At 33.7% G+C, this 576,716-nt stretch overlaps 3 protein-coding genes across 5 annotated transcripts in view; 2 read left to right on the forward strand and 1 right to left on the reverse strand.

Moving 5' to 3' along the window:
• The first annotated feature begins 84,045 nt into the window (after positions 1–84,045).
• Positions 84,046–445,109, forward strand: Snoo (Sno oncogene). Of its 2 annotated transcripts, none has more exons than XM_085813704.1 (5): positions 84,046–85,493; positions 419,338–419,546; positions 427,393–427,619; positions 433,190–433,398; positions 434,949–445,109. In XM_085813704.1, the coding sequence occupies exons 1-5, from the start codon at positions 84,465–84,467 to the stop codon at positions 435,309–435,311; spliced, it is 2,037 nt and encodes a 678-aa protein (XP_085669830.1). In that variant the 5' UTR covers positions 84,046–84,464; the 3' UTR covers positions 435,312–445,109. The 2 variants fall into 2 exon arrangements, with proteins under 2 accessions (XP_085669830.1, XP_085669831.1); XM_085813705.1 differs by having other exon boundaries at positions 433,193–433,398.
• A 21,891-nt stretch (positions 445,110–467,000) lies between these two features.
• Positions 467,001–503,635, forward strand: LOC118200811 (uncharacterized). 2 transcript variants are annotated; one of them, XR_015040382.1, is made up of 2 exons: positions 467,001–467,379; positions 503,075–503,635. XR_015040382.1 is itself a non-coding variant. In XM_085813706.1 (2 exons), exon 1 carries the CDS (start codon positions 468,378–468,380, stop codon positions 471,513–471,515), a length of 3,138 nt encoding a protein of 1,045 aa, XP_085669832.1. In that variant the 5' UTR covers positions 468,275–468,377; the 3' UTR covers positions 471,516–471,531; positions 503,075–503,635. The 2 variants fall into 2 exon arrangements, 1 of the variants encoding a protein (XP_085669832.1); XM_085813706.1 differs by lacking the exon at positions 467,001–467,379 and adding an exon at positions 468,275–471,531.
• Positions 503,636–576,406: 72,771 nt separating this feature from the next.
• Positions 576,407–576,716, reverse strand: part of LOC146998229 (uncharacterized) — a 2,659-nt gene continuing 2,349 nt past the window's right edge. Inside the window, exon 1 of the mRNA XM_085813707.1 lies at positions 576,407–576,716. This exon is cut by the window's right edge and continues 2,349 nt beyond it. The gene's annotated coding sequence lies outside the window, so the exon portion shown is untranslated.

Consider the following 576,716-nt stretch of genomic DNA (forward strand, 5'->3'; position numbering starts at 1 on the left):
AGATGCTCTCTTCTTTTCTAGGACTTTGTTCATAGTCCTTTATAAAAGATTTTGCAGCTATTGCTGAACCATTGTTAAAATTAAAAAGGAAAAAGGCAAGATTCTCGTGGACGGCCGAAGCCAATAGTGCGTTCGAAAAATTAAAGCAAGCATTAACGCAAGCCCCTGTGTTGAAATTTCCTGAAAAGGATGAGAATTTAGAAATTTCAGCGGATGCTTCGGATTATGCGGTAGGAGCGGTACTTTCACAAAATCAGCAGCCCGTGGCATTTTTTAGCCGAACTTTAAATCAAACACAAAGAAACTATTCCGCGACCGAGAGAGAGGCACTTGCAGTTCTGTTAGCAGTGCAAAAGTTCCGAGTCTATTTTGGAAAGGCGCCAATACCAGTGTACTCTGATCATGCGGCGGTAACTAGATTGTACTCAGGGAAAATCTTATCCCCAAGGTTAATAAGATGGGCACTCAAGCTACAAGAATATAATCTGGTAATCAAGCATACCCCCGGAAAGGAAAATATCGTAGCAGATGCCCTATCCAGAATTAAAATAGATGAAGAAGGTAATACTGTAAAGGTGGCAATGCTGACAGCATGTACAATAAATTCCCGAGAAACTGTAATAACCGAACTGGGTAAGGATCCTGAGTTTAAAAACATTTATGAGTATTTAAAGGATCCTGAAAATTTTAGCCACCAAGATATTGTGGCGATAAGAAATAGGGCGGCCCATTACGAACTAATAGATGGTCTATTATTCTATACAAAAACTACGAATTCCAACAACGAATTTCGACCTGTTATCCCAGCTAGTCTTAGATTAAATATCCTGCAGGAGCTCCATGACAGCCCTTTAGCTTCTCATGCTGGTATTCGAAAAACTATCCAACGCGTACGCGAGGCAGTCTATTCTCCTGAACTGCAAAAGTTAACAAGGGCGTATGTCCAGTCCTGCCCAACATGTCAAGCAGTTAATTATATTAATTTCCGCCCGGCCGGGTTTCTAAATAGTATTAAATCCGAATTTCCAAATGAAATAATTGGCATCGATTTATTGGGCCCTATCCCAAAAAGTCAGTTAAATAAAAGTCGCTATCTCCTTGTTATGGTTGATCATTTTAGTAAGTGGACCGAAATTGTTCCCTTAAAACGAGCCTCCGCGAAATTAGTTACTGATTCTATTTTAAATAAATATATTTTAAAATACGGGGCGCCCCTAAAAGTTATTTCGGATAATGGTCCTCAATTTGTAAGTAATGTATTTGAAGACATGTGCCAAAAACTGGGCATACGTCATTTAAAAATGGTCCCGTATCGGCCGCAATCAAATATAGCGGAACGGGTCAATAGAAATATAGTGAAAATTATCCGTAGTTATGTTAAAAATTCTCATAAAAGCTGGGATAACTATGTCAATGAATTTGCTTTCGCCCTTAGAACCGCAAAACATGATACAACGGGCAAAACTCCTGCTGAGTTATTTTTAGGCAGAAAGATTATAACGCCGTTAGATAAATTATTTTATGTGCAACAAAGAGCCCCAGAATTTAAAATGGGTGATATAGAAAAATTAATTAAAGAAGCAAAAAAGAATACTGAAGTAGCACAGAGAAAACAGAAGCTTTATTATGATATGAAACGACGGGGAGTAACTTATAAAGTAGGGGATGAAGTGTTAAAAATTAAGCATTCACTTTCTTCAGCACCAGAAGATAAAACTGCCAAATTTTTTCCACGATTTGAAGGACCATATGTCATAGAAAAAATAACTCAGGATGCAGTGGTGTTAAAAGCCAGGAATGGTGAAACATGCTCCGCAAACATTGGCCAGATAAAACCATTCTATAATCGTAATAAAATGCAAATATTTAAAGATCTTTTGCAGGATCCGGAACGGCAGGCACAAGCTCAAGAGGTGGAACAACGACAATCACAAGGGCAGGCCATTAGGAGGTAGGAGCAATTGAAAAGAAAGTTTCCCCGTTGGAAATTGAAGGTAACAAGAAAAAGAAGCCGTTCCACCGACCACAAAAGAGAGAGCACGACCACCCCCAGAACGAAGAAGGGAGAAGTACGACGAATGTAAAGAGAGCCAGGAGAAATGACGGCAACTATAACCCGGCTCCAAAACGGAAGATTTACCCATCGGACAGGAGTCTACGCAGCAAATGTCGACGAATTGATGAAGGAACACCAGCTGCGGGGCCAAAAAAACAAGGAAAATTTGAACAGCCAGCAACGAGATCCAAGCAGGAACGATAGAGAGTTGTCCCTGTTCCGCCAAGACCAGTTGCCATCAAATGGCCGAGACCACAGGCAGAGGCTAAAAAGAAGGTCTTCAAGGGTGACCAAACTGGAAGGAAAAGAAAGCTCATGGAGGAAGGAACTGAAGGGCGAACCCGCACAAGAAGGAGGATAAATATAACCGTAATCTTCGCTACCTTCCAGGAGTGGGCAGAAAAAAGGATGTCCGAATATCACAAAGATAAGTAAAACTTTATATTACTTTGAAACCTTAAGTTAATCTTTCATTCTTACTGCAAGTGGCAGAATTCAAGACGTTTTACCTCATGTGAGGTCTACCTTTATCGCCAAAAAGGCGAGAAATGAGTTGTTACCTATTTTGGTATTATGTTTTTCAATTACTCGCGAGTAAAACTAAAATTAATATATAATAGGAATGTGTAAATACTTGAATATTGTAAAAGTTATTTTATAAAATTTTATTTAAAAGATTCTGGCAAGAAAGAAGTTTTAGTCTGAAAGACTTTTGAAATGTAGTATTTCAATGTAGAAGAATTGGCACTTGCTTGGAAAAGAATAGAAGTTAACAATGTACTACTAATATATGTTTTAAAATGCGTAAAATTAACGGCATGTTAATATGTCCTTATATACAATGTGAACTGTTATTTTAAACGTTAAGAAATACTGTGATATGTTAAAAGTGAAAGTAATGCCAAAAAAATTTAACTTATTCGTGTGACTATAAAAAGAGCAAATTATTGTGAATATGTGTTAAAGGTTGAATGAATGTAGTTAGGCTCTCTGACGCTACACTTCAGAGTTAGCCACTTTTAGAATAGTACCTCAGGGTTTAGAGATGAATATAAGGTGTGTTCTGAGGTCTTGTTATGTTGAATTTTAACACGTTAGTGTTTTGATTGCAGGCGGTAGTGTTGAACACTTGTACATAAACACGTTCGTGTTTGGTGTTTTCCTTCACAACACATGTCAGAGAGCACGGAGAGATAATTAAATAACGTCATGAATGAAATAATAATGTTAAGAGAAATATAAGTATTCATATTACTTGCCATTTAATTGTGTAACATTTCATTAAACTAGTTTTCCTTCCAGATCTCTGGAAGGAACCAGATTTCAAGTAAGAACTCCTGTTTAGATGCAGTACAGATGAAAAGTAATTGTAGTAATGTAAATTCGTTTAAAAATTGTAATGTAAAAACGACTTTTTTTTTTAATTTCTAGTTTCTAGTGAGAAATGTTTTTAAAAGTTTTGCCTCGCGTTAGATTCCAGAGCTAAAAGTTTTCAACAAGGTCGTTTTAGACCTCAGTTTCAAACTAATTAACTCTGCCGGAAGTATGTAAGGATCTTAAGTTTTACTAACGTTTATTTTATTTTAAATCTTTACTATCACTTCTTATTTTCTATTTCCGGCCAGAATTAAAAGCTTTAACTTATTTATGCAAATTTGTCTTTCGAACGCCAAGTACTTAAGTTGTGGCTTTTTGCCAAGCAAGAGAGAGGAAGAGCTATTAGAAGCAGGCCGCTTGCCATAGTAGTTTTACTCGGTTGCTGGTTGCCTTCAGGGCCAGAGGTTTAATCCTCTTGATAATTTTAAACGTATCGTAGTGTTAGCAGTTTTCTGTACTACATACGTCTTTTTGCTAATATACGGCCAATCTTGGAGTAGGCACTTGTTGGATTAATCCAAAGTTAGTTTAGTTAGAGTTTAGTTAATATTTTTATATTCTTACGTTCAGACCACAAGTGGTTGGTCTCTGTATTCCGGAAGTCTCTGTAAGTCCGGAAATCTTTGTAAAGAGAGAAAAATAAAGGCTTTCGTATACCCTTCCTGTGTGTATTGTCTACTTCCCAAATTTATTGAACATAGCTTTAGTAAGCTCCCTTTTCCGAGTCAGGACAGTCAGTGTTCCCTAAGCAAGTAAGGAGGAACGCAGAACCTGATAGTGGCGCCCGACGAAGAAGAATAACCATGGCCGAGTTTCAAGAAAAACCTGTGCTGCCTGCAGAAGCGACTCAGAATCCAGAAATGCCAGCTGCCGCCCTGGAAGGATTTGGTTACATCGTCCAGACCATGCGCGTATCGATGAAACCAGAAGCAACATTTAATGGAAACTCACCGGTAACCAGTTTTTTGGAAAAATTGGATGACCACTTCATGCTGTATCCAGTGCATGAGTTCCGGAAAGTCACCTTAGCTACCAGCGCTTTGAGGGGCCAAGCGCTTAATTGGTTCAAATGTATAGGCAGAAGCCTCTTGGGTCAAGCGGGAAGTCCCACCTATACTTACGAAAATTTCAAGATTGCCTTAGTAAAAGCCTTCCCTGTCGTAAGAGATCGTGCAAGATTAGAAACGGAACTCTTCAGCATATATCAGCAACGAATCGAAAATCTTTCCACCTTTATTTTAAGAAAAATTCACCTCTTCAAACTCTTGCATGGAAACCGCCCTGATCCTGAGATAATTTAAGTGATTTTGCCGAGGTTACTTCCCCAAGTACAAGACTTTATTGAATTAAGGAATCCGACTACACTGGAAAAGTTATTTGAGCTAGCAATCCAGTTTGAAAGTAGAAGAACGGCGGACATTGAAAGAAGACGCCAGTATGAGCAACGAAGCCAATTTGGTGCGCCAAGACCACAGCAAAGTCAAGAACACGGCTACGGAAGCAAAGCGAATCAGTGGGCAAGGAAACCCGAGTATCCAAAAATACCGGCGAACGTAGACAGTTCAATAGTAAGCCACAAAAAAAGTCTGAAGGCCAGTGGAAAAAGAAGGAAGGCATGGAAAGAAGAAACAAGATTTAAACTAAAACGGATTTCTGCTGAAGGGAGGGTGCGGAAATCCGAAGGCCAAGAAAACCCCTCTTCCTTCAAGTTAAATACAGTGATGGTGAAAAATTTGACTGTTCCAAAGATTGAAGTGTTGATGAATAACATCCCAGCCACCGCACTCCTGGATACAGGCACGCAGTGTTCCTGCGTGGCAGAAGATTTTTTTAGGAAGTATTTCCGTAAATACCGCATATATAATTCGGATAATACGACAGTGTTAGCTGCGCAGGGAGAAAGATGCAAGTGCATAGGTAAATTACCGTTATACGTTCGTATCAAGGACGAGCAAGTAAAGATTATGTTTTTTTTATCGTAAAGAATTTGCAAGCACATGTCATCTTAGGAATAGACTTTCTTTCAGAGGCAGAAGCAACGCTGGATTTTAACGAAGCGTCCCTTAAGCTGACGATGAAACCAGTTCGAGAAGAAAAAACAGAACCACCAATGTTAAACCTTGACCACCTGCCTAATGACGAGCAAGGAAGAATCCGACAAGTGGTAAGTGAATTTGCTTCGTTATTTAGTGATATTCCAGGATTTACTCAGGTTACTAACCATAATATTGACACCGGAGATCCAATGCCGGTTTGCCACAAAGCATACCGGTATGATAAGAATAAGGAAAAAATTATAGAATGGCACATCAGCTATATGCTACGTAAAAAGATCATAACGCCCATCTCAAGTAGTTATGCTAGCCCGGTGGTTTTATGTAAGAAAAATAATGACTATCCATTGACACATCCAAAAAGGTGGCGATTCGCGATTGACTACCGTAAATTAAACTCCATAACTAAATATCCGGTATATCCGTTACCTATTATTGAAGAAATTCTAAGGAACATAACATCGACCAAATATATGACGACTTTAGACTTAACGACTGGTTATTTTCAAATAGGGATTAGACCGGAAGATGTGCCTAAGACTGCTTTTATAACCAAGTCTGGCACTTATGCATTCCTGCGTATGCCGTTTGGCCTTTCAGGGGCACCGGAAACATTTCAGCGATGTATGGACATTGTGCTAAGGCCTGTTCTTGAAAAGTCCACATTTATCTATTTAGACGATATCATTAATTCTAGTGATAATCTGGACCAACATGTACAGACAGGTGTTTAAGACAGGTGTTTTCATTATTAAATGAGCCCGGTACAAAATAAATACAAAGATACAACATACATAAAAAATACAGAATACAAAATAAATACAAAGTTACAAAACAACACGCCAAAAATTTACAACACAGAAAATTAGACATTACGCTAAATACAAGGTTGTTTTTACGATTTTGATTGTCATATTAGTGTGTTTCTCTTCTAGTCTAAATTGATTTTATCTTTGGAAAAGACACATTTACTCTGGTTCAATTTAATACCTTCTTGAATAAATATTTCAAATAATTCACTCAAATCCTTTAGATGTTGTTCTTTGGAAGAAGAGTAAACAATTATGTCATCAAAATAACTACAAGCAAATTGGATTTTATTTTTAGTGAGGATGCGTTTAATAACTCTGTTAAAGATACCCGGTGCATTTTTGAAGCCAAAAGGGAGTCTTAGCCATTCATACAAACCAAAATTTGTAATAAAAGCCAATTTTTCGGTGTCATTAGGATGAATAGTAATGTGCCAAAACCCTGATCTTAGATCTATTGTAGAAAAAACATTTGCATTACTTAATTTGTCTAATAAAAAGTCTATCCGGGGCAGGGGATGAGCATCAGTCTTTGCCAAAGCATTCAACTTAGATAATCAATACACATTCTGGTTTTTTTTTGCCTTCATCGCGTTTTAATACTAAAGTTACTGGGGATGCATAAGGACTACTACTTTCTTTAATAATTCCATTTTTTAATAATTGATCGATTTTTTATCTAATTTCTTCTTCTTCCTTAGGGGAAGTTCGATAAGGTCTTAAAGTGACAGGCAAATCAGAAGTCAAGTTAATTCGTTGTGGTTCAATGTTAATTTTACCTACATCATATTTATTTTTGGAAAACACATTCTTATATTTATTTAACAATTTAATTAATTCAGGGTTTTCTTCCTTCATACTCTCTGAATCTGTTGTTATTTCACTACTTTGTTTTTTCACATCACGTTTTTGAATTTTTAGTTTTACATTACTTTCATTATTTACATTAACTCTTGTTACCTTAGACATCTTATCATCATTAAACTTCATAATATTAGACTTATTACCTTCATTAACTATTGTACCTTTAGACACATTATTTTCATTATATGTATTATTTTCATCAACACTTATTACCTCAGAGATATTACTTATAGGTTTTGTCTTAACTGATGGCATTACATTACTGTTTTTTTTTTCAAGTACTTGATTAAGTTGTACATGCAAAGAAACTCTGTTATTTACATTGACAGAATTTGAAATGTTTTCATTTCTTTGAGTTACCACTAGATTACTACAATCAATTTTTAATTCAAATAATTTACATTCATTTTAACCCAAAAGAACATAATCTAAATTAGTATGTAACACTAACAAGCTAATTAGTTTAATAATATTTCCAATTTTCATTTGTAATCTACACATTTTATCAATAGAAAAATTTCCTTTAGTTTGCCTAATTTTAACACCTTTTACCTTTTGAATTTTTAATTGTAAATTGTTTGCAGATTTTTCTGAGATGATAGACAATGTCGCGCCAGTGTCCACAACACAGTCGACTGATCTGCCATGGGATAAAAATCCCTTAATTCTTAGTTGCCAAATTCCCGAAGAATCAGACCCCGAATTTTTGTTTTCCACATTAGAATTAGTTTCAGTTTCGTTGTTCTCATTTCGGAATGGGCAGATTTGAGCCCAGGGATAACAATTTGGTATCCCTTTTTTGGTACATATTCTACAAGGTGATGGGGCGATACCGTCAAAATTACTATTAGTATGGTGACTTACAACTTTCTTTCCGTCGTTGATATTGCTGTTAGATTTATTTCCAATTTGTTGAAAACTATGAGGTTTGTAATTAGATGCATTTTGTCGATTATCAACAAACTGACGATTATTATTTTGGAAATTAGCTTGTCTGAATTGTTGACTATTCCTATCTCTGTTATAACTTTGCGAATTTTCATCGTTAAATTCATGCATTTGTCGAAGTTTGTGGGCTTGTTCTAGCCAAGTTATCGGATCAGCGGGACTTTGAACAATCATCAAAGATTAACTTCGTTGGCAAACCATCTGTCAAACCTTCTAAAATAATTGATTTATCCAAATTAAGCCGCTTACCCACTTCAATTTTCTTTCGAAAGTAATTTGTGATGTCTTCTCTGGCGTTATATTTTAAATTAGCGAAGTCGCCGAAAGTAGTTAAGGTGGGATCGATAAAGTTTTCTTTTAATATTTGTTCAAATTCTGAGTAAGGTTTCAGCTCATGGCAATTTTTAATATAGAGCCAGAGGGCTTTTCCCTTAATGTAACGAGAAATATTTTGAAGTTTCCAATTTTCGTCCTTATTTTGGCAGACTTTGTTAAAATAACCTAACCAAGAAATTATGTCACTGTCCTTAGAATCTTCAAATGGAATAATATTTAAATCTATTGTATCTTGATTCACGTTCAGTGAATCGTCAAGATTACCGGGTTCCTGATTTGTCGACATTGTAACTGAAACTTTAAAATTTTCTTGAGAACAAAAAATGTGCACTTTTCTTAAAATATTTTTACAATAGTTAAAATATTTTTTAAACCAAAAACTCTTTAGAGTATTATCAACACTTCATAGAATAATAGACTTAAATAAAAAATTTGTATTCTCAAATTTTATGATTATCTCTACACATTTCAGGATAATATCAAATCTTACTTAGAATGCTATTAATTAGAATGAGACTTGAAATTTAAATAAACTCGTAATTACTTTAACATAATATATTTAAAACAAACTATTGTCGTAGCAACTTAGTTCACACACTGAGAAAAAATAATTTCATAAAATATGTTCTTACTTGGCTGTTGAGTACACTACTTAATCCTGCTCGTTTGTGTGCTGCTTCTTCAGCTTCTTTCCAGCAGACGATATCCAAAACATGCGGTTCTAACTATGAGACGAGCTCAAAATTCGAAGACAAAGTTGTATCACAATTCACAATTCTTCAGTTGTTAAAAAACAGGCACAACTTGCACTTAAAAAGTTCTTTCTCTACCATTGGAGTTACTTTCCTCTTGGGTACACCCATCTTGCCGACTTCTTGTGGTGTACCAGCTTTTGTCCGGAATAAATAGGTTGGTGAAGAATCATAGATGTAGTTGTAGCTTAAATTATCAGACGATAAGTTTAAAAAACAGGATCCATTTATTATATCAGGAGAAATAGCAGTTACAAAATCATATTTCCGGAGTAAATAAAAAAGAATTACTAATAACTTTTTGTATGAAGTTTACTGCATCGTTACATTTAAGAAAAAGCCCCGATATTCTTTGCGAGTCCTTTTATAGCCTCTGGAAAGGCGGAGCTTCCAAGAAATGACATCAGCCTCGTCAGCCAATCCAGTTCGCTTTAAATATTTCCAGAACATTCTATAACTGTACGTGTAGAATAGGCAAGAAAAACAACTTGACAACGGGGCTGTGAATTTAATTCCACGTACTTTCAAAATAGAGACCGTCGCCATTAAAAATGAAAAGAACATACAGTTAGAATTTTAAGTGTATTCTTGATCATGGAATTTTATTATTACATATATGTATAAGTTTAACAAATATTCTCTATTTGCAAAAAGCTAATTTAAATTTAAATTGAAAATTATGAAAATTTAATTGTATACTAATAAAAGATTAATTATTGCTGCGAACTAATTTGCAATATCATTCAAATTCAGAGCGTATGTAAATAATGATAGGTGCATATGTAAATAATTAGGTGATCTATTGATATATATATACATATATATAATCACCTAAATAAAAACAAACCTTGTTGTTGCATCATTGTGAAGAGTTTATCATCGATGTTATCATTTCCTTTAGGAAAAATGTCTGATAAGTCAATGCTTTAAGTCCTTCTAGAAGTAAGCAAATATCATTTACACTGGTTATCATAAATTAAGGAAAAATCACAAAAATAGCGATAACTCCCTCAAAAATAAGCCAAACCGTGTAAAATTTGAATGCCAAGTAAGAGCAGCTGAGTAAAACTGCGATATGCAAAATAGTGGCGCTGCTTTCGAAATACGTCATCTGCGAGGAGCATAAAAGTCCATGTTTGAGAGCAAGCCCATATATTTCACTGTGACAGTGACATCAGAAATCTGAGATAGCCAATTCGTAACAATGACCTCCAGGCATCATTTGCCTGCAGAACTGCGATGGAGAGACATTGGGAGACTTAGAGGCAGGACAAAGTTAAACAGAAGTGGCCAGATGGCTAAATGTGAGTCCTTCTGTAGTTCATAGACTTTGGAGGCAATTTCAAACCACAGATTCGACATCTAGGAGGTTCAGCTAAGGACGGCCAGGTTTAGTCTAGAAAGCGATAGTATGCGTTATTTGATATGGAGAGAACCTAGAACCCGTTATCATCCGTCAACATCCGTGAAAGAGATGCATACGGAAGGGGCACTGTCTGTATTTGGGGTGGCATCTCTTTGGGTGAACGCACAGATCTCCGTGTCTTTCCAAGGCGAACCGTGAATGCTCAGATTTATAGAGATGACATCCTTGATGTTTATGTGCCTCCATATGCCGGGTCAATAGGTGATGCTTTCCTGTACGACAACGCAAGACCACACAGGGCTCTCATCGTAGATGATTATCTTCAACAGGAAACAATTATGCGCATGGAGTGGCCAGCTTGATCCCCGGACTTGAATCCTATCGAGCACGTTTGGGATGCTTTAGGGAGATGTCTAACTGCTCTCAATTCGCCCTCTCAGACCCTTGTCGCGCTTGCAACTGCTTTGCAAGAGCAATGGCTCTCGCTTCCTGTGGAACTGATAGACCGCATAATTGAAAGCATCACACATCGCTGTATGTGCTGTATTGCTTCTAGAGGCGATCATATTCCTTTCCTATAGCAAACTGACACCTTCGATTTGTTCATTTTATACATGTGCTAATTTTTATACTACCATATTTGTCTGGTAATTTCTTTTTATGTTATTTGATACCTTACTATGTATTGTATATTTTGGGTAAGTTTTATTAAATTCTACATGTAACTTTTTCAGTAATCGTGATTTTTGTGATTTTTCCTTAATTTATGATAACCAGTGTAATTCAGTATTCGGTCAATATATATATATCGGCAGAATATTGTATCAAATGATTATATGTATCGACAGATCACCTAATAAAAAGAAATCACTTTGTTGCTTCATTGTGAAGAATTATCTTCAATGTTGTCATTTCCTTTAAGGAAAAAAGTCTGATACGTCAGTACTTTAAGTATTTTTAGAATTAAGAAAATATCATTTAACGCAATTTTCTGTGAAGAATGTATATCGGCAGAGGGATAGTGAAAGATCATGAAATATGCTCCCTGTTATTAACCCTTTAGCTCTTGTTTTTATCAAAAGTAGGAATTTAATTGTTCTCTTTGAAGGATTATCTTAAGCTGACTTGTTCTTTTAAATTGTTTTTAACAGAAAAATAAACGGTACATATGTAACAATTGATGTAAAACTCTGTGTGAATTCAGTGAATACAAATTATGACTTTACTCAGTATACGAATATAAATTATAAATTTATAAATTATGACTATGATATTTATATAAATATATAAATTATGACTATAATATTTTAAGTATATAAATTATGACTTTATTCTTCATACGAATTTCATGAGCGTAAATTCATGTTTAACAATCCATATATGAAATACTCATATGAATTTAGAGAATATTAATATGAATTTAGTGAGTATAGTGCCTCGCATAAATTCAGTGACTATATGGCTTCGTATAAATTCAGTGAGTATGAATTCGTATAAAATAATTCGTGAATTGGAGAATTCTGAAGTTTAAGAATTTCTGTGATTACTAAAATCTGAAAAGCTACTAGAAATCACCAAAGGCATCCATTTATATGCAATCAAAATTACTGTTCGTTTAATCTGTTATACATTTAGAATTCTAACACTTACTATGTATTGTATACCCACCCAACCGAGCATCCAGTATATGATACTCTTCCCATAATTGAAATTAACAGCACTAGATTAATATGTATTGCAAAACAAGCATAAAAATAACAAAACAAAAATGAAAACATGCAAGAAATAAGGAATATGTTTAAATTATAAAAGACAGATGCGGGTCCACAGGAACTTTTATTTTACGTCTTGAAGTAGGTATAATAGATTGCTGCGGCGCGTATAACTCCGTATGTTTAAGATTCCAGTGTTAAAAATATTTTTAGAAAGAAGCGAATAAATAACTAATTATAGAAACACTTATTTAGGGGGAAATGGTGAAATTATTATCGTATGAAATTAGGCGATGTGTTTAGAAATTTGGATCTAAAAATATATTAAAAGAAGCTAAAATATGGAAATATGCTTTAGATCACACTCTTGTGTTTGATACAATACTGGTGTTGTGTGTCTTATTTAACCCACTTGGAACGATGTTTCTCCGAGATTTAACCGCCTAATTTAACTCTTTCAGGTCATACTCTGAGATGTTCTCGGAAAGCCTGTTTTACAGTTATGGTCGTGAGCTGGACTTTTCTTGGCAATCAATATGGAAGCAAAATTAGAGGCAAAAACAACCTTAGAGATGGAAGCAGATGTGATCAAACTCTCTAACGTTATAGGCCGATCTAGCGCTAAAAATATACGAATCGTACGTAAAAGGTTAAGATTTAAAGATATTGAAACCGTCAGGAAAAACTGGGTCGCATTTAGTCTGGGTATGTAAACAAATTTTTGTGAATGTGAAAGACTTCAAATAATTTTAATTCGCCAAATGAAACAACATTGTGGACACTTTCAATAAAAAAAAAAAGTTTAAACCAATATCATGTTGCATTTTCGTCCTTTTTACTTTCAGTCAGTTTCGCAATGAAATCAAATCTGTATGAAATATCAAATTCCTTGTACCGAAATCATAGAAATCATACAGTAAGGATTTATCATGAATGCCCCGGGTTTGAATCTCCGAGAAGGCATGAATGTTTATAAATGTATAGTATCCTTCGGCATTGGGGCATTCTAAATATGCGGTGAGAGGAAAGACCTCTCGAGAGGTTGGCTGTAGGGAATGAGGGGTGGGAGACACTCGGACCCTTGCCCCGTAGCGCTCTCCATCGAAATTGGGGGCGGAGCTGGGCTAAATCACACTGTCACCTGCAAGATGCTCAAGATGCCAACGACAGGCGTAATCTTATGCTCCTTGCCACGTGAACTGGAACTTGCGCTCCGTGCCACTTGGAATTTCCAACTTGCGCTCACTGCCACTTGGAATTTCGTGAGCTTGAGCTGTCTATAGGTCTGACAAGTGAGCATTACTCAACAACACCAACAATACCCAATTCCAAATAATAGATTAAAAATCTTATAGCTTAAATAATCACATACAAGTATAACTTCATGAGTGTCGGCCGGCTAAAAATAAGTCTGACCAGTACGATTACAGAAAATTAAACTGGAACAAGTTAGTAGAAACACAGTCCTGTTTCATTCAAATTTCCCTCTATTCCTCGTATATTGCATTTCATGAATTTCATATGCACCTCAAGCTCCGTTCCGAGTAAATGCCTGAAAACGTTACTTGTTCATACTCAGTGAGTGTATCATATTATTTAAAATAAAATGTGTCTCATAGAAAAGTCTAAAATATTATCAAATTCTGCAATTTTTTTCCAAATATTAAATTTAATTAACAGTTAGAATAAACATTCTAAAAAGCCGTACGACTTATCATAAATGTAAAACAAATTAGCATTCTTGTAAAATATCTTTAAGGAATATGCTTCTCTTATAATGTTTAGAAATGCTTTCAAACCATTCGTATTCATTAAATTCATATGAAGCCTGTTTCAGTTTCCGAACTAATACTCTGAGAGTTTTGTAATAGTGGAAGAGAATGTGAGGATGTGCAGAAGTTTATGTATGACCAGAGGAAGATTTAATCTAAACTGTTGATACCGACATAAAATTCGATCCGCTCAACACTTGTGAAATCCTTTCCTTGAAATGCGGCTAGTTGCTGTATCCGGAATGAAATATTAACGCATCTATTTAATTTCCAGGATTTAATTTCACTCCACAGAGTTGTATAATTTTGAAGTTTGCTTTGCTAAACCTCATATCTGTATATTAAGTTAATAAGAAAACTATCTACATGTTATTTAAATTAGCGAACTGTAGTATTATAAATTTCTATTTTGGTTTTATTCAATATGTAAATAAAGGAAGCATTTCTACAAACTATTGAATATTGAATATATTGAATATTATGCAATACATCTTGTCCTCTTCGTAATGAACTGCCGAAATTTTAACTTATGCATCATATCTTGAAGGCGCATCTAATAAGATAAGCAAATATCTGATATTTTAAATTAGGTGCACTTAATTTTAAAATAAAATATCAGAAACTGCTCAGTTTTTGGCTGCTTCAGATTGCTTATTGGTGCAGATTTTTCATTCTCTTTTCATCTGCCTGGTTTTTATATTCTCTGATTAATAAAAGTAAGGATTTTTAGCACAAAGGGTCAATTTGCCCAGAAGGGCTATTAATTTTGTTTTGACATTTTGCGTTGATTCACTATAAAAGTCTGAATCACTTTTGAAATTGTTGCCACCAAATATTAGTCCTGCATATTTAAAGAAATTAAATAATGAAAAATCTTCATGAATGTATGTATGTTTATCGCATTGTGAAAAAACAGCGGCACCTACAGACATCAAATTTTAAATAACGTAGTCCTCCCCTCGAATATGGGCTTCTAGAAGCCAAAATTTGGAATTTGTTTTTATTATCTATTTCACATTTTGTAAAACTTTAACGAATTTTTTATTAACAAACTCAACGATTACAAAGCATTCCATTTACATTAACATCGCCTACATCTTAAAGCACGGATATTTTATGCACGACGTTTCATACTAGTATTATGTTGGTAGCGTATCAACGCAAAGACGTTACAATGTCAAACGGTATTTTGCGTCGAATGATTTTAGATGTCTGTGTCACTTTTCAAATCCCGTCTTGAAAACCCCGTGAAAAAAAGTCCCTTTTGGGCGTAATATAATAAAATATACTTCGTCTGCCTCCGTAATGTAGCTTTTTTTCTCTTCTTCGCCTCGCGAGTGGCTGAGCGGCTAAGCTGGCTGAATACGGGAGGTTTGATCCCAGATGAACCTCCAGTTGCATGGTTGGTTTTCCCAAGGTGTAATGCAAATACGAGCCAGTTTTCTTTAGAAAGCTCTTTATGAAAGCCACCCTTTGCCATATTCAGGCAACCTATCCTAACTTTTTCTTCTACTCTTTTATTTATTCAATATGTGTATTTGCCTATCTCTGTCTTAGCGTTCGGGTACATGTTGCTTATCCGGTACGCGTAATGGCAAACCGCACATTGAGTTGATCAATGTTAATGAATTTCGTTTACTGCGCATGCTCAATTGTGTACCGTTGACGTGGGAGGAAATACTGGCGACTAAAAGGCATAAGCAACTCTACACAAGCCTGTTCGTCGTGTAGGTCTTGTCGACTGTTTAGAATTGCAATACTACCCAAATTTGTTTTGTGCTTAATGCATTTGCTTCTGTTTCATTTCCTTTTGATTTATTTTGTTCATAAACGTTATGTTTAATATCAGTTATTTATGATAATTTCCTTGACTTTAATTAAGTAATTTAAACTGGATTTATTCTTTAATTTGTTAAAGTAGTACATATGAATGGAACGTATGATATATACGCAATTGGCTTTTATTCCTCACAAGTATAATCAATAAAGATTCAGCTAATGTATCTTGTAAAGTTTTCTGTTTTCTAATTGTTCTCTTAAGCGAAAATTTGCGTAATTTACAATCAATATTTACATTCTAAGTAATAAAGCAACTTACAACCTAACAAGTTTTAAAATCCTGAACTATTTACGCCCCAGATAACAGAATATCAACCATAAGCCGTGTTTATCTTCTTTCAAAATTGTACCAAAATAGTAATTGCGCCAAATTCTCTTCTGGGCCTGCGCAGTATGCGAAATTCGTTTAACATTGATCAACTGAATATGCAGTTTGCCATTACGCATCCGGTACATTGTGATATATTACAAACAATTTATTGACACTTTTTTGGCAATGAAATCTGATTTTCTTATTTCCGGTGGGTATTGGCTGGGAATCACATTCAAAAAAGCATCAGACAGATTGTTATTCTCTGCAGATTGTCTTTACCATAGAATTCAGAAAGAGCAGTGATGATGAGCTGTACCAAGCTGCCACTTATTTCTCCATGTTACTAATCCACATACGCGTCCCACTGTTTCCACGTGGACGCCAGTAAATAAATAAATAAAACTAAACTTCTCATTTTTTTTTAAAAGAATCCGAAACATTTTCTAGGGTTGCCCAAAACCCGCAATGGTATTTCTGGTTATGTACTGGCGGGTACAAGTATTGCATACTAATAAATATTGTGTCTGTTCATATTTTAGCTTAAACAATTCAATTGTCATGTACAATAAAAATTCTACGCATAAAAAAATTAATAATAATAATTAATTTCACTAGGAAAAGCTTCGGAAATCAAGATCTACGTTATACCTAATCACGAAAAAATAACATTCGCTAACTTTATTCTTATATAAATGTCAACTTACTTCGCAGATGTCGGTTTCTTTATGTTCAAAAACTAACTGTAATCAAGAAAATTAGTTATTGTACAGTTTAATTTAGTTTACGAGTATGCTGCAATCCATCGGCCATTAAAATAGTATTGTACAATAAAATATTTTAATGTTTCTGCTCTTTGTCACAAGAACTAGAAAACAAAATACAATTCCAAAACTTCTACTACTATATATACTATATATACTGTTACGAATTTGGTATTTAAATAGCTAATGTTGGTAGAATAATAAATTAAATTGATTTATTCCGCGTGTAGTGCAGCGTGTACAAATATTAAACGAAAGCTAAGCCGGAAAATTAAAATTACAAGAAAGCGCGTGCATTTAACATTTCATAAATAAATATCTCTTTTTGATTTCGAGAAATTGATAGAACAATTGCGTGTGATTTAAAAAGCTTATTAAAAGGAGGAAAACCTTTCAATTCAGTTGAATAACTTTTATGAAATTTTAAAAATGCCTTACAATACATCCTGCAAGAGATGGCGCCACCAGAGCTCCAGTCAACTAAAATGCTTTTCATCCCTACTAATAGATGGCGCCACACGAGCGCCTCATTTGTTCAAATTTTCTTATTCTACGGACGGCAGCACAGGGGTCTCCGTCGCTAGTAATTTCTGAGTTCTAGCACAGGTACTTCCATATTATTCAATACAACTTACTCGATTCTTCAAGCATTTAAAAGTCAAGTATAATATATTGGTAAAGGCCGTTAATGGTTGATTGCCCCTTACTAAGTGATAAGTAAGACATACAAAGACATATCAATTCAGTTAGTTAGTTGTTGTTTTAAGAGTTTATTTAGAAAACTGCTCTTGTTGACTGCAGCGAATTCGCGGATTAGCTTCCTCTAGCTGTTTTGAATTAAGTTCTGTTGAGCGTTTGAGTAGTTAAAAGATAACTACTGTGAGATATTGTGATACTGTAGGAATAAATATCTGAGGAAATTGAAGCATTTTTTTTTATTTGTTGTGATACAAATAAATTTTGTTCATTTTTCATCGGACTTGTGTATTCAATTCAAACGAACCGGTACGTACGCAACAATACAAACATTTGATACTTGAAGTCTAAACCAAAGTGATGTCGTTTTCTTTCCTATGATTAATTCTTTCGCCTCAATTATAGATTGCTTTGAACTTCTGTGCCGAGATTGTGCATCTCTTTTGTTAGTTTAATGCCATGTACTCTCCTACCAACGAGCATTCGCTTTTATGATGTTTATTTTGAAGTATGAACACATTTTCACTCCAGTACCTAATATGCAATCTTTCTATCTCTCTCAGTTTATGTAACAGATAATCTGTTATTGCATTTCCATAGTCAGTTACTATATTTATTTAGTTACTCAAAATCCTTACCTCAGAATAGACATTATTATACTATTACTTTAAAAGTGTTACTATGATCTCGATGTTATGATGTTTATTTTGAAGTATGAACACATTTTCATGCCAGTACCCAATATGCAATCTTTCTTTCTGTCTCATTTTATGTAACAGTTAATCAATTGTTGTATTTCCATAGTCAGTTTCTACATTTATTTAGTTACTCAAAATCCTTACTTCAAAATAGCCACTATTATACTATTACTTTAAAAGTGTTACTACGGTCTCGCTGTTATGATGTTTATTTTGAAGTATGAACACATTTTCACGCCAATACCCATTATGGAATCTTTTTCGTTCGAAAAATTTCTCCGTGAACCGATTTTTTCTTGATCTAAGCTTTCGCGAACCAATGTTCACTATATATGTATTACATCATGTATATATTCAAAGATGACAGTGATTTTGATTTTGCATCGGAACTTACTAATACTGTGTAAATAATATTTAATTATTTTTATGTAAATAATACACTGAAAGCATTTTTTGATAAAGTGGATTTATCCTGCATGCTGTTTGTTGAAAACCTCTGCCATCGTTTTTTTAAAAGAAAACAAAATAGTGATCTTAACAATCGAGCTGTGTTTTGATATTTTTCAATTTTATTACGAAACAGGATGTTCAATGGCCGCAGATGGACGAAAAATTCGAACGTAGTATGGAATAAACGATGCTTCTGATGATTCGTCGAGCAAAAGGATTATCGATCTATTGTTTCTTCGGCAAAAAAGAAAGGAGAATAGAATGCTGAAATTCGGCTGCGTAGTCTAGTTGTACTTGACGGCCGAAGCTTCGAAAGTTTCACGATTAAACCGCAATTATCAAGGGCTATTTTAAATAAGAATTAATTCCTTTATCAGTTTGGGCTTTCCAAATAATTTATAAACTATGCTTCATATTGTTACATCTTGTTTACTAGGCAAATAAATATGATAAGTATTAATCCATCTATATAGATAATAAAGTATGTTTATGTCTAATAACGTAATATACCCACTGGTACATGGAACTAATAAAAAAACTACTCAGGCACACAGACGCACTTTTTTAAGTCCAAAGGGGCTTTGTCCCTGAAGAACTATAGTTTTCGTTTTGCGATTTTGCGTTGAATCACTATAAATGTCCGTTTCACTTTTCAAACTGTTGCCAACAAATATTAGAGTCCTGCATTATATTTGAAGAAATTAAATGATGAAAAATCTGCATAAATGTATGTATATTTCTCGCATTGTAATAAAACAACGGTACATAGATCCATCGAATTTTGAATGACGTAATCCTCCTACGAATATAGGTATGTGGAAGACCAAATTTAAAATTTGGAATTTGTTTTATGATCGATTTCATATTTTGTAAAACTTTAACGAATTTTTGATCAACAAGCTCAAGGATTTCAAAGCGAGCAATGGCAACACTCTAACGGGGGAGGAAACCATTTTATCTCCAGCGCGCGGAACTGTGCACCGGAAATTCTAAAGATAGGTTCATTTTAAGATTATTTGGCGACATTGCTATTGAACTAAATTTTATGGTTTGAGTACAAAGAACATGATATTTAATAAATAAAGGTAACACACAAAACGTTATGAAAACGCCTCTTTGGACGCAATTTAAAATCCAAAAACTTTCAGGTTTTTTTTTTTTTTTTTTTTTTTTTTTTCGGAACAGGATTTTATTTTCAAACAATAATATTTTTACAGGGCTGTGGAGTCGGTCGGAAGAACAACCGACTCTAATTCGGATTCCTGGAATTTTAAAGACTCCGACTCCCTCATATATATGTAAGCATGCTTGTAACATAGGTTGCAGTTTATTTTTTTAGTATAATAGAAGTAATAGATGCTACAAAAAAAAACTGATGGCATAGCAAATTATTTATATTAATTAGCATTTATTATGAAATGGAAAAACTGGCATTAATAATTTCTAAGAAACAGTATAATCTTCTTTGATAAAGGACCATAGACCTAATTTGATGAAATTTTGAACTGAGAAGAGTCTTTGCACACTGAGTTGAGTAGGAGGAAAAGCTGTTACTATTAGAGCTACTTCTTTTAACTTTTCAGGCTAGATTTTTATAAGTCCTAAAAGAGGTGTCTTGCAAAAGAAATCATATTTCTTTATTTCTTAAAATGCTGTATAGAAATTTTATTTGTATTTTTTCATTTTTAAATCTAAAGGCTCTTGGTTCATTATTTGCATTGGCTTTGCCTACGCCTTTTCACTATTATCCGAATATTTTTCAAAATCTAACTCATCAGTGGAAGAAGATGGTAGAGACTCAGATGCAATGTCTGAAGTTTGACTATTCTGATTTTAATACTCCAATTGTTTTGAGAATAATTTCATTCTTAATTAAAGTTCATAGATTGCTTTCTTTGCCTTTGTAATTTGTTCGTCAGCCAACAAAATTCATTGTTTTGGATCTACATATATTGAACCTAGTAAGATCTCATTGTCTAGCAAACTAGGTTCTCTTTTCTTCATTGAAGAAGTGATTCTTTCTGCAATAAACCCTCCATTTCAGAAAGAACAAACATCACATTCTTCCATTCTCGCCTCTTGTTAATTCTTCAGATTGCAGCTTTTTTGTGGCTATGTACAGTGTAGAAAGAAGAGTTTCTAATTCTGCAAGATCATTCCACAGTCTTTCTGTTAGTGAAACGTTAGGGTTATCTACATCTTCTAAAAGAATTCTTAATTCTAACAGCCTCTATGTCATCAAATATGTACTTCTCCATCACGTTGCTTGATCAATAATTGCTCCTTTTCCTGATCGCTTCCTAAGAATTACATCAATTTGGGGGGTTCTTGCTGCTGTTGCTGGTTACCTAAATTGTAACTAAATGAAGTAGTTTAATCAATAAAGGCAAATATCACATCCATCCTCCTCCCTTTTGTTTATTTATTAAAATGTAAATAAAATAGAAAATAACTATTTATTAATGTATATAGTTCATAAATAAAAATAACAACTCAGTTTGTCATTTAATCCTTTTTCAATTCACTTTAATTTGATTTCAAATTCAAACTGTCCAACATAGCTGGAGTTGGAGTCGACGCGTTTTTAGCGACTCTAACTCCGACTCCTTTTACCCAAAAATCTAACTCCGATTCCGACTGCGACTCCACAGCCCTGATATTTTGCACCATTGGTTTCTTTACCATTTTACGTCTTCAACTTTCTTTCATAAGGGTACGATAAAATTTAATTCAAATTTTCCTATTTTTTACATGTTTAGTATTTTTTTAATACTGTATAAATGTTACTATTGTGTATGTGTTAGATTTGATAAATTCCATGGATTTTGCATTTACTGCGTTCTAAGAAATTATTTGGAATACAGGAATTGATTCATTCACTTTACATTAATACCTATGGGAAAAATTTGGATGATGAACTATCTTCAGGAACGAATTAAGTTCACTAAACATGATTTCATTGTATTCCCTGTTTATAATCATTATTTCTGTATTTGCAACTGTTTAGTATACCAGTCAACTGTTTAGTTTAAAGAATTATTTAGTTATTCTGCTTAATGTTTGAATAGTTATTTATCAATTGGTTCCATTTTCACCACTTCCGCTCCGAAAAAAATAATTTTACATAGGTATCAATGTGTGCATCTTGATTATAAATTTGTCTAGAAAAATAATTTGATAAATTTAAACGCATTTCAATTAAAAATTGTCAAAACCTGGCCGTCAAAAAAGGTCTAAAATAATTTGCAGTTATTTACTGATAATATAAATATTAAAAAATAATTAATCAGCACATAATAATTTCCAATCTAAAACAAAATATGTTATTTAGGAAGCATTAGGGAATTTTCTCAATTTATATTACATAAAAAAATAGTGTATTTTAAATAGATATTTTGCATGTACAGAAAGAATTTAAGGAAATATAAGATCAATTAATGCTGTTGTAAATCAAAACTTTCATTTCTGCTTAGCAGTTCTTCCGACAATTTGAGCAATTCCTTCTAGTCTGTAAACAATATTCTTTTTTGAGTGGGTGTTTATTGCTGTTTAATTACAGCTGTGTCATATGAGACATGAACGAGTCTAAGATAGTGATTTTCATTCTTAAAGATTTGAAAACAATAAAGCCAAAAAGTTTCATACAGTAGTTAAAGTGATAGTTTTATACAGAAGACCAGGTGTATTATTATTAAAAAAACAATGTAAATATTTTTTTCAGATTTGTGAAAATATTAACATGTTTACCTATATTTAGACCAGTCAAACTTCGCTAAGATTTTCCTAATGTAATGATAAGTATTGAGATATAAATATATTTGAGAATTAGAGTCACACAAATCAATGTTATTTCAAATCAATCAATGAGATATGAAAACTAAGTACTTGAATTATATTTTATATGCCGAGATGACTCGTAGCTAAAAATAAGCAACGAAGAATTAGTTAACAAGCGGAGATCATCAACAGGTTCTTAAGAAATACCTAACACGCATTTAAGCCTTTTTCTGGGCAATACAGTAGCAGATGTAAAATATCTATATTCATTTCTAACATTATATAAATAAGTTACGATACATTCTTAATATTATATTATCACATTACTATGTATTATACAAAACATATTAGCAATTTATGTACATAATATGGTATCCATGCATTGCATGAGGAGAAAACGCGAAAGTACTTTAATAAAAGCAATTGTAAAGAAGCATTTATCAGCTTTTAGAAAGGTGTTTTCGGCACAAATGTGTGACGTACGTATATTATGTACTGTAACTGAAATTTGCTATTCATTACCAAGTTTGGACTGTATTAAAGCTGTCTGTACTGAAGCGAATCAAGCTGTCTTTTATCAAGAGTAAAATGCGTGGTGAAGAGGAGACAGACATTTATACCAAAGGAAGAGAGAATCACTACAAGCTCCTTTACGGGGAATTTACTATCACCCTCTCCTTCCCCCAATGAGAACTGGAAGAGCTGAAACAACATGAAAAGGGAAAAAAATAAAGCCAGCAAGGAAACTATTTGGATAAATCTCGGAAGAAATGAAGCAAAGCAAGTACCAACAAAAAGCCAAAAAAAAAAAACAAAAAAAAAAAAAAATCTTGAGATCAAATCCCAGAAGAACCGAACCTAAACTCTAAAAGAACCCTAAAACAAATAAAAAAATCCTACGGATCGGAAATCTCAGAACTGTGAAACTAAGAAAATGCCATAGGTAAAAGAAGGAATGGTAATCTTTTCGGGAGTGGTATGCATGCATTTAAATATTTGCTATGCATTTCAATCCTATGCGTTTGCTATGCATTTGAGAAAATTCAAGAAAAGGCGACCAGTTTTCTTTGATGCATTAAATTATAAAACTTCAGTCGTGTTCTGATGCAGAGAACGTACATCAGACTTATGTGGCATGTAATTGAATACACCTTTGTTGAAAGCTGTTAGGTGCTTCTTTTTAATTGCTTTTATGATTCGCGTTTTGTATCAATATATTGAATGTTGTATACCTATCATGACTCAGTTTATTGCCTCGATGCACAGCAATAATTGGCATAACAGTAGAATTTCCTGCACATAACAAGAGCAACAGCAAATGAGCATCTTTGTTTAAACCATGTATTCGCTTGTCACGATCAGTATCCGTTAAATGACGTTGGTACTTTCTTCACCTGAAACCGTGGGACTAATAGCACTGAAGAGACTAAAAACAGAGAGTTTGAGCTTATGGTAAGTTGAAACAACGGCTAGATAATTTGCTGTCCATCAGCCAGAAGAAAAGATAATCAGTTTAGAAAAAATCATGCTTCATACGAAGCTCTAATTGTACAATGGAGTACAGCTTTTATTTATGGCAACGTACGCTAAATGAAATCAATTTGTTTTCCCTTTCTAGATTAAACTTCTCATTCTTCTAGAATTCTTCTAAAAAATGTCAGAAATTTTTTTTAAATGCAGCATTACTTCAAAAAATATAATATTCATGAAACGAATGTAGAATTTGATTTTTCAAGTAAGTATACTTATCAAGAAAAAAAGTCACTCAGCTTGCAACTTGGCGCTTGCTTTGTAGTCATTTTTGACACATCGTCCGAAAACTTCTTCTGGGCTACACCTCATTTGTATTCAGGAGATCACTATTTTCTCTCGAATATTTGGCGGTTTATATATGTCTTGTTTAGTGAATTTCAAAGATGTACGAAAGATTTCTTTTAGGCAAAGACTTTAGGATTCTGACGCGATGATGAAGGCAAGGCAATGAAATGTGCGATATGTATCTGAAACTGGTGAAGTTTTGAGCTGGAAAATGATATGATTTTGAATTTGGAACATTTCCTTCACGCTATTCATACTTAAGCCTTTTTTCTTGTATAGAGCTTGTAGAGTTATTAGGTTATTTTAAAGCAGGAGACGTTAAAATGAGCAGTGCCCCGCTGGAGCTAGAACCTGGACCTCTTGAATAGGCGCCGAGCGTGCTACAGTTACACCACGAAAGCATGCTGGAAGGAAGGAGAAAATACCTTATTAGCTGATTACCACAATTTAAAATACATAATCTCCTCATTTTTCATTTTTTCAAAGGAAAATTGTTTGGTACTTTAGTTATTTTCCAGAAAAATGTGGCTTAACATGACCCATTTTTTTCATTCACTGCCCGGTAGTCTAAAACGATGCTATTTGAGTTCAATAAACCATAACCTGAAAGATGGTGAAAAAGCTGAGATGACTCCATATTTACATTTAATGATACTGCAGAGTCGGTGTGTTCTTTTCGCTAGCCTAAAATGTAGACTCTACGTTGAAGACGAAGGAGCGAATACTCGTTATGTCTTGGAATAAATACTGCATAAAAAGGTTTTAAATAACCTTTTTAGGAAAGTAAAACTAAAAATAATTGGTTATGATAAAATAAAGTCCTTACAATATATATCTCTGGGGGGAAAACACGGAAGTTCTTTAAAATTGGGTTACTATATGTTAGGAAACAAATTGAAGAACCTTAATTTCTATGTTAAGAAATCTTAGATTAAGTTAATGAAAAGTTGGTATGAGAAAGTAAAAGCAAAATAAAAAAAAGAACTCAATCAAAAGATACTCGAAATATTGAAAAAGACACTGTGCTATTTGGTAGGCCTATTGTAAATATGTAAATTCTGAAATCCTTTTAGAATTAGAGTCATTTTGTCATTTTTAATGTATTACATTAAAAATATTACTAAACCTTTTTTTTTCTTCCTTATTTTTTTACTTTTATAACCATTTCTTTAAACTTCTGGACACAGTCTCGGATATAATAAATAATTCAAGACTGTCCGGAACAAAACCGGACGTCAGTGAACCCTATTAATTGGGTATGTAGTATTTGAATAGAGATAAAATAAAATGTTACTCCACTTTTATAGGGATCTTCAGTCATATGATTATATTTCTCATTAATGAGATTCCATCTACGTATTTCCTAGGGTATTACCCCCTAGCTTTTTAGCAATAGATTCTGGATTTTTTTTTAAATACACGCATAATTTTCCTTTTCCTCTAGTAAACTGTTTTTTCCTATGCAGGCCTGCTTATTCGTAATTGTATTTCCCTGATTATTTTTATTTTATGTAGTGTACTCAATTTGTATATGTATTTTTGTTTTGTTTGTTGGTTATTTCTTTCATTTTATTTTCTCTTGCATTTATTATTTTAAACGTATTTTTTGCAGCTTCAAGGTTATATTATTATTAAGGTATCCAGACATGGCAGGTGTGCTCACACTTAAGAAACTTTCCAGACAAGTGATTTCACCTTACTTCTGTTATTTACGCTGCAAATGATTGTAGCTTTATCTACTGCTGTATTAAGTCTCTCGAAATTTGGGATTTTCGTTCGTCCCTTTCTCTTTCCTTCCTTCGATGTTCCTCTAGGGAAATGTGGTCAAGACTCATTCTCATTCCTTTGATGTTCCTCGACTCATTCCTTCGATGGTCCTCTAGGAAAATATCGTCAAGACTCGTTCATGTAGGTGCCCATGGTGCTTAACAAGGTAACTGAGCATGACAAGTAGCGCAGCCGGTTCAATTACCGTGAGATAACAGCTCAATATCCGTCAGATTTTGTAATGTAATTATTACTATGCTCAACATGAAAATAATTCAAATGAGCTCAACAATTCACTATAGCTCACCATGAAAGGCTAGAGCCAATGGTCTTACAGGAAACGAAGTCGCAAAACATTCGGGCTGGAATTCGTGATTTGGAGCTTTATGACGATGTTCCAGAATAAGAGGACATGGCTATGTTGTGTTGTGCTGTTGTGACTTATCTCATTTGTCTGACAGTAACATCAGAACAAGCCCACGAAATTAATCGTGGCAAGGAGTGGTAGACTGCGCCTATCGGTGATAAGAGCCTTGAGAATCATACAGGTGACAGAACCATATTGCTGTGTTCCGCCCGTAATTGTGATGAAGAGCACCCCGAGGGAACGAGTTCAAGGATCTTCCACTCCTCTTCTACTACCACCAAACTCTCGAGGGGAGGGACTTTCGGCTCTCCGCATATTTAGAGTGCCTCCATGCCGCACAGACACTATAGATTTACAAATATCCATGCCTTCTCAGAGATTCGAACCCAGGCCCTTCGGTAATTAGCGTCGCTAACTACTATACCGGTTGGGCGGACGACATAGCTAATTAAAATACATAATTTTGTTCATTTTTGAATGCTTCTTAACGGGACTAAATGTATTTCTTGAACCTGAATAAATGTAATTCTTGAACCTGAAGAATGTGTTTCTTCAACATAAACAAGTGTTGATTATTGTGCATGAAAAGTAAGACATCCCTTGAAAAAAATCCCTAGCGTGTCTTTTGCAGCAAAAATTAATATCTGACTGAGTGTTATTTTCGGGGAAAACCGGTATTTCAATAAAATCTGCACATTGTTAATAATATCATCTCTCGCAGATATGAACTACATATTTTAATTCAGATAATATTAACGTTTTTCATAGTTTATTATGCATCGTCTTGAATACCTGCCAACATGTTTATGTAGAGTAGGCGTTTCCAGCATGATCAGTAATGACTCCTTAGGAAACGATAAAATTTTATAGGGAGTCAGTGATGATCAAGAGGTCGATAACTGGCAATTGATCGACATAATGAAAATTCGACTGATTACAAAAAACTTATTAAAATTGTTAATGAGTTGTTTATTGATAGGTCGTATCATGTAGTAAGAAAGAAGTTATATAAAAGAAATATAAGAGAAAAATACATTAAAATTCTAAATATATTATAAAATTCAATAATATTTTTTTAATATTTAAATTAAATTTCTATGCATTAAATGTAATACAAAAAGGTAAAACGCGAGAACGCAAGAAAAATACGAAGACTGTAAAACTATAAGGTATTTCTCCCATTTTCCTAGCGTGCCTTCGTGGTGTAGTGGTTCTGCACACTGGGCCGGTATTCCAGAGGTCCGTGGTTCGATTCACGGGGAAGGCGATTGCTCATTTTTCACCTTGCCTGCTTCCAAAAAATCCTAATATCTCTACAGTGGCGCCCGAACTAAAAGGGTGTTGGATGATGATTGTTCTCACCCAGGATTTGGAGATTTGGTCCTCTAAAAAAACCCAGTCGCCCTTTAAAAAGAGGACTATATAAGGTATTTCTCCCACTTTCCTAACGTGCCTTCGTGGTGTAGTGGTTCTGCCCGCTAGGCCAGTAATCATGAGGTCCGTTGTTCGATTCCCGGCGAAGGCAGTTACTAATTTTTAATTTTGCCTGCTTCCAAAAAATCGTAATGTCTCTACAAAACTACAACGGAGAACAAAAAAACAGGTTAAACACTTTTTTGAATGTGATGATTTTATAATTAAATTAAGCAATTTTATGCCAAATATTTTTTTTAATGCATCAATATATCAAGCACAGCCATCACGTTCATTAAAATGGAATTTTTGAACAGTTAGAATCTGTGACTTTATTTCTAAAAACTTAATTATATTCATAAAATTAAAAATAATTAACTATAAATCTAATGATTCATTTTTTAACTTAATTTAATTTTTATCTTTAAGTTACTATGTGCAGTTATTTATATTAGGATTATGCTATATACTGTAACTTACAGTGAAAAATGTGAGGGGTTCAATGAAGAACCCTATTCTTTTAAAAGGGGCGAAAGTAAGAAAAAGATTGAGAATCCCTGATCTAGGCTAAATAATTTTGAAAATTTGCTCATATAATTTGCTCGAAACATGACAGCTATTTAAAGAAATTCCCCTTATTCTTTCTTGGATATCTTAAAGCTAGCATATTATAAAAATTTATATTGGCTATATCACTTCTGTCAGCAAAAAAACTGTATTATATTTTCTTAATTAATTTAATAAGTTATTTATTAATATATAAGGATTATTATTATTTATTTAAAAAGTATAATTTATTAGTTAAAGTTTATTATTATTTATAAGTAATTTATTAATATGTTAAGTTTATTCTTATTAATTTAATAAGTAATTTATTAATATATTAAATTATTATTATTTATGTAATAAGTAATTTATTAATATATTAAGTTTATAAATTATTAAGTTTAATAAGTAATAAGTAACAAGAGCTGTCTGACAGCAGAGGATATTTTCTGTAGGAAACTATCTGATATTTACATTACACTGAAAAAAAAAGCACATAACGGCCAAGGTGAAACAGATATGAAAACTAGATAAAACTAAGGGTTTTAAATGCCAGGTACAGGAATAAAACTACCTCTTTATACTTATTTCGTGTGAATGATGTATTTTAATGGATTTAAAATGGTTTTTAAATTGCACTCCTTAGACATTCCTAAAAGTTTATGTAAATATAATAAATAGATTTTGAGAAATTTCAGTGGAACGTGCCAGCTGTTTCTGATCTACTGAAAAAAACATCAGATTTTTAAGAAATTTTAATGACAACATGGAAGCTGTTTTTGATCAATTGAAAAAACGCATTTGTAGTAAAATATTTTGTAGTAAAATATGTGCTGCTGCTATTTAAAGAGCTATTAATTCAGTAGGTCAGTTTTAAAAATACATATTAAAATGTCCGTAGAAATACTGCATATGTTTTCTCCAGATTTTGGTATAAAAAAACAAATACAAGTCTTTTTAATTAAAACTTTCTAGCTCTATCGTCAAATTGAATTTTCAGTTAAAGATCCAGATTTGAATTTAGTTTATAATTTTTTTTAGGTATATCATTGATGAGAACTTTTATTACATAAGTATTTCATTAAGAATACCACACATCTAACCCTTTGAGAAAGGCTGTATATATAAAGCTTAAAATAGTTTTGTGGCGTCTGTGAAAATGTATATATGCGTATATCTTAAAATATCTCCAATAAATTAAAGAGATATATTAGAAATGCATTAATCCAGGTATAAAGCACCAGGAGCATTTTAACAGTAAAATAAAGAAAATAATTCTTTTTTGTAGTAGCTTTGGGAAATTTGTGCTTTCTTAGCGAAAACCAGGCCGATCAGAGGGTTAATGGTACTATCAACGATTTGAAAACATTGTCTACGCATGAATCATAATTCCTGACACCAGAATTGAGGATTTCATCATGAAGGCAGTTTAATAATTTTTCTCTTTGAGAAAAAGGTTGATAAACTGGAGTATTTAAGCTTAGATAAAAAGGTCTTGCATTCAAATCTCAGCTGGAAAACATGCGTTACGAAATGTGTTCTGATGCCTACTAAAGTCTTTAATGTATTCCTACATTATTGATAGTAGAAGAATCATGTAAAAATGAAGATAATTTTCTTCTGCGACATTTTTTCGGAAAGGAAAAATGGCATGTTCGTTAAATTCTTTTTTTAAACAACTTGTTCCTTTTCCATAATGATATGGAGAGTTATTTAAGTTATTTAACAGTTAATTTTATTTTGAAGCAACCTTTCCTATTGCCCTTGTTTTCAAGCCACGTTTTCGTGCGAGAATGAGATTTCAGTTTTCCGAGTTATGCAAAGTAGCGTAGATTGGATTGGATTATTTAATTATGGCAAAGCACACGACGACTATCTGCCTAAGGGAAGGAATGCCTTCGTGGAGGATTTTCTAAGGGAAACTGGCTCGTATACACGTTACACATGGGGAAAACCACGAAAACGCCCATGCAGCCATGCCCGTTCGCGAGATTCGAACCTCTGACCGAACTACCAGTGTTCAGCGTCTTTACCGCTCGGCCGCTGGTGGTGGGCCCAAAGTAGAGTGGAAAGATACTATTCAAGCTGGTGTCTGAGTTATTTCAGACAGGACGTGTTCTACCTTTCGACCACGTTGTTCCTTTACTATTTAAGCTTGCTATTTTACGGCAGTGCATATTAATTGCATAGCCATAAAATAGAATCACTACTGACGTAATTAATCTACGTTGGTAGTAAGGCCAAGCACCAACTACGCGCTAAATATATCCGTGTAGCTTCGGCCGATTATTACGCTTACTTTAGGCTTAGTTTTTAATTTTACGTTTCTGTTTTTAAGTTGCCGCCAAAAGCATTGTCGTAGAGTTCTAACACCAGGAGTGTCAAGTACTGTAAATACTTTACTTGTAAATAACACTTGTCAAGGAAAGTACTGTAAATACTTTACTTGAGTTGTCCATGGGGTGTTACTGATAGGGTTGAACTTAGCGAGTAGTCGGTTCACAGTTCAAGTAAAGATCTAGCCAATAAAGTAACTTTAATTTAGCTGGAATCTTAAATAAAAATAAAACAACGAAATAAAAGTTTTCATTATTTAAGCAACAAAAATAATTTTTTACTCGATTTTTTACTAGATACCTCGTACAGCACATCCAACATCTTTTCCAAAGCGTTTATTTTATTATGAAGATGGAAGATTTCAGACCTTTTTTCAGCTCTTTCAGCCGCTCCAAGATATCAAAGCAAGAAATTAGCCTGCGTAAAATGCTTCTCATATGTATACTGTTCTCTAAACCTATATTTGCTGATGTTAGAAGGAAAATTTTCTTGCATCATTTCATAATATCATATACTCGTTACGTTTATCTAGCGTAAGATTGAAAAAAAATCCTGAAGAATTATGTTGCTTGATTTTATGAAATTAAACTGTCTAACGTCTTCTGTTAGTTCTATTTTCCTATCACTTGGCCATTTCTTGGAACTAGAGTTGCACTTTTAAAACTATAGTGAATAGGTATAATGCCTTCTTATACTAAAAGACCACACCATTATGATTGCTAGTCTTAGCTCTTGTGATTCCAGCTTCAACCTCATATCTCTTAATCAACACCTTGGTGACTAAATGTTACTAAGAGACCGCTAGACATCTCATCAGTTGTTGTCTTGAAGTTTCTTGGACAATAAAATAATATTTCCTACCGCAGAGGATTAAAATCGATAAATGTAACAAAAACTAATTACTGAAACATATTTACGCGAGTAGTACTCATAATTCTTCTCCTTAATAACAGAAATAAATATGTAATTTTTTCCGCACAACATGTTTACTCATAGTAATGAGTTATACAAGTCATTTGAAATTATTCGAAGTCAGAAAACTGAAAGAAAAAAAAAAAAAAAAAAAAAAAAAATCCGCTATGCCATCGCCGGGATTCGAACACCCGACCTCTCTAATACGTGTCGAGCGCCACCACGAAGACATGCGGAAAAGAGGGAGAATATGCCATATAGAGCCCATCTCGTCCTTGCAGTATATTACATCATTCTAACTAGAAATGTATCATAATGAGTGTGCATTCTTCATGCAACAAGTAATTTTTGGATGTCATTTTACCAATGAATTTTTCTCTAACTCATTAACCAAATTTAAGTTTCTGAGAAGCTAAATATAAAAGTTGTATCTTTGTTAAAGGGATGAGATCCATCCAATTTAATTCTTTTTAGTCCAAAGGGTCAATTTGTCCAGGAGGGCTATTAATTTCATTTTGGCATTTTGCGTCGTCCTCTACAAAACGGCGTTTCACTTTTCAAAGTGTTGCCACCAAATATTAGAGCCCAGCATTATATTTAAATAAATTAAATAGTGAACAATTTGCATGAATGTATGCATGTTTTTCATATTGTGGAAATACAACGACACCTAGAGCCTTCAAATTTTAAATAACACAGTCATCCACTCGAATCTAGGCATTTGGAATTCATTTCATATAATCTATTTCATATTTTGTAAAACTATAACGAATTTTTGATTAACAAACCCAACGAATTCAAAGCGAGCAATGGCTACACTGTACGATCCCCCCCGCAGCGTGCGAGACTGTGTATCGGAAATTCTAAAGATACACTCTTTATAAATATTTCGTTGTCTTGTTGTTGAATTGAATTTTATGGTTTATGTGCGAAGAACATGATATTTAATAAATAAAGGTAACAGAGAAAACGCCCTTTTGGGCGTTTTTTTAATGTTTTCTCTGTTATGTTTTCTCGTTTAACTTTGGCTCATACAATAACTATATGAGATTTTAGACTCTTCTTACTGTTAAATGGAGAGGTTTAAATGTGGTACTGAGGTTTTTCGTATTCAAAAAATAAAGTATAAAATTTCTTGTTTCTTACGTTTTCTTTCGTTATAAAAGCTTCAATGGAGGTTTAATTTTCATGTTCTTGTATTTCACATTAAATAGCTTAGAAGAATAGATGCTTTATTAAATAGACATCTTAATGAGACTAGGAAAATATATATAGAGAGAGAACTGTAACTTCTCTGTTAGCAAATGCTAATAATATACAAATAGAAGTATAGATTCTGGCTTACTTCTTGCATTCGCAAATACTAGGAACAAGTATTCAGGATTAAGCTTTCTTCTCAAGGGTTGCAGCTTTGGTTCATGAGTAGGACTAAGCGTATCTCGTATAGTCTCAACAACCTTTTGACAATCATCTTCACCAGAGGAAGCCTTATTTTGGATTCGAGTGTTTGCCTCTTCACAGATTTGGTTTCTTTGAGTAGCCACTTTTACGTAGTGACCCACACAAAGAAAGTTTTATTTATGTATTTATTTATTGAAGGAAAGAGAAAACAAAAGAAGATAAAATTCGAAACTGAGACTGTATTTGCTAGAGAAAAATAAAAATTCAAAATAAATCCTAGGGTAAACTCGCAACTCTGTTTCCTATGCATTATGTAAAAGACTTCATCGATGAAGGTACAAAGCACTTAGCGGTATTATTTGCCAATGGAAAGGAAAGTTGTGGAATTGATCGAGTTGAAATACGTCGATCATGCTGTTGGTGGAAACAGAATAAGAATGAAGTAGAATTAAATGCCCTAAATATGGCAGAAAACAAAAATTATCGTATATATAATTTTTCTAATTTAATGGAATGAAAAATAATTTTTCTCTGAGAATTACTTTAGCCCACATTTGAAAACCGCTAACCACCAAGTTAAAATCATGATTCTGCACTTTTTTTCCAGCGTAACTGCATTTCTAATGTGTGTTTTTTTAGCTGAAAGGCGTAATTTGCCCAGAAAGACTATTAATTTCCTTTTGGACTTTTTTGTTGGTTCACTATAAAGAGCATTTCACTTTTCAGATTGTTGTCATCAAATATTAGAGCCCTGCAATAAAGAAATAAAATAATGAAGAATCTGCAAGAACGTATGTATGTTTCTCGCACTGTGAAAAAACAACGGTAGCTAGAGACATCAAATTTTGAATAACGTAGTCTTCCATTCGAATATTGGCATCTAGAAGCACAAATTTGGAATTTGGAATTTTTTTTAATATCTATTTCATATTTTGTAAAACTGTAATAATTTCTTTTGTTAACAAACTCAACAATTTCAAAGCGAGTAATGGCAATTAACTGCGAAGAGCCTGCTATTTAATAAATAAAGGTAACACAGAAAACGTTAAAAAAAAAAAAAAAAAAGTAATATAAAATCTCAAAGATCAAGTTTTTTTTTTTTTTTTTTTTTTTTTTTTTTTTTTTTTTAAGTCCAAAGAGGTTTTGTCCCTTAGGGACTATTGTTTTCGTTTTGCGATTCTGCATCGAATCACTCTGAATGTCCGTTTCATTTTTCAATCTGTTGCCACCAAATGTTAGAGTCCTGCATTATATTTGAAGAAATTAAATAATGAAGAATCTGCATAAATGTATGTATATTCCTCGCATTGTGATAAAAAAAAGATACCTAGATCAATAAAATTTTGAATGACTTAATCCTACTGCGCATATGGACGTGTGGAAGCCCAAATTTGAATTTTGGAATTTGTTTTATTATCGATTTCATATTTTGTAAAATTTTGACGAATTTTTGATTAACAAACTCAAGGATTTCAGAGCGAGCAATGGCAACGTTGTACAGAAAAAACATTTTTATCTGCAGTTTGTGAGACTGTGTATCGGAATTTCTAGAAATATTCTCAATTTAAAATTATTTCGCGATATTGCTATTTAACTGAATTTTATGGTTTAAAAATGCGAAGAACGTGATATTTAATAAGGTAACATACAAAATGTTAAAAAAACGCTCCTTTGAACGTAATTTACCCTAAACCCTAAACTGAAAGAGAGATATGTATGTCTATTGAGACGTAAGCGTAAGAATTATGCTGTAAAATTTATGTCTGTAATTTTTGACAAAGTGCGATTATTTAAATTTTTAAAACACTGAGTTAGCGAAACGAGGGTTTTACACATTCGTGGTTCTGCCATAATGCCGGTGATAAGTGAAAGCTTAGAATAAATTTCCAGCTTAAGAATTCGATTTTAAAAAGACTGTCAGCTAGAAAGTAGAATAAAATTTTAATAAGATTAATAATTAGATTACCGTATGACAGAAATGCTGTATGTATTAAATAACAGTGCAGTATGTATTAAATAACAGCCGGCGTTGCACAACGGACTGGTCGCATTATGCTTCCAACTTTGAGAGACTATGACTCACTGTTTAATGAGACAGAACTATGAGACACTTCGAAATTTGAATAGAATTATAAGAAAGAATAATATAAGAGAAAAAGATAAATACCAATAATATTATGCGAGCCTGATATTTAACATCCATACATTTTTATTTGCATTTGCATTTGCATTAGGTCACATGGAAAGAGAAAAAGTATATGTTGCCATCTAAATTAATATAAATTAGAGAGATTGAAGTTAATATGCGACTCGGTTTTCCGCAACTTTGAAAATGAGAAGAATCAGTTTGAATTCTTTACTTACTTATTTTTTGACTGATTTTTGGCAAAGTATTCGAGGGCTTCTATACCTAAGGGAAGGGATGCTTTCATGGAGGATTTTTTATTTATTGCCATCATAAACTGAATAACCATAGGATCATTTTAGTCAGAGATAGCAGATTGGTGTCCGTCATTCCTTAATACATCGTTTCTTAATCTATGGCCTACGAACCCCAAGAGTTTCTCGAAGCCTACCCTTTCGGGTTTGTCCATACCATAGCTGAAAAATCTCAGAATTGGGAAATTATGCATGTATTCCTTTATCACTTTTCTCCAAAGACTGACATTTTTAGCCCAGAAGGGCTATTTCTGCGTTGATCAGTAAACTGTTGCCACCAAATATTATCGCCCTGTGTTATATTTAAAGAAATTAAATAATGAAGAATCTGCATAAATGTATTATGTTTCTCGCATTGTGATAAAGCAACGGTACCTAGAGCCATCAAATTTTGAATAACGTACGTCTCCACCCCAATATGAACATCTGGAAGCCCTGACTATTTTCCTTATGGGATGGATGCCTTCGTGAAGGATTTTGAAGGAAACAGGCTGTTACACATAGGGAAACCCCTCTGTTACAAGGTTTGCTCTTCCCGACCAGAAAGCTTTGAGCTGTGGCGTCACTGGCTCATAGTCTTCTCCAAAGCGACCACTGCCATGGGGAAATATATGTTATTGTATTTTCGTTTCGCCCACTTTTGTAAGTGAAGTGATGTATCTGAACTCGAGTGTTGGAAAGAGTATAACCTTGTTTATCTACTGATCTCGGGGAAAATCAAGAAAATTTCTATGCAGGAACCCTGTTAGCCGATGTTCAAACGCAGGTTGAATTACTAGTGTTTGACAGTTTTATCCAATAGGTCCGACTTAATGTTTTGTGTTTGTGAATGGAGCGTTAACATATTGATATATATTTTTACCTCTACAAAAGATTGCTTTATATGAAACAAGGTGTTCTATATAGATACAGAAATAAATACATTCATTATTGTGGAAACAAAATTGATAACAGCACAGAACTAGCTTATATCATTTCTGAATCATTGCATCTGAGATTGTTCGTTATATATGCTTGAATGAATCTCAGGTCTTGACAGTTTGAATGAAAACCACCCAGACCGTGTCTAGATTAAATTTTTCCTTGTCAGAAGGTAAAAAATATCTTGTTTTCCTAATAAAAGTAAATCTGTTCATGCGTTAATATCAACTGAAGTGTTTTCTTCATTTTCATAAACATGATGTTTCCAAACTTTTATCGTTTTGAACATGTTCATCTGAGGTCACCTCTGACCTTAACTGTCAACAGTTTATTTTGTGAAGTAAGCGCTTATGCAGAACGCCTCGCAGGAAGACACAAAGGCCGCCTTAGATACCTTATGTTTCAAGTTTTATAATATTGTTACGGATTTTGTATTTATTTAGTTTGCTATTTTTTTAAATAGAACTGGTATTAAAACTGTTTCATATTCTCGTTCAATGCAGCACGAGACTTATTTGAAGAGAAAGCTACCCGGAAAAATTAAAATACTGGAGTTAATAATAAATAGATATCTCGTAATTGTACTCTTTTCTTATCCAGAAAAATCGAGAAAAGCTTATAAACGCTGGAGTAAAACCTCTCAATTCAGTTGTTTAGAAAACTGTTGTTGCTTCCTGTAGCGGATTCGCGGTGAAATCGGATTAGCTTTCTCTGTTTTGAATTAACTTCTGTTGAACGTTTTGGTAGTTTAAAAGATAACTACAGTGAGATACTACGATATTGTACGAATATCTCTAAGGAAATTTAAACATCTTGTATTTATTCTTGGGATAGGAATAAATTCTTTTCACTTTTCATCGGACTTGTGCATTCAATTTATTACGAACCCGTACACACGCAACAATATTTAAAACTACATATTAAGAGTATCATATTGTTGCGCGCGTACGGATTCGTAATAGATTGCATGCACAAGTTCGATAAAAATTTAATAAAATTTATTCTTATCACAAGAAATATAACAAAACGTGGATTTTTCCTCACAAATATTCATACAGTATCACAATTTCACCCAGTAGTTATATTTTAAACTACGAAAACCTTAAATAGAACTCAATCCACAGCGCAGAGAAAGTTAATCCAATCTCACAACGAATTTGCTACAATCAACAACAACAGTTATCTAAACAACTGAACTGAGATGTTTCTCTCCGGCTTTTTAAAGCTTTTTAATCGGGCACGAGAAAGTTCTGTTGTTTTCTCGAGATTTCTGGAAAGTAAAAGAGTAGAGTTACTGTTACAGCTAACACAGTTGTGAATTACATTTATTTAATTTAAAAATAAGTTACGAGATATTTATTTGTTAAATGTGAAATGCGCGTGCTCTATTATTTTTACTTTCGTAAGCTTTCTCTTAAAATATGTCTCGTGCTGCATTGCACGGGGATATAAAACAATTTTAGTTGTAATTTTACTAAAAATGTCTAATTAAATACGAAATTCGTAACAATATTTTATCTTACGTGGGCAGCCGCATTCGCGATATAGACGCAAATAAATGAGAAATTTACCTGTATTAGAGATGAAGTGCAAAAGATTGCTTATGAACATTTTGAATGAAAATTGGTATAAAATAGGCATTTACTTTAATTCGAATGACGTTCGTCATCTACCAACTCGCCGCATGTTGTTCGGAATCTCTCCCATCCTTTTATACGTACCTAAGCCTATTAACCTTCTGCGCGGACTTATTCCACCCAGACGATATAGTAATTAATGACATTGGCTGCTGAACCGAGCCCAGGTTCGAATCCCGGAGAAAGCATGGATATTTGTAAGCGTATAGTGTCTGTGCTGGGCAAGGGAACATTCAAAATACACGGCTAGAGGAAAGTCCTCTCGAGAGGTTGATCGGAGGTTGCTTTAATACGTAAATACCCTGTTATATACATGTATGTATTTATTTAGGTCTATAACTACCGGTTTTTTTTAACATGAATACAGTCTTCTAAAAAGACTGAAGTAAAATAATGTATGATGCAAAGAAACTGTAGTTCGAGGTACGAAAATTATTGTTTAAAAAAAAACTTGGCAACTTGATAGAGTGTCTGTATAACAAAAGTAGCTCAGTTCCCCCCCCCCTACACACACACACGAAGCTTGAGAAGTAATGTATGGAGATTAATTATTATATACCTAGTCTTAATTGATTCATGAAATGAAAACTGGACCAGCAAACATGCTTCATTTTTTTCCAAATGCAAGTTACAACCATACATATTCGTGATACCATTAAGTAAGATATGATGCACATCATGGAGGCATGGTGTTGTCAATATATTTGTCTTTTCTGTTATGCTAATGGCCGCCATCTGTTATAAAAAAAAAAGATTTCCACAGTAACACAGTAACGAGAGCCAGAAGAGGTATGATTTGCCTATTTCCCAATTAAAACGCAACATGCAACATGAAATTGCATAAAATTATTAAACGCGTAATATAATTTTAAAAAATTAATAATTTTTAATATGTTATTAAATACGCACATTGAAATTTCTTAAAATTATTAAACATCTAATAAAAAAAAGATAATAAAATATCTGAAATGTTTCAGATTTTAAATTGCGTCTAAAGGAGCGTTTTTTTAACATTTTTGTGTTACCTTAATTTATTAAATATCATGTTCTTTGCACTGAAACCATAAATTTCAATTCAATAGCAATATCGCAAAATAATTTTAAAAAGAGCCTATCTTTAGAATTTCCGATACACAGTTCTGTGCACTGGAGATAAAAAGGTCCCCCCCCGCATGGATTGTTGCCATTGCTCGCTTTCAAATCGTTAAGTTCGTTAATCAAAAATTCATTAAAGTTTTACAAAATATGAAATTGTAAAACTTTAACGAATTTTAACGAATAACGAGTAGGAGGATTATATCATTCAAAATCCGATGACTCTATGTACCGTTGTTTTATCAAAGTCGAGAAATATATGTACATTTGTGCAGATTTTTCATTATTTAATTTCTTCAAATATAATGCAGGACTCTAACATTTGGTGGCAACAGTTTGAAAAGTGAAACGGACATTTATAGTGATTCAACGCAAAATCGCAAAACGAAAACAATAGTCCTTCAGGGACAAAGCTCTTTGGACTAATAATTTAATATAATTAATATTAGATTTATTAAATTTGTGGTTGATAAAAAATGTATTGTAATTAAATTTCAGTTTCAGATTGCATTTAAAATTTTAAACTATTGTTTATTACATAGCATATCGCACTTAAGAAGCCAAACAGCGGCATTGTGGTCTTGCCTAATATAGAGATTCGAAAATGCAATCTAGTTAATATTTAATTCTAATTATTAATATTGGAAAATATTTAGAATATTAACTAAAATTATTAACAATGGTTTGCAACTTAAGGCAAAAAGAAGAAAAAAAGAAAAAGGAAGGAAAAAAGAGTTCTGTAGAAAAAATTTTGGTCAATCAGATCAGAAACTTCATTTTTACTAAGGATTTTTAGAACAAAAGGCCCAGAAGAGCTATTAATTTCGTTTTGGCATTTTGCGTTGGTTCACTATAAAAGTTTAAATCACTTTTCAAATTGTTGCCACCAAATCTTAGAGCCCTGCATTATATTTAAAAGAAATTAAATATTGAAAAATCTATATGAATGTATGTATGTTTCTCGAATTGTGAAAAAACAACGCTACTTAGAGATATCAAATTCTGAATAACGTAGTCCTCCACTTTGTCCATTTGGTCATCTGGAAACCCAAATTTAGAATCTAAAATTTGTTTATCATCTATTTCATATTTTGTAAAACTTTAACGAACTTTTAATTAACAAACTCAATGATTTCAAAGCGTTCCATTAATATTAATATCGCGTGCATCTTCAAGCACGGATATTTTATGTGCGAGGTTTCTTCACATTTCTTACTGGTGTTATGTTCGTAGCGTAGCAACGCAAAGACGTTACAATGTCTAAAAGTATTTTGCGTCGAATGACTTTGAATATCTGTATCAATTTTTAAATCCCGTTTCAAATCCCTCGTAAAAAAAAAAAAAAAAAAAAAACTTTGGGCGTAATATAAAATCTGAAAGCTTTTAGATTTTCAAATCTTTCTATTTTCTCTTTTTTTTTTTTTTTTTTTTTTTCGTGTTTAAGGCCTTGATTTTTGTAAGGATCTTCACTGAAGAAAAGAAAAATTACTTTTTTTTTTTTTTTTTTTAATTCAGAATGAAATTAATTTTCAGTTGCAAAGTATTGAAAGCAAAGTCTCTCTCTATCTGTGAGATTGTTAAGTTTCTACATCATCTCAGTACTCTTGAATTGAGATGTCTTAAACTCTTAAGGCTTCGTTGAATGTTCTTAGCTTACCAAAGCTATTGTTCTTAACTTCTTTTATTCTTGACTCAGAGAAGGTCGCTTTTTTTAGTCTCCGCGTCACTCTTTTAATTAATTTTGTTACTTTACTTGAGTCATCAAAAGCTCAATGAACTTAAGCCAATAAGACTAAGCAAAATTGAAAAACTGGAAAACACAGATATGGCTAAATATCAAAAGGGAAGAAATTTTCAGGAATTTAAAACAATATATATTGAGAGAGTGTGCAAAAAAAATATAATAAATAATTAGCCATTAGTTTAGTCACTTAACTAGTGGCATGGTTCCAACTGTTGTTGTTTTTGTGACTAATCTAATCTCGTCTGACCTCATCAGAACATGCCCACGAAATTCGTCCTGGCAAGGCATACAAGATTACAATTGTTGTTGGCAAGAGTCATAAGCGTCGTTGTTGGCAAGAGTCATAGTTACAAGTACGATTTTGTCGAGTTTCACCCCCATTTTGAGGGAAAGCACCTCAGGGGGTAGGTCCCTCTTCTCCCCTCTTCTCCTACCACCAAACCACATGAGAGGACTTTCGGCTCTCCATATATTTAGAGTGTCCCCATGCTGCAAAGATACTATACATTTACAAGCATCCATGCCTTCTCCAGGATTCGAGCTCGAGCCCTTCGGTACGGTAGTCAGAGTCACTAACCACTATCCTGTTCGGCCGGACCCATAAGAACTGTTCGTTGAGAATCCTTAATTCTGACACCAGAACTAGCTGATGCAGCAAAACATGTTGTATAAATGAAGGTTTTCATGTTGTCAACTTTTTCTAATCTCATAAAATTAAACAATTTTCTTCCTCCTCAATTACGTATTAGTTAGGAATTTTCTACATACCTATATACTAAATTGCTTGGTATTTTTCACTTAATATTTGGTTTAATGTTTATGCTTTATGATGGCTATTTTGGATTATTATGGTTTGGATGATTATTATTGGAGTGAAGCTAATATCTTCTTGGGGAAGGATCTACTCTTTTGACCCAAGCATGATTTATATATTTTTTTTCAAATAATGCTTAAAATATATTTAAAAAATCTTGAAATAAACATATGCGAACAAGAGATGATGTAAGAATAACACATAGTGCTTCCCAAACTAGTAGTATTTTTTGTGTCAGAAATTCTTTTAATTCTGCTAAACTCTTAATTAAATCAGAATTTAAGAGGAGGTTTGCCTCCTACCTATCAAATGAAGCTAAGGGAAAGGCCTGGGAGCGTCTCACAAGTTCCAAGCCAGTTATTCCAGATTTTTTCCCGTCCTGTAGCCCTTGGCGTTGTTTCGTCTTTTGACTGGGCAGGATTGTTTGAATGCCCAAAAAATTCCTTAAATTGAATTTTAATTCAATTTAAGGACTCTTCAGTCAGTACTCTTTGCAACTCTGGACAGTTTATCGATATGGAGTACACTGAAAAATGCACTGCACTATTATCTTTCAATTCTTTGTTCTTAAATATTGGGAAGCAACATCAAGACTATTGGCTAGTGGCCAAATGTCTGGCATTTGTATAAATAAGTAAACAAATGTGTTTTCGCTTTTGTGGGAAATTTTGATTGTGTGGGAAGAGCTTACAGCAGAAGGATTAGAAAAGAATACATATTAATATAAATATAGGTAATCCCCGATTTGCAATTCGCTTTTATGACGACCTAGAACACTTTTTACACCCAATGAGTCATTCATATGTATAGCAGTTACTCACTTTTGTATTTTTATTTATGTCAAAGAATTTAAAGAAAGAGTATTGTTAATGTTATAAAATACATATGCATGTAGCGCATACACATACACATATATATACGAGTATTATAAATACTGCGTAAGTTTACATATTCTTCAACTAATCTTGCACTAAATGAAAGCTTGATTTTTAAAAAATATATATATATAATCAAAGATATCAAGAATAAAATAGGTTCGTGACTGACGTCAGAACCGACTTACGACGGGACAGTTGAAACGACACTCGTCGTAAGTCGAATATTACTATAGTAAAGCAAATTGTCATATTACACCCACAACAGAAAATAATCTTTGAATTTCGACACTGAAAAATCCGTAGATGCAATAATCTCGCTAAAAATGAACAATGATCTTCCTTTACTCACTGAGGCCCACCAGCGGCCGAGCGTTAAAGCCGCTGAACACTGGTAGTTCGGTCCGAGGTTCGAAACTTGCTAACTGGCTGGTTGCATTCGATTTTCGTGTTTTCCCCATGTGTAATGTGTATATGAGTCAGTTTTTCTTAGAAAGTCCCCCATGAAGGAATCCCTCCTCGTAGGCAAATAGCTTTCGAGGTTTGCCGTAATTGAACAAACCCCCTATTCACTGACACAGTTAATTTCCTTCATTTCACAGGATAATCTGTTAATTAGAATAGGTCCGTCAAAGGCTTTTTTCCAAAACATGCATCATAACCACGGTAACGACAGCTGCGAAAATAAAGTCGAATCCCCTAATTTGCTAAAATCTCCCATTCCTCTGTCCGCATATACTTTATAAGGAATAGGTAATTAAGAATCTAAATTACAAGAAGTATAACTGGCTCTTAGATAAAAAGGATCATTCTGTTGGCCCTCGAAATAACACGAAGACTTTTAATTTGAAATCAATGCTGAACAAACATTCCAATTTTTTTTTTTTTTTTTCCCGATTTTTAACATAATATAATACATATAATATATCTAAATATTCAGACTTTTAAAATAGTGTAATTTTTAAGAATAAATATTCTTACTGCTATGCAAAATAATGATGTACGTAAAAAACAAGAATTATGCGTGAACAAATGCCTAAAAATACAATAAAAAGTGATTTTATGAGATATATTAAATCTTATTTACAAAAGCTCTGAATTTTATGCCATGACTCATACAACGTCTGATTTTAGCAATTAAAAATAGGTTTGTGACATAACGCAGTAGGTTTCAATGTTGTAGAGCTGATTTTCCGAACTTTTTTCGGTATGTGTGGACTGCACGCCCACCCGCTGCGTTAGACTAGTTCGTGTCTTTACAGTGATGATGATACACGTTACGGCAATAACTGAGGGGAGGTTTGCTACGACCTTGAAGAGCTTACTTTGAAGTAACAGACTTATAACACGTCTCCAACGACTCAGCCCAGTTCGAGATGCTTTGATGTCTTTTCAATATATTCTGTATTTTTCCGTTCTATGACTTTGCCCCTAAACTGTAATATGATGTTAAAATTTAAATTTAAAATATCATAATATTAAAAATAAAAAATAAATAAATTTTGAAAAGTTTCAGATATTAAATTACGTCCAAATTGGCGTTTTTTTAATGTTTTGTATGTTACATTTATGTATTAAATATCATGTTCTTTGCATTTAAACCATAAAATTCAGTTCAGCAAAGTCGCAAAATAATTTTAAAATGAGCATACCTTTAGAATTTCCCATACACAGGTCCAAGCGCTGAAGATAAAAAGTTTTTTTTTTTTTTTTTTTTTTTGTCCCGAGCGGTGTCGCCATTGCTCGCTTTTGAATCCTTGAGTTTGTTAATCAAAAAATCGTTAAAGTTTTACAAAATATGAAATCGATAATAGAACAAATTCCGAATTTCAAATTTGGCATTCAGATGCCCATTTTCGCAGTAGGATTACGTCATTCAAGTTTTGATGGCTCTAGGTACCGTTGTTTTATCAGAATGCGAGAAACATACATACATTTATGCAGATTCTTCATTATTTAATTTCTTCAAATATAATGCAGGACTCTAACATTTGGTGACAACAATTTGAAAAGTGATGTAGTGTAAAATCTGAAAGGTTTCTTTTTTTTTTTTTTTTTTTTTTTTTAATTAGGAATTTAAAGGGAGAATTAAGTTACCAGTTTGTTCCAAATTAATTAGTAATTTTATAATAATTTTCTTCGCATTTTTAATATCTTGCATATTTATACGTTTCGTACTTTCGATTGCAATAAAAAAGAGAGGTGCACGACTAGACGTTATAGCAGTCCCATATGCAAAATTTTAACGTTCTACGACTAGTCGTTTTTGAGTTATTAGTCATACAGACAGACAGACAGACATCACGCAAAAAATCACTTTTGAATCTATTTTAGATCCATTTTACAACCTTTTGGGAGAAAAGCGTCCTGTATTCTATTCGTACGGACCATGGAGGTAGGAAAGGGAGGAGGGGCCATTTCGCGCTAGAAGTGAAGCACTGCTTTGAAGCTTGGGTCACCAGACGGGGTGTTTTTTGTTTACATTCAGAAGCTCCCTTGACAAAATTCTGATAGTATTTCGACACACGACAGTTCCATAGAAATCGAAAAAGGGACATTTTCGCATGAAAGAAACATTCATAGTGTGATGGATAATAGCAATTTGTATAGTTTACTGACATTTACGCAAAAATCACATCTTGGTTATTTTTCGATAACTAACAACAGCGATTTTGATTATGAATTTGTTTTATAAAATTCTAAGCTGTTGCACTACAAAAATATAGATTTTAAGAAAATTGCTGAAAGAGATCTGCCAAAATTTATTTTCTAGAAGATTTGAAAAGTTTGAAACTTGATGGCTAAATGTAAATATAAAATTATGTATGTTAAAATATTTGTAATTAGTCACATAGGTCAGATTAAGTTTTTATTAAATAGAGTAACGCATGCAAGGGCTATCTGCCTAAAGAGAGAGATGCCATTGTGGGGGAATTTTGAAGAAAAACTGACCTTTGAGTGGGTATTAAAAATAATACTTATAATTTTCATTCAAATTATATTCATATATATTTTTTATGTAAAACTTTCGGGTGTATGCTAAATTAGTGTAAATTACTTTACACGAAAGATATAGTGAATGCACAGAAATTAAAGATTTGCACATGCCGGAAATGATAAATAGGAAATATGTATGGGTATTTATGCATGTGCTTGCAAAAAGCATGTATCTGCCTTTGACAAAATACTTAAATATTCATTAAATTATTTATAAATGTATTTGAAATGAAGAATTTATTAACTTATAAACGACTGTGATAGTACTGTGAAGAAATCTAATGATTAAATGTATCTAATTTATAATGATTATAAATGTTATCTAAATATATAATAACCTTAATATTGAATTGTAAACATAAATTGAAATCCTGTTGAAAAATACGTTATAAAACTATTTAAGCAAGAATTGTTCGTATTGGAAAGCAATCTGTTAAAAGGTATTGTAAAGCAAATGCTATGAGATGCGCACTTAAGAACATAATAAAGAGTTTTGGAATATGTATTGTTGAAATGAAGAGTAAAAAAAAAATCTGATAAGTATAATTAAAAGAATTATTCCCTTTACATTTTATAATAACTTAGTTACAAGTTTTAAATAATACTTTAAAAAAAAAAAAAAAACTTATTTTATTCCCTTTCAGAAATGTTCAGAGAAAGTCAAATACTATTTTCCTAATAATTCTCTAATTTAAAATGAACCGAATAGAACATTAATTATAAATTGACTTACATTTTTCGATTTAAAAGAAGCCAAAAAATCATGTCATATTTAAGAAAGTATTTTAGGAAGAAGCTCTATAAATAGAAAAGAAATAATGCATAATTTTAATATTAATAATACAATAAACTTTGATCTTAATTTTTGTACCTTAACCGAATAAAATCGAATTACCTTAATTTTTTTTTCTAATGTAATTAACGAAAACTTGTGAAAATATTTCATTCAAATTAAACCATTCTGAGAAAACTGTCCTGTGAAAAGTATAGCATTTAATTCCGTTCAGAATGAAATGTTGTTTAAAAATATGTTGTTTTCACATACTTAGGACTCTGAAGTGTTGTAGAAAAAGAAAATATATACATTTATATGTATATTTGCGACGTAATTACAAAATATTTACATCTGAACGCGTCAAATCCCATAGAACTCAATGGTAAATGACCCAATGTTTTGGTCACCACGTAGGGATCGCCGGTGCTTCAGAGCAGGGTACGGAGAAACTTGTTTAGGGCGACTCCTTCTTACTTCCTACCTCCATGGTACGGACAGACGTCACGCAAAAACATCGTCCAGATGGATTCGGGAACGGTCGAAATGGATATTTTCATTGAAATATGATGCCGCAAATTTTTTTCGATTACCATATTTCCTTTCTGATAGATTTTTTTGCATAAAGAAAAGAAAGCAGAAATCAGTATGCTGCAAAACTCGGATGAGAATTTTCTGAACAGGGAAGAGGGGCTGCAGCTTTTATTTTAACGCTTGGCAGTGATGAAGAAAATAACCAAAATCAAATTGAAAAATAAAAATTGCGTTTTTCGTATTTTTCGGATTTTCCGTATTTTGTAGTATTGATATTGAATATTCTTAATTCAAATATTTCATAATTTCCCCCCCCCTTCAGTTCAGTCTTATTTCGTAAAACGCAAATCTGCGTAACACAGCATTTTTTTTTTTTTTTTTTTCCCGAAACTTACTGCTTTATACGAGAAATAGTTTTATTATTTGTATAAAAACATTTTTACAATTTTAAGCTTCACTCCTTCTCTCGTGCATTAGAAAAGGATTAACTTAAAATTAATTTTAATAATATAACAAAGATTTTAATATATTCACTGACTAATTTAACCGATTCTAAGTAACTGAATTTAAACAATAAGCCATAACCGCAAACTTCCTTACATCTTCAAGCAGATAACTTCTTTTCAACCTGAAATACAAATCGATTCCTGTACTCATAAAGCATGTTCTTTCGATAAGCTAACACAACGCGCGAGGCTATTGAAGCAAATAAAATAAAAAATAAAACATCCGCACGCGACAAACACTAGTAACTTAGGCAAGGAAAACTTCCTAATATACAAACTTTTCGCGGTTATTTGACAGTCGACCCGACGTCTGTTCAAACGGGGGGGAGGTCGAAGGAAGGGGAAGACAGTGCAAGGTCGAAACAGCGCCGAACGCGTCTGTGCTTTCCCACCCCGAGTTCGGCCTGTCTGATCCGCGGCTGCCTTTGAATCACGTGACTACTATCGCTGCCGGTTAAGGGTTGCTGCTTTTCTTGTGCATTAAATTTCGCGCCAACTTCTGACGCCAAAACCGCGTTTGAAAGCAAAATAAGAATTCTCAACCTTCCTCTGTAAATGGGACTCTTCTGAGTGCTAATACGTTTCGTTGGTCTGGTGTAGCAGTCTGAAGTATTTAGTATTGTGCAATGTATATAACACATACAAATAACTATTATAATTTTTTTTAAAGTTTGGCTTATTTTAGAAATAAAACATTTGAAACTCCAACATTTTTTTTCAGAAAATAAATTCATGAATGAACTTTATTTAAAACTTATTAATGTACGCAAAGACAGTTAATTCAAATCAAATTCAGTTCAAATTTCAAAATTTGAAATCTTTTTCATGAGGTTTAAGAAAATGTTTTTTATTTTTATTCATTTGTTTAATGCAACCTTGTCAAAATATATTTTTTAAAGTTTGCTTTATTTTAGAAACGCAGCAAATTAAATTCCAATAACTTTTTCTTTCCGCAAAATATCATGACGCACTCTTATAATTAATGCACCTCATGAAAAACTTATAGTGTATATAAACAACAACATTATTATTATTATTTTTTTTTTTTTTAATGCACAACGTATTCATGAAGTTTAAGAAATGTTATTAGTCCAAAGAGCGTTAGCTTAGAAGGGCTGTTAATTTCGTTTTGGCATTTTGGGTTGAAAACTTTAAATGTCCGATTCACTTTTTAATTGTTGCCACCAAATATGATTCCCCCTGTGTTGTAATTAAAGAAAATAATAATGAAGAATCTGCATAAATGTACGTATGTTTCTCGCAGTGTGATAAAACAACCGTACCTAGAGCCATCAAATTTTGAATACCGTACGTGTCCACCCGAATATGGGCATCTGGAAGCAAAAATGCAATGCACTTATTTCAATGTCAGATTAGTTAAGGGTTTTTCAGTGTCAGATCAGCAAGTGACATACATGGATTTAAAAAGAAAGCTCGCGGGAAAAGCAATAACTTGCATCTTTGCTTTCTCTCATAATAATGGGCATTTCTCTTTAATGTCTCTTTACTATTATTTCAGTAAAATCTTTCTTAAATCTAAATTTTCAGATGATTCGGGTCTTCTGTGGAAGGTCGTTTTAGAGAATGTGACTATTAGTGATGTTCAAGTTTGTTAAAGAAATCTCTTGTACTGGCCAGGGCCTGTAGACGATTACCGTTGAAATTGATCAGTACATCTTAGAATAGGATGTTAAACAACACTTCTATATGACGACCATGTCCAGAATTGTCTGGCATCCTCTTAGCAAAGCAAAAACCTCGTGTTGGGCGTATATTTAATCAAGAACTAATCGATTTCAAGGATAAGCAAGTACAGGCCCCTGTTCATCAGAAGCAAAGAAACTTGCAAGATTCAAAAGTCTTACAGATCTGATTTGGTAATTTTATGTTTAACTTTTGCGTATTTCTCTCGCTATAATTCCATTTTACAATTTAATACCGATAATAATTTACGATATCTATTTACGGTATTACGCTAGTTTCGTTTGTTTTCTTTGGTTAGGACAAAGTACGCAATGGCTATCGTCCTAAGGGAAAAGATGCGTTTGGGGTGAGGCACCTTATAATGGAAACTGGCTCGTATTCACGTTGCACATAGGAAAAAAAGAAAGAAAGAAAAAAAAAAAAAAAAATACCATAATGTAGTCGGCCCGTTTGAACTTGGGTGGAATTACCAGTGTTCAGAAACTTTACCGCTTCATCGCTGTTGAGTGTATGTTATTACGATATCCGTTTACGTTCTGGGCAAGAAATGACCATTTTGTGGATGATAATCATGATGCATTGGATTGGTTTGGATTTATCAGAGTATCTCAAAACGCACTAGTGCTACCTGTTTGAGAGGAAATGCCTTTGTAGAGAGCTTTCTAAGGGAAACTGTCTCATATTCAAGGCAATAATCTCATAACTGAATCAGTTAAAATAAAATATGGAAGGACGGTGGGAGAATTTTTCCAACATCCTGAATATTGAGGGTTGGTTCATAATCATCAGTATCAGACATTTCAATTTGTTCAAAAAAACCAGTCACATGATTGTACAATATTGAAATAAGGTCGTATTACTGGAAGGCACAATTATTCTTCTTTCAGATATTTCTGCGAAAAGGGAACTAAATTAATAGAATTCGAAAATACTCTTATGTAGGATGCACTAGTACTTTATACATTCTTAATTCAGCATAAACGCTTAACTAAAGAAAGACAATAAATTTGTGACGAGAAGAATTTTAAAGTGAATTTAATGTGAAATTTCATAGGAAAACAGACGGTAACCCTGACCCACAGCCAAGAATTCCATCTTGAATAACCTGCTCCATTTGCTGGTCGTTATACTGCAAAAGCACAGAAGACTATCTTGATCTCTTACAAGGCTGTACCGGTGGTTACCATCTCTCATAGTGGCAAGCTGGTAACCGTAGATATAGTGGAAGAGCAGCTTTTTTATTTTCTACACTCGGTGTGCTTAACGAGTTAGAGTAAGATTTCCAAAAGAAAGCCACAATTACTGGCTTTTGTTCAACTTGATTTGCTATATTTCTTTTACTCAGGCGGCAGTCTGCGCCACACTCGGAAAGAACCATCTGAATTTCAAAACAAAACCCCAGGGATGAACCGTCTTGCGAAATGGTTCTTGTCAGGATCAGTCGACGTCTTGATTTACCGCCCATCAATAACAAAATTCTGGTTGAGTTGCGCAGCTTTTTCTGTTCCTGTTTATGCTCTTAGTTTATTGTAATTTAGAAATTTACTGATTATGCTGGGAAGCCGAGCAAGGCTTCAGATGACCTCGCGCCATTTTCTTTAATGGGTATTCCATAATGAAAATTTTATTTATTTATTTTATTTTTTTTTTTTTTTTCAGTCTCATGTTTCATAATCATTTTCGTTTCAAACAATGCTTTCACACATCTCTCTAAACAAGATTTTAACGAGTTCGGATAGTCGATCATTCGAATAATGGATGCTGCATTACAAACCAAGACATCCAAGGATTAATTATTTCTGCTTTAAAACCATGGCAAAATAGTGTCTTCTGTTTGAATAATGCAGACGAACATTTAAAAAATCGTAATCGTAATCACAGCCAAATACAGAGGGTTTTACACATTTTTTGAACGCTTTCGATAAAAAAAAATTTTTAAGTAGCAAATGTTTTGGAATAAAAATTTCTGGCAACAACTTATTATGTAAAATGCGAAATACCGTCTGCTATTTTTAAATTCATTCATCTTTCAAAATGTCGCATGTAAACACGCTGTGGTTTAAAAGATATGTTTTCGCCCTTTCCAAAGAGAAATGATATTCCTATTCCATAAACACTTTGTGAAAATGTATGGTATTAAAATTTCGAAGTGCAAAATAAGAAAAGTTATTAATCGGAAAGGGAAAAGCCGTCAGCCATTACTTCTTACATGGAAAGAAGACTTTAAACGAATCTTCAACATGGGTTTTCATGGGATTCCATCAATACAAAGAATATTTCAGTAAGGGTTTTATGACTGATTCTCTTAACAATGGGAACTTAAAAATAAGAAGAGTGTGGGGGGGGGGTGTTAAAATGAAATCAACGTGCTATCAAGGGTAAGTTTTACGTCCGATATTCACAGCAGAATTTCCTTTTTTTATCCAAATAACTTTCAGAGAGTAAAACCTTATCAAGACAAAGCAACAAGTCAAACTTCGAAAAGTACCACTGCATTCCTTGAAAAAATGAAGCCTGATATAGGCACTGCATATATACTTTTTAACGTATTATTGCAATGTCCAATGAGGTTTCACCTGTGGACTATTGTGCCTCAGAGAACACTATTTCTGAGCGCAAACCCACCACGATTAGTGGAAAGTAGTGGGAAAGGAATGGAAATCAATATCCCTGGAAATTTTATGAAAACCCTTTCTGTCATGGTAATCGTGATGCAGAATTATAGCCTAAGAAAAAGACTGTCAGATCGAATATAAAAAAAATACTCTTTATGTTTTAAATATTAATAAAACGTCCCCGAAATCTTCTGAAAATGTGTAAACACCCTCTGTAATATGGCAGCAGGAGCAAAGTGATGCTTTTCTAGAGCTTTAACTGAAATAAGATGTACTTGAAATGACATTTATTGCTTTTTAAAATAATGCCATTTTTGAAAATATTTCTTTTGTTTCATCTGTCTAGACCTTGAATCCCTAAAGTAATTTTATCGTAAGATAAACTCAAAACGTCTATAAATTTGAAGGGCAGACGAGAACTGATTGAACTTTTGGACATCGAAACATGTTTATTATACTATGTTTTTTAATCCCTGTAACATAAGCCATATGTGTATTTACTAACAGATCGACTGTGTTGTATTACAGTTTGATTAGCTTAGCAGCCAAACTTAAAAATATTACTAAGCATTTCTGTACTTGATATATCATTAAGTAGTGTTATCTCCTTTCCCAGTAAGATAGGCTACCGCTTATGAAATAACCAGATAAGCTATTAAGCGTTCATACGAAGGCATAAGCAACGCAGTTTTCGTTATCATAAGGAGTAAGAGTAATTAGCTTCGTTAATACCTGTCGCACAATATCTAAGCTGTAACCAACGGGGAAAAGTAAATTTACGCATGCGTTATATAAGTCTACATGTCCTCAGATTGCTTGCTTGACTATGATTGGTAGATTATGTCATCTTGACGTAAAGATGAAAAGTTAGAACAATTAGGCAAAATCGTTATACAAATTTCACAAGATCTCGTTAGCAACGAACTTTTCTGTACTTTTCTGATTTTCGTACTCCAGGTTTTTCTAAACGTGTTCTAAAGGGTTTAAATCTGGCGACTGAGGTGGTGTTTTCAAAACCTGTGGACAATTATAGAGACACCTCAGGCGAACGTTGAGAGGCGCATGCTTAAGATCGTTATCATGATTCAAAATAAAGTTGTTTCCAATACCCAAGTTTTGGGCTGATAATTTTAAATTGTCTCTTAAAATATTTAAATAAAGAGAATGATTCATTATGCCATCAATAAATACCAAATTATCTAGTCCTGCCGCCAAACTTAACTGTTCCAACTAAGCTCTTAGAATGAAGTTCCTCATTTTTTCTTCTCCACACAGTTATTCAACCATCGGAACCAAAAATATTAAATTTGCTTTTGTCAGCAAATAGGTCATTATTCCAGTATATTTCGAATGTATTTATCATTGATTTTGCGAATGAAAGCCTAAGCTTTCTGTCTTTCACACTAACAAAAAATTTTTATGGGCAGAACGCCCATGTAATCCAGCTTCTCTGAGAACTCGTCGAACAGTTTCAGGTAAAATTGAAGTAGAAAACTTTCATTAAATTCTGCAGAAACTTTTACAGCACTTAACCATGGGTTTTTCAAAAATTTTCTAGTAATAAATCTCTCATAACGTTTAGTTAACTTTCTCGGTCGACCTTTTCTTACCTTGTTTTCAATCCTATTTTCTTCTTCAAAGCGTTTTATCACATACTGCAATGTAGAATAGGATAAATTAACTAATTTAGCAATATTTCGAATTGATTTACCACTACTATGGTGAAAAATTGTTAATTTTAGAATGCTGTTTGTAATTTCTTTACGACTGCGACACATTTTTCAATAATAAATAGAATATTATGAAGTAACCAATAAAACATCAAAGCAAACGATTTTTAAATGCCACCACAATGCAAAAGTTTAAAAAAAAAAGCGGCAACGATAATCCTAATTTTGATTTTATCCAAAAATATTTCAGGGTACGAAGACTTTTGTGAGATAAAATGTTTGTCACTTTTTCATTATTAATTTCTTAAAAATAAAGTTTCGCTATATTTAAAAAAAATATTTCATGTATTTTGTTATGAATAGATAATAGATCCTTATTATTAAAATCTCATTCAGAAAGTTTACTTTTAATTAATGGATAGAGCCCTATTTCAATGAAATTCATAAGTGTACAAACACTTTTGGGAGCCACTGTATATTGAAATTTAATTTCTTTGATTTTAAGGTAAACTGAATTTAAAAGAATGTATTTAAATAGAAATCTAGTTTTACTAAATAAATTTTAACCATTGCAATATCAGAAAGATAGTTAATTGCAGAAAAAGAAATAGATGAACTTAAATATGGGTTTTTACAGCTTTTTAAATTAAAAAATTATTCACGAGCTACATGCAAAAATCACAAAATTATTACACTTAAGCCCCATGGGGCAAGCGATTGCGGGTGATGAAGAGAGAGATGAAATATGAAGCAACATCATATCGTATATTAATATAAGACTGTGATCAGAAATGTTACTTGACATTCACGATTGATAAAAATTGCTTCAAATTTAACAAGAACATTTTCTAGAGAACTTTCTAAGGTAACAACCTCGTACTTAGGTTACACACACACGGGGAAAAAATTAATGCAGCCTTTCCCATCATAGGGAATAGAACCTGGCACAAACTACCAGCATTCATCTCGATCACAGGCAATCACAAATGTTAAGGAAAAACCTGAAACGTAGAACTTAATGTTTAGCTCCTAGGAAGAGGTTTCGAAATCAGAAATATCTCTAGAAAAGGGTTTTTCCATTTGTTCGAATATGATAAAGCTGAAGGGGGAATTTGTATAAGAGAACAGATACTTTGGAGAACTTTATAAGGAAAACTTGCTCGCATTTACGTAAATGCAATACAAACCAGTGTCGATCTACCAGCAATTTTCGCTAATCTTGGTTACTCGACAACTAGCAAGTGGAAGTATACCAATATGAAAGAATTATTAAACCTATATTAAAAATGAACAAATGGAAAATAATGAGGCTATAAAATTCATTGTAGTTACAGAATTCGGAACAAAGAACGAAATAGTAATATTTAGCAAAAAATAATATTTTCAGATTTGAAAACGCGTTCGCTTTACGTTAGTATTATGAGCTACCTCGGACGTAAATTAAGAAAAATTTTGGAGTTCGGATTAATTAATTGACTTGTGGCAGAAAATTATTGCAAACTTATACAGCTAAAATTCTTGTTATAATACTTAGGCAGAAAAAAATACAGTACAACTCCAATTATATGAACTCCGACTATCCGAATCGTTGATTATCCGAACCTCTTTCAGAATTTTCCAGAATCAACTGACGAAGAGAAGGAAAAGGAGAAAAACGAAAAAGAAGCTCGAGAAAAGGAAAGGGAAGAGACAGGAGAAGATGAGGATGACGTGTCACTTGAATTAAGAAACATCCTTTTGAAATTTCCTAGATGTTCAGAAGTTAGTGCTGAGGATACAGCAGAATGGATGTTGTGTGATTCGTCAGATCCTGGGTTTCAAATTCTAAATAATTATAAACTTATTGAACGTGTGAGAGCAGAAAGAAGATGACCTTAATGTCAGTGTTGAAGCAGACATGAGACCATCAGCTAGTGAAGCGTTTTCCGGCTTTGAAACGGCGTTGAAGTGGATGGAGTGTCAGCCCGAGTATGACCACATGCAACTTCTCACTGTCAAGCTGATGCGCAACTTGACTGCCCGAAAATGGAAGGAGACAGTCGAATAGCTTTCTTTGAACGAGATGTTCAGCAAGCAATGACTTTCAGCACTTGTTAGTACTGCACAGTACGCTATTATACATGTACGTAAAAATGTTGCCTTTTCATTTTAATTAATTAAAATCTCTTGTTCTTTAAAAATAGTGTTTTCCTCCCATTTTCAACACACAGTACATACAATAATCAATTAAAGTGCACATAGGCATTTTCTTCGGAAAAATTCCAATTATCCGAGTTTTTGATCATCCGAATGGGGTCCGATCCCAATTGATTCGGATAATTGGAGTTCTACTGTAATTTTTTCCTACTCTCGTGCTATAACACGCTATCATTTGAATTAGCCAAATAAAGCACTTTATATGTTTATAAACTATCTATCATGGTCTTTACTAAAACCTTTCTTACTTTCACAAAGAAGACCTGTTTATAGTTCGACATGCATAATATTCAAAGCTATATCGTAGCTGATGTTGTGGTGCAAAGCACTAAACATAATTCTTGCGACTAGACGCAGCGAGATAAACGAAAATTATAAGTGAAGAGGTGATATAAGCAGCATATGTATTTCTTTTCGTGTCTTATTATATTGCAATTTCAAATTTCAGTTAATATTTCTGTAAAATATTTTAATTTTATTATATTTTTATTTGTTTATTTTTTATTACCTCCACCCATGTATAATTAATTAAAAATTATTATTATTATTATTATTATTATTAAGCTGTGATTCTGATTCCCCCCCCCTGCATTTTGTAAATTGCACATTACATTTCCTGCATTTTGTAAAACACAGTAACTTTTTTACGGTGATTTATTACAACAATATAATTTCTTTATGTAATTCTGATTCTCACTTTCTGACTGTGAAAAATTCATGCTACTGGATTTGATGACTAAAGAAGTAGTTTGGAACTTAAATTTCCCAATCGTATACATGCTGCAGAAATGTATAGTTTAAAAACCTTTGGACTATAATAATTTCAGACTCCAGAACAGTTATAAGGTCTTTTAAATATAATTTACGAATGCGATTTAGTTCAATAACATACCAATCTCAAAATTTCGAGTCTACATTCGTAAAAATATTTTTGAGGTTACCAGTTGTCCGAATGTTTAAAATGCGTAGTTAGTTTTGTGGTTTTCCATATATGTGAAGATAAAGGCCAGTTTGCCTTAAAAAGTTTTCCACAAAGGCCTTCCTTTCCTTGGAAAATAGCATTTGTGTGCTTTATCTTTTTCAAATAATCATCAAAACATAGTTTAGTTAATGTTGAAGATGTGAAAGAAATTTCAATTAAATTAAAATAATAAATAGTTACATATGACCTTCATTTGTTTAAGACATGCTGTCAGACATGGATATTCACTACATAAACCATGAATTAACTAATCAAATAACTGTTGAAAAATTATTGATGATTTTACTGTGATGGATGAAAAATGTAATTGTAAAACAATGTTTTGAAAATTAGTGTAATGTTATTTTATATTAATTGCATTACAATTTATAATTTTTAAAGCTAGTTATTTTAGTTGAATTATTAAAACGTACTCTCTAATATTGTTAGTCCAAAACGGCAATTTGCCCAGATGGACTATTAATTTTGTTTTAGCATTTCGCGTTGATTTACTATAAATGTCAGTTCACTTTTCAAACTGTTGCCACCAAATGTTAGAGCTTTGCATTATATTTCAAGAAATTAAGTAATGAAGAATCTGTATAAATATATGTATGTTTCTCGCATTGTGAGAAAACAACAGTACTTAGAGTCATCCAATTTTGAATAACGTAATCCTCCATTGAATATAGGCATCTAGAAGCCCTAATTTGAAATTTGGAATTTGTTTTATTATTGATTTCATATTTTGTAACACTTTAACGAATTTTTGATTAACAAACTCAACGATTTCAAAGAGAACAAAGTAAAAAAAAAAAAAAAAGTCTCCAGCACGCGAGACTGTGTATCGGAAATTCTAAAGATATGCTCATTTTAAAATTGTTTTGCGATATTGCTGTTGAATTGAATTTTATGGTTTAAGGGCGAAGAACATGATATTTAATAAATAAAGGTTGTAAGGATCTTAAGTTTTACTAACGTTTATTTTATTTTAAATCTTTACTATCACTTCTTATTTTCTACTTCCGGCCAGAATTATAAGCGTGAAGGAGTTTATGCAAAGTTGTCTGGCGAACGCCAAGTATTTAAGTGTGGCCTTTTTGCCAAGAGAGAGAGAGGAAGCCGTGAGTTCGAAGCAGGCCGCTTACCTTAGAAGTTACGCAGTTGCTATTTGCCTTCCAGGCCAGAGGTTTTAATCCTCTTGATAAATTAAACGTATTGTAGTGTTCACAGTCTCTGTGCTACATACGCTTCCTGTTACTATAAGGCCAATCTTACACGTATATTATTCTAAAGTTAAATTAGAGTTTAGTTTTATTTTGATATCTTTTACGTTAGACCCCGAGTGGAGGGTCATTGTATTCCGAAGTACGGAAGTCATTGTATATAAAGAAAAATAAAGGGTTTTGTATACCCTTCGTCTGTATCCTGTCTACTTACTACAATTAGTGAACATAGCTTTAGTAAGCTCTCTGTTCTAGTCAGGTCATTGTATGTTTCCGAAGAAGGTTAGAAGAAACATTGAACCTGATAAGGTGACACACAAAACGTTAAAAAAAATCGCCCCTCTGGGTGTAATGTAAAATATGAAAGCTTTCAGATTTTTAATTTTTTTTTTTTGGGGGGGGGTTGTTTCTTTGTTTTAAAACTAAACGCATTTTATGTATTATTTTTATGGTCATAAAAAGCTGCTATTAAAAATTCTTGCAAAAGGTATTATGATCTAATTATTCACAAAAATATACAAGTATGATTGATGTGCGCTTTATAGGGGCACAAATTAAGCCTCTTGCCTAAGGTGAAAAAATATTTAAATACGGTTTTGGCAGCGTCATCTATCTTATAAGTGCCAATGCCAATATGTGTTTAATTTTTAGCCCAAAAGGGCAATTAATTTCCTTTTTGTCATTTTGCGTCGTCCACTATAAAACGGCGTTTCATTTTTCAAATTGTTGCCACCAAATATTATCTCAGTTATATTTAAAGAAATTAAATAATGAAGAATATGCATGAATGTATGCATGTGCGTTTCTCGCATTGTGAATAAACAACGGTACCTAGAGACATCAAATTTTTAATACCGTAGTCCTCCACTCTAATATAGGCATCTGGAAACCCAAATTTGGAATTTGGAATTTGTTTTATTATTTTATAAGGTATTTCTCTCGCCTTCTTAGTATGCTTTCGTGATGTATTGGTCAGCACGCTAGGCACGTATTCGAGAGAACCGTGGTTCGAGTCCCGGCGAGGGCATTGCACACTTTTCACGTCTCCTGCTTCAAAATAACCTAATGTCTCTACAATCTAATTCACATTTTGTAAAACGTTAATGAATTTTTGATTAAAAAACTCAGCGATTTAAAAGCGAGCAATGGCAACACTTAAAGGGGAAAATATATATATATCTCCAGGGCGCGAGACTGTGCATCGTAAATTCTAAATATATGCTCTTTTTGAATATGTTGTGATGTTGCTGTTGAATTTAATTTTATGGTTTACGTGCGGAGAGCGTGATATTTAATAAATAAAGGTAACACACAAAATGTTACAAAAACGCCCCTTTGGGCGTAATATAAAATCTGAAAGCTTTCAGATTTTTTTTTTATTTGATATGATAGTTATCATTCAAAGCCTAACAAAATATAAATTATTTTCCGTTAACTTAATCACTTAGAATCAAAATAAAATTAAATGAATTTTAATTAATTACATTTAAAGACATAAGCATCCTGGTAGCAACACATGCTAAATAATTGCTTTCAAAAGGGTACAAGAATTAAGTAGTCCACAAAACATTCTATTTTATGAAAGTGGTTACTACTTGAAAAAAATTTGAGACACGCTGCCTTAAGCAGCTAAGTAAAAGTATACCCAAGTATCAATAAAGAAGTATAAACTATACGTAAAAAATTAGATGAATGGTATTCAGCAAAAATGCACAGTCCGAATTCATTCGCGATCTGTTCTGCAGTATCTCGTTTTATTAGTTACCTGCTTTTGTAAAGCACATCAGTATCTTTTCGACTTCAAACCAAGGTGGCCTCGTTCGAAATGGAGTTTCAGATAAGTTAACTCTTTCTGAAAAACACAGATGACGTTATCATGCGATAATTCTTTAGAAAATTAATGTATTGATACTGGAATTCTTTATCATGCAGTTTATGTAAGAGGACTGGCGACCCTGTATTCTTTGGTTAATGAATTCATTTTATCTTTACATGGCCGTTTTCAAACCCAACGGAAACAAACTCGCTAGGAAAACAAAAACAGCTGGCATTTTAAGAATCAAAATAAAAGGATTTTGATTAGTATTATAATTGTTATCTCATTTGATAAGGCAAGCACGGCTGCAGATAGATTTATAATCAAGTATTGACTATAAAAACATAGGAAAAATAATTAATATAAATAATCCTGTGAACCGCGCATATGTGTGCAAGCGAATTTGTGATTGTGATTGTCCTTGACTTTTCCGAAATATGTAAACGCATCAGTGCATTTAGGGGTGGATTTAATGATGTAAACATACCCATCCGGTCTTTGGTAGAGAAATACTATTCATATTTTTTAGTTTCTTTCGCAAATAGTCCTAGCATAAGGCAAACTCTTAAGCGGTATTTCTCCCGCCTTCATAGCGTGACTTCGTGGTGTAGTGGTCAGCCGGTCGCGGACAATTAGCCGACAACCACTTAACCGACACCAGTTAGCCGACAAGACATTTAGCCGACAGGGACACTTAGCCGACAGGGCATTTAGCCGACTAGGACACTTAGCCGACAGGGACACTTCACCGACATGGACACTTAGGCGACAGGACATTTAGCCGACAGGGACACTTAGCCGACAGGGCATTTAGCCGACTAGGACACTTAGCCGACAGGACATTTAGCCGACAGGACATTTAGCCGACAGGACATTTAACCGACACGGACACTTAGCCAACACGGACACTTAGCCGACAGGACATTTAGCCGACACGGACACTTAACCGACAGATCATTTAGCCGACACGGACAGTTAGCCGACAAGACACTTAGCCGAAAAGGACACTTAGCCGACAGGACATTTAGCCGACAGGGACAGTTAGCCGACAGGACATTTTGCTGACACAGAGAGTTAGCCGACAAGATATTTAACTACGGGACTCTTAACTATCAACACATTTATTCGACAGGACACAAAGCCGACAGTAACGTTTAGCTGGCACGTACCCAATAATTGTTCAAACTTACTATCAATTACAAACTTCTCGACTTCTTCATAAGTTCAATATTTAAGTTATTTTTTCACTATCAGTAAAATTCATTTTTCGATTCTTAAAGATCTCATATATACTTTTAATTATTGTGTTAATTTAGCATTGTTTGATATACATCCATGGACCTTATGAGAAATAGACCAACCCAAATGGGTTTTCTCCCTTGCCTTGGCGTATTGCCGGCTATCACCTTGACCACATCTGGAGGAGTAGGGACGACTTGCAGAAACTTAACAATAGTTGGCTATTGCAGCGCGTATAATTTTCAAGAAAAAGCTGGTGATAGCACCTCATTTCACAAATTAGAATTTTTAGATATTTTTATTTTTGAAACTGAGATTGATTTTTAAAAATTTAGCATGTTTATTAAGCGTAATTAATGTTCTAAATAATTAAAAAGTTGTTACATGCTTCCAGGTCTGGATATTTTTTAGCTTTTCCTATGCTGTAAGGAAATTTGTATTTTCTTCTTTTAAAAAATCTGATGTGTACACCACATGACTTCCTTGTACGGAATATTAAATTATACGCATTTTTTCTTGAATTTCATTTAAATCGATGGGATTGAATTAAATCTACTTCGTCGACAGCGCATAAACCACAATAGAATAAATGCACTCTTTAACATTCGCTATATTTGTTTACTATAACGACACTCTGAATGCACAAAATTTATATCATTTGAAGAATTATCTTATCGTTGCCACATGTTCTATTCAAATACTATAATAAAGCTAGAACGATGTATGAAAGAAATTAAGCAAACAAAACAGAAAGTTTTTCACAGACGATTTAGTATTTCTCATTCAATTAATTCAGTTCTCACTTCACGACAAGGCAAAAATACATAAAAACTCAAAATATCTGTATTAAAAATTACGAAGTAAATCTTAGGCACTTATTTCCTCGAAAAAATTCCAGAAAGGATTAAGCATGATTTAATTCGCAATAATAAATGAAAGCGTTATTTTTGTTGTTGCGAAGCTTAGTCTCTCTAGATTGGCAACAAATCTACAGTTCTGTTTCAAATGTAAACAAATATGTCCGCCATTTTATTTAAAACATAACCGCACTTAAACAGCTTTTAAATTGTTGATAATTGTACAAATATTGCTTCCAGAATTACGAAAGGCATAAAAACCTTAACCGGAAGATAAGAACAATATAATTCAATTATTTTTAAAGCAAAAAATGTACAATTTACAAACATATAAGAGTAAAGAAACTGAGATCACTGAGCCGTGTAACAGAGTGGATATACATATAAATATATTTATATACGTTTGGTGCGGCCGATTGCAACCAAAATACGAGGTGCACATCTACATGTTATAGCAGTCCTATATACAAAATTTCAACGTTCTGAGGCTACTCGTTTTTGAGTTATGCGAGATACGTACGTACGTACATACGTTCGTACAGACGCCACGAAAAATTCTCTTCAGAATTAATTTTAAAGCAGTTTTATAATTTTTTTGGAGGAAACTAGTCTTTTATTCTGTCCTTACGTACAGATATCACGCAAAAACATCGTTAAATTGCATTCGATAGTTGTCAAAATGGATATTTTCGTTGAAATATGTTGCCTGAAACTTTTCGCGATTACAATACTTCCTTTTTACTTCGTACAAGGATGTAAAAATAATATTTTAAATCTGAACTAATAGAAAAATTCAAACAAACAATTTTCTCTTACAATTTTTATGCTTTTTATTGGCGTAAATAAGTAAAAAATACTAAAATCGAAAAAATGGATTTTTGAAAGTTTTTGCTTAAAATTCTTATTTGTACTGCTTTTTTTAAAAGTATATCTGAATATTATAGCATAATATTCTAAGAAGTTTTATTTCAATAATATTTCATAATACATCATAGTGATTAACACTTTTAACACTTTAATAATTTCTATGCATTTATTCTAATGTTAAAAATTGTATTTAACTGTAATAATTAATTGTGCTAGTATTTTATAGTGATTATTTTTTTTAATTTATGTCTAGTTCTGCATAAGTTTTCTTATTTATTGCTAATTTATTTTATTAACCCAAAGGGGCGGCAGCTCAGAAAAGCTATTAGTTTCGAAATGGCATTTTGCTTCGTTTCACTATAAATATCCGTTTCACTTTGCAAACTGTTGCCACCAAATATTATCGCCCTGTATTAAATTTAAAGAAATTAAATAATGAAGAATCTGCATGAATGCATGTATGTTTCTCTCGCACTGTGAAAAAAACAACAGAATTTAGAATCATAAAATTTTGAATAACGTAATCCTGCACCCCTACATGGGCACCTGGACGGCCTAATTTCGAATTTGTTTTAATCCATTTGATATTTTGTAACTTTAACGAAGTTTTGATTAAGAAACTCAACGATTTCAAAGCAAGCAATTGCAACCCTGTACAGAAAATAACAATTTCCAGCGCACAAATTCTAAAGATATGTCATTTTCAAATATTTTGTGATATTCTTCTTGAATTAAGTTTTATGTGGTTTACTTGCGAAGAACATGATGTTTAATAAATAAAGGTAACACGCAAAACGTTACAAAAACGCTCCTTTGGGCGTAATATAAAATTATATTGCTCAGTGCTTCCAGAGTTTATCCTTTTTTTCCCCTTATTACGCTCAAAAAGGTTTATGCTCCGAATTTTATGAATTACTAAAATAAATAATCATTTTGCAATGTTAATAATTAATGATCATATAATCAAATAAATGATAGTCTTGTTATGTTATAATAATTTTAAAAACTACTGCCTGAAAATGCTCATAAAATCAGAGAAAATTATGAGATGTTGTTTAATTTTACCTTATTTGTTTCAAAGCATCATATGCTATCAGTATTATTTAATTTTACTTTATTTGTACACAAAAGTAAGTTCATAAGTTTTGCGTTTAGAATTTTTACCGTTTTACTAAAGTAAAGAAATTTATACAAGAATTACGCTTGAAAAAAATGCGCAAAATGCAGTAAAAAGTGCTTTTATGAGATATGTTAAATCTTATTTGCAAAACCTGTGACTTTCATAATCTCATTTGTTATACAACGTATCATATTTAATAATTAAAAACAGTGATGTGATACAAACGCCATAGGTTTCCATGTTAAAGTAAGCCAGATCGTCCCTACTCTTTCTTACGGTCCCACCAGCGGCCGAGCGGTAACGTCGCTGAACACTGGTAGTTCGGTTCGAGGTTCGAATCTTGCGAACGGGCTGGCTGCATGGGTGCTCTCGTGGTTTTCCCCATGTGTAACGTGTATACAAGCCAGTTTCACCTAAAAAGTCCTACACGAAGGCACCCCTTTATAAAGCGCTGAAATTTCTCGTAAGGGAATATGAATGAAATTTCGAAAGCAAAAAAGAATTTTTTTAGCTAAGTACGGCGGTCACTTAATTACATTTTAATGTGAGATCTTCAAAAATTATCCATAAAGCTTCTTCATTGAATCAACTGGATTCTTTTGAACACTTTCACTTCATTAATAATTTTTCTTGTTTACTTAATGATATTAATTTTCCAATCTCGCTCTTCCAAATGCTTTCAAATTTTTAATACCTTTACGCTTCATTACTATTTGACACATCACATCATGTTACATTCATTCCCTTACAAAATCGTTTGGCTCTTCCCACTAAGGAAATTTCCTTTCCCTGTCATGAGAAATCTGAATAATGCAATAAAAATTATTGTTATTCTTGAATTATACTTTTTATGGAAACATATGGTGGTGAGGGTTAGTTAAGCAAATATATTTTATTTTGTTATTAAAAACAATTTTAAAAAAGTGAATTTTTAAGACAAGCAAAGGTATAAATTATTTTTGACCTCTATAATTTACAGTTCATGCCACCATTCTTGAGATAAAAATTCTGTAACATTTTATTGACCACGCCTCTCGCTTAAAATACTTACTTAGGTTAATGTTTATAGCCTTAAACTAGTGCATAATGTTTAATTTAGAAATAAAATATTCTTTAAGGTTTTGTTTTATTCATTTTCGAGAAATTTCAGCCAATTTGGCCAATGTACACCAAACAGCACGATACATATCAAACAATGCTAAATTAACACAATAATTAATAGCACATATGAGATCTTTAAGAATCGAAAAATGAATTTTACTGATAAGTGAAAAAAAATGACTTAAATATTGAACTTATGGAGTATCCGAGAAATTTTGTAATTGATAGTTTAAATAATTTTTGAGTACGTGTCTGTTAAACGTCACTGTCGGCTTAGTAATCTGTTGATTAGAGTAAGAGTTCGAGTGGTCTTGACAGGTAAGTGTCCCGTAGCTAAATGTCTTGACGGCTAACTTTCTGTGTCGGCCAAATGTCTTGTCGGCTAAATGTCCTGTCGGCTAAGTGTCCTTGTCGGCTAAATGTCCTGTCGGATAACTGTCCGTGTCGGCTAAATGTCCTGTCGGCTAACTGTCCGTGTCGGCTAAATGTCCTGTCGGCTAAGTGTCCTTGTCGGTTAAATGTCTTGTCAGCTAACTGTCCGTGTCGGCTAAATGACCTGTCGGCTAAGTGTCCGTGTCAGCTAAATGTCCTGTAGTCTAAGTGTCCGTGTCGGCTAAATGTCCTGTCGGCTAACTGGTGTCGGTTAAGTGTCCCGTCGGCTAAGTGGTTGTCGGCTAAGTGTCACGGACGCATATAAGCAAAATGTACACTGCTAGAACAACAGCTTGAATTTGGCCAATGACAGTCCAGATGAGGGTCAGCATTAACTCCACCCACATGAGTGATGTCACATTTCTGACGTTTGTTTACATTCTGTTGTTCGGCGTTACGAAGGGCGTTCTTTGAATGTGCATTTAGCTTTTCGGAATGAAAGTATTTATATGTATATATGCGTATATATCTAATAATTTATTTACTAAAGAATAACCATTTAATGTTTGTTTCGGAATGTTAAGGATTACTCTATTGTTCCAATGCAAAATTAAATCTAGTTGGATGGAAGTTACTGATGGCTGGAAGATGCATGTAAAGTGTGGTTTACAAATTATTCTGCATATTAATAATCAGAGACTTTTAAGTGATAATGAGTTAAATCAGCTAATATATATAATGTACATGCGGTAATTAAACCAAGTAAAGTTATCTTTCCTTGGTTAAAAATGCTAATTTGTGTCAGCAATTAAGCCACCAGTTACCATTGCAGTGAATTAACACAGTGTGTGTCAAGAAATCCTTAAAATACATTTCATATATATAGATCTGAGTATTTGCCGCATTATTAACTGTGATTTGATTTCTTTTCTGGATTCAACATCTTTTCTTAGAAATAAACTTCATTTTATTATTAGAACGTAAAGAGCATAAAGATGAAAAAGTGTGACCACTCTAATGAACATATTGAAATGTAATTTAGCTGTGAAACTACTGAAGTTAAATGATAAACACGTTATTTAATAAGAACTGAATATATTTAAGATATGCTACCAGCTCTGATATTTCAAGACTATTGGATATGAATGTCTATAAAGAGTAAATTACTATTAACTGACAAATTATGGTTCTGGTAAAGCATATATCATATTTGGAATTTTCATTGTTCAGTATGCATTCTTAGAAAGGAAGTTCATTGTTTTGCTGAAATGTAAAGAAAATAATACTGAATAACTGTAAGTGCTTAGTGTAATAGACCCACTGAAATCTAATTTAGCTATAAAACTGCAAATGCTAAATGATGCTGAACATAATTGTTAGTTATGATATTTCAGAACTATCAAAAATGCCTAACAATGAGGTATCATTACCTGTTCTAATGTGTAACACTCAATTGAATCCAATAAGTATACTTTTATTTCTCGGAAACATACCTTCAAGTGAATTGTGTGATTATAGTCCTTTACATCTGGTTAAATGCAATAAAGCTTACATAAGCTAAAACTGAATGGATTAAAAAAAATTAAAAATAACATTTCAAATTTTACATATTAAAGACTGATTACCTGGAGTTCTACTGATGATTGGACTCGATAAAATGTCTTGAACCGACAATTTTTTTTTTTTTTTTTTTTTGAGAAAAAGCATTTAATATTGATTTTCTTAGATTAGTATGTATTTGAAACTGTGAAGCTTGTGCATTTATAAAATTTAATGAATGCAGATACTTTCATTTATTTCCAAATTCATTGAAAGTATTTTTTTTTACAATTTACTGCCTGATTTTATACATTATATGTATGAGTAATAAATAATTATTGTAAATATGCTATGTAACTAACTATGTCTTTATATTGAAACATATTATTTATATATATATGTGTGTGTGAGTCATGAATCAACTCGTGGCAATTGAAATTGAATTGTTAGTCAGAAATTAATGATAATAAGATGCATTACTGATGTATCTAATAATATGTATTATTGATGGCAGTACATAAAATTAATCAAAACTGTAAGATATATGGTTAAAAAATACTATTTTTGGGATCAAATTCAGAAATGTACATATGTATTCATGTACATGTGTACACATAACACACTTTTACATATGTGCACAGGCCCACCAGTGGCCGAGTGGTAAAATCTTTGAACACAGAGTTCAAATCCAGGCAAATTGTCTGGCTACATGGGCGTTTTCATAGTTTTCCCCATTTGTAAAGTGTATACCAGCCAGTTTCCTTTAGAAAGTCCTCCACAAAAGCATCCCTTCTCACAGGCAGATAGTCCTAGTGTGCTTTACCATACTAAATTAAAATGAAACCAAAACCACTCGTGTATACATACATTACATCTCTGAATCCTGTCCCAATAACAGAAGAGAACTGATTAAAATTCGGCTTTTAAAGATATGTGAAAAGAGTTTTGAATTAAAATCCAGACTATATTTCATTATCTTGTAATAAATAGATTGGACTTAAGATCACACTGTAACTATTTAATACGAGTTCCACTAAGCTGTTAAGGCTTTATATTTACATTAAGTATCGAAATCAAGCTCAGAATGTTATGAATTAATATTATTGTTCATATAAGTGCTTCACATTTAGAAGTCCATTCTATTATCCATAATTTAATATCAATTCTTAACAAATAAGAACAATATGATACTAATTATCGCATTTATTTATTTACGAGTTCTATGAATTGCAATAATTCCCTTTTTTGATATCTTCTGTTGCAAAATACTTTCAGTCTATAATTCATTTTTTAAACATTAATTTCTCCTCATCAAGCTCATCAATAATGTGTGTAAAATATATACACACATTATTGATGAAAAATTATTTAATTAAAATGTTCAAAGTATATGTTACAGAAAACAAACATATTGACATCTATAATACATTTATTAAAACTTATTTGGTACTTTTCCGTTTCGCCGGCACAAATCTCGCCAAGCAGACTTTATTGACAACAACATACAGAATAAACATAAAAAAGGCTAACAAATGTTAGTTCTAAGAATGTTTTATTTTGAAGGCATAAACATTTTAATATCGTTTCAAATTTTGTAAAAAATCCAATAAATAAAGGCAATAAATTTATAAAAAGCTATTAATTTAAGAATTTATTATGCTTTCATGGTTCAACATCCTGATTCGCCTTTTCATATCACGTGACCCCAAGTGATTTCGTCTCATGTCTAATTCTAAATCAAATTCAGAAAAATCTAATTCTCTACGTTAATTTCAAGTTAAATCTTAATTTGAATACAAGATTAAATGCAAGAATTATTTCAGTTCGTACGAATAGCTTACTCAGAACTTATATAAAACCGCAGTTCTTTACTCCGTAGTGCATTCTCATTAGAATGGATGAATTTAAGCCTTGACTTTGACTTACTCTATACTTTCACCTTCTGGTGAGCTGTGTGATTGCATCCTAATTGACTTAATTATAGCGAATGGCTATAGGGCATAAAATTAAACTATCTGGTAAAAATTCTGTGTAACTGTATGCCAGTATTGAAAGAAACAATCAATGTGATAAGAAATGGCTGCGAATTGTTTTGAAAATGAGGCGTAAAAGGTTGCCAGCGAGGATATTATGTTTGGCATCAGTTGTATCGTTATTGGCGACTTTAACGCTTGCGCCGGCAAAACGGAAAAGTACCACTTATTTATTTATTATAGTGAAATAATCAAATTCCCAGATTAATAGATAGAGTTTAAAAACCAGAGGTCTAAGACAGGGTTTCTTAAACTTTTTTCAGTATCTAACCCTTTTTATCACTGAGATTTTTTCGCGAACCCCAGGACCCCATAATATTTACGAAAATTTTGTGGGATCTCATAAGCATCGCGCAAATCCGACACATGAGTGAAACTGTCAATTTTTTCACGTGTAATATACTATTGCAGTTTTAGGTCATTAATTTCTAATTTTAAGACATAGAACAGTGTGAAAAGTTTAAATAAGTAACAGACGAAATGACAGCGCCATGTGTAAATAAGTAACAGCAAGTAAATTGAACGTTTATATTATAAAAGAACGCATCGAAGAGCTTTCGTTTTTTTCATTGTCTATATTGTATTATCTTATCTATTTTCAGATATTGTATAAAAATATTTGGTAATTGTAAAATTATTATAATAAGTTAAAGAAATATCAAAACTGGTAAAAGTTTTCGCGACCCCCTGCTGCAGGTCCTGCGACTCCTTTAGGAGTCGCAACCCACAGTTTAAGAAACGCTGCTCTAAGATATCATGTAAAATTTATTTACATAAGAATGACTATATATACATAATGATCACAAGTTATCTTTTACTCAGACATTTCATGGTAAGCTGTTTTTATTGCATTAGAGTTTTAAAAAATAAGTATTTTTAAGCAACGAATTTACTTTCTACTACCGTTTCAAAATTCTGATTTTAAAGCCAGTCAGAAATGATTTTCTTCAGGTATACAGAATTAAATTATTTATTTCTGGACTAGTCATCAAGTAATTTAAAATATAATACTTAGTACTGTTACCAAATTTAAAAACTACCTACAAGATGATGTACAAAATTTAAAAACTACCTACAAGATTTGCCTACAAGATGATGGTTTTCACAAATTTTCTTAAATAGATACCCAAATTATTGATATCTATCATAAGTTGGCTAACATTATCAAATGATGAAAAAAAAACATATTTTAGCAATTTGAAATATAAATTTTAGTTATTAAATAAGGAAATAAAACACGTTCATATCCAAAACTTTCTGTAATTGTTTTGCCCTATTCTTTTCCCCAAGCGGTTTGAAAAAAAAAATTAAAGAATTTCAGAGACTCGCCATCGCACAAACCTCAGCAGCATTGGCTACCTACCAAATGCATTCCCTTTTTGTTTCTTTTAGGTCCGTGGTTCAATGAGGATTTCTGGAAGCAGGAGAGATGAAAAATGAGCAATCGCCTTCGCCGGGAATCGAACCACGGACCTCTGAAATACCGGCTCAGTGTGCTAACCACTACACCAAAGGCATGCTAGGAAGGCGGGAGAAATACTTTATATATTCCCCCTTTTAAATGGCGACTGGTGTTTTGGGGGACCCGATCGCCAAATCCTGCGTGAGGAGAATCATCATCCAACATCCTTTTAGTTCGGGCGCTACTGTAGAGACATTAGGATTTTTGGAAGCAGGGGAGATGAAAAATAAGTATTCGTCTTCACCGGGAATCGAACCACGGACCTCTGAAATACCGGCTCAGTGTGCTGGCCACTAAACCACGAAGGTACGCTAGGAAGAGGGGAGAAATACCTCATACGCTTTTGCAAGAACTATTGCAGTTTTTACAATCGTTCAAAGATAGTATTTTTATATCTTCAATTTTATATCTTCAATTTTTTTATATCACAAGCTTCTATTTAGATAAATGTCCTCCCAATCACAAGTAATTAGCTTATGAAAAATACCTTTGTTAATGGGACATTTTTATGGGACTGATATCAAATTCTTACTTCCGAATTAGTATAATGAATTCATATAATTATAAGGCCCTCATAATCAAAATCAGGCCTGGCGCTAGGCTTTTTGCCACCGAAGGTAATCGATCAAAATAGACTCCTAAATTTTACTCCCAGGGTCTTCCTAAATTAAAAAAAAAATTGCCGCCCTAAGTTCTGCCACCAGTTTCGATTGCATAGGTTGCACGGCCTTTGGCGACGGTCCTATTCAAAATTATCTCTCCCAGTTTGAAGAATTTCTTAAAATGGGATATATCTATGACCGACTATTTAATAGCACAATCTTTTGAAACACCTTATGTTATTTTATTTCATACACATGCTGCTGTGATTAAAAATTATTAGGAATGATTCACGAAAACATAAGATTTCAGTTTATTGGTCAATATTTATTATAATCCTTTAAAAATAATCCATTTAAACCAACATTTTACCCAATTTACAAAACGTTTTTAAATTTGTTTTCGTGAAATGTTTTGAAGATGTGCAACGAATTTACTTTTATTTCATCCAGGGATTGAAAACAGTAGCTATGAATTTGCTAGTTTGACCGTGGAAACAAGCAAAGAGTTGCAAGGTGCCATATCAGCTGAATGCTGGTGGAGCTGTATTTCCTAAGTTTTTGGCTAAAAATTCATGAACAACAGAAAAGGGAATTGTAATAAGGGGAATTATTTCGTGATGCGAAATTCACCACAATTCACAAACTGCTTTACATCAAAAACAGTATTCTTTGTTAGAAGTTTGTCTAGTCAGTACAAAATCACGAAGCGCAACAGTAGTATCATAATCTAGATTTTTTTACTGACTTTCACGTCGTCTTTTCAGTCTTGCTTCGAGTACATTCACTTGATTGTTGAATTGCTTCTGTGTCAAAGGAATGGATTCATGTTTTATCACCGGTAGTTATACGTTTTAAGAAGGTTTTGCCTGGAATAACTATCTTCTGATACATTTAAATTCGTTGTAGCTTTTAGAAAAATTCAGTTTTTTGGAACAACTCGAGAAGCAATGCACTGCAGGGCCAAATGACCTTTTAAATTTGCTCAACATGATAAAAATGAGATATATATATTTTTGCTAATAGCCTTAACTGTTAAAAGCGGACCGCTAAGCAGCTCTGCTTTCTACGTATGATTCATTATTATAAGTTGGTAGTCTGTCAAAGCATCCTTCTACAACAACTCATTTTCTGTATTCTTTAAATGCAGTAGAATCGCTTTTAACTGGCAGCAACGGGAATCTGAAGATTCCAGTTAAGAGATTTTTCCTTATAACTAAATATATATTTTTAGAACTTACTTGTTCATATTTTGTGAGGCCATCTGTAAAAATTGCAGAGTGTGAAATAATTCCTTGGTTTATTGGCTGGGTAACGTTCGAACGTTGAACGGCAAAGTAATAATGCAAACATTTCCCACATTTAAATATCAAGATTGGGCTCTAGTGTAGAATTGGGTGCCTCTTCGATTAGCGACAAATTTTTTAAAATTTTGGTGATGAAACCTCATTTCTGGTTACCATGATAGTTTTAACTTTGTTTTAGCTTCCTGATCTTTTTTTAATGATATAGCTTGATGTGTACATGGAAAAATTCAAGGCAGGGCGCAATGCCTTGTTTGTGCAATGCTGGGATGTTTTTTTAAGTGAAAATAGATCGATGTGTACATGGACACAGAGTTTGTGCAATTCTTTGACTTTTTATTTTGGTTTTGTGTACCGGCCATCTTGAAATTGTGTCTTCCTGGCGCCGATCTTGGCGTCAAAATAGAATCGCCAAAAAACAAGGGGCACCCAATTGTAAACGTTTACTCAAGATTGTTATATCATTACATACTTTTATCTAATCTCATTTAGACCTTCTAAAGTACCATTACCATAATATTAGCGGATATATGGATAGTGGTTACGAGAAACTTTGTTGTATTTTTCTCCTCTTAAAAACTGTATTTCTGTTTATTTATACCTATTATTTATTGCAAACTATTTACCCTATTTGTATTTATTTCAATTATGAAGAGTTGTCCTCAGAGGTATTTTGCAACACTTCAGATATTTTTGCAGCAGAAACTCCATCGCGAAAACAAAATTTAATGCACGTTCTTTGCTCGGTTACAGTTGCTATTTTGGGAAATCGCCAAAGCATAAATTCTTTGTTCATTAAAACGAATTTATTTGCAAACGATAAAAAGGAAATGAAATATGGATTGTTGCCAGATGTCGATGAAAGTCGTAATAACTTCTGAAAAAAACTTTGCAGCCATGACCTTGCACGTAGGTATTTTTAAATGAATCATTCTCGATGACTTTTGATCATATACTAGCATAATACGGAACCGAAATATAATACATTTACATGCTAAAAAGATGCTTGCGTAAGAGGCCCTTGCGTACTTAAAAAAAAAAACAAAAAAACATTACGTTAAAATTCTAGTTCAAAGGGGAAGGTTGTAAACAAACTAACCCGTAGTTCTCCTTTCCTTTACTCACTTTCTCTCTACGTGTCAGAGTGTCATTCCTCCAAGTTCTTTTTTTAATTTCTCAACCTCTGTTGTTCCATTTGCCCCTTCTCATCGCGTCTCAGTATCTCTCCCAATTCCAGTTTTATTTATTTATTTATTTTTATTATTTTGTTTAAGTGGTTGATTTCAAATATTATATAGAAATGAAAACTGGAAAAAAAAATAAAGTAAATTTAAAGAACATGTACTATATAAATATTTACTAATTTATAAATGATTAATGTATTCCACAAGTATATTTAAAAAAAGACTTTCTATTATATTCGCTTCGCTTACATCAGATTTTCTTAAAACTGTGGGTCGCGACCCCCAAGGGGGACCTGCAGCAGGGGTTCACAAAAAATGTTAGCAGTTTTGATATTTTTTAACTTATTATAATAACTTTACAGTTACCAAATATTTTTACGCAGTGTATCTGAAAATAGATAAAGATAAGACAATATAGACAAAGAAAAAAAAAAAAAAAAACGAAAACGTTTCGACGCATTCTTTTTATAATAAAAACGTTCATTTTCCTTGCTATGCAAGTGAGGCTGTGATTTCGTCTGTTACTTATTTAAAATTTTCACATTGTTCTATGTCTTAAAGTTAGAAATTAAAGTTAATGACCTAAAACTGGAATAGTATATTATAGTAACAAGTGAACAAAATTGACAGTTTCCCTCACGCGTGTGTTGGATTTGCACAATACTTATGGGGTCTCACAAAATGTTTGTAAATATTATGGGGTCCTGGGGGTCGCGAAAAAATCTCGGTGATAAAAAGGGCTCGCGACTGAAAAAAGTTTAATAAACCCTGGCTCACATAATGCTTAAATTTAACTTCTTTCCACCCCTTTCGGATCACGTGATTTCAACCACGTCTTAATTATTCTTCAGGATAATTTGTTAAGCTTTAATTTACTAAGATTGAAAACCATGAAATCCCAAATTGGGAAGGATTCTCTATCAGTTTAGAAACCTTGAACTAACTAGTTCACCGCATATAACGTTATTTCTTATTTTTCTTTATTGCCTGTATTTAATGAGTATATTTGCAATCACTGTTGTACATTCGACATGTTGAAGATAAAGGTTACGAGTTTGCACAGAATTTTTTTAATTAAGTTTTTATTAACCCTTTTCTCAATCAGCATAGTGTAATCTCCTTTTGTTACTATTTTATCACTGAAGGTCCAGAGTTAGAATCTTGGAGAGGGACATCACTAATTTTTCCTGCTTCCTGCTCCGATAACTATCTCATAGCTTTACAGAGTAAAGCTAATCGTTGCAAAAAACATTGCTGAACTTCAGGAAGATGTATTTTCTTCCCTTAAAAAATCGGCAAGACCTCAGCATAAAATATCATCTCGAGTATTTGCATTTTGATTCTCCATATAAAGGAATCCATCCAAACGAAAAGCCGTAAATATTGTAACACCATAAGATTTTCCCATAAATGCTTCCTCTTGAAACATTTTTAATGAAAGTTATTTTCGTGATTTTATCTTCAGCATGAAAATTTGTAAAGTAAGTCACTTGAACTTTAAGGGAAACAAAGCTGAAAGAAGATAGAGAGCAAAAAATAGCTTCTTTTCCATTTATGAGATGAAAAGATAAGTGTTATTCAAAATCAGCTAAAACATACGAGCACTAGAAAACTCATATTGTTGATGATAAGTATTTTATATGCCTACTGTCAAGCGAAAAAGAAATGAAGCAGCAAGGAGCATGATATTCCTTTGTCTATCCCAGATAAAAAAATATGGGTAACCATTTAGATAGAATAATTTATTAATAAGCTGAAAATTTACCAGATACTTTGCTGTATAGATGCACAAAATACAATTTGCTCAAATATGGAACAGTTGCTAAAATTTGTTAGAGCAGGGGTCGACAGCCCTTTCTACCAGGAGGGCATATTTCAATAAAGCGAGAGTTCCGCACCGAGGGATGGATACAATAATAATCAAAATAAATATTAAATGAAAATAAATACAATAATAAAAACAACATATATATAATTATATCGTGATAGTAATGGATTGTAAAAGTTGTAATGTTCTAACAATTTATTTTGTTAATACAAAAACGTTTACGAAAAATAGTTTAGAGCAGGTTGCTCATAAATATTCTTAGCCAAGTAAGAAATCTGCTTATTGTTGTTGTTATATAAGTTGTTGATACACAACAGTCTGCTGAAATAAAATTATTTTCTTAGTATCAACAACTGCAAAAACAATTTTATCTGTACCTTTTCGTTATCTTTTGATTTTAAGAGAAAAAAGCTTGTACTCTGCTTACAGCTCGAAACACAATTCATGAAATGACATTTTTATGCACGAACAGGAGGTTACGGATGTCAAGTATAGCAAACTAGTGGTTGGACAACAAACATAACTTAAAGTGGCAACAAACGTACAACAATAAACTTAACTTATTGCAAAGTAACGTAACTTAAGTTTCGTTTATGGGTCTCTTTGAAAAGTACTACTCAGTTAAGCGTCACATTAATTCTCATTTTACATTTTTATTCATATATGGGAATAAGGGGGACAGAACATAGTTCACTGCATGTGGAATCAGATGTTTCTAGCAATCTAAAATTGATTCATCTATTCATGTACATGTCTCTAAGATATAGTTTCAGAAGTTTAATTGTAGAATTCGTACAATTGTTAAAATGATAAAGATAAAATAAGAATTTTCACTAAACTATTACGAGAGTTTGTTATCCAAATTACGAGAGTTTGTTATCCAAATTACGAGAGTTTGTTATTTACAATTACGAGAGTTTGTTATCCAAATTTCTAAAATTTAGAACTTAAATATTTGAACTGTGAGCACTTTAAAATTGCTTCGCGTGCATAGAGTTTCCGAATCCTGTGTTACGTATTCTGATTCTAGCCACATGGTAGGAGAAGATATTTTGTTCTCCAGATGCCATGTTGGAATCTGGAGGAAGGAAGTATTTATCATTCTTAATGGCTTTTTAACTGAGCGGAACATAGAGTGAAAGAAGGGAGTTAGAACTGATGTTGATATATGATATATGATTGATAAGTATAGTAACGTGGTCGACTTAGCATGCTGTACACATAGGAAGACTCTAGCTGCTAAGGAATGTCCAGATGAAAATGCATGTCTCTTATACGACTCTCATTTATGAGTATCTCTCAGTCATACATCAATTTTTGACAAAAAAATTATGGAACATGGCAAAATAAAATTTTCGTTTATGGGTCTCGATTTGAAAAGTACTACTCAGTTAAGCGTCACATAAATTCTCATTTTACATTTTTGTTGACATTCCGTCATCCTTACTTCTGCATTTTAAGGAAATTCAATACTAAAAACTGCCTGTCTTTTACTCTTCCTACATGTAACGGAATAAACGAACATTGCCTCTAGATGTATTTGAGAACACACTAGAAGTTTAGATTGCGTGTTCTAGATGCGAGTCTCTTTTCTTCGGTAAACGATTGCAGCTTATGAAATTTGTCAATAAGTAAAGAGATATGATTTTACGAACTGTACTGTGACGTTACACTCAGCTTTTAATTTCATTTTCAGTGTTTAAGGCAGTGACCAAGAGAAACAAAAGTAGTAAACTGAAGTTATAAGTAATATCAGTGAAATGAGATACTTGCTAAGAGAAACAAAAGTATTAAACTGAAGTTATAAGTAATATCAGTGAAATGAGATACTTGCTAAGATGAAGCTTGCAACCGAAGGGACGTCATTTGTGACGCAGTTTTTACGCCGTAAAATATTTTATAAATACATCAAAAGTCATCTATCGCTGGCCCAAGGGTTTTAGGCGACGATAGCTGCAGTTCTTGATTTTTTATTATACTCCTACATGAAGCAGTTTGTATGTGGCTATAGTTCCCAGATATCGGAGTTTGTAATAACACAGTTCCAATGCCTCCAGTAATACAATAACGGATTGGTTCATCTACAGTACTAAACAATACAGCCACAAGTTGAAACTTGTTGAAACTTGTTTCTGAAACTATTCCATGTGGACTGTCAACCTCATGTTATCCGGTGTAGAACATAATTGTGTTTAACATGTGGCGTCGATTCCATAGATCATAGGTTGTTTCTTTTGCAATCCACAAATCGTCTAAAGTATTTTTACAAGACCGTACTTGAAACATAGAGAGATTGCTGATATCGTACCATATGGATTACTGCGCTTCAGGTGAGGTGTCGAACTTTACCATTGGTGCTTTTCATTATTCATATACTTAATTCTTTTGCATTCCACAAATATTTCAAAGAATTCTAATCAGAAACAAAATGTACGGCCATATAAAGAAGGCAAAATCATGGGATATTTTTCAGCCCGCTTCCAATCAACCACTGAATGCTGTTTCATAATTTTTTGAAATGAGCTTTTACTGAGAGAGTGTTCGAAAATCATGAAGGAGCATAGACAAAATGCGATTGTACCGTCATGATTTCCACTGTAGACCACAGGAAGACATTTTATACTATCACAGGGCCACCTCTAACTTAAGCGGTGGACTGCAAATAGGAAATTTCATGGCTTTTCAGAGCCTAATTCATATATTAATGCTTCACGGAAAACTTAATTCATCGGATCGCGTTATCCAGCTCCACTAAGTTTTTATGGATCAATACAATCGCTGAAGATGCTATCCGATTCCAGTCTCTTACTCTATGACGATTTCGAATTTGGTTGCAATGAAACATGTCTCTAGCTGCCAAATCAAATGAATGACAGATAGAGACGAACCATCGTTTTAGAAATGTTTTCTTTTGGACTGCAGTGAAATTTTCACTGATTCAATGTTATACATTTCGTGTATTGGTAATTAAAATGAATACTGTTTACCAGTGCCGTTTTAACAACATTATGGACCCCTGGGCAAACCAGTGTGCTGAAACCCGTAATACAACAACCACACACAGAAATGAACTGTAAATGGACTAGCATGGCGCACCTACGCTCGTAGGGCCCCCGGACAAATGCCCAGAGGACTCATGCATTAAGAAAGCCCTGTTGTTTATTGGTTTATACATGTCAAATGCCAGTCAAGTAAATGCTCCTAATCAATTCTTCATGTGCTAACATGTTGGAAAAGAAAATTCTTGCATGGTCTTTGGTGCTGTTGCGCATTCTTCTGGTTATAATGCTGAGCACGAAACCAAATAGTTCACAGCTTGCAACCATGTTCGATGACTAATTATTCTGAGAATAATGGTGTTTCGAATATTAATAAAGCATCATCTCACACTTATGATCCAGGTGGCTATTGCTTAATCTGCGTCACAATCTAATTCCGGCATAACCCCTGTGCTTATGATCCTTTTAGCTAGTATAAACGGGCTCCTACTAGATTTAAATTTGCTGCAATCTACTTTTTTTTCTAATCAGAAGTACTCGGGAAATTGTTTTTTAAATCATACTTTGAGCGAATTCTTGACATCAAAGAACTTTTATCGTTCAAATTTTACTTATATATTAATCAAAACTTAACCAATCCTAGCATCTGGGAGAGGGATGTAGAAATATAGAAGCTGGAGAAATGTGAATATAATAACAAAATTAGTGAAAAATGGGAAAATATTGAAGTTTGCTTAAATATAATAGAGGGGAAGATAAAAAACTGAAATTTTTTTAAATGTAAAAGGAATAAAGAATTGTAAGGGATAACAGCATTCAAAAATTAAATAATTAAAGTAAAAACAAAAATGATGTAAAATAATGTAGAAATATGGAAATGTCTGAAAAAAAAAGAGAGAAATGGAATCTGGAAGATAATGGAGAAGCATTCCTGAAAAATAAACCCTGTCTGAAAAATAATAGAGGAATTTTATGCTGTCAGCGACCAAACCAGCAATACCAAAATGACGGCACTTTGAAAGTCTCCGAAATTTAAGCCTATGATGATATGAGAATATGTAATGGGGGAACAATATGAATTCTTAAGTGTTGAGGATATTTTGCTATGTTTATGCCGTCCAACGCAACAAGTCTTACGCAACTAGTGAATCAAGGTATCCAGAGTATAAATAAATATTAACTGCCAATTCCTTTTTACGCGTCCATGTACGAGCTTTTAAACTGGTATCCACAATTTTCAGAAACAATTCACGCTGAAGGATGCCATATTTACTTTGTTTCTTTCCTAGAAAGACATAAAGAATATTACTTTACGTCGCTGTTGGTTAAGTTATGGCCGTAGATGACGAGTCGAGTGACATCTTATCAAGATATTTCTTGGTTTTAGAACATGTCCAACACCCATCTTGGAGTTATTTATATGCACGAAGAAGATTAGTATTAATAAAGAGGAAGTGCAGGCCAGGATGGATACAGATTATTTATTCTGTTCCTGTCTCACACTCTAAAGATGACGACGAAGCAATCGAACATGTACTGAGAAAGGAGAAAGATGATAAGGAGGAAAGGGAAAATGAAGATGAAGAGGACACTAAGAGCAGAAATTTACGTGGAAAGAATCTACGAAGAATTCCAGACTTTCATAAGATTTGCCACGAAATGTTCATCTATGTCCGTACATGACGTCATGAAGCTTCATAATATAAACAACGAAATTTTTAAAACTACTACGACAGTCTTGCAAGCAGGTAGATATTTGAAGTTATATGCCATCATACAAAGAAAGTCGTTACTTTGACGTCATGATATATGTGGCAGTTTTAAAATGTTTAATTTCGTATTTCTGAAGTATAAAATCATGTTATGTGTTTTAATTTTAAATAATCTATACTATTTTCGATATTATTTAATTTAATGTGGCCGATACATCAAAAAACACTACAGACGGACGCTGCATGCTGCAGTTCTACATACAAAACATGAGCAAGTATGTTCGACAAACATCTACCCAGTTGTCCGAAAAAATCTCTTACTCGGAATTGGCGCGGTCCCTCTGACGGTTAAAAGGGACTTTACTGTAGTACGAATTCGTGCTTAAGAGCTCTACCCAATCCATAATCGCTAAATATTTATTGATAATTAAATGACCTTGATTGTTGAAATAAAAAAATTTAGGATTGTTCTCATAAATACATGGTACAAATTGTAACATAGTGATAATTCAGCAAATGTATGGTAGAAAAAGTTATGCTTACCTTCTGATAAGCTATCCGTGACTTTTACAATTAGTCAAATAATATAACGGAATAACTAAAACTATAATGGAATAAATGACTCTGAATAGATTACCTTTAATCTTAACCTTTCTGTATGCAGAGGAATTTTTATAAAATTAATAAATGGAGAAAGAATTCAAAAGCATCAAAAATTACTCTCCAGAAAATGGATCAAATTTTTTTACTTGTAATGAAATTAGCTCTGTGGAATAACATACCTTTCATATATTTCATATGTTTCTATGTAAATAATTATAAATGTTTTTTTATTTTTTTACTACAGCTTTTCTATTGTGATAAAGTTTGTAGCTTTAAAGAGAAATTACTAAGAATTATCATCATTATGAACTGTAGATACTCATGGATCAATCGGATTTTTCCTTATTAATTCTCAACTGTGAAAAAAAAAAAAAAAAAAAAAGAAAAGAAAAACCAAACTGCTCACATACAACGTATTCCTGTCGAAGCGTTTATTCTCAGAGCAAAAATTCATAACTAAAGTTATTAAATTTTGACAAGTATGAGCAAAATTTAATAACATCTATATCTTTTACTCAGATTTATATCCCACTGTAGATTAGTTAGCTCTATTTATAGGTTTCCTGATGCGTTATTCACGTTGTTTTTAATGGTGATGAAAATAATGTAAACTCGGTAAATAATTAATATCTTGAAAACTTATAATTTAACATCTTCAAATAACACTATATTTGAAACAAATTCATAACTGAAATATCATCGCCGATCGCATAAAATTTCTTCGGGTGCCGCCTGCTATCAGCGAGCCTCCAGTTTGAAACCACTGATTTATAGCTTTCGGAGATCTGAGCATATTTTTGCATCATTTATACCATTCGGTGCTAAATTTTAAGCTGTTGTTTTTAAATTACTTAAATCCAGCGACATTAATTTTTTACTTCTTAGAAAATGAAAATAATAGCATATTTTGTTTAATTAGTTCAAAGGGGTGGTAACCCAGAAAGACTATTAGTCTCAAAATGGCATTTTGTAGCGTCAAATATTAGCGCCATGTATTATATTTAAAGAAATTAAATAATGAAGAATCGGCATGAATGTATGCATGTTTCTAGCACTGTGAAAAAACGACCATATGGGCACCACAATGCACCTTGAATTTCGAATTTGTTTTATTATCTATTTTTTAGTTTGTAAAACTTTAACGAATTTTTGATTAACAAACTCAACGATTTCAAAGCGAGCAATGGCAACATTGTAAGGGAAAAAAAAATATATATATATATCTCCAGCACGCCAAGCTTTCTATCGGAAAATCTAAAGATATACTGTATACTTTGTGATATTACTATTGAATTGAATTTTATGTGGTTTAAATGCGAGCAGCATGATATTTAATAAGTAAAGGTGACACACAAATTGTTAAGAAAAAAAAAAAAAAAGGCCTCTTTGGGCAGAATATAAAATCTAAAAGTTTTCAGATTAAAAAAAAAAAAAAAAAAATTAAAAAAAATTTTATTTGCGGTTGAGTTGTGATATTAAAATATCTAGTATTTCTTTACTTTCAGGTTTTGGTCTTTAATTTCAGCTTTTTTTTTTTTTTTTTTTTTTTGTAATCTTTAAATCAGTAGCGTTTTTACATTTATTTATTTTTTTTTCTCTTTCTTCACATTATAATATTTTCAAAATTGTATTTTAAAACATTTTTAAGCGAAAAAAGAGTAGATAAAATAAGTGTGTGAATTTTTAATGCACGTAGAGTAAGAAATGTCGCTGTGCAAATTTTATACAGCTTTGCAGAAATTGGTACTACTATAAAAGAACCGAAAACATACGTTAAAATTAATTAAATATGCTGAAATGTGCGGAAAGAAGGGATTATGCTTAGAATTTATGGCTGCTAGTTACATTAATAGGGCTGAGAGCGATAATACTCTTAAAGAAACATTCTTAATAAAAAGAATCCAAAAGACAAATTGTCTAAAAGCGAAATATCGGAAAACAGGACGATTCGATTATACATGAAACAAAAGATTTCATCAATGATATTTGATTTTTGTTTTCCAGCGTTTTAATACAAAGAGTTAGCTATATTTTAATAAGTAACAAATCACATAGGGAGAATTCTATTTCGAGCCAAATTTACAGCTATTTTTTATGAAACATTTTTTTACGAACAAATATTTTTTTACAACTTTTGTTTTACGAAAATGAGAAATCTTAAAAAGAAATATAATTAATTATGTTGCAATTCGGTGTTCCTCCATAATGATTACTTGTTACTTATATGGATTATCGTATTAAATTATAAGAGCTTCAACTATCAGGCAGTGTAAATTTGCTAAATGCGTAAAATACTTAAGTAAAAAGCTTTTAATGAAATTCTTTAATGTCGTTGTACGACATAATTTTGAAATTAAATAGTTTTATTTAATAAAATCTTCAAGTTAAAACCTTATTTGGACAAAAAATAATTATTATATAGGTAGTACATTTATTTCAGAAGAAAAATATTTTGATGATAATAAATATGGATAACATATTTTAGAGCTCGCAGTATTCATCAAACAACAAAAAACAAATAAATCTTTCTTTTGTGTGATGCTAGAAATTATTATTTTCTTAAATTAATTTGTTTCATTAAAGAACTTCATTTATTGGAATAAATGATTGATATTATCCTAATTTTAAAATTTCTCTTTAATTTGCTACATAAATTCGAAACCTAAGTTTTTTAGCCCAAAGGGCGATAGCCAAGAAGGGCTATTAGTTTTGTTTCGTTATTTTGCGTCGAAAACGTAGCATGAAGAACACTTTTCAAATTGTTGCCACCAAATATTATCGCCCTGTGTTATATTTAAAATTAAATAAAATAAATAATGAAGATTTTGCATAAATATATGTATGTGTCTCCCCTTTTGATAAAACAACGGTACCTAAAGCCATCATATTTTCACTAACGTAATCCTCCACTGAATATGGGCATCTGTAAGCCCTAATTTGGAATTTGTTTTATTATCGATTTCATATTTCGTAACACTTTAACGAATTTTTCATTAACAAACTCAACGATTTCAAAGCGAGCAATGGCAACACTGTACGGGGGGGGGGAAATTATCTTCAGGGCGCGAGACCTAAAGAAATCCTAAATCAGAAATCCTAAAGATATGCTCTTTATAAAATTATTTTGCGATATTGCTCTTGAATCGAATTTTATGGTTTAAGTGCGAAGAATATGATATTTAATAAATAAAGGTACCCCTCTGGGTGTAATGTAAAATCTGAAAGCTTTTAGATTTTTTTATAACATATTTTTTTCTTCCTTCTCAGGAATATCGACTCGAAGTGAATCAGTCAAAAAGTTTAAAATTTCTTATATTAAATTTAAACGTCGTCCACATTTAAACAGTAATAGCGAAAAACTCATTTTCGATAGCTTTACGATTTCGATTAAAATTAATAGGTTTTAATATCCTTTAGGAGTCAACTGTTTAAATTTCCTAAATACGATTGAAAAAAAATCGATTAAGTAAAATTCGCCAAGTAGGTGATAAATTCTCCAAACGGCAGAATTGGCGTTATTTTCATTCGAGTTTACCGTAGTAGATCGCAGGAGGGAGCGCAGCTGTTGGAATGGCGCTGTATTTCTCCGTATATTTAATATTTATAAAGCTATTTAAACTATTATGTTGTACATAAACCGTTTTAATATGATACGTTACTGTTATCTCCGCGCAGTTTTGAACCGATAGCTATTTAATGATTTGAAATCAAGGAACAACGGTCTTTTAAAAACAGGGGGTGACTCCACGTTCTCAATGGCCATGCCATCGTTGCGACTAGACTGGTTGCCCCAGCTTTTTAACAGACATAACAAGCGGTAAGCAAGGCGATGCTCCTCGTTTCGTCGTCTCGTAGTGGTGTTTGAGGAAGGGAAGTAGTGAAGTGTGTGCGTGTGTGATGAATGTTATTGCTGTGATGGTCGCGCCCACGGTTGTTTACTGTCCGGCGCTGAGACCATATAACCGATGAGAAGCTTACTGTTATGGAAGCAGACGGCGGCTCTGAGCGGCAGGTGTATCCGCCGCACCTGAAAAGGGTTCTGAAAACTTATCAGGCTAGTGCAACTACCAGCTTGCATGGGCCTAACACTGTCATGGGTGTCTGGCCACCCGCCGGATCTGATGTGGTCACATCGGTCAGTCTGCCGAATCCAGTTCGCACCTTGACCCCCACCGATACTGCGAAGGTCAGTAGTTCCTGTACTACTACTGTTAGTGATACAGTAAAATTGAAGAAGGTAAGGCCGAGTAGCTCCGCTAGTTCAAGTACTGATGCCAGTTCATCAGCTCAGAATCTGGAGTATGACCCTTTTATAGCACCTCCTCCTTTTCCTATCCAACAACCTCCAATTTTCACTCCTGCAGATCAAAGCAGGTGTGAAAAATCCGAAACTGTTTTAGAATCTGAGACCATCTCTTGTTTCAGCGTAGGCGGTGAAAAACGATTGTGTTTGCCACAGATTTTGAATACAGTCCTCCGGGACTTTACTTTGCAGCAGATAAATTGTGTTTGTGACAATTTACACATCTTCTGTTCCCGCTGCAATTCTGAGCAGCTTGAGGTCTTGAAAGCCACCGGCGTCTTGCCCTTGAGTGCCCCTAGTTGTGGCCTTATTACCAAAACGGACGCTGAACGTCTGTGTGCGGCACTACTGGACAGCAACCCTCCAAAAGTGATTCCGAACCCAGACGTAAAACCGCCCTTCCAAGTTCGGGTGTATCATGAATGTTTTGGCCGGTGTACTGGACTCTATACACCCGATTTATACGCAGAACCCCGAGCACGATGCATCGAATGTGTTGAGTGCCATGGTCTCTTGAGCCCTCAGAAGTTCGTATGCCACGCTCACCACCCAAAAGAGAATCGCACTTGTCACTGGGGGTTCGATTCTTTCAACTGGCGGTCTTATATCCTTCTTGAAGTTGGACTTGAAGAAAATCCGCAGTTGGTAGAGATTCTGAGTGAAATGAAAAATCGTTTCGACTTCAACCACAAGTACAAAAGAAAACAGGTCAGTGTTCTCTTATGTTTAATTATAAAATTTTTATTCTAAGAATTTACTAATGCCGAAAGTAACTGTTTTTGTTAAATAAAACTATGGTGGAGTTGTAACTTACGAATGAGAAAAGAACTAACAAATTTATTATTGAAATGAAGTTATCATATATTCATAATTTAGGTAAAAGTACTATCTTGAACTGAAAACTATATTTGTTTATATTTTTTGCTTCCATGCAAAATGTGTGCAGTATTCAGTTATTTGATTATAGCATATAAGGGAGGGGGATAATTGTTTATTCCCGTTAGAAAAGCGCTTTTTTTTTTTTTTTTTTTTTAAAGTAAGTTGTGATTTTAATATGATTAATATGTAACCATTGAATTGGTGTTAATGGAATTACAAACTAAATTTGTTTGGATAGTGTTACATCTAAATCAGAGTATATTTTAAGGAATATCCATTCAATGTAATATTTATATGAAAAGTGGCATACTGTTTGCTATAGTCAATTGTTAAGAATTGGTGATAAATTTTGTGTTTGAATTCTAACAAAATTACTGAAAATAATGGTGAAAGGAAGATTTGTATGGCTTCTTTTTACAAAGTATGCTTTGAATCCTGGTTATGTCAATAAAGTGAAATTTTTATATTTAAACTAATACGAAATATTTATCAAGCAGATTGTTTGTATTTGTCTTGTACTGTCTGAATTTGAATTTTTCTAAATCTTTCCTTTTAAAATGTCGCAGAAAAATTTTCATGCTTGCTGTATGAAATTTTATTGACTATGCCAAATAGTTTTAAAAACATTAATATTTGACATGTGTAATTTGTTTTTTTATATTTATGGATTTAGATTTTTTGTGAGTAAATATAATGTAGTGAGTTTAATAAGTATATACAGGAATGTATTATTTCGTCAAATATCACAGAGAAACGATAATTCTTGCTGTATTAAACTTTGAATTCTCTGTGTCTGGGTAGTTTTAGAAAAGTTATTTTATGATGAGTGAAAATTTGGTAAAGAGGTGGATCATGTTTTTGTATTCATTTATCATGTTTTTGTATTCATTTATCATGTTTTTGTATTCATGTAAATTTTTGTGAATCATGATAATTATGTAATATATTTTTAACAATATATTTCAAAATATAAATATTTTTCTTTAGTTGATTGTTCATAATTCCTATAGCTTCCCAGAGTTATACATTATTATACAGGGAACATATTATATTGTGTGCATAATCAGAATTTCATATTGTTAATTTAAATTTTAATTTGAATCTTGATAGTTATTTAGACGAATAGCAAGATCTAACAGCCAAAGTTTAAACTGGTTATAGACTGCTGATAATCAGTTGTCCTGAATTAAAAGATAAATTTCCTTTTGAAGTGAAACTTGAATTACTTATATTTTGTTTTCATTTACATTAATTATTTTGACTGCCCTCATATTATATATGTAAAAATATATTTTGTAATAATTTGAAGGTTTGTAAACTTGGAGTTCCTAAATTCCAGACATGCTTTAACAAATGAAAATTTGAGATAGATAGTTATTGTTTTAGCTTTATTCTGAATAAATCAATTTCTGTATAAATTTTGTTATTTCTATCAAAAAGTACTAAAGATATTATCAATATTATGGTACTGGGAGATCAGTGGGCTTTCAGTCAAGTTGATTATGTCCCCAGATAGTTTTTGTGAGGTTATCTGTTGTAGTTTTTCAGAGTTATTTTTTCTTTCAAAGAAACACAATATGCTTTGCTGGCTAGGAGGGTCGGGGCTGTGCCCTTATAATGATAATGATGCTGCTTTTGTTGTTGCATTTTGAACCCAGATGCATTTACATTTAACTTTTCTTATATTATATTATTTATTGTTGGTAATAAAATTTATTAAAATGTATAAATAGTATTATACCTTATGTATTTTGAACAAAATATATAAGGTATAATATTAGTATCATAAATTTTAAATGCCACTGCTAATAAAACATTTTCTAAGAGTGCTTTAATTATAATGAACTTTTTGTTCATAGAAAACTTTGATAAGTATTTTTTAAATTAAATTATCTATCATCTCATCTACTTCTTTCTGATTAGGTTATAAAATTTAGGAAAGCATTTAGAATCAAATTTCTTATGGTTAATTGATGTTATTTAAATTTAATTTATGTAAACTGGTTACCTTATAAAATTCCACTATGCTTCCTTAAGTACACTAAAAACCTGCAGTCTAACTTAGAGAGAACAGTGTAAACCCTGTTGGAGATGTTACTAACATTATTATCTAATGTTATTAATTTTATGATATTAGTATTATTACTTTTACAATATGATTAGAGATTTGCATAAGAATTCTGACTGTATTCTGCAAATCTGACATTAGGGATTTTTCTGTTAAATTTAATTGTACATCTCTTCCTGCTTCCTTAATGAAATGACTTTAAATTATGCATGTAAATCTTAAATGTTTTTCTTTCTTTTTTTTAAAATCTTTTTTTCTGTTCTCTTTTTTTGGGGGGGGGGGAAGTTTTTTTTTTTTTTTTTTTGTTTGTTTGTTTTGTTGATTATAATATTTATTTATTTATTATTTTTTAACTAATGTTATTCTTGGAGAGTTTTTTGGTTGGCATTTTTACCTATTCAGGTGCTGTATTTCCATATTTGCATTCAAAGTTATCTTTCAGTGGCCAGTACCATCATTTCATTTTAATGTTTATACTTGATCTTTTGATGTGTAATGTATTATGTACGTATGCATGTGCGTAGTATCTCTTTCCTGTTCAGAATAGTATGTTTCTTTTGTCTTGCATAATCTGTAAGAAAATTTATCAGTTGAATGAATGAATTTTTATCATTATTTAAAAGTTTCAAAGTGAGTTTATTTTGCTTTAAAATTTATTATGAAAATATTTTTAAAGAAATACATGAAAATTAATGCAATATAAAACTGATAAAAAAGCAGTTTTTAAAATTTATTTTTTCTTATTATATTTCTCCACAAATTCATTTATGACTGATAGGAAATATTTTATCTAAAAACATTTTAAATATAAAATTATGGAAATAAAGACAATTAATATGTTGTCATTTTTTTGAATTCAAATTTTTATTTCTAATGTGTATTTGTGAAACATAAGAAAATGCAAGTCCATGTGATACAATCAAAAGTCGTTAATCCGGACATCAAAGGTACAAACTTTCTGCACATTATACGCATGCGCATATGCATTTACGCATGAGCGTAATACCTTTACGCATGCACTTTTAATGTATAACGGACGGTATAAGTTAAGCTAAAATTATCTATTTCAGTAAATGTTGCAGATTGCGATGTTCTTTAATCTTCGAATTGGATCCGGCTTATTATTTTTTTGCAGACTGTTAGAGCAATTTTATAAAAGTAAGCTTGAACTTTTGATTATGTCAAAAAGAATTTCCGATTCTGGAGCCTGCCAAAAGATCTACAAAACAAAACATGTTTCGATGTCCATCAAACAAAAATTAAAATTGCTGCAAAAAATAAATAAAGGCATGTCCTTTGTTTTTCTAACCATTCTGAAATCTGTTTATCAATTTTACACTGCTCTGCGGGGGTGGGGGGGAAACGTTGTGGTGCACAATGAACTGGAAGTTGATCTGTCAGCACTATCCTTATCTTCAGGGCAGATGTTTTTATTTTATTCGGCTTATTATAATTCCTTACTAAACATAGCATTTCATCTGGATATACTCGGTCTTTGATAGGATTTAAATCAAATTCCTCGTCATTATAAATATTACGAATACACATCAAATAGTTTTCTGGTTGCAATTTTCTAATTTCGACTATGCGTAATGTATGCTTTACGCATGCGCGCGTTGAAAGAAATGTTTAGTAAAGTAGACAAATAAATATTAAGCTTTTTTTTTTTGGTAAATTTTGATACCCTTTAGATCATAATGCTCTTTATTTCATAAATTACGGTTTCATATTTTTAATTTTATAATTTCTGCATGCCATCTTGCCAGATTTAAACTAATGATCTATAATCCGGAAAAACCGATAATCCAGAATCACCGACGAGTCCGCATTAAAGACTTTTGACTGTATTAAAGTTTCTGTGAATGTACAAAATGCTTGAAATTGTTTTTATTTGATATTTAAAAAATTAAGAATATAAATTGTAGTAAGTCGTTGTTTATCCAATGTGCACAATTTGCATTTTGAAAGTTTTTAAGATGCATATCTATCAATTGAAAATTTATTTTTGGAAAAGTACAATAATTTTGAACAATATAATTTCCTTGCAATACAATTTTTGTTACACCATCAGAAACATTTTTTAATTCCCTTCCTTCTGCCACTGCTTTCCCCCAACATTGTTAAAGGAATAAATATCGCTTATCAGCAACAACCTTGTTACAAGCTGTATTTAAATTACAGGCTTTGTCATCTAAAATTTTGTCACCTGGCTATTGTAGGTATTTATTCAGATATTAACTTAAGGTCCTGTATAATTATGTTAATATTTTCTATCTTCATCAAAAATAGTGGCAGTTTATTATTATTTCTGTGGCATATCATTTTACCACAAAATTCTCAAGACCAACCATTTTAAAGTAAATGCCCATTTCAATGTAGGAAGTTCTTTTTGTAATGTTTTGTAGTGTTCAGAGTATTCTGATTAAGCATCACTGATGAAAAAATGTTAAATTAAAATATAAGTAATGAAATTATTTAATTAATAAAGGTGCAGTAGGTTCTATTTTTCATTGAGCTGTTAAGGAAATTATATTAATTGTTGTTGTAAACGTTTAATCAAATTTTTTATTTCGTGATCAAAATTTGCATATCTATATATTACTTGTGACTGTGATTTTGAATTAGAAATACTTATTATTATTATTATTATTATTGCTGTTATTGTTGAGAGGGATATTTACTTTTAAAGTACATAACTTCTTAAAAATAAATAAATAAATAAAATAAAAATTCATTCAGCTTTTTTGCTAACACTTTTTCTCTGTGCTGAGCAACTTACAAATTAAGTCATTAACAGGTAAATAATGATTTTCCTGCCATCGCCTGAAACCATAATCATGTAAGAATGGAACAATGCAGTTTGCTTAACTCTAATAGAATATTTCCCTTGTCATTTTTATGCTCGCATAGTGAGAGTAGTTCAGTTTTCAGATGATTGGAAATTAGCATGAAATATTGTGGTGCTAAAATAGGCGGTTTAGACAGTATAGTTCATGAGGAGAGAAGGGGGAATGAGTAAACTGTGTTCCGAAGCTCGAGCAATGAAGAATAATATCCTAGATAGTGTCAAATGAGGTTTTTGTGATCGTTCATTTGTGACGTTCTGACTTAATTACAAGGAAAATAATAATAATAATAAAACATAAACGAAACTGTAAGATCAGACTAATGTACAATCTCTTCTGTTTGAGTATACAGTACAAAGTCCGTAATCCGGACTCGTCGAGGTTTCGGCGATTCCGGATTATAGATGATCAATTTAAATCTGGTAAGATGACATGAAGAAATTATACAATTAAAAATATTAAAACGTAATTTATGAAATAAAGAGCAATTATGATCTAAAGGGTATCAAATTTTACAAAAAAAGAAAAAAAAAAAAAAAAAAAGCTTAATATTTATTTGTTTACTTTATTAAATATTTCTTTCAATGTAAGTTATTTGCTTCGATTTTGTGCTAAACGTGCATGCGTAAACATTAAACGCTGATGCCTAACATTAAACGTGCATGAAGAGAAATTATAATCTAAAGGTTGTTTACTTTATGAAACATTTCTTTCAATGTAAGTTATTTGCTTCGTTTTTTGTGCTAAACGCGCATGGGGAAACATTAAACGCGCATGCATAAACGCATTACGTGCATGAAGAGAAATTATGATCTAAAGGGTGTCAACATTTACAAAAAAAAAAAGCTTAATATTTATTTGTTTACTTTATTAAACATTTCTTTCAATGCAAGTTGCTTCGTTTTTTGTGCTAAAAGCGCATGCGTAAAGCATACAAAAAAAAAAAAAGTTTGTGACTTTGAGGTCCGGATCATTCCGAATAATGGACGTCCGAATTACGGACTGTGTACTGTATATACTTATATGTTTTTTCCGTATAAAATTATGCCAGAATCAGTATCGTATTCTTCTTTCCTTTTTTTCAAGCATATTATTTTGATCATTTTCCTTGTTTTAAAGGTTGTTGCATTAGATTAACAACTGTGATAAAACAAACGCAGTCGTAAATATTATGGTGATTAATCCTTAACCTTGAAGAACATTGATTTCAAAGCAGAAGTGTGCTGTGGCTCATATTTTGATTTCTGACATCACTTGGCTTTGATTTCCTGAAATACTTATTCCAAATCTCAGCATTATTATTATCAAACAAAAAACAACTTTTAATTTCTTAATGGCGACTTAAATTTGTTTGCAAATTGATAGTTTAATTAGAAAGTTTTCCCCCAGCTGTACCTATGACCATGTCTGGTTACTTTAACGCTGTAGTGAGTGAAACTAAATCGTAGGGTCTATGCAGATCTGTGTGATTTTTAGCGAATTTTCGAGTGCTAGTTTGTTTATTTTTATAACTTGAGAGATATTAAAATATAATCCGGACTCGTCGAGACTTCGGCGATTCCGGATTAGGGATTTTTCCGGATTATAGATGATCAATTTAAATCTGGTAAGATGACATGCAGAAATTATACAATTAAAAATATTAAACCGAAATAAAGAGCAATTATGATCTAAAGGGTATCAAATTTTACAAAAGAAGCTTAATATTTATTTGTTTACTTTATTAAATATTTCTTTCAATGTAAGTTGTTTGCTTCGATTTTGTGCTAAACGCGCATGCATAAACATTAAACGCGCATGCGTAACATTAAACGCGCATGAAGAGAAATTATAATCTAAAGGGTATCAAAATTTACAAAAAAAAAATTCTAATATCTAAAAGAAATTAAATAATGAAGCATCTACATAAATGTATGAATGTGTCTCGCATTGTGATAAAACAACGGTACCTAGATCCCTCAAATTTTGAATAACGTAATCCTTCAGCGAATATGGGCATCTGGAAGCCCTAATTTGGAATTTGTTTTATTATCTACTTCATATTTTGTCAGACGTTAAAGAATTTTTGGTTAAGAAAATAAACGATTTCAAAGCGAGAAATGACAACACTGTACGGGGGGATGTTTTTATCTCCAGCGTGCAAGACTGTGTATCGGAAATTCTAAAGGATATGCTCGTTTTAAAATTATTTTGGCATATTGCTGTTGAACTGAAGTTTTTGGTTTAAGTGCGAAGAACATTATATTTAACAAATGAAGGTAAAACACAAGAAGTTAAAAAAACGCCCTCTTTGGGCGTAATGTAAAATCTGAAAGCTTCCAGATTTAAAAAAAAAATTATTTAGCTCCTTTAATTATTATTATTATTGAATTGATTTTGCCGGTTTATGCGTTTTCTTCTGGTAGAAGATGACACGTGACGGCGGTAAAATGGCGACAGTATGTATATTGCATTTAGTTTGATAACATAGGGTTTAAAAAGGTATTTTTACGTCAAAAATTCTTGCTTGTTACAAAAATAAAAAGAATTAAGAATTACAGTCGACATCCCCCTTTGCAAGAATGATAAAAAAAAGAAACCTAGTATTTTCACCACGATTGCGCTCTCCCCTTTTTTCCTTTTAGCGAACTTTGATTGTACACTTTGGCCACTATATATATTTACGAAACAATATATGCGTAATGTTACAAATTAGGTAGAACAATTGTAAATAATAATAATAATAATAATAATAAAAAAAAAAAAAAAAAAAAAAAAAAAAGAAATTAAGAAAGGAGAAACCTCTGTTAAAAGAAAAATACAGTTTCCGATGCTCATATGAATGCCATATGATGAATTAATTATGTGATCCTCGCGCAGGTGTTTGAAAAATAATCTGTTCTGAATTAGTGAAGTTCGAAGTCGGTACTTTCACCTAATCTCGAGTATAGAATTTTCATGGCTGAGTTTTCGTCTGCTTTTTCGCTGACTGACTGCTTGCGTAGAGAGCAAAATGCAGTTATTACGTATTTAGTTTCTATACTTACTGCCTTACAACACTTATGTTACAAAATTAATGCTACGAAGTCCTTTTGGGGAGGGGAAGGAGCTTAGCACCAAGATGTGTTTTTTAGTTTGTTCATTGTAGTGATCATTCTTAATTTTCTTTTTCTATATGACGATTCTTTGTGAAAAGACACAGAAATGCATAAGGCAGTTCCGATATTTACGCCTGACGAGTTTTATGTGTTCTTTGACAACTGTTCATGCCTAAAAGATTTCAGGGAAATGTGTGCTTCCCTCCTTTCTCTGTTTGAGATTGACCTAAAAGTAATGTCAAATTTGAAAGGGGGTAAAAATTCTCTCTCTCTTTTTTTTTAAACCATCCTTTTATTTTTATTACGTTTGGAATGGTGTGTTACGGCTTCAAGGTTTTAGTTTTCTTTTTTTTTTAAACCCCTCGTTCAACTTTGTATGCTCTTCGCCTGTGATTGTTTTTCGAGCGTTAACATCATTCTACGGCAGATCTTGGCGCCACCTTGTGCAAAGCAGTAATTTAAATTTTTTCACGAATTGGTGTATTCTTATGGAAAAAAAAGTATACTTGTTTATGTAAGATGTTATTTTTTATGCTGCATTTTTGCTTGGTTGACTTTGATTGCAGTGTTGCCCTAAATTTTTATTTAAAAAAAGTATGATCGACATGCGACTTCTTACATCTCGTTAAACCATAGATCATTCTGCAAAGAACGCAGTTATCTTCTTGTCTTCTTTCAGAAGAAAGAAGGCAACTGAGTTCTTCGCAGAAAGTTGGAAATGCAAAATATGTGATATAAACAATGCAAATTGTTTAAAAAATACTATACACTAAATCCGTTCAGAACGCGGGGTTATGACATTAACACATTGCGCGTAAGGTAAAATCGCTTTCTGCGAAGTTAACTTTCTGTAGAAAAAACAGGTTAAGTCAAATTAAAAAAGTACGTATAATTTATATATATATATATATATATATATGTGATGTACCAGCTTTAGTCGTAGCTTAAATTATCAGACGATAAGTTAAAAAAAAAAAAAAAAAAAAAGGATCCATTTATTATTATTCAGGAGAACTAGCAGTTACAAAATCAGATATCCGGAGTAAATAAAAAGAATTACTAATAACTTTTTGTATGAAGTTTACTGCATCGTGACATTTAAGAAAAAGCCCCCGATATTCTTTTGCGAGTCCTTTTATAGCCTCTGGAAAGGCGGAGCTTCAAAAAAAATTACGTCAGCCTCGTCAGCCAATCCAGTTCGCTTTAAATATTTTCAGAGCATTCTATAACTGTGCGTGTAGAAAAGGCGGGAAAAACAACGTGACTACGGGGCTGTGGATTTAATTCCACGTACTTTCAAATAAGAGACCGTCGCCATTAAAAAAGAAAAGAACATACAGTTAGAATTTTAAGTGTATTCTGCCTTCTTTTATTATTACATATATATATATAATTATCAATATGATTAAAAAGGGGAAAATGAAGTAAATGTTAATTGAAAGGATTTCTGTAACTGCTTAAAAAGTATCTTCCGCCCCCAAACTTTTTAAACATGAAAGTTCTGTTCTGAAAGTTCTGTTTTTAGGCGTAGGGGGAAAAAACGTGAAAGCAGTACCCTTATCACCACCCAAATCTATCACCACCCATTAGTAATCACCACCCAAATCTATGATTTTCTGCCAACGTTTTAGTTTTTTCAAAGCCTTCAGCCCAGAAACTTGGTGGCCGCGAATCCAAAAACAAATAAACCTCGTTTCGGACGTCCTGTGCAGAATGGAAGACAGCTCCATCAAGATGTAACTGCAGGTTTGAAAAAAGGTAGATTTCCGAAGGAAACGGATGTCGAGGCTATATGGTAGGTGTAGTGTAGTCCGTACAAAGTCCAGCCGGTGAATGGTGGTCTTGCATTATCTTGATGGAACATTACCTTTTTGCGCCGGAACTCAGTTCAGCGTTTTTCATTGGTAGCAGCGTCAACATGACTAGCATGTCGCTGTACGCCTTACTTTCGAACAAGGGGGTTAGAATAGAAGGAGGGAACGTTCGCAGTTTCCTCCACTATCGGGGAATGAAACTCCACCGAATAAGCGGCGTCCATGTTTGTAACTTCAGGTCTTGCATTATCTTGATGGAACATTACCTTTTTGCGCCGGAACTCAGTTCAGCGTTTTTCAGGTAGCAGCGTCAACACGGACTAGCATGTCGCTGTACGCCTTACTTTCGAACAAGGAGGTTAGAATAGAAGGAGGGAACGTTCAGTTTCCTCCACTATCGGGGAATGAAACTCCACCGAATAAGCGGCGTCCATGTTTGTAACTTCAAAACATTGCATTATTGCAGTGAAACGTATGTGTTTTTAAGCTGTTCCGTGCATGTATTTTCCAGTAAAAATATGTTAAATTTATAATGAAATGCTTCCCTACTGTTAGCTTTTTGTTTTAAAGTTATAAAGATGATATACGTAATTTACAACGTATAGAAAAGCATTAAGAAATAGTTCGAAATCTAAATGCATGTGCACAACATTAAAGCCTTTAAAAATGATGTTTCTGCATATTTCAAGAATTTGTTTAGGTTTTATTAGCAAGCTGTTGGGTGTACTTTCCAATTTTTCCTTTTAGAAGTGATATTTCTGATTTATTCACAATATTTTAATTTATTAAAGAATCATTTAAATTTTAACCTGAAATTAATAGCAGAGAATTATCTAAAAAAATAGTCAAGGGTTGAAATTTTCTTTTAAATGAAAGTTTTAAATAGATTCTTTTCACAACCAACAACCTTATAACAACAAGAAAATAAATATTAATAAAATAAAACAGATTTATGGGAATTCAATGATTTCAGTTTTCATATTTATGAATCTCAAAGAAATTGCCTTGAGTTAAGCTGAATTACAGAAATATACGTATATAAATTTTTGGATACATCTTTCCACATCTTCAATTGTGTAAATATTTGACTAATCTTTATTGCTATACTGCCCACAAATTTGTAAATTTATGCAAAAAAAATTTAACTGCAGAAAAGTTAGTTTATCTTGATCAAATGCACAAATTATATTCTTAACAGTTCACAAAACTTAAAAATGAATAATAATTAATACAAAAAGAAAAATATTACTTTATTTAACACCTTTACAATTCCTAAAGATAGTAACAATTGATTTCTTACTTTTAATGAAAATTATAAAACGAATTACCTAAAACATTCAAATTATCCTAGCATATATCATTATATGTTAAGGAACGAAGATACCAGCTATAAATAGAAACATTAAAATGTATTTAAGGTACTTTGATTATTATCAAGTACTTTTTTTCCTTCACATCTGGAAAGAAAACAGCATGACATTGTGATATTTTTTAACATATTTATCAAATTACGTAGAAAAAGAAAATCAATATTTATAAATGGAAAGTAATCTTTTTCGAAAATCTATTAGTGCGTCCGTATGCAACACAAGCTGACATGTTTCAAAAAGAAAAGAGAAAAATATTGCAATTACAGACTTCCCTGCACGAATCATAGCGATAATAAGGGTTACGTGGCCAGAGCGGACAGTGGTTACAGCGGACACTGCGAAACTCATCGTGGTCATAGTGGACACATTTTTTTCCCCATCATGGAACAGATAAAGAATGCAGATAAATAAGTAAATAAATACTTTTAAAAATCACAAGTATAGTTTAAAACAGTATTTTAAGTGGCAAATATCTTTCACGTGGGATAACGTTTTTTTCACCGAAGTTTTCTGTTTTTGCACTCGATTATCGAATTACAAGGATAAATACATTTTTGACAATCAAATTTAATTATTTATATTAAATTTTTAAGATATTATAGTGCAAATGCATTTTAAACATAGCAAAATGTAATAAAAATAAAAACTTTCAGAGAAATATTTAAAAATTAATAGTAAGTAGCAATAGAATGAAGGGTATGAACGAACTCCAGGGATTTTGTGGAAAACTGTATTTTAGAGTCAAATAAATATTAGAACAGATGCAACTGCCATAAAATTAATTAGTTTCATTAATGTAAGTAAAAATAAATACAAGTAAAATATATAAAACAGATACAAGTAAATAAAAGAAAAATAAATACAAGTAAATAAATACTAATTAACCTTTATTATAAAGGCATAAATATCATTTACCATTGGATTTAGTCCAACCTAGTTACAAAACTTAAAGATTTCAGACATTTTTTCTAAATTGTTTGATGTTTCGAATTCCTTAAGGATGTTTTCAATTCTTTCATCCAATTTTACGTATGCTTTTTTCCTTTTTATTCCAGGGTCGCCTAATTCTCTGGATTTCAAATTAAAAGACACTTTTTGTGTTTCTTCTTTTAGTATTCTGACTAATAAGTGGACATTAGGCTGGTTTCTGCCAGTGATTGCATTTAATTTGGAATTCCACCCTTCAACAGAATTATTTGTCCTATGACGCTGTCCATATACGTTCCATACTTTAATGGGCATATTTGGATTGTCCATCCACTGCTCGACAAAATAATCAATGAATGTGTTAAGTTTGTCAATGCTAAAAGCTTTTTCCCATACAATGCTCCAAGCATCATCTATGTGTTCCATTGGCAAGTAAGCTAATGCAGAAATCATTCTACAAACATTTCTTATATCTTCGTTCTCTTTATATTCCTTTACTAGACCCACTTCTTGTATCTTACGCCACAAACATTGATTAAAATGAAAGTTACAATCGGAAATAGTTGAACTGGGAAATTCTAACATACAACTATTGATGGCTGCGGCTTCAAAATCCAATTTTATAATGTCCGGCTTCCACTTAGGGCACCAACGTTTCACTTCCTGAAGCATTGCAATGTAAGTTGCTTGTCTCTTATCAGGCAAAAATGCAAAAAGCGCTGGGTTAACGTTGGTCTCAGTTGCTGTACTCCTTAAATCGACGTGTATTGTATATATTTGAGCAAATTGTTTCGGACAACTTTTAAATGTTCCATCTAAGAAAAAAGTCTTTCCATTTTCCAAAAGGTACAGAGATTCTTCTCCTCCAAATACTAAAATCCTGTTACCTTGGCCATTTTGAAAGTCTAAGCGAAGAAAGTTTTCTCCATTAGAAAGCAAAAGTGTATCGTTTGCAAACTGAATGTCATTGGCATTTTGGGGATTTTGAGTAGCTCCCAAAGCCTTTCTCCTCTCCTTACATAAAGCAGTTTTGGCATTGGAGTATGTCGGTATTTTAGCAACGAAATCATAACCTTTCTGATATAATTCTGAAAGTTCTTCTTGAAATATCTGGGGAACGGGAACTGATGTTTCTTCTCGGACTCTTTTTCTGAAAGTCTCTAACTTCCTTTTAACTTTGATCTCAGCAACGTTGGGCGGGCAGGAATGTTCAGTTTTCATCAGTACTTCGTACTGAAAATTTGTCTTCACATTTCCTTTACAATGATGTGTCTTCTTTTACACATACCCAACTCATTCCTAATTTATTTTTTCGGTGTAAACGGTGTGGGTAATCATCTACAACTAAACATTCTTTTCCTTTTTTTGTAGAGAGTAATTTTGTTGAAATGGCTATGGGTTCCATCACAGATTTTTTCGACGATATAAAACGACATACACACTTCAGGATCGAACATCTACTGAGAAAATGAGAAAGGCCTTCTCTCTCAAAAGTATCGGCTTATCGCTACAGCAGGTGCAAAGCTCGAAACTACACAATAGATCACATTTGACTGATTAGGGAAATAACACAACAGGTGCAAGAATGTCCACCCAGCTCCCCTCACGTGTCCGCTGTAACCACTGTCCACTCTGACCACGCCCGCTCTAGCCACACCATCATAATAGGAACATGGCCGCCAAGCTTCACCGTTTGAGTTGAACCTTCCTTCCTTCTATTCTAACCTCCTTGCTTTCGAAGGTTTTACCTTTTTCCAGATACTCTTTGTGGGTAATACCATGGCAATCCCACCAGCTACAGAGCATCATCTTTTTGTTAGTCAAACTGCGCTCTGCTCACCGGGCGCAGACCAATCCCTTTTCATCTTGTGTTGTTGAAGTAAACCCACTTTGCATCACAAGTTACGATCCGGTTCAGAATTTTGACCTTGCTTTGATTTTCGAGCAGATTAGTGCAGGCTAGAACGCGATTGTCTTTATCTGCTTGAGTCAGCTCATGCGGCATCCACCGGTTGAATTTTTGCGTCAAGTTGATGCTAAGCATATACATGGCAGTAACGTCTAACTCCTTAGCAAGCTCTCGAGTGGTTGTATATTGGCCTTCCTCCACAAGTTCTTGCACGCAGGCCAGAGCACTCTGCTTCTTGAATAGCATAGTTCTTGTTTTTGAACTTTTGGTACCAAACATTCACAACGTCATATAATACAACATTAGTAAAGCTGTATACATGATTTGGTGATATTCTGCAGCTGACTTTTCGCAACAAAACTGGGAGTAAATGATGCTTGTAATCTGGAAGCGTGATAGTTCATTTCAGACATCTTGTAATTAATGATAACGATATTTTTTTTACAAATTTCATAACGCAGGGTTATAAAGCAAGTCTCTTACTTTCAAATGACAAAAATCGTTGGACAGAATGTGATTAAACACAACAACGCGAACTGTTTGCGGTGGGGGGGAAACTTGTTAAAACCCAATGTATACGTTACACAATTATTATTATTATATTTAAATAACTGGTTATTTTTTGCTTGGAATAGAGTCTACTGTAACTCTATTAAACGTCTCTCATTAATTGTCCTCTTCATGCCTGACATAGATTTTAGATGTTTTTACGATTTCTTAATCATTGGTTGGCTGGATTAAGGATGTAGCGTTCGGTTGAAGGAATAAAACCTTTACATTTGGATCCAGTGTTGTGAGGACTTCAGTACTATGTTCCTGGAGCATTATCGAGAATTAGGAGAACTTAAAAGCTCAGATGTTGCTAGTAGCTAATGTTTGACTTCTTTAATGAATGACCTTTCAGACCAGTCATTAAAGAGGACATTCACAACGCTGTTGACGCTTTGTAGTGTACCGCCTATAACTGAAACTCTCGTGTTGGACACGTTTAATGGAGACAAGTAGGAAAGTACGTATATGCAAAACCGCTTTCCAGCAAATTCGCGTTTTACTGTACTTGGGAAAACTAAAATTTTTTGGGACCACTGAAATTCCTGCATCATAGTTTACTTGATTTTTATCGACACCTCGAAATGTTTGTGCCCGCAAAACGGGGATAATATAAAAAAGATGCATGCGAAGTTAAACTACATTCATAACATAAGATGTGTTTAGAGGGTTATTTTTACAGCAGAGAAAAATTATCAAAATTCTTCCTTCCACTCGTATAGGAATTTTGTAGGGATAAAGTAAAATAATTCTGTTAATGGTAATAACTAAGTACCGATATTCACACCCTAATGTCTGTGATACGGGTTTTAGATAGACAGGAAATTTTAGTGTCTGATAGTAAATTTGATTCTTTACCTGAGTATTTCAATTCAAAAATCAATAATCAAATATAAGAACATATTTCAAATTTTCAAATACTTTAAAAATTGAAAATTTGAAATCTGTTGTTCTGCTCTGAAGCTGAGGTCTTTAGTTTCTCTGTTTGAAACAGTCGCATTAATTTTTTTTCATTGTTTTAATATATGGGAAATTTTAAATAGCGAAATAATTGGACCATAAGAGAACAAAATTTACGGTAATTGTGCATTTTTCATCCAACATCTTTCTGAAAAGAACCGAGTAGATGAAAATTACGATGTTATGTAATATCCAGAATCCTTCCTAATTTAATTCCCACCAACGGGAGAGCGGTAAAGTCGCTGAACACAGGTAGTTCCGTCCGGGCTTCGAATCCCGGCGAACGGGCTGGCTGCATGGGCGTTTTCGTGGTTTTCCTCAGGTGTAATGCGTATACGAGCTAATTTCGCATAGAAAGTCCTCTACGAATACATCCATCCCTTGGGCAGATAGCCCTCACATGTTTTCCCACAATCAAATAAATAAACCTTCCTAGTAACGTATTCAAGTACTTTTTAGTATCAATATATCTATTTTGGGGTAAGGCCGGATTTAAGCCGCGGTCATCCAAATTATAAGTGTTAAAAGCTGTGTGTATTTGAAATTTGTTTAAATGGTTTTAACGAAAGTGGATGAATTTAGACTACACTGCCGACTACAAAAATTGGGTAAAACTAAGATGGATGATGCCCTTCTCCGAAATTAAATGGAGACTATTTGGATTCGAAAAGCAACAACTTCGAGTCTCTTCATTCTGCAGTATTGTTTTTCTCGCTTTCGTTTACTTTTTTAACCCTAGCACTCCAGAAGGAATTTTCATCTGTTCCAAACTTCTAAGCTTTTAAGTTTTTCTGCTTTCTTTCTTTCATTCTGTTTTTTTTATGGTGTTTATTGCTGGCAGCAAGAAAACTTTTTAAGGATTCTTTCTTTATTTTATTATTTTTCTTTTTAGGGAGAGTAAAATATTACTTGAAACTTTTTTTTTGTATTACACAATAGATCGTGCTTTTTCGCTCTCCACTAGAGTATTCTCCTTAATACCTTACGTTTCACACTTCGGAATCCCCACTAAGACTTCATTTCACAACTACAAATTCTCTCTCGTGAAATATTTAATGTAATTATTAATAAATTTAGGTTTTTATTAAAAAAAGTTGTTAAAAGGTATACGTTCTGAAATTTCGAGTTTCCAGTTGGACTTACCGAATTATAATTATTTGATTACAGAAATTTCATAAGTTAGAAAGAATAATATTATTTCATCCATCATTTAAGGAAATAATGTTTATGCATTACGAACGATTTGAAAGAAGTATACATGATTGTGTCTGTAACTCAGCCAGTTGTTATATGCGTTGTTGTTGTGGCTTATCTCTTGCCTGATCTAATCAGAACAAATCCATGAATTTAAACAGGGCAAGGAGCGCAAGAATGCCTCTGTCGTTCGCACGGGCCTTTCCAATTTTTGATGGCGAATTCCCAAGGGACGGATCTGGGAGACATTCCACTTCTCTCTTCTTACTACCAAAACACTTTAGAGGACTTCTGGCTGGTTGTATATTTTGAGTGCTCCCATGCCACACAGATACTATACATGTACAAATATTAATGCTTTCTTTGAGTTTCGAACACAAGCCTAACGAACTTCCTTCTATGAAGTAAAGGAAGTGTTGTAATAGCAAAAAATTCCGGTGACCATATTTCAACGAAACTATCCATATTGACCCGCTATCGAATGCAATTTAACGATGTTTTTGCGTGTCATCTGTGCTTAAGGACAGAATAAAATAGTCTTTTTCCCCAAACGAATTATAAAACTGATTTAAAATGGATTCAGAAGAAATTTTTTGGTGGCGTCTATACGTACGTACGTATGCATTCTCTCTCTATATCGGTGTGTGTGTGTGTGTGGGGAAATCTCATGAGTCTTCAGTCACATATATGATTTTAACTCCATCAAACGGTTAATAAAATTTATTACTATTTGAGTATCGTTTTGGAATGATGTATTGCGAAATCTTGATATGATAGTTATGAGCAAAGGTTTAAGAAAATGTAACAGTTATTTACTTATTAAATCAGATACGATACGAGTTTAATAAATTGTTATATTGTTTGAAATTGTTTAGTGTTTAAAACGGAGAATAGAGAAAAAACCAAAAAGTGTTTTAATTTTTTAACTTTTATTGTCGTGTTGTAGCGAAATAGTAACGTTCATTTAAGTATTACAGCTAAATAAATTTGAGACACTGTGCAGGAAACTAGCAAAACGCGTCTAGGATGTTCCAATTCTTTGTTCCAATTAAATAACGTAATCTTTGTTCCAATTAAATAACGTAAAGAACTAGATAAAATGATCGAAATTGTTTTGAAATGCACATATATTTTGAAGGCATTTTTAGAACATTGCTAGTGGCCAAAGTATTAAGACTGTTAGTCCAAAGGGGCAATTTACCCAGAATGGCTGTTAATTTCGTTGTGGCATTTTGCATAGTCCACTATAAAACGGCGTTTTACTTTTCAAATTGTTGCCACCGAATATTATATTAAAAGAAATTAAATAATGGAGAATCTGCATGAATGTATGTATGTTTCTCGTATTGCGATAAAACAGCATTACCTAGAAACATCAAATTTTCCATTCGAATATGGGCATCTGGAATTCCAAATTTGAAATTTAGAATTTATTTTATTATATATTTCATATTTTGTAAAACTGTAACGAATTTTTGGTTAGCAAATTCAACAATTTCAAAGCGAGCAATGGCAACACTGTACCGGAAAAAAAAAGGAAAGAAAGAAAGAAAAAAGAAAGGGAAAGCACTTTTACTGAGCATGGGGAAATTCTAAACATATGCTCTTTTTAAATTATTTTGTGATATTGCTGTTGAATTCAGTTTTATGGTTTAAGTGCGAAGATGGTTAAGTTTATGGTTTAAGTTTGTTATGCGAAGATTGCAAGACAATGGTGAGATTTCATGAGCTTTCTATCAAGTATGTACTATGTAAAGGAATTAAAAGTGCTTTTATTTGATCAGTCGATCAAAAAGGTCACAAACAAAATTAAAAACTATTCATTCTTTCATTGAAACCTCATTTTTAGCAAAACCCAGAGGAGCTCTAATGGGATAAGATCAGAATTTTTGAGGGCCATTTGGTAAGTCCATTTCTGCAAATCCTCTAATCATGGAAATCGGCGATATAGCTCGTTTCGCCAAGTAGGCTGCGTTCTATCTTATTAAAAGGCCTGTAACTTCACGTCTTCATTCCTATTTGCTCGATTTGAAGCAAAAAAAAAAAGTAGTTATGGAACGTATTCAGGTGCACATTGAAATTGGTATTAGTTTCATCAAAGAAGAAAGGATAAAACTAATAAGTTACAAGATTTTTGGCTGCACCACGCTGGCAAATCTCAAATATGTTCATGTATCACAAGGGACTGACTGTTCATATTCCCAAATGCTGCAGCTGTTGCTATTTGCACAACCCTTTACATGGTTCTTGGCCTTACTGGAAAAGAGAATAACTTCTGGTTCATTGTCAAATATGTGTAGTATGTTAACAACGTTCACAAGGCTCTTTGTTCGGTGCGGTTCGATGAAATGTAAAAGCTGATTTATGTAGTGTAACCACAGCATCTTTTTGAGTGACTGAATTACATAAAAGTATTTTTAATATATTCACATAAAACATACTTTAGTGACCTTATGAAATTCCACAGGAATTCCACGGAAATTCTGTGTACGGTTTTGTTTGGCATCTGGAATATTAACCTAACCGTATCTAGGGGCTGATCCGCAGCGAAGATTAAAATTTATTTTCTAAAGCTATTTTTAAATGATCTAATAATAATTCCCATAGATTTTACTCTCTGATTTTTTTTTTTTTTTTTTTTTTTTTTTTTTTTGACGTTAGGCATTCATGTGCCAAAATTTTTTAAATAAATTAACAGAGAGAGCGGGGTCAGAAATATCTTTTGACTGTTTTTATTTTCCATCATTATGTTTGACGCGTGTCCTATTTGCATCGGGAGATAGCGGAATATTTGAATGCGTTCCATGTATCCCAGCCAAAAGTCAAAACGCTTCGAGCGAGTGGCTTGCACGTAAGAATTAAAAAATTTCATTAAGAAATGCTTTGTTCCTTACTCTTTTTCTCCAGTTAAGCTTATCTTAAAACCTTAACTTCCTTCCCCTCCCCCCGCCAAAAAAAAAAGCATTTTTCATTAATCTTGTCACTCCAACAGTTCAAAATGTTAGTCATTAAACGGTCAAAAACACAGTAGACACGTTTCTAGTGTAATAAATTGTATAATCTTTGTTCCAATTAAATAACGTAAAGAACTAGATAAAATGATCGAAATTGTTTTGAAATGCACATATATTTTGAAGGCATTTTTAGAACATTGCTAGTGGCCAAAGTATTAAGACTGTTAGTCCAAAGGGGCAATTTACCCAGAATGGCTGTTAATTTCGTTGTGGCATTTTGCATAGTCCACTATAAAACGGCGTTTTACTTTTCAAATTGTTGCCACCGAATATTATATTAAAAGAAATTAAATAATGGAGAATCTGCATGAATGTATGTATGTTTCTCGTATTGCGATAAAACAGCATTACCTAGAAACATCAAATTTTCCATTCGAATATGGGCATCTGGAATTCCAAATTTGAAATTTAGAATTTATTTTATTATATATTTCATATTTTGTAAAACTGTAACGAATTTTTGGTTAGCAAATTCAACAATTTCAAAGCGAGCAATGGCAACACTGTACCGGAAAAAAAAAGGAAAGAAAGAAAGAAAAAAGAAAGGGAAAGCACTTTTACTGAGCATGGGGAAATTCTAAACATATGCTCTTTTTAAATTATTTTGTGATATTGCTGTTGAATTCAGTTTTATGGTTTAAGTGCGAAGATCCTGATATTTAATAAATAAAGGTAACACACACACACACACACACACAAAAAAAAAAAAAAAAAAAAAAAAAAAAAAAAAAAACTTTGGCGTAATATAAAATCTGAAAGCTTTCAGATGGTTTTTTTTTTTTTTTTTTAAATTTTATTATTATTATTTCGGTTTAATTTCTTTCAGAAGTACGTGATGTTCTGTAAAAGAAGGGGAGGATACGAGATGCTTACGTTGACAAATTTAGTAGAGAACAAGAATTAAACTCCATTTTTCTAAAATCGATGCTTATTTTTTACGTTATTTACTTATGATCTTATAGGCGGAATGTAGTAGTACTACAAGCGTCCGAGACAGACAGACAATAACACAGGTTTAGAATTTAAACCCTGAGAAAAACCACACGTTGTTAAACTTGCCTTTTTATTATTCATTACCAGATTTCATTGCATTCAAAGCAGAACACTGTCATCAGTTGTCAATGCTTATTTTGAATATAGAGAAATTATTTTTAAAGTTATGCGTGCTCTTATTCACGTGAGATAAATTTAATTTGTTAATACAAATTGTTATTTTAGTATATTCGATGTTGTAAGTAATTCTGTGCCTTGAAATGGATCATGCAGTCGAATAATCTTATCAAGCTGGTTTTTTAAATCTGCTTGTCTAGTAAAATTTTCTTACGTGTATATTACTCCCGAAACTCCTGTTTTTCTTTGATATTTTTGATACGCGGAAGCAAAATTACTTTAAGATTATTATATTGATATGCGTAATGAGTATATCGAATGATCAGGTGTACCTGGAATGCTGTATTGAGAATCATTTTCTGTTTCGATCCTTATTCTGAACAGAATTTATAATTTCACTACAGCCTATTTTGTAATCCGACTTCCATCCATAGTTCTTTTATGAACTTCCTTTAGTTTATGATATAATTTAGTTATATTTTCATGCATATTGGAATTATGGAATTATTGGAAAGTTTTATTACAGAAAAAAAGCTTTTGTGTTTCAGAAATTCTTCCCCATACCCATACTGGAGGCAATCTCCTTTTGTATTATGTAAACAGAAGTTTATCACTGCCAGCACTATCAGTCGGAAGTCATAAATGTCCTTTCATCTAGTCATTTACCAGTGGTGTTGGATCTTCAGTTACTTAAATCGTTGATTATTGTAACTCAAGCTTGAAAGCTTTATTTAGAATTAAATTATCTTTTCAAATAAAGGGAATTTGGATTATTAGTTGCACAGCAGTAATAATGACAGTTTTATTCCAAGAGGTCTTAAGTGCTTAAAAACTTCATTTCTTAATTCAGGTAAGTTTCTGGAAAATAGTGCTTCCTCATTTCAACCTTTTCTCAGATCAGACCTGACAGTTTTATTTCCTACTCATCTTCGTTTTCCAATCCCTCGTGTAAAATAGGAGAAGGAGGAGTTTATGATCCTTCACCCCACTTTTAATACCAGGACAATTACATGATGTATATTAATTAACCCGCCTTCTTCTTGAACCTTTCCTAAGGATTAAATTTTCATAGCGTCCATCCTCCCCTTTTTTGCGTTTACTTGCTTTTTTACTTGTAATTAATTGTATTGCAGTGTACTTACTTGTTACGATAGGATTCTTTTAATATAGTCTTAGAAAAATGATGGACTATATTAAAACTCAAAGTAGATCCAGAGCCGTAATTTATGATGGTAAATATCTTATACTGAAAGTCTATGCAAAGAATCTGCTGATCTGCCTTTGTAATGGAAATATAAAGATGGCGTATTGTTTTGAAGACTTAAAAGACGGCTTCGTGCCCTGGCCCGGTATAACCCTTCTGCAAGTTGAGCAAGTCGAAAAGAAAATCATCATAACGGTGTCACCACAAGGGAACATGAACAAACTGACGATGTTTCTTGTTTGATACGAATCACCCGTATACTTGACATGTATACTAATAGCCGTAAGATAATAAGATAATATTATTTGTTTAAAATAATATTTAAACAAATAGATAGAACGTATAAAAAATTGGAATACTGGAGAGAATATTAGAAGATTTAGCATAAGACATTATAAAGTTCTAGTTAATTTACATGTCCTTGGCTACTAGAACTTTGATGGAAGTGTCTAGCGACTATTCGCTGGTCTTCCTACAACTGTAAAATGTCAGTACAAAGAAGGGTTGAAATAGCTTTTAATTCACTTAAAGAAACACTCACAGACGGTCCCTTCTCGGGCTTACAGGAAAGTCTCCATCTGTGCTTTAACTTAAGACAGAAAATAAGAAACTAAGTTATAACTAGTTAAACTTTAGCCGAAGCTGTACAAGATAACTAACCGAGTTGGCTCGTAATTAAAGCACGTCGGCGAATATAGGCTCGTAAGACTACGGCCGCACATACTAAGATAGGCAACGACGTGGTCCCGAAGCCAGAACACGCTCTACTGAGAACTTCTGAGCTCTTCTCCGGAAGTGACTGAACTTCATATTAAATATTGATTTTACTTCATTGACATAAAACGCGATACTGAAATCTCATTCTGCTAGGGAAAACAAGAATTTAAAGGAAAGGTTTTCGAAATTAAAATAATTCCTACAACATTTTTATTAAATTTCAGATCCAAAGAAAGGATTAGGAGGAAAAAAAAAAGACTATATACATTCTTTTTACGTTTTATGTATATAGTAGTTTATCATTTCGATAAAAATAATATTTAATTTATTGAAATACCTGAGGCTTCTTCCGAGAAGGAGGCCTGAAAAATCGTTCTCATTGACAAAAGCTTCAGCCAGTGTTTTACATAAAGGCGTAGTCACTTTTATGCAAACCCACCGTTTTTCATAAATGTGCGGGAAGCTGTATGTCGTAAGGGTGCTGACGATCAGTTTTTAAGAAAAAAAAAACTTCTTTTTTTTTTTTTTTTTAGTTTGTGCACGCCCTTTTATACCTTGGTGCCATTATGAAAGTGTCCATCTTTTCGAATAGCGGCCAACTTGCGTAAGGATGCCTCACCATTATGAATGGCCCTCTCTCGTTAAGTCACAGCACTGACTTCTGTAATTTATTTATAAAAGAAAGTGTAAAAACGCAGGCTGTACTATAAATATAATAAGGAAGACATTTTCTGACCAGACTCATTTGGGAATAAAACAGTCAATTCCTTCCGTGTGGGCCCATTTGCGAATCAAACGGTCAAGGCTGAGTTAGGAACGGGTTAATTCGGTAATAAACTATTAATAAATCATTTGCAAGGATTGTATCCATATATGATTTTAGAGTTAATACTCAAAGAAAGCTATGCTATTAGCCCAGGAGAGAACATCGATATTGGAGAAACGGTGTAGTACCAGGGTGGCTGGGTTGACAAGAACCCTACCCTTTGTAGAACAGGTAAGCAACTGCGAATCATGATCAAGAAAATAACTTGGAGGTAAACATAACATGTATCTACACATTTACATATTTTTTTAAAGAATTTTATCTAATACTAACAAAAATTAAACGTTGATTTTAATGTACTGAGGTGTACTGAAAATCAGATGTTTCTTAGACAAAAAAAGCAATCTGGGAAAGATGAGAAGAAGAAAGAGGTGGTGATAAACCTGCAAAGACACTTTTAACAGCTAGGCAAAAATACGTAGAGCAAGTGGGGAGCTCACCGTGCTTTAGAAACAAACATACGTATATAACGTACAATAAGAGGGTACATATTTATAAGCAGAGAAATGATAAATAGTTAGTCAGTATTGTTACATCGTCCGCTTACTGTTATTTACATTCTTTACATCATAATTGTAGACACGGATAACTGGGTTGTTAATGTTGTCATAGAATTTCCGGGAAAGCCAGCAGTATGTCTTAATTCTTCGATTTGTAACTCCGCGTGTATCTTCCGATTACGGTACCAGGGTGAGTTGGTAATTTGTCTTAAGATAAGATTTTGCACTTGTTGGAACGTTTTCCTGGAAGATTTACAAGCCCAAACCGGGCAGGCATAACAAAGGATGGGACGCAAAACGGTTTGGTTAATAAGCAACTTGTTATCTATTGAAAGTAAACTGTTTCGAGAAATTAGGGGGTGAGGTGTAACTTTACTAACTCGAAACTTTTGGATGATAGATGTAATGTGTGGGGTCCATGTGAGAGTTTTACAGAGGATCACCCCTAGATAAAAGGACTTGCTTGGCCCATGGGATATCTTTTCCATAAAATTGAAGTTTTTCATTGAACTTGTTTTTCCTTGTGAACAAGATTGCTTGGAGAAAACACCGTAGAAGCCGGAAGATCCTTAAAACTGTGTGTTGATCTTTTTTTTACTTTGGTTATATCTTATTACAAGTAATTAAACCACGTGAGTAATGCACATTCATAATGCCATGTGAGTTTCATTAGTAAATATTAAAGTGTTACGTCAGAGATGATTGTCAACGACATGGGAAGATAATTATTGGGGGGATAAGTTAGGTTTTTCGAATATCACAAAGCACATAGTGGCTATCTGCCTATGGGTAGGGATCCCTTTATGGAGGATTTACCTAGAAAAAGTGGCTCGTATTCATATTTCACATGCACTACGAAAACCAACCATTCAGACTGCCCGTTTGCACTGGATGGATTCCATATCGAATTCCCAGTATTCAGCGAGTGGTTAAACTCGACTATTGTTGGGACTATAAGAAGAAGCCACTTCCATTTTTCAGGTAGGAAATTCATTGAAACATGGATTACTTTTTCATGACTCACTTGATAATGACCTTTATGCCGTCTAAGTTTTGAATTTGTGGTATCTAAATCAGATATTTAAAGTATACAGTCTTGAATAAGCTCTAAAACTAAAAATGTACGTCTTTGTAGTAAGTGTATATTAACTGCTGATAATTCTGGAAGTTTCTATCAGTCAATCAGTAAGTTGTTTCTAAATCGCTCAAAATCGTAAGCTATAATTACTTTTGCTATGTGAGTGCGTTTTTACCATTAGTCTTTGAATTGTTGCTTAAAATAGGCAGTGAAGAAAACATTGGACTCTCCTCCTCCTCAGACGTGATGCTTTTTGTTGATTTACGTAATGACGTTATGCATTCGTAGTTTTGTTTCTTTAGTTCTCGTAATTTTTTGTCTTTCTGTTAATCAGCTTCGGTATTTCAGTTTTTATGGAATGCCCTAAGGAGAACAGACACAATTGAGTTATTTTAGGCCATTGTTGCATAAATCTTCTTTGTTATGCTGCTATAAAGAAAACCTGCATGGTCTTCCAATTTTTTTTTCGCCCTCGAATGGAAAAGGGTACACCTTAGCGTGAAGCGTATCTCCGAGAAACTTTTGGGTTTTATGTAAAAATTCCTGCCGTTAAATAGTTATTTAACACATGTTTCAAACGATATTTTTTTAGTGTTGGGCAGTTCTTGGAATAAAAGTTTACTAATTTTGGAAGTTATTTTTACCATAATGAAATATGTACATTAAAGGAGGAATCATGTCATTCGTAAACTATTTCAGTAACAGCAATTAATTGTTAATTAATCTCTTTATTATAAAATAAAGAACCTGTGTATGACTTCATCGCGCAGTGGAAAGATGAAAAGCCCCAAAGCTACTAAATTCGGAGCGCTCGTTGTCCGGAAAATGAAGATTTGCATCTCGAAGCCATTTTTTAAAAATTCGATGTAGCTATTTTAACGTAGATGTACGTTCCTCCATGTTGCTCTGTGGAAAGGAAAACATATGACGCTTATGCGGGGCTACCGAAACGTTTAAATCTCTGCAACTGCGAAATATAGAGAGTTGGTCTATGTCTCGTTTGATAGACGAAGGTGTACACTACAAAATACAAAAATAGTTTTGGAATTTGTAATTATGGTTCAGTCACAGCTGAGTGACAAAGTGTAGCGAAAATCACGAGAATTTTGACGTCATACGTTGTGCCGCATACACAGTGAGTAGCTGTGCATCCCCACTCGAGCGCATTTTCTTGTGGTGGGCGGCACAGGCACAGTTGCTTGTTGTTTGCGGTCTTGAATGGTTCATTGTACAGTGTGTGAATTTTGTTTCGCTGAAATTAAAAAATTTTAAAGTGAATCAACGGAAAATTTGTTGAAACGGAGAAGAGAGCGAGCAGTTGTTCAGATACGTGAAGAAGACAAGGAAAAACGAGTAAATAAGTTACGCAAAGAACGATGCTACTATGAAAGGAAAAAGGCCAAAGAAATTCAAACCGCCTCTGTTCAAATAAATAAAGAAGGGTCAGCTTCAAATTCATCTAATACACTATCATCGGTTTTAGGCATACCTCAGAGTGATCATCGAGAAGAATATTTTCGCAAACGACGTTGGAGGTATTTAGATGAACAACATAGAAAATATTTTACAAAACATTTTACCGACAGTGAGTTCGGATATATTTGCAGTGTTTGCGATAGGCTGTGGTCTATGAAAGATTTGACTGCAATAAGTAAGAACGATAAATTTATTGCTGTGCTGCGCGAGCGGTTTCCAGACGAAGATGTACAAGGGATCCAACTGTGTGGGTTCTTGCAAGCTGTCTTTGTACAACAATAAAATACAGTCGTTTTCGAAGATTCATGGGTTCACATATCCGGATCGTCCAGGTTTACCGCAGCGTAAACCAAAAAGTGAACGCTTGATATCGCCGTATTTGCCATTCATACTAATTCGTTTTATCCCGAGTCATCAAAATCCTGTGTCATTTTAGTTTGTGCATTAAATTGGAAGACCGTGAGCCTGGCCTCCCACGTGCAGATTAAAATTGGCTGCTGCAATTTTACAGAAATATAATATGTTTGGTAATCATTTCGCCGCCGTTAAATTTGGCCGCCCACGTGCTGTGCACCACCTTGCCCCTCGCTAAGATCGGTCTTGTCTGTACCACCATACAGCTCTGAAATAACAAATTTCTAATGTTTAGGTGTCTGTTAAAATATTAATCCGAAACGTCAGTAAATGCAAAAAGAAAATCGGCTGCCGTTGACTTTGTTTTCTCTAAAAAATTTCTAATGTTTTGGCTTCTGTAAAAATATATTAATCGAAACGTCAGTAAATGCAAAAAGAAAATCGGCTGTTACTGATTTTTTTTTTTTTTCTAACTGGCTCGCGAATTGGAGGGACATTTCGTACGATTGAATTGTCACGCACAATACGGCAATTTAACCATTTTAATTTCTTAATTGATTTTATCCTTCTGACCCAAATCTTTACTACGTAATATGCGATGCGAAGAAATAAGCGGTCGATTACAATGAAAAGAATGCTCAGAGAAACGATGCTGAGCCAAGTTCCTTCAATGTCAGTCCCCATGCTCTTTAACTTCGCACCAGTTTCATCGATTGCTTTTTAGAGCGGTAGATCGATAACTGGAGAAGGTTTATTTATGGTTAAGAACTACGTCATTCATACAGTATCATAATTAAAGTTATTTGTATTATTTACTTGGTGTCATTTCATGCAGCTCTAAGAAAAATCTTTGAAAAATTTGAAAATTGTGTTTTCGAAAAGAAATTTTCTGTTCTGTTTGAATTCAATATGTACAATAAATAAAGTTTGTGCGTAACAAGAATTCTGATACAGTTATAAACGTGAATAAAATCATTAATTATGATCTCCTAAACTGTTAACGTTCTGCTTCCTCGTTTGAAGCTGCAGTGACGTAATATTCCGTTACTCTAATGGCAGACGTTTGTAGAACTTTTTATGAAGGTACAATGTCTAATTCTTTAAATATTTTAATTTAATTCTTTACATCAACATGTAAGAAAATTGCAAAATGAAATTACTCAAAGAGCATATGATTTAGGCTACCTAATTAAATATAAATGTAGCTAGCTGCATCAGAATCATATTATAACTAAGGTAACCTGAATCATGCATTATAAAGTGAATTTTAATCATGCATTATAAAGTGAATTTTAATCATGCATTATAAAGTGAATTTTAATCATGCATTATAAAGTCATGCATTATAAAGTGAATTTTAATCATGCATTATAAAGTGAATTTTAATCATGCATTATAAAGTCATGCATTATAAAGTGAATTTTAATCATGCATTATAAAGTGAATTTTAGTCATTTCGGAGCTCTTTTTAAATGGACCGTAGTCCGATAACCTTGCGGAAATTCCCGGCTTTTCATATTTCAGTGTTGGCAGCTATACTTTGATAATTAAAGGAATTGATTTCGTGAAGCACGTATGAGTTAGAAATTGCGTTTATGCATGGCTTGTTTGACCAAGACTATAGATTGAAGGAGAGGAATGCGATCATGAACAACATTCTAAGAGAACCTAGCTTGTATGTACGTAGGCTGGATTTGAAGCTACCTTATTTAAAATCATAATCAGTTATAATTTCTGCAAACTTTTTTTTTTTTTGGTTAAAACGGGAAAAAATTGTTTACTTCGTCTAAAAACGGCATTTGCGGGAAGTTCTTAATTCATAAATAGTAAATAGTGTATGTAAAATAAGGTAAAGACCGAGACATATATGCGTTGTGGCTTAAGCCATGACTATGTGTAAATCGAAAGATACCGAGATCTTAAATAATTATGATTAGAAATAATCATGCGTTTTATTTAGTGGTGATCAACTTCTGTTCATACGAGGATGAATTTACAATATCTGATGAGCTGCGGATCGTACGGTATGTTTTGTTTATCCGATATTAGGCTTATGTCTTATCTGATATTAGGCTTATGGAGCAATAAATGTTTTATTTTAAGATATTAGTTACATTTATTCTAGTATATTATTTATTAGCAAATAGAATAACGATTAGATTAAATCTAAGATACCATGTATACACCCATTTTTTTTTTTTTTTTTTTTCCTTTTTCCGAAATTTTATTCTTAATATATTTTGCTGTAAAATATTTCTGTCCGAGATGTTTTAAAGCTTAAAAAAATACAAAATTAATGAGAACGCTGTGACCTGTGATGTGTAATAATATTCACACACCGAAAAGTAACACCGAAAGCGAATTTTCAACTGAATGTAGCCAGAAAACCAATTTTATGATGTAGGAGGCTTATCTCCCTTGGACACAGTACATGTTTACTTATTTGCTTGTAATGAATTAATGATTAACAATTTCTCGGAACGCTGGGTCACTCACGAACGCGACATGAGCGGTGCTATAATCCGCCTCATATCTGCCGATGCGTTGTATATCTGTTCATTGCATGTTATTAGAAAAAAAATAATATCAAACTATATTATTAAGAAGTCCCTGATCACTGCTGATTTTTAGAGTAATACTATGTTTTTCAACCTCTCGCAAATACGTAAAAAGGAGCTGACAATCCACTTGTCTGCGGGCCTCCACTCCTGAACTGACGCCACTGACTCCGATATATATTGCTAATTGTGTACGGGTTTGTATTGGATCGAATGCGCATAGAACCAATGATAAAGTTTAATAAATAAATAAAAATAATAAATAATAAAGTTTATTCTCCCAAAGGGAAAAATTTGCAGTTCTGTATTTCCCGCAGTACTACTACAGCTCCTTTTCAGTGTGACAGAACACAATGAGTAGTTATCACTTCAAACTACTAAGAACGTTAAACACAACGCAGTGCAAAGGACATCTAAAAGAGCGAAACTCCTACGGAGATCTCTCAATACCCCAAACTGAACTCTGAGCTAAAAAATTAAGAACTTTTGCTCCCTCCGCTCTTATATAATTTTCTGTTTATTTTTATGGGATGATTTCCAGAACTACGAAGAGCATGGAGTATTTATTCCCTTTTTCTTGAAGCTGTTCGATGTTGTTGCTCCGTCAATGAGAACCTGTGCATCCAAAAGTGAAAAGCAATGAATTAGTAAGATGAAAACAACCACTACTTGGACGAATTCAATTTAAGATTTAGGGAAACTGTCTTTCTAAACGCCTTCAGGAAGAAGCAAATTACATGAAAGTTTAAAAATTCTCTAGAATCTTGCACTTAAAAAGAAGGGGGGGGATATGCGAGTAAATACGGTAAATAAAAGAAATATCATCTACTTTAATAATGAACTCTGTTAATATTAGCAGAAGAAAATTTGGGATTTGTAAATAACAATTCAATTTTAATAGAAGATTCTTTTCTGAAGCATACTCGTCTAATTATCAAATTAAATGGGTATTTCCAAATATCAAGATTAATATTTATTTTCATTGTCATTTAGTTTTTCGTATTTACATTTTACCTTTACTTTGAAGAAACAGTTCACAAATACTTTGAGAGAATTAAAAATAACGATAAAAAAATGTTGCATCGTTCTAATTACTTATCACCCTTCCATTTGTTTTGAACTCATGTTACCGCTAGTCCAGTTGTAGGTTGAAGCAGTCACTGGTATTTGTATCATAAATTATTTAAAAAGGCTCAAAAGTTCCAGTGTATTTCGGCCTGCATGTGCGTTGGTTGCCTTGGTCCCCTGCAGATGTACAGAACTCGGGCGAAATCCGTGTTCCGAAGGTTGTATGCTGCTGTTGTCAGATAACATTGTGCGATTTAGATATTCAGATTATTCAGTGATTGAGATACTTAGCTGAGTGCTTTGCATGTACATCTCGTGAAAAGCTGCATGATTATTTTTAGCGATAGTGGGCATGAAACAAAGATAAAAAAATGCATATTTGAGGATATAGAATTTTAAACAGTTTGTCCGTACTGTCAAGCATGTGCAAACTTAGTACTGGAAAGTTTGAATATCGACTATTTTCTAATTTTATTTTAAGATTTTATTTATGTATTCTACTAGCAATAAAATCCTTGAAAAAGTCTGCATATACTGCGGTACTGAAGATAACATCATTTAGACATGTATTTCTTAGGAATCGATTACTTGTGAATACTATCAGGAAAATACCAAGTTCGATGTCTCGGATTAACTGTATTTGAATTAACGCAAATTACCATTTATTCGAAGGCAATTAAAAAACATGGGGAAGAGGACTTGATATCCCATTTTAGTTTTTCCCACTTCAAGCTTTTTGGAGTTTGGAGGTAGAGCAAAAATCTAGCCACTTCAGGTTCCCCCCCCCCCCCGCCTGCAGGTGCTCGTGATGAGACTATCAAAATCTGAACCATTTCGGCCTTTATTTTGTAAGGTTTATATTTATTTTAACTAACATTTATTTTAAGTTTAAACTATCTTTCCTGTCAAACCTCACTTTCCCCTGGAACTGCCAATGCCAGAATATGTAAATTTTAGTAGAACGCGCAAGGATTCAAATTATCAGCGGAAGTATGATTTAAATTGAGAGGAAACGAGTTCGGGGTGTGATATTCTTACTTCACGAGCGCGGAGGTAGTTAATGAGAAATTGAAGAACCCCGCGTTTTCGGCCTATGTGCTTGGCGGGAAGTAGTGTTAATCGTTCAAGTGAGCTTCAAGTCTGCTGATTTAGCAGCGGTATTGTAAAACGCGGTGAGTTAGTTATTTTAGAGAGCCTCGTAGTTAGAGTCTTGTCTTTAAGTTCTTTTCAGGTTATTATTTTTATTTGACCGCCGAGTTGGCGCAGTCTGTGAGCGTCAAGAGCACGCAATTGTAATTTATTACGTTGAATAAAAAGGGACTTAAACCCTTTACAAGACTCTGTGTTTTATCCAGTTTTCACAGTCACCCCTTGGTTGCGTGCCAGTTGGAGGCGCGCAACGTTACAATTTTATTTCATGGAACAGCTGTTTGTTTTCTTTAAAGAGAATGTCCTTAAAAAATCAAAGCACGTAGTTTAAAATTAAAAAATTTTATTGAGTGCGTACTAGACTGATTCCACACTAAATCTGCTCTGCTTATCAAATGTTCATTAACGAGGAAACCTTGTCTGCTTTAGGATTAGAAGGGGGAAAAAGTTTGCGTATTTTAAATAACTTCAGAAACCGTTACGCGTGGAACAGAGAAAACCGAAAAAAGGAGGGCCTTTAAGGTGCACGAACACTTATTTCATGAAAAGAGAATATAAAATGCGTTTGAATACCTGTAAGAATTGTGTTTGGCACTGTATATTTCTATGTGGCTCAACCTTTTCCTCCGCGATGAAACGAACATTTTCAAAGAATTACTCACTAAAATCCTGAATCTGTTTCATTAAAAAATGCAACAGCAGCACCACTTCGGAATTTCACATGAGTCTTCGGCGCACACCTTTTTTTAAATGAAATTTAATGCTATCCCAAACCTTAAAAGTTTTCAATTTTCGTGTTCATTTAAAATATAGAATTTTCAAAATATTTTTATCGAAATCATTCTTTAGAAATCGACATGGCCATACTTCAACACTATAATATAAAAAAAAATCTGATGTTTAAACTTCATGACTTCTTTGTACGGCCTATTAAATTCTACACTTTTTTTGTTGCTCTTCATTCAAGCTTATTTCTTCGAATTATTCTAATTTATTTAACTGACCCCTCAAGGCAAGCTGAAAATGACATCAACAATTGCAAATTTTGCAATTAAATATCCCGGTCAATGTTTGTCATACAGGAGTCAAACAAGTTTTATTTTTTCATAACTAATATAAAATTTTTCCCTAATATAAGAACTGGGAGCCGCATTAAACGTTAAATTTCGTTTTTTCAATCTAACATTGTCAAAACATGAATATTTTCGTCATTCAAAACAGATGTCTACGACCAACGATTGTCTAAATAAAGGCGGAGTAAGGACTTTTAAAAAGTTGGGTAAGGATATATATATATATATATATACTTCTGGTACTGCCGATTGCAATAAAAAAGTGGGTTGCACAGGTAGTTGTTATGGCAGTCCCATATACAAAAAATTTAAGATTCTACGGCTAATCGTATTTAGTGATACGAGATACATAGGTATGTAGGGAGCGGTACAGACAGCACGAAAAAATCCATTTTAAATCCATTTTACGATTCGTTTTGGAGAAAAGAGCCTTTATTCTGTAAGGGTGTAGAGACGTCACGCAAAATAATCGTTCGATTGGATTGGGGAACGTTCAGAATGGATATTTTCGTTGAAAAATGATACCCGAAATTTTTCGCAATTAAAAAAGCTTGACTCTGACTAGAAAGATTGAAATGCGAGCTTTTCTTACGAATCTCCCGCCGAGAAAGCCTGAAATTGGACGATTTTTTAAAAAAGCTTCATTTGGGAAAACCTCAAATAGAACATAACCGAAGTAATGCGAGACAGAAAATAAGTTCATTTGTTGTATAAATTAAATTACATTGAAACAAAAAGAACACATGTAAACAAGAAAGAATAAATATCATTATAAATGGGGGGAGAGAATCTAAATTATAAATTGTATTAAAGAATAATATTTACAACAAAAATTAAAACAACGAATTAGAACTTGCGAAAAGGAGTCGGTTATAGCATTTCGTTTTTATTGCACAATGTTTATTAGATTCTGCGTTACATGTATTGAAAATCTGAGACTAAAAGTACGTTTTTAATTAGAGTATAACAGTTTATATCTTTCTGAACTAAGGTGACTTTTATTTTTGAGTTGAACGTTTTGCACGAAACAGAACGGAATATCTTTCTTTAAGCAGTATAATCAGAGCCTGACTAAGGCAGTGGCATACGAGGCAGTTGCCCCGGTTTTGAATAGAAAGTTTATTATTATAAAAATTTAAGTGCCCTCATAAAATTCGGTTCTTCATTACTGAAGCAGAGGGGGGCCCTCAAAGAAGTTTTTGCCCCGGGCTCCAATTAGGCTAAGTCGGGCCCTGAGTATAATAATAAAAAAATTCGATTTTAAATATCAGATATTTTATTTTTAACAAAAGTATCGAAAAAGGAATCTTTACAGGAAGTGAAGATTAAACATTTAAAATGGTTTTCTCTAAAATCAAGTCGTAATTCTCTGGCATTTTCTCCTATTGTTGGTGGTATCCTACAGATTACTTTTTTTCCCTTTCATATTTTTCTTAGGTAATTTTATTTTACGCTGATGGTTTGTGATCTTAATATTTCCATCTTTCCGCAATAATAATAATAACCTTGATTTTTTAAGCGGAACCGTAATTCTTGCCAGTTAATAAACAGTTGAATGTATCTTCATATTCGTGATTCTTTTCATCCTTCTTTTCTATTTCTCTTTCATTTATTTGTTTTTTAATTGGAGATAAAAATTTTGTACATGCTTATCCATCGATAATAACATTGCATATAATATTGAATTTATAATTGGTAGCATGTCTCCCGTAGTATCTTACTGTCTAGCGTAAGGAAGCGTCATTTGCAAATGGTGCTACTGCAAATGCTCTATGCCTTATATTTTTCTCGCGCTGAGAGTGCGAAGAAAGAAGAACGGGAAAAGAATGGTTCGCCTATGTTAGATTGGATGTTATACGCGCCTGACAGTTTGAGATCAGCCTCTGTCAGCTCCAGCAAATTGGATTTGCGCCAATATGCTAGTTCTTTACTTCTTCTTTCTTATGCTGTGAAGAAATTTGAGCGCCAGGGGTGCCTTTGATTCACATTTGCTAGTCCCCATTTATTACATTATGAACATCATCATATAATATGTAGGTATAAATTATGTGTATAATAAGTACATTGCATAATAAACACACATTTAATAAATATATACAAGTTTCGTGCGCTTTCAGGTGACAAATCTCTGCACCGTACTTGGTGAGATGATGGATGAACCGTATAAATATGCTGGTCCGTATAATAGCTGTAAAAAATCCATTTGGAAAAGCTCAGAATTAGCAGAAACAAAATATTAAATACTGAGGCTAGCCAGTTTCGTTGCGTTTTTAATGGTTCACATTCATAGATTCGGCGCCGTGTAGAATCGATGCCAGCACAGCATCATCTGCATACAACTGCGATCACTTAATGGCATATTATCGATATTATTGAAAAAAATTGACATTCCTGTAATATAATTAAAAGGATCAGTGCACTTGCGTCTTCTGCACATGTTCGTCACAGGAATCGAAATGGCATAGGATCAACATGGGCATAGATCCGCATGGCGTAGAATTGACATCTACATATGACAGACACTAATTATCGCCGTACGATTTACCTTATTAAAAAAATACTAAAGGTGTATAAAGTAAGAGGATTAATGCACGCTTAATTATTAGCATAGTGTTGTCACAGGCATTTACATAGACCTAGAATCGGTAGCTGTATACGGTCGACATCGGTATAGCTTAGGTAAGGCTTATAAATGGACTAAGTAAGGTTGTTTAAATATAGCAAAGGATGTTTAAATATTTCAGGGCTATCAACCTGAAAACAGGTATGTCTTCTTAGAGAACTTTCTGGACAAAATTGGCTCGCATACACGTTACACATGGGATAAACTAGGAATGCCAACCATGCAGCCAACAAGTCCGCATGGAATCGAAACCAAACCAGGTGTAATAGCTGAATTAACAGTATTCAGCGAATCTTTAACCACTCGGAGACTAGTAATTATAAATAGTAACGGCGTATAATCAAGGCGTAAAGATTTTATTATTATTTTTTTAAATGCTGGAAGGAACGATTTTGCTAGAGGATCGAGACCCGTTTTAGCTGCTTTGTCGGTCAGGTGGCGTCAGAGAGGCTGTCGATCCTGTGCCACACTCTCATTTAAATGCCCGAAAGCATTACTTTCGCATTTTAAACATGATTTAAAAAACGCTTAAATCCTCGCGGTCACCTGCTAAGTAATTAAAAATACCGAAGAAGTAGTCAGAACAGTAGATCAGAAGAAGTAGATCAGAAGACTTTTTACCTTCATGGTCGGAAACGCTTCGAAGAGAAGGAAAAAAATGGATTGTGGTAAGGCAAATTCAGTGAATGGGCAATATATCAGATTGTGTTTAGAGGAAGATTATTTTAACTGACTTAAACCTCAAGGTTTGAAGGCTGGGCGTAGTTAGCATTGTAAGGATATTTGATTGTTTTGAGACATCGTGAATATAAAGGTTCATGTGGTGACACTTTCAATAACGCGTAATCTCCTCTTCCCCACCTCTTCCCGTGTTTTATATTTGTACATCATCTTTACATCCTTTATTTTCTTGCTTATAAATTACTGATTTAGCTTTTGGCCGTAAGTGAATTAAGTTCTTTAGGCAAATAATCATAAATCTAAGTTTTAAACACAATGCTCTCTGATGATTCAAATAAGTGACCTTATTTTGATGTTACCATTGGTAATCGAAGCTGATCAGAACAGCATATGGTATTAAAGAATCAAAAACAAAATAACGTGAAACTTGAACTGAAATCAAACGTCGTCGAAGTCAGAGCCTGATTAGAAATTCTGAGGCAGTGGGCTTTACGTTCTTTCATAGGTTTCCAGCTCCTGTTTTCTTTGTTTTTGTGAGAAAGAAACAAGATTATAAAGAATCATGGAATGATTTTTGTAGCATCTAAAATCTGAGGCCCTAGGCTTGAACCTTGTGGCCTTTAGATATAATCAAAACTTCATCACAGCCTTATGCAATTAAAGAAGTCGAACTCTATATATTAGCTAAACAGTATAGTTTAATGTTAGGACGTTCATTTCAATATATTAAACTGTCTAACTCCGTTTTACATCATACATGCGAAGGCCAAAATAATTTTAGAATTCAGTTATTTGGAAAGGACAAATCCTATCTTTTTGAGTCTGTTTACATGACTTAACAAAACGTAAGGATGTCTGAAACTCCAAGACTCAACAATATTTATTTAATGAGTTCTAGAATTCTGTAATCTATGAAGCATATTTATAATTAAAATGTAGAATTAAAGAACACATTAAGCCTATTTGTAATTAAAACGAATTTGATTGCGCAAACTGTTAGGCATGTTTTCTTCTTATAGAACAAAAATACTAAACATTTTTCAATACAAGCTATAAGGCATTTCTTCCACTTTCCTAGCGTGCCTTCGTGGTGTAGTGGTTCTGCACACTCGGCCAGAATTCCTGAGGTCCGTGGTTCGATTCCCGGCGAAGGCGTTTGCTAATTTTTCATCTCTCCGGCCTCAAAAATACCTGATGTCTCTACAAAGCAAGCGCTTAAAATGCTATAGAATTTCGTTGGAAAGAAAAATGACTGACAAAAAATTTGAATTATAAATTTTTAGAACTTTTTTGCCTTTAATAATATTGTTATGAAATGTCCAGCTGCGATAAGGTAGCTTCCCCGCAAGGATTCAGGGTTGCCAGAGAATGGCAAGGGAAGTCAGCCATTTTTGGCGCGAAATCGTCCATTTGTCGACATGCCGTAGACTGATGGAAAAGCTTTTGAAACGAATTCTTACCGGTGTCCCTGAGAAGGTTCTTGAACGCAAGCGAAAAGCTATATAAACCCTGCTTGCACGCAGAGTAGCAGTCTTAATACGTGCAAAGCTGTGCAGTGATGAAACATTTTATTGTTGAAAACAATTGCATAGCCTTTCCCCCCCTTTTTTCCCTGTGTATGGAATTTCTATGCAGGTTTATATGTAAACGGACCATTTGAATTGGTTTTGTTATATTGTTTTGTATGTACTAAAAGTGCTAATTTAAAAATAATAATAATACGGTAGATTTTAGTTTTGAGGAAATATATTTATATTTAAATTGGAAGTATTCATCAATATAAAATGTAAGCCATTAGACATAAGTTCATAGTAATACAGCTAGTAAATATAATGACTCATAATTGGCATTACAAAATTATTTCCTCCATTCAAAAAAAAAAAAAAAAAAAAAAAAAAAAAGAGCCAGCTGATACATTGTTGTGAATGTTCATTTGGTCTTGACTAATTATTTTATATTAATAGTGCAGCAACATCACAGCATTCTGTATCATTAGATTAGAAGAAATGATAAATTATTTAATAACAACATATTATGTTCTATTGAAATGAAAAATTGATTTTCTTGTGGCATAGAATTTTAATTGTAAAAATAATAGTTCAGAATTTATTTATTATTAAGTTTGAAGTATTAACTTAGCATCTTCATCGCTTAAACTCCAGCTTTTTCCAGAAAGCAGTTACATGCCCTCACATGTCAAAATTACATGTATTTGACTACATTCCACTACAGGAAGATAAAGAGTTACGACCGCTGGCAGCCCACCTAGCCAGAGATCTGAACTTTCCTACATAAAGTAGAATATTCCTGTATATAGTTGTATATATTGTTTATAGCTTTTATGAATACTTTTCTCATTATTTCATCGAAACTTTTATATGATATCTGATTTTGCAAATTGCACTTTTCTCACTGTAACTCTATATCTGCAAATGTATGCTTTTGAGAGTTTGTATTCCTACAAACTCGTTCTGTCATGTAGTATATTCTCACAGTAGCTTATCATAAAAACTCATGATTGCTTTACCTTGTACAGCTCCGTCTGCGGGGCGTCTTCTTGTCTGGCCTAATTCCTAGGCTTGCGGCATCTTGTTCGCCCCCTTCTGCCTCACCTCATTCTCTTAACTCCTACCACGTCAGACTTCCTACCGTCATGTGCTACTGGCTCTCCTCATGAGCTGGAAACAGCGCGCGAAGCGCGCTACTCCAGCCATACTTGTTCGGATCGGATCGGATCAGAGTAGCAGTCAGTTAATAGTCAGTGAGTGAGTGTGTCGTAGTCTAGCAGCGAGTTGATTGTCAGTCTATCGAGTTGATCGTGAATTAGTGCCTCGTCGAGTTTTTTATCTTGAGTGTGTTAAGCTTCGAGACTGACCGAACCGATTCGAGAGCTGTACTCTAGTGCTGATCGTCGAGTGCATCGCGAGTTGTAGCGTGGAACGTCTGAAAAGTACGTAGAATTCCGCGAGAACGACTGAACCGAGTCGGGAGCTGTACTCTGGTGCTTTACCGTGAAGCTGTCCCCCCGTTATAGACTGATGGCCTGAAGGCTGTGTCGCTGATTGTTTCAGCGTGCTTCTCGTAGTTTTCGATGACTGTAAAGGTGTTTCTGGAGCTGTCCTGAGTAATACTGGCTAAATAAATTGGGTTTTGATAGTTCATGAAGTGTCATTGTCAATCACTCCAAATCCACGAACCCGTTAAAAAACACCTTTGTCTGGTTTTCTGATAAGAATTACTTGAAATACATTGTTCCATCGTTTTTTCGTTCATATCATATTCAACTTAGCTGGTAATTCACCTTCGGTTCTTTTCCATGCAACTGAACTGCGTAAGGTTTTCATATTTTTCTCCGTAGGTAGCATAAGTACCGACTATTTTTCCTGTATAAAAACTTCATTGTGTAGGTAGGTAATCATAATGCCCTTTGCTGTAATTAACGCGGTTCAGTCGGGTATATATTAACTTGCGAGATGCTCTTGTATAGTAGCAAAAAGAATTATGCAGTGTTGAATTGAATAAAAAACAGGATTTTTTGCTGTAAAAATTACCATTCTTGAGATTTTGAAACAACAAGAAAGGACTTTATATGTCTATAAAATTAGTAATAGATGTAGTTTTGTGTACGTGAAGTTAAATAGTTATCGCTTTCGAGGATTTAAAAATTATTCTTTGTAAAAGAATGGGAACGGATTCATCTTCTAGAACCTAAATATTTATTACTAAAAACTGTTTCGAAACATTTTATTTTGTTTTGATATTTCTTGTTTCACCTTTCCCCCACTATCTTCTCTCCCCTCTTGTTGTTATTCTGTTTTATCGTTTGTAATTTACATAATACCTGTTCAAAGATTTTGAATTACTGCTCCTGTATCCAAAGCACAATATTTAGCCGATCATTACTGCTCCGTTCTCGTATTATCATGAAAAAGAACTTTCGTTCTTGAGGTCTTTGACCAGTGAAGCCAATCGCAATGTGTAGTTTTATTTTATTTTTATTATTATTATTATTATTATTTTTTAAATATATATATATATATTTTTTTCTTTTTCCTGGCGTCCCTGGGCTGTTGGCCAACCCACCAGTTCATGGCATGAATTTTAAAACTCGTCTCCTGGTTTCTTTTCAAGGTTTGCACGTCGACCAGTTCGACTCGATAAGAAATGAAGTTTCATTTTCGTCCCTCCCCAAATACCACGTGACAGTAAGTTTTTGTATCTTCCAACAAAGAGTTGAGTAGTTTTTTCTGGCTTTCGGCTGCGAGTTCCTTGTTTTCGTTTTTAACCCCACTTTTCTTTCTTTTTGTATTTTATTTATTTATTTTTTTTAAAGTCTGCGTTGAATGGTTTGTACGTGAGTTACCAGAATAGGGAAATGAACCTATTGAAAGTTCTTTATGGCCATCCTGAATGAGAATGGTGAGTCATCATCAGAAAGTTTCGCAATTCAAATTCCTTAATTTCCTCAGACCGGCGTGAATTCTCTTTTTCTATGTAACTAACTAGTATGTAATGTTGCTCTAAAATTATTCCACATTTTTTTTGCGTTTAAATAAACTGTTAAACTAAGTAATCATAAATTATTATAATTTTCAGAAATAAAATCACTTACCAGAAAGCAAGACATGTAAAACTGAAGAGCATAGTTTTTAGTGTTCCGTTATCGTCAAGATTGTCAAAATATATCAAATGCTTGGTCACAGAGCTCAGGACAAAAATTTGGCTAATATTTTGTTAAACTGCTGATTATAATATATACTTACAACATTATTTAAATTTAATCGTAGATTGATCGAATTTCAGATATGATCAAACCTCAAAACAAAGTTTAAAAACTGCTGAAAAAAAGTAATTGGGGGGGGGCGATGGTCGCTATAAGTAGCTGTTACGTCATTCATTAACGTAAGCGCTCTAACGGAATTTATTAAATAAATTCTTTGCGAATGAAAAGTGTGGTTCCTACTGCTGTCTAGTTGAGGGGTTCTCAACTAGGAGGCTTCAGTTTCACAGCTTCAAAGGGGAATGCGGTAAGCCTTTTATTTGCCTGTTAAGAATTTAGTTTTAGTTTATGAGTATAAAAACTACTTTTATTCGAGTTTCGTCATTTATAAACATTTTCTGTACTTTTTTGGTTTAATTTAGCAAACGTTGTATGTATGCATTTTTCGAATTTTAGAAACTTGGGTGGGGGGAGGGTCTAATCGTCCAGCAGTGTGTGTAAAATGGGTGGAGCCAAACATGGCTGAGGACCTTTGGTCTAGCTCTTCGTAACGGTTCAAGACATTTATTAATCCAAATTTAATAAACATCGTAGTCTTCGTTTAAAATCTTTGAATAACACTCCGGCTTAACCTCACATAGCCTAGATAGATTAAAGGATTAAAAGGAAGATTAAAGAAAATTTAGATTAAAAGAAATTAAGATTAAAATTAATCTAGAAATTAAGATTAAAAGGAAGAGGAAATCTGTGCATTCAAGTGTCGCTGAGAGCAAATTTTGGATCAAAGACAGGAACTCATGGTCGACGATTCTGAAGTTTTAGAACAAGATGAATAAACTCATACTAGTCCTATGGGTGATTTTAATGGGTTCAGAATCATTTCAAAGTTAAAATTTCATCGCAGCTGGGATGAGCATCTTTGAAGACAGTGACTCGTAGTGATATCGAGAAGCGGCCAGCTGGAGAAGAATTAAAGATATTCAAAGCAGTCATCGCTGAACATTGATAGTTTTGTCCGGCGTTCGAATCCCGCAAGATGGACTGGCTGCATGGCCGTTTCCGTTTCTTTCTCCTTGTGTAACGTGTGTGTGAGCCAGTTTCCTTTAGAAAGCCCTCCACGAAAGTATTCCCTCCCCTAGAAAGATATCCCTCGAATGCTTTGCTATAATCAAATAAATTATAGTGTCTTTACACACACTGAATAAAAGTTTTTTAACTTTCACTAAGTAGTTTGTCTATGTGTTATAATTATTTCGTGGTTTTATTAAACTGAACAGTACTTACTGAAATAATATGTAATAAACGAAGGATATCTAACCTGTGTAACCGTTGATATAAAAATATTATTGTTTTTAACTTTTTGTCATATAAATGCTTTTTCTTCTTTAAAAATCGGTTTTCGTAAATGCCATAACATTGGTCTCAATCCCAGCGAACGGGAGTGAACTTGTTTGTTTTTCGTGGTTTTTTCTATGTGTAACGTGAAAATGACTCAGTTTCCATTAGAAAGTTCTGCAGGAAGCGTTCATTCCCTTAGGCAGGTGTCCTTGTATCCTTTTAACCTAGCCTAACCTTATGCTCTGCTATAATCGAAATAAACCAATGAAAAAACGTGTAAACATATGATTACTTAAAGTGTACATTTGTAAACAGATTGGACCAAAGATGGTGGAAGCATTGAACTTGATTTGATTGCTGGATGATGACAGTGTTGCAGCGGTAGCGTACAAACTTCACCAAATTTGATTGAAGATACCCGTCCCCCTCTCATCTAACCCACGAACTGCGCGACGTTTCCTGTCCCCTATTTCTTTCCCAAGAATATTGGGTGCTACAAAAAGTCATTTAGCGCCATTAATGGGACATTCTATTGAAACTGCAAGCCATTATTTTCGTTTATCAATATTGTAAAAATTGTGCATGCAAAACAAATATTAATTTAAAGTCTGGCGTGTGCTAAAGTAAAAATAAATTTCTTTTACACTCACTTTAAAGTGTTATGATGCTTAAAGGAATGATGAGCCAGATCTTTTTTATTCTCTGTAAGAATTAAAAACTTTCCAAGTTGCAGATTTTAGTCGCTGATCAGTTTTGAATAGTAAAATTGATAGATTAATGACATACACAAAACTGATACATAATCAACTTATCAAATATCGGATTTGTAGCTCACAAGTTTCTTGTCTAGATAAATATTAACAAATCTTCTTAGATAGCAGAATGGTTTTAACTTTCAAATTTACCATTTTAGGTAAACAGTTCTAATTTAATTTAAAAAATTCTCTTTATTAAATCTAAAAATCGGACTTCTTAAGTCGTTCTAAATTCACACTAATATTATTGCAATATATTCCCGTATTAAGCTTTCCATTTTTAGTCATTGAAATTATTTTAAGGTTATTTAACTTTGCTACAAATTTCATATTTTAATACTAGCAACGTTTAAATATTTATTCTGTTTTCCACCTGATGTACTTTGGCATACATTTAATTTCTAATACACATTTAATTAATAAATTGATAATTATGAGCATCATCAAAATTTTCATAATTAACACCATCAGTGTGTGTGTACACCCCCCCCCAAAAAAAAGAGAACTCTTTTTATATTCATATCCTGGGATTTTCAGTTCCCTTTTAATCCATTCCTTTTTCATATATTGTTGCACTGTACTCAAGTTTACATGTATGTAGAATTTAGATACTTTCTATTGTATTTATGCCAATTTATATTTAAGTGGTAATTTTTACAAATTCTTGCATCACAACTCTAGTTAACAGAAGATGCTTCTAACACCTTGGCAAAGCTTAATCTTCAGCACGTAGCTTATTTTCTAACCTAGTTTCAGGCTGAATTATTTGTGAAATTAATTACTTGAAATTATTTCTTAACAAAGAGGTCGCTAAATCACGCTAATAATATTTCTAACTGTTGTAATTTATAATGCAACGAGTTCGTGTGATTTATAATATTATGTATTTATAATTTTTTTTAGCAGTATTGAAATTAATAGCAGACACTGATAATGTTATAGATTTAGATTACAATGATTTAGATTGCCATTGCCTTCTTCACTCATGCTTTTATACTACATTCCTAATATTTAATAAGCATAAAGGTAAGTTCAATTCATTCACCAAACATGTAAATCTCTAATTTAGCCCACTTTTGTTCTTATGGGTGCTGTGTCTTCTATTTTCTTTAATATATTGCTCAGCCTAATTTCAAAGGGTCTTATGATCAAGCGGAAAAGTCACTAAACATTGGTAGTTCGACCCGAGTTTCTAGTCCCAGTGATCCCCAGCTCTTTCTTTTTTTTACTTATTTACTGTGTAAAAATGTAACGTAAAAATTTCATTTCATGAAGCAAAAATACTTTTTAAATTTATTCTTTAAAAATATTGCAAAAAGTTTCACCTTTACCTTAGCATATCTTTTTACTAATCCCTCTAATAAGAAAAAATAAGGAAAGAAATTAACTCCGTTTCGGTGATTGATCGTTCGGTGATGTTTCGGTGCAAATTATATGTAACCTTTTCCAAAAGCATAGAGTTTATATTGGATATCAATAAATTAACGATTATTTCTTCATTTAATTTTCTTAACATGTTTATTCCAGAATTTTCTTTTCACACTGTACCGCTTTATGAGTTTTCTATAATCATTCAATTTCTCTAGCTATGGCAACTTTGCATACCTTCAGACAAGTAGTCATATTTTTAACCACTGTTATTTTAATTCCTGTTGACTATCAGTACATTATTCACTTGTTTCACAAATGCAAATATTCATTTTATACGCAAATCTACGTAAAATAGCAATAAAACTTCACTTATTCGGAGTTCCTGATCGATTGCTTGTTTTAGATTGAATGAAAGTAAGCTTACTTTTGCTGTTAATTAGCTTGTTATTAATTTAATTATAGGTTTCTAATTAATTATGTGTTCAGATATTTCCAAGTATATTACACAAACTTTTGCATCCCAATTTTTAATTTTTGGTTAAAAAAATAAGCTTTTATTTATTGAGGGGCCTGATTGATTATATTAATTTGAAGTACTGTGTACTTAATTCTTTTCTTCTAGATAAATTTTAGATAAAACTTCTTAGCATAATAATTTAAATTTATTTACAATTTATACGTCAGTGTTCAAACGCATAGTAATGTTGTTATAATAGATTTATAATAATAATATAATTTGTTATAATAGATTTCATGCTAAGCTTTTTTTTTTAATTTAAATATTAATTTTTGCAAATATTTACATGATTACTTTAATTAACAAAAAATATTTCTAGCACACTTTGATACGGAAAAATCTTTTGCACGCCACTGAGCTATACTAAATTTTCCAGTCTAATTCAGACATCTTGACTACAATTGATGTAATTTATAAAAAGTATAGCTTTACAATTATTTGATTTATGATATTATTGTAATACTCTTTCCTCTAATATTGTAATTAATGAAAGATGTTTGTAATGCTAATATGTATGTTTACCAATACCTTTTATTTTCTTTGTTAGCTCTCGCATTTATTACTGTTATTTAAGTAACTAGCCTGCTTGTTAGATATTCTTTACTTGTTCTTGTGATTGTGATATGTAATTGTATTTCTTTATTTTTATTTTCCTCTTGGCTACAATTGGCTTCGAAAAGTAAAATTGTAACCCTGTAGGCAAAAGGGGGGGAGAAATTTTGATTGGCGCAGTTGGACTATATCAGGACTAGGGGGGGGGATTTTCATTAGCGTAGTTGGAGTACACCCGTTGCAGCACATTAGCCGTTAATTTATTTTATCGATCATTTCATGAGTTTCAAGAAAGCTGGTAGAAGGAAGGACCTGGGCCATTGATATTTGTTGACGCTTTTAGCGTGTTGTTCTGTAGAAAGATTAAGAGCCTCCTGTATTTGATTGTCAGCATCCTTGCATGCATGTGTGGTTGTTTATTATGTGCCGCTAACCCCCCCCAAAAAAAAAGAATGAAATTCATAACTCGAAATATGTTTTTTTACCGAATGCATCCTTCTGCATAATCGTAACTGTGAAGCATTTTCAAGCCGAACCACAAGTCATCACGAGTCAACTGTACGGTAGGCTTACGGTCTGGTGTGCCCATTGTAATCAATCAACATTTATACACCTCTCCTGCGAACAGTGACGCAACTGAGGGAATCGACCTACTGTGAACCCTCATATCAGGCAGGGGGAGGTCGTGGCAGGTAGGCCACAAAACGAATTCGACTCTATGGGCTGGAGTCGTGGGGCACAAATCCAAAACTTAGCCTCGCCCAATTTTACGAAGACCACTTGGGAGTTTTAAACTAATCCTTAATGTCTGAGGAACCGGGTCCCACACCGGATCTTATCCTCAGACTGAATAACTCCAAAAATCCTCCGCTTACTGGGCCGGGCCCGAGGGGTCACCACTCCCTGTTCTCGGCTTTTCGACGGAGGCGTGACCTGAAAACCTGATGGACTTGACCGGTCGTTAAATGCTCCCGCCAATACTACACGGGCAGCGCGTCCCATCAGGACATTACCTAGCAAACTCAGTGCCGTCCCACACCAAGCTACAGAACCATCTGGTATACGTCTTACGCCTTTCCCCCGGGGTCCAGCCATACAAAAGACCCAACCCCGGGCTCTGGAACCGCCAGGCTCGTGATTTTATACCCCCGTGGCCGAGACTGCCTAGGTACAGATCCTAGCCAGTAGCTTCGCAGAGTTCTCTACGTCGACCCCCGGGGGGTGGCCGTTGTAAGTCTAAGATTAGTTGTACTGTGTGCTAATTATACATAATTAGCAGATTTTGACATTATTAATTTGCATTTTATGATAATATAACTGCAAAATGTTTGTTAAAGATGATGAACTGATATTAAATTTTTGACTGCTTAGTATTATAAATAGTAAAAATAAAATTTGAACTATGGAGTAAAATTTTAGAAATCATGAATTTTTACTTATTTGTGTATATACGGCATTTATACTCGTAATATGAATACTAAGGTAATTATTCCGTTTTTTTTTATTGCTAAAATCTAAATTGATGATATTTTTGTATAAATGTTATTGGAAAAAGTAACAAAAAATTGTCTTAACTGTCCAAGAATCACAATTAGTAGCCATAATAAGGTTTCAGTTAGTTGTCCATTAATGATGGTTTAACTTCTGCTATTAAGTCATATAAAAACTGATGAAAATTTTGATCTGAACGTTTCCCAATTTTGTTAAATTGTAAAGTGCAGTCAATGTAAAATAGAAAGCCAGAAAATATTAGAAAGTTTTCTTGCCTTATGTATTAACTGCTTAATTTGTACATTGTGGTAAATTTGCAATACATTTTTATAGTTTCATAGCTACTTGCTAATTATTTGTTCCGAATTTTAGAATGCCTTAATCAAAGTTTCATTGAATCTGCTTTCTGTCCCTTTGTATGTCTTTTGTTTGCAAGTATCCAGCCATTTTGAAAATAATAATAATAATAATAAAAATATTCTCTTGTCTTAAAAGAATTTAATTTTTCCAATCAGCTTCAGAAATTTTTGTTATTTTCATTATTTTCTGCCGTAAATTTCTTTTATGTTGCCAAAGAACATTGGACATGGGTCATAAATTGTACGTACCCATTGCCTTAAGCTTTGTCAAAACGAAGATCGAAAAAAGTCAAGATCGTAATTATAGCTATAAAATAACGTAAATTCAGCGCAATCAACGATACTATACCAAAAAAATTCTTTTTCTGCGAGATTTAAGGTAAGTATCTACAGGTCTCACGGAATTTTCTTTGTTTTATTGGTATAATTATGATCTTGGTTTCCTTCAACTAACATGTTATCGAGGTTTAAGAAGCGGAGGTATGTAATAACTTCTAATGCTATTGAACGTTAAGCAAATAGTTGCATTGTTTGGAGTTTCTGAATTGTGGAAAGGTAACTGCGAAACTTATAAGTTACATCTAATTCTTTCCGTAAATATTCTTTATTCATCTCTAAATGCGTTACCCTTCTTTTCATATTTGAGAAAAAGTGAAAGATAATTAATTTTGCTGAGATAAAGATAAACAAGAGGTATGTGTCCTTGTTGGAATACCGTATTAATGGACATTACAGTAACAATCTGGTTAAAAAGTTCCCTCACAAACAGCTTTTCTGTCTAAAAAGTCTGATTTTTATGAAACTCGGCATAAGTATTCCTGCCTTTTAGAAAGAAAGAACAGGAAACATGATGAGACTGCTTTAGGCCAATTTTCTGCAGTTTTTGTTGTTGTCTCTGTTCACCCCTTACATAATGGCCTGGCCCTTGCTAATTAAGCATTTGCCATGAATGATCGAACTTATCGTCCTTTAATTGTGTCACTTGGAACATTGCCTTGGATGCATAGCAAAAGTCGAGCGATATTTACAGATGCAAGAAGAGAGGATGAACAACAATGGACATCATGTATTTTCCAAGATTCGAACTTGAACCCAAATATATGGTAGCCGGCTCCATCAACCAGCATACCGATTCCGTTTTGTTATTCAGTTTCTATTCAGAGATGAGATGTGAGTTGAGCTGCCTTGTGTGATTACCATGATGATTTCATCTCTCTAATAGACGTATGCAATCATCTGTGAATGTGGTAGCTGCCTTTAGTCGGCATTCACCTTCCCCATGACCAACATTTTCAATGTCAAATAATCACTACCTATTCTCGAGATGATGTGTTGGGGGACTATTTATGCGAGAGATTATTATCTAGAGAGTTTCGATGCGACCGATGTGGCAGCAAGCAACTTTTAGACGACATTGATCTTCAACAAGTTAACCATTTTCAATTAAAAAAAATCACCTTTGTTTCTTTGAGAAGATGTTTCGTAGACTATTTAAACATCTAGAGAGGTTCGATGTGTCAGCTGAGCACCATATCGACCATGTTCTTAACCAGTTTCTGTTGCGATGAGTTGCCCTAGCGATTTCATCTCACCAGATGACATAGCAGTTTTCGGATATGATAGTCGTCTTTAGACGACATGACCTCCTCATGACTAACATTTTGAATGCCAAGAAAAGGCGTATAGAGATGCTGGATACCACTGACCAGCTTCCAGTCTACTAACACCTCTCATTGCTGTCATTTTTAAGTGATGATTTTGACAGGGCTATGGAGTCGGAATCGGAGTCGGGCAGATTTTGGGGGTAAAAAAGGAGTCGGAGCTGGAGTCGCTAAAAACAGGTCGACTCCGACTCCAGGTTTTGTTGGACAGTTTGAATTTGAAATGAAATGAAATTAAAATGCATTCAAAAAAATTAATGACAATCTGAGTTATTATTTTTATTTATGGATTATATACTACATTAATAAATAGTTATTTTCTATTTTATTGACATATTAATAAATAAATATAAGGGAGGCGGATGGATTTGATATTTACCATTAGTGATTAAACTGATTCATTTAGTATTTCTCACTAGTAAATGTAGGTAAACAGCAATACCAGCAAGAACTCCCAAAATTAATACCATTCTTAGGAAGCGAGCAGGAAAAGGAGCAATTACTGATCAAGCAACGCTATAAGGAAGTACATATTTGATGATAAAGAGGTTGTTAGAATTAAGAACTTTTTTAGAAGATCTAGTTCTTCACCGTCAGTAATCTTAATTGGCATACAGCCTTATTTTCACAGTATTTCATATCTGTAATTTTGTATTTAAGTATGATTTCCTAACTTAACATTCAGTTTTGTACACCAGTATGCTCACGATATGCCATTTTCTGTTATCTTGAATTTAAGTGTACCGTTGCCATTGTTTTACATTAAGTAATATTAAATGGATTGCGATTATGATTGTCTTCCAAAAAAATCTTGAGAAATATTGAAGCTTCAACGAATTCGTACTTGATCTACTATTGATAGCTTTTATATTAATCATTCTTATGATTTTTATTATAGGCACTTTGTATGATTTTAAAAAAAGACGGACTAACAAGAATTTCTTGATTCAAAGGAATCCCGGAATTTCAAAACATTAAGACCTAATATGGTAAAATTTTGCAATCTAATTCATGTATCTTAATATCTGGAATGAAAAAGTACCGGCTCACAAAGCTATACGATATACAGTGACTTTGCAGTATGCCGATAGGGTGCGTGTGAAGCTGCCATTCGTTTTGAGTGGGTTTGGTGTTAATGGTAATTTTTGTCTGTATGAATATTAATTTTTAAGTGCATTTAAAGTGCGCGGTGCCATTGTAAGCACTGCTTGTAAATCTGTTGAATGCGGTAGAGACCATAACGGTACATTAAATGAAGTATTCTGAAACGTTAGCCCATGTGATCAACATTTATGCAAGGATGCTTTCTACTTTATGCCAACTCTTTCATTCGAATTTTATCCTCATTCCTCGACATTGAGTGTGGAACCGGTCCTTATTAATATTTATCGCTGCAAATCATCATTGCGCCTATTCAGCGTTCCAACTTTTATCCTTTTTCATGTTTATCATCAGATTTTGCCTTTATTATTTTATACATTTTTCCCCTTCTTCTTTTTAATTCTCGACATGTTTTAAAACAAGCATACGAGAACCAGGCCAGACAACCCTTCCACCCCATTCCTTAGTCTTTTATTATTTTTATTCTTTCTTCCTCCCCCCCAATCTTAAGTCTGCTTTTAGGGCTAATGGTTTGCATCTATATAGCGAAGCAAAAGATAAAAATGACTTTTTCCGTCATTTGTTATCGTCTTTTGTATTGCCTTAATCGGTAGACTTTTCTTTTTTTTTTATTGCTCTCTTCAAAGTTGCTACACCAAGGATATTTTGACGTAGTCGTATAAGGAACTCCGACGTTCCGCAGTAAAGTCCCACCACATTCCAAGGCCTTTCTTAAAGCGGAAGTCGTCTGCTCAGTTCCTGGTTGCGATTTGGCGGGCTGGAGTATTTATGGCTTAGGATAGCAACGAAATTCAGACGAGGTAGGAATTCTGGCATTGTTCATTTTTGTTTGTTTCCTCAGCTAATCTTGATTAGAGTAAACGAACTTCTGCTTTTGTGCCACTGCTCTTATGTCATGAGTTATTCCAACGAAGTGGGAAAAGGTGATATAGAATACAAGGATATCAGCATAAAATGGGGAAGGTTTTCAAAACCAGAGATTTTTCATAAATATTGCAAAATTATAGTTCTTTATTTCATTTACACTTACTCTATTGCTATGAAACGGCCTTTTTTTTTAGTTGGATATTCCTTGAGCGGATCTGTTGCTACTCGACTCTTCGTATTGCTGTCGGATCACTAAATTTTGCATTACGTAACCTATCTTCAGCCATTTTAAAATTAGAGAAAATTACCAATCGAAGTTCTGACGTCATACGTGGTTGATCATTACGTCAGAACTTCAATACATGGTTAATTATTACGTCAGAACTTCAAATCAGAATACCAGGATCAACCATGAACTAGTACATGGTTGATCATGGTGTTCTGATTTGCAGCATTAAATAAAAATTTTGTTTTAACTTCCTTGATTCATATGTACAGTGAGTGTATTCAGCCTTTACAGTCGTTGCTTACGTTTTATACTTCTAATATTTTACTGCCAAAATATTTACTATTTCAGGCAAAATGGCGCTTTTTTTGAAGAAAGAGATTGCTGTCAGCCTCTTCAGATATGCATAAAAGTGTTTCGTATGAAATTAATAACTATCTGAAGTTGAATTTAATTAAATTTCAAGGTTCAGATTGACGCGCTTCTTTTCTCTAATTCTGTGCCATTTAAAACTATTTTTTATAATATATGAAATTTATATGTTTTACTCTTGGTTAAGTGGGATTTATGAAAATTTATGAGAATTTGAATTATAATGCTTATCGCAAAATTTTCTGATTTGCTGCACCATGAAATGATAATCATCAGGTAACATTGAAAAATTCTATTCAGGTAACGTTGCTTCGGTTCAGATACCATCGCAGTTGTAAGCCAAATCGTCTGCAGAAATTAACTTCACTCTTAGATAAAAAGCATTAAGATTCAGGAACTCTTGAGAGTGGATAGAAAATTAAGCGTGCTCACTCTGTGAGGTTGAAAAAGTGTATAAATACTTGCAAACCCAAATCATATTGTAAAATTATATATTAATACAATGAAAAGAATTAATTAGATACATGTTGAAAAAGGTATTAATTTAGATTCGAATATTAGATATACTTATATTTAAAGAAAATTAGATATTACATAAATTATAAATACATATAATTCGAAATGATTTCCGACCTCCTTAATTTAATAAATACCAAGAATTGTTTATTTTTTATGTCCTAAATAATTAAAATGTATAATTAATTGGCCGATTATCGCTTATGTTAGCTTCACAAATAAAAGTACTTATGAAGACTTAGAAATAGTTGTATATGTTATGCAGTGCAACCTTCAAATCTTTTTTTGTGTATTTTAAAGGGAGGGAAAAAGAGAACAAGGAAGAGGGCGGAATTCATTTCGGCTATGGAAAAATAGAACTGAGTTCTCAAAAGCAGATTTTTATTGTTCACATGCTTTAAAAACGTGCTTTTTTTATTCAGTTCCTTTTTGGCATACCTAATCTCAGTCTTGGTTATTATTGTGCATTTTTTAAAGTTTTATTTATTGTAAACTAAATTTCTGGAAATTGTTTTGTTATTGAAGTAATTTGAATGCTATCAATTCATTTTTACTACTGTATGCATCGGGTAAAATTAGTGCTTTTGGAATTATTCTTTTCTTAATTAGATTTTCTGTATCGATTATTGTTCTTGCTTATATATATATATATGTTGCTTTTTTCAAGCCTTGACTAAACATATTTAATTCTTGTATTTTTTCCCAAGTGTTGCTGCTTCCGTAAAAGGAAGAGTGTTCTCGTTAATGGCAACAACTTAATAAGAAATATTTAAAATTTCGCACACATACACACACAGACAGACCCCTCCCCCCCAAAAAAAAACTTTTAAGATTTAATATAAAATCTTAAAGCCCAAAGGGCGTTTTTTTTTTCTTTTTCCCCAATGTTTTGTGTGTTGCCTTTATTTATTAAATATCATATTCTTCTCACTTAAACCATAAGATTCAATTCAAGAGCAATATCGCAGAATAATTTTAAAAGAGCATATTTTTAGAATTTTCGCTACACAGTCTCGCGCGCTGGAGATAAAAATATTTCTTTACCCCCTTACAGTGCTGCTATTGCTCGCTTTGAGATCGCTGAATTTGATCAAAAACTCATAAATACTTTACTAAATGCTTTATAAAATATGAAATAGATAATAAAACAAATTCCAAACTCGGGCATCCAGATGCCCATATTCATGTGGAGAAGTACGTTATTCGAAATTTGATGGTACCATTGGTTTTATCCCAGTGCTCTAGGTACCATTGGTTTTATCCCAGTACAAGAAACATATATACATTTATGCAGATTCTTCAATATTTAATTTCTTTAAATATCTAAATTAATTAGCTATAATATTTGGTGGCAACAATTTCAAAAGTGATTCAGACTTTTAAAGTTCTCGATGCAAAGTGCCAAAAACGAAATTAATAGCCCTTCTGGGCAAACGAAAAAAAAAAAAAAAAAATCATATATTTTTGGTATAAACATGATTTTGACATGATATAGTAATTTGAATAAAGTTGTGTGCATATAGCTTGTTTGTAGACATTTGAAATGACATAATTGTATAAAAATTTTCGAGTCAAATGGTATAATTCGTCTTTGTGTATTTTGATGAATTTTTTGTGTATTGCAAATGTTGTATATCACCTATGCTTAATCTGAAGGTAAGATGTCAACAGTGTAAAATTATTTAATGCCTTAAAGTGCGAGTCCGAGAGTAAGCTTTAAATTTTTATTACCTTTTGTTTTTAAATTTATTTATTTTTACTTGCCGTAAGCTCAAAACTTATTTTAAACTACACATCATATTATATCTATAATCTAAAAAAATTCAGTGTTAAGATTTAAGTGGGTAAATTTAGAAGAAATTCCTAGCAGAATTTAAGTATAGGGTGCTTATCATTTCTGAATTTTATTTAATTGTGTTGAAATGTATACCTATAATGTACTTTGAAATTATATACCTATAATAAAGGTATATGAAGTTTTACAGTAGCTACATTACCTTTTTTTTTTTTTTTTTTTAATATAAGATAATAATTTTTTGTGGTGTTTTTCTTCAAAAACATTCTGTTTGATGAAAATAGTAATGTTTTAAATAAATTAAATTTTATTTCTAAAATGTAAACATAATTAATTATAAAACAGAATAAAATTATTTTTAGCCTCATTTATATAATGTTTGCTAACATTATTAAAGAATTAAGACACAATAACACGCCGAATAAATACTGATTCAGAAGTCAAACAACAAAAATCAGCGTTAATTCACAAAATTTTCACAGGACTAGTTTCGATGGTTTTACCGAACCATCATCTTCAGTTGCAAAACCGCAAATGAACAAGATAGGAAATAATGTTTAGATAAGATAAGAAAGCCTGGACAAGAATAAGCACGTGGCGCCATCTGTTGGCGAAACCAGAACTAAAACATAATTTCTCTAAAAGCCGAAGGCAAATTTGGATTGGAATTTGGATCGTTAACTAGAACAGAAAGATTTTTATGAATGTGAAATGCCTCTAGAAAATCCAGTTCTCCAATGGAAGATGTTTTTTGAATAATTTTGGCAGCAGAAAAATTGAAAGTGTGATTTTCGGACCAACAATGTTGAGCAACAGAAGACTTCTGTGTTTCCTTTTTTCTAACATATGCCTCATGTTCTTTGACGCGAAATTTTAAGGCTCTCTTAGTTTGGCCAATGTAAATTAAACCGCACTGGCAAGGAATTCTATAAATACCCCAGGAATTCATATCCGGAATGGGGTCCTTGAGTATAGAAGTTGGAATTTTATTGATGGGAGAGTAAACAACCCGAAAGTTAAATTTCTGCAAAATATGTGCAACTTTATAGCTAATTGATGGAAAGAAGGGAATGACAACAGAATTTTTATAATCTCCTAAAATAAGAGTGTGGCTTTTAGTGTGTTGAGATGAGAATTTTTTAACTGCTTGATTAATAATGTTGGGTGAAAAGCCCCTGTCAATAGCTATTGCTTTTAAATAATTTAGTTCTTCATCAAGGGCTAGTTTGGAGGAGCAAACTTGAAGAGCACGGAAAACATAGGAATAAAATGAAGCTAACTTTTGTTTAGTCGGATGACATGATTTAAAGTGTGGTGGAAGGCAAACCGATGAAGGTTTACGGTAAACTGTAGTACTGAAGTTGGATGTGTTACGTGTGACCAGAATGTCGAGAAACGGAAGAGAATTGCAAGTCTCAAGTTCAAAAGTGAACTGAATAGCAGGATCAATAGAATTCATTGTTGAAAGAACTCTATTTAAATCATCTTTATTACCTTCAAACAGGGTAAAAGTATCGTCTACGTAGCGGAACCATGCTGGGAAGTTTAAAGTTTCAAACAATTTTGATTCATAATAATGCATGTAGATATCAGCCAGGATGGGACTGAGGGGGCTTCCCATGGCTAATCCCTCAGTTTGCTTGTAATATTTATTTTGGAAAACAAAATGTGTTTGTTTCAAACAGAGTTGAGTGAGAGAAATTAGCTCATCAATTTCGATGCAAGAGAAATGAAATTCGCGAAGTCTGTTTTCTAGACATCTTAATGCACCCTCCACTGGGACATTGGTGAATAATGATTTTACATCAAAAGAAACCATGAGTAAATTACGAGGAGAAATGTTTTTAACCTTTTTTACAAACTCTATTGAATTTTTTATGGTGTAAATGTTATTGTCTAATAGAGTGGAAAATCTAGAAACTAAATATTTAGCTAATGGATACGAAGCAGTACCTAAATTTGATACAATAGGGCGGAAAGGAATACCACTTTTATGAATTTTGGGAAGAGCATATAATCTGGCACAATTCGCAACAGATGGGATAAGCGAATGTTTTAAGTTGCTTGAAATGATTTGCGAAGATTTGATCGCAGTTTTTATTTTGGATAAGTCCGAAGGTGAAGGATCTTTAGGGATCGGATTATATGGTCCTTCGTTTAAGAGTTTAGTGACACCATCGATGTAAGTGTTCTTATCCATGACGACTATCTGGCCACCTTTGTCGGCCTTTGAAATGACAATATCCGGGTTAGAATGAATCTCGCGCATTGTAGCTCTTTCTCTCGCAGTTAGATTTGGTTTCAAAGGTTTATTATTGAATTTCACATTATGAGCGATAAGATGCCTAATCATTTCTTTCTGTGAATCTGAAACTTTACTGAACTTGAAAGCTTTTTCGATAGGAGCCAAAATCTTTGGAATCGAGGGTTTACAGGTTTGTGAGAAGTTAAAATTATATTTTAGAATTCTCTCTTGTTCTTCTGAAAGACTAACATTAGAAATATTAACTATTGGCTTGATGTTTACAATGGGAAGATTTTTTGAACTACTTGAACTGGAAGACTGTAAAAGAAGTTTTTCGAATTTAACTGCAAGGGTGTTTTTATGACGGTTAACTGCATTCTCCGTTCTAGACCAAGACTTTTGTTCAAGGGCAGTGAATTTTGGATATGTTTTAGCGAGTTCCAGATGAAGCTTATAGAGTTCATGTTCAATTTTGGACAATTGTTGACGTGTATCCCTTATCACGGACCGAAGTAAGGCAAGTTTGCAATTTAACAGAATTCTTGAAACGCGACTCGAAGGTTTTTGATTAGATTTGATTTGAATAAAATTGGGGATCAATTTTTTACATTTACATTTAAGTAAAAAGTCAAGATGATTCAGGAATTTTTGCCGTTTCAGGCGTAATTTAGTGAAACGATTAACGGATGAAGGCATGATAAACAATGCAGAAAATCAAACTAAATTAACTGAGCAATAATAAAGTACACACAAAATAGCAGAAAAATCCCTCACTGAAATGAATAGAAAACAAAATGTTTGTAAGCAAAATGCATGAAATCAGACAAGCAAAGCACAATATCCAAATGTACAAAACATAAACATAACTTGAAAATTGCAAAAATGTACTCACCGAAACTCCTACAATCACAAAATGGCTGCCACACCACGTGCAAAAAAGAAAGCAAAATGTAAGCCTGTTTGGGGCTTCTATAATTAAGACACAATAACACGCCGAATAAATACTGATTCAGAAGTCAAACAACAAAAATCAGCGTTAATTCACAAAATTTTCACAGGACTAGTTTCGATGGTTTTACCGAACCATCATCTTCAGCTGCAAAACCGCAAATGAACAAGATAGGAAATAATTCCTATCTTGTTCATTATTTCCTATCTTGTTCATTTGCGGTTTTGCAGCTGAAGATGATGGTTCGGTAAAACCATCGAAACTAGTCCTGTGAAAATTTTGTGAATTAACGCTGATTTTTGTTGTTTGACTTCTGAATCAGTATTATTAAAGAAGTTATATGCTTTTTAAATTTTCTAGTTTATTATTATTTGAAACAATATGAAAAGATAATATAGTACAGAATGAATTAAAAAACTTAATTGAGATTGTTTATATACAGTAGTAAGCTTGACATGAAATTTAATTCCTTTACTTTAAATGAAATAGGAATGTGTTATGTATTCAGGAATTTTAATTTAAGGTCTTCATTATTTGATTTTAACCCCCCAAATAATATGCTTGTTTTGTATTTATTTTTAAGAAGATAATAGCGTTTTAATAGTAGTATTTGTTGAAATAAAAGTGTAAAAAATAAAATTCCCATTGTTGCATTACAGTAAAAACTCGTTTGACTTACAGAAAAAATCCAGAAAGTGAATCCAGTTAATCTGTATTCTTGCAATTCACGGTGTTTTAATGTAGTAACCACGGTGTTTTAATGTAGTAACAAAATACGAACAACGTTTGATCCATATGTCATTAATTTTACACTGCACGCATTCGAAACATGGTAATCGTAATTCTATCGTCGTCGTATCTTTGACCCATAAATGCGCAGTCTGGCCTCACGCATCTGATGATCATCCGACTGTATGACGTCGCTTTTGATGTCAGTAACAGGATTTCGGCTCCGCCCATCATATCCATGACGTCACCAGACATTGATTTCCCGCCTTTCCACGTGGAGTCTGGTTGGTCGTCTCATCCGGAAGGGGTCGACCTTCAAAGCAAATTCTTTCTCTTGCCATCCACAAAAGCGCTGTTTTCTTCGCGCATTTATGCGAAAATTATATGATAATTAAATGGAATAAAAAGTGCAACATAATCAGAATGTTATTTTTTCATTTTATTGGAGTAATGTGTAAATAAAATCTCCCGAATTTCCGTATATTGACGAAGTTTTTGATAATTTTTCGTCATTTTTCCATGTCTTGTTTTGAAGAGAGAAATGAAGATGGTATTTTTTCAATATGTGGAATAATTTTTGGCTTTCGTTATTTGCGTATACTTATATTTTGAGAAACTAAATTTACGTATTACTCGCATTTGAATTTAATCCGAAAACTTGAATGGTTTGAAACGATACCGAACGTAATGCAAGTAGGAAATTTAGTTATATACATCTATATATGTAACTAAAATTTACTAATATAACTATATATATAACTATATAAATAAACTATATATATAACTAATATAACTATACTATTCTTTCAAATCTTTTTGCAGCATTATGCGCAAAAGTTTTTGAGACCTGATAGGTCTTACGTCTAATTACCAGTTAGCTTTACATTTTCTTTTTCAATTAATATGCTTACTATATATAACGAAGTTTACTAATTATATTTAGTTATACATACGAGGGTTGGAACTTTAATAGTGGCAACACAGCTGAAAAAACGCTACGCAACAAAACCAAAGAATATCGCGTATACCACACGTAAACTACATACCTACCTTACCTCTCAGCAAAAAGACTCGTCCTGCCTACGTCACGCGCATGCGGAGTGACGCGAAGAAGGGATCCTTGTATTAGCTCGCGGTCTAAAGTAAGTGTTGTCACCATGTTTTCAAAACAAGAACAACGATGTTGGATAAAAATTGAATGTGCCAGAGGTCGTACAGCACGACAGTGTCATCAAGGGCTTCAAGAGGCTTGCGGGTAATCTGCATTGCCTTACAGAACCGTAGCAAGATGGGTGAAAGCATTCAATGAAGGACGCCAAAACGTGGCAGACATGCTGCGGCCAGGTCGTCCGAGTGTCAGCGATGCAGACGTGCAAGCTGTTGCCGCACTAATGGACAGTGATCGCCGCCAAACTATTCGTCAGCTGGCCGGACAAACAGGATTAGCGCATACGACTGTGCTGCACATTCTGAAGGAACGCCTGTCCATGAGAAAAATTGCTTTACGATGGGTTCCACATTAATTGACGGAAATGCAGAAATGGCTACGATACGATGCTGCCCGAACCCACCTGGAGCGCTATGAGCGCGAAAGAGATGCTTTCTTACGCCGTATCATTACGCTGGATGAAACTTGGGCCTGATCGTACCAGCCAGAACTGAAACGCCAATCAAACGAATGGCGTCATCACGGGTCACCACGACGTTCGAAATTTCGTCAGAACCCCAGCAATGTGAAAGTTATGGTGATTCTCGTGTACGACTGTGATGGTGTCATCCTAACGCATACCGTTCCCCCACAGCAGACCGTCACTGCGCAGTATTACTGCTCATTTTTGGAGCACAATCTCCGACAAGCTTTGAGAAAAAAACGGCGACAATTTCTGCAGAACGCTCCTCTCATTTTGCATGACAATGCTCGGCCGCATGCAGCGCAAGCTGTGACTGATTTGTTCAAGCGATGGGGCTGGGAAGTGCTTTACCATCCACCATACTCCCCAGATCTAAGCCCTTGTGACTATGACTTAATTCCTAAGATGTAGGAACCACTTCGTGGCACTCACTTCCAAACTGTTCCTGAGATTCTTGCGGCAGTAGACCGGTCCATTCAAACTATCAACAAAACAGGCTCTGCTACAGGTATTCTGCCACTTCCACATCGTTGGAAACGGGTTGTACACAATGCTGGCGACTATATTGAAGGACTGTAAAACATGGTGACATGAATCACTTTTGTATTCCTTGTAAATAAGTAGTTTCCACTATTAAAGTTCAAACCCTCGTATATATATATATAAATTCTTTTCTCACCTCATTTCTAGAATTAACTATCGTTTCTGGTATTCGGAGTTCATAGTTAAAATCGCCTGTATTAAATCAGAAAACAATTTTTTAAATTTATTTCGTTTTTGTATGTAGAACATGATTTTCTCAAAGCATCGTATTATTATTATTATTATTATTATTATTATTTTGCTTTAATTGATCTGAAAAGCAGATTTAAAACTCACAGCATGGCAATTTACTTTTTATTAACGGCTTATATGTTACTGTATAGCATAATCTTTTTCATAACATGAAAACCTTGAATTTTCCTTTTGTTAGTAGTAAAATAAATATATTGAAGATGTGGTACAGTATTTGAAACCACTTAAAGGCAAAAAATTTAGTTAATGTGGTAGTTTTTAGTCTGGTTTTGTGAAGAATTATCCTATTTCCTCGCGCATGCATGTAAGTGGTTAGAATGTCCAGTTGGCGACTGGAAGATCCGTGGTTCGAATACCAGCGAGAAACGCAGTTCATTTTTCATGTTTCCTGGTTTGGAGTATATACTCACTTCCAAAAGTTAAGCACGAAGGTGTGAAATGAAAAAAAAAAAAAAAACAAATACTGCTTTGATTGACACAAAATTCGGCAAATATATTTATGCGTAAAACAAAATCAATAATTATATACAAAAATGAAAACAATATTAAATTTTTGTAAGTTATCAGATAATGACATACTGGAGGCTTAAACAGACTTATGTATAAAGTGAAAATAAACAGCATAAAATGGAAAAAAAAATTATATTAATAGGGTATGTGATACCCCCCTCATCTGTATGCAAAGTTTACATCTTGTAACCGTGCTTTCAATTAGGTAGTCAACCACCGCAGAATTAAGCAATCGCCATTCATCTTGTAGAGCAGTTTCCAGCTCAATAAGAGTGGCTGGAGGTGGGAAACGTGAAGATACAGCACGGCCGAGAGCATCCCAAAGATTTTCAATGGGAATAAGGTCGGGCGAATATGCTGGCCACGCGATACGCGCAATCCCTTTACTCTTTAGATAGTCATCGACGATGTCAGCTCTATGGGAACGTGCGTTATCGTCCATTAAAAGAAAAGTAGGGCCAACTGCTGCAGCGTACAATCTCACAATGGGTTCTAGGACTTCATCTCGATACCGGACAGCCGTCAAAGAACCCCGTTTAAAGATCAGGTCGGCGCGGTATCCTAATGAAATCCCTGCCCACACCATAATGCTTATGCCTCGGAATGCGTGATTTTCGGTGATGTTTTGGGATTGAATGCGTGTTCGTTGTTCACACCATATCCTTATACGCTTGTCATCTGGCTCCAGAGTAAATCTTGACTCATCAGTAAACTTGACATTGCCCCAGTCAGACACAATCCAATTGACATGTTCCCGGCGCCACTGTAATCGTGCCCCTCTTGATTGGACGAATAGAGGAATACAAACTCGAGTTACCCGGGCGTACAGTCCACTCATATGTAATCTTCGGCGTACAGTAGCTGCAAATATCGCCTTGCCAATGGACGCTGTAACCATAGATGTCACACGTGTTGGGTCGCTGGCTACAATATATCGATCTTCCGCGGGGATTGTAATCCTTGGGCGACCGGCTACGGGCCTTCGGGCAACTGTCTGTGTGGTTTGGAATTGTTTCCATAAACGTGAAATTACACAGTGATGAACGCCGAAGAAAAGAGCAACATCTGTGATCGACTGTCCTGCTTCAATGCGCCCCAATCTTCCATTCGTCTTCTGAAAGTCATAGAAACACGTATGTCTTGAAAACAAATTGTACGAAAGTTTTAAACACCTTCTATCAGCACTTACAATCAACTTCTGTAACCCTTTTCCTTTCCTTTCCTTTCCTTTTCCCACTATTATCGTGTGTAGCTTGCAGATAGCAAGCTGTATACCGGCTGTTATGAATTAATGAGTACATTGCAAGTATAGCAAATGCATGAGTGACTGTAACCCTTCATAAAGCTGGCTTCTTATAAGACTGCCTTTTCTGCATATTTTTTGACATGAAAGCGTGATTGGTTGTTACCTAACATATTTGCATTTTTCCATCTACGTCTGCAGCGAATTGCATCCTCTTCAATTCTGATTGGCTTCCGGAAATTAGCATTTACCTCTCCGTGCTTAATTTTTCGAAGTGAGTGTATAACGGTTTCTGCAGTTGGGTTCAGACTAAAATGTTGGTGGACGATAACTCGTCACCACCTAGATTTGTTTGACTGGGTCTGGTGTGTCTCTCTAGTCGCTCTTTAAGTGGCGGGTACAAGGAATTGTTACTTGCATGCTGTCGTTTAGCTCAGCCGTATATGAAATGGAAGGTCTTTGTTCCGAATCCCGGCGAGTTCAGTTAGATAATCATATTTTTTGGTTTAAGTTGTCTAATAGTCTGTACAGACTAACATCCCCATGTCTTATTTTGTTAATCGTGTGTACAATATTCTGCTGTTTTGCACTTAATGCGTTGTGAGTATGCGTGTTAAAGACGCACCTGCAACAAACTAGATTCCCGCAATTTTTCGTGAGTGCTATCTTTCATACACTTTACAAGGTCATTTTAGAAAAGGTGCGGTATGCTTAATGTAAAGATTCCTTCTTTCGAACTGTATGAACATATAATTGTTCTGCTTGTGAAACAAAGTTTATTGGTGTAAAACAGAATTGTGATTATTCTCTATATTGCCTTTCTGAAACCATCAGAGATAATAATCTAAGTTATTTAGCTGGGGCAAATGCAGCAATTACGGCCACTAACTGTTCAAAATATCTGTTGGACAGTATTCGATCCAGTATACATTCAAATAATTCAGGACACTCAAGTAATTGTCGTGTGCGATCCAGCCACATCTTATTGAGCTGTTTGATGATGGACACGTTAAACGTCATTTTGTTTACGAATAATTGCGATGCAAGCTTTCGGTCCACTAAAAATTATTTCCCAGGAAGTTGAAAGGAAATTAAAGTGCGACGGCAATAAAAGCTCGAAAGTTTAGGGCCTTGTTTGGCACTCTTAATGTAAGTGAATTATGTAAAGATGTAATATATAATTACAAAACATATTTTTAAACACACACACACATATTTATAAACTATAAATAAAATAAAAATACGCTGAAAATTAATTTCATATTCAATTCGGAGTAAGTATTTCATTAATTTTTTTTTTCTCAAGTTGGATTATTTCTTCTTTATTTACGTATGGCTTTGTTTTTTCAACTTTTGGATTATTTATTTTAGCAAGTTTTGTTTTTGGACTTGTACGATAAATACTAGAATAGTGTTTTTAGCCCATATGGGCGTTAGCCTTGAAGGGCTGTAATCCTCAAAACGTCTTTTTGCGTTGAATCACTTTTCAGATTGTTACCAATCTGTATTATAATATTATTTTTATCACCCTGTATACTAAACAATGAACCCTGTATTTTTATCACCCTGTAAATTAAACAATGAAGAATCTACATGAATGTAGATTATGTATGTTTCTCCCATTGTGAAAAAATAACGGTACCTAGAGTCATCAAATTTTGAATAGTATAATCCTCCACCCAAACATGGGCACCTGGAAGCCCGAATTTGGAATTTGTTTATTGTTTATTTCATATTTTGTAAAATTTAAACGAAATTAGCAGTGGCAACGCTGTAAGGAATGAAACTTTTTTATCTCCAGCGCGGGAGGCTGTCTATCGGAAATTCTAAAGGTATGCTGTTTTTTAGTACTTTTAATACAATGTGGCGCAAGCCCAAATGCTCTCGAAATGTATGTGTCTTTTAATAATAATAATAATAATTTTTTAAAAAACTGAAATGTTTCAGATTTTAAATTATGCCCAAAAGGGCGTTTTTCTAACGTTTTGTGTGTTACCTTTGTTTATTAAATATCATATTATTTGCGTTTAAGCCATAAAATTTAGTTCAATAGCAATGTCGCAAAATAATTTTAAAATGGGCATATCTTTAGAATTTCCGATATACAGTTCGACGCGCTTGAGATAAAAAAGGTCCCCCTCCCGGTAGAGTGTTGCCATTGCTCGCTTTTAAATCGTTGAGTTTGTTACTCAAAAATTCGTTAAAGTTTTACAAAATATGAAATTCCAAATTTCAAATTTGGGATTTCAGATGCCTATATTCGCAGTAGGATTACGTCATTCAAAATTGGATGGCTCTAGATACCGTTGTTTTATCACAATGCGAGAAATAGACATACATTTATGCAGATTTTTCATTATTTAATTTCTTCCAATATAATGCAGGACTTTTAACATTTTATGGCAACAGTTGGAAAAGTGAACCGACATTTATAGGAGTCCGACGCAAAATGCCAAAACGAAAATAATAGTCCTTCGGGACTCAAATCCCCTTTGGACTAAAAACGCTGGGCGTAATATAAAGTCTGAAGGTTATTTTTTATATTTTAGTAGTTGTTTATTTATTTACCTAATAAAAACAATAATTTTAATAAAAAATGCCAGCGACTAAAGTACTGCAATAAATACGGTGCATGTTAGAAGCATTCCGCTGCTTGTAAATGAAAAGTCGTAAAATGTCTAGGTAGTCATAAATATCTGTAGTCGTAAAACTTTTGGGTCAATACTCGGGGATCATGTTACGGAATTTAACAACTAGATAGTATAGTGCGGTTGATGAATTGATCGCTTCTGAAGAAAAGCAAAGAGAAAAATCAAATGAGTATTCAAAGCCTATTTAGTTAGTTACTTGAGGTTTCAATGTTTCATGTGCATATTTGAAAATGCAACTTTTTTTCTACTTTTTTTTTAATTACATGTTAATGACGTAAAAAAATTAAGTGAACAAGGCATAAGGAGTTAAGATAGTTTCTTGTAGTTAAGAGGCTCTCAAGCAGCGAAGCTGTGTTAGGTTCGTTGTTATGCAAAATACCGGAAGCTCACCTTCTTTGGGCATAGCTATTTGAGATGGTTCTGAATTCATTATACTAATTTTAAGACTTAATTCTCTGTAAAATTTCGTATGCTATGTAATGTACAAAAGTACCTAATTTTTGCATTATTTGTCTTCGGATTTTAACTATATATCTATAAAATCCAGTTAAAGTTTTTTTTTTATTAAATTATCATTTAGTTATTGAAAAAAATGTAACTATTATAAGTAATATAACTGTAATAAATAGTCGTACTTTGTTATATTATAAGGCTAAACTTACATTAAAATTATATGAGAACAATCAACTGAAAGGAAAGATGATAGTCATGTTGCATTTGTAGAAACATAATAATGATTTTCTGTGTGTTTATAAACATATTGTCGTAACTTTATAGTGCTAATAGTAAACATACTAGCTTAAAAATGCCTTTGTATTACTTCGCAGTGCTAGTAATCACATGTTTTGTATCCTGTCTTCTCTGCCTAAAACATATCGTCGATACTACGCCAAAAGCCACAAACCTGCAAATTTTCTTCGAGAAAAGAGCATTTAAAGGAAAAATATTACCATTGCAATTTTTTCATGTACATCTCAGGGAATATGTATGTGTATATTCTTGGCACATCGTTAAATTATCGGAAAATGCATTTGTGTGAAAACAGCAAAAGTTGTTAGTAGTGCCAAAGAATAATTCAATTTTTGGTAGTTTCTTTTGCTTTTCCATCTCTAGAATAAGGGCATTTTTCAAAGCATATTTTTTGGTTCAGAATAATCTTGAGGCAAATTTCGAAACAAAAGAAAATAGCAGCATCTGAAAAATCCTTTAGTGAAATAACAGAATATCAAGAAAATAACTGTAATAAATAGTCGTACTTTGTTCAGTGTGTGTAAGAAATTGCTAAATAGCTGGAGCGTTATTCCGTGTTTCTTGCATCCGTTTTCGCGTAAGCCGAACTTCTTCAGACATTCATCTCGCTTCTGTTTTGATCGCTAAGGGGAATCAGCGGAAGGAGAATTGTTGTGACTGCATAACCTACTTGAACACGGAGAAGTTTTAAGAGGTTGGCACGAAAGGGTGCCATGGTGTCGGGTTTCCATAGAAACCGGCTTTTGAAGTGTGGCTTTGGCCTCGCCGGCGTTGTTTTCTGAGGTCGACAGCATGTAACTTACTGGACGAGGAGTTTACATGCTCAGAGCAGTGCATTTCGCCGTGGAAAGGTGGAGTTAGTATGGGGAGTTGTGAACCTTGCGTTCGCTTGCTTTGTCTTCTGGGTCGTATTAATGCGGCAGAAATGGAACCAGTTACTTCTAGTTACTTGTTTTGTCTCGTGTCCAATATAGTTACTGATTGAAGTATCATTCTGCTGAGAAAAACACTGTTCTTCTTTGTACATTAATTTTCATTCAAATGGTATTCTACTTTTCTGATTCTGCTGTAAATACGATTGTAATATTATAATCTTTGAAATGCAGCAATTAATAAAAGGAGGGGGTAATTCTGAAAAAACTGAAATAAATTTTTTGAGCATTTTTAAAGGATAAATTCCTGCAGGAACAGGTATTCTGGGATTAAACTATATATTGTTTGCATAATATTATGATTAAATACCATCATTTCAATCATATTGAAATGCAATTCTCTAATTTTCAATCTCTTAATAGAACTATAATTAAATAATTATTTAAAATAAAATATTATAGCAAGTAGGTGTATGACTAAAAAATATGAAATCTGTTTAAGTGTAAAAGAATGATACATAATTGCCTGCAGTAAGGTGCAGACACAAATCAAGAACTGTGTTGGCCCTGTATATTATGAGTTCCGGGCTTTATAACTGGTAATTGTACTACTACCAATGATTATAATGATAAAATGCATATTTAAAAGTTTAATTTCTAAATATAGCAACCAATTTTAATTTGTTAAACTAATATCTATACACGGAATATCAAAAATTTATAGAATATGAAACTTTATTATTGTGTGTTATCGCGAAATTTCTCATTTCACGCTGTACGAATTTTCGTTTTAAAATTACATTGCTTAGTTACGTTGGTTACAAACCTAACGGTTAACATTTTCATAGTAACTTCTGTGTTGTGGATTGACGGCAAGATTACATCATATTTCATGTATACATTGTACATACCACTGCCTTCATATTTCCTTTTGAATTTTCCACAGTTATTAATAGATTTTATAATTACTTTAAGGGACATTGCGAAGTTCCAAACGTTCCGAAATTTATTCAGTGCTAATAAAATTTGATATATTTTTATGAAATGAACTAGGGATTTCTAAACCTTGAAGAAGCGTTAGCGTTATAGTGTAAAAAGAGAAGAAAACAGCGGATACGGAGTATATTTGAGGTTCTTTATTGTAGATACTGCTATAGCAGTATTGTGCGCAACATAAGAATGTAAAAAATTAGATATCCACGGAAGCTGTGACAGGTACAGGTAGAAGCTAGGCCAGCACCTCCGCAGTACCACAGGTAATTGACGTATTGCTGAACCTAGCTATTGAGGCTGAACCTAGCTAACTGTTAAACTTTCCACCCCAATTTTGAGGAAGAACACCCCGAGGGTGGTCCGAGGTTCTCCCGCCCCTCTTTTTTTACCATCAACCACTTGAGAGGACTTTCTGAGATAAATGAGTTCTGGTATTAATAGTGTACACAAATCATATTGAGAAAAAGACTGTCCTTGAAAAGTTCAACAACTGATGCTTCCAAAAGCAGAAATGTAAGAATAAATGTCTTTTCTAAGGCGGAAGATGTAATAAGCAAGTCTTTGGAGCTCCCGTCCATCAGCATTGCGTAGATAAATGAAACTGTTGGAACATTAAAATGAAATGAAATAAAAAAAATAATAAATAAAAAATATATATATATATATATATATATATATATATATATATAAAATAAATAATGAAAAAAAAAAAAAAAAAGAAAAAAAAAAGAAACTGTGACAAGGGGAAGTAACGTTCAAGTAATGCTGACTTCCTGTAATTTTTTCTTTAAGTATTTATTTCTCTTTCTGGTCTACCATTTTTGAAGCTTCTGCAGAGGTCGATGTTCCTGACTAATGCCAGATTCCTTAGTATAACTGCTTGAGTGGGAGATCAAAGTAACTTCTCGCACTCTCGATTTTCGATCAAATTGCTCTCTGACTTATTAAGAACGACTCTCATATCAAGACCTTAAAGCTAAGTTAGCTTATTTTACTAAGTTAGCTTATTTTCCATGTCTTTGTGAAGAAAATCAACATTCCGTCTTCTGCTCGAAGAAAGCCATACTGGCTTAATAATCTTAATTTCACATTTGACATCATAGTTAGTTGTATTTTATCGGTTGTAGATCTCTCGTCCTTTAACTTTTTCTTGTAATGAGCAGAGTAAAAGGTAGAATGAATAGAAGATTGTGTTAGACATGTAGAAAAGAATGAGATAAAGACAATGGTGTCTAGTGTTAACCGCTATCTGGAGATTTATTGCTTTCCATAAAATCAGACATTATAATGGAATACTTGCCTGCTCTTTTTATGTCACTTTACCAGAGAATGCCATCTAAACCGGGTGGGGCTGTACACACACATTGCAAGGCGTGTCGCATTTTACGAAACAGCTTTGATGTTATTTGAAAATACACGCTTTGCTACTCACAGCTTTTATTGAAAAAAGCCGCTGTCACTTGCATTCTTCCCCTTCATGTTTACGTTTAACGAGTAACAAACAGTCCTTGTCCGTAAAGAAACTTTAAGCAGTGCCATCATTTGTAGTTGCAGTTAGATTTATAATTCTTTTCTACGTTTGATTGATGGACTGTTTTGTATTTAAAACTTCCATTATTAGTGTGTTTTTTAACTGATGTTATATCTGCTGTATTTCCTGCTACTTATATATGCTTAGAAAGTTTCTTCAATGGGTGAATAATGCTAGTTAGGGGATGCCAGGCTTTCTCACCTTGTATTAAGTTTACTATCCTGGCTGAGAAATTTTGTGGGACTACGATTATTTCTTAACTCTCGGTGTTTTTACTCGGAACTTCGGTCATTAAACACAATTTTATCGCACAATAAATTTTGTGAAAGCCTGTCGTGGATGAGTGTGGGTATGGTGACTGTTGCTCACCATTAATTGCAAGGAAAGTTTGTCTTACATAAATTTTGAATTCCATGCCGAGTATACGAATATTGCTTACCTTCAGTTTGAGAGGGAAAAAATCTGCTAACATTTATTTGTTAGTGATCAATTACGGCTTCATAAATGTGGCAGTTTTGTCGCATCTTGTCAATGGAAAAACGTGGAAACTAGAGGAAGCTTTCGGTATACTCGTAGTTGCCACGATATTATATGCCAAAAACTTTAATGGAAGAAAAATCTGCTGTTTCTTATAGCAACCAGCCATTGCATCTTTCTGTGTTTTTGAGAACTGAATTTTTTGTAGCATCTGAGTATCAATTTAAAAACATGTTCGTTTTCCACGTAGCTATATAATTTATTTAACTGATTTTAAGGAGAAAAATATTCGTAATATGTATTCATTTCAGTGAAATTGGTGACGTTCTATTTGTTGTCATTTTCGCTTTTGTCCAGATGTTCCACGGATAGAAGAAAATTTATCTACCCAGAAATCATTCTATTCACCTCCAAAACACATTCCGCAATTGCTTTACGATAATTGAAATGCATTTTTCTTTCGTAACTGTAGACGTTGCAGGAAACTTGGATGACTTCCAAAGTGAAGAATCTAATTCAATGCCCCTGGAAGTACGAAGAATTATAGCATGTTTTCCATTTTAGCTGGAAAAAATATATTGAAATGGGTAAGAGGGTCAAGTATGCACATTCCATGTTTTGTTTGCGGTTAAGCCATTAACCACAGGGTTGGTTTAGAAGATAAAGAAGGAAACAAATAATCTCGTACTCCTGGTTTAATTTCTAAGAAGTTCCCAACGTTCTGAAATTTTTTCTTATGCAAATATGCATTTATTTATTCAAAATGATTAATTTATAATTATTAATGATTATGCATATTTCTTTTTAATGTGTTCATGAGTTATGCATATTAATTACATAGATGTTACAGATTGTTTGTTGTGTGTCACGTTTATTTTTATTTCAGAGGTTTGAGATATTGCTACTCTGAAACCACGGTAACCACTTTCGATTGATTGTTGCTAAATTTCAGATTAACATAATTTTATTTTCGTTTTCAACAGGAGTAACGAAAATTATTGATTTATGCATAATTTATATTTTAATCTTAGTTTTTGTTTTCCCATTTTTCTTGCGAATAGAACATCCAGGTGTAACTCCATGTTTCAAAAGTATGAAATGCTAACTTCTTCTAAAGTATGAAATGCTAGCTAGTGCATGTTAAAGGATTGTTTTTGAGAGATGATGTAATGGAAGAACAGGATTGAAAGAGAAAAAGAGAGATTTGAATGATATTTGTGATTGGGTAAAATTAACATTTCATTGAGCTGTTTGAAATATTATTGATGGCTAAGTTTCGGGAATATTTTTAGATTAAAACATTATTCTACTCCAGTATGTTTTAGTTGATTTTTGTGTTTAATGAGTAACGAACGTTTAATTTGTCGCTGCATGATATTAGATTACAGATTCGAAAATCATAACTTATGATTGAGGCGTTATTGTAGAAACATGACGTAAAATTTCGCTCAGAAATAAGTAATTCACGTATTATTTCACAGTCTGGCGGATAGAACAATTAATTTACTATATCTTTGTCTTTAGATCTTTTCATGTAATCTCGTACTTCTTGTATTTTATATGATGTCTACCTTTATTTTAAAATAAGAAAAAGCGCACATTGCCTTTAATTTTTCAAGTAAATATTCAATATGATTACATATGATTACTACATATGATTCACATGAAATTTCAAATTTTTGTGTATTTTTGTACATCTATATTGTTTTAAAAAATATCCCAAAATGTGTTTGAAATGTTTTCTATCTGAAATGCAAAATACTGATGAGTGGAACGCCTTAAAAGGCTTAAGTTGTAACGGTATAGGATCTTTCGAAACTCTCCACAAATTTATAGGGAGGGTAGACAACATTAAAGTAAACCTTTTTCATTAATGCTGACTTCATTAATGGTGTCTTTACTGTTTGGTGTTGGAAGATACTGTTGGAAATGAATAGGACTTCTTTTGTCGTCATTTATAATGTTGTCTTCAAGCGTATGTTTTGTACATACAGTGCTGCCAATGGAAAGTTTATATTTGAGAGGTGATGATTTACTGTGATCGGTTCTGTAAAACAGTTTTTTTTTCATCATTTCTCACCTTAATAATTAATGTAAAAGTTATGCTTGTTTTTGGCATGCTCTGCAGTATTTTTTTGGTACGGTCTGATAGACTGATACTCAGATCATGTTCAAAAAAAAATGTTTCGCTATAAGCACTGATAAGGTAATTTCTCCCTCCGTTCCGCGTGCCTTCGTGGTGTAATTTTGAAGCATACTCCACGCGTATTCGGGAGGTCCAGGTTTTGGTCGGCGGCACTGTACATTTTTCATTTCTCCTGCAGCGCTCGAACTAAAAGGTGGTGGACAATAAATTCATCCCAACCAGGATTTGGCGATTGGCTCTCTTAATGCAGAGTCGCCCTTTAAAAGGGCGGGTATATAAGGTATTTTCTCCTTCCAGCATACCTTCAAGGAGGAAAAATACTCAGTTGACTATTAATAGCGAGCTCTTCTTATTCTCTCAAGAGATTCCTAGAGTTAGTAAGGCGAAATATTTAGGAGTAATGCTAAATGAAAGATTAAAATGGGGAGATCATATAACAGAGGTCAGAAGAAAAATTTTCACTGTTGTAAATAGTCTCATCCCTATATTGGGTAATTATTCTATATCATGGCAATTAGGCCATTGATGGCTTATGCGTCGCCGGTCTGGTGCACGGCTACCAAGGAGGATATAAAAAGACTTCAAATCATGCAAAACAAAGTCTTAAGGCTTGTCACCCATGCCCACTTTTTTGTGAGCAATGCTACACTGCGTTGTGACTTAAAACTGGACACTCTAGAAGAGCACCTGAATAAGATCAACAGGAAATTCTTCACGAAAGCTCTGAACTGTGACCATATGAGAAATTTTGATATCTTTCTTTACCTACGAAATATTGAATGAGGACGCCAAACTGCGCCCTCTTGCGGCCCACCTTATCAGGGACCCGAACTTTCCCACCTAGTACCCACCTGTAAATAATGTGTTTATTAGCATTCTTAATTTTGTTTCTTACACATTTATTGTACTGTGCATTTCTTAAATTCACTAGTTTTATTCACATTCTACACTCATTTTATGACTCCCACTTAGCCACGTCTTTACTGGGCCGGTTACTTGCTAGTGAGCTCTTGCGTTGCTGGTCTTCCTATTCTTTATCCGTCTTAGCTCCTCCATACGGCGGACATTATGTGAAGATAGTTCTATGTTATTGTGCCCATCTGGCATAAATTTGATTGAGCCAGATAAACTACTGTTCTCAGTGGTATTCTGGCTATAAGTTATCAGTTAGTCAGTCAGTCAGTATACCTTCGTGGTGTAGAAATCACCACATATGCGGTCAGGTCGTAAATTTACAATCCCTTTTTTCAGGGGGAAAACTGACAAGGAGGGGACAATCTTGCTCGGGATCTTGAGAAGATGTGGGCGTTGTTTAAACATCTAACTTCTCTACATTCAGTTTTATACATTATACAGAGGAAAATAAAAATTGAATTCTTCGAATGAATGCAATTTTGTACAATGAAAATGTTTTACTTAACGATAAACTGTAAGATAAATAACATCTTTTTTTAAAGCCATAGGTGTAGAAAGACAGATATTTGTTATTGTTATATAACATATAACAATAACAATAACAATATATATATGTCTACAGATAATTTGTAGTAAATATTGAGTTTTTCATTTCGAATGCTATGTTCCATGTATGCGAAGTAGCTGAGTATGTGAGATAATAGTCATAACCGAATGGCTTTCAACCTTTTCGCGTCTAAAGGACTGTTTTTCAATTACATTGTGGTCGCTGCTTTCTGGTTAATTTTCTTATGACATATAAACAATAATTGTTTTTATTTAAGACTTATGAATAAAATAACGCAAACTAGACTGCATAAAATTCTTCAGAATGAAGTTAAATAATACTGAATAATACATTATTGATGCACTTTTGGGTTTTATATGTAGTAGTATTAACTACTACTATAATCCTTAAATGGAATCCTTAAATTATATATATCTATGTCTAGGTATATATAAATGGAACCAAATATAGAACAAGGTATAAAATATCAAAGAAAAATATCTTTATTATACAATGTTCATTACCATACGTATATTTACGTAATATCAATATAAATAGTTAGTTAGGTTTCGTACCTATATCATTTATTTTTATATTTTGTATTAGATTCAGTATTGTACACGTATCTGAAGTTTAATTTTACTTGTTCTCTTTTTGGGTTACGACTTTAAGTGAGAATTGTTAAGGCCTTCATAGGGATTACATTATATACAATCAGTTAGGATCCGACTTTTCCTTTCTTTTAATCATTATATATATTTAAATACTACTTCATAAGTATACATAAAATATAGCAGTTTTTTAAGCTACTTATTTATATATCTATTGTTTTGTCTGGTTTGTTTGATTATAGCAAAGCATTCGACGGTTATTTGCCTAAGGGTAAGGGTGCCTCGTGGAGAACTTTCTAAGCAAAACTGACTCTTATGCACGTTACACGTGGGGAAAACCTCGTAAACGCCAATACAGCCATCCCCGTTAAAATTATTATTTAGAAATGCGTTTATAATGACTTTTATATTTACGAAAGATACTTCCCGTTTACTCAGGCTCACTGTATTCAAGTCGATAGGACCATTTGAATGGAAAGATCGATTTGTTAATTCATTTCCAAGTTTCAAATCTGATGAATGGACTCGGGGGGAAAAAAAAAAAAAAAAAAGGGCACATTAAAATACGGTCACTGAACTACAGTGAGCTATGAAAATTTTAACAAAGATTTCGTACTTTATCTTATGAAAACAAAATATCAGAATCTAATTAAATGTTTCACTTATTAGAAAAATAGAAAATATAAATATTTGTGAATAAAAAGAAATTGTCTTTAAAAAAATAACATTTAAATGAAAAAAATAAAAGAATTGCAAAATATTGCAGAAATTACATAAAATAGCGAATAAACTTATTTGGCACAAGCTCGCTAAATGTAAAACAGATTGTACAGTCAGAAAGCTCGCCTTGTTACAGAAATATACTGTTCATCGGATTTAAAGGTTATTCAGACTAACGTGCGAAGTTCAGTGAGTAACATGTAGTTTCCTTTGAATGTATAAACTAGCCAAAAAAAAGGGGGGAGCACTTGACAATTAGATGCAAATTTAACAAATGGATTGAAGGAACCCTACTACAACCTACCATTTTGTGTAAGCATTTTCCTTAAGGTATGTAAATATGAGCACATTTTCCCTAGAAAATTCTCCATGAAATCATGCCTAGCCAACCCTCATATGTTTTGCCATATTCAACACAAAATCATTCTTAAGATGATTAATTAATTAATTTTATGTTAGATGTTACGAAGCTTTTCAAAAACTAGGATACTTTCCGTAAACAGTTAGTATTAATAAGCGCTGTTTAACTGGAATTGTGTTGGATTATTTGTTTATAGCAGTGCTTTTCAGCCGACTTACATGTACCTGTATGTATTGCTCAGAGGGGGGTGGAAGAAAATTCCTGAACGAAAACAATGAAGTGTTAATAAACAAATAAATATAGCTTTTCGTATCCTATGTAATTTGTCTCCATTCTGATACTATGTGCATCCTTATACACATTACTGACTTACAGTGAAGAACAGAGAACTCTAGCTCCATTGAAGATTTTATTTCTGATATACTGATACTGAATGAGATCTAAAAACACTTTTCTTTTAAAATATATCTCCCCTTATGATCCCTGACACAGCCGTTTACTTTCCCCTTCCGTAATTAACGTCAGTCTCCTGCTCTTGACCGCATTTGCAAAGCCACCGTGGTGTAACGGTAGCACACTCCGCGTATTCGAGAGGTCCAGGTTCGAGTCCCGGCGAGGGCATTGCTCATTTTTCACATCTCCAGCATCAAAAAGCCTAATGATTGTGCAAAATTTTACAAGGTTTGTTCGCGGTATAAGGCTATCACACTTACTCTTATGAAATTTTTCCCATGATAAAACTGCAGTATAGCTCCTTGTTAGATATTTTTCACAATTCTAACCAAATTAGATTGAAATTGAACAGTATGGGTCTAATTAAATCAGTCCAGCTTTTCATCGTTTGATGTATACAGTCCTGTGAAAAAGGTTATTCCTTCAGTTTATTTCTTTTCTCTTAAAATCAGGTTATTTGCATATAAATTGTAAAACTATCCATGAACAATCATAAATGACTTTCTAATTTCTCATTCTGAGAGGAACTGTAAAAAATACAATGTAGCTCAAAATACTGAAATATTATTGCAATTCTTACCAATTTACTAACGATATATAACTTAAAAGTACAACCTTTCTCGAAGTAAAATTAATTAATGCCTCCATGTTAAACATGCAGCAATTTTGTTTATTTATTTATTTATTAAACGGAAATTATTTTGTTTATTTATAAATTTATTTATCTTTTTAAACTAAATAATGTTGACAGTTCCCCTAGGTAAGGTTATTTGGGCATGTAAAAGCACACGAGGCTATCTGCTTGAGGGAAGGTGTGTCTTCATGGATAACGTTTAAAGGGAAACAGGCTGGTACTCACGTTACACTTTGGCAGAACCATAAATATCAACCATGCAGCTTAGCCGTTCGCCGGTGATTGAACCCGAATCCGGCTCCCCAGTATTCAGCGGTCTTAACCACTCGGCCTCTGGTGGGATGTTGACAGTTTGGTATGGCTTCACTCAAAATAAAAGTAATTAATGGCGCATGGTAAATATGCAATTGGATTTTGTGTAGAGCCACTCTTAATTTTTTATAATGCATATGTAAGCATAAAACTTACGCTATACACATCTTAATCTTCACCCCCCCCCCGACACCGGTTTGAAAACATTGCACTAATATATATGTCGAGTCACCAAACATTGTATTTCAAGTGTTTGAAACCGAAATAACCTTGGCAATAAAACTAACATAAAATAAAAACGTTAATTTTTCCTGTAGTGATGTTACTCGTATTAGTACGATATCGTTATCGAAAATGTTTTTCTTTTTTCTTGTGAGAGAGAGGTTCGTGGTCTCCTCGTATGGATCTCATAAGAAAGTCGTCGTCGTCGTCTTCTTCCTTTTTTTTTTTTTTTTTTTTTTTTTTTTTTACAAGGTTCATGTCTTCTCGTGAGACATAGCGTCCGAATTCGTCTCTTTTACCATCTGTTCCATTTCCGGTCCAGTAAGGTGCGGGAGATTTCATTGTGGAATTTTGATCATGGTAGGTTCATTGGCATTTCCGAGAATATTATTTTATCTTTTATATAAATATGATATTATAACGTCTTTGGCGCCGCAGAAGGATTACAAAAGAATGATATTTGCAGACATACATTCATTAACAAAAATGTTTATTTTACTAGTTTTTTGTCTTACTGAAATTGACACTCAGAGCTTCTTGCTTATAAATAAGTGCACGTTTGCAGAGATAATTTAAATCCCTGGCAGAAGAACTGGGGATAAAAATAAGTAAATAAATAAAAAAAAAAATAATAATAAATTTGGAAACTTATCTTAAGTAAGTTATAAATGAATTGGACCATTTAGGCAATATTTCTGAAAAGGCAAGGGAATTATCCTTTGTTAGAACACTAATTCAATTTATGTCTTTAACGAATAGGGGATATAGGTTTCATGAGGGGTTTGAGCGATTTTTCATTAAAATTAAGGTTAAAAAAGGTTGGGATGTTTTACCATTTATTAGAATATGTCTTGCAGGACATTCGTGCGTTTGTCATCTCCGTGGAATTAAATTATAATTTAATATTTTTTTTTAATCTGGATATTTTTTTAGGCCAGGGGAAAATGTTTAAGTTACGTTGCATATCGTATAATATGTGAATCACCCCCCATAATTTTCTTGAAGTCTGTATGTCCTAAATATTTCGCAACTGTTCCAAAGGCTCGTTAGACAAGTATTTTTAGAGTGTTTTTATTTTCCCTCTTTATTGATTTTTTTTTTCTCATTTTTCAACGTGAGAAGGTTTTTAATTCCATCCTCTGAACCGTGCAATAAAAAAATTACTTACTCTTCAGCTGTTGGGGGGGGGGAAAAAGTTTATATACCTCGGTCAAATGGTACCGAAAATACGAAAAAAACAACTAAAGTTTGGTGTTCAAATTTTTCTTTTCTTTTTTTTTTTTTTTTTTTTAAGTTGTGGAGAGAGGGAAACAGAGGCAGAAATTTTTTCGAGAGTGAAACAGCGGCTAAAAGTTTTTTTTTTCCCCCTTATTTTTTCAGGAGTGATGCAAAGGCTAGAAATTGGGTGGAAAAGTGAGAGAAGTTTGAGAATACTCTGGCACAGTTTGTCAAGGCATTAGCTTTTGCCTAAATTAAACTGCTGAACTATGGGGATTCTTTTTTGTCCTCTTAACTTTGTATTTATGAGTGTGTGGCTGTGGGGCTTTTGCTTTTCCATTCCGTTCCTTCTGTTCCAAGAAAAATGTTTGTTTTTCGAAATCGTTCCGAAATCGTTAAAAAGTATTCGACTCGGGAGTGTTGTCTGTCTGGGGGAGACACCGAAGTAACTCAGAGGGAGGTATTTGGGCGCACCCCTGACTGTGCGTGTTTTTATTTTTAGAGCTTTTGGCCCATAATAAATTTAGAAGGAGTGCAATTTTTGGAGTAACTTTTCAGTGTTCAAAGCCCATGAAATATATTTTAGGAGTTTCTCTTTCATGTGATTTCTGTGGTCCGGATCATTTCTTTGTTGATTAGGTGGACTAACATCAGAATCTTTCACTCAGACAGAATTCCGTTAAAAAAGTTGTGCACAAGATTTCGGCCAGTCCTGTGTATACAGACCAAAATGCAAAATCTTGACAGTGCGTGGGGGAAAAAAAAAATATTTTGGTTTGTTTAGGACAAGATAAAATGGCTTTGTTATGCGGTAAATTCTTATTTTATATACATTGAAGTGATTATAAGAAGAATAATTAAATAAGCATTTTCAAGTCTGAAATCTTTAGATTACAGTATAAACTTAAACGGAATTTTACTGTCTTAAAAGCTACTTATCTAATTGATAAACATTTGCTGTTTAAAAAAAAATAAAACAAATATTTTTAAGGGTTTTTTTTTTTATGAAAGAATTGCAGAAACAAATACCACAATCAAATTTTTAAAAAGTTTTTAAAAATTTAATATAATCGTTTGTGTTTACATTTCTTAATATTAAATACTTTAACTATAAGTTTCTTCTGAATATTAAAATACCTTAAATAGAAAAATATCCAAATATTAAGCGAGAAAACGACGCAAATATTCGCGATACAAAACTTCATTTTACCGAGAAAATATAAATGCCGAACAACGGAAAATTTCGGAAAAGATTTTTTTCTCACTCTCCTATAGGTGGGCACTAGCCGTTAAAGGCATTGGCCACATGAAGGTAAGAAAGGACCACATGGAGGTCTCACTTCCTGTCTCCATGGTTGGCCACCACTAAGGCCGGAAGCGGTGGTCACTTCATAATGGAGGTACCTGGGCCACCGTTCTGTGGATTCGAATCCGGGCCTTCAGTACGACAGTCAGAGGCACTAACCAATTTTCCGTCTGGGCGGCTCGGAAAAGGATTTTAGAAAAGTAGTTTTGTAAAAAATTAAACATTACATGAATATGAAATAAATACTTTGTACACAAATATGAATATTATTTTTTTTATATCCATTTACTTACATGCATGCAGTCTTATTTATGCAAACCAGCAGTTTCCCCGTCTTAATGTATCCGCGATTTCATAGGTAAATTTGTCATGTGGTGTCAGGTTTAGATTTGTATGTATGAAGTTATCTTCGTGAGAGCTTCTAAACACTCTCAGACTGTTCAGAACATGGATATTAATTTTTTTAAATATTGAATCTGTCTTATAAAATTAGGATTTTATTACCTGTTTACATAGTTACTTGGTGACTAAAAATACAGTGTAATTCCACATTTAAAAGAACTGACATTTTTTTCGAATCTCTAGTTTCAGCTAGGGAAAAACTACGAAAATTAACACGCGGAAATATTGCAAATTAGTGGCAGTAGATTTATTTTTAGAAATTTTAAATTGCTAATGCTTCACTTTTGAATTGTGATAATAGTGTGGGTGACATTGTTCAGATTTCGGTGCAGTATTTTTGTTTGTGTCATTTGAAATAATAATAAAAAAAATTGCAACAAGAATAGATCTATCTTAAATATTTCTATCCGGAATTATATAATTACTTTATACTTTTAATATAAAATTATATTCTTTTTGCGAATAATTTTCAAAAATTGCTCTTAGATCAAGTTATAATATTACTGATATTCCCCCTATCAGTATAAAATTCATTAGATGAAGCTTAATGTCAGGTCTCCGGGGGGGAAAGATAAACAGCTGATAGAGATTTGATCCGAAATTAATTCAACTTACTTTATTGAAAGGATTTTAAAAAACTGGGTTCCTCGCAACGAAGTGAGTACTATTTGCATGTAGTTTGCTTATCAGCATTTCTTGTGTTGGCAGCTGTCGTGTCGACACTGTGGGGTGTGGTGGTGGTATAAGGTGTAAGGACAGTAAATAATTAAGGGAAAAGAATGTGACATTTGTCGGCGTCGTGTCTTTTCGTGTTAAAAACTGTCAACCGATACGCTGTATAGAAGATAACGAAGAAGGGAGTTAAAAAAAAAGGGGGAGAGTAAAAAGTGTCTCACCTCCGATTGCTGCAACTTGCATCATGTAGCACGAAACTTTAAACAATTAAAAAAACAGAAAAACTACGTTTCGCATCGTCTGGCATGTGGGCAAAACGCGCCACGAACCTGTCTAAAAAAGGACCAAGTAAAGGAAAAAGAATTTAAAAAAAATTGCGTGAGAAAGAAAAAGAGGCGAGACAGATGGACAGACGAACTGTCAGGGGCGAGTGAAAAACATCCAAAACAATTAGTTAGATCTCGGCTGTCATACGAGGAAACGACCTTGCCTGACCCGGCTTTCGAACTTTAACGCTCGCCTGAATCGTTGGTTATCGCGGACGTACGTACGCGTCACACACATACACATTCACGAATTCTCTTGACTTTTATATCAGTAGTTGTATTATGTGATGTTTTCCAACTTCCCTTTCTTTTCTATTCGTATTCAATGCTGCGTATCACGCTGTTTTTTTAGGGGGGGGTGGTTGCATGAGGTTATGTTAATGCATAATACCTGGATACTTGTATACGTTGTTAGATTTTTCTCTCTCTCGATGGGAGGTGTTAGATGGGAACTTTTAATGCAGCTTTACTGTTAATGTTTTTGCAATCTGTTTTTGTGTGGCAGTCTTTTTCAATAAATTCATTTTATTTGCTTGATTAAATATGATCTGCTCTGTACCGGTTGTTATGTGTGCATAGATTTGCTTTTCGTAAAAAAATAAATATCCCACTTCAGTGAATAGCAACAGTATTTTATTCGTTAATATGAGATAGGCTTGATTCTTTTACAACTACTAACTAACCAAATAGTATTCCCCTCCTTTTTTCTTTAAGAAAAGTACTTTTCTTTTTCTTATTCTGGAAAACTGCATACCGATTTGAGAAGGTTTTATTGCATTAACTGTAGAACAAACGATCTCCTTAACGTTTATACGAAGGAATGGGAATGAAGGCTTAGCTGAGAATGGCTGTCAAGAACTATTTTTGGCTGGGGATGAATTGAGACATCTCTCCTTTCTTGCACTTTGAATTTTGTTTGTCCTGCCTTTTCTTACCCCGTCTGCTTTCGGACTTTACTCAAATATAAGATCCTGCAGAACAACATGAGGAAAAGGACGAAAACGCACATACAGTCAGCCCGTTCACCGGTATTCGAACTCCGGACCGGATTACCAGTGTTCAGGACTTTATCGCTAATTGCCTAAGCACAGGAACTAATTTGCTTAAATAAGCTACATATTTCATTTCTTTGCAATGATATAACATTTAAGGAAAAGCACTTGCAGGCGCAAGTTTTCAAGAATACAACGTCTAATAAATGCTTTGTCACAAAAAAGTAAGCGTGTATTTATATTCATTTTTATGTAAATTTATTGAAATACGAAAGGAAGCTTAAAAATGACACTACAACGCATGAATTGGCCTCTTTCTTTCTTCTTTCTTTCTTCTTTCTTTCTTTCTTTCTCTCTTTCTTTTTTTTTTTTTTTTTTTTTTTTTTTTTTTAAATATACGAGTATATCTGTCTTTTTTTTTTACTGGAAATGGCTGCTGCCGCCTTTCAGTTAATCTGATTTCTCAGTTTTCCCAAGGCAACATCTGTCAATTTTACCACGGGTAATCGGTGTTCTGCTTTATTGTGAATTGTCTTCAGTCGATGAAGTGAATGCGGAATTTTTGCATGTTACGAGACTGTTAGATTTTACTTCTGCCACTTGGCTTTTGGATTTAATTTATATTTTGCGATGAATTACCGAGTGTTATCTGGAACAGCGATCTCCAAAATTTTTTGATCCCATACCCCAAAGGCGAAAATAATTATAAGTTGTACACAATATAATATAAATACAACATGATGTAATGCAGTGTAATTTAATATAAGGTAGTATATTGCAATGTAATGTAATATGCAGAGCCTCACAGACGCTAGTAAAGCTGGACAAACAAACCAGAACCTTGCATTCACATGCAAGAACCGAAGAACCTTTGCATTCACATGATACACGCTCATACACCTACAAGTGATCACGAGGCTATTTCTTTAGCGTACCTGACTTATTTGGACACCATTAATCTAGAACCAAAGGAAGGGGGCTGTATGTGTATTTAAGAACGGTAATAACTTTAGCTTGGTTTTATTCACCATTATTTAGAATGGTGCTAGTTTTAATTTGGGAATCTACATATTTTTTTTATTATTTTATTTATGTATCATGTATTTCGGAATTATGTAAAGCCTAGAGGTAGGATATTTTTATTATTTTAGAATGGACACTTCAAGGTCATTTTCCTCTCAGATGTGCCTCATAATCGCGGTAACGACAGCTACAGCAGATGGTCGTCTCTCTTAATGCCCCTCCTCCAAATTCATTTCCATTTAAGGTATTTTATCGTTATGTAAAAATCGCGCGAATGAAGGCTGACTTGAACCACAGTCTCAAATGAGGTGGTGAAAATAAATTCTGTGCGGTGAAAATGATAGGGGTTAACGGTCGCAAGTGGGAAAGCATCCAAAAGGGCCCTTTAAAATAACAGAGTATAGACCTATCTGCTAAGCTTGAACATAGGTGCTGATTTATTATTTTCCATTCGGAAATAAGGGTTTTATTGTAGAAATATTGGGGGGAGACAATTTTAGTGCCTGTAGTGTCTTTGTCAATTCTCCAAACTTCTGGGCATGCACATTATTTCGCATCATGGGCATTAATGTGGCAAATTTTTGCTTCCAAAGTCGTGAAACCTTTCTTAAGCAATTAATTTCTTTTTACTTCTATTGAGCTGTCGCTTTTCCGAGTAAAATGGTATTCTTCGTTTTCTGTTGTATTATGAAAGATGACCGTACAAAAAATGTCCGCTTATTCTGCTAGTTTGGAACATTTTATCATCTTTTGCTGACCAGTGGCTGTGAATGGCACTGAAGAAGATATGTACGAGATATTTGATAACTGTGTTAACTCTGAAATTGGAAAACAATTGCATTCATTTGGACTTGCTTCAAGCAAATGGTTCAGAGAATTAATTGTTATAAAATTCTGATACCGATATTAAAATGTTTCGCTGCTTAGATATTTTCTTGTGCATAATGAAAATTGGCAGAAATTCCGCGAAACTAGCACCAAGCAATACGGCTGAGGTTTGAAGGAATATAACAGTTTTATTTAGTTTCATAATCAACAGGTAGAAGTTATAGGCAGAGCATGTACAAAATTTAAGTAAATATGAGTTCTTATATATTTATCCGTTTTCGAATTAAGTCTCCAATAACCTCTTTTTCTTTGGTGAGTGTGTATACCGTAGCTCTAAAAATATTCCTCTGTGTACTGTTTCATAGAAGACAGATTCCTAAATTTAAATCATTTTTTCAAAATGCAAGGGAAAATCTAAACTAGCTTATCAAAGATTAATCAGGGTTACATAAAACCAGGCTAACTTCTTGTCAGCGTATTTATAACATCGTGCTTATCCATTACTGGTGTTAAATTATATTGTTTGGCGACAATTTTGGTTTTTTTAAATGGTCGATAATAAAGTACGTAAGTACCGAGATTTTATATTAAATTCACACTATATTCGTGTAATTAGTATTAAATAAAGTAATATGCTTTTAAGTATTGAACCTTTATAATGTCGTCGTTAATAAATTATTTGTAAATAATTTTTTTAATTCTTAAAACTCTTGGCTTATATGCGGAAATGTGCTGTATACATCTGTTTTATAATTGATATTTTTGCTCTAAGAATGTTGCCGTCAGGAATTTAGTTTTTATTTTCATATGGTTTTTAGAAGACTGTTAAAATACTTCCTCGTTTTCGGAGTTAAATGATTAATTTCAATGTATTCGTGTTGAATATCGGTAGACGAACGTAATTATAAATCACATTACATTAAATTACATTAGAAATACTTTGTTCGTGAATATTTTTCTTCATTTTTGTTTTGCGTCATTCTTTTTGTTTTGTCATTGTTAAAACTGCTGAATTTGGTATTGTATATCAGTCTTATTAGTTCCTTAATTTCCAAACCTAATATATATATGATAAAACCACGTAAAGCAGACTTCTGATTTTAATTAGCAATAGCCCCGTGTATTCTTCATTTTAATTTGGGTATTTTTCCTTTCTGTCCTGAAAATCGTAACTGCTTTTAATGTATTAGTCTAAATTGCATCATTTCAAATTAATCCGTATCGTATGATCTTATATAATGCTGCAGTGAACGTACGTTTTAGCCAATCAGCGAATAAGATTTCAGATGAAATCAAAACCTTTTGAAATACTTCAAAGGCTTTTTATTCTGAACGCGTCGCATTTTCTAGACTGCTTGCTTTCAAGTAACATGTCTGTATCATCCATTGTCTTAGATACAAAATCTTAGATACAAACTTTCAAATATCTGACGCGCAGATTACTCCCGTGGCGATATATCAGAATATGCATTTCAAGAATTATTTTGCCCAGAAATAAATTATATTGAATCTGCAGCTACGTTTATATGCAGGTTTCATCATTTTAGACTTTATATAAAATATTCGATATGTTAATAACGAAATGTATGGTGCTGATAAATACAAAAAATCTGTTTTCGTCTACAACAAAATTGTATTCAAACTTTTAATTATACATTACACTTTTAAAATATGCTGTGATTTCAAAAAGAAGGTAATTCAGTTTGTTTTCGTTGAACTATTGTGCCGGTTCAACATCCGTTTGAACATTGCGTGATCATAACATCACCTCTCTCTGCATTTCCGAACAGCTTTTAACAGCCATTCTATGAAGGGGTTATGTTATTGATCCTGATTAATGCAGGCAACTAGTTGAAGCGAGGTGCCGTATATTTCTTTTTTTGTACTATTTTAATATCTCTCGTGAGAAATAAATTATTTAGTTTGTTTTGGGTGTACAGTTATTAGATGTTATTCCGCTCAAAACTCTCCATAAATTTTACAGTGGGTAGCTCCATCAAATGAAATGTCTCCATTTTCATGGGTGGCGGGGAACTGTTTCTGTAGTTATTTGAAGGATAAAAGCAGCTACGAATTGTGTATGGAATCAGAATTTTTGAAAACGATAGCGATAAATTTATGTGCTTTGAATCTACACCACATATTTAAACTAAATATTGATGTTTTTTTAATTTTTCTCCGTAAAACATTGGGGCATGCATTTGATTGTTGAAGAATGGAATATTTATACGAAAGAAGGCGGCCCAGGTTATATTTACCTAGGTACTGGTAATATTTGTAGCGCATGCATATGCTGATCGTGTTATAAGGTATTTCTCCCGCTTTCCTAGCGTGCCTTCGTGGTGTAGTAGTTCTACACGCTAGGTCGGTATTCCAGAGGTCTGTGGTTCGATTCCCGGCGAAGGCGTTTGCTCGTTTTTCATCTTACCCGCTTCCAAAAAATCCTAATGTCTCTACAGTGTTTTCAAAAGATGAGGGCGGCTTTAAGATGCTTTTGAAAGGTCTTTATTAGGTACGTATATAGTTCGACCACCTCATCCGCGACCATGAGCGCAAACACGCATGCGCGATTCGGACTGAATTATTCTCAAAATAAGGTGGAAGGATGGGGACTTTCTTTCCTTCGAGTATATAAATTAACTCTTTCCGGAGGTCTTCACGTGACCTTTTACGTCGCAGCAAGTACTAATGCCCACTTTTGGACGAATCTATGTGTTTTGGCAGAATGCCAGCCAAGGTTGCGTTTGAGAGGTCGAACTATAATAGATCGGCCAACGTTGCCTCTTATGAAAAGACGGACAATTTACTTCCGTGCCTACTCCTAGATTACCCGGGCCCTTCGGTATGGCGGTTAGTCATTAACCACTTTCCCGTCTGGGCGACGGTCAGTGCCAAATATAATTACCTTTTTTGAAAGTGTCATTGATCTGAAATATTTTTACCTTGACATTTTATGTAACACTTTGAAAGGAAAGTCTTGTGCTTGTATAGCTCGGTCAGTCCAACAGCTGAAAGTGTACATCCCACGCTATATGAAGATGTTATCCGAGCAAACCTGTGAGTAGTCAGTTCAGCTTGAAGGTTGCAGCCTCCGTACAGAAGGCACCTAGCATTGTCTTGATGTGATACATGCAACATTCTCTGAAGGAATGTGCTATTTCGCCATACCTAACTCGCAATCCTGATACGATAGTCCGCAACCATCACAAATTAATCTGAATATTGTTATAAATTAAACTTTCCGCTGGTCGCAGGGTCAATAAATTAGCAATAGAAAAGAATTTGTTTGGAGGGGGAGGGCAAATTAGCATAAAATCGAGAGTGCATTATGAAAACAGCTTCTAGGTTTACTATTAGTTAATTACAGAGAGTCTTCTTGGAGAAATTTGGGTGCTTTCTGATTTTTCGCTGCTCATAGTTGTGTAGTCGGTAAAACTACTGCATTTTAGGTGCATTTTTGGGTACACACACTGCTAGCCAACCCTTGAGTGTACATATCACACGTTTTTGATCATACATAGATTTGCCTGCTTTGTATTTAATCGGCTGTAAGAATGTAAATATCGGCCACATAGCCTTTTGTTTTTTCCTCGTAAAATATCTTTTTTCTTATAAAATGTTTTCTTTTGTCATTATTAATGAACATGATAATATCTCTAAACCCTTAAGATAGCCGAGCAAACTCTTTCGCCTTTTAATTTGACTAAAGTCAACTGTAAAAAAGACAATTCATTTGCTGTTAAAGATTGGTTTTGTTTGATTATGGCAAAGCACTCAAGGGCTGTCTCCCTAAGAGGAGGAATGTCTTCGTGGAGACTTTCTTAAGGGCAACTGGCTTGTATACACGTTACGCATAGGAAAAACCAAGAAAGCGCCCTTGCAACCAGCCCGCTCGCGGAGTTTCGAAACCCTGACCGAACTACCATTACGAATAAAAGTATTTTAATTCAGTACGAACGTGTTACACAGACACTATGGCGAAATTGTAATACGATCGGTAATAAAATTTAATTTTTGCTTTGTTTCTGAAACGGTTATTTCATCTAAGTATTAAAAAAGCTATAAATTTAGAAGTCAAACAAGATACGAGATATCTCGTTCATTTACGCTTTTGCAGCTGAGGATGATAGTTCGGTAAAACCATCGAAACTAGTCGTGTGAAAATTTGAAAATATAACACTGATTTTTGTTGCTTGACTTCTAAATTAATACTATTCGATGTGTTATTGTGTCTTAATTATTAAAAGAGCTGTTTATTAGTTGTTTAAAATATTTTCACAGTACCTGATTCTGCTCAGCCAATAAATGAAAATGGATATTTAATTAAATATTACAAAATTTTCTCTGTTTCTCAAAAAAGAAGGTTGTTTAATGAAGTATCGAAAAATTCTGTAGTATATTTTTCTCAATATATTCATAAAATTGTACATAAGTGTAGAAAAATATTCCGCGGTATATTTCCTTCGAAAAGATAAAGAAGGTTGTTAAGTTTAATTAGGCATTGACAAATTCTGCTCTCTCTCTCTCTCTCTCTTTTTTTTTTTTTTTGTCAGACAAAAAAAATTAAGACAAAACACAATTTTTAATTAAATTTTTTTGAGGAAGGAGAAGACAATAGGAAAGAAAACTGGTTATTTTAGTTTTTTAAGTTCTCCGAACAACTTACAACACTTAGGACTGAAGTGCTGTTTGTAATTGATTACTAGACGTTGTTACGCACCGCAGTTGTTATTTGCTAAGTTGTAACTTGAAATTCAACATTGTAACCTATTCTGTGTGAGTAATGTAATCAATCATAGCTGGCTAATCAGTCTCCGTTTTTTTTTTAAATTGTTGAACTGTCGGTTCTATTTCATAATGTCTCATTGTGTGTGTGCTTTTTTCCCCTGTTTTCAAAGTGCTTGTATTTCTTTTGTATTAATGGCGACTTTCCTTCTTTTCAGGTAAACTGTATTTCGGCTGTTTTTGTCTTTACCATGGATTTATTCATTACATAGGTATGAAAAGCATTTTGATATTGATTTTTTTTTCATGCGAGTTTTAAGAGAAGGTAATAATTAATATACAAATAGAATCTAAACATAAATAATCTCGGAAAAAATTGCCTATGTTAAAAAATTGCCTGTGTTATTTTTGCCTATGTTTATATGGAATACTGAATCGCTTTATAGCCTCGTGCGGACCTCTTTTTGCTAGTTGCTCGTCATTTGAAAAGCAAATTTGTGCCGAGAACATGCTTCGTAAAGATTTCTCCGCATAAAGTTGCTTGCACCCAGCTCGAAAAAAAGCAACCTTCATAAAGAGGCGAGCCCTTAATGCTGAGGCGTCACTGTATAAGCAGGCTGTAAATGCTGAAAAATAATTTGCTTGCATAGCAATGCCCAGGAATAAAGGTGCCTGCGCCTTTATAAAAGTTGCCTTTTTTTCATGTTAGATAATGGTTTGTGTGAGGCTGTGTGCACTTTTATGCCAAGGCAACCTTACGGAGATTTCTGTCCGTTCAAAGATTGACCGACTAATATAAAGATGCCAGCACCTTTATGATGAGATAACAGTATGAAGGCTTCTCTGAAATGCCTAATTAAACATAAAAAATACAAAAACCTTTGTATAGCGAAACTTCGTGAAGATTATTGTGAACGCCTGGTCTTGACGGTTTTATTCTTCTTTAGAGGAAGTCGCATTAGAGGTTATAACCATAATATTTAGTACAGTATGTAATACTGGTTACATGTCAAAGGTAGGTGGTAGCCGTGAGAGATTTCGTCTCAAAGTGAATATAAGGCCCACCAGCAGCTGAGCGGTAAAAGCCGCTAAACGCTGTTACTTCTGTATTAGGTTCCAAGTCCCGGCGAGAACGGGCTGTTGCATTGTGTAGTTTTCCCCATGTGTGGCGGGGACACAAGCCAAAAGAGTACTCCACTGAGCATTCCTCGTTTACTTGTGCTTCATGGCAGAGCACATAATAAATGAAAAGATAAATATAAGAAATTTAATTTGTTTCTCCCGTCTTAGTCTGAAAGTGTTAAACATTTCCATTTCTCGAGTTATGATGGCAGTACATATTTTTTGACCTATTGGTTAATGTGAAACGTATGCTTTTCTTACTATGTATCCATAGTTATTTCCATATTATTGAAATTCTGTGCAATAATGTTTAACGACATATACTTCATGCAAATAATATCAGTGATATTCGAGCTCTCATTATGTTACGTTGTGTGCTTTACCATTAAGCCCACAATAAATTCTAGCACTTACTCGTAGTATGATAGAAGAAACTACATGCCCACGCAGATGAAGGAAATCTGAGTTACACCATCTTATTAATGTTGTGTACAAGTAATACAAGTAGACATGGATGTCTCGTAACGAATTGGAACAGTTTCAGAATACCTGATGAATAGACTCGCAGTTGTACTTTCTACGTCCGCTTAGTTGTATATAACCTTTTTATCTGCTTGTCATTCTGTCATTGTTCTTATCATCTCATTATGTGAGGAGCGAACAAATTGCGTCACTAGTGATGGTTTGTTATCAGACTTTGAGTGTTTACTTTCTCTGCCTTTTTGTGGATGAAACTTATCCTTCTCACATATCTCACATGTTTTAATTTATCTCGTGAAAATATGCAGTCAAACTATTTTTGTTTATATTATGTTTTCATATATACAGTCGATATACAATGTTATATACAGTTAATATGTTTACATAATTTTAGTAGCAAAATGTTCACGCAGAAGGGGGTGTATCGCATTGAGCTGCAAAATTTTAAAATAATTGCAAAGAAGAGGAAAGTTCCAAAGCGATTGCTTAAAAGTACATTTGATACTGTAGTTCCTGAGTAAAATAGTTACACCATATAAAAACAACAATGCAATACTAAAGACGTAAAAGTTATCGCGTAAAAATTTAATGTAAAAATTACAAAACGAGATATCTTCAAAATCAAAAAGGGATGAGAAGAAACTTATAAATTTAATGTATAACTTATAAATTTAAAATAAAATTTTTAATTTTTTAAATGATGCAAGCAAATAATTAAAAACATTTAAAATATACAGAAAATATGTGCAAAGAATTGCAATAAATGGTAAATTAGCCCAACTCGAGGTTTAAGACGGTCTTATCAAGGGAAAAGCGTCTCAAAACTCGAATATAATATATATACAGGGTGTTTCATTGATCATGGGACAAACTTGGAGGGGTGGTGGAGCGTACTAAAACATGCATTTTTTGTATAGGAATGTAGGGTCTAAAGTGGCGGGTTAAGGCAGAAACGGGAGAGAGGGGGAAAAAAAAAAGACACAAGAGGAAAATGTGTTTATATACAAAATCAACGCAAAGTGCTTCTTTGCAGCAATACAGCATTCGCAATAAATGTTCAAAAAAGGGAGCACTAACAGTAATAGTATCTAATAGTAAGTAGTAAGTAATAAGTAATAGGAACTACAGCTGTGATTGGCTGGCAATACAGTGGTAGAGAGCCGGGCAAACCACGATCTGATGCATCAGAGGATCATTCGCAACTCTGATGTCGATTGTGATGGGTGAGTGTACACACAGGGAAAAAGCTGACATGCATGTCATGTATGATACTGCTAATGGGAACGGCAGAGCAGCGCTACGGTTGTACCAGGAACGGTTTCCGAACAGGCGTATGCAGAAGCACACAATGCTCGAGAGGTTGCATCGGTCTCTGTCATTTGAAGCCACCTCTGACACTAGGAGTGAAAGAAGTGCACGATAACCTCGCATTGAAAGAATCCATCTTGAACATTTTGCATGAATCACCTCAGACAAGTACAAGAGCTATTGCACGTCGTCTGCAGCTGAATCATTCCACCGTTTGGAGAGTATTGCATGAAAATGGTTTTCACCTATACTATTTGCAGAGAGTCCAAGCCTTGGAAGAGACAGATTACCCTCTTCGGGTTTATTTCTGTCATTGGTTCTTGCAGCAGTGTGCGACGTAGGTGGATTTTCCATCGGATGTGCTATTCACGGACGAGGCAACTTTCTCACAGGACGGCATTTTCAATAGCCACAACATGCACGTGTGGGCAGCTCATAATCCACATGGCACACATCCACATGCATTCCAAACCCGCTTCTCCGTGAATGGGTGGACGGGTATTGTTAACGACTACCTCATAGGCTTATACCCCTTACCTGCACGTACAAATGGATTATGTTATCATATTTTCTGCAAAAGGTGCTACCGGAATTGCTGCAGGATGTTCCGGTTGCCGTTCGTGATCGCATGTGGTTTCAGCATGATAGTGCACCAGCCCATATCCACGTGCGGGTCCGCAAATACTTGGATGGGACATTTCCGGGCCGATGGATTGGCCGTGGTGGACCTGTTCGATGGCCACCCCGTTCGCCAGATTTATCCAGCTTGGATTTTTTTATGGGGCCATCTGAAGAGCATCATTTACGAGACTCCCGTTGATTCACTGGAGGACCTCGTTGTACGACTATCCATTACGGCTGCAAGCGTGCGTGAAATGCCTGTCGTTTTTCAAAATGTTCATCAATCCCTTCTGTGACGTTACCAAGCATGTATTACTGCTAGTGGTAGCAATTTTGAACATTTATTGTGAATACTGTATTGCTACAAAGAATCACTTTGCGTTGGTTTTGTAAATAAACACATTTTCTTCCCGTGTCGTTTTTTTGCGTTCCTGCCTTAACCCGTCACTTTAGACCCTACATTCCTATAAAAAAAATGCATGTTTTAGTACGCTCCACCACCCCTCCAAGTTTGTCTCATGATCTATGAAGCACCCTGTATATACACTTTCGCTTCTTTGATGTATGTTTTGTGCTAACAAAACCAGTATTTGCATGCGTATAGTGGATCCAGCAAGCTCAAGAAAGAAATTAACGCTAGATACAGGCGTTATAATTAAGATGCTGAAATTTTGGGAGCACTTAAAATTTTCTCTTTCTTGCATGTTTCGATTAGCTTGTCTTTTCAGGAGGGATTGGTACCATTTGTACAGTTTGGGACTAGCTAGCATTTTTTGAATTATTTTTAAATAAGGAACGGAATTTGGTATTTACTAGAACGTTGAAACGAACGTGATATGGTAAATAAAACTATACTGGTCCATTCATAATAGTACGTTTGATGTCTCTATTTCTACCCTTTTACAATGTGTGTTATGGAATAAGAAAGGTTGATAGATAAAAGGGATAGTTTTTAAAATTATAATATAAAATTTTTATTGATTCTTGATTAATTGGATAGCCTGTATATTTGTTTATGTAGATGGAAAGCTTGAAATACGTACACGTGTTATTTTTAGAAAGATTGCTTTTATTTCCTATTTTTTGATGGAAAAGAAGATAGTATTAATGAAAGTAATGCGGAGATACTGCAGTTTATTTCCTCACAACGTGAATATTCTTTCACTAGGAAAGAGAATTTCCTCACCGCGCAACGGTTCTGAAAGGGTGTTACATATTTATTTTCTGTTACTGGGCCAATGGTTGATGCGTGATTCAAGGTGGATCCATTGGGCAATGTGAATGTAGACAATACAACAAATAAGTTGTTTTTGCAAAGGATGATATAGATGAAGCTAGTTGTCATCACCTTAATTTGCAACGTTATGCAGCACATATGTTTAGTATTCGTTCTTCTGGGGTAGTGGACTGAGCCAGACAGGAATAGTTTCTTCGCTTCCACGAAGTTCACATCTAAATTCGTTGACTTCATCTTCTGGGGACACGCGAAAATTCTGATTCACTGTGAAAACATTTATAATATTCTTTGTCTGAAGGAAAGAATAAGTAACAAGTGTTATTTCCCTTCTTGTTTGAGAGCTAAATGTTGCTTCATACCAATAATTTCAACGCACACATAGGAACACAGTAGTGCTTTTCAGGTATTTGTTAGCTATAATAAAAATATCTGCATGCAGTACAAGAGTTTGTTGGCATTTTTGGAGAAAAGCAAATATATATGAAATGTTTCGGAATGCTGTGAAGTCATACAGATGTGTAAAGAAGCTTGGTGTCATGGGCAAATTTGATATTCCTTTTTATTGTCGCTGAAAAACATTTTTAAGCCAACACGAATAAAATGGTGCATTAAGCGCCAGTTCTTGAAAACCACATCAGTTATGTTTAGAATTTAGAAATGCTTTTAAAGATAGCCGCAAGTTGGTGGTAGCTAAGCAGAATCTCAGATGCGGCGGGTCAAAGTTGAAAGTTTAAGAGAGGGAATTTTCCTTCGTTTTGATTCATTATTTTGAGTTTCGGTTTGCAAAATTATCTGCCTGATTATGTAAGAATTAAATGATAGGAATTAATTTTGAAATGACGCAGTTTAGAAAGCTTTATTATAAGTAGTTGCAATTTTTAGGGCAGAAAAGGGAGATAGCCAGTTTATAATGAATAGTTAAGAAACTATTCTAAGTTAAAGTTAGAAGTTTAATTTAAATATATTTAATTTATGATACACACACGGTGTCGGTGTGTGTAAATATAAAATATGAAAGAAAGTTATTAACTTTAATTTAGCAATAGTCCTTTTAATTTCTCATTTTAATTTGGCTGCTTTCTCTTTATGTTCTAAAGGTAGAATTTGTTTATAATAGTTTTCTGGATTGTGTTCTTTCAGAAATTATTCCTTATGATGCTTGCTTATATAATCCTGTTGCAATGCAGTCTTATCCAGTCAGATTTAAGAAATTTTTTAACGTATTTCGGAAAAAGAAAATGGAACTCTATTTCCTTAGGCAGATACATGCATTTCTAGGAAAATGTCCTTACGGGAGAACATAATATTTTATTTTGTATTCGGAAATTTGTATTCGGTATTTCGGAAATACTTCCAAAGTATTCCTGGAAAAATATTTTATGTCCTCCCAGTCACGAAGTAATGTAAAATTTAGAGTTTAATGTGTAGCCCATACCCAATTCAGAATTTATGAAATCGGTATTACAGTTTGTTTGGTAAATAAGAAATGAAATTGAAGTTTTAAAATTCCGCTAGTTGGTTTTCTTCCAGAAGTTATATGTAAGCTGTAAAAAAAATTCTCAATTTTAGTTGTGATACGAGATTTAAGCAGTGTATTGCCTTAGTTCGAAATTTATTAGATAAGGTTAAGTGTTAGCTGCAAGAGATCATATTTGTTTTACATTTAAATTGTTTGTTAATAATAAAAAAGGGGGGAGCATTTTCTTAACGAGTTCTGCAACAACTTGGTTACATGTAAACAGCTTTTAAACATGTCAGATATGTAGGTAATATGAACACACGTTAACAGAAGTGTAAAGTACTTTTTTTTAAAAAACATTTGCTGTGGCTGTTCTCTTTTGATTGCTTCGTTAAGAACAATTTTGGAAAAATATCGGAAATTTAAGGAAATGATAAACAGATGGTAAACGAATTGTTATGACATGGTATTAAAAAATTTTCACATCTTCTGCTTTCATTGCATATATAATTAACCTGACTGACAGTGTGTTTATGTTATGGCACAGTGTTATAAAAAAACAACCAGTGTTTTCGAAACGTTGATGATTCTCAAAAATATTGTCAGGCGTTTGTTGAACGTTTAGGTCGCATTAATTCATTTGAATATCAGGGAAGGACATTTTTGCTAGAATACCTACTGTTTCTTAGTGTATTTACTAAAATGCGTTAGGAAGTATTATCTGCAGCTTTTATTATTATCTGTCAAATCGTGTGGAAATGCAAATTTAAGGTTGACATTTTTTAGCCAAATATAATGAAAACTCTCACTGTCGTGTTTTAAAATAATAATATAAAATAGTTTTTGTTTAGTTTATGAAACGACGATTATAGTATCCTGTGGTGGTTGAATTTATCGTATGGAGTAATTTTAACGTCATGGTATGAAGCGAACTTAAATAGAAATTCGAGTGTTAACGTAACATTCAGGTGTATTTTTTGAAAAGAACTGTGTATAAATTACGTTTTCTCTTCTCCTTTGCTGCTAAGGTTTTTTTTTTTTTTTTAATAGACAGATAAGAATTATAGACAGGACAAGAATAGAAAGAGCGAAAGAACTATGAATACTGGTTTAATTTATATAATTAAATAAAATTATTCTCCAGATTAAACTGCGCGAAAATAAAGTGTTAGTATTTTATGGTTATTAATGATGTAGGTTATTTTTCTTTGCCCTTTTTTTTTTTTTTTTTTTTTTTAACTGCTGTTGATTTACCTTCCATGGTATTACTTTCGTAAATCGGGAGTTGATTATAAATTGTTTCTCATTGACACTCAATATATTTAAAGCAGTTAACCCTCATGAGCTTTGTCGTATTCCAATAACCATGACCAACTGAATTTATTTATTGGTATAATAAGACGATGACCTGTATAAAAGCAGTTTGAAATCGGCAAATTTTATATTCGGTTTTTCCATCGTTTCCCCAATGCAATGGAAATTTTTTTTTTTTTTTTTAAATGGAAAAACGAGTAGTACGGTGAGATGGAGTAAAATAGAGTGCATTAAATCTTTTGGCACGCATCATTTCACTCTGCGGCAATCATCATAAAACACTTTCCGCACGTGCCGGAGCAACAATTCCAAAGCTTCTTTGATGTAAGAGTGGATTGTTAGCACATAAGAGCACCGGAAGCAGAGCATATAGAGTAAAGGAAGTGGGTGTTAATGGGATTTTTCTCGTAAACCTCCATCCTTTCTTTTTCATCCCGTCTCCTTTAAAAAAAAAAAAAAAAAAAAAATGTTTACTACTGTATGTAAACACTTCTAAATCTTCCCAGAGATCCACATATGAGAAATAAGTTAATTTGCATTGAGCCATCTAAAGAAGATTGATGCATTCATCTTAGGAGGGTTGCTGTTTTTACGAAACTCTGCGTTTGAAATTTCGACTTTTTATCAAGTGCATTTACCCTAACCTCAAATAAAAAATGATCATACGTTGAATATGAGAGTTGATAAAAATAAGTTTGAATTGACTTGCTTCACCGTGTTTGTAGTTCCGTTTGCTTTATTTCGGGGGCCGCGCTTTTCCTTTCATCCCTTTCCTTTAAGTAGTAACCTTTCTGTTTTTTTTTTCCACGAAACGCAAATATGAGCCAGACCCCCCTTTGCGAGAAATCGCCCACCCTACCTTTTCTTGTATCTGAGGTACATCATTTCAATCTGCTATTGGAAATAATAATTTTTTAAATGTGGGTGTAAATTGCAGGGGGAGAACAATTACTAACAGGGGGAAAGTACTATAAAAATAGTATATATATCTGAAACATCCGTTGTGTATACACTTTTGGTTTGCACCATCGCAAAAGAATTCTCGCAGTATGTCAACTAGATATCATAGAGGCATCCAATGATACTATGGGCGCCACAGGAATGTATCCCAGTTATAGTTATCCTGATTTAAATCTACATATTACTATTAGGAGATAGTTTGGGAGACATCGTCTAACATGTCTAACATGAAAAGCGTCCGTTCCTGGAATGCATTCGGTTCTGGAAATGTCATGTGAGAAATCTCTTTTAGGGACACTGCTGAGTCGTTAGATTTCACACCACTGGAATTTTCCTTGGAGAAAAATATTCAGAACAGTGCTTACCGAAATCAAGATCAACAAACTTCTCACCTAAAAGACGATAAAACAATAAGGACAGCGAGCATACTTCAAGCAGATTTGAATACTATCTGTCTAGATGCATATTCATACTATCAGTGGTACTGACATTGAAAGAACTATAGCGAGGGTAATAGAAATTTTAAGGTAATCTAAACCGGATATGTCTATAATGCATTACTGTCGCGATGTAATTCTTACATACTGTAAATTTTTCGACCCACCGACCATGATTCAGCTATGTTTCAGGAGTTTGTGTTCTGAGGAGGCTCTCATCTTAGAGAACTTGACTATCGGGATGCTGATCGCTGTTATTTAAGTTCTTAAAAATCCTGTTTACTTTCACACAAATGTTTTCTTAAGAAAGTGAAGTGTTCGTCATGAAAAGTTACTCTGTGGTTTGTATAGCTTTCTTTAGATATTTATTTTCTTTGAAATTATCTTGTATTTATATTTTGTATTTTACTGCTGCTCAAGATAACTTCATTTGCACTTCGCAGAATCCTTTTCTTAACTTAGTCTGAAGGAGATTTGGGAAATGAACAGTGACATTCAGAATCTATCATCCATCGAGTATGAATAATAGCGCAGAATCCCAAGTTATAGTTTACCCAGATTACCATTTTCCCTCATTTTTCGGTTACTGTTGCTCTGTGATACGTAAGGGAAGCACAGCATCAACGTCGCTGTATCGAATTCATCGTAAAATAGAAAATATCAGCTGCTGAGTTGGAAGAGCAACTGTGACCACATGAAGCACACTTCTGGTTTCAGCCTGAGTGCGGTATGTATGGTGTCTTTACAGTGTGACCTGACCACGGCACGATCCACACCAGATCTCATTCGTCGGTATAAAATACTTGTGTCAATACATTGCTTCGTCAGGCTTGAAATGTCGCGTTTTATTCTCATACTGCTATTAGAGCGGACAACAGTTTCCTTCCAATATCTCGTCGAAAGAAACCTTTTTAGAAATCCTTGCTTTCAGGAATTAGTTTAAGTTCCGTAATTCTTTTCTTTTGGTTGGTTGACCTATGAAAAACGAAAACTTTACGCGATCATCGTAAAATACTGCAGCTAGAAACCCGCCTGTCGAACTTGTTCTCGAGGTCTTTCTAGGAATGTTTTTTTTTTGGGGGGGGGGCATTTCGAGACCAGAGTTGTGATAGCAACTTTAAGGAAAAAATATCCGAGGCCTAATGTCGAAACTTTTAACGTTTGGGCTGTGAAAAGAACTCAATCGGTAAGCGCAACGGTCAGTCGACCAGAATGTGGAGTAGAATGTAGGAATTCTATATTTCACACTGCGTTTATTTATTCTGGAAAACAAGTTGTATATTTGCGGTTAGTTAAAAAAGAAAGTTTTTCCATTAAAATATACACTTTCTTAAAGACTAATTTTATTTAATCCCCAAGATTTGATTATGCAAATGTTCTTTTTAAATGTTGGACATTATTTTAAGGGTAGATAATAGTAAGGGGGGTGAACTATGGTTTTCGAGCCGTCTGTAAAACAAATCTGAATTACATAGTAATAGTTAAATGTTTTGAGCCTCACAGGGAAGAAATGGTGCTAGGTAGTAAAAAATTTTGTAAAATGTTAACATTTATGAAAATGTAGCGTCTTACAAAATGTTTGAGTTCTTCATATCGGTCTTCATGTCTATCAGGAATTTTATGAAATTGACTCCTCCTCGTCCTTCAGATGGAAAACGAATTAAGTATCAAAGAGCAGAGTGGCTGATAACGTACAATACGTACTGTAGATATTAGGAAATGGAAATATTTATCATTTCAATGTGAAATTGTCATTGAGGCGGTGGTTTAGTGATGTGAGGCTTAGGATAAATCGTTCTCTAAGTAAATAAATAAACGATAAACAAATAGCCGCTCTGAAAGCATAAGTACATACATGTAGTGATGATTAAATAGAGAAATTAGAATGAGAAACTGTAGTTCAAATAATTTTTATAAAAATTATCAGCTGGGAAGCGAAGAGAAAACAACAGTTAGTAATAAAATTATTTATTGATTGCTGAATATGTAACATTGCCTCCTAGAAAAATTTCTTCCTGTACAGAAGAACGGTTTCTGATGGTGGTACAATAATTAGCTTTAGGGATTTCTCAACACTCCTTTTAGCCTAAGGCTCAAAACTTTAAACTCGGGGCGAATTTCATAGTTTCAGGGGGGAGGGGGAAGAGAATGCGGTTAGTTCATTTATCTGTTAAGTATTTAGTTTTAATTTATGAATCTTAAAAACCACTTTGATTCAAGTTTTGGTATTTATCAATAATATCTATACTTTATGTTGAATTTATAAAACACATTAAAAATAATCTAAATAAATGTATATGCATTTTTCGAGTTCTGGAAAGAAAGGGGGGAGGGAATGATCTCCTCTCTCTCTCTCTTTTTTTTTTTTTTTTTTTTAATAGCAATGATGAAATGAGTTCATGGGGCAAAAGAAGCGTTGAGAACCATTTAAACGCTTTCCCTGTAGAGTTTATCGTTTCTGTAAGAATTCTGTTCGAAGACTCATAAAAAGCTACTGTAATTGATTGTTATTAATTCATAATTTTCCCAATAACTGTACTGTCTCATCTGTTATTTTCTAAATTAATAACTTTTGTTTAGTAATATTGTAGAGTTCCTCACTTTCTAAGTTAATGTTGGAAGTGAAGAATCTTAAAAACTGATAAGCAAATAATCGCTCAAGTTCGGGCGACTAGAAACAACAAGATAGAAAGGTAACTAAAACCCTTTTATTATTCCAATAAGATTTAACAAAACTTCGCCTGGGAGTGTACAAACAAAGCCGACACTCGGGCTTGGACTTAAGAGACTAAGAATTAAACTAAAATTAAGATTAACTAAATAAATATAGCCGAAACTATCAAGATTCAAATCGAGTTGGCCCCTTAACTTATTTGACTACGAAGCTTAGCAAGGGCCTGAGTACGGCCGAGCGTAATAACAGCTTTGAGAGAGAGAGAGTGGCCGAAAAGGCAGACGCCCGTAAATCAGAAACTCTGATTCTCTCTCACTCTGTAAGTAACTTCGTGGTTTAAATACCGCTCCTCCTCATTAAATATTCAGCAAGATTCCAAAACTACGTTCTGGCCGGAAGTAGTAAGTTGAAGTTAAGAATTTGAGAGGAAAGGAACTTAAAAATTTAGTAAAATTAACGTAATCCTTACAATATATTTTTTATTTAGTCGAGGATATTTTTTTTATCTTTTGTCAAAAATGACATGAGCAAGTGCATATGACGTAGAAGTTTTTATTTAATTTTAATTGTCTTTCTGGCATTTTAAAAATAATTAAATTGCTCGATGAAAGTAAAATATTCCTGCATGTCCGTGAAAAAGAAGAGAATTAAAAACATTTTTGCACATTTTTACCCATCAAGCACCAGTACCTTACCAACGTAATAAAAAGTAATAAAAAAGAGATAGGACTTGATGAGCTCATATTAATTCAATGAGTTGACCACTTACATATTTCTCCATCAAATGAAAAACTTCTTTAAAATGGTTTCCTGCTCATTAATTATTCCAGCTTGGACGTCATGTTTTCTTGATGGCTGTCAGGCCGGAAAGGCGGTGAAGATTTTTAGCTTTTATTTTTATATTTTAAATGAGGATTCCACTTTTTTTCTTTTCCTTTTTCCATCTATTGGTTGTAATCCCCATTTTATTAGTGGGTCATTTGCATGTCCTGAAGAGCGTTATGCTTCGCTCTTTCTGGTGATGCGATTGTTTAAAATTGAATTCGGAGCTTTAAGTATGTGGAAATGAGGGTAAATTTAAAACATCTGACAGTTCTGAATTAAGCCGTAAGAATAATGCTTTTCCTTAGTATTTTGTAAGAGTATAATCATATTTAAATTTATTCCACTAATTGCATTTGGACACGTCTCATTAACTAAGTAAGTGGAGAAGCGTACTTCTGGGGGAAATATCCGTAATGTTGAGTGGTTTAAAAGCGGTTTTTTTATTTTATTTTTATTTATATATCTTTTAAGTTCAGAGGGAAAATGAAATTCTGACTTCCAAATACCACATATTAAGGAATTCTGTTACTAGAAGTTACTAATTAATGACTGAAAATACATATTGGGAACTGTTGGTTAATTCCATTATATATTTATTTTTTGTCTTGCTTTGATTATCAATCGAATTATTTGTTTGGTTGCCTGTGCGTTTTCGTTGCTTTTTGCTCGTGTAAAGTAGACAGAACCCAGTTTCCCTCAGAAAGTCCTCCATGAAAGCATCTGTTCTTTCAGTGAGTTCTCGTGAATTTTTGCCATAATCAAGCAGACCAAGTAATTTGTTTCTGAAGTAAGTCCTTACCTGGTTCTTTCATTAATTTTTAAAATTAATGCTTTAAGTTACTTCAATATCTTTAATGTTAGTTTATTTATGCACTGTAATATAACATTATAATGTATCAATTTTGATCCTAAACGTATTTCCCTTCAGAGTTGCTTATTTCCTATAGTTGAGCTGCGGCATTTATTTGCATTAAGTAATTTTTTGTGTATGCTTCACAATTAGCAATATAATGGCGATAGCCGTATAATATATGCAGTCTTACTCGCTTCATAAATAATAGGCTCCTACGTTTTCCACTAAAAGCTTATCGTTGAGTATTGTGTTCACAGCTGTCATCAACTTACGGAGGAAATAGTTCATTATAACTATAGTATCTATTCAGAACGATTTGGAGCTGTCCCTTAACGATAAACAAAGGCGTTAGCGGTAAACTCCAGCTTCACTCTAGGTGAAGCACAAACAGGAGTAAGTCTAAACAAAGGCGTTAGCAAGTAAACTCCAGTTTCGTTCTATGTGAAGCACAAAAAGCGGTAGATCTTGGCTAGCGAAATATATTTCAGTGGTTGTAGTTTTATTGTTGCAGAAGATTATCACTAAGTTATTCATCTCGATTATAATTACCATGCTTATTTACCATTAATATGCTTATTACCATGCCTGTTAAATTCTCAAAGCTACGTTTCGGTCTTTGGCATCTGATTCTTTGCCATTTGTGTAACAATTCTTATTCCAGCAAAGGAGTGAATGTCCATGGTGTTTTTGCAGAGTGCACGTACACCTAATGTCCATCTAAAATGTTTGAGCTTATGATGTCAGCAAAATGTAAGGCAAACTCCTTAAGACATTTCATCTATTATGAAAACTTACGTTGTAGAGTCATTAGGTTATTTTGGGCCCACCAGCGGCCGAGCGGTAAAGTCGCTGAACACTGGTAGTTCGGTCCGAGGTTCAAATCTTGCGAACTGGCTGGCTGCATGGGCGTTTTCGCGGTTTTCCCCATGTGTAACGTGTATACGAGCCAGTTTCCCTTAGAAAGACCTCCACGAAGGGAGGTGCTTTTCCGTAATCTCAATAAACCGAACCAAACATTAGGTTGTTTTGAAACAGGAGACGTGAAAAATGAGCAACGCCATCACCGGCACGCGAACCTAGACCTCTCGAATACGCGCCGAATGTGCTACCGTTACTCGACGAAGGCATGCAGAAAGGAGGGAGAAAAAGGGGGTGACTGGGGGACCCAATAGGTAGTAGTAGCGAAAACTCCTATCCACCACCCTTTAGTTCGGGCACCACTGTAGATACATTAGATAAATTTGAAATAGGAGATGTAAAAAATGCACAGTGCCCTCCGCAGGACTCGAACCTAGACCTCTCGAATACGCGCTGAGTGTGCAACACCGTTACACAACGAAAGTATGCAGAAAGGAAGGAGGGGGGTGACCTTAAGATTTGATCATATCCTACTTGATTTTAAAGGTGTCTTCCTTTTTTTTCCGCGGTTGTCAAAAACATTCCTGTTTCCGCGAAATCATCAATCTTCATTATCCCCTTCTCAAAGGGGTTACATAGTGGGGGGGCGAGGGTACCTTGGCCTATCCCGAAATGTAGGAAAGGAAAAAAAAAATTACATTTAAAAAGAATAATTTTTATAAGAAATAATTGAAAAATGATTACGATCTCAGATCTTTGCAAGAATGAAGCTAATATGGTATTTAAAAGGTGATAGACAGATGTTCAAACTCCGCGATGATTTTTGGCAATGAACTAAAAGATTGTTTCCTAAAGTAAAAACAATATTCTTCCAAAATTCTGCATAAAGGTGAGTTATAACAAAATCTTTCAGAATAAAATTCGTTATAAAACGACTTTTTTTCTTCAGTAACCCCTCTGTCACTTTCTTCAATATCGGAAGCGGTACATCGAAACATGCTTTCGCTTTGTTAGGCCCTTTGGCAGCTCCAGAATCGGAAACTCTTTTTGACATAATCGAAAGCTCAAGCTTACTTTTTATAAAATTGCTCTAACAGTCTGCAAAAAATAATAAGCCGGATCCAATTAGAAGACTAAGGAACAACGCAATCTGCAACATTAACTGAATTAGATAATTTTAGCCTAACTTATACCGCCTGTTATACATTAAACGCGCATGCGTAAACGTATTATGCGCATGCGTAAACGCGCAGGAAGTTTGTAGGTTTTGAGGTCCGGATTAGGGACGTCCGGATTAAAGACTTTGTACTATTTTTGGATACCTGAAGCTATATCAGTTATTACTTAAAGATGTGTCAGTTTATTCATAAGAATTTATTCAAGCTATATGCTTATTATTTTCTGTTTAAGAATTTTTTATGTAGATTCAATTTCACTACCGAAATGATTATTGTGTAGAAATTTAGGGGGTGACTTATATTTTATGCAGTTAGGCAGCGAGACAATGTTATTTGTTCTGCTAAATATATTAACTTCATTATTTGATGAATTGGATTTGCTTTGAAGGTTTTCGCATTTGCAGAAAATTTACGTACACGCACACACTATTTCCAGTCCAATTTTTACGAAAGCTTTCAGCCCGTTTTAGTATTCTAGCTTTCCTTCTTTGATTCCTTTTTTGTTTCAGTTCACACTCGAAATTGATAAAGTTTTCATTTACAATCTGTACCAATCTAAGGATGTTGTTTGCTTACTTAAACACTTTTATTGATGTATTTCTGTGCCATATCGATTATCGAATGTTTCTGCTGAGAACATTCAGGCAAATCCATGGATAAGCTGCCCAACCGGGATGGTGGTTAGTGACTCTGACTGTCGCACCGATGGGCCAAGGTTCTAATCCTGGAGAAGGCGTGAATGTTTGTAAATGTGTAGCATCTGTGCGGCATGGGGGCACTCTGAATATGCAGCAAGATGAAAGTCCTCTCAAGAGGCTGCTGGTAAGGGAAGACGGGTGGGAGACTTTCACCCATTCCTCAAAACTTGCGCTGCTCTTTTTCAAAATTCAGCTAAAGTCGGACTGTCACCTATATCATGCTCAAGGTTCTTGCCACCGACAGCCTCCTGTGACTTCTTGCCACGATGAATGTCGTGGGCTTGTACTGACCTTTGTCAGACAGTTGAGTTTGCTAACAACAACATATCCGTAGACGTGATTACAAGGCTGAAATGCTAGGGAGTGACTCATTAAAAATCATTGCAAATAACCTCAATGTAAAATAATGCATATGATTTTGTTTTTGTCGTTTAATTTGCGTTTTTAAATTTCTTCGGTAGTATAGTTTTAAGTTAATGGCTTCATATTAATTCTAAATGAAATTATTTAGTTTTTTTTTTTCCCCCTGAGGAACGTCTACTTTAAAAATTTCTCTCATTTCACCGGTGCATTTCTCTTTCGGTTATCATAGCATTTTACTTAATTGCCGAAAGCGGTTAAAAGAGTTTCGGGCATTTGCCAAGCAGGTATTGTAACCGTACCTTTGGGAATCAAACCGCGCACAGACCACAACCGCAGAGCTTCAAGTACTAAGCACTTAACGCAGCACTGCTCGGAACTAGTGCGTTAGTAACAATATCACGTTCTGAAAAGCGTCTCACGTCGGCCAGCGTGGCGGCGTTTCAAGGGACTGAAAAAAAAAGGGCCATTAGCCCCCCCCCTTTTCTGGATCTACTTCTAATTGGAGCGATGAAGCTTTCATTCCAAATGAGGCTTATGCGAAAGGCGACATTCCACGCACGTTCTTCCTAAATTACGCCGTCTGCGACGTGAATTTTTGTCGTCGCTTTTTAGCGCTCGGAACAGATTTCAACTTCGGTAGGCAACAGTAAGTAATCCGCTTTATGTAGCAGCCATTTTTAATGAAGGGGTGGAATATTCAGGGTTGTTTAAAATCTTTCGCTTGCATAGCTACTTCCATTGGATCGCCATTTGGAGGTTGTAATGTAAATACAGTTTTTGTAATTTTTGATTTTATATGTCTGTGAACTCGGAATTTATCTTGCTTATTAGCAAATCGCTAGGTCAGTATTTTGAGCTTAAGTATTTAATAATTTCATGAGGATTTTATTTTAAAACATTTGACTAGAATAATCATCTTAGGCAAAACTGATAACAGATACATTGATTGATTAAATACAGAGAGGTAATAGTTGCTATTTCCAGAAAAATCCTATTAAGACGAATTCCTGAAAGTGAAATTTCCCTTATAATGAAAGCTTTCGGCTGGGATTTTGAATTCCGTTGAAGCGAAAAAAAATTGGCTGCACCGACATTTCCACAATGTTCTTCCTTTATAATATAAATGCTGTCCAATTCCCATTGGAGAATCCTTCAGACAGGTGTGTTTCCATAGCGTCAATATGTATTGCCGTTATCAAATCTAATCTTAACTCATGATTGATTGGTTCGGTTTATTTAATTTTGGCAAAGCACTTGGTGGCTGTCTGCCAAACGAGAGGGTTGCCTTCGTAAATGACTTTCTAAGGGAAACTGCCTCTATACACATTACACAAGAGGAAAAACTCGAAAATGTTCATGCAGCCAGCCCGGTCGCCGAGATTCGAACCCTGGACCGAACTGTTTGTGTTCAGCGACTTACCGCTCGACCGCCACTTGTGGACCGCACATAATTAAAAAACAGTATGAGTAAACAGTATTTTTATTTAACGGAAGCTTACCGTAATGGGCAAAGTGATTTATCATGTTTAGCCTTTCAAAGTACAATCTTAAAGCAACTGTATTGTTATCTGATTGTATTGTTATCTGATGGTAGCGTCGTACATTAGGTGCATGTCAACCATTTCAGCATTACGGAATGCTGAAATGGTCTACGAGGACCATTTTATTTATTAATTACAACCGCAAAGAATGACTAGTCGTTGCGCCGTCGAATAACTTCCATTGGCATGAAAGAGGAGATGTTCATGCATCAGCGAAAAAGGTTTGTTTAGTGTTCCCTATCTCCTTTTAAGTTTCCGTTCAGAGTTTTAAATTAAACAATTCGTACACAGCGTACAGACTTGGCCAGTGCAAAAATAGGATGGCGACAACTGCCACAGAAACAGGTAACATTTCTCAGTTACAAGCAAACAGTCAAGAAATATTCCCCATTCGGCAAACTTATTAGCCAGAAAGCCAAATATGAACATTACAACAGTTAAAAAAAATTGGGAGTCAAATCTGCTTGTTTAGTAAACTTTTACTACACTAAATAAAACTAAATTTAACACTTAATAAATATTTATTAATGCGAACAATGTGCTTGCATCTCCTTGGAAAGTTTGAATAAGTCAGGTTTGTATGTTGTTGTTTTTAATTTTAGGCATGATTCCAAGTTCTCACCAATAAGACGACTTCTCAGTTTACTCTTGATTATGTTCATGCTTAAAAAAGATTGTTCACATATATATGTAGAAACGAAAAGGGAAAGAACAGCAAACGCGAGCTTTTTCACCTGATCGTAAGAGTCAGGAATACTATTCCAAGCGTTGAAAATGATCATGTCTTCCTTCTCCAGGTCATTCAAAGCAGACCACTTGTGTTGTGAACTAAGATCACATTTTTTCTTCTCCAATATTCCATCATCACAAAGACGTTCGAATTTAGAGCGCCATATCTCCTTGTTTTTTAAATCCAGCAAATGTATTTCAAAGCTACCAATGTCAATTTCAAAAGGAGAAAATTTCAACCCGGTATCGTAGCATTAAGATTTTGACAAATGCTAAAGTTGTTCTGCTGTTTTTAAATTCCTGAAACCTGCTGGGAAATGCTTCCCTCATATTTAAAATTATTGTTTTAAAATGGTGTTTATCAATAGAAGAATTATTTTCTTGACGATGCTTCAGCAGGCTCGTAAAGTGAAACAATGTTTCCCTTTCAAAATCCTGTGCAAAAATGGATAATTTGTTTTCGAATGTTATGACTTGTTCTAACATCGAAAAAAATTAAGTGTCCTTTCCCTTGTAGTTTACGATTAAGCTGATTTAGATGAGACATAACGTCTACCATGAAATAAAAGTTTTGGATCCACTGATCGTCTGTTAGTTCTGGATAATAAATGCCCTTCTCAAGGAGAAATGCTTTAATTTCCGAAAAAAGGGACGCGAAACATTTTAAAAAGTTCCCTCTTGATAACCAGCGTACCTTGTTATGAAGCAGATCAGCGTACTCACTCACCATTTCAAATAAAAATTCTTTGAAGTGGCGATGATTAAGAGCTTTAGCTAAAATGGAGTTGATAATGGTAATCATTAATTATATAACTTTACAAATTTCTTCTGGAAATGTTTGCGCACAAGGGGCTTCTTGGTGAATAATACAAAGATAAACAAGTATCTCCTGATTAATATTTCTTTCAAAATAGCAACAACCCCTTTTCTTACTCCGGTCATACTTTTGGACCCATCTGTTGAAATCGTCAAAATTTTATCGAGGGAAATATGATGTTGATCCATACACTCAATTACAGCATTGGCGACATCTTCAATATCTTCTAATACAACACGCGTCTGACCTTTGAGTGGCAATAATCCTCTTTAAGTTCTTTAGGGCCTGAATAATCAACTTTTAAGTTCTTTAGGGCCTGAATGAGACATAAATATTACAAAAAGTGAAACTTGCGCTGTATCATTTATGTCACAAGACTCGTCAACTGCTATTGATAAAGCAGAAACCAATTTCAGATCTTCGATATGCTGGGTGGTTATATTCGAACACATTTTAATTGTTCTATCTTTAATGGTTTTGGCAGACAATGGTAACTCTAATTCTTTTCAGAATATCTGCTTTGTTCTTAAAATCCCGAAATAGCTCTTCGGATGCATTTATAAACAATTTTTTATGTATTCGCCGTCTGTGTACGGTTTTCCTCTCTTAGCAATCTCTTGGCTACAAACAAAACTTGCCATATTAATATTGCTGGAAGACTGTATCTAGAACTTGACAACTCTTGACTCTTCTGAAGTTCCTCAACTGCTTTCTTCCTTGCATTACCGGTAGGATATTTGGAACTAAATGACACGTGCTTTCTTGTAAAGTGTCTCTGTAAATTTGACTTCTTGTTATGCGCGAATTTCTCCTTACAAATAAGACATGTCGGAAGTCCATTCAAGTTTTGAATAAACGCAAAATTCTCGGTTCACTCAACTTTTAATTCGCGGTTTTCATCTTCCGTTTTTCTTTGCTTTTTTTTGGTAGCCATCTTAATTGGGGTGCCTATAAAAATATTCCAAATATATTTTTTTCTAAAGCCACCAGTACAGAATTATTATCATTATTAAACTGATGAAAATAAAAATTTAAAAAAATCTTAATAAATTAAAAATACAATTGTATTAATATGTGTAACTGCACTAAAAAGAAAAAAATAATTTTTTCCATCATTAGAATAACAAAACTTTAAATATGACCAAAAATGGAAGAAAACTTCCAATATTTGGACAAATAGGCGTTATCGAAAAATCGATTACAAATTTTGTACCAGAACCACAAACATACATAGCAGATGTAATAAAATCGTATAAAAATACCTGTTAGATGTGCAGCTAGATTAAAAAATACAACTTTTTAATAAGACAGGACAACGGCAGACACGGTAGATAAGACAAAACTGTTCACACTGCAACTGCTGCTTTGCGATGCCAATTTGTACCTTCATTTCTGCATGCACGCGCACACCAGTAGCTTGTACATGGTTTATGTTTACGTTTACGAAAACTAATAAAATTAAACTCGATGTTCGTTACGCATTTTTACAACAATATAAAATTTTAATTACCTATCTATCTTTTTACTCAAATAAAAAATTATACATGTTCTCGATTTATAGAAGAATTTTAATTTATCAAAATAAGATGTAAATTTTTCCCTTACCAAGTTTTTTTTTTTTTTTTTTTTTTAAATGAAAATATTATTGCGCCTTCCGTGGATATTTGTACCGGAGCCACACTTAAGGAGCCAAAGAGCCACATGCGGCTCTGGAGCCGCACTTTGCCGACCACTGTCGTAGGAGATACTAAAGATCGGATTGGTGGAGAAAAGATCGTCTGTTAACGTATCTTATGAATCTATCTATCGCCTATGTATCTTATGAAAGGAGTCTGGTCATTAACGTCTGTACCGTTTTCGAATTTTTTGTAAATGCGAAAATCGAGTTCATTTGTTCCGTTAAGAGATAGTGTAAATCATACTATAAAGTAAAGAGTTGGAAAGTAAAGTTTGGGAAAACGATTCTTTTATGGAATCTTACACTGAATTTTTAGACAGCTATCTCCGGATTAGCCTGACACACACATACAAACACACTAAAGAGGGGGGCGAAATTCTCTAACAAATATCACCCTGAAAGAAAACTGTCGTCAGAAAATTAAAAAACGGAAAGGAAACCTGTTTAAAATTACAGCAGTGATAGCAGACGATGCTTATGAAACGAATTCTGGGGAAGAAAAAAAAATTCTAACCCACAAGAAAAGTCGAGATTGAACAACGCCATCGCCACCGTTGTCATCTTTTTGTCACCTGTTCAGGCTCTCATTCCATCTTCCGAACCATTGTAAGTATTAGATAGCCCAATTTTCTTGAAGCTCTTCACTGTTGCAGCTTTATCACTCATAGCCCAGGCACCGAAAATCCACGAGAAAATCAATTAGTAAGATGAAAACACTCACTATATGAACGAATACCATTTTAAAATTTGGGAACGCTCATCTTCTGAACGCCCTGAGGAAAGGAGTAAATTACATCAATATTTATAAAATTTTCAAAATCTTGTCATAAAGTGCTAAACGAAAAAATATGGTACTATATACAATAATAGTGCAATAATAGCACAATAATAGCAGAAAAAATCTGAATACGAATTATCAACTGTACAGCTAGGCTGTCTTCGCATCGTACGTTTTCAGCATCTGTTTGGCAAAAGACTTTGCTCGAAATCTCATTATAATTACAAATTTCTGGGGTAATTTTCTATGTCCTTTGGCTAATAGCTTGCTAATATTTCTATGTGATTGTATGTATTATTTGCTGGCAGCTCCTTTGCAGATTAAGTATAGTCTAAGGCCCAGAAGATGCTATATTCGATGGCATCAAAACATTGGCCTGCTGCTAATCCAAAGGTCGCGCGCGCTAAATCAACCCATTCCAGTCTAGCGGAATTTATATTTGTAATGGAAATATAATTCGCTGTCTAAATACTTTCTTAGCTTTGCAAATAATGGAAAATATCTAATGTTTTATTAATATTTTCGTTGAACTCTGGTCAGAGACATGTAATGAACCATGCTAGAAGTATAACCGTTCTTTCCGCTTCTGAAATAATCTGTATGATGGCGCACATTATCAACTGCAGATGGTGCTGTTATAATGAGGGAGACTATGTGTCGCCATATGCATTTTAGTACAACTTGTTTTTCTCTGTTTTATACTGTATTACCAAATTGCTGTTTGAGGGGAACCGACATCGAGAACTTTTTTTAACACAAGATAATAAATACTGTTACTAACTTTCCTCGACAGGCTTGAAGCTTGGAACGCCAGTTTTCACCCCTACCGAATGACTAATTTTGTAATTTTCTTTCGTCACTAATTGCTTGATGGAAGTTCGGGTAATTTGAAAAACGGGAAGATTGTTCTTAGCTCTTAATCATTCTTTTAATTACTTTTTAAAAGGACATTTCTGTGCTCCCCCCTTTTTTAAGAGGGCCATAACCTGTGAAATATTAATCACTTAATAAAGTGAGTTTCGCAAAGACACTTAGGTAATCAAATTTTTATATTCTAATGTAGATGGTTTCATTGCATCAAAAGGCTTTATCACGGTTATATGCTTTCTTCTACGGTTTAATTAAGCTCTTAATGCTTGGAAATATCCGAAGTTTTCGTCTTAACACAGTTGATTGAGTTACCTTTGCGATGGCTGCAGTGGTATGTTCCATCTGGAGACTACGAATTTTTCCACCAAAATTTAATGTTTTCTCATCATATTTCGGCAAGGCTTCGCAAAAAAATGCTGGATGCTAGGACGCTCTGAGTTCGATCCCACTCAATCTGCCTGGAAGCATAGTTAGTTTTCCCCATGTATAACGCGAATATGAGCCAGTTTTACTTAGAGAGTCCTCCACGAATGCATCCCTTATCTTAACAGATATTCCTCGTTAGCTTTCTCATAATCGAATAATTTATTAACATATATGGGTCAACATGAAAAAGCATTTTATCTCTCTGAAATTGATTTGTATTGTTGAGTGAGAACGGGCTTTTCTCGCATTGCAGAACCCGCTATCCAGTCATCATTAACATTATTAAGACTACCTTTACCAAAACATTCATTATTTTCGCCTTCTCAGTATTATGTCAATAATTTGAGTGAGTTTAAACAATGTTGGGATAACACTTCTAGATCTGCACTTTTTCATGTGATTATCTATTCCTTTGGACTGTTGAAGCATTGTTAATTTTCAATTTACTGGAACTCCATTGTTTTGATAGGAAATTCATTTCATTATTTTATTAACAATTAAATCCCGCCCCCGATGGTGGGCTGTAGCCGTTTATAGGCATTAGCCAGTACTAAGGCCGAAAGCGGTGATCTCTTTATCATGGAGGCACCTAATATATGGGCTGCCGTTGCCATTTATGAAGCGACAGATAAATTACATCCATGCCTTGTCCGGGATTCGAACCCTGGCCCTTCGATACGGCAGTTAGAATGACTAACCACTTTCTCGTCTGGGCGGATGTTTACAATTAAGTAAAAATTTTACCGTTTTGTTGACTTAGACCTAATATGTCAACGAGGTTACTTCATTTATAAGCAGTTTTATAAACTTCGGAAATAACAGCTTACATTTCATCATCAATTTCAAAACATTTCATTAAAAGTAATTTTTCTTTTATTCGATCCCTAGCACACAGCTATCTACTCGTACATTGTATCACTAAAAAAAAAAAAAAAAAAATGTTACTGTCCAGTATTATTCGTCTTCGGTTGAAATCATAAAATGTAAGTAAGTAAATAAACAAAGGTATATACAGTACACACCCAATTATCCGCGGAATTGGGTGGCGTGGCCGTCGCGGATAACAAAAAACGCGGATAATCCGAAAAAAGCTAAAAATGGATATAGCAAAAGAGAAAACAGTCATTCCAACTTTGAAAATTCGTTTTATGTACAATGAAACGTGAAATAAACAGCAGGAAATGTTTAACTAACGCTTAATATTTTAGTATATCACGTAAAACTAACCTAAAATGAATTTTGTTAATAAAAACAGAAAAGTGCTTTGTACTTACGAGAAGCGTCAAGGATACACAGAAAAATTAATACATATGTACTATTTTAATACTGTAATGTATTATGTAATTACAAAAGCATAAATGTAAAACTACACCTTTTTGAAGAAATCAGTCATTTGTGTTTGCTTCTTGCTTTGGAAGCATTTTCTCTTGATCCGAGATTGCATTTTTCGTAACATAAGTTTCTCGGCCAACTCCGCGTCGCATTGTTCTTCCCCAAATAGCTCAGCAGTCCGTCGACTTGTTGCGGAGCCGCTTCGTGAGTCTTCCGCATCTGCACAGTGTGTTCTTCGCTTTCACTTCGCTCTCCTTCATTCTCGGTCTCTTCCCTTGCTTTCTTCACAATTTCGTCATCTGTCAAGCGTTCGAAGCCAGGTTCGTTGACGTCACACTTCAACCACTCGTTAATGTTTTCAGCATCGACGTTCTCACTACCCGGAACTATCGGCAAGAGTTGGCGTAGGCATGTCTACATCTTCATTCTCTTCCTCACAACTCAAAGGGCTTAGGTTGTTATGGCTTCAACATTAGGCATGAGTTTTCTCCATGATTTTATGAGGGTTGACGGTTTCACTGAGTCCCATGCAGATGCAATATTGTAGATGCTGTCCAAGATTAGGTAGTGTTTCCAAAACTCTTTCAGATCATAACCTTCTTCAATTTTGATCATTAGCAGCTTGGTTCGGTATGTTCTCTTCATTGTTGCAATGACTCCTTGGTTCATGGGTTGGATTAGCGCAGTAACGTTTGAGGGGAGAAATTTAAAAAAAATTTGTTCATCAGAAGACTTTAGCACGCTTGTTGCTGAGTGAGAAGGTGCGTTGTCGATCAATAGCACAGCTTTTTCAGGTAGGTTTTTCGATTTAAGATGTTTACGCACTTGAAGAACAAAGATTTTTTCGAACCATTCTTGAAAAATGTTTCGGTTCATCCATCCTTTTTGGGGGGGGGGAGTTAAAGTAATCAACGGGCAAATTTTCTATCCTTGTGCCTTTGAAAGATCTCGGTTTTTTTTTTTACTTTCCAATGACAACAAGTCTAAGTTTATGTCCACCGGTAGCGTTACTGCAAGACATGATAGTGATCCTTTCCTTGTTGCTTTTATGAACCCGCCGCTTTACTTTCATTTTCAAATGTTAAAGTGCGAGTGGGAAGACATTTCCACAAAAGTCCCGATTCGTCGGCATTGTAAATTTGTTCAAAAGATAGCTCTTCTTTTAGAACAAATTCTTCAAATCCATGGTGGAAATCGTCGGCTGCTTGTTGGTCACCACTAAATTTCTCCCCATGAAGTCCAATTTCTTGAATTCCATGTCGCTGCTTAAAACGAGTCAACCAGCCAGAAGACGCATCAAAATTTCCTTTCAGGCCTAACAACTCAAAAAAGGTTTTTGCCTTCGCCGCAATGGGACCATTTACAGGAGTACCCTCTTTTCGAACTTCAGCTAACCACTCTGTCAATGCCGTGTCTAGCTCATCAAAGGTAGAACCCTTCATAGTTTTTCGCGTTTTCATTGTGGAAGCACTGTCCGACATTGATGCAAAGTTCACCAGTTTCTCTTTTTGCTTTAGAATCTCACGCATTGTTGTTTCCGCGATTCCGTAATCCAATTCCATCTGCTGCCTTGTAGCGCCGTTTGCTACTTTGGAAATTAATTCTAGTTTTCGCGCAATCGTCAACAAAACCTTCTTTCGTTTTCCTTACATTTTAAATCGGTAACGAAAAAACAAAACCAAAAAGCACAAGCACTGAACGCAATAATTAACTCCGACCGGTTGGCAAACACTATCAGGCTTAAACTAACAATGGCGAGTGAGAGGAAGTGGACATGTCACTAAAATTAGGACGAGAGAGGGGGTGGAGCGGGCACTGCAAGGGTGAGTAAGAAATCAATCACTTACTCATCAGAGGGGAAGGTTCCGAGAAGGCCTGGGATATTTTTGCTATAAATAAGCATGATGTTAGCAAATTTAACGTTTTTCTCAGTTTGGTGAACATTTTTATTTTCTTTGCTTTACGCTTGTAAGAATAAATAAATAAATAAAAATTTAAAAAAAAATTGTGTGTGCAGGCGCGGATAAGCCGTCCGCGGATAATCGGGAGTCTACTGTATATATATATAAATTCTTTACCTACAGGTACGAGCTTAATCTAACCGAAAACCGCAGCTGGAAACCAAGCACTTTCTTATTAGGAGTTTCCCTGCTCTGACGTCCTGTAATCGATAGCGTTGGCGAGACATATATAAAATATGCAAAGAACGGCACGCACCACTTCCTGTTTAGAGACATTCCTAGACGCGCTTTATCGTGTCATAGACTTCTCGTGTCTCGCATGCAGAGCGAGTCTACCGATGCGTTAAGAAAGTCCTTGTCATCCTTACGTAAGGACGGTCGGTTCTCCCAGTCAATGAATCCTCCATTGAAAAGGAAGAATGATATGCAACAGATAAACAGTCAACTTCCCTATAAAGACGTCATCTTGATGTTTTATCTGAATTTCAAAAGGCTCCGGTAGGATTGAGGATGTTCATTTAGGACATTTTGCATAAAGGGAAAAAATATATGACACATGACACCAGAATGGAAAATTAGAAAAATAATTCTGTTAGTTTTGTGCTAAAATTTCTGTTTGTTGTGGCCAAAAAGTAAGTCGCCAATCGCGTCTGTAGTTAACAGCGTTAGGACGTGCAACGATGTGTGCTACGTGCTGTGTATTGTTTTATTTGAGGAAAGAAAGATCTTTAAGCAATTCATGCCGTATATACAATAAGAGTGGCTTAAAATCCTTTCTTGTTTTGGAGAAAAGAAATCCATTAATCATACTTTTAGACTTGCCACGCATGGCCAGATGACATGACGATGGTGGCGAACTGAGATCAGGTTTAGCTGCGACAAAAGTTATTCGTGCGTAACATTTTTTCACAGAACGTCGTAAAAGGTTACCATCACCTGTGTTTTTCAGATTGGATATCTGCGAATGTGTCGCTGGCGTCGTGGTATAAAAGCGCCTATGAATGGTGGGAGTGTCGTAGAAGATAAACAAATATAAAAAATGCATTCCGAAAACTTTAGTTACAGTCCAATAGTTGAAAAGATATTTTTACCATTAAATAAATAAAAGAAGTTACCAACCCCGATGGAAAACTAAATTTTTACTGTTAAATAAAGCAAACTCTACGAAAGAATTTCGGAATTTCCGGGATTTGTTTCTGCATTTCGTTTTTGAAAAAAAAAATTATATAAACATGTAAATAATAAATTATTAAAAATTACATAATTTAAAAACAAAGGATGACGACCATTTTAATAAAATAAATATATATAGCTAGTTGTAGTCTGTCTATATTTTAATACAAAATTTCATCATTACTATTAGATTTTTTGACATAGACGATGTGTTAGAAATTTTATAATCGACATTTGATATGCTCTCGGAAACGTATGTTATTTATAAATAATTGATGTGAAAAAAAAATTTTTTTTTAACTGTCGTTAAGATGTTCTGATATTATGTCTTAAATCAGGGGTTGTCAACCTTTGTTACGCGTACCACTGGGTGGTATGCAAGAGAAAAGTATGTGGTACGCAAAGAGGTGAAGTATTTTTAACTGTTAAATTCAAAAATTAAAACCCCAACATCCTGATTGAGTTTTTTCTCTAACACTCATAAATTTATGCGATCTGAGCTCTGCTCAAGAGTATTGGTGGTACTACAGGTTTTCAGTTTTTGTTTAGATGGTATGCGTTAGTTCAAAAGGTTGAGAACCGCTGTCTTAAATCATTTGTTCATTCACTTTGTTATGCCAGTGATCAACAAACTTTTATACTGAGGAAGATGAATGAAAGACCTGTAGGTTTTCTCATTGGTGACAACTTCTGATCACTATTTGTAGAGGTCAGATTTAAAACTACATAGTTTAGATTTTTTTTTTTTTTTTTAAGTATTTCTTTTGTATTTCTGTGATGCAGTATTAAAATGCAGAGAGATATTTTCTGGGCTATTGAGATTTTTAACTAATACAAATTAAAGAGCAAAGAAAAGCAGATAGATTATTTATCTCTTCAAAAGAAATCCCTACAGTGTACCAATAACCCTTACAGAGTATCCTCATGATGCTCTGTAAGATTAGTAAACCAGAGATTTTTAGACGTCTCATCCATAGATAATTTCGGATAAATTTATAAATGGGAAAACTTATACAGGAAACATGTAGGAAGAAGATACAGGAAACATAAACACAGGTAACATGTAGCTAAGAAGATTAAAATATATATATATATATATATATTAAAAATAGATGTGTGAACTTAAGGCATAATTAATATTAGCAGGTTTATAATAGGCTAACGTGACATTATCTAAAGCGGCGTGGCTTATGGTGCCATCGCTTCCGCTTCTGTTAAACTTCCTGTACTACTGGGTAGTTAATGGCAGAATGAGTGTAAATATACAGACCCAAAAATAATCTTCGAATAGATAACAGCATGCAATAATTAAATGAAAATTAAATCAGCCGTGCGTTAATGGTAATAGTTATTTAAACATTGAATAAATGTTATAAATTCTGTTATAATTTTTGTAATTTAATAGAAAATTGGTTAGACGAATGTTGCAACATATCAAAGAATTGAGAAATGTGCACCAGATAGACAGGAGTGAGACAAGATTGCTGAAGTTAAATTTGCAACCATTTTCTTGGTCTGTAATTTTATATTGTTCGTGAGGAAAATGTCCTCCGGTAAACTTTTGAATCACGCACAGCGTTGGTGAATGCATTTCTGATATTTTCTCCCTGGCCTATTCGTGATTCTAAATGGCATGATTTTATTCCGAAAAATATAAAATTACACGTTTACACAAATTTAGCTGTTCTTAAATGCACGATTCACGAATCCAGCATGCCGCGGGCAGCCAATTTCTTGCACCCTTTTGTAAGTGGACAGTCTTGTACAGAACCTTTTATTGTGAAAATTTGAATAATTATTATAATTTTGCGGTATGCAACTACATTTACTTGTATTGAAGCTGTGTAAGAGTCCCCCGTCCCTTGATTTTCAGTGTGTTTTTAATAAATTTTGTAGCTATTTCAAATACATTGATCCTTTGTCACAGTTCCGAAGTTGGAACATACATTTAATGAATTTCATACATGGAGGAAAAGAAATATTTATTTTGATGTAATTTATAGTTTTCAAAATGACTAATTTCAAAATGTCATGGATAATGACTTTTTATTGGATAATAATTCACCGGAAACAACAACACATTAAGGTTGAGAGACCATTTCATCCCCATCCCGAGAAAACCCAAATGATAAATAACTTTCATTATATTTTCTATAAACAGTTTTTCTTTTCTGTTCAATATGCTAGTAGATTGTCCTGGATCCATCACCTGTGAATCATCACTTTTCTTCCGCTTACTCAGTCGTATCCATTTTTCCAGTTTCAAAATCTGGGTTTGTTTTATGATTTTTTTTCACTAATATTTAAATGCACAATATGTTGCGAGTTCTTCAAAAACAAACAACGATATTCTCAAATCGCGTAGAAAGGAATACAAAGCAACAAAGACAAAATACCTGATGTTAGAAGACAGTAAATCGACGTAAAAAATAGATTCTATTTGAAAATAGAGCAATATGGCCACGAAATGGTGGCGAAATAAAGTTTAAACATGCTAATAAATCGATCAACTCTAAAAAAAAAGAATGAGGTACTATTATCTTTTGATAGGAACTTATTTTTATTTCTTATTTAATACATCTATTTCTATTACTTCTATTAAAAACATCATTTATGAGATATTTTATTATGTCTATGGCTAAAAGAATATTTGTGGAAATAAAAACTGATTATTTTGCTAAAGTATTTGAGCGGCTGTTAACCTTGAATAAAGCTCAGATAGCCTAAATTTTACGAGTGTTGGAGAGAAAACTTAAAACAGGGGTTGGAGTATTTAATTTTTTTAGTTAGTAAAAAATACTGTTACGAAATGTACAGGCGCGGTAAGATTGCTTCCCCGGAAGCATATAAGCAAAATGTACACTGCTAGGACAACGGCTTGAGTTTGGCCAATGACAATCCAGAAAAGGGTCATCATTAACTCCGCCCACATGAGTGATGTCACATTTCTGACGTTTGTTTACATTCTGTTGTTCGCCGTTACGAAGTGCGTTCTTTCAATGAAAAACATGTTTAATCTGTAATGCAAATTTGCTCTAGTGATGTTATTTTTTAAATTTTTCTTTAAAGTATTATTTCTTACTGTTCCAGAAGAAATATAAATTTGTGTCACAAACTTTACAAAATTTCTTTCTATATACACACACATACATATATTTTCAATATATAATCATATGTGAATTATATGTGTCATTATATGTGTGTGTATGCATATAAAAATGAGTGAGTGTGTGTATGCATGTAATCATTTTTCAGGATGTCAGATTTCTAGTGAATAATCTAGAAAACCTTTTTTCTCTTAATTTTTCACATCTTCACATTCAGTTTTTTTAAATAATTAAGATGAATGTATTCATATTTAATATTTCTTCACAACTTGATTTATCACTTAAAAATATATTTAATGTTGGATAAGGTGGGATGTGAATTCCAGCAACATTTTTAATAGTAGAATAATTTCTCTAAAGAAGCTTTTGTTTGTTTTTATTTTTTAATTCCTTTAAAAGAAAATTACTTAATAATATTAGAAATAATTAATCTATTACTCCTTACACATGTCTTACATATGTTAATGGAAATTTTCATTCAATAGCTTTATAAATTTATTTTATGCAGTATTTTAATTTAATATGAACTAGTATTGATAAAAGAATTTCTATTGCTTTTCTTATACATTTAGTTTAGAATTCAGTTTTCAGTGCATGTAATTATTCTCCTTTATGGCCCTCCATGCACAGCTAAAAAGCGGCTGACTAGAACGTTGATAGTTCCATCTGAGTTTGATTCCAGGTGGATAGGCTAGCTGCATGAACACTTACCTGGTTTTCCACATATGTAAACATGGATATGAGGGTTTTTTTTTTTTTTTTTTTTTAATTATTTGTTTAGAAAATCCTCCACAAAGACATCCCTCCCACATAGACCCTGCATGCTTTCCATAATCAAATAAACCAAACCAAACTCCTCCAAGCAAAACAGCTCTCAATAGAAATTCTTCATATCTGTCAAGCAAATGTCATTCACTAATGTAATAAACTGTCATCATACGCACTAAATTAAACTCGAAAGTTTTATTAATTATGCTTACAGAAACAAAGTACTTAATACCAGATTTTTGTTGATTAATTTGCATTTTTAGAAACAGCTGAATAAATTTCTTACCTTTAATAAATAGCACGAACCCTCTCTAAAATGACCTACATGATTTTAATTTTGTGTAGAGCTTGTCATCTCAAAGAGAAGATGTTCAGTACCAGAATTTTTTGTATATTGAGGAGAAGTGTCAGTTTCAGAGGTGATCACAAATAAGAGGTTTGCCATGTTACAATGATAATCTGTTCCTAACATTTTCGCAGGGTTTGGTTTATGTGATTATGGCGATGCCTCGAGGGCAAACTGCCTAAGGAGAGGGATGCCTTTGTGGAGGACTTTCTAAGGGAAACTTGTTTGTATACACGTTACACATGGGGAAAACAATGCAGCCAGCCTGTTCGTTGCATTCGAACCTCAAACCAAACTACCAGTGTTCAGCGACTTTACTGCTCGCCGCTGGTGGGCCCACTGAAATTAAAATTATATAAATTTGAATGCCATGCATGTAATGTGAATCTCAAATTTAGTTTCTTGCGATGTGATTTTTTTAATGTAAAGATCAGGCTCTGTTATATTGATATATATATATAAATTTTAAATATAGCAAAAAGTTTTATATTTGAGTATAATACTGAAAAATGTTAGGCATATGAGAAAATACATATTTTCTTCACATATTAGGGAATATTCATTCCTGAGTTAAGGGAACATGAAGTTACACAATTTCAAATCCACTAGAAAAATGTATGATAGTCACAAGTTTGACAAAAATGTCTTTGCTCAAATGATAAAAGGCTTTGGGGCTTTGGAGAACATAGATGCTAATTAGAAATGTTTGCTAAATACGAGGCCATTGCCATCCACATAAATGCACTGCATTAATTTTAATGCTGTTTAGGTTCTTACGCACTATCCCTTTGGCCGGCCAATTAGCATGATTTAGTGCCAATTATGGATGACTGTGCCCTTTAGTAATTCCATAGAATTCCATAGAAATGCGCTTGGTTACCACAGCCCAAATTTCCACAAACAATCGGTGAGATAATAATCCTATTTTATATTGACATGAATGAAAACTAAATTTTATATCATATACCTTCCTAATAAAAATTTATTTTGGTCCTTGCTTTGGTTTATTTAATTATGCAAAGCACTCACATGCTATCTGCTTAAAAGGAGGGATGCTTTCGTGGAGGACTTTCAAAGGAAAACTGGCTCTTATACGCATTACACCTGAGGAAAAGCATGAAAGCGCCCATGCAACCAGCGTATTTAGCAGGATTTGAAACCCAGACTGAATTGCTAGTGTTCAACGGTTCTACGACTCATTTGCTGGTGGTCTGGCCATCGGTGCTATTAAACTAAAATTCATCTATATTTATAAAGGGCCCATCAGAAAAATGCACACACTTTAATTAATAAAAGAAAATTCTTGTGCTTTGGTATTGAAATTAATTATAAGTTAATTAAATCATACAAAGTTTAGCCTAGGTTTAATATAATATTCCTGAATATGTACCTATACAGTTACTTAGATTGCTCAAAGTGTTACAGCGGTAGCCATTAACAGTTAGACACATAGCACAATACTGAGCAGTTATTTGAACAATGTTTAGTCGATGCGTCCGAGGGGACTGCTGCACATTCTACCATAATGTTTTGATGAAGGACCTGTAGCCTCACCGATTTACTGTACTACACAACATCCCTCCAATTTAATTTTGGTTCACTGTCATGTGTCACATATATGTGAGAGTACCAACATGTTAAGGAAATATCATACTACATATTATAAAGATAATTAAACTTTGAAACCAATATATAGATATCATCTGTTAAAGTCTGTATGTATTTTTCTGACATATTTTGTATGTGAAGTTGTACTTTTCATTAGTCCCACCTTTTAATTATTACTGTACAAAATATATATGAAACTGAACTCATAAATTTTCATATCTGTCTCTTTTATTAGTTTGCTTTTCATATATTTTTTCAATAGTTTTATTTTTGATGTTGCTTTACATGATATCAATTTAAACATAAGAAAAGAAAGCAGAGCACAAAAGAAATTCACACTGAAACTAAATTTAAAATTAGTCTGAAGGTTACTGATGTAAAATAAATAGTGGTTAATTTATCAAAATTACATAAGAAGGCAAATAAATAATTAGCATATTCAGATTTTAATTACAAGTAAAAATTTTATATTCCTAACAGTAAAAATGCACATATTACAATTTTATTCATTTATTACTCACAACCAACTCAGTAGAACTCGTCAAATTTTTTAAATGTGCCAACTCCGGCAAGCATGCTCATAACAATCCTTTAATAGGGCAATGTCGCCGTTTTCGTATACATTATTTGTGTTGTATTCCAAATTTGAACAATTTTTATGAACAAATTGTGATATTTTTTTGCCTTAATTTTAAAATATGCGCTTTGGAATTTGCCAACAATGGAAAAAACTATGTTGAAAATTCTACAGGAATACAAAATTTTGCCGAACAAATTTCTAAAAGGAAATACATTTGGTACATACCCAATGCTGCTGACGTTTGTGCCATGCTGAGTCTCTGAAATTCTTTAATGGTTTTTCAAGCAAAAATAAATCGCTCATGGCAAAAAAATTACAGAAAGATTTGGAGATGAACGTGTTTTAATTTTAATGTACTATTATGTAATCCATATTTAATAATTTAAATTTATATTTAAAATTTCTAAAATATGTTTTCTTTTCATAATTTGATAATGTTAAGTCAACTTGCGATAAATATCAATAATTTGGCTATCTGTTTAAAAAAAGTTGTGAAAACCATCAACTTGCACCCAATGAGTAACTTTTACCTTTTCATATGTTAAATCCAAATTGAGCCAAGGTGTTTGTGTTAATACGTATCATTAATTTTACAGACAGTATACTGTATTCTTTTATATACTGCAATATTTAGTTTGTACTGAAATTATGTAGTGACAATAATTTTACTTAATACAGAAATTTTTCAATATTACAAGTTTACATTTTTTTTTAATATGATGAAAAGCAGCACGTTAAAAACTTTAAAGCGAATATTTTGGAGTACTAAGTATTATATTTTAAATTACTCGATGGCTCTTCCAGAAATAAATAATTTAATTCTGTATACTGGAAGAAGATCATTTCTGACTGGCATAAAAATCATAATTTTGAAACAGTAGTAGAAAAACCATTAAAAGTACTTATTTTTAAAGCTCTAATGCAATAAAAGCAGGTTAGCGTGTGTGTGTACTTAATTACGGCAAAGCACACGAGGGCTATCTAAGGGAAGGAGTGCCTTCGTGGAGGACTTTCTAAGGGAAACTGGCTCGTATACACGTTACACATGGGGAAAACCACGAAAACGCCCATGCAGCCAGCCCGTTCGCAGGATTCGAACCTCGGACCGAACTACCAGTGTGCACACATTTGCACTTTTATAGCTAAATTAGATTTCAGTGAGTCTATTACACTAAGCACATAAATATTCAGTATTATTTTCTTTACATTTCAGCAAAACAACAAACTTCCTTTCTAAGAATGCATACTGAGCAATGAAAATTCCAAATATGATATATGCTTTACCAGAACCATAACCCCATCAGTTAATAGTGATTTAATCTTCATAGATAAGCATATACAATAGTCTTGAAATATCAGAGCTGGTAGCATATCTTAAATATATTCAGTTCTTATTAAATAACGTGTTCTTCATTTAACTTCAGTAGTTTCACAGCTAAATTACACTTCAATATCTTCATTAGAGTCAACCCACTTTTTCATCTTTACACTCTTTACGTTTTAATAATAAAATGAAGTTTATTTCTAAGAAAGCATATTGAATCCAGTAAAGAAATCAAATCACAGTTAATAATGCTGTAAATATTCAGATAGATATATATGAAATGTATTTTAAGGATTTCTTGACAGACACTATGTTAATGCAATGGTAACTGGTTGCATTTTGATTCAAAATATTTACTGCATTAATTACTGACACAAATTAGCACTTGGTTTTAATTCACGCTGGTACATTTTATATATTAGATGATTTAAGTCATTATCACTTAAAAGTTCTGATTATCAATATGCAGAATAATTTGTAAACCACACTTTACATGCATCTTCCAACCATCAATAACTTCCATCCGGCTAAATCTAATTTTCTATTGGAGCAGTAGAGTAATCCTTAATATTAAATCGTTATAACAAACATTAAATCGTTATATACAGATACAAACGCATATATATATATAAACACTTTCAACTACGAAAAACTAAATGTACATTCAAAGAACGCACTGGATAACTCCGAATAGCGGAATGTAAACAAACGTCAGAAATGTGACATCACTCATGTGGGCGGAGTTAATGATGACCCTTTTCTGGATTGTCATTGGCCAAACTCAAGCCGTTGTCCTAGCAGTGTACATTTTGCTTATATGCTCCCCGGAAAGCAGTTTTAGGGTTACCTTAAAATGGCAAGAGAAGGCAGGGTTGCCACATTTGGCGAGAAATCGCCCATTTGGCGACAAAATTGGTGACATACCATGGACGGATGGAGAACCTTCTGGAACGAATTCTTACCGATTTAGCCCAGAATGTTCTCGAACATAAGCCCAAAAGCTATATAAACCTTGCTGGTCCGCAGCCAGTTAGTGTGTGCGTGCCTCGTCGAGAGGGCGAGTGAGAGTGCCTCGTCTAGAGTGCGAGATAGTATTGAGTGGGTGTGCCTCGTCTAGCGAGCTGATAGTCAGTCATTGAGCGAGTGTCTCGAAATCCAGCGCCGAGTTGGTCGTCGAGTGCATCGAGAGAGTCTTTTAGTGCATCGTCGAGTTTTGTCTTAGACTGTGCTGAGTCGAGAGCTATACTCTTGTGTATCGTCGAGTGCATCGCGTGGAGAGTCTTGAGAGTACGTGGAGTTCCGAGAACGACCAAGCAGAGTTGAAAACTGTACTCTGGTGCTTTGCAGTGAAGCTTATCTCCACCGTTATTGCCTAGCAGTGTGAAGGCTGTGTCGCTGATTGTTCCAGCGTGTGTATAGTAGTTCTTAGACGACTGTAAAACGTTACTTTGGAGCTGTCCTGTCAATACTGGCTAATAAAGTGTATTTCGATACTTCATCAAGTGTCGTCGTTATTCACTCCAAATCCACACGAACTCCGTACGAAAGTGAAGGAAGAAAATAACGTAACAACTGCTGTCAGAAAAAAGAAAATAATCCAACAATACTTTGTTTCTTTTCGTAACACCGATTTTTCTTTTGCATACCACCAGTGGTACACGTACTCCGGTTGAGAACCGCTGCCCTAGACTTTTCGTTATTGTAAACTGCTTGCTGCCTGTAGTATTCAATGTGTTGAATCCAAAACGTTATCTATGTCTTATTTTCTCCATCTACCCAGAATCGTCTGTTCGGCGCATTAACGTTTCCGATTATGCGCTACCGCCACCACCACTACAATTAACAAGACTCCTTAACTTCTTAAATATGCATTTTAGACGTATCTTTCGATTGTATTAGCTCACTTATGTGGTCATCAAAGAAAAGAATTTAGAGCAATATAAAAACTTCGCTCTGTTTCAGGTCATTGACCTTTCGTTTGTTAAATTGTATGAAATTTCATTTCAGGATGCATTGTGTGTAAATTCAGTATCCACCTAATTATCGTAAGAAAAAAGGGGGAATGGTATAAACAATTACTATAGAGAGAAAAGACATAACATTTAATGAATTTTCATAGTGTTTTTCTTAATGTCTCAGTTTTCATTTAGGAAATTCTAGTACAAATTTGATTCTATATCAGGGTAATTCTAGTGCTGCAGATTATACTTCCATGCGGCCTGCCTTATAGGTTTATTTGCCGATTCCATTGCATTTTATCGTCTAATTTTTTTATGACTTTTTTTAAAATACATTCATTATCTAACTCACTGACCCTCGCAACAGTATTTATAGGATTGTCCGAAACTTCTGGAAGCTCTGGGAAACATCATTCCTAGGGATTCTAAAATGTATTTTTTGGAAGCTTTAAGAATTTCGCCAATGTTTCTGCAAACCAAGGCCCAACAGGAAAATTCTGGCTCATGTCTCAGGTTCTGATTGAGCCCTGTTTAACAATTCAAACATCGATCAATTCAGATCGATATACACAGATTTACTAGATCTACAACAGAATACACGAAATAAATTCTTGCAAACAAGACATGTGCACACAAACTCGATGAAATAAAAGTGCAGTAAAAATTGTGCACCATAATAGATGAATGAAAATAATACTATAAAACGCATAATAAAAACCAATAAAACACCCCATAAAATACGCAAAAACCAAAGTCTCATCGAATAAAAACAAATATTTATATATATATTGTTTACAACAGTACGTTTACTCAACATAATCCTAAATAGTTTGGGTCTAATGTATGTTATAAAAGTTTTCATTGATCCGATAATATAGCACTCCTAAGTGAACCATAAAAATTTTAATGTTGATTGTACTTAAAATTAATTCATTTCAATCCTTCCTGTTATTTTGTGGTTTAAACAAATGACATCCAATATATCAGTCCTCATATAATCCATTTTACCTTGTACATTAATTTGAATTTGAAAACCATGGGAATTCACCGATTGAACCGGTAATAATCATTCGTAAGGAATTCAGACTTGCGAAACAGTAACGTATTAGAGATTATTATTGCGTAATTTTGGATTCTTTCCGTGAATAATTATCATTTCGCTTAATTTCCAATATCCCCTTTGGCGAAATAAACGCGAAATTTGCTTTCGGGGTTATCTTTCATTTTGAAATTTTGTGTTACGAAAATGATAAAGCGGAATAATTCATTCACAAGGGAAACTGTTCGAAGGAGAATTCTGTTCTGAGTGTTTGTTAGTCTACTAAATTGGTGCGCGTCTTTCGAATATGAATCTGATTTCATTTCAGGAAATATATGTATACTGCGAATTGGGAAACAATTTAGAATAAATTATATGCTGCTCTTAGGTCTGTCACATAAAGTATTAAATCTCTACTCATCTGCGTGTAAATATTTTTATAACACTTTAATCTTTGTCAAGTTTATAGTTCAATTCTCACTCATCTTGATTCAGAAGATTGAGGAAACGCACATTTTCATTCCATTTTACCTTTGTCCTTTTGCTCTCTCACGAACAGTGTACAGTGATTAACGGTGGCCGCCTGATTCAGATGTATTCGAATCCCCCATGGATATTTTTTTTTTTTTTTCGCTCAAAGCATCTTTTCAGAATAGAGATACGTAAAACCTGTCGGTGAAAAATATTCGGGGAAGAGGCTCATTTTCGAATTGCAAGACCTTCGAATAGCGACCTATGGGATGATTTTGGTAAATCTAGGCTAAACCTAGGTAAGGAATGTGAGGCCTTCATGTTTTTGCTTCAGTTGAATAAACCCAAGTTTAAAAATCATCTTGGGCTTATTGTTTTCCGTGTACGTTTAATGTTATTTACGCAACTAGTAGATATCAATATTCCTGAAAGAGGATCCAGGAAGGCTGGTAGAAATATTGAGAAGGAAAATTAGAAGCGTACAGAAGAAGTGTAATAAAAAACGGGAAAAATAGAGATAAATCACTATTTAATCGTATCAGTAATAAAATCTTGCTGATACTACTGTAATCTCATTTGTGTGCAAAATATATTCTCTTTCCTCCGACTAAAATTACTATGTAATCAGCTTGTAAGAAAGCTAGCGTTAAGTAAGCTTTAAGCATGCCTAGCTTTAAGTAACGAGAATTTTAGTAAATTGCTTTCTGTCACAGTTGTCTAGGCTGTAGTAATACTCTCGAGAAAGGTTTGCAAAGAAAGCATAATTTCGATTTTGCCAGCTCCCTAATACTAAAATATGAAAAGAACCTTTCTAGGGCCAGAAAAGTAATAAAAGAAGTATTCTAAAGAAAACTGCTAGTTAAATGTCTGCTTCAGAGGAATAATTTTCACCTTAAATGCAATTGTTTCAAATAGTTGAGAAACTGGAGTCTTAAAACTGAGCAAATAAACCTCTTGTATAATAAATTTTTAAAAGAAAATTTATACGTGTAATATTTTGTTACCTGTCCCTTTGGAATGCCTGTCCCTTTCAGTTGCCTTAGTATGTTTTCTGCAAGAGGTTTTGTGGTTTCAGGTAATACTTTATCATATGGTTTTAATACATCTTTCATAATATTGCGGTTTTGAACAGTTCTCATCAATCGACCACAGATTTTTCTCATAAATATAGATTGTAGACATGAACTGCTTTTTACGGTACATCGACCGCAACTTGGCTAAATTTGGAGTCATTGTCTGGTTGTTAATGGAATCTGACTTTATACCTAATACTTCCTTTGAGACTGAGGTATGTAGAGGTGTTTCCTTATATTCATAATGTTGTCGATAAGCACAGAGCTTCATTCAAGCCTTTTTCTATAGCATGTTATTCCACGTTTGTATTCCATGAGTTCCTTTTCGTACTGTTAGAATAGTACGTTTTGTATATTCAGTTCCGTAATAGGCTTCTGCCATATTAGCTGCTATCAGTATTTCCAGAAACACTGAATATAGACACTAAATTCACTTAAAAAATCCATCGTTATATCACTTCAAAACTCCTGCAGTGAAACATTCGCAAAAATCAATTGCTTATGTTTTCTTAGGTCAATAACCGGAAAGAGGATAGGGACAGACAGAGGAAAAAAGTATTAGATGTGTAAGATGGAAAAAAGATTAGGAGCGTATGATAAATAAATGCCCGAAAATGCCCTGTGACTTCTTCTCTTAGTTTTGATCTGTAAAAATGCTATCTGCATTAGTATATATTAATATACGTCATTAGCACAAATTTGCAAATTTATTTAATATAAAGGCTGTTATATTTATGTAATAATATAAATATTTATTTAATTTATATAAGTGCTTAAAGTTAAGGAGAAATATATTAATTTAATCGTATTAGTAATAAAATCTTGCTGAAACTACTGTAATCTCATTTGTGTGCAAAATATATTTTCTTTCATCCGACTAAAATGACTTTGTAATCAGCTTGTAAACCGTGCTTAGCTTTAAGTAACGAGAATTTTAGTAAATTGCTTTCTGTCACAGTTGTCTAGGCTGTATTAATACTCTTCATAAAGGTTTGCAAAGAAAGCATAATTTCGATTTTGCCAGCTCCCGAATACTAAAATGGTCCTTTCTAGGGCCAGAAAAGTAATAAAAGAAGTATTCTAAGGAAAACTGGTAGTCAAATGTCTGCTGCCTCTTTCGCCCTTCCAATCCAGGGTACCTTACAGAGAATTCACTAGGTTTTTTTCAAATTTATGCATATAATCCCATCTTGTTCTTGGGTTTTTTTTTTTTTTCCCCCCGTTATCACTAATGGTGACAAATTCCAAAATCGAAGTCCAGTTTGTTTCTAACCTACGAGAAATTTGGATGCGATAAACATGCATTGTTTGCTATGTTTATCTTTAGTTAGCTGGTAATATTAGTTAATAATATTTTTCTCAGAAGTATGTTTTCTTTTGTAGCCTTGGTCAGTAAAGTTAAGAAACAGGATTCACTTGAACCTTCTTTGTGCTGCTACGAAGTTCCTAGCTGAACCAAAGCATTCAAACATAGTAAATTTGTCTGATTCCTAGGCCTTTTTTTAAGACTTAGCCGTGGTACACTTTCGTTGAAGCGTAATGGAAATGAAGTGATTTTTATGTATTGTAATTGCAGTTTTGCGAGTGAATAATTTAAATTCTTGCATCATTTATTTTCTGCCTATATTCTTGAACTGTGATCTTTCCGCAGCAGGCTTAAAAGTCTGGACAAGATACTTGCCAGTTTTAATGAAATGAACCAGAATTCGTTACAGTAGCAACCAGTGGGTTCATTATTTTTCAATTAGGCATCTCATCTTTCGATGAGAAGCCATGATTCATGTTTCTGTTAATGGATGACACGTCCAGCATCATTTGTCTCCCTAATGACGTCCCCGTTTTGCTACTGCACCGCGAAGCCTTGTCGCCAGGTTTCTTCTTTCCAGAGTTTTGTCTAACTCTTCATTGAAAAATTTCTGCGTCTCCGCCGACCATTCGGCAAAGTCAAAAGATAAAAATGATTTCTATGACCCGCTTTCCCTTCCTGCATCCCTGCGGAGCTTTTATGACTAATGATCATTTTAGTTTGGGTCACATTCCGCGTTGCCCAGAACTGCCGCAGTTTGGAGACTGTGTGACGGTCGCATAAAGTGATCCATCATTATGTTCTTCGTATTGTTATTACTGCTGTTGCAGAATAATCCTTCTGTGGCGATTCGGGGAGTGGCGAAATATCGTATTTATGAACAATGGATGATGCATCTTTGATAATGACGACTTCATTAATATCACTAGAGACTAGAAGGCGCTGTGGTATTTTTTCGTCTGACCAACGCTAACAGACTTTTCAAATCTATGCAGAAGGTATATTGGGATAAAGAAATTTCGTTTCTTATAGTATTATGCATTATGCTATTTCAAAAGTTCTCAAAGTACTTAACATGTCCCAATTAGGGGGGATTACGTTCTTAAAATTGAACTTGTTCCGTTACGTTTTAGATTTCCTTAAGGGTATTGTTTACGTACCTCGTATTAGAATGGCGCCGACATGGATGACGCAGTTTCGTTTTTTAATATCCTTAATAAATTCAGTGACTCTCGGTGTATTTAAATCAAACTGAAGAATTTAATAATATAACATTCACACGTAAACATTTAGTAATAATTCAGGAGTACAGATAAGCATAAAATAATAATTACAACAGTTACAGGTCAGCTACGCTTTTAACGACCGAATTCTACGAACGAAAAATCTCAAAAAGCGTGTTGCCAACGCAGGGCAACGAAAAGGTAGAAATTAATTCGACAGGCGTGGAAGTGAACATACTCCCACCCTATCAGGTTTAGTCCTGATACACAGGCAAAGGGAAAAGTTTATTAATTGGTCAGTTTTAGTCTTGACTGTAGCTGCGCCCAACAAATCCGTCTTTGCCCGGATGGACATCGATGATCCGTCGTATAGGCCAAGCTAAAGGTGGAGATCCATCTTCAATGACAAAAACCACCGCAACAAGAACCGCAGACTGATGTGTCTCTGGAAAGGAAGTCAAAGTATCACCTGTAATAAAATGAGAAGGGGTTAAAACATTAATAGAGTCAATATCAGAATCGTTCACGTAAGTAAGTGGACGTGAATTCAAAATAGGCTCGATCTGTGTAAGTAGCTTTGACAACTCTTCGTTGGTTAAAAGAGTCTCTTTCAATACTCTTCTCTGATGAAATTTCGCTGAGCGAATGCCGGCTTCCCATATTCCTCCGAAGTGGGGCGGAGCAGGCGATATAAAATGTCATTCAATAGATGACTTAGTTAGTTCTCGGGAAACCGATTCTGTTGCATACAAGGAAGACCAAATCTGATTTAGTTCTTGTAGTTTTCGGCATGCTCCCACAAAATTGGTACCGTTGTCACTGTAAATGTGCCGTGGTGCACCGCGACGTGAAATGAAACGTCTAAGTGCAGCGATAAACGAGTCTGCCATCAGGTCACTGACTGCTTCTATAATGCACAGCTTTAGTCGACAAGCAAACAAACAGAGCTATATAGCCTTTCGTTGTTTTAGAACCACGACCCGTATTAAATTTCATGGTAATAGGACCAGCGTAATCCACACCAGATGCGTAAAAAGTTCGTTCCAAAGTCACACGATGTTCAGGTAAGTCACCCATCAATTGCGGATTTGAAGCAGCTTTAAATCGATGACATATTGAGCAATGGTTGACACAACTGCGTATCAGTTTCTTTCCCCCAATTATCCAGTAAGATTGTCTGATGAGGTGTGATAATAAAGAATGACCAGCATGAAGGTAAGTAATATGAAGTTCCTTCAATAGTAATTCGCTAAATTTATGTCGAGAAGGAAGTATGACAGGATGTTTGATGTTAAATGCTAAAGATGAATTTCGAAGACGTCCTCCCACCCGTAAGAGACCATCTTTATCTACGAAGGGATATAGAGAACGTAGTTGGCTCTTCTTGGGTAAAGGTTTCTCTTCTTTAATACATTGTAAATCATCTTTGAAATAATGATTCTGAATTCAACGAATAATGAAATTTTCTGCTACTCGAATCTCTAGAAATGTTAGCGGCACAAGGCAGCTGGAGTTAATGCCACTACGTGAAATGTTCTGAGTAACATGATGCTTCTTGCAATTAGTAATAAATCTTTGGCAGTAAGCCAGAATACGAACAATTTTACAACGCGAAGAATAATGCTCAAACAAATTAGCTAATAAATCATTCGATTCACGTATATGGAGAAATAAAAATAGGATCCGATCTTTGTTCGGCCTTTACTTCAGTATCGTCTTCAGATTTTAATTCATATTTAGGCCATTTTTCCTCTTCCTGACGCAACCATAGTGGACCATTCCACCACAAAGTACAATTTGGTAGGAGTTGAGGTTCAATACCACGAGAAGCAATGTCTGCAGGATTCATTTTAGAGGGAACATGATTCCAATGTTTAATAGGTATCACTTCTATGATTTGAGATGTTCTGTTTGCCACAAAAGTTTTCCACTTACGTGGATGAGCTGATAGCCAAGACAGAACTACCTTAGAATCCGTCCACGCAAAGATTTCAAAATCAAACTTCTTTAAAATGTTCAATAGAAATCGCATTAATCTGGTCAACAAATACGCAGCACAGAGTTCTAATCGAGGAATGGATACTTGCTTTATAGGCGCGACTTTAGTCTTTGATACCAAAAGATTAACCTTAACCGTACCATTGCATTTTTGGCGACAGTAAATGGCTGCCGCATAGGCCTGCGAGAATGCATCAGAAAATCCATGTAGTTGGATAACACTGTCCGTTGTAAGTATGACACATCTCGGAATTTCACAATTATTGATTTGACTGAATGTCTCTTGAAATTTAAACCAATCATCTGAGATATGCTGGGGAACAACTGAATCCCAGTCGCCTTCAACTAACCATAGATTTTGATAGAATATTTTAATCAATATAGTGCAAGGAAATAAGAGACCTAAAGGATCGAAAATGCGAGCAGATTCTGCTAATATGCGTCTTTTTGTTATAGGTGCGTTGATGTGCAGTGTAGCTTTAAAACTGAAGGTATCTGTAGTTGAATTCCAAAAAAGTCCTAAGACTTTCGAACTCGAATTAGGAGATATCTCAAAATCAGAATTCAATGAACAATGTTCCTTAAATTCAGTTAAGAATTCTACCGAATTTGAATTCCACTTCCTCAAATCAAAACCACGTGCATGTAAAATTGAAGATATTTTCTTGCAGACAGATACTGCATCATCAACTGTATTTGCACCCGACAATAAGTCGTCCATATACATAATCCTCTTGCAATATACGAGATACATCTGATTCCTCTTTAGACTTTAAAGCTACCTGCTTCAGACATCGAGTTGCTAAAAATGAAGCAGAGCAAAGACCGTAAGTAACTGTTTTCAACTTGTACGTACGCATTTCATCACTGGAATTGTATCCCCAAAGTATCAATTAATAATTCTGATCTTCAGGGACTACGATCACCTGACGATACATCTTCTCCACATCGGCTGTGAAAACAATTTTAGGAAATCGAAAATTAATCAAAATCTTAAAAATATCTCTTTGTAATTTCGGACCTACCCCTAAAAGAGAATTCAATGATATACCATTTTCAGATTTACAGGATGCATCAAAAACTACTCTTAATTTTGTCGTTGTGCTAGAAGGTTTAATGGCCGCATGATGAGGAAGATAAAACTTTTCTATATCCGATCTGTTAGATAAATCATCATTAATCACACTCATATGTCCTAACTGTTCATATTCATGTATGAAATCTTTATACTGTTTTTCAAATTCCGGATTATCTTTGAATTTCCGTTCCATGGAACGCAACCTAGAAATTGCTGCCGGTTTTGAATCACCCAACTTCAAATGCGATTTATAAAATGGAAGTTTTACTACAAATCGCCCATCTGAATTAACAGCATGAGTGTTTTGAAAATATGATTCACAAAATTGTTCCTCAGGTGTCAGAAATTCCTTTTTCCCAACATGGACAATATCCTCCATTTCCCAGACACGCTTAAGTTCGTAATCAATATTTATATTATCTTCTAGCTTTATGAAGTGTGCATTTGCTGTTCTGGAGCCTTCCATATTATTTCCGACCTTCCCAGCAATCACCCAACCGAAAATTGTATTTTGAGCTACAGGCTCATTTTTCGAACCATATATTTGGCCACATCTTAAAACGGAGAAAAAATAATCAGCTCCTAAAATCAAATCAATTTCTTTGGGTTAAGCAAAATTCGGATCCGCTAACGGAATAGATTTAATGTATTGTATATGCTTTACATTAATCACTTGTTCCGGCAATGGCAAAGTTAACCTATTAAAAATGTATGCGTTAACATCAATTACTTGATTATTTAACTTTGACTGAATTTTAAAATCAACAGAACCACGAGTTTTGGAAGCTGGCACTCCGCCAATTCCACGCAAAAGTAACCTTTGATTTGTTCTTTTTAATCCTAATCTTCGAACAGCTCGTTCAGAAATAAACGAACTTTCACTTCCGGAATCCAGCAATAATTTAATTTCGATAGTTTCGCCACTGGACTAAAATGCGAGTGCGAGAACTGTAGGCAAAATCGCCGAGTTGCAATTTTGAATCGTATTACTGACCAGGGATTTACTGACAACTACCTGACCTTGACCCTCGCATGATTCATACGAAATTCTCTCTGGAGTGCTTTCGTTTTCATTTGGCGCTGTTAAAAGCTGTACGTTGTTAGCTTTAATATCTTCATGCAACAAACTATTATGTGTTTTTGAATTACACAAATTACACTTTAATTGTGAATTACAGTTTTTGATTAGATGTGAATTTAAACATAAAAAACACAATCCTCGTTTTCGTACAAAGTTCTTTCTAGCAGTAACATCCAAATTCTTAAATTTAACGCATTTATATAACGCATGAAGTCCGTTACATTTCGAACATTTAGTATTACTAAATTTAGAATTCTGTAACGTTTTAGAACTAACATTATTACTTTTATCAACAACTTTAGCTTCCGCTTCTTTATTTATGATAATTTCGAGAGAAGAACACCTTAAATTTAAAAATTCAAAAAATGATTCCAATGTAGGAAAATAATCTTCCGCAGTTTTCTGTGCCCATAACTTTCGAGTTTCTGAATCTGCCTTTTGAAGCAACATAAATATTAACCATGGATCCCTAGAAGTTGCTTCATCACCAAGAGCTTTTAAACCTCTGATAACTTCATCGGAAGTATCAGCTAATTGCCGTAAATTAACATTATCGACCTGTAAAATACATTTTTGATCCATAAATGTTTTAATTAACGATTGTACGATTTGTTTCTTTTTATCGTACCTAGCGAGCAATTTTGCCCATGCTTCTTCATAAGAATTATTTGATAACGGAATATGTTTAATTATAAAAGCTGGTTCATCAGCAAGTGATCCGATTAAATACTGAAATTTCTGTATATTCGATAAAGAAGTATTATGCACTGTTGCAACAAATAAATCTTTAAAATTCATCCAGTCATTAAAGTTACCCGAAAAAATAGGAATATTTAACTTAGGTAACTTAAAGTTACTAATATTAGAATTTCCTGTAACATTTGGCACATTAGCCACATTTAATACATCTAATAAATTTTGATACTGAAGTTTCAAACCAAAATACTTCGATTCAAAATCTTCAATTTCTGACTGTTCTTTTGGTAATTGGGCATCAAATTTATCAAAATCTGAATAAATCCTTTCTAAGCGCAACTTAATTATGTTTTTTTGTGTACATAATTTCAATTTATATATTTGTATCAGTGTTATTTGTATAGATATTTGTATCTCCTCTCCCACCATGTTTTCAGAGTAACGTAACTTTGTTACTGGTAGAGGAGTGACAGTAGCTTGATCCATAATAAGTAATCGAAGTATTCAAGTTCAAAATCAAAATCAAAATCAATACAAAATAGATATAAAACTTCAAGAATCAAATTTAGATGTAAATCGAAATAAAAATCACTTATCTGTACTTAAACTGCTGACGAATTCCGCCTGAATCTCGCCGCCGTGCCTTCAAAAACTTGTTTACGTACCTCGTATTAGAATGGCGCCGGCATGGATGACGCAGTTTCGTTTTTTAATATCCTTAATAAATTCAGTGACTCTCGGTGTATTTAAATCAAAAAAGTAATAATTACAACAGTTACAGGTCAGCTACGCTTTTAGCGACCGAATTCTACGAACGACAAATCTCAAAAAGCGTGTTGCCAACGCAGGGCAACGAAAAGGTAGAAATTAATTCGAAAGGCATGGAAGTGAACAGGTATGCATCAATACTTCATGTAAAAGCAGGGGCGGTCACATTGGGCCTCGTAACTTGAAGATTGAGGAAGAAACTGGGTGGTAAAAAGTCTTAACCCGACCCCTTGTAAAAGTGTAATCTTATAATCCGGTATACCTGCCTATTTAAGAACAAATCTTGTGAAAAATGTTGTCCAAATTAAGCATTTTTTATAAAGACAGTCATTTCTGTATGTGAGGAAAGGAGGAGATATTTTATAACAAACCTGTAGGCAACAATTATTATTGGTCATAATAACTACAACTACTTCTACTAGATAATAAATACTACTTTCACTTCACCTTTAGTTTCAGTTTAGTTTCTCAGGTTGTCATGCCTGAAATCAGTAAGGAGTTAGTGAGGGCTACAAGGAATAATAAAGATGTTATATATGAAAAAAATTGATTCTTGCTTTTTGCTGTTTGCCTTTTAAATTATTATAAAAAGAACTTAGCAAGCAACCACATACTTGGTGACCTCGGAATTATTGATAAAGATGTCAGAAAGTGAAGAATCCGCGATTAAAGAAGAAATAGCACGGGTAAGTGTTAAAATACCTCCCTTTTGGGCGGAAAAGCCAGAGATATGGTTTTATCAAGTAGAAGCACAGTTTTCTATTTGTGGAATAACTGCCGAGGAAACTAAATTCAACTACTTAGTTTCGCAATTGGAAGCAAAATTTGTTGAAAGTTTATGGGATATTATTATAAGTGACAATAGCAAAACCAAATATACTGCTGCTAAAGAACGTCTCTTGAACACTTTTAAAGAAAGTGAAAATAAACGTTTACAGAGACTGCTAACAGGCATAGACTTGGGAGATAGTAAACCTAGTCAACTTTTACAAAAAATGCGAAATCTTGCTACGGATGGCATTTCGGATAAAGTTCTTAAAACACTATTTCTGCAGAAAATACCAGATACTGTGCGCAATATTTTAATCGTTAGTGATGAAGATATCGAAAAACTAGCTCTGATGGCGGATCGTATCATCGAAATGCAACGAAAACAAGAACTGTACTATGCCAGCAGTATTGTTTCTCCAGGAATAGATGCTATTGCTGAATTACGACAACAAATTGCAGCTTTGGATAATAAATTCGAAAAACTAACTGTCACAAGAAATTCTCGTTCTCGCTCAAGAAATAGCAGTTGATCATCTAATAATCGAAGTAAGTCTCGGAGCCGTTATAACCCTAATGGCAAGTACTGTTATTTCCACTTTCGTTTTCGAGAAAAGTGTTTTCCTGATAGATGCAAACCCCCCTGTGCATGGAAAAACAACTCCCCGGAAAACAAAAATCAGCAGTAGAATTAGCGGCAGACTCTGCTGCTGTAAATAAAGAAAATTGCCGTAAATTCCGCTTATTTATCACGGACAAAGAAACAGGTTTACATTTTCTGGTTGACAGTGGAGCAGAGGTAAGCCTTATTCCTCGTACTTCTAAACACAAACTTATTAGTGACTATAAATTATATGCTGCTTATAATACAGAAATTGATACTTTTGGTACAGAAGTTTTAATTCTTGATCTTGGTTTACGCCGAGAATTTCAGTTCCTATTTATTGTAGCAAAAATTAGTAAACCCATATTAGGTGCAGATTTTTTAAATAAGTTCAATTTATTGATTGATATAAAGTATAAAAGGCTAATTGATGGTGTGACGAACCTTGCAGTTTATGGTGACATCGCACCCATCGCTATTAATGAAACTGTAAATACAACGGGCAGCTTATGTAAATATTCTGATTTATTTGCTATGTATCCTAGTATAACAAAACCAAATTTTCTTATTTCTGCTGTAAAGCATAATGTGAAACATCATATTATAACTAAAGGACAACCTGTAAGTTGTAAAGCAAGAACATTAGACCGTAAACGGTTGGAAATAGCTAAAAGAGAATTCAAATATATGCTGGACAATAACATCATTAGTCCGTCCAGTTCAGAATGGGCAAGTCCCCTACACATAGTGACAAAGAAAGACGGTTCTTTCCGCCCATGTGGGGATTACAGAAGACTGAATGATTTAACTGTACCTGATCGTTATCCCATTCCTCGAATTCAAGATTTTCAACATATTTTAACTCATAAAACTATATTTTCTAAAATTGATCTCTTTAAAGCGTATTTTCACATTCCAGTAGCAGATGAAGATAAAGAAAAAACTGCTATTATCACACCTTTTGGTCTTAACCAATTCAATGTCATGAGTTTTGGTCTCAAAAATGCCCCCGCGACCTTTCAGAGGTTCATCAATGAAGTTTTTTATGGCCTAGACTTTGTGTTTTCATATTTGGATGATGTGTTGATTGCCTCTTCTTGCGAGAAAGAACATCGTTTACATCTTAAAACAGTTTTCCAGCGTTTAGATAAATATGGTCTCCGAATTAATATTAGCAAATCAGTTTTGGGAGTACCTGTAATAGACTTTTTGGGCTATCAAATATCTGCTGAAGGTTCAAAACCTCTACCTGAAAAAATTAAAGCTATCATAGAATATCCGTTGCCAGAAAATATACACCAACTTCGTTCCTTTTTAGGACTGATCAATTTCTATCGTAATTATATAAAAAATGCCGCAGAAACTCAAGCTCCTCTTCATGAACTTTTGAAAGGATCTACAAAAAAAGATCGACGTAAAATACTATGGACCAATGAAACCACACAAAGTTTTGAAAAATGTAAACAAGATATTGCTCTAGTAGCGTTGATGGCTTACCCCAATTCGGATTACCCTCTGGCACTTCTCACAGATGCATCCGATTTGGCTATTGGGTCAGTTATTCAACAAAAAGAACCAAATGGATGGAAACCTATTGCATTTTTTTCAAAAAAGCTTAATGATGCCCAGAAAAATTATAGCGCTTACGATCGCGAGCTTTTGGGTATATATTTATCCGTTAAACACTTTAAACATTTACTTGAAGGCCGCGATTTTACTATTTATACGGATCATAAGCCCTTAACGTTTGCTTTTAAGCAGAATCATAACAAAGCATCTCCCAGACAACTCAGACAGTTACAATATATCTCACAATTCTCTACTAACCTGCGTCATATAAGTGGTCAAAACAATGTGGTTGCAGACAGCCTATCTAGAATTGAGGACATCGATTCACCTGTTGTTGATTTTGACCTGATAGCAGATGCACAAATTAATGATGATGAACTGCAACAGTTGAAATTACATTCCAAATCATTGCATATTAAACAGCACCAATTACCATCAGGAAAACTCTTATATTGCGATACCTCTACTTCTAATATCAGACCATTCATACCTAAAACTTTTCGGATGAAAATATTTAATGCAATTCATGGTTTAGCTCACCCTGGAATCCGAAGTACTGTAAAAGAGATTACTAAAAGATTCATTTGGCCGGATATAAAAAAGGATGTTAAACAGTGGGCTCAAACTTGTATCGATTGTCAGAAAAATAAAGTTACTAAACATACAAAATCAGAATATTCTCAATATCAAGCACCAGACGAAAGATTTAGTGTTGTGCACATTGATTTAATTGGGCCTTATTCACCTTCTAATGGATACACTTATTATTTGACGTGTATTGATCGGTTTACCTCTTGGATGGAAGTGGTACCGTTATCAAATATCACAGCAGAAAATATAGAAGAGCCTTTTATGAACATTGGATAACACGATTTGGTGTACCTTCTTGTGTTATTACTGACAGAGGACTTACTTCTTGTGTTATTACTACCCATTCGGAGTCTCAAGGCGGGAGCGTCACATTTTTTTGAGCTCTCACGTTTCTACTAAATAAAGGCGGAAACATCGATACTTGAACATCGAATCATGTATCAGTAGTTGCAGTACTTTATCAAGAATACGGAGGTGTAAATTTTAAGACGATAATATACATCGTTTATAAATAATTAACAATTGATTGAATTTATCACGTCTTACGAGTAACTGACAGCTATAGGAAGCATGCCTGCAGTTTTGCATCTATTTCAAGTGCTTCTTCAGTGAAATTCTTTATGAAAGTCATATTCAAATGTGCAGTGATCAACGAAGATCTTGCTGATAAAGGTTTTGTTCCTGTACGGCTTTCAGGATTTTAATTATTCATTTTAAATTAAACTTTACTTAGGCAAGTCTCTGCAGAAAGTATACGACCCCTGTAAAGAACGTTTTCACCCCTCGCCTCTTTTGTGCTTGCAGAAGTTGGGGGTCTGTTGAGAATCATTAAAAATCCCCTCATATTCTCGACCTTGAGAGGATTCAAGTTTCAGCGGAAAGGATAACGGCATTTCCTAGATGTGAGATAACTACCCAACTTGTATTGGTACTGTCTGGATTATACACATTCAAGGGAGGACTGCAAAAGGTAGACTTTTCTGAATTTAATTACCCTGAAGTATTCAAGTAGTTCAGTTCACAACGTGAATTATTTTATTCTAAATGCAGACTCTAATAACAAACAACATTCTAACGCAATTATCTAATCCTCAGCGTTGTTATAAATCTTTCTGTAATAGTAGGTACTGTTAAAATTCTGCTGACTTATTAATCTAATATTGGTTTTATCAAGAGTGCATTAATTTATCTTAATGATTCTTAATTAATGTGCAATAATTTATCTTATATAATTTTACTTTGCTTATTATAACAACTAATAATATTTTTATTATTTTCATTATTGTTAATATATACTATGCATAATATCAATTGGTTTTGAATTTATCGTGATTAACTGTCTACTAATTTGTTTAATCTTTTTTTTTTTTTTTTTTTTTTTACTACAATTTTATTGTTTACCTGTAGTAGTAATTTGCTTATTGTATGTTGCTTATTATATGTATTGTTTGTTGTTTATTGCTATTTGTTATTCCAATTTTGTAATGTTATAGTGCTCTGCGGACGGTTTTTTCCCCTCTTCGTTATTAGTATTCATCTTCCTGCCATTAGCGCTAGTTCTTGCAAGCATATGAAGTTTTCTCACCTAAAAATACAGTAACTTCAGTGCTATATACTGTTCTTACATTTGATTTGTGTTCCTCCGACTTTCTTCATCGAACGAGTGAGCACTCTGTGCAAGGATTAGAACTTTAACAGGTTGAGAGATCCTCTGAGTTTTTTATTTTTAAGCTAATATTACTCTTTATCGAACGAGTGAGCACTCTGTGCTAGGAATAGAAATTTAACAGGTTGAGAGACTCACTTAGTATTTTTTTCTTAAGTTAATATTACTATTTCATGTTAAATGGGGTCAAGAGAAACCTCCCCAACTAGATCAATTAGGACTACCAGCTCGAGGTGTGTGAGCCCAGTGAGATTAGACCATCCATCTTCCAGATTAGATAGGATTAACACTTTGACTCTGCACATCAAGTCACTTTTAGCAGAGTACAGAGGCCGTTCTAAACTAAAAATCGCAGACCACGAAGCGGTGTCCAATTATATCACAGAAATACTGGCTATAGCTTCTAATCAGGAAATCTTAATTGCACGACAGGAGGGACAAATACTTCAACTAGAACGACAACTTAATGCCAGTCTCTTCTCTCAAGGAAGAGAGCAGCACAGTTTTAAGGTCCCGGAGCTACAGGAAAACCATCCTACAGGACAACAAGACCGCCGGAGTTACGCAACTGTGGCCGGTAAGATTCAGAAAAAGAAGCCCCCTTCCATACAAGCAACAGCCATTCCCAAGCAAAAGCCTTCTGAGCACGTTTTACTTATCAAGGGGAAAGATTCAGAGCGCACGCCAGATAGTGTGAAAGCGCAAGTTCTAAACAACATCAAACCTCATAAGCTTGGCATCAACATACAGCAAGTGAGGGCCACGAGATCTAAAGAACTCTTGATTAGGTGCAAAGAAGCCACACACCTGCACAAACTTAAAAAAGTAATTGAAGAGTCTAGCGTGCTGACAGAGCACTTAGAACTAAGGATTCCCCGTCCGTTTAGGAGCTCTCTTATAGTATTTGGGGTACCCTGTGACATAACGGCAGACGAAATAAAAGCAGCATTTGAAGATCTTTTGCCAGAAACGCGGTCGGCAGTTATCTTTCCAAAAGGCCCGAGACCTAGGGACGAAACTACCTGTAATTGGATACTGGAAGTGACAGCAGATTTCAAAGACAGGCTTCTCGACCACAAGCGGGTTTATATTGGATTTACTTCGTGTCCGTTTAGAGAATACGTAAAAATAACCCGCTGCTAAAACTGCCAAACCTTTGGCCACCTAAGTAAAAACTGCAGATTCCCACCAGCCTGTACTAAGTGCGGAAAAGGTCATTTAACACAAGAGTGTACGGCAGAAGAGGAAAATTGTGCGAATTGTGTTCACTCCAATACGCATAATAGCACAGACTTTGACGCAAGTCATCCGGCAAGTTCTTTAAAATGTCCTGTGTATCGACAGGAACTGCAACGAGGCAGCAAAACACAGCAACAACGGATGTAGGCAGTAACCAATTCCGCCAACAAGTCACAGGACTCAGGTTTCTCCAAGCAAACCTGCAGAGAGCTAGATCTGCAACACTTAACTTCATGGATATTATGACAAAGGAAAATGCCGATATCGCCCTCATACAAGAGCCGTACTTAGCACATAGTCATCTGCCAGGAATTCCACCCACAAGCAAGACGTTCCAGTCAACCTCTCAACAGGCTGTCATAATTTATAATGGTCCGCTATCTCCCCTCCTTACATCTCAGACGCAACACTCAGTTACCATTAAACTAGAGACAACTACGGGACACCTTCAAATTACTAATGTGTACTTTCCACCAAGTGAGGAATTAGATCCACTATTAATAGAAATCAGCACTGTCGTCAGAAAAGGGAACAACCAAATCTTATTAGCAGGTGATTTCAATGCTTCAAGTCCCTTATGGGGGGCGCGAGTGGAAAACGTAAGAGGCAAAATGGTTTTAGAATATGCAATGACAAACAGATTAAGCATCATAAACACGTCAGACTCACCGCCCACCTTTCGCACTATAAGGGCGGAAGGTTGGCCGGATTTAACCATGGTATCTACCCAATTAGCAAATCAAATGTCGGAATGGCATGTTATGGACATTCCCTCTCTGAGCGACCACAGAATAATCAGCTATCTAATGGGCGCTCAGTTAACTTATACTCTGAAACAGAGGTTCAAGACAGCTTATGGAGGACATCAGAAGTTCCTTAATTTGCTTCGTCCTTATGTAGGTCAATTGATTTTTAACTTCCAAGCAAGCAACACCATAGACGGACTAGATGATGCCTACAGGCATTTAATTGGAACTCTAACAAGTGCAGCAAAACAAACATATAAGAAAAAAACACCCAGCCAGAAGAAAGAACTTTCCTGGTGGAATGACAAACTAACGGCAAACAGAAGCAGAGTTCGGGCGCTCAGAAGACTGGCACAGTCAGAAACAGATTCCATACAAAGGGACCAAAAAATGCAGACGTACAAGAAGGCACTTGCGCAATACAAACTACAGATAATAAAGGCCAAATCTGACTCCTGGCAGGAACACTGTAGTAGAATACCGGAAATTTTTGGGAAAATACAAAAAATCGCCGCAGGTAAGGTCTTTAGACCGACTCAATTGACTGCGAATGTGGCCCCTGACGCACCAAATACAAGAAATATTCTTTCGGTAATACTGAAAACGGTTTTTCCTTCAGATGATCCCGCCAATGACTCAGAAACGCATACATTAATAAGGACGCAATTTCAGGAAAAATTCTGGTCTTCCATAAATGGAGACTATCTCCCACCAACAATAGAGGAGGTAGACCTAATCATAAATGGTTTGGCAAGGAAAAAGGCACCGGGGCCGGATGGCCTAGACAATATAATACTCAAGGCATTGCATAATGAGTTTCCAGAGCTGATCCACTCAGTCTGCAAAGCATGCTGGAAAGTAGGACACTTTCCGAAAGATATGAAGCTGGCAGAGATCGCTCTGTTTCACAAAAAGGGGAAAGATCCCTCGGATCCGACCTCCTACCGCCCGGTAAGTCTCCTTCCCACAATTAGCAAAGTTCTAGAAAAAATCATTCTAATGAGGCTAAATTATTTCCTGAATAAAAGTTCAGTAATTAATAAAAAACAGTATGGCTTCCGTGAAGGAATATCTACGGAACAGGCAGTAGCAGATCTCCTGAAAGTGCTGAAAAAGAACAGAGAGGAAGACAATCACTCAATAGTAATATCTATTGACATAAAGGGAGCCTTCGATAATGTCTGGTGGCCTGATGTAACAAAAGAATTAGATTCAATCAACTGCCCAATTCAGATCTTAAAGTTGATAAGGAGCTACCTTGAAGACAGACAAGTCCAAGTAACTACAAACGATGGAATAATCCAGCATAAACTGGAGAAAGGCTGTCCACAGGGTTCTTGTCTAGGGCCAACCCTGTGGAACCTAGTAGCTAATTCAGCGTTCCAAATTTTTGAGATGGAGAGCGAAATACATCTGCAGGCTTTTGCGGATGATTTCCTTCTAGTAACTTCGGGAAGAAAGAATATAGAGAAAATTACACAAAATGCACTAAATAGGTTCTTAGAGTGGGCACAAACACACAAACTTACGATCTCAGCAGAAAAAACTACCATGCTATTTATAGGGCGTAAAAGAGTAATGAAAAGAAATCCTACCATTAGACTCAACGGTAGCTCAATAAAATGCTCTTCAAACATAAAATACCTAGGATTTATCCTCAACAATAATCTCTCTTGGATTCCCCACTTAAAAGAACTCAGGAAAAGATGTATCGCACTCACAAACACAATGCTACGCACAACAGGACTGCAGTGGGGAGCACCACCATGGGTGCTTAAGAGGTGGTACCAAGCAATAACAGAAAGAATTGTTCTCTACGGCGTAGCGATCTGGGGAAATACACTCAACGTAAGCATGCGTAGATTACTTCTGTCCATGCAAAGGCTGCAACTCTTGCTCATCTGCAAGGGCTACAGAACTACTTCAACGACAGCTCTGCAGGTTCTAGCAGGAATTCCTCCACTAGACCTGCAAGCGGAAAGGGAGTCGTTAATTTCAAGAGTGTTAAGGCTAGGTGAGGATGGAGTTCTATGGGAACAACACCACTTTGCTGAAGACTGAAAAACACAAGCCAGTGACTCAAGGACATCCGGCTGAAACACATCTAAAAAAGTGTATTCTAGGCCACTATGTGACACCAAAAGATAACCACACAGCTATATTTACAGATGGCTCAAAAACCGAGACGGGTACTGGCAGTGCCTTCTGCGTTCTAAAAGGTAATACAGCTGTGTATAAATGGAAAAGAAGACTTGGCAGTAGGAACTCAGTATTCCAAGCTGAGCTGGCAGCACTTAAAGCAGCAATTAATTATGTGAAGAGGAACAGACTTCACCACATTACTATTTACAGTGATTCTGCCTCTAGCCTTGACGCAATCAAAGGTTACAAAAGTAGAAGCCAGTATGTCCAAGAAATTAGAAAAATCCTCCTCAGTCTTCCACCATCAGAAAGGCCATGCCTTACGTGGGTTCCGGCTCACGTGGGCATTAAAGGCAATGAGGAAGCAGACACCCTGGCAAAAGAAGCGGCAAAGGAGGTCTCAAGAGCAGAACTGCCAGATAAATTACCTAGGTCTCATCTCAAAAAGATCACTCTAAAACAACTGATAGACAGATGGCAAGCCAGATGGGACACAGCAGATACAGGAAGGAGAACGTATATGTTCTTCCCAAAAACAACGCTAGAGTTAAACTGCAATAGTGGTAGTCAGACACAGTTTTATACAGGTCATGGCCCATTCCTGACCTATCTGCATAGATTCAGCCTGAGTGACACAGAAAGATGTCAATGTGGAGAGGTGGGGGATCCAGACCACTACGTCTTCCACTGCACAAACACGGCACAGTACCATATAAGAAAGCCAAGTCAAGATTACTGGCCACAATGGGCGGCAAATATGAGAACAAACAAAACAGCAAATAAAAAGCTACAAGCGGTAATCAGCCATTGTCAGAGAAAGTATTCTCTAATACGACGATAAGTGTCCCCAAATAGAAATAATCAAGTGCTTAGCGCTCTGAATCATAAAATGTATAAATCACACTAAATCAATCTGGGCACACACCTCGAACCTCTCAACCCAAGACTAACTTAGATAATTAGGACTATGGCAACAACCTGCCTATATTCTTTATAATGTTTACTTTTGCAATTAATGTACAGGTCTAGGACTCGCAAGACCAGATCGTGCCAGTAAAATCTTCAACAGCAATGAGTTTTTCCTACACTTACTAATCGTGTATTTAAATTACAAGTTTGTGATAAATAGGTTCAAGAAGGGCAGGGTCAACTTATGTTATCACCTCAAGTTTATGAATGATATTATTATTGGTATGGCATTTTTGCCTTCTTAATTTTAATAAATATTCAACTTTTTATGCAAATCTTAGGGAAGAAATATCTGTATTTATGTGATCAATTGCATGTTTGAATCTCTTCCCTAGTGATCAGCATTACGTGCTTAATTTGTTTTGTATAAATTATGTGCATGTTCTAAGGTGATAAAACTAACTATGGAATTAATGTAGGTAAGTTTCTCTTTAGACTACATAGCAGTACTTAATGATCAGTTTTATGTATTATGCTTATCAGTTTTATTTTTAATTTTCATGTATTATGTATGCATTTTTAAGTGTTATGTATACAGGCATTAGGGATCAGCTTTCTGTATTTCTGTACTCAGTATCATGTTAGTTTTTCACTTTAATATTCAGTTTTGTACTTATGTATGTATTATCCTGTCTGCAAGTACTACGAAAGAAAATGTGGGTGAATGGTTCAATTTGTAAAACAACTACAGTTTAAGTATGCGCAAAGAACTAAATTATGCAGGAATTTGTTATCTTAGTGATAACAGGTACACAATCTTTTAAATGTTCTTACATAAGAGTCAGGCACATGGAAAGTTAAATTATGTTTGGGCGCTAGGATTTTTTTTAATCATCTTTTAATCTCTCTCTTTATTCTTTTTTTTTTATTTTTTATTTATTTTTTTAAAGTTTACTATGTGCAATAATTTAATAGGTTACAACTTTCCTCCATGCAGGACCAACGATTTCACAGAAGCCCCATAAAGATACGACGGTTGTGTCACGATAAGCACCCGCATGTAGACATTTAGCAAGTCCAGAAAATCCACGGCAGTTAATTTTTCAGGCAAAGTCCTTCTATCTTTACTTTATCTAACACAAGTTTCTGTCTATTCTAACAGCGATTCTTAACAGTCTTTTGATTGCTTCTTTGCTTAATTTTAAGTAGTTCCTAACAGGATACTCTTTCCCCGTACAACAACATCCAAGCTTATATGTAGACTATATGAGGCTCTTAGCCGTCTATTCGGCTGCGTTCCCGGAGCAGGATGGAGCAGAGAGTAGATGGTTTCTGCCAGGAAGATAACACACTGTGAGGCTAAGGCCAGGTCAGTGGTCTTCCTTGGTGGCGCTCACTCACTCACTCACTCACTCACTGACAGAGGAACTCCATTCATTTCGGAACTGTTTCGAAATTTGGCTTCGCTATGTGGAGTAAAAGTAAACCATACAACTTCTTACTATCCTCAGAGTAATGGGAAAATTGAGCGTCTACACCATACTTTAGGCCCTCTTAAAGCCCTATCAATCCAAATCCAAATGTAAACCAAAGATTTTCATCCCAAAAGATTTGTACACATGCTCGCATGTGTTTCTGCGGGTTGGCAGAGTGAAAATACCTTTGGAGCCCCCATATGAAGGACCCTTTTTGGTACTGCAAAGAATCCCGAAATATTTTCTTCTATCAATTAAAAATAAACAAGTTAGTATCTCTGTGGATAGGTTAAAACCAGCTTATGTGTTACAACCTAATGAACTTTTGTCTCCAACTTCAAAAAGTGATCATACATCTGTGCCAAGTAAGCAAACATCAGTGCCAAGTCAGCAACTAGAACAACCTAAAAAATTAACACGATGTGGAAGACAAGTAAAACTTCCAGTTCGTTTCGATGACGTTAGTGACTCTTCTTGAACTTATAACTCTTTCATATTAATTTAAAACTTAATTATGTTTTTTTTTTTGTGTGTGTGTACATAATTTCAATTTATATATTTGTATCAGTGTTATTTGTATAGATAATTGTATCTTCTTTCCCACCATGTTTTCAGAGTAACGTAACTTTGTTACTGGTAGAGGAGTGATGTAGGCAACAATTATTATTGGTCATAATAACTACAACTACTTCTACTAGATAATAACTACTACTTTCACTTCACCTTTAGTTTCAGTTTAGTTTCTCAGGTTGTCATGCCTGAAATCAGTAAGGAGTTAGTGAGGGCTACAAGGAATAATAAAGATGTTATATATGAAAAAAAATTGATTCTTGCTTTTTGCTGTTTGCCTTTTAAATTATTATAAAAAGAACTTAGCAAGCAACCACAAACCCCGTTCCAAATTAAAAAGGAAATAATAGGCTAGAATACTTCAGAATAAAATAGTTTTCAGACCTAAATTTAGTACAAATTATACACTGAGCATTCCTTTACCGAAACACCAAAATGATTCAGAAACAGAAATCTTTTGAACATCGATATTTCACATAAACGCTGATCCATCACATGAGTCATATTTTTTAACCGTTAATACTTACTTACACATGAATAAGGGATTGCTTAATAAAAGACGCCTGCTGGATGCTTAATAGTCTCAGATTGGTGGCTGAGGTAGGTGCGGCTTTTGCTTTTCAATGGTTCTTTATGTGCAGTTTTGTTTCAAGTTCCGAATGTTTAAAGTTCTTTATGTGCAGTTTTTAAAACTGCCTTACAAATTACATTCAGGTTATGTTTATAACGCAGTTGAGAAACGTATAGACACGTAAGATTTAGTTCTCATCTTTGAGCTATCTCATTTTTGGGTATGAAAAATTCCAGAATATCTAATCTTTTCTAATTTAAGGCTTTCACCTAAAGACGTTTTGATCTTAACTGCTTTGATAAAGTTAATGGTCAACTCTGCTTTATATTAAATGTAATTTCAAGGACTGTCTGTGCTTTAGTTTTCCCTCCTTTTTCTGAAATAAGTTATTATTTAGCGTTATACAAATGACAAAAAACCAGTGAAGTGCTCTTTATCAAGCTGACGTTTGCTGAAATGTGTTTAGAATGTCTTTATAGCACGAAATATTTGATAACCTTTATATGTGAAACGCTATATAAATTTATCTATATTATTATGTTACCTATTAAATGTTGCATTTTTTTGTTTTACATCAACAAATAACAAAACTGCGTGCATTTTAGTTTCCTAATTTCATCAGTTTATAACATAAAGTTTTCCTAATGAAGTAGCTTTCGTAGAGCCATATTTTCCATATCACCGAAGCTGTATGGCCTTATCGCGTAACTTTCCATTAATCTATTTAAAGCCTTAATTGTAGACACTTGATTCAACTCTAAATATGCAGAGAGATAATTTCACCTCCATTTACCATCAGTGGGAATCTGGAGATGCTGTATTGCGGCAGATTCATTAAGATTGGCATTTCCATCTCTAATATCCCAATTCACCAATGAACTTACATCACTCTGGCTTCAAAGGGAATGCTATTCATGTGTACGTAAATGATACTCTTAAGTGCGTTCCATGATGACTTAAAGCATCTGTTGTAGAGTTGTAGCCATTGCTGTGTTTAATATTATGTTTGTATACTCCACATGCTTATTAACAGGCTAACAGCGTGGATGTTTTTGTTGTTTTCCGTATGTGTAAAGAGGTTATCACCTATGGCTACAGCCCCTGCTAGACGGGACTTTTCTGAGAAACGAGATTCTGGTAGCACTGTTTTAAATGGAAGGATTCCTAGAAAAAAGAGCCTCGCTAGAGGCGAAGTCCCGCCTAACTACGGAAATAATGTTGCGGCTACGCGGGATTTTTTTCAAAAAATGTCTCGGGTCCCGGGTAGAACCAGTCAGACGAAAGTTCTGCTTCTGAAGGATCACGTGATCCCAATTTGAGCGATAATCTATTACTGTTTGGCGTTAAAGTCTTTGTTGTAAGTGAGAATAGTAACCTAGCTACGTGTGTTTCCCGGGATTGTGCGGGTTCTGAGAATTGTCCCTTTCGAAGTCAAGTCCTGCGTAGCCGAAACATAATGTGATTGGGACCTAACATCAATACGGTATATTTTCTCAAAGGAATTCTTCCACGAAGACATATTTTCATTTAAAGGAGATAGTTAACGTATTCAGATCAACAAAAAGAGTCCATCGTAAATCTACTTTGTGGTATTTTGTATTTTCCTGTGACATATTGTTGACTATATGCTACTTGAAATTTTTGCACTCCTGTCCACGCGTGTAACATGAAAAGGCCCGTCATTCGAGTAGTACGAAGACGAATATTTTAAATCTAGAGCCTGAAATTTAAATTACGATTATTTACTTTTTTAGCTGTCTTATTTCGCTCAAGGAAATACTACTTTAAAATTCCATTGTCTTACGCCGTAATTCACGTCACACGCGCCAAGCATTCGGAGATGTGAGAATTTGGCAGGATTGTTGTGTAAACTGATAACGTAATTGTTGCTTGTCTGGCTACTGAGAGATGAAGATAAGCATTGTTTATTTTGACGCAGACAGCCGTCTCGTTTTTACAGCATTCCATGAGGTAGTTTCGGGTCGCGCGTCCCAAAACATCACGTGACTAAAATATTCATTTCTTCTTCCCTTCCATAATCGGTTTATTGCTCACAAATAACTGTAGAATTGAGCTCTTCCCTTTATTATTTTTATTTTTTTAAACAGCCTTTTGACTAAGTATATATTAATTTATATTTTTATTTTCAGCACTGTGTCTTTTGAAATTGAAAGTCAGAAAAATATAGATTCTTTAAAAATTGGTGTTTCAGTAAACGTAATAAATCCCTTTATTTTCCATTAATTTGTCGAATTTATGCATTAAAAAGAATTCGTTTTAAAATAAAGGAAATAAACCGCTAAACACTGGTAGCTCGACTCGAGTTCGAATCCAACGAAATGCCTGGCTACATGGATGTTTTAATGATTTTTGTTAATGCGTAATGTGATTGTATAATTTGGATTATCACAAAACACACAAGGATATCAACCTCAGGGAAGGGGTACCTTCGTAGAGATTGTTTTAAGGAAAATGGATCGTATTCACGATTACGTATGGGGAGAAGAGCAAAAATTCGGATATCTAGCCGTTTCGATGGGGTTTGAATCTGGATCGAACTGTCGGTGTTAGTGATTTTGCACTCCACTGTTAGTGCGCTCCTTGTATAATCTGAATATGAAGCCGGTTTCCCAAAGGATATCCTTCCCGAAGACATCTTTCTAGATCTAGACAGATAGAGCTCGCTTTACCTAGTGATAACAAACAAATAAATATTGATAGAAATCAGCTGCTGGCCCATGACTAAGTTGAAGATATGTTGTTATTATTATTAATTATAGTTTCCTGTTGCATGCACATTTTCATACTTATGCTTTTTGATAGTGTACAGCAGCAATGGCCAGTAACAGACCCCAACAGATAATAGAATTTCCTGTATGTGTGTATATTTTCACATAAAGGTAGGTTTCGGATAACCTATGGTATTGTAAAAAAATCCGCAAACTGTTGCTTCCTATGAACCTTCTACAGTTTTTTAATATATATTATACTTTTCTAGGGAGTATTGTGGATATCTGTAATTAAATTTGGCCATTTGCCTTGAATTTGCGAACTTTTATGTATGTATATACATGTAATGTCATATATTTTATATATATGTAAAGACTAGCAGCTTCGCTGCCAGCCTTCGTCTGGCTTTTAAATGTACCGGAAAAATGGCTGAAGGAAACACCAAACGTTTAATTTAAAACTGCGTAGAATTTTGCTCTGCAGAACAACTTCATAAAAAAAGTTATTACGTATAACAAAATTACAATGAAATAAGCAATATCCCTTAATATAAATATTAATTATCCAAATAAATAAATTAACCAACTTCCCTTTGCAAAATCTTCAGAACTCAAATGTTATAAAGGAGGTTAAGAACTTTGTTTCCTAAAAAAATCACTCAAAACTTTTCAATATCTTAAAAACAGTGAAATGAGCAATAAATAACATAAAAGAATTTAAAAAAAAAAAAAAAATCTGAAAAGCAAAGTATAATTAATGATATTTAATGTTATATTTTCAAGAGAAAAAATTACACTGAAATAAGCTGTATCCCTTAATATTAATTATCATAATAAAAAATTAACCAACTTTCCGTTGAAGAAAACAAAATCATGCAAAACTTTTCAATATCTTACAAACAGTGAAATAAGCAAAAAATAACTTGAAAACAACTCAAAAAGCACAGAATTTTTACGACATAAGAAATACGATGAAAAATTGTTGCCGAACCCATGTTTCTAAAAGAATGAAACTATTCAAAATGATGCGATTTCATCAAAAATCTATCAACAACAAGAAGACAAAAATGGTTGCCAAAATCACATTTTTAAAGATGTGAGATGTGAGAAGTGTACTCGAAAGCTTCACCTAAAAAATGTTTTAAAAATACAAAATATTATCATTTTTCCAAAATTCTTTTGTAAAAGCAGTCGCAAGAATGAAAGTTTAACGTGTCCAAAAATCAAAGAAAATTAAACTGTACATTTTTAAAAATAAACGTTTTTAGAAAAAATCGCGTTGAAAAGGTGTTAAGCTCCCTTTGTTAAATAAATTCGTATTGAATCGATTTATTGAAACACGAAATTTATTTTAAGTTCGTAAAATAGCTAAGTGCATACGTTTCATGACGATGTGAAAATAGAGTGTGTAGAGTAAAATCTCGTTTTCCTATAGCCCATTATGTCTCAAAATGACGCAATTTCGTCACAAAACATAAAATAAAAAAAATTCGAATTCGAATTTCGAAAAAATCGCTTCGACGTGCACTGGCTCATGTCTAGATGCACCTATGTACCAAATCTCGTAGCCGTGGGTCTATAGCTTACGCGCAGCGCAAACGAAAGACACGCACACAGACTCTTTCTTTTATTATATGTAGAGATGTAGGATTAATAACCTAGGGAAGGAAACAAGCAGATTGTACGAATCTAGACAACGAACATATTTTGGTAATATATTTTATTGCTTGTTTAAAAACTCGGTTAAATAAATAGTTTTAAAATAATTGACAAATTTGTATCTGAACTCTGAATTTTGATCTTACATATATTGCGAGATGTTAAAAGACAACTGCAGTATAATAAGACTTTACACGTGTAATAATTTTTCGTACATTAAATGTATTTGACTCATTTTATAAATTACGTATACCTCGCTTATCATTCATGCGTAGAACTTGTATTGTTTCCCTTGCGATTTAGGGGTATTTAAATACAATTTTTTTGTGAAAATAGGCCTTCTAACATGACCACGTTAATGACACCTCCTAACGTGGTCATGTTAGAAGGCCTAAATGGAATTATTGATTAAGCACAAGCAAAACTAATAAATTTTATTTAGTTAGACGTATGCATTTTCTGGGGGGGGGTACAGTTAAGAAATAAGCCTGCAGATATGAAGTTAGCATTATTGTGGTTAATTTAGAGTATAAAAATTAACTGACCAATGGAAATTCACACGTGTATATAAAATCAATAATTCCATTTACATGGATTAATGGAATAACGATAGCATATGTAATTTAATTAAATTTAAATCTTGTGTTTGTTATCGTATTTTTTATAATAAATAAATAAAAATTGAATAAATTATCTAAGGTTTCTCAGATTGCATCATCGAGTGGTGTGATAATTCACTTGTGTTATCTTGTTTTATTTACGTATTTGTTTGTTGAAGAGTTTACCTTGTGTATTTTCTGTTTAATCAGCAAGATATTATTTCTGGAAAACGTCACGCCCAAATTACTGGCAGATATCGTTTATTTATTTTTTCGTCCAAATACAAATGCAAGCAACTGTGTATTTTGTGACAAAACGAACAAGCGAATTACTGAATTTGTTAAATTTACCCAACCGAATTTTCAGAAGCTTTTAACGAAAATATCAGGGATAAAACATAAATTAGAATTCTCCAAAGCTGTTTGAAACTTTATTATTATGCTTCCGCTGTAAACGTCTTCTGCTTAAAAACAGATCTCGCTTCGAAGTCCTTGAAGGGTTTCTCTAAAGCCGCGAGAGAAACCAAACAGAAAAAAGAAACAAAATTTCTGCCTGCATGGCGTTTGCCGAATCATGCGTGACGTTGTTGTTTTGACTCTAACATATCCGGCGGCCTTGTCTGGCACTGTTGCCCTGGCGCCTTATCAAAAAAAGGCGGCGAAATGCTATGCGGTTCATTGTTGTTTTTAAATCAGATTTTTCACAATTAAAATCTAATTTATCTTCGACCTGGATGTCTTAATTTGTATTGGTATTATGAGATGCGCGAGTCGCGTACTAATTAATACAATTAAAGAGCAGGTTTTTTAAAGCGTGACTTCATTTTGAGTGTGGAGGTTACAAATTTCCTTTAAATGTTTATATATATATATTTTGACTGATCTCAGTTGTCAGAATATGCTATAATATTAAAGAACGGAATATATCAGAAAAATAAACGGAAAAAAAAAGGGGGGGAGGAAAGAAATCAGAAAAATCGTGAAAAATGCTCTTAGCGCAACTTCGCATACCTAATTTTTCTCATACATTGGGGTGGGGGGGGAGCTAGAGTGTTTCCATATTCTTTCACTCTTTGTTTGCGATTTTTGCTAATTGGAAAATCTAGATAAGGCACATTCACAAAGTTTAAAGACATACAGCTAAACATGAATTATTGAAATGAACTAGGTTGCATTAAAAGATCCATTTTGCGAGAAGGTTCCACCAAACCACACGAGAGGACTTTCGGCTCACTGATTCATGTAGAGTGCCGCCACGTCGCATCGACACTACAATTACAAACATCCATGCCTACTCTGGGATTCGAACCCGGTCCTTTCGGCACGGCAGTCAGCGACGATAACCACTATACCGGTTGGGCGGCTTAATCGGGAGTTGACTGTATAAGCATATGCGTGTAATGACGGTGCGCGGTTAATACACCGTGCCATTACAAAGTTAACTGTATTTATGATCGTAATATTAATTAGTAATCTAAAATGAAACAGAAGACTCTGCAAATATTAAAATTTGTTAAATTAGTTTCCAGTTAACTACGCTGAAGTTCCTGTATGAATGTAAAATTTGCAAAATGTAGTCATTTTATAGAATAAATAAAGTTAAAAAAAGGATATATTTGACGCTTTTGTATTTATTTAATAATTTTTCATTATATAATAGAAAAAATTCAGCATAATGTAACACATTATCCTTTTAAAATGATGAGCTTCAAACAGACGTTATTATATCTCTGTCGAAAACTTAACGTCTGTTTTAGAATATAGGGAAAATCAATGTTTCCGTTTGTAAACAACTTCCTCATTCTGCTGCAGAAGGTACCATTGGAATATTAATAGATTCTTAGTCGATGGCATTCATCAGAAATGATCTAAATGTTTCTCACGTTTCTTGGATTGTTAACATGGCAAAAATAAATTATTTTGTTTAAAATCCTTGAATGAATAGTTTATTTTGATGTTTACCTAGCAGTGACTACTTTTAAGTATATTTCTGAAGAGTTATTTCTTTAGAATGTATTTTTTAAATATTCTGCAGACTTTTAAAATGAGAACGCTGTGCACTGATGGTGACTTTGGAAGATAATATTCTGTCTGCGGTAGTGGTTAAAACACAAATTTACAGGAATTTTCGCATTTTCCTGTGCGTACTAGCAATTGGAAGATCCGTGGCCAAAGGCAGATTCATGAAAGTGCATGACCCACTTCGCTTGGGTTGTTACAGGCCCTTTACCTTAAGACTCAGATTATGTTTACTGTTTTTCACACCTATAAAATGCTTTTCCTTGAATCTGGGAAGTGATTTGGAAGTCCTTTGGAACGTAGGACTCCTCGCGATCGCAACTTGCTCGATTGTATTAAATCTACATTTGCCCATGATTCGAAGCCTGCTAATGGCATAACTGATCTATCACGTTTTCTGATTTAAACATAGATGTAGATACGAGGGAAACCTGAAAATAGATACAACGGAGTTCTTTAATTTGGCTTCTTATTATGAAAATGGATCTTGGATTTAAAAAAACTAACGATACGGTCTATTTATCATAGTGATAATTAACAAAAGCTGCTGTATTATCTAAGAAATATTCTTGAAGTATTATGAGAAGAAAGAGGGAAAAAAAAGTTGAAGAATTTTATGTACAGGAAGAGATTATTTCCACTTAATGCCAAGAAAATTTTATAGCAGAGAGTGGGGGAATACTACAGCATTCATGCAACCATTTCTTCTCTTTCTCATTTTTTTTCAGTCCATAAAATGGTTTATGAAAAAGGTAAAATATGTAATGCTTTTAATAAGCCTAACTAGCGTAATTTCATAAATGTGTTTGACATTTCTAATTAGACATCTCATGAGTTCAGTGGATTTTTATTTAAATGTCCAATTAAAACGGGGGGGAAGTATTCATAAGATCTAGGTAAACGTAAAAAGGGGAAGCAATGATCTGTGTTTATTGCTTCCCCCTTTTTTGTGTGTGTTATTACTTATGAACAAGGAACCATAGGCTGTTTTTTTAAAGGCTTTATTTTTCAGTATTTAAATTTGATACAGATTTGTTTTTTTAGAATATCCTCTCATGGAGGAGGCGTAAAGTAAGGTTGGACAGATTATTGTTTTAAATAATACCATTTTATTATGAAGAAAAGGTGTGCTACGTTCCGAGAAGAGATCATAATTTAGCTATAACAATATTGAATTTATTTTAAGTTATACAAAATAAGGTCTAAAAGTGAGTTTATAGTCAAATATTATACCTAGGTATGTGTCTTCTTGCTTCCATTGCATTTCGTCCTGAATTAACCTTGAGAGTAAGACGGTAAACTGAGTGATTGATCTTTACGAAATAGAATCGCATTTCATTTTGTTAACATTAATTGAAATTCTCCATTCTGTAAGCCAAGCCTCTAACAAATAAAGACAATGCAGAAGTTTGACTATTAAAAGTCACAGTAGCTATATCGTCCGCAAGGAGTGACAGGAAGAAAACAAGATATTGCACAATTTTATGTTATTTTATTTTTGTTAATTCTATGACATTGAGCGTTATATTAAAAACAGCGATTCATTCTGAAACACATCTTGTTTAATCTCAAACTTTCCGTCAGGATTACGAACTGTATTCATACTGCGTTTTGAAACAAAACTAAATGCAACAAACGGCTTTCAACGTTTAACGTCTAGTGTACTCATTAAAAAACCATTCCGCGGATTTCTACTTTTTTCAATTTGCTTATTTATTCAATTTGCTTATTAAGAATAGCCTTGTTAATAAAAAATGGTTATTCTTCCCCCCCCCCAAGGTAAAGGGGGAAAAAGAATACTTTGTGTTTTAAAAGGAATAATTGTTAAAATACGGACGGGGGGGGGGAACCTGTATGTTTGTGGATACTAAAATTTTCCGTTTAAAATCAAACTTTTCTTTAAAAAATATTATTTGCCACTTCTGCGCGTTAATTCTGGGAGCACAGAATATAGTGTTCTTCGAGTTTACCTTCGAATGCCATCCGGCACAATTAAACCTCGATGCAGTAATCCACATAGACTGTTATGAAACCTCAGCTACGAAAGCGTTGTACAGATAGCGGCTGGAAAACAGACAATACAGGGAATGTTTCTGCTGTATTAATAATAATTCTACCGAATTTACCTGTCGCAACGTAGTCTGTAAAGCAGAGCTGTTGGCCATTCAAGCTGCAGTAAGAAAGGCTAAAGATTATCAAAGCCTGGAAGCAACTGCAGATACGCGTAGCAGAAGCCCTCACATACATAGCGTGAGAAAAGTCTTGTTAGCATACTGCCACCGAACAAAAGCCCCATCTGTGTCAGGTTCCTGCCCAACTGGAATACAGGGGAATAAGCTTGATGATAGCCTTGCGAAGCCAGTCGGCAATGATGTAACGATGCGAGAGCAGCCACACTTTCTCCATTGTCGTATCTCAAGCATTTTACAAATGTGCACCATATGAATAAATGGCAGGGGCAGCGGTTATCTGCAAACACTGGCAGATGTGTCTTTCAGTTCTGCCCGAAAGTAAAAAAGGAGCTATTTAGAGAGATTGAGATCGGCATATCATCACTGACATCAAGTGATTCTTGAAGAAAACACGAGATCATGCTAATGTGGAGAAGAGGACACTCCCGATTACTGTGCGTCTGCTTGTATCGGTACAAAGGTACAGCATATTGCAAAACCCAGTGCTTCAAACTGGGCAGCATGGGCAGAAAACACGAAGTCTAATCCTTTACTCTCGCAAAACTGTCCCTGTATCGTATATTAAATTACTGCTCTATGATAAACCATTCCATCCCCCCCCGAAGTGTAGCTGTACTTTCGTCTCAGGAGATAGACTAATGCATCAAGAAATGTACATAACTATAAATCCTCTCATATCTTTTGCCCTTACAATATGCACCACATGCTGTTAGTCAAAACTGCAAAAGCGCTTTCTTCATATATTCCTAGACTACATCATAAGTACTTATTTATGTCTAAATAATCAAACTTTGTATATAATATTTATATTTGTGTATATACATACCGTCTGCACTTCTAAAGTTCAAATGTAACGTGCACAACATACAAAATACTTTCGCAGGGTTGGCAACCATCCTTGTACGATTAACTCCGGGGCAATGACCTATTCCGGCGACGTTCTCTCATCGTCCCGGTGCGGCTGCACTTATTGTAGTGGCTTTGGCACCGGCTGTGCATACGATTACCGAAAACAAGAACTCAGTTCTCAGTTAAGGAAGATGGTTATGTCGGATTGTGTGCAAGTTGCTTAATTTTAAATACAGATTATGTTTTTAATATTATTGCAGGAATATATAAATATTGCTGGACATTTTGGGAAGTTGTAGGAAAAGGAAAATATGTTGTTGAGAAATTCCAGTATCGGTGTGTTTGTAAAATTTCTGCAATTCGGTGAACAAATAATCAAAATATTTTTTTTTCCTCCGCTAACCACGGAATTCTTAAAAGTCAATGAAATATAGATATTTTCTTCAGATATGGTAGGTTTTCGAGGTTTTTCCCGTATGTAAGGCGAATAGAACTAGTTTCTCTTAAAATGTCTAGTAAAAACCACTGAATAGATTATTTTCTGGCTATAAATGTAATTATGTGATTAAATAAAAGTTATTAAGTATTATTAATTTCGTATATATAGTATTATAATATTTATGTTATAATTTAGTATTTCAGTATATGTTTTGAAATGAATAATGTATTTTTCACTTTTTTTAGTCCAAAGGGGCTTTGTCTCTGAGATTTTGCTTCGAATCGCTCTGAATGTCCGTTTCACTTTTCAAACTGTTGCTACCAATTACTATCGCTCTGTATTATATTTGAAGAAATTAAATAATGAAGAATCTGCATAAATGTATGTAAGTTTTTCGCATTGTGATAAAACAACGGTGCCTAGAGCCATCCAATTTTGAATGACGTAATCCTACTGCGAATATGGGCATCTGGAAGCCCAAATTTGGATTTTATATCTTGTAAAACTTTAACAAATTTTTGATTAACAAACTCTAGGATTTCAAGGCGAGCATAAACAACGCTCTATAGAAAACACCTTTTTATATCTCCAGCGCGTGACACTGTGTATCGAAAATTCTACAGATATGCTCACTTTAAAATTATTTTTCTCTTTTGCTGTTGAATTGAATTTTATGGTTTAAGTGCGAAGAACATGATATTTAATAAATAAAGGTAACACACAAAACTTTAAAAAACGCCCCTTTGGGCGTAATGCAAAATCTGAAAACTTTTTTTATAATAATAAATTAATTTTATCCTTAAAAAGTACACATGAATAGCACTCTTTCCCCCCTCATAAAATTTGTTGCTATTTACGCCTCTTGCAAGAGTTTACTGATGTAGGACCATGTTAATTTCGTAAAAGCGTCATAAAGAAGGACTAATGAATTGGCTAGAATAAGTAATTACGGTAAATAGCATTACCAAGAATCAATAAACACTATTAAAAAAAAAACTGAAATCAGTCGCTTGTATCTAATCACTAGCACGTGGAAACACAGTCAGCAGAAACTAATTCCTCTCTCGAGGACTTCGTATTTCTGAAACTCTGCATTATTTTCTCAGAAATAGTAATGAGTTATTAAGAAAGCAAGCTACACTATTTCTAGACTTCCTGATGATTTTTTATTTAGAATTTTTAATTCACTTGCCACAGCATTTGTTTTAGGTTGTATTTTATGCATGCAACTGTTTTGCTAAAGTACGTTTTTCAATACAGAGATATCCAAAAGTTATAAACTCTTAATTTTTACATTTCAGTGACTTATTATTATTGTTAAAGAATTTTATCGCCGCCCAAACGGGGTAGTGGTTATTGACTCGACTGCCGTATCAAAGGAAGCGTTCTAAATACATGGCGAGCCAAAAGTTCTCTCGTGTGGTTTGGTGATAGGGGAGAGGGGTGAGACGAGGATCCCCGTGGGCTCACCTTCAAAACTGGAACCTCCTTTAGGCTTCGGCAACCATTCTTCCATGAAATGTGGACTCGAGACAACAAACAAAGAATTTTATCTGTTAATATTTAGTTGCATTTGTATCCATTATCCCTGTAAATTCTGAATATATGGCTTTTAAACTGTCTTAGTCGGAGGTCAACGTTAGGGAAATATGTCACGAAATCACCTTCTGTTAACTTATAAGAAAGACAAGCAAGCACCCCCCCCCCCATTTTCTTTCTTCTTGTGTGTGATATTCAACTAGGTTGGAGAATTAACTTTGCTGTTTCTTCTATAAACAACTCTTACCCTGAACTTTTCCATATGAATAGCCATCACATTCAGCTTGAATGGCCACCCAGATATCTTGACTTAAAACTCAGTGGTGTTTGATTATGCGGTTACCTGAAGTCACGATTATACATGCAATCGCTCAACGTCATTGCCAGTTTTAAAAGATGGTGTGTTATGAAATATCTATGAAGTGCTCTTACATTTTGTCTTCAGGCAGTGCTCAATAATGCAACCTCAGGCAGTACACAGAGTAACTTCAAAACAAATGTCGCCACTTTTTGAGTATTTTTTTTTTTAAGGAATAAAATGCAGCATGGAAAACGTAACCGTAACTGAAAAGTTCTCTTAATGAAATTTTTAGTATTCATATTTGAAAATGCGTTGATTGTAATTCCATAGCATAAGGGAGGGGCCTTGTAAAAGCAAACACGGTACTTTTTAGTTTAAAAGCCAACTTGAGAATATCCCACTAACAAAACGTTTATTGGTTTGGTTTATTTCACTTAAAAGAGCACGCGGCTGTCTTAAGGGTAGGGATACCTCCAATGAGAACTTTCTAAGGAAAACTGGCTGGTGTACCTGTTACACATGAGGAAAACTACGAAAACGCCTATGCAACAGGCCCGTTTGCCCGGATTCGAACCCCGGTGATGCAAAGCGTTTCATGAGTATTGAAAAATTATTACAGCTGATTTTGATAATCTTTGCAAAATATGAAATAAAATTTTTAAAAAATCTAGATATTTTATTAATATAAGAGGTAAAAAGCTATATAAGCTGTTAAAAGTTGCATCACATAGCTCAACTGCATTTCCGCATAATAAAAATTAGATGGCTGTTGCTGAGAGCAGTTGCTTTAAGTATGCCTCACAGTCGAATGTGAATAAAAATCGAGTGAAAAATTTTAATATATTACATTGTTATGCATATTTTTCTAGTTTTATACCAAAAGAATGCATTTTTTAAGATCATCTCTTCTGGCATGAAGTTAGATATGAGACTTCGTGCGCTAAGCTTAATTTTAAATTTTGGTAATGGTTTCTATTTATTTTGATTAATCATTTGCACTATCTTAGAAAATAATGTATGCGAAATGTTATTGCTTCTAATGATGACCATTTAAATAATGAAATATTAGTATGCAACCTTATTTGCTTAATTCCTTTAATTTCATTGCTTTTGTAATACTTTTAAAGCATTCGGGAATAAAATTTGCTGAAAGTGAGAAAATGTTTTGCAGTGTGAAAATATGAGTCTTAACTAGGTTAAATGCAGAAATAATCTCAGAAATCTTTTCATACCTTTTCGTGTGTGTGGAATGCTTACTTACACGACAAAGATTATTTTCTGGAGAAAATATAACTATCAAATAACTTTCCCTTTGCGCCTTACGATTGTGACAAGTCTCATTAAGAGAAAACTGGGAATATATTTTTTTTTTTTTTTAAATTTTTTATAGCTTGCTGGAGAAATGCTATCATCAGCAGCCCAACATAGGAAAAATTATTCGATAGTCATAAATTTATCTACACCTTTAGTTCTGCTGCTGCTATAGAAAAACCTTTCTGTAAAAAAGCAAAGAGAAAATAAAAGGAGAGTTAGAAGGGGTGAAGGGAGAAAACGAAAAGAAGAAGCGGGAAAAAAGTAAAGAAACGAAAAATGTCGTGAGCATTACCGCCAGTGGCAGACGCGGCTGTTGCCATTTGCGGGGCGTCTGCTTTGCCGAGGCAGACGATCGTTGGTGTAGAAGCGGCAGACGATGCTGGCGGCGACGTCATCGATTGAGTGACGTCACATTGCCTGTTCTCTCGCTGGGTCAAAGGAATGGATAGATGTGTGGAGAGATGGGACCTTTTCGGCTGGGATTGATTTAAGTTTTTGAACGGGAAAAGACAGAATGTTAACTCTTTCCTACAAAGCATTGCTGTGGTCACTGAGAAGAAAGAGCGGCTTAACTTCATCGCTATTACCAAACCATTATATCCAACTTGTTGTAGAAGGCTTCGCTTCCTGATATTTCCCTTTAACTGAAATACTTTTGCTGTGGCCTTTTTGTTTAAAAACACGAAACAATGATATTGGAGATTCTGAGCTTTCCCACAATTTTAACCATTTGGATAAGAACTTTTGTTGCCGACTGATTCGTTCCATGCTGTGCCATAAAATGTTAGAAATGATGCGTCAGGTAATACACATAACGACAACCTGCGTAAGACAGTCACATCTGAAATTGCTTCTAGTGTTTCTGAGAAGATAAATAAAATAAACATCAGTGTTAAAAATCAGGTCTTTATGCTGTGCATAAGATTAAAATTATCATAAACTTGGCGGCATTTTTCACGTGAAACAATTTTTATAGGGGTTAGTCATGTGGGTTGTCGGTGGCGGGAAGAAGACATAGACAACAGGTAAATAATAACGAGATGTTGCATTTTTGTACGAAACTGAATTAAGGAAAGCGATAGTTTTTCACTTTAGGTATTCAATTCACCATGATATGAGCTTGATTTTTTTGCTATGTCTTCCTCATTTCATCCAAACTTGTAAATGAAAATCAGGAATATCAACTAAATTAGGATTTTAATAAGAATTCCTTGTTGAGAAAAAAAACTTTGGAGTTTTATTTTCTGTTACTTACTTCTAGAGAAGACGTGGAAGTATTGTTGCTTTGAACTTTTGTAATTTATTCTAAAACACAGTATTCAGAAAATATTCTAATACTATTTCATTTATACCCGAGATATATCAGTATCTCGTATTATTAAAAAAAAAAAAAAAAAAAAAAAACTTGTACTTCTACATAATAGCAGATGGGGTAATGAAGAGGCTTATAGAAGGTCATCGACCGATTCTGCTGAAACTAAAACAAGTAGCAACCTATTAGAATGTTGCAGTGAGAGTTTGCTTCAAAAATAAACATACAGTTTTAATTTATTTCTCCATATGCCGTTTTGATATTTTAAAGCAGGCGTCGGCAGCCTATGGCGCTGGGGGCTGTCCAGACGGTGTAGTGGTTAGGGGAGCGTGACTGCGATACTGAAGGGCTCGGGTTCCATCCCGGAGAAGACATGGATGTAAAATTTTCTGTCCCTTCATAGTAGGTAACGGTGGCCGCCTATTAGATATCTCCACAATAAAGTGGTCAACACTTCTGGCCTTAGGAGTGGCCAGTTACGTTATAAGCAAGTGCCCACCATTGGGGGGGAATCTATGGCGCTGGCACTCGATACAATTCAAGTTATTGCATAAATATATATCTACCTGTCTCTTCACTTTGCACCGACCCACCTCGCGCTCAGGGCGATATACGCTTTTAATATATACGCTTATTCATTATTTATAATATATACGCTTTTTCAGAGCCACTGACGTCAGTGGCTCTGAAAAAGCGTTTTTCAAACTTTTCACTTTTATGGAACCCTTGTGACAGTGGAAGAGTTCTAGGGAACCTCAGCATCGATGTAAGAATATTTTTTCATAATATTTTTATTAACGATCATTAAATGAAACAAAAAATTACTATAATCTTAGTCATCTATTTCTAAACAAAACAAAAAGGTATAATGATATGGTGTATAATTCTAAATATAAGTAGGTATAGATAAATCCTAAGTAACAATTATTAATGTCAAATCTGCATGTATTTTTGGGAACATAAATATTGAATTCGGGGCCTGATTTTCGATATACATCTGCGGATTTCATCTTCCTCAGAGAGAAGCAGCTGCAATTAATTGCTCTCTTATCAATTGTTAGATGCTCACTTTCAACGGAAATCCAGAATTAATCCAGAAGCGTGTCATTGAATCTCATTTTCAATGAACTATCCGATTGTAAGTAACAAAGTTCTTATTTTAAAGTTAGGTTCTGAGGATGAACGGGCATGCAAGAGAAGGTAATCCTCACCAGGTCGTATAGTTCTATGGACGGAGATGGAATAATCATTTTTCACCGCTAGCTTTTGAAATTTGTTGATATCCATCTTCAAGTCCAGCCAGTAATTGAAACATATAAAGTTTCCCTTCCACAACATGCTCTTTACAAAAGTTTAATTTTCTTTCAATTCCAAGAAACTTGTCACTTTAAGTTGGTATATATTTTCTGCTCTTTGGAGTAGTTTCATTCAGCTGATTCAACTGATGAAAAATATCTGCTAAATCAGCTCCCATCTGCACCCAGATTTGATCCTTAAAGCGTTTATTAGTGAAATCTTGTTTGTTATTTGGTGAAAATGTGCTTGCATTTCTTCCTTTTGCTTCCTTTTGCATTCCTTCCTTTCTTAACCCTGTCAAAACCTCTGTACTTAACCACCGGATTTCAGTGTATAACGACCGAATTTGTGCGATTTGGACTGAAGTGGGTTTCATTTAATGAAGTTTACCATTTTTATAACATCATAAGCTACCTTTTGTAGTTCTTTACCAAGAGATTTTTATATTAACACATTCCTGTGTGTGGAAACAACTTTGGCATTCTTTGTTTTGTTATTTTAATGTTAACGTTTAAAAATTATAGACTGGAAGAATATAATAAACTAAATAATTTACTGATGTAACAATTTAAATTTTGTTTTGAAATCACTTTTTCGTTGTTTTATAAAAATTATTATGAAATTTAGTTTTAAAAATGAATAAACAGGGCAGAATGGCGCAAATGTCATTGTGCGGCCTTTCAAACAGCTCGCTTAAGAATATTATGAAAGAGTATTAATCTGAAGTTCTTTTAATATGTTTCTTAAACGGGATATTAGAGTATGAACTGAACGTAATTGGTGATTCCTAAATCTTTAATTCTATTCTGTTAAACTAATAATCAAATCAGAAAGTCCTGGTGAGTCCTGTTTTTAAGGACAGCTGTTGGTCAAGAATTTAGCGAATATTGCTGAAGTAAGCACTAGTCTAACTATTTTAGCGTTCGTTTTGTCCAAGGTTGAGAAATTTGACTAATGCTGTTAATAAAAATGTTCAAGTCATATTTCGACTTATTTATATGTACATATTATAGTGTAATAATTTCAGCTCATATTTCGACTTAGCTGAAATTTAAATTCAAAATTTTGTACTGTTAAGATTTAGAAGGATTCTGATAATGAAATGTGTTTAATTATAATGATGATTTCAAACATTTGTAATTAGATGCAACAGAAATCCGTAAATCCAGTTTGATATGGAAAGTGGGTTGACATGTACTTTTGGATTTTCCGGATTCTTGATATTCAGAACTGAAGTGAAGTAAAGAAAAGATACCAAATAGAATTTCATAGTCATCCAGTCATTAGCATATAAAACGTGTTTTATTTATCAAAACCAGCAATTTTAGTGAAATAAAGTCAACGCATGACGAGATACGAGCTTTATAAATAAATAAATAAAAGGCGAAACTATGTTACTGCTTTTATGCTTCGTTGCTCGGGTATCTGATTTTATCTGAAAGATACATTGTTGATTCTTTTATTTCGCTTTTAATTTTTGTAAGTTTAACTTCTTGTTTTGTTTTAGCTTTAAAGTAAACATTTCCTAAAAAAAAATGCAGTTTGTCTTCCCATCCATAGCGTAATTATGTGTGTGCTTTTATGTTATGTAAAAGGATTGGAACATCTTTAAAACACAATGCGAGCATTTCGATCATAGAAGGGATTAACAAGATGTTTGTTGAAAATCAAGAGTACGGAAGAAAGAATAAAGCAGACCAGAATTATTTTACTTTTTAACAAACTTTCTTAATCTAAAACAACCAGATCGAAAACAAATAAATTACGAATCTTACCCCCCCCCCTCGATTTCCGGGGCGTTCATTGCATAGCACATAGCTAGAATATTTGTTGCTCCTTCTACATCTGGTAGGCTACTCTTCGGTTTTTTTATTATTTTTTTCTCCCTTAAGTGTTTTCGTATATTATATTGTTTACAAATTTATATTTTTTTCCCCTAATAATTATTTTACTCCATGTGCTGATCCTGAAGACCAAAACGATTATGTTTTCTTCCATACACAAGTGCAAGGGATTGAAGGCAGTCCAGGACTTAGAAGAGAAGGCTCATAGAGCTTTTCCCCCTGAAGCAGAAAGTGAGAAGTGATGGCGTAGCCATGATGACACAGAGCGCGCCAATATAATTCACAGCTTGGAAATTAGCGTTTTTGAACCAGCGTTTAAAATGAGCTGTGTGTGAAAGATAGCTATAATTTGGAAGAGGCAATGTTACTGCTTTATGCATTTTGGACTGAACCATTAAAAAATTTAATAGTTCTTACTCAATTTTAAAATAATAGATAAAATGTGCTACTCTTTTAACATAAAGTTCCGTGGGTTTTTTTTTTTTTTTTTTTAATTTTTATTTGCAGGTTTTTTTATTTAATGCACCTTTATTTCTAATCATTTCTTTATTTGCATGCTAACTGAGAGAATTTTTATACTGCTTCTAAGCTATTTAAATTTACTCAAAAAACAACTTTACATTGACATAGGTTTAAATATATATGACATATATGGCAACATTTCTGCTAACCTGTGTTTGATTTTTTGCCTAATTGTAAATTTTACATTGTTATAATTCTCTTCCGATTCAATATAATCAATATTTTTTAAATAATTTTGTAATTTATACTTATATCTATATTACAATTAAATAAATGTATATAAGATTGTTACCTTAATTTTGACGAAATAGCTTTATTCAGAGTACCTAAAACAGTTATTTAATTTTTCAAAAATGTGAGTAAAGGAAGCAGGTCTTTTTATGCCAATTACTTTGATGTTTTATACTATTATATTTTATCTAGAATGCTAATCTAGCACAAAATCTAATCAATAATTAGTTACAAAGGATACAATAAGAATAACTTTACAAGTACTTAACAAAATTAGTTTGTTAAATACTTGTTATTCTTGTTGGTACTATTTTGGTACTATTCATAATACCGAAGATATTATCTGTTATGTAGAGAAATTACCGGATAGCGTTATAAAAATTATGTGAATGATTTTCTGATTTATGGAAATCTTAATTTCTATTTGATTATGAATTATTTAATTTAAGGCTTTAATTTTGGGGAAAAACAGATGCTTCTGGAAATATTATTTAGTTAAAAGAGTATTATTTATTTGCCTCTATTTGTAAATCTTGTACAAACTTTTATTCATTGTGAAAGAAGCAGGGAAAGGGAGGCAATTTTCGCCAAGTCATGATTTCGCGCGCTTTAGAATGTTCGAGAAAGAATTTTCATTGTTAGTTGACCTTAAGAGAGGAAAGTACGTGACGGAAAGGTCAAAGGTTGCTACTTGTCTTTCAATGTAAGTCATTCAGGTTTTTGGCGATTGAGGGTCCGGTTGTTGGCTAAGTGAAGAAGGGCGCGCATGCGCGATCACCCTTATTTCCGCATTCTGGAGTTGAAAACGAAGATTTTGCGATAATTAAGGGGGCGATAAGTGAAGCCATAGTGGGAGCCCGTTTTGTGAAGGAGACGAAGGAAATTCGAGTTGGATTCAGACTTACTCTGGACACACTTTCTCTGGACTCACTTACTCTTGGACTCGCTGACTTTCGGGTTTGCTGGACTTGTGGACGTTGCTCTTGAAAACTGGCTTGAAGAAAATTGGAGTTGGATTCTCTCCCTTACCGACTGGTGGGTGGAACTTACTTGGGACGTTACCCGTGAAGCTTGCTCTTGGGATGAGTAAGAACAGGCGAGCAGTAATTTCCTAGCAACAACGTTTCTGACCGGCGAAATTTGAACGAGTTACCTGCGTGTTGACATAGGACTTTCAGGACCAGGCGGATAGCCGTCCTGGGCAGCAGTGCTCCTGTTTCTGTTCTACAGTAGTGAAGTGGAGTCTACATTTTTAGAACCAGTGTCAAGATGAGCCCGGCCGACATCAACGCGGGATAAGATAAGAGTCCTCCGCTTCAAGATGTCCCTTCAAGATAAGTTTTATTTTTTTTTTGGTGTGTTTGAACTTTAGGCAAGCTTTTCAAAAACGTCCTTAGCAGTAAAAAAAAAAAAACAACGTCAAATCTAAAATTTAACTCTCAGGCCTTAAATTGTTTCCCTTTTCTTTCTTTTAAATCACCAGACAAAACCTTAAGTTTTTTTTATGAATTTAAATGAACAGACTCTCAGATGAGGTTAAGATTTTTCTTATTGTGTTGTAATTGAATAAACTGATATTTAATCTGGAACCTCTTACAGTATGTTTTCTTTATATATTTAATATGAACTTTTCCTTTATATCTTGTATATGTTTTATGTTTTCGATCCTCTCACGGCGCGGTCCCGGAATGCATTTTTTTCACAACGCAAAAATGCTGTACACGTTTCACTATACAATTACTACCTTTAACGGCAAGTAGTTTCATATTTAACATTTAACAATATAGGAATTTCAGATATAACATGGTACCTAGAAGTAAAACTATTTAACCTTGGTGTCGAAACATTTCTTCATAACATATCGATTATCTCATAGAAGTCAGATGCTTTCTGATTTCCTGTGGGGTAGAGTATACCTTTTGCGGTACTTTTTGAAAATAATGTTTTCTCTGGAGCGACTTTTTGTCTCTCGTTTCCCTTGACCATTAAATAATTTGGTTTTAGGTTGTGACACAATTTGATTTCTTCTCAATCTCTATTTAAAACCTCTTTAATAATATCAAAATTTAAAAGAGTTACATCTTCTAAAACAAATCCTCTATCTAAAACGCGGTTTCTCAGTAATTTGAGGCAGAGCGCGAAATGAGACATCTGATTAAAACAAACTGCACATTTTGAAAAGAACCAACTTAGTCCAGTTTAGAGTCATAGCAGAGTTTTCAATCTATATGCATTTGGTCGAAACTGAGAACGCATATGTTTTCTACAGAATACAAATATTCGCCCCTTTCCTTCTTTAGAGTAAGAACATTACTTTGAATTCTTGGACTACACTGAAATTTAGAAAACACTAAAAAATAAAATAAACACCATTTCTTTAATTTGATAATACTAGGTAAAGATATTCCAGTTTTTTTCTTAATTTTTTTTTCTTTCCAAAAATCATAGCTTTAAGATGACAGAGCTCTTATGACGATGCAACGTGAAATATTTTCACTAGTCCACCTGATTTGTTTCTTCTTATTCAGTAATGCATTAATCTGCGTCTTTATAAAAATAGGCTTTAGACATTTTTCCAAATTCTCCGATTTGTGCTCCCCCCCCCAAAAAATTTTGCTATTTCAGATTTTAATTTCTGATACCAATTTCTGTCTAGATGTCGTCCACCTTCTTTGTCGCTGAAGAAAAATTCTAAAATTTTTCTTTTCTCTATTTTTCAATACTTTAATACAATTTAGTACAATTTTCTAAGGCTATTATTTTGTTCTTCAAATTATCAATGCATTCTTGTTTATCCTTAAACATTCAGGATGATCTACATTTTCATTTGTGAGTTTTATTTCAAAATCATTAAAATTTGATTTATTATTGTCATCATCAATTTCTATTTATTATTGTCATCATAATTTACTTTCGGCACAGCATTCCATTTCAACAGTTTCTTTTTTGTGGCTATTCAAACAAGCGATTTTTCATATCTTCATAAACACTGCTTAGAAAATGTTCGCTGCAGATTCTTACGCTCTTCACATTAATAGAATCTTCTCTTTGACATTTGTGTATCCATTCTTTCGTCAAAAGCAAACTCTCATTTGGATCCTTTGGTCCCATGAAATAATATGTCTCATCCTTTCATACTTCTGTAAGTGCTACGGCACGTTACTGCAGCGCAAAAAGCCATATTACGTAAACGATACTTTACAATATAGAATTTAAAATAAAAACTGACTAAAATTACATATATATATAAATTATTTTAAATGTATACATTATTAGAAAACATATATATATATATATTATTAAAATTAATGTGGGATATGTAACCTCTAGAAAATCGTCTCGCAGCTCAATGAAACTACTGTTTTAAACGCGGGAAATCAGGACAGGTGGCATCACAGTGACGTCAGATTATTGCCTGTTACGTCCTCCCATTAGGCTCGCGTCGGCGAGGAGTCGAACAAAGAAATGAGCTAGCCCTTGTATTTATCCCTGAGGCAGTCTGCTTTTGATGCAGCAAGTTTATGTAAGGATCAAGAAGCGATATAGGATAGATAACCAACGGTGTAGGATAGGTTTTCATATTTGTACCTGAATGTAGTGATCAGGATCGTTTAATCAACTTAAAAGGTTCCATGTCTGATTGTGCTCAAGGAAACGGTCAATTTCGATGATTCCTTGCTTGAAAAACTTCAGAACTTCTTTTATCTCAATTCCTACTCCCTTTTGTCTGTAATTTAAGAGACTTGAATAGATTGGCTCTTTCCTCTAAAGAGAATAATATTTTGGGACAAGATGCTAATCAGCGTAAAATTTTGAGAGAAATGCCTTGCAGGAACTTGTAACTAACTATCTAGAGAAATGGAATAGCCTAGTCAGAGTTTAGGAGTCTCGAGTTACTTAATACAAAATCTTTTTCGCGAAGAACCGAGAATGTGCAATAAATTACTTTTATCAGAGCCGAAGGCTGTAAAGTGCGGAACATGTCACTAGTTCATTTAGCTCTTGGTGATAATTTTGATTTTATGCGGAGGAGAAGTGCTTAGGTGGGAAGAATTCTTTTACAAGAGATTACAACCGGCGTTCATCGTGAATGATGTTTATGAAAACTGAAGAAGCTGTTTCCTTATCTGAGAAGCAGAATGATGTAATATTTCTTTGTCTCCTGTTCTGAAAAAGAAGACTCTGGATTTCTATCTTTGTGTTACTTGTCTCATTAGATTCCTTTAAAGGAAAAATGGTTGGCTGAAGGTGAGAGTTCCTCGCCGTGAGTGTTCGCTTCAGTACTGAATTTTTGTTCAAACCAGGTGAGCGCGTTTGTACCCTTTTAACCTGTATCTTTCTAAACTTAAAAATGATAACTAAAACAACAGTTCGTAGGTGGAGTATAAGTGTTTATTTTGTCCGCCCACTTAATCGTTTAGGGCACTGTTTATCAGTATCTTTCTTACCTAAGGTTTAATATTTTGCCTCCCATCATTGTCTGAATATGGTTGATATCTTTACCCATCGTTTTGGAAACCTTAATTGCTACAAATATCTTTCATTTCCAATTCAGCCACAGAGATGCTTAAGAATATGATATTGTTCCTCTTTTTTTTTTTTTTTTTTTTTTTTCTTCTTTTCTGACACCAGATGTTGCGTTATTTTCTTCCTTCACATTCGTACGGGGTTTGTGTGGATTTGGAGTGAAAAACGACGACACTTGATGAAGTATCGAAACACACGTTATTTGCCAGTATTGTCAGAACAGCTCCATAACACGTTTTACAGTCGTCGACGAACTACTATAAACACTCTGACACGATCAGCGACACAGCCTTCAGGTTATCAGGGTATTACTATGGAGACAGCTTCCTACAAAGCACCCGACTCTCCTTTCCGGAGTACAGCTCCCGACTCTGCTTGGTCGTTCTCGGAACTCCACGCACTCTCGAGACTCTCCACGCTACAACTCGCGATGCACTCGACGACACACGAGCACAGCTCCCGACTCTTCGGTTCAGTCGTTCCCGGAGCTCAACACGCTCTCTCGACGATGCACTAACCGCGCTACACTAACAGATTCCTTCGGTGCACTCGACGTTCCACTCAGCACTCGCTGCCCGGCTGTCAACTCAATCGACTCCGCAGGGGACTAGCTAGACGAGACACCAACTCGATACTAACTAACTCGCACACTAGACGAGGCACACTAACTGACTGCGGACCAGCAGGGTATATATAGCTTTCAGCTTGTGTTCGGGAACATTCTGGGCTAAACCGGTAAGAATTCGTTCCAGAAGGTTCTCCATCCGTCCATGGCATGTCGACAAATGTGCCAACCCTGCCGTCACTTGCCATTTTATGGCAACCTTAAAACTGCTTTGCGAGGAAGCCATCTCACCGCGCCTGTACATTTCGTAACAATATAGGTATTGCGATGTTACTGATTTGAACGATTAGGTGAGACTTCTGTTATACTTCTAGCTGAATATACAGGGAATACAACTGCCATTTTAAGTAGTATAGTATGGCATTAATTCACTGACGGAACGAATTCTGTCCTGAGGTCTTGTCGAAGATTACTATACTACAAGGTTCTGTCAATCCCGACCAGATATCTTTAGAAGTACTGGCTCGTCGTCTGCTACAAACCCAAATCTTCTTTTCTCCCGTATCTGTAAGTGAAGTGATGTCACTAAACACGAGCGTTGGGAAGAGTCTAACCTTGTCGGTCTACTGATCTTGGTATTGCAGACTATGTAGTATGAACTATCATTTCTAATTTAATCTCATTACGAAGGCTTTGGAGAAATATTAAGTCGGAGTACAACACATTTACCCATATGATTGCTAAGGGGTCAGGAAAACGTGCTGGCCACCAGTCACCTGAACACTTTTCAAAGGATGCTTGTTAATGTTAGCTGTGGTTCGCCGTGCGTTATTCTATTGGAGAATTCATTGTCGTAAAACTGGAAGACACGGTAGTGCAACTCGGTGTATATACCTCTTTAGTACGTGTACCCATTATTTACTGTATGATTAATCGAATACATTTGTTCTGTAATATTATACGAAACTCATCCGGTTAGCAGAGGTGGTGCCATTAAATATTATCAAGACAGAAAAACAATTTTGCCACAAAAGTAAGAGATTATTTCCAGAATTAATACATATGGCTAAACATTTGACAAATGTTTTGAGAATGCAAGTTTAATTATTAAGCAACTTATTGATTTGCAAAAGTTGTTTAGAAAATGGAATTGAATTGGATTTAATCTCGTCGTTGATAGCACCTAAACCACAGTAGAATAATACCACACATATTATACAAACAATGTTTTCTTTAAAATTCACTATATTTATTTACCATAGTGACATTCTGGTGCTAGGTTCACTTAACAGCGTTACATCTGAATCACATAACTCAGAATGCACAGAAATTGTATCATCTGAAGAATTATATAATCGTTGCCACATGCTCTGTTCAATAATAATAAATCGAAAACCATATATAAAAGAAATTAAATAAAAAAAGAAAGTTTTTCACTGACGATTTACCGCCTCTTACCTAATGCGCTTGCGCTACTCGTAAACATTCTCCTCTGTCAGCCGGCGACAGTTCTTTTTCAGCTAATACGAAACAAAAATCGTCTAATTATTTCTTGAATTTATTGTCATTAATGATAATAGTTATTATTTAGCTGAAAAGGTTTAATTGAAGATAGTAAGGTGTGAGTCTCTTAAGAATAATTCATAAATTGGCATCAGTTATTCATGCAAATATCATTTCAGTATTAAAAATTTTTATTTATTCGTAGGCATTAGGCAAGTAATTCAAAATTTACGACTAGCATTTCCATGAGAATCTTTTTATCTGCGTTACATGTTTGCTTTAATTAAAGTTAGTAGAAAATGAACCAAAAATGATTCGTAAGCAACAACAACAATTCACTTTTGGACACTTTTCTCCATTTACAGCTTTTCTTTCTTATTATGGTAGTATTTGTGGGATGAATTATGGGAGCCAATCCTACGCGTATTCTCCCTTGGAACGTTGCCTGTTCAGTGCTCCGATAAGTGATAAGAAAGAGGGAATTTTCATGTAATGGTGAAGAGACTGTGGAAAGTGGGAGCATCGAACACAAGTATTTCACTGCAAATCCATTTTCTATCACTTGTGTCACCTGTGAAGGACGGGCGTCACTTTTTGTGGGATCCAATGATATATGTTGGTGTCAGCTCGCCATAACTCAGTGCCACTCACTTGGCAGGGCCGGGTATTTTTTCTGAGGGTAGGTCCTGTTTTTGTTGGGTGTTTTGCTTATGTCTGGTGACTACAAATTGTTCGCAGCTCTTTGGTATTGACTAAAAGGTAAGAATTATTATTGCAAAGGATGGAAACAAAAACTTACTTGACATTCGGGTAGATGTTCATTCTGTTTTCGTGCCGTGTTTTGTATTTGGTAAGCAAAGGAAATAATAACACAGTAAACATATAACTAAAATTGGGGGGGGGAAACACCTTTTGTTGAATAAAATCTTAGTATCTTTTCTCTGAGTTACTTGTATTATTTCATGTACCATAGAAAGTTATAAATATTTCGTTTTTGTTGCAGTTTTAATGGAGTTTATTTTTTAATCAGATGTCAACAACAGATAGCTGTTTTCTAATTAAAAAAAAAAGTGCTGATATTTTTTTTTTTTTTTTTTTTTTTTAAATTATTAAACGGTTAAGGTAGACGTTATAATGGGGTTCTTACAAAAGCTGGGCAGTCAAGGAAATGAAAAATAAAGGCTTTTCTTCAAAAATCAGAAATTTTTCCCAAAAGATTATTAGGTCAGGTTATTTGAATATGGCAAAGTACACTAGGGCTATCTGTCCCATCATCGATTGCTTTCCGCCGTTGCTAATAATTTTCTCGCGTAGCCCGTGCTGAGTTGCAGTTTCAAGCGAGGTGGCGAGAATCAGTGCTGTGCGATGATGACGACACGTTTTACGGTCGGAAAGGCGTTGAGGTGCCTATTTTAAAATAAGAGGCTTGAATACAGTGGTAAAAACAGCTGAACTTTTTCTGGGATTAAGATTTGTTTTCTGTAGTTCTTCTCAGTATATTACGGAAACACTAATTTCCTTTAGAAACACCACCACCGGAGCACATCCTTTTCCAAGAAGATAATGAGGTATTTTTCGTTATCAATCAAGTACATTCGGAAGAGGCAATAGGAACTTTTGCCATAAGAGATATGAATGAGAAATTAAGATGCATTTCATATTAATTTGATATTATGTTGTATTTTAACAACTAAACAATATTAATTAATACTTTAAAGAACTATAGTTAACTTCAATAACTGTGATTATTTCACATAAAATAGTAATAGTATTATAAAAAAGAACTTTATTCCCTTTTCTAGTCACTTAAAATGGAAAGTATAAAAATAGGACTTGAAGGGTAAAGAAAAGTAGCCTTCTTTGCTTGTCTTCTCACGTGGCTTTCTGTCAGTGGTGTATTTTGTTTACCTTTGAGTCAGTGGTGTATTTTGTTTCGTACTTTTTTCCCTCCATTTCCAATTTCGTTTGTTTATTTTCCGTTATTTCCCCATTGATAGTATGTTACTGCAACTGGCAGAAGGTGTACCCTTCTATCTTGCTTCCAGGGTCGTTTTATTTCCAAAAGTTACTAAAATGCCACGATTTTTATTATGCTGCAATTTTTGTGTAAGTTCTTATGTGCAGTGCGACAGAAGCTGATCTTCATGCGCCTCGGCCTCGAACGTATAAAGTTGTAAAACCTTGCCTTCTGCAGACAAACAAAATAATAATGCAATAAAATACTAAAAAGTAGATTGCATTCTTTTTGCGCCTCGTTTATTTGGATGATGCGAAACTATATTAACGAAATTACTGGTTAAGATCCTAAAAATTACCTGATTTTGCCCGAAAATGCTCGCCTAAATCTCATAGCATTCATCGCTTCCTTCATAAGTGAATAAAATCTTCGAATTTTCTAACTACTCATTTAATAATCACGGGTGTATTTATGAAACCAAATCTGTCCGTGTCAGTCCTGGATGTCTAGTAACCTTGTTTAGACTCGATGTAATATAGGCAGTTGAAATTTGCTCAAGAACACTTTTAACTTTTTGAAGTATTTTCTTGTTAGCTACGCATGCCTACGAGCACATAGGATATGCAGGATTATGCATAGGATGCAGTATGGTTTTGTAAATGAGAAACTTGCACAAGCAGTACGAAATCCATATATCGAATTTGTGCATTCTAACAGTATGTATTATATTCTTTTCGCCTGTTTAAGCTGCTTAAATTTTAGAAATTCGCGGATATAATCCGCATTTCTATATTGATTTTTGTATCTGACGAAGGTGTTTACTACTCATATTGTATATTAAACTCGCAGCGATTTTCTTCTTTTTTATATAAACCTTAAACCTTTGTTTCTTGGCAAAGAACGCTGCCAGTTTCTTCCGATTGCTTATGCATTTTGGATGCATTGTTCATGATTTTTATGTAAGTTTTTGCTCTGCAATTTTTGCTAGAATATTCTCCCCTAGTGCTGTCTTGTTTTTCCTATATATGCACTTATTTTCCTTCGATGGTTCAAACCATTTCTTTCATACAATGCCAGATAAGTACATCTGTGAAAGTATTGAATATGTATGATATTTACATTTGTATGAATTTAAGAGATGGATTTTTATTCCTTTCCTAGAACTTTGTCTGGATTTGTGTTCGTAGCTCATGCTGAGTGGGAATCTATGATTTGTCCATTGCATATTTCTCATTTTACAAAGAATTCTGCCCACAAAACTTTGGTTTGAATTCAGTTTAGCTTCTTTGAGGAGAAGCTGAACCGCATATTTTAAACACGTTAATTTCCTTAGAACGTTTTAAATAGTAAAATATCTTGCTTGGTTTGTCTTTTATGTATGAGCTACAATCAACTTTTGAGAAAAATTACATTTCTTATATTCGTTTTTAGTAGAAATACTCTTAGGAGGAAAAATATATTTGCCACAATTTCTTGCTCCCCCCCCGGCGTATGACTACAATATTTAGAATTAAAATAGTTATGTATCTTGAATGAATTGAGTTCTGCTTGTATTTGCATCAAGCAGTTATTTCTCTCTATGTAGTTACATAGGTCTGCGTCTAGGGGGGATAAGCATTTACATAAACCTGCATTTAGCAGGATAAACATATCAGCGCTACATTTTGATAAATCCAATTCTAGGTAATTGATAGCAGGGCAGACAGACCACCGTTATCTATAGTTATATAACGAAGACTATCTACTGTTGAAGCGCACTAGTGACTGAGTGGTTAAAACCGCTTAATACTGACTGGTACTTCGACTCTGTTTCGAACCCAGGCGTACAAGCATGGTTGTTTGAATATTTTTCGTGATTTTTTCCAAAACTAAACGTGACTCAGTTTCTCTTAGGAAGTTCTATATCCCTAACGTTAAGTAGATTGCTTTGCCACATCCAAATAACCTAGCCAAACCGCTAGCCTTTGTGTGTTTTGCCACATCAAAATAACTTAACCTAGTCGCTGTCTAATGCTCAAACGTTTCCTTGTATTATCATGTTTAATTAAATGTGCGTTTCCTTGTATTATCATGTTTAATTAAATGTGCGTTTCCTTGTATTATCATGTTTAATTAAATGTGCGTTTCCTTGTATTATCATGTTTAATTAAATGTGCGTTTCCTTGTATTATCATGTTTAATTAAATGTGCGTTTCCTTGTATTATCATGTTTAATTAAATGTGCGTTTCCTTGTATTATCATGTTTAATTAAATGTGCGTTTCCTTGTATTATCATGTTTAATTAAATGTGCGTTTCCTTGTATTATCATGTTTAATTAAATGTGCGTTTCCTTGTATTATCATGTTTAATTAAATGTGCGTTTCCTTGTATTATCATGTTTAATTAAATGTGCGTTTCCTTGTATTATCATGTTTAATTAAATGTGCGTTTCCTTGTATTATCATGTTTAATTAAATGTGCGTTTCCTTGTATTATCATGTTTAATTAAATGTGCGTTTCCTTGTATTATCATGTTTAATTAAATGTGCGTTTCCTTGTATTATCATGTTTAATTAAATGTGCGTTTCCTTGTATTATCATGTTTAATTAAATGTGCGTTTCCTTGTATTATCATGTTTAATTAAATGTGCGTTTCCTTGTATTATCATGTTTAATTAAATGTGCGTTTCCTTGTATTATCATGTTTAATTAAATGTGCGTTTCCTTGTATTATCATGTTTAATTAAATGTGCGTTTCCTTGTATTATCATGTTTAATTAAATGTGCGTTTCCTTGTATTATCATGTTTAATTAAATGTGCGTTTCCTTGTATTATCATGTTTAATTAAATGTGCGTTTCCTTGTATTATCCTTGTTTAATTAAATGTGCGTTATCGCACCAGGCCAATATTCAATGATCACGCAAATTGGAGGGGGGGGGAAAAGTAACATGAGTTTATTATTATAAAGTCCTGATTATGTTGCAGAACTAAATAAAACAGAAGCAGTGAAGCTTGCAAACAACTCGAACTTACAGGGGGAACTGGAGCATTTAGTAATTAAATATACTGTGATAAGACAAATCTTAAATCTGAAACGACGAAAGCTTTCAGCTAAACTTTCAATAAATAATTACATAGCGTTTACGTATGAGGGGCAATATTAACCTTCGGTCTTCTAAGTTCTATCAGCAGCTGAGGTCACTCTATGCGAGTCCAGCATACACTTCAGGAGGTGGTAAAGTGAGGAAGAAAGCCTTTTGGTCCTTCTTCCCATCCTTTCGGACAGTACCTCATCGATATAATCGTTCTTGTATCAGTTAAACTGAGTAGAACGATAGAGAGTTAAAGTGGGTAGAACTGCAGTCATCCGCTAGATTTCAACACACATGAACAATGTCATAATCTGTGATTTTCTTCCTGCGAGGCACTTACAAATCCAAGGAATTTTTTTAAGAGTTTGTAGAGTTATTAGGTTATTTCGGAGCAGGAGATATGAAAATGAGCAATGCCTTTGCCGGGACTCGAACCACGGACCTCTCAAATACGCGCCGAGCGTGCTGACCACTATACCACGAAGGCATGCTAAGAAGGTGCGGAAAAATACCTTATAATACTCCCTTCTTTTAAAGGGCAACTGGGGGTTAGGGGACACAGTCGCGAAATCCTGGTGATGGAGAATCATCATCCACCACCTTTTTTTTAGTTCGGGCGTCACTGTAGAGTCATTAGGGTATTTCGAAGCAGGAGATATGAAAAATGAGTAGTGCCGTCGTCAGGACTCGAAGCACGGACCTCTCGAATACACGCTGAGCGTGCTGACCACTACACCACGAAGGCATGCTAAGAAGGCGGGAGAAATACCATATATAGCAATGAAAGTTCTAAATTCCGCTTTGCTAAAAAAGAAGTCAGCCTGTAATCTTACATACTGGATAGTTATAGTTAAGATTTAAATGTGAAAATTGAAATGTCAGGCATTGAAGTTTTTTTACTTCTTCAGCATTTTTATCAAAGCACATGACAGCAACAGCAGGATTTTGTAAATGAGTAAAATAAATGCTAATTTTTAAATATCATTGAGAAAGTCTTATGTCAACGATTCCACTATATTTCATTGTAGAATTATACATCTGTATAGCACCTCTGAAGTCAGTCCATTTCGCTCGGTTTCGTATATGTTTTGGCCTAAATAATATGGCTACCGTTTGCAAACACATCGTCATTCATTGAGAGGAACATTTTATTTATTTATTTATTTTTAAGTCGTAAGTTCATCCGCTAAAGTCTATTTTCTAGACAAACCTAACCATACACAGAATCTACAACTACGGGAAATAAGATGTTTTAGTTGTTTTTAAAGAATAATCTTTCCTGTGGATTTCGCGCAAATATTCAATATATTCGTAAATAGTTTGCCGCTTGCTCTTCTCTGTGATTCCCGTGAATAGAGATTGTAACGTAACTTTGAAACGAATGCTTTAGAGTTGAATTCCTATTTATTTAGCTCTTTGATGTCTATAAAGATCTAAGAAGATGTTGAACTGTGAATCGACGATCACTGAATGAATGATTACTAGCCTTTCATCATGTGTGTGAAAGCAGTTCCGCTTGTGTTCTCCCTTTTGGTATTTCCGAAGATCTAAAATCAAATAGGAACAGTATTGCAGTGTAAAGTGAGATGCTTCTTTACACACTGACGATTTTGTGCCTTTAACAGTCAAAACATTTGATTATTTCTAAGCTTTTAGCTGTCGGCTAAACTTCGAAGTTGATGTACGTTTTTTCTCTCATTTTCTTAGAACCTTAAGCACCAATTTAGATTTTTTTTCTCCTATATGTTCATTAAAGCGATTTCGTGCGGTTTTTTCGCACTTATCCTTTTTTATGCGCGAATTAAACATTGCAAATTTTAGTCTATGTAGAGTTGGACAGATATGAAAATAGTATTTCTTTATATAATTGAACTGAAAAGTACTCCCAAGAACTAGAACAATCTTTCTTTTTTCACTTTTAAGCATAATGATGAAGTGCCCCTGCAGAAAGGACAGAATTTCAGAGTCCTTGCTACCTTCTATAATAAGGTTTGTTCCAATTAAACGCTGTCCCTGCTAAGCGATGATCCTATTTAACGGCAATTTACTTACCTATGCATGTTTAGAAAAGAACGGTATAAAAACTTTGTTAGAAAATTCTGCGTTATCTTAATTAGATTTTTATGTAATCTTCTTTGCTTATAACCTTTTGTATAATTAATATACATTAAAAAATATTAGAATAGAATTTTTAAAACAGCGTAACAACTTCCTTGATATTTGCTTCCTTTGGCGACAAGAATTAACACTGCTGCATGATTTAAAAAAAAAAAAAAAAAAAAAATGCTGGACGACGTCCATGACCCATTTTCGTGCAGAGAAAATGGCGCGGGAGAAACGAGGTTTCGGAACGAAAGGGAAGAAAATAGGAGCAAATTACACAATGGCTGGCCTTTATATATATATATACTGTAATACATGTATAAGTGTCGCATATCGTTGAAGAATCGAGGCGCCCACTTGTCCAAAAACGCATCAGCGACAATTAATTTGGAGGATTGGAATCTTTGCGATGTGGCTACAATTATCTCCTTGTTACTGAATATTCGTTTTCGATGGGCTTATCTGCGATTGGATTAATCTTTTCAAAACTAATTAATTTGTAGAGACATTAGGATTATTTCGAAAGCAAGCAAGATGAAAAATATGCAACGCCTTCGCCGGGAATCGAACCACGGACCTCGGGAATACGCGCCCAGCTTGCAGACCAACACACCACGAAGACATGCAAGAAGGCGGAAGAATACCTTATAAATTATATTAAAAATTTTGCTTTAGTTCCCTAATTTTGAATTTTACATTAGCGTGTTGATCTTCCATTTAAGTTTGTAAAGATATTTATTGGCCTTGGTGTCCAATGATTCAGAAGAAATATAGGTAAATTTATAATAAAACAAGACACGTAGCTAATAGTAATTGAAAATTTTTTTTGTTAAGTCCAGGATTTAGTGTGAGCGTAAAACGTTGTTTCAAATTAATTAGGAAGAGTGTTTGTTAATTGTGAAATCTGAACTGAAGATATTTTGCTTCCATAGTGAATTTATTGAAGTCTTTCATGAAAAATTTTAAGGTTATTGGGAAAGATTATACTTAGTTCATTTAGTTGATTAATATGAAATACTAATATTCAAAGTAACCGAAAGGAAATAACGAAGCAACTACGGCGTATATTTTTAGGATAATTTAATATCTCTGAGATTTAGTGTTTCCTTCTATTCTTTACTGATTCATCTATTTCTATTTTGAGATAACTAATTTAAAGTCTTTCTAAGAATGAGTGCGGGATATTTGCATAAATTCTCCTCATCGGGTTACAAAAACTTCCGTATATGTTTTTTTAATCCTTTGATGAATCATTGCATATGAAACTTCTGACGCGGATGTATGTGAAGAAAACGTTGGGATGGCATAGTGCCGGTAAAATCAATCATCTTTCTCTGGAAGTGAGTAAGGGAAAGGAGTAAAAAAAAGTTAGTTTCAAAAAGAAGTGCGTCATTGGGTTTCTTCCTTTCCAATTGTTTAGAAGTCAATGTGTCTGACTCTATTTACTGTTTTCCTTTCAGGATGACTTTTAATGAATTTGAACCTTTCAAGCTGTCCGCCCGCTTTTCTTTGCGAGCTGCGGTGTGTAGGAGAAATTTCGTGAGCAGAAAGAAAAGTGCCTTGCGTGAAATGGTTGTCGCTTTTAGCGTTCTGATGACCTAGCCATGAAACAAATTTATTATGTAATGAAATATTGTAAGGTTTAACATTCTTCAGTTATTACCCGTATTATAGTTTTCCTGATTGTACATCTCTGCCTTCGAATTTGATGTGTGGGACCCAGTCTGAAATATATGATACAAACCCCTCTGCTATTCGTAACGAACGTATATTTACATATTACAGTGAATAGATTTGACAATCCATCACAGTCATCTAGTTTGAATGTGGTTGTCTTAGTTCTGTATTCATATATGTATTCATATCATTCAAGTATTGGCATGTATATGCTCAGAAATACTAGTGACTAGAGGCAATCGTTTAAACACATTCTTCTGTTGGGGACAACCAACTGTTGGAAAGAATTTTTGTCCTGGATTTGCAAGGAGTTCTCGCATTTTCTGTGTGGGCTGTCGTGGTGTAAGTGGTAGCACATCCAGTTACCAGTTGGAAGATCTATGATATTCCACCATCTATTGTCCAGTTTGCTGCAAGATGTTTTAGCTTGCCACAAAAATATAAAATGAATTGACTATTGAGTTGAAATCATCTTTGGGGACTCCTAAGTGTATGATTCGTTTTATTATGGGGAGGAAAATGTAAACGGATCGCAATTGAGACATCATTTGTTTATTTAGCTTTGAATGGTAAGAAGACCGACCTTTTTTTTTGTGTTGAAGTGTAAAAAAATTTTGTCACTGCCATCGGTTTCATAAAATTCGTATTTTAATACAATTCGGTGATTGGCCATCCATATGTTACACATATCATGAGATGAGAAAAACCATTTCTTGCCTACCGATTATTGCGGGCAAGCGGAATCATCGCCCGCTCTAACTCTAGTTTTGTGCTCGTTTAATGTTCTGTACTGGTGTTTTGTAAAATGGTAATTTAGATCCTGCAGTTTTCAGACTTATAATTGTTTTATAAGTAATATATAATTGTTTTGCTTAAACAATTAATTTTGTGGTTACATAAAGTGGACTTAATTTGCAGACTTTGGTGTTAATGCCACGAATTTATTTTCTGTCCAATTGTGTATGTAATGACATATTGTCAAAAAATCACATTGCATGTTTAGATGAAATATTATGATCTCATGCATATGGAATTTCTGAAGATTTTAACCTGTTTACGGATATACATTGATCTGTTTCTTTATTTATTCATCACATCTTTGTAAAAATTCGGGTTGTTCATAATCTTGCTTTTACCTTAGACTTCAGTTTTTCTGCTTAAAGATTAAATGGAAATGCCTAGATGTGGCAGAGCACACTAAGGCCATGTTTAAGAGAGGGATGCTTTCGTTAAGGATTTGCTGAGTGAAACTTAGGAGAAAAACATAGAAAATGTACAGCAGCTACCCATTCACCGGAATAGAATCCGGGATGAACTGTCTTGAAACAGTGTTCAGCTGTCTTAGTCGGTCAGTCAGTCATTGGTGAGCTTATTTTATGTAAGGGTTGCTGCTTTAGGGAGAACGCGAAATTTTCCTTTCTACTATTTTCAAAGTTTTATGTATTTATTTTTTATTGTTATAGAGGGTTGCCTTCCCCCCCCCCCGGTTGCAAAGGCAAGAACTGGGGTCTTGCTGTCACCCTCCTTTTCCTTTCCGTTCTTTATAACATTCCGGATTCATTGTAGACTCAATTTACGTGTTGTTATCTTTTACTGATAAAATTCGTATTTTAGTCTTTAGTTTTATTTTAATCTACATCAAATATCTTGGAAATATGTCGTATCTGGTTGGTAACTGTAGTTCTTTCGATTATTTATTATTTATGTTGGTTGCAGGAACATTCAAAATTCATTCAGTGTTCCTTTTATTTCTTTGGTTTCGGTCGGGACTTGGTTAAGGACAGGAAAGTATAATTATAGTTTTAGAAAAATTTATTATGCAAATGAATGTTTTAAGTGGCAATTCGGGTAGAAGTAAGACTAGGGGAGATGGAAGATAAGATTAGGGGAGCAGCCATTTCCGGAAGAGCTGTCTGACCTTTTATAGCGGCAAGTGAATTATTTGCTGATTTAGATATTTTAAATTGGGGGTACAAAGGCTTCTCACCTAGTCCTGTGGTTTATTTATTACTTTAAAATGTTCAATTGTCAGTTTTAGCCTGATTATTTTGATTTAGAATGCTAATAAGATCTCTGTATTTTATCTTGTCAACCCTTTAGTCAAAAGATGTATAAAAAATATTGTTGTTTTCAAATTTCCTTTGGCTAGTTTCAAGGCTTAGTGCTTTTCTCTGTCACCAGTATGAAGATGCTGATAAATTCTTGGTTTCAAATTGAAAAGTATTCGATATTCATATTAAGTTACTCGAGAATTCTGACAATTAGTTAATTAATTTTTAGAATTTTTACAATGTAATTTTAAGATATTTTTGTCGAGAAGAATCCTATGTTTCATTTCTTTTATGCTAATATTTGATATAGGTACAGCAGCATTGATTATATTGTCATTAAAGTACAGAAGTGAATCAAATATGGATGACTGCAAGATTTATTTTGTTGTGAAAACGATTAATCATGCGAAGAATTGCTTTAATAAATATGATCTGGCTTCTGCAGTTTATTAACAGTTATTATTTATTTATTAACAGGCTATAGAAGGTTGCGGAATTAAGATAACTTGAAATACGTTTCGCATTCGTATATGAAAATGTATTCTGTTAAACGAAGTGTGAAATCAAATAAAGAGAGCTCGACTTGCATAATAGGAAAAAATCAAATCGACTTTCTTTTTAACCTTAAATGCAAGCGTTGGAGCAATTTCTATTCAGTTAATTTTTCTTTGCCTCCTGAATAATAATCCACTGACAAATTTCCGTATAGAACGGCAAAAATGTATTTAAGATGTACTGCAAAATACTTCTTTATAATTTATTGATTGTTGTTATTTTTATTTTCCACATATTCTCTGTCACTAGGATTTTAAATTAGAGGAAAATTAATTTTTTGGTTTATTCGCTGCTCCATTGATTTTTACTTAAACATTCACACACCTGTAATTTCTTGCAATTTATTCCAATATTTCGAGTATTATACTCTTCACTCGCACTTTTTGTTACTGCTATTCTTCTTATGTTTGCTCATTTTTATAAGTAATCAGCTGACTTGAATGATGGAACCTCACATTATTAAATAGTTCTTTAAAATTACATAAACAAACTTAAAATCTATCTTAACTACATTTTCTTACTGTACCTTTATGTACGTATAAAAGCTCGCAATTATAATTGGTCTTTCGTGTTACTTATTTAAATTTATTTGTTAATTTTTCATATATCAGAATGTTACTGTTTATCATTAACCATAACAGTTAATAAATAGTACCAAAGGTTTTTTAGGGGAAGGATTTTGTATACTCATTCTTTATTATTATTATTATTATTATTATTATTATTATTATTTAAACTGTCCTTGTAAAGAGTTTCTTTAGAATCCTCGTATAAAAACTGAAAAATTGATTGTTTATTCAATGCCACAAGAGGAATGCTAAGTTGCTTTGCAGAAGTATTCCCTAATCGCTTTAGAGCAAAACTGTATTGCAGGAAAACATTCCGTATGGGTGTTATCTGTAATCTTCAGTTTCATTTTACTAATAATTTAGGGTGCCTAATAAGATCGCCGCAGTCTGTGTATTCTGATAAACTGTTTTCTTTCTGTCTTCTTGCATTTGTTCGAGTAGTTTCACTTTTAATCAAGAATATTAAAAAACAAACATACAGCTTTAACATAGAGTGAATTTTTTGGCGTGTTTATTTTAAAGGAAAATGTGCTTTTTTATGTTGTACAAATGACTTTGCATTATAAAGGAATGTTGCTTCAAAATGCAGGGGGATATCTGAGTTGGAGCTCAACATAAATTACAACGTGTTTTTTACCAGACCAATTTTGCAGTCGAGAGATAAAAAAAACACAACAGCTGCTGCTTTTAAAGTTACTCATTTGTTAGCAGAGAAAAAGAAACCAGTTTTAAAGCGAGGATTAGAAGATGAGCAGTGTTAGATCTTTTATTTTTTTTTTTTTTTTCATCCTATCAAAAGTAAAAAAAAAATAGTAATTATGGCGTTGAATGCAATTCGACGAGTCCAATAACACGAAAAATCCAAGTCATTGAATCAGAGTTGAGGAAGAACATAAACAATAGTACCCTTCCCCTCCCCGTCCAATTCCTGTAAAATTTATTCGACCGAAATATCATAACGTGTTCAGTTAATTGCTACTATTATCCGTTTAAATATTGATGAAACTTTTTACGATAGTTACAAGGAAAGAATTTTTAAACTTTTATGTTTAAACACTATTTTTTTTAATTATTGCAAGAACGAATAAGGGATGTAAATATTTCTATAACCATCAAAAAACGTCTATAAGAATTCACCGTTAGAAAAGTTAGCTAACTGATTAAGCAGTGAATTTATCAAAGAACGAAAAGCATGGTTTTATTGTTTATTTCCAGTATTGCTTCGTAGTACAATGTTCGCCGAGTTGTGCCTCTTCATAATCGGAAATCAATCATTTTGAACACCTACCGTTGCATATGACCATTACTGCTACCTTATAAGGCTCATAGGGATCCTTGTCGAATAAGAAACTGTACGCAAAATCACTGCCATGAGGTAAGAACCCTTAACCATTTTTCGAAAAGGCATTTGTATCGTTTTTATGTATTGTTGCGTATCTGTACGGGTTCGTGGATATCTGGAATCATTGATGACAACACTCGATGAAGAATGAGAAGGCAATTTATTAGCCAGTATTACTCAGGACAGCTCCAAAAACGCGTTTACAGTCGTCAAAAAAGTACGAAACTGATTGACGAATCAGCAACACAGACTTAAACACAGACTATAACGATGAAGACAGCTTCACGGCAAAGCACTAGAGTACAGCTCCCGACTCGGTTTTGTCGTTCTTGGAACTCAACGTAGTCTCGAGACTCTCCACGCTACAACCCGCGATGCACTCGATAGCCTGAACGATGCACTTGACGACCAACTCGACACTCGATAGAGGCACATACTTACTTTTTTTTTTTTTTTTTTTTAAAAGTTTGTAAAATTTAGTTAGGTTAGATAAGGTACAAGACACATGATAGACTCGCTAGACTGCGAGCACATACTACTTCGCGTACCAGCAGGGTTTATATAGCGTTCGAGAACATTCTGGGCGAAACCGGTAAGAATTCGTTCCCAAAGGTTCTCCATCTACCTGTGACATATCGCAAATTTTGTCACCAAATGTCGCCAGACGGACGATTTCTCGTCAAATATGGCAACCCTGCCTTCCCTTTCCATTTTATGACAACCCTAAACCCGCCTTGAGGGAAAGTTATCTTACCACACCTGGGCAATTTCGTAACAATATTTATTATTAGAAAGTTACTTCGTTAATGATGTCATAGTAAATTCACGATGGCATTAGTGATATCATAGTTATTACTCATGCAGTTATCACAAAAATCTTGAATCAAAATTCAAAATATTATTATTTATGGTATGCTTTTTCAATATATTAAAAATCTGGTAAAAACGACAACAATGCAACATTGATTATTTAAATTAAGGTCTGTAGGCAGATAAGGTTAGGTTCTTCCCAGCTCTAGAGTCAGTCACTTACAGAAGTCGGAAGAGCGGAAGACAATCAAGGATCAAGGAAGTGCAAGTTACGGAGTTCATAGGCAATTGCGCCTTTACCTCCACATCTTCAAAGGAAATTATATCATCAAAAAGAGGGGATTGTCAAATAGGGTAAAATTTTGAAAAGTGCCTTCACACTGAGTCAAAAAAAGGCAAAAAACTCAGAAGGTCTTAATTTTGCGCCGAAAAAAGGGCCAGAATAATTTAGAGATCGGAAGACAGCTTTAGAGCAGCCGCTGAGCCAATGACATCACTTAGAGCTAGTCATGACATTTTGAGACATTCGCGAGTGAGGTTTTGCGACATGAAACGAGTTAATTCTAGGCATCACGAATTTTCTGCATTGGAGTGAAAGTTCTTTCTCTTCTAACGAAGATACATATACTAAAAGTGCAATTTATTTTGTTTGATATTTGGAAGGCGAATGACTTCAAAATCATTTGCTAAGAAACTGTTGCAGTTTTAGTGCTACATTTAAATGAGAAAATGCTTTAAAAATTTAGTAAACGAAAAGTAGCGACCCTGTCTATTTTGAAATTGTGCTTTGAGATTTATTTTTGTAATTATATCATTATTGTAAACTTTTTTATGGGTAAAGAGAGGAGTAAGTGGAAGGTTTTTAAACTCCACCTTTACGCCATTTTTTCGTGTATACTTTTTAAGAAATAGAAATAGGTAAAAGAATATCTTTATTTACTTGAAAATAAGGCACATACTTACTTTTTTTTTTTTTAAAGTTTGTAAAATTTGTTAATGATTTAGAAACTAGTATTTTAATAAATGAAACTGCAGGAAGGAATCTGTCATACTACATAGAATAATGGCTCATTGAATATTAAATAAATCACGTAATTACCGTATATCATAATAGCGACGTTTGAGTGATTTCAGCCGGCGTCCATTATACTAGTCGCTGAAAACTGATAGTTAGTTAACTAGCAGTGGCCTTAGTGCACTGTTATTTAAATATTTCCTCCGAGTAAAGGAGGTACCCGGGTGTTTTCACCAGGGTACCTGGGCTCGAGGCCCTATTTAAGACAAATGACCTGTTAAAGATCAAATTAACAGTTTTTTTTTTTCGTCTTTTTCCTAATAAATTTAGTTAAGTTTAGGAATTTAAATGGTTTTGAAAAATAAGTGGATCTATTTAAGTAGAGTTAAAGGTTATATGAAGTTAAAAGACCCTAGGCTGTCAAGCTGGTGGGTAGGTGACAGAAGCAATTTATAATTAAAATATTTAAAGAAATTCTGAATTAAAGGGGGTGAGGAGATCTCTTTGTCAGAATTACTGCAAGACAAAATAAGTATTCACTTACATTTTTATTTCTTAAAATGTAAGAAGGTTCTTGGCTTCGAATAAATGCGGTAGTGATAAAGGAAATCGAGAAATGAATAAAAAAGTCTGTGCCGTGTTTTTATGCAAGAAACCCCGTAGTGTGTACAAAGGAAGTCCAGCGCGGCTATATGGCGAATCCATTTATCAGCTGCACTCGTCGATAACGCGAGCTTTGTATTTGGCGAGTCAGACACACATACGCGCAAGCGGTTTTTATTACTATAGGCGAATAGGGAAATTACGTCATGCACATTTAATGAGAGAAATATAGGCGAAAAATCATTCTTTGGGAATTTTCGTGTATGTTTATCGACCAAGGAAATGACTAGATTCAGTTTCATGAAGCTCGTAAATCTTTATTTCGAAGTTCCTTAATCTCGCTGTCTTTCAAATAAAACTCTCAGCTTGCCAACCACACAATAAATGTATTTATAAAAGAACCAAAATAGAAATGAGTAAATAATTTACTACCACTCCTTTCCAGTAGTAACGCAGGATTTTGCTGAAATTTGCTGCGTGAATACCTTGGGATATACTAGAGGATAACCTTGCAAGTTATCTCTAGTTTATGATATGCTTTTGGGAAAATATAGGTATTAAAGGTAATAAGTAGTCTTACAACAGTTTAGGTACTTGAAGCAGATGTAGGCTGGATACTGAACCAAGTCAGTGACTTGTTAAATAATTGTGGTTTTTGAATGTTACTTCGTTATTATATGTTAGTATTATATCAAATGTGGAGAAAGATGTTTCGTCTCTGCAACAGTTTGACCACATACAGGCTCTGAAGGCTGTTATAATCAAAAATAATATATTACAGGAATTTTAGCATATTATTTCTGAATAAATAAATCTTATAAATAAATTCGTTTAAGTTAAAAATAGATTAAAAGTTTAATTATTCCATTTTTGCTCCATTTTGATCCATTTTCCATATTTTCCAAAGGTTAGAGCTAACACTTGATATACACTGCTCCCCCCCCCCCAAAAAAAAGGGACAGTCCTATATCTCCCGATCTACTGGGCCGATTGACAAAATTCAAATTGCGTTCTTCATGTCTCGAAAGCGCGACTTAGGATATATATTAGATTTATATTATTTTCACACAAAATCGGACTTTTTCTGAAATAACATACCAATTTTTTTTACATATTTCGATTCTACGACTCAAATTACGCCTAAATATGAAATTTTGTAAAATTTGGAGCGAAATTTACGGAGAAATTCACAAATTTATGTTGGCACTTTTTTGTCAGTTTGCGCCAAGAATACTTCACTTGGCGAACTTCTTAATATATGGCAACCTAGTTTCCTTTCTCGTGAGAGGAAAAAAAGTCACCATCGTTCCTTTTTTCAAAATAATATTCTTTATATTATATTTTAAATTATAGTAATCTATAATTTAAAATACAATATTTAAAATATAAAATATTATTTTAAGTAATTTTTTCTTTTTCGAATTTCATTTTAATTCTTTAAGTTGCAGGATTCCCCCCCCCCTCCGAATAACTGTTTTAAAAATTTCTATTTACCTATTCGAACTGCGTAAATAAAGGTGCAGCGTTTATTTTTTTTTCAAATAGTTTTCTTTATATATATTTTTGTCATAGTTATTATTTTAGATATTTTTTAAATTCTTATACTTTTATTTTAATTGTTTGTGTTGCATTGTCTCTTCAGATAATTGTTTTAAAATTTTCTATTTATTCCTTCGAACTGAGCATTTTAAATATATTTATTAATATAAATTTTCCAGAATTTGATTTTATTTATTTGAATTGCGTTTCTTTCGGAGGAATACTTTGTAACCCAGACTACGATGCGTTTGAAAACTGCATTTATTAAAAGAGAAAATACAGTAAAGCACAGTTATCACGCCTTTCAATGTTCCGTTCAGAAAAGATATATATAAATAGGAGAGATGTATAACCGAAATTTTAACTTAGGATGACTTGCATACATTGCTTTAAACAGTTTTATTATTGTGCCCATTGCTTTACACAATTTTATCCTACATTTGGTTTCTTACATGTTATTCATATTTTAGTCAAATATTTTATTTTTGAAATCGTAAGAATCAAATATCATAAGATTAAAAAGTTTTAAATTAAAAAAAAAAATAGAAATACTAAATTTTACCCAAACATTTATTTTTTCTTCTGTTTTTCTTCAGGCATTATACTTTATTCTTGCTCTTTTTCTTTAGGCATTCCGCAAGTATATTAAAAAGCATCCAACTTTTCGAAATATCTTGATATTTCTGACAATCATTTTAAATAAAGTTATCGCCTTCCATTTCATAAAGGCCCATAAACGGCCGAGCGGTAAAGTCTCTGAACACTGGTAGTTCAATCCGGGGTTCGAATCCCGGTAAACGGGCTGGTTGCATGGGCGTTTTCGTGGATTTTCTCATGTGTATCGTGTATGCCAACTGGTTTCCCTTAGAAAGTTCTTCACAAAGGCATCCTTCTTTTTAGGCAGATAGCCCTGCTTTGATGTAACTTAATAATCCAATTCAATCCATTTCATCAATATTTGGTCAGAGCCTTTATCAGTCTTTAGAGGCTAAACATTTTGAAGGTATGAGATGAAAGGAAAGACTGGTTTCATCAAGAGGTTTTGGTTTATTTAATTAGGGCAAAGCACACTAGGGCTATCTGCCTAAGGGGAGGGATGCCTTCGTGGAGGACTTTCTAAGGAAAACTGGCTCGCATACACGTTACACATGGGGAAAACAACGAAAACGCCCATGCAGCCAGCCCGTTCGCGGGGTTCGAACCACCAGCGTTCAGCGACTTTACCGCTCGGTCGCTGTTTCACCAGGAGGGAAAAAAAAAACCTCTTTGGGTTACATCCAGATACATCACTGGATAAACTCCTGAATCTTCAAATAATTCGAATGAGAAAATCATGGGATTCTCCATTTATGATACGATATGATGTTCTATAACGTAATTTAAATTTATACAACAATATAGTCTAAAACCAGTCGCTCTTCACTTTAATCTGCAATGATATCGTTTTTATCTTTTCTGTTAACACAAACTCAATTGATGGTATTTCCTGGTGTACACGTCCAAGTGTTTTCTCTTTGAGCACCTAAATTCTTTGAAGTATACTGAAAGTATATTCAAAAGCGTCCAACTTTTTGAAACATCTTGGTATGTCTGACAGCCAAATTTGCCAGCATATTTTTGCTTACTTTTCTCCCTAATTTTCTTCTTTCTTTCTACAGTTATTTTCAGTGCTCACACAAGAAATTTTAGATTTTTCGATTGCTAGACTCCCATAAATTTTGCATTCTTCTCAATTTTTTTTAAATATGAATTACATGAATTGCGTTTCAGCCGAAGACAGCTTTTCATTTTCTAGTCATTTTAACTATAAATAAAGTTTAAAGCGAAGTCCAAAGGATAAATATTTTAATTAAAAGATTTTTGCTAAATGACAAAGAAGTAAAACAGTCCCGCAGGGTTTATTCTGTACCACCGAGTAACCCGATTCTTATATCGGCTGAAACAATCTAAATCATATTAAAGATCATGTTTTTTTATACAATCTATAACGCGAGAAAAAATTAAGAGCATTAATATAAAAGATTATATTTATATATATATTTTTAAAGCTGGGACATGAACCAAACTGTCAAACTTTTAAATTTACATGGTGGTTATAATTAAAATTCCAATTTGAAATGGTCATAAAAGGAAAACTACCGGACCAAGTGTTATCAAACTTGGGAATCGTGTAAAGGAGGTTATGGGAATTTATTTTCCGCGGAAAAATAAAAAGAGTTCAAAAATTCACCACCAGAGCGAAAATGGCGCTGTATACAATATTGTTAAATGAAATAAGACTTGAAAACATCTGTTTAAAATGTGTTTTAATAGTTTCCGAAACGTGTTACAAAGCATTCTCAATGTAGTGTCCAGTATTTTCCGAAAGCAAGTTAAATCCTGTTACTGCATTCTCAACAGCAGATCTTAGCATATCAGGAGGAATATTACGGGCATGTCAGTGTATCACATTTTTCATTTCTGCCAAATTGTTTAGATTATCACCATAAACAGTGCTTTTGAGATAACCCCATAGCCAAAAGTCACAGAGGTTAAGGTCTGGTGGGAAGAGGGGGAAGTGTTGGCCTATAAGACGTTCATTCGTGAAATGTTGCCTAAGTAACTGTGCGACACACGTGAGGTTAGGCCCAGCTCTGCGTAAAAATCGTAGTATCTAAAATGCCACGTTACTGCAGTTCATGTATCACGAAACATTTTAACATTGACTCTAAGTGAGCTGCAATCACAGTGGTCCAGCTGTCGACTGCTCTTCAGAGAAAAATGGTTCAATTATAAAACTAGCTGTCATTCAACACTAAACGGTGTGGAATGACTGCTATGCAATCGAATGCAGTAGGAGAATGCAATGGAACTAGGTAGATAGCATGAAAGACTTCTTTCGCCCAAATCGATTAAAAGCGTTTTGAATCAGTGTCTTCATGTTTTAGTGCCGAATTCAGGCTTCAAAAATTACAAATTAGCGATCTGTAAGAAAACGATTTTCAGATTGTACGCACTTGTGCAAGTGATTTGCAATCTCACATTTTCTAATCGCTAATTCGTGGTTTTCACGGACGAATTTCTCACTTACACGGATGGCGCACTCGACTTTTACCGAATTTAACGCTTTTAAATGGTAATTTGCCTACTTCAAAGTTTCTTAAGGGTATACAACATATTAAACCTGTGTAACAAAAGGTTAAGTTAGATTCCGACCCATATTTCGTTTAACAGTATTGTATACAGCGCCATTTTGCCCTGGTGGTTAGGTTTCGAACTTCCTTTTTTCGCGGAAAATAAATTCCCATGACCTCCTTTACACGATTACCAAATTTGATAACATTTGATCCAGTAATTTTCCTTTTATGACAGTTTCAATGTGGAACTTTAATTAAAACTACTCTGTTTATTATTAAATTTTAATTTGAAGCTATGCGTTATATGTATACCATGCGCAAATTTTTTGCTTTTATGGAAAAATAAAGAATCGAAGCAAATATACTTAGGGTAATGGACCAAAACTGAAAACATTTCCCCTCCCTCCGAAAATCAAATATTGAAACTTCGACCTTGAATTCATTGGGTTATCGAAATATTTAATTTGACTTATCTTCTAAGTCCTTGTTCCGACAACAATTCCGTGAAAAATTCCGAATTACTTAAGCTGAAGTAAAAGATTTAGTATATATTCACTGTATGTTAATAATGTAATCAGAGTGTAATAAAAATAGAGAAGACTTGTAGAGATCTGTTTTTGACATGCCTCTAAAATTAGATGTCATACTCCTTTTGTCTCTTCAATGTCAAAAAAATTTCCTTTGAGAGGCAACTTTAGTTTTTGGGAAAGAAAAAAAAATCACAAGAAGACAAATTTGAAGAACATGCAGGACGATTGAGTACACATGCTTATTTTCGGAACACAAGCGGTTCTCCGACTGTTTATTGAATAATGAAAAGATGCATTGTCATGCAATGCAAAACATTTGGAATACGTTTTCTGACTGAATAACGTAAGATTAAAAGTCATCTGCTTAATTCAGAGCCATTTACAAGTCAACTACTCGGCAATTGCAGAATCGTTTTGATCCTGAGCTTGTAAGACAAACCTAATATCACTGGATTTAAACACTTCTTTAATCTTGCGAGAACATACCTTCTTTAGCTCATATTCCAAGAATATTAAGTGAATACAATTATTGCAAAAGAAATTGAATATTCATTTGCACTACGGCTTGGTAGTTAACTAGCGAATTAACAAAACTTAAATTCTGCTTTTTGCGTCTAAGAATACAACAATATTTTTTTAAATATTTACAAATAAAATATTAAATTGGAGATTTACTTGGAGCCTCATCAGTTGCCTAGCATTTCAAGATTGTTAAATACTAATTGTTTGTTGCTAAGTCTAACCCAGGCTGCATGGTTGGTTTTCATAGTTTTCTATGTTCTCTTTACAAAGGTTCTCTATGAAAGCATCTTAATCAAATAGCTCCCATATTGTTTCTATGTTCAAATAACCAACTAACTTAGTTTAAGGCGCGATTTCCAAGTGAAGTTACTAGCAAAACTCGAATACTCATTAAAAATCATGTAGCTTGCCAATCGGGAGTAACATGAAAGATACGGCGCCAATAATTGAATTGCTGTTACGGTACGCTGTTTCTAAACTTAGATGGTCATTCCTTAATTAAACAGCCCACTAGCGGCCAAGTGGTAAAGACGCTGAACACTGATAGTTCGGTCTGAGGTTCGAATCCCACTAACGGGCTGGCTGCATGGACGTTTTCGTGGATTTCCCCATGTGTAACGTGTATACCAGCCAGTTTCCCTTAGAAAGTCCTCCACGAAAGCATCCCTCCCTTTAGGCAGATAGCCCTCGTGTGCTTTGCCATAATTAAATAATCCATCCAATCCAATTCAATCCTTAATTATATATAATTGATTTGTAACTTCTACTAGAGTTGACGGTAAAAATTGAAGTGTAAATAAATAATATCGTGTGCAATCTTGTTTAATATAAAATTAAAAATATTTGCATTCAGACAGAAAGTTTTTTGAAATATTTGCAGTTACTTTATAAGAAGGATTTATTAATAACCGTAATAATTACTTATTATACTACTGATGATCAGGATTCAGTTCTTGACAATTACATTCTAAATTAGAATTTTAAGGATTGTCCACAGAACCTGCTGATTTATCCAGCCATTAAGTAGCTGCAGATCATTTCTACATAACCATTGAACTTCCATTAATTCAGTCTCTAGAGGGTTGTATGTTTATATCATAATTTGACTTTTATAAAAATGATTATTCTAAATCTTATATTTCTATAAAAATAAACTGTGATTTAAAAATATGGATGATAGTATCAGCCGCTCTTTCAGCCACTTCGGCCCACCAGCGGCCGAGCGGTAAAGTCGCTGAACACTGGTAGTTCGGTCCGAGGTTCGAATCCCGCGAACGGGCTGGCTGCATGGGCGTTTTCGTGGTTTTCCCCATGTGTAACGTGTATACGAGCCAGTTTCCCTTAGAAAGTCCTCCACGAAGACATCCCTCCTCTTAGGCAGATAGCCCTCGAGGCTTTGCCATACTCACACACACACACACACTTTCAGCCACTTCATAAGCAGCAACAGTTGGTTTAGAAATAAATTATGCAGTTAATGTCATAAAATTCAAATAAACATCAAATGAAAATTCTCAGTTTTAGACAATTCGAATTAAGCGAAGTTAAAGTAAAGTAGCAGACGATAAAACGCCGAAGGTAAAAATTTACTCTTATTTTTTTTTTTAAAAAGGAAGAAAGAGAGAAATTAAAAAAATAGTTAAAAATTTGAATAATATCATCTATAATTTTAAAAAATAACTTTTCATATAGTATTAATAAATATTTATTACGCATCTTTGAGAGAAACAATATCATATTATTAATTCTCCGTAAAATTTTACTTGAAATTTAAGGTTAAAAATAGCTGTGGCAATTCACTGTAACAAAAATCCATAAACTACATTTGGCGTTATTATCGCTCAAAAAAAAGATGCCAAATTTCAAAACGCGAAAATATGTAAATTCGTGTATATCTTAGAAAATTTTGAATAAAAAAGTCTAATTTTTTGCAGATATGCTTAAAAATACACCTACTTTAAGATGATGGTAAAAATTTTATAGGTTATAATTCAAAATTTTTTTCGAAAAATTTATAAAAATTATTTTAAAATAGAAATTTTAAAAATAAAACACAAAAAATGGGTAAATTTTATTTGGAATGAACCTAAGTTTCGAAATGTGAAAGGAAAAATCAAAAAAGTTTAATAAAAAAGAGATATTAATAAATATTTGCCAAATTCAATTAACATTGAGGAGCTAAAATTTTGAGAGCTAATAGTTTAAAAACTACTCGTACGATTTTTACAAAACTTGGTGTTCTGGCATAATTTGAGTCGTAGAATCGAAATATGGAAAAAAATTGGTATGTTATTTCAGAAAAATTCCGATTTTGTGTCAAAATACCTATGTTAGAATAGTGCTATATATAAATCTAATATATATCCTAAATCGCGCTTTCGAGACATGAAAAACGCAGTTTGAATTTTGTCAATCGGCCCAGTAGAACGGGAGATATAGCACTGTCCCATTTTTTTTTTCTTAGGAGCAGTGTACTTATGCAGTTCTTATGCATAGTTTTACAACATTTTTTTATCACAAATTCCAGCATATTCTCTGGATAATTGAATTCCACAATAGGCAGCATTTATCGCTATGACATATGAAATTGCTTTCCTAAAATATCTGCGTACGGGTAAAAAAAATTTCTATGCAGGTAATAGTTTGCTTTCATCCAATGAACATCTGTTATCCTGGATTCGAAAGCTAAGCGAAGAATGGGGGGGGGGGATTTTGCCGTAAAGTGGGAAGAACAACAATGGAGACATTTGAAATGTTATGTATAACATGTAGCGAGCAAGCGTTAATACCGTCTAATGTTTTTCGTTAGTACAGACGATTGTGTAAGGGACTTGAAGATGCTAATATGAATCGAGGAGTCTCGAACAGATAAGAACATCGAATTACTGCTGAAAAAATGACACACATTTCTTTGCATAGTAACTGACGAGCTTAATATAGCAAAAACATTGCTCAAATTGCCCCTCCCTTAAAAAAAATTTGTACTCTTCTATCCCTCACGCGAAAACTGTATTTCTGTATGTCATTATTTGATCCTAACGGCAGATACTAATTCTAATTCCACCCCCTTGAGAAAAATAAAAGACTTGTCTAAGATGAAACTTGCATATGGTGCTTCACTTATAGTCCTAAGATAAAATATTGAGGAGAATTCAACGCATTAAACTTAAACGTGTTTTATCGAATAACTGGTTTCTGCTGACGCTAATGCGTCGTTAAACAATTGCATTCTCGTCAACCAATTTCTAGCCCACCAGCGGCCGAGCGGTAAAAAACGCTGAACACTGGTAGTTCGGTCTGAGGTTCGAATCCCGCGAACGGGTTGGCTGCATGGGCGTTTTCGTGGTTTTCCCCATGTGTAACGTGTATACGAGCCAGTTTGCCTTAGAAAGCCCTCCACGAAGGCATCCCTCCCTTTAGGCAGATAGCCCTCGTGTGCTTTGCCATAATTAAATAATCCAATCCAATCCAACCAATTTCTAGCAAAAAGAGTGTAACAGTTCTCAAACTTTCTCTCTTTCACCAGATTTGGTGTACTGTAGAGTATGTAGTACCTATAGAGTACAAGTCTCATCTAAAGGATAATTATTTTAATAACACTTTGCAAGTGCAGAAAAACCTTAACCAGAGACCTTAAATAATACTCCAAAAGATGGAATCCTACGAGAGAATGGTGCTATCAGTGGCGGAGCGCTAAACACTGGTAGCTCGACGTGAGATCGAATCTCAGCGATCGGGCTGGCTGCGTGATTAGTTTTGCTCATGTGTAAAATGGATACGACCAGTTTCCTTTAAAATGTCCTCCAAGAAGACCTCCCTTTTCATAAGCAGATAGCCCTGGAGTTGCATTGTTTTAATCAATTAACCTAACCTACGAGAGAATGAAGCAACTACACTGAGTGGCCAAATTATTATGACACCTTTTGCCCTAAATACTGCATGTATTCATCTTAGCATGGACTGTATGAGTGTTGGTAGGTGGTATGACGAATTTGAGACCATATTTGATGAACTGCACATTCCAGTTCTGTAAGATTTAATGATACTGGATCCAGCTGCCTGATGCCCCATTCGATGTCAGATTCCCAATTAGATTGAGATCTGGTGATTGTGCACGCCAGCAAAGCATGGTAAAGTCTCTGTCATGCTTTTTGGACCATCTTTTCATCTTTATGACAGGGAGAACTTTCCTGCTTAAAGTATCCGTCCCTGCAGGGTACACTGTTAACATAACAGAATGAATTTAATCTGAGATAATACTTAAATACCCTTTGGCATTCAGACATTGTTTTACACAAATCAAAGAACCCACATAATGCTAAGAAAACGTCCCCCAAACCATAATATTGCCTTTACCAGCTTGAAGAGTTGCAGTACAGTTGGAGCCCATGCTTTCATGCAGTTTTCTCCATATTCGCAGCTTGCCATTTGCATGGTGTAATTGAAAATGCGATTCATCGTACCACGTGACCCTTTTCCAGTCATCTACTGTCCAACCCTTGTGCTTCTTTGTGAACGGGAGACATCTACCCTTGCTCAAGGCAGATAGTAGAGGCTCTCGAACTGGTCATCGGCTTCCATAGCATATAACAGGGTAATGTGCGGCGAACATTTTGTTCAAAGACCTTCCCTCTTGCTCCTTGATTAAGATTCCCTGCAGCATAATGTAGCTGTTGGACTGGACAACTTGACAGTTCTGCTTTCAGAGCGAGCATTCAGTAGCCTGTGACGACCACAAGCCTGACGTTCAGACGCTGTTTTCTGTTTGCTGATCCGCCTCTGTAAGCATTAACCTTTCTATAAACCATAACCTTTTAAAGTCGAGTTAAAAAAAAGTAGGCAGTCTAATTAGGCCTAGAGGAGTACACAAGTAAAAATTTGTGAAGGTAGCATTTATCGTTTTAATTCTGTGGGTGTGCCCAAAGTGGCACACTTATTGAATAGAGCTTCTAAAAGAGTGCTGAAACGAGCATTGTTGTCAATGAATTGACCAATGAGATGCGGAGAAACAAAGAATACAGACTCTCAGTTGTCCTAGATTATCGGTGAGCCCGGTCTGGGCACACCTAGGGTTCGCCGTATGATTTTAGGCAAGATTTCAAGGTAAAAATTTAAAACTAATATAGAATAAGGAGATTAGCATACAGCCAAAAAAATAACATAGAAATTTCTTTTCAAACGATTCCTTTTATACCCTAACAAAATCTGGAAGATTTCTTTGAAAAATGAGGGTCTTAAAAAAGTAAACATGGCTATGGACTGGTTTGTGTTGAGCTGCTATCTACTATAAATAAAAAAGGTTCAGAGTAACCTATAAATCCGTTTTCATTAAATTTTTCTGTGCGTACAAAAGGAAATTTTTAGGTGTGTGCCGTAAAGGGTTAATAACTGCTACTCTCGAACACTTCATAACTCCAGCCGTTTTGCTGACACGGTTTCCGACGCTTCGAGCGCCTACAATCATTCTGCGTTCAAACTCAGTTAAATCACATATTTTACCTGTTTCTTCGGAAGCAACACTCCAACTTTCTCTGTATGCCGCGATTATCAGTATTTTATCCGATGTATTCCGGCTCTTGCAAATAAATCCCATAAGGGCGCATCACGTGAAATATTTCTGCACAGCTAGTCCCATGAAGGGTCAGGGTGTGTTGGATACTTTGATGCTTTCGTCTCAGCCGGCATCAACTAGAATTATTTCTTGCATTTTCTGGCACCTCATTCCGCAGGTAGGGTTCCACGCGTACCAAACCTCAGGAACTTTCCAGTATCAGTATCGGTAATGTTATGCCTCGATGTTCCATGTTCCGCTGAGTGCCGCGTCTAGTTTGCATATTTGCAAGCTGTATACTGGCTATCTTGATGTGGGTGCTCTAAGAGCGCTTGAGGTATAGAAATGCTGCTGAGTAAGTACGGGAGGACAAGATATCTGTTGCCGCGATATTCAGCTTATTAACATATTGCCGGAATAATTACACGTTCCTGTTATTTTGCCGGCTCCGTAATAAATCACATGACATTAAGAAGTTCCTGGCGTAGTAATCTCGGTAAGGAGAAAACGGAGGGAGGAAGGTTGGCCGATGAGCCGAAGGTCAGAGAAACAATCTGAGAAATATAGAAACTAGAATATGAATGGACAACTGGGATGGGAAAACAGACAGAGTGTGAAATCTTTCAGGCCTAGTGAAAATAAAAATTTAAATTATAATTTCAAGAAAAGAAAAACATATTACATATACGTATATGACAGTATTGATAAGGGAAAAACAAAAACATGTGAAAGTTCAATTTAAAGCGAACACAGGATACATAAGATTCAGCCCGTGGTGTAAAGGTGATTAAGTGATAAAATTGCGATAAGTCTTTTGTATCTGTCTTTAATGTAAAATTTCATAATTGAAAATATGTGAATATGACTTGACTTTCTCAAATTATTATCAAGTCAAATCACTTGATAATATGTATTTCATATTTTAAAGCTTTACAAAATATGAAATAAATAATATAACAGATTTGAAATTAAAAATTCGGGCTTTCGCGGACGCATGTTCGAATGGAGGATTAGGCTATTCAAAATTTAATACTCTGGATACCATCTTTTTTTTTTCACATTGTGAAGAACATAATAACAGATACATGCAGATTCTTCATAATTTAATTTCTTTGAAAGTAAAACAGGGCGATAATATTTGGTTGCAAGAATTTGAAAAGTATTGGTAGTATGAGCATAGTGCTCTTGCTCATGCATGCCAAATTTGTAAACATCCTTTGAAGTCGGAAATTGGAGAACAGGATGGCTACAATTATAATCAAAAGCAGAAGTGGAGGGAGGGAGAGAAGGAAAAAAAAGAGTCATCGCCCGGCGTATTTGAGTGTTAACTTGAATGATGTATGGATGCAGAGGAAATCTTTCATCCCCTCCAGCAATTTGCAATAGAAAAGTTTGGAACTGTGCCAGAAAGTGCTAAAGCTACGTAGAAGATCCTGCTGCACTGGAGATCAATGATTTTAAACTTCCCGACTTTTTTCAGCTACCATAAATTCAATACTACCAATTTTAACTGATTCTTCAGCAGTTTAACATTATTTTTTATTTCAAAAACGTACACAAACTATATTGTTCCTAACTAAAAATCTTATTTTTGTACGAAATAAGCTAACTGTTAAGAAACGTACTACACTTGGTTTGGTTGTAGTCTTTATTGGAAAAATCATATCTTGCTTTAAAATATTCTTCCCTTATCTTTTCCTGCAGAAAATACTAGTTTTACTTTAAAAAAAAATTCTAATGGAATAAGTTTTTGAACTGTATAAAATCTGAAAGGTTTCATATTTTAACGGTCTCCCAAAAAGGTTTGTTGAGTTTTTTTACGCTCTCGCGGAGTTCGCACACTTTACCAGTCTGCTCTAACAGTCACTACTGCTCTCCTCCCCCCTCTTTTTATTTCTTTATTTATTTTTTATTCTTTGTCTTTACTTTTATCTACTAAGTATCGTTTTCTTCACACTTAACCCAGTCTTTGCTTTTATCTGTTAAGTATCGTTTTCTTCACACTTAACCCAGTCTTTGCTTTTATCTGTTAAGTATCGTTTTCTTCACACTTAACCCACAAACAGTTGAACAAAATCACAAAATTTTTAGAAGCTGCATAGCAGCATATGTGTAAAATTCCCGACACAGTGTTAAATGTATACATTTTTATATTTTTCCTCTCTTTTTTTTCGGTTCACTATATCAATATTCTTAAGAACTTTGTTTATTGCTTTTTAAACTCTTAGTTTATCACTCTGTAATTTTCCAGATTAAATTTAGAAGTATCTTAGCCTTTACTGAATGACAACACGCTGGCGTGTGGAAGATAAAAATACTTTATTTTCAGCCTTGTTAACACATTGTTTCCATAGAGCCGAGTTTGTTAATTAAAATTGAAAGATAAATATTTTACGTTTTTCCGAATGGCAACAATCCATTGCGCTGGAGGTAAAAATGGTTTGTTTCAAATACTGTTGCCTTTGCTCGCTTTCAGATCGTCGAGTTTGTTAATCAAAAATTCATTAAAGTTTTTCAAAATATGACATAAATAATAAAACAAATTTGAAATTCAAAATTCGGACTTCCAGGAACGCATGTTCGGATGTAGGACTAGGTAATTCAAAATTTAATGCTCTAGATACCTTCTTTCACAGTGTGAGGAACATAATACATATATACGTGCAGATTCTTCATTATTTAATTTCTTTAAAAGTAAAACAGGGCGATGATATTTGGTTGCAAGAATTTGAAAAGTGATACCCCGTTTATAGTGAACCAACGCAAAATCCCATTTGGAGACTAAATAGCCTCTTTTGGGCTTAAAAAGGCACAGGAAAAAGGAGTGACAGATATTATAAAGAATAGAAAAATACAGTTGAAATTTTATTTGTATTTTCAAGCAGTTTAATTTTGAGAATAAAAGCATGTGGTTATTAAAAAAAAGAACAACATAATTTCAAAACAGAAGGAACAATTTTTTTTTTTTTTTTTTTTTTTTTTTTTTTTTTTTTACTTTTAAGAGATCGTTTAACAGAATTCGATATATTCCAAATTATATACGGTTAAATTGTACTGTTATCGATAAAAACAGTTTTTAAATTTTGCAGCATCACTGCTATTATCCCACGCATTTTCCTTTGAAATTTTGCTTAATGCTGTGACTTTGTCGCCGTATTTTCCCATAAACTTTTTTTAGACATGGCCGGTTAATCAGAAGTTGACTTTATTTCCTTATAGACTTTATTAAAATAACATAGCAGTAGATGTCATTGAAATTGGACCTAGAGAATTTGTGAAATCGGTTATTCGAACGTTATTCATCACAATTTAGCAATCTTTGTTTTGTTCTTATATATACATTCTGTAAATTCTACGAGTTTCGTCACTAATCATAATTTTTTGCATTTATTAGAAATTCTTTAATCTACATCAGTCCAGTTTTTGAGGCCAACATCAAAAAGGTATTGCAGAAAGTTATGTCGTCTTTCTTTTATTACGATGCTTCAAGACATTTTAACTTCGTTACTTATAGTATAGGAACATAAGGTTATATTGAAGCCGGAAGACGTGGAAAATGAGCAATACCTTCGCCAGGACTCGAACCTCGGACCTCTCGAATACGCTTCGAGTGTGCTGGTCATTATACCACGAAGGCATGCTAAGATGGCGGGAGAAATAAATACCTTATATTAGTTTGATTTGTTAGCTCGTCAAGCATGAATCTCAGTACAGCATCGGGAGTAACGTATTTACTCTACCCTTTTTATCCTACAAATGTCGAGCGGGGAAAATTATTTAATTTCGAAATACGCTATTATAGAAAGAACACAACAAATAAAATGTATTCATGGTTTAACAAACTACCGGTAGCTATCACAATATTATTTCTTTCAAAGAAACGTGCATTCGAGTAGGAATACATAAGTAATATTAGCATCACGATATTTTAAAGAGATCTTCCTTTCTACTTCCTTGCATCCTGAATTTCGTCCACTCTTGTTCTCTCTTACTCCCTAGGCCACAAATCATTTTAATACTGCTGGGACTGCAGTTTGTGTTGTCTATTACAGCTTACAAGTCGTCATCATCGTCAATACTGTTCCTGCATTTATCACCTTTCAGTCTGTCTTTTCGCTTGCAATGATCTTCGGAATTATGAAGAGTATTTATTAGATACCCGTGTTTTTCTGGAAGTTCTTCGCTATTATTGCTTCATCAATTAAAACCCACGAATTCGTTTTAAAATTTATGGCAACTTGAGGCAGGAGGAGAAAATTACATCAATATTTAGAGAATTTGTGGAACATTGTGCCTACGCGATTAACTGCGGTGTACAAAATATAAATTAATGTTTTCACAATAAAAAATTGGATTAAGTTCCATCACTTGTAATTCTTTTGTTTTATTGTAGTAAACGTGTAAGCCCGTAAAATTTAGCATGTTAAATTATAACTTTAATAAGAGTTTTCCCCAAACCGCAGCAGAATTAAATACTTGCTCCGATTAAATTAATATATTGTTATTAATATATTGTTTTGTAGATATGTAAATAATTTTAGTGAAATTATGTTTAAAATTGTAGTATCTTTTGTATAATGTAACGTGAAAATCTGAAGAGTGGGAGCTGTGCAAGACAAATATGATTACAGGGACAAGTCTATTTAAGATAGAAGTAAATGTCTATCTCGTTAAATTGATGAGATATCGCCAAACAGGTGACGGATTTGTTGATTAATTTTTATAGCCAAATTTAGCGCTAAATCGCCAAAAGTCCCAAAACTTCACTACCATTTGGCGACATTTCGGTCCGGTTCTATAACTGTAAGTTGAATAACTGTAATTGATCCCTATGTGTAACTGTAACCGTATCCGGCACTTTTATATAACTTTATCCTCATATGACTTCCGGTAATTTCAAGAAACGGAAGGTATTAGAGATTTCTCGGCGGCCGAGGTCGACTTTATTAGTCAAGTATTCAGGTATCTCCAGCTTCGCTGTTTAGATTGCATTGCATTGTCTTTAGCGTTCTTAGCAGTTTGAAGTGTAACTACTGATTGTTATTCTCTGATACTGAGAAGAGCTGTACGAGTAATTTTTGGGGAAAGATACAGAACTGTAAAGTGTTCCTTTTGGTAAAATAAATTTTATCAAGGCATCTTCGGTTCTGTGTGCAGTCAAGCTATTACGAACCTATGCAACAATATATTACTTATCGAATTACTAATAAAATAATATGAACTTAACGGTCACTTTTTTTTTTCGGAATCTACTGGAAAACCGGTATATATTCTGGATATGTTCTGGTATATATTCCAGTATATATTCTATCTATTCAGGATATGTTCTGGTATATATTTTATATATACCGGTATAAATTCCGGTGTATATTCTATATATTCCGGTGTATATATATATATTTACTGGTATAAATTTTGAATCTTTGCACCAGCTAGCATCACGAATTAGTAGCACAAAGTAATAATGGAAACATTGAATATTCAGATATTCTTTCTGGGGGGGATTGAAAAGGAGGTTTTTGGGTATATTATTATACGACAGCTGATGATTCTTAATCGTAATCCGTATTGAAAAAGAAGATTTTGAGTTAAGGTTGTTGCTTTACTATTTTATTATCATTGTATACATACTAACCTTTTTGCTATCCGTGAACTTCGTGCTTCATTGAACATTTTGCTTGCTTTTGGTCTTTATTAGTGCATTTTTTGGAATTACGCCGTCTGAACTCGTAACTATGAGTGGAAATTTTACTCGACTGTCAAAATCCTTTATATTTTGAAATTTTCAAGACGTGTATAAATTACCATCCTCCAAGATTCTGTCCTTTTAGCCGTTTGATGGATGACATTCTTATCTAAATTCGAGTGAGTGAGTTTGGTCATTAGTTTATATGTCGTAACACTTATGTTTTCTGTTTAAAAAAGTTTCTTTTTTTTTTTTTTTTTCCCGCCCTATATTCAATGGCGATTACATCTGTCTTTCTCTTTCTTTGAAGATCTAAACATAGTTCTTCGAAGATACTGTCTTGTTTCTTGGTGATATATCAACTCTCCTTGTAATATATTTTCAGAGAGAATGAATCAACAGCTGTTTGCTTTATCAGGAATCCAGACAAAACACTGCAAGACATTATACCTTCTCCGCTTTTTCTTTTGTGCTTCTCAAACGAGAGACGAAGATATTTTTGTTGTAGCTGTTGTGTTTTGAATACTTTTTTTTTTTAAGGTGGGGTCGTATTTAAAAGCTTGGAACAATGAATGACTCTGTCGTCTGCTTGCGAACCTTACACTATCTATAAGATCCGAGGATTATGACCCTCTTATCTTTTACATAGGGTAGGGCTCCTTGCTATAATGATCTTTGCAGCTCTACTAGGTGATTTAATTCCCACACTGTCTCGTTGTGTTGTATGACGACCTCAATCTTGTCTTCAACCAAAGCTTTTTCATGATTTTAATACTTGTGAAGTAAGATTGTCTCTTTTCATACCATCAAAGTTCTTCTCTTGTAGGTAATTTTTTATTTAATTTTTTTTTGGGGGGGGGCATTCTTCATTCTTAATTCAAAATGTTATTCGGGTAACTTTGTTTCTTTAACTTTGTCCGTTCTTTGATAACACATTTCTGTGCAGAAGGCTTTAGGTTTGATTTGACAAGCACGCGGAGGGCCAACTTCGCCTAAGGCTAAGAATTTTTCAAAGAAACTGGGTAGTATCCACGGTAAAAATTGGAAAAAACCACAAAATCGTCCATGCAGCCAAGCCTATTGGTCTAGAATAAAAACCTGGTCGAACTACCAGTGTTCAGCAACTGTACCGCTTGTTCCCTGGTGGTCTCAGAAGACGTTCAAGAAGTGAACGTGTCGGATTCTGTTGAGACGCAATAAACACAAACTGTTCTTTAAATGGTATTTCTCCTGTTCTTTATTATTTCAGAAAATCTGTTTTCGCTATTCCTGTTCATGTGATTTTGCTATCATCGTAAATCAAGCCTGTGAATTCAACAACGCTAACTACATGTTAATTGAACAAGCTTTTTGCTACTTATCCTACTTTTTAAAGATCTTTCTTTGCTCATTATTCTTGAGTCTGTTTGACAGAGACCGCCTGGTGGCGAAGTGGCTAACGCGCCGCGCAGCTGCACCATAGGTCCGGGGTTCGATCCACGGGCTGGGCAAGGTTGACTCAGCCTTTCATCCCTTGAGTGGGTCGATAAAGTGAGTACCAAGTTCGCTTGGGGACTAAACACGGGGGTCCTGCGACAAGTTGACCACTTGCCCAGGATATATGCTGCTGCACTCCGGAGCCCAAGGTTAAGAAAGCAGATTTCGGGGCGCCGCAGGTCGTGGCTCACTGGGGCTGTTGCGCCAGAGTTTGACAAAATCTGTTTGTGTATGTTTTGAAGTTTGATACGAGAATTAAAATATATATGCATCACTTCCATTTCTTTAATATGCGATGGCTAAGGATATAATCTTACTTAAATCTACTTAAATCGTCGGAATTATATGCAGGTAGGTTTCGTAAGTTACCTAAAGACAGCTCTTTCTTTTCTCTTATCACATATGCATCTAAAAATTATATTTGAGTAACGAAGTTCAATATATATTAACATTTTAGTCTAATACTGACAATCTTATATATATTTTGATTCGCTAGTACTAAAATGTATCAGATAAATTGTATTACATATATTCCACAAGCAGCATTCTGCGGCAGCTATATGTGTCGAATCGGAACGTAATTGTGCCCGAAATATGCAAAGTTTTACAATACTGATTGTATTATATCTACAGTAACTCAGGCTGAATATTTACATCTTTTACGAAATGCTAATATCGCTCCGAAATTTTTGTCGTTTTTTAAAAATTAAATATAAATAAGTAACAATTGTTGTAAGTAGTGTAACATTTTAGGTACTGATGAATGTTAATATAGGTGCATAAACGATTGAGCCCTATTTTAGGCAAAATTTTTTTTTTTTTTTTTTTTTTTTTTTTTTTTTTTTTTTAAACCTTTAGCTAGAAAATTTTCTGAGCTGAAATATTTCTAGAAAAAAACATATAAGTTTACTTAAGTCGTGATCAGTGCTGCGTAAAATTAATGTTATGGGGGGGGAAACCATTGCTGTGAATCACTCAAGCGAATTTTATTGTATTGTGACATTATCTGTAAACATCTGTTATTGTGATTTCTGTGTTATATTTAGTTAAATTGTCTAAGCTGGCATCAGTTTTGCTCATGTGTGTCATTGGATTTATTGTTATGTACCAAGAAGGCTTTGTGCAGTATGGGGTACTGTGTAAGTGGCCATTTCCCGGCCGATAATTAATGTCGATGTAATTTTTTTTTTTCGAATAAGTTTCGTTAAAATCGCTATCCATTACGCAAAAATGCTAATTCAGTGTCTGCTTTTAACGTAATCAGGATGCGTAATGGGAAACTGCACATTTAGTTGATCAATGTTAAATGAATTTCGCATACTGCGCATGCCCAGAAGAGAATTCGGCGCAATTACTACTTTGGTACAACTTTAAAAGAAGATAAATACGGCTTATGGTTGATATTCTGTTATCTGGGGCGTAAACAGTTCAGGATTTAAAACTTGTTAGGTTGTAAGTTGCTTCATTACTTATAATGTAAATATCGATTTTAAATTACGCAAATTTTCGTTTAAGAACAATTACAAAACAGAAAACATTACAAGATACATTAGCTGAATCTTTATTGATTATACTTATGAGGAATAAAAGCCAGTTGCGTAAATATCATACGTTCCATTCATATATACTTTAACAAATTAAATAATAAATCCAGTTTAAATTACTTAATTAAAGTCAAGGAAATTATCATAAATAACTGATGTTAAATATAACGTTTATGAACAAAATAAACCAAAGGGAAATGAAACAGAAGCAAATGCATTACGAAACAAATTTGGGTATTATTGCAATTGTAAACAGTCGACAAGACCTACACGACGAACAGGCTTGTGTAGAGTTGCTTATGCCTTAGTCGCCAGTATTTCCTACCACGTCAACGATACACTATTGAGCATGCGCAGTAAGCGAAATTCGTTAACATTGATTAACTCAATGTGCGGTTTGCCATTGTGCAATCAGGAAAGGCTGAATTTTAAAAAGGACGGGGTTTGCATTGGGATTAGGAGCAATTCAGTGTGGATTTGAATCTAAAAAGAGGATAGCATTTAAAAAGCTTTTGTAGTATAAATTTTATGTTTATACCTTTTGTCGAAAATACATTAAAAATTATCGTCTTGGTGTCGTTTGTCGTTTCTCCGTTCAATCCTCAGATCAGAATAGTGCCTAGTGCCACTGGTGGGCTGTTTATTATATTACATGGGTACATCGCCTAGCGCATTCTCTGAAATAGATCAAATCCCGTTCCTGTGTTGACTTTTAAGGGTATTAGTAGTTGGTGCAATCGATTAATGGAAAGATGATGCAACAGCCGCGGCAGATGATAAAAATGGGGGGGGGGGGGGTCTGAAAGGTTTCAGTACCAGTCTGCTGATGTGGCCGCTACTGCTAACCCCTCCTTTTTTTTTACACTCCTCCATAATAGTCTGATGGGAAAGCAAAGACGCTATTTGAGGTGTGCGCGAATGCTTCGAAATGAAAATGTTACAATCAATCTATACACATCATTAGATAAATGAAAGAGCACAATAGCAAGCATACAAAACATTAAAAGATTGGACAGAGGGCATAAGCATAATAACGTGTCAAAAATAGCGAAATTTAGCTGAAGTCAAAGCTCCCTGCTCATGCACGACTGCGTGTGAGTGGCAAGGTCTTCTGGTAGACAGTCAGTGTTTTCTGGTAGTGTTCGCTGTATTTTGTTTCACCAAGCTAGTTGTGTTGCGATTTCTAGAATCTGACGAATGTAACATACTGTGTACCAACAGAATTTGCTATTGAGCAGAGTAGGAAAACACAGGATTTTCAGAAGCGGGCGATATTTGTATGGTTGATGTAATTATTAATGGACACTCAAGATTTATTCTAGCATCTATATTTATTTATCCAACCGTTAATTCAGGAGATTTCAAGATGTTCTTGTTTAGTGCATTGAGGAAATATTTTGAGACTACTTTATTGATCAATGGAGAGTTTACTGTGAAAAACTGCAAAACAGCGTTATATGTTTCTATTATTATGATGGGAGATTTCAATCCAGACGTTGAAACGCATTTGATTTTATAAAACATCATTTTAATCTCAATATATTGCCAAGTAATTGCCCAAGCATACTTGACAATTCATTTGTAGATTAAACAGTTACTAAACTGCAGACGTCTTAAATTATGTATCTTATTTCTCATATCATCGACCAATTTTACATAGAGCCATTTTGAATGAATAAATGTAATAAATAAAAAATGAAATAAAAAAAATATGTGTGTATAATCTTTATTTATTATATTTGCTCTACAACAGCCTCAAACTTCTATTAGTAATCGTACGCTTTAAACATCAACAGTTCTTTCAACTAAGTGAGCCTACCGTCAATTTCTTGTCTTTTTGCCTTTGTCATTAAGCATCATTCTCTCGGCACTTACGCGTAAGCGTCATAGCAGTATACGTTTAGAATTCCCGATGCAGCGTTAGGCGTTGGCATATATTTTTCTGTCCCCCACCCAATCTTTTCTTAGCTTATTATATCCATGTTCCGTTTGTTAAGACGGTTTTTGTTGTTGTCTTTTTTTTATTAACGTTTTGTGTGTTTATTTATTAAATATCATGTTCTTGGTGCTTACGCCACATAAAATTAAAAAATAATATGGGGCGATAATATTTAGGGGCAACAATCTGAGAAGGGAAACACCGTTTGTACGAAGGAAGTTAGAGGTGTGTTTTGGATAATAGCCCATTTGGGCTAACGCTCCTTTTAGGCTAATAAATGAATATTTTGCATAAGATGTTGACAGTTGACCTTAGGATCTGCATCTATGAGAGACTAAATCCCCTCCCCGCGTCCCCCTAATGTGCTGGTTTTACCTGCATAAAATTTATTAAAATAATATTTTTGATGTCACAGAGGGTGGCCGTTATTTTTTATTCACTTATTTCTTTTGTTTTTTCCTTATGTTTTCATAAAATATGCTTTTTAATAAGCAATATTTTTCTTTTACTTAATGACCTTTGTTCAACATCATTAATTGGATATAGTATCTTAAACTGGGCTAGTAAATGTAAATAAAAATCATTAAAGCTGGCATGTAAGTCAGTTAGCCTCTTCAGGGAATATTTTCGGCCTTCAAATTATACGCCGAAAAACGCAGTATTGAATTTTATACCAGGATATATGATGTTTAGGCTGTTTAATTAGGTTTCGTGTTGAACATGTTCATATCATATTCATGTATTTACCAGGCTATTTTACATTCAAGCCGCCTTCGAAAACACATGATCCTCATAAATGCGAGACTGTTTTACATTCAAACGGAAACAGTAGTGTAATTATTATTTATTTTTATGAAGATGTTGCGAAATCGGCGAGTATAGTTGCATTTAAAAAGTGTTTCAAGCCTGCAGTTTCAGAAACTGAGCATGGCGTCTGCAAATCTTAATGCCTTTTTCTCCTTGTGGGAGAAGTCATTTCAATAATGCAAGAATGACTTGTCAGGAAGCCATGTTGTGACGATGAAGGGCTGCTTGATTTTCTCCTTTTGGCCCAAAAAAACATCGCAACTCCCATGACACTCCGATATAGAACGACGAAGAAGGTCGCCGAGATTGAAAGAATCATCGACCGGCATTTAACGAGTACTCGTTGCCGTCGGCCGGCCGCCCCTGCTCCAAGCCCCATTGGCGCCTGGCTTCTTTCCGTTCCACTCTCGACGGGCAGCCCCGCTGTCAATGATGATTGATGCGCGGGAGAAAACGCTCATCCCGCTTCCTTGGATTTTTTTTTTTTTTTTTTTCCCCCGGTGGGTAAATGTTGCCTGTTTTCTCTGGATGCAGATGAAGACTGTAGTTATATCCGATAGTTAACCGAAACGACTTTACTCGAGAACTTTATTCTGAACTTTGTTTTAATGCGTGCTCTCCTTTCCCATTCATTTTTTCCTTATTTCAAGTAATTATTGATACTGGCCTGTGTATCGAAAACTACACCATTTCAATACAATCAAAAATACTATCCGCAGGGTGGTTGGTGGTATTGGTGACGTGTTTTTAATAATTTTTTCCTAAAGTATTACAGGGAGATATTTTATTCTTATGGCGCTCTTCTGTTAATGAAGCAACCATAACTTAGAACTAATACTGAAAAATTCTACTTTATTGAGAAAAGCGACTGTATTTTGTTTCACATTTTGCTGTCAGAATTTTACTTTCTAGTTTTTAAATGTAATTGCTTGTAGAGATATCCGGAGGAGGAAAAATGGAGCAGAATTAAAATTAGGAAGCATAAAATTGTAGTTGTCAAATTGTGACAATTATTCTTATGTTTCCGAAAAAGAATTATAACATTTAATTCTAATAATTAATGATAAGAACAATTGTCACAGCCAGTTTTGAGTTAAAAACCTATCCTATCCATTTTCGTTTTTGTCAGAATTTCAGTTTTGTCAGATTTGTCAGATTTTCGTTTCAGACCGGAATTGCAGATTCTGTTGCGTGCGGCATGTTTTAAGGGTAGGGGATTACTTAACGTTATTGGTTTACTTATGGCAAACCACTCGGGCTATCTGCCTAAGGGGAGGGATGCCTTCGTGGAAGACTTCTGAAGCGTAACTGTCTCGTATACACGTTACACATGGGGGTAAACTACGAAAACGCCCATGCAGCCAGCCCATTCACCGGGGTTCGAACCCCGGACCGAACTACCAGTGTTCAGCGACTTCACCGCTCGGCCACAGGTACGCGGCGTCTTAAGGGTATTGGTGCATTCGCCATATCGCCTGTGTTTACGTGAGGCAAATAATCTTATCTTGTAATATGATTTATACGATAAATTTTTGGTTTAGTTCTGCATGTTCTCGGTTTAGTTTTGGCCCCCCAGGAATGGCTAAATTAATTTTAATTTAGTTCTAATTTTACTGATGTTTTGTGTGAAAACCAAGAAGTTTGCAGGATCAAGGAGCTGTTTTGATTTTTGATTTAATAAATGAAATCAACATTTTCATGATCCAAAAAAGTAAAACCATCGACGAGCTACATAATGATACGCGAATAACAGATTGCAGATAACTGATATGGTTTCTGTTTGATATATAACCGGGCACTTAAATATCCTGAATAAAAAACTGCAAGGAAAAATAAACTTATCACTGACATATATGCTTCTGTAAAAGCTTTTAAAGTTAAATTGAAATGTGGGAAACACAAATGAAATAAAATTTTGCACATTTTCTATGTCTTAAATCCAGCCCTATTATTCCAAGTGAAAAATCTTAAGAATACGCAAGAAAAGCAGCATTATTACAAGATTTTGAAGGCAAATTTAAGAAATATAATAATTTTGGATCTTGTAATTAAAGTATTTTCATTACCATCAAAACCGGATTCGAATAATGTACCAAGAAATCTACAAGTGTATTAATTTACAGTGATTAAGGTTTCCCCCTTTTCTTTCTTTCTTTCTCTCTCTCTCTCTCTCTCTTTTTTTTTTTTTTTTTTTTTTTTTTTTTTTTTTAAATAATTCTACTACGTTTGGCAATGAATTGGATTGGCCGAATGCAGTGTGCTACCCATGGAGGTAGGAAAGGGAGGAGGGACCATTCCGCGCTAGAAGTGAAGCACTGCTTTGAAGCTTGGGTCACCAGACGGGGTGTTTTTTGTTTACATTCAGAAGCTCGCTTGACAAAATTCTGATAGTATTTCGACACACGACAGTTCCATAGAAATCGAAAAAGGGACACTTTCGCATGAAAGAAACATTCATAGTGGGATGGATAATAGCAATTTGTATAGTTTAGTGACATTTACGCAAAAATCACATCTTGGTTATTTTTCGATAACTAACAACAGCGATTTTGATTATGAATTTGTTTTATAAAATTCTAAGCTGTTGCACTACAAAAATATAGATTTTAAGAAAATTGCTAAAAGAGATCTGCCAAAATTTATTTTCTAGAAGATTTGAAAAGTTTGAAACTTGATGGCTAAATGTAAATATAAAATTATGTATGTTAAAATATTTGTAATTAGGCACATAGGTCAGATTAAGTTTTTAAATAGAGTAACGCATGCAAGGGCTATCTGCCTAAAGAGAGAGATGCCATCGTGGGGGAATTTTGAAGAAAAACTGACCTTTGAGTGGGTATTAAAAATAATACTTATAATTTTCATTCAAATTATATTCATATATATTTTTTATGTAAAACTTTCGGGTGTATGCTAAATTAGTGTAAATTACTTTACACGAAAAATATAGTGAATGCACAGAAATTAAAGATTTGCACATGCCGGAAATGATAAATAGGAAATATGTATGGGTATTTATGCATGTGCTTGCAAAAAGCATGTATCTGCCTTTGACAAAATACTTAAATATTCATTAAATTATTTATAAATGTATTTGAAATGAAGAATTTATTCACTTATAAACAACTGTGATAGTACTGTGAAGAAATCTAATGATTAAATGTATCTAATTTATAATGATTATAAATGTTATCTAAATATATAATAACCTTAATATTGAATTGTAAACATAAATTGAAATCCTGTTGACAAATAAGTTATAAAACTATTTAAGCAAGAATTGTTCGTATTGGAAAGCAATCTGTTAAAAGGTATTGTAAAGCAAATGCTATGAGATGCGCACTTAAGAACGTAATAAAGAGTTTTGGAATATGTATTGTTGAAATGAAGGGTAAAAAGAAAAAAATCTGATAAGTATAATTAAAAGAATTATTCCCTTTACATTTTATAATAACTCAGTTACAATTTTTAAATAATACTTTTAAAAAAAAAAAAACTTATTTTTTTCCCTTTCAGAAATGTTCAGAGAAAGTCAAATACTATTTTCCTAATAATTCTCTAATTTAAAATGAACCAAATAGAGCATCAATTATAAATTGACTTACATTTTTCGATTTAAAAGAAGCCGAAAAATCATGTCATATTTAAGAAAGTATTTTAGGAAGAAGCTCTATAAATAGAAAAGAAATAATGCATAATTTTAATATTAATAATACAATAAACTTTGATCTTAATTTTTGTACCTTAACCGAATAAAATCGAATTACCTTAATTTTTTTTCCTAATGTAATTAACGAAAACTTGTGAAAATATTTCATTCAAATTAAATCATTCTGAGAAAAGTATAGCATTTAATTCCGTTCAGAATGAAATGTTGTTTAAAAATATGTTGTTTTCACATACTTCGGACTCTGAAGTGTTGTAGAAAAAGAAAATATATACATTTATATGTATATTTGCGACGTAATTACAAAATATTTACACCCGAACGCGTCAAATCCCATAGAACTCAATGGTAAATGACCCAATGTTTTGGTCACCACGTAGGGATCGCCGGTGCTTCAGAGCAGGGTACGGAGAAACTTGTTTAGGGCGACTCCTTCTTACTTCCTACCTCCATGGTGCTACCCCTTCATACCCCCCCTCCCCCGGAAAAAGAAAGGAAAGAAAAGTTTCTGTTAGCAAGTTAACATTTATTTTCCTGGCCTGATGACTATCAAATGTACTGAATCTGAGATTCGCAGCAAGAAGAATGTGTGTTGTGTTAACCAATTTATCAAGAAAAATGTTTACATGCGGTTATTTACTGAGAATTTACTCCGAGAACGCGTTGTTTAGGAAATTTGTTTTTTTCGACCGCGAAGTGGGAAATAAGTTTCATTATTTATGCTCTAAATGGTGTATTCTAAATGGTAATTTTCTTTATCTTCCTCCGAATCCAAGGTTGTTCCCAATGCAGTGGAGAGGGGGCGGTATCTGCCATCTCACCAAAACCACGTGAACGATTTTCCTTTGGTTACGCTGAGAAGGATCTGTTTTCGCAGCCGTTGGAATATCTGACACCACTTCATTCACCCCACTCCTTCCTACACTGTGTTTGTTTCTAATAATGCACACACAGACACACACTCATTCACTGTCGCTGCACGGGGTCGCCGTCCTCCAAAGTTCTTGCACCCCTGTGGGGATCGAGTTTCGTTCTCCAGGCGAGAGTCCTCCTGATGTACTCTCGCTTTCTCTAGCGGACCGGAAGATGGATCTGTAGTTGAAAACATGTTGGAAGAACATGTTTCAAATAGCTAGTGGAAGGGATCTTCCATGGCTATAAACATTATCATAACCGCACTTTTACACTGGGTGTTTTAGCGACCGCATTTTTACGCCCGGTCTTTTAGCGCCTTTCTTGATAGATGGATGGCTTTAAAATTAGCATATTTTTCCACCGACAGCCTTACGTATTGAGAATTTTCTGTTGCTGCGGAAAAGAATAATTACAGAGCAATATCCATTAAGCGAAAAGCGTGTTTGTGTGGGGTATTTTTTTTTCTCTTCATTTACTTTATTATTATTATTATTATTATTATTTATTTATTTAGTATTTTCTTGTTTAATATGGTAAGCCGAGAGAAAATGCTTATGTGACCGTAAATGGTTTCATCGGATTAAATTTAAAGAAAGAAACTTGGAGCGTATTGCTTTCAATTTATTGTTTTAATTAACTGAAACTTAACGAAATGTGTTTCGGTGAAGAGAACTTTTTAACGACTGATTTTTGGTAAAGTTATTATTTCAGATGTTGTTGATATTAGACTGTACATCGAATTTTTCGTATCCAGGCATACTTCTCTCTTTTATTCGTAAAATTGTGAAGGGTTAATTGCTATGCTGAGTTAATTAGGAGTCAAAGGATGTATTGTTAATAAAACACGCAATGTAATATTTTAATGAGTAACTCCTAAAATGGGTTTCCCATTTATTGCAGTAACACCAAAAATATTTCTTTGTGTCAAACTAGAATCTTTATTTCTCAAAAACTATTTTATTGTTGAAGTATTGCTTTTATTTTCCTGTCATAATCTTCTAATCAAGCTCTTTAGTGACACACAGATCGACATATCTTGTATAAAATATTGATTCATATTTTCAGTCATTTCTGTGCAGTTTATTATTCTGTACTATTTTATCGCGGTGTCTTAGGCTTGAAATAGATAACATCCACATTATACCTAAAACGTGTTTGACACTAATGCCATCATCCTAATATCACCAATGTCGGTAATTCTAAGCAACTTAATAAATCTTTCACTCTAGTAAAGGCTTTGGGTATTTACGGTTAAATGATAATCAAATTCCGGGAGAAGTTTAAATTCCGCCGATTATTTAATTAAAGTAATTAAATAATTTAACTTAATTTTTTTAGTTATTCAATTTTGTTTTATTAAAATTTAATTTTACGTTCAACACTCACTCATGAACTTCGTCGTATGAACGCTTCCTTTTTTGGCTTTATTTCACGTTTGATACTACATTTCATGCATATGTACTGATAAAAGTTGCAGTAATTTTGTATTACCAGCAAAACAAGTTGTAGTAATCAGCGGGAGGATTTTTTTTTTTTTTTTTTTTTTTTTCTGATGCGCTCTGATGGTCCATCTTTTTCTGAATCTGTGGCATACGCCCCTGTGTCGACTACAGTGGGCCGAAAAACACGGGTGGAGGGAGGGGAGTCTTTACATAAAAATATGTCTTCGGTTCGTGCATGGCATTTGAAAACAGCGAAATTTTGCTACTTTTTGTTAATTTTTTATAATTACTCAACTCACTTCCATCGAAATGCAAGAGTTTCTTATGTAAATTTTGGGGCAAAAGGAATACAAGAAAAGTTTAAAAACTGTAATTCAAGTTATTTATTAGAGCGCAAAATGCTCAATTTTTGTAAAAGTTTGCAATATTTCATCATTTCTGATTTTTAGTAAATAAACGGAGAATGTATTTATCATTTTTAATATTTTTATTCAAAAGGGTGCACCTTAAAGTTAGTTTTTTGGGAAAATTATGATATAATACATTTTGCTAGACGGTCGTTCTGATCAAACCCGTCTCGTCCATCAACGCCGCCCACCTTTAGATGCTGCTATTACAGCCTTCTACAACTTGTGTGACGAGAGAAGCTTTGGAAATTCGGTTGCGGCGATGTGCCAATCTAGTTTTGATGTCCTCATCCGTAATGTTCCTTAATAGTGGAAAAGGAAAAATGTTGCAACTATCTACCAAATGACATGGAAGTAGTCTGCTGCTTCAAAGTTGAGTTTTGGCGTGAAGTTTCAAATAGTCTTAGCCTTTTAAAGTGTTCGAGCTTTCAACAGTCGGCGCAGCCCTAGTTCTATGATGTGTCGTCATTCATCTATATTCACTGCAAGGACCAAATTTTCGAGATGAAGAAAGAAAGTTTTCCGCTGAATTATTGGATCCATGACTTGCAGCATATTTTAAATTAGATACCAGTGTTCTGATACCAGTGCTTCAAAAACTATTTTTGGACTGCGTGTGAAATTTTGGCTGAGATTGATTTTGAACCAGAGAAACGTGTAACAGTTAAAAATAAAATGTATGAATTCTCTGATTTCATTAGTATTTATTTCTGAACTCATAAAGTCTGAGAACTGGATTTGTTGTCATCTTTAGTGTGAAATGATCATGAACTGCTAAATCTTCTGAAATTGTGCCTGACTTTATGGCAGTACAAATAGCAAACGAGTATAACTGATCCTTCTGTCAACGTAAGGAATGGAGAATTCACGTCCCCCCCCCCCAAAAAAAAGCAATAGAACTTTTTCACAGCCACTTACCTGATCGGTCCACTGAAGGATTTGGGCTCTGTGCTAACAGCAAGTGATGAAACAGGTGACAGAACTGCAGTTCATTGAAGTGGAGGAAATACATAACGCACTGCAGTGGTCTTTCAACGTTCAATTCAGTTTGGTCAACAGTATTATTTTCAAACCAGCATTAATTACAGTTCCAGTCCTCCCTTATCACATCAAGTTCTTCAGGGGAATTCTCCCGTGTAGGCAAATGGGAAATTATGATAAAAGCTACATATATTTAGCAAATCTTGTAGAGGAAGAAACATGGCAGATATATTCTGATCCTGGTTCTTTTCTGACAGAATAAACGATCACCTTTTTCATTTCTTCGGAAAATCTTTGAAATAATTTTTCTCGTTACTATCGTGTTTTCTTTATCAAAGTAGAGACCACATAGTCTTTCTTTAATAAGTTGATTCTGTCAATCATTTCTGTTATCAGGAGTTTCTCCTCTTGTTTGGTTTTTGTCGACGATGTCAGAATTGCCTGAATCAATTATCACATATATGGTCATATAATATTTTCAATTAATATAGTTAATAATTATAATCACCGTGTAAAAAAGTTGTAGTAAAAATTACGAAATACATCTATTATTATAAAAAATTGTATTTTTTTAGCTTTTTGCACAAAGAATAAATAATTTGAAAATACAGGCTTTAAACGTGAAAAAAATTGACGAAAAACATGGAAATTTCACCATTTTTTGAAACATTTGACTGCGATGGGCGAACGGATATTATTTTATTTTAATACTCCCCTTCCTCTCATGTTGCTTACCTAAGCGATAGGCAACCTTTTTGGAGTTAAAGCGATAGAAAAATTTAAAAGAAAATTTGTTTTTTCGGCCTTCTAGTATGCCTGTATTGTTAATTTCTTTTTTTGTTCTTTGTATAAAGGGTACGATAACTTCCCCAAAGCGTTCATCCGTGGATAACATTAGTTAATTATTTATGTACGAGATTTTTAAGATTATAAAAAAGTTTTTATACCTCAAAATATGGCAAAGTATTTAAAATAATCCCTCAGCAGAAATAAGTACAGTTGGAGTTTATATTTGACATTCTTCGATTAATGTTTCAATATTTTTTTTTTTTTTTTTTTTTTTTTTTTTTTTTAAGTCCAAAGTGGCTTTCCGTTTCACTTTTCAAACTGTTGCCAGCAAACGTTAGAGTCCTGCATTATATTTGAAGAAAAATTAAATAATGAAAAATCTGCATAAATGTATATCTATTTCTCGCATTGTGATAAAACAGCGGTACATAGAGCCATCGAATTTTGAATGACATAATCTTGCTGCGACTATGGGCATGTGGAAGACCAAAATGAAATTTGGAATTTGTTTTATTATCGATTTCATATTTTGTAAACCTTTAATGAATTTCTGATTAACAAAGTCAAGGATTTCAAAGCGAAAAATGGCAACGTTGTACAGAAATAAACATTTTTATCTGTATCGGAAATTCTGAAGATATGTTCAATTAAAAATTATTTTGCGATATTGCTCTTGAACTGAATTTTATGGTTTAAATGCAAAGAACATGATATTTAATAAGTAAAGGTAACACACAAAACTTTAAAAATACGCCTCTTTGGACGTAATTTAAAAGCTAAAACCTTTCAGATTTGTTATTATTTAATTACCTTTTTTTTTTTTTTTTTTTTTTTTTTTTTATATATATATATATATAGAAAAAGGGGAGGGAGAAACGTTTAACGAACTTTTTTAGGCGACTTAGTGGCATTGTTTTAAATAATATTGTAAGTATTCTTTTGTAACGCTAGTTTCTTCATTTCTGTTGATGTTCATCTTCCATTATTTACAGTGAAATTAATCTCCAAATTGAACTACTTTTAAGTCATCCAAACGGTATAGTGGTTAGGGAAGCCTACTACGGTACCGAAGGCCCCGGGTTCGAATCCCGGAGAAGACATGAATGTTTGTAAATGTATAGTGCCGATGCGGCATGGCATGACTCTAAATATGCGGCGAGCCGAAAGTCGTCTCGTGTGGATTAGTGGAAGGGGAAAGGGGTGGCAGACCCCCATATTTCCTCCCCCCAGGTGCTCTCCCTCAAAATTGGAGTGGAAAATAGAAGTCCAGCCTCTCTTTGGAGTAGGCTCTAGCAGCCATTGTTCCATATAATATGGACAAGACAACAGCAACTTCTAATTTTAGATAAGGTTAATTGTCAGTATTATCTTTCTGTAGCGTACAGTATGAGTCCCTTCATTTTTTTTAATCATATATACTCCCTCCCTCCTCTTTTTTTTAACTACCTCAGATAACCGCGATTTTGAGTTAACCTGGAAGTCTCCTCGGTATTGTCCCGATTAATTGGGAATTGAGTTGTGTATAAATTTAATGAAAAAGAAAAGGTATTTATTACGTTTTTATACTGGAGATAGTCACTAAAACAGTTCCTTGCAAGAGAAAGTGAAAGACCAAATGCCGAAGTGTAAATTTTCCTAACGTAGAATGTAATTCTGGTTCAGTGGGCATATAATTAATGAGGTAGTTGAAAAACAGAAATTGATACTAGTTAAAATGCTTATTCAGATGTACCACTTGCAATTTTAGCTTCCTTTTTTATCTGATTTTTCGATCATTGGTGGCCCCGCTCCAGATCTTAACGTTATTTTGATTGTTGCACGAACATAAACATCTGTCCTATTACGCGATCACCATCCTTTCCTACTCGAACTGATATACTTGAAGCCGCGCAGCTGGGGTGCTGTATCCTAGTTGCGAAGAATGGAGAAAATATTCGCTCGTAGCTGCATGATCGCTCGGTTATCGACTCATTACGATTTCTTCTTTTTATTTTGCTAAAATTGCAAGTGGTACATCTGAATAAGCATTTTAACTAGTATCAATTTCTGTTTTTCAACTACCTCATTTTATTTACAGTCTGTCGCTGTAAAGTGCTGTAAACAAGTGCGGGCTGTTTAAGATTTTTTCTTTTCTATAAATATTCAGTTTAGTGTACAGTGAAGGAAATCTGCAGCAGACGTAATCCTAAACATTCTATGAACATGCCAGTGTATATCTGTCTACGGGTTTTATTTCTCGCTTTTTGATGTGTTTTCTGAAATTTTAGGATTTTATTGGACATAAAAATTTTAAACAGTATCTTCCGTCTCAAATGTAAGCAATCGCCTTTATTTGGTTAATTAGGATTCAGTCCATTCCCATTTTAGCCATATCTTAGATTCAATGAAACATTTCATTTTCTGGCTCGAAACTAAACGAAAACTGCGTGGAAATTACTCTCCACTAAAATATTTTTGAAAAGTCATTTTCTTCTTTTATGTTCGTTAAAAACTAGAGGCAGGCAAAAACGCTTTTATATGGAATCAGATCATCGTAGAACTAAGGTGATTAGGTTTTGTGACTCACCGCTTGCTAACAATAACGTTGATGAATAAGATCTGGAACGGGGAGTGAATCAAGAACCGTCTGCGAAAGTGAAAGGAAGAGCTGAATGAACCCAACGAGCAATGGGTTCGGAAAAGTAAATCCAATCGAATCGCTAACTTCCTATTGATTTCTTTAAACTAGCTGGGAGACTTTTTAAAAACCTCCTTTTTACATAGACTTAAGAATAAAATTCTAGAATAGAAATGTTAAGAAAGTTGAGAAATGATAAAAATTAAATTCGTGGTAACATGGGAGAATAAACATTCTTTTCACTGCGGAAATAGGAATCATGCCTTCCTGGCACGCTTTCAACAAGAATTATCTGCTGAGGAACTCTAAGAGCTATCACTCTTTTCTGACAAATCACCGTTTCCTCGCTCAGTAATTTGACTCGGTTCGTTGAATCACTTCGCGAGCGAACTATATCTCTACTTAAAACGGTAAAGAGCTAGGTAATTAGTAAATTTACATAAATCATTTTAGCTTTTTCTTATGTATTTAAACCGACAAAGAAGATTCCTCAGTTTGACCATAATGTTCAATAAATACCCTTTGAGAGTCGTTAAGAGTTTGATTCCCAAGAGTTTTCTCGCACGTAAATTCCTAAAACAATTTATGCACAATTGCGGAGGCAAGATATCATTCAACCAAATCTATAAACCTCAAATAGTGTTTGAGGTAATATCTATTATCTCTGGTCGATTTCTTTCAAATGTTAAATCTACCTTTTACTTCGTGACATAACTCAGTATTTGAAATTATGCGTTAAGTCATTATGCGTTAAGCCTCCAAACTTGGAGGCTTCGTTTGTTTCTCTAGTATCAGAGGAAAGAGGTCAATTCTTTGTATTGAAGAGTAAATACTTGCACTCCCATTTAAATCACAAACATCTTTTTTTCTTCCAAACATAATAAGCAAGATGAACAACAAGGTTCGCCTTGCATTTGTTCTTTTTGAAGGCCATTCCGAGATTTGTTTTCTTAGACACCGTATACGGAATGAATGTACAGTTTTTCAAGCAGAACTTCTGTGCATTTATCTTGCCGTAAAATGGATCCAGGATCATGGGACAACATCCTCAAAGTACCTTATTTGTTCTGATTCTCTTTCTTCTCTTCAACTTTTGAACAGTATTACCAGCTGCGATAAATTAGTTATCGAAACCCTGGTAACTGTTAGTTCACTTAGAATTAGAGGTATTGATATCTGCTTTGCTTATGTGCGTGCTCATCATGGTTTCTACGGAAATGAAAGAGCTAATTTCTTAGCTAAAGATGCCTTAAATTTACCCATTAATATCAACATTAGCATTCTAAAGAGTTATTGGAAGTCCTTTCATTATAAAAAGCGTTTACCTATGTGGAATGAGGAATACATTTCATCTTGTAATGCTGAAGTCACCAAAAAGTTCCTTCCTTCTATTTACCATAGACTGAATTCCGAGTCTTTCCTCTCGTTAAATTTTAAAGCGTCTCAGTTTTTATCTGGTCACGGTAAATTTGCAAGTTATCTGTTTCGTTTTAATCTACGATCAAACAATTTATGTGAATGTTCAAAAAGAGTTCCTCAGGATGTGGAACATTTGATTTTCTCGTGCCCTACATGTGATGGCCCTAGATTGTGCTTACAGAACGATTTGAAAATGTTCGGAGTGACGTGGCCAGTGAACTTATCTGTTTTCGTGAAGTCCAGACTGCTATTCTCTGCTTTTGTTCGCTTTATTTATGCATGTAATTTTTAATGTTTATTTATACATGTAACCTTTAATGTTCTAGTTAACTTACTTCTGTGAGCCCCGTGTTGTACATATGTGATGCACGAGAAGTCTGTATGTTCTCAAAGGAAAAAAAAAAAAAAAAAAAAAACATAATAAGCCAACATATAGACAGATAAATATTTTAAATGGTACGACGCGTCCGTGTGGTAGTGAACACTTCGAAATGACCAGTGTTCTGAAAATGAAAACAATCTTTAAGATTGAACATTATCATTAGTCATATTCTTCTAAAGGACCATTCACACTGGTGTGTATCTGAGCTAACAGAGGCTGTTAGATGTGTCGACTAGCTCCGCAATACGTGAAGTTCAGATTTTCAACTGTAGAAAAAACTGGTTCTTTCGCACCGTAGAGCAATGTGGGTTATGCGAGATGTCTCCTTTAGCTCAGTGTGAACAGCCTTTTAGGCTACAATTTCCGTTACAGACCAAAATTATGAGACCGCTTGTAACTGATGATGATCATCTTAGAGAGGCTTCAGTGTATTTGGAATGAAAATAATTTTAGTATACTTAAGATGCATTTAAATCTAAAGGTCGTTTGCACAAATTATTACTATAAATTGGTTAAAGTTTGTATTGTCTTCTCGGTGCGTATATGATATCCACATTAAACTATTTTATCCATTTTGGCGTCACGTAGTTTCGTGTACGTTTTAGCCTTTTTATGCCGCGAGACTTTTGTTCATTTTGAGTATGCCATTTGAACTGGAGTAAATTTTAATTAAAATTCTCGCTTTTGGGATGAATCCATTTTCTGGGTTGAGAATCACTGAATTAACGTAAAATTTGAATGTAACCCTATGAGCACCAAAGAAATCTGAGTTATTAATTATGTGTTATTTTAATAGCAAATAATATTTTAACCCATATGTAGTCCGTTTCAGAGGCCGTCGTTTTGGCATGACAGTAGGGGAAGCCGAACCATAGCTTTAATTCAGGAGAAAGCATGGATATTTCTAAATGATAGTGCTTTTGCCGAATGGAAGCATTTAAAATATTTTCAAGCCGAAAGATTGGTGGCAAGGAAAGATCAGTGTTAGATCTCGGATCTATTTTTGGCGGGGGGGGGGAAGTCTAGGCAATATCTTTTAGATTCTTCCCGATGGTATTGTCTAGGGGTCTGACCAAAGTTTGGCGTTTATTATCTCTCGCCCGAGATGAATTCATACATTTTATTAAGAGATCTTCTCAAAGTCAAGAATCTGATGTAGACCTTATTGCTATGTCTAGATGAACAAACAGAAATGTAGTAAAGGGGTAAAAGACTCTTTCATAAAGAACTCGGTTAGTTGAACAGAAAACACTCGCACAGCTTATAAACCAGCCAGTATAACCAAAGGCTATGCTGAGATATTTAAACACGCAAGTTGGCTTTTAACCTACACAGGCGGGACAGCGCTATCTGCAAGTGTAAAGCAACACCGTAGACATTAATGCTATCGTAAAATATCGAATAGTAACGTGGCCTTCAGTAGGCAAAACACGTTCGGACTAAAACAGTCTCAAACAAATGCGAGCTGAATTTACATTCTGGCAGAAAAATGGAAAGGGAGAATTGACAGTAAAGATTCGTAACACAGAATAACTGGTTAATTAACATAAATACCTTACACAGTCTTAGTCAGCCTTTAAAAATTGTTAATTAGATAACACTCAATTCAAAAGTTTCCTCTCTAACATTCAAATTTCAAACTAAAATCATATGCTCTTCGAAAGAATTTCTTTCTTCATCTGAGAGCAAATTTATTCGTTAGAATACTTTTGCTCCATTAAATAACGTACCATTCATTATAAAGAAAAATACTTTTAATTTAGCATGCACGTTCAGATTTAAGTCTTATGAAACGTCGTGGTTGCTATTTGCATGAACTGCTGAGAAGATAATGCACTTTAAAATTTATTCATCTGAAAACTGAAACGAGGTTAATTACTTGAGAGGAAAGAGACGAGGAAAAAGAAGGCCAAAAGGAGCTTCTTCTTTCTTCTCCCTAAATACCCTCTTTTTAAACTCCCTCTCTTCTCTTCTTCCGAACACCACAAGAATTGACACGTTTTTTTCTTTTTTTTTCTTTTCTTTTCTTTTTTTTTTTTCCTGTCATTTCAAAAGACCATTTTTTCTTGTTCTGAGGATTGGTTCTACCATTCGCTGTCTGATGGTGTTCGGCAAACATTACTCGATGCAAAAGTTACTCACTTGATTTGCGGAAGAGCGAAATCAAGAGCTCGTAACTGGAAGAGGGGTTTAGAGGGAGACTGTCTAAAAGTGTGTGTCGAATGTTAGCTTTGAACTTTAAAAAGCTTCGTATCCTGAAGCCGAAGAACGGAACTGCGAGGCTAATCTATTTCAAGTTTAACGGCTGTGTTTTTTCACGTATCTGTCTTTTTTTTTTTTTTTTTTTTTTCTTTCCCTTTTAGTGTTCCTTGATGCAATCATTCGTCGTACATCGAATGATGAATGAGTTTCCTTTTTTTGAAGAGACATTCGCCCCCTTTTTTTTTACCTGATTTCTTTTTCTTATTTCTTGAACATGGCAGTTTAACTGAGAGATGCGATATCAACCTAAGAGTTTCTTGATAACATCATAGAAACTCTGCAATGTATGTGATGGTTCACAGTAACGGGAAGCGGAAGTAGACCAGAGCATCTATATAAACCATTTCAGCTCATACTTTAGAATACTAATTTCTGGTAATTGCTCCGTAAAAATGAATAATTATTAACGAGAACCAATCTTACAAATTTTTGAGGTATGTGGACTGTCGTGTAAAGATATATCTAAACTTCCCTGCTAGGATAATTCAAATGTAATTTTTAACTGGTTTCATGCCTTTGCTTTTAGTTCAGATCGAAATCATTTTGATCAGACCATTAATTTGTGTCTCTGTTTTTTGATAAGAATTTATTGTTTTAGTGCTTGTGAAGCATACATATTATGGTGTAACGATTTTCTTGAACTTTTGTACCAAATTTATTCAGCTCTGCAGTGTAACAGAATTCTTGTCTAGACGTCATATTTGCTTAGGGCAGCTTGTGGTTTCTCTTATTGGTAAAAAAAACCACAAACTTATCTGGGAGAAGGTGCCTGTTTAGAATTTAAATTTGCGGGGTACACCAGAAAAAATTTATACCCAATTTAACAAATCGCATCTGCGTACTGATTTTGAATTATCGTTGCAATATGTAGTGTAGTACTTGCTCAACACATGTCGGTACTCTAATATGTCGCGTATGACGTAACGGTAGGGAATCACAATACCTTAAAGGATTTTGAAGGAGCTTCCCTTAGCGGAGGAAATCGGTTATGCTAGAGTCAAGAAATTAACGGCAGCATTTACAGCAATCCTCGCAGACACAATGACTGGTGTTGTTCAAGCAAACGCCTGCGCTGTGCTGTGTGTCTGACCTTTAATGGCCACCTCTTTGAGCACTCTAAGTAACTGTACAAGTAGAGGTGCAGAAAGATTATATTAAATCTGAACTAACTTATGTATCATTATATTAACCTATAATATTGAGAACTATGATCTCTTGGAATTTTTCTTCTAATCTAATCAAGTTATTCAGTATAACAAGACTTCTATTGAAAATTAAATATTTGCTGAAAACCAGCTGCAGCTTTATGATGTCGATACTAACATTAACCAACTAACTACTCAGAAATAACAGATTTAAAAAAAGGGTTAACTTGAGGCGAGAATCCTAAATATTCTCGAATCCGAACGATGAAGAATTTATTGAATCTGTCTAATATTTCGAATCTCAAACCCTTCATGTAAAAGTAATAATAAAATGGAAAAATGAAGGAAGAGGGACATTATTGGAATTTTTGTTTTATTAAAACATCTATTTTTATTAAACTTCGTCTGTATTTCTTAAAAAGATGTAAAGGAAATATAGCAAATGAAACGTTAAAGCTCTTAAGGGTCCTTTTTAAATTTAGTTTTAATGTTAATTGACGAGTATGGACGGGGGCAGATTTATTTCTGTAAACAAATACCAAACTTAAAATGTAAAATTCTTTCTAGAACATTATGAATATGACACTCGAGACCACATGCAGGTGATGTTGTCAACTAAAATTGCAATAATCACGTTCTCTCTGTCTCCCACCCGTTTTTTTTTAACTGAGTGCTTCTGTTGGGCTTTATTAAAACTAGTATTTCCAAAGTTTGAAGTTAAGTGTTTCATGAATTTTCGATTAGAACTCAAATGTTTCGAATGATTTGGAAAACACGAAGATTACAGTTTTCGAATCTGAAATCTGTTTTTAAGTTCTGTGGGTTCGAGGATTCGAATGTCTTACCTCTAAGAACAACTTTAACTATCTTAGAACATAAGCGCGACCTAATCAAGACACCTGATATGTTTATTCTCAACGTGAGATTCTAGCCATACGTAGAAACGAATTCTGCTCTTCCCGTGAACAGTGAGTAAATGTAGTGTCTTTCTCCTAGCTTTTTTTATTTTTGGCTTGATTAAGAAGCAAATTAAAAGGCCATTAATGTCTTGTTTCATGATTGATACCATAAAATGAATATATGCTAACAGCTATTATATCAAACATTAGCTTGTTTGTATCATATTATTATATAATTTTGAAGGCAAGTTTTGCAAAAGAATATTCCTGTATTATTCCAAAAAATATTACCTAATAGGCAAGGTTTGCAAAAGAATATATTATCTGTATTGTGCCGAAAAGTGTTATCTAGTAGGCAAGATCTGCAAAAGAATATGCCTGTATTATGCTAAAAAGTGTTATCTTATAGTGAAGGTTTGCAAAAGAATATGTCTGTATTAGGCTAAAAAAGTGTTATCTAATAGGCAAGGTTTTCAAAAGAATATAACTACTGCATTATGCCAAAAAGAGACACAAGTTTGCAAAAGGATGAGATGTACTAATTAAAAAGGTATGCGCTAAAGATTTTTTAAGATATGTACTAATTAAAATTGTTCATAATATTTATTTTAATTCGCCGTATTGACCCGAATCTAAGGCGGTTTTATATGTAAGGGGACATTTAGAAGTGTTTCATAAGAAGGAAAAGAAAGAGTTTTCTACATATCGAACTCACTTATGTAAGGGCAATATGACGAAGATGTTTTCTACAGATTATATAATTGAGTTGTATTCTGTAGAGGACACCTCGAGGTATAATTCAGTAAACATGTTTTTTATTAGGTATCAGTTTTCTTAATATATGTTTTAAATATTTGTTTAATGTTAGAAAACATGTAATTTTAAAAGAGCATGCAGTTTAAAGAAAAAAACCAAACCAGTATCATAATAGAAATTAAAAATCTCAAAAGATATTTTTGTTACTTAATATTTAATATACCATTTAGTAATTTTTATTTCTATTTCAGGTAAGGACTGTTTAGTTACATTCCATTTCATTATTGGAGCAATTCTATAAAAGGTATATATATTATTATTTTTATTATTTTAATGTTTTTGCATGTAGGCCTTTAAGAATTTTAATAAGTAAATTCAGTGTTTGAATTCAATATATAATGGAAATGTTTTAGCAATTGGTTATTACAATATATATAATTTCGTTTTTATTAATTTTATCCAAGTGGTTATTAATATATCTATTATAAATAATAATTTTTTTAGTAATCTAGCCCCAGTACCAAAAATAATTGAAAAAGTGGACTTCCTTTTTAGGAGAGATTATCGTGCGGTTGCTTTTAACAGTTGGACCGTTGGTAGTTTGTTCCGGGATTCGAATCCCGCCATACGGGCTGGCTGTATGTGCGTTTTCGTAACGAGCCCCCATGTGTAACATGTATACGAGCCAGTTTCCCTTAGAAAGTCCTCCACGAAGGTGTCCCTTCCCTTAGGAAGATACGAGTCCTTTGCCTTAATCAATTAAAACAAACCGTTAACAGTTGCATATTTGTTGTCTGATTCATAAAAGTATTGAAATGTTATCGGAATATTATAAATTCTTATCAAGTAATAAAAACAGCTGCTATTTTGAGAGTGCTATGAAGTTATGTCACCAGTATCGGAAAGAGAGTTTTAGGCCCAATATTCTTGCTGTAAAATATTATATTAATTATCTAAACAAAATGAATATGTGATGTTTCCGAGCGAAACGTCGCTTACCCCCGAAACTTAAGAAATTCATGCCGAAACGAAACTTCAACAGCGTCATTACAACAGAGAATAACTAATTAAAGTCTTCCGTTCTTAACTAAAACAGGACTTATACCTTTTGAAATAAGAGGTATTATACCAAAAAATGATTTTCATATTATTTATACAGGGTGGTTCATAATTTCTACCGGGGTCTTGAAAATATTATAGTATAGCAACTATAATAAATGTTGCAAAAAGTGCGTAAGGGGGAGTGCATAAAAACACTCTTCAAATTTGCATTCTTAATAAGGCCTCCCAACTCGTAATTGTAGATTTAGCCGTCCTGGTTTTCTTTATTTATTGTCTAGAGCAAGTTGTTGGGAGGCTAGTGTACCTGGGCAAGCTGCAACGGTGGTAACGTCACAATTACAGCATGACAGCGAGAGCTTAGTTTGTCAACAGTGATGTCTGAAAAAAATGCCCTTCCCTCGCATTTCAACGTGAATGTCCGCGTTTATCTGTGTGCTGAACTTAATCGTTGGATTTGGACGGGCCTGTCCTCTTTTTCCGTTGTTCCCACTCTCAGACTGGCATATCCTAGCTTAAGACACAATAACACGCCGAATAAATACTGATTCAGAAGTCAAACAACAAAAATCAGCGTTAATTCACAAAATTTTCACAGGACTAGTTTCGATGGTTTTACCGAACCATCATCTTCAGCTGCAAAACCGCAAATGAACAAGATAGGAAATAATGTTTAGATAAGATAAGAAAGCCTGGACAAGAATAAGCAAGTGGCACCATCTGTTGGCGAAACCAGAACTAAAACATAATTTCTCTAAAAGCCGAAGGCAAATTTGGATTGGAATTAGGATCGTTAACTAGAACAGAAATATTTTTATGAATGTGAAATGCCTCTAGAAAATCCAGTTCTCCAATGGAAGATGTTTTTTGAATAATTTTGGCAGCAGAAAAATTGAAAGTGTGATTTTCGGACCAACCATGTTGAGCAACAGAAGACTTCTGTGTTTCCTTTTTTCTAACATATGCCTCATGTTCTTTGACGCGAAATTTTAAGGCTCTCTTAGTTTGGCCAATGTAAATTAAACCGCACTGGCAAGGAATCCTATAAATACCCCAGGAATTCATATCCGGAATGGGGTCCTTGAGTATAGAAGTTGGAATTTTATTGATGGGAGAGTAAACAACCCGAAAGTTAAATTTCTGCAAAATATGTGCAACTTTATAGCTAATTGATGGAAAGAAGGGAATGACAACAGAATTTTTATAATCTCCTAAAATAAGAGTGTGGCTTTTAGTGTGTTGAGATGAGAATTTTTTAACTGCTTGATTAATAATGTTGGGTGAAAAGCCCCTGTCAATAGCTATTGCTTTTAAATAATTTAGTTCTTCATCAAGGGCTAGTTTGGAGGAGCAAACTTGAAGAGCACGGAAAACATAGGAATAAAATGAAGCTAACTTTTGTTTAGTCGGATGACATGATTTAAAGTGTGATGGAAGGCAAACCGATGAAGGTTTACGGTAAACTGTAAACGGTTTACGGTTTACGATTTGCGATCAAATCTTCGCAAATCATTTCAAGCAACTTAAAACATTCGCTTATTTCATCTGTTGCGAATTGTGCCAGATTATATGCTCTTCCCAAAATTCATAAAAGTTGTATTCCTTTCCGCCCTATTGTATCAAATTTAGGTACTGCCTCGTATCCATTAGCTAAATATTTAGTTACTAGATTTTCCACTCTATTAGACAATAACATTTACACCATAAAAAATTCAATAGAGTTTGTAAAAAAGGTTAAAAACATTTCTCCTCGTAATTTACTCATGGTTTCTTTTGATGTAAAATCATTATTCACCAATGTCCCAGTGGAGGGTGCATTAAGATGTCTAGAAACCAGACTTCGCGAATTTCATTTCTCTTGCATCGAAATTGATGAGCTAATTTCTCTCACTCAACTCTGTTTGAAACAAACACATTTTGTTTTCCAAAATAAATATTACAAGCAAACTGAGGGATTAGCCATGGGAAGCCCCCTCAGTCCCATCCTGGCTGATATCTACATGCATTATTATGAATCAAAATTGTTTGAAACTTTAAACTTCCCGGCATGGTTCCGCTACGTAGACGATACTTTTACCCTGTTTGAAGGTAATAAAGATGATTTAAATAGAGTTCTTTCAACAATGAATTCTATTGATCCTGCTATTCAGTTCACTTTTGAACTTGAGACTTGCAATTCTCTTCCGTTTCTCGACATTCTGGTCACACGTAACACATCCAACTTCAGTACTACAGTTTACCGTAAACCTTCATCGGTTTGCCTTCCACCACACTTTAAATTATGTCATCCGACTAAACAAAAGTTAGCTTCATTTTATTCCTATGTTTTCCGTGCTCTTCAAGTTTGCTCCTCCAAACTAGCCCTTGATGAAAAACTAAATTATTTAAAAGCAATAGCTATTGACAGGGGCTTTTCACCCAACATTTTTAATCAAGCAGTTAAAAAATTCTCATCTCAACACACTAAAAGCCACACTCTTATTTTAGGAGATTATAAAAATTCTGTTGTCATTCCCTTCTTTCCATCAATTAGCTATAAAGTTGCACATATTTTGCAGAAATTTAACTTTCGGGTTGTTTACTCTCCCATCAATAAAATTCCAACTTCTATACTCAAGGACCCCATTCCGGATATGAATTCCTGGGGTATTTATAGGATTCCTTGCCAGTGCGGTTTAATTTACATTGGCCAAACTAAGAGAGCCTTAAAATTTCGCGTCAAAGAACATGAGGCATATGTTAGAAAAAAGGAAACACAGAAGTCTTCTGTTGCTCAACATTGTTGGTCCGAAAATCACACTTTCAATTTTTCTGCTGCCAAAATTATTCAAAAAACATCTTCCATTGGAGAACTGGATTTTCTAGAGGCATTTCACATTCATAAAAATCTTTCTGTTCTAGTTAACGATCCTAATTCCAATCCAAATTTGCCTTCGGCTTTTAGAGAAATTATGTTTTAGTTCTGGTTTCGCCAACAGATGGCGCCACTTGCTTATTCTTGTCCAGGCTTTCTTATCTTATCTAAACATTATTTCCTATCTTGTTCATTTGCGGTTTTGCAGCTGAAGATGATGGTTCGGTAAAACCATCGAAACTAGTCCTGTGAAAATTTTGTGAATTAACGCTGATTTTTGTTGTTTGACTTCTGAATCAATATCCTAGCTTATTTATTTATTTTTTTTTCCTTTTGGTATTAAACGATATTTCTTATGGTTGATATGGTATCTCTTTATGGTACTGTATACTGCTTATTCTATTCATTGTACTGCCTTTGTCATTGATTTAACATAATTAGGAGAAGAAATCATGCATGTAATCTTTGGTATCGATCGTACAATGTTGCGATGTATGGAACAGGAACTAGATTCCAGTTTGCCACATCGGAGATGCAAATATTGAATACTTGCATTGGTACATAACATACAAAGACTGGAGAGATTTTTTATGTATTGATATGGATTATTTTGCTATTTTTTTATTATAGTTGGTAATGTACTTTCGAAACTCCGAAGAGAAGTTTGAATCACCTTGCTTGCATAGTTTTTCCTTTTCTCCTCTCGATATTATCCATGCACCGTAAATTCAGTCGCCAGTAATCTTTGTTAAATGATAGCAGATAATATAAATCACTTTTTTACTTCCTTGTACGAAGTAAAAAGGAAGTATTGTAATCGCGAAAAACTTTGGGTATCATATTTCAACGAAAATACAGATTTTGACTGCTGTCCAATGCAATTTAATGATGTTTTTGCGTGACATCCGCAAGTAAGGACAAAATAAAGGATTCTTTTCCCCAAAACAAATATAAAACTGATTTAAAATGAATTTTGAAGAGAATTTTTAAAGGCGTCTCTGCGTACGTATCTCGCATAATTCAAAAACGAGTAGCCTCAGAACGTTGAAATTTTGTATGTAGGACTGCTATAACGCAGATTGCTATAACAATGTGCACCTCGTATTTTGGTTGCAATCGGCCGCACCAAAAGTATATAAATATATATATACTCTCTGTTACTCGTGTTAGTGAGCTCAGTTTTTTTTTATTCTTATATGTTTGCAAGTTGACCATTTTTTGCTTTAAAAATGATTGAATTATGTTGTTATATTCCGGTTAAGGTTTTTATGCCTTTAGTAAATCTGCATGCAATATTTGCGGAGTTAATGAGCTCAAGTCGATTTAATGTGGCCAGCCGACAGGTGATGTATATTTAATGAAATTTGTTTCCATTAAAGATAGTTCGGCTACAAATAAAAATATTATAAAAGCCAAGTAATTAATCTCGAGAAGGAAAACAGTATCATATACGCAAAATAAATATTATTTTGTCATACCTCCTTTACGAACTTTCCCTTCATAAGAACAAATAAAATTTTAAGTTATGTTTAAAAAGGTAAAAACTGAAAATTTGCATGATAACGTGTCTTTGCTATGGTAACGCAGTTCCTGATATTAATGAGTCTACAGTTTCATAACGGATTGAATGCATATGGAATTGATAATAGCTTGATAAAACTTATCTTTAAAAAAAAAAAAAAAAATCACAGTTTTGTAACCTCAAAAATAGTCGTACATCTCTTCAAATATCACAGTACAATTAGTAGTTCCACTTCAAACTACTAAAAACGTTAAATACAACGCAATGCAAAGCGTATCTGAAGAGCGAGGCTAACCCGGAGATATCTCAGTACTCTGAACTAACTAACAACTGAGAGCAAGAGAATGAGACTGAGAATACTGTGTCCGGTCTTATAGAGTTTTCAGCCGCCCGTTGAGAAATGTCCAGTACTTCCCGAAATTACTGGAAGGTATATGAAGGCCGGATATGGTTACAGTTTCATATGAAATCATTACACTACCCATTACAGCGACTGAACCAAAATATTTCCAAGTTTGGCGAATTTAGATGATTTATCGCCAGATTTGATTTGCCCCTGTATTCTTATTTTTCTGATTCAGCATTATCTCTTTAGAATTTCATGCTACATTACACGAAGAAAAATACAACAGTTTCACTTTGATTATTTATTATATGTACAAAATTCGTAACGATACTTTACGAACTGTTCCTTTACGATTTATTATTAGACCAGATTAGTTCGTGATGGAAAGGTCTTATATAAATGCTGGTATAGTTGAGTGATATATTGTGCTCCTGGTAGCTCCATTATTTATGTAAATTTTTCTCACCAAAAGTCAATTTCTTATAATTTGAGTGAAAAATAGGTTTCCGATCTCTGATGTTAAAAAAAAAATGGCTTCCTTGCAACACCAGAGAGACGGCAGGGGCCGTCTCTCTGGTGTTAATGTAGTAAAATAATAAAAACCTTTCTATGTAAGTGTAAGCTGATTTCTGATCTGAAAGACAGACGGTTAAATTGATTTGACGTCTAAGAAGCAGTTAATAAATAATCTGTTTTCATCTGAAACAGATGGCCTACAGCCTTTTCTAAAATTAATATTTCTGGAAGAAGCTCTTCTTAAATTTTCTCAAAGCTTAAATATTGCTTTGCTTTTAAGAAACAGCGACTCAACGAGTGCATTCTGTATTTTATAGAAAAATATAATTCCAGAGAAAACTTGGTAACCGAAAAATTGTGCTTTGCTCGCTCAAAACTGGTAATGTTCATATGGCGTGTAGGAAGTAATGAGATTAAACAGAGTCTGCTCGATAAAGGTAACTAAGGTGAACTAAGATTTAAAAAAAGACCAGGCATATTTTTTGCGTTATTTGATGTTCACCGCTCTTGCGCAAGGACTATGACCCTGATATTGCGTACAACGGTAGACCTGCGCATATCGCCTTTTAGTCCAAAAGGACAATATTAATTTCGTTTTGACATTTTGCTTTGGTTCACTATAAACGGCGTTTCACTTTTCAGATTGTTGCCACCAAATTATTAAAGCCCTGCATTATATTTAAAGAAATTAAGTAATGAAGAATCTGCATGAATGTATGTAAGTTTCTCACACTGCGAGCAAGCAACGTTACCTAGAGACATCAAATTTTGAATGACGTAATCCTCTATTCGAATATGGGCACCTGGAAGCCCAAATTTGGAATTTGTTTCATATATTGTAAAGCTTTAACGAATTTTTGATTAACAAACTCAACGATTTTAAAGCGAGCAATGGCAACACTCTATCGGGGAGCGGAGTACATTTTTATCTCCAGGGCGCGAGACAGTGTATCTTTTTAAATTATTTTGTGGTATTACCGTTGAAGTGAATTTTATGGCTTAAGTACGAAAATCATGATATTTAATAAATAAAGGTAACACTTAAAAAAAGTCCCTTTGAGTGCAATATAAAATCTAAAAGCTTTCTAGTTTTATTGTTTATTTATTTATTTATTTTTAATTTTCCTAATAACTCTGTTTTTATAGTTATTGATTAGTTGAAAATAGTTGGCCCAACAGACATTATAAGATAATTATTTTTTTCTGTTCCACGAAAAATTCTCTTCAGAATTCATTTTAAATGTCCTTTATTTTGTCCTTACTTGCGGATGTCTCGCAAAAACATCATTAAATTTTATTGGATAGCGGTCAAAATTCGTATTTTCGTTGAAATATGATACCCGAAATTTTTCGCGATTACAATACTTCCTTTTTACTTCGTACAAGGAAGTAAAAATTAGATTTTGCAATTTTTACAAAATTGGTCATTTCAATAAAAACGTGCCTAAACTTGAATATGTATATCATTTAAAGCAGAACTGCAGCTGGAAGTATACAGGTATATCTACGACCAACGGTTACGAAAATAAAAGCCATATGAGAACTTAACTGAACGCTGCATTTTGTAATCAAGGTCTCTAAGTAATTTTGCTGTATTCACTTCGTTAATTTTTTTTTCTTTTTAGAAGACCATGCAAAAATGTCTCAGAACCTATGATTTTTTTTTTTAGTCCAAAGGGGCTTTTGTCCCTGAAGGACTATTGTTTTCGTTTTGCGACGGACTCCTATAAACGTCGGTTCACTTTTCAAACTGTTGCCACAAAATGTTAGAGTCCTGCATTATATTTGAAGAAATTAAATAATGAAAAATCTGCATAAATGATTGTCTATTTCTCGCATTGTGATAAAACAATGGTACATAGAGCCATCGAATTTTGAATGACGAAATCCTACTGCGAATATGGGCATCTGAAATACCAAATTTGGAATTTGTTTTATTACAGATTTTATATTTTGTAAAACTTTAACGAATTTTTGATTTACAAACTCAATGATTTAAAAGCGAGAAATGGCAACGTTATATAGAAGAAAAAAAAAAAAAAAAAAAAAAAATTACTTTTATCTCCAGCTTGCGAGACTGTGTATATCGGAAATTTTAAAGATATGCTTAATTTAACATTATTTTGCGATATTGCTCTTGAACTGAATTTTATGGTTTAAGTGCAAAGAACATGATATTTAATAAATAAAGGTAACGCTCAAAACGTTAAAAAAAACGCCCCTTTGGACATAATTTTTTAAAATCTGAAAAATTTCAGATTTTTTTTTTTTTTTTTTTTAAAGAACTGGAGAACGCTTGTTATTCTCCACCGAGCTATAATTTAAGTTTCCAGATGTTACTTCAGTTTGAACTTCCAAACTTTTTTGATGGTGTACCTTTAAGACGAAGTAATTAAAAGTTGGACCCCCGTGTCATATATAACATAATATATAATATAAAATAATATAAGAAAATATACGATGTAAAGCAATTCAACGTCACGTCACATGTAACATGCATGCGCTTTAAAGGTGATGTAATTATGACGTTAAACGCTATGAAACCTAGTGTAACCAGACACAGTGACCAAAAAAATCTCCGCATTCAATGTAATACACGATCACACAGTCTACTTCTTTCGCTAACCTCCACTTTGGAGACCACCAGTTTAGACAACCGTTCAAGAATGTATTGTATCATCCTCATCCCCCCCCCCAAAAAAAAATTCTTAATTTCTAAGAATTTGAAACTTAAAAAAAAAAAAAAAAAACAGTCAAAAGATATTCATCACGTGTCTTTTGACAGTTGTGCTTATCATTACGGCATACACAGATTTGAAGGGAGAAAAAAATAGATCTGAAATATTTACTTAAAGCGTCAACAAACCCTAGAAGTGTATTATCTCGTTCCTGTTTGGATGTTTATTTTTCTTCTTCTGCCCGATAAAAATGAAGTCACACCTTTTGCACACGGAAGCGATGCGTGTTTTGGCTGTTATTCCTTACATTGGCATTGGAGGTTTAGGAACACGACGTATTTTGTAGAGCGTCATTAGACTGAGCCGTTTTGAGCTTGTTTAGCGGCGTTGAGAAAAGGTGCTTTTGTGTAAAATGAGTAATGGTTTTAGAAAGCAACAAAATTTTAGGTTATATGTGACGTATTTCCGTTAATATTCATTTTGTGGTGAAGTGTTGTGATGCACCTATTCCTAATTATAACATCACCCATAGCTTTTATTTTTTTATTGTTAATTGCTTATATAACAAGTAATTTTTTTAAAAAAAGGTTTTTAAACTCATATCCTACGTCAAAAAAGAAAAATTTTTAGTTACTTTTTTACTAACATTATTAACATTTTTTTCGTTTCTAATTTTTGAAGCTATAATTTCTCATTCACCAGAGAATTCCTAATAAACGTCATTATTTGTAAGTCTTCTAATATATTTAAAACAGCATATCTTTAGTTACGATATAAGGTATTTCTCCCGCCTTCTTAGACTGCCTTCGTGATGTAGTGGTCTGCATGTTGGGCGCGTATTCCAGAGGTCCATGGTTGGATTCCGGCGAAGGCGTTGCTCATTTTTCATCCCTCATGCTTTAAGAATAACCTAATGACTCTACAACGATAAACAGGAGTAAAATAAGTAGGAATTGATTTTAATATGTGAAAAAACTGTATTAATATCAAGTGTCATCCACTACAAGTTTAAAAAAAATGTATTTGAACTTGAGTGGATGTTGTAAAGAGAGAAGTAGAGGGCGCTGCTTGGCAGTAGCGTAATGCATGTAAGTAGAAACGAAATGTCGTTTGATTAGGCAACATGATTTCTGTGAAGGTAGTCCACCTAACAATAGGACAGTTGTAAATATAACGAATAATAAATAGCATTAGAAAAACTGAACCATCGGATGTTTTGTGATTGCTCTACGGGCCGCCATGGATAAATGCAGGTTCGTCACAGTGGTGCATCTTACGGAAAGTTTGGATTTGTTAAAGTGAATTTCACGAGGAAGTATGTGTCCAGACCATGCCCTAGGTAAGAGCATGATTATTATTAAATTTTGAACGTGTTTGATTTGAATTTTGATAATTTGCAGACTTGGGTACATTTGTGTATTAACGCGAAATAATGGCAGAACTAGATAGATTAAAACGAAAGAGAACCGCATTGAGAACGGTAGTATCTAAACTACTAAAGAAAGTCGAGGATAGCTTAGCAAAGAAAGATACAGATGAATTATGCGAAGTGCATGAATTATTAACCCATCAACGAGCCCGCCTCTCGGAACGAAATGCTTTGAAAACGGCCGCGTTGTCAGACAACAAACCCCTCCAAAAAAATCGCTTTCGTTTTCTGAAATCTCTCTAAGATGGCCCAGCCTAAGGCAGTATGTTTGCTTCCCCTTAGTGTGATGGATAAGCCATAAAATTGCCTTCCCGGTATTGAATGGCTTGCGTTTCGTTTCGTCTCCCTCCTCTTTCTTTGTACTAGTACCCTGTAGACTTGTTTCTTTTAACATGTGGCGGCCGAATTTTCCGAAATCTTTTTAGAATTTTAGCTTCCAAGCTTGTAAATTTTCAATTATTCGACATGTTTTATTGGGCAGTATTTTAAGAAAGATCATTATTTATTTTGTTACACAATTTTTTACTATTTACTAATCTATTTTATTTAGTTTTAGTAGGCCAATTTATTTTTGGAAATTAAATTTTAATTCATTCTTTTACCGACTGTTTTCATCACATTATAAGTCCATATATATTTACGATGAGGGTACAATATTTATCAGGAATTTTTGGAAAATTTGGCATACGTATTTATATTTTAGCGTTGAATTTTTTCCACAAGTTGTTCGTTAACAGTCGAGCTCATCCTCGTAAACGCTTGATCTTTTCAGCATGGAAATGGCAAGCAATAATCTTCCTAATATTTTTCGGGATTTTATAGCAATTTCTAGAATTTTGGCGGTTTTCTACAAATATTTTGGGTACGTTTAGCTATTATACAGTTGCTACTAATGTGGAATTTAAAGCCAAAAATGTACTCCTTCGTTGATTTGAGAGATCGCATTTCGAATTTAAACGGAAGTTTAAATGAATTTGATACAATCTTAGCACAGACTAGAAGAATTATTTCTCTGTGTTGGATGGATTTTTCTCACTTTTCTGCATTTGATAGATTAAATGCATAAAGCAGACTGGCACAAATAGAATTTAAATAAATTTATTTAAATAAATTTCTATTTTCATTTAAAATTTGTCATTATTAGCACCTCCCGCAGTTTTATGCAATCATAGGATTTTCCGAATTCTATTAGGTCGTTAACATAATTTCAAGGCCGAATAGAAAAGTGATAATATGGAAAGACTATGTCTTAAGTACCAATAGCCAAGTATTTGTAATTAAATAAAAATAAATATTGAATACCAGCCGCTTTTTTATTTATTTTTAGTCATATAACAAAAGATAAACAAGAATACTATTACATCTAAGAATTATTTAGTAAATTATTTTGCTAATGTTAATGATGAAATTATCATATGAATGATGAAACACGGTAAAAATGTTTTAATGATTGAATTCAAAGTTAAAAATCAAACAAACCCCAAAATTCCTTTTTCCCAAAACTTCGTAAAATGTTTTGATTAAATATGATTTGAATAAGTTTTCCAATTCTGTTTTGAGTGATATAAATGAGGATATAAATATTATTAAATTAGGATATAAATTATTATTAGTAATAATTTTTGTATTATAACTTAGCAGAATATCGTTTACCGTTAAAAATTATATCTAAAAGAATTAAATTTTGTAAAAGAATAAAAAATATAATTAACTGTTCCATTTTGTCCTCTATGCATCTATTTATATAAAAAAGGAATCTGGCTAGGGAATTTACGACTTGTATATGAACTAAAAATTGGTATCTTGACAAAACTTGTCAGAGCATAAAAAGCGTATATTCTGTGATATTAGTGTATTAATCATACTTCTGTATCCGTAAATGCAGCTTATAATTACCAGCATTAGTATCATAATGGATTTTATTAAAACGACGAAAACTGAATGCATTATCAAAGTACGGCTCTTTATCCCGTTAAGTATTGCTTGGGTCGTAACCAACACGAGTTTTATTTTTGAAATATTATTCCAAATAAAACAGGAAGAGTTAAACTATATGCATTTTAAACAGTTTTACTTTTTTATATGCATACAAATGTTAAGTAGCTTTAAATTGAACTTCATTTCTGAAACTTCTGCGGTATTATTTTTAGAACAGATCAAGGACTTTAAAGAACAAGTACATTTTAGTAATATGCAACGTTAATGATATAGCTCAAATGTTATTGAAAAACTGTACGATTTGTAACTGGCACTGGAAGAAGCAAAATTTATCTACAACTTTCCCTTTCTTCCCAAATTCGTCTGATTAGCAAGGATTGAATAGATAATTGTAAACGTCTTTGCTAAAAGTAATAATAATCGGGAAGAATCCTTTCTACCCCTGCCTCCTGGGAAAGAAAACGACTTGGAAGGGAACCTGACCTCCGCAGGCTAACTGACACTAAGGTCTCCAAAGACTATTTCTAGTCAATAGAGTTTTTTCATTGTAGAAATACTCATTATCTAGAGCTATCTTTTTTTTCTAGCCATTGTAACCTACAGATATAGTGGGAAAAAATTCTCATTTTACATAATTTTCGGATAATTACATTTTACGTTAAATAATTTTAGATTTTGATTAACGCAATCGATGAATATGGCAGAATAATAGTTTGTTGTAAACATTGTAAATTTCAACGTTTTTTTAAGTAAAGATTTCAAGTAAACCAAACCAAAGATTATTAAATTAGTTTTATAATGTTTACTGTTTGGTTTTCAGTGTTCTGAATTTGCATTTTAAAAACATAATTTAAATAATCTTTCTTTACGCTAGCCGTTTTTAAAATGTTTACCTATGTAAACACTTACTAATGTTTAATGTAGCAACTTTGTATGTACTTAACGAAAGACTTAGAGGAATTTATAAAGAAAACTAGTTCACATGGAAAAAATCACGAAATCTTCCTTACAGCCAACGTATTGACCAGAAACCAAAACCAGGTCAAAATACTTATGATCATCTCTTTTATCCACATAGCCATCGGTAAAATTTTCAAACTTATACTTGTTCTTATTGCAGTTATAAACAGAAATGTGAACACTCAGATACTGCGCTTGTTAAAGTTAGTACAGTCTGCGGCTGATTCTATATCTGCCGAGGTGTTTTCGAAAAAAACTTGAAAGATAATAAATTATGTTACCTGCTGAGTCATCGAAATATTATATAATTGTTTATTGAAACTGAAAATTTTATAATTTTCTATAAAACTGCAATGGAATTATTGCATTGAGTAATCTTCAGTGTGATGTAATTAGTGTCCTAAATATAAAAGTATGCAAAAATCAAATTGGAAATTACAGCAAATCAGTCCCTAGAAATATGCTATGCCTGTATTAATCTAATAGCAATCAATTATTCATGAACATTATAGTATGCATGCCATATAACAATTTGTCAGCAGTACAGGAAACAATTTCGATATGCGTGCCTTTTCTTTTAACATAGTTTTTCTCTCGTTACTTTTAAGATAAACATATAACTTGAAATAGTTTTTCTTCCTCCAGCTTTCACTTATTTATTTCTTAAAATATCTCCACTAAAATCAGAGTGATATTATTAACGATTTTTCTTTATTATATAAATATAAAATTTATCCTTTATTATATAAATAATTGAAATGCTTAAATTTGACATTCTAATAAATATTTTATAGTAACTCTCTGAAAAATTTAACTTCTTTTAAAATGTATGAAAATGAATTAAATCGTGTATTTTTTCCAGTCTTAATGATAATAAAATTTTAGAATCATCAGTTATATATCCGTATTGATTATGAGAAATTATCTCATTCTTCTTTGAGCTGGAAATTGCTCAATGGAGCTTCTTCCAGCTAGAATTTGAACTCGGGGTGTAAGTGATAGTAGATCGGACTATAGGATAACGGATGTTTCGTGTTTTTTTTTTTTTTTTTTCCCTCGTAAAAACGCTATGTCTCTTCAATGGCACCTCAACGAAAACATGTCAGACGATAATTCGTTAACACATGAATTATTCCGACAGTGCCTCGTGCTTCTTCTCTCTCGCCCTTTAAATGAAACAAATAATAAAGGAATTATGTCATTCTCACTATCTTGTTATAAATGGAAGTCCTTCCAGCTAGAATTTGGAAGACCTCCTTATTAGAAGCACAATGAGGGCACTGCTGAATTTTCGCATTTCTTGCTTCGAAAAAAATCCAATGTCTCTGCATGGTATCTTTCTGTTTGTGCAGCATTCGAAATTATTCCGCTTTCGCAAATTTTTCAAATTTACTTTTTCTTGTATCATTTTTCCATTTGTCGTATATTGATAGGTGAAACAATGCAGATTTCTGTCTATTTTTTTAAGTTTTCGTGTCGGCAGAAAAATATACTGTCGCATTTAAAATTGGTTTTAATGCTGAAAATGATTTGTTTGTTTGGTTCTATTTTTCCTTTTTCTTCCTTTAAAGATTTATTTTTCTTCCATATACTTATTTATTTATTACATTTTAATTTAATAGTCTCCCAAAAACTAAAGCGATAAAAAAGTTCTTTGATTCCAAGATGAAAGAAACTTTCATTATGCTTTGAATTTCTTCAGCAATCTTTCACCGGTAGGATTTATTTTCTTCTTTCACCTACTGATTACTATGCGATTCTATATCTGTATATGTATGTGTGTAAGTATGTCTAATGGTTTAATTGATATATATATGTCATCAATGATATATATATATATAATCAATGATATATATATGCATTCATATTTTAGCATATGTATATATTAGAATGCATATATATATATATTTCATTTTATAATTTCATTACACAAAAATTTTATACCTTAGGGAGTATATCTTTTATAGTAGATTTTGGGAATGCTTGAATTTTGAGTGAAAAGGAAAGTCAAGATTTCTACTACTTTACCCCGTTCAGTGCTTTCTCTTTTACTAAGGAATTAACATCATAGGAGGGCTGTTTTTGCCCAAATGTTCGGCTTTTGTGGGAACGGTTAGGGGAAACCGGAAAAGCAAGAAATAATTTTTCATTCATGAATTGACATCTTCAAGAAGCATTGACTCTCAGTGAGTAAAAGACAAACATCTGGAAAGATGTATTTAAGCATAAAATGGTTTTCGAATCCAAATAACATTAATTTAGAGAAATTTTTGTGGATGCAATATATAATATTGAGATAAAAGTATAAAAGTAAGTACAAGAGGGCGATGTAGAGTGATTTCACTGTTCGACTATTCGATACACTATTCGACTATGTTAGAGAAAGGCCTCAAACATAGTACTGTCGGCTCTGTGTTTAGATTTGCTAAATTTACTAAAGCACACGATATCTATCTACCAAGAGACATTTTACTTCCGACGAGCTTTCTAAGAAACACTTACAAGCATTTAGTTTACATGTTGAGAAAAATCATAAAAATTCCATGCAGTTGATCTATTTCGTCGCTGAAAATAGAAGCCAAGAAGAATCGATAGTGTTCTCTGGCTTCAGGCACCTAGAGTTTTCACTTTGAATTTGGAACTAGAAATATAATTACAAATGTCTCTACTAGGGGAGATCAAAATTCATTATTTTTTCACACATGTAAAATCTGGTTAAATACGTTTTCTCGTTTATAAATTACAGAAGATTTTTCAATAATTCCTGATATTTTAAAGGAAACTTTTGATGTATTTGTGTTTCCTGTAACAGTTCTAAATAATCATTCATTACAGCCACACTAATTTTAACGATCTGAAAATTAGCAAATGAGTTGAACTCTTTCATAATTATGATAAAAAAACTTAATTTGGGTTTAAAATTACCTCAGAAGTGATTTTTTTTTTTTTTTCTTAATTTAGATGCCTTACAATCCAACAGTTATTTCCCCTATTAAAATACGGCCATATTAGTGGCCGGTAAATACTGGTAGTTCGACTTAGATTTACACCCTGACGAACAAATACGATGGCTGAATGGTATTTTCCCATGTTTTTTCCTATGTATAACATGAATATGAGACTTTTCTCGTTAAAAAGTCCTCTACGAAGGCATCTCTTTCCTTAAAAGCAGATAGTCCTCGTGTGTTTTGCTGTATTCAAGTAATCCTAACCTTCAAACTACGGCACCTGTCACACTAAATCAAGATAAAAGGTTTCTAAACAAGATTTTTAATCGGTCTGCGGGCCCCAGTGGCCAAGCGCTAAAACCGCTGAGTACTGGTAATCCTACATAAGTTCAAATCCTGTTGAACACGCTTGTTCGGTGAAGGTTTTCTACGTTCAATGTGAAGAAAATCTAGTTTTCCTTAGAAAGTCCTCCCTGATAGTTTCCGTCCTCTTGCGCAGATGCCAATTCCATTAAATTTTCTGCATTAAACACAATTGTAATTCTTTCTTTTTAAAGAAATCTCAGGGGAAATAATTGTAAACATCAGATTCAGTGCGATTATGAATTATTATTTTAAAGTAGTTAACATTTTGAGTGGGAAAAGCATTTTTAATACGCTCATAAACAACTCATCCTCTAAACTGGCATCAAACTGTGTCGATTTCTACAACAATCTATATAAATACGTTTCCAAAAAATTCTGCTAAAATATTAAAAGTTGTATTTGTAGAGCATTTATTAGTTAGACTACCTACTCAACTTTTGGTCTTTAAAAGGGGGAGTATATATGGTATTTTCTCCCGCCTTTTTAGCATGCCTTCGTGGTCTCAGTACGCTTGGCGCGCATTCGAGAAGTCCGTGGTTCGCGTCCCGGGTAAGGCATTGCTCATTTTTCATGTCTCTTGCTGTTAAAAAAAAATGTAATGTCTCTACAAACCTTCCATTCATCAGAATAGTAATAAAGTAATGAAGCATAGGGGGTAGGGGGGAAAAAGGAATTTTAAAGAAAAGATTATTTTTACAAAATGACTCAAAATTTCTTGAGACAGTATAAGTAGTTATATAACTCAAATAATTAAATATTTGACCTCTTAATTTTACCAGTATTTCTGTATAGAAATAAAACATAATTAAATATCTTTAATGAGTATCATAGATAGTGGAGCACATCGAGTGAGCTTCACAATATTTTCAAAAGCAGCTACTTTGACAAATGAACAGAACTGTCGGGAATCGCTTATGAATGTCACTTACACGTTTCATAATGCCAAGAATGTTATAAAAATAACGGTTATGCTATATCAACAACTTACCGATCTTTCCAAAGTGCTTAAAAATAGAGCTGTTCCAAAAATTGTATTCAGTTCATTTACGGTGTTTAATTAAAAGCTCGTCGTCGATTTTTGAACTACTTATCGATAAGCTATTGAATTCAAATTTTGTACACACACCGTTTACGGATGATAATAATTCGATTTAGAGTTTTTAAAATTTAATGTCGAAGAAATTTTTTGCGCATATTTCCATTTGAGAATAAACTAAAAATCTCAAAATTTTTAAGTTTGCATCATTTTACAGAGCGTAAAATAGCTTTTGAAATAAAATTTGCATGAAATTCGTAACCTAATTTCTGATTTTGGGGCGAATTTTGTTTTAAATTTATATATCTTTTCGATTATTTGAGGTAAAAGGATACTTGGAAGTAAATGACTGAACCAATAAAAAAAATAATAATAATAATTTATCGCATAGATTAATGGTAATAAGAGATTACTTAATAGCTTCTTTGCTAAATTCCTGTACAGTTTTATAAGAAGAATCATAGGTCCTTAAATTACGAAATCAAATAATTGAATCGCATTGTCAGATGCATAATATTTATAAATTTATCAAGACAGCCTCACGTTTTTGTTATTCGTGATATAAATTTGTAGATAAATTTCTTAAAGAGAATTATTTAATCTCGTATTCCCATTAAATTACACGATACATTATTTTTAAAACAAAGGGCGTTAGCCGAGAAGGTCTATTAACTTCCTTTTTTCATTTTCCGTTGAAAACTATGTCAGATCACTTTTCAAACTGTTGCTACTACATATTACAGCCCTGTATTATATTTAAAGAAATTAAATAATGGTTTTGGTTTATTAGATTACGGCAAAGCACTCGAGGCTATCTGCCTTGAAATTAAATAATGAATAATCTGAATAAATATATGTATGTTTCTCGCATTGTGATAAAACAACGGTACGTAGACCCATCCAATTTTGAATAACGTACATTTCCACCCGAATATGGGCATCTCGAAGCCGAGATTTGGAATTTGTTTTATTATATGTTTCATATTTCGTAAAACTTCAATGAATTTTTAATTAAGAAACTCGACGATTTTAGAGCGAGCAAAGACAACACTGTATGAAAATAAAAATATAAAAAATTATCTTCAACGGGCGAGACTGTGTATCGGAAATTCTAAAGATATGCTCATTTAAAATTTATTTTGCGGTATTGCTGTTTAACTGAAGTTTTATGGTTTAAGTGCGAAGAACATGATATTTAAAAATAAAGGTAACCCACAAACCGTTAAAAAAACGCCATTTGTGCTTAATGTAAAATCTGAAAGATTTGCATTTTCAGATTTTTATGTTTGCATTTATTACTTTTATTTTTCTCGTTTTAATTCATTAATGCTCTTATAGGTAAACGTTCATTTAGTAAAAAATTCTATTTTTTATTCAATAACTGCTCTAAAACGGAAATTCTTAAATCCCTTTATATATGCATCCACTTTGTAACTGGTAATAAATTTGTTTCTTTAGAGTCAGTGTTTAAGGCCTTTATCCCAAAACATCAAGAAGATTTCTCCCGACGCTAATGACAGCCATTACCCATTGTCGTCAGTATTGCATGGACCCTTGTCGCCTTAGGCATTGGGGGTTGGAAGACATACAAAAATACGGGCTAGTCCTTTTTAGCGTGTTTTTTCGATAATACAAAAACACGGGACTGTCCGTTTTCGAGGGTACATTTAAACTAACAATAATCCGTAACGAACCGTTAAGAGACCTGCATAAAAGAACGAGAAAATCCGGGCCAAACCGTTAATGGGTTAATAGAAAAGAAAAGTAATTTGAAAGAATTAGACGAGGCAATTCATTCCGTAATTGAGATAGATTCTCTAGAAACGGATGTAGTTAGTTCTGAGGAATATCAGGAAAAATGTTCTCGAGCTATTAAACGAATTAATCGAATGTTGGAAGAGGATAAAATAAGTATTAAAGATCCTGAACAAAACTTGGTTAGACTGCAAAATGTACAAAGTACGGTAAAACTTCCAAAACTAGTTTTAGAGAAATATTCAGGTGATCCTGAAAAATTTACGGACTTTTGGAACAGTTACGAAAGCACTATAGACAAAAACGAAAGTCTTAGTAAGATAGAAAAATTCGCATACTTAAAAACATTACTTACAGGTGCCGCGAGTAATGTAGTATCTTCATTAGAATTAAATGCAAAAAATTACGATGAGAGTATAAAAACTTTAAAGTATAGATTCGGGAAAAAAGAAATAATAATTAGTCAATTCATGAACAAACTGTTAAATTTAGAACCAGTAAGGAATTCAAATAATATTAAAGCTTTACGTAGGTTATATGATGAAATCGAAATTGCAGTTCGGAATTTGGAAGCGCAAGGAGTTACGAAAGGTTCATTTGGTCAGTTATTAATACCTGTGTTGTTAAAAGCTATTTCAGAAGAGTTCGTTCTGGAATTTAATCGAAGGAAAAACCCAAATGAAGAAATTAATGTATCTGACTTGTTGGACTTCATAAAGCGAGAAATTGAATGTCGTGAAGCGTCGAGTTTATTGACGCGAGATAAAAGAAATACCTTGCCTCCACGTTTCGAACATGCTAAGTCTGATTATAAAAAAAATTCACAGAAATGTACCTACGGCTGCCAGTTTCAATGCTGTTGATAATCGTGCATGCATCTTCTGCGAAAAGTCCCATAATTCATTTTCTTGTGATAAAAGCATTAAAGAAAAATTGTGTAAGTTACGTACTGAAAATAGATGCTTTATTTGTTTTCGAAAATATCACATTTGGAAATCGTGCAGAAATAAAACTAACTGCTTAAAATGCGGGTTTAAGTCGCATCATGAGTCACTATGTACGAGTAGTTCAAATCGTAACAAAGCGCGAACGGCTTCAAATCAAAACATAAAAGAATTGTGCGAAAGCTCGCGAGATAATTCAGTAGATGAAACACAAAACTCTCCGAAAGAACACACGCTTTCTGTTGTTCCTTGTGATAAATCATTGAAGAAAAATGCTTTATTGCAAACCTGTTCAGTGTTAGCTCATTGTGAGGGAAAGTCAGAGTTAACTAATTTAATTTTCGATTGTGGTGCTACACGAAGTTTTGTTCATATTAGTGTAGTTAAGAAATTAAACTTAAAATTTGTTGGAGAAGAAACATTGTCTATTTATTCTTTCGGAATGAAATACGCAGTACCTAAAACATATAAGGTTGTCGAATTCTGTGTTTCGGATGCGAAGCAAAAGAACAAAATAAAAATCAGCTGTCTCGTCACTGACGCCATTACGGCTGCGCATATGACCACGCCGTCAAAACAAACACTAAAAATGATGAATGAGTGCGGATTGTGAATCGCTTGTTTATGTAAAAGAAGCGTTGAAATTCTAATAGGTGTGGATTATTACTGGAAGATTTACCATTCAATTAGGAAAAGATTCAATTAGGAAAGGAAATTTATGCGATTTCTACTATGTTTGGATGGGTCCCAGTTGGCCTTCAAGATAAAGAGAGCGAAATAGTATCTCAAAACACGGCAATAGTAAACCTTTCTTCTTGCGTAACTGATTCATTGAGATCGTTGTAGCCTTTAGATTTGATGGGCCTTACCGATGACTCAGCGATTTCTAACGAGGTGAGGGAAATGATTCAAGGCTTTGAAAAGGAAATACGGGTAGAAGGTAATAGATACTACGAGTATGTCAGCTTATTATGGAAATCGGAAGCAGAGCAGTTAGAAAATAATTTCGGAGTAGCATTAAGACGATTTGAAAGTCTTAAAAATAGACTTATTAGAAATCCTGAGATTTATCAGCAGTATAAATCCGTAATTGAAGAGCAAATGAAGGAGGGTATAGAAGTGTTCACAGGAAATAACGGAGGCATCGTATTTTATGCCGCACAGGGAAATAATAAAACCTAAGGAAACCACAAGTTGTAGAATTGTTTACGACGCGAGCTCTTCTAGAGCTAAAGGTGTAAAGTCCTTAAATGATTTTTTAGACATTGGACCTAGTTTGATCCCCGTGGTTTTGGACATAATTTTAAAATTTCGGAAATATGAAATTGCTTTCAGCGGAGATTTAGCTAAGGCCTTTTTAATGATAGGAATCTTAGAAAAGGATAGGGAATATTTAAAATTTCTTTGGTTCGGGAATAATGAGGAAAAATATAAAGTTTTAAGGTTTAAACGTCTTCCATTCGGTCTTTGCTGTAGTCCAGCAATTTTAGCGATGACGATAAAATTCCACATTAAAAAATATAAAAGCACAAATCTAGAAAGTTATGAAATGTTAGATTCCTCGTTATATGTAGACGATTTATACTACGGTGCAGACACTATTGAAGATGCATGTTGATTATCCTCAGACGCGGTTAAGATTTTTAAAGACGCTGAGATGAATTTGAGAAAATTAAGGTCAAATTCCGAGGAACTTAATTCCTGGTGGATTTAAAAAGGTTATAACATAGAACCAGCTAAAGAGTCAAAATTTTTGGGCATGATCTGGAACTCTGAAGCAGATAAGATCAAGTTGAATTGCGAATTTTTAGGAAATTTATCCCATGACAGTGCTGAGGCCACAAAAAGGACTATTCTCCAAAGGGTGGCCAAAGTTTACGATCCAATTGGTGTTTCAACCCTTTGTGATGAAAATGAAAATTCTGTTACAAAAAATTTGGACATTAGGTGTGGACTGGGATGATACCCTTCCATTAGAAATAATTAAGGACTGGAGTCGCTGGCAAGCTGAATTAAAGATATTGGAGGATTTTTCTCTTCCGAGAAAATATTTTGGTAGTAGTGAAAAATCTAATGTTAGCCTTCATGTATTTGCTGACGCTAGTCCTAAAGCGTACGGCGCAGTAGCATACTTTAGATACCTTGATTCAGAAAACATTATTTGCACCAGTTTCATTACCGCAAAGGGTCACGTAGCTCCACTCAAGACTATGACTCTACTTCGTTTGGAGTTGATGGCTGCTTTAGTAGCCGCCGAATTGTCTATGTATTTGACAAAGCTGTTTCCTGAACTGTGTCATCAAAAGTTTCTTTGGAGTGATAGTCAAATAACTATCTACTGGATAAAGGGATGTGCAAGAAATTGGAAACCCTTTGTATCAAACAGAGTTTCTGATATTCAGTCACTCACGGATCCTGAATGCTGGTTTCACTGCAGTGGGAGTGAAAACCCTGCTGACCTTTTATCTCGAGGAGAAAATGCCTTTAATCTTGTGAGAAGTTCCCTTTGGTTACAGGGACCTAGCTGGCTTTCTCAACCTGAAAGTGTTTGGCCAGTAAATCAACAGACCAACATCGACGAGGAGAGCGTTCAGAACGAAGCAAGGGTGCAAACATCTCTTCATGTTTCTGTTCAAGACGTAGAATCTTCGGCATTACTAGAGTTAACGCGATTCAGCAGGCTGCTGAAGGTGTATCGAATTACGGCTTATGATATGCGGTGTACCAACAATATAAAACGAAATTCAGTGAAAGTCAAAGGTCCATTAAGCTCTGTTGAGATTTCGCGAGCTGAACTCTATTGGGTAAAAGTTACACAGCGAAAATACTTTGCGAAAGAGATTCTACATCTATCAAGTGGAAAATGCTTAGAAAAGACATCGTCGATTTATTCACTTAACCCAGAATTGGATACCCATGGTCTTCTGCGTTTAAGGGGCAGACTTCAATTCTCAGACTTTGCTTTTGAAGAAAAACACCCATGGCTGTTACCGTATAAAGATAGATACAGTGAACTAGTAATTTTTGAGTCTCATAACAAATTGTTTCATGCTGGAGTCGAAGCTACCTTGGCCGATATTAGAGAAAAGTTTTGGATCATAAAAGGACGCCAATTCGTCAAGTCCACGTTAAGTAAGTGCTTTTTGTGTAAACGATACAAGGTGCGTCCCGGTACACAGGAAACTGCTCCTTTACCACCTGATCGTATACCTTTACCACCTGATCTATGTTCTTCAATCATCTCCATTTTCTGTAACAGGGCTGGATTATGCTGGTCCCTTCTTTACAAAGGACAGCAAGAATAAACATTATCTGCTTTTGTTTACATGTGCTACAACTCGGGCTTTACATCTAGAACTTGTCCCTTCTATGAGCGTGGAGAATTTCATGCTTGCGTTTCGCAGGTTTATTTCTCGATTGTGCTCAACGATATATCCGGACAATGCCAAGACATTCAAATGTGCTGATCTCGAGTCGCGAAAAATTTGGAAGTGTATTCAACATCCATCTGTACAAAATTTGTTTTCTTCCCACGGTATAACATGGAAGTTTATTGTGGAAAAAGGAGCATGGTGGGGAGGGTTCTGGGAAAGGCATTTTAGAACGATCAAAACTTGTTTAAGGAAAATAGTTGGACGTTCTAGTCTCTGTTTGAATGAGCTAGAAACAGTCTTCGTAGAAATCGAAGCCATAATTAATTCAAGACCCATAATGTATGTCTACAATGACCCTTCAGAACCCTCATCGCTAACTCCTGCTCATTTTTTAATTGGTAAACGTTTACTTTCTCTTCCAGTTACAATAGTGTGCAGAGAAGACTTGATTGGGTCTAGACCTTCCTTGATCAAAAGGTATAAACATCAACAAACCTTGTTAAACCACTTTTGGAATAGGTGGAGAAAGGATTACTTGCTTTCTTTAAGATCTGTGAATTTATGTCCACCTACTAAAGTGTCTGGTCAGTTTAATGTTAATGACGTAGTCCTTGTACATGACGACCGTTTACCTAGGAATTTGTGGACACTAGGTAAGATAATAGAAACTTATCCTGGCAGAGATGGTCAGGTTCGCTCTTGTCTAATAAAAACTCAAACAGGTAATCTAAAGAGACCAGTACAATTGCTGTACAACCTTGAAGTGCATAATTAGTAGTAAAGATTTACAGTGTAATAATCTGATTTATTGTTTGCACATTTGTCATCTTCTGAATATCTTTATTGATTGTTGCTAAATGCAGTTTAGTTTATATAATTCTTGCGAATTTTGATTTAGTATAATGTTTCTTATTTAGTAATTACTTTATAAGTTGATTTAATGTGTTTAAATATTACTTAATAGTTATTTGTAATTTGATGTAGTTTATAGAGTATTCAAATGTTGTGTTTGATTTAGAAATACTGGTTTATTTTGTATTCGATTTGTGTGAACTTTGAGTTAGTTCACAGGTGAGGAGTGTTGTAAAGAGAGAAGTAGAGGGCGCTGCTTGGCAGTAGCGTAATGCATGTAAGTAGAAACGAAATGTCGTTTGATTAGGCAACATGATTTCTGTGAAGGTAGTCCACCTAACAATAGGACAGTTGTAAATATGTAAATATAACGAATAATAAATAGCATTAGAAAAACTGAACCATCGGATGTTTTGTGATTGCTCTACGGGCCGCCATGGATAAATGCAGGTTCGTCACAGTGGATGAATAAAAAGTATTTTATTAGCGATTGAAAATTTGAACAAGATATAGCGAGAGTGTAAGCTAATTAATAGCAGGAATTTAATAAAAAGGACGTTCACAAATAGCTTTTCCATGTTCGAAGTTTCACCGTTTAACGGCTAATCGTTTTTGCGTTATGGGAGATACATACATACATGCATATTTACGTACGTAAGACGTTATGAAAGAAAAACGTGGGGGTCGGGGGTTTACGTATTTCCATTTGTGATCTTCAGCTCACACTTGTAATTCTTTTTGCGAATATATAGCTTACACGCTTGCGAATATATATAACTTCTACGCGTAGATTTCGTCTCTTCAAGAACATTTAATAAATACCGAATAATTTTACACCAAATTTGTAATTTATATATAAAAAAAAATTGTGTTTGATATGTCAAAGAGTTCAGCAGAAACCGGAAGTGCTCAAGAATCGTTATTTATAATAAATAATAAATGATTAAATATGTTATTTTGAAAACCCACTGTATGGTGACCCACAAACGATTATTTTGTACCGAAATATGTAATGTATGGGGATATAGTCTAACAAAATGTTTTAGTGACATGATTTTTCTTAAGTGTTGTTCATTTTTGCTTTGACGGTAGATTTTTGATAATTATAATTTTCTTGCCTGCGTACACGCTTTCTCCGAAACCATTGGTCAGAATTTCAAAAAAAGTTTGACCAACTTTATAAAGCCTAAGTGAGTTTAAAAGGGGAAACTTTCATGCCTCTCACCAAAAAGTTTAGAAATTATGTTAAAAAATAATTTATTTTAGAGCTACGGAAATAATTTTTTTTTTTTTAAAGAAAATATAATTCTATTTTAACATAGCCATTTTAATTGTAGATTATTTTTCTGCCTTAAAAAATCATCTGGAAATATTCATTTATTTATGTACACGAAATGTATTAAAAAATTATTAAAAATATTATAATATTTGGGATATAAAATAAAGCAGCAAATGCATTATGAAGGGTATCGAAATAAGTGTGCAAAATTTCACGCTGATAAGCCAGTTTTAGTTATAAACATATCGAGCTTTAAAACGCGTTATATTTATGGGATATTTTGACATTTTAAAGATACCTCTCTCCTTAAGGTATTTATCATTCTTTATACTTTAACACATGCATAATAAAAATATTGTATTAAAATAGCTTAGAATGTTCTAAAGTAAATTAATACCCCGAGTTGTTGTTCCAAGTTATTGACTGGATGGTATTTTGAGATGTTGTTTTGTGCGGAACTGTTACTCAACTAACATTAATAATTAATACTATTATTACGCAACACGCAATTAATATTTCTTTTGCGCAAGTGTCCCTACTTTTCTTTTCGTCGTAAGTGCCACTAAACCTTTAAAGGTCAACCCAAATCATGGTAATGGCGAATTTATTTAATGATATTTTAGTTCGAGTGGCACTTACAGAGTCATTATGCATTTATTGGGGCAATAAACAAGAAGGGGAAAAAATTCAGCAGGGCTGTCGCTAACATTTAAATTTCGACCTTCCAGTTGCGGGGCTGACAGGCTTTCAGTTACGCCCCGAAGGCACGCGGCAAGGTTTAGTGGGATTATGTGATTACGTTAGGTTGCCTCAAGGACTATTTACCTAAGGGGAGGGATCCCTTCGTGGAGGATTTTCGAAGAGGAATTGGCTCGTATACACGTTATGCATGGGGAACACAACGAAAACATCCAAACAGCCGGCTCATTCGCGGGATTCGAACCTCAGACCGAACTACGAGTGCCCAGCGACTTTTACCGCTTGCCGCTGGTGGGCCCCACCCTCACGCGGTAAGGTGTGTGTGTGATTATGGCAAAGCCTTGAGGGCTATCTGCCTAAGGGGAGGGATGCCTTGGTGGAGGACTTTCTAAGTGAAACTGGCTCGTATACACAAGATAAGAAGGGGAGAAATCCTTACAAATGTGAGCATTGCACAGATAGTAGTGTAGGTTTTAAACGAATTGTTATATCTGGTCTTCTCAAGCGAGAACTTTCGGATCTACGAATTTCATGTGCCCCTGTTTTTCCAAGGATATCACGGAGGTCTGTCACATATCTGAGATTTTGAATTTGGGTTTTTAAATGTCACCTGTAATAATCACCACATAAACCGACGCAATTAATTTATTTCACCCCCTTTTGATGTTATGCTTATTTTGAAACAACTTTTCGGTTTCCCGTTGTTCATCCGTTAATATGTTGTTAACTGAAAATTGCTTTATTATTAAGCGTGCACTTAATAATTTTAAATACGTTGTTATAGCGGAATTTCAAGAAAAGGAAGTTTGTTTACTAAAAATCATTTAGGGTACTTGTATTATATACAGTCAACCGATAGTATCTGTGGCCGCATAAGAAAACAATAAAATAGCCTGGTGTGAAAATGGCTCATGATCTCATCCTATTTTTGTCGGTTATTATTGAAAGCAAATACAAATAAAAACTGTCATACAATGGGTGATTGTTCAACTTTCTTCATGCATAAAGTCTACGGTGTTACGATCTTGTAATTTGGGCTTGTTGTGTTTGGTAGTAGCGGTTGAGTTTGGGGATCGAAATCCTGGAGGTATTTGACCTCAATCCCTGTCCCCTCGCTGGGCCTCTGCAATCATAACTTTCTCAATTATTTTACGAAAAGATCAGCTGCAATAGTTGAATAGAGTCATAGTGTCACACCCAATTGCTTTTATTCTTAGCCACCTCTCGCTGTAAATTTTGATCATCTGGCATTTATTTATGCGCATCAGACATTACGCTTCACAAATCGCATGAATTTAGGTTAGGCTTGCGTCGACTTCAGAGGCTGTCCAATTCGTTTTTGTGGCTGCTTGCGTGTTTGGACCTTACAGAAAATTGGAAGTCGTAAAAACCTTATGGGATTTGATAATGGTGTATTTTTATGTGCAAGGGAGGAAGTTGGGTTGATATGTCTTTAATGTAGATATTATCTACCTGAATGATGACCCTTAGAAATCCCTACCTAACTCTTTTGTACGCATATATTCATGCTATAAATATACCTCACAATTTCCATAATAAATATATTCTTTTGACTCGAGAAGATTTAATGGAAAACATCAAATAAAAATATCTTTATGGAAAGCTTCCCTTAATCAGCGGAGTATATATTTTTTTACCCTCCTCCCTTCCCTTCCTTGCGAATTTTCTCCTTTTGTATTCTTTTTTTCCCTTCAACTTTGATTATGAAATGAGAATAGCATCAAGGACAATTGTGCATTTTATTTGTTTTCATAATTGGGATTCACGATAACAATATCACATAAAACTAGCTTCCGTCCTTCGCCAGTTTTTATTGCTTTGTTAGTCGTTACTAGAAATATGTTAATGAAAGTGTTTCAGTTATTTTTACCGTTGTTTTCAAGTGAAATGAAGTTGGTGTACTGCAAACTTTTATAGCTCCAAAGCTGCAGGCAGAGTGGCCGAACAGCTAAGACCGTTGACTCACTGCATGGATATTTTCTGTTTTTCCCTCCCCCCCTCATGTGAAACTAAATACGACAGTTTGTTTCCCATAGAAAATACCTCCAATAAGAGCATCTCTCCAATGAGATAGATAGCTCACTCGTGCTTTCACACAATCGACTAACCAAATCTGCAGTCTTGTGTTAAGATAAGCAGATAAATTAGTTTAAGCGTGTACTGAACTATTTTTGGCAAAGTTTTAAATTTTCGTCAAAATGTTTTCATCTTCTTCAGTTTGACATATTTAGCAGGTCCAAGAATTACATAACCTAAACATTGCACACCATTCCCCAAAGAAAAGGGGTTGGTCGTTAGGTTAAGGTATTTTCCTCTCCTTTCTGCATGCCTTCGTGGTATAACGGTAACACATTCGGTGCGTATTGGAGAGATCCAGGTTAGAGTCCCGGCTAAGGCATTGCTCATTTTTCATGTACTTCTGCTTCAAAAACACCTAATGTCTTTACAGTGGTGACTGAACTAAACGTTGGTGGCTGATGATTCTTCACCACCAGGATTTGGCGACTGGGTCATCTAATCCCCAGTCACCCTTTAAAAGGGAGTATATAACGTAATTTCTCCCTCCTTTCTGCATGCCTTCGTGATGTAAAGGTAGCATATTCAGCGCGTGGGTCGAGAGGTCCAGGTTTGAGTCTCGGCGAGGGCATTGCTCTTTTTTATGTCTCTTGCTTCAAAATCTCAATGACGCTACAAGGTTATATAGGATGTGAAATTTCTATATTTCTTTAAGTGTTATTTTTGATAATTTCTCTTAACTCAGAGTTCGGAAGTTGTAATATATTTCAATTTTTTTAATAAGTCATTTTATTTTATGACGTTTTAGCATTAGGCTGGCAGTTGTAGATGACCATCGAATGACAATAATTAGACGAAATTTCATTTTTAGAAAAAGTCGTATTTTTGAAAATTTCGGGAGGTATTCAAATAAATGAGATAAAACAAATTCCTCTTATGTCACAATTTACAGATTTTTAGAGGAGTTTCGTCATGAAAGAGGACTGTGAGCGTGAGTTTTAGTTTATCTCAGGAGGGTAAGAGAGAGAGTTTATTATGAATATTCACTAAGAATTTTTTAAATTATTAAATTAAAATTTATTTAAAATATCTTAGGTTAAATTTAGCCCAACAGCGGCCGAGCGGTAAAGTCGCTGAACACTGGTAGTTTAGTCCGAGGTTCGAATCCCGCGAACATGCTGGCTGCATGGCCGTCTTCGTGATTTTCCCCATGTGTAACGTGTACACGAGCCAGTTTGCCTTGGAAAGTCCTCCACGAAGGCATCCATCCCCTTAGGCAGATAGCCCTCGAGGCTTTGCCATAATCACACACACACAGTTAAGTTAAATTTTGTTCAGTTAAGAGTAAATTGCTTAAAATATTTATGTTAAATTTGAGACAATTATCGCATTTCTGACTCTCAAATTGAAGTGTAAGATATTCGATTGTCAGTTTTCGAAAATCTGATTTCAAGATAGTTTGATTTGTTTTATTTAATTACGGCAAAGCCTCGAGGGCTATCTGCCTAAGGTGAAGGATACCTTCGTAGAGGATTTTCTAAGGGAAACTGGCTCGTAAACACGTTACACTTGGGGAAAACCACTAAAAAGCCCACGCAGCCAGACCGTGTGTGTATTCGAACCTCGGACAATGTTCAGCGACTTTACCGCTCGGCCCCTGGTGGGCCTGATTTCATGATAAAGAATTTATAACCATTAATAAGTGTAGTGAGATATATGCGAATTTGCGTTATTTCCGACTTTTATACACTCTTTGAAAATTAATGCGGTTCAAGCTTCAGTGTTTGTATTCAAGAATACAAGCTTAGAAACTATTTTATTAAAGTAGTTTCTGTAATATTTAAAAATGATCAACTGAAAGGCGAATTAACGCTGAAATTTCTTTATTTGCTCATACTGTGCTATTGTTTTAATTGTTGTTTAAAATTAGAAATCTGTAAAATTAAAGATGCGATGAATATATACATATGTTAAACTGGATCTGTTGAGGCGGACAGTATTTCTGTTTTCAGTCATTCAGTACTGTCGTGAACTTCTCGTTTTCTTTTGTGGAAATATATCTTCTTTCACATTATTCTTCTGTAGTTGTATTAATATTCGGAGACATGATGTCGATAAAAATGGACGACAAAACTTTCCCGCGCGTATTTTACGATTCTATTGAACCTTTTCCGAAGAAAAGATCTTCGGAATTTACGAACCGTTTTTGTTATTGCGAGCTCTTTTTTAGGTTCGTGTATTCACTTCTGGTTTCTCATTGATAAAAGTTGGTTGGATAATAAGATTGCTTTGGGTTACCACCTTGACTTCTGACTTTTCGGATTTCATTTTCATCGCCAGATTTGGCGCCTTAAGAAATTATTTTTAGTGGAAGGAAGAATTTCTAGAATGTCTTAAAAGAGATATTTTTGAGGCGTATGTAAACACTATAAAATATTAAAGAAGGGAATTGGAAATAAAATACTGTCGAATACAAAACGGCTTAAAAGTATCTTTAGTAAATTTAGGTTAATAATTCGATACGGAATATTGTAGTTACATGCATATAAATACCTGTCAGAGCGCACAATCCACTCTTCCTAAAGCAGACTGATTGGCTAATTTGTTGTGGCAAAACAATTTACATCGGTAGCCTTACCAATCGCTAAGCAGTTAGAGAATGCTGAATGCTGATAGTTTGTCCTGGGTTCAAGCCTAGGCGATTGGGCTGGCTGCATGATTGTTTCCGAGAAGTTTGCCACGAAGACATGTCTCCGGATATGGAGATAGCTCTCCTGTACTTTGCCATTTTGAAGTAACTTAATTTGCATCGGGAGGGATGTGCGTCGTTTTGTGGAGAACTTCTTGAGCGAAACTATTTTGTATCCATGTTACCCATTGAAAAAATAAAAGCCGTTTGCCAGGAACGGAACTCAGCACGAATTACCAGTGTTCAGCGACTCTCGGTTACTAATGCAGCTTGCATGATGCTGTAATCTTTCTAGAAATTCTGTAATGCCTGTTCTCATGATATTAACTTAGGTGTAAATAGTGCCCTGTAAGTAATGAGGGGAAAAAAAAAAAAAAAGGGACAGTTAAATTCAGTTGTTGAAACCAAACAGTGTATGTGATGAATAGTGAAATCAATAATTTGAAGTTAATTTTTGCAAAATTGCCTATGTGTTTTAAATCTTAAATGCTGTGACGTAAATATAGTACAAAACTTTTACAGCACGTTGTCATTACTGAAAGAATTATCAGTAATGCTATCTCTTATCGCTGATATCTCTTATTTCTTTAATTAGGAAAAAGAATAAGCTATGAATTGTCATGACCTTCTTCTCATGTTGTGACTATTTTCTTTCTTCTCGAGATAAATTTATTTTATAATTTGAGGATTACTAGTAATAGAATCGCTGAAGCTGCAAAATGCTAACAGTTTGCCATGCACTCTTTCGCATGGCAAACTGAACTGGTTGGTAGCGTGGAGTTTGCTCCCGGCATAACATAAATACGAGCAAATTCTCCTTAAAGCTATTAAATAATATAGTGCTGAAAATGGTAATAGTATTGAATGAAAATTGCCTTTCGCGAAAACATTCCTTCTCTTACACAGATTTCCCATCAGTGTTTTGCCGTAGCCCAGTATGAATTAAACAAAAGTTTTTTTTCTTCTCTTTCCAAGAGATGGACAGTAACCTTTACAGATTTTGCGGTTCTATAGATCAGACGTATTCTTAACTTTTTTTGTTTATAGCACATTTAATAACCAGTAATGTTTTTCACAGTCCCTCACGAAAGTTTACTGTATTTAATTCCATTTTATTTAATACTGGATTAGTAACACTAGCTTTGTAATCTGATTTGAATCCAAAATTTGGTACTCTTTGTCGCAGTTTTGATAAATAATTTTGTGGTAGTCTTAATGTGTTGTGTGACCCCCTCCCCCAAGTTAAACTTGCAAGGAATGATGATTCTCTGTCAATTTTTAGTTTACTATATTTCAAAATATTGTTAAAATGTCTTTGATCGATAAGTCGCCAAATTCGGCTGCCGGATATGCCGGTCTATCTTTGCCTCGTCTAAGTTGAAAGGTTTGGATGTAATGTATTTCTTAAGAAAACGACCTACGGGTATATCACGGCTGGAGTTTTTACGACTCTCGCAGCCATCAAGCAACCTTGGGTGGTAGCAGAGGGATCTCCCGTCAACACGAGTAGTAGCCTTTCGTTTGTACTTTCTCTTGTATTGCCGATTTTTCTGGCTTACCCACAGAGTCTACCAAGTTATTTCTCTTTCATGTTTATTATCGCAGCTGTGTCTTCCTGTTTCTGTGCTGGTCCGTTTTATGGCCTTGTACCCCAGGATTAGGCCCCCCCTTAGATTTTTGCTCTGGAGGAAAGAAAAGCGTACCTCTGCGCGCCCGTAGGGTGGGATTTTGGATGGATCCTTGTCAGTAGGTGTGTTCTTTTCTGAAAGGATTTGTTCGAAATTCTTTGTTTGAAAGTAATCTATGTTGCTGAAACGGAGTTCACTTTCGAAAAGGTTTTAGTTACCAAATGAAGAATGATTTAATGCAGAGTGGCTTGGAAGCTGTAAATGATATTTCGTTTGTTGTTACTTCAGTTGTGTTCTTACTCTTAAACTGACGGTCAGTTCTCACGACTCTTACCTATTTGGATATCCGTATTATTCAAATAGCGTGTATCATCCGTGAGAGTGACTAGTTTCAGTATTATCATGGTGTATACGAAGGTCCAAACAGTGAAATTCTGGGGATACTTTCGTATTATAGCAACCACCTTGGTGCATTTTCGTGAATTTTACGGAAGGAAAAAAAAAAATACTTTGTTGTAAAAAATTATATATTACATACATACATATTCTATGTTTCAGCTGTATATTAGCTCCAAAAGACAATCGACCTGCTAGGTAAAGTCGCTGAACCACTGGTAGTTCGGTCTGAGGCTCGAATCCAGTGAACGGGCGTTTTCGTGGTTTTCTTCTATGTGTAACATGTATACGAGCCAGTTTCCCTTAGAAGGTCCTCTACGAAGGCATGCCTTTCCCTAGGCAGGTAGCCCTCGAGGCTTTGCAGTAATCCCATAAAAACTAACGAAAAGACAAACTGGAAGCCTAGCTACAAATGGGTTTTTATACAAACTCAAATTTTAAAATCGAGTAGGAAACAAAAAAATCATCATAATTTTTCTACAAAAGCCGTTGGAACTTGGAATGCAAGAAAAAGAACCCATACAAAAAATGGTGACGTTGGAAACTGAATATTTGTAATGCCCATGGTTACCTGAGTAAATGTTATGCGCTTGTTTACCAGAATTTGTCGTATTCTTAATCTTTGGCTATTTCTGCTAATGTGGTTGCAACAATACGTAAGTACCCTGGTATTGTTAATCTGTTCGTTAAATCAAAGATGTGCGAAAAATCCTTTTAGCGTTAAGTTGAGAGGGGTGAGGTGATTAAATCGAATTTTTCAAAGTATTTTACGACGATTACCACAAAAATGATATTAACTAAAATGTGATATTGCTCATTTAAGTAAAAATTATATTGGCCCAAGCAGAGCCTTGAAGACAGTTTTTAATACCCCGAAGCATGCATCAAAATTATGCCTTCTTGATTCTTTTTTTACTATGACATAAATTTTTAATACATCGTATTTTAATTTTGCACTTCTTCATTACTGTTTATCTGAAACCTAATTCATCGCAGCTTCTAAGCTCGATGTATTTCCCCTCCTTTAATAGTCCCTTTAAAGCCTGAGCTGATCTTATAACGTTTAAAAAAGAATTTAATTTATGCTTAATATAACTTTATCAATAGAATTTACTTTACCGTTATATTTTTAATTTAAAATGATTTAGATTTACTTAGTTTTACCTTTTTTTTTTTTTTTTTTTTTTTGTGTGTGTGTGTATGTGTAAGACCATCTTATATTCTTGTATAACAAACGCAAAACTTTCTTCCTTAACTTTGAGACGGAATAATTACAAAATTATTTTAAAAATAAAAACTTTTTTTTTTTTTTTTTGGAATTACAATGAATTCAGTAATTTACTAAAAAATTAAAGTCATCATGAATCATTCCTTTTAAATAGGAAGAAACGAAGCCATTGTTAAGTAATCTTTTGTTGAAAAGGATAACAATATTTAAATTTAATTTATGATACAATCATTATGGTTTCATTCTGATTAAAACACTCGTAAAATACTTTACCATATTAAAAATGGCATCGATATTCTAGAATCATCATTAGAAAAAAATCCCCCCCCCCCTCTAATTTAAAAATGAATAAACTAAATTTCAGCATGAGCAGGCATGAGAAAGTACTTCCAAATGGTTCTTTGACAAAAACAAGATTTTGCGAGAGGTAATGGTAAAATGTTGATAAGCTAATGATATTATGGACCTTTTTAAGGTCTGAATGTTAGAATTCTATGTAATTGTATATATTCTCTTAGTTTCCTGTGAGGACATTCCTTCTAAAATTACGAGCTGTACAGAATTGGGCACTAGACCTGTGCTTATGAAGAGGAGATATTGCGCATCATTACGCATGAGGAAGGCCACGAAGACCTCATGCAACCAGCCCTTTCAGCCGAAAATAGCATTCGATGACATGAAGAACTTTCTAAGGAAATTTGGCCTTAAGTTTTTTATTTTTCCAATGACAGACTGTGAACAATTACAAATGTAACCTACTCCATTAATCTATACAAAGCCGGATGTGGTGGTCTCTTTATTATGGAGGCACCTATAGGTGGGCCACCATCGCCTTTCCTATCAAGGGACGGACAGTTACAACCATGCCTTCTCCGGGATTCGAACCTAGGCCCTTCAGCATCGCAGCCAGCTTCCCTGACCACTATACCGACTGGGTGGCATTTGCCCATTTATAAAACTACGAAAGCACGATGGGAAAAATCACGAAGATCTCATGCAGCCAGTCCTTTCATCCGCCAGTTGATTAATTGATAATATTTTGTAAATTTTGCATTAGAGCTGGCATGAATTACGTATTTAATCTATCCTTAAACTAAATGTTTGTTTACCTTTATTATTTTTAGTCTTTGTTGTTGTGACTTATCTCATTGTCTGACAGTAACATCAGAACAAGCCCATGAAATTCATTGTAGGAAGGAATGCGAGATTGCGCCTGTCGTTGGCAAGAACCTTGAGCACCATACAGGTGACATTAGGACTCGACACATTTCCGCCCCCTATTTTGATGGACAGCATTCCCATGGCGGTAGGAAGTTAGTTTCTTAATGCCATGAGCATTCCCGGGGGGGACGGGTCCGACGGTCTCCAACCCCTCTTTGCGTACCAAAACCTCCCGAGAGGACTTTCTGCTTCTTCGCATATTTAGAGTGTCGCGTAGCCGCACAGACGCTATACATTTACAAACATCCATGCCATGGCCGTTTGGTACGACAATCAGCGTTGCTAACCACTATCCCGCGTGAGCAGTATTTTCAATCTTTTGATCCCAGAATGTTTGTTGTTTTTATAGTATTAGGTATTAATATGCACTATTTTGCTTTTACTTACTGGAACTTAAATCATTTGAATATTTTAAGGACTGCTGGGAAAATGTTATTTTATTCTGATTTAAATAAGAATATTTATATTCTTAGTTACACCTAACATTACTGTAAATATTAAAACAGATGTTAAATCTTGGTAGCTTCATTACTAACATGTACTGCATTGAAAAAAATCTCCAGCGCTGTATGCCTTTTCGTGTTGTGATTAGTTCTGTATCTGAGACTCCTCAATTTTGAGAGTGGAACCAACGAAATTTTGCATATTTATGAAAACATTAATATGCACACATTAATTAAGCGACTTCAAACTCTCAAATAGGTATCACAGTATGAAAGAAAAATCTCATTTCTTAAAATAAATAAATAAATAAAAATATAAAAATAAATAAAATTTCAGAAAAGTAAGGGCTTGAGAAGTTTTAAAAAATTTCTTCAGAGATGAAACTTTCAAGACATGCCCATCATAATTTGCGCAACTTGCCAACATTCAGATCGATGTTATAAAACTCTAATAAAGTCGGTAATGTATTCTCATCTATGTATGCCTTTTTCTCTTGGTAAATAAGGTGGCATACGAAGCATATTAAAGAGCACTTACTTACTTCCCTTAAGGAAAGCGAAAGGATAAAGAAATTGTAAGAGAATGAGGAACTTTTGCCTACTCTTGGTGGCGAAATGGGCGGGTTACTTGAACTTTTCTTGATTTTTCCATACATAATGTAAATATAAGAGGTTTCCTCTTGTAAAATCCTTCCACAGAGTTGGACGCTTTTATGATAATGCTCATTATAAAAGTGACGGCACCGTAGGAAGTTAGATGCTATTCGCCGACGTAAGAACTTTCACTAAGATGCCTCGGTATGAAGCTGTGCGCATCAATATAAAGATTTTTTTTTTTTTTTAACTTTGAAGAAAGTAGTTTTCGTAAAGAACAGTTACTTTTATGCTAGAGGAATGCAAATAGGATTTTGGATTTTTTTCATTAATCAAAATAGAAAACACCGTAGACAAATATAGGACTAAAACCATAATTTAGGTTGGTGGCTTTATGGCTCAAGTTTTCTTGAAATTAGCGCCGATGCATCCTTTCCCAGTTCCGGTTCGTCGGATTCCTTGTTTCCCATTTCATCCCCTTTTCAAAAAATCACTTCCTAAGACAGCAAACGCTTTTTAGAATGGCTTTTAAGTGAGGTGAGACTTAACTTCTTTCATCTGCTGCCTTAGCTTTCTCTCGACAATTTATTAGTCCAAAGGGGCAATTTGTCCTTGACTATAAATTTCGTTTTGGCATTTTGCGTCGAAAACTTTAAAAGGCTGTATCACTTTTTAAATCATTGCCACCGTATAATTATCGCCCTGTCTTATATTTAAAGAAATTAACTAATGAAGAATCTGCATAAATGTATGAATGTTTCTCGCATTGCGATAAAACAACGGTACCTATGAACCATCAAAATTTGAATAACGTAATCTTTCATAGAATATGGGCATGTGGAAGCCCTAATTTGAAATTTGTTTTATTTTCGATTTCAGATTTTGTAACACTTGAACGAATTTTTGATTAAAAAAACTAAACGATTTCAAAGCGAGCAATATCAACACTGTACAGGGAGGAAGGGGGTGATTTTTTTATTTCCAGCGCGCGAGGCTCTATATTGGAAAATCTAAAGATATGCTTATTTTAAAATTAATTTGCGATATTGCTGTTGAACTGAATTTTATAGATTGAGTAAGTAGAACATGATATTTAATAAATAAACGTAACACACAAAACGTTAAAAAAACGCTCTTTTGGACGTAATTTAAAATCTGAAACCTTTCAGATTTTTTTAGTATAAACTTTTTTTAAATTTATATGATATACCTCCAACTATTTGTGTAGCTGGCTAAATTCAGGCTTCGATAATTGATGATTATATTTATGAAAATATCCAGAGGAAGATACAGAATAATGACTTCTGATTGAAAACAGAACTACAATTCATGCTTGCGGTGTTATACTGAAATCACTTCACAACAAATGGCCTATTGATCAGAGTGTAAAGGATTTATGACATAAAGCCAATGGCCATTTATGACGTAATGGTGCTTGTCTCAACAGTGACGTTTTCAAAAGAGGATGAAACGAGAAGGATTCCTTCGATAGCGCTATTGACGAGGGAGATGAGGTATTATACTAGCCGATAAATCGATACGATTTTGACTACAGAATAAAAAGGGAAAGGACGAATCAGATATGATTATGTAGCGCTTTTATCAAAGTTGTTTTCTAGAAGTTTAAAACTGACCTCATAAAGGTGCTGGCACCTTTATACTGGAGGAAGCACCCTTGTGAAAGTTTTTGCCTTGCCGAACAGTGGCCGATTTACAGGTGGTGTGGCATACATTTTTATGCAGTGGTCTCCTTATAGAGGTTTCTACGTTAAAGTTGACAATTAATGAATACTGTGTTGTAATAAATAAATTATGTAACGTTTTGATAATTTTCTCCTACAAGTTCACCTCGTATATCATTTACGCAACTGCTGTGGGCGCAAACGAACACAGCTCCCATTACAGATTTACGTACTGAATAGTCTCGCGTGTTATTTGGGAAGAAAGAATAGCTTAATTTTGAATCGCGAAAGGCTTAGCAGGAACCGCATTGTTCAAGAAATTTATTACTTAGTTTATAATCGAGTGAAAATAACACCCCGAATAACGATTATTGGAGATGCCAAGGCTACAAGAATTAGCATAATATTCTTAAATTAAGTTCGCTTTTGAAATAGATGCAAAAATTACCTGTATATGTCTGTACCTCTCTACTTCTCATTACCTCTCTTTATATGTCGGCGAGTTATCGTCTTTACTAAATTCTGGCTGTGGATTGAGGGTCTTAATACAAAATGTAAAACTTAACTTCATTTTCTCCCCGCTGATAAATTAAAAATATTTTAACACAAAATCTTCCGAACAAAAGCAGTTAGCAAAGCTGACACATAAAGTTAAACTCATTTACAAGACTTGCCACCGTGCCAGTATCAGGCGTTCATATCTGTTCTGATATGAGTATCGTTTTCGTACTGCAAATGAGCAGCAGGGGTGGCAATAGTTGAGAAGTTTACCCTAATTTACGCCGGTTACTATTTTTCTCATTTTAATCTATGCCGGTTGGAGTGAGCGAGCACATGACGAATGATTGATTGCCCAAGTTTTGGAGACATTAAAATATAAATTGTTTTCTGCGGATATTATTAATGCTTACATTAATTCTGTATGCTAATATGATAAATATTATGCTCATTGAGTTTTCGATATTACTCAATTAGTAACGCTCAGTAGTAATATTTAACAATACTTTCCATTGTGCCAATTGTTTTACTCGCGGAAAATGCATAAGTACTATTCAAGATAAATTCAGCTGATTAAAATTTGCTCGGGTATTACCGAGCAATTCTATAATCTATTATACCAAAATTTTCGTATGAAATAAAATCAACCCCATTCCTTATTTATTTAATATTTATTTTTTTGGTAACTTAATTTTAAGTGACATTATGTAAGCATATTCTTCCTCTCCCTCCTTATTTTCTTACATATTCTTGTTTAGCTCATTCATACTGTTCGTCTCAGGTTTTGGCTTCATTCATGAAAACTAAAAACGTGTTCTATTTGAGTGATGTCCTTTATTTTTAACTTACCTGAGGTATTTTGCACATGCACTGGATTAAGTGAAGTTGGGTGTCCTGTATTCAAAATTAGCTGCTTGTCCTCCTTTCGCCACCCTGTGGTTTTCGTGATGCCCTTATCACCACATGTAGGAGATAGGTGGACAGTTTGAGGATTGTCGCGTTTGTATAGGCTATATTCATTTGCAAGGTTGTGGCTTTTGTTCTGTCTGTCTGGACCTCAATCCGTCTAGAAATGAGCGAATTTGAATGGGCAAATCACACCTGGGTCGATACGAGAAAAGAGGGTGATAAAAGGCCATCTTGTCTTTTTTGTTCTCTTGTCTAGTGTGACATACGATTATAGCTTTAGATGTCCGTTTTAAAAAGGGTCGCAAATCTTTTCTTCTAGCTATCTTTTTGTGGGGAAGCACGTACGCCAGTGGTCTCGTGATGTCTGTTTTTTTTCCGTAGACTGCTCGGATTCTATTTTCAGTCTAAACATAGATTTGCCTGTCTGCCAATACTCACAAGAGACGTAACTCCTGTTCAACAGTAATAATTGTGAACGATATAATAGTACGGAATTCCCATTAATGCAGTGAAGTGTTACACGTACTTTATTACGTGTTTATCCTTGCTGTTCAGGAAATAAGATATTATGATTGCAATTTGAATTCCAAGGTAAATTTCTCGCAGCAATTTCTTTTTAAGTTTGTATACAGGACGAATGCTCGGATAAGTACATTTACGGCAACAGTAATTCTCATCGTGACGTATTCTACTCATGTATAAACCGATTGAAGTTTATAAGTAGTTTAATTTTTAATCCGCGGGAAAGCGCGTGGGGTGTATCATACCCCAACCCTACATAAAAGTGGAATATTCCTAACTTGTGAAACTGAAATTCTGTGCTGTATTCAGTAGCTGAGTTTCTAGTTGTGGTTGACGTTTAGAACCGTTTTTTTCTTTGCCTGCGTGTTTCAGAAAAAGATTTATCGGTATTTTGTTGGAAGCTGGGGTATGACACACCACATGCACCTGTTCCCGTAAGTGTTTTTCTGACCGAATATTTAGTTATGAAAATTTATTTCTAGAGTGTAACAGTAAATATTTCTACTCGCAAGTGATTTTAAAGTACTTGACATTAAATTCTTAAAAATTTCTAGCCGCATTATGATAAAAAGAATGACTCCCTATGAATTGGAAGTGCAACGCCTGTGAGATTTACTACAAATATTTGAAAGCGATGAAGATTGCATTTCGGAAACTGAAGATGAAACTAGGAATATTTTCTACACTGTTTTGGTTTCGATAAGATAAAACATTAATTCCTAATGTTCCTAAAAAAAGGAAAAACTGTTCTTATGCTTATATAACATTATATAACGATCATACTATAGATAATACTATTGGAGAAAATAAAACGTCAGGAATTATATGTTTTTATAATAGGACTAAAGGAGTAGTGGATATGAGGGATGAAATGTCAGCCAATTATTCAGTTCCCAGAATAACCAGGAGGTGGCCAATGGTAATTTTCTTTCCTGCACTGAAGGTTGCTGTAATAAATGCTTGAATTATATTACATTCAACCGCTAATCCACCAACCAGAAACAGAAGTCTGTTTTTGAAGGACTTAGCATTACTATTAATGAAAAAAAGTATTGAACAAAAAATCAGAGATTAATACTTTACCAAGAAACTGACGTACTGCATGCAAAACAAAAGCAGAACTTTCGACGAAGAATTAAAACGAATACATGAAATTCGAAATAACTAAGTATGAAAGATGTGATAAATTACCCTCGCGCCAAGAACCATTCACCCATTCAAGAACGTGAATGCAATGTTTAAAATGTGAAAACATTCTGTGCCAAGAACACATGAATGTATTTCGTTCAAAGTGTGAAGAAATAAAATAAGTATTGTGTATTAGAGATGCAATGAAACTTAGAGGCATGATGTTTATTTTTTTATTAATCTTAACTCTAAGATTATTTTGGAAATTGAGTTTTTGAAACCCAATTATTATTCATGTATTTATAATACACGAGAACAAGAAAAACAGCTAACTATTTTTATCGTATTTTAAATATTGGGGTATGTGATACCCGACGCGCCCACTCTAGTAACTTTTCTTGGTGCGACTTCCGCCGGGTTAAAAATAAATTAATTTTTCGTAGAAAATTGTATTAAGAGATTTAAGCTATCCTAACTATATATAGCTTAACTTTAAATTAATGTAGATTAACTAGATATTAATTTGCGTTTACTATGTTCTCCTTCCATTTCATATTTTTAATTTTTTTTTCTTTTTTTTTTCTGTTTGTTATTGTTTTTATCTTTGTGTTTTGTATTTGAAGTTGCATCAAATATACTGTGCTTATTACTGTATTTTCTTGTTGATAAGGAAATGTCACTTTACAAAGCTTTGGTCAGATGATGACACATGAAAGACGTATACATATTCCAGGTGAAATTGCATTATTCATTTGATTGAGGCTAAGCACTTATTCTGCTATATGCCTAGCTCCATTCGTATTTCAATAGAGGCATAAGCGTACATAAATGTCAAGGCACAGGCATATCAAAATTTTACTTGCCGACATGCGTATGAAATATACATTAATCTCCGTCTGTACATGGAGTTAAATTTACTAATTAAAGTATGAAGTCTACACTATGCATTTCACGTAGACGTAATGCAATTCATTACTTTCGAATGAGGTTTAGGATATACGATACGTATATAGCTATAAAAAAGGATACCGCAAATCGATTTTTATTATCTATTTCATATTTTGTAAAGCTTTAAACGAATTTTGATCAACAAACTTAGGAATTTCAAAGCGAGCAACGGCAACTCTGTACGGGAGAGGGGATGGGAACCATTTTTATCTTCAGCGCGCGAGGCTGTGTATCGGAATTTCTAAAGATATCCTATTTTTAAATTATTTTGTGATATTTCTGTTGAATAGAATTTTATAATTAAAATGCGAAGAACATGATATTTAGTAAATAAAGGTAACACACAAAACGTTGAAAAAAAAACGCCTCTTTTGGCGTAATATAAAATCTGAAAGCCTTCAGATTTTTTTACTTTTTTTTTAATTGATTCTATTTTGATTTAATACTCAATTCTGGGGGAAGTTGAAAACTTTTGATTCCTTCACAAAGGTGTGTAAAAAAAAAAAAAAAAAAAAAAAAAAAACACTTCAGAATAATTGTGTCATTTAAAAACTGCATTTTATTGCTTTTAATTTTATCATTAATTTATAAACGTGAATTTAAGATGTTTATAAATTAATAATAAAGTATTTAATCAGAATGTTTGGAAAGTGAACGCATGATTGAATCTTCAGTCTGTGTTAATGTTTAGTGCATTTCAAAGTTTTTATGGCAGTACTCCATTTTTAGTTACGGTTGCATATGTGTGAAAAAAGAACGCCTGAGTTGTCAAGATCATCTACTTTTCGATTTGTTTCCTTGGCGGACATTGACATATGGTAATGGTTTTTAAATGGTTGTGCGCTTGTTCATTCTGCATTGTTAAGAAGGGACGGCACACCAGGTAGCAGCTTCCCTACCCTAGAACTGTGAGGCATACGCCTAGCACAGCATTGTTGTATGGAAGAGGGATTCACGCTAGGATGGAGGTTGGGTTTGAAAAAGGGGCGGGAATGGGAAGTTTTGAATGAAATTGTCCCGTGAGCTTCATCGGTTGACTGCGAATTCCTAAAATCAAGTGCTTTAGTAAGGTTCTTCTAGTTAAGAGGATTTCAACTATTCCATCTAAATAAATTGGTAATGTAAATAATTCTGTGCTTTAAACGCATGAAGAAAGTGTTGTGCAAATGAGTGAGCTGTTGTAGCACTGGATGAAGAGTTAAGAACAGCGTATGAGAATTCGAGCTTGATTCGTAATCCAATTTATTCTTTCCTTAATTCTATAGTTTATTTATATTACTTTACATGCGCAAATTTATTTTTCTTCATATATTGCCATCACTGATGTTAGTTTAGATTCTGAGTGGCTTCATTTCCGCACCTGTTTTTATTGATGAAGTTGGTAACATGAATTGGAACAGCTCATACTGGAACGTTCTTCATAACCATTTCCTTTCAATATTTCTAAAAAAAGGAGCTGAAAGCTAGCTAATATTACATAATTTGAACTTATGTAAGTTATGTCGGTGATATCCTGATCAGCCCTGGCAAGTTTATTGTCAACTCATCCTGAATCAGAAATATCCTTTCAGTGTTATTCTCAGTTCAGGCTTCGTTTCTCAATCCTTAATATAAACGTAAAAAATGGTAAATTTATGAATCATCTTCTGTGTGTTTTTATTATTATATTATTATTATTATTCAGAAATAACCAAAACAATCGTATTTTATTAATATTAGAACAATATTTTTTTTAAATACCAAAACGATGTTTTTTTTTAAAAGCCCATCTTTGCATTTAATTTTTGTGAAGCAGCAAGGCTTTACTAACAATTTTGTTTCTTTCTTTCTTCCACCCTCCCGTCTTAGCTTGTTTTATTATACTGTACTGATTACGGTATGAGTTTTAAAATAGTGTTGGAGGGGGGAGAATGATGATGTACCTTAAAACTTAAAGTGGACGAAAAGCCCTAATTTATATTGGCAGGTCTTTGACACTGAAACATGTCTTTTTAAATAACGGGTCTGCTCATCTTTAAATTGATTTCATCATCAATTTGAAGATGTCATCTCATCTTTTCGGAGTATTTATTTAAGTCAATATTATAGGTTTGTTAAAAACGCAGACATGTTATAAATGAATTATAATTTATGTTTAAACCAGTTTGGAATAAAACTATTAGAAGCGAGATGAATTGATTGTAAACCAAGGTAGAAGGATTTCACGCGAATTATGTTCGCAAAGGTCCAGCCAGTAGAAATGCAAATCTTTTTTTAATTTATGACGCACTTGTATGACATGCCACGCATTTTAGGGGCTGTAATAGCGATGATGCTATGATAGGAGATGTTCAGCTTATATGTGTCTGTCGATTCCTAGCAGCAAAACAGGTTGACTGTTTTCGTGATGTTCTATATGTGATGTAAATAAAAGTCCTCGAAGAAGGCATCCCATCCAAGCAGATAGTTTTTGAATCCCTTCATGTAGTTAACTATCCAACCAACCAACTAGCGAATGGTTTTACTAGAAATGCCGATCTGCCTGTGCGACACATTTTTGGATCAAGGATCTAGGAAGTTTAATTTACGGAGTACTTAGACTAGGCCTTTATCTCCACATTTCGGCAAAAGATAAAAATATTTTGCATCAAAAGAAGGATTCATCTAATAGGGTTAAAGTTTTGAGAGCCAAAATAAAAATAATAGCCTAAAGAATAATGCCTTCCGCATGAGAAAAAAAGGTAAAAACTCAAAGAAGGTCTTTTAACTAAATCTTGTGTCGAAACATAAGGAACAAAATCAATTTAGAAAAGGGCAATCATCATTCAAAAATTTTGAAAAGAATTTAAAAGTCTGAAAAGGACACATTTTTGGGGTGGCATTTCGGTGAATAACGAGATTTTGAATAAGAACAAAACTGGTTTTTGCACTAGCTAAAACATTCAAATACATCATTGTGAGATTTTAACAACTATGTACTCTTGTGTTACCTTCCTTATTACGTCGAAACTTTAGAATGAAAAATGCAAATATCAAATAACTCATCATCATGATGACATTAATAAAGAAGACAGCTCTTTAAGAGAAGGAATATTTCAGATTTCTATTTCCGTTATTACTAGTGAAAACGAAGCAGGGGCGTAAAAGGGCGGTCTTTTTGAATTTCGCAATTTTTCTTAAAACAGAAACATCAGAACAGATTTCCAGATATTGCAGTGCTGCTGCGAACTTTCCTCGCAGTAGCTTTATGGACTGCTAGTTATGAAAAGAGTTGTATGAAAATAACTTAAGAAGTATCTAAAATATACAGATGTGTATATTGCATGTAAGAAACCTTTCAGTACTGTCTGCATTACAGCAACTAGAGCGATGAGTATTATATTGTTGCGTTTTTCTTTTTTTGATACCAGTTATTACGTTATTTTCTAACTTCACGTTCGTACGGGGTTTGTGAGGATTTGGAGTGAATTACGACGACACTTGATGAAGTATCGAATCACACTTTATAGGCCAGTATTGTCAGGACAGCTCCAAAACACGTTTATACAGTCGTCGATGAACTACTATTAACACGCTGACACGATCAGCGACACAGCCTCCAGGTTATCAGGCTATCACGGTGGAGACAAAGCACCAGTACACCTCCCGACTCTGCTTGGTCGCTCTCGAAACTCCACATACTCTCGAGACTCTCCACGCTACAACTCGCAATTCACTTGACGACACACAGAGCACAGCTCCCGACTCTTCGGTTCAGTCGTACCCGGAGCTCAACACGCTCTCTCGACGATGCACTAAAGGCAATACACTACGAGACTCTTTGCACGACGATGCACTAACCGCGGTTCACTCGACGACCCACTCGGCACTCGCTGCCCGGCTGTCAACTCGATCGACTCCTCAGAGATTGACTCGCTAGACAAGACACTAACTCGATACTAACTAACTCGCACTCCAGACGAGGCACTCTGACTCGCCCTCTCGATGAAGCACACTCGCTGATTGCGGACTAGCAGAGTTTATATAGCTTTCGGCTTGTGATCGAGAACATTCTGGGCTAAACTGGTAAGAATTCGTTCCAGAAGGTTCTCCACCCGGCCATGGCATATCGCCATTTTTGTCGCCAAATGGGCGATTTCTCGCGAAATGTTGCAACCGTGCCTTCCCGTAACAATATATTTCTCTGTTATATGCTTCACCAATTGGCCCTACACGAAAAGGTAGCGACGTACCTTGGAGAATTTTTTAAGGAAAACTGGCTCGTATCAATATTACACATGGGGGAAAACCACGATTAGCATTATCAACATTACACATGGGGGAAAACCACAATTTAATTTATTTCCCTATATGTTGTTCTGACATTTTTAGCTATTTGCTTTTGTATCCGCAGGGGTGGCAAATTGAGGGGATCACACCAGGTGTCAAAAATTCTGGTGTCAAAAATGCCTCTGCAACCAACCTGTTTCTTTTTTATTCAAGCAGTACAGGGAGATGCGATAGATAATAATAGAAACACTTATCAATATTTACATATTATCAAGAACTAGAATCAGCCTCTTAATGGAATTCTGCATTCAAAGTGCTACTCTCAACATCAAGTTTTATCTGCAAAGTGATTTCTAACGTCTTTTAAATGACAAGGAAACGTTATTTTAGATTAGTCCTTGCGGAATGCGTTGGACTTACTAGTATTACTATGTGGAAAATTTAAGACTTAGCTCTCGTCATTCCCTGTGTTTCTGCAGCTAGTTTTCTAACTTTAGTATAATTTTGTTTTAGAAAAGTTTACTTGCGGCTACTAAAAAAAAATTGCATGTTCCAAATAGAAAACATTAGTCATGAATAATGACGATAATAAAAATCCTTGCTTAGAGGAAAGAACAAGACTAGTTTGAAAGTTTCAGAACTATTATCCCTCATCCTATTCAGAAGAATATTCAATCAGGAGGTGCCATTCTTCAACAAAGTCCATTATGATTCTTTTTTTAAGGGATTTGATTAATGAGGTCATCCTTTCAGCACTTAATTAACCAAGTTTGAGGGAAGTATGTGAGAATACTTAAAGAAAGTGGTAACGAATCTGCGACTTCAAATAGCCGATACTGAATAATGTCACTGTTATGTGTTTTAAATTCAAGCTGGTGTAATTCCGATAAATGGAATTTTACTTTTCGTTTATAAAATTGTGCCTTTAAATAGCAAACTTCAGTTATGACGGGGAAGATTTTCCTGCATTGTTATTAGCATAGAGTTTTTTTTTTTTTTTTTTTTTCCCTGCTAAGCTGAAATATATATATAAAAATTAAACAATTTTGTGTAATGACATATAGAACATGATGATGGAGCTAGCGCAAAATACATGCCCTTTTTTTCAAGAATTTCATTCGTACTTTTCACATGTTTATTATAATACAGGGGGATATATAATAATTTCTCCGATATATGAATCCCCCAGCGCCCTCTCGCAACGAATCAAGCGAAATGAAATTTCATATGTTGTTATTTGAAGGTGTGCGCTCGAAATTGTAATGATTTGAAACAGTAAAGCTGTTACGATTACAGTGAAACAATTTTGAAATTTTCGAGTGACAACACACACTTTTTTTTCCATCGCAACTTGATCAGCGTATTGAAAAATCATGAATGGCGTTGGAACAATACGTGTATGACAAAAATTGTAGGCTTAAATCATTTTCAAAGAAGACCATTCTAAAGAACCAATGACAAAACAAGAGAGGAAAGAGGGGGGACTATTGAAATTATAAGTTTTGAACATGCCAATCTTCGTAGACGCACCGCATGCAGACTGTTGACAACAGTGACGAACGTAGAATCGCTGGAGAAATCTGTATAACTTCACGTTTTATGGCCATTTTTTTAATTCTTACAAATCTCGTGGATTTGATGTGTACGCTTTAGATTTCAAATAACCTTAGAACCAGAAAATATATCGCAATGGCCAAAGAAATTGCAAAGTTACGGGAGCTGACTCTGTCTTGCAAACTTGTAATTCCAATCAAAGTTTTTTTCCTTCTCCTATCTTGTGTTTCAGTGGTCCTTTACAAATGTCTCTTCTTTGCAAATGTTTTAAGCTGGGAACTCGTAGAATTGTACTACATTGTACCGAACGTGTATCTATGGTTCTGAAATGTGGTGATCAGTGTGCACTAGGAAAAAGTTGGTGCTGCCATTGGAAAATTTCGGAATTTTTTCACTATGAACGTGACCATGAGAGCTGAATTGTTTTAAATCATCACAATCTCGATCGCATACTTTCAAATGGCAGTATCTGAAATTTCATTTCGATTGGTTGAGTGGATGGGCCGGCTGGGATTCTGTGTCGGGGAAGTTTATTTTAATGACCGCCGTGTAGATTTGAAGTAAAGAAAGAAAGCAGGAGGCAACAAGTGAGCAGGAAAAAAGGCTGAAAAGAATGTGCCTATTACTGTATGGATGTGAAGTTCATATTAGTTCCACTTTATTTATATAGGTTAATTAAAATTTTGATTTGTAAAATTTAGAGTTATTAGAAGTTATCATTGCAAAATTTAAAGTTATGTAAGTACTTGCATCTGGTGCGTAACGAAAGAATCATATGACAGTTGAATTGCATCAGGAGCAAGTCCGTACGTACCAAACTGTGGTAACCCCGACAACTTTGCAGCTCGCGTAGGAAATCAAGTGCGTTAATGTCATACACATTTTTTTTTATCTGTCATACAATTTTTTCCCCTCCTTTCTAATGTAAGAAACACGCCACTGTCTCAAACATCGGAAAGATAGAGGTTTGACCTTGAATGAGCATAACCCTGTCTGGGAACTGTCTACGGAAGTTGATGCCGCTGTCGATCCTAATCTATAACAGCTTGATACAATTCTTTCCCTCTCGATTACGCACCATTACATAATTAACCGGTTACGATGCCAGCAGCCTAGAATAGTGTTACGAATTTTATATAATGTAACATGAAAGACCTTAAGAGAGTGAAACTTCGCCGGAAGAATAATGTTACAAGGCGAGTCCATTCATTGAGATATATAGTAAAGGGCTAATTTGGCGACTAATTTTTGCCTTCAGATTTGGCGAAAAATCACCAAAAGTCTCCAAACTTGGCGACACTTTAGTCCGATCCCTGTATAAAAAATTTGGCGACTAATTTTTGCCTTCAGATTTGGCGAGAAATCACCAAAAGTCTCCAAACTTGGCGACACTTTAGTCCGATCCCTGTATAACTGTAACATTATCCGGCCCCCATGTTACTGTAATTGTATATGCCTACTAGCAATTTCGAGAAATCGAAGATACTGGAAATTTCTTAGCTGACGGAGAAAAACTATTTAAGACCGGCAAGAGCATCAGGTCTGAGTTTTAGTTCAAATTTTAAGTTCAGAGTTTAGCTCACAATATTAAGAGTACTGAGAAATTACTTTACTATGCATCGAGGCTTTGTATATTGTGTTTCGCATTCTAAGTAGCTTCGAAGAAGTAACTACTGTTCGTGCTGTGTCATACTGAGAACTACTGTACAAGTATACTTTTGGGAAAATAAATTTTATTAAGCTGTCATCGGTTCCGTGAGTGGCAATAAAACGCCGAGTTTCTGATTAAATATGAAGCATAAATATTTTATGCTAGTTGAGTGGCAACGCATTTTTTTAATCGTTGAGTTCGTTAATCAGAATTTCATCGTGTTCGCGCAAGACATATAAATAATTAAATAAAATTCAGAATCAGGCTTCGAAGTGCACATGTTCGAATGAAGAATTATATAATTAGTTGCCCCGAGCTGTGGCAGAAGTGGCGTGCCATCAGTGGACCACAGCAGTGGGTGTTCCGCGACTCAAAGATTCGAAAAGAAAATCATAAAATACTCGCATTAGTTGACTAGTGTTTATTAACTATTAAATATAATACAATCGTATTGTAAATTACATTAATTTTTATGTATTTTACTCGCATTAGTTGACTAGTGTTTATTAACTATTAAATATAATACAATCGTATTGTAAATTACATTAATTTTTATGTTAAAATTTTTTAATACGGAATACAATATTTTTCTTTAATTGTATTTGCACAAAATGTTTATAACATGATGATCTATGTTAAATATTAAGGGCCATTCACACGGTTTATCTGAGCTAACGGAGTCAGTTCCGTGCGTCGATTAGCTCCTCTATGCCTGCAGTTCTGATTTTTGAACTTGCTGCTCTGTGGGGGGAAAACTGGTTTTAGAGATGGGTCGGCTACGTCAGTTGTCTCCGTTAGCTCAGATAAATCCCAGTGTGAACGCCCCTTTACTGTAAAATATATTTTAAGAGTGTTTTGGGGTTTCCTGAAAAATGCTTATAGTTCTAAGGGTTCTGTGATTCTACGAAGTTTGGAGATCACTGGACTGTGGAAGGACTAGGCTAGTCAGCCCCATAACGTTTTATGCATCAAGACTTTCAAGCATATTTTTGCTTGTTAACCTGCTAGTCAATTGCATTAAAAAGAACATAATCTTACCTCTTAAACGGTTTACCATTCCAACGTAATTGAATTTTCTCGTAGAAAGGAAGAACTCAGATTGCGTTGGCGCAGTATCAGGTAGGACTATATCACTGTCATTGTTCCTACAGCTGGCGTAGACATGCTGTGAACTACTGGCGTAGGTCATAAGAAATTTTAATTTCCTCGTGTTCTTATGTATGCAATTAATTAAACTTTTAGCACTATACTGTAGTTCGCCTTCATGAAAGTTTCGACCATCGCCGTGCGCAATCTCTTAGAGAGTATTACAATTTTTTTTCGTACATAGTCCCCTTCATTAAACACCATGACACGTCCATGGAATAAGCATACATATTATAGATCCTTTGATGCTTAATAATAGGCATGTATAAATAAATGATAAATTCTTTGCTGTCAGAAAGAGAACGCTATAGTCTTTCATCTAAAATAAATAATTTATGTATTCATTTATTTCCTATTTTTAATTTACCGCTGCAGTTATTGTGTGCGAGTTTCATGCTATGCGGACATATTGGCAAATCTAGTACGTGGTTATGTGCTCAGGTTATGCGCAGAAATATTTCTTGTTTTAGATCTGTAAATGACGCGAATCAAAAGTGAAAAGTATTTACTTTGAACTATGCAATTTAAATATTATATTCGTTCTGGGGGAAAAAAATACGAAATAATTCCTTTTTTATATGCTATCTCAAACAAATCACTAAATTTTAGTTTTTTGTGTTAGGAGAATCTAATTATATGTTCATATTTAGTTAGTGTTTGTCTATTCGAAGACCAATATTTGCCTTATTTTCTCAAGAAGAGATGCATTTAAATTTGATTTATAGGTTGAATTACTTCTCGGTCGTAATGCGATTTAAGGGAATAGATTTTTTTTTTTTTCATTTAATTTAGTTCAAGACGCTCTTTTTTCCTTTTTCTGATACAACATCGCTTTCCTTTTTCGGGAATAAGCTTCTTAAGTACTTTATTTTTCTCCAGTTGTAAAATATTTTAAGAAGCGTGCTAGTTTCAGTTTTTATTTTTATCGAGGTATTTTTTTGAATTTCCAAAGCGTGCATGTTTAATTCGATTCCCATCTTTGCTTTTTCCCTACTCATTTCACTTTCAGTAAGCATTAAAAGCTTTTTTTTTATCATATAAAAATAAATTATATTTTAGAACTTGATCCGAAGTTTGGATTAGCTATTTTCAAGAGAACTTGAGTTTGGGAATTATTGTATACGCTAACTGTTTTTACTCGATGTTATGCGCAATTTTTGGTTTATTGCAGATTCAAAATTAAAAGTTAATTTTTGCGGTAAGAATTTTGTAAATTCATTTACTTTCATTCATAATATAAAACTGTGCGATTCAGAAGTTCCTATTGTAAATACTATTTACTTTAATAATAGGAAAATTATTTATAATTACTTTTTGCGTAAATGGATTTGATCTTCGGTGAAGCTATCATGCGCATTACACGGCGGATTATGAAGCACAGGGAGCTAATATGAGAAGAACAGTCAAGGCATCGTGAGCCTTACTTAGAAATAGATGTTTCCTCTGGTAGAAAATGTGTAAGAAGCTGAAAAATGTGTATCATAAATAGCCATATGTGGCATTCCAGTCAACAAAGGGCGAGAAACGTATGTCTTTACTGTCTGCCTGCTACAAGAATGCTTTCCATCGAAATGTCTAGGTTTATCTGTTGCCGTAGAACGAGCCATAACCCATTTTTCATTAGGGGTGTTTTGAAAAATCATTTTAGTTTAGTTTCTTGATGTGCTTAATGATGAGTTGGCTATATATGCTTTTATTATGCCTATAAGTAATACTTGTTATAGCTTTGTGTTATGTTTCCCAGACCGGGAGCAGCATTCGCAATAAACAAAATAACAATAAATCTTTTCACCTGATCCCTCCTACATGAAGTGCATAAGGCAGACGTCACATCTAACTGGTGACTGTCACTACAGTACGGTGACTGCCACAAGTTAAATGTGTTGGGGAGAGTAGTTCTCCTGATAGACAGTATTGTGGATTTGTATGTGAAGCATAGCTTCGTAATTAGGGCATTATCCCGCAAGAGATAATACCCTCATTGGGAATTATCCCTGTTGGATGCTCTGGAGATCTAGGAGGGCGTTAAGTGTGCGATGGACAGCAAGAGGGAGCATTTATACGCGGATCTAGTTGTCTTCTTTGTCCTAATTTAATGGCGTAAAAATTGTTAAGACCGTTCATACCTGTAGGACAGGATTTAAGCCGTAGACAATCATAGTCAGTTGAATAATTAGAGCATTAAGGAGATCATTCACATCGTCATTATTGTCATACTCTTAAGACGTAAAATTCATTAAAACGTTCACAATCATTACGCTTAAGACGTAAAAGTCCGTACCAAGTTAGCATAGAGGCGAAAAGTTAGAACATTTAAGCTAAATCTTTAGACAAGTTTTTGTGACGTAGCAAGGTCTGATTGCTTAGCAACGAAGCTCGGCTTATGCCACTTATGACCGCTAAGCCACGATCTGAAGGAAGCTTTATAGGGCGTTCACACGATAGCTTTGCGAGGCACAAGTGACGTAAGCCGAACTTCGTTGTTGGACAACTAGAAACAAAAACTTGGTATACGTATTTATTTAAGTGTTTTAACTGTTCAGCTCTATGCTAGCCTGGTATAAGAACCAACCAGTCACAGCGAAGGAAACACAAACTGATAATCGGTGAACGATTTCGCCGAGTTATCTGCACGCTTGCGCAACCGCAACTTTATATTTTTAATTGAACTCTGTTTCATAGTTGCGAATGGCGTTAACGATTCTTTACGCCTTACTATGAGCATAATGACGACTAGACCATCTTGTGAATGCTCCCCTTGACAAAATCTTTGTACCTGTTTCTGCGAGGTAGCACGGCCAGCTTGCGTAGCACGAAATTGGTCTTATGCCACCTGTGCTTCACAAAGCCTTTTGTGAACGCTCCATAGGGGAACTCTGGGCAGTAATAACATGCTTAAAAATTTCTGAATGTGAAACACTTTTAAAACAAACATTTAAACATTCACTTTATTATATAAATATTACGGACACGCATCTTTACAAGAATCGTACTAATTCATATCGATCACTCTTTTATATACATAAAGTTACATGGTACGTGGCCCAGTATATTTGTAAGTGCATTTTTCTATTATAGTTTGAAGTTGTAACATTTATCAGTCACACATCGCTCATCACTCGAAAAGTCTCTACTAATAGGCTGATGCCATTTTTACTTGAGGCTGGTTTCGAATGTCAGGCTTTTAAACTCAAGAGGGTAAAGCCTTTCAGTTTAAAAGTGGTGATTATAATAAATAAAGTTTAAACTTTCTTTGGAGAGAAGGAATGGTAATTAACAGATCCTATTTCTTTGTTCTTTAGATAAAAATGAAAAATTTTAAGAAAAATTTTGAAATATTTTTTATTTAAAAATATTATTATCCAAAAGTATGTAGAAAAATATATATTTAGTAGAATATATTGGTAAGTAGTATATAAAAGTATATATTAAGTAGTAAAGTATATACTATTTTACTAATTCTAAGTAGTAGTAAAGTATATATACTTAGTATATATAGTATATTATCGAAAAGCACAATTTATATCCAAAGCGGCTAATTTCCATTTTTATATGGAAACGAGCCAAATCATGAGTTATCCGGAGCAGGTATTAATTCTTTGCTAAAGCGTTTGATAAATTACTTTTTGAAAATATTGATGAAATGAAAGATGATTAATTTGAAGCTTCGTCGTCGTTAGCTTCCTAAAATTTCGAAGCTAAAACTTGAAATACCCTCTATTCAGTTTCCATGGTTATGAAAGGAATTTCTGTAATAAATACATATGCACGTGCACGAAGCGCATTTATCTATATTCACAGATACTGTTTTCACTTTTTATTTCATTTTTTTGTATTGTTTACATCTTATTGAAAAAATGACTTGTAAACTAAGGCATATTTTTTGTCGAGAAGCTTTGCAATAGTAATTTCTGTGGAAAGGAAATGTATTTTTTGCACGTAAAATTTCTATCTGCTTCCATTTTAAGTTTTTAGCATGTAAGCAAACATTTATGACGCTTTTCTTAATATAGTCAAGCTAGAATATTTGTAACGGTAAATAAGAAAAGGCTACGTTTTCCAGTGAATGAACTCTGAAATTGTTTGCGCTTTGGGTGACAGAATTGGCAGACTCGTATTACAGCGAATCGCAGATATTGTTTGTTTTTACGTGTGTGTGTGCGCAAGCGCGTTTTAATCTATCTTTTTTTTTCCCCCGAATTCTGCGTGAGACAATTCTATACAAATGAAAGTATAAATTTAAATGACTCAAAATTTGTATTTTCTTATTTCTTGAGAAGCAGTATTAAAGAAATCATAAATGTTTAATTAACTGGGCTGATGCGTAAATTCGTGACTTTGACTAGTAATAAATATATTGCTTTCTCTTTTAAACTAATCATGTAATGCTTCATTAGTTTTATTTCCTTGTATCATATAACAGAGACTTTCTCTGTTAAACTAATCGTGTAATGCTTCATTAGTTTTATTTCCTTATATCATTTAAAATCTGTTCCCAATACTGTAGCAGTTTTAAAGATGATATTTCTATAAAAACTCGGTGGTCTGGACGCAAATATTTCATCCAGAAAAGTTTGCAGCTGATCGTTGTTTCCGAAGGATTTGTCAGAGTGCATTCAACTCTGACCTGGAACGGTGGTTATCTGTAGGAGCCACATCAACAGCATGTACTGGATGTGGAAGAACCACCGAACTAAACTTCAGAATGGCAACTTATGATGATATATTGTCTGGTGTCCTTGTTGATGATGTTGCCATATCATTTGTTTGGATTTTTCTATATGGTAGTTTTGCATGAACACGGCGGAGTTGGTGTGAGTACATAAATTCGTGTTGATCCAAACAATCAGGTTGTTGAAGTACATTTCTCGAGTGTGGGAAGAACACGTAGATTACGAGACATCGCTTTCAAGTCAAAATTTTCCCCATATGACCCGTCAATTTATTTTCGGGCCTGTCTTTTCAGGAATTGTATGGATTCCATACATACGTCTTCTTATCTTCACCACTTTTCAGACTCTTGAGAAAAGGAGGGTACCGTATTAGCCGAAACATATGTATTGATATTGATACTGGATATAATTAGCTAATTACTACTGGATATAATTGCGTATTAACATCGTTAATCATTAAAACCATGCAGAAAAACTATCAGTAACATACAGACAAAGCATTCCAGAAAAAACGGTATCGACTGATGCATCAACCTAGTATATTTGTTTTAAGTACAAAAAGCGATTTAGAATACGTTCTAAAATGGTGCCATTAAAAGTGGTAGGAATTTAGAATACGCATCTTTAAATGTTGTATTTATCATGATTTGGGGAAAATATGTATATGTATTTTGTTCTTTACTATTCTGCGATCAGTCTGACTTGCATTTCTTCTGTATCAAAAGTCCTTCAACTGATGGTCTTCATATCACAAGCGACTATCATTATTTAAACATTTCTTTATGATATTCTGAGATAACTAAAAACAAATACCTTGAATTCTTAGAATCCCCTCCCCATCCGTGTATAAATTAACGTCTGTAAATAATTCATTTGATGGGACTTGATTATCCGCCACACTGTTATTCGTTAAATTTCGATAAATGTTAGGAAAATATCTTAATGATTCCTGACGTGACCAAACTGTGTCTAAGAGAACTTCTGTACTCCTGTTGTTACAGAAAACTTATCAGAAACTAGTTTTGAAAAGCTATTAATTCTAGCGAGAATGTCAGATAAGTTTTGTTATTTTAGAAACCATTCCAAAAGCAGCTAAATTCTTATTGGAAGTTGCAGAATTGCTGGCCTTGGAAACGCTATTTATAGAACAAATCGTTATTGCCGTACGTTTTAATGCTTCGAGATTTTTCACATAATATTTTGCTAATACGAGAATGAAGTATCTAGATTTCCACTGCAGAATAACGTATAGGTGATCAAGTGCTGATATTTTGTGAATTTGTGTGTAAATATATTGTGAATTTGTATGTGATATTTTGTGTTGGAAAAGCTTTCTTGACAAATTATTATAATATTTGGGAATATTTTCGTTCAGAAGTTTGTAGCTGTATATGTGTCATTATTGATATGCTAAAAATGAATTTAAGTTTATCAGATGTTGTAGTCGAATGGGCATGTGTTATCTCATCTTACTGCAAGGTTGAATCTTCCGACATTGTAGCAATTACAAAAAGGAAAGGGGACACTTCTTTATTGGCAGCTGCAAACAGCTTTTTTTAGTAGTTTACTATGCTTGGAGATTTAGATCTGTTGTTTATTCAGCCTATCAGGATGGCTTGGTATCTTCTTTGGTTACTGACCCTCATAAACTTACATAAGATTTTTATGTTCCAACATTATGCCCATTTCTAGTAAGACAGCCTCGTGAAAAGAATATATATTTTACTAACGCAATATATGCATTGTTTCGTTTCACATATGAAATGCTGTATATTTGCATAGCTAGCTGTTCATTTCAGCTGTAAGCTGTAATGATGAACTGGTTTGTTTCTACTCGAATTACTCTATCTGGAAACTTGTAACCAACTACCCTCCCTGAGCATTCATTAGCTGTTTATTACATCAAAAGGGAATGGAGTTAATGAAAATAGCCCTCGTTTTCTTACAATACAGGCATGTAATCCCATCGAACTTACGATAAGAATACGCTACGCCATCATAGCCTATCTTACTTTAAACTTGCTCAGAAAACTTATATTAATGTACAGTTGGATAAAATAATTTCAAGCAATTTGATAATAAGATGAATATTGTATTGAAAGTGTAAAATGGAATAGGTGACATCCTATGTACACTACTGAAAATATTAAGATTTTTAAGAAATAGTGAAATATTGAACCCTGTTATTTAATGTTTGTAACAAAGTCATCGAATTTTTTTTTTTCCAGTAAATCACAACAGTAGCTGGTAAAAAGAGCTGGGCCATTGGCATTCATTGAGCATTAGTCTGAAAAGGTTTTTCTCAGGAATTTGCCAAGTTTTGCATATTCACTTTGCAAGTTATTTATTTATTACAAATGTGTGGCTTTTGGCAGAAAAGCCACTATCCATGTTTCTTCCCCGTATTTCTAGGTGTCAGGATCAAAACTATTGAGTGCAGAGCACGTGTTTAAATTTTCTTAGTCCAGAGGTTGTACAGAGTCACAAAGCTAATTCTCGAGTCTAATGTCAAAAAGATGAGTATTGAGACAATTGTGACAAGTCGAAAGGAATCGGTGATGACTTGTATTATAATGAGTTTTAATCACGTCTAAGTTACTGGTTTTGGTGCCCAAGTCTGTGGGGTCTTTTTTTTCTGTTGTTTGATAAATTTTGTAGAAGTTGAAATTTGTAAAAAAATATCATCAACGTGTCTCCAAGTAATCTTCCAAATTAAAAGAGTGTTGGTGACGCGAATGGTAGTCTCCATTTGTTTGAAACACTATTTGTTAGTTTAGAATCTTATTTGGTAATATTTTTCAAATGCGTTGTAGTATACGGATATAAGTCGGATGTTTATGGCAGCATATAAGCGTAATTGATAGGAAAAAACATGCCGTTATAAAGTTTAAAATTAGGCGAAAGAAGCACGGTATCATGTACTGGAAAATTTTCATCTCCCATTTAACCTAGATTTATACGATATATGTACATTCGTATATCATTAATGTTTCAACAACTCATCGATTTTCAGTAGAACTAATATCTAAATGATAAGTTTGAGAAACGCATTCTTTAGTTCTATGGATAAATAATGATAATTTCGCTGGCGATAAAAATGGCGTTTCGTGTTTTCTTTATTTTCATAGACGGCTCTTTAGTCATAATATTTATTATTCATTCGAAAAGATAAAATATTTAATGAAGAAATAAAAAAAATTACTCGTAATTTCATGTTAAATTTCTTGATCTAAACTTCGCTGAATTAGTTTTTTTTTAATTAAGCGGAAGATTTCCATACATACGAAGGTTGCTATTTATATTCCTAGGCTTGGTAGCAGTAAGTGTTATTAGGCGACCGCAGAAGATTCTAATCGAACGTTTGATATTTCTAGTTTCTTGATCTAAACTTCGCTGAATTAGTTTTTTTTTTTTTTAATTAAGCGGAAGATTTCCATACATACGAAGGTTGCTATTTATATTCCTAGGCTTGGTAGCAGTAAGTGTTATTAGGCGACCGCAGAAGATTCTAATCGAACGTTTGATATTTTTAACCATAACTTTTTTCGGAACATTTAACCATTTTAGCTTGATAAAAAGTAGAATTGACTAGTAAGCATTTTCGTGGGAATATTTTTCATAACTTTCGACGTGAATTATCAAGATGAGTTCTTCGATGAACTTGATTCTTTATGCAGGAATAAAACACCATCCTACAGCACAGTAAACTGGTTTAACGAATTCAATCGTGGTCGACGTTCGCTCCAGGACGAATTCCGTGAAGATTGTCCAAAATCGATTGTTTTGCCAGAAGATATTGATACTATGTGCGAACTAATAAAGCAAGATCGTCATGTGACACACCGTGAGATTGAGAAATCTTTGGGCATTAGTATGACAACCATCAACAAGATATTACATGAACATTTAGCCGTAAAAAATATTTGTTCCCGATGGATCCCGTATAATCTGACAAATGCTCAAAAGAATGATCGTGTCGATTGGTAAAAGGAAATGTTGGAAAAATACGCTCAAGGGGCATCAAAGGCTGTGTATGACATCTGCACATGTTATGAATCATGGATCTATGCATATGAATCCGAAACAAAACAGCAGTCCACTGTATGGGTCTTCCAAGACGAGCCAAATCCAACAAAAGTTGTTTGCGGAAGAAACACATCTAAGCAAATGGTTTCCTGTTTCTTCGACATTACAGGTCAGGTGGCGACAGTAGCGTTGGAGCAGCAAGGCAGGGGCGATGCAATCCGAATGGTATATGACCATTTGTTTGCCAGAAGTCAATCGTAGAATTTCGAAAAGAGCAGAAGAACGACTCGTTCTTCATTATGGCAGTGCGAGCTTTCACACATCGGCTGAAACAAAGGAAGTTTTGACATCGAATTGATGGGTCATCTACCGTAGAACCCTAATTTGTGACCCAATGACTTTTTTGTTCCTGCACATCAGAAATAAATTACGTGATTAGCGATTTGCGACACCCAAAGCAGCGGTTGATTCATTCAAAACGCTTGTTTAGGAATTACCTCAATCGGAGTTAATCAAGTGCTTCGAAAATTGGTTCAAACGCATGCAAAAGTGTATTGATCTTCATGGAGTAAAACCAATAAAACGAGTTTCGATCATAAACGGTTTTTTAATTATTATTATTAGAGCAGAAATATAAATAGCAAAAAGAATAAGGAAATAGATGAAGAAAAGGAATGGTTGAGGGCCGGTTTGGAAGTGGAAAAAGGAGCGCATTTGTATATTCTTTTTAAACTGGTCAGTCAGCAGTTATTGACTTTTTATTTGGTTTTGCTTACTATTTATATGTTTAATGGTACAGCCGACGCCCGAAATTTAATAAGGTTGCGAAGTGGCCGGCCATTTCGCGTATTGGCAGATAGGTTTGCCCAATGTCCTATTGTTAAAAATAAGTAGTATTTTTTATACTTTGGCCGGCCATTTCGCAAAGTGGCTGGAGTTCCCTTGCCAAAATTCGATGTACTGGCGTAAGATGGTCGAGTAGGTGGCATATATAATGTCTTCTGGTTTGGAGATGGCGTGCACATGGTTACAAAATCGTTGCCATGTTTTGAGCATATTATTCAGTTCATCTGCTGCTTTTCGGAAGAAGTCGTCCTGCTGTAATTTACTCTTGTAAGCTAAAATGCTTAAAAATTCTTGTGCATTATTCACATCGGCAGAAGTTAGAAGTAATGTACGCATCCATTTACAATTGTCCCATCCATTTACACTTTTAATGTACGTATGTTTTACATTCTGTAGTTCTTTCATGTAAAAACTAGGCTGACTTAGTCGTCGAAACTCCAGGCTGCTGTAAGCACCTAGTGAATAGCGCGTTGCGCGACCTTTGGCCTGCAAAACAGTTGCAACCACCCTTGGCATGGGTGCCACAAGTTCTTCCTAGATGTTTGGTGATAGGTTGTACCAAATGTCTAATGAGTAGTCACACAGAGTCCAGATATTCCGACATGGTGGTGTTTGAGCTGTGAGTTGCCACTCTATGACATCCCGGATGCGCTCTGTTGGGTTAAGATCCGGCGAATTAGATGCCCATGACATTAATTGGATAAGGAACGTCTCTAATACAATTCAGGCCTTGTGACACGGGGCGTTGGCTTGCTGGAAGATTCCAGTTCCAGTTGGGAAGACAGACGTTATGTAAGGGTGCAACTGATCTGCAGTTATGTTTAGATAGTCCGCAGCTTTCGTGGTCTGTTCTATCACAAATGGGTCCCAGAGCCGCCCATGAGAACGTCCCCCAAAGCATAATACCTCCACCACCAGCCTGTGTATGACCTGCTGTACAAGGGGGTGCAACTGTTGGCCTGGAAGACGGCGTACCCTGATACGACCATCGATATGATGAATGAAAAATCGTGATTCATCCGACCAGGCAATTGTCTTCCACTTATCCATAGTCCAGTCTCGATGTTCCCGGCTCAATATAGGCATAGTTGACAATGACACTTGGTCAACAGAGGCACACGAGTGGAACGTTTCTGCACAGTGCCATATCCAACATTGTCCAGTTCTGAACTGTGTGTTACGAAATACTTCCACCTGGACCTGCATTGTATTGGGCTGTCAACTGAGCCATAGTCTGGCGCCGATTTTGCTTTACCAGGCGAAATATTCTCCGACGTCCTTTGATGATAACTTGGACATCCACCAACTGAACGTCTACTTTTGGTTTCACCGTCACTTATCCAACTTACATTAGTACTAACTACGGCAGGTCGTGAACAGCTTACCAGTTGTGCAGTTTCGGAGATACTGGTTCCAAATCTTCTCGCCATTACAATCTGCCGTTCTATTAAATTTGCTGAGATCAGTACCCTTTCCCATTACTCGCAAAAGTTAAGTTCAGGAACGATTCCTTACCTTCTCCAGCAGCAGTTAAACACCATTCCCACTTAATCACGTGCTCTCCACGTCATCCAGACGTGTTCGTTGAAAAATGTGGGTTGTTCATTATGTTTTGGTTCGTCAGTTTATGAAAATTTATATAAAACAGCTGAATGTTATTTCATAAATATATAAAAATAGTAAGATAGAATACTTTAAAATCAGTTTTCCTTCCTTTTTTTTTTTTATTTTTTTTTTAAGAAAAATTCTGATATTTTGAATCAAATTTCTTGATATTTTCCTTCCTTTTCAAATCATTCTGTAGCATAAAAAGTAGTTAATTTTCCCGTTAAGCGTAACTTTTTAGGAATGTGTCCCCGCAATCTTAATCTTGTTGTCTAAATCTTGTTTTCTAAATTTATTGCAGTGCTATAGATACAACATTGTTTATTTGTGTTGCACTTACATACGGAAGCATTCGAAACCTTTGAGCTTGGAGTTTACAATAATAGCACTCGGGAAGTGTATTATTATTTCATTCTCCTTGTGATTAGCCCCTGCTGACGGAAAAGAGAGTTCTAAGGATGCCGCATCAGAGCTTTGGTAATCTCTGAAAATTCCATTTCCTTCTGAAATGAAACAAATCAAAAGCTTCGCAACATTGCCGCCGACATAGCAGTTTTTTTCGCCTCTTCTCCATAGAATTTCGCTGTGAGTTTATTTTTAAGAACTGCACTCCGGAGCCTCTTTCATTAAAATATATACGGTCTGCAAATAGAGTAAATAGGTTGCCGCCGAAGTATCGTCGAAAGCAAGCACCCGCATTTCTCGTTTCGTTTCTTATTTCTTTATAATTTATTTTCACTGGACTGATTTTTTTTTTCCCTCCTTCAAATTTCAGAAGCAGAACTTATTTTTACCAGGTGGGCGAAAGACACGAACTTTAATGTTATCATGAAGTGCAAGGAAAATTACTTCGTAAAAAAGGGAAATAAATTCGTTTTATGTTAGTTCCCCCCCCCTTCTATTGCTGTTTTGAATGTGTTAGTATGTACTGTTTAACATGTTGGTCTGGCTAAAATTACTAACCGAATTTACCAAATTACGGTTAAAATACTAGCAAAAGATGAAGGGCAGTCGGAGGTCAATATTTTTCTCTTTTCTGTTACTTTTAATTTTGTTTATGGCGTACGATGAGACTGTTAAATGATTTATGGTTCGACCATTTGTGACCAGTGCTTCACCAATTACGTCTCTCCCACCTCAAGATTTCCCAGCGAAGGGACTTTGAAAATCGTCCCATTTCAAACTTTTACTATGGGGTTAGAGGGGTTTCCGTTTGAGCCTTTCCATCCAGAGTTCACTGAACAGTGGAAACGCTGGTTCTCCCCCTTTTTTTTTCAGACACTGTTTAAATAAAACATTAATATCTAATACAGTGAATATGATTTTTTTATTTTATTTTTATTTTATTATTTATTTATTTATTTTATTATATATATGTATATATATATATATATATATATATATTTGTGTGTGTGAGAAATACTTAAGTTGTTTATCTCGGTGAGTTGTCAAGTTTCAAGACTTTCTGTTTATCTGGTCTAGTTACGTAAGTAGATCTCATATACTATTCATATTACTGCATATTACTGCAAATCATATTACTGCGAGAAGGCTTGCTAGTATTTCAAAGCCACACAGTGGCAGTAGTACATGATAGAATAAAACTGATTTATGGAATGTAAATTTTCGTAAAATTGAATTTACCTAAATCGTGAAAAGTTGTATATTTCAAGCTGTTATTTTAATTTTAAGCTCATTTAATTTTTTTTAAAGATGAAAGAGTCGTTGAAACAACTGATATTTATGCTTTAGATATCTAAGGATTATCTATAAAATTATATATTATATAAAGGGTTATCTGAGGATTTAATTGGTTTTTGCTATAATAAAATTTCTTTCTATTGTGCATGATACAATTTGCTTCGCATTTAAAAGTACGAATAACATTTATATTATTATAGTAATTATTATTTTTCATTCTTTGTTAAGTGGATTAGAATTTAAGAAATAAGTGAATAATGTTTCTCTAGTTTTTTAAAAGTGGTTAGTACTTATTTTTATTTGTCTTCATAGACGTAGTTTTTGTGTGAACAAGATAAAATATTTAAGAATCTTATTATAAGTTATTACGATTGGAAAGGGGAGGACTTGCTTATGTATCTATTTCACTGACATTGAAGCTGAATTCCGTGGAATTTTAGTTTTCCATGTTTCATTTTCAGAAGTTGGATAACTTTTTTTGGACAGGTATATTCAATATTATTTCAGTACTTTTTTCATTAATATTAAGATTAAGAACTATTTGTTATTCGAAAATTCCAAAAAGTGTATTTATAAAAATCAAATAGTGTGAATTTTTATTAATATTAATACTGTGCCGTACAGATAATTGATTCGATATATTGCAGGCTGCTGTCCCCCCCCCCGGCCAACGGAAAAAAAAACACTTCTAAAAATAAAAAAAAAAAAAAAAAAAAAAAAAAAGGAACCCCTTTTTTTGTGTAAGATAATGCGGAATTCGGAGAAGCAGCGAATGAATTTCAATGGTAAAGTTATGAATGAGCGCAAATGAGCTTCGCGAAGTTAACCCCTAAAGCAGGTGCTAAAGTTGAGTTTTTATTTTAATAACTTTGCGTTGTAAACAAAGGCAACTTTTGTTATCCTTTAAAAAAAGTTTTGTTGTGCTGTTTTGTAAATCTTCGGAGCAGGTGTTGAGGGAGCCAGGTGCATCCTAAACACCGATTAAAAAAACACCTCCTTTTGCATACAGTACGGACGTACTGAATTTTTCTCATTACAAACAGTGTTGTAATTGCTTCACAGTGTCCACGTGCTTACATACAATGGCACTGCTATATATCCAAAGGCAGATTTATTTGGGAAGCAGAGTTTTAATTCCAGGGCAAAATCTGCAATGGAATCTTCCCCAAACCCCTTTAATTTTTCCAACGCAGCAGATGACTCTCGTGTAAATTACATTTCATTTAAAGTTTTTTTGTGAAGTATAATACTTTATAATTTAATATTGATTTAAATAAAGAAATGCATTTCATGTATTTGATTTTTTTATGGCTTCGATTTAGTATTTGGGGGCCCCCGAGCGGCAAAGTCCCTGAACACTGGTAGTTCGGTCCGAGGTTCGAATCCCGCGAACGGGCTGGCTGCATGGGTGTTTTCGTGGTTTTCCCCATGTGTAACGTGTATACAAGCCAGTTTTCCTTAAAACGTCCTGCACGAAGGCATCCCTCCCCTTAGGCAGATAGCCCTCGAGGCTTTGCCATAATCACACACACACACGATTTAGTATTTGTTCCTTAAAATATGAAATTACACATTTAAAAATGAGGGATTTTCCCCCCTTTTTGAGAAGGGGAAAAAAAAAGAGTCGAGTTTAAAGAATTTTTTCATTATTTTTACTGCGGAATTTATTAACTTACGAAAATACGACAAAGTCAATGGAGTTAAATTGGTTATGAAACCAATATTCAAATAGTATATGAATAAAATGCAGAATTAAGAAATTCTGTTTTTGTCAAACGTGGAAGAAACAATATCTTCTGTATCTAATCATATATTTATATACTAGAATTAGGTAGGCGACATATTTTAAATATTATAGCTGGATAATGGAGGTCGACTTGACGTAGAGGCGTGGAACCTGCATTTGCCTCTTCAGTAGTATTCTATGCCAGATTATATAAGCTCAGATGTTGTCAGTTTTCTATCATCTACTTATCAAGAGCAAAGATTTTGCTCCAGATATTTATAAAAACAGCTTTTAAGGAAGTTTCACGACGTACCAACTAAAAAACCTCGGGAAATTTCGCAACATACCGAATAGGAGATGCTGAAGCTAACCTAATCTAAAACAAATACATATAGCGAGATTATGCATTTTGTCTTATAAGCTTGTCTGTAACTAAACTAAGGTTTTTGAATAAAATCAACATTTTATCCTTCATCAAATGAAAATTAAAAATTCATAATTAGCAATCAAGCAATTTCTAATAAATTCGAAACTCAAATCTTTAAACTTTAACATAGAATGTAATATGAATATCAACAGTTTCCCATGAAAGATAGCTTCTCCCTGACCAGACAACTGCAGAGATCGCTGCCATATTTAGTTTAAACAAACATACACACATTCCACATAGCAATGTAAATTGAGTTATCCAACTGTCATTTACTCTTAATATTTTCATTAATACCCCAGTGAATGGCTTTACCTCGTGGAAAGTTGAATATAGGAAGTTCTGCCAAACTTCAGTCGGTATGTGACCGATTAAAAGCAAACGGAGAAGTTTCGTAATTTATTATTCGCACTTGAGTGAACATGGAGGCGCTAGTCAAGTACTCTCAAAATAGACCCAAAGTGCGAACTGAAGTATCATTCAGCACGTAAAAAGCTAATAATCTCGGTCCTCTTATCATCCTTCGCAATTGTGGTATACTTAATCCGTCCAAAGATACCATTAATCAAATCAAAAGACAGCCCCTTTCTGTATTCCGTCTCGCTAATGATTGCTTAAGCGGCAAAGCGTGCTTGTATTTTTATGCATTTTACTTAATTATTAAGAGCGAAATGAAAAAGGCTGAATCTTACGTAGCTAGTCCTAATAATAATAAAGATTAATCATACCGTATAAACTGTTCGATAGTTGTAGTTTTCAGGCATTTTTAGCAAGGCGCGAATTATACATTGAATGCGTTAGAATCACGGCTCTTGAGCGGATATATTTTGCATTTTCAGTCAGTTAACAAAAATATCTCGGTCATTTCATATTAAGATTGAAGCTATTACGTAAATTAATTTGTATTATAGCTATATATATGTGCATGGTGGCTTTATAAAATATTACATTGATATTATAAGTAGTAACAAGCGATACCTAAAAAGTATCACATTGTATTGATGTTATTGGATATATGTATATGTATGGTGGCTCTATAAAGTATTACAAGTGAGAAAAAGTAGAAATTTGAAGGAAAGAATTTATCACTTTAAAACTTGTGATCAGAAAATCTATATTGAAAAGTTGTTCTGCATGGTAGATTCACTCTATTTTGATGAAGTTTTTATTGGCAGCAAGGTAGTTTCCACACTGTTGAACTAAGTATAAGGTTCATGAAGTGCCCAAGGCAATTTGCCAACAACAGGCGCAACTCTTTTTGCTTTGTGCAACCCTTTCAGTTTCAACCGCCTTCTGTCAGGATGAATTCGTATACTTGAATTTCATTTCGTTCAGATGCGTCACATTAGTCAGAATTTTAGGGTGCCCTTTTGGTAGAAGCCATGTCATCTGCATTAAAAAGTCAGTTATACAATCTTCTTTTATGTCATCGTTTGAATGGAATTGTCCACTTAGCAAGGATTTTTTTTTAACGAATCGAAGACAAAAAGTTATAATGTGCGAAATATTCGTTTTAAAGATACCCACTTTCTTCTTTATGACTATGACAATGTGAAGAATTACGTTATTGTTTTTGATGAGAACTTTACGAAAGTCGCCAAGTTAAGTTGGTTGTTTGAATATGGTGAAACTACGAGGCGGGGATCTTTCGTATAGGACTTTATAAACTAGTTCATATTCAATGTTACATATAGGGAAAAACGAAAACCAACCATGAAGCCAGCCCATTCGTCTGGATTCTAACCCAAGCCAGTCCGGACTTCCAGTATTCAGCGATCTTAACCACTCGGCTATTGGTGGGTCGAAGGTCACCAGCACTGCTTTTCTTATAATTGCATATCATAACCGTGGCAATTACCGTAATATAGTATGTCCCTATTGATCAAAAACGTGTGATTATATGTTAGGCTTCTGAGACTGCATTTGATGACAGTAACCCCATCAGTATATGTACCATAATGTTTAACATACATTTCCTGAATACCTGAATAATAGCATGCTTTTCCTTTATCGATCGCAGACACTTAGCCAACAGCAGTTAGCTTACAGGGCATTTAGCCGACAACACGTTTAACCGATTGCATCTTTAATAGCTGATAACGAATAGATGCAGATAACGAAACATGGGACAATGTTTTAGTAAAACTTGTTCATATTTAACTACCAAAAAACTGTTTCCAGTGTGCACAACGAGAAAGTTTATGGAGAAGTATCATATTTTTGACTTTACGTAATGCTAAAGTCTTTAGATTTTATACCCAGACAGAAAAGCAAACTTATTTTGGTGAAGATTTTGAAATCAATTTCGAGAGCAATCTCACATATGAAACGATTATATAACTGACATAGGAAACGGATATAGGCGAAACGATTTTATACGGAAAGAAATGAGTGGAAGCCAATGGAAAACAAATATAACGTGATCTGCCGATTGAAATAGTAATAGGAAAATAGTAATGAAACGTGAAAAAACTAAGGTATTAGAAATTTGAAAGCATTGAAAAATTATCTTTTCCTTAACGTGGAACGGCTTAAATAAATCTAATTTACTATCTGAAGCTTTACAGGTGATTTTTAGAAGTCAGAATTATGACTGGGTATTTGTGATTAGCTAACAAAGTTTTATTTATTTCTCTTTTTCAAACATACAATTCATGTTCCTTGACGAGACGTTCTTAACGTTCTTTCAGTTTGACCGATGTCAAACCACATATATGACAATGCGAATTACGCTGAAAATCCACAATAATTAAAGTCACAGATGGGATCTTTAATAATTAAAAAACGAATTTTATTGATGGTTGCAAAAATAACCTGAAAAATGAATGTATAGAGAATCCGAGCAGTTTTGTAACTTTACAAACATGGTCTCCATTTGCTAGAAGGGTTTCATTTTCAGGTAGCCAATTTAGAACCTAGAATTGCCAAAAAATTAGAAGTCGAATTAGCAGTTCTAATTTTGTCTTTTATGTCCCTGTCGGCCAAATTGCCCCGTCGCCTATATGTCTTGTCAACTAATTGTTCGCTTCGGCTAAATGTCCTATTGTCTAAGTGTAACGGACCCTTCCGCTATATCATCTTGCCTGGACATGAACAACACATTACATACGCGAAAGAAAACATTTTGATCAACACATTTATGCATATAATTTCTATTGGCTATTCTATACATCTTCATGGAGGCATGTAAGAAGTATAAAGTCCTCCTACATATCTCTTGAAGGTTCTAGAGTTTTTATTAGGCTGATAACATTGTGCTCTTCCTACCTGTAAGTGCGCATGAGCGTGCACAGCTCCGTGCTGATATTTGCGAAGCTGCGCACACATTTTTATTTAGTGCGTATGAGATCAAATACTTGGGATTATCCAAATAATGCACTGCATACCTGTGGTTTCGTATGGCGCAGAGACACTTCTCCGGTGCATTTCTTAATTAAATAATCTGGATGCTTTCGTAGGAATTAGTCGTACATTCCTTAACATTCTTCTCTGCATTTTACTAAGCTTCTGTAACGGTCTGTGCGAATAGGAAGTGGTCGCGAGTACTAAAATCCAGCCTGTAAGGATATGATTGCCATTCCATTCATTGATGACAGATGTAAACTGACGATGTAAATAGTATAAAATTAAGAAATAATATTTGATACTTAAATTTTAAATTATTAAATACTTGATATTTATTTGAAAATTTAAATGGTAGATTATTAAAAATGTAGTTGAAATTCATTGTTGAATACTGAAAGAAATATCAGTGAATGTAATGCAGTGCAGTTAGTCATAAATACAGTAGCATTTTAAAGCAACGATGGATGTTTTCAGTCACATTATTATTTCTTTCATTGCATAACATTGTTATTTGCAGTTATTCATAACATTTCTTGGAAAATTGTCTGACCTCAGACACCTTTGTAATTTTTGATGTTATTAGTATGGTTTAGATTGATAATATGTTGTTTTTTGATGAAGTAAAAAATTTTTTTGCGTGCTAATTTAAATCATCGGCAAGAACTCAAACCAGATGCATAATAATAATAATTGTATAATTTTTTTCACTTCTATTCATTTATTTACATTTATTTTCAACGATATTAATTTGTTAGCCCTTGGCAAAATTCTAAAAAAGCATAACTTTTGAATCGAGAAAGGAAATACTTGAAGTTGATAATTGAAATTACAAAAACTTAATTACAAGGAAAATTTTCCCTTGGATTTTAAAATGATGATGTTGCCTTTGTAAGAAACGTAAATCAGAATTTAAAGTATTATTATTTCGCATTTAACCCTTCTATTTTTTTATGTTTTTTATTTAATTATATCATTACTATATAATTTTTGTTACTTTGGAATAATGGAAATATTGATTTTTATTCGTGAAATATTTTCTTTCTTTAAACGCTGTACAAAGCTGAAGAAAGCTAGCTTTCGGGTTACGTTTGATACTCCAGCAAGTAAAATAAATATTTAATTATTATATTACTGAAAAACTTCAGCTATACATGTTAAGCGTATCCATGTGTACTAATTGTCAGCTGCATTTGAGGTAATATTTACCCAATTTTATTTTGAATGCATCTGCATGTGTTTCTTAACTTTCATCTTCACAGCTGCTACCGATCTTTCATCTGTCGCATGATAATCAACTGAACTTATGAACCAAGCCCGTGCTTTTCTGCTGTGTGATCGGTCACTTTTTAATCAACACCCCGTAACTACTGAAGTCTTCATCAAAAACCCATTGTGTTCAATCGCTAACACAATCAAGCGTGAAAAAAACAGCGAAACCCTTAACGCCAGCTGCTTAACCCCAATCGGTTTTTGATTACTTGTTAATAATTTCCTATGGATTTAAAAAGATTGAACTGAATCTACCATTATTTCTTGTGCAAAGCAAGCGGGGCGACTCCAGACTTATGCATAAATGAAGCACGTTTTCATTTTATTATATGTTGCGGATGTTTACGGGAAACAGGTGTTCACACTAATTCTGAGGGAGCACATCTGAGGTGTGGTGCGTGAGTATGTTTGTAAATTAAAAGTATTGTAGCGAACTTTTGTTAGAATACAGATGGCCAAGTGTGTTCATGGGCTACAATACTGTTACAACTCAAATGAAGTTTTGAGATAAAAGTGTTTAAAGTTTTGCTTGGTTTTGAAATCCAAGAACCACACACTTTATTTTAATTGATGGTTTAAAGAGTAAGCATTAATAAAAGCCTTCGTAGGAGTTCTGTTAATTATAATAATTTTTAAATGTTTCAGAATTCGCATGGTTTAATGATAAATTTAACTTAACATGTATTACAAATTGCATTATTGTTATCTTCGTCCCTTCCAATTAAGCTGAAATATACCGGAATTTCTTGGTGTATAATAATGAAAAAAATTAGAGACAAATAATTATATATTATTAACAACTAGGTTACCGCATTGTGACATGTATTACAAATTATAAAATGGCATTCTTAATGATTCATTGCTATATCATTAATCAAAATGCAAAAGAAAGTGAACAATTTCTCGAGAATAGCGTATATAAGGTATATCTCCCGCCTTCTTAGCATGCCTTCGTAGTGTAGTGGTCAGCACGCTCGGTGCGCATTCGAATTAGTTCTGTTTCCGCGATTCCTCTTTCCTCGTTTTTCAAAATCCTTCCTGTTCCCGAGAAATCAGAGAGTACAGTCTCCCTCCCACAGCTCCTCGGGGGATGTCATGATAAGTCATTAAGAAGAGCTGAACGGTTTCTTTATGAATAAGTTAGTTTTCATCTTGACGTTGTGTTTTAGTTTAGGCTACTCTCGAAATCTTTAGTTTCATTCTATCTGTAATTCTGTTACAATATTTGCTCCTATTTTCACATCTTACCTTAATCAATCTTTTAAAATATTCCCCGTCACAATAAACCAAAGTTACTTGATAGTTGTCTTAAAGAAGTTGACTCTAATTGTTGAATGCAGCTTTCCGAAGTTTTTAATATTGCGACCGTAGGAATAAATTTAATTTAATTGCGAACCGCGTTTAGAGTTGGAATTGCAAGTGACTCACAAAGTACAGTTTCTCTTAAAAAAGAAGCTAGATGAAGAGGAGACTTAGAAAAAGAGCATTTTAAAACGAAATAATATTAAAAAAGTTGATAATAAGTAGCAATTTTATTATATGCATATATACATAAAACCGAATTATTTAAAATATACGCTAGAACTGTTTATATTTACTGTCAATAATTAATTACAAATATATATACATAATTAGTTATTGTAAATTATTATAACAAATATATACAATCACTGCTAAATCGTGCGCCATACTTCTGGAACCTTTGAAACTAACAAATTTATCTTTGACGATTGATAAATTTATCAATGATTTCTATTTACGTATTTGGATATTCCGATGAATGCAAGTAAAGCGAGTCCATTCAGTCGAGGTTCAGAGGTTATCAAGATTTGGCAGAAGCTGCAATGATATTCGAAGTGCAGTTTCTTTCAATGCACTTTTCTTTTCGTAACGAATATTCATTTATTTATCCCATTTATTCTGAACGATTTTATTAAAATTCGCTTTTATGCAGAATTTCGGAAGAATATTATTTTTGCTTTAGGAAATTTAATCTTATCTCTCTGTCCCCTTTTAAGTACAGTATTAGCTTTACTCATGCAAAGTTCTGAGATCGTAAATATTTTTCGGTTATTTCTTCTAAAAATTCTTTTTTTAAATCTAAAATTTTTTGCTTTCCTACATTTCATGCCCAGTCGCCCCCCCCCCACTCTGTAACCCAATTGGGAAAGGGGATAAGGAAGATTGATGATTTCGCGGAAACAGAAACGCTTTTGACAACCGCGGAAACAAGAAGACACCGCGTATTCGAGAGGCCCGTGGTTCGAGTCCCGGCGAAGGCATTGCTCATTTTTCACTTCTCCCGCTTCGAAATAACCTAATATCTCTACAAAGTTTTAAAACAGACTATATTTTTATGATTCTAATTTTAGATTGCTGTAAAATGCTAAGTAACAGCTTGGTATTGCATTGCTAGCGATTAAATTATGTAGTTCTTAGATATTGCAAAACGTTTATTGTCAGCTTTTTTTTTGGTGTCGCTTCCGAGAAGGATTGTAGCATTTTATTGCGGCTAGAGCAGGGGTTCTCAATCTTTTTTTCTACACGCACCCCTTTCACCAGTGCTAAACTATCATTCCTGCCCTCTTTTCCAAAAATCGAAAGATGCATATATATTTATTTTAATTAAGATTAATTTTTAATATTTTTTACAGGTTAAACAAGAAAAAGTATAGAAAATGTTGATTAATGCCAAATATAAATAAGATTTATTTTATAGTCATAAACAAAGCTAAATGCTTTTACAAGTAAATAAAAGGCTGGCTGTATCTTCCCTTGAAACTATGAAATTCCTCCCTAATTGACAAACCTTGGTGTACAAACATGTCGCTCAAATCATTGTTAGCGTTACAATAGAATTTTGACGTGTGTGATCTGGAAGATCCTTTATTACATCATGTAAGTCAAACTCATTACATTAGGTGGGCCAAATAGTTATTAGTATACATCAGTGAAGGCCGCATGAGGGGGGGAAGAGGCCAATTTTCATACTTAATGATGCATTTAAAACGAGTAAAACGTAAAATCTTACATAATACTGTAGTTCTTTAAAAAATAGAATAAAGTTAAGAAAATGTGGTGGCAAATTAGGGATACCTGTTGTTTCTTTCGGCACACCTAGCATCCCCCCTGAAACTACCTGTCATGTCTGGGAACGTACTGCTTGCACTAGCGATTGTTAGAGGTCAAATGAATGTCTATTAACGAAGATCTGCCGGGAATTTGTTCCTTTTCATAAGTAGAAAAAGTTGTTCGCACTGATACGTATTACCAAACACGGAAATCACATTAGATACAGATCTGAGATGCAGATTTGCGGCTTCCTGGGGAACCGCGCAGGTAAGTATTTGTAAAATTCTGGGCTACCTTTTAACTGAATGTATGTTAATTCCTCTGTAAATGGGTTGGACTTCCTCAATATCGGTTGAGAAAATATTTTTATAAGTAATTTCTAGCAACTGATACGGCTCGATATGGGATGAAACTCCAATGTTATTAATATATTTTAATTATATAATTTTTATTATTTTCTCGGAGTGAACCGAGGGCTGCAGAAAAATCAGTCAAGAGTCTCATGTGGCCTGCGGACCGTATGTTTGACGTATTTACTTTACATCAACTTTATTGTTGTTATGCCCCACTTCAAAAGGTTTGAAATGTTTGCCTTTTTTCTTTGCCGTTCCAATTAAAGAGCAATATTGAGATGGAACAAAGATGGGGATTTCGATGTTGAAAGGAAATTATTGTTGCGTGCTATTAAAACTTAAAATTTAACACAGCTAGTAAAATTCTTAAATCTTAGTTTAATTTCATGTTATGAAACTTACAGAACACATTAAACATATCAAAATCATTTTTTTACCTGTTTAAACTAAAATTGCCATTTGATAGATGGAAAGTTTCAGAATGCGGTAATGAAGTCAAGTTCACCATCGTGAGTTAGGGGAAAAAGCAATAATTGTTTTCTCCAGCCTTTGTTGCAGGAAGAACGATCTTGGCCCAGTTAAGCGCAGCTGGAGCAGCCAGTACTAAAATATATTCCAAAGATTTAATTGTACTATTGATTGAATTGATTTGTAATAACTGTAACATTTTCGAATTGCTTGCGGCGGGCAAAACGGAAACCACAATGCTCAGGACATCGCATAATAATGTAAGAAGGCATTTTCCTTTTCTATCCTCCCCCCTTTTTTTTCAAACGTGTTATTAATTTTTCAGCAGGAAGTGTCAAAGTTATACGTCCAGCAACTAAGCATAACTTCAAGAAATGCTTAATTAGCTGCAAAAGTTAATTATATATGAGACATTTGTAAAAGTTAGTTTTGAAGCAAAGAAAAATGCAGCGGAATTAGAGTTCGTGTGTATAATAAATAAATAAATAAATAAAATAAAATAAGCTTTTTCCTATTAAAAAATCAATGTATCCTGAATGAAGTAATATAAAATTTGTACTTCCAAAAATAAGGTATAGAGGTATAGAGGATGGTATAGAGGAATGGAGAATTTTTCATGCTATTCCAACCTCCGTATCGTGCAGTTCTAATGCTGGTAATTTATTGTTACTTCGTCAAATCAACATTGTATATAGAAGAGGAACGAGTGTGTCACGCTCCCAAAAGTTCAAAAGATTTTCGTCAGATCGATATTTTAAATAAAAGAAAAACTTGCCAGTGCAAAATTTTGAAGCAGCAAGAACATTTTTGCCTTTGAAGAAGAAATTCTGAAAGTTTTGTTCAAAATTCTACTTCGATTCAATGTTGTTAATTTCATTAATTTTAAATAAGGTTCAGAGTATGTATTACAGTTTCAAAAATTGCTGTTCAGTGTATAATGGAACATTTTCGTATTTATAATTTAAATTATTCATGTTCATTGAAGGTAAACTTTGACGGTTGCGCCCTCCTCGAGCCTTCATATGGAACACTAGTCAGAACTTTACACAGTCTAATAGTCTAAAGATATATTTTTGCTTTCAATTTCTGGTCCATTTCCTCTGTTTTTTAACAAATAATCTAACTTAATATGATCCCTTTCTCAGATTAACCCCGTTTATATGTGTGCAGTAATTTATGGTTAATTAATGATAATTTATTACAGATGATTTAATAGCAAGCGAACAGAGTATAACAGTAATCCATCTGAGAATTACAAGAACTCATTCACCGGTTCTTGAAATTAAATAATTCATCACGAAAATGTAAATGTGCTTGGCAAAGAAAATAAGAAGTGCAGCAAAGTGTATATTTAAATGTTGTAAAATCTCTCTACATTACATATAACAAACGTATTTCACCAAACAGTGTCTAAAGGCTTTCAGTTGTTTTCTGTAAGTACAATTAAAAAAAAAAAAAAAAAAGATTATACATTTTACTTAATTTGTTTCTCTGCACTTGCAGAGATAATACTGGATTTGGGGCAAAGCACACCGAAGCTCAAAACAATAAAAAAATTTTAATCTTTTCCAATCCAGGATTAAGATAAGAAAGCCATTTAATTCAAGTATTCAAGCTGTTATAATGTTCCTCTAATTTAGAACTGAAGCTTCCATTATTGCCTGAAAGCCAAGTAAATATGATTGATTATTCAGTATAGTAATATTTAACTCTTGGGAAATATTACGAACGTTTAAGAAGTGGTAAAGGGTTATTCCTTGTTGAAGGAAGAATTGTCCTTGTTTCTTTGCATAAGTCGAGGTAAAACTAAATTTGGGACAAAATACACGAAAACACAAAATGTTAAAAAAAAAAAAAAAAAAAAAAAAAAAATTAATCCTTTCATTACGAGTTTCCGTTTAGTTCAAGTCTCTTGAAGGCAAAATGCATACAGATCTGAAATTTTCGTTATAAAAGCAGAATAACTAATTATTTAGTATGGCTAACACTAAGATGTTGCGAAAGGAATTAATCTTTGCTAAACAAATATTTGCCTAAGAAGCCCATAGTGAAAACAGCCCTTGCGTGTTTTACCGTAATTAATTAACTAACCAAATATTCCCTACTAATTTCTTGCTATAAAAGTGTTCCAGCATTCTCATATTCTTTAATTTTGCCTAAATAATTTTGTGCTTTGGAACTATTCATTTGTTGTCTGGATGTTAATCCAGCGTGTATTTAAGAGCTGCAAACGCTTCCAAAACTCTTCCCCGAGAGAATTGCCTTTCCTAATTAAGGCTGACAGAATTTAAGACCTTAATTAACATTCCCTTATTTGAGGTGATTATATGGATATTAATATTTCAAGCTGAAAATCCTTTATATTTATTGCCGTGTTTTCCTTCAGAGAAAGTGAAGGCACGCGATGAGTCATAACCTCCGCCCGACCTTGACCTTGAAGCGTCAACCTCGGCGAGAAATACTTGGCTTGTCACACCGCGGAATCGGAATTATTTTCGTCTGGGTTTGTGTTCCGTTATTACAGTTGGAAAGCGTTAGATAAAAATCTGTCGAATGTGCTGGCGATATAAAGAACATTTAAAAATTTAATGATATGTATCTGATGCCTCAGTAATGTATGCAAATAAAAAATACCAGCTGGAAATTCGGGTGATTGTCGCAGAGAAGTCTCATAGTATTAACTGGTGATCTTAAAAAGCAGGAATTTTGGTGACGTTAAATGCAGTTGTTTGTTGGCAGGAATAAGTTTGACTTTTTTAAATGATCATATTAGAGAGGTGGTCGCGTGAGAGGTATGCTTTTTTCCCCAAAATTTGCGTTAGTTAGCGACAAAGATGGTTGGTTATCTTATGTAGATGGTCGCCATAAGAATCTTCACTGTATTTCAGAGCGTGACATTCATTACTCTATGCATTAATAGTTCGTTAAATAATAAACTTGTTGTTATTGTCGTGCCTATGATGAAGCGTATTCATATAGTGCCATGGGCGAAGATGACACCCTGGCAATCTGCAGAATATTATCATCGTAGAGGTTCGGTCTCTTAAAAAAAGACCCCAATGTTTTGCAATTCAGCAAGGATGGCTGGAAAAAAATGCGAGCAGTTGTCAATTCTGTGTCCGGGCAGTTTCCACAGTTTCTGTAGGTTTATCTATCCTCAGTGATGGCCAATTCTAAGCCTGACTATGGTTTTAGTTATAAGTCGATTTCCGTTGATATTATGGAGCCTAGTGCTGTGTTGGAATTCAATCTGTATTTGGTCTTGGCATTTGCGTCTGAGAGAATGACATTTGCGCTATAATTGAGATTTCGAGCCTCTTTTGCCAGTTTATCTGTGCTCTCCTTACCTGTGATGTTGACATGCGCTGGCAACCACTGAATAATGCAGACCGTATCTAAGCTTCGAATCCCCTTTAGGCGAAAGTGAATCCCGTTGGTAATCAGAGAGCTTCCATTCAAGATTGCCTGCAGAGATGCTTTTAAGTCTAAGACAAGGAGTCCTTTTGCTTGCTCAAAAATGGGAAGGGATTTGTACTTTGAGACTCATTAAAGTGCTTCAGCTATTGCCAGAAGCTCGCAAATGAAGTTACAGACTGTGGCTACAGCACCAATTTTGTGTTCATGATGATAATAAAACTTAAATAATGGTATATATATATATATCATGTTTATTACCGTATTACATACTATCTAATGTAGTATTATTATCGTATACAGATAAGCTTAGGTAACACACATTACTTTTTCCGACAGTCTATGTTTTAGTCTTTCAATTGATGATGAATTCTGATATTATCTTTGCGAGTGAGAAAGACATAATTTCTTATGAAAGTCATAAATTTAATTGTAAATAACAAATTTGTTGTTTTAAAGCGCTGTCACGGTTATATATTCTAAGCACTTGGATAACTGCGCATTTAACTACATTGGTGTCTATTTAGTCGAATGACGTTGAAAAAATTTTTCTTGGAATGTTGTGTTTTTCGTATTAGAATATCGAGAACAAGTTCAGAAAGAATTTATATTCTGGCTTAAAAATCTGAAGTACAGTCATGTGGAAATACAATTTTTATTAAAATATATATTTTCCATCACCATCGGAACACTGATAAATTTGTTACAACTAAGTGCGTCAATAAAATTATTACCGCTGAGTACGTCATAAGAAACATTTATCTGAAACATTCTTTTTAAAGATTTAAGAAATACTATTATTTTAATTTCAAAGAATTATTTACCATTGCCACAGAATTTTGCAATTAGAATGACGTTTGATTTTCTACTTCAATTATTAAATTTAAAAAATGGCATTTCAAAAGTAAAAACTGTTCTCAAAAAGAATGTAGAACACTTAGTTTTTAATAATTAAAATTATGAAGCGTATTTTGTATGACTTCAGTCATAGTTTTCAGGTCGAAGGTTATAGGTTAAAAAATTCTTTGAGTTATTTATTTGCCTATCTCAGTAGTTGAGGCATGAAAGTATGTATTACGGACACTATTATATCTTTTATAATAATAAAAACTGGAGAGAGAAGAATAGGAATGTTGTAAACAAAAGTGATAACTGCAATAAAAATAGAAACACTTTTGAAGTTAAAATTAAATTTGAGAAAAATTCTGTTAATTTTTTAGAAATTATATGCAACGGATGAACAGCAGAATTTTAGAAATAGTAAGAGCAGAATTTTTTGTCATTGCTTTACGAACATTCTTGGTGATTTTCTGCCGAAAGTCAGGATTGATAAATTAAATTTGAAATATGCTATGTACCCTAGGAGGATTAGTTTATGAATTATTTTGGAAGGGAGATTGTTTCAGTTTCACATTACACATTGGAAATAAACAAACCCACATAGCCAAAAGGTAAGAAAAATGTGCACACCTGCGTGAATGTTATTCAGCCACCCTCGGCGTTTTATTTGACTATTCATTGATCCATTTTATTCCATTAGACAGCCATAAGAGAATGATGTGTTTAAAATGTTAAAGTAATATGTATGAAGTGGAGATAAACTTCCATGCCCCAAGAAGGGTTAAATATCTTGCCGAAGCAAAAAATATTTTACTAAAATCTTTGTTGTAATGGAGCAAGTGCCGGTGATGACTGCCGGGAGCAACGAGTTTGGCATCCCTAATGTATCTGGTAGATTTAAAATGAAGGGATAAAGATTTTTGCTGTTCAAAATCTGCATTCCTTTTCAAAAGAATTAAAATAAACTAAGCTTTTTATACTGTATTTCATTCATTTTCGTATTTGCGAATATTAAGATAGAGTTATTTATTCAACTTTTTTCATCGCGTAAAAATGTGTCTTCCAAGTAAAAATTTTTCTAGCTTAAGACATTGTCTGTCTACTCCACCGCCATCTGTACGACAAAAAACGAAGTTTTCTTTTGTATGGTGAATGTCAAAATGAAAGTTGCTCCGTTTTCATGAAATTAAAATTTAAATGTATAATTGTAAGGCATCAACAGCGATATGTTTAAACTTTTTCATTCATTTCATTACTTGTGATTAGTATATGCGCAAATATTAAAGAAATTTTACGTTTTTTGAAAATTATGAACTGATGTCATATTAAAATTTTCTTTGCCTTTTATCTTGCTTTGATTTTGCCTTTGTCTCCGATTTTTTTTTAAACCAGGAAATATGAAACGAAAATTCATATTCATTCGTAGATTTTTCCCAACCACTCCATGTCTGCAATAGAAAATATTTTTTCCATATTCATTTGCTGAGGTGATTACACTACATTTAATTATTTTGTGTAACGTTCGATTTTCCGCATTTTCCCCCCTTTATGCTACTTTACCTTTAGTTAAAATAGTGGTGATTCTATTGTGTGTAAATATGGGCCAATTCTCTTAGAAAGCCCTCCAAGAAGGCACAGCTTTAATTGTATTTTGCTGTTCTAAAAAAATCAATCCCATTATAAAAGCCTGCATAAAACATTGTTTTCTCAGCTACATAGCTCTCCCAATCAATACCACTAATTTATTTTTATAATATTCATTTTTTAGATTTCTGATTTAGAATTTTTGCTGCTTTTGTAATATATTGCTATAATTTTTCAACTTTAAATAAAGAAATTGACCTTGCGATTATAATCATTTGTAACAGAAATGCGAACCAGTTTGTCGTTGGCAGTCTTTTATCGTATTAACTTACTTTTGCGGAATTTATTCTGAAACAAATTAAAATTTAAAAAAAAAAAAGGGGGGGAACAAATTACATATTATATAATAACGAAAATTCTTATAAAATAATATTTTCTAACTCCATATCGCAGCATGACAAAAAGTCCCTCCCCTCCCAACATGCTTTACATTAATTTATTTTAAGTACTATCTTTTCTTTCTGCATATAGCAGCAGAGCAACGAACTTAAAACTGTCGCGGAATAATATATTCAGTAGGGGAATATTTATTCAGGTTCCGCGAGAGCGTTTGGTTTTAAATTTTTAAATATGTTTCCTAGAAATATGAAGCAAAGTAAATAGTTAAACTGCTGTTGAAATTAGATTGAAATGAGGTTAAGAAATCAAGCCTTTGAAAAAAAAAGGAGATCGCAACAGGGATAAATAGAAGGGCTAGGTCATTTCTTTGTTCGACTCCTCGCCGACGCGAGCCTCATGGAGGGGATGAATTGGAAGTAATCTGACGTGTCTGTGTTGCACCTGCCCTGATTTCGCGCGTTTAAAACTGTAACTTTCATTCACTTGCGAAACTATTTTCTGGAGGTCGCATATCCCAAATTAATTTTAATCATACATATTTGTTTTCTAATAATGCAAATATTTAATAATTTGTATATATATAGATATAGTTTTAGTCAGCTTTCCTTTTAAATTCTATATTTAAAGTATCCTTTATGTAATATGGCTTCTTGTGCTGTAGCAACGTGCCGTAACGCTTATAGAAATACGAAAGGAAGAGATATTGTATTTCATGCTTCCCCAAAGGACAATTTGCTTTTGACGAAAGAATGGATACATGAATGTCGAAGACAGGATTCTATTAATGTGAAAAACGCAAGAATTTATGGCGAACATTTTCTGTGCAGTGATTATGAAGATGACATAAGAAATCGCTTGCTTGGATTGCCGCAAAAGAAACTGTTGAAATGCAATACTGTGCCGAAAGTAAATTTATCGTATGCAATAAACGAAACAACACCAAGAAATCGGAGACATTTGAAAAGAAAAGTAATGCAGAGTGGTTTTAAAAAACTACATGAATTAATACCAAAGAAAATTTATTTTGAAGCTGAGAACGAAATTGAAGCTGACAATAATAAATCAAATGTCAATGATTTTGAAATAAAATTCACAAGTGACAATGTCCTAAGTGACAATATCCCTGAATGCCCTAAGTGTAAAGATAAACAAGAATGTATTGATAATTTGAAGAACAAAATAATATCCTTAGAAAATTGTAATAAAATATTGAAAAATAGAGAAAAGAAAAATTGTAGAATGTTTGCTCAGCGACAAAGAAGGTGGACGACATCTAGAAAGAAATTTGTATCGGAAATTTAGAAATTAAAATCCCAAACAGCGAAATTTAGGAAAAAATAGCACGGATCGGAGAATTAGGAAAAACGGTCTAAAGCATATTTTTACAAAGACGCAGATTAACGCATTGCTAGAAAAGAAGGAAAAAATCAGGTGGACTAGTGAAGATATTTCACGTTGCATTGTCATAAGAGCTCTGTCATCTATAAGCAACGTTTTTGGTAAGAAAAAATAGGAATTCCTTTACCTAGCACTAACATATTAAGGAGATGGTGCGCTAAATTTTCATGTAGTTCAAGAATTCAGAGTGATGTTCTTCCTGTAATGAAGGAACGATGCGAATATTTAAACTCTGTAGAAAAAATATGCGTTCTCGGTTTCGACGAAATGCATATAGATTCTAAACTTAGCTATGACTCTAAACTGGACCAAATTCTCGGTCCTTTTCAAAAAGTGCAGTTTGGTTTAATCAGAGGTCTCATTTCGCAGTGGAAACAACCAATTTCTTGATTTTAACACTCGAATGAAAAAGACATATTCAATCATCTGGGCTCACCAGCGTCCGGGCGGAAAAGTCGCTGAACACTGGTAGTTCGGTCCGAGGTTCGAATACCGCGAACGGGCTGGCTGCATGGGCGTTTTCGTGGTTTTCCCCATGTGTAACGTGTATACGAGCCAGTTTCCCTTAGAAAGTCCTCCACGAGGGCATCCTTTAGGCAAATAGCCCTCGAAGCTTTGCCATAATCACACACGCAAACACAATCATCTGGAGTAGAAGGGAAAGCAATAGTGTCTGATTTAGGATGATCTAGTACTTTGTGGAAAGAGTTACAGATTTCGATTAATAGTTCTCAGTTTCCAAACGCAAACGCAAAAAATATGGGTTTTTGCAGATTTAGCGCACTGCTTCAAATTTCTGAGAAACCGCTTATTCTTATGGCTTCCACTTTTTCCTATGGAACTTTCTCCTATATCTTGGGAATTAGAATTGAATTCCGCCAGACAATTTTCGACCGCCGAAAAAGAAGCATTAACATATGTTGCAGGTCATATTGCCTACCGTGTGCGAAACAAAGACCCATCATTGGGATATTCTATATAGTGCTGATGAACCAATATTTTAATTCAGAATGGATTAAATTATTCATTCTTAATTAAAATATTGGACTTATTAATAGATTGGAGGTTTGACTACACCTTCCCATTCATAGATGAATACAGTTTACGAGTTCGAAAATATATTTTGTGCAGTTCATGGTACAGGTTACTATAAAGGGAAGCATGTAATTGGCTCTTTAATTTATAAACTGGAGAAACATTATCCTGAAGTTAACAGAGAAGCAATTCGTTTATTTTGTAGAGTGCGAACTTTTATTAGAATAAGTTTCTTAAATAGAAATGCATATGATTTTTCTCAAAGAAAAGCAGCCCTAAAGACAAAAAGTGGATTGCTTCGAATGTGGCAGCCAATAAATAATATTTCAACAAGTTGTAGTTGCATTGTGACTGTACAAGAAAGCATATATAATATGTTTTGATTTGAAGTATTTGTAGATGACATTTTAGAAGTTACTAGCGTAAAGCATATTTCAAATGAGAACTAATTTTGTTAAGTTATTGTTAAAGTTATTTTTATTGTATCCTGTGTTATTATTGATTCAATGTTGTGCTAGCTTAGCATTCTAGATAAAATATAATAATATAAAATTAAAGTAATTGACATAAGAAGACCTGCCTCCTTAACCCCCACTTTTGAAAAATTAAGTAATTTTTTTTTAGGTACTGTGAGTAAAGTTGTTTTGTCTAAATTAAAATAACAATCTTACATGTATTTATTTAAATGTAATATTGATGTAAGCCTAAGTTACAAAATTATTAAAAAATATATATGTTATTATATTGAATCGGGAAATATACCAGTGTAAAATTTACGATTAGGCTGAAACTCAGATTAGCAGAAATTTTGAAAGCTATGCCAATTTAAGGTTGCTTTTTGATTAATTTTAAATAGCTGTTATTATAGTTATCTTAGAAGCAGTAGTATTCTTTTAATTAAATCTCAGATAAAGAAATGATTAGAAATAAACAGGCATGTAAAAAAAACAATCCCTGCAAATTAAAAAAAAAAGGAACTTTATGTTAAGAGTAGCGTATTTTATTTGTTATTTTAAAATTTGTTAAATTAAAATTTTTTAATGTTCAGTGTAAAACGCATACTACAGTAACATTGTCTCTTCTAAATGATAATTGTCTTTCACACACAGCTCATTTTAAACGCTGATTCTTCAAATTTAAAACACTAATTTCTATGTTGTCAATTGCATCTCCGCGTTCAGTGTCATTATGGCTACGTCATCACTCCCCGCTGCCTGTTTCAGGGGAAAAAGCTCTCTGAGCTAGCCCTTCTCTTTTAAGTCCTGGATCGCAAGAAAAAGGAGTTGAAAGGCATGTTACCTGATGTAGATGAAAAAGCATAGTTTAGTAGAATTCTAAAAATAAAACTATTGCGACGCCACCTAGGGAGTGTTTGTGACATTATTTTTGTTGGCGATTAGTTTGACTTGTTTTGTACACGTTGACAGAAGTGAGTGCTGTTTGTTTATTTTTTAAATTTCCTGAATGGTGAATATATAATTTATTGTAATACCTCTCAGAAATGTTTTTTAAAAGTAATAGAAATTGTGCCTTGCTGCAATTGATATACTCATTTTTTTCTCCTCCTTAATTTTCAAATTTTCATTCAGCTTATTTGATGCGTGCCGCCATTGCATGTTCCGGTTGATCTTTACAATATGATAACTGGTAGTTTGGCGACATTTTGGAGGCGATAAAGGTTACTACCTGGGACTTTGGTAATAATGTGAGCAGTACTCAGTTCCGATTACGCATTATTTTGTGTGAGGGAAATGAGAGATCATGGGATATGTTATGTGATATTAATGGACGAATTACGGTTCTTTAATCGGAAAAGGGGGAAATCGGGAAAAAATAGGGAAATTTTGTATTTGGTTTATTATGTGTTGTGTGAAACAGTGTTCGTGAATTTTTGGATCCCATGGCCGTAACTAAAGAAAAGTTTATCGGACACGTAATCAAGATTCTGAAGAAGATTAGGTAAGTTAGTATTTTTAATTATTTGAGGATATTATTTTTATGCATTGTTCTAAATGTAAGGTGGAAAGGAATTTGGTATTATTGGGAAAATTGTTATTAGCAATGATTTAGTTTAAAGTAATTAGGATTGTAAGGTAAGGTAATTTTTATTAATTTAATGTATGTGCTCATTTATATTTTAAGTAGTGTTTTTGAATTTAATTATATTTTAATTAAATGATAGTTATTTTGAGAATTTTATGTTTGTAGGAATTTGGTATACGTTTCAGCTGAAGTAAACGTGCATGGAAATAATTTAAATATCTGAAACTAAGTATTTGTAATGGTTGCGGTATGAATTCGTTGGTGACGTTTATAATATAATAGATGATTTAGAGGTAAAAGTTTTTGGATATTTTATTTATTTTATATGTGGAAATGTTCATATTTGGAAAGGGTAAATACTTTTTCGCGATCAGGTAATTTCATATATGTTCTTTTTACTGGGTTTAAAGATTGAGAAAATTGTCATGTATTTTCGTGAAATTTTTCTAATTTATGAGAAAAAAGCAGTGTACATGGATATAGTGAACAGTGTGCGCAATGCCATTTTTGTGCAATTCTGGGATGTTAAGTAAAAGTAAGTCGACGTGTACATGGTTTAGTGATATTTTAATTAAATGATAGTTATTTTGTGAATTTTATGTTTGTAGGAATTTGGTATACGTTTAAGTTGAAGTAAACGTGCATGGAAATAATTTAAATATTTGATACTAAGTATTTGTAATGCTTGCGGTATGAATTCGTTGGTGACGTGTATAATGTAATAGATGATTTAGGGGTAAAAGTTTTTGGATATTTTATTTATTTTATATGTGGAAATGTTCATATTTGGAAAGGGTAAATACTTTTTCGCGATCAGGTAATTTCATATATGTTCTTTTTACCGGGTTTAAAGATTGAGAAAATTGTCATGTATTTTCGTGAAATTTTTCTAATTTATGAGAAAAAAGCAGTGTACATGGATATAGTGAAGAGTGTGCGCAATGCCATTTTTGTGAAATTCTGGGATGTTTTTTTAAGTAAAAATAAGTCGGCGTGTACATGGTTTATGTGTATGTGTTATTTTGAAAAACGCGTAAGGAGTATGGAATTGTGCACTTTTTCCCAATTTTGCAGTGAATATTTGTCATGATTAAGCAGTTTTGTTAGATAAAATTTCTAGCATAAGTGTAATTCGGCTAGTAGATTGTTGGAAGAAGTGTTCAGTAGATAAAAAGAAAAGAAACATGTCTTTACTTCGTGAAGACAAAATGGCGGCGGGGAAAAAAAAATAGAAGGTTGCTGTAGAAGAGTTGGTCGCCAAATTTTCGCCAAAAAAACGCCAAGTTACCATAATGTAAAGATCAACCCATGTTCCTTCGGCTTCTTATTCATGTGAGTTATTATTAATTCGTTTTTTTTATTACATAAGGAAGACTGAAAACTATTTAGAAAAAATAGTTTGCATTGGAATCTCATTATCGTTTCTTACGCGTTAAGTATACATATGTTACGTTTTTTTAGCAAATAATATTGTATTTTTTCACGGATTATTCTATATTAAAAAATAGACAGCAATTGAATATTGAATAAAAAGTAATCATGATAATATTCTGTGTAAAAAAATAGAGCAATAAAATCCTGAGTAAACAATCATAAAATAGATTTTTAGACTAATTTTAAAGCATACTCATATTCGAATACCAGTTCTGTAAGCTTATTTTCGAGTTCGATCAGAATACCATTTTTCCACTTTTTAGCCAATAGTTCTACAGTTTATGCAGATTACAATAACTTATTGCAGTATTATGTGATTCGTAACATAATTATAGATTAATTAAAAAACAATTTTTTTAAACAAAATTTTTTGCATTTATTTCTTTGTTGCATTTATTAGATTAGTGGAAATTTATTAATTATGAATTTCAAAATTTTCGTCTTTGTAAAACATCAGTTCTACATTTCTTACTTTGTCTATAATTATAGATTAAGAAATTAGAATGTAGTCGAATTGCGTTAAGAAAGCACGATAGTACAAATAAGTTCAAAATTAGCGCTAAGTGCTATATACTTTATGAATACATTATTTAGGTTATGAAAAATTTAGAATTTGTACTTCGGGAAGAATAATTTCTTGCTCAAAAAAACAAGAGATGAAATTTAATTCGGTTAAAACTGTTGTGTAATGATCGTTTCGAATGTGAAAGCATTTTACTCCCTTTATCAGACTGACGAATAATATGAAATTAGGTTATTAAACTATAAAGGAACTGCGTATAGTCTTTCTCTGGTATGTCTATCGAAGCCAGGCGATATTTAGAAAAAAAAAAAAAACAGAAGCTTGTTTTCCAATTTTTTGCCTGTTATTCCTTTGTCTAATTTGCTATTCATTAGATTGTTTGTGTAATTCTTAATGGCAGTAGTTTTTAGAAAGTGTGTATGTTTCGTTTATAAATACCAAAGATTAAATTTTGCATGCTTAAATCTGTCTTAATACGTCACGCTTGCTAACTTGAATGTCACGCTAACCAAGTCATTTAATAAGCATAGGATGTATTAATCTACTTAAGCATGTAGGAATTTGACATTTACAATTTTAAGTTTGCCTTCGGTAGTTTCAAAACAAGGCCAACTAGATATCTACAGGCCTGCTCCACCGATTTGTGACGTCACAATCGAAGGCGATCGTTCCCACGGTAGACGCAGCCAGCCGACTGTTTCATTTATGTAGTGCGCAGCGTTTTATTTCCAACACAAAAGTCAAGTCAAATTAATTTTTACAACTAATATTTCGAATTTTAGGAATAATAACGTACTATGTTACATCGTAATGATATTTAAATACTAAATACCGATTTATTAAACAGAAAATAAAAATAAGATTTGAGTGATATTGTAAATTTAGCAGAGCTGATTTAAATTAAACTGAAACATATCTGAACTTTTATACGGAAATAAAATGGACACAAAAATTATTTATAAAAATTATACGGTATGATAATAGCAATGAAAATATAACATATGTAATGAACTAAACATGAGATGTTTTCATTTTGTAATAAAAAGAAAAAATATGTTAAAGCTCTCAGATGATTTTATATTGCTTAAATTATGAAGACTGATTTATACTGCTTGAATACTAAACAAACACATATAGTATTTCATAATAAAATTAATATCAATTCATTAATTCTAATATAATATTGCTTTATAATTGTTTTTGGTGCAATGATATTGAAGCAAAATGAACTCTTTCTTTTCTTTATTCCCATAAAGACTTTTCAAGATTCAATCAGAGATCCTAAGAAGCTTTTTAATAATAAATACACATGTGGACATTAAGTGAAATACATAAATCTTATTAATACATTAATATATTAAAAGTATATCTGAAGTTTAGTCTACATATTGAAAAAAGATTCATTCTAAAGATGTTTTATAGCAAAAACATTACACAGAATATTCAAAAATATATTTCAAGTTCTCTTAAAAAAAGCAAGATCATAACTATGCAATCAATCCCAATGAGCATCATATTATGCTCCAAAAAATTCTTATGAAAGAAAATCTTATTAAAAATACACTCTTAATACATCTCATTAAAAATACACAATATTAAGCAACGAAAAATCCTGCGAGTCATTACGATAGTATAAGATACTCATTAGCCAGTTGAAATTATCATTTCACGTCTGCAATAAGTTGTCATTTGAATTTTTTAAATATTAATAATGGAACATTATTATTGCAGACTCTGATGCTAGGTCCACAAAAATAAACTTCATAAACTTGAATAAGTTTCTACGACTCACTGATATTACAATATATCATCTATATCATTCTATATACCAAAATGGATATAGTTTACAGATGCTTAGTATTCAATTAATTTAGACATTCTTTTTTTTTTCTTTTAAAAATATTTAAACTCTTTATACACCACATACTACTACATTAATTTGTATTGCTTAAATTAATTAGATTGATTTACGCTGCTTAAATATTAAAAAGATATGTGATATTTCATAACAAAATTCATAAACATATTAATTTAAATAAAATTTTGATTTACATTTATGATTTTACATGCAATTGTATTGAAGCAAAAGCCATTTTTTTTTTTTTTTTTTTTTTTTTTGTTTCTCATAAAAACATTTCAACATTTAATCCAATATCTTAAGGTACTTTTTAATTATAAACATACAAGTGAACATTTTGGGAAATATATGACAAAAAAAGTTTTATTTTAAAGATGTTCTAAAGCATGAACATTATACGAGAAATCTTGTAGCATATCCAAAAATATATTATAAAATTCCCTGAAAACAAAGTGAGATCATAACTATGCAATCTACCCCAATGAGCACCATATCGTGCTATAAAAAATTCTTATGAAAGAACATCTGATTAAATATACACTGTAAATTTATTTAATAATAGACAAATAGTAAAAGATGCATGCAGTATTAAGCAATGAAAAATCCAGCATATCATTACAATGTTATAAGATATTAATTATTAAGTTAAACATCATTAATTCACATCAACAAAAAGTTTGCCATTCAAATTTTTGAAATATGAATGCCAAAACAGGCTTATCATTGTAGCCCTTGATTTAAGGTCTACAAAAATAAACATGATTTAGCTAGTTGATTTGGCTTACGGCAAAGGATTTCGATTAATGTGCCTTGAACTACTACTTTGTTTTGTTTTCTTTTATCCAATCTATTAATGCTTGACAGTCTGAATCTGATTTAAATCCAGGTGGTTGTTCCATATAAATTGGTTTATTCAAGTATCCATTTAAATATGCAGTTTTTACATCAAAAATCTTATTTTGTAGTTTTCGTAAACATCGTAATTTTCTTATTGATAGATCTTTCAACTAATTTCCAGACTTCATGAGCCTCCATGGAACTTAGTTCTTCTATCATTTCATACATCATACTACATAATCTTTTTTTATTGTTCTCGCTCGTCTTTTCTTCTGCTTTAGTTTTGGTAAAAATTGCTTTTAAATCATGATCTACAATTTGTTTATCTTAAAACTTGTATAATTGAAGCTATATCTTTCTCTTTATTACTTTTGATAATTTTAACAACAATCAACTTTAATGTCCTTCTAGTATGAGGTAAATTAATTTTTTATCTCTTATTTCATCCCAACTTGAATGCTTTTACTTTTCAGAATTACAGCTGTATTCATGTAAGCATCTACAGATTCGTTTTGACTCATTTTCAGTTGAGCTAATTCTTTCTACATTTGATATGAATATCTTCTGTTTTTGCCGCCATTTCATTTTTTATTTTCTCCCATCATTTCTTTGTATTCTGTTCATTCACATATTTAAACGCTTATGGAGCTGTCACAGTCTAATTCATTAGATTTCTTGCTATCGCATTATCATCCCATACTTCCCAAGTTTTTATTTCACTTTTAAAATTAACATCTTCCTTTTTGTTGGTTCATCAGCTTCTATCACACTTGTCAATATTTTCAAACTTAATTAACTTTTGATTCTATTTGATCATATAAGGTAATTATCAATTCTATTTGCCCGTATAAGGTAATTATCAGCCCGCCCGTTCGCCGAGATTGGAACTCCAGACCAAACTATCAGTTTTCAGCTATTTTACCACTCAGCCACTAGTAGGCAGCAGCAAGTTTCTATGGCTCAGTTATGCACAGTTTGCAAATACTAATTATTTAACTTTAAAATTACATAAAAAATTCACCTAAATTCCAGAATTATTTAATTTACCCATTTTTCTTTTTTGGTCATTGGTTTCCTTTAAATTGTTATTTTTAACCTTACAGTAAATATTCTGCAATATATTGGAAATGCATGTGACACAACCTTTCAACAAATCATGCAATGATTTGCCACATTCACAAATACTATCATTCCAAATAATCCTGTTTTCAACTTTCTCTGTGATTAGACTTATTAATATAGAATGTTGATTTTTTGATGAAATATATAACTTCTCATACATTTCAGATATTAGGATTGAAAATATTTTAAATGCAGAGGTATTAATGAAAAGCACGAATTCTGTTGGCCAAAATAAACCACCTCGATCAATAGCAGCTAAGTACGCAAAATCTTCCCAATATTCAACTATCATTTCTTTGTCAAGAATTAATTTTTTCCTGGAGAGATTACAATTTATATGCTTCAATACAGATCTACAAACATATCCAGAAATGTAAATTAGACACATTGTATCTTTTTCTGTAACATTAACATCGTTGGATTGATGCAAAACATCACCAAATTCCTTATCAATAAGTTGATCATCATTAAAATCTGAATATCATTACAAGAAAAATGTTGTAAAATAAATCAACCTTTCTCAGAAATTGCATTTTAAGCAAACTAATTAATTTTAGTTTTCTTTCCGACTCTATAATCTGCTGTAAGGATACATTATAATTACAGCCACTCATTTGTTGAAATTGACCAAAACGTCCCTCAAGGTTATCTGTCTGAAATTTTCCTGAAGGAATAAAAGGTAATTTAAATTCTTTTAACAAATACTTTGAAAGTTCATTCAATGTTGCTGCTGTATGGAGAAGAGCAACTTGGGTTTCTTTTGACAGTTTTCCCAATTTGTGACTTACAATTTTTTGTTGTTGGGCAAAAATCGTTCCATGATATAAGCCACGTACAAAACTGTGATAAACATTCTAAGCTTTTATCTTCTGTTGTCCTTATAGGCTGCATAAATACATATCGAAACTGTAAGGCCTTTTTAGAGTGTTTAACTTTTACAATTTTCTACCACTTTAAAATTACATCAATAAAATGTTTAGTTCTTAAGACATCTTTTCCATACCGAGTTCTATTATTCTGCGATTCAATTTGCAGAGCAGCTAAAGTCTTTTCATCAAAAAGTTTAATAGCAGTACTTACATTCTGTTCCTCTATAGAAGACGGAAATAAAACTTTCCTTGATAAAGTTGGAGCCATTTTAATATTATCGTTTTTTTCTATTTTATACAATTTTTTTAAATGTAGAACACTGGAATTGTAAACAATATTTGACGTATGTTTGGTTTGAATCGTTCTGATTGAAGCAGTTGTTTCGTATAGATTTCAATAAATGAACTGGCTTTAGTGTAGAATTGGGTGCCCCTTCGATTGGCGACATTTTTAAAAAACTTTTGGCGATGAAACCTCACTTCTGGTTACCACAATAGTTTTAAATTCGTTTTAGCTTCCCGATTTTATTTAAATGAAAACAGAGTGATGTGTACATGGACATATTTAAGGCGCAATGCCTAGTTTGTGCAATTCTAGGATGTTTTTTTAAGTAAAAACAGATCGATGTGTACATGGACACAGATCTTATGCAATTCTTCGACTTCTTATTTTGGTTTTGTATAGCGGCCATCTTGAAATTGTGACTTCCTGGCGCCGATCTTGGCGTCAAGAAAGAATCGCCAATAAACGAGGGGCACCCAATTGTAAACTTTTACCAATGAACTGTATCAAATAATGTAAATATAGGAAGATTATGCATGGTTGGGTTTATAAATGAGGATTTTAATGCACCACCACAAAGCATTTTGAACATATTTCTGTTAATTCTATTATTGTCTTATATTAGAGTTATGATTCGATAGCCACAAGACTGTACATGGTTAATTACTTGTTTTGTAAATATTAATAATTGATGTGATAAGTTTTTTACGGGAAACATTGCTACAATATCTCTGTTTTTTGCTAATATAGCTTATCATAAATGTTTGCAGATAATTCGGATAATTCTGTTTTTCGGATAATTCACCTAAAACACGACCACTTTTATACGAAACTTGTGGTTTTATATATATCACATCTAATAATTAATCGACAATTTTTTCAGAATCATTTAAAATTTCACATTTTTTTTTTTTTCAAATACATCCAGTGACTTGTTTGTAATCCAGAATCTGCTCGGCCAATTTTCAGAGATAACTTCCTTAAGTATGACGGATGAGGCAATATAAAATACTTACTGTTACGTATAATATTGTAGCTGTTTGGATTACAATAAAATATATAACAAGACCAGGCAAAGAATTCTGCACTATACGAATGCTGTTTCATTTGCATTAATTGAATCTGTTCATCTCATAATGTGGATTATTTTCTGTTTCTGCACATTTCAACAGTAGTTCTGATATTTTATCTAAATTTAAATTGCAGTCATCATGAATATCAGAAGCAGAAAAACCATCCAAATGGCTAATCACTGTCTCAAGTTTAAACCATTTATCACATAGTTTTTCTTCTCCAAATATCCATTTGAACTTTTCAATGGGAATTTCATTTTCATTGAAAAAAACTCTTACATTTAAATCGTCCAATATTTTTAAAGATACAAGCACAAGCACTTTTGAACAGTTTAAAAATTCTAATTTCGATAGCCAAAAGATCTTACCTTTGGTTATGAATATCCATGAAGAGGGAAGATCTATTTTTCTTGCAAAACCATTACTAATGCCGTTCCATCATCACGAACAGCTTTATCTTCTCGAACGACAAATTTTTTCTTCAAAATGCTTAATGCATACACTACTGTGTTTGCCAGCTACAAAATCTTTGCGATTAATATTTTTTATCCATTTCTGAGAGAGTACAGGATACGAAGGAAATTTGAAAGTCCACACATGTTCATTACTGCTATCGTAATTTGATCGGCATTTACGTACACTACACTTTCTTGGCATTCTAAAACACACTTTTTCTTATAAATTCGAATTCACAATATAATATTTTACTTTCCGGTAAAATACAAAATTTTTCAGAAGAAAAAACACATGTAAACAATTATCTCACTAGCACTAGTCCTACGGCGAAGCAATGCCAACTTACAAAATTGAAGGACTAAGATTATGACGTCAGATCATGTGATCATCAGATTGGAGCAGGCCTGTAGATATCTAGTTGGCCTTGTTCAAAATACCTTGCTAAAGCGAGATTGCCAAAATTGGCTAACGTATTTGTTGAGGAGCTCCCTCAACTTATAATATTATCTTTGTTTTTGCGAAGTTTAGTTTCTCCAGATCGGCAACAAGAAAAAACGTAAATAAAGAAAGAGTTCGCTTCGATGTTGTAACCCATCTTTTATTATTGTGAACTGAAATATGTTTAATCCATTCTGGAATTATCATTTAAGTTATTCCATGTATTGATTGAACATAGCGTCCACAACATAGTCACCAAATCTGAAATATATTTCGTATGTCGTCCTTTCATTGTGGCGCCCGCTTTAACAAGAAAGAATGAACTCCATCAACCGAATTATAAAGGTAGCAGTTTACTAATTAGTGACCGGTATTTGATAAAATTGAACTTAAAAATAAGTCTGAATTTGAAATTATGAGGTATAAAATTTATTGCTATTATATTGAATAATATATAATTTCCATTCCAATTCAGTGTTTGGGTAAATTTCACGCCCGTATAAACTTTCGAAGATTTTATTGAATAGCCGGAATAGAATTATGTATGTTGGATTACATATGCCATGTAGTTTGTATTTCATACGTACTTTAATTTAATTTTATTTACTTAATGTCGTTTAACCACTAATAATTATTGTTAGTTTTGTTTCTTGGACGTGGCAAAAAAATTTCTGGAATACGCAAACAAAAGATTCTTTTTACTTCCTTGTACGAAGTAAAAAGGAAGTATTGTAATCGCGAAAAGTTTCAGGCAGCATATTTCAGCGAAAATATCCATTTTGACCGCTATCGAATGCAATTTAACGATGTTTTTGCGTGATATCTGTACGTAAAGACAGAATAAAATACTCTTTTCTTTCAAAAAAAAAAAAAAATATAAAACTGCTTTAAAATTAATTCTGAAGAGAATTTTTCGTGGCGTCTGTACGAACGTATGTACGTACGTATCTCGCATAACTCAAAACCGAGTAGACGCAAAACGTTGAAACTTTGTATATAGGACTGCTATAACATGTAGATGTGCACCTCGTATTTTGGTTGCAATCGGCCGCACCAAACGTACGAGGGCCATCCAGGAAGTAGATTACGTTTCCGTCTGTGTCCGCTAGGGGCGGGGCTAGCGCGGCCATCTTGGGGTCAGAGCGTTGCGCAGCTCAGTCTGCATCTAGCCGTGCTAGTGAGAGGTTCGTGCTGTGCTCCGTTCAGATACTGTGACGGTTTGAAATGTCTGCGTTAATTGAAAATCCTGCGAGGTGCGCTCAGTAATAAGGTTTCTGACTGCAAAAAACTGTAAACCGATAGAAATCTATCGGCAGCTTCGTGAAGTGTATGGGGACAACATTATCACTGAAGGTGGAGTGCGTCAGTGGGTCATAAGATTTCAAAATGGCCGAACCAATGTTCACGACGAAGATCGAAGTGGGAGACCCAGCATAGTGACCGCCGAACTTCTCGAAAAAGTCGATGCTAAAGTCCGTGAAAATCGAAATTTCACAATAACGGAACTTTCTTTGAGTTTTCCACAAATTTCGCGAAGTTTCTTGCACGAAATCATCAGCGAAAAGCTTGGTTACCACAAGTTTTGTGCAAGATGGAAGGCAAGAAGAGGTAACGAAGTGGTTGAAGGCGCAGGCGGCCGAATTTTTCGACGAAGGAATTTCCAAGCTCGTACATCGCTACGATAAATGCCTTAATTTGTATGGTGACTATGTAGAAAAGTAGTATTTGAGTGTGGCTTTCATCTGTATATAATAAAATTTGTTTCCTATACTTTGTTTATTTTTTTATTCCAAAACGTAATCTACTTTCTGGATAGCCCTCGTATATAAATATATTTATATATATATCCACTCTGTTACCCGACTCAGTGATCTCAGTTTCTTTACTCTTATATGTTTGTAAATTGTACATTTTTTGCTTTAAAAATTATTGAATGAAATTATGAAATTGAATAATGAAAATTATTGCTTTAAAAATTATTGTTTTTATCTTCCGGTTAAGGATTTTATGCCTTTCGTAAATCTGTGTGCAATATTTTTAGAATTATCAGCAATTTTAAAGTTGTTTAATTGCCGCTAAGCCTTTTTTAATGCGGCCATTGATGTTTACATTTGAAACAGGAGACTAGTGGATTTGTTGCCAATCTGGAGAAACTTAGCTTCGCAACAACAAAGATAACGCATTCATTTATTATTGCCAATTAAATCATGCTTAATTCTTTCTGGAATTTTTTCGAGGAAATAAGTGTTTGAGATTTACTACGTAATTTTTAATATAGATATTTTGAGTTTTTATGTATTTTTGCCTCCTCGCGAAGTGAGAACTGAATTAATTAAATGAGAAATACTCAATCATCTGTGAAAAACTGTTTCTTTTTTGTTTTGTTTGCTTAATTTCTTTTATACATCATTCTAGCTTTATTATAGTATTTGAATAGAACATGCGGCAACGATTAGATAATTCTATTCTTTAAATGATATAAATTGTGTGTATGAGTTATAATATGAACGAAATATATACGTTAACTGTTATATAATTATTGGATTATATAACAGTTAACTTAATTTTCGTTGTATAATTATTATATAAGTTAACTGTTATATAATTATTAATGCTGTTAAGTGTGAGTTATAATATGAACGAAGTATAATACTGTTAAGTGAATCTAGCGCCAGAGTGTCGCTATGGTAAACAAATACTAGAGTGAATTTTAAAGAATGCATTTATTCTATTCTGGTTTATGCGCTGTCGGCGAAGTAGATTTAATTCAATCCAATAAGTTTAAATGAAATGCAAGAAAAAATGCGTATAATTTAATATTCCAATATAAGGAAGTCATGTGGTGTACACATCAGATATTTTAAATTTGCATGATTGCTGTGTTTATTTAAGATCGAAACTGAATTTCAACAATATGTTTATTAGTCTCTAGAGTCCATGATACGTTGGTAGCATAATAGTTATTTTGATGCGTAAGCGAACAGTGTGCATTATGTAAAACTAAATCAAAATTCATTATCGAAATGCAGTTGAAAAACTGTTATTTTAGTCATCCATTTCAGTTTTGATTTTGTTGGTCATCAAAGTAGAGACATAATGTCGTTAAATGAATAAATAACTGTAAAAAGTAAATTTATTTTTTTAAGCACGTATTTATGCTGACGTTTAGTTAGCTGAATGATTTTGTAAGATTTTTTTCATTGAATATTGCGTTTGGGCATCTGAATTTGAGTGGCGAGTTGTAAAGCGAACTTAAATAATTATAATTCCAGTTTTTAAAATTTGTTATTACTCAATAATGTCGAAAACTTTTTCCATTAAATCTTTACTCTGCTTCAGTCAGCGTCGAGCCATTCAAAAATCAATCCGTCGTCTACTCATAAAAACAGTGTTTGAAATATATTTGTAAGAGGTTTAATAAATGCCAACTTTTATGCGAGAAGCAAGTCTGTTTATAAGGAAGCTATTGCGAAGAAATTTGAACCGAACGCCCAGTAAGCTACCAGTGTTAACGATCTTGTTCACTGCGTAATGTTTGGGAAAGGATATTATTCTAAGAAAAAAGAAAAGAAAATCTGAATGCTTTCAGATTTTATTATTAGGGCCATTTAAAAAAGAAAAAAAATCCAAAGAGGCAATTTGCGCGGAAGGACTATTAATTTCGTTTTGGCATTTTGGATTGATTCTCTATAAATGTCGGTTCACTTTTCAAATTGTTGCCACCATATATTAGAGCCTTGTATTATATTTAGAGGAATTAAATAATGAAGAATCTGCATGAATGAATATACGTATGTTTCTCGCATAGTAAAAAAACAACGGTAGCTAGAGACATCAAATTTTGAATAACGTAATCCTCTGTTTGAATATGGGCATCTAGAAGCCTAAATTTTGAATTTGTTTTATTATCTATTATAATTTGTAAAGCTTTAACGAATTTTTGATTAACAAACTCAACAATTTCAAAGCGAGCAATAGTAACACTGTACGGGGGGGGGCATTTATCTCCAGCGCGCGAGACTATGCGACGGTGACTCGTAGACAGGTGGACTGCGAGCTCAAAGAAAGCGTAAAAAATTCTAACAAATCCTTTTAAGACCACCATTAAAATCTGAATCCTTTCAGATCTTTTAAAAATTTATTTTATTTTTTTAAAATTCAATGGGCGACAAGTTATTTGTACTTAAATGTGATTTCAACAGATTATAATTTCATTTTTAAAACTGTTGTACTTATTATCTGTAAAATAAATGATGTATCATAAAAATGTTCGACTATTTATTTTTCTTACATTAAATCCAACTAAGGTTTGAAAAGTGGCAGTTGGCGACACAAATTCATGCCACTAAATTATCAACATCTGAAGCAAATTTATACAGCCTAAGATTTTACAATCGAATTTCTGCTTTTAATTGGTTTATTATTACTAGAATTTTGGACTTATTTATTATGCATTCTTCGAAGATCTGTCCGTAATAATCGTCTAATAAAAGCTACTGTTGTGTATCTCATTTGCAACTTTTTAAATGAGAAACTGACCTTTTTTATATTACCATCCCTCTTTTTTACACAGGTTCGAAGTTCTTTAGCAGCCTGTTTAAGCTGAACGGAAGGGGAGGAATTAAACTATGGTTTAAGATAAATGCGGCGGCGGCTGTGGGGAATTAACCTTATCTGCCTTTCTTATCGCTCTAATGCTTTAATTTTTTTAACAATATTGATGTTAAGGACGTTTTACAACTCCCATCAAAGGAGGAAGGACGCGGGATGTGGTGGATGTTTAGGGGGGGGGGAGGAAAGACCTCAGTGTTGTGAAACAGGCGCCAGTCATCTTTCAAGTCTGCCAAAGGAAAGCTGCATTCTAGAACGGGGTGAACGACCATGTTTATATATATATATGCAAAATAATAATAATAATAATAATAATAATAATAAAAAAGGGGGGGAAAAGAAAATAACGACAGCAGAGACAGAAGGGGATAGTATGAAACCTGTACGCACGACTTACGACGTAGTTGTTGTCGGATTGACGCCGTGTGCGTATGTTTTTTTTTATAGTTTTTCTTTTTCTTTCTTTTTTTTTTTCCTTTGCTAGATATCGAACTCAAGTGATTTCTTCTGTCTTGGAAGATATTGGAGTTCTATCTGGCTTACGTCTTCCGAGTTTGTTATGGTGATGACATTCTTAGTTGTCAAATCTGCAATTAGAACTCAGGTTTATTTTGAGATCGCAGCTCCATTTTGGTACAAAGAACTGTGTTTTCTATAATTTCTACGTCGTTGTAAAATAACATTTCTAAATTTGAATACACTACATATCAAGAATAATAATGGTATGTAGTGAATTCCTATTTATCGGAGATGACGTTTTCGGCTTTTAAGTTGTAAATAGCATTACAGAACAATATTTACGAGAGAACTTGAATGACGTTATTGAGTTCAAACTCGCTTAAAGATTGCAGTTAGAATTTTATATTTTTTATTACTCAGTGTTTATAAGGTTTAGAAGTACTACATATAATTAAATAAGTCCCAAATACTGTGCCATCATCAGCTACTACTGCTGTTCTCTCATGAATTTTTTTCTTAGATAGTTTTGTTTATGATTTGTTGGTAATTTTTCGATCATTACGCAATAAATAAATTTGATCTTAGATAGTGGAACCTCTCTAAAGGGGCATAATTTGTTACCGAATATTACTTGTAATGCGAAACACTTATCAAGCTAAACATTTTTTTTTCCCATAAAAAACGGTGTAAAATAGAATAATTTTTTCCATTCCGAAAGGGGATTCAAATAAATTTATAATACATATTTTATACTTTTTTTTTTCTTCTGTTTTTTACAAGGAAGTTCTTCAAAGACATTTGTTTCTGCCTGCAGTTCAAAATTTGGCGAAAATGAGACAACATTATCGTTAAATAAATTTGTAACGTATAAAGCATTTATAGCGTTATTAGAATGATGCTTTTCAGCGTCCGCAACAGTTTCCCATGTGTTTAGCATTTCTCTTCTCTTATTTCAGTGGAAGGTAGTTCCTTTGCTGTACCTATTATCTCCTTCTTCTCTGAGGAAATTTCAACAACGAACTTGCTGCGATACAGAATACACCTTCATAATCTCTTCGGTGGTCAGCTCCTGGATATTCAACAATATATATTTCTTCAACTAGGTCTTCGATGTCGGTGTATCCATCTTTAGCCCCATACTGTTAACCATAGACACATAATAGGCTCCACAGGCGCTCACTCAGCGACAGTCAGATGCTGAAGCTGATAGCTGAAGGAGTTCTAAGTGCAGACTGATAGCTGAGATGCTGGCAGGATCCTGCACGTGACGTCACGATGTCTTCACGTCAGCTGCCACGTCGTTAAGATGGTCTTTTTATTGACATCTTGTTTTCTCTAATCAATGAGAATCTCTCTATGCGAATCACTCCTTATGGGATGTGCTCGTTAAGCGAGATTTGACTGTATATATTATATATACTTATAAGCAGGGCACGGTTAATCCTCAATTTATTAATTTGCATCTTTTTAGAGATTATACAGTATTCTTTGTTAATTTCTATTTCCTTGATCATTTTAGCGCCTTCGCTCTTAAGAAGTGGCCTTTCGGGCCATAAGGACGTTTGAACGGAAGTTTTTGTAACAGCCATTTTGGAATTTTGGGACAGAAAATCCATATGATTTAACATTAAAGTTGTTTTAAACTATTCAACTCCATTTCATGAACTACAACAAATAGATAGTCGTTTTTTGCCGACGCCTAGATATTAATGAAATAAATGAAAATAGAAAGGTTGTTGAAAATGAAAGTAGCCATAATGGAGCTTGTGTAAGCTGTTAATCTTTCAAAAGTGAATCTTTGGAAATTATTAACCTTTTTCGGTTACTGAGGAAATTTCTTTATGTTGTAAGGTATATTTTAATTCTATAGCAGTTGTTTTAAGTTTATGACACTTTTCTATCTCTTCTAGCTTCAGTTTACAATTTCTTACCAGAATCAGTTTTTAGAATGCAAATAAGAAGTGAAAGCATTAAGTTCCACTGACTTCAAGAAAGAGGGTTAGGATTCTTGAATAGCGCGCGGTTGCCTTTTGGCTACGTCTCTCAAACTGTTACTACGCTCGGTCGTATTACGAGCCTTTGATAGCTTTGCTGGCCAAGTTAATATTATGGGCCATCTATTTAGAATTGTGTTAGCTTCGGCTAAATCTCTTTTGTTAGCCATTAGTTAATTCTTACATTTTGAGTTTAAACCCAAGTGGAGGCTTTGCTGTACGCCCTGAGAAAGGGGCCAACTGTTAAATCTTTATTTGAGCAGTTAAAGGGTAATTCTTGAGTTTCCGTTCTTGGACTTTGGCGATTATTCGCTTAGCTGTTCACTAGGTTCCTTAACACTTAGTTTAGTAGAATAAAAGGGAGGAACATTACAATCTTATAATGGATGAAACAAAAAAGTGAGGAAGGACACATTAGTTTGTGAATCAAAATATCATTCTGATACATAATGAAATGGCAGAATACGAAACCTCCTCCAATATTTTTATTTCCCTGAAATAGCACATTCCTTCTTACTGCCATTGCTACATTCCTCATATTTCTCTGTCTTGAATTTGTAAATGACAAGTATCCTATGAAACCATTCCCACCTCGCCATCTCATTATCACACTCATGCTTCCGAATATGTAACTCCATTCTTATTCGAAAGCGTCTGAGATTTGCAAATATTGTTCTAAGTTTAACGGGGCGTTCGTTGTTAAAAGTTTGTTGTTAATGTTAAATGTTGGATTATTTAGATTGACTTTCTACGTGAAATACAGCTACTGCACTAGTTCTGATATTTGCCATCCGCCATTACAAAAACAACGAATCCTTTCAGTGCATATTGTTTTTCACAGGGCTGAAACTAATTATTTTTGCATTAATCATTATTTCTAGATAAAAAATAATTTCCGATTTTTCTTTCGTCGAATCTCTGTTTAAAAAAAAAAGCGAAATAATTGTGTTGAACAGTAATATCAATATACAAAATGCTGTGAGTAGTCAGTTTGTTTGTAAATAGAAGCGGACTTAACGGTATCTGTGCCTCATATTGACAGAAGGGTGTAATTTTCTTGGGGAGGGATGGGTGTTTTTTAAAACTTGAGTTAAAGCAGACATATCAGTATCAAAATTTCTCAGTTATTTAGGTTTTTTCCAAGAATTTTACTCATTCTTAGGAATGGTTGTATGAATGTAGGAAATCGATTTGCAGACCAGCACATCACGAAGGCATGCCAAGAAGATTAGAGAAATACCTTATATACTCCCCCTTTTAAAGGGAGACTGGTGTTTTTAGAGGACCCAATCACCAAATTCTGGGTGAGGAGAATCATTGTCCACCACCCATTTAGTTCGGGCACCATTTGTAGAGTCATTAGCTTTATTTTTGGAAGCAGGAGAGATGAAAAATATGCAACACCTTCACCAGGAATTGAAGCATGGACCTCTAGAATATGTGCCCAGTGTGCAGACCACCACACCATGAAGGCATGCCAAGAAGGCAGGAAAAATACCTTATAGGGGGAAGTCAAATTGTTCTGTTCTATACAAAAAAGGGGGAAATACTTTTAATATTACATCATTAATATTAGAATGCAGTTTTAATATTTATCCAAGAACATAATTGAATTAAAAAAAAGATTTTAGTTTTTACAATAATATTTACTTTTTCTATACTTATAATACAGCATATTTCTGATTTGTTTTATAAGGAAACAGCAATATGATCTTTCCCAAGATCTGTGTAATTATCTTTTTGTTTTATTTTTATCATCATCATCTTTAAATGTTCTTTCAGAATTATACATGACTAGGTGATTATGTTTTACTGCAGTTTTTCTCTACCTTTTTTGCCCCATGCTTCCCTTTCAGCACCCCTAGAAGATCCTCCTCCTTCTTTTCAAAACTCAAAATGCATTTATTTATTTAAATTTAGATTATTTTTAATGTGTTTTATAAATTAACAACAAAGGGTATAGAAATTGTTAATAAATAATAAACCCTGAATAAAACTAGTTTATATATATATTCATGAACTAAGTACTAACAGCTAAGTAAAAGGCTGATCCCTTTCTCCACCCCCCCGGAAAAAAAAAAAAAAAAAAAAAAAAAAAAAAAAAAAAAAAAAAACCCTCCAAGGGGGGGGGGCCTGCTGTCTGGTTGAAAAGCCTTTGTTTTTTGCTATGTCTCTGTGGTAGTGTTTATATGTATTTCTAATAAATATTAATACCTGAAAAACTAGATAATATGTTTGCTTCAATCGGAATCTGTTTTTCAGATCCTTGCTGAAAGCTGTGATCCTACAAAACGAGTTCGGGTGGAGAGTTATTATCCTTATCCATATTCTCTGGATCCAACGCTGGTGTACTGGTATGCCAATCCCCTGTGGAACAAAGTGACTGCCTTCAAACCTTTGCCCCCTGTGATCACCAAAGACGGAAAACCTGTGTATATTCCTCCCGACGTTTTGCCTACCATTTTCAAAGAGTAATAATTAAATTACTTTTCTCTTGCATTGTTGTTGTTATATTGTCCATATTACATAGAACAGTGGTTGTCAGAGCCTACTCTGAAGAAAGGTTGGACTTCTATTTTCTACCCCCAATTCTGAGGGAGAGCCTCCCAGCGGGGGCACCTGGGAGTCTCCCACCCCTCTCCTCACCCACCAATCCACACGAGAGGACTTTTGGTGGCCACGTATTTAGAGTGCCACCATGCTGCACCAATACTACACATTTACAAACATCCATGTCTTCTCCGGGATTCGAACCCGGGCCCTTTGGTACTGTAGTAGGCTTCCCTAACCACTATTCTTGTATTTTCAGATTTATATTCATTCTAGCAATCTAGTGTCATTATCAATATCATTCAGATAGCAGTCTAGTGATTTAAATTCTGAAATAGTTATTTATTTTTATAAATGTTTGAAAAAATCTTGAGCAAAGTAAATAATTTACTTTTTGATTGTAAAATAATTTCTTGGATTTAAAAACATTAGTTTACTTATTTTAAATCAAGAATTTAATTTTAGTTGGATGGCTTATTCAGCATAATTAAGTTTAATTTTATTGATTATTCAAAGAAGAGTTAGTTTTTAGTTTTTAAACAGAAGGAGCTTTATTTTTTTCTTGGAAACACTGTTTTTTCAACACTGATGCAGGTAGCTTTTTTTCAGAAACACAAAAATTTGTTGTTCTGGAAATGTTATGATGTCCTTTTTCATAATTTGTTGCTGAATATCTTATCTAAAGATATGAATTAAAACTATACATTTAAAATAGCTATAATATTTATCATTACATCTAACATTGTTTGTGTTTCTGTGAAAGAATTTGTTTTTTTGACTGCAAGTAATAAAAGTGCAGTGATTCTAAAATTTTTCACTAAACACAGGAACTCTTTTATTACCATTATTTTACAATTTTGTTCTGTTCCTGATTGAGGAAAACATTTTAGCTAGAAAGAGAAATCTGTACCGTCTGATTATCTGCCCATCTCTTCAGCAAAGTTACCAATACTTAGTGACAAATTATATGCCAACTAGAGATGTGAGAAACAGTAGTCATTTTAAAAATAGTGACACATTGCAAATTGCATAAAGCAGCAACAAATTCATGAATAAAATGCAATTTCATAATGAATGTTTTTGAACTCATAATATGTGTTATGAAACACTGAAAATTACATAAAAATACCAATAATAAAACACTGAAAATTACATGAAACATTGACAAATTAGCTAAATTAAAAATGCAAGAAGCATCCATAATAAAGCACTTTCCCTTTTTCTCTCTCTCACTCTTTTTCCATGCGGACATCAACCTGTTTTAACTTTAAAAAAAAAAAAAAAAAAATTGTATGCATATTATTGCTTTTAACACTAATAATGAAAATAAATTCTGACAATATTAACATTTTTACAGCTGGTGGATGCTCTTCTTTTGTTTTTAAATCTAGTTAATTTGTTGCTGTTTTATGTAATTTTTGAGTGTTTAATTATGGACTTTCTTTTACATAGGCAGCATTTTCTTTTCATTAGTAGTAGCAGTAATATTTTCATTAGCATTAGCAAACTCTGTAGTAGCATTATAATTTGTTAGAAGGGAAGGGGGGGGGGAACTGTACTAATCAGAATAATCAGCAGCCACAAAGATGGCCTTTGAATCTCAAAAGCCAAATTCTGCTCTGTTGTTATGTGCTGCATGCCTATGTTGGGTTGCCAGATAAGTACATTTTCCTAAAATTATGATTTGTGTATTTTGACAACATAACACACTGTTTGGCGATTCTTCTCAGGATTGGAACTATGCTTACCAAAAGTTTATATATGATTACTTCATTGATTTTATGTAGTAATATCATATTGATGACATAGGACAGACATATTATCCATATATTGTTCAAGTGAAATGAAACAAGCGATGAAGTGAATTTTTTTATTGTAGTAATTATTCAATAATATTTGTGAAACCAGGCTCTGTTTGTAGTACCACATGTGTAGTATTATTTGATATATTTTTGGTTTTGTTTTATAAATTTCGAACTTGCATATTTTCCCATTGATTGTGAAAATTGGCACCATCAAACCTTGAAAGCTGTGGAATTCTAAGCTGCACTTCTGTCTACAGTTAGTCACTGCTGTGGAAGTTTTCTAACCACTTTGTTTTTGTGTTCCATAAAAGGGTTTTACTGACTTCTGCTATTTTATTAGGCCAACTGATTTTACTAGTTTATTTATTTAGAACACTTTGAGCACAGACTTTCTGCAGGCAATTGTTCCAATATATTATTATTGTATTGACTGTATCCCAGCTGTTCTTTTCCCCATTCAGTGGATGTTAACTCTCTCAACAGGCTCTAAATGAGCCAAAGCATGGTTTTAAATGTGATTTTATAGTTCTTGAACTGTGTCTCTTTCTGAATAGATATTCTCTTCCTACAGTTTTTTATGTTGCATCTCCATTGTTTATCCTTGGTTACATCAACCGAAAGTGTAGATGGTTTCTATATGTTCTGATTCACACATATCCATTAACTGGCCCTAAATTGCACTACACGTTGACCATTTCAAACTTGATGGGATGATACATAAGTGCTTTTATTTATCATTAAAATTATAACTTGAATTACATACCTTTAAGATTTTTAATTTTTAATTTTTTCTAGATTTATTTTTATATATTTTTTAATATTAATGTTTGCAAAAAATTTTTAATATAACAAAGATAGCAGCTTGGCACTCAACTTTACCTACATAAGCGCCATCTATATAATTAATTTGAAGAACACACTTACTTCTCTTTAACACGCGGGAAAGCGCGTGGGGTGTATCATACCCCACCCCTACATAAAAATGGAATATTCCTAACTTGTGGAACTGAAATTCTGTGCTGCATTCAGTAGCTGAGTTTCTACTTGTGGTTGACTTTCAGAACCGCTTTTTCTTTGCCTGTGTGTTTCAAAAAAAGATTTATCGGTATTTTGTTGGATCTGAGGTATGACACACCCCACGCGCCTATCCGCGTAGGTGTTTTTCTGACTGAATATTTAGTTCAGAAATTTATTTCTAGAGTGTAACAGTAAATATTTCTACTCGCAAGTGATTTTAAAGTACTTGACATTAAATTCTTAAAAATTTCTAACCATATGGTAAAAAGAATGACTCCCTATGAACTGGAGATGCAACGCCTGTGAGATTTATTATAAATATTTGAAAGCAATGAAGATTGGATTTTGAAAACTGAAGACGAAAGTAGGAATATTTTCTACACTGTTTTGGTTTTGAAAAAGATAAAACATTAATGCCTGATGTTCCTAAAAAAGGAAAAACATTATTTTTTCCTTTTTTATTACATTTACATTATTTTTTAAACATTTCAACATTATATAACAATCATACTATAGATGATACTATTGGAGAAAATACAACGTCAGGTATTATATGTTTTTATAATATGACTAAAGGAGCAGTGGATATGTGGGATGAAATGTCAGCCAATTATTAAATTTCCAGAATAACAAGGAGGTTGCCAATGGTAATTTTCTTTCCTGCACTGAATGTTGTTCTAATGAATGCTTGAATTATATTACATTCAACTGCTAATCCGCCAACCAAAAACAGAAGTCTGTTTTTGAAGAACTTAGCAATACAGTTAATGAAAAAAGTATTGAACAAAAAATCAGAGATTAATACTTTACCAAGAAACTGAGGTACTACATGCAAAACAAAAGCAGAAGTTTCGACGAAGAATTAAAACGAAAACATGAAATTCGAAACTACTAAGTATGAAAGATGTGATAAATTTGCAAGGCATTCACTTTCATTGTAATCGTGCCGAGGACAGAAGAACGTGAATGCAATGTTTAAAATGTGAAAACATTCTGTGCCAAGAACACATGAATGTATTTTTGTTCAAAGTGTAAAGAAATAAAATAAGCATTGTGTATTAAAGATGCAATGAAATGTAGAGGCATGATGTTTATTTTTTTTATCATTTTCATTTATCTTAATTTTAACTCTAAGATTATTTTGGAAATTAATTTTTTGAAACCCAATTATTATTCACGCATTTATAATACATGAGAACAAGAAAAACAGCTTCAAAACTAAATAAAACAATTTTTATTGTATTTTAAATATTGGGGTATATGATACCCCACGCTCCCACTCTAGTAACTTTTCTTGGCGCGACTTCCGCCGGGTTAAAAACACTTTTGCAGACCCCAACGCTCATTTAGTAGGTAAGTTAGAATTAAAACTTACTATTTACTTGCTTTAAGTATTTTTTAAAATTTTTTATGTAGTATTTAAGTATTTTCTAGATATGAAATTATACTTTTAAGTATATATTTGTTTTTTAAAAATTGTAAATTAGTTCTTTATGTTTCTTATTGGTTTATATGGATTATGTCTAGTTCTTTTTTAGTTTCTTTTTATTGATATGCATATTCGTGTCGGGGAGGTTTCTGTAGACAAGGATTTCTAAAATACATTAGTTTCTAGATTATTTTTTATAAAAAATTAGTTTTTTTTTAAATTTAATTTTTTTAAAAAAAGTTTAATTTAATACTTGACTTTACTTGCTTGTTTCTCAAAAGACTTCATTAGTATTTTCCTTTTAAAACTTTAATTCTTAAATGCTAATTTCTAAGGGTACCACTTTATTGGTAGTATTTCTTTTTGGACATTCTTCACTTTTTACTTTTGGTTTTGACTTTTACCCTTGCCTGCATGAATGACGAAACACGAATTGAATGATTGGAGAGTTAGGTTTGGAGGCAACTTTCCCTTGATAAGTCTGTCTCCTGCCTGCTCAACAGTCATTCACTTATGCATTTTTTTAAAAAAATTGTATGGATTAATTTTAATTTGCTAAATTAGTGAATTTATTTTCATGGGTTGGTTTTGTACTTGATTTGCTTATGCTTCTGAATTTAAATTATATTGTAGATTAGTTCGAGAATTAAATCTTTTATATGTTTACACATTTTTTTAAATATATATATATATATATATATTTTGGCTTTAAGTTTGCTTTTTTTAATTTTGTCTTTAAATTTGCTTTTTTACTTTTATATGTGTTTGTTAAAATTTAAATTTAATTTGTTTAAATTTATTAGAGATAGGTTATTTCATGTGTTATTAAGAGCTTTTTCATTAAATCAATGCAAGATTTGTTAATTTTCCATAAGCAAAAGTTTAAAAAATTCCTAGATGCTGTAGTTTCCCCCCCTAAGAGTTTCAGGTACTTTCTCATTATCCTCACTCCCTATCAACATTTGGTTGTCATTTTTTTTTTAAATGCATTTTTAAGTGTGCATGTTACAGTAACGAACTCACTAATGCCTGTATCATACGAATGTTTAGTTAATGTGGATTCATTTTGCTGGAGAAAAACCATTGGCTGTAAAAATGTAAATATTGGCCATATAAACTTTTATTCTGTCTCAAAAAATTTCAGAAAGGTCACTTCAGCATAAAGTATCCAAACAAATACCTATCACTAAGTTGCCAATATTATTCATTGACAACTTTCCATGGGATTATGGATAATCTGAAAGCACTGAATTCTGCTTTGTTTTTAAACATATGAAATGCATAATGATTCCAAGAAAAGAAATTAAGCTAAACAACTGAAGATCTAGAATTCATCAATCTTTTCAGTTTAGTTCTGTTATAACGACTAAAACATAGGTCAAAACCCTTGTATATAAGCTCATTGTGTTTTGAATTTAGATGAGTCTTGCAGGAGTTATCCTCTGTATGTGCATACAAATTTATTAATTGTTATTATTTATGCATTAAATGAACTTTTTGTGCACTATATCAATTATGCACTTTATATGTATGCTGATTGCAGTTGTTAAAACAAACCATAGCAAGAAGTCCTTCTGCATAAATAGGTGAACTTCCAAAAGTAAAAATGGTTTTGCATGTGCAGTTTTTGAGTATTAGTTACAAAAATACATGATGGTGAATGTCATGTCTTTTCAAATTTCTTTCAGTAAAACATCAAAGTGATGGTATGAAAAAAAGAATAGTGTTTGAAGTTTAAAAGGTTATTTATTTTTAGTAAAAGGGTTCGGTTTAGTTAATGATATATTTTCTTTAAATCAATTTTATGTAATATATGTTCTATTATTTCATTGCTTTTAAAAACAATTAAATTTTAAAATATAAAAATTATTTTGTGCCTTTAAAATGTTATGAAGAAATGTTTAAATTTTATTTTTATATTGTTATATATTTTATCAATATTTTTGCTTATCAAATAATGATTAATATTTTTTAAATCAACAAAAACTGAGTTTTGAAATTAAGAATAGTGATATGAAATTATTTATTCAAATATGAAATGGCTTGTAAAATTCTTTTGATAATATTATTATTGATGAATTATTATTTTAATGCTGAGAAGACCAAGATATATTTCACAAAGCTGGCCAATGGCAGTGTTAGAAAAATCCAATGAATGTGCTAGGATGTTTTTTTCTGATCAGAAAAATGTATTTGAATATTTGCACTGGTAACTGCACAAAATGAGGTTTTTCCTCACTGACTGTCATAATACATCATGTATAGTGAGAATGCTGAATATGATAAAGACTGTGCTGTGTGTAATGAAGATCAGCTAGGAATAAGCACACAAACTAAAAGATGTAGTGTAGTTATTCTGAAAACACATCTAAATAAAGGGAACTATCATATTTTCCTAGAAAAGTGTTCTGTAAAGTGATTTACTGCAGGTTGTTGCAGCAACTATCCGAGGATAAATGTTGTTCAATCACAATGGAGAACCATTTTCATTGAAGTGTTGAATTACCTAAATGCTACATTTTCAACCAGTGGATTGCATGTGGTAGTACATAGTACCATAGCACATGGTAGCACACAAGAGCATAAATCACTGTCATTTCACATCATCATAGTTAGGGTTGTTAACCTTGGCCCTCCTGTGATATTTTAGTGGTTTGCCAGGCTGTTTTTGGTGTAAATCAAATGATTTAATAGTATTATAAAAATTCAACCAATATTGATTTGTATTTATTTATGTTGTGTATTGGAATCCTTTTCATTTGTCATTTGCTGTCACTTCTGCTGCAGTGTTTGCTATTTGTATCTTTTCCATTGCAGCAGCTTTAAAAAAAATTTAAAAAATCCTGGATACATATATTAAATTTAAATATTATTGTCAAGCAATTAAGTTGATGTAACTTAATTTATGAATTAAGCATAGCATGTCTAATTTTTACCTCTAGCCTGCACAATTAGTACGCTTTTTTCTTCTCCTTTTTTTTAAAAAAAACTCTCTTTAAATAAAAATTAATTTTATACATTTAGCTTCTTTTCTTTAAGAACAGCCACCAAACGGTGAAGTCACTGAATGCTGGTAGTTCAGTCTGGAGTTCAAATTCCAGCAAATGGGCTGGCTGCATAGGTGTTTTCATGGTTTTCTCCATGTAGTAAATATGTATATGAGCCAGTTTCCATGTCCTTCATGAAGGCATCACTTTCCTAGGCAGATAACCTTCGAGTGGTTTGCCATAATCAAACAAAACCAAGTCATACCAGTCTTTAAGAGCAAATGAATTTGCATTTTTTTTTTTTTTTTTAAAGTTGAAATTAGTCTATTTAGGAATAGTTCAATATATCTCAGATCTCAGAATTTTCCTCCCTTATATTTTAATTCTGAGGTATCTAATAGTTTTCTTTTAAATATTTTATGTAGTTTTACTGTTTTAATGCTACAAAAGTGCATTTTTCAGAATAAAATTACATGAATAAATTAGGTTGATTGGTAATATTGATTATATATTTTATTGTGTATTTTAGGAGGCATGAAAATCATTACCAGACAAATTTTGCACTTACTTCAGCCGCTGTCCAGAAATTAGGGCTGATGAAAGTGCCTGAAGATCAAGCAGTCCTAGCTTACCATGCCCATAAAACAGAAACAGTGAGCAAAAGAAATCTGAAAAAAGAACATGATTATGATTCAAATTCCTGTTGTTTTGATTCAGAAGATACATTTTCAGATACCAGTTTTAGTACTCTTTCTGGTAAGATGAAGCCTAAAATTTTCATTCCATAAGAATAGTATGAAAGTGATTCTCAATATAATATTTAAATCTTCCTCTCCATTTCAGATGCTGCTTATAGTTTTTGCTTTATTTTTTCCCAGTGTATTTTGTGGTTGTTTTTTTCTAGTTGTTTCCTTTAGTCTTTTCAGTATTGTTTGTTAACTAGGGATAGAGTAATCCAAAATCTCCCAATAAGTATTATTTTTCCCCAAATTATAAATTATGAGGGTTATGAAAAGAAAATCTGAAAACTGGAATAATGAAGTAACTTTTTCTGTTTGAAATTTATTAAAAATTTAAATTACTTTTTCTCTTTTACTTTTCTTGTTTAGAATATTGCAATTCAGAATAGTAGCTGAATGCTGAAAATTTTTGGAGAGGGGGAAAAATATGTAATGATAAAGTGTATCATTGAATAAATTATAATGGATTATACATAAATTTGAGAAAGCTAATTGGAAAGTGAGATTTTTAAATTAAGATTTTCTTTAGCATTGCAAATTGCAACAAAAAGTTTAAATGAAATAGACCATGAGGCTCATATAAAGTGGCAGATGGATTGTTTAAAGTCTTAGTAAAACTTTCTAAGAATAATTCTTGTCTGGAATTATTCTTAGAAATTTCAGAAATACTTAAAATATATTTTAATTTAGTGGCTAAATTCAGTGATATTTAAAATTAATTATCTTTAATTCCTGTACATGATATTTCAAAAAATGATGCAGACTTCAAAAGGTGTAAAAATACATCAAAATTAATTTTTTTCGTTATAGAATGCAGCATTGAATAAGAATAGCTTTTTTGAGTGTATAAAGTATTCATCATTTACAATCTTGAATTCTTCAGAAATGAATCATTATTTTAATGCTGAGAAGACCAAGATATATTTCACAAAGCTGGCCAATGGCAGTGTTAGGAAAATCCTATGAATGTGCTAGGAATTTTTTTTCTGATCAGAAAAATGTATTTGAATATTTGCACTGGCAACTGCATAATGTGCTACCATAGCACATGGTAGCACATAGTATTGCACAAGAGCATAAATCACTGTCATTTCACATCATCATAGTAGGGTTGTTAACCTTGGCCCTCCTGTGATATTTTAGTGGTTTGCCAGGCTGTTTTTGATACGTTAAAAACAAAACTTCTGAGTGCAGCTGTCTCCAGTTCTTTGTTTTTCTTCAGTTTTTCTCATAGAGAAGTTTGCAAGATGTTTGATATTTATCTCAATCAACTCTGCTTTTGTTGAGGGTAAACCGCACCTAAGGTCTTTCTCATGTACTTTATATGCATGTTATTCAGAAATGTGGAAGGGGAAGAGAAAAAAATGAATGGATTTCTGTTTCTCCTGATGTTGCAGTCATTTATTTGGTAAAGGAACAGGTGGATGTTAACATCCTGGTTTGGTTGGCGATAAGCTAGGTTGGTACTATTGATTTAAGCTAAGTTACTCATTTCAGATTTTGAATTTAAGGAGCATTTTTGGTCTTCGAATGAGTGCATAATGGCAAGGCATGATAACAAAAAAGAGAGAAGTTGAAGAAGTATGATTTTTTTTCCAGGAAAAATTGTCATCTCTTTACTTTTCCATTGAGCACAAGAGGAAGGCAGTTTGCCTAATTTGCAATGTGTAACTGTTATGAAAGAATATAACATCAAGAGGCTCTTTGACACTAAAGCAATATAGCAAATCTTCTGCATTAGAAAGAATATTTCAGTAATGTCAGTGAATTAAAATCAAAGCTAAATTGTGAGTTTTTTTTTTTCAGTATAAATAAAGAGTCTGAAAATAGTGTTTGTGTTAGCTATATTATAGCTGAAAAATTGGTAAACATGAGAAACCTTTCATTGAGGGAGAGTTTGTAAAAGAACATCTTTAATGTGCAGTCAATCAGAGGTGCTTTGTCCCTCACAGGCTCAGGCTATTTCAAGCATTAACTTGTCTGGTGTGACAGTAGTGAGATGCATGGAGGATCTGGCAGCAGATATGTTTGATTGTTAAAATCCAAATGCAAGTAAATTGTGTTTTATTCTTTAGTGATGGATGAATCAATAGATATTACACAAGCAGCTCTTTTGTTTTTCATGGCATTGACAGAAACTTGACGAATGTAAAGGAATTAGTCAGTAACATTGCACTTAAAGGGAAAACATGGAGATCAGATTTGCGTTCTTTAAAACATAGGAATCAGATTTATATTCCGTCTGAATATAAATCTGAAACCTTGTCTAATCTATCCTAAAGACCTTGTCCTATCCTAAAAACCTTGTCTAAATATGAGTTAGACGTGAGCAATATGTCTGCCAAGACTGCAGAAGGTGCTCCTTCTGTGACTGAGCAAAAAACAGGACTAATAATCGTACACCTGATGTGAAGGCATCTGGTAATAGTACAATGATGGTTTTTCACTTATCATTCGACAAGAAAATTTGTGCAAGAAGTCATTCTATAACTTTAAATATGTGGTGAATGTTGTTGTAAAAGTAGTTAATTTCATCCAGTCCCAGGCAATTTCAACAAATATTATATTCATATAATTATGGAGAGTTACATGAATGACTTTTTATTTATCAGTTATACTCTATAAGTGAAGGGGGGATGGATAGTTCCTTTTTCATTATTTCCATCACAGATCATTCTTATATCTTAAGTTTTGAAATATAGCCATTTGAAATTGAATTAACTATTTTGCATTACCTTACATAAATATGTATAATCCAGGATTTTAATAGTACTTTTCATTTTTATTATATTATGAAGAACTAAATTTTCATAGCTAGATTTTCATTATTTCTGATTGCTCTTATATAGTTTGGTCATACATATAATCATCATAAAGGTACAAAACTGTTATCCAGTTTCATCTATAAACTCTTTTATAATCCAGTAAAATAACCTGCCGTATACTAGAACTCTGTATAGAACTCCTGGATTCAAAAGAAAATTATTTCCTTTTCCACTTTTCTCTTCCAACATTTCATTTTTTACAGATATGCTTTTATCTAATGTATCTTAAAATTTCTTTATGTTGTATAACAAAATGCTTATTGTGTCTATCTGCCTATTTTAATCTGCAATAGGTTTTCCAAATGAACAGAAATTTCAGATCAGGCTGTTATGCTTGTATTGGATTAAGCATTATTATTAGATTATATCTTTAGAATTTGTTTTTATTAGCATTTGGATCATTAGAAAATATAATATTAAATCAAGTTAATGAAGATCAAGTCATAGAAAGGAAAGTGATAGAAGCAATCAAGAAGTGCGGGGAAAAGGGTTAACTCTGATACGAAAATAATAAAAATAATAATTTATATATGAATGAATAGGAGAGAGAAAAGGAGATAGAACTTAATTATCTTCTCATAATTGTATGTTTTTGTGATGGGTATCGATTAATTATATAAAAGGACCTAAAATTGAACCTTCTTTGCAAACGTTCTTTTTTTAAATTTGAGAACTTTTTCCATGTAATTAATATAGGATTTTTTCCCCTCTTTTAATCATATATTTTTTAACTAATAAATGTAAATATGATGTTTTGTCTATACAGTTCTTTTGTTTGAAAGATCTTGATACATTGATCTTAATATAAATTTCTGTGTAATCCTTATAATTATGTAGCTGGTTTATAATATGCAAGGCAATACAGATTTACTTATCATATATTCAATTTGCATGCACTTTTCTGTGTAAGCATATCACATGTAAGCATATTACACATTATGTTTTAATGCAGTCTTTTGGGCTGTTTTTAGTAGATGAAGGCTCATTAGCTGAATTTAAATGAATTTCATTAAAATACAGTATTTGTATAATAGCTATAAATCATGAAGTTAAGAATCTTAGGATTAATTACATAAAAAGTCATGAAATTTTTTAGATAAAATAAAAGGAAATTATTTCTGAAGATAAGCTATTAAAAAGACCAATAAGAAGTAAGTATACCAGACTGATTAAAAATAATAACCAATATGCCAGTATTATTTGGCAGTGACATTAATGGCAGATATTTTATTATATCAGTTGTTGTTATTAGTTGGTTGATATTTTACTGCATTTTGAGAAATCAAATTGATTCGAAGTGCCAGTTGGACATATGTGTTTTTAGTAGGCAGTGACTTTTGTTACCAGTCCAAATAGTATTAAAAACCTACTGATAAATTTAGTGCATCTCTTGGAAAATTGACTTCAGTAACTCTTTGAATGTTTTCATGGCACTTATGGCAAACTCATGTTTTGAATGGCATGTAAAATACAAGCATGCCAAATACAAGCATGACAGAAAAAAGCATGAAAAGAAATTAGAGTTTAAGGAAGGTTTATGAGAAAATGGATGACTACCATTATACATAATAAAGAATAAATCAAAGAATCCAAGATAGGCTTAGAAGGCAGTGAAGACAATGTTGATAAATTTTTGTAACCTGGAGGGGACTGAGCACCAAAAAATTCATCTCCTTAGATCAAATTAATCAGTAACCTGAAGGAGAGTGAGCACTGAAAATTCATCCTTCTAGATCAAATAATCAGTACATTGTTTTATTGTGCTGGTTTTCAGCTGAGCAAGATATTCATCATCGAAGATGTCGTCCATAAGCAAAATTAGAGGAAATAGTGTCTTCACTAAGAAAACAGACCAAGCCTTAAAGGTGCAATAATTTTTGGCAGAAATAAACTTGACAGTAGTCCTCTTCACCAGATTAGGCACACCTTTTGACTTATTGTTATTTCTTAGGCCTTCTTAACCCTTTCTTAGGTTCTTTCATAAGTTGAAACTGAATTATCATTATTTTGACATAATGGGAGATTTGAAGGGAAAATCAGAGGTCAAAAGCATCTAAGGGATGTATTTCAAGAACTGGGATTGGTGCATGAATGTAGAAAGACATTCGTTTGAGACCGTATTTCATTCTGGTAAATTTTCAAAATTTAGTTTACCTAGTCCAGTGTGTTTTTAATCAGCCTGGTATTATTCAGTTTGAGAATGGGAAGGAGGAAAATAAGGACCAGTTTGAAGGTTTTGTATTTAATCTTTGAAAATAGGAAAATTTACTGAAGTAAAAGCATTAAATTTGATCTAAACATGAAACTACAATAAATTTTAAAAAAATCATAATTTTTATTAAAGTAAAATGAAATATAAATCTAAAAACTCGTATTGAAAGCCTTCATTTAAGTATGGTTAGTAACACCCAAAAGACTGCACTCATAACAGTGCATTGGAAAATCATTTGAGCTCTTTTTAACATAGCATCTAATCTGAGGTTGTAGTGTGCGAGAAGATAATATTCTAGTGATCTTTATTTAAAAGAAATTATGTATCAAGAACTTTGTATGTACTAGATTTTATTTGAATTGAGAGAAATAAGCTTCAGCTGCTTCATAAAATAAATGATTAATATGTTATAAAATTGTTTGAAATTTTGCTGAGTAGAATTTAAATTGAGTATGCATGCAGATATGAAAATATCTTCTAGAAATTGTGTTTCGCTGCATGTCTTTACTTTGTGATGATGTCCAAAGAAGTGAAGTAACATTTCTTCAGCAGGAACAGAAGATGGTTTGTTTGCTAACTTAGATGATGAAGATGAGCTTCGACCAAGTGCAGAAAGTGAACTTCTTGAACTTAACAAGATATTGACTGATGTTGATGCTTCACTTCGCACAAAAATAATGTCTCAAGTTGAATCGTTAATTGCCAAGTACCGTAAGTGCCTCAGTGTTGCTGTTCAGGGGAAGAAACTCTATCAGATGGTTAGTATTGATGGCTATTCAGATGCTACATTCACTAACAAAAATGATTGTTTACCCAAAGTCATGTTTAATAAGTGTCAGTATAGCATGCATCTATTAAGTTATAGTGCAGCTGCTTTACATGCATCATCTTCTATAGTTATACCTTGCTGCAATAATTAAATTTATTCACTAGTGTTTTTGAAATGCACCGAATCGTATTCAATTATTGGAGTGAATATTATAAATTTACATGTAAAGAATTTGCATATATGAAAAAATTAAATGAATACAATTTATTCACAAGAAGAGTGATTATTTTTTTGTAAATTAATTTATTCAAAGAATGTGGTATTAAAAGAGTTCCTGAAAGGCAAAGTCTTTGGTAAGATCTTGAATGAAAGTCTTTAATATGCTATCTATGCAGTATAATAAAATATGAATTATATCAGCTTGCATGTAATTACAAATTGAGGAAGTAAAGACTTGCAAACAGTGTCACAGTTTGTGCATGTATAGACTGCAGATGCATGTAAAATGAATAGTTTATGAACTGTTAGATGAAGGATGTGAAATATGACAAACAGTGAATGATAGATAAGAATTTATGTGTACTGAGATAGAATTTTTTTAATGAATCGTGTAGCTTCGTCAGAAGTTTCTATAACATAAAATTAATTTGAAATTTTGTGCAAGATGAGTCACTGATGTTAGCAGAAAAATTTTCTGAGATGTTTCAGAATTTGTATTTGCTGAGAGTATTTTACATGCTTTTGTGGAAAATGTATTCAGAACTTGTTTAAGTGTTTTATGTTTTGAAATTATTTCTCTAAAATAAATTCAACAATTATAAATTATTCAAAATATTTCAGTTACAAATGTTAGTTGCTTTAAGGAGTGCATCTGATTTTGTTATGCTAACAAATTACAGTGAAACTTACCTAAGACAGTCAGTTTCAGGCAATTTTGATCTTCTGTTGAGATAGCCATTTTGGAGACTATAACTGTCTGTGTTTTTAAGAACATTACTTATATTCTTAGAAATCCTGGATCCATTTTGAGATGGTTAGGTAACCATTCTAGGCCTTAACCAAGAGAGGTTTCTCTGTATATTATAAGTGAGCTAGTTTTCTGGCTAGCTTGATCTAATGCCTACTCCTAGATTATTTTGTGTGTGGGTTACTAAAGACCATGTTTATGCAACTAAATCACTTATTGTGTTGAATTTACTTCTACAAAACGAGCCTTCTTCTTCTTCTTTTTTTTCCTTCTGAGGAAAGAAAACTTATGCATATGTATATATATATATATAAAGTCATTTGAATTGCTAATACAGCTTGATATGCAGTACAACTGGCATTAAAAAAAAAAAAAAAAAAAAAAAAAAAAAAACAGTTTGTTATTCATATCTGAAATGTGTTCAATACTATATTATCTTCCTGTTATTTAGAAAAACTACTTAAGTAAATTTAATAAAATGCAGATTTCGCCTATAAATGTAATCAAAACCTGCTATGTATTTGTTTTAAATTAGCTTGTTTTTCTATTAATTGTAAGTTTTAATTTTTCAGGAGTTAGAAAAGATTCATTATACACAAAGAGGAAAGCTACGTAAGTTACAAGAAACAAATAAGTACCTTAGAAAAGAAATGCGAAAACTTCAAAATAGTACTAATGTTCTCATCATTAATAATAATGAACAGTGTGTTGAAAGCAAGAATTTGAGGATGACATCAGTCCTTGCTAATCCTCATACTGAAGAAAAGGAAAAAGAAATTGCAACTGATGACAAAACAGAAAGCAAACTAGTTATTCATTCAGAGCAAGATGATGGTGTACTTGTAGCAGAAAAGCAAGATACAATTGTCTTAGCGGCCAGCCCTACCCTGCCAAAGCAGTCCCCTAATGTAGAAGCTGAACCTCTTGGAAAATGAACCTTTTGCTGATTTCTATGGTGCTCATTCAATTTCAGAGGCAAGATATTTGCCTTTTGTTAAAAGTTGTGATCAGTTCTTTTTCCAGTGTTCCCTATGAAGTACAAGTGGCTTTTATAGTCATTGTCGTCATGCACAGTGGCTGTGAGCCAAAATTGCAGTCATTTATGCGAGTGCCAGTGCTAACATTCATCATTCTTTCCAAGGTTTTATGTTATCATGTATTTAAAGAAAACAGTTAAAATATTATGACGAAAAGGGGAAGTACCTGCATTTTTTTCAAAAAATTTTGTAATATATTGTTTTCTGTTGAATTTGAAAATGAACTCCCACCTTGCTTTTTTTTTTTTTTTTTTTTTTGTGTGTGTGCGTGTGTGTAAATTTCTTTAGAAAAGTATAAATTTGTAAATAGCTTTTTTCATAGAAGTCATTTTGAACACTCTCCATTCGTGTACATCATCATTTAGGAAACAATCTCCTCCTTCCTAATGGATAATTTTTTTAAATAATTTAAAGCATCTTGTAAAAAAAAAAAAAAAAAAAAAAAAAAAAATGTCCTGTGTCATTGCTTAATGTATACATAAATGTGTAAAGTGATGTAATGTTTAACAATTTAAATACAGGCTTTTAATAATTGTCTTTTGCCTATGGCTGTTTCCTCTGTATAAATCAAATAAGAAGCCTTCTTGACTTAACACTGTTGTTAAACATTGTTCAATTTTACATATTTATGCTTAACATAAAATTATGGTACTTTCTAACTGTCTGCACCCCTACCAAAAAGTTGTGAATTTTTTTGTGATTAATTTATTGGAAACTAATACTTAGCCATTTTCAAAATGGTGGTGCACTAAGAATTAGATACAAGAATACTCAGTCAATAAAATTAAAAATATAAAAACCATCTAACCTTTTTCGAGAAATCTTTCGTTTTTGCACTATTGTTCTTCCCATGTACACAACAACCTGTTTCCACTCAAAAAACATCAGAGAATTACACGAACAAAACAGGTATGTTCTACATACAAACCTGGATTGCCACATGAATACTCTTTGGCAGTATTATGGATTTGCCACATAACTATTTTGGTGACATACTGCTTTGCCTCATGAATACTTTTCATTGGGGGTGCAGATAATCAGAAAGTGTCAAAGTTATTTACTTATACACTTCTATGCATTTATTATGACTAATATAAACTTTTTAAAAGGTGATCTAAATTCTGGTACATTTAAAATGCTAATGCTTTGAAATTAAGTGAGATTTTTATCACCTAGTGTATTAAACGTTCAAACTACTTTTAAAAGTTTCTACTAGTCGTAAAAAGTATTTTCTATTATTGAATTGTTCAGATGTTTTATTCTCGTTTATGAAATACCTGAGTATACAGCGTCCAAATTTCAAGTATCCATTGCTTTACATTGCATGCATGTTAAAAATGTATTTACAGTCTGTTTTTTTGGGGGGAGAGGGTTGATTTTAAAATTATTTGTGGTATACTACCTGATTATAAATTATACAGTTGTTATATTTAAACTATTGGCTTGCATTGTATTATCCTTTGAACTTCAGGACTGTCAATTGATTAATATATTTATTCAAATGCTTCATATAAAAAATATTGATTTGCTGTAATGTCATAAAGTACCCTTGAAAAAAATGTGCTCTTATTATTTAGTAATGAATTATGCATGAATCACCGTGATTAAAAATTTTCGGGATAAAATATTTAAAAAAAATTCATATAGTCATAATTTGAGAGAATCACTGTGATTAAAAATTTTCAGGATAAAATATTAAAAAAATTTGATATAGTCATAATTTGAGTGTTAATAATAATTGTAGTATAATTTTGCATTGATTTATTTTTATCTTAATTAAAAAAATTGCTGCAACAATTGGTTTACTATAATTTGAGTTTTTTAACTGTTTGAAAATAACATGCAAATGAATTTGTCTTATATTTAAAAAAAAAAAAAATTGTTTGTATCATGCTCAACTATGTGAATATATAATTTTTTTATTCAGTTTAAAATTGTATTTGTAACCACAAGCTTATGTTTAGCTTAAAGATTAGGTTACCTTACTTAAATATAGCAAAGCACATGAGACTATCTGCCTAAGGAAAGGGATGCCTTTGTGAAAGACTTTCTAAGGAAAATTGGCTCATATTCACATTATATATGAGGAAAACCAACCAATTCATCCACACTTGAACCAGGTCAAACTACCAGTATGCAAATTGTTGAGGCTGAAAGTACATTTTTATAATTCTTAATGTTAATGAAATAATTCTGTGAAATATTATTTAGTACTACATTTTTGCAACAAATAAACAAAAGCAAAGGCATTTTAAAAATTTGGTTGTACTCAGTACACAGAAGCGAACAATGGCATAACTGGGCGGTCAAGGGAAAACATGTATACCTGGTTCACAACATCCAGGGGGCAGCAAATAGATGCTACAGAACTTTAGAATAAAGTGTTTTCTATTCTTAGCAAACAGCATGGGATGTGAAATCTTCAGCTGTCCCCAGACACTGAAAACCCTAGGTGGTGAAAGTTCCTCTTTCTTTCTGTATTTGTCAAAATATAAAGAGACTCTGGAGGTGAAAGTTTCTTGCATTTATGAACAGTTTTTTTCAGTGCCATTTTCAGCAAATTGACATTCTTAGATCCTGCACTGTAATTTTTAATCTATAGTTTTTGATTTAGTGTATAGTTTTTGATAGCAGAAAAAAAGAAGGCATGTTAGAGGTAAAAGGAAATATTAGTCACTAAAATTTAACATTTAAGTCTAATCTGCTTTACTGATCAAGGCTTCATTGATTATAAAGAGTTGAATATCTTAATTTTAAACTTGTATAAATCAAGAATTTTTTTAGATAAAAATCTGCTGTGTTTTAAACTTTTCTAGCCAATCATTGCATTTTCCATCTTAATAAGAATGAATTAAAAAATCCCTTATTTCATATATAACAAGCTACCAAATTTCATATATAACCAGATAAACTTGCATTAAAGCAAAGGATACTTGATTATTCCTGTATACCATTTTAGAATTACCTCATTTTTAAAATTTTTTTTCATATTTAATTTCAAATTAAATATATGTCAGTTGTTTTAAAAAATTAAAAAAAAATGTACATAAAGCATTTCACAGGAATATATTTAAGTTGATGGGTAAACAAGTTTCTATATTTGTCAAAATATTGTAAATTTGTTCAACTTGTCAGGCAAGGGCATGTTGTGAATGATTAGGTTTGTTTTCATGGTTTCATACTTATGTTTTGAGAAATGTGAAATGCCAAACTTTCTGGTAAAATAAGTACAAATTTTTTTTCATCACAATTTGAATCATAAACTTCTGTGAAAATTTAGAACTGCCATTGTGTTTGTTATACTGTAAACATTTGCATCATTCTTTTTCCCCCTTCTTTGCTGGTAAGTTTATTTTTAAAGGAAAAAAAGTGTTTCATCTTTAAACCATAAATGAAATATTTTATTTTTTGTTTGTAAAGAGTCACTTGTTTTACAAAGCACTTTCTGAATTTTAATAATTAAAATTTTTATGGATTTTTGTTATTTTTTCTTCAGTTTTTCTTTTTCCTTTTAGATTTTTATTGTTGGTAAAAATTAAAACAAGCAAAATTCAATTATGTTATTGTAAAATGTAATCAGAAATCCTGCGTTTAATATGTTTATATCATATGTAATGAAAAATATATTTGCAATAAAAGTACTATATTGGTCATTTTAATTCAGTATGATGCAATATTGTTAGCAAATTTGATAAAATTTATATGTTATGGAGAAAAATTGTTCATAGCACTTTTAATATGTGCACTTATATTTGAAAAAAAAAATAATTTACTTAAATTTATCCTTAGTCTGATTATGCAATGTAAATATAAGGTTGGTTAGTATTTTTTGTTTTATTAAAAAAATTATCTTTTTAATGAGAATCATTGTGTAGTCTTTTTTACCTTTCTCACCCCCCAGCAAAAGGAAAAATCTTTCTGTTCAGTGATATAACTTAAATGTAATGATAGCAAACTGCTGCTAAGCATTCTTTATTGGATAAATTATTTATTTTTTAATATCCAATGAAGCATTCCATTAAATTTTATTGCTTTAGTTGGAGTTATTGAGATTATTTGTTTTTATTTCACATGTTTCTGAAAATGCATGATAAATATTGAAATACTGCTTTCTAGGCTAGCAGTTGTTCAGCAATAACATTGGCTTACAAGCAGACATTTCTGTGTTAAAGACCTCTAGTAATTTTACTTTTTTAAACCAGTGATTTTTCTTCCATTATGATGTCCTTTTTTATGTAAATTAAAATTTACAAAACATTAATTTTGTTTTCTGTGTTTAAAGATTTTCCATTTATTTGTTTGATATATATTTCAATTGAGAAAAGTGTTCTTGTTAGTTGTACAGTGTATAATATTGAGAAGGCTGTAGCCTTTTTTATTTACCTGTAGTTTGTTACATTAAGGATTGTGATTGGAGAAGATGTCTGGCCTTAAGTATTGTACATAAAACATGTTTTCAACATACATTTTAGTGTATGTGGAGAGGTTGTCTGAATATGAGTGATTGAGGTGAGTCATTTATGACTAGTGATACTTTTTGCATTAAAGCCAGAGTAGTTAAGAGTGAAAAGAAACATCAAGTGTGATATTAAAGCTTTGTTTTATCTTTCCATTCAAAAATGAACTTGAACATATAATATATTTGGAATTGTTTTTCCAGTTTTCCAGAAATATGAAGAAAAAAAATTACTTCTCTGTCAATACCATTCTTTTGCTTTCTTTTGAAATACTGAATTTTGTTTCCTCTGTGATACTGAGAAAGAAACTTTAAAAATTAATTTTCTTTCTGTGAAGTTGTTTTTATTATACATTCTTCAATATCTGTGTATTCATATGAATGAGAGAATGGACTTTTAAAATTATAATTCTTAATTTCATTGTTAAAATTGCTTCTTTTGTGTAAATTATGCTATTTGAGACTTAACTTTTCATGTTTAATGTGTAGGAATCGATATAAAAGTTAAACATATTTGATCAGAATCTTATTAATATCTGTGAATTTATCTTTAAAATATAATGAAAAAAATTATGGGAATCAAAAAAAAAAAAAAAAAAAAAAAAAAAAATTGAAAGGGGGGAGTAAACATTTCTTAATTTTCAGTAATTGCTAATTCTGAGAAGCTGAGTAAAAACATTTGCATCTGTGCAAGTTATTTGCAAAATTTTTTTCCATGTGCCTATTTTGTAATATTAAATTCTTATGTTTCTCCTTTGTAAAATATTCTCCATGTATTTGCAGTTTTGTATATAAAGTAATAACATGAAAAAAGTAGGTATACATTTATTTATGAAATGAAAATCAAAATAAACTGAAACATCAGACTTAAGTCTTATGTGTGCAATGGCTTGCAAAGTGATTCCTTTTGGATGAATGTATACTCTGGTGTGTTTTTGTAGAAAGGGAGTTTTTTAAAGCACCTGGAGTACTTTTAATATTTTTAACCATAACTGAGGTTTCTTCTTCTCAGTCTTTCCCAGCTGGTCATGTTATTCATTATTTTGAATTTATTAAATTAATAGAGCTGTAAATTAAATATATTCCACCTGAATACATAGTCTCCATTATAAATAGGTATTTTTTGTTTTCAGTTTTTAATCCCCCATTTTTAGTCTCTGATTTGATTTTTTAATAATTTGATTTTTCTTATTTATTAATATTAGTAAAAAACATAGTTAATGCATTTTCCCTTGATGTTCTTACCCCCCGTAATAATGAAAACAAGTCGTCTCAAACTGAAGCAGTTTTAAGTGGGCCACGAAGGCATTTCAATTATGAATTTATTGCAAATACAGTGTTATAAAGATTTTAAGATTATAATTATTTACTGCATTTATTGGAGTTTACATTATTTTAACTACTACTAACCCCTTCTATCCTAGTGTATCATATATGAGACTGCTAAGTTTTCCTCCTTGGGCACACCGTATTAAGTATGATAAGGATGTGAAGTTTCACTGATGGCCCATTGTATCATACTTGATATGCTGAAGTCAAAGGTTTTATTTCGGATTTTAAATGTGCATAATTTATGCCAGAATGCTGAAAAAAGTTACAGAATAGAGTCTGTACAGTGTCAATATTTTTGAAATTAACATTATTTGTTATTTTATTCTGCAAACATAAAAACATGATACTAGCAACACATGTTTCTGATTTAGAAATGTTTCACGCAGCTCAAGCGGCTAAAAATTTTTTAAAATAAATATGAGAATAGGATATAATAAATAATGATATATAAATTCTTATGTTTTTACTTCGTAATTGTATTGAAATAATTTACACATGAAAATATAATCATTATTACTAATATTGCACTTTTAACTTGTTCTGAATTTTCCTTTTTATTTTTAGTAGTAGTAGAATTTTTTTATTTTTGTATAAGAAATAACATTTAAGTAACATCTTTGAGAAATAAAATATTTAGATAGAAAACAGGTTTTAGGAATTATTTTTACATGTTAGATTAATTGCAAAATGCATATGAGCACACTGTCACGTTCAGTCCTTCAAGGTCATGGGCACATGGAAAAGCATCATTCGCTCAACATTGGAAATGAAGGGGTTAAAAACTAACATGAATAACACATCAGAAAATCTATAATAGAGCTAACTAATATACAGTATGCTTTAAATCTTATTATTCAAAGATTTTAAAGATGCGGAGATTACAACTTTTATTCATATGTGTCAAAAATTAAACCAGTAATGATTTCTTTGCGCTAAGAATAATCACTTTGTCAGAAGCACATTTATATGTGAACACCTTTTTTTTTCATAGTTGAAAATTAATAAGGGAAAAAGTTCATAATTATTTACATAGAAAGATGTATATTCTTATTTATGGGTAAAGTTTTCATGATTTCCTTCAGTTTAAATAAAATTATTTACTGATTAATTAAACATGTTAGAAATATTTTAAATAAAGTCACTCTGAAATTTGAATACTATATAGCTGTCAGTTATTTGTATTACAAAGTGTAACCACCAAAAATATCTTGCAGGTATGAAACTTTAGATTTAGATAGAAAATACATAAATGTTTGAATATTTTTTTCTTTTCTGATAGTTTCTTTATGTTTGGAAAAGTACTTAGTAAATGAACTCTAAAATTGATTTTAAATACTTTTTATTTTGTCAATGAAAAAAGCTTCAGTTTTGTTATGAAAAATTTGGCCTGCCAACTGTTTTCATATCATGCATAAGGTCCACTAGCCATTTGAGTTTGAGACCACTTCATATAGACTGTTTATTTCTTGAAATTATATTGAGTTTTTAAATTTTAAAAATGAGCAAAAAAATTTGTTTTATTTTCATTTTCATGTTTAGTTTATGAAGAATTTTAATTTATTCTCTTAAAGCCTAGTTTTATACAGCTGTATGAATACCTTTTGTTTACTTTGCTAAATGTACAAAATATGTACATATATATTTTCTTTTCCTTTAATCGGGTGCTTCCTTTTTATTACATAATTCTTTCTTTCTTTCTTTTTCTTTCTTTCTTTTTTTTTTTTTTTTTTACTAAATTTAGACTGGGATAGGCTTTACTTAAGGTACAATTTAATTGGTCCCATATTTTTATTGAAATGTTTTACAATATATGTTGCAAATGTAAATGTTTTTTTTTCTTTATTTTTTAACTTGCATATGGATGGCTGAGGATTATGCAGATTGCTTTTGCATTATTGAAAATTGTGAGAAAACTGTTTCTTTCTCGATCTTAATCTGCTTTTAAATAGTTAAAAGGAAAAGAGGAAAAAATAGTATGTTGTTTGCCAAATTTATTATTGTGAATTCTAATTACTTAGAGTTCCCATGTACCAATTGTTATTTGTAAACAATCTTTAAGCACTATTATGTAGCATCTGAAAGATGTCAATGTCATCATTGCTTTAGTAAGATTCGTACGTAAATAATTGGCTTCATCTCTTCACTTTCATCTACTGTGGTATAGCGCAAAAAATATTGTGCCTTAGAATATTGTGGCATTTTATTTTTTATTTTAATATTATTGAAAGTTTTCAAAAAGTATGTTTTCATAAGTTTTAGGTTTCAGGTTGGGCATTTATCATCAGTGGAAAAAGCAGACAAAATCTGCACATTTTTTAAGTTCATACTTTTATACTGAGCAATGGTGGATGTACAATTTTTCACTTGTGACAGCAACTGCTGCTGTGTAAATGGCTTTGGCTTAGCAATTAATAATTTTGTGTGGCAGTAGCATCATCTGTTGTTTACATAGCAAGTGAATTATGAAAGTTGTGATAGAAAGATCACAAATAAAGGCTTCGTTAGTAGATTAATTAGAACACACAGTAATAAAAGGACATTCTTAATGCTACCAAATAATAATGATTATAATAATAAATTCAAGATCATTTAAATCGATTTAAATTCTTAATTTTTTTTTAAAGAAGTCCACAGAAGAATGTTTTTCAAAGCTTAATTATGATGAATATATAACACACACTGGTGAGGATATTTATTGAAAAAATAAAGGATTGTAAACTTGGTATAATCTTTATATCACATTTGTATTGTATAGGCAGTTTTTAGATAGATTTTAGAAATTTAAAAAAATTCCAAAAGAGTCGCAAAATTATAAAAATTTATTTAATTTTTATAACTTTGTAACTTTTTTTGGAAATGTACTACTCAGTGCATGCATTATAAGCAACAGTACAATAATGTAAAAGAATTTTTTACACATTTTTTAGATATAGCAATTTCCTGTGTGTTTTTGCTTATATCCACCATTGTTACCAAAGTAATTTGTTTCTGTTTCATGTAGTGACAGGTTTGTCTGGATACACAGTAACTGTAAAAAGCATGCATGAAAGAAGCTGTTTTCACACATTAAAAAGAAAGGACTGTTCGTGGATGGTTAGTAGTTGCATTGTTAAGTGGTGGCCTTTTTGGGGAAAGCAATGGCAAAACAATTTTGAAGCAAATAATTAAATTTTTCTTTCTGATTGAATACATACTGCTATTATGATTACTTTTGTCAGTTGTAATTTTTTTTAGCATTCAGCAATATTTTTTAATTTTCCAAAAATATAAAAAATCTATTTTCATGATAATATATAATTGTTCTTTAGGCCACTCAGAGCAACTGTATGATTAGTAGTCTTGCAAAGATATGCAGAAAAAGGGCTTAATATCTGAAATATAAAATTACTTATAGTGTAACCTCATATTTAAATCGAATAACCCGGACCTGGCATTTAATAATCCGATAATTATTTTAAATAAATTTCAAACACTTTGCTGCAACATAAAAGTGATGCTTTACATTATTTTTATGAGGATAATTAAAAAGCATTTCATGATTGCACCTTGAAATTCAGACAATCTTCTATTTATTATTAAAAAATCAATATCATACATTTTTAGTGAAAAATTCAAAAAGGGCATTTGAACAACAATTATGAGTTTATAAAAGCTGCATTTACTATATTTTTATCAAGTTCTAAAGTGTTGAATGATTTTCCCATGCTTATTTATACATATTCACATACATATTGAGCCTTAATTGCTTAGATAAAATGGTGTTAATTTTTTTTCTGCAAAATTTTTGGAACAGCTTAGACAATTTTCTGTCATTTATCTTATAAAATATTTTAAATTTACTATTTAATGTACAGTAACAACAAAACAAAACAAAACAAACAAAAAAAAAAAAAAAAAAAAACCATAAATGTACAAACATTTTGTTCTAGTCACTTTGTTAGATTTATGAACTTTTAGTACAATGGACGATACTTAAAAACCCAAAAAGCATCCAATTATTTACCATTCACTGGTGTTGCATTTATCGCCTGCAGTAATTAAGTTTGAATTTTGTGAAGCCTTTAATGTGTAAAATTCTGAAATGCATTCTGTTTAGATTTTAACAACAACTTGTAACATTGTAAGATTACAACTTGTAACAGTTTAACTGAATTTGGTTCTGAATCAGAAGAAATCTGCTTTCTTTTCCAAATTAATATTGTTATTATTTTCCCTGTAATTAAAAAAATATTATTTACTAGTATTATTATTATTATTCGCTAACATTTGACACTTTATTGCAAAACTGATTTTGATAATTAAAATTTTAAAATCAAATTTCACTTAAGACTCTTCAAGAGGGCAAAAATGGATAATGTGTATTTAATTTCTGTTCTTTTTCATGTGGCTCGAGGGAATAAGAAATAAAGTTATTCAATTTGTGGATCACTGCAAAAGTAATTATAATTAATTTTTCAAAGTAATGTTATATTTCATCTTTTGAAAAATCTAAACTAATAAAATATTTTTGGCCTTATGTTAATATACTCTTGAAAATTTATTGCATAATTATGATCCTTTGCATCATAATAGAATCAATTAAATTAAGTCAATAATTGCCTGTATGAATTAATTTGACGCCATTGCTTTTCAAAGATTGATTATGGACCAGAGTGTATTAGTAAAATGTTTAGGACCATGTGTAATTCGGAGGGCATGTGTAGTTCCTTTGTGATGGAGAAACAAACACAAAGTTATTTTGATAACTAAAATGTTTACTTGGCACAATTTCTTTTTTTCTTGTACAGATTCATTTCGATATAGTGTGAGTCAGTGGAATTGTCATTGCATTGATGAGTGATAAGTTCCATTACTTCCTCCAACTCTGAAATCTGCGTCTCTTATATGCGCTAAATGTGATTTAATGCTATTCCAATATGTTATCCGATCCAGTTTCAATAAATGCCTGGTAATTTATCTTGTTCACTACAATTATGTTGTAAAGTGCTGCACTATCTGATTTTTAAGTAAGTATCATATTGGAAATGATAATGATGAAAAATAAAAATGTAATTCTTATTCATTTTACTGCAGTTAAATGAATCAGTGTATATGGTTTTATTTTTGTTATGGCATTCACTGTCAAACTGTAAAATTTCTTTATTTTCTGGGAGTGTAAAATAGTGGTAGAAGGAATGTAATTTTTTTATATATTGGGATTTAAAAAAAAAATTGCATGTATAAATATCAGTATTTTCAACTTGTTGTTTAAGATTATTGACTATTATACTTTCAGTTGCCCAAAATATTATATAATATTAGATACAGTACCTTTGTAGTACTTTTAATTGCTGCACTCTCTCTATATAAAGGCATATTAATCAAAACAGTGTGTCTTAAATAGAATTGAATGTAATTAAAAAGTCTCAGTGATAAATATCAATTATTTATAAAATGAGATCTGAATTTAATTCTGGATTTTCAATTTAACATTGTTTAACGGTATTCAAGATTTTTTATCGCAGAAATTTTGAGAATTTTTTATTTTTTCTAAATGAGAAATTTGCTGGTTTAGAAAATCATAGATTATCAGAATTAAATACATTGATAGCTTTTTTAATAGTATAAAATCTGTTATATAGAGGGAAAAAAATAGATAGTGAGTATTAAAATACAAACATGTTAATATTCTACATGTATTTAGATTCATTATTACGTAATTTGATGAGATGTTATTGATATTAAGCACAACATTTAAAAATATTATTTAAATCAGTTAATTGATCTATATTTATTTTAAAGAATTTGTTTTTAAATTTTTAAGATGAAATATCATACCTTCTCGTATTGTAAGTGCTTGTGGATAAATTATATTAAGGAATTACATCTTCGAACACAGCATAGGTGTTGCTATGCAGTTTAGAATTTTCAAAATTAATTAGAATGGTGATTTGAAATCAATAATTTCATAAAATATTTATGGTATATGCCTTTATATTTAGGTTAATAATGTCTGTTTTAAGGTATTTTGTGTATGCCAATAAAAATTATATTCTTTCAATGCAGAAATATTTTTTAATTATGTTTAATCTTCCTTTTTAACGATGGGAATGGAGAAAGCTATATGTATATGCAATTGTTCAAATGGAGAAATAATCCCAGATTGTTTTTCATCGCCTTAGAAACATAACTATCCTTCATTTTTCATCTCTGAATAGTCGTTGTTCATAATTTCAATGTAAAATAATTCTTAAATATTAATTTAATATTAAAGATAATTTCTTGGTACGGTTTTGGCAGCTGAAAGTATTTATTTTGCACTGAACGCATGTTTCCAAAAATGTTGTTTTTTACACATGTTAATAAAAGAATGAGTTATTTTAGAATATAAGTTCATTGCTTGTTGTGTACATAAATTATTACGGTACTTAACATATTATCCTGTCGACCATGAAAACTGACGATTAAAAAACCCTGAGGGTTGCGCCAGTCATTCCTGCAGAATTCTGAGGAGTTGAGGGCTTTATATAACCAAGGCTGGGGCATTTTGCTGCTTGGTGTAGTCTCTGCGAGTATTAAATTCCACTGCTTCTGTAAGTTATTAAAGTTTTGCCACCCCTAAATTCTGCTGTCTAGTGCGTCATTAACTTTTTCCATCTCTAAATTCTACTGTTACAGGTTTTTCTAAATTCTTAAAATTTTGCCCGCTGGGTTCCTTCGCGCTGGTTGCACCGGCTCTTACGCCGGCTATTAAGTAATCAGTATTCACTCCACTTCGTTTTTGTGCTTCGTAAAAAGGCTTTCGCCAGTTTTTTCTTTTTTATTAGACACCCCCCACACACACCATTTAATCAGAAGGTCTAAAATTCTGTTTAGAAGGCTTTCCGCTATTGCTGTTTTGCCGGCCATATTCAGCTCACCATATCATAACCATTAATGCCCACTTCACACTTTTTTTTTTATTATAGGCTCCTTATAAATAATCCATTGTGTGCTGTTCTGTAGAAGGGGCAGGTTTCAGAATTTAATTAATTTTCAAAATGAAAGAAAAAATGCAGCAATAATAGTTAATTTATGGTCTTATTCATTACAAATACGGACTATTGAAAATTAATCGGTGTTACCTCAAACGAAAGCACAGGTGTTATGAGTGTGTTGTTAAATCACGTTTATTCGTAGCTGGCACTAAATTGCGTTGCTTGGCGACAGCTTCACGGTCGACGGGATAATAAGTAAGTACCATGATTTAGAAAACTGGAAATTTTCAGAATTTTTATTTTTCATAATTTGGGGGGGGGCAGGCGACAATGGGTTGAAAAACTCTAAATTTTTTTCTTTACACCGTTTTAACTGATTAGACGATGAGCAAGAACTTTATTAAGTTATATAGATTTTCAAGGAGGTATTTATGTAAAAATATTCATTGGAATTTTCTTGTTAAAGAAGTAATGTTAACTAAAAAGTGTACCTCACTATAAAGTGTGTCAAAATTTTGAAATGAAAGTTTTTTAATAAATAAGAATTAGTACTATTTATTATGTTATTAAAATAATATGTATATGTAAATGTAGCTTATACTTAAGGTAATAATTTTGGTTTTATTCTGCCGTAATTTTCGTTCTACCACTTGTTTTACATTATAGTAACAAGATTCTCTTGCATTTTTATCTCAGTCGCTTCGGTAAATTATCTCAGGTGTCTTAAAACGAAATGTTACTAGTAATAAGCTGTAAGGACTTTTTTCCTTTTGTACATACTTTTAGTCATAATCATTTGTTGTCTCTTGTGTTTGAATCTTTTTCTTTATTCCTGTTCCTGTACATTCTCATTCATGCTCCATGCTGTCATTGCAGCAAAACATCCGAGTCACCATTGTCATTGTTGAATATAGCTTTGTTACAGCTATCAGTGTTGGTTCCTGATTACTGTTTTGAACAATTGTATTAAGAATAAAATAATAAAAAGCTACCTTAAAATCTGTGTTTTGATTTATTGATTAATTAACTATAGGAAGACTTTGCTACTGCACTAGAAAAATCATCACATTAATAATACAAAACACTTAACAGACTGTTTTAACAATATAAAACACCTCTGAGTAAGGAAACAAAATTCATTTATATTCATAAGAGAAAGAAAAAAGGGAGGGAAGGATATATATTGTAATTAAACTTCCTACGTATGGATTCCCTCTTTTTTGATACTTCTACTAAATTTATATTAGGAGATAATATAATCAATATTTCTTTAGTAAATAAATTATATATATAGTCATATAAAAGAGAAATACACTGCCTTCCAAAATACCATTACAAAAACCATACAAATTACCATTACAATTACCATTACAAAAATGTCAGTAACATTTAAATTCACAGTTTATATTTATGATAATAAAGATGTTTAAGAAAATATTTTAAAAACTATAGCTACCACTTTTATTTTATAGAAGTGAATACTTTTACAGAAGTTGGAGAAAAGATACAAAAATTCTAAGTTCTGTTCACGAATATCGATCTTCAATTGATATAAGTATTTTCGTTGACAATATCCAGGAGAGTCTATCAATGTCCAGGAGAAGTCGTTTGCCGAATTCGTTGAAGTGGCGGGCGATCGGATGGATGGCAATGGGGATGCCGCAAGTTGATGCTGCTAGCCGTCTCAGTGTCTCTTGTAGTGTGGTCAGTTTGAATCCGAGGATTCTGTGTCTAGAAGACATGTTTCGGGCTGACCAAGAGTTACAACACCCACAGAAGATCTTATTTAACTCTTTCGGCCCGAAGGAGGAGCAACATTACTGTGCTTCAGCTCACAGCACATCATTTAGTGGCAACAAGAATCTCAGCTACTACAGTGCGTTGACGCCTGCACAATACAAGTCTATATACAAGACGACCAGTTTTTCGTGCCCCCTTGACCCGAGGAAATACAGATGCCCATTTATATTGGGCAAGAGAACACGTCTCCTGGACCAGTCAACAATGGGCGTCTATTCTCTTCACAGACGAGCCCAGGTTCATAATGGAGAGTGATTCAGGTCGTCAGCTGATTTAAAGTCCTCCTCCAAGGCCGTTGGATGAGCTTAAGCAAAGATTACTCCATACTTCCCATTCCACTGATCGACAACTTAATTGACAGCATGGAACGTCGCTGCCCGCTAATGTGTTGCAACTATGGGTAGACATATTCTTAATTTTGTAATGTTACCACTATGTTTTGTAATGTTACCTAAAAAAAATGTGATATACTGTTTCTCGAAGACTGGATTTCTCTACCAAGAGTGCAATTTTTTGTTGGAATTCATGCTTGGGCTGAACTTTAGAAAAATTATAAGTTGCATTCATTAAAGTATTGTTTAGTGAACAAACATGTCTTCTAATTTTCTTGTTTCTATGTTACCTCATTCTCAAGTTAGACACAAAAAACTTGCTGTTTTTAACTTTTGTAGAGCAGTGTATATATAGAAAATTATATATAGACATACAAAAGAGAAAGGGGGCGAGAATAAGAAAAATACGTCATTTCATTTAACGGCAGCACTCGTCGTTTTTTCACAAACTCAGATGCGTTCTCATCTAGGTAGTTTTAGTTATGTAATTCGCTGACAGTTACAGTGTCATGCTCATTTCCAGCATAATCGTAGATTTTTTTTAGCATTTTGAATGTTAATATCAAGGATTTTTTTTATAAATTTTATTAACTATGCGAAATTTTTTCATGCTTTATAATTCTCCTCCACCAATGGCGAACACAAGTCATCATAAATACATTGGCCATAAGGTCAGAAAGCGTGGTCGCTTTGTTATGGAATACGTGGGCCACCTTTGCCTCCTATGAAGGAACGGACAGTTACAACCATGCCTTCTCCGGGATTCGAACCCGGGCCGTATGACCAGAATGAATAACAGAGGACTATTTCAATATTTTTTTTTAAATTGTTTATTTCTTCATTTTATTTTTGCTTTATTTTATTCATTTTATTTGTTGCTTATAATAGCCTAGAAGGGCTATTAGTCAACTGCAGAATATCCAAAACACGGAATCCAACACCGCTATTCAGCAAGGAGGAAGGAAATAAATTAGTGTGTCATCTAGCAGAGCGGAGTCTGCCAGATTAAGAAGCCCCATTTTCAAGTGGTTCAGAATTCTGCAATGAGTGGATTCTTCATCATGGGACATATAAATAAACTTCCTTGCAATATGACCATTGAACAGAAATCAATGGTACCATCATCCGAAATAATCTGACTCAACAACTGAAAGTAAACTCATCTGGACGCGGGCCCACCAGCGGCCAAGCGGTAAAGTCGCTGAACACTGGTAGTTCGGTCCGAGGTTCGAATCCCGCGAACGGGCTGGCTGCATGGGTGTTTTCGTGGTTTTCCCCATGTGTGACGTGTATACGCACCAGTTTCCCTTAGAAAGTCCTCCACGAAAGGCATCCCTCCTCTTAGGCAGGTAGCCCTAGTGTGCTTTGCCATAATTAAATACACCACACCACATCTGGACGCCGCCTTGTGTACCGTCTGGGCGGCTGTTTTATAAAATTAAACATTGAATACCATATTTAAAAGCTTAGGAAATATTGATTAATTTAGACTATGGATAGCATTAATTGTAAGTAAATGTATTGGATAAGGGAGGGGATTAGAATACCCTTTTCCTACTCAGAAACTTTTGATGTTATCGATGTTAACTCTTTCTGTTTTACCCGGATATTCCCCGTATTTCGTTGCATATGTTTCGTAAACATTTTGCCGCCAATTTACAATTGGAGAGAAAATTTTGTTGTTTAATTTTATTTGAAAAATAATAAAAATTATCGCGGTATACATGAAGATTTCAGTATGTGAATAATTGAATTTAAGAAGAATATAATATGACTACATGTTACATACTCCGTCAAACTTCAGAGAACGAATTCTTGTAACCGCTTTTTACGAAACATCTAGTGAGCGAATTTGCAGTTGAATCCTATTGATCTATTTCAGAAGCCACTCCCATGGTTGCGATATCAGTGTGCACTTAGGATATTTGTCTCCCGGAAACTGTCGGTTTTGGGCTTGAGAATTTCTCGTTTTCCCCGGCTCTTTCATAATTCGACGTTGGTAACTATAAGAAACTGCATTAAAATGTGGTATGCAAATATATTTTAGTTCAGATCATACTTTAAAATGTACTAGAGATGGGCCATTTGAATTCTAAAATTCCACGACACGAAAGGAAAGATTAAAAAAAAAAAAAAAAAAAAAAAATCAGAATTTGAAAGTTTTGAACTTTACACTTTCGAACGCTTGTCAGGTTAGGATTCGAATGGTGAAAAAGTCATTCGAATCCTAATAACCATTAAGCACTTTAATTTAAAACTTTGAGAAGATAGTTTTATTACGTGTGATAGAAGCAGTCATTAAAAAGAAAATAATAATAAAAATACAAAAAAAGAAAAGAAAAGAAAATCTGAAAGGTTTACGTCCAAAGGGACTTTTTTTTTTTTTTTTAAACATTTTGTGTGTTACCTTTATTTATTAAATAGCATGTTCTTCGCATTTAAACCATAAAATTGAGTTCAAGAGCAGTATTGCAAAATAATTTTAAATTGAGCATATCTTCAGAATTTCCGATACACAGTCTCACGCGCTGGAGATAAAAATGTTTTTTTTTCTGTACAACGATGCCATTGCTCGCTTTGAAATTCTTTAGTTTGTTCGTCAAAAATTCGTTGAAGTTTTACAAAATATGAAATCGATAATAAAACAAATTCCAAATTTGGTCTTCCAGATGCCCATATTCGCAGTAGGATTATATCATTCAAATTTGGATGGCGCTAGGTACAGTTGTTTTATCATAATGCGAGAAAAAATCATACATTTATGCAGATTCTTCATTATTTAATTTCTTCAAATATAATACAGGGCGATAATATTTGGTGGCAACAGTTTGAAAAGTGAAACGGACATTCAGAGTGATTCGACGCGAAATCGCTAAACGAAACAATAGTCCCTCAGGTCCTCAGGTTTTTTACTTACAAAGCCCCTTTAAACTAATAATAAGAAGGAAAATGCTTGTTAGTCCAAAGAGGCTTTGTCGTACGACATAAAATTTCAAACAGTTATCGCAACTTTTATTATTAATGTTTCTATAACTGATAAAAATTATGGACCGCTTTTTCTGCTCCTTTGAAAATTAAATATTAATGAATTATTAATTTATTACCAATGATATTATAGTTTAGTTACTTTGAATTGAAGTCAATAAGCTTATGAACATTCAAGTTAAGTCACTGAAGTGTATTTTACTCGCACGACATAAAATTTCAACCAGTTATTACAACTTTTATTGCTAATGATTTTATAACTGATAAAAATTATGGACACCTTTTCTGCTCCTTTGAGAATTAAATACTAATCAATTAATCTAATCATTATATCTTACCTTGTTCATTTACACTTTCGCAGCTGAGGACGATGGTTCGATAAAACCATCGAAACTAGTCCTATGAAAAATTTTAAATTATAACGCTGATTTTTCGTTGTTTGGCTTCTAAGTTAATATTTGTTCGGCGTGTTATTGTATCTTAATTACTAATCAATTGTTAAATTATTTATTACCAATGATATTATGGTTTAGTTACTTTGAACTTTTTAAGTTAATAATCTTATAAACATTCAAGTAAGCCAGGATTATTCAAGTAAGAAGTGTATTTTACTCGTACGACATAAAATTTCAACCAGTTATCGCAACTTTTATTTTTTATGTCCTTATAATTAATAAAAATTATACTTTTTCTGCTCCTTTGAGAATTAAATATTAATCAATTATTAATTTATTTATTACCAATGATATTATAGTTTAGTTACTTTGAACTTTTAAAGTATAATCTTATAAACATTCAAAAAAGTCATTGAAGTGTATTTTACTCGTAGGACATAAAATTTCAACCAGTTATCGCAACTTTTATTATTTAAACTGCTCGACATTGAAAATGCAACACCAAGAAGAAGTGGTCAGAAAGTGATGAAATTTGGAAAAAAGAGACAGCAAGCAGCAATAAGTGATCTTTATTTCAAAATGATAGCCAGAATGCAGGCGTCGGCTCAGTAGGATAGTTGATGGTTGACGGGGGACGTGTGCACCATCTCTTTACCATAATGGTTAATTGGCATATGCAACACGTCCACGTCTATCTAGAGCTGAATGAGTCACACAAGCGCCGTAGGATCACCGCGGACAGCGATGCACGAAGAAACACGTCTAGGCATAGAGTCAATAAGAGTGCGGATGGTGTCCTGAAGGATGGCTCTCCATTCCCTTTCAACCATTTGCCACAGTTCGTCTTCTGAACGAGGCAGGGGCAGAGTCTGCAAACGGCGTCGAATCGCATCCCACACATGTTCGATTGGTGACAGGTCAGGAGAGTACGGTGGCCAGGGAAGCATCTGTATACCTTGCAGAGCATGTTGGCAGATGCGAGCACTGTGTGGTCGGGCGTTATCCTGCTGAAAAATTGCATTAGGCAGCCCCTGAAGGTAGGGGATTGCCACCGGCCGCAGTACATTATCCAAGTATCGTTGGGCCGTCATAGTGCCCTGAATACGAACTAGAGGTGACCTGGAATCGTAGGCAATAGCGCCCCAAACCATTATGCCACATTGTCGCGCGGTGGGGCGTTCCACAGTTACTGCCGGATTAGATCTGTCTCCACGTCGACGCCACACACGTATGTGGCGACTGGGCGACTGTCAATGGATAAATAGAAGCGTGACTCATCTGAGAACACGACGTTTCGCCATTCTGTCATCCATATCGCTCCAGTCCGACACCATTCTAAATGTTGGCGTTTATGCTGTGGGGTCAATAGCAGTCTTCTTAACGGACACCGTGAGTGCAGGCCACGTTCAACCAATCGACGGGAAATGGTTCTGGTCGACACGGGAACATGCAGGATAACTTGCACATGCTGCAGAATCACGGTACAAGTGACTTGCGGGACCGCCACAGCTTGTCGGCGGGTGCGTCGATCCATGCGTACTGACGTCACACTGGCTGCACCTTCGCCCCTCCTTCTTCCCAAATTTCCTTGTTCCAACTATGTTCGCCATAGCCGACGCACCGTGCTCTCATCCATGTGGGTATCAGTTGCTATTTGACGTAAGGACCAACCCTCCCTTCTCAGTTCGATCACCATACCACTCGTAAAATCGTCTATCCGGGTTGGAAGCGCCTTCGTTGACGGCGGCCTGGCATTCTCTTCTATTACACGTATCCTTCGGGACAAAAACTAACTTTTTCGGTAATTCGTCTGGCAGAAATAACGACACGAATATTGCCCATTCTGCACGTTCCTTCCGTTATATCTTACTTCATGTGCGTCGGAGAGCTGAGCATTTCACATCATTCGCATAACTCAGTGACATGCGTCAACTCTAAAATTTGCATAAATTTCTGACCACTCCTGCTTGGTGTTGCATTTTCAATGTCGAGCAGTGTACGTTCTTATAATTGATAAAAATTATGGATAAGTTTTCTGCTCCTTTGAGAAAAAATATTAATCAATTATTAATTTATTTATTACCAGTGATATTATAGTTTAGTTTGAACTTCTGAAGTCAATAATCTTATAAACATTCAAGTAAGCCACTGAAGTGTATTTTACTCGTACGACATAAAACTTCAACCAGTTGTCGCAACTTTTATTATTTTTTATGTTTTCATAATTGATAAAAATTATGGACACTTTTTGTGCTCCTTTGAGGATCAAATATTAATCAATTATTAATTTATTTGTTACCAAAGATATTATAATTTAGTTACTTTGAACTTTTAATGTCAGTAGACAGTCAATAAACATTCATGTAAGTTATTGAAGTGTGTTTTACTCATACGACAAAATTTCAACCAGTTATTAATTTAAGCTAGCACCAGTCAAATTTTTTAGTTTGTTTTAAGAATTCCCAGTAAATCTGTGTTTTAGCAGTTGAACGTTACTGCATAAGAGTCAAGATAACATCTTCAAACAGAAACATTAATATTTAAATCAAATAATAATAGATAAAATTAACTCATAGCTGAAGTTCATTAAGTCTCTTGCCAGTCTTTTGCATGATTTTCACATATGAATTGCCCATTTCATGACTATCGTTTGTGAGGCACACTTTCACTGTATAAAATTTTAGGATATATTTTCTTTGTACAAATCCAAGATTGTTCATAGAATTCGATGAGTTTCTACAGATGTATGCGAATCTGTCTGCGGAGACAGTCGCTTTCATGGTAGTATCTAAGACAGGCAGCAGACAAGCCGCGAGTGCATTTAATTACATTTTGACCGGACAAAGAATGGCAGATAAAACAGCTACCGTATTTCAGACGTTTGAAATCTCATCCCACCATCCAGGGCTACTTTGTTTTCCAGAATGACCGGGATATAAGAATTTCGGTTGCCGAACAAAAATAATCCCAAAGACCAAAAGACAGTGGCGTAGCTAAGGCTTTCAGCGCCCGGGGACACCTAAAGATTTTCTGTGTTCCAAGAATGGAAAACATATCATTCTGTAATGTGTATCATCAATTTGGCGCCCCCTGGATGCTGCGCCCGAGGACGGATGTCCCCCTTTGCCTCACCCTAGCTACGATACTGCCAAAAGATATGTCTACTTTCCAAACGAATTTTGCTTAGATTATCTTTCCGCAGAAGCAGGGACATAGAACAAAAACTAGGCCGAGGGACTAACGAAATCCTTGCCTGCCTATCCACTTGGTCAGTAAGGTAAGAGGTCAGATGCCTCAAATATGTTCTTCTTATCTGTCTTTGTAATACATCTTCAACATTTTTATCAACACAAAATGAGACGTTCTTTTCTCTTGTTCACAAGTGAAAAGTTTTTCAAGTGAAATTACTCACGATTTTTACTATTGGTTGATTTAGAAAATTAAAATTTAATTCTAGCCAATACGCAATTAATTGAATTCCGTTGCAATAAATTCTGAGAACTTCCGCGAAAGGAAATCTAATCTTCTTGAGAAAAATTTGGAAGTCTTTGTTTACATCTGAGAGTGAAACCTATCTTACTTCACAATGGGGAAAAGAATAGCTACCCTCCCAGCCAGCTTTAATTGCCCGCTAAAAACTTTTTACTGAACTTTTCTCACGAGTAACAGTTACCCCCTCCCCCCTGCTGACCAAACCTTCGCAGCATAGCTGCAAAAGACTCTCTTCATGACTTTTCTTTCAGAGACCTACCCTAAATTTCTGAATTCAGAAAAGCTTAAAGACTTCATAAAGCTTTATTTAAGCTTTATTTTATCCATTATTAATGTTAATTTCTTAATAATTCTACGGTTCTACTACTATTCTAATTCTAATTTCTTAATAATTATATCTGCAATCTAATTAAGTCTTTTCTATCAATTGTAATTTGTACATGAATTGTAATTTGAAAATTGTCTGCCTAGAAAAAGATGTTTCATGGATGACTTTCGAGACAAAATTCCCTTTTCTCCGTGTTTATCTCGCATATGTATATAATTACGAAAAATTCATTTAGTGAACATGTTTCAAGATCTGGAGGTAAATCGGCACACCAGCAGCCGAACGGTAAAGTCGCTGAACACGGGTAATTGGGTCCGAAGTTTGAAACCCGCGAATAGGCTGGCTGCATGAGCGTTTTTGTAGTTTTCCTCATGAGTAACGTGTATACGAGCCAGTTTCCTTTAGAAAGTCCTCCACGAAGGCATCCCTTCCTTTAGGCTGATAGCCTTTGAGGCTTTGCCGTAATCTCATAAAATCAGACTAAACCTGGAGGTAAATCAAGGAGCAAGTACGAATATGTTAAGAGGCTCTTACACGCTGTCCACTAGAATAGAGATCTTTTAGAATTATAATGTATTGCTTAAAAACATTTTAAAGCGTGAATTCGCTTAAAATATTAAAACAGAATGAGAAACTATATCTAAAATAAAAATATAAATTTATTTATTTACTTTGGGAAATTTTCGTCGAAATTTCGGCATGAAACTGATTATTATTTTTTTTAACAAGTTAAATCCTCGTTTGTACCATATAGGCTGAAATGGAATTTTAAAATGAGTAATATTCTAACAGTGCAAATAAAAAAAAAAAAAAAAGAAAAAAAAAAAGAAAGAAAAAAAAAAATCAAATTTTTTATTTCTTTTCTTATTTCTAAATTTCTTTATTTCAGTAAAACAAAGTTCTTATCATATCTACCGAGGATTTGAAATTTGCTCTTTCAACCCCATTGGTAATTTTTGAAACGTAAATAATTATGGATTTTAAAACACATCTATAGTCAATATTAATCCTTACTCTTAATACAGTTCTAAAATTACCATTAATTATATTATTAAAAAAAAAAAAAAACGGTTCTGTTTACTTGCTCAATGAATGAAGGTCTAGAGCAGTGATTCTCAAACTTCTTAAAAGTTGCAGCCCCCCCCTAAAGAACGATAAATTTTTTGACACCCCCTATGTGAAAATCCTGTAATTTAGGGTACTGGAAAGGGGGGATCCTGAATTATAAAAGGCAAAAATTTTATGTATTTTTTTTTTTTTTTTTTGAGGAGACTTACACACCAAATTTGTTTAACTCGATAGTTTTGCTCTGGAAGGTAATTAATTACATTCCTTTGGTTAAAACTAAAATGACTAATATATATATATATATCTATATATCTAAAATCTTAAACGCTTTTTCTTGTTTAAAAAATTCTTTATTCTTAATTAAATAATTAAAAAAAGAGCTGCAAAAAATACACTAAACGAGTTATATCAATGAAAAAATTGAGTATGATCAGTGGGATGTTTCTGTTTGGTGTTTCAGAGCCAGTTTATGAACATTCGGTTCAATATTTTTAGAGAGATGAGGGCGCAAGTCCGCGCTTTCCACTATTTGGAGTCGACTTTTTTTTTGTAATTAGATCAGTCACAGCAGAGAATCCTCACTCGACAAGGTAGGAGGAAGAGAAGGCGATTAAAATTTTTTTGTCGATAGTCCACCATCTTCGGTAGAGGCGACTGATGCTAATTTGAAGCCAAAATTCTGTGAGACGATCTCTATTCTGGAAGCTGACTTTCAAATTTTCAGTAGTTGAAAGTTCGACTAGTTCCTCAGTGTGAACCTCAATATTCATAAAAGGGTTCATGATCCATGGAGGGACTTCCAGGGACAAAATATGCTCAAAGCGCTCAACGCATGCGCTGCGATTAATGGCTGCGATATCTGACGCATGCGCTGTGCTGGTTGGGATCGCAGAAAAACTATAATGTCTAGTTCTTCAAGAATATAAATTCGCCTCACCAATCTAAGAAGAAGCTGTCGCTTAAGTTCGTTTTATTGCTGTTATAAATTGTGAGAGCCAGATAATCGATTTAGTAAATTTTTTTGGGAGTTTTAAAATTAAGTTCGAATGGCAAAACGTGCTCATCGCCCCTCTACTGTCGCAAACTAGTTCACCGCCCTTCCGTATCATCATCTTACTGGCTCCGTTGAGAACCAGTGGTCTAGAGCAGGTGTCTCCGAACTACGGCCCGAGGGCCAAATCTGCCCGCGAGATCCGTCCCGCCAGGGGTTTCTTTAAAATAATTTTATAAAATGTAAAGTAACAAAGAATATACACATCTATTTTATACAACTCAGAAATGCGTTGCCTATCATGTACGTTCTTAATAAAACATATTATAAACATTATACAACCGTTTCCAAGTTTACAATGAGTGAAATACAGTAACACTTTATATAAAAAATCTGATGAGGGACACACGACTTCCTCATACATCCTTTAACTTATACACATTTTTTGCCGCAATTCATTTAAACTTATTTCCTCAAATTTTATTAGAGATATATTTCTCATTCAATCAATTTAGTTCTCACTTCGCGACGAGGCAAAAATACATAAAAACTCAAAACATCTCCAAACAAAACAAAAGTTTAAAATGTAAACAAATGGCGACTTCGTTAGGCTTAGTAGCACTTAAACAACTTATAAATTATTTATAATTCTACAACTATTGCATGCAGATTAACTAAAATCATAAAAAAATTTAACTGGAATATAAGAACAACATAACTGAGTCACTTCTAAAGCAAAAAACGCACAATTTACAAACATATAAGAATAAACAAATCTGAGCTCACCTGAGTAGGTATATATATATATGTAAGATAAAAAAATGCAAATCAAAATTATAATTTAAAATGCCTCTTAATTGCTCATTTTTAATTTGGGTACTTTGTCTCTAGTAATAACTTTCTCTAAACTGCGTCATATCTGAAAATGTATTCCGCAATATGTCATCTTGAAACTTCTGCTTTGCCTATAAATTTTAGCCAGTCAGATTAACGAAATATTTTACTATAAATATCGTTGCAATCCGACTACCCTCCATCTTGCTCGGCCTATGCTTGCTGGCTGAAGGACATCTCTTGCTTGGCTGCTTTTGTTAAAAAATGTAATGCGCCATCATCAAAATTGTTGGGTGCAGATTGGCCCCCTTTGTGAAGTGCAACAAGTAATAAAGATATATCTGGACTATCAAGTGATTTTGTGATTCTTCAAAATTAAAATTCAAAAGTTCCCTGCATCTTTTGCTACGTAGTTAATATTTTAATGATCTTCTAATCGTCAATTCATTCGAGACTGCAAAATAATGTCTTCTCTAGTCAAGCATTCATCTTTCATCATTTTACTTACTAAATCTTATCATCACATATATGTAGACTTCTGATGCAGCTGCTGACATCTAAAAAGGGAGGTGGATAGTAACATGAACAAATATCAAAATTAAAATTTCAAAATTTTGTGGCTACTCGTTTTTGAGTTATGCGAGATACATGCATACGTATGTACAAACGTCACGGGAAAAAAAAAAAAAAAAAAAAAAAAAACCTCTCCTTAGTCCAAATATTAATAAAAAAAAATCGCTCAAATTAATTTAAGACCGGCCAGAATGGATATTTTCGCTGAAATATGATATTCGCAATTACAATACGTCTCTTACTTCGTACAAGGAAGTAAAAAATTCTCATTGTACTTTTTAAAAAGAATAAAGGTTTCGTGTGTTACCTTACCTGTTTTCTTAGTAGTATTCTAAGTAGTTTCATAGAAATTTCAGTAGTGATTTTATTTAAATCTTAATTTTTATTTTGTATATGTTGTAATTTATTTAATTTTGGAGATTTTTTTCACACAAAACTTGAACAAAATACGAAATACTTACGAGCAAAAGGTCTGCACCTGGATCAAAATGTAAACAAAACGCACTGATAAATCGATTGAAAAGTAAAGTACATGCTAAACCGAAGAAATCTCTAATATTCTGGGACAAAAATATATTTTTGCAAATGTTTAAAAAACAACTTTAAGAAATTTATGTTAGGTGAAACTGCATGAAAGTCTAAAAAACAAAGCTTTTCGTAAGATCATAGGATATAGATCCAACCGCAAAAATCTCACTGCCTCGTTTAAAAACATGTATGCTGTTCATCATAGTTGCATCGCCATGTTATAATGAATTAAATAGATCTTGGACCTCGAAGCTTCTTGAAAAAGCCAATGTGGCCCGCGGGCTGAAAAGTTTGTAGACCCCTGGTCTAGAACAAAAATTATTTATTATTTGTAAATAAAAAAATCTGATGTGTACACCACATGACTTCCTTATATTGGAATATTAAATTATACGCATTTTTTCTTGCATTTCATTTAAACTTATTGGATTGAATTAAATCTACTTCGCCTACAGCGCATAAACCACAATAGAATAAATGCATTCCTTAAAATTCACTCTAGTATTTGTTTACCATAGCGACACTCTGGCGCTAGATTCACTTAACAGTATTAATAATTATATAACAGTTAACTTATATAATAACTATATAACGGAAACTAAGTTAACTGTTATATAGTCCAATAATTATATAACAGTTAACATATATATTTCGTTCATATTATAACTCATAATGCACAAAATTTATATCATTTAAAGAATAGAATTATCTAATCGTTGCCACATGTTCTATTCAAATACTATAATAAAGCTAGAACGATGTATAAAAGAAATTAAGCAAACAAAACAAAAAAGAAACAGTTTTTCACAGACGATTGAGTATTTCTCATTTAATTAATTCAGTTCTCACTTCGCGAGAAGGCAAAAATACATAAAATCTCAAAATATCTATATTAAAAATTACGACGTAAATCTGAAACACTTATTTCCTCGGAAAAATTCCAGAAAGAATTAAGCATGATTTAATTGGCATTAATAAATGAATGCGTTATCTTTGTTGTTGCGAAGCTGTTTCTCTAGTTTGGCAACAAATCCACTAGTCTCCTGTTTCAAATGTAAACATAATTGGCCACCATTAAAAACAGGCTTAGCGGCAATTAAACAACTTTAAAATTGCTGATAATTCTAAAAATATTGCACACAGATTTACTAATGGCATAAAATCCTTAACCGGAAGATAAAAACAATATAATTCAATAATTTTTAAAGAAAAAAAATGTACAATCCACATGTTATAGCAGTCCTATATACAAAATTTCATTGTTCTGAGGCTACTCGTTTTTGAGTTATGCGAGATACGTACGTACGCACGCACGTACGTACATACGTTCGTACAGACGCCACGAAAAATTCTCTTCAGAATTAATTTTAAAGGAGTTTTATAATTTTTTTGAAGGAAAAGAGTATTTTATTCTGTCCTTACGTACAGATATCACGCAAAAACATCGTTAAATTGCATTCGATAGCGGTCAAAATGGATATTTTTGTTGAAATATGCTGCCTGAAACTTTTCGCGATTACAATCCTTCCTTTTTATTTCGTGCAAGGAAGTAAAAAGAGCAGCAAAAGAGCTTTTTTTTTTTCATGCTAACTAATTACGCAGTTAAAAGTGAGACATCATTTTCATGTAATCTGTACAAAAATCAATGTTTCGGAGATTAAGTTATCGGTATCAGAACATTAAATGTTCTGCCATTGATAAATTATAAAAACATAATATGCACTATGTTGTACATGCATTAATTTATTTTAAGCACTTTTGTTTTATTAATTTCATATTGAGAATGAATGAATAACAAAAAGATTTCAACTTCATTCGAAATTAATTTGAGGTTCTGTTTTACTCACGAGGCTTCTTTATAACCTATTAAAATTTTATTTACTGTTTATTTCTTTAGGTTTAGAAACTGTTTCTAAATTCATCAGTATAATGATAAGTTTAATAAGATTTAAAAAGATGCAGTGTATTAATTTATGAAAAAAATTAGGAAAAGTATTAGCACAATAGATTAGAAAATTTATATGTGTTATATTAGTTTTTGTAATACGTAATACGAAATAACTTGAAAAATTAGATTTATTTTACTTCGCTAGATGGCAGCACTATGTAGAAAGCTTCAGTCCGAATAATTTAATTAAATTGGAGTTTTGTTTAATTAAAATTACTAGCAACATAAATTTGAGCATTAAAAACACGTACATAAAAAGCACGACTTTCACAAAGTCCAAAAAGTAATTTTTGAGTAATTATTTCTAATAAATTTTGGTATATGGGGTATATATATAATATATAATATATATATATACCAAAATTTTGTATGGAATATATATATATTTTGGTATATACAATATTTGGAGAATGACTGAAATAATGCGAATCAAAATTTATTTTAAATGAAATAAAAATATGTAATCCTAAAGTTTAATGTGTACATATTTTAATTTTAAATAGAGCATAAGCAAATGCACCTTTTTTTTTATTTCTTTTCCACATTAAGAGTTGTTTGAAGGCTTACTTTTTTTATTTTAACAGTCTTTGGAAACTTCGTCTTAAGAGACATGAAGAGTTATTTGATCATGCAATATATATATCTTACAAAAAACGAAATGTACCTATTGTACGAAGATTTGCTAGGTCACATAATACAAGCATTTTATAGATTAAGCTTTTCCAACTTGAATTATTAAATAGAATTCGAAACTTTTCAGCAGGGATTCCCAAATGTTTTTTTCATCGACTCCATTAAAGAAACGAATTTTTTAGTCGACCCCTTAGACGAGGCAATAGGGCAATGAACATCAAACTTTTTTTTTATTTTTTAAAGGAATTTATTAAATTTAAGTTTTATTATTTTTGTATTAATATTATTTTTAATTTAGCAAATATAAACAAGTTTTCAGAAACAAAATCAGATTCTGATTGACAAATGTGGTGGCTGTGCTTGGTGTATCAATGTAATTTTTATAATATTTAGCATGAAATTACTTAACATAATTCTTAAATCCCCTCGTTCAGAAATATTCAACCTGTTTCTTGTTTTCTCTAGTAAATTACTGACTTGTCGATGATGCTGGTTCGGTTATTAACTTTTTTTTTTTTTTTTTGAGATATTTCTCTCGAGTGACTTTTAAATTTTAAAACCTAACATAACCATGTGTTTTAAATGAGAAATATGCTTGACATCTTTTACTGCAATCAACTCTTCTCGCATCATAAAGTTAATATATTTTTCTCTTATGCAGTACAACGCCAATTATCCGAACTCCAGCTATTCGAATCGCTGATTATCCGAATCACTTTCAGAATTTCAGAATTTTTCAGAATCAACTGAAGAAGAGAAGGAAAAGGAGAAAAGGGAAAAGAAGCTCAAGAAAAGCAACGGGAAGAGACACGAGAAGATGAGGGTGACGAGTCACTTGAAGAATTAAGAAACAATCTTTTGAAAACTCCTTGATGTTCAGAAGTTAGTGCTGAGGATACAGCAGAATGGATGATGTGTGATTCTTTAGACCCTGGGTTTCAGTTTCTAAACGATGAACTTATTGAAAGTGTAAGAGAAGAAAGTGTCGAAGAAGAAGATGACCTTAATGTCGGAGTTGAACACAGGACCTTTCGCTAGTGAAGCGTTTGAAGGCCTTGAAACTACGATGAAATGGATGGAGCGTCAGCCCGAGTGTGACCGCATGCAACTTCTCATTGTCGAGCGGACGCGCGACTTGGCTGCCCGAAAATGGATTAAGGTAGTCAAACAGTTTACTTTGAACGAGATGTTCAGCAAGCAATGACTTTCAACACTTGTAAGTACTGTACAGTATTCTATATAACATGCACGTAAAAGTGTTACCTTTTCATTTTAATTAATTAAAATCTCTCTTTCTTTAAAAATAGTTTTTTTCTTCATATTCAACATATAGTAATTAATTAAAATGTACGTAGACCCACTCTTCGGAAAAAATCCAATTATCCAAATTTTTGGTTATTCGAATGGGGTCCGGTCCTAACTGATTCGGATAATTAGAGTTCTACTGTGCTTATTTTATAATTTTTTCCTTTACTATATGATATAGTTTTGCAACGATAAAATGTCCGCAGAGCTACACCAAGTATTATTAGATGTTATTACTTTCATAAATGAAATTCGACACAAGCGCTTAATTCTCGAATATTTGAAACACTTTGTGAAGAAATGGGTTCCCAGTATATTTTCACACTGAGGTGAGATGACTTTCGATAGGCAAAATACTGACTCAACTGTTCGTCCTGTGTGAAGAAATCAAATTATTTTTCAGCAGCGACATAATTCGGAATTTGAAAAGCTTTTGTCCGACGATAAGTGGGTAGCCAAGCTTGCATACCTGGCACATGTTCTTCCTCTCTTAAACTAACTAAACATATCCTTGCAAGAAGAACTTAAGGACGTGTTTACAGTACGAGGTAAAATAGACGCTTTTCAAAAAATATCACTGTGGCAAACGCTGTTGGCAGAAGGAAACCTCCAAATGTTTATAAATTTTAAAGAGGTTATGGGAGAGAAGGATCCCAACCCGCAAGTGGTATCCTTTATTCAACAGCACTTACAGTTACTGACAGAATGTTTTTATCTTTATTACCTAAAGCAAGAAGATCCTGGGTATGGAACTATGTGGGTAATAGACACATTTTCAAGAAACACTGAAGATAGCGAATTAAGCGTGCATGAAAAAGGCGAGACAGTTTAAAAATTAAATTCTAGTCATCTTTATCAAGAGTCGTTTTTGTCTCTTTATAAAAAATGAATACTCATCACTAAGTGGAAAAGCAATGAAAATTTTAATTCAATTTTCAACAACATATTTGTGCAAAAAGTTATTATTTTCATCTGTAAGAGCAATTAAAACTCGTTCTCGGCTTGAAATAGGACATGCTCTCCGTCTTGCAGTGATGTCATTGGAACCAAAAATCCACAAATTGATTTCAAACAAACAGGAACAAATATGCGTAATATTTAAATAAACCTAATTTTTTTATATTTTTATTTTAAATAAACCTAAGAATGTGTAATACTTAAAATAAACCTAAATTTTTCATTTTTTAAATAAATTACTCTATAACTGTGTTAATTTTGATGTGCATTTCACATTCATAAAATAAACGTTTTCTAATTATTATTACATAAAGGTATTTAATTTTATTTTCTTAATTCATATTAGTGGTCCGTCAAATATTAAATTATGCATTAAGAGGTCCATGAAGTTCTAAAGGTTGGCGACCGCTGTTATAGACCATAGAGATATACAGCCAAGCGAAAGGCGTGGCTTGTTCAGGCATAAGCAAGCAGCAAAAGAGAGTGCATATATTGTGGCCGGAGTATTTATAATCTCAGAGCGCTTTGTTTTAATAGTATAGGCAATAAGGTGTTTTAATGTATGCAATTAAATAAATGCAATAAGGACTTTGTTTTGGCCTCCTCGGTGATTGCGGTGATTTGTGCCCAGAGGGCGCACCGCACAAAAGGTTAGTTGCGTTACAGAACGTGAGGGAAGCGGACACGCCAAAATGTCGGGCGTATTACCGCTAATTGAGGTAATTGCATCGTATCTGTCAGGTGGCAGAAAACTAATATGATGTATCAATTCACATGCCAGGTGGCAGAATATGTCTATTATGTACATGCCAGGAGGCATAACGCTTGTAAACATGCCAGGTGGCATACGACTTGTAAATAAATTGTAAATAAATGTACAGTAAAATATCTTGGTGCAATAGATCAAGGAACAAGCATCAACAACCTTCTGATCATTTGGATACGTACATTTTTCTGGTGACACCAGACTTGATTTGTGGAGATGAAGAATGGACGAAGAAAATTAGTGAGTTCATGACTGAAAAGCCAGGATTTAACGCGAAGAAATTCGAGGTAGGCCCTTTTTCATTTTTCCAGTTTTGAATAGAATTGTTGAATAAAAATCTTGGTGATTATTATAGTTGATAGAATCTAATGGTAAAATGGAGGCTATGAATAAGGCAAAGAAGTTGCGTACGGTGACGCGTAATTTAACTACCAAGTTGATGAGTAAAATAGATTCTGCATTGTTAGAAGAGGGTGAAACCGCGGATGAGAAATTAAAAGAATTACTCGAAATGTTACTTGAAAAATCGCAGTTGTTGAAACAATACGATTCTGAGATTGAAAAACTTATAATTACGGAACAGGAGTTAGAAACAGAAGTAATTTCCGCGCAGGAATATCAGGAAAGAATTATAAGTTTTAAATGTAAAATTCAGGAAAAATTAAGAAAAAACGCGTGTAAAGTTGAATCTAGAAATTCTAGTGAGGAAACTATATCCACGAAGTTGAAAACTTGTGAAGTTAATACTTTAAAATTGCCAAAATTAACGATTACAAAATATTACGGTGATCCTTGTTCTTGGCTTGAATTCTGGAATCAGTTTAGTAATTCCATTCACCAAAACGAAAGTCTCAGTTCGGTTGACAAGTTTTGTTATTTAAAATCGCTTTTGGGAGGTTTAGCTTTAAATGCTATTAGTGGATTAACATTTACTAGTGAAAACTATACGGTGGCTGTTGATATACTAAAAAACCGTTTCGGCAGAGATGACCTGCTAATTAATGCGCATATGAATAAATTGTTGAGTTTAGAACCTGTAAAATATTCCGGAAATACGGCTTCTTTGAGGAAGCTTTATGACGATATAGAAATACAAATAAGGAATTTAAATTCTTTAAATGTTACTAGTGGTTCTTATGGACATTTATTATCCCCTATTTTGTTAAAGTTAATACCCGAGAATTTAACTCTAGAATTCACTAGGAAAAGAAGTGATAAAAAAAATTTCGATGTTAATGAACTACTAACGTTCTTGAAAACTGAAGTGGAATGTAGGGAAACATCAATGATGTTAGCGCGTTCTAAGAATTTTGATGTAAATGAAACATCAATACGAAACAAAAGTTCCTATCAATGTTATCAAAATAAATCTTACATGCATTCTAAAAGAAATGATTACGGTACGAATAAGCAAGGTGCTTCCGTATTAACTAGTCAAAGCGAAACTTCCTCTAAACACTTTCAAAAATCACATTTTAATCCAAATCGAAAGTTCTCTACCCCGCCTAAGAAAGAGAATCAAAATGTCTGCATATTTTGTTTATCTGCTTGTCATATAAATCATGATTGCGCACTTGATTTAAAGGCTCGCCGAAAGGCATTAATGGATCGAGGTTTATGTTTTATTTGCTTTTTGAAAGGACATCCAAGGCGTTTCTGTGCTCATAAAGATGAAAAATGCAGACTGTGCAATGTCCAAGGTTTACATAATTCGTTAATATGTGACGCCGCATCGAAAGATTTAGAGACTGATACTTCCAATCAGACAAAACAAACGCCAATCCTTGAACCTTCTCTTTCGCTCTTATGTAATGAAAATAATAACAAAATTAAACCACCGACTTCCGTTCTTTTACAGACGTTTTCGGCAACAGTTAGGTGTAAAAGGGGGAACGAAAAGGTATTACGTTGTATGCTAGATTCAGGGTCAACAAAGTCATTCATCTTACGAGAAGTGGTTGATTCACTGGGGTTGAAAATTATTAATAAAGAAGCGCTTATTATTTTCACATTTGGATGCAAAGATGCAAAAGAGCGCTTGTATGACATCGTAGAAATCGTACTGCAAAATGTAAACCATCCCAATAAAAAGATAAAAATTAACGCAATAGTCATTGATTCTATAACACTAGGGCAAGTAAAAGTTCCTTCTCGGTGGATACGAAAGATGGCGTTTGAGAAGGGAATAGAATTAGCAGATGCTGGTACGAGTGACGAAATTCAAGTATTAATGGGTTCGGATTATATTTGGGAAATTTTAGGAGAACGAAACGTGAAGATTTGTAAAAAATTAGTCGCAACAGAAAGCACTTTCGGTTTTGTGATTCAAGGCAAGGACGAAGGATCAAAGTGTAAGGACGCAAGAGTTAATCATAAAACTGTTGTAAATGAGGACTTAGATTATGAAAGAGTTAAAAAATTATATGAATTAGAAGCAATTGGGATAAGTTCGGATAAAGAAATATCTCTATCAGATAAAGAAATTTTAGAGTCATTTGAACGAAATACAACTTACAAGAATAAAAGGTATGAAATTCGATTATTGTGGAAAGAGGGTGTTGAAGGTTTAAATAACAATTATGAAATTGCGAAACAGCGTTTACAATTTTTAAATAATAAGTTTCAGAAAAATAGCGAGCTATATTTAAAATATAATGAGATAATTAATGAACACTTGAGAGATGGTATAGTGGAACGGTTAGATATGTATTTAAATAGTAGTTTGAAAACGGGGTATTACATGCCTCATCACGCGGTAGTGCGCGAGCAGAAGGATTCTACAAAGGTTCGAATAGTTTTTGACGCTTCTTCTAAAAGTAAGGGAAATTTATCACTTAATGATTGTTTGGAAAGCGGACCTAATTTAAATCCTGATTTGCTAAAGATTATCATTAAATTCAGGGTACATTCAATTGCGTTTTGTGCCGACATTCAGCGTGCATTTTTAGAGGTAGGCTTAGCTAAAGAAGATAGGGATTTTTTAAAGTTTTTGTGGATAAATGAAAAAGGGTCAAATCTCGATCACAGTAATCCCAACTTACAAGTTCTCCAACACAATCGAGTTCCTTTCGGGGTCAAGTGCTCACCTTATTTATTAACAGTTACAGTAAGACTGCTTTTAAAAAAGTATGAAGATGCCTACGAAGAGGCATGCAGTATGTTAAAAGAGCTTTACGTAGATGATTTAATTTCTGGGACAGTTAATGTAGCAAAGGCCTTACATTTAAGCAAGGACATGATTTTCATTCTTAGCGAGGCCAGTATGAATTTACGTAGATGGGTTTCAAACTCACCTGAGCTGAATGAACTATGGAAACTTAATGGAATTGACTCTCGTGAAACATCTGAAGACTCTTTGGTACCGTTGAAAGTTTTAGGTCTTATCTGGGACAATGTCAATGATAATTTGAAAATAGATGTATCTCAGTTTGAGAAGTTACAAAATCTCAAAGTAACTAAACGCATCATTTTAGCAGCATGTGGTATGCTCTTTTATCCCTTAGGAATTATGAATCCATTTACTGTTCGAATTAAACTCTTAATGCAAACTATGTGGGAAAAGGGTATTCAATGGGACGAAAGTGTTCCCCTTGATACAGAATTCATATTTCAGGAATGGTTAAAAGAAGTTGAAAAAATAAAGTTTTTCGAAATTCCCAGACAGTACTTCAGTGATATGTGTTGGAAGTTTATAGAAGTTCACATATTTTCTGATGCCAGTCCCAAGTGTTATGTTGCCGTAGCATATTTTAGATTTAAGAAGAAAAATAAATGTAAAACAAGTTTCATAGTGTCGAAATCCCGTTTGGCTCCATTAAAAAGGGTAACACTCCCTAGGCTTGAACTTTTGGGAACATTAATTTCTGCAAGATTAGGTTCGTATTTGCAATCGATATTTCCGCAGTTGGATAAGGGAAATATATTTTACTGGACTGATTCCCAAATTTGCATTCACTGGATCAAGGGATCTGCCAACGAGTGGAAACAATTTGTTAGAAATCGTGTGGTAGAAATCAAGGAGAAAACAATTTTAAACAACTGGTACTTTTGCAGTGGGAAGACAAACCCTGCTGATAAACTTACGAGGGGGATGGATGCTGAAGCTCTAATTAATGATAGTGATTGGTTTTCTGGGCCACCCTGGCTTTCAGAAGTAGATATTCGACATCACATAAACGAAATGAATACCGAAGCTGACTTGCAAAACGTTAGTGAAGAACGAAAATGTGTTACTTTGAAAACACTTGTGGAGTCTACAGAACCGTTACTAAATCTTGAACTGCACGGAAATTTAACCAAAGTACTGGGAATAATGGCTTATGTTCTGCGCTTCGTGAACAACTGTAAATCCGCTCGTGAAAAGCAATCTGGTATTCTTACCGCCTATGAGTTACGGAAGGCTTCAGAATTTCAAAGTGGTTAGCAAATGAAAACATAAGGTGAATATTCAACCCGCCAGCTGCTTTTATTATTATTTTCATTTCTTATTGTACTAATAATTTTATTTGTTTGTTCTAGTTTAACCCTCATAGTTAACGTTTCAATATAATAAGATATAAGATGTTTTGCTAGAAGATTGGTAAGTGTAATATGTAATTTTATACTTTTTGAAGGTTTTTGTATGTTTTCAGTTTCTATATTTTTCATTTACTTGTTTGCATATATTGAAGATTGTATTAAGATGAATGTAATTCATCGGGGGGGGGGGAGGATGTTTTGGCCTCCTCGGTGATTGCGGTGATTTGTGCCCAGAGGGCGCACCGCACAAAAAGTTAGTTGCGTTACAGAACGTAAGGGAAGCGGACACGCCAAAATGTCGGGCGTATTACCGCTAATTGAGGTAATTGCATCGTATCTGTCAGGTGGCAGAAAACTAATATGATGTATCAATTCACATGCCAGGTGGCAGAATATGTCTATCATGTACATGCCAGGAGGCATAACGCTTGTAAACATGCCAGGTGGCATACGACTTGTAAATAAATTGTAAATAAATGTACAGTAAAATATCTTGGTGCAATAGATCAAGGAACAAGCATCAACAACCTTCTGATCATTTGGATACGTACAGACTTGAAAATATTTCCTGCGCATAATGCTACTAAGATGTGATTTGTAAGTATCGATCAAGTTAAAATTAAAACTAAACAGGCAAAAGAAAAACAAATAAGAAAAATAAACAATATAATATTAATTGAGTAAATTAATGGTATTGCAAATTATAAATGGAGTTAACTGAAATTAAAAAAAAATTAAAATTAAAAATTAATAATGGAGTCAAAATAATATTTGCTACATCATAAAAATTAAAATGTAGTGGTATATATGACTGCAAAAATTGGAAAAAGCTATAGTGTTATCTTCAGACTCTTATAATTTGCTTATTTATAATTTGCAATACCATTAATTTGTTCAATTAATATTATATTGCTTGTTTATCTTTCTTACTTGTTTTTCTTTGCCCTGCTTATTTTAATTTTAACTTACTCGATATATATATGATAATAGCATTAGGAATTTTACGAAACTAATCAGAAATTTAAAGCAAAGCCGTGATAAATTAATAATATTCATATGTGGTCTGCTGTTTTAAATGTTTATTTTATTAGAATTTAAAGTAAATTAAATTATAATAAAATTTGTCGTCATTTTTATTTTTAAAGCATATCTCTGCAATATAATATTTTTTCTATATTCTGTTTTGAAAATAAAGTTTTGAAGTTATATGTTAAAAAATATTTGATTTAATTTATTATGTGCAAGTATGAAATTTTTCTTTGATTAGATAATCAAAAACTGTTAATAATATAAACTGAAAATTAAAAAAAATTATAAATCTTTTAAGTTTTTTAGTTAATTTCTTAATGAAATTTCAAGTAGTCTGTGACACAGGCCATGATTCATATTTGCATTTGGAGCTCATTTCAGATAAAGATGCTTATCCCATCAAAATATAAAGGGCAAAGAAAACAATGCAATCAAGTTCTTAAAAATAAATTCAATGAAAATTTTACTCTACAAAATGCCTACGGGTTATCTTAGTTTTCTTTTATAAAGCTTATTAAGTCTGCCATTTAGTTTGTTTACACAATGATACTAAGATTCATTAAAATATGACTCATATGAAAAAAATAATGTAATTACTGAGAAAGATATAGATTGCTCTAAATGCTAATTACTTATATTTCAATATATATCATTCCAGCTAATTAATGACTGCGAAATCTCATGGAGACTACCTCTTGTAGGCGACCATTCCTCTCTGAAAATGATCATAAACACTGTACTAAATATCTCCCCCTAAAGGCAACTATCGCTTCAGAAGAGGAAAAAGGTCAGGAAACGTGAGTGTTCGTCTTATAGAAGTTTCGATGTGATGTGTTTTCAAAATTCAAATTTACTCAAATTTAATAATACCCTGTTTTACAAATGGTAGCAAGAAATTTTTATTAAAATGATTTTTTTAAAAAATTTATTATTGATGGAAGCAAAAAATATGTGAAAATAAGATAAGTGGAAAATGTTTTGCCGTTACAGATCAACTGGGAGAATGTATGAGAATATTAAAGATTTTTGTATTCATGTGTGAACATACTTTCTCTAATCATTTTAATCTGAAAATTACTCTGAAACAATCTTATAGAAAGAGAAACTGATTTATATTAAAATTATAACTGAAGAAGCAAACTACCTTAGAAATGCAAAGTGATTTATTTTTGTGATAGGCTCACATAAAATATATTTTCACTATTGCTCCCTAGATGGCAGCACCACATTTTCTGAGAAAAAATTCATGGCGTTACACATTTGAGTAACTATTAATTATTGGAAACACTATTATTTTTTACCTATTTTAAATTATACATATATATTTGCTTGACTTTTTTATACGTGTTTTTTTGACGAAAGAAATATATTCAGTTTTATTTCTAACTGATTCGTTACGTTTTAACTGTAAGCAATTGTACATGTTTCCAAATCGTAACAGCGCATTGGTAGACACAGGGAAAAATCAACGATTTCCAAAATTTCACAGTTGCAGATACCGATTCGGTAACATTTGCTGAAGTGACTACAAATTTTTTGTGGCTTAGTACTTTTTCACAACTTGTTTACAAAGTACGTGGGATCGATACATGGATATTTCTGGAAATTGTTCCTCTTTGAGTATCTTATATAAAAACGATGGCTAGCATTTGGAACATGATTACCCTCGTAATAAAGGAAATGTCTGGAAATTCTACTGTATGGCTGACACTGCATTGCGCTATATGACATGACATTTGTCTGTACTTTCACTGTAGTGTATGGCATGATATTTGTCTGCTTGTTAGGAACAATACAGAAAATCTTAAAAAACACAAGGTTCGCACGTCGTATGCAAACATCATTCAAGGTTCGCTGTATTGCTAAAAGTTTGCATCAGTACACTTAACATGATGAGAACTTTTGTAGGTGAGAACTTCTGAAGATCATACTGTACTGCAGTTGGCCGTTGTGCTGATTTAAGTGGAGATGAAGTGCGCCATACGTCATATTTTAAGTACATTACGACATTTTAATTCTAATATCAGTATTGAAACCAGAAGGTGTGTGCGGAATATTTTGAGGAATTTAGCATTTTTCAGGCATTTCACTCACTGCCAGTGTACAAGGCCTGTAGGCCACTACATTGGCAAATTTTACCATTTGAAATCATACTTGTGTTTATTTTATGATAATAAATGATAAAATAAATTAGTATATGCATATGATACACCTGATTGTTTTAAATAGCCCAAAGGAGCGGTAGTCCAAAAAGACTGTTAGCTTCGAAATGGCATTTTGCGTTGTTTTACTATGAATGTTCGTCTTACTTTTCAGATTGTTGCCACCAAACATTATCGTCCTGTATTATATTTAAAGAAATTAAATAATGAAGAATCTACATGAATGTATTTACTTTTCCCGCATTGTGAAATAACAATGGCACTTAGAATCATCAACTTTTGAATAGTATAGTGCTCCAGCCGAACTCAGGCACCGGGAAATCCGAATTTGGAATTTGTTTTATTCTTTCATGTTTTGTAAAACTTTAACTAATTTTTGATTAAAAAGCTGAACAGTTTCAAAGCGAGAAGTGGTAAGGAATAAAACACTTTTATCTTCAGGGCGTGAGACTTTCTATCGGAAATTGTAAGATATGCTGTTTTTAAATATTTTTAGTCCAGTGTGGCGTTAGCCTAAATACTCTCGAAATATGTACGTGTCTGTAAATAGAGGAGGGGGTGGGGGCGGAAATGCCTGTCTGGGCGTATTATAAAATCTGAAAGCTTTCAGACTTTTTTTTAAAAAAATTAATATTTGTAAATTACGCAGTGGGTCCGTTAATTTTCCCAGATCGCTCTAAATCTCTAGTAATATTTATGGTATATTTTTGAAACAAATTATATTATTAATATAACTACGAAATTTGAACTCACGTAATACAAAAGATAATAGCGTACATTCGCTGCTACTGTAAAATAGATGAAATCAGCTTCATTTGCCTTCAAAAAATATGACTGAGTTAAAAAAATGAACTGAGAAACAACTTTATTTGAAATAGCAAACCTAATTTATAATTATTAAATGGATGTATATGAGTGTTGAGAAGAAGAGGCACTAGGATTTAAGAACGCCAAAATTACCGATTATTTCAAGGTTAAGGAATAGTGCGGCAGGATATATATATATATATGGAGTTCACAAGATAAGAGGAGAATAACATTTATTCATCTTACAAAAAGATATCACAAAAGAAGGGAATTTTCTATAGACAAAGATAGGGGATGAATATACATGACTATGAAAAATCATCAGGTAGACTTTCTTATATCACAGAAGATATATTACAGATTTACGTTATAGAGACATGGGAAAGCGATCTAAAAGAAAAAAAAAAAAAAAAAAAAAAAAAAAAAAGGTAAAGCTAGGTAGGCAAACGGACTAGAAAGATGTCCTGTTAAATACATGATATCATCTTCATTTACGTTAAAAAAATATTACTGAATTAAAAAACCAGATTTCAGGAACAACCTTGTTTTAAAATAGAATTTCAGTTTTGGTCTCAAATTTACAAATTTCGTTTGAAATTTGAATAATTCGTTTGAAATGAAAAGTTAATTTGTCACATGAATGCTAATTTTATAACAATTGAACGAATGCTAATTTACTAACGTGGATAATGTGAGAATGAATGTTGAGAAGAAGATTATTAGGATTTAAGGGCACTGAAGTGGCAGATTATTTTAGTGCAACACACAAAAAATAGAGATTTCAAAATTATTTTTGCAAAATAATTAGGATTATTTTAAAGCATAAAAATTACATACATCTACAGCAATAAAAAAAGTCATTTGGTCTCTAAAAGTTAATGTCCTTTAAACGAAACACAAACACAACGTATTTGAGTTTGGTTTATTTGATTATGGCAAAGCACTCGAGGGTTATCTGCCTATGGGGAGGGATGCCTTCGTGGAGGAATTTTTAATGGAACTCTCGTATACACGTTACACAAGAGGAAAACGACGAAAAGACCCATACATTCAGTCCGTTCGCCGGAATTGAAACAACTCAACACTGGTAGTCAGACCTAACTACCAGTGTTTAGCGACTTTACCTCTCGGCCGCTGGTGGGCCACAGTTTTTGTGTCTGTGCGAGGAAAGTATCTGAGGAATATTTAGTATCCCTTGGTTTTTCTTAGCTTTATGGTAATATTTTTTAGTTGTAGAAGGAAAGCGGCAACTGCTCACAACTGCAATTTATTTACGTTAATTAGTCCAAAGGGGCTTTTTCTTGAAGGACTATTGTTTTCGTTTTGCGATTTTGCGTTGAATCACTATAAATGCCCGTTTCACTTTTCAAACTGTTGCCACCAAATGTTAGTCCTGCATTATATTTGAAGAAATTAAAAATGAAAAATCTGCATAAATGTAGGTATATTTCTCGCACTACAATAACAACAACAACAACAACAACAAAAAAAAAAAAAAAAAAAAAACATAACGGTGCATAGAGCCATCGAATTTTGAATGACGTAATCCTACTGCGAATATGGGCATGTGGAAGCTCAAATTTGAAATTTGGAATTCATTTTATGACCGATTTCATATTTTGTAAAACTTTAATGGCAACAATCTACGGGGGGCGGGAACCTTTTTATCTTCAGCGCGCGGAACTGTGTATCGGAAATTCTAAAGATAGGCTCATTTTAAAATTATTTTGCGATATTGCTGTTGAACTGAATTTTATGGTTTAAGTGCGAAGAACATGATATTTAATAAATAAAAGTGACACTAACGCAAAACGTTAAAAAAAAAAAAAAAAACGCCCCTTTGGACGTAACTTAAAATCTGAAACCTTTCAGATTTTTTTTTCTTGCTTTTATTGAGCACTTTGTTCTATGTTACTTTTTAGAAGGCCTACTGCTGATCAACCCGCGCGTCATCTCAGTCTATTTCATAGTGAAGTACAAGAAAGCAGTGCTTAAAGGAAGTGTTTCTACATTAAAATTTAGTCATGAGAGTGCTATACCCCTTCCTGTTATGCCTGAGATAAAAACCTATTTTTATGAGATATCGGTACTTAAAGTATTAATAATATGTCTGGATGGTAGCACTCATGATAAAAAGTGAATCTTTTAACTCTGATATATGGAAATATTGCTTTAAAAACATCTAGGCTAGTTAAATCAACACAATGAAATTGCCTTGGTTTTAAGACTGAACATTTCTCTACTATTTTTGCTATACAATTCTGACAATAAAGGTGTGAAAGGAGCAGAGGTTGAATCGAGGTCCTCAACATTGGAGACCCGTAGACTAACAGAATGAGATAAAAGTAATTCATGAGAATTTTACAAATCCTGAATGTGGAAAAACTGTTAAAAAATATATGGGCTAGTTGAATTAGCATAATAAAATACTCTGCTCTTAAGGCGAACATTTCCGCTGCTACTTCTGCTTTATAATCTGACTAGCTGATGCTCGCCCGCTTTTCTGGGCACACTGCCTATTTGAATGCGAACCTAGACTTCTTATATGGACGAAATGTCTAATTTCGAATTGATAATTAATGTAATTTTTTTACTATTAAGTATCGATTTCTTCGCATTTACGCCATATACAATTCAACAGTAAAATTGCAAAAATTCTAAAAGCAACATAGCAGTATATGTTTAGAATTTCTGATGCTGCGTTAAGATTTGGTATACATTTTTTCTTTCCCCCCCCCAATCTTTTCTCAGTTCATCATATCAATGTTCAGTTTTGTTACTAAGCTGGATTTACAAAACTTTTTTTTTTTGGTCTTTTTATTTTTAACTTTTCATGTGTTAAATTTATTTATGAAACATGACGTTCTTCGCACTTATGCCACATACAATTCGATTCAAAGGCAAAATCCCGAAATATTTAAAAACAGAATATCTTTAGAATTTCCGATAGACAGTTTTGCGCGTTGGAGATAAAAATATTTCTGACAGTATTACTACTGATCGCATTCAAATCGTTGAATCTGTCAACAAAAAATTCATTTTACGATTCAAGGTTTACGATTTGATGAATAAATATCTGATATTTTACCGAATGGCAATAGACTCGAATGAAAAGTGAAACGACGCGTTTATAGTAATTCGACCCAAAATCCCATTTTCACACAAATATCCTCTTTAGGGTAAAAAAAAAAAAAAAAAAAAAGAATACAGAGTTATAAAGTTTCACATATATGTTCTACTTATGCATCATTTTTCATGAACCACAGTTACATTAATGTAAGTAATAGATTTTAAAAAGCAGAGAGATACATACAAATTGTATCATAAATTTGAAATTTTCTGTAATTCTTAACTAAAAAAAAAAAAAGAGTACTCATATAGGAAATAACTTTGAAGTTAGAGTTTTACAGAATAAAGGTGAGATTGAGCTTCAATTTGAGGTGAGATTTTAATATTTTATTCTGTTCCTATTAAAAGTTGAGTTGAAGGAAACAAGAGGTAATTTAAACTAATTTTCAAATCTTTTATTTATATTTTATATTGTCTTAATGTACACTTACAATGCACATATAGAAATATTTATTTAAAGTTTTTATTTTAGTCAAAAAATTGTACAAAGCTCATTTTAAAATAAAAAAAAACTTATTTTTAATGAAGTGCGAAATCTCCATTATAATGAAAATTTTTTTTGTCTCGAAACCCAAAATGTCTCATTTTTCTTTACTAACCTCAGAATTAAAAAAAACTGAAGTTAAAAGTAATAAATAAAATAATTAATAATTATTGTTAGCAATAATTATTATAATTATCATTAGTTTGTTTTTAAAAATAAAATAATAAGAAACATTGCTATTTTGTGAAATTATCTCACAGGCAGCAAGCAGCTTTCCACTCAACTTTACATTGTATTAGGGTCCTTTATTTTTACAGTTAGCAGTACAAACTACTCAACTCAACTTGTTTAGCAAATGCTGGTACAGCTCAGAAATTCAAATATGTAGCTAGCTAGGTCAGTTAAATTTAAACTTGCCTTTTTATTAAAAATTTCAAAATATTAAAAAACATTTTAAAAGTATTTTAATTGTTGTATATAGTTTATTTTAGGTTTACAAGCATAATTCGTGTAGGGAAAGTTTCCTGTAGGCAAAAATTTCTAAGTTACTTTGGTTTACTAAAAAATTTGGTTTTCTACTCTTAATTCACTTTAATTAATTTAATTAATTTTAACTCTAGTCATTTACTTGCTATTCTCTTAAAATTCTACTGCTTAAATTTCTTTTTTGTAATTCACAACATGTGATTTTACTTTTGGTTTTGAATTTTACTTTTACCCTTGCCTATATGGATGACGAAACACGAATTGAGTAATTGAAAAGTTAGGTATGGGGGCGACTTCCCTTTGATAAGTCTGTCTGGTTTAATCCTAGTATCCGGTGCACACGGGATTTGGCTACTTTTGGCGACTTTATGATGAGCAGTAAAAACGGGACATATACGATGAGTAGTAAACGGGTCATTCAAAGAATATATATATAGTTATACATAGTATATACTATGTATATAGTGTATATACAATGTATATACACTATAGTATATAGTGTATATACAATGTATATACACTATAGTATATAGTGTATAGTACACTATAGTATATAGTGTATAGTATATACTATGTATATAGTGTATAGTATATATATAGACGTTCTTTGGATCATGTTTGGTGTTGGCGATAATTTTCAAAATCGCGCCAAGGCTGCACCGTATACTAGGATTTTACCGTCTGTCTCCTGCCTGCTCAACGATTATTCACTTATGCAATTTTTAGAAATAATAAATTTTTTGGAATAATAGTATATTTTTCATGGTTTTAGATAAGTGCAATTAATTTACATATGCTCTTAGAATTTAAGTGACATTGTAAACTAGTTCGCAGCATTAATAATTATTTTTATTATTTCTTTGAAATTAAAATTTCTTAATTAAATTTAAAATTTTATTTTTATATGTGCTTTATATGAATAGATAATTTTATATTTGCTTTATACGAATAGAGAATTTTTTATTTGCTTTATACGAATAGAGTATATTTGTTAAATTCAATGAACTAGTATATGTTTTCCTCTTCAGCTAGTCACTCAATAATTTTGAACTGTTTTGTATTCCAATCTGGCATGAATACAAGTGTGTGTGTGTGTGGACTTAATTTTGATAACAAGATTTATTGCATTCTCCATTTTGTCTTTTGCGTTTATTGTATATGAACCTTTAAGTCATTTTATACTGTGTTTTGAAGTCATGAGCCTGTTAAATTTTAATATTTATCAATTTTTTTAAGGTACATATGTTTCAGAATTTATTATGATTAAGTGAATGAGTCCTTACATATTTCCCCTCTTCTTCAACGACAACCTTGCGGGATTAAAAACTCGGTTAGATTAGCATAATGGTTAGAAGGCGGATAAATGTTTTAAATATGCAGTAATTTTATAAAAATGTATGACAAAATAAAACAAGCATGAAATTACTTTATAGAAATTTAGAACTACAAAAAGCGAAAATTCGGTTTATTTCGTTATTCATTCTTCCTCCCCTCATCTCTCTGCCTAGAAATATACATCTCCATACATGCCCGTAGAACATACATGCCCTAATTAAGCTAATTAGGTTCTAATAATCCCACTCCCAACGAAAATACTTTTGTCGCATACAATGTTTTAATAGTCTATGTTTTTAATCTTATTTAATGTTTATTTCAATCCGGTAGATGGCTATGAATCTTGTTTCTTAATATTTTAAGAGAGGATTTATGGAATTACATGAAACAAGCAACATGCTTTCGAGCCATTATTTTTATCCAAACGTACGAAATATTTATTTAATTTTTTTCTGAATCTCTTTTTCCTATTTGGGTAAGAAAAAAAAGGAGAAAGTGATATTTGTATTAATTACTCGATGACAATGGTTTTATTTTACATACCTCCCTTCTTCTTACCCCATTTAAAGATAAAAATTGCTCTTTTGCTTAAGATTTTATATTAGTTTACTATCTTCTCAAATATATTGATATGGCTTCAACATATACGCTATTTCCTCGCATATTTGTCTCTTAATTTTGTAGGGCCAGATTTTGAAAACTAGGAAAGAAGAAGTATTCGCGGTATTTTTCCCTTTCTCAGTGTGGTCGGAGAACCAGCTCCCTAAATTTTAAAATGGATTCGTCCACGCTATAATTATTTTCTTTTTACTAATAAAAGAACCCTGGAAACTATCTGCGAAAGTCACGTCGAAAGTTTTCCTTCTAAACTGTTGAATTGTATGTCAGCTTATAATAAAAACACACTCATCATATCGAAGCAAAAAAGAACTAACATTCAGTCTGTGATTTCGCTGAGTCAGCCACATATTCATTTTATATAATTATGTAGGAGGATTTGAGGCCTAAGGAGTAGCAAAATCCCATCATATCGAAGCAAAAAAGAACTAACGTTCAGTGAGTCAGCTACATATTCATTTTATATAATTATGTAGGAGGATTTGAGGCCTAAGGAGTAGCAAAATCCCATCATATCGAAGCAAAAAAGAACTAACGTTCAGTGAGTCAGCTACATATTCATTTTATATAATTATGTAGGAGGATTTGAGGCCTAAGAAGTAGCAAAGACAACAATAAGAATTGTCAAGATTCAAATTACAGGGAAGTATAAATGAAGATGCCTTGTTAAATACTGTGAGGTTAAACATTACCATATATTCTTATTTGAATGTAGGTTTCTTTTAAAGGAATAATATTGTAATAGTTATCTGCAGTTCCTCCATGACTATTTTTTATTTGTAATGTTCTTAGTGTAGCCGCGTTCTAAACTGAATTATTTTCATGAATATCCCTCTCGATTTTCAAATGATAAAAATTAGTTAAAAAAAGTGTGTATGTGTGTGTGGGGTGTGGGGGGTAATCAAGGAAATACGGTAAGATTTTTGACTTTTTTGTAGCCTTTCTAAAGATTTTTCATTAGGAATAAACGAAAGCTGCGGATAGGACAGTCATTTACAAATGCGCTTGATGAATTAATCATAACACTATGTATATTTTAATTTATTTGTTGTTGTTATTATTGTGACGAATCTAAAGTATTGTCATCAATATCATTTCATAGCTGCAAATTTTTTTTTTTTTTTTTTTTTTTATATATATAAAGTACAGCCTCGACCACAGTTTCTTTTTCGAACTTGAAGCATAGATGACAGCTATGGTTTCTTTTATATGACTGTAACCAAATTTCAATGCCAGTTTGGTTTTTGCCTATCGTCTACTATCGCGTAATTTTTTAATCATAAAATTATCTTTACAGTTTTTCAGCTTTCTGCTCAAAATTTGCCAGCGATGAGGGGATATGGAAAATAAACAACTTTTAAACTAAATAAATAACTTTTGCCCAGGCGTGAAATATTGGACAGGTAGCATAAACTTTGTAATGCTACCTATCCACTAAATTAAAAAAAAAAAAAAAAATAATTAGGGCAAGAGATATATTTAGATTGCATCTGGTCTTCAGTATTTAACTCGAGTCTGAGACAAGCTCCACGAAATTCATTGTGGCAAGGAGACAAGATTGCGTGTGTCATTAGCACAAGCCTTAGGCATCATGTTATTAGAAAGTGTTATTACAGGTGATAAAACTTTTCTCAGTTCCCCCCCCCCCATTTTTGAAGGAGAGCACCCCAGGGAAACGAGTCTGAGGGTCTCCCACCTCTCTTCCCCTACCACCAGCCTTTCGAGAGTAGTTTGGGCTTGCTGCATATTTTGAGTGCCCCCATGCCTCACAGACACTATACATTTACAAAAATCGCCCTTCTGTACGTCAGTCAGTGTTACTAACCACACTACCGGTTCGGCGGCTTTAATTTATACAAACCTGAAATATTATAAAAAATTAATAAAGATCTAAACTATTAAGAACTGCATTTATTCCTTTTAAATAGTTGAGTCTGTTAATAAGTTACACTTTGATCGAGTTTCAAATACAAGTTAAACATTATTTTGCTCAATTACAAAATCCTCGGAACTAGATGAGCGCAAGGCCGTGGGGAAGTTAAAGAAGTTATATTTTGGGGAGTGGAAATACTTGCCAAGCGGAGGGTATGATATAATCATGATCATGATGCAATGTAGCATAAAGTTAAAGAAATTTTGGAAGAATTATTTTAAAAGCATTTCTGAAGTAAAAATCATATTTACTATTAGGACTATTTACTATTAGGTTTTTAAATCCACTTCTTTTTTGTTGACAAATAACTGTAAACGTGCACGGAAAAACTAATTAAAATAAATTGATTATTTTTAAAAATGATTTCCCGATAATTTTTTTTTTTTTTATTTTGGGAAACTATTCTATTTTTAATGAACTTTATATTTTTGGCCTTTTAACAATTCACTCAGTTATTTTGAATTGTTTTATTCCCAACCCAGTGTAGAGAAAAATTAGGGACTTCATTTTTTAATAGCCGAATTTATTGAGTTCTTCATTTAGTCTTTTGCCTTTATAATATAGGAACCTTTAAGCCATTTTATAGTAGTTTTAAAACCATGGAAATGTTAAATTTTAACATGAATTAATTTTTTTAATGTACAGTTAAATATAGTATGTTTCAGCATTTATTATCATTAAGTAAATGAGATTTTCTTTGTATATTTCATATTTCAGTCAACTCTTCCAGAGAAATGTTTTTTATTATTTCGATACGTATTGAAGGAAAGAAAAATTTCTTCCTTTTCTTCAACGGCAAAGTTTCCAGATTAAAAACATAACGTTGAGAAGAAGGTGGATAAAGGATTTTCATATTCAAATGCAATAATTTGTTAAAAATGTATGACAAAAATAAACAAGCATGAAAATACTTTACAGAAATTGAGATCCACAAAAAAGCAAAAATTCGGTTTATTTCTTTTTTCCTCCTTCGCCTGCCATTTCCAAAACATTTTTAATCTTCCATTTAAACTTTGATGAATTTCAGTTCTCTTTCGTAGTTTAATCTCCTTCCATTACCTATTTCTTCAGAAAATCATAACGAGTATAATAGCAATACTATTTTCCTCCCAGAATTTCCTAGTTCAACATCAATGTGAATATGGTTATCGTAGATTTAATTTTTGATTTAAACAGTTGTAATAAAAGGAAAAAAAATATTAAATGTGCATTTCATGCTGCATGAAATATAGTTTGATATATAGAGCAACAGTTTTTGAGAAAATATTTCGAAACTACGATACATGATGTTTCTATATTTTAGCAGAAAAAAAGAATCAGAGTTCAATTTGCAAGTATGAGGAACACCTATTTTACTTTCAAAAAGGGTTTCGAAACATATTCTAGAATTAAAGAAATTTCTGTATACTATATTTAAGGAATAATACGCTAATTCTTATATATAAGGAAGAGTATACCAGTTCTCTTGAATCATACGTGCCTTAAAATTAGAAGTAGCGAATGTATAAGTATGGTTCATGTCGGAAGAATTAGTCCTAATTAATCCTGATAATAATAAGGGCAGGATTAATCCTTGGGGTATATACAGCCATTTTCCTGAAGGATTAACCCATATAAGGAAAGTATTAATACACGGGGAAGGAAAGGAAGGGAAAATATTAATATTTTCATATGCCACCCAGACGGGAAAGTATTTTATTAAAATTATTACGCATCTCGCCCTTAGGCAGCACACGGAAAGGGCGGGATGCCACGTGGAGGTCTTTTTAAGGAAACTGGCACATATTCACTTTGCACACAGGGAAAACTACGAAAACGCCCATGCAGCCAGCATGTTCTTCGGGACTCGAACCCCGGACCGAACTACCAGTGCTTAGCTGCTTTTATCGCTCGGCCGCTGGTGGGCGGAAAAGTGATTAGCGACTCCAACTGCTATACCGAAGGGGGCCGGCTCCCACTACCTGAGAAGGCATGAATGTAATTTGTCCGTCCCCTTTATTGGAGGCAAGGGTGGCCTACCTATTAGGTTCATTTATAGCAAAGAAGCACCTTTTCTGAGTAATAGCCAACTCCTATGAACTATTAGAACGCAGCCATTGGAATATGTATATAACGCATTTAAAAAATTCCCGTTATTCTGTGTCACCCTGTTCTTACGCCATTAATTTTCCTTCCTGGAGATACGGTCCAATTTAATTCAAGTATTCCTACTTTTTATGCCTGTAGCATTTGTGTATATATTAGTATTGTATATATATTATATTTAATGAATTCCATCGGTTTTTTTATAATGAACTTACATATAAAGTACTCTTTTCTAGGTTAACATCTGGGATCCGGGCACGCATTAATACATTTTACATTTTTTCCTATGGAAAAAATTGTACAAAATGAAAAATCGATATTTGACAGTAACTGTTTAGTAATCATCAAGAGTTTAATTCCAGTAGCCTGGCGTAGCGAATTAAAAAAAGGAAACTTTTATGCTTACGTGCAAATTACGGTTACTCAGGCCGCAATGAGTGGCATTACTGTTTACTGTTCATTTTCATGCTACTTTTATTGTCACGAAACCTGAAGGATCCCTGAAGGGAATTGGGAGTTAGGGCACGTAATTTATGACTCATTCGCCTCTGAATTCTCTAAACGTCGAAGTGTCATTCGTGTAGATTAGAAAAAAAAAAAAAATCCTTGTGGAAGATATCTGCAAAAATTTCACTATATTTTGTACAGTTTTTGAAAGATTTCGAGATATTTAACAATCAGGAATTAAAGACTAAAGTGCTGAATAGATGCCTTTATTTTTCTTTTGATTGTAAAATATAATACATATTCGTACAAGATGTAGCATAAATATTAAAAAAAATCCGTTATTAGCACTTAATACTTTTAATAATTTTGTATTTTGTTTGCTTTTGAAGTTTCTTCTTGCTTTTCCTGCTCGTTTGTTTTTAATAATCACACTTATTTTATTCTTTCATATATATATCAATATATTATGTAAGAAAAATAAAGACTATGTAAAAGATTAAATTAGCAGCGTAAATTTCTCTTTTCAATTCTAAAAATAGTAACCTCTCTCTGCACTGCGTCATTTCTAGATTAAGCATGTCATATGACTCTTACATAATTCTAGTGATGTAAATGGAACTAAAAACTCTAACAGCCAAAAGTAATTTTATAGCAATATTAACTAACCAATCAAAACGCATTGAGAGCCAAAACTAACTCAGTCTGAATTAAGATTTCACACTGAACATAAGGCACTTGCTTTCGATGCTTTGGCCTAGCTGGACTGCTGTGTTTCTGCTCCTTCTGTCTCACTGAAAATTTATCTAAAATGTAAGCTTTTTGGAATACATACAATTAACGTGTCAACTTGTTTGTGGCCGCAACATGTTTGCTGAAATAAAAAATGATGAAGATTTAATCTGCTTTTGCCTCCACCTCCTATTCATTACGGATCAACACTACTACGCCATCCAAATTCTCGCTGTTCATTACGAATTCAACCGCTTGCCTTCAAGTACAGAATCTATTGCATATATATATTATATTTATACAAAATTCTATACAAAAATATATTCATATCTATTAAATATATACAAAATTCATATATATATATATGTATATATATTATATGTTATATGATCTTAAATTCATTTAGTGCGAAAACAAGTTATTCTACTACATATATAGTTATTCTAGTGCAATTATATGTGAAATTGTTTTATTGTATTTAAATCATTCCGATTAATGAGTAGAAAAATATTTTTAAGAACTACGTTTATTTCTTTTCAGTCACTTGGTTTGCTATTTAATAGCAGAAAGATTCAAAGCGAGCAATGGCAACACTCTACGGGAAAAAAAAAAAAAAAAAAAAAAAAAAAACCTTCCAGTTTTTAGCGGGCGAGAATGTGCATCGGAAATTCTAAAGATACGCTCATTTTAAAATTATTTTTGCGATATTGCTGTTGAATTGAATTTTATGGTTTGCGTGATAAGCGCGAAGAACATGCTATTTAATATATAAAGGTAACACACAAAACAGAAAGCTTCCAGATTAAAATTTTTTTTTTGAAATACTACATCGCGATAGCATTTGACGGTAACAGTTTGAAAAATGATTCGGGAAAAAAAAAATTTTTTTTCGAGAATACGAGGCTTGTCATTATTTATTCTTAAGTTTTGCCCCCCCCCCATTCGGAATATTTTCTCTAAAAGCTTAGAAAGCTGTGATACTTCTTTCGCAATTTCAAGCAAGCTCCATTGATGGAACACAGTAATAATTTTATTTAACCAACATAAAAACGAAACAAAAGATCGAGACTTTGAAATGGAGAAGACGATATGAAAGTAGCTTTGTCATTTTTACGATCGAATATAAATGAAATTATAAAAAACATCAAGCTCAAATTTCTCATTAAAAATATTTCTATTTTTAACTTGTAATTAATCCCTTAATAAATGTACCGCTATTTTTAGTGCATATTGTTGCGTGCGTACGGGTTCGTTATGAAATGAATGCACAAGTCCGATGAAAAATGAACAAAAATTTATTATTATCACAACAAAAATGCTTAAATTTTCTCAAATAATCGTGCAGTATTACAATATCTCACAGTAGTTAACTTTTAACTACTCAAATGTCCAATAGAACGTAATTCAAAACAGCTAAAGAAAGCTAACCCGCGAATTCGCTACAATCAAAAAGAACAGTTTTCTAAACAACAACAAAGTAAGCAATTACTACAAACTGAGATGTTTTCCTCCTTTTATAACATTTTAAAATCACGCGCTAGAATTTTCCAGTACTTTCTCGAAATGAAAAAGAGTTATTTATTTATTTAATGCACGCGCTCTTGTATTTTCAATTTTCCGGCTTAGCTTTCTTTTAATATTCGTCACGCGCTGCACTGCGCGAGAAATAAAACCATTTAATTTATAATTGAACTAACATTAGCTTTTTAAATACCAAATTCGTAACACTGCCCCCTTCCCAAGGACTGCACGTCCCGGGCAGTACAATACCTGGACAGGAAGCTAAACTTACAACTGTGGCATAAATGCATTAATAAGCATTACATTACAATAATAAACAACATGAACAATAAATGCAATAAATAAAACAAATCAAATGCTATCAAATACAAATCAAATACTAAATGTAAATCAAATACTAAATACAAATCAAATCAAATACACATTTAAAAACATAAAGGACCATGGTCTTATACTATTTACAACTATTTACATTAAGTACTATGGCCATAGTAATGAGCTAACCTGTCGTAATGAACGACTTTAGGTTTAGAGTTCGAAGACTTACGGATCCGAACCACGACGTCATTCAGCCTGTTTAGGACCGTGTACGGACCATCCCAAGGTGACTGTAATTCAGGCCTGACTCCTTTTCGCCGATTCAGGTTCCACAAACCACACCTTGTCTCCTTTGTTGAATCTATGTCCAGTAGCTCTCGCGTTGTATCTGGTCTTCACTTTCTCCGTCGCCAAGTTCACTCGCTTTCGTGCGGAACGGTGCATCACTTCAAAACGGGCCTTACGGATGCCCTTGACATCTTGCCCGGCCTTGACATCTTGGATGTGTTCCTCAGGCGATGGAGGCGCATCCGTACGGCGATGAAACAGGCGGTCACAAGGCAGACGAAGGTCTCGACCGAAGAGCACCTGAGATGGAGAATAGCTGTTAGTCTGGTGTTTCTTTACGACCCTAGCATGATTTCGGTTGTTTCTCGAGCTGGTTCTTTCGGACAAAGTGTCGGCATTTCCAGGTGAGGATCCCTTCTTAGGATGGATAGTCATGTCTTCAGATCCTGAAAGCAGTTTGTTGTTTTTCAAGTCTAAGGAAAAATTGTATTTCCTTAAAAAGTCCAATCCGAGTATGCATGGATCTGTAATATCCGCCACATATGCCGTGTGATGGTAGGCGGCGCTTCCAAATGTGATTTTCACGTTTAACTTCCCAGCTATGTCGATCTTATCACCAGACGCAGTCTGAAGGGTAACACAGGATGGCGTCCAAATAAGTTTATCTTTAAACTGTTCAGCTAAATCTTTTCTAAGGATGGTAACATTAGCTCCTGTGTCAATGATCATATTGCAAGGAACTCCATCGATATTCCCATTAATGGACATTCCGTTACTGTTGCCACTCACTGTATAAATTTTAAGCGCTTTAAAACAAGGTTTTTCATTATCTGGCAACCTCCGTTCCTCGATATGGTAACTAATTTGTTTACTGTGTCGTTGCTGGGAAATGGTCTTATCTTTTATACCTCGGGGTGTTCTGCAGTTTCTTCGTATGTGGCCTTCAACTCCGCAGTTCCAGCACTTTAGAACTACTTTCTTTTCACTTCTGTTCCGTCTCAAGCCACTGACTTGTCTGGTAAAATCATCTGCTTTATATTCCGTACCCTGGTGTGTTCCCGTCTTAGGCGACCTTCACTACCACATCTCCAACACCTTAGAGCCACTTTCTTCTCGTTCCTACACCGTATCAAAGCGTCGACTTGTCTGGATAAATAATCTAAACGAGTCATCAGTTGATCCACTGCCTCGTGGACTCGCACAGCTCTGGCTGGGTAGCGATCTCTACGAGTTGCTTGCTGGGCTGCCTCGAACTTCATGGCGTACAACAGAGCGCTTTTTATGTCCTTCACATCCGCCATTCGCAGTGCTTTCTGTATTTCAGGATCCCGGATGCCATCGATGAAATTTTGCAGGGACAGGATTTTCCTTGTTTCTGTCGGGCACTCCGAAAAGGCGTGATGTGACAGCCTTTCAACATTCGTGGCGAGCTCCTGAAGCGTTTCGGTTAGCTTCTGTTGACGAGATTTTAATTGCAGCCTGCTGTAGTCTTTTAAACATTTCTCGCCGAAGCGCAGCTCCAAAGCGCCGGATAGAGCTTCGAAATCTAGCCTTTGATTTTCGGGAAGCGTCTGCAGGATATCCGCTGCGTCTGCTCTCAGAGAAGCGGCGAGATGACAGGCCTTAGCTTGGGAATCACATCCATTCGCATCCGCAACGATAGAAAATTGTGTCCTATACACCTGCCAGGAGGTCTTCCCATCATATGTAGATAGTTTCAGAACGGAGCGAGCAGGCATCGATAAAAATTTGAAACCTTCAGAATTGTTTCCTACCGTTCCTACCGTTTTCGGATGATGGTAACGTTGGCTCCTGTATCTATCGTCATATTGCAGGGAACTCCATTAATATGTCCTATTATGAAAAGTCCATTACTGCCGCCTCTCACTGCAGAAATCTGAAGCGCTTTAAACTGGGGCTTTTCATGATCTGGCAACCTCCGCCCCGCGAGATGGCCACTAATTAGTTTCCCTGGTGTTTGTTAGGAGCGGTCTTAGCATCCGTGCCCTAGGGTGTTCTGCAGTTTCGTCGTATGTGTCCTTCAGCACCGCAGTTCCAGCACTTTACGGTCGGTTTCTTGTCACCAATATTCTGTCTCAAGGCGTTCAGTTGTCTAGTTAAATCGTCTAGACGAGCAGTGACTTGATCCCCTGGCTCCTGGACTTGAGCAGCTCTGACTGGATGGCGGTCTCGACGGGTGGCTTGCTGGGCAGCCTCAAATTTCATGGCATACACTAAAGCGCTTTTCAGATCTTTAACATCCGCCATTCGCAGTGCTTTCTGTATTTCAGGGTCCCGGATGCCATCGATGAAATTTTGCAGGGACAGGATTTTCCTTGTTTCTGTCGGGCACTCCGAAAAGGCGTGATGTGACAGCCTTTCAACATTCGTGGCGAGCTCCTGAAGCGTTTCGGTTAGCTTCTGTTGACGAGATTTTAATTGCAGCCTGCTGTAGTCTTTTAAACATTTCTCGCCGAAGCGCAGCTCCAAAGCGCCGGATAGAGCTTCGAAATCTAGCCTTTGATTTTCGGGAAGCGTCTGAAGGATATCCGCTGCGTCTGCTCTCAGAGAAGCGGCGAGATGACAGGCCTTAGTTTGGGAATCCCATCCATTCGCATCCGCAACGATAGAAAACTGGGTCTTATACTCTTGCCAGGATGTCTTCCCATCATATGTGGATAGCTTCAGAGGTGGACGAGCAGGCATCGGTAAGAATTTAAAATCATCACACCTGCTCCCTGCCGTCGCTACGAATTTCTTTAAAGTATCGACTTCTTTCGCAACGGCTGAAACCCTATCATTAATTTGTTGCTCGACGGCAGAAACTCGCTCTTCTATATGTTCTTTTACAGAAGAAACTCTTTCTTCTATTTCTTCTTTCACCGAAGAAACTCTTTCTTCAATTTGAACTTTTACGGAAGAAACTTTTTCTTCAATATGCCCAACTTTATTTTCAACCACATCTATTCTGCCTTCCATAGCATCGAATTTGGTTTCTATTATGCAGGCAATTTCTCTTTTCATTTCGTATTGACTTTCTTCAATCTTTACTTGTACGGATTTTATTTCTTCTTTAACAGATTCCTTAAGAACTTTTCTTTCGTTTTTAAACGTTAATTGACCAGCTTCCAACTTTTTCTGACCAGCTTCCATCTGTTCCTGACCGGAATTCATCTCATCTTTCATTTCTTCTTTAAATGCAGCAAAGGCTGATATCAGCTGTCTTAACTGCTCTTCCATCGCTCTTGTAAATGGCATTCAAATCCCACTTCTGACACCAAAAATTGTTGCGTGCGTACGGGTTCGTTATGAAATGAATGCACAAGTCCGAGGAAAAATGAACAAAAATTTATTATTATCACAACAAAAATGCTTAAATTTTCTCAAATAATCGTGCAGTATTACAATATCTCACGGTAGTTATCTTTTAACTACTCAAATGTCCAATAGAACGTAATTCAAAACAGCTAAAGAACGCTAATCCTCGAATTCGCTACAATCAACAAAAGCAGTTTTCTAAACAACAACAAACTAAGCAACTACTAACAAACTGAGATATTTTCCTCCTTTTATAAGATTTTAAAATCACGCGCTAGAATTTTCCAGTACTTTCTCGAAATCAAAAAGAGATATTTATTTATTTAATGCACGCGCTCTTGTATTTTCAATTTTCCGGCTTAGCTTTCTTTTAATATTCGTCACGCACTGCACTGCGCGAGAAATAAAACCATTTAATTTATAATTGAACTAACATTAGCTTTTTAAATACCAAATTCGTAACAATATTTTATTTTACATTCAAATTTATTATCATAAACTATTTTACACAGTGGTAAGTAAACAACTTTTAAACTTATCTTTTTCTCTGTGTGCCGCCAAATTTTGAAATTGTTAAAAGCGTGCTGCGACATAAAAAGTTTGAGAATCACTGGTATAAATTATCGTCTGCTACTTGACAATTTTGTTTCCATGAAATAGGCGCTTTTAAAGAAGCAATAGATGGAAGGCTGCATTTGTGACGACGAAATTTATTCGTATGTAGTTAGTAAAAAATGCTGTGAGAGGCTGGTTTTTCGATATCTAAATCTACGGCAAGTAATATTATCAACGAGAAATTAAATATATATAAGGAGATTAAAAAAATATCGGAAAGCTTTAACATTTTACATTACGCCCAAAAGGGCGTTTCTTTTAACGTTTTGTGTGTTACCTTTATTTAATAACTGTCATAGCCTTCGCACTTGAACCATAAAATTCAGTTCAACAGCAATAAACAATATTGCAAAATAATTTTAAAATAAGCATATTTTCGGAATTTCCGATACACAGTCTCGCGTGGAGATAATTTTTTTTTTTCTGTACAGTCTTTCCATTGATCGCTTTGAAATCGTTGAATTTGTTAATCAAAAATTCGTTAAAGTTTTACAAAATATGAAATAGATAATAAAGCTAATTTCAAATTCGGGCTTCCAAACGCCCATGTTCGGGTGGAAACGTAAGTTATTCAAAATTTCATGGCTCTACATACCGTTGTTTTATCACAATGCGAGAAACATACATTTATGCAGGTTCTTCATTATTTAAATTTCTTTTAATATAACACAGCGCTATGACATTTGGTGGCAACAATTTAAAAAAAGAATCAACATTTATAGTGAATCAAAATATCGAGTTAGCCATGTTGGCGCAATCATTGTCCATTCAATGAAATGAACTTCAAACTCAAGTTCTAACATTTAAAGGAATTTTAATAAGATAAAAACATTAACAGTTGCTAGAGCTAGGAGCATGTTCCAACGGGTCAACATGCCCATAGCTCTAGCAGGATACAAGTTCCGTCTCTTCTCAAGAAACCACCTTTTATATCTTACTGTATCGTTACTTGAGCTGAACTCCCGGAGGGGGAAAATTCCTTCACTCGTGCAAAAAAGGTGTCCATCTCCTGACCCTGATGAAAAGACCTCTTTCATCTCTTTGACCACTGAAGCCACCTTAGATTCTGCAACTGGAATCATTAACAACGCAGATTGCACCAGGACTTCACCACCGTAAATTGTAGTATTGCAATCTGAAATCATTCATCCTAAACAAAGACCCTCTATATGATCTTATCACAGGGGCGATTTTCCCAGAATGGCCATTAATTTCATTTTGGGATTTTGCGTTGGTTCGCTATAAACAGCGTTTCATTTTTCAAATTGTTTGAACCAAATATTAGAGCTCTTCATTATATTTATAGAAATTAAGTAATGAAGAATCTGCCTGAATGTATGTATTGTTACGAATTTGGTATTTAAAAAGCTAATGTTAGTTCAATTATAAATTAAATGGTTTTATTTCTCGCGCAGTGCAGTGCCTGACGAATATTAAAAGAAAGCTAAGCCGGAAAATTGAAAATACAAGAGCGCGTGCATTAAATAAATAAATATCTCTTTTTGATTTCGAGAAAGTACTGGAAAATTCTAGCGCGTGATTTTAAAATCTTATAAAAGGAGGAAAATATCTCAGTTTGTTAGTAGTTGCTTAGTTTGTTGTTGTTTAGAAAACTGCTTTTGTTGATTGTAGCGAATTCGAGGATTAGCGTTCTTTAGCTGTTTTGAATTACGTTCTATTGGACATTTGAGTAGTTAAAAGATAACTACTGTGAGATATTGTAATACTGCATGATAATTTGAGAAAATTTAAGCATTTTTGTTGTGATAATAATAAATTTTTGTTCATTTTTCATCGGACTTGTGCATTCATTTCGTAACGAACCCATACGCACGCAACAGTATGTTCCTTGCACTGTGAAAAACAACGGTACCTAGAGACATCAAACTTTGGACAACGGATTTAATATATGAACTTTTTCCCCGACCTCTATATTAGGCCACGTGGTTTTCGTTAAAATTTATAGACTGAGGTGTTTCCACTCTTCCCATGTGGAGCTGCGATTAGGTGCATTTAGGTGCTAAAAAGGAATTATCTGAAGAGTGGTACCATTTTGGACAGTTATGGCATTATGCCACTTGAAATTGAGACTGAAAGTTTTCGACAGAAATTTGAAAGTGTAGGAAATCAATTAATTCATAAATTTTGCTGTATTTTCATTGGAAATAATCTGAACCTGAAAACGTGGGATAGTAATAGTTATCATGATGTCATGTTTAATTCTTTTCTGAATAAGAGGATAATCTTCTCAGAAAAACGTTCACTGATTTGTGTTGCTTTAAGTTTAGGACATGTTGTTCAATATTTTTATCCAGAAATAAGTCATTAATTTAATTTTATCTCTGAGGTAATATTCTAAGAAAGTCGCCTTTAAGGCGCCCTAAAAGTTTTGTATCAGTAGTCTTAGACAACCATTTAAAAAATCTGTATATGTCTTGTGACCAAAGTATACTGGATAAGAATGACCGTTTTGGGAATTATTTTCAGACTGTTCCTGCTGCGATATGACATTTATAACCGATGCATCAGAAGAACCATTTGCTTTATCATTATTTCCATGAACAGCATTATTGTTGTTAGTATTACTCATATTACAGTTATTATCATTATTAGTTCTAGATCATAAAATCATATTTCTTTTATCAACATTATTAACAGTATTATTACATTCAGCCTGTTAGGCTTGCTGCAAACGAATAGAAGTTTCAACACCGTACGGTTTCAACACCATCCAGTCAGTCTTCTGTTACTATATTTTAGATTTCAAAGTCATTTCGTTTGCTGACTGGAGAATCATGCCTTCCCATCTCAGTAATGGAAACAGGACCACGTGAATGAAAGCACTAACATTAAACAAAAGACAGAGAAAGGTCAATTCAAGATTATTGTACTTTTCACTAAAACTTCAGTTAATACAGGTGAAACCGGTACTCAGGCAACAAAGGAATTATAGAGGGGCACTCCTGACAAAGGACGCAAACAAATAATAGGCAACTCATTCAACAGGTCCTGAAAAGCATTGAAATTCCATAACATATTAGAACACTCTAAACATTTCCTTGAATCAACTGAATAGATCACGTATCTCGTGAAATTCTGATTCACAGACGGGGGAAATTCTTACAATTTTTTGTGCACATGCTCACTTCTGTGTAAGACATGAAAGACGTGCCTCTGCCCTCTTCGAATATCATCAAATTTAAATATTAAGGAAATATATTTAGCAGTTATTGAAGCTTTACTTGAGGTTTATCGGTGATTATAATGACTGAAGAACACTGTCTTTCGGATGTCAGTTCTCTGGCATACTTGAACTTGAATGTGTGGGAATTCCATCGCACTAGACAAACATCGTTGCTTTTAGCTTTGGATTTCACTTCAAAACCTGTAAATACTGAACATGGTCTCAAAGTTGTCCCGAATGTGCCATTGATAGAAATTTTCAAACCAAGGGAAAGAACGGATGAGCTCGATATTGAAGAGCAGGCTTTAGAAGCCTCATTTTTTACCACCTTTTTTAGAAATATGTTAGCAACATTCGTCGGGAATTGGAAAACAGAAAACATGAAAACTTTTTTGAAACATATCAGAAAATATAATCTTTTCGTAAAAAGCAAAATTCATTTTGTCTGTCTTAACGAAGATCTCAGAAGATACGAAGATAATTATTGCTATGAAGGTCAGCGCCTTTTTTTTCCAAGATGAGTTAATGCGAAATTTAGCTCCTGAGTTAATAAAGATACTCATCGAAAGAGATGACGAGTTCCTGCCTCGTTGCCGAATTCTTGCACACAGTTGGCATCTCATATCAAACTCAAGAATATCTATTCTTTGAGTGTAAACATCAAATAACGGAGTATATTTTGCATTATCTGCATAAAGCAAAATTTCATTTAAATGATATCTTCATTAAGCCAAAAGACATAGATCAGCTACGATTCACAATGGAAAGAAAACCGGATAACCTGTTGGTGCTTCTCAACTACGGCTTCGGAAATATATACCCGTTCTTGGATGAGGAAGGACTAAATCTTTTTGCGCGTGAAGTTCGATTACACAGACGCCCGCTATTTTGGTAAGTCTTTATTTTAATATTTAATTTTTGTATTTTCTACCCCAAATTATTTTATTCCGGCACATTTGGAATTCATGTATGTTGAAAGTATGTAATTAGTGTTTCATTAGCAGATCTTGAGAAACGCATTTATTGATATTTTGAAATAAGGCTTGATGTTTCTAATACATGAGAAAGCGTTTCTGTTATTACAAGTATAACGTCTTATTTAGATATATATTAGCAATAATAAGGCCGTAGGATTTAATGATCGATTTCCTGTCGTTATTTATTATTTAAATCCTACTTTATAAATTTTCTTATTATCAGTTCAGAAAGAGGTAGATTTATGTACTTATTTCATTACACCAAGCCCTGACGACGATATAAATAATCTCTTTTTTTGCTGCTTTCATTGTAATTTTGATATGTGTATGTACTATCAGAAGGTCCTTCTTTTGTCTTTAAGCAAGAACACGTGCTTAAAGAAGAATTTGATTCGAAATCAGAAATACATAATATTTGCAAATCATAAAAAATTAAATTGTCATTGTGAAGAAAAGAATAAAATCTGAAAGCGGGCGGTTTTTTAACACATACATACATGCTTCGAGAGCATTGAGCTAACTCTTCATTTTGTTAAAATATTTAAAACCAGCATATCTTAAGAATATCCGATGGACAGTGACACGCTCTAGAAAGTGTGATGTGTTTAGGTGGACAGGGAGACGTGTCCACCGGATAGTGTCGCGTGTTTTATTCCCTACGGTGTTGCTATATTTCCCCTTAAAAATGTTCAGTTTTGACTCAAGTGTTCGTTAAAAGTTTACAAGATATGAACAAATATGCAAACAAATTCCAATTCGAGTGGAGGACCAATTTTATGACTTTAGCTACTGTTGGTTTTTCACAATGTCATATACATACATTCATGAAGATTCTTCATAATTTAGCTTCTTTAAATATAACACAGAACGATAATATTGTTACGAATTTGGTATTTAAAAAGCTAATGTTAGTTCAATTATAAATTAAATGGTTTTATTTCTCGCGCAGTGCAGCGCGTGACGAATATTAAAAGAAAGCTAAGCCGGAAAAATTAAAAATACAAGAGGCTTGCGTTAAATAAATAAATATCTCTTTTTGATTTCGAGAAAGTGCTGGAAAATTCTAGCGCGTGATTTTAAAATCTTATAAAAGGAGGAAAACATCTCAGTTTGTGGTAGTTGCTTAGTTTGTTGTTGTTTAGAAAACTGCTCTTGTTGATTGTAGCGAATTCGCGGATTAGCTTTCTTTAGCTGTTTTGAATTACGTTCTATTGGACATTTGAGTAGTTAAAAGATTACTACCGTGAGATATTGTAATACTGCATGATAATTTGAGAAGGTTTAAGCATTTTTGTTCTGATAATAATAAATTTTTGTTCATTTTTTATCGGACTTGTGCATTCATTTCGTAACGAACCCGTACGCACGCAACAATTTTTGGTGTCAGAAGTGGGATTTGAATGCCAATCACAAGAGCGATGGAAGAGAAGTTAAGACAGCTGATATCAGCCTTTGCTGCATTTAAGGAAGAAATGAAATTGGGCCAAGATTCCGTTAAAGGAGAGATGAGATCCGTTAAAAAGGAAATGGAAGCCGTTCACGAAAAGTTGGAAGCTGGTCAAGTAACTTTTAAAGAAGACATAAAAGCTGTAGAAGAAAAGATTGAGGCAGGTCAAGACGAAATGAAAAGAGAAATAACCTGCGTAATAGAAAGTAAATTTGAGGCTATGGAAGACAGAATAGGAGCTGTCGAAAATAAAGTCGGGCAAATTGAAGAAAAGGTTTCTTCTGTCAAAGATGAAATAGAAGATAGAGTGTCGGCTGTGGAGCAACGAGTCGAAGGAAGAGTTTCGGCCTTCCAACAACAAATTGAAGAAAGAGTTTCTGCCGTCGAACAGCAAATTGATGATAGGGTTTCTGCTGCCGTCGCCAAAGTAGTTGACAGCCTAAAGAAGTGCATAGCGACGGTAGGAAACAATTCTGAAGGTTTCAAATTTTTATCGATGCCTGCTCGCTCCGTTCTGAAAGTATCTACATATGATGGGAAGACCTCCTGGCAGGTGTATAGGACACAATTTTCTATCGTTGCGGATGCGAATGGATGGGATTCCCAAGCTAAGGCCTGTCATCTCGCCGCTTCTCTGAGAGCAGACGCAGCGGATATCCTGCAGACGCTTCCCGAAAATCAAAGGCTAGATTTCGAAGCTCTATCCGGCGCTTTGGAGCTGCGCTTCGGCGAGAAATGTTTAAAAGACTACAGCAGGCTGCAATTAAAATCTCGTCAACAGAAGCTAACCGAAACGCTTCAGGAGCTCGCCACGAATGTTGAAAGGCTGTCACATCACGCCTTTTCGGAGTGCCCGACAGAAACAAGGAAAATCCTGTCCCTGCAAAATTTCATCGATGGCATCCGGGACCCTGAAATACAGAAAGCACTGCGAATGGCGGATGTTAAAGATCTGAAAAGCGCTTTAGTGTATGCCATGAAATTTGAGGCTGCCCAGCAAGCCACCCGTCGAGACCGCCATCCAGTCAGAGCTGCTCAAGTCCAGGAGCCAGGGGATCAAGTCACTGCTCGTCTAGACGATTTAACTAGACAACTGAACGCCTTGAGACAGAATATTGGTGACAAGAAACCGACCGTAAAGTGCTGGAACTGCGGTGCGTGACGAATATTAAAAGAAAGCTAAGCCGGAAAAATTAAAAATACAAGAGGCGTGCGTTAAATAAATAAATATCTCTTTTTGATTTCGAGAAAGTGCTGGAAAATTCTAGCGCGTGATTTTAAAATCTTATAAAAGGAGGAAAACATCTCAGTTTGTGGTAGTTGCTTAGTTTGTTGTTGTTTAGAAAACTGCTCTTGTTGATTGTAGCGAATTCGCGGATTAGCTTTCTTTAGCTGTTTTGAATTACGTTCTATTGGACATTTGAGTAGTTAAAAGATTACTACCGTGAGATATTGTAATACTGCATGATAATTTGAGAAGGTTTAAGCATTTTTGTTGTGATAATAATAAATTTTTGTTCATTTTTCATCGGACTTGTGCATTCATTTCGTAACGAACCCGTACGCACGCAACAATATTTTCCGGCAACAATTTGAAAAGTGATTCGCGCATAATACCGTTTCGAGGCTGATAGCCTTTCTTGGCAATTCCCATTTAGGTTATAAACAGATTCAGATTTTAACGTCACTCCAAAGAGTTTGTTAAGGTATTTTATGCACTTGCTGAGTTTTCAGTTTACCAATTTGCTCCAAAACTCACTCCTGCTAATACAATTTGTTTTCGTATTTTTACAATTAAATATCGCATTCTTCACACTTACACCAATTGAAATTCAACAGCGAAATTACAAAATGTTTAAAAGCCGCATATGTTCAGAATTCCCGACTCAGTGTTAAGTTTTCCAATAATTATTGGAAAATAATTGTTTCTTTCCAGTATTTTATCGATTCATCATATTTATTATTCAGTTTTCTCAGTAAGATGAAACTTTTTTTTCATTACTAACTTTCTGTCTAAAATTTTCTGTATTTTCTGTATTCGTCGCTTTCTTCGCAGTTACCCCACATAAAATTCAATGCCAAAGTAAAAGATATTTTAAAACAGCTTATCATTAGAATTCCCTTTACAGTGTTAAGTACTGCCATATATTTTTAAATATTTGATAAATTTTTTCTTTACAAATTATACACGGTGAAAACGTTTATTGGAAATACCTATTATTTGTATTTGCGTACAATTTTTTTTTTTTTTTTTTTTTTTTTTTACATTTGTCATATTATTTCTTTAAAAATAATGGATGGTGATAACATTTATTTCAACAACTTTGACTTGAAAAAGTGATACAGATATTAAAGGAAGGATGGAGACGTCTGATGCTAATAATAAAAGCAAAATATTATTATTAATAAACAATCTGTATTTGAAAGAAAATGAAGTGAAATATTTAATAAAAAGAAATACTCCACTTTTACCGTAATAAGGAATGCTGCCGGAAAAAGGTTTTGAACTTTGATCAAATGTTTGCAAATCATACAGAATTTAAGAAACATAATATGTAATTTCGGTGTATTTCCTCAGGCTACACCTTAACGGTATTTTAATTGTTGCTAGTCAATATTTAATGTATCAACGCTAGCCAAGAATATTGTAGGTCCATGTTAAGTTTCAAAATCTCAGAACATATTAACAAACATTTAATAAAACGAAGGTAGTTTTCAAAAGAATATACTATGAAAATTTGATGTTACGTTATCTTCAAAACGTTATACAAACATTTTGTTGATAACAAATTTCATTGGGATGCTTCTTTGAACTTTTCTTACGGTGCTGAAAAAAATTGAAATAAATAAAATGATTTATAACTTGCATATCACTTGAATATTATTGCAATAATTTTAAACTTTAATCTTCGTATTTAGTGCTTAGGCTTTACCACAAAATAGTTTTGCATAATGGCATTGTTTTGAAATAGCCAAGGCACATTTCTTGATAAGATTGCTTTTGATAACATATAGATTTTTACTTCTACTGTATTTTCTTTCTAATGTTAACAATATTCGAATAAATTAGCTTAAATTCTTTACTTAATCTGATGGTTAATAGTTTCGTATTTAGAATCTGCGATATCATTTTGATGGACTCTCTACATGTTCAAGTGTAGGACTTAAAAAACAAAATTGTTGAATTCTTTATAGTATGGCTTACGCGCCTGGGTAGATTCAAAATTAATTTTTAAATTCAAAATAATTATTTTTTATTATATAAAAAATTGTTTAGCAATAAATTCTTTTGCCACTTTTATTTATTTAGTGGCAGAACTAAATGTATAAAACTGAAAGAATCGTTTGCTTTTTTTTCTTGCTGTTTACTAACTGAGGTGCTAGCAAAAAATTCGTTAATGTTTTACAAAATTTTACACAGATAATAAAACAAATTCAAACTTCAGGCTCCGATTTTTTAAAGAATCAAATAGAAAGAAGTTAAGACTACGTAATTGAGATTTATAGTATTTATAGTAGTTATATATGTGAATTACAATATAATATATTATAAATTATATTGTTATATAATCGAGGGATTTGAATGTTTTAGTTATGTAGAGCTCTTGGCAGCGCCGCCTGCAGATTACGTGCTATCGTACAGCTGTACCTACGAATGTTCCGGCTTTAGCCATTCCGTTAGCAGACGTTAAAATGCGCCATTGAAATACTGAGCCAGCTTAAGTCGGCCGATTTATGCAATGTCGACTACAATACTCGTAATGTGAAATTTCAACTTTTTTATTTTGAGTGTTCGTAATTGGCGATGTTTATTTGTATGCAAAAGGCTTTCTCTTCATTGAAAGAGTAAATAAAGAAGATGTTTAAACCATCGCAGGATTTTATATAATATTCAAGACGGAGCGATAACTCACTTATCTGTGTCATAGCGTCTGAACAACATTGCGTAATTGCATATAACTAGGATCTTATAAATTGTAGATGTATTTGACAGTACTCGAGTAATTTTTTTTTCCTGAGCAATGCAATATTTTAAAGCATCTGCAAGCGATTATGAAAATTCATGTTAAATGAAATTGAGATAGCTCAAATTATTTTTGACTTTGGATTTTTCTTGTGAAATTTTCACTGGTACTACGTAGTTTTAAAATTTCCGGAAAACTTTCATAACATTTTAGGTGAAGCTATGACAGATCTGCAGAAGTTATTTGAATATAAAGGAAAATTCTTCAATGAAACGCGGAATAAAAATTATGTGTTTTATTTCATACTGTACCCAATGGGTAGTACATGTTTGATGTGCAGGGCCGGCATCAGAGCTTCATTGGATGGCAGATTTTAGAGGTATCAAAATATTTCTAATTTTTAGGAGTCAGTGGGCAAACAGAATTTAGGAAACGTTGAGCTTGAATTAAGGGGCAAAAACGCCTCATGCCAGCACTGTGAGTTTTAGAAAGTTAGTGTTAGAATGGAAGATATTTTCTAGTAAATTTACCTATATTATTCAAGTGATTAAATATTTTTGTTCCACTAAAACAATATCTATTTTCAGGGAGTCCTGTAGAGAAGTCAGGGTGGCAGTCAGAACAGATGTGAAGCTATTAAAGAACAGAGAAGTTCATATTCTTGAAGTAGTTCTCCTGTTTTTAGATGAGTATACCCTAATTCCTCAATTTGAATATTATTTAAGGACCATAAGGCTCATCTGGAGATCCATTCCCGATGCTTATCTTTCATACGAAGAGATGAGACATGTACCTCTCGTATTTCAAGGCACGTGTGACAAATGTGTGGAAGACATAATCGTGGAGTTTCAGAAACAGGATTTTGAAGGCTTTGCTTCCGTCCCACAACCCAGGAGTCTGATGCATTATTCCCGATGAACTATCAGACGCTCACTGAATGAAAATTTACAACTGCCACAAGGGATTGAACATTTAGGTCTGCCTGGACGAATGCAGTCCTACCTGAAACTCGAATTTTAGTTTTCATATTAATGTGTATGTCTTTTTTGAGATCATATAAACTGTCTTACAATAATTACTATGTTTCTGTACATTTAAAAACATTTTAATTCAAGAAATAAAACTTTCTGGAAAAGGATCCATAAATAGTACTCATTTTAGTCTATACAAGTTTTGAACTCATATCATAATGCTGTTTTTTGTTTCCATTACTGAACCAATTTTTGAGCTAAAATTCTTAATTTAAATGATAGACATGTATTTTTTCTGGAGAATTTTTCGGAATTAAAATGAACAATTCACAAAAAGCAGTAAAAAGTTTAGCAAATGTAGCATTTAAGCTTTTTTAAATGCTACACAATGCATAGAATGAATTAAACTTTTTTATCTGTTTTTCCTTTAAACGAGAAATATACCCTGGCTCATCGGAACGTTTCTCTGGAAAGCGAATTGTTTATTTTTTCAAGTTAGATTGGAATGAATTTATATTATCAGCTTCAATTCCCCCCCCCCCCCAGAACAAATTATCAGCAATTTTGTCCGTCATAAGCTTTGCAAATATTTCCAACTTTATAGGTATCAAATTTTACGTTTGAGTATAGCTACATAATTAATTTGTAGGAACGCAAGGACTTGCATTGAATCTCCAATAGCTTCTGAGGTAAGACTCGGAAAACAACATGCTAACTAAACAAGCATTTGATTCACGTTAAATTTAACTATTACGTACTCGTCGAAAAATACTAAGCATTTGAAAAAATTTGACTAAAATTTATTCTTTTATTTAGCATGGAATATAAAAGTAAATATTGATTTTCTTCAAACTACTCGTATGGGAGTCTCCATGCACTCACATACCGTTTCTCAATATTTGTTTGAGAAGTATTTGCATCATTGTGCTATCTAATAACAATAAAATCTAATTGTTTTGCATAAAAATTGCTAAAATAGTAGTCTGTTTTATTATTACCCCCCCCCCCCCCCCGTTTCCACTTCCAGACTATAGAACATGTTACGAAATGGCCAGCTGCGGTGAGACAGCTTTCTCGCAATGCGGTGTTGGGGTTGCGAGAAAGTGGCAGGAAAGGCTGAGTTGCTGCATTTGGTGCAAATTCGCTCATTTGGCAAGACGACCAAATTTGCGATATACCATAGATGAAACGAGAACATTCTAGAAACAATCTTAGCGGTTTTCTCGAGAATGCTATTTAAGGTAGATTAAAGTTATAAATTTCACGACTTCTATTCCACGTACAAGCACGCTATAGTGCCTGTACGCGGAATAGAAGAGTATCTAGAATTCAGCAAGGGGCTAGCTTGAGAGCGATTTATCAAGTCGGAATTTGTATTTCTGTGCTTTGCCGTGAAGCTGTCTTCACCGTTATAGCCTGAAGGTTGTGTTGCTGATTGTTTCAGCTTAATCAACGTGGTATTTCTGTGACTCTAAACGCGTTTTGCATAATAATTAAGAATAAATTGCATTTTGATTTGTTATAAGTGTTGTCATCATTTTATCTAAATCCACGAAACTGTACAAAGTGATCATACAATATTTAATTAATCAAATGAAGCCCGTTAAATTAAATCGCTAAATGAGAAAATGTCGTGTTAAAAGAAAAGCCGCGGGAGTGTTTAGAAACTTGATTCAAAGAACAAAATATGTTCATTTCGCTACCGAAGTTGGAATACCAATCATCATGGACCAGAAGCAAGTAAATCCGTATCACCCCTTTGGCGTGGAGCTGATCGAACAAGTCGAACATTGTGTAAAACCTAGATGATTGAAGCCGTCTTTCGTGCGTTGTTTCTGTGTTCAGAATTTCATCAAATATCACCGATTGACATTCTGAGTGTGACATCAATGCATTAGCTCTCTCCACTAAGTTAACCTATTAATTTAGTGGAGAGAGCTAATGCATTGATGAATGTCACCGATGTCATGCATATGATGCATTGATGAACCGCACTGATCGATATTCTGAGTGACTTATTGGAGAGCGATGGTGCTTATCTCATCTCCATTACGAAATGATATTTTAATTTACAAACAAGATTTCGTTACATGCTCTATTAGTTCACGTTGTACTGATAAAAAACTGCAATCTTTCACAACCATTTGATGTGATGTAAATCATCTAACCATATTCTTTCTTGAGGCACAAGGCATTTTCAACGTATTTTTAAAAACGTGGAATGGGAGCCAAGGCAGTAAATGCAGAATAATAGAAGTTAAAAAAATTGAAGATAAAATCGACTACTTTGTCTTACAATAAACTGCTAAAATCTGCTAGAACGCATTTTAATGGTTTGCAATAATTGATCTGCTACTCGGTAATTGAGATCTACTACACTACAGTAAAACATCGCTATCAGGAATCCCGGATGCAACGAATGAAGCTGTTGGTCCAGTACTGTGTCTTATGCATTTTGTGTTACTTAATAATACAAGAACTTTATGCAAGAATATGAAAACGAGACATAACAAACTGCATAGATATTTTCGAAAGAAACTTATATTGTATTTTTCATACTTTTTCCAGAATTTCTGCAAGTTTAAGAGCGTTTAATACCCCTTTCTCATGTCGATTTTTAATAACAGATGGCGCTACGAACGTTGAGCGCTAAAGACTCAAATCTGTAAGACTACCTACAGCCCGGTTACTATGGCAACGACGCTTCCCTTTCTCTGTACTCGTTTGGCGGGAAAGTGAGTAAGCCATAAAACACTTAAACGCATCCCCTCATAATTAAGACACAATAACACGCCGAACAAATACCAATTCAGAAGTCAAACAACAAAAATCAGCGTTAATTCACAAAATTTTCACAGGACTAGTTTCGATGGTTTTACCGAACCATCATCTTCAGCTGCAAAACCGCAAATGAACAAGATAGGAAATAATGTTTAGATAAGATAAGAAAGCCTGGACAAGAATAAGCAAGTGGCGCCATCTGTTGGCGAAACCAGAACTAAAACATAATTTCTCTAAAAGCCGAAGGCAAATTTGGATTGGAATTAGGATCGTTAACTAGAACAGAAAGATTTTTATGAATGTGAAATGCCTCTAGAAAATCCAGTTCTCCAATGGAAGATGTTTTTTGAATAATTTTGGCAGCAGAAAAATTGAAAGTGTGATTTTCGGACCAACAATGTTGAGCAACAGAAGACTTCTGTGTTTCCTTTTTTCTAACATATGCCTCATGTTCTTTGACGCGAAATTTTAAGGCTCTCTTAGTTTGGCCAATGTAAATTAAACCGCACTGGCAAGGAATCCTATAAATACCCCAGGAATTCATATCCGGAATGGGGTCCTTGAGTATAGAAGTTGGAATTTTATTGATGGGAGAGTAAACAACCCGAAAGTTAAATTTCTGCAAAATATGTGCAACTTTATAGCAAATTGATGGAAAGAAGGGAATGACAACAGAATTTTTATAATCTCCTAAAATAAGAGTGTGGCTTTTAGTGTGGCTTTTAGTGTGTTGAGATGAGAATTTTTTAACTGCTTGATTAATAATGTTGGGTGAAAAGCCCCTGTCAATAGCTATTGCTTTTAAATAATTTAGTTCTTCATCAAGGGCTAGTTTGGAGGAGCAAACTTGAAGAGCACGGAAAACATAGGAATAAAATGAAGCTAACTTTTGTTTAGTCGGATGACATGATTTAAAGTGTGGTGGAAGGCAAACCGATGAAGGTTTACGGTAAACCGTAGTACTGAAGTTGGATGTGTTACGTGTGACCAGAATGTCGAGAAACGGAAGAGAATTTCAAGTCTCAAGTTCAAAAGTGAACTGAATAGCAGGATCAATGGAATTCATTGTTGAAAGAACTCTATTTAAATCATCTTTATTACCTTCAAACAGGGTAAAAGTATCGTCTACGTAGCGGAACCATGCCGGGAAGTTTAAAGTTTCAAACAATTTTGATTCATAATAATGCATGTAGATATCAGCCAGGATGGGACTGAGGGGGCTTCTCATGAAACTAATCCCTCAGTTTGATCAGATCTCAACTAATCCCTCAGTTTGCTTGTAATATTTATTTTGGAAAACAAAATGTGTTTGTTTCAAACAGAGTTGAGTGAGAGAAATTAGCTCATCAATTTCGATGCAAGAGAAATGAAATTCACGAAGTCTGGTTTCTAGACATCTTAATGCACCCTCCACTGGGACATTGGTGAATAATGATTTTACATCAAAAGAAACCATGAGTAAATTACGAGGAGAAATGTTTTTAACCTTTTTTACAAACTCTATTGAATTTTTTATGGTGTAAATGTTATTGTCTAATAGAGTGGAAAATCTAGAAACTAAATATTTAGCTAATGGATACGAGGCAGTACCTAAATTTGATACAATAGGGCGGAAAGGAATACCACTTTTATGAATTTTGGGAAGAGCATATAATCTGGCACAATTCGCAACAGATGGGATAAGCGAATGTTTTAAGTTGCTTGAAATGATTTGCGAAGATTTGATCGCAGTTTTTATTTTGGATAAGTCCGAAGGTGAAGGATCTTTAGGGATCGGATTATATGGTCCTTCGTTTAAGAGTTTAGTGACACCATCGATGTAAGTGTTCTTAATGACGATGTAAGTCGTCATGGATCCATATAATCCGATCCCTAAAGATCCTTCACCTTCGGACTTATATCATCAAGTATAAATTCATTTATATATAATTTTTATGTCGCGATGAAATTAACGAAATACTTAAAAATCTAGTTATTTTTAAAAACTGTTTTCTTCCGCAGAATAACGGCAAATTATGAAACATTACGCAACATTGAAAAGCGTGATGAACAAATTTTGCGAAAAGAAATAGCGACTGCTGCACGTATCTCATAGATATCTTTCATTCAACACAAAAGTGGAAAAGTTCTATTCCTGTTCAAAACATACCCTGCAGTCTGAGTCACAGACGGAAGAAATGACAGCAGGTCCTTTTGTTCAACTGAGGGGATGTGAATTCAGAAGTCAAACAACAAAAATCAGCGCTAATTCACAAAATTTTCACAGGACTATACATATATAGCATGCACATAATATTCCATTTACTTATCCATCCATTATATTCCATAAATATGTGTTAGCACTTTCCAAAGCTTTATATATATTTTTTACTTGTATTATAAAATCGTATAACACTCCTAATTATTATTTTTTTATTTCAAAAGTGGATAAATCATTATCAAATTTTTCTAGTACACGACACATTATCTGAGATCCGCTTTGAATGAAAACTACATAAAGTGTTATAATGAACAATCAGTTTCAAGATTTCACTTGATACTGAAATGCATAAAATCAAATTGCGTTTCTATGTTTCAGGTTTATAAAATACAGCTGATAATTGAAGGGGTAAAGTACAAGCTGATAATACATGATAAGGGGGAAGATACAAAATTGAATATTATATTTTACTAAAGTAAAATGATGCATATTATAGATACATCCTAAAAAACGATAATATTTATATATATATATATTGTATATCGTATATATATATATTGTATATCGTATATATATATATTATATATTTATATGTATATGTACTCTTTTCCGGATGCAACTGTAATTACGTACTGAGCTGGTTTATCATCTTCCTGTAGCGACGCATTTGGATTTGCTGTGAATGAATTTGTTTCATTGAACAGGAACAAATAGGAAACAGAATATTGAAAATTGAATTTGTTTTAAGCATTAGTAATTTATATATGTTAGATTGACTAAAAAGAGTATATTCATGCATAACGTATAAATAAGCGAAGTGAATACTTTTTGGCAATCACCTTTCTAGGATGATCATTTTTGAAAATAACCAGTACTGTTGATAACATAAACACCGGTACGATCTAGCTGCCTAAGGAAAAGGATGCCTTCGTGGAAGACGTTCTAAGGAGAATTGACTCCTATACACGTTACACAGGGTAAAACCACGAAAGCGCAGCCAGTCGGACGGAGCTACTGGTGTTCAGCTACTTTACTGCTTCGTGCCTTATTTCAGAGCGGATTCGCTATATATGAAACAGAGCAATGTGCTGTTACCGTATTTAGCAGCCTGCCTTTTTCCTTGACCTACCATAAAAAAATAAAATAGCAAAATTATAACAGCGTTTCTAAAAAGATGCTTTGCTATATTCTCATTAAATCTTTATCATTCTGCGCTACTAAAAACGAAGTACGATTATTTCAAATTCAAAATTTTATAACATTACTTTACAGAAAGTGATCTCATGTCTTCTAAAAATGAAACCCCACATCTGTTTCTATCCAAGCGGCTTACTTTCTATACAAAGTAATTTCAGTGTAACGTACGTTCAGTTTTATCTAACTTTGAACGAAAAAAAAAAAAAAACTATGTACATAACAGGCAAAGATATTAACAGCACATAAATTTACTCAATTATATTGGATTACCAGAGGAGGAAAAAAATAATCCGATGAGATAATTCTCTGAGAATTCATAAACGCTAAATTAAGAATAAATTTTATAAAATGTTTGCTAATGAATACATGTATTTGCATAGTAAGTTTCCTTTTTTTTAAATTTTTCCATCTTTATCACGTTTATCGGAGTGTCGTATTTAACTTCACAATTATGCTCCGAAATTTCATTGCTGTAGATTGGATGATTACCAATATATAATCCTACTAGTAACCAGGGCCAGTATTAGAGGTTTTTGCTGCTCACTACAATATCTGTGGCTCTTACTTCTGCCACGCGCCGCCAGTGGCTGAGTGGTTAAGAATATTGATTACTGGAAGTTAGACCTGGTTTCGGTTCGATCCCAGGCGAACCAGCTGGCTGCATGGTTTGTTTTCCTGTTGTGTAACATGAATACGAGCCAGTTTCCTTCAGCAATTAGGCTCACCCGCGCCCAAGCGGTTAAATCGTTGAACACTGGTAGTTCCGACCTGGGTTCGAATCAAGGCGAACGGGCTGGCTACATGGGCGTTTTCATAATCTTCCCCGTGTGTAACGTGTATGGGGAGCTTTGCTATAAACTAAATTAAGCCTTCAGAAACTTCCTCCACGAAGTCATCTGCCACCTCGTGGCTTTGCTATATTCAAAGAGCCTAACCCAATTCTAGCACTCAGTTCCTCTCTAAATTCTAGCGGGCGAGCGCTAAAGTCGCCTATTACTGGTAGTTCAACCTCGGCACATTATCTGAGTTCAGCTTTGAATGAAAACAACATAAAGTGTTATGATGAACGATTAGTTTAAAGATTTCACTTGATACTGAAATGCATAAAATCAAATTGCGTTTCTACATATCAGATTTATAAAGTACAGCTGATAAATACATAAGTGGGAAGGAATTCATAAATTACAGAATTTAATGGTTGTAACGAAAATTTTTAAACACGAACGTTCTTCATAAAGTTAGGAAAAAAAAAAAAAAAAAAAAAAAAACAGTCAGTACCTTTAGTGCGGGTAGTAATCACTACGAAAAATCTATGCTTTTCTGCCAATGTTTTGGTAGTTTTTCAAAACCTTCGGCCCGGAAACTTGGTGGCCCGAGTCCAAACACAGGTCAACCTCATTTCGACATCTTGTGCAGAAGTGAAGATAGGACCAGCAAGATGCAGCTGCAAGTGTGCAAATATGAAAAAAAGGTAAAAGTCCGAACGTGCGATGTCGGGGTTATATGGTGGGTGTGGTGAAAGAGCCCTTTCGAGTCCGTACAGATGCCAGCCGGTGAATGCAGACACGTATGGTATTATCTTGATGGAACGTTACCTTTTTGCGTCGGAACTCAATTCGACTCTTTTCCTTGATAGCAGCGTCAACATGCACTAGCATCTCGTTGTATCCTTTACTGTCAAGGGTTTTACCTTTTTCCATATACTATTTGTGATTAATACCACGGCAATCCCACCAAATACAAAAGAATGATCTTTTTGTTAGTCAAATTACGCTTTACGATGCTGCCGACGGACTCACAGGCGCAGATCAGCTAAATTTTTGGCCTATGTTGTTAAAATAAATTTATTTTTCAACACAAGTGACTATCTGGTCCAGAACTTTAATTTTGCGTTGATATTCGAGAAGAATAGTACAGGCTCGAACACGTCTGACCTTATCTGCTTGAGTCAGCTCATGCGGCGCACAGCTGACGTTTATGTGATGCATAGTGCGACTAATGGAGAGATTCATTTTATGGGGCCCACCAGCGGCCGAGCGGTAAAGTCGCTGAACACTGGTAGTTTGGTCCGAGGTTCGAATCCCGCGAACGGGCTGGCTGCATGGGCGTTTTCGTGGTTTTCCCCTTGAGTAACGTGTATACGAGCCAGTTTCCCTTAGAAAGTCCTCCACGAAGGCATCCCTCCCCTTAGGCAGATAGCCCTAGTGTGCTTTGCCATAGTTAAATACACCAGCACCAACCATTTTTATGGATAATACCACGGCAATCTCACCAGATCCAAAGCATGATCTTTTCGTTAGTCAAATTACGCTTTGCGACGCTGCCGACAGGCTCACCGAGCGCAGACCAGCTCCCTTTTCGACCTGTATTGTTTGTGTAAACTTGTCTAACTTTAAACGAAAAAAAAACCATGTATATAACACGCAAAGATATTACAGAACATAAATTTACTCAATTTTATTGGATTACCAGAGGAAGAAAAAATACTCAGATAACTCTCTTAGAATTCTTAAACGCTAAATTAAGAATAAATTTTATAAAATGTTTACTAATAAATACAAGTATTTTAAATAATAAATTTTTCCATCTCTATATATACCACGTTTATCGAAGTGTCGCATTTGACTTTGACGAATCAGCTGGTTGCATTGTTTGTTTTCACCGTGTGTAACATGAATACAAGCCAGTTCCCTTCAACAATTAGGCCCTCCCGCGGTAGAGGAATTAAATCGCTGAACACTGGTAGTTCCGACCTGGATTCGAATCAAGGTTAACGGGCCGGCTGCATAGACGTTTTCATAATTTTCTCCATGTGTAACGTGTATGGGAAGCCAATTTCTCTAAGAAAGTTCAACATGAAGGCATCCTACTGTGCTTTGCCATAATAACCTAATCTAAGCCTTCAGAAAATTCCTCCACGAAAGCCTGCCATCTTAAGAAGGTAACCCTCGTGGCTTTGCTACATTCAAAGAGCATAACGCAATTCTAACAATCAGTTCCTCCCTAAATTCTAGCAAGCGAGCCGCCGAACACTGGTAGTTCATCCGGAGTTCAAGCCTCGATGAACGAGTTGGATGCATGACCGATTTTGGTGTTTTCCAAATTCACCTGCTTTGGCGTAATCAAACTCTATAATTCTAAACAAACTGGCGTTCGGTTCGGCTCCAACAGCTCTAGCACCACGTTCCAAATTATAATTACAGCTCAACAAATAAATGTCTGGCGTATACATTCGAATAATCTAAGTAAAAAAAAAAAAAAAAAAAAGGGGCTTTTTAATTTCTTCCTCAACCAAGCATGCATGCACATAAAGCAAATAAAGAAAAACTTATGGAGTGCAATAGGCTTCTAATCCATAACATATTTAGTTAGTGATCGCCATAATTGGGAGCTATAAATACGCTATATTGACGGGAAGGAGAAAATTTTACTTCATGAGTGAGCTAATTCAGAACTAGTGTTATTTCATCTGTCATCTTAAATTTAAGATGCCTAGTTACGTGACTAACAAAAGCCTAGTATTTATATGAAGCTTGATAAAAATCAAGGTTTTGAAGACGGTATATGTGATCACGTTCGGTTGATTACCATTATGATCAGCAATTATGATCAGCATATATTTATATATAAATTTTACTAAATGATTATAAAATGTTTCAACGCTAAAAGAAAGTTTTAACATCCAAGTAAATGACATAATAAAAAAAAGCAAGTTGAACAGCGAGCACATGAATGAAATGTGCATACACCTGTAAAAATATACCATAGGTAACTGACAAAGCATTTCGTAGCAAACATATGACTATAAAATTTCCAATAATAGAATGTAATGATGGTGAATTCAATTTAGATCGCAAGAACATGCTCATACTTTTGAAAAGATTCAATTATTTCAGCAATTCCTTGTGAAATGGAATTTATCCTTTCAATATTTCCCAACAATTTAGTGTGAATGGAGGAATAAATTGTTATAACAGAATTGAACAATTATTAGCATCCCCTCATACACACACACAAACATACACATACCAAAAAAAAAAAAAAAAAAAAAAAAAAAACCCTTACTTTGTAAAAAAAATCATCCGGGCAATGATTCTTCTTTGACACAGATGCAGTTGTATCAATAATTTCTGACCTTCAATAAAAAAAAATACGCATATTTTACTTCGGAATTAACTTACTACGAAATCATAAACACGAGGTAGTCGATATAAAGAATAAATTATTTCTCACCTTTCGAAAACATCCGCTTGTTCGGAACCTTCCACATCTCGGGAATTTAATTTCATATTTTTTTCTTGAGCTCGACGTTTTCGCTGAATTCTGGATCTTTTATTAACACCAGGATGTTTTTTCGGTCGTCCTTGATATTTTCGCATATTTTTTGCTAACTGACCACAGTACAAATAAATGTAAACAAACCGAGTGCGGAATAGCAATGCAATAGGGTTGCCGTAAACGTCATTCCGCTGACAGCTGACACTGTTTAGTGAAAACTGTGTATAAAGGAATATATGAAACGCTTCTAAATATTATTTAGAAAAAAATATGATTTATAACTGATATCAAAATCAATTACTTCGTGAATTTTTGCAGAAATAAGATAACAATGCTAAATTTTAACTCGTAGCGCCATCTATTGATGGCTTTCCAAACTACACATTAAAATTACGTATTTCAAACTAATTTTTTTAAAATATAATATTTAAGTAAATTTCATTCCAAACCTGATTCTAACATTTTGATTCAAAAACTGACCTATTGCTTTATATTTCTGCCAAATTTCACGCAACATAGTTTCTTAATTAGCGATTCTGCGTGTAAACAAATTTTTAGTATTGTAATGCTGCTGTAGTAGACCACCTTAAACGAAAAATTTATTAACCGTTAAACTCATCCAGAATGCCATATCCGCTCAACATTCCTTCCGTAAAGAAAAACGCCTTAAGCTCAATTTACGTTTACCTTTTCTCTGTGTTCTGAACAAAAGAACAGGAGAAAACTGGATTGACACCAACTGAAAGAGAATACAATACGTATATCTAAAAACACCAAGTGGTCTACATGACCATTGAACCACGAAATGTGAATAGGTTCCTTGATTCCATTTGACTGATATCCAAACAGAACTCAAGGCAAGTGCTGTGGTTTTGAAATTTTCTCTATTCAGAAAAAAAAGGGTTTAGTGAGTCTTACGGGCTTGAGATTTTATAACGGATTCTTCTTTTAGGGACGAAAGGGGTTTTGATCCTTATCGTTTTTTGTTTTGTTTTATTTTGTATTTCGTTCTTCAAGTTTTATCTTCTGAACAGGGGTTGTGCATTCTTTAGTGTTTTGAAAGCCATAAGATTAGTCTTTATAAAGATCATTGAATCTTCTTGTTGCTTTCCTGGCAAAGATATCACCCGACCGGACGGTTACCGTCCTATTAACTAGCTCCCAGGACTTTGGAAAATTTTCAAGAGAATTATTCTCAAAAGTCTAGAAGCTTATATAACTAGATTCCCTCCTGAGCAATTTGGTTTTAGGAAAGGCCTGTCTACTACAAAACAACTTGTCTGTCTCATGAAATATACTGGTGATACCTTGCACAAAAAGCAAAGTGTCGCCTTACTCATGCTAAACGTGGCGAAGGCATTCGACCGGGTCTGGCATGACGGGGCTCATTTTTAAACTGATTTCTATTGACATAGAGAGCGATCTGATCCTGTTAATCTACTCCTTTATTAAGGATAGTGTGCAGGCAAGCCTCCACATTATTCAGAGTCAGGTGTACTAACTGCGACCGCCGAATGGACTCAGTGGAGCGGTGCTTTGGTACACCAGGGTACCTGGGCCGAAGGTCCTACCACTTGTAGAACGTTTAGACTTTTCGATTAATTAGTACAAGTATCCTTATTAATTAGATGTATATATACATATTTTTTTAAATTTATATTTTTTTATATAATTAGTACTAGAAGTTAGAAGTTTGTTTAAGTTAATATGCTTCACTATATTCATTTATATAATTCATAAATAATATTTCTTACTCATAGCTGTAAAGAGCAGAAAGCTACCGAGCTGGATGTCCTGAAAGGCAAGTTGTTATTGACAATAGGTTGCATGTAAGGAGTGCAAAAGTATTACATGCTCTTGATCAGAGGTGTAAGACAGATAGGATGCAGGTAAACAATTAAAACATAACATGAAATATGCGATACAGATTTTATAAATTTGATATGAAGGTACTCAATTACTAATATAATATGCTTAAAAAATGAAATGCATTACTATGCTATGCTTACAAAAAGAAAAGAAAGATATACATAATCCATTCATTGCGAATGGCCAGTGGTCTGTTTTTGTTTTCTAAATCATATTGAACATATGCAGGAATTTTGATGGCAGGGTTATTTATCGTTAGTTGCCTATTGTGAAATCTTTCGGAAATTCTGTAATAAAATGATTTGAGGGGCGTACGCCCAGTTCCTCATGAATTCTGTTGTTCGTACATACCATGGTGCATTAACAATTTGTCGCAGAGTACAATTTTGTGCTATTTGCAATTTTCCTCTGCAGCGATTGCATGAATAGGCCCAGACAGGGCAGGCATAGCATAGTAATGGACGGAAAATGGATTTATAAATGAGTAGCTTGTTATCTATTGATAAGACCGCCGAATGACAAGGCGAAGTCGATGGCAAGAGCCGGGTTCTCGGTCTTCTGCTGCCGTGGTTCATTCGTGTAGGTCGCTCGCTGGCTGACCTCACCACAATAGCCCCACTAATACCGTACATAACGGGTCATGGCCCATTTCCATCTTATTTTATGCGTCATGGCATCTCAACATCTGACAATTGTGTCTGTGGCATGCTAGGTTCTCCCGAGCACTACCTATTTGACTGCGGTCTAACAACAAACCACCACTTACCACATCCAACGAATGATAGAACACTTTGCTACCGTTTCATAATCAAACACCCGCCAGCTATAAGGAGTATCTGCGCAGTTGTACAGCAAATCAACGCCCTAGGTCAAGACATTTGCGAGCCACAATAGCATGGTACTGCACGATTAGGTATTCGCAGTATGTACACATTCTGTAAGCACCACATTCAATTTCGAGCCTCATGTAATCATCTGCTTTCAATAGCCAGCAACGTGCAGAAATAATGTTACTGACGTGTTTATCTGTGTAAAGCACTGGGCACCCAATGGAATGACGTGTTATCGTAAATCGAAATATATAATATCCGTACAATGCACGAATGTAATGTATGCAACGAAATATGTAAATCATGCAACGGAAGCCCCTAATGAAAGTATGTACATTATGTATTATGGGTACTGAGCATATTTCCGCACAGCGCTTCTGCTTTACGCACACCTTACTATGTCTCATATGTTTCTTCTGTGTGCAATATTTGCATTTATGTGCTCTACGTGTTTCCATATGCATTCTATGTGTCATGATATGTATTCTAGTGTGTGTTTTTATGTCTTTATGTTACGTAATTACGAGTGTGTTTTTATGCTTTTACGTTTAATTTTGTATATCTATGTGTTTCAGCTTATATGTGTGTTTTAGTGTTTTAATGCTATCCTTTATATTCTTTTAAAATTACTTTGCGTTATTAACAACATCCTATGTAAAATCTACTTGACATCTAGCCCCTGTATGGCCATGTAAACTCCCGGTGCAGCCTTACGGGGCTCCAGCGAGTTGCTTCTTCGAGATAGTGGAGGACGGGGGACATATGCCTGTTTACCTATGTTATACGCCAGGTGTCCCCGTCCTCCGTCACCTGTCACCTGTCCTCACCCTGGCCGATACGATGTGCCATTTGCCTGGTTTTCGTTGCTACTTCCTTAGGTGCTGTCTGCTAATACATGAAAATCCTTTTTAGTGAGATTTTTTTTAAATGAAGATATTGAATAATTGCTTCAGTTTCCTATACATCGTTGCAGATAATAATTCTTGTTCAACTTCTGCCTCCTTTCGAGAACTCTTCGCGCGCACATGTTTATGAGATCTGAAATTTCCTGATTTAAAGAAGAAAAAGCAAAAATACCATGGTTAATCAAGTTCGCTTAATGACTGCCATTAAAATTTGATTGTTCCTTTTATACCGAGACTTTGTTTCGCGCTGATGGAAAAAGATTAACTTTATTCTGAGTGCAATGTTATTTTGGTGATGCGCATCACTCGTGCTTGATTATGATTCATTCGTCTGTCTGACTGGTAATTTTTATTTATATTAATGCTTATTTCAGTAACGAAGATGAAAGTAACGAATAAAATAAAACTGATTTGGTAATATCTGATTGTCATCTTTTGGGGTAAGTTACCTTGGTATCACACATTTCTATCTGCACATTTTCAAGTATTATGGGTTACTGAGGCTTACATGTGGCCCCGTAAAACATTTCTATCATTACATTTCGGTTATTATTACAGATAGAAAAATTTTTTATAAGTATGGGAAACGATAAATCTGAATGTAAGCAACAAAATGCTGACGTGGCCCAAGGTTCAATTTTAAGACCGGTCCTTTATCTTTTTTATGCAGCTGATATTCCGAGATATAATATTGACAGTAACACGTTTCTAAGTTGCTACGCAGATGATACTGCACTAGCCGCCCCATCTCTCAGAGCAGAACACGCTATCGCCAAGCTTCAAAGCATCATGCCCGCTGTTGAGCATTGGTGCACAAAATGGAGGATTTCAATAAATGCACAGAAATCACAGTTAATCATTATAAGAAGAACGATTCCCAAGACACCTCTGAATGCTACGCTAAAACTATTCGATGTAAATGTGCCGATTGTGCGCAAAGCTGCGTATTTAGGAATTATCCTGAATAACAAGTTTAAGTGGAAGGACCATGTGATTAAAGCACGCAGCAAAGCCATGACTGCCTTGACTTATATTTCACTGATCATAGGAAAATATTCCAGACTAAATTTATCTAAAAGGAGGCATTTATATACCGCGCTCATTCGACCCATCTTCTCCTACGGCCTAGGCGGCAGCCACACCAAATGACCTGCAAAAATTACAAGTTTTTCAGAACGATACCCTTCGTCTTATGACCAATGCGCATTACTTCGTCTCAAATGAAACTTTACATAGAGACCTGAGGATTGAGCGTGTTGAAGAGTATCTTCACCGTATTAATAGCAACTTTTCCGACAAGGTTTATTAACTCTCAATACTTGTCGCATTTTAAAACTTTTGAGTATATCCCATTGCAAGAGAACCGCAAACTCAGACCTTATACAGCACACATTACTAGAGACACAAATTTTTCGACTTAATTACACGCATGTGAGCGCTTCTGTACATATGTAAATAGTTTTTTTAATTATGTGTAAGCTCATTTCTTGTATTATGTATAATGTATGTATCATGTATTTTGTATTCTGTATATAGTTTATTTTCTTTGTTTTGTTAACTGTACTATTTCACATGTACATGTCATGAACACTCACTACTCCGCTTTTGCGCGAACTCCACCTCCTTGGCCTTTTCTCTCTTCTTGTGACGCTTGGTCACCCCACTTAGCTTACCTCCGATCTCTCTTTACTTCTCACTGTAATAGGCCCATGTGGCATACATATCAGCGAGCAGGACACTTCGCGCGATATCCCTGCCATACCCGCATTGATTGATTGATTGTTACTTGCGTTGGGGAAATGATTATGCTCTCCCTGGACATTCGACCCACCAGCAGCAGAGCTGTAATGTTCCTCAACATTTGTAGTTTCGGTTCTGGGCTCGAATTGCTGCAAATGGGATGGCTGCGTGAGCTTTTCCGTGGTTTCCCCATGTGTAGCGTGTGTACAGACCAGCTTCCCTTAGAAAGTCCTCAATGAAGAGACAGCAGATAGTCCTCGAGCGCTTTATTATAAACAAATAAATCAAACCAAACTAAATCTATCTGGACATTGGTCAAGATAATTGTGACTAAGTTATCTTACTTTTCCGTACTTTCCAAGAAAACAAATCTCTCACATATTCATTGACCAAACTGTGCACACACTGTACCCGGGTAAAAAAATTCATATGATGTTGGGTGGTAAATTTAAGACGTTTACATTCGAGATAAAGTTTCTAAGAATACCATATGAATGCAGTATTATGGATATCTGCCAGAAATACGGTTTATAAAAATCTGCAGTCTCAATTGCTTTAAACACTGGAAATTATAATTTATGCGACTTAAAATATTCGGTACAACGAAACATTTGAGAAAAGAGCTGCAAGGGATGTTGAACAAGCATTGCTGAAATCGTTCTTCATTCAAAGAAACCATAATCTGCCATTACCAGGACAAATACATCGGAAAAAGACCGATAAATTTGACAGACATTTTGAACAGATAAAAGACTAAGCAAAAAATTTAATGAAAAAAAATCTGAACAGCCTTCAGACTTTATATTACGCCCAAAGGGGCGTTTTTTTTTTAACATTTTGTGTGTTATATTTATTTATTACATACCATGTTCTTCGCACTTAAACCATAAAACTCAATTCAACAGCAATATCACAAAATATTTAAAGGAACGTACCTTTAGAATTTCCAATACACAGTCTCGAGCGCTAGAAATAATATTTTTTTCCTGTACATTGTTACCATTGCTGACTTTGAGTTATTCAAAATTTGATGGCTCTAGGTACTGTTTGTATCACAATGCGAGAAGCATACACACATTTATGCAGATTCTTCATTATTTAAATTCTTTATAATAGTGGACGATAACATTTGGTGGAAATTATTTGAAAAGTGTTTCGCCGTTTATAGTGAAACAACGCAAAAAGCCAAAACGAAATTAATAGCCCTTCTGGGCTAACGTCCTTTGGGCTAATAACTGCGAAAAAGAATAATCCCAGTTAAATTTGAATACATTTTTTTTAAATTTAAAATTGCGATTCATTCCTTTTTATAGTTATGACACTGTTAATCAGTTTCCTCCTTCATTCATCATTCATTTATTATACTGTTGCGTGCGTACGGGTTCGTTATTGTTGGATTTCAAAACAATGTAGTTTGTATTTTATACTTACTTTCGTTCAATTTTTTTACTTAAATTATACTTATAATTTTACAATACTTATTACTTTTACTTTTTGGCCACTAATAATTAGTTTTTGGCCACTAATAGTTAGTTTGGTTTCATGAGAGTGGCAGCAGGGCAATTCATAGAATTAGGAAAATATATTTCTGTAGTTAGTTAGGCTTATTGAAGATTAATTGTATGTTATATACCTGAGAGATGTTTTATTAAACAAATGAATACTTTAGAATATAGTAGTCTCTTTAGAGTCCGTGATACGCTGGTAGCGTAATAGTTTGACGCGTAAGCGAACAGTTATGAACTGAATGCACAGGTCCGATGAAAAATAAACAAAATTTATTATTATCACAACAAATAAAACAAAATGATTCAATTTCCTTAGATATTCGTACAGTATTACAATATATCACAGAAATTATCTTTTAACTACTCAAACTTTCAACAGAACTTAATTCAAAACAGCTAGAGAAAGCTAATCCACGAATTCGCTACAGTCAACAAGAGCAGTTTTTTAAACAACAACTAACTAACCAAAAGCTGAGGTGTTTTATTTCTTAACTTCGGGTAAGAGGCAATTGACCTATTGCGGCCTTTACCAATATATTATTCTTGACTTTTCTAAATATTGAGAACCAAGAGAGTTGAATCCACTAGAATGAAAAATACTTGTACACATACCGTGCTAGAATTCAGAGATTTTTAGTGAAGGCTCCAGTGCCGCCAACTGTTGACAGATAAGTAAACATAGAAGATATGAAGATGCTCATGTAGCTCACTCTATTTTTGAAAACGCAAAGCTTCTTAAGATAAAAACTGAGAGGTTTTCATACCTCTTATATAAGCTTTTTAAATCCTCGAGAATTTTCTGGTATTTTCTCGAAATCAAAAAGATATATTTATTTATTAAATGTTAAATGCACGTGCAATCGAATCTAACTTATTTCGTAGTCTCACCAATTCCCCCACTCTGGAATCCCAAGCACCAATTCCGTAGAAAATTTTTGGAATGATGACATTGTTAAAAATGTCTCTTAAGATCTGGAGGGGAAGAGGGGGAGATTTTCGGACTGTTACCCTCCCTGTTGTCTTTTCTCTCTAAATGCCACTGATTAAGAATGGGGTGGAAGCTTAGCATTTACCAAGACCCGGCGATACCTAACATGTTTACATAGATGCATAGATGTTGGTCTTGCCTCAGTCTGTACCTTTGCTATAATTCAAATAAGAAAAATGTATCTAATTAATATTTCGCTTCTATTGCTATTTATGTTTATAAACTCTGTTGTTACGAAAGACACTTGTTTGCTACGGAGTAACGAATATTTTCATCATCACGGATGTGTTTAATTAATTTTCTTATAAGCTCACTTTTGGATTGGCAAGAAAGTAATTTTAATTTGCAGAAATAGATGGCGTTATGTTTGTTTTATTATTCTTCTATAAATCTTATATATATATATATATATTAAATTGGTAATAGAAACTTTAAGATTTCTTTAGAAACACATTCCGCGTATTTTGTTTTTTTGAAACTGTTAGTTTACGGTCAATTTACGTGCAATGCAAAAATAAACACTTTCCACATATTTTACTCTTTTATTTTCATAAAGGCAAGAAAGCTGCTGAGGCTCTCAAAAAGATATGTGAACTTTATGGCAGCGGTTCTCAACCTTTTGACTAACGCAAACCATCTAAACAAAAATTGAAAACCTTTAGTACCACCACTACATTTTACAATGATTATTTTTCAATTTCTGAATAGAAATATTAAAAAAAATACCTGAAAGATTTCAGATTTTATAATGCGTCAAACGGTCGTTTTTCTAACGTATTGCGTTTTACCTTCATTTATTAAATATAATGTACTTCGCACATAAAATTGTATTCAACAGCAATAATATCAAAAAATATTTAAAAGCAGCAAAACAGCATGCTTTTAGAATTTCAGATTCTCTGTCTCGCGCCCTGGAGATTATTTTTTTTTCTCCGTACAGTGTTGCCATTGTTCGCTTTCAAATCGTTGAATTTGTTAATCAAAAATGCGTTGAAAATTTGACAAAATTTGAAATAGCTAATAAAACAAATTCGAAATTAATAATTCGGGCTTCCAAGGGGCCATGTTCAGTTGGAAGACTATGTTATTCAAAATTTGATGGCTCTAGGTACCGTTGGGTTTTCACAATGCGAGAAATATTCATAAAAATTCTTCATTACTTAGTTTTTTTAAATATAATGCATGGCGGTAATGTTTGGTGGCAACAGTTTTAAAAGTGAATCGACGCAAAATATGCCGTTTTGAAATGCCCTGAGGGCTAAAATGTTTTGCCATTTGCACGACCTATTGGCTATTTGAATTAAATATGCACACATAAAAATATTACCCTTTTAATTACCAAAATTTAAGTTATAATACTTTAATTCTAAAATTTAGTGCGAAATTTATGCCTGTTTAAGAGAACTCACTTTGTTGGTAATCTGGTCTTATTTCACTTAGTTTTAAGCCTAAATTAGAATCCATGTTTAATTCTGTTCTGTATTTATTTTTCAAATATATAACATGGAAGAAAATCCTTGTTCACACATATAGGCTGTGCAAGAAGGCCATAAAAATTTAATAGCTTTATTTGAAATACTTCGAAATTTCTTTTTTTTTCCGGTTAAGCCAAAAGTTAACAAGTGTGTTATTTGTGAAATCTTCAGTTAGAGTTCGATCACAGGAAATTTCTATCAATTATTCTTTTTTTTCACGAGATAAAATTTCAGGTATATTTGAACAAAATGGAATTCTAATCCAATTTTCCTTTTCATAATCCTCTGGAAAGTACATGTTGAAATTATTTATCAATGAAAAATAATGTTTTTTAATGTCGAATGCTAATTCTTCTATTTTCAAATTATTTTAGGTTAGAAAACTTTCTAAAAGTGCCAAAAAGCTTAAAATATTATTATCCAATTCTTTGATTATAAGCTCGAGTTTTTTTTATCATTGCCTTTATTTTATCTTTAACGGTAAACAAATTGACATTTTGTCTTTGTAATCCTGAATTTAATTCATTTAACTAACCAAAAATGTCAGCTAAATATACTAAACGCGCCAACCATAATTCACTAAATAAACATTTTTGCAATTCAAATTTTGAGTCACAGAGGAAGATTTGACTTTCTGATCAAAGTTCAAAAATCCGATTTAAAACTTTGCCTCTGGATAATCACCTTACTTCGGAATGTAACAAAAGCGTTTCATGTTTACTGCCCATCTCTTGGCATAAATCGTAAATATTCTTGAATTTAAAGCTCGGCTTTTAATAAAATTAACAATAGTCGCAGTTTGATTTAAAATGATTTTCAGGCTTTCAGGGATTCTTTTGGCTGTTTAAGTTTCACGATGTATGGAGCAGTGAGAAAATTTAGTTTCAGGTTTGAATTTCTTTATTTGAGAAATCACTCCGGAATATTTTCCTGTTAAAGCCCGAGCTCCGTCACTGCATACGGCAATGCACTTATTCCAAGAAATATCATTCTCTGACATAAAATTGTCAATTACTTTGAAAATTTCACTTGCAGTTGTTCTATCATGAAGAGATTCACAAAATAAATACTTTTCAGCAATTTGTTTATCTTCTTCGAAGCGTATGTAAACTGTATGATACAAAGTACGTTATATCAGTATTTTCATCCAATTGTAATGCGAAATAATTACTGTGTTTTATTTTTTGAATAAATGTCTCCTTTATGGAATTTGCCATTTCATGAATTCGTCGACTTACTGCATGATTTGATAACGGAATATTATTAAGTTCATAAATTCTAATTATGAACTTAATAATATTACGTTACTAAATCATGCAGTAAGTCATGATTAGGAATTAATGAGATACTAGACTGCAGAAAATTAATGAGATACTATTATCTTTTTTATAGGAACTTATTTTTATTTCCTATTAAACAGCATCCATTTCTATTACGTCTTTTAAAAACATCATTTGTAGCAAATTTTGTTATGTCTACTGCTAAAAGAATATTTGTGAAACGTACAATATGGAAGAAACACGAAAACTGCCACGCAGACAGATCGTTCGTCTCTCGCTTAAATTCTATAAACGGCTATTGACCTTGAATAAAGCTCAGATAGCATATACTAGTGTTAGAGAAAAACTTCAATTAGGATGTTGGGGTTTTAATTTTTGAATTTAGTATTTAAAAATACTTTGCTTCTTTGCGTACCACCTATTTTCCTCTTGCGTACCACCGGTTGAGGCCCCCTGATTTAAAGTACTGATTGCTTGATAAAGCGCATGTGTCAGAATTGATTTAAAATTTTCATTCTGTAGATTTTATTCACTTGAAGATGAGCAACGTTCTGGCCAAAATTCTGAAGTTGATGATGACAAAACTAAAACCATAATTGAATGGAATCATCATATAACAATGTGAGAGATTGCAAAAGGTTAAATGTACCACACACAATAATTGAAAATTACATAGCATCTTGGACTCGTTAAGAAGCTGGATATTTTGGAGCGACTGGGAATTAGGGCACCCAATCGCCAAATCCTGGCCGTGTCGAATTATCGTCAGCCACCTTTTCGTTCGGGCGTCACTGTAGAGCCATTAGGCTATTTTGAAGCAGGAGAGGAGAAAAATGAGCAATGCCTTCGCCAGGACTGGAACCTGGACCTCTCGATTACGCACCAAGTGTATTAACGTTACACCACGAAGGCATGCTGGAAGGAGAGAGAAAATGCCTTACAGACCGATTTTTGAAGTTCATTTTTTTCAATACAAAAAATGAGTTTCATTTCAAATAAAAAAATCGAAATTAATTTGTTACCAAACCAATGTTAAAGCTGCGTATAGATTTCTCAGCCTATATTCGAAATCTAGAATATTATACTAATGCTCTAAAAATCTACTTTCTCAGTTATATTTCTTTCAAACACATCTAGTTCCCAAACGGAATAACATAAAATATGATAAATATAAAAAAAATCATAACCCTTAGAAATCAATCCAATGTTCCTCAGCTTTTTCGGAGAAAAAAACTTTGTACTTTTTGTTCCGCCAATCATTTGTTCTTTTATCACCTTCAGTGTTATTCATATTTAATGTACTCATTTTCTACTTCTTACCGGTTTTTATACTCATCTTTTCACAATAGAAGCATGAATTCAATAAGTTTTTTCGTTAGTGAAAACGAAGGAAATATAAATAAAAGAAAATCGAACTTGCCTTTAACTTCTTGTTGATATTTTGCGTTTCTTAGAAACGTACCTCATCCTGCTGTTAAGAATCGATTCATATGCTAACTAATTAAGAAAAATCGATTCGTGTTTTGTTTCCTGATTTGACAGGCTTTGCCCAGAGCCCGATAGAAATTTTCTTTTGTGTTTCAAGGTCATATTAACATAAAGAGAGCTTTGTGAGCCATATTTTACCTAAAAAATATTCGATTTTTGTGAATCCTTTTTTCTTTTATTTCACAGTTTCTGGGAAGTATGAATGTATTAGAGTTTTTTCTGTACCTGTGGTATTAATAAAAAAGGAGAATATCATAGAAGAAAATGAGTTGCTATTGCTGTTCTTGCATTATTTATTAAGTATTTGCCTATTTCCTATTGACTTAAATTCTGAATATCTTTTTTATTTCTCTTATACGAATGAAAATGATTTATGTAGTTCACTCAAAATTTGAAAAATAAAATTATTCACGAAGAAAAGCTGGCTGCTAATAAATATTCAAAAGTACTTCAATAACTCTTATTTTATTAAAAGTTTTGAAAAAGAAATTCATCTTGAATCAAATTTCTAAACGACAAATTGTATTGCTAATTAACATGTAAGCCAAGTAATCAATTTATAATGTTGTTACTCATTGAATGTTAATGTTTAATTCAAGTTGTTGTAGTCTTATCCATGAGTTTCATTGAAGAATGGTTGCCAGAGCCTCAAGGAGGTTGGATTTCTACTTCTACCCCAGTTTTGAGGGAGAGCATCCTGGGAGTGGTGGTCCACCACCCCCAGGATGCTCTCCCTCAAAACTTTTCGTGTGGTTTGGTGGATGTGGTTTGGTGGATTATCACCACTCAAAATCTTTTTGTGTGGTTTGGTGCTCTCATCATCCACCAAACCACACGAAAAGATTTTCGGCTCGCCATATATTTAGAGTGCTCTCATGCCGCAAAGACACTATACATTTACAAACATCCATGCCTGCTCCTGGTTTCGAAACTGGGCTCTTCGGTACCGCAGTAGGCTCCCCTAACCACTATATCGTCTGGGTGGCATTTAATTCATGTGCCACATATAATACTAAAACAAGAAACACAGTGAAGTCTACCTAAGTTGCCAACCACCCACTGCAAACGACTTTGGTAACTTGTGAAGGTGGCCATCTTGGAGATGTGACATCAACACCAATGTTTATTTATGTGTTTAAATATTCTAGAAATTTTCAGAGACTATTGTCTTAGAGAAGTACCCTGGCAAGAATGTAAACTGCATTCATTTTAATGCATGAAGAAAAAAGCACATAGTTCAATGAATCACATAATAATGATGAATTTACATGAAATTATTTGAAAAAGAAACTGAAACATTCACAACTCTGGGTCCCAGTCTAATATCCAGAATCCAGAACTAACATCCAGATGTCTTACTTTCCAGTCTAAATTTGTTTCATTTATCAGTTTTAGAAGCTCACAATGAACTGGTTTAGTGATGAAAGGTTTTGACTTAAGATCACAAACACAGAAGAAGATTAGTAAATTAAATGCCTTGGCTTCTAATAAGTCGTTCTAAACTTATCTTAAAATTAGCCTTAATTAGCAGCATCTTAAAATTAGCCTACGTGTATGATTTTTGCATAACGCTAATGATGCATTGCTTTGCATTAACTCTTTATGAATGTACCAAAAATTGGGTTGATTTGTGGATAGCCTCGAAAGATGATGCATTCTTCTGACAATGTATCCGTATGCTGCCAGAAGGATGAGAAAATGTAGCGTCTAGCGATGAACATTACTTTGAATAAAACACAACATACTGTTCCTTCACAATAAAAGCATAATTTGTTGATAAAACGGCGGAGACGTATTTGTACTCCCGATTTAACTACGCATAATATTCAGATACATTTCTTAGCTGAATATATTTCAGATGTTTTCGTAATAGCATCTAAGCGCTCCAGACATTCCTTCAAGCAGTCTGTGAAACTGCGTACTTCTTTGTTTCTAAAACGCCAAGGATTGTAAATCACACCCATTAATTTCAGTATCTTGAAATTCTTTATGTTCTATAATCGAACAATAGACAAACAGAAAAAAATGAAACATTTTTATTCTAAGAAAATAAAATAAATTACATAAAATATTAAAATAATCTACAAAATATTTTTTAGTTATAACACTTTAAATTTTATTTTACTAATAAAAATTTATTAATAGTAATGCAATCCATTTAAATTAATAATATGGAAAAATTAATAATTTCTTAGGCATATTTAGTAATTTGAATCAAATATGCTAAGCTTAGATGTTTAAGAGTTTATAATGTATGCCATTTTTTAGTAACGTATATGTGAAATAAGTGTATGTCTTAATGTCGCTAGAAATACGAAACTGGAAATGCGTTTCGCTTCTTTCTCCGAGTTTCTATTGATGTAGTTAACTGTAAAAGTAATTTCACTGCAAATGCAGAAATACCCAGGAAAACCCAACGTTGTTAAATTCATTTTAACTCTGATTATTAATCGAAGTTTTTGCTTTTCTCTAATTTTGTGCAAAAATGTAGCTTTGAAATATACTTAAAAATATAAAAATTAAAATACAGATATTTCGAATAATTGCTCCTGAGAAATTCGTTAAATAGGAAACAAAATGTAAGTTACTTCGAGAGCAATTTTGAGAACATTCAAAGAAAATTCTTTGAAGTTAACTGAACATTTTATAATTAGGTCTCATTGTGTAGTCATAAATTTTCTAAGACTTGCTCATTGATATCATTTCATGAAACAATGAATCATAGGCAGAAATTAGATAGAATCTTTAAGAACCTGTACATTTTATTAAATGAGTTATATATACACACACACATATACGTAAAATTTATTATTATGTTCGGCAAACTAAAGTATAACTCCTTATTTTTTAAATGTTTTGTTGCAGTTTAATATATAAAACTAATCGTATTTAAAAGAAACCGCTTTCTACGGATATCTCCATTGCAGGGTTATGCAGAGATTCTGACTTCAAAGTTATTTCTAAATGGGGATTTCTTGATAGAAAACGTCGAAAAAATAGGAGGTGAGTGGTATTCGCCAGTAAAAACTTTAAAATAAATAAATAAATAAATAAATAAAAATCTGAAAGCTTTCAGATTTTACATTTCTCTCAAAGGGGCGTTTTTTTTAACATTTTGCGTGTTGCCTTTGTTTATTAAATATCATGTTCTTTACACTTACTCTTTAGAAAAACCTGTAGAGACATTAGGTATTTTTTGGAAGCAGGCAACATGAAAAATTAGCAACGCGGGAATCGAAGCGTGGACCTATGGAATACGCACCCAGCGTTCAGATCACCACACCACGAAGGCATGCTAAGAAGACGAGAAAAATACTTTATATACTCCCCCTTTTAAAGGGCGACTGGGATTTTTAGGGGACCCAATCGCCAAATCCTGGGTGGGGAGAATCATCGTCCACCGCACTTTTAGTTCAGGCGCCACTGTAGAGACATTAGGTATTTTTTGTAAGCAGGAGACATGAAAAATGAGCAACGCCTTCGCAGGAATACGAACCACGAACCTCTCGAACATGCCCCGAGAGTACTGACCACTGCACCACGAAGGCATGCTAAGAAAGCGGGAGAAATAATTTATAAGTTTACCTCCTCTTAGTTTGTAGAGTTGATTGTGTAAATCTATATTTTTGAATGTGAATATGTAAATATTTATTCAAGAGTTTAGTTCCTCGATTAGGATAAAGTATTTATTTGTATGTTAATGGACTTAATGTAAAAGATGAATAATTTTATGGATAGGATATACGTTTATTTAGTTTTATATTTTCTGTTGACGTCAGTACAGTTAAAGAATTGTAAATTGATTATGTTAACTTAATCTGGGTATTTATTTGGGGTATTATTTGGTTGTGCAAATGGTCTTATACAGATAAGATTAAAAAATCTTGCATGTTTGTCAGTTTTTTTTCACATTTTTGCACCACTAGAAACTCACTCACACAACAAAAGAGAATTTTTGACAAGCACAATGTATTTATTATCGCTTCCTAGATACCCGTATTGCTGGAATAAGCAGTTAGCATATGAATACGGGAAACTAAATTGATGAATAATACACTATCAATACAAATATATATATATATATATATGGGCAAAATTTCAAGAAAAATCGGCCTCGTGGAATTGGATCAAAAATCGATTTCAATATTTGATCCAAACAAACAACAAGGTATAGAAACCCAGAATCTGGGGGAAGGGACTAAAGCCAAATTTGAGGAAATGCTGTATTGTCATCGGAAATAAGTACGTGAAAAAGATTTTAAGAACATCATATCGGCAGAAATGAGTCAGTTAAAGATTTTACTCCGAAGAATAAATAGAGAATCTAACCTGAATAAAATGGTGTAGCAGCAAAACAGAAAAAATTTACTTCTGACCCAAAATACCCTAAATAGATTTAAGAAGTAGATAAATTGAAATGTTACCCAGTTTTTAACTGCAAACTTTGTGTAACTAGTTTAAAAAAGAAAAGAGTATTCATTTATTTTAAATGATTATTCATTGGAATTAAGAAGCCAAAAGAATCTTAAAATGTCCCCGGCCTTTACTGCTACTTAAAATGTCTACCGTGTTTGTTTACGTAACTTATAAGTTAAAAATTAACCGGAACGAGCAGTCTGTTTAATAATTTAAGAAAAGAATAAATTATACTAACTGTTATATAGTTCAAATAATTGTATATGCCTTAGCTAATTGAAACACTTTAATAAAGTATTACATATTTATAAATTAAATAAGCTTAAAACTAGAGCCAGTTTAAAAAGCATTATGAACCGACCTAATCATCCACTTATTATAATTTTTTATTCAGATCGCTCATCGTGTTTCACTGTGGGTGGAATTTCGTCATCGACTTATAATATATAAATAACCTACTCTCTGATAAGCTATCCAGGCAAATTTTGTACACATATTGTTTGCCGATGACAGTACAATTTGGTGACGTGATGTTTTCAAAATTCAATTTAGATTTTTTTATTTAATGTTTGAGCGATTTTTCGCACATAGCTTCGTTTAACGAACAAATTAAGCAAATCAAAATCTTAATTTATGCCATTATATACAGCGGAACAAACTCTTTTCAACTAAACTTGTGGTAATTGTAACTTAATTATTTAATTTATTACGAAGTTTTGAAAATCCCTCGAAATTTTGGACTTTTTCACGTTTATGATTTTGAAATTTCAACATATAACGGTGCATCGGATATAAAATTTTGAAATTTTCACAGATTATCAAACAAACCTTTCACACTTGTTTAAAATAATGATAAAAATACTATTTGATTTGCTATATATTCGTAAAAAAAAAAAAAAAAAAAAAAAAAAAAAAAAACAGTTGCTTTCTAAAACAGACAGGGACATTTTGGGTTTGCCGTCTTGTCGCACTTAATGACGAACTAATGACTTAATGACGATATTCGTTTTCTCGTTTTGACTTCAAGTGTTGTTGCTGTATCTTATCTCACTTGTCTAATAGTAACATTAGAACAAGCCCACGAAATTCATTGTGGCAAGGAATGCAAGATGCTTACTTTTGTCGTTGGCAATAGCCTTGAACACCATACAAGTGACAATACAACTTTGCTTAGTTTCGCCCCCAATTTCGATGAAGAGCATCCTAGAGGGACGGGTCCGAAGTTCATCCCCGCTCTTTCTCTACCACCAACCTTTCGAGAGTACTTTCGCTTCGCAGAATATTTAGAGTACCCTCTTGCCGCACAGACACTGTACATTTACAAACATCCATGCCTTTTCCGGGGTTCGAATCCGAGATCGTCGGCATGGCAGTCAGCGTCGCTAACCACTGTCTCTTTTGGGCGGTTTGCTTCAAGTAAAATGCTATTTAAATAACATTGTTATTGCATCTACCTACCGTAACTGATTATTTAAAGCAGTTTCTTCATAATTTTCCTATACATTATGGCTCATGTTTTAATAATGACTGAAAATTTCATCACTGATAACGTGTAATTGACATTAAAAACAGAAAATAAAATATTATTAGAAAAAAAGAGTTTTTATACAATAAGCTATTTTTTAAAAAAATAGATGAGTTAATTAATGCACTCAAGAAAAATAATTATCATACACTTTATAATGAGAATAAAAGATTAACTAACTCTATTTACAGAATTCATCTATAGTTCTATATCATGAATACTAAAAGCGTGGGACGCCTAAATAAAAAAAATCCGTTAATTTAAATTGGATTATTAAATATATCAGTCATTAACTTTTTAAATTTATCACGGGCGCTCTACACTTTTGTTATTCACGATATGAAATTATAGACGAATTCTGATGATTAAAGTTAATTAATACATAATTCACGTTAAAACCATAAAATAAATTACTTTTTTCCTTTTAGTAATTTAATGATCACATCCATTTTAAATAAAAGCTTATTGTATAAAAATCTTTTTTTTAAAAATTATATTTATTAGTTCAAAGGGGCTTTACCTTTGAAAGAGTATTGTTTTCGTTTTGCGATTTTGCGTTGAATCACTATGAATGTCCGTTTCACTTTTCAAACTGTTGCCACCAAATGTTAGAGTCCTGCATTATATTTGAAGAAATTAAACAATGAAAAATATGCATAAATGTATGTCTATTTCTCGCATTGGGATAAAACAACGGTACATAGAGCCATCGAATTTTGAATGACGTAATCCTCCTACGAATATAGGCATGTGGAAGCCCAAATTTGAAATTTGGAATTTGTTTTATGATCGATTTCATATTTTATAAAACTTTAACAAATTTTTGAGTAGCAAAATTAACGATTTAAAAGCGAGCAATGGCAACATTCTACGGGGAAAAAACTTTTTTATCTCCAGTGCACGGAACTGTGTATTGGAAATTCTAAAGATATGCTCATTTTAAAATTATTTTGCGACATTGCTATTGAACTGAATTTTATGGTTTAAGTGCAAAGAACGTGATATTTAATCAATAAAAGTAACACACAAAACGTTAAAAAACGCTCCGTTAAATGTAATTTAAAATCTGAAACCTTTCAGATTTTTTAAAAATATTTTAGATACGGTATCTTAGACATTTTTTCTATTATAAAAAAGGAGCTCAACAATGCGTGTCTTAACCGATGAAATTTTGTTTTGCTTTGATCATTTCTGTTGTGTATATTATGCAATAAAATGTTTTGAAACTCTTTTGCATTTGTTAATAGAGCTAAAGTATTAAAAAGCGATGAATTCCAGACAGACATGATTGTCATAACTGGCGACAGATGGAGAGGTCTTGGGTGAAATCCGCATAAGTTTATGTTGAGAATAATAGAATGTACGAATAAGCAGTTTTAACTGTTCTATAACATTAGTACTTTGTACTAATTTTAATATGTCAGACATTTGCTATGCAAAGAGTTCTGGCTTTAAATTCGTGTCAGTTTTGTGTGGATATCGATACAGTGTTCTTCACTTTATGTGTTTTTTAGGCAGAATAAATAAGAAAATTAAATTATAAATTATCTGTCAAAAATATTTCTGGGTACATAGCACAGTTTTTTCGATAAGAAGCTGCTTTTTTTTTTCTCTTTTTCCGAAAGATGTGTTATCCCAGAAGGGCTATTAGTTTTGAAACGGCATTTTGCTTCGGTTCATTTAAAAACGGTCTTTCACTTTTTTTAATTATTGCCACCAAATATTATATTTATTATATTTAAAGAATTAAATAATGAAATATCTGCATAAATGTATGCGTATGTACGTATGGTATTTGGAAGCCCAAATTATGACTTTCGAATTTGCTTTATTATGTATTTCATATTTTGTAAAACTTTAAATAAATTTTTGATTAACAAACTCAACGATTTCAAAGCTAGCAAAGGCAAAATTGTATGGAAGAAAACAATTTTTTTCAAGCGCGGGTTACTGTCTATCAGAAATTCTAAAGATGTGCTGGTTTTAAATATTTTGCGATATTGCTGTTGAATTGAATGTTATGGTTTAAGTGCGAAGAACATGATATTTAATAAATAAAGGTAACACACAAATCGCTAAATTAAAATAAAAATAAAATCTGAAAGCTTTCAGATTTTTCTTTCTCTTTTATCTAATATTCTTTTTATTCTCTTTCAAAACAAAGCTTCTATCCGCAAGGTAATTAACTACTTTCACGAAATGCGTGACACCAGAAAAAAACCGTTCTAGTTAGATAAATAAAAAGTAAATTAATCAGTTCTTTTTTTACTTTGATTTGGATACATTCATATTTACCTTTAAAATAAATTCTTTAACAATACTTCATATTTAAAGTAAAACAGTAGCTACGAAAAGCATTCGAAGGTATTAAAAATATTTTTAGCTCTTTCACAAATACATATATTATTATAATATTTTTTACGTTTTATGAAATGATTTTATTTTATACTTATGAGTGAAGCAATAACTGAAATTAAGGAAAAACGTATTTAGCGACTGAAAATAAAACAACTTCTCCTTTCTAAATTACCTTAATGAAAGTGGTTTTGTTTCCTTTAAAATACTTACTAACTATGTGAATGCCGCATTACTATTTGGATCGATAAGTTTATCATCACGCAAAACTACAATTGAACGTTTTAAGAGATAGTCAAATGTAGTTAAGGGTATGTAAATTGCTTTGTTCTTCCTAAACTTTAGTTTATATTACAGTTAATTTTTTACTGTATTTCGCTGCCTGTTTAATTTATATTTTACAATGTTCCAATTTTCTACGAATGATATGGAGGAAATGCAAAGGCTCCTCGCCCATTTTTAGACGAGTTTACTTTGGCATATGGACTTTTTTTTAACTGCAGCTTACTACTTATATTTTTGAAAGTGTAAATTATCGTCTGCTACTCGACCTATTGTTTCCATACAAAATTTCGCTTTTAAAGAAGCAATGGAGGGAAAACCATATCTGTGTTCTTTTTTAAAGAAGCGTATTCATGTCTAGTTATTAAAAAACGCTGTGAGAGCATTGGTGGTTCGATCTAAAGCTACGATAGATAATATTATCAGCAAGAAAGGAAAAAAAAACATCAAAGATTGGCTTAAAATGGTAGATTGTTCCAAATACATATCCAAGGAAAAAGCGGAATGTTTCGAATGTTGCAAAGGTATGATCTTTAATGTTAAAAGAAAATTCGCACGTAACGTTTGTGGACGTAATTTAAAATCTTAAACCTTTCAGAATTTTTTTTTCTTCAAATATAATTCAGGACTCTAACATTTAGTGGCAAGAGTTTGAAAGTGAAACGGACATTTATAGTGATTCAACACGAAATCACAAAACGAAAACAATAATCCTTCAGGGACAAAGCCCCTTTGGACTAGAAATCTGCATAAATGTATGCATATTTCTCGCACTGTGATAAAACAACGGTACATAGAGCCATAGAAATTTGAATGAGGTAATCCTACTGCGACTATGGGCATGTGAAAGTACAAATTTGAAATTTGGAATTTGTTTTATTATCGATTTCATATTTTGTAAACCTTTAACGAATTTTTGATTAACAAACTCAAGGATTTAAAAGCGAAAAATGGCAACGTTGTACAGAAATAAACATTTTTATTTGCATCGGAAATTCTGAAGATATGCTCAATTTAAAATTATTTTGCGATATTGCTCTTGAAATGAATTTTATGGTTTAAGTGCGAAGAACATACATGATATTTAATAAATAAAGGTAACAAACAAAAAGTTAAAAAGACGCCCATTTGGATGTAATTTAAAATCTGAAACATTTCAGATTTTTATTATTTTTTTAATATTTCCTTAATAGATAATTGTTAGTTTTTAGGTTACCTTTTGAAATTTAGGAAAACATTGTGTCCATAAAAAGTCTTTATTTGACACCATGAGGTTTATCTATTTATTTTTAACTAATAGTTCATTTGAAGTTAGGACTTTCCTATTACTTTCTTTTCATGGATGTAAACGAGATATCGAGAGTTTATTCAGATTAATGTAGATAGAAGCGCTACTTAATTCCAGGACCTATTGCAGGCTAAGCTGTGCTGTGATTTTTAGCGACTTGCATTAGCGGCGTTGAATGTTCTAGCCAATTAGCTTTGTCTCGCCGGTTTACTACAAACTAGAACTTTTCCTGCGCGTTTAAGTATTTCTGTGAGCCTTTCGGCTAATCCACTACACCTTTAAATTATTATTTGTTATATATTTCTGTTAAACCAAAAGTGCTTGGCTTATTGTAACCCAAGTTGGGTCATTTGGTAAATTTATGTTTGAATAAAAGCGCCTTATGGAACCTTCTTCTGGTTTTGTTTTGTTTCACAAGGCTAGAAGGTAATTCTTCAATAGTCCTTTTAAAAGTCTATATTCTGAAAGAGACATAGACTTTACAACACGTTTCGGAGCAGTCATTATTAACTTGCTTTGAACCATGCATAAGTCTAGCAGATCATTCCTACTTCCTCCTTTCCCAAACTCGAAAAATATTTCGCACATTTATTTAAATTTGCATTAATTTTTAACATGCTTTATAAATTAAATAAGAAATAGAAAATGTTGTTAAACACCAAAATTTCAATGAAAGTAGTTTTTTATATTCATAAAATAAAGCAGCTAAATAAAAGGTTGACTGTATTCCCCTCAGAAACTATGACATGCCCCCACGGGGAGGGGGGATTTTCTATTTGGGAACCACTGTTTTAGAGACTAATGTTTTCTCCAACACTTGATCAACAATTTCCAGCCCTTGGCTTTAGAGGATGTTGATGTAGTCCGAATCCAATAACTGAAAAATGATGACATGCAGTATTGAATGGAAAATGAGAATTGTTTATGATATTTTTAATAAATATAACTGCTTAATGAAACGAAAAAGAATGTGTTTGCTAGAACAATGTTTGGAAGATTGACAGAATTTATTGCACTAAGAACGACAGCGTAATTCATTCTAGTACTCTGGATAAAATACTGTTGTACAGTAAAAATTATTCAGCATTTGTTGTCATTTATTGATTTCGAGAACAGTTTCTGTCATAAGCAATCAAATACTACTGACAAATGGTGTCAGAATCGACTGACAAAGGTAGTTTCGTTGATTACTGTCTTTTATATTAAGAAGTATGATGTTTGAAAGCTTAGACCTCTTTGTTGTTCTCAGGGCATGATAAATACCTCATAGTGGTGGTTTCTGAGCTGCATTAAAAGATCTTCTAAGTGGCAGATCACATAAAATTTTATTTTGCCGATGTTGTCACGAATACGACTTATACATAACATGAAAACATGCATTCAATGAAAATACGTCGCATTTAGCTGCAATTCTTGAATGCTACAACGCACACTGTCTATTTCGTTTTATTTTCTGGTGCCTATAAAACCAAAAAATCTGATGTGTACACCACATTACTTCCTTGTACGGAATATTAAATTATACGCATTTTTTTGCATTTCATTTAAACTTATTGGATTGAATTAAATCTACTTCGTCGATAGCGCATAAACCACAATAGAATAGATGCACTCTTTAAAATTCACTATTTTTGTGAGGCCCACCAGCGGCTGAGCGGTAAAGTCGCTGAACACTAGTAGTTCGGTCCGAGGTTCAAATCCCGCGAACGGGCTGGCTGTATGGGTGTTTTCGTGGTTTTCTCAATGTGTAACGTGTATACGAGCCCTTAAAAAGTCCTCCATGAAGGCATCCCTCCCCTTAGGCAGATAGCCCTCGAGGCTTTGCCGTAATTAAATAACCTAACCTAACCTAACCGCTATTTTTGTTTACCATAGCGACATTCTGGCGCTAGGTTTACTTAACAGCGTTATATTTCGTTCATATTATAACTCAGAATGCACAAAATTTATATCATTTGAAGAATTATCTAATCGTTCCACATATTCTATCCAAATACTATAATAAATCTAGAACGATGTATAAAAGAAATTAAGCGAATAAAACAAAAAAAGGAACAGTGTTTCACAGACGATTCAGTATTTCTCATTCAATTAATTCAGTTCTCACTTCGCGACAGGACAAAAATACATAAAAACTCGAAATATCTATATTAAAAATTACGAAGTAAATCTTAAACACATATTTCCTAGAAAAAGTTCCAGAAAGACTTAAGCATGATTTAATTCGCAATAATAAAAGAAGGCGTTATCATTGTTGTTGCGATGGCAATAAATCTAATATTCTGCTGTTTCAAATATAAACAAACATGTCCGCCATATTATTTAAAAATTAGGCTTAACGGCACTTAAACAGCTTTTAAATTTTGTATAATTCTACAAATATTGCTTGCAGATTTCCTAAAGGCATAAAAACCTTAACCGGAAGATAAGAATAAAATAATTCAATCATTTTTGAAAACAAAAAATACACAAGTTATAAACATACAAGAGTAAAGAAACTGAGATCGCTGAGCCGGGTAACCGAGTGGATATATATATAAATATATTTATATACGTTTGGTGCGGCCGATTGCGACCAAAATACAAGGTGCGCATCTACATGTTATAGCAATCCTATATACAAAATTTCAACGTTCTGAGGCTACTCGTTTCTGAGTTATGGGAGATGCATACGTACGTACGTACAGACACCACGAAAATTTCTCTTTAGAATTCATTCTAAAGCAGTTTTATAATTTTTTTGGAGGAAAAGAGTCTTTCATTCTGTCTTTACGTACAGATGTCACTCAAAAAATCGTTAAATTGCGTTCGATAGCGGTCAAAATGGATAATTTCGTTGAAATATGCTTCCTGAATCTTTTCGCGATTACAATACTTCCTTTTTACTTCGTACAAGGAAGTAAAAAGAGGTTCCAAAAGTACTAAATATATATTTCCTGCGTACTTTTCCAGAGATAAGAAACGAATATCAAAACTCAAGAGTAGGCCACCAATTAAAAAAAAAGAGTTTGAAAAGTTTCAGATTTTAACGATCGCCCAAAAGGGTTTGTTTAAGTTTTCTACGCTCTCGCTGAGCTCGCAGTCTACCATTCTGCTCTCGCATTCCTTCCTGCTAACCCATTTGTTTTTGTCTTTTATCTTTATTAACATTAAGCATCGTTTTCTCCGCACTTATTCCACGCAAGTTCAACGACAAAATCACAAAAAGTTTTAAAAGTTGCATAGCAGCATAATCTGAGAATTTCTGATTCAGTATTAAATCTTGGCGTACATTTTTATATTCTTTTCTCTCTTTCTCATTTCAACATATCAGCATTCAGTTCTCTTAGCAGGAAGGTTAAGAAATATCTTTTTTAGTTTTCTTATTATTTACGTTTTATGTGTTAGCTTTATTTATTAAATACCAATTTCTTCGCACTTACGCCAAATAAAATTCAATTCAACAGAAAAATTACAAAATATTAAAAAACAGCACATCTTTAGAAATCCTGACAGAGTGTTATAGGCTGGCATGCATATCTTTATATCCGCTGCATTATTCCTGTAATAACTAGCCGGTCGCGAGGTCAGCCGCCTGAAATAGTTATCGTAAAAAAGAAAAAGTTAGATATCTCAATAAATTTTTATTGTACTAGAATAAGTTTCTTTGTGTTTAATTTTTATAATGAATAGGAACTTTTATTTAATATAATTACAGGAATTGACAACGCATGTAAAACGGTAGATTAAGTAATTTAAAAAGTTTTTAAATTTAGGAATTCCCCCAAAATGAAAATTTTCGTTATTCAAAGCATTTTTACGGCAGGAAATGTAATGGCTGCAATTAATGGTTATGGAAATAAAGATGCAAAATGCCGTTTTGTGTACAATCTTTATAATTTTAAAGTTATTTCAGAGTATTTGTTTTAAGAAAGAAAATATGCGTTTTTTCTAATTTCAGATAAATATATGACAGATTGAGTTAAAAATGCAATGCTCTCGTGATGTTATTTTTTTACATCCATTATCAATATTTTCATAAACTTCGAGACCTATAAGGAAGTCGCTAAAAGGAGCTTACAGTGGGTTTTTGATCAACGAATCGAAATAACCTGATCAGTGATTTCAGATCGATCGTTAGGTCGTTGTCACGCAAAGCTAAAGCAATTTTCAGCTAAAGCAATAATGCATTTCGTAAGATAAATTAATTTCATTATTCATGATGAAACAAAGTAGAACGCGTAACAGAGCTTAATGTTTTATTATTTCGTTTTCCTTTTCTATCGTTTGCTTTCCTTTTTTTTTCATTTCATAGAAGAAGAGAAGTTGGTGTCTTCTTACTTGTGGGCGTTCTTCAATGTATATAGCCAATTCATTGGTTCGTAAAAGGTTATCGATCTTTCGGTCGTTCGCACGCAATCTCACTGCCACCCTCCACTTCGCTGATTGAAAATGGTTGATTTTTTATGCTTATTTTTTGATACATGTAGTTAAAAGATTGATGCAATTATATATTCTAGAAGCATATCACAATTTCCAGTACAGAACATGAAAAAGGCGTTACATTAATTTAAGTACTTTCTTCAGTGTAGACAATATTAAAAATTTATTTTAAAGAAGCTTAAAATTGGAGTATACATTATATTCTCCTATTCCAATTAGTTAATTATGCTAAGTATGCTGTTAACTAGGCAGACTCCTCTAAAGATATCTAAGTATTTAATTCAATTACTTATACTTAACAGCTGACTTTTAGCAGCTAACCCCTGAGTTAGTTCCTAACTCGCGAGTTTTCGCTTCTCTTACTGATTCTTAAGAGCACAAGATTCTACAGCTCAAAAGGTAAAAGTTAATGTAAGACTTTATTACTCCCAAATTGTGGTATTTACGCTTCAAAAAATATAAAGCATCCGCTTCGTGTTGACAACTACTAGACTACAAGTCTATATTACATTCGTTGGGTTACAGTTCCACAAATTTTATGCGAAGCTATAGTCTAGCTGCAGTGGACAGAAGCCTAAATACTTTCGAGTCTTACCAACATGACAACATCAGGCGTTTGCCTCTACTCGGATGAGCAATTCTTTACACAAGCAACAACACCATTGACGAGACTTCTACTGAGAATCATTTCGCTTATGATATCCTCCTAACATTAAGCTACTTCGTTTGCCATAAAATTTACATCACCTGTTAGATTGAGTGAGTACGAGATGAAACGAGGCATAAAGGAAAGAATCAACATAAAGTTAACCATTATTAAAGCTGAAATAAAATGTCACAACACAAATGGTCACATGACACCCACATCCAACATCTAATCGAGAGTAATCATCTGGCATTCCGCTGAATCAAAATGCAGCTATAAATACTTATATGGAATTTTACGGCAGGAAGTATCCTCTGCGTTTTTTTCGGGAATCGAACCTGTTTCACCAGTGCAGAGGACTGGTTCACTAATTACTCAATCAAAGGAATTCACAGGAGGAACACATTTAACTAAAACTTGTAAGATTTATTTTAACTAAAGCCTAACTATTTGCGTTAAATCTTCTCTGAGTCTTCATTTTGCTCCACGAGAAATGAGCATTAAATGAGTTTAAAAGACGAGGGAGAACCTAAATTAAAAGAGAAAGTGCTGGTAATTTGAGTCAAGAGTGCTGTAGCTCACGGATTCTACTTGCTATAGTGCTGTGCTGATTATTGACGAGTTCCATCTTTGCTTGTAGTTATATTAAAAGCCCAGTTAGTGCAGAAATCATCTAGGACGTCAACATATGCTATTTGTTTTGTAAATAATTGAAACACGGTTATAATATCAGACTGTAATAAGAGGGTGTTCTGTTAATATTTAAGCTTTCGTGACTTCATATCGGAATACAAATTTGTATTATAGTATTTTAAATTACAGACAGGACGAGAATTCTTTTGCTAGTCTAGAAAAGTTATCACAGAGTTCATATTTGTAGTAATTGAGGTTTATAAGTTCGCTTGAACAGCTATTGGTTTTGCAGGTCACTCAAATGTTAGTTTATATAAAGAATCAACTGAGATGATAATGAATGATCACCAGTTATATTTTAATTCAGGAGCCACTGTAGAAGTATTAGTGGCGAAGTTTTGTAGAATCATTTGAAAAGACTGTAGCTTAGAAACATTAATATGAGCTGGGATGTGAAGTATCTTAAAATACTGATAATGCACTGCCTGGAATCGAATTCTATTAATATACTAAGCATTACATCACAAAAATTCGTTAACTGACACGTTTCTGTCCTGTACGAGACAAACATATATGAAAACTGCGTAGAGAAGTATTGACGGGAAGAAGCGAGATTGCTTCCCCGGCGGAGGTCAGTATATAAAGTAACAGAAACTCTCCAAAATTTTGGAAAAGCAGCATCATAGATGAAAGAAGACGCTGATTATTTGAGAGAACAAACCCCGAAACATTTGATCGCAAGAACAAAAAAAGGGTTAAAAGAGAAATGTGCGAAGCAAAATGACTGCAAAGAAAGCTGCATCAGAGGAACAAACTACAAATGTTACAGAAATAGAGCAGTAGAAAGACTATATAGGATTTTCTCTCTCCTTTCCGCATGCCTTCGTGGTGAAACTGGAAGCACATACGATGTGTATTTGGGAGGTCCGAAATTCGAATTTCGGCAAGGACATTTCGGCTTTCTTCAATTTTCTAGCATCGAAGAATGATATATGACACTAAAAGTGGCGCCTGAAGTAAAAGGTGGTGGATGATTCGCCACCACCAGAATTTGGCGATTGGATGCCCTCAGTGATTCTTTAAAAGGGGGTATATAAGGTACTAGAAGTGGGCACAGCTCGACCCACCTAGCCAAACAAGTTGCTCTTACGGTCACAACAGGCCACGCGGAGTAAGATATTTTCTTCCTCTTTCTGCATGCCTTCGGGTTGTAACTGGAAGCACACTCGACGCTTAATCGGAAGGTCCGGAGTTCAAATCCTGGCGAGGCATTTCATATTTTTTACGTCTCTGTACAAGTCTTGAGGGGAGAACATTGCACATTTTTAACGTCAGCATCAAATGGAACTAATGACACTACAAGAGGAGCTAGAGCCAGCAGCGCAGGCAATGCAATGGCTAACTCCGAAGAGGATGTCGAAAGACCTGTCTCAATTGGAAGTAGTTTTTATTGAAGCTACTAATAGATTGTATGTCTCTTATTTCAGGCGATGAAAATTCTGAAGATGGACAGATGGAAGAATTCTCCTCACCGAAGAAAGAATCAAACAGCAGGTGAAAGGCGATGAAAAGCGAAGACTCTTGACGGCTACCAGAGGTTATCAGAAATTGTGTTCGGTCTCTCGTCGGGAGTTTATTGCAATAAAAATAATGTTGACATGGGCAGACTATAATGAGAAAATTGAAACTAGTGTTGTGGCTGATTGAATACTTATTTATTTGAAAAATGAAGCAGATTATAGAAATGCAAGTAGAGATCTCTTAGAAAAAGGTATCTCGCTCCACCCATACATGCTTCTGTCGAAGAGAAATATGAGTAAACTACCAAGAAACCTGACAGCCAGTATCTCCTAAGAAGAAAATGAAGAACGAGTTGCTTAAAACCCTGTTGTCCAAGTGAATTACTTCGAAAAGAAGTTGATGTAGCTAAAATGAAATTCCAGTTTATTTCCTGAACTCTTACTAATTCTGAAGGAAAAACTCTGTATTATGTGTAATATTTCATGAGCTTTATAGTGAACGTTACAAAATACACACTATAAAAAAAACAGTAAGCGTTTCAGGTGTTTGGTTTATAAATATTCACAGCATCTAAGCACTATGAACCACGATATGTCTAGTGGGATGTACGACACGATGTGAAAATGACCAAAACTTTCAAAAAATTATCTGCCTACCCGTTATTTCTGCGAAGGTGACAGTGAGTCAGAGGTTGTGAAGGATACAAAAATTCGGAAGGAAAGCGCAAATAGATGTCTTATGAAAATTTGTCAAGAGATAAAGCCAGTTGAACTCTAGGAATATTTTCCGGCTGACAAATCAGGACAAAAGAAATATGAAACAGCACGTATAGAACGGAGAAAATGTAATAATACTCTGCAAAGAAAATAATTGGCTTTTACATCTCAACTACTAAAAGAAAGTAACATCCTTTCTTTAATAAGGAAAAATTCTGGTTTTGGCTAGAGCCTTCAAGACAGCCAATGACTCGAAATTTGACCTAGTCATAAAAGTGGTCGACCTACTCGAAGATCACCCAGCAAACCCACCAAGACGAAGAAGTATAGTCAGAATCCATTTTGGAAAATGACCTAGTACAAATGGCAGCGTGCTGTTACACTTCTCATGCATTTTGCTATGTTATCCTCAGGATTTGATCAGAAGGATGAATCAGCTTGAGCAGCAAAATATTTCTGGCACATTCGCCAATGAGGAGGACTTCCTACCTTCAAATTTTAAAACCTCAGTTTTCCATATTTTTATCCTTATCGGGAAACATAAAAATAATTTTTTTATGCATATTAAGTCGCCAATACTTTAGGAAACAAATGTGGGCATTACTTAAAGGCTAACTTACTTGATTATGGCAAAGCAGGTATGTGCTTTCTGTCTAAGGAAAGAGATGCCTTCGAAGAAGACTTTTTAACGGAAACTGGTTCGTATATACATTATGTATAGGGAAAACTACGAAAACCATGTGACTAGCAGGAATTTCCCCTAAAATCGAGCCCAGGTTGGAGCTACTAGTGTTCAGCGACGTTACCGCTCAGCCGCTGCTGGGCTACATGCGCGTATACGAAATTTCAAACGGTCTTCACAAATGAACCTTGCTTAAAAAAAGTAATATCCGTAATAAGTGAAGCAACTATAGGAGAATGTTAAATGAGATTTTTAGTAAAAATGCTTTTTGGCCTTTTTTAAAAAAATAATAATTCGATATTTGTTTTAGGCAAATTTTTAACTTTTCGTTCTCCATGAAACTATTTTCACACGGTTTAGACTCTTTAAAATGAAAATTTTATTTATGATATGCATCACGTTCACCAGAAAACGTGAGTGACTTAACACTCATCGTTAGAAATTTAAGAAGAAATATTATTCATAAAATACCTTCTAAATGTGGATTTAGGGTAACGCTGCTTTGATTATTTGCACTAATAAATAAACTGATGTATTATGAAGATATGTAAAATAATGAAAACTTTCGAGAAGGTGTATTTTTAGGTTGCTTATATAACTGTCAATAAACTGAGAAAAGCATTTAACAGCTTTTTTATTTAATCACTAATGGAAAAAGAAATGTTAAATTCGTATAGAATTATGTTATTCATCCTACGTGTTCCTATGGCGTAATGATTAACATATCCGGCTGTAAAACTGAAGATCCAGTGTTCAATTCCTGATGAGAGTACAATGAGTTTTCGAAGTATTCTGATGCTAAATTATAAAATAAATACTATATATATATATACACATTCAATCGGAAAATCAAAAATCATTTTACCGTAAAGACTGAGAACGTACGATGAGCAGCTGTGCGGTGTGATGTGCTTGTCAAGGATATTTATACGAATAAACTGCAATAGCTCTAAATCTTAATTTTTATGATATTCTTTTATTCTGAAATGTATATCTAGGCAACAGTCGGCTATTTCACGCCGATTCGGCGAATTTTTGGAAGTTATCGGAAAACACATTTTTGAAGCTATAAGCCAGATTTTACTAAAACTTTTAGAAAGCTTGGGAAACTTACATAAACTGCCTAACCTGTAATAAATTTATATAAGCTAAATAAATTGTAGGAGTCATTTTGATTATGAGATCCGGAAACTAGCTGCTAAGGAAGAAGTTTGTCTGTTAGAGCTGTCACGTCATAACTACTATGTATAAACTGTCTATTCAACTTTATGAAAATCTATTGCAAACCTTATGCAAGGTATTGTTTCTGGTTTGCTCATCGTCCACGCCTGAGGAGCTAAAATCTTCAGGATCATAAATGTTACTTCTATACTGGATGCTCCGAACCCTGAAGCTGTAGTTAGAGGATTTAATTTGCCTTCGGAAATCGTTCGTTAAATGAAGGAAACCTCATTAAAAATAGGAAGACCTATTGCATGGAATTATTTCCAAAATATCATCGATTTAATCTTGCGGAATTTTATTAAAATGTTGAATGTCAGATTGACAATCTGGATGAATAATACGATCATGGGACAGATGAACAAACCGACATAAAACTGACAGATAGGAAAAACACTGAAAGGTCACTAAAATAGCTGTTACAAATTTTCATACTGAAGGACGTTATTCCAAAAGTGCAGCTACGCAGCTATTCTGACGACAAATCTGAAAGCTTGAACGCTTATCTCGGATTCTTTGTCCCAGATCTGCTTTCACCTCGAAAAAAAATTAAACCAGATCGACTCTTCGTCCGATACCAGATCGACAAATGGGAAAATTCTTAATCATTACTATGTAAAGATTTACTTTCTTAATCATTACTATGTAAAGATTTACTTTCTTAATCATTACTATGTAAAGATTTACTTTCTTAATCATTACTATGTAAAGATTTACTTTCTTAATCATTACTATGTAAAGATTTACTTTCTTAATCATTACTATGTAAAGATTTACTTCAAAGTTTTCTTATAATGTGATAAGGCCTTTCTGAGCAAACAGGAGATTCCATTCAATGTCTTTTGTTTTCCCAAGAAACCATTTATTAAAGACAAAATAGGAAATTTCCACTTGATGATTATGGAATTGGATATCAGAAATGGTTTGTTGAAACTGAACATGCCTTCTATCAAAGTAAAACAGTTTCCTAGTAGCAGGATGGAAAAATAGAAGAAGCTCTTGATTTTCTCTACTTAGGATACTCGGGACCCGAAGGGCAGCAAATTTTTAACATAAATGGGCCTGGAGCCTCTTAGAGTAAACATTTGTTCATATAAGTCATGGAAATCTCTATCTGCTTCTGATATCAATGATTTGAGTATGCTGAAATTGGTTATTTTAAATATCCACGTTATCTTAAGTGTACCGAATATCACTTGACATGTATATGGAAACTGTTTAAAAACGAAAAAGCAAATATTTTAATGACTTTTCGCACATTTTTGCTTCCCCCTCATCACCTGTAGAGGAATGTCCTATGTTCCAGATAAGAAAAATGTATATATGTAAAAGTTCCAGTTTCAGATAAGAAAATATATATATGTAAAATATAAAATATCTATTTTTCGAACTCTTTAAAACAATAAATTAATAATAGCCTTTAACTCCTGTCTTCATTCTAGAAATAACAGAGAAATAAGTTTTCTAACTAAACGAAAAAGATCGGTCATCTAATCTGTATTCCGCACTTATCCATGAAATCTGAACCCCACAGCTGGACATTAATCTGTCATGTAATCGGAAATGGAATTTGGTATAAAAGGTCGATTGTGTCGTAACTCTCTCTTTTCTTCGCTATTCCCTTCTGCTTCTAGATGCTTGTGTCGCCTTGCCGCTAGCCAAGCAGAGTTTTATTTTACAATTTTCTTCCATTGTTTAAACAATGTAAGCTGTACAAAATTGGGGGGGGGAGTGCATATCGAACCCACAATAATGATGTGCTTTATCAAGGAATAAAATTATGTGTGGAATTTATCGTTATGCGTGTTCTTTGAGTGTCATCTTGCTAACTACGCAGTTATAACACCGAGAACCACCGCCAATCCGTTGCAACTTTCTTCCTTCAAATCAACTTATTACAGTAATGGAGCAGTTATATTATATGTATACGTATCTATTATCTAATTTTCATGGAGTTACCAATAAAAATAATTTAGTGAGCTCAAGAATATTTCTTATGTATACACATACATACATTTGAACATATTTACTTTAATAAGGCTTTTATTCTTACTTTAATTTTAGTTCAAAGGTTTAAATGAAATGCCGAGGAAGCTCTTCAACAGTGTAAGCTATCTGAGAAATAATTCTTCAAAAAGAAAATTAATTTACAACGGTTTAAAGTCTTACTGTGTCGAGAGGAACGAAACATGTTATTCGACATTCATTAATTACCCCGGTGGAATGTTTTAAATACTTACCCCTCGACAAGTTCTGTTTGAAATATAAAATAGGGATGATTAATTTTTTATTCGTTAATTTTTTCATTTATTATTTTTTCAGAGCTACTTTAATTTCAATGACTTCACCAATGTTTTAACAAGTATTAACATGCTGTTTAAAAAGTTTAGATGGCCCGTTTTGGATAGATATATATATTTCCACTTCTACATTTAAGACTTCTTAAATATTCCCCACCCTACCTCTTTTTCTACAAATAGAATACTAAAAATGCTTGCTCCTTTTGAACTTAATTTTATATACATATATATTTTTATCTCTCTGCAGTGTGTTTAAAAAAGATTGTAACATTAAGGTTTTACACACTTAGCTGTAAATTATAGGTTGGAACATTACAACTTTGACGTTTCCGAAGCGTTCAGCATTATATAAGACTGTGTAAATTTTTAACGAGTTAATCAAACATTGTATAGTCATAAATTATTTCGTGAAACCTTCAAAATGTTTTAAATAAATGAGCAGTTATCAATTAAATTTAAAATTTTAGAATATTGCACATGTTTATTGAGTTTTGTAATAATAATATGAATACATTATAACATGACATAAGATACTATTACTAATGCTGTTTTGTTATGTGGAATATTTTATGCAAAAAAGTTGTACGAAAATTTTAAGGCGAAAGCATAATAACAAACACGAAAGGATAAAACAGTCTTAGCTTTTGGGCAAACGAGGGAGACGTTACGACGAACGAGTGGAAGGAATAACCTCTCCACTGGGTAAAGTGGGGGGTCGAAGTAATTTAAAGAGTATCGGGGGGGGGGGGGAAACGAGGACCATCAAAGGGAGGTCGAACTGTAAGTCTCCTAAAGATAGTATCTTCAGGGAGCTTTGACTGTAACCTGTTGATGGCTGAAGGTATTTTTGGATGAAATGTCATTTGGTTGAAAATAGCATATACGCGATAGCAAAGTTTCATTGGGTCAATAGAGAGCCCCCTGAAATTACGTAATTGTCTTGAGTTCCAAGAAAACAAAGAAATGATTGAGTAAAAAGTAGGATTATTCAAGAAAAAGTGCTATTTTTATCCCCAAAACCATGTAGAAAAATCTTAAAATCACCGCTATAAACCCTGTCAATGCTGAAAATGCACAAGTGGTTTGGAAAAGTTTTTGAAATGGAAAAATCAAGACCTCTCTTAAAAGGGAAAATCAGGTATATAAGGGATTTTTCGGGATTAACTGGAAAGAGCTCTTATTAACATTTGGTTCCTGTATAAACCACTACAGTATCGCAGGAGTTATCTTAATTGTGAGGTATTTCAGAAATTAATGCAAATTAACTATTACAAATTAACTATATGAAAGTGGAATTTACTCTGGGACTGATATCAGTATTCTGCGATATTTCTGGTATGTTGAGAACAATTAGGCTTATCTCTATACTTTCAATGAGTTATTTACAGCTGTTATTTTGATCTATTAGTTTTGAAATAACTTCTCAATTTCTTCTACCTTATTTGGTTTAGTTATTGAAGAGATCTCATGAATTCCTAGCTCGCAAGTAATATATAGATTTATCACAGCTTTATCAGTTACGCATGAGACTAGCAGAATAATTTAACTTGATAGCTAAAATTAACATTATGTATTCAAAGAAATATACTTGATAAATGAGTTTATTCAAAACAAAATTCACTTGAAATGAGCTTAGTGAAAGAAATTTACTTTAAATAATATGAAAAAAAAAATCGTTACGATCAACCTATAGAGAAAGGAATACTTAATATAAGTTTTGAGAACTTATGACTATTTTTTTATAAATCTGATTCAATTTCCATGTCTTTGAAGCATGCAACAAATAAAGAAGAAACTCAGAGGAAATAATGAGTTAAATTGTTAGTAAAATAAGAGTCCTCTTGTGACAAATTATCTCCTAAAGTATAATGCCTTGAAGAAATGATTAAATAATCTCAGTGCCTTTATATATATATATATATATATATATATATATATATATATATATGTAATAATAAAATTCCATAGTCAAGAATACACTTAAAATTCTAACTGTATGTTATTTTCATTTTTAATGGCGACGTTCTCTTATTTGAAAGTACGTGGAATTAAATCCACAGCCCCGTAGTCAAGTTGTTTTTTCCCGCCTTTTCTACACGTACAGTTATAGAATGTTCTCGAGATATTTAAAGCGAACTGGATTGGTTGACGAGACTGACGTCATTTCTTGGAAGCTCCGCCTTTCCAGAGGCTATAAAAAAACTCGCAAAAGGAATATCGGGGCTTTTTCTTAAATGTCACGATGCAGTAAACTTCATACAAAATATTATTAGTAGTTCTTTTTTATTTACTCTGGAGATCAGATTTTTGTAATTGCTATTTTCTCCTGAAATATAATAAATGGATCCTGTTTTTTTAAAACGATCGTCTGATAATTTAAGTTACGACTACATTGATGATTCTTCAACAATCTATTTATTCCTGACAAAAGCTGGTACATCACACACACACACACACACACACACACACATATATATATATATATATATTGGTGATTCAATGTGGTTTCCGCAAAGGAAGATCTACAGCAGAACAAATCTTTAACATTAGGCAAATTTTGGAAAAATCTAATGAATATGGCATTGGAACACACCACCTTTTTGTTGATTTTAAGTCTGACTATGATTCAGTAAACAGAAAATATTTAATTGAAGCCATGAGAGAATTTGCAATACCTGAAAAACTTATAAAGTTGGTAAAGACAAAACGTAGGGTTAAAATCCAAAATAATCTTTCTGAACCTATTGTTGTTTCAAATGGGCTCAGACAGGGTGATGCACTGGTCTGCTCGCTTTTTACCTTGCCCTTCAAAAAATCATAAAAGACTCCAACATTAATACTCATGGAACTATCTTTAACAAGTCTGTTCAGATTTTTGCGTTTGCTGACTATATTGACATTAGTCGCACGCACTCCCGAGTTACTTAGAAGGCTGTTACATCTTTAGAGGCTGCAGCCAGCAAAATGCATCTAGCAATCAACCAAAATAAAACTAAATACATGCCATGTGGTAATAACAGCAGCACCAATTTTAAAATTGGGAATTACAAATTTGAAACTGTTAGCAAATTTAAATATTTAGGATCAGAAGTTAATACTCTCAATGATTTAATGCCTGAGATCCGTAGTAGAGTCACAGATGCTAACCGATGTTTTTCCGGTCTCAATAAATACTTGAAGTCTAACTTCGCTAGCAGAAAAACGAAGATTTTAATTTACAAAAGCTTAATCAGAGCCACTCTTATATACTCTGCTGAGACCTGGTCAATGACAGAAAAAGCTAAAAGTATCATTTCTGTCTTTGAACGAAAAATTTTGAGAAGCATTTTTGGTGGCATAAAATGTAACAATATATGGAGAAGAAGAACTAACTCTGAGCTCTATAAATCCTTTAAAGAAATAGATATAGTAAAATATGTAAGGATTCAAGGAATAAAATGGGCAGGACACCTCTGCAGAATGGATGAAATTCGAGTAGCTAAAAAGATCTTCTCGGCCAGACCATTTGGCACCCAAAAAAGTGGGAGACCTAAGCTTAGGTGGCTCGACTGTTTGAAAACAGACTTAAGAATTTTAAAAATAGCCATGGCGAGGGATAGAAGAGCTTGGAATGCGATTCTGAGGAAGTCAAGGGCCCATCCTGGGCTGTCTGGCCATTGAAGAAGAAGATATATACTCATTTGTATATACACAGGGGGATTCTAAATTGTATTTACAAATTAAGAGGGGTGATATTACTCATCCAGATGAGCAATAATTACCATAGAACATAGGTTGGGTCGGATTCCATTCTGAGAGGCAGAAAAGAGGAGTATTAGAATTCTAACCTGAACTTAAACAGTGTTGGGAGAGCTATTGAACGTGACCAAAAGTTGCACAATCAGTTTAGTGAAAACTCACAGAGAGTGCACTGTTAAACATAGAAAATGCCGTGGTTCGCAAAACAAATATTTATTACTGAGATATGCAGAGTAATACGCAGAGTTACATGCAAGCAGAATAATACTAAGTACAAGCAATAGCACAGATAAATAAGTACAGGCAGAATAATACTAAGCAAGCAGAATAACAGAATAATACTAAGCAGCGATAAGCTTTTGTCTTTGTCTTTGTCTTTTGAATGGTTAGGAGGCAATTAGCAGCCTCTGCTGCTTTAACCACCGCTTTTGAAAAAAAAATGCCCTTAGGCGTTGATATATATAATTGAAAAAAATGGGCGTGTAACGCTGCGCCTACTAGGCGAAGCTGAAGCACATACAAAGGTATGTAGAGTGAAAAAGCATCTGGGAGCTGTTCGAGCTGTGACAAAAGATATAACTAGCTGAAAAGTATGCTTAATAAAGCATTTGAAAAAATAAACATTAAGTAATTTAAATTAAGTATGCTTTTGAAACAGGTTCAGAATGAAATGGATTGTAATTATACTGGTGGGAGTGGCTCAAATGAGGAATAAGTCAACAGTAACATATTTCTGGTGAATTTCAAGAGTTCTCGGACGAGAAATGTTAAAGTCATATAAATTAACAGTATTCACAAACAGTTCAACCTGAAACAGTATTCACAAACTGTACAAAGTTCTGGAACACTTTTTAAGAAACACTTATAATTTTAAAAGACACAATATTTCAGCATAAGTCACAGTTTAGAAGGCGGGATGGTGAAACACACATAATTAATTCAGTTTGTGTGTCCCTAACAAAGTCTTTTTATAGGAACACTAATAAAATATAAAATTCTTGAAAATAATGATATAAAGTAATAATCCACTGAGCTTTTTTAAGTCCTAAATAAGTGGAAAAAAAACACAAAAGTCTCTAGTGGGGAAATATTTACAGTATGTACAGCTATTTACAAGTTTCACCACCTTGGATTATGAAAAATGCTCCTAGGACGCTTAGCAGCATTTTCAAGTGTTGGATCATAATTGATTAGTTCCTTAATATGATCATATTGAGACTGTTCAATTTTACTATAAAAGTTGTGGCAGGTTGAAATAATTTGGTCAGCAATTGGTCTGATTTTTAATTCTTTGTGTATTTGCAAATTTCGAACGAACCAAGGAGAATTAACTATTTCTCTTAGAATCTTGTTTTGAAAGACTTGTAACTTGTGTCTGTACGTTTTGAACACTGTAGCCCATATGGGAATTGCATAAAGTAGTGTTGGTCTGATCAGCATCATGTAAACTCTTTTCTTTAATTGAATGTTTAATTTTGAGTCTCTTTTGGTGAGGGGGTACAGAGCCATTTATGCGGCTGTAGCTTTCCGTAAGGCATATGCAGTCTGTTCCTTGAAGAAGAGTTGTGAATCGAAAATGACACCCAGGTATTTAGTACTATTGACGACGGGGAGTGGCTGATCTCCTATCTTTACATTTACGTTTACTGGAGTAAATTTTCTATACCTTCTAAAGAGCAGAATTTGACATTTAGTCGGATTGACTTTAAGTTTCCAAGATTTGAGGTAATGTGCGATGATGTTAACTGCTTCTTCTAATTTGTCTACTGCAAACTGTGGTTTTAAAGATTTTGTAAAAATAGCGGTGTCATCTGCATATTTCACAAGTTTTGAATTTAGGGGATTGGCATATCATTAGTAAAGATATTAAAGAGAATTGGCCCCAAAACACTTCCCTGGGCGACGCCGCTTTTGATTCTTTTTCTTGAGGATAAAGTATTATTGATTTTGACATGAAAATTGCGATTTTTTAGATAACTTTGCATTAGTTTGATAAAATTTATAGGCAGATGAGCAAGGTGTAGCTTAAAGAGGAGTCCCTCATGCCACACCTTGTCAAATGCCTTTTCTAAATCTAGGAAACAGCTTGCAATAGTATTCTTTTTGGAAAAGGAATCGGCAATAAATTCAGTAACATTGAGAAGTTGATGTACTGTGCTATGCTGTGGGCGAAAAACAAACTGTTCATTTTGAATTATCCCTTTATCTTCCAAGTGTCTGGTCAGCCGTTTCTGTAGAACTTGCTCAAAAACTTTGCTAAGACTTAGAAGCAGGCTAATTGGGCGATAAGAGTTAACATTTTTTGGATCTTTGCCAGGCTTAACAAAAGTAATGATATGTGCCATTTTCCACTGCTGCGGAAAATTAATTATGTTGGTAATTAGGACAATATATCCCTTTGGGAGAATTTTGAGCACTTTATTTGTTATCCCGTCGTAGCCGGGGGCCTTTCTATTTTTCAGATTTTTTATAATGTTTTGAATTTCAATGGGCGAGGTGTAACCAATATGCTGTCCATCTGTTCTATCAGGAAGGTGAATAATGAAATTAAAAACTTCCTCTTCTGTATCTTCATCTTGTGAGTTATTTGTCGTGAAGGTTTTTTCAAGATGTGTTGCAAGAACTTCTGCCATATCTTTTTCAGAATATGCGATTCCAGTATCGGTGTGCAACGGTCCAATGTTGTCGCTATGAGTTTTTCTGAGCGCTTTCCCAATACGCCACACTGTATCAGGGTTGAAGTCCATTGAGTCTAATAAATTATTCCAACTATCAGATCTGTATTCACTTAGAAGATTTTTAATATTCCTATTTTTTCTGTTAAGAATTCTTTTGATATTAGAATCAGCAGTACGGCGCCAAATTTTAGCGGTGCGATTTTTGTCCTTAATTTTGTCAATAATGTTATCCGGAAGTTTTTATTTTTTATGTTCTTCATATTTAGTAGATTTGTCAAGAGCACTTTTTATACAATTATTGACCTTAGTGATTTGATACTCAATGTCAGTAATATCGGCTAAAGCAGGATGCGCTGGTAGTTTTTCCAGAGAATGAATGAATTTATCCCAGTTTGTGATTTTTCTAAGTGGAATATTTTTTTCAAAGCCGTAATAAGTAAATCTGACAGGCAGATGATCGGAAGTTAGCTGGTGTGAAACTTGTAGGAAGGGAATTTGTGCAATATTTTTTTGTGATAACAATATCAAGAACTTCAGCACTGCCAGTATGGCTGTATCTGGTGGTATCCGTTGGTCCAAAGATACTTAAATCATTTGTAAGGGCATAATTATGAAGGAAGTTCCCGTTTGCATTTGCACGTCGAGAGTTCCAGGAGTGATGCTTCGCGTTTAAGTCTCCGGCTAGTATTGTGGGAAGCATTATGCCGCTAAAGATGCTCATGTCACTGTTGCTGATATTATGTCCCGGGGGATTATAAGCAGAAATAATCACAATAGGTTCATTAGTGCGAGAGTGAGCTATGATGGCAGTAGTTTCAATATTACTAGAACTTGGGAGATTAAAGTAGTTGGCCTGCAAGTGTCTTCTGATGAGAATCGGGGTGCCACCGCCCCTGTTATTTTCTCTGTCTTTTCTAAAGGTTCTATAACCTTGGATGTTAAATTTATCACTAGCTCGAAGATGTGTCTCGTTAATTAAGAAAATATCAATGTCATGGCAATTAAGAAAGTTTATGATCTCAGAGTTCTTGCCGCGAACTCCGTTGGCATTAAAGAAGGCGAAATTTAAACTGCTGGAGGCAGTAAGTTGGATGCTTGCATAGTTATTTACAATATTAACATTCATAATTTAAATTTGCTAAAAGTTCAAAGGCTTCCCACCCTATTTGGAGCTTTCCCATTATTGACTTGGCTTTAAAAAAGCGTTCAAATAGCGCTTTGCCTTGAGTAAATAGATTTTTGATCCATTTCAGGAAATCCGGGGCGGAGCCTAATTGTTCTCTTTCGTGAGCTTCATTCTGGTTGGCTGATGAGGGACTGGCTTCATTAACATTTTCGTTAGTGTTTCTCCTACTCGGTAATGGGGGGAAGTTCTCTAAGTTGTTTTCTGGAGGATTTGTTCTTGTCTTTCTCCAGGCATCTCTTTGATTTTCTTTTTCAGCAATCTTACGTTTAATATTGTCAGGGTGCATTTCGCAACCCCTGTAGGAACTGACGTGGGGTCCCCCACAAAGGCAACACTTTCCTGGAAGATTTCAATCTTTTGTACAGCTAGTGGTGATATGGTTTAATCCGCACTTTAAGCATCTTGGTTTATGTTTGCAGTGGGAGCGACTATGTCCATATCTCTGACAGTTATGGCACTGTTTGTGTCCTGGGGTTGGTTGGAAAGAGGTAATTTTGACCGCAAGGTCCAAGATATGTGTTACCTGAAATATCTTTTTTCCTTCAACAGTCCGTGGGACTTCTACAAGGAAAGTTGGCAATTTGACAATTTCATTGTCAGTCTTTTTGGTTATCTGTCTAACCGTTTTAACTGGAATTTTTAATTGTTGGAGTTCTTCTAATATTTCTTCAGGTTTAGTATGCACTGAAAGCTTCTTTATTACTACTCTAATGGGCTTATCCCTTGGTAGGGGAAATGTGTGATAAGGTATTTCCTTATTATCCAAAAATTTTGTGACTGAGCGATAGTCATCGTCCGATTTGACTTTTATGTGGATGTCTCCACCTTTTTGTACGCACTCCATAGCTGTGGCAAATTTTTTAATTTCATCTCTAAGGGGCTTCCAAGACGTAACATCAGATATTATAATCGGCGGTACACGGTTTGCAGTTTTTCTAGGGGCTATGAATTCGCCTTCTTCTGATTGGTCCATATCCTGAGGGTTTGTGTTGGGCGTTTGATTGACTTCCATGCCGTCATCTATTCTAAGGGTAGAATATCTATTTTTTATTGTTGTAACAGATGAGTTACTGCTATCACTTAAAGTACGCTTGTGCGTTTTTTTGATTTTAATCCAAGTTTCGCCCTGCTTAAGAGAGTTATTGTCTTGCACATTGACATTATTCATGTTTTGTTGGGTCAGAATCTGACCAATTCCTACAATCTCATCAATTTCCTTTGAAGATTTAACATTTTTTAATTGCCGTTTACTGAAGAGTTTGGCTACCATAACCTGAAACAATTTTTCAACTTCAGGATCAACTATTTTTTTACCACTATCAATAAGATTTTTTTGGATTTGCAAATAGGTAGATATAGCATCTAATTCCTCTTCTGAACCACTTTCAATAAGATTTTCAATAACATTTTTATCATTAATTAAGTTTAAAGTCTGAATGTACTCTAAGTTGGGATTCATTGCAACAGTCCAAAAAACCTACCGTCCCTAACGGAAAGGCAAGTCCACCATGAAAACACTTGGAAAAATCAAAAACCAAACTCGAAAACTACTTACGCGCACGATCGATCAGGAACACTTCACCAAGCGACCAGCTCGCAGTAACTCCAAAGCTCGAATGCGAGAGTAGCAGCGATAAGTGCCGAGCAACAACGAACACCGCAGCAGCCAGCAGCAATAAGCCTTCCCAGTGGAGCGGTGTTTGAGACACCAGGGTGCCTGTGCCAGAGGCACTACCCCTTGTAGATCATATTAGACGTTTCGATTCACAATACAATTAGCCAAAATAAAGAATATCGAACAGTTTTTTTTTCTTTTTTATATTACTTTTGTAATTTTTTATTTTTAAATTTTGTTTTATTTATTTATTTTATTTTTTTATATTATATTTTTTTTATTCATTTTAAATTTTTTTCCTTTTTTAAATTGAGCCTGAACTCATTTTTTCTTTTAGAATAAACAAGACCAGAAAGCAGTCGAGCTGGTGAATTATCCTGGAAAGGAATGTGTTAATACATGGACAGAGAAGTGTGAAGATTTTGGTGCCGAAGAATAGATAAGCAGTAAGACAACATTGAAGCTACTGGTAAGTATAAAAGCAGTACAATTACACCATATAAAGAAAACAGTAAAATATAAATAAGAGAGATATAAACTAGTACACAGTTACATAATCCAAATATTTAGTAAGGCCAGCGGCCTGTCTTTGTTATTCAGATCATTAAAATCATATGTTGCAATCTTAATGGCAGGATTGGTTAGGGTACTTTGTTTCATGTGGAATTTTTTTGCTATTTTATAATAAAAGGACCTTAGCATACATACACCAAGTTCCTCATGAATACGGTTGTTCCTGATGTACCAGGGAGCATTAACAATCTGCCGAAGCATGATATTTTGAGCAATTTGTAGTTTTCCACGATATCGATTGCAAGCATAAGCCCAGACAGGACAAGCATAACAGAGTAATGGACGCATAATGGTTTTATAAATGAGCAGTTTGTTATCGACAGATAAAACACTGTTTCGAGCAATTAAGGGGTAGAGTCTAGCTTTACGAGCTCGAAAATTTTGTATACTAGCTGTAATGTGTGTGTTCCATGAGAGTGTCTTACTGAGGATCACCCCTAGATAAGGGACCTGCTTGGCCCAGGGGATGGAGTTTCCATAGAATTTCAGGTTAGACTTGAATTTTTGCTTTCTGGTGAACATTATTGCTTGAGTTTTGTTGATATTGATTTGAATTTTCCATTTGATCAGCCAAGCCTCTAGTGAATGTATGTATTTTTGTAATCGTTGTATAACTGAACCAGCAAATGCACTTTTTGATAGGATAGCAGTATCATCAGCATACATGGCTAATGTTATGTCGTGTGATGTTGGGATGTCGTTTACGTAGATATTGAAGTATGTGGGTCCTAAAAGGGACCCTTGTGGGATCCCAGCCCTGATGGGGTGAGGTGTAGAGTGTGTACCAGATACGTGAACGACAAAGTTTCTACCTGCTAGGTAGGACTTAGTGATGTTTATGATGTAGCCAGGGAAACCCAGGCTGTGTAATTTGTAGGTGAGTGCCTCAAGCCAAACTCTGTCGAAGGCTTTTGCTATGTCAATAAAGACTCCTCCAGTGACTCTTCGGTTCTGAAATCCCTCTGAGATGAGTTCCACGACTCTGTATAGCTGGTTGGTGGTGCCAAGGTCTTTTCGGAATCCAAACTGGTAGGGAATGATGATGTTGTTGCTTTCCAGATAGTTGTTAATTCTATTGAGGATTACAGCTTCAAAGACCTTGCTTAGCGAAGAGAGTAGACTAATGGGTCTATAGGATTCAGGACTGGATGAAGGTTTACCAGGTTTTAGTATGGGAATTATCTTGGCAGTTTTCCAGAAGGCAGGGTAGTGTTGTAACAGAAGCATTTTATTGAAGATTTTGCAGAGGAGAAAGATGATCTTGGTAGGTAGTTTCTTAATCATTTCATTCGTGATTCCATCTAGGCCAGGACTTTTCTTCTTCTTGATTTTATTGACATAGCTAGTGACCTCCGAAGGCATGACAGGAGGGATGTTGTTAGCGTATGGATTTGTTGGGAGCATGGAGTGAAAGTAGTTGACAAGTATATCTGTTTGGGGGTCTTGAATGTGGTTAGTGCAAAACTGAAATTCCAGGAGCTGTGCAAGTAATTCTGCTTTCTCAGTTTTAGTGTAGAAGATCCTTTGTGGGCCTTTAAGGGGCGGAATGTTATTGTGGCATTTGGTATACATTCTAATAGCTTTCCACAGAGAATTATCATCTGCAGAGAGCGAATTGAGGTAGCTGGTCCAGTTGTTTTGTGCTTGTTGTTGTGTGAGAGACTCGACTTTGTTGCAAAGTCTGTTGAAGATCTGCTTATCCTCTCGACATCTAGTTCTTTGAAACTGTCGTCTAGCAGCGTTGCGTTCCTTGGTAAGCTTGGCAAGCTCTCTAGATCTGTGAATCTTTTTCTTGATGATTTCCTGCTGTGCATTTTTATAGGCCTCATTTATTTGGGTGGTAAATTCCTGAATTAAACTATCAATGTGGTCCCCAGTGTGTATTGTTGGTAGTGTGTATGGGATGTTGTTTAGAGCTTTGGCGTAATCACGCCAGAGAGTTCTGAAGGCTCTGGTGTCTGTTGTGGTATAACTACTAATGTCCAGAATCATACGAACCGGATTGTGGTCAGATGATAATTCATCCAGCACGGAAATATCCAGTGGGATACTGGTATTTCCGAGCAGGAAGAAGTCTAAGATTCCAGTAGACTTAGTAGTGTACCGTGTTGGGGTTTTAGGAGCTGCTATGTGTAACTGGGCAGAGGTAGCCAAATTAAAGATTACACGTCCATTGACATTTGAGTTATAGCAGTTCTATGCTCTGTGTGGTGCATTTAGATATCCACCTATGATGATATGTTTGCCAAGAGTGAGTAGAATTTGTAAGTCAGCCAGGACTGCTTGAGCATTACGTCCTGGTGGTATGTAGGTGGAGACAAAAGTGTATGTTGTTGAGGTGTTTGTAGTGAGAGAGATAGCTGAGGCCTCAACGACCGAAAGCTGTGGTATTGGAATTGGTGATTGGGGAATATAGCGTTTAATCAGTAGTGCAGTTCCACCCCCCTGGGGTGGAGAGTGGTTGGTGGCCTGTTAGATCTATGCACAGCATAGTTTTGAACGAAGATTGGGGTGGCAGGGCCAAGCTTGTGTCCTTGGAGGAACATAATATCTGGGTCATGCTCATTTATAAAGTCCCTTAATTCTAAGATTTTTTGGGACAGTCCATTACAGTTCCATGTAATGATGTGCAGATGAGTAAAAACATTATACATTATTATTACAATTAGAACCAAATACATCTTCAAAAAGTTCAAATAAAATAAACAATTTATCAATAGCGTTTTCAGTTTTATGGATTTCAGGTAGTTTAGCAGATATTTTCTTTAAGATATTTACAATAGAACAACCTTTAAAAATATTGACAACTTCTTTAATTAATTTTGCAACATCGAGCAGGCCTGCAAGGCCGTGATCATTATTGCTGTCGTTAGAGTCATTGGGCTGAACAGCGTTACGTGTATTGTCATTATGTTTGCTGACATTCATATCTGAATTGACAAGCTGTGTGTTATGACTTTTGTTGACAACACTGGCATATGAAATGCCTGCTTTAATACTAGAGTCCTTAATTTTTTTATCCCCAGCTGGGGCTGGTTTTGAAGTAGGGCGGTGCTTATTTACATTGCCAGCTCCTTTAATGGGCTGGTTGGTAGGAAATTTAGGACAACCACGGTAGTTAGCCGGGTGCCCTTCTTGTAGACAATTGCAACAGCGTGGTTTGGCTAGGAATTTTTCTGTACAATCCTCAGTTTTATGCGCCCCTGCACACTTCACACACCTAGGTTTAAGTTTACATGTGTCAGAGGAGTGATGGAAGTGTTGACAGTTATGACACTGTGCAACACTTCCGTTCACTTGATACACTTTAACAGAAACATAAAAACCAAGAAATTTAGTCAAGTCATATATTTTTTCAGCCCCTGGGGCTTTTTCAATTTGAACCTGGTATAAGGGCATGAGGACCCTAGTTTTTATTTTGTGCATCTGCGCCACACGACGCACTTTGTAGCCTTGGTGAGTTAGTTCTTCATGTATATCTTCGACAGGGCAGTCTATTGGTAATCCGCGAATAACAACCTTTAAAGGTTTGTCCATTTTGGCCAGAATTACATAGTGGTCGATTTGTTTTGAGTCTAAGTAACTTGTGATGGCCCGGTGGGCATCCTCATTTTCTGGAAATATTTTTAAGAAGTCCCCATTGACCTTACCAGCAAATTCATATTGTACATCATCTTTTAATTTCTTCATGAAATCGTTAAATTTAATGTCAGGTTTGACCATAATTGGTCTTGGTTTGTGAATTTTCACATCAATAACATTATTTGCATTATCATTAATTATCTGCACATCATTATCATTACAATCATCATTTTCTTTGGTACTTAATTTTTCAAACTTGTTAGTTAAAGGCAGGTCAACATTGCATTTGATTAATTTTTTTGGTCTGACGGTATTCTTAGGCAGAATGAAACCGTCTTCATCTCTGTCATCATTAATAGATCTTTTGCTTTTCTTTTTTGATGGCCTCTTAGGCTGAGTTTGAATTTCAGAATTTTTTACAGTAATTATTTCAACATTATTTACATTATTACAAGTACTATTTCGTGTAACAATTTCATCTTGCAATCGATTAACATAAAATTCATGTACATTTAAATTAGCATGTTCAGGATTATTGGCACCAAAAAATTCACACTTACCTTGGAATTCTTTGATTAGACCTTCACCAAATGCACGATGTATTTGAAAGTCCTTTTCCATAGCAGCGCGGATTGTAACGTCCTGGAAAGTTCGAAACTGTCCTTGAAGCACAATTCCTCGCGTTTTGATATCAGCATTTATGATTTCGATGAAATGCGAAGCTCGTATAAAATCAAAGACATCCCAAATATCTTTCACTAGAAGCTCTTGCCAGCGATCATCGAGTATATTATTTCCATATTCAATAACTTCCATAGCCAGATTCAGTACCGGTTGTTTATCATTCGGGGTGGTATCCATATCAGAGTTTAGCGGGGGAAACTCATTTGCCTCCATGAGTGCGTTGGTTAAAACACAGAGATGAATTCCAATAGAGCGAGAAAAAATTAGCAGAAAAATTCACACAGCACAAAACCGTAGTGAACACACACAAAAGCCAGCAGAGCAGCTCGACTCGCAGCCGAGCCTCAGCGATAAGCGGTTACAAAGGTCATATATATGCAAGGAGGTTAGAATAGAAGGAGGGAAGGTTCAACTCAAACGGTGAAGCTTGGCGGCCATCTTCCTGTTATCACCGTGACTTGTGCAAGGAAGTCTGTCATTGCAACATTTTTTTCTTTTCTTTTTGAAGCATGTCAGCTTGTATTGCATATTAATGCACAAATAGATTCTCGAAAAAAATTCCGGGCATTATTTTTCACACGTAACTATTAATTTTCTTTTTTTATGTAATATGACAACTATGTCAAAAATATCACAATGTCATGTGGTTTTCTTTCCAGATGTGAAAAAAAAGGACTTAAAATAGGTTATTTAATATAACTATAATCAAAATATATTAAATACATTTTAATGTTTCTGTTTATAGCTGGTATCTTCGTTCCTTAAGATACAATGCTATATGGTAGGATTTAAATTGTATAATTTGAACGTTTTAGTTAATTCGTTTTATAACTTTCATGAAAAGTAAGAAATCAATTGTTACTATTTTTATTAATTGTAAAGGTGTTAAATAAAGCAATGCTTTTCTTTATATATTAATTATTATTCATTTTTTTAAGTTAAGATAAACTGTTCTGTTGTTAAAAATTTTTTGCATAAACTTACAAATTTCTAGGCAGTATAGTGATAAAATTAAGTAAAATATTTACACAATTGAACATGTGGAAAGATGTATCCAAAAACTTATATAGGTGTATTTCTGTAATTCAACTTAATTAAAGGCAGTTTCTTTGAGATTAATAAATATGAAATGCGCATAAACTGAAATCAATGAATTCACATAAATCTGTTTTATTTTATTAAGATTTATTTTCTAACCTAAGAAAATTCGTGAAATATGCAGAAAAATCATTTTTTAAAGGCTTTAATGTTATGCGCGTGCATTTAGATTTCGAACTATTTCTTAATAATTTGCTGTACATAGTAAATTATGGATATAATCTTTATTACTTTAAAACAAAAATTCAACAATAGCGAGTGTTTTGGCCTCCTCGGTGATTGCGGTGATTTGTGCCCAGAGGGCGCACCGCACAAAAGGTTAGTTGCGTTACAGAACGTAAGGGAAGCGGACACGCCAAAATGTCGGGCGTATTACCGCTAATTGAGGTAATTGCATCGTATCTGTCAGGTGGCAGAAAACTAATATGATGTATCAATTCACATGCCAGGTGGCAGAATATGTCTATCATGTACATGCCAGGAGGCATAACGCTTGTAAACATGCCAGGTGGCATACGACTTGTAAATAAATTGTAAATAAATGTACAGTAAAATATCTTGGTGCAATAGATCAAGGAACACGCATCAACAACCTTCTGATCATTTGGATACGTACATTTTTTCTGGTGACACCGGACTTGATTTGTGAGATGAAAAATGGACGAAGAAAATTAATGAGTTCATGACTGAAAAGCCTGGATTTAACGCGAAGAAATTCGAGGTAGGCCCTTTTTCATTTTTCCAGTTTTGAATAGAATTGTTGAATAAAAATCTTGGTGATTATTATAGTTGATAGAATCTAATGGTAAAATGGAGGCTATGAATAAGGCAAAGAAGTTGCGTACGGTGACGCGTAACTTAACTACCAAGTTGATGAGTAAAATAGATTCTGCATTGTTAGAAGAGGGTGAAACCGCGGATGAGAAATTAAAAGAATTACTCGAAATGTTACTTGAAAAATCGCAGTTGTTGAAACAATACGATTCTGAGATTGAAAAACTTATAATTACGGAACAGGAGTTGGAAACAGAAGTAATTTCCGCGCAGGAATATCAGGAAAGAATTATAAGTTTTAAATGTAAAATTCAGGAAAAATTAAGAAAAAACGCGTGTAAAGTTGAATCTAGAAATTCTAGTGAGAAAACTATATCCCCGAAGTTGAAAACTTGTGAAGTTAATACTTTAAAATTGCCAAAATTAACGATTACAAAATATTACGGTGATCCTTGTTCTTGGCTTGAATTCTGGAATCAGTTTAGTAATTCCATTCACCAAAACAAAAGTCTCAGTTCGGTTGACAAGTTTTGTTATTTAAAATCGCTTTTGGGAGGTTTAGCTTTAAATGCTATTAGTGGATTAACATTTACTAGTGAAAACTGTACGGTGGCTGTTGATATACTAAAAAACCGTTTCGGCAGAGATGACCTGCTAATTAATGCGCATATGAATAACTTGTTGAGTTTAGAACCTGTAAAATATTCCGGAAATACGGCTTCTTTGAGGAAGCTTTATGACGATATAGAAATACAAATAAGGAATTTAAATTCTTTAAATGTTACTAGTGGTTCTTATGGACATTTATTATCCCCTATTTTGTTAAAGTTAATACCCGAGAATTTAACTCTAGAATTCACTAGGAAAAGAAGAGATAAACATAATTTCGATGTTAATGAACTACTAACGTTCTTGAAAACTGAAGTGGAATGTAGGGAAACATCAATGATGTTAGCGCGTTCTAAGAATTTTGATGTAAATGAAACATCAATACGAAACAAAAGTACCCATCAAGGTTATCAAAATAAATCTTACATGTATTCTAAAAGAAATTATTACAGTACGAATAAGCAAGGTGCTTCGGTATTAACTAGTCAAAGCGAAACTCCCTCTAAATACTTTCAAAAATCACATTTTAATCCAAATCGAAAGTTCTCTACCCCGCATAAGAAAGAGAATCAAAATGTCTGCATATTTTGTTTATCTGCTTGTCATATGAATCATGATTGCGCACATGATTTAAAGGCTCGCCGAAAGGCATTAATGGATCGAGGTTTACGTTTTATTTGCTTTTCGAAAGGGCATCCAAGGCGTTTCTGTGCTCATAAAGATGAAAAATGCAGACTGTGCAATGTCCAAGGTTTACATAATTCGTTAATATGTGACGCCGCATCGAAAGATTTAGTTGATTAACATTTACTAGTGAAAACTATACGGTGGCTGTTGATATACTAAAAAACCGTTTCGGCAGAGATGACCTGCTAATTAATGCGCATATGAATAAATTGTTGAGTTTAGAACCTGTAAAATATTCCGGAAATAGGGCTTCTTTGAGGAAGCTTTATGACGATATAGAAATACAAATAAGGAATTTAAATTCTTTAAATGTTACTAGTGGTTCTTATGGACATTTATTATCCCCTATTTTGTTAAAGTTAATACCCGAGAATTTAACTCTAGAATTCACTAGGAAAAGAAGAGATAAACATAATTTCGATGTTAATGAACTACTAACGTTCTTGAAAACTGAAGTGGAATGTAGGGAAACATCAATGATGTTAGCGCGTTCTAAGAATTTTGATGTAAATGAAACATCAATACGAAACAAAAGTTCCCATCAAGGTTATCAAAATAAATCTTACATGCATTCTAAAAGAAATTATTACAGTACGAATGAGCAAGGTGCTTCGGTATTAACTAGTCAAAGCGAAACTCCCTCTAAATACTTTCAAAAATCACATTTTAATCCAAATCGAAAGTTCTCTACCCCGCATAAGAAAGAGAATCAAAATGTCTGCATATTTTGTTTATCTGCTTGTCATATGAATCATGATTGCGCACATGATTTAAAGGCTCGCCGAAAGGCATTAATGGATCGAGGTTTATGTTTTATTTGCTTTTCGAAAGTTCATCCAAGGCGTTTCTGTGCTCATAAAGATGAAAAATGCAGACTGTGCAATGTCCAAGGTTTACATAATTCGTTAATATGTGACGCCGCATCGAAAGATTTAGAGACGGATACTTCCAATCAGATAAAACAAACGCCAATCCTTGAACCTTCTCTTTCGCTCTTATGTAATGAAAATAATAACAAAATTAAACCACCGACTTCCGTTCTTTTACAGACGTTTTCGGCAACAGTTAGGTGTAAAAGGGGGAACGAAAAGGTATTACGTTGTATGCTAGATTCAGGGTCAACAAAGTCATTCATCTTACGAGAAGTGGTTGATTCACTGGGGTTGAAAATTATTAATAAAGAAGCGCTTATTATTTTCACATTTGGATGCAATGATGCAAAAGAGCGCTTGTATGATATCGTAGAAATCGTATTGCAAAATGTATGCCATCCCAGTAAAAAGATAAAAATTAACGCAATAGTCATTGATTCTATAACACTAGGGCAAGTAAAAGTTCCTTCTCGGTAGATACGAAAGATAGCGTTTGAGAAGGGAATAGAATTAGCAGATGCTGGTACGAGTGACGAAATTCAAGTATTAATAGGTTCGGATTATATTTGGGAAATTTTAGGAGAACGAAACGTGAAGATTTGTAAAAAATTAGTCGCAACAGAAAGCACTTTCGGTTTTGTGATTCAAGGCAGGGACGAAGGATCAAAGTGTCAGGACGCAAGAGTTAATCATATAACCGTTGTAAATGAGGACTTAGATTATGAAAGAGTTAAAAAATTATGGGAATTAGAAGCAATTGGGATAAGTTCGGAAAAAGAAATATCTCTATCAGATAAAGAAATTTTAGAGTCATTTGAATGAAATACAACTTACAAGAATAAAAGGTATGAAACTCGATTATTGTGGAAAGAGGGTGTTGAAGGTTTAAATAACAATTATGAAATCGCGAAATAGCGTTTACAATTTTTAAATAATAAGTTTCAGAAAAATAGCGAGCTATATTTAAAATATAATGAGATAATTAATGAACACTTGAGAGATGGTATAGTGGAACGGGTAGATACGTATTTAAATAGTTTGAAAACGGGGTATTACATGCCTCATCACGCGGTAGTGCGCGAGCAGAAGGATTCTACAACGGTTCGAATAGTTTTTGACGCTTCTTCTAAAAGTAAGGGAAATTTATCACTTAATGATTGTTTGGAAAGCGGACCTAATTTAAATCCTGATTTGCTAAAGATTATCATTAAATTCAGGGTACATTCAATTGCGTTTTGTGCCGACATTCAGCGTGCATTTTTAGAGGTAGGCTTAGCTAAAGAAGATAGGGATTTTTTAAAGTTTTTGTGGATAAATGAAGAAGGGTCAAATCTCGATCACAGTAATCCCAACTTACAAGTTCTCCAACACAATCGAGTTCCTTTCGGGGTCAAGTGCTCACCTTATTTATTAACAGCTACAATAAGACTGCATTTAAAAAGGTATGAAGATGCCTACGAAGAGGCATGCAGTATGTTAAAAGAGCTTTACGTAGATGATTTAATTTCTGGGACAGTTAATGTAGCAAAGGCCTTACATTTAAGCAAGGACATGATTTTCATTCTTAGCGAGGCCAGTATGAATTTACGTAGATGGGTTTCAAACTCACCTGAGCTGAATGAACTATGGAAACTTAATGGAATTGACTCTCGTGAAACATCTGAAGACTCTTTGGTACCGTTGAAAGTTTTAGGTCTTATCTGGGACAATGTCAATGATAATTTGAAAATAGATGTATCTCAGTTTGAGAAGTTACAAAATCTCAAAGTAACTAAACGCATCATTTTAGCAGCATGTGGTATGCTCTTTTATCCCTTAGGAATTATGAATCCATTTACTGTTCGAATTAAACTCTTAATGCAAACTATGTGGGAAAAGGGTATTCAATGGGACGAAAGTGTTCCCCTTGATACAGAATTCATATTTCAGGAATGGTTAAAAGAAGTTGAAAAAATAAAGTTTTTCGAAATTCCCAGACAGTACTTCAGTGATATGTGTTGGAAGTTTGTAGAAGTTCACGTATTTTCTGATGCCAGTCCCAAGTGTTATGGTGCCGTAGCATATTTTAGATTTAAGAAGAAAAATAAATGTAAAACAAGTTTCATAGTGTCGAAATCCCGTTTGGCTCCATTAAAAAGGGTAACACTCCCTAGGCTTGAACTTTTGGGAACATTAATTTCTGCAAGATTAGGTTCGTATTTGCAATCGATATTTCCGCAGTTGGATAAGGGAAATATATTTTACTGGACTGATTCCCAAATTTGCATTCACTGGATCAAGGGATCTGCCAACGAGTGGAAACAATTTGTTAGAAATCGTGTGGTAGAAATCAAGGAGAAAACAATTTTAAACAACTGGTACTTTTGCAGTGGGAAGACAAACCCTGCTGATAAACTTACGAGGGGGATGGATGCTGAAGCTCTAATTAATGATAGTGATTGGTTTTCTGGGCCACCCTGGCTTTCAGAAGTAGATATTCGACATCACATAAACGAAATGAATACCGAAGCTGACTTGCAAAACGTTAGTGAAGAACGAAAATGTGTTACTTTGAAAACACTTGTGGAATCTACAGAACCGTTACTAAATCTTGAACTGTACGGAAATTTAAACAAAGTACTGGGAATAATGGCTTATGTTCTGCGCTTCGTGAACAACTGTAAATCCGCTCGTGAAAAGCAATCTGGTGTGCTTACCGCCTATGAGTTACGGAAGGCTTCAGAATTTATTATAAGAAATGTTCAACTTAATGAATTTTCAGAAGAAATTAAGGCTTTAAAGACAGAACAACCGATTAAAACTAAAAGCAAAATCATTTCACTTAATCCATTTCTAGATGAAAACGAAATTTTAAGAGTAGGAGGTAGATTAAGAAACGCAGAAATTACCAGAGAAAGTAAACATCCCATTATATTGCCAAATAATAATCACTTCACAAAATTAATGATACAGCATTATCACGAAAAACATTTACACGGAGGGTTGCATTTAATGTTATCCGCAATAAGACAGAAATACTGGATAATAAGTGCAAAGAATGAAATTAAAAAATGCATTTGGAAATGCATAAAATGTTGCAGAGTACGAGCAGTAACATCTATTCAATTAATGGGAGAACTACCTGCAAGTAGAGTGATTCCAAGTAGAACCTTTTCAAAGGTTGGCGTTGATTATGCCGGCCCATTTTCTGTGAAAATGAAAAGGGGAAGAGGTATAAGACCAATTAAATGTTATGTCTGTATTTTCGTTTGTTTAGCTACAAAGGCTATCCATTTAGAGATTGCTAGCGACTTATCAAGTGAAGCATTCCTAGCTGCTCTAAAACGATTTGCTTCGAGGAGAGGAAAACCTCAAGAAATAAGAAGTGATTGTGGAACTAATTTTATAGGTTCAAATAAAATCCTCAAGGAAGCAGTTTCATCTGTCCAGTCAACCTCAGAATTTCAAAGGTGGTTAGCAAATGAAAACATAAGGTGGATATTCAACCCGCCAGCTGCTCCACATCATGGTGGTATATGGGAGGCAGCTGTTAGATCTATGAAGCTGCATCTAAAGAAATGTGTTGGAACTCAAATTTTGACTTATGAAGAGTTTCTAACTCTAATTGCACAAATTGAAGCATGCTTAAATTCGAGGCCAATAACACCGGTCTCCAGTGATCCCAATGATTTGACAGCTTTGACTCCTGGACACTTTATTATAGGGACTTCTTTAACAGCTGTTCCGGAACAAGATTTAACCGAAGTACGAGTGTCTCCATTGCAAAGATGGCAACTAACACAGCAGATGTTCCAAGGGTTTTGGAAGCGGTGGTCTAAAGAGTACCTGTGCCAACTACAGCAGCGTAGCAAATGGAGACAGCCTAGCAGAAATATTCGTCTAAATGACTTGGTTATCATTAAAGAAGATAATATGCCTTCATTACGTTGGAAACTCGGGCGAGTAATAGAAGTGTTTCCTGGAAGAGACAATAATGTCCGAGTGGTTAGACTAAAAACTGTGCACGGGGACATTAAACGTCCTATTACCAAACTGTGTCTTTTACCAGTTGAAGAACATTAACTTAAGTGTTTGGTTTATATTGAATATGTTTTATTATTATTTTCATTTCTTATTGTACTAATAATTTTATTTGTTTGTTCTAGTTTAACCCTCATAGTTAACGTTTCAATATAGTAAGATATAAGATGTTTTGCTAGAAGATTGGTAAGTGTAACATGTAATTTTATACGTTTTGAAGGTTTTTGTATGTTTTCAGTTTCTATATTTTTCATTTACTTGTTTGCATATATTGAAGATTGTATTAAGATAAATGTAATTCATCGGGGGGAAGATGTTTTGGCCTCCTCGGTGATTGCGGTGATTTGTGCCCAGAGGGCGCACCGCACAAAAGGTTAGTTGCGTTACAGAACGTAAGGGAAGCGGACACGCCAAAATGTCGGGCGTATTACCGCTAATTGAGGTAATTGCATCGTATCTGTCAGGTGGCAGAAAACTAATATGATGTATCAATTCACATGCCAGGTGGCAGAATATGTCTATCATGTACATGCCAGGAGGCATAACGCTTGTAAACATGCCAGGTGGCATACGACTTGTAAATAAATTGTAAATAAATGTACAGTAAAATATCTTGGTGCAATAGATCAAGGAACACGCATCAACAACCTTCTGATCATTTGGATACGTACAGCGAGGGATTTCATTATAAATTTAACATATTTTTACTGGAAAATAAATGCACGGAACAGCTTAGAAACACGTACATGTCACTGCCGTAATGCAATGTTTTGAAGTCACAAACATGGACGCCGCTTGTTCGGGGCGGAGTTTCATTCCCCGATAGTGGAGGAAACTGCGAACCTCCCTCCTTCTATTCTAACCTCCTTGTATATATGTAACTTTACAACAGATCATGGTTTAACAAATCATAAACAAGACACAATAAATAACCAATCAAAAGTAACATGCAGAATGGGATTTAAGTTTCAGAATAACTCGGACCTGGCTGAAAGCTAATGAATGTTTCGGACTTGACAGAAAGCTATACTTCCTTTTAACCAGTAAGAATGCGATTACAAATATCTCAACATGCACAAAACGGATGAAACCGAAAACTTCACATTGGAGTGTTAATTCGAGCTCAGTCTTTGACAGCAAACACTCAAATGCACATCTTTGGTTGTCAAGGTCTCAATTTCGCAAACGATTGCAATAAGTTAATTATCTAATCAAGACTGAATATTATCAACTAACTGCAACTTCCGCTATATGCCGAGCTTAGCATGAAAAGTTTATGCTGTGTTCCGGCTGTCAAAACTTCGTGTCCCATAGAAGGGCACTTCAAGTAGAATGAGCGCAGCACAGTAAGTCCAGAAAAACAAGATAGAAGTTGGCGAAGGGGAAAAAACTGCAATCTTAAATACTTGATATCAAGTGGGCAGTTTTTCTCCCTAATAGATAATTTCCTCCTAATAATTCAGATAATTAATTTGTTGCAATCGTTTGCGAAGTTGAGACCTTGGCAACCAAGGATGTGCGTTTGAGTGTTTGCCATCAAAGTCTGAGCTCTAATCAACACTCGAACGTCAAATTTTCAGTTTTATCCATTTTGTGCACTCTCTGTGAGTTTGTCACTAAACTGATTGTGCAACTTTTGGTCTCGTTCATTCTCTCTTCCAACACTGTTGTAAGTACAGGTTGGAATTCTAATATTGCTCTTATCTGTCTCTCAGAGTGGAATCCGACCCTATATTTTATGGTAATTATTGCACATCTGGATGAATTGTATCCCTCCTTCATTTGTAAAAACAATTTAGAATCACCCTATATATAAATGAATAAAATAAACTCAGTGCCTTTATATATATACACATATTCAGTGAGCAGATATTTTGCCTGAGAATAATTCAGTGGGAGTGGCCGAATTCATCGACCGACCCTTTCTAATATACGGAATTCTTGCTTCTTGGTTTTGGGATATTATTCCGTTTAAACTATTATTATGCTTAATTAGTGAAAAGAACTTGTTAAGAATTATTATTTTAAAAATTATTCTTTTACCTTTAATTCCTAATATTGTAGAATCTATAATATTTAAAACACAACAATAGCCTTTCAGGGATTAATTGTACAAAACCTTTGAAAGAATAAATTCTTTTTTGAACGGAATGGAGTGCTTAGGTCATTAGAAATATCTCATTTCCTCGTGTGAACCTCAATGTATAACGATTTCCAGCTGGAACAGGAAAATCTGTAGTTTGAATCTTGATAAGACACAATTTATTTTTTACGTTTCATAGCTTCAAAAGTTCTACAATGGCGTCCGATTTAAGTGGAGGTAGACAATAATTCGCCCATAATATTTTCATTCGATTTGGTTGACCGAATCTTGTGCTTTTCCTCAGTTGCCCTTGAAATAGGAAAGAACTTTCTTTAAAGACGTTATTTATTTTTTGTCAGTTTATAAAATTCCCTTGACTAATTTTTTGTACTTCCGCTCTATTTGTATAAAAGAACACTACGGTTTTTCAAACACTGACAGGTTTCTACAAATATTGAAACCTTTAATCGGCAAATAGGGCTAACAATTCTTTGAATGGATTTCTTCATAATGGGCCAGTTATTTCCAGATAAAAAGGGGGAAGAAAATCAATTTCACCTATCTTCCCCCCAAGAAAGGGCTTCTGTAGAGCAGTCAACTGAATTCTGTCAGTAAAATCTTATACTCAATACTTTCAAACACGTAAAACTCCTTTATTTGTCTTCTAGAGAAATTAGATATTTTTTTTTAATTTAAAGCAGGAGATGTCAAAAATGAGCAGTGCCCTCGCCGGGACTCGAACCTCGGACCTCTCGGATACGCGCCGAGTGTGCTGACCATTACAACACAAAGGCATGCTAAGAAGGCGGGAGAAATACCTTATATACTCCTCGTTTTAAAGAACGACTGGTGATTAGAGGACCCAATCGCCAAATTCTGGTGGTGGAGAATCATGGTACACCACCGTGTTTTAGTCAAACGTCACTATAGAGCTATTTAGAATTTTTTCTCTATCAGGAAACTGAAGAAATGTGCAATGCCCTCGCTGGGACTCGAACCGCGGACCTCTCGAATACGTGTCCAATGTACTGACCATTACACCACGAAGGTATGCTAAGAAGGCGGGAGAAATACCTTATAATCCTTTTACTTTAAAACTACAAAAATATTTGCATATTACAATTGCAGCTAAGACAAGAAACGGAAATGGACGTTGACCGGTACCATCTAAGCATATTTGCAAATATTACAATCACAGCATATAATTCCACGTTGAGTATTGCCAACTTTTTAAGTTTGTTTGAGTGTTTCTTTTACCTAAATTTTCATTCCTGAATATTTGTATTTATATTACTTTCAGAGTAGAATATAGCTTTGATTTCTTTGCGATATGTTTTAAGAGCTTAGGTTAAAATATCAGCTATCTCACTTGCTAAATTCTTAGCAATATCGCATTTCACCTTGCGTTCTATAGCGGTGTAAGTGATTAGCACTTCCAACCAGCAAATGGAAGGTCTGTGGTTTAATTCACAGCAATAGCACAGTAAATGTTGTTTCGTTTTCTTTGGATTCGAAAATCCTTATGATTTCCATAAATTTATCCTATTCTCTATGGTTCATTTTAACTAAAAAATGTGCAACAATTATTCTATTTTAAGAGATTAATGAAATTTAAAACGTAAAAAATAATTATGCGTTAAATTCCTGTCAACATACTCACTGAAAAACTGAAAAATTCAATATTTGGTTTTGAGAAAAAATCAGTGCAAGCATTATAAAATTTAATTTGTTCGAAAAAGAAAAGAGATATTTCCCTAAGGAGACTCAGTGTTGTTTACTGAAATCAAACCAAAATAAAATAAAATAAAAGTATTCAGTTTTGCTAAACCCCTGTTAGAAAATAAATTTTACTTTCTTGTTCTTTATACCTTCATACTTACCTGAAAAAGCTAAAACGCATGTGTTTGTATTACAAACCAATAACATTATTTAAATTAGCTGTTGATGACTTTTAAAGAAAAGCAATAGTAAAATAAACTTCTGAAAACTAGTATAACAGCTTTCAGTGGTTAATAAATTCTTGTTATTATATGCTTGCATAAATAAAATATTTCGTTTAATTTTGAAACTGAAATTTTGAGTACATCGAAATAATGAAAGGATCTAAAAAATAGATATGCTACTATTTTAAAAGTAAATATTTAAATTTACATTCTATTAACAGATATGAAAAGCAATTGATTTATTTATAAATCAACAATGTATATTGAAAATTGAAATCAATCTTTAATTAAAACATGACTATTATGTTACCTGAAATGTGAATAAGTAATAACAGATTAACGGTCTAATGCGAATTATTAGAGTTGTCCTAAATATCATAAAGCTCATAAAATTAGGGAAAGCCACAACCTTGTGTTTGGCAGATCTCTTTGCTCCTGGTGAAGAGAGACGTGTACCTGTTCACCTTTGAAATCACTAGAGACTTAATTAAAACCTACGCTAAACACGAGTTTTTTTTTTTTTTTTTTTTTTTGTCTTACTTTTATGTTTTACTTTGGGTTAGTTCGCTTCTCTTTTGATCACAAAGCTTGTAAACTATACAGATCGTGTTTTGTCATAGATTGTGGAATTACTGGCACAGTGACATAATTTTTTGTACACTTTTGTGTACAATTATGAATTTGTCTGAAACAAGATATGCAATAACATACAGTAATTTCTCATTTTAAAAATAATATTAAAATTAATCAAATTAATAATAAACAGTAATTATAAAAATATTATACAGTAAAAGTCACAGCGTGGTAAAATTTGTAAGTCTAGATAAATGGTATAGGCTTCTTATCACAAAAGGAGGGCTGAAATAAAAAAAAACCTAGCGTTTTAAAAAAATGTAAAGAAACATTTTTTATCTATTTGAAGTAAATTCTTCTTAAAAAAGGACAGTAATTACTGTTCAGATATTGATACATGACAATTTGTTTCATTTCAGTTGATTTATATAAAAAATTCTGAAATTTAAAGTCATATATATAAAAGTCCTTAGTGTTCAGAGTAAAGCTTATCACATAAGTATACAAATATTGTTACGCGACACCTCAATATAGTTATGTAAAATTCCCTCAACAAATGTCATAATATTTTAATTTATAGTCGATATATAACACATGAATGCTCAACGTTTCTTGAATTTTCTGCTAAAAACATTTACGAAATGATCTTTGCAGGAAATAGAATTTCAAAATGCCAAAAATTATTATATGAACTGTCTGTCAGATTACCTAACAAGAATTTAAAAAATTAACCTTTCAAAAAGTAATTAATCTGCAGTAAAATTAAATTCATTATTAGTGTTATTATTATTTATGTTGCTAAGTTTATCAGTGTTATTAATTATTATTACTAATATTTGGCACAATAAAGTTTTGATTTAATAAAGGGAGGTTTAATGCACTAACATTTTTCTTTTATAATGAACTCTGAAATGATGTTGAATTTTGTCATGTATTAAAAACGTGCATACATACATTCCTCCATCCTGTTGGAGAAGAGTATTGGACATTAACTGGCGACAGCTGCATGCTGGAAGTAGGCGTCAAACTATGTCTTTGTTGAGTGTTTTTGTACTTAGGCAGTTCAATGTCCTGCAAGAAAATGTTAACTGAAGGTTTGGGTGTAGGAGTGGGAATATCAAAAATCTGTGACGGGTATTCACCACTGGAATTTCTCCTAGGTGGGTCAGTTGATAAATTATCAACGGAGATGTCATCCGGATGGCTGTTTTCTTTCTTACGCATGATTAACTTGAATTATATAATATTTGAAAAGGTATATTGATAGATTTTAAGATTATTCAGTATTAATTATATAAAATGCAGAAAAGGTAACCAGTGAACACGAATGCTTATATACATATTGTAATTCTACATACTCTATCTTTTCATATTCATTTATCATTTAGTTTAAGCAGCATTAAATAAAGTCTTACGATAAATATTAAATTCCATCTAAATGGCTCATTTTTCAAATGCATGCTTTTTTAACTTTATACAAATACATAATTTTCTCATTTACTAGAACTTCACTATAATTTAGTATTTAATGCAACACAAGTTATTCTTAGCAATGTATGAAGGTAAAATAAACACCTGGAGAATCATACAATTAACGATTTTTAAATCAGTTTAATGAAAAATAGCAAAAACTTAAACCAAGATTTTTAACTACTCATTCAAGAAATCATGCAAATAAATATGTTAATAAAAGGAACTAGACATGTTATTTTATAATGATTAAACATATGAAATGAAGTATGAAGAATGCATAAAACTTTGATTTTCTCAATATTCATTAATCATTAAATATAGCAGTTTTATGATCATAATAATAACTCGCTGATTATAATGAAACATCATAATATATTTAAAACACAAGGTAACTATAATGCAACAAATATAGGTATCATACGAAATATTTTATAACTCACGATATAAGTAAAAGTAATTTACATAATGAAAAATGCTCTTCAGGGAAATTTGAGTAATTAATTATTACTTTTTATTATAAACAA

Source organism: Stegodyphus dumicola, chromosome 3 (genome assembly GCF_044657685.1).
Source record: "Stegodyphus dumicola isolate Sdum_Otavi_A_Nest chromosome 3, ASM4465768v1".
Classification (NCBI taxonomy): domain Eukaryota; kingdom Metazoa; phylum Arthropoda; class Arachnida; order Araneae; family Eresidae; genus Stegodyphus; species Stegodyphus dumicola.

Excerpts from the sequence above, each read along its gene's own strand:
- LOC118200811 (XM_085813706.1), top strand. The coding sequence starts at position 468,378 with ATGATGTTAGCGCGTTCTAAGAATTTTGATGTAAATGAAACATCAATA.
- Snoo (XM_085813704.1), top strand. The coding sequence starts at position 84,465 with ATGGAAGCAGACGGCGGCTCTGAGCGGCAGGTGTATCCGCCGCACCTG. Across the intron at positions 85,494-419,337 it reads ACAAGTACAAAAGAAAACAG|ATCCTTGCTGAAAGCTGTGA; the intron begins GTCAGTGTTCTC and ends TCTGTTTTTCAG. Across the intron at positions 433,399-434,948 it reads GGAAGAAACTCTATCAGATG|GAGTTAGAAAAGATTCATTA; the intron begins GTTAGTATTGAT and ends TTAATTTTTCAG.